At 40.1% G+C, this 576,716-nt stretch overlaps 15 protein-coding genes, 2 long non-coding RNA genes, 1 other non-coding gene and 8 pseudogenes across 36 annotated transcripts in view; 11 read left to right on the top strand and 15 right to left on the bottom strand.

Annotated features, from left to right (window-relative positions):
• Positions 1–889: 889 nt before the first annotated feature.
• Positions 890–8,307, bottom strand: LOC147829028 (RNA-binding protein 3 pseudogene; annotated as a pseudogene). Its single transcript, XR_015449812.1, has one exon. The product of XR_015449812.1 is annotated as an RNA-binding protein 3 pseudogene (transcript).
• A 196-nt stretch (positions 8,308–8,503) lies between these two features.
• Emc7 (ER membrane protein complex subunit 7) lies at positions 8,504–28,024 on the bottom strand. Of its 2 annotated transcripts, XM_004861495.3 has the most exons (5): positions 27,724–28,019; positions 22,404–22,523; positions 14,022–14,160; positions 12,239–12,319; positions 8,504–8,974 (listed from the first exon to the last, which is right to left on the bottom strand). In XM_004861495.3, exons 1-5 carry the CDS (start codon positions 27,951–27,953, stop codon positions 8,822–8,824), a joined length of 723 nt encoding a protein of 240 aa, XP_004861552.2. In that variant the 5' UTR covers positions 27,954–28,019; the 3' UTR covers positions 8,504–8,821. The 2 variants fall into 2 exon arrangements, with proteins under 2 accessions (XP_004861552.2, XP_087063678.1); XM_087207552.1 differs by lacking the exon at positions 22,404–22,523 and having other exon boundaries at positions 27,724–28,024.
• A 31-nt stretch (positions 28,025–28,055) lies between these two features.
• On the top strand, positions 28,056–111,150 carry LOC110345186 (uncharacterized). 5 transcript variants are annotated; one of them, XM_087207555.1, is made up of 5 exons: positions 28,056–28,336; positions 30,478–30,545; positions 55,558–55,639; positions 60,515–60,591; positions 91,301–111,150. In XM_087207555.1, the coding sequence occupies exon 5, from the start codon at positions 110,563–110,565 to the stop codon at positions 111,148–111,150; it is 588 nt and encodes a 195-aa protein (XP_087063681.1). In that variant the 5' UTR covers positions 28,056–28,336; positions 30,478–30,545; positions 55,558–55,639; positions 60,515–60,591; positions 91,301–110,562. The 5 variants fall into 5 exon arrangements, with proteins under 5 accessions (XP_087063681.1, XP_087063683.1, XP_087063682.1 ...); XM_087207557.1 differs by lacking the exon at positions 55,558–55,639 and adding an exon at positions 74,610–74,687 and having other exon boundaries at positions 91,301–96,070; XM_087207556.1 differs by lacking the exon at positions 55,558–55,639 and adding an exon at positions 74,610–74,687 and having other exon boundaries at positions 28,056–30,545.
• Katnbl1 (katanin regulatory subunit B1 like 1) lies at positions 66,005–76,030 on the bottom strand. 2 transcript variants are annotated; one of them, XM_004861494.4, is made up of 9 exons: positions 75,909–76,030; positions 75,346–75,386; positions 73,578–73,857; positions 71,968–72,086; positions 71,172–71,222; positions 70,992–71,081; positions 70,553–70,642; positions 69,749–69,842; positions 66,005–67,652 (listed from the first exon to the last, which is right to left on the bottom strand). In XM_004861494.4, exons 1-9 carry the CDS (start codon positions 76,023–76,025, stop codon positions 67,620–67,622), a joined length of 915 nt encoding a protein of 304 aa, XP_004861551.1. In that variant the 5' UTR covers positions 76,026–76,030; the 3' UTR covers positions 66,005–67,619. The 2 variants fall into 2 exon arrangements, with proteins under 2 accessions (XP_004861551.1, XP_087063677.1); XM_087207551.1 differs by lacking the exon at positions 70,992–71,081.
• Positions 79,398–91,021, top strand: LOC106010795 (mixed lineage kinase domain-like protein; annotated as a pseudogene).
• Positions 111,151–121,187: 10,037 nt separating the features above from the next.
• Positions 121,188–126,813, top strand: Emc4 (ER membrane protein complex subunit 4). The gene is made up of 5 exons (XM_004861489.4): positions 121,188–121,415; positions 121,727–121,841; positions 125,418–125,571; positions 125,833–125,993; positions 126,247–126,813. Exons 1-5 carry the CDS (start codon positions 121,330–121,332, stop codon positions 126,280–126,282), a joined length of 552 nt encoding a protein of 183 aa, XP_004861546.1. The 5' UTR covers positions 121,188–121,329; the 3' UTR covers positions 126,283–126,813.
• Positions 126,488–234,864, bottom strand: Slc12a6 (solute carrier family 12 member 6). Of its 9 annotated transcripts, none has more exons than XM_087207544.1 (26): positions 234,594–234,864; positions 175,026–175,070; positions 167,436–167,480; positions 163,704–163,798; positions 159,812–159,943; positions 158,632–158,778; positions 156,479–156,533; positions 155,571–155,701; positions 154,667–154,908; positions 152,370–152,584; positions 150,927–151,085; positions 150,650–150,748; positions 150,330–150,387; positions 146,363–146,537; positions 145,974–146,092; positions 143,849–143,947; positions 141,310–141,429; positions 140,454–140,558; positions 139,848–140,016; positions 138,226–138,421; positions 137,493–137,662; positions 133,036–133,167; positions 132,297–132,404; positions 131,910–132,094; positions 131,428–131,561; positions 126,488–129,747 (listed from the first exon to the last, which is right to left on the bottom strand). In XM_087207544.1, exons 1-26 carry the CDS (start codon positions 234,862–234,864, stop codon positions 129,656–129,658), a joined length of 3,498 nt encoding a protein of 1,165 aa, XP_087063670.1. In that variant the 3' UTR covers positions 126,488–129,655. The 9 variants fall into 9 exon arrangements, with proteins under 9 accessions (XP_087063670.1, XP_087063676.1, XP_087063673.1 ...); XM_087207550.1 differs by lacking the exon at positions 167,436–167,480 and adding an exon at positions 180,542–181,007 and having other exon boundaries at positions 234,594–234,769; XM_087207547.1 differs by lacking the exon at positions 234,594–234,864 and adding an exon at positions 200,495–201,169.
• LOC106010771 (sorcin pseudogene) lies at positions 133,784–137,663 on the top strand (annotated as a pseudogene).
• On the bottom strand, positions 223,160–234,773 carry LOC147829029 (lupus La protein homolog pseudogene; annotated as a pseudogene). Its single transcript, XR_015449810.1, has 2 exons — positions 234,594–234,773; positions 223,160–230,150 (listed from the first exon to the last, which is right to left on the bottom strand). The product of XR_015449810.1 is annotated as a lupus La protein homolog pseudogene (transcript).
• A 5,386-nt stretch (positions 234,865–240,250) lies between the features above and the next one.
• On the bottom strand, positions 240,251–241,026 carry Nop10 (NOP10 ribonucleoprotein). Its single transcript, XM_004864986.2, has 2 exons — positions 240,859–241,026; positions 240,251–240,630 (listed from the first exon to the last, which is right to left on the bottom strand). The coding sequence occupies exons 1-2, from the start codon at positions 240,910–240,912 to the stop codon at positions 240,490–240,492; spliced, it is 195 nt and encodes a 64-aa protein (XP_004865043.1). The 5' UTR covers positions 240,913–241,026; the 3' UTR covers positions 240,251–240,489.
• Positions 241,027–241,053: 27 nt separating this feature from the next.
• On the top strand, positions 241,054–254,235 carry Nutm1 (NUT midline carcinoma family member 1). Its single transcript, XM_021244502.2, has 8 exons — positions 241,054–241,541; positions 243,077–243,175; positions 246,123–246,828; positions 248,996–249,124; positions 250,379–250,515; positions 251,022–251,314; positions 251,594–251,710; positions 252,019–254,235. Exons 2-8 carry the CDS (start codon positions 243,151–243,153, stop codon positions 253,981–253,983), a joined length of 3,372 nt encoding a protein of 1,123 aa, XP_021100161.2. The 5' UTR covers positions 241,054–241,541; positions 243,077–243,150; the 3' UTR covers positions 253,984–254,235.
• Positions 254,236–255,075: 840 nt separating this feature from the next.
• On the bottom strand, positions 255,076–262,605 carry Lpcat4 (lysophosphatidylcholine acyltransferase 4). The gene is made up of 14 exons (XM_004864988.4): positions 262,395–262,605; positions 261,049–261,191; positions 260,508–260,728; positions 260,042–260,154; positions 259,889–259,949; positions 259,529–259,587; positions 259,313–259,347; positions 258,794–258,848; positions 258,608–258,690; positions 258,141–258,266; positions 257,588–257,720; positions 256,247–256,345; positions 255,752–255,908; positions 255,076–255,493 (listed from the first exon to the last, which is right to left on the bottom strand). The coding sequence occupies exons 1-14, from the start codon at positions 262,506–262,508 to the stop codon at positions 255,318–255,320; spliced, it is 1,575 nt and encodes a 524-aa protein (XP_004865045.1). The 5' UTR covers positions 262,509–262,605; the 3' UTR covers positions 255,076–255,317.
• Positions 262,606–262,668: 63 nt separating this feature from the next.
• On the bottom strand, positions 262,669–300,895 carry LOC147829030 (uncharacterized; annotated as a pseudogene).
• LOC101704429 (ribonuclease pancreatic pseudogene) lies at positions 263,098–323,776 on the top strand (annotated as a pseudogene). Its single transcript, XR_015449811.1, has 7 exons — positions 263,098–263,242; positions 319,597–320,953; positions 321,041–321,174; positions 321,671–321,763; positions 321,885–322,037; positions 322,262–322,341; positions 323,059–323,776. The product of XR_015449811.1 is annotated as a ribonuclease pancreatic pseudogene (transcript).
• Positions 323,777–343,829: 20,053 nt separating this feature from the next.
• On the bottom strand, positions 343,830–344,931 carry LOC147829031 (ribonuclease K3-like). The gene is made up of 2 exons (XM_087207456.1): positions 344,774–344,931; positions 343,830–344,422 (listed from the first exon to the last, which is right to left on the bottom strand). The coding sequence occupies exon 2, from the start codon at positions 344,415–344,417 to the stop codon at positions 343,968–343,970; it is 450 nt and encodes a 149-aa protein (XP_087063582.1). The 5' UTR covers positions 344,418–344,422; positions 344,774–344,931; the 3' UTR covers positions 343,830–343,967.
• Positions 344,932–405,766: 60,835 nt separating this feature from the next.
• LOC101711641 (ribonuclease pancreatic-like) lies at positions 405,767–406,583 on the bottom strand (annotated as a pseudogene).
• A 9,463-nt stretch (positions 406,584–416,046) lies between these two features.
• On the top strand, positions 416,047–416,759 carry LOC110345827 (uncharacterized). Its single transcript, XR_002389430.2, has 2 exons — positions 416,047–416,255; positions 416,516–416,759. It is a non-coding gene; the product is annotated as an uncharacterized LOC110345827 (long non-coding RNA).
• Positions 416,760–417,401: 642 nt separating this feature from the next.
• Positions 417,402–419,439, top strand: LOC110345831 (uncharacterized). Its single transcript, XR_002389432.2, has 3 exons — positions 417,402–417,571; positions 418,848–418,986; positions 419,298–419,439. It is a non-coding gene; the product is annotated as an uncharacterized LOC110345831 (long non-coding RNA).
• Positions 419,440–422,294: 2,855 nt separating this feature from the next.
• On the bottom strand, positions 422,295–436,378 carry Parp2 (poly(ADP-ribose) polymerase 2). Its single transcript, XM_013065666.3, has 16 exons — positions 436,246–436,378; positions 434,854–435,015; positions 434,472–434,542; positions 433,840–433,890; positions 432,218–432,314; positions 431,717–431,792; positions 430,797–430,899; positions 426,062–426,224; positions 425,673–425,811; positions 424,776–424,839; positions 424,566–424,700; positions 424,163–424,290; positions 423,915–424,014; positions 423,452–423,550; positions 423,087–423,211; positions 422,295–422,910 (listed from the first exon to the last, which is right to left on the bottom strand). Exons 1-16 carry the CDS (start codon positions 436,286–436,288, stop codon positions 422,751–422,753), a joined length of 1,716 nt encoding a protein of 571 aa, XP_012921120.2. The 5' UTR covers positions 436,289–436,378; the 3' UTR covers positions 422,295–422,750.
• A 148-nt stretch (positions 436,379–436,526) lies between these two features.
• Positions 436,527–436,855, top strand: LOC147829032 (Nuclear RNase P). The gene has a single exon (XR_015449823.1).
• An 8,883-nt stretch (positions 436,856–445,738) lies between these two features.
• On the bottom strand, positions 445,739–447,920 carry LOC101705130 (caprin-1 pseudogene; annotated as a pseudogene).
• Positions 447,921–502,591: 54,671 nt separating this feature from the next.
• LOC101705751 (beta-2-microglobulin) lies at positions 502,592–507,922 on the top strand. The gene is made up of 4 exons (XM_087207559.1): positions 502,592–502,789; positions 505,873–506,151; positions 506,805–506,832; positions 507,811–507,922. Exons 1-3 carry the CDS (start codon positions 502,723–502,725, stop codon positions 506,816–506,818), a joined length of 360 nt encoding a protein of 119 aa, XP_087063685.1. The 5' UTR covers positions 502,592–502,722; the 3' UTR covers positions 506,819–506,832; positions 507,811–507,922.
• Positions 507,923–547,544: 39,622 nt separating this feature from the next.
• On the top strand, positions 547,545–551,025 carry Rnase1 (ribonuclease A family member 1, pancreatic). Of its 2 annotated transcripts, XM_087207558.1 has the most exons (5): positions 547,545–547,678; positions 548,167–548,259; positions 548,381–548,533; positions 548,758–548,837; positions 549,549–551,025. In XM_087207558.1, exon 5 carries the CDS (start codon positions 549,574–549,576, stop codon positions 550,042–550,044), a length of 471 nt encoding a protein of 156 aa, XP_087063684.1. In that variant the 5' UTR covers positions 547,545–547,678; positions 548,167–548,259; positions 548,381–548,533; positions 548,758–548,837; positions 549,549–549,573; the 3' UTR covers positions 550,045–551,025. The 2 variants fall into 2 exon arrangements, with proteins under 2 accessions (XP_087063684.1, XP_021100252.2); XM_021244593.2 differs by lacking the exon at positions 547,545–547,678 and having other exon boundaries at positions 547,717–548,533.
• Positions 551,026–553,407: 2,382 nt separating this feature from the next.
• Rnase6 (ribonuclease A family member 6) lies at positions 553,408–554,702 on the bottom strand. The gene is made up of 2 exons (XM_004864992.3): positions 554,514–554,702; positions 553,408–554,168 (listed from the first exon to the last, which is right to left on the bottom strand). The coding sequence occupies exon 2, from the start codon at positions 554,161–554,163 to the stop codon at positions 553,708–553,710; it is 456 nt and encodes a 151-aa protein (XP_004865049.1). The 5' UTR covers positions 554,164–554,168; positions 554,514–554,702; the 3' UTR covers positions 553,408–553,707.
• A 5,286-nt stretch (positions 554,703–559,988) lies between these two features.
• LOC101712706 (epididymal secretory protein E3-beta) lies at positions 559,989–560,578 on the bottom strand. Its single transcript, XM_013065667.2, is given in 2 exon segments — positions 559,989–560,198; positions 560,201–560,578. Coding segments are annotated over 2 exon segments (441 nt in total). The 5' UTR covers positions 560,556–560,578; the 3' UTR covers positions 559,989–560,112.
• An 8,794-nt stretch (positions 560,579–569,372) lies between these two features.
• The window catches only part of LOC101707085 (ribonuclease 4), a 10,613-nt gene continuing 3,269 nt past the window's right edge, over positions 569,373–576,716 (bottom strand). The window contains exon 2 of the mRNA XM_004864993.3: positions 569,373–570,587. Within this exon, the coding sequence (XP_004865050.1) occupies positions 570,127–570,587 (461 nt within the window). The 3' untranslated portion in view covers positions 569,373–570,126. The remainder of the gene's footprint in view (positions 570,588–576,716) is intronic.

Here is a 576,716-nt window from a genome sequence, read left to right on the forward strand (position 1 = left end):
TATTTATAAAATTCTTGTTTTAAAAATAACTGTATTAGTTTCCTAGGGATATTTTAACACAGTTCCACCAACTAAGGACCTTAGAACAAAAGCTTACTATCTCAACGCTCTGGAGGCCAGAAGTCCAAAACTGGCATGTCAGCAGAGCCATGTACCAGGCACCAGAAAGTTTCTGTTGGCAGCCTCCCTCCTGGCATTGGTAACCTCAAGTGTTCTTTGGTTTTTAGATGGCCATCTTTTCTATGTGCTTCTTCATATTGCCTTCCCTCCATGTCTGTTTGTCTGTGTCCAAATTTTCCCCTTTTGTAAGGACAGCAGTCATTTTAGATTGGGGCCCGCCTAAATTTTATCTTTATTACCTCTCTAAAGACCTCATTTCCAAATAAGGTCACATTCTGAGGTACTGGGAATTAGGATTCCAACATATCTGTTTCAGGGTGGTGGTGGGGATGCAACCTATACCAATAGCCAAGCTAGAAAAACATTTTCCTTTTTTATAGATGAACAACCTAGAGACCAATTCTGGGTAGTATTGAATGGGAAGGATTTTAGGAACAATACTGAGAAGATACTCAGTGTCCTCAGCTCCGTCAGAGACTTGGCAGAACAAGGCAGCCTCGACTAGACAGTTATCATGTGTCAAATGTGTTGGCTTGGGTCTCTTGCACAGTAGGAGCTAGATTTCCCAAGCTTCTTCTACCTGTGTAAAGAGCACCTCTGGGGGCTGGAGGCCCACACATCTGGGCCCAGCTGACCATATGTTCTCTGAGGGCCCAACTCGGGACTTCTCCATGGAAACTGTCCTTTCTAAGTCACAGCCTCACCTCTCTGGGGCCCTGTGGGTTTAAATCTCAAAATAAGATCAAATCAAGACTTTAGGGTGTTTATTTTCTATCACCAGGAAAAACAGACCAGGATTCTGACCAATTTCTTAAAAGAAAGCTCTAGGTTTTTACCCCTAGAGTGAACAGTTTCTATACAAAATCAGTAACTTTTGTTTCATTTGTACTTATAATCATATTTTCTCTTTTCTCAGACACTGGAGCCCTTCTCCAAATGCCTCCAACCTCTCCATTCTATTTCCTTCACCATCTTTCTAGATACAAAAATCACCACCCAAGCCAGGCATGGTGGCACATGCTTGTAATCCCAGCACTCAGGAGGCTGAGACCAGGGGATAGCCATGAGTTTGAGGCCAGCCTGGGCTTCATAGTGAGTTCAAGACCAACCTGGATTATCAGTGAGACCCGTCTCAAAAAATCAAAAACAACAACAAACCAAGAATCACCACCCAGGGCCGGGGATTTATCTCAGTGGTTTCGCCGCCTCCTGCGCAAGCTCAAGGACCCAAGTTCGATCCCCAGTACCAAAAAAAAAAAAAAAAAAAAAAGAATCACCACCAAGGCAACCTGATTACTATGTTTGGTTATTCATTTGTTCAGCAAATAGTTATGGATCTATGCAGAAATTTTTAGGGTGTGTAGGGGAACAGAACACTGTCTATGCCTTCAGGAACAAACAGAATGATGGATGGAACCACTACTTTAGACAGAAAATCACACTAGTAGTGGCAGAAGACATTGCTTCTCCTTGAACACAGATGTTTCCCTTTTCCAGGCCTCTTTTTTCTGGCTGTTTGGCACAGAAAGGAAACTAACACCAAGCCTGAATGCAGAGGGTAGGACCCTTCTGTGTGTGAAGAGTGAGCGGACAGTGACAGGATGCATGTGGATTAATCCAACATTTTACCAAGAAGTTCCCATGAGCACAGAGCAGCACAGCACAGTTGCCTCCCTTTCCCCCCAGTTTAGTTCCCACCTAGAGGGCTATACCCCAAGGCACTGTTTTTCAGAAAGAAGATTTGCACTGTCTGGATATACCCTAACCTTCCTATTCCACAATCCAATTCCCCAAGGAAGGAACAGAGGTCAGCTAAGAATACAGAAATTGAATTGTCCATAAAATTCTCCAAGGACATCTTCAAAACCACATACATATAGTCACTCGTGTTTATGGACATACAACTAAACCAGTGAGGACAGAGAAGGTCTCAAGTTGAGAAGGGCTAGTTCAGAGTCAGAGAGCCAAGAGTCTACCAGGAGGTCTTTCCAAGCAACCCCTGGCAGCTCCAAAGAGGATGGAGAGAAAGAGAAGCTGTCTTTGAGCCACTGGTGTCTGCTGGGCCATATCATTTAAATATTTGAGGCTGGGCCAACAGGGAGCAGGGAGCAAGACAGGAGAGAACGTTACGCTTGCTTTTCTTCCAGTTAACATAGTCAAAAAATTGTCAAAATCTCTGGAACTCTGACATTTCTATTAAGATTGTAGGCTTTTGAGCAATGAATTTCAAATACCACAGTTTGCCAGAGGCTTGTTGTCAGTACCAGTTATGGCCAGGTGGCCATAGCCAGTCCCAGCCAGGTGCAGGTCTGCATAAGGGAGTCCCTCCAACATTGTATGATTTGCCTATACCAATCAAATCTCTTTTAGGTGTACTAGGGGGCAATATCAAGTTTACAGTGAGTCCTTTAGTAAAAGCAAAACTTAACTTCTAGGCATCAACTGAACTCAATTATAAAACTGAGACTGAGGGAAGGAGTTTTAGGACTGCATGATTTTACTATTATTATTATTCTTGTGCTGGGGATTGAGCTCAGCACATACTACACATGTGAACTACATGGTTAGCCCCATTTTACTTTATTAATGTTCACTGGCTGTAGCCACTATGTTTCAAGATTCAAGCCCAAGTTGGCCCAGTCTATGTTCAGTCCTACTTCATTCCCTGAAGCATCCTGGAACTCCACACACAGGGCTCTCCTTTGTGACATGTTCTGGAAACAAGGTGAGTGTCCTCCAGAAGATAAGATGGAAGCAGCCTGCACACACCCAGGTGGCATCTGCCTCCCTCCTAGTTACTCACCCCCCTCTGGAAATACCCCAACTGCGCACTCACCTCAGCTCAGACAGGGGAGCTCCTCATTCTGACTCCATTCTTCTCAGCTTGAGCCTCGATGATTCCTGTGGACTGGTGTGTGCTTGTGCTTGTGTGTGTGTGTGTGTGTGTGTTCAGGTTTCATCTTTTTAATCAGCTCTGTGAAGGACATCCTAAACACTACATGGACACAAAATAATATTTTTTTCTTCCAGTATTTAAAAAAGACATTCACGAACATTGTGTTAGTTACTTTTCTATCATTGTGGAAAATACCCGACACCCAAAGTTAGAAGAGAAGGGGTTTATTTGGCTTATAGTTTGTAGAAGTTTCAGTCCATAATTGGGTGGCCGCAAGGCAGGGATGACAAAAAGACATTGCAGGGGAGAAACAACATGGCATGCACAAGCTAGCAAAGGAAACAAAGGAAAGCTTCACTGAGTCTTTCTGCCTCTTTTATCCCATCCAGACTACTGGGACTAGGGCAGTGCTAAACTACTCACTCATGTGTAGTGGTTTGGTAATCACACACTCTTAATCCCAGAATCACATTCCAGATTCGGCTACCTCTGACCAAATGAGGCTTTGTGGGGACATCCAGACCCAAACCGTAACAAACATTTTAAAGAAGCTCTAATAATCAGGGTGGTGATCTTGAATAAAAAATAGCTCTAGGCAATCATACTCTTGATGCAAACTGCTTACAGGTACATTCAAAAATTACTTTCTAGTCATGATAAAAATGTGCACAAGTTTTTTAAATGACCCTAGATACATATTGATTTTTTTTTAAATCAGTCTGGCCAATTTTTTTTTCCAGAAGCAATAATCCTGAGAGCCCAAACTAAAAACTTTGTAAAAGGAAAAATTCCTAGACCCTACAAATGTCCCTGAAATTTGTCTTTAAATGGGAGAAAAATTAAAGAGCACAGGGAACTTTCTAAAGGGTCTTTAATAAGACTTTGAGGGCTCAATCCAAAAACAGATGATGTATTAAAACAGAAGTTTCAGTGTAGCTCCAAAAACCTTTAAATATACAGCAATTTGGAAGGAGAGTCCTGGATCAGAAGTGTTATTCCTGGGCAGATTATTTGCACACGCCTCTGAGTTGCTGTAACCATTTCTGTAATTTCCTCCCAAGTAGCAGTCATAACCACCCTGGCTCCTGCCACCATAGTCTCTGGATCATCCATAGCCATATCAGTATACTCCAGGTCTACTGTCACACCTGTCACTCCCTGGTCCCCACCACCTCTAGAGTAGCTGCTATCACCCCCATGCCCCCCAAGGCACCCCTCCCTGATGCCCTGGGGAGACTTGCTGACACAGTCTGATGACCAGCCAGGGACTTCCCGTTCATGGCATCTGAGGCCTGCTCTGGAGTGAAGGTGATGACACCAAAACCCCAGAATTGCTGAGTTTCCTGGTCCTTGCTAACAACCGCCTCTGAGATAAGCCTGAAGCTGCTCACGTGGTCTTCCAGTGCCTGCTCATCAGTGTGGAAGTTGGACTTCCCTTCCTAAGAAGACATAGCAGTGATTCAAGTCCTGCTGGGAATGGGAAAGTAATAAGGCTGCAGAGACAGCAAGCTCTAAGGAGCATGGAGAACAGGGGCTTACTTTTCTCATTGCTGAGACAAAAATACCCAACACTCCAATTTAAAGGAGAAGAGTTTTATCATTTCTTAGTTTGTAGAGTTTCAGTCCATAGCCAGCTGGCTCCAAGGCCAAGCAGCATGGCAGAGGGGCAGTGCAGAAGAGAAACAGTTCATGGTGTGGCAGGCATGAGGCAGAAGGTAGCAACAAGCAGCAACAGCAGCAAGTATCCTCCAGTATCCCTTTTATCTCATCCAAGCTACAAACCTTGTGGTGCCACCCACTCCCAGGGTGGGCCTTCCTAGTATGCACCAATTTAGTTATCACATGATCTTAATCCCAGCAATCACACACCCATGATCCAGCCACCTCCTAAAAGCCCCACCCATGAGTGCAGGAAGCTTTAGGGAGACATCTAGATGCAAGCCGTAACAGGGCCTATGGACTCTTGATCTTACCTTGTAAGTCACATTTAAGGAAAGAGCTCCAACATTTGTCCTATACCTGACCACATAGGTTCCCTACTTACAAGCTTTTATAGAATCTTGGACTCTTCCTTGGTAGTATTTATCAAGATTTTTATTAGATATATAGGTATCTTCAGTTGACCTATGTGTCTCCCTCTAAGTGTTAAGCCCTGAAGCCAGAATTCAAGTCTATTTTGCTCATTGTGTCTCATCTAATAGCCTTTAGCACACAATAAGTATCCATGCCTCATAATGTATTCTTGACTAAGTATCTATATACTTAAAATAGGAGATAGTTCCAAGTGAAGTTCCTTGAGGTGTGTGTGTGGGGGGGGGGGTTGTGGCTAATATCTTTGTGGTTCCAAGTAGAAATTTAATTCACCATGATCTTTCATCTATATCCTTATGTAAGGCTGAGTTGGGATCCCAACAACATGACAGAGCTCTATGTGTGGCAGGTACTCCAGAGCATTTTTCAAGGGGAGATTAAGATCTTTTTACCCTTCCTTGATAATCAGACTGCCATATTACCAATGCCTTACAGTCTAAGAGCTTAGGGCCCAGAGGAAGCCGGGGAAGTAAACAAGCCATCCTGTAACATGAAGCCTGGCCGGCTCAGTCTTGCTCTGACTGGCAGCTCAGGCTGGCTCTGTGGAAAGCTTTAGCTCCCCTAATGAAGGTGTAAAAGAGATAAGCTCACATTTGGTGCTATTTAGGGCAGATTTTTTTTAATAAAATAGCTTTTAGTACTTCATTTTTTTTAGTATAAAAGCAATATCCATAATTCATAAACATCTGAATTTTACAAAAGCTACTGTCCAGACCTCCTGAATAATATAAACATTATCAACTGAATAGTCTCACATCTTCTAAATTAAAAAATAAATGACCCTTAGTGATGAAAATAATCACATCTAAAATGCCAAAGAGTACAGTATGATTGGGTCTCAACACACTCCTTGAACGGAATTAAAGGATTTAGCCACCAGCTTCCATTGTGGTCTTAGAAATTAATGCTTAGCAGAATTTTTGTTGACTGTAAATACAAAATGGTACATTCATGGTTGGAACCATGCAAAAGTATGTCTAGATGCAACCTGAAAGTCAATGAACAAAAATGAAAATAGTTCCTGCAAGTTTCTTTACAACATTTAATAGATTTTAATAATAGATTTTTAAATAAAAACAACTTCAGTTGAACACAAACAGTCCCCACCCCCCACTCCCTGAAAATCTGACTACTTAAAAGTTCTCCTTTTATTAACATTCCTCATTGGGCCCTTCCCATTCTTCCACCTACTGAAACGCACAAATGCTGTATGTTTGCTTCCTCCCTCCTGTCAGAAAAAGCATAAGAGACAATTAATAAGATACTACTCTAGGCAGACTAGGCAAAATCCTGAATCTTTTCAAAATGTTAACTACATCTAGGATGAATCCTGGTTTTGACTCCTAAAAAACTGAAACAGAAATAGTAGGTCCACTGTGGAGAAATCACCCTGGACACCCAGGCAGCAAGGATTTACTTTGAACAAAGTCACTGCTCAGATTTAGCTGATGTAAAAAATTATAAAAAGCAAAACTTACATTTAAAAGGGGATACGTGTAAAGTGAATCTAACATGAGCTTTAAAGGGCAAAATACTTTTTTTCCAACTTTAGACTAGCAGGAAGAAGCCAAGGAAGTTAAAAAAAGAGATCTGAAAAAGAAACACAGATCTAATCCAAATCCTTCCATTTAGATGAGGAAGCTTGTAGCTCTTTTATTTTCTCATTGAACAAATATTCACTGCTGTGCCTATGTGCTCAGTGCTGGAGATATAACAAAGAATAAGCCATAGACCAAGGATAGAAAATGACATGCCCAAAGCCACAAAGCAACTTAGTAGTGACACAGTGGCTCTTTGTACCAAATCCTGTATTGTCTAATAATATGCATAATAATTTCTACATCTATAAGCACGTTAAGTATTTGGTGAGAGTTTTATGGAAAGATAAGCTCTCATATGTAATTGACATACTATTTCTGTGACATGGTAAGAAATATATATAGTATTATATTCACATGGTGTTAGAATCTATGTAAAATAGCTAGTTTCTTAATTAGCCTGTGAAATAGTAATTTCCTTGGGGTGTTTTTAAATTTCTTGGTCTTTAGGTATTCCATGAGCAAATTCTGATTTTAAAAAATGCTGTCTAGTCATAAACTAAAACTTACCATCTTGATTGTCACATTTTCTCATTTAATATTTAAATAAAAATTAGAATACTACTTTCAAGTAAAAATTAGAACGCTAGCCAAATGAATGGCATTCAGCTAATGTTCTAACACTTTATTTTCAGTAATCTAGTTCTACCATTAACCACTTAATTCACCTAATCATTCATAGTTCGGTTTGGTGTCATTAGTGTATACAATTCACACAGAGATAAAATGTTCTGCTTCAGAATTTGTGTGTGTACTCAGGGTTGAACTCAGGACTTTGCACATGCTAAGCATGTATTTGAACACTGAGCTATATGCCCAACCCCCAGAAATCATTTCTTTAGAAGAAAACCTATGTACCTCATTTCAAAATGAACAATGTGCCTAACACAAAAGACAAAGCAAAGCGTGGAACCATGTTTTTTGACAACGTATTAATTGTAAGAAAGGAAGAGGAGAATAACACAGGAGAATAGGAGCCTTCTGCAAGAATACTATGACTTGAGTTTCTTTAATTAAAATAACCCAAAAGGGAAAGGTATAAAATTTAACTTAATGAAAAAAATGTTTAGATGCTTTTGATTGGAAAGTAGTAATTTATACTGCAACAACTCTAATAATCAATAATGAGAGAGATTAAGGGGATTTAAAAGCTGCCTGGGTTGGGCACAGTGATTTTTCTCAGTGGCACCATGCCTGCCTCACAAGCACAAGGTCCTGAGTTTGATCCCCAGTGCCAAGGCAAAAAAAAAAGCTGCCTATGTTACACTACCAATATCACAATACAGTTGATTTTCTACCCTTAGACTCTACAAGGCTTTTCTTCCACTGTACTTCCTTCCCCCGGCCATTCGTTCTGTTGTTATTTCTCTCCCTCCTTATATAATAAGCTTTACTGAGACAGGTGTGTGGATATTATCTATCTTTGTAGTCTACTGTGGATCATAGCAAACAGTTGGTATGTAATAATTGTAAAATGAATACCATAGATGGTAACCAGAATTTAAAAATAGGCTCTATTCTGATTAATATATCCATATTCTGAAGCTAACTATAATAATAAAAGTTATAACTATATCAGGAACATGTGGTTCAACCTCACATATCAGAGTAAATTACATAGCAGGGCGAATAGGCTGAGAATTTGAAAGGTATGGTTACACAAAAAAACATGGTGCATGCTGCTCTAAAAATAACAAGCATCGTGTTTAAATAGGAAAGGTCATTTCACTCTTCAGATAATGAAAGATAGAAGAAAACTGTCAGGAAAAAAGAAACAAGTGAAAAAATGACAAGATAATTTGATCTCTGGATTAAGACCTTTTTTAATATACATAATGTATAGTACTTCATATAATTTATTAATGTCATTTTCTATAGGACACTGTAATTAATTCAGTGACATCAATATTGACCTCATACAGACAAAGGTTGTAACCTGGGTTTTCTTATGTACCAAGTACAAAACGTGTTAAAAAGTTAACATACACAACAGTTGTAAGAGATCAACTTCAGGATGACTCAAGTTTACAGTAGTTACTTCACGCACTTTTCCCTCAGGACTGGATGCCACCCAGTGTTGCCATGTTTGTGCAAATGCCAGCTATGGGCTACCTGACTACCTTCTCTTGCCAGCCCCACTTTTGCCTGTTTTACTGCTGCCACTGCTAGATTTGCCAGACGATTTTGAAGAGAAGAGTCTTGTCATGAACTCAGAAACATCAGGCAATTCATGGTTGGAATTCAGCATGTTCATTGACTGCTCCATCTCCTGCAGAGAGAAAAAGCACCAGATATGAAGGGCACTGGGATCCTTCCAATCATTTAATCCTAACACTTCCCACTAAAGAAGAAAAGGAATAGAACAAGGAAAACTCTGAGTAATAATGCAATGTCATACTCAAAAATACTTCATTGGGGATGACAGTTGGGTTCAGTGTAGAGCTAGCATGTGTGGGGTTTTGGGTTTGAGCTCTACTTCAAAATAAATAAATTAATTAATTAATTTAAAAGTATTTTACCTAAACATCATTAGTAACCATGTTTCATAGCTCCTTTACGCCACTAAACATGCTGATCCTTAGCAAATGTCTAATAAATGCTGGGCTAGAGTTTGACTCAGCTTATATTTTAATAAAGGACTTTTTTTTCTGATAATGGATGTATCAGATCATATGTCTATCTTATTTTGTTTTCTGATTATTATGCTTTTTTATTATCTTAGTGTGTATTTTTTAAGTTCATCTTTCTTTAGATGTATACAATCAGAATATCAACCTTTAATCAGATACATCAAAGTACCAGAGAAGTTTGGAAGACACTGAAGTATTTCCAAGACTTGATTCCTAAGTTTCAGCTGTAGATTCCTAAATACTCTACAGCTTGGGTGACTTCCGTAACAGCACCTAAAGCAAGCAGTGCAAGTGTTACAAACAAGTCACAGGCACAACAGGACAAGGGCTTAGCACTTTTGAGTTTTTGTCCTCCTCTTAATGAACAATTATAAAGTACTTCTCAATATTAGTGCAATATTAGTGTAATGTATGTTTCATTAAATTTTATGTAACTTTCTAAAACACTTAAATTTTATTTTGGTTCAGAAATGAAAAAAGCAGGCCAGCTGTGGTGGAGCACATCTGTAATTGCAGCACTTGGGATGCAGAGACAGGAGAATCGTTGTGAATCAAGGCCAGCCTGGGCTGCATAGTGAGTTCAAGCCCAGGCTGAACTACATAGTGAAATCTCTCTCAAAAACCAAAATAAAACGAATAAAAAAAATGAAAACAGCAGCAAATACCACATTATCTACCATTTCAAATGGGAAACTGTTAGAGTATTAGTTTAGCCTTTTTCCCCAAGGGCAGAATTTATTCATAGATATTAAAGGAGAAGGTACTCTTACAAATAAGGCCAGGAAAAGAAAAATTATAAATATAAATTATGTTAATATGCCTTATAATCAGTAATTAAATATATATGGTACCATGTCTTGCGTCCCTACCAAAACTTTATATATATTATACACACACACACACACACACACACACACACACACACACACACATACATATTTATTTCAGTACTGGGGACTGAACCCAGAGCCTTCACACTGAGCTATATTCCCAGCCTATTTTTTAACATTTTTAATTTTGAGAGACGGTCTCACTAAGTGACTGAGGCTGGGCTTGAACTTGCAGTCTTTCTGCCTCAGACCCCCAGAGTGCTGGGATGAGAGGTGTGTGCCATCATCCCTGGCTTCAATCGGTCCAATTCTGAAGTTCTTGGATCAACAACCTTTTATAATGCCTACGATGTACAAAGCACTTTGCCAATAATGAGCTTTTAATCAAATGCGACTTTCAATGCTTCTTTCTTTTTTTCTTTTTTTTTTGTATCAGGGATGGAACTTGGGTCCTTGTGCTTGCGAGGCAGGCAGTGGAACTACTGAGCTAAATCCCCATCCCGATGCTTCTTTCTATTGATGCTACAGAGTTCATTAGCTTCCAAGAGACCAGGATTGCATAGAATGCATTACTTTATGACCAACACTGAGGCAAAGATGCCAAAATTTAGCAATAAAACATTCAAAACTTCATAAACTTCTCTTTTTCCATAAAGCTTTTTCTGCCATTTCAGATGTGCAATAGATGCCTTACATTCTACAGAACTTAATCACTATAGCTTAGCAAACACATTTTTATTCATTCTATGTTATTTCTTATTTTCCCATTTAAAAAAGAACCACAAAATCCCCTGATGCAAGAGAATCTTTTGTAAATCAATTCCATGTCTTACATTTAACTGGAGTATGAGCTTGTTGATGAGATAGCCTGTAATTCATTTTTGTATCCCCAGTATCCAGAGTCTGGAGTTAGGAATGAATAAGACAACACATCAAAATACTAAAAACAGTAGAGGACCTTGTCCACAGATAGATATTTGTTGGTTATTGTTGGACATAAGAATGGACAATGGCTTTTAAAAGAATGATTTTATATAGAATGTTGTTTATGGTGAACTCTGGGGAAATGTTCCCAGGAACAGCAGATGTTCTCTCACATGCGAGATAACATCCAGGGAGCATTGCATGCGATGCTCCCTCTGTTCCAGAAACCTTGACGCCGAGGGTGTGAGTATTCTGCTTTGGGAAAGCTCAAGATTAGGTATGAAAGCTTTCAAGATGTTATTCCTAAAAAACAGCTTCAAGGCCTTGGTTGTAATCTCTCACGTTTCTCACGCTCCCATTGTGCACCGCCTCAGTAAAAGGCATGGGCAACAGAGGCAAGCTGCTGTTTCGCCTTGTGAGCTGCAGCCCTCTGCTCGTCCACTTAACTGCATTCTCATGGTCTGACTCTTCTTTGCATCCCGAACAACTCCAACAATAGAAGCCAATATTTTAAGAGAAAATGGTATCACTAAACTTGAAGCATCCTATTTAGCAGCTCCTTTCTCCCTTGCAAAATCACATGGTTTTGTGTTAGAGTTTGATTGCTACTATTCTGTTTATCCTTCTTGGTCTACCTGAACTTCTTTTTCGTGTCTGAACACATAAACATAGTATGTACTTTGAAGAGGGTTTTATTAAGTAAAGATACATTAAAGGAGCAATAATTTGCAAAATATTTGGATTAGCTATACCAAGGTTATGTATTTCAACTACTTAGCGAGTGAGGCACACAAAGAGCCCATGGCTAAGTAAAATGTTTTAGCTATATAAAGACTTAGGCCTGGGCCGGGGCTTTAGCTCAGTGGTTCTGCCTCCTGCCTCGCAAGCGCAAGGACCCGAGTTCGATCCCCAGTACCAAAAAAAAAAAAAAAAAGACACAGGCCTTTCCCAGGCAAAACCAGCTGAATTTATTTGTCCAATAAAAACAACTAATTAAATGCAGGAACATAACACCATGTTCATACAAACTTTTTAGATGAATTTTGCGTCAGAACTAGTTAAGGTGAGAAAACAAGCCATCCAGCCACAGTGGAAAAGATCAATCACCAGAATATGGATCAAAAATCCACAGCTGGGCAAACATCTTACCCGTCTCATGTCAGGATCACTTGTGTTGACCACTTTGGGCAGAAGCACAAATATCAATAATGGAAGAACCATCATCATAACCTGTGGAAGAAAAAAAAAATCAGAAATCTTTTCCTCCTACTTTGTAGTTTATAAAACAAAGACTGCATCTAAGTGAACTTAGAATTTCAATTGTGTACACGGAACTTCAACAATCACCTCAAGTCTTCTGAACCAGTTCTGATGATAGCAAGGTGCCATCTTCTGACTGTTGTAGAGTGTGTCAGAGTAAGAGACTCTAATTTGAGTGTGTTGGGCTTTCCTGACATCTCAATTCTCATTTGTGCCACCCATCTATCTTGGTGCAGTTTACAGTTGTATTTAACACAAATAGTTTGCAAATGGCGCTATTAATTTTCTTTTTTTTGGTTTTTTTTTTTGGTACCGGAGATCGAACTCGGGTCCTTGCACTTGCGCAGCAGGTGGCGAAACCACTGAGCTAAATCCCCGGCCCGGCACTATTAATTTTCTTCAATCTTCAATCTGGCATTGGGACTTGTGATTCCAACGGCCAGCTGAGCTACTCTTTCCAAATGTCTGTGTGGTTCCTAGAGAAAACACCTCTAATTGACAAACATCCTCTAGAGCCTGCAATATAGTAGGAGGAACTAACTAAGGATGCACAGCCCCCTGAATAGTCCTGTTTGTGATCTAAATAGCTATCAGTAAGGAATATGATCAAACCTTAGACGATTTTGTTTGTTTGTTTTTTGAGACAGGTTCTCACTGTGTAGCCCAGGCTGCCCTTGAATTCATGGCAGCCTTCCTGACTCAGCCTTCCAAATGCTGGGACTACAGCTGTGTGCCACCACAACCAGCTTAAACTTAAGAGAATTCTAACCAGGAAGAGCAGCACACATCTGTAATACTAGCACTGAAGGAGGCTGAAGCAGGAAGATTGATAGTTGAGAGTCTTGCCAGGGCAACTTATTGAGATCTGTCTCAAAATTTAAAAAATGAAAAGCTCAATGGACGTAGCTCAATGGTAAAGCACTCCTGGGGTTGATTCCCAGGATCTCCCCGCCTCCCCAAAAAAGCTTAAGACATTTTAAAAATAATAATTCAACTTTCAAGCCAGCTGTGGTAGCACATGCCTATAATCCCAATCACGTAAGGCAGGACGATCACTGCAAGTTCAAGGCCAGCCTAAACTACATAGTGAAACTGTCTCAAAAAACAAAAAAAAAAAAAAAAAGAGAGAGAGAATTCAACTTTCAAAAAGGGTCAATTTGTTTCTAAAGAATATATCCTATGTTTTATTATTAGTATCATAATATCCATTTCTTGATAATACCAGCTACTTAATTTACTACAGAATAACTTCTCTGTTCATTATACATATTAAAACAGTAGAAAGAAAACTTCATTTGTACCATCAACAGGGGCTGGTTAATAAATGATGGTATATTTACCACTGGACTAATATGTAAGTATAAGATAGGGTAGGGTGGTTCCATATGTGACTTAGTATATTTTTTCATTCTATTTATATCCCAAAGTACTTCACCATAAGTATTTACTCAGTTTCTGTTGCACATTTCAATGTCCAATCTCCAGTGCCATTAACACTACATTCTTTTCATTTCCAAGGCCACAATTTTCTTGAAATTCACAGATTACTCACAGTAATCCTTTCCTCCATAAGTCTGACATCAGCTTTCCATTTCACAGGGATTTGAAGTTTTTAACAGCCCAGAAGCAAATTAGGGATTAGAGGAACGCTTTATCTTAGCTTGGTACATACCATTGGATTCATCAGAAAGTCTGTCCAGCCCCATGATTCCCTTTTAATAAAGTAAGAAGGTGGACCTGAAGATTTCATTTGGAGAGGATAGGGCAGTCTGACTACTTCTGATGTTTTGATGTAATTCACGTATCTCGCCCTGATAAAGAAAGATGAGAAAAATGTCAGTAAATCTAACACAAACATAGTTAAAATACAAACATAGTTAACATCTAATACAAACATAGTTAATATATTACCAGTGCCTTATATTTATCTTTGGCTTTTTCAAAAATGCTTTGGCATCTAAACTTCTGATCTTGAAAATCTGATCAAAGTAGCTTTATCTGCGTGTTGCAAATGTGTTCCAAAAGAACTTCAGACTTGGAATCTTCTAGCTGTGACTCTGTCACTACCTGTGCCTACAGGGTTAATAAGTTTCTTAAATTCTATTTATATCAAAAGTTCATTTAGAATTCTTCCGATTCTAAAATCCTTTGATTATATTTAGTAATAAATTTATTACAAACATATAAAACTGCTGGATTGTTTTTGATGCTCGAAGATGTACATTATTAGATACCCAATTTTTAAGGGTATCTTGCAGAAAATATTTGATTCAAGAAAGCCCTACAGTTGTGCATTGGTAACACCTCATCTTGGCTGGAAATGTGCTAAGACGACCAAAATCCTCATCCAGGTTCACACACAATCCATTTACTTCTGCAAATGTCCACTGTCCACTTTCAGTGTCCACTCATTTAGATATCCAGATAAAGCTACAGCGGGAGTAGTGCTATATTCTAAGCAATTTTTTTCTGATCTAACTTCCAGTTCACCAAATTTTTATTCAGTTGCTTAGCATATCCAATGTGTTTTATATTACAATGCCTATATTTACTGTAGTTTTACCATCTTTTCAAATATCTGTTACTTATTTTGGTAAATCATTTCTGATAGCAGTAAGTCTTCTTTAAGCACTATATATATACTTTATATCATCCAATAATTCTACCATCTTAACTTCTGGGAGGTCTGACTCATTGCTGACTCATTGTAGATTTTTCTCTTTGGGTACTTTGTAAGGTAAGAACACTTTACTTGCTTAAGTAAATAGATACTAGAGTGTCTCATTCCAGAAAGCTTATGCATTTGTCTCTGCTAGTAATTCACAGGTTACAACCAAGGACCACCTTGTAAACTGCTCAGCTTGGAAGTTCTTGGATTTCGTAAGAAGTAATAAATTCACTCTCCAAATTTTAATGAAGGCAGAATTGCAACTATCAGTTTTCAGGGGAGAGATTTTTCTCTAACGGCCAACATCAGATTGGGAGTCTGGCCTTTTTGGATTTTAGTACCAAGGGTCAAAGGCGGAACCAAGTCTTAAGATTTAATTCTAATCAAGGTTTGCTTCCGACCTGCACAGTGCTAATAATATCTAAGTCTTTTGGTTAGGAAATATTAAAACCCCCAGCCAGGGAAGTGATTATAGTTTACTCCCTACAGACTTTCCCCCAGTACTGGGCATTGAACCCCAAGGCCTTATGCATGCTAGGCAGGTGCTCTACTACTGAGCTACATCCCTAGGCTTTTAAAAATATTTTATTTTGAGACAGGGTCTTGCTAAGTTACCCAGATTGGCCTCAAATTTGTAATCCTCCTGCCCCAGAGACCTAAGTAGCTGGGACATGTGTGTGACCACACCAAGCACAGCTATACATTTAAAAGGAAATGTTGGTCATATTTTATCCAATATTTCTAAGATTTTTCATTCAAATGTCATAAATGGAAGGTTTATATACACTTGAGGCTAATTTACAAAGCATGTTTACAAAATAAATTATAAAGCATGTTTATAAATTATTGGTTAAAATATTAGGATCTTTCAGCTGGGGATATAGCTCAATAGCAGAGCACTTGCCTAGCATCCCTGGGGCCCAGACTTGAGCCCCAGCATTACAAAAAAAAAAAAATAGATCTTATATGAATCCTGCTTTGTTCATTACTCTGTTCTATTCCTAATTATTAAAATAAGATTCTAACACAGCTAATTAGAGAAGGAGGTACCTTGGAGATACACAGGGAAAAGTCACTAAAAATGCAAGTACTCGGAAATAGAGGAGACAATCATATCCAGAAATGGAAAATCACTCTGAAATACAAATCATCTAGATCAAACCAAATATCTGGGTTATTAAAAAGGGGAAGAGGTGCCTCCTCCCTTCCCTACCTGGTAACCAGGCCATTTGGGGAGTTTCCCTAATAGCGTGAGGTGAGGAGCCAGCTCTCCAGAGCCACACTCCCAGGATGGACTCCCCATATACGTTCCCTCCCATCTGGAAGAGGAAACTGCACAGGAATAAACTGCGGTCCCACAGAGAAGCCACTAACCACAGAGAGACAAGGAGAGACAACAGCACAGCAACAGGCTGTCTCTCCCGCCACATCATCCTCCCCAGACCAGGGAACACTGTTCTGGGAGCATCCTACTCACTGGCCCTGCCCTAGGATTTGATACAATCCCAATCAAATTACCAATAACATACTTCGTAGAACTAGAGAAAATAATCCTAAAATATATATAGAACCAGAAGAGATCTAGAACAGCAAAAGTAATTATGGGCAACAACCGCAAGGCAGGGGGCATCACAATCCCCAACGTGAAATTATACTACAGAGCTACCATGATCAAAAAAAAAAAAAAAGCACACTACTGGAGGAAAAAAAGACCCAATAATCAATAGAACAAGAGATGCAGAAACAACACTAAGCCACCTTATCCTTTACAAAAGGGCCAAACACCTTCACTGGAAGAACGATTGCCTCTTTAATTAACAGTGCTGAGAAAACTGGCTTTCCACATGTTGAAATCTCTCTCCATGCACTAAACTAAAATCAAAATGGATCAAAGATCTAAATATGAAAACAGAAACAATCTACTGAAAGATAGAATAGGTAAAACTCTAAAAGACACAGGTGTAGGCAAAGACTTAATGAACAAAACCCTGATCACACAAGAAACCTGCAAAGAAGTATCAACTGGAGGGCCAGAGATTTAGCTCAGTGGTTCTGCCACCTGCCTCGCAAGCACAAGGTCCCAAGTTTGATTCCTAGTACCAAAAAGAAAAAAAAAGAATTAACAGCTGGGATCACATCATATTAAAATGCTTTTGCACAGTGAAAGAAACCACCAACAAAGTGAAGAGACAAGCCACAGAAAATGGGAAAAAAAAATTTTACCAGCTATTTCTCCAAGGACTAACATCTATAATATGTAAAGAACTCAAAAAAAAAAAAAAAAAATCAGACCTCCCAAATTTAAAGACCTAACCCAAAAACGGGCATCTGAAATAAATAGACATTCCACAGATGAAGAAATATAAACAGCAAATAAATATATGAAAAAATGCTCAACATCACTGGTCATTTGAGAAATGCAAATTAAAACAACACTGAGATTCCACTTCACTCCAGAAAAAATGGCTATCATCAAGAAATCAACCAATAACAAATTCTAGAGAAGCTATGGGGGAAAAGGAATTATCCATTGTTGGTGGAAGTGTAAATTGGGTACATCCACTACAGAAATCAGTATGGAGATTCCTCAAAAAATTGAAACTAGAGGTTCCATTTTACCCAGCTATTCCCCTTTAGGTATTAAAAGCATCATAACACATTTATATATGCACACCCATGTTTATAGCAGCAAAATTTATAATACCTAAATCTTGGAAACAGCACATATGCCCATCAAATGATGAATAAAGAAAATGTGACATTTATATACAATGGAGTACTATTCTGCCATACAGAAGTATAAACCTGAGTCATTTGTAGGACAATGGATGCACCTGGAGAACATAATTTTTCTTTTGGTACTGGGGATCGAACTCAGGACCTTGTGCTTTTGAGGCAGGCGGCGGAAACACTGAGCTAAATCCTCAGCCCTGGAGAACATAATTTTAAGTGAAATAAATTGGATACACAAATTTAAATGCTGCATTGTTTGACTTGTGTGAAAAACCCAAAGGGTAAATAAGGAGCATAATGAAGGACAGATATTGATAAGTAGAAAGAACATGTTCAAATGAGAAGGAGAACAAGTTAAGGGGTAGGGGGAAGGGAAGGAAGGGAAAAGGAAAAAAAAGAGAATGCAAGGAAAAAAACTGAAACAAAACTTTTATAAATAAGGAGGAATGGGGCCAGAGATTTAGCTGCCTGCCTCGCAAGGGCAAGGACCCGCGTTCGATCCCTGGTACAAATAAATAAATAAATAAATAAATAAATAAATAAATAAGGAGGGAAAAAGGGTTGAAGGGAAGGGAGGGGAATGGAAAGAAAAGAATTAAGATATATTATGTATAGGTACAAATTCCCTATGATGAATGTGATCAATATGTATGACCATTTTTTCTAAGTACATATTTGTCATACATATCAGGGTCGGGGATGTAGCTCAGGGGCTCCATGGTTGCCTTGCAAGCACAAGGTCCTGAGTTTGATCCCCAGTATGCGGGGGGGGGGGGGGGACTTTAAAAACAAACAAACAAAAAAATAGAAGTTTTTAGCTCTGCCCTCACCCCCCTTCAAAAATAGAACAAGGCAAGAGGCATCACCATCACAGATTTTAAATTGTACTACCAAAGCTACAGTGATAAAAACAGCATGGTATTAGCAAACAAACAAACAGAAAAAAAAAGGGACATGTGAATTAGTGGAACAGAACAGAAGATGCTGAAACAACTCCAACACATTCAGCTAGCTGATCTTTGACAAAGTGGCCAAAAACTTATGCTGGAGGAAATGGAGCCTCTTTAACAGTCCTGGGAAAACTGGCTATCCACATGTAGAAGACTGAAATTAGATCCATATCTCTCATCATGCACTAAACTAAAATTAAAATGGATCAAAGATCTCAAAAAGGGCCGGGGATTTAGCTCACTGGCTTCGCCGCCTGCTGCGCAAGCGCAAGGACCCAAGTTTGATCTCTGGTACCAAAAAAATAAAAAAATCTCAAAAAAAATCAGAGATTTAAATATTAAAACAGAAACAATCTGCTGGAAGATATAGGTAAAACTCTTGAAAGCATGGGGGTAGGCAAGGACTTTCTGAACAAAACTCTAATTGCTCAAGAAATAATACCAGGCATCAACTGAAGGATCATATCAAATCTAAAAGATTATGCACAGCAAAGTAAACAACTGACAGGGTGAAGAGACAACCTACAGAATGGGAAAAAAATTTTTGCCTGCTATTCCTCAGACAGAGGACTAATATCTAGAATTTATAAAGAACTCAAAAATATTAGAGCTGGGGATCAAGCTTAGTGGCACAGCACTTGCCTAGCTAGTGCAAGGTCCTGAGTTCGATCCCTGGTACCAAAAGAAAAAAAAAAAATTAAGACCCCATAAAATAAAGGATTCAAAAAATGGGCAACTAGGGCCAGGGATTTAGCTCAGTGGTTCTGCTGCCTGCCTCACAAGCGCAAGGTCCCGAGTTCAATCCCCGCTACCAAAAAATAATCAAAAACAAAAAAAAACGGGCAACTGAAATGAATAGACACTTATCAGAAAAATACAAATGGCCGATAAATACATGAAAAATTGTTCAACATCTCTGTCCATTACAGGAATGCAAAATAATATAACACCAAGATTCCATCTTATTCAGAAAGAATGGCTATCATCAAGAAATCAGATAACAAATGCTGGTGAGGCTATGGGGGAGGGGATGAGATTCTACACTGTTGGTTGGAATGTAAACAAGTAATACCATTATGGAAATCAGTATGGAGGTTCCTCAAAAAAGTAAAAGAAGAAATTCCATTTGACCCAGCTATTTTCCTTCTACGGATATTCCCAAAAGAGTTAATGACATCATACTACAGTGATACATGAATATCCATGTTTATAGCAGAACAAATCACAATTGGTAAATCTTAGAAGTAGCCTATTTTTCCATCAGTGGATGAATGGGTAAAGAAAATGTGGTATTTTTACACACTGGAATACTACTCTGGCATAAAAAGGATAAACGAGTCATTTATAGGAAACCAGATGCACCTAGAGACCACAATGCTACATGTGAAAAATCAGACACACCAGCTTAAAGATCACATGGTTTGTCTTATGTGAAAAAAACAAAATATGCGGCCCGGGATTTAGCTCAGAGGTTGTGTCGCCTGCCTCAAAAGCCCAAGGACCTGCCTCAGTTCAGCCCTCCGTACCAAAAAAAAAAAAAATGAATAAATTAGAAAGTAAAAGAAAAGATAATAGGAAACAGGAAGTTAGATCTTTTGCAAATGAGAAGGGGACCAAGAGATGGAGGGAGGAGGAGGGAAGGAAGAGAATGGGGATTTAAAAGGAACCAAGATGCATAATGTACGTGCACCAACTCCCCAAAATGAACTTAATCATTACATACTGCAAACAAGTAATATAAAAAATGAGTAACATAAAAAATATATACCATACCTACATAGCCCTCATTTCCAAGCTTGTAATTCTAAAATATATAAAAGGTCATTAAGCACTTTTAAGATTGAAATTTAGCATGATAAAATTTTTCCTATACATTTATTTTAAAATCCATATTTCTAAAAAGACATGAAAAAGTCAATACCTAAGGAGATCAATCTTTGCAACAACCCATTTATTCCATCAAAAAATATTTATAAATATATTTTGCAAGGTATTACCTTTCGCTGAAGTTTTTGTCCCTGCTCTAAATAGCCAAAAGCAAGAAATATGACAAGAATTTGGGCAAAGTAGAATATTCTAAGTAGAATATTCAACAATTTTACTTGAAAAATAGGAGGGAAAAAAATTTGTTTCTAAAGAACGTATTTCTTAGGAGCACTACAGTATTGCTTTCATAATAATATCAAGAATTAATTCTCTTGATAACTGTCCTATGTACTATACATGCTACAAAAGGAGGGAAAAAAACACTACTTACTCCTCAATAAAAGCTGGTTATATAAATGATGGTAAATCCATCAAGGGACTAATACACAGTTAATATAAAGAATGAGACAGCCCCATTTATATATTACATCTTAAAAACTTGCAATATCAAAAAAAAAGCAAAGAAGAAGAAAAATATTTTAGGAGTAAACACAAACTCAAATATACATATTTCTCTTTTTTTTTTTTTTTTTTGGTACCGGAGATCGAACTCGGGTCCTTGCGCTTGCAAGGCAGGCAGTGGAACCATTGAGCTAAATCCCCGGCCCAAATATACATATTTCTGTCAGCTTACTTTTGGGTCTCTACAAATCAGCCTAAATATGCTTGACACATAACAAAAAGATCAGTAGGTTCCTCCAATGTCCCAAATATTTTTTCCTTTGCATGACCTGCATTTCATTATAGCAACCTAGAGTAATATTGTGATAGCTCAAACAAAAAGAGATATTACCATTTAAAATTGCTTCATATACTTTTCATCTACTTCCTGGTCAGATTAGACCAAAGAGGCTATTATTGCCATGAGACAATAAAAAATAAACAAACAAATAAATGTGAGTTTTTTGTTTTCGTTTTTTTTTTTTTTTTTTTTGCAAATAGTAGCAGTTTTATTAAAGGTAAGAAAAGAAATGGGCTCTGCTGAGAGTTTGCAGTCGGAAAAGAAGTACACCCTACAGTGTGAGGGTGGGCCACCATGCAAGAGGGGACACAGTGCCCATAAATTTGCTCTTCTATAACTGAAGGCTGAATTTGAAGACTAGACATCCACACAACTATTGCCAACTTCAAACAGGTTTTATTATTCCATAATCACAGCCTAAATTAGACCAAAGTTCTTTTACCTCAATTTCAAAACTGCAATACTTTCCTACTCTGCCAACCTCAAACATTGTGCTTTCATCTTTTCTTTTTATCATGATCCTCTCACTTTGAAATAAACTCTACAATGTAACCTATGGCTTTCTCTAGCAATACGAAATTTCCACTGCACATTAAATATTCCAAAGAGAAGGAACTATAGAAATGTCTAGATCAAAGTAGTATCAAGTAAGTAATAATGTGTTATTAAACTATTCCAACGAAAAATGGATGATGAATATTTTCAATTTGAAAAGTTAAATTATTTCCAACTTTAAAAATCACATTTCTATTATAACTTTCAAGGTGCTTTTGTTCCTACTATAATCTTACCTTTTTCTATACAATCATTCTATGAACTTTAAAATAAATTTTAAGCCACAGCAGGAAGAAGTTCAACTTCATGATGTTATCAATGTTCATATTAAAATAACATAAGGATATTTTAAATGTTTTAAGGTGTAACTGCAGTTCAAATAAGAAAATATTTCAACCTTAACTATAAATTCTAAAAGGAATGTACAATGAGATATTCAAGAGCCTTGTTTTCAGTAAAAACTAAGTAAGATGCCCTCACCTCATTTTTCCTTTTGAAGTAATGTCTACTCGGACGGGATCAAACTTGTAGGCTGGAGAAATAACTTCTACTACATAAGATCCAGAAGGTATATCATGAACCACAAAACTCCCATCTGTCCTGGAAAAAAAAAACCAAACTACTTAGTCACTCTGATCAACAGCTTAGTCTTTTCTTATGTTTTAAATCTTCTACTAATTTCTAAAACAATCCCACCCCATAACATGAAAACCATCTGACCAAAGAAAATAAATAAACCCAAACAAAAAAAGTAGCAAGATTTGTCCTACACTTCATCTTCCATAATTACACTAAATGGGTTCTGTATTTGTGACCACTTCAGAGTAGCAGAAAACCCTGCCATAGGAAGTACAACTATGCCTTCTATGTGTAGAGATGGCAGGTAGCAGGAGCACAGTTCCTATTCATTAAAAGGAAACAATGAATATTTGTTATTATTACAGTATTAGGGTCCCAATTTTGCCAATCTCCTAAACAAGTTCTTACTATTAAAAATGGCATTCTAAGCCAGACATGGTGGTACACATCTGTAATGCCAGTGCTCTGGGAGGCTGAGACAGGAGGAGCACAAGTTCAAGTCCAGCCTGGGCAACTGAGCAACTTAGTGAGACCTTATCTTAATATTAAAAAAGGGCTAGGAGCTAGGAATGTAGCTCAATGAGAAACTCTGGGTTCAATCCCCAGTACCCAGGATAAGGGGGTGGAGGATTGTTTTAATTCATATTTTGTTGGGTTTTTTTCTTTTTCACAACCAACAAAAAGGATTTACATAGCATTTATTCCATTAATAAACAGACCAACTTACTTCAGTTACTTCTTTTTTGAATGTGTAGAAGTAAAAAATGTTTATGTATTTTAAACCATCCATCTTTTCCTTCTTACTGATTTCTCCTAAACCTGAATTTAGAAAAACTACCCTATCAAGAACTGGTATCATTTGGCAGGTAAAAATTAATGTCTTTGGAAAATGAGAAACAGCTATTCCAAAGGAAAAGTCTGTCTCAGGATAACAAATGGTTTGAAAAGGATCAACTATGTCAGAAAATCCCCACTGTCATAATAATGTTAAAATAATGCTTCTTGTAGCCCAAGTGCCCATCAACTGGAAACTGGATAAAGAAAATGGGTTTCTTTTATAAAATGGAGTACTACTCAGTCATAAAGAACGAAAAACTAGAGTCATTTATAGCTAAATGGATGCATATCGAGGCCATGCTCTTAAGTGAAATAAATAGGACACACATGTGTAAATACTGAATAGTTTCTCTAGTGTGAGAAACTGATAGTGTAAACAAGGGTTAAAATGATTAAAATGAATAATTGATAATTTGAAATAGGAAAAAAGGTCCAAAGACGAAGGAGTGAAGGGAGGAGATGGGGAAAGGAAAAGAGGGAAAGGAAAAACTGAAAAAAGAAAAAAAAATGGAAATGAAATCTATGTAAATAGGGAAGGGCGGAGGGGGTGAAGGGTGCACAGGTAATGGGGAAAAAAAAATAAGAACCAAGATATTATCACGTACAGGTACAAACACCCAATGATAAATGTAAATGAATTGAATACCTAAAATGTACCAATAAAAGAACTAAAAAAATAAAATAAAATAATGCTTCTTAAATCTTTAGGGTCATTGTTAAAGATTCTAGTTACAGGAATAATCAATTGATCCTGATTACAACCACAATATTTACCAAAAGGTAAAAAGAAAAAGTGTTCCTTGTTATTTCAAAGAACACATTAAACTAAAACAGAATCAAAATGTAAACATTCATCATGTTAACCTATTCTTGGGTAGACATCTTACCCTGTCCTCCCGACCCACTCTCCAACCTTCGCTCCACAGAATGCAAGAAGGGAAGAAAATGAGCTTCGTACAATTTCTCATTGGCTTTATCACTGAGTGGGCACCTTGGGCTGGCTGTGTTCAGGGACACAGCTCCTATTAAGGCAACCCTTCTTTCCTTCTAGTTCCAAAAATCTCTATTTCCCCTCCTCCCTGATGTTTAGAGATGGTTAACAGTCACGAGTTTGTAAGCTCCCAAGACACTGCACAGTCTGGTTGTTTTCCTATGCCAAGAAAACACTGTTTAATCCTTTCATTAATCTCTCTTTAAATTATTCTTATTTGAGTGCATCTTCTGCTTCCTGATGGAACCGCACTGAGCCAATTTCAAAACATTTTTCTGAGCCTTGCATGGTGGGACAGGCCTGTAATCCCAACATGCTGAGAGGCCAAAGCAGGAAGAACACAACTTTGAGCCTACTCTGGGAAGTTTCATGACTTAGTCTCAAAATGAAAAAATGAAAAATTTTAAAAGGAGCGAGGATGTAGCTCAGTGCAAAGGACCTAGGTTCGATTTCCAGTAAAAAAAACAACACAAAACAACAACAACAAAAAAGATTCTGGGTCCAGAGAAAAAGAAAAACGAAGCTGATACTATTACTAAAAAAAAAAAAAAGCAAATATGCATTTTATTTTAAGGTCGATATTTTACTTAAAGAGATAACACAAATTTTGTAATAAAAAATTTAAAACTTAGCTCTAAGATGTACTCTTCAGTCAGGCATGGTGACACATACCTATAATCCCAGCACTCAGGAGGCTGAGGCAGGAGGATCGCCATGAGCTCAAGGCCAGCCTGAACTACACAGCAAGACCCTGACTCAAAAACAAACAAACAAACAAATAACAACAACAACAAAAGTATTCCTCACTATGGAGACTCTACTGGATCTTGATTTAAAAGAACGAGTATATAAAAGCACTTTTTTAGGCAACTGGGGAAACAAAAATGGACTGGGTGTTAGATGATACTAAGGGATTATTTATTTTGCTGACTCTGTAATGCCAGTGTGGTTTTTGTTAAAGTCTTTACTTTTAGCGATATATAATAAACGCTTTTACAAGTGAAACTGTATTAGGCTTAGGACCATTTGAAAGTATTCCAGAAAAAAAAAAAGTACATGAGCTGCAGAGAAGATATGAAATGAAACAGTAGACTGTGGTGGGTATTCAAGGACTCATATTTTTTATATGTCTGAGATTTTCTATTATAAAAAATTCCACAAATTATAGTATATAATTGTAATATATAAGCCTAGCCATGTCAAAAAAAAAAAAAAAACGACCTGAAAACAATTTAAAGTTCAAAAATAGAGGACTGCAAAAAAAAAAAAAAGAGAGAGAGAGATCACAATCCAGAACTAAGAAGGGATTGCAAGTGACAGCAGAGCCTGTGCACAGACTTCTGGTTGGACAGACTTTCCTGTTTGATGGCACTAAACTTGTCCACCTGCACCCAGCTTCTTCCAGCGCCTTGTACACATCCCCTTTTTCTCCGTATCTTGCTACTCACTCGTTCCTAGTTACTTCTTCCTTTTGGTCCCTTGGCATCTACCTACCTGTGTTCCCCCCTCCACACACTGCCCAGGATGCTGACAAACTCTGGTTTGCGTAGGCACCCTCAAAGAGGTGGGACAGCCCTCAGCCATGTGCCTGGCCTATGCTCAAAGGTGTTTCCCTCCCATGCTCCCTGCATGGTTTGAAACAGGATTTGGAAGTCTGAAAGTTCAAAATCCCCAAGTTCAGAAAAAGAAAATGGACTGGTTAAATAAATTGTGGTTTATATACATGGCAATGATGGTAAGGAATGGCATGAGTAGTCTTCAACCACTCCTTCCCCCATCTCCCTTAGCCAAAAAAGCATAAATATAAGTCAAAATTGTGCATTAGTTATTCAAAACAGCTACAAGCCAAATTATATACCCCTTCCAACAAGCCTGACACCATAAATTCTTCACATTAATTTTTGATCAACTTTTCTATATATATGCTAATAGTGTACTATGACCATGAATGATATTAAAAACTGTTCACAGGGCAAGTTATAAAGTATTGTATATTTTAGTATTCAGAACAGGTCAACTGTTTTTTTGGTACCAGGAATCAAACTCAGGACCTTGTGCTTGCAAGGCAGGCAGCGGAACCACTGAGCTAAATCCCTGGCCCCCAAATGTTTTTTTTTTTTAACCTAAAAAAAGGTATGGAATGTTAAGCACCATTACCATCTTGTAAATTTCAAAAAGAAAGTTTCTTATTTTCTTCAATAAACACATTATTAATACATTATTTTAACGTTAAAAATAAATGCTTTTCAAGAGAACTGTATACTGCAGAAGAGAAGTCAAATGCTCAATTAAGGCTACTTTTCCAAAGTTTATTGAGTTTTATCACTAAAATATCATTAATTAGAGTAAACTCTAAAGACTGTTCTAATGCCAGATTAATGCCAAATAGCCTGAAAATACCAGTTGTAAATTTGTCGGGTTTTTTTTTGGGGGGGGGGGATGTCGTTTTTATTAACCTGAGGTGGATCTGCTCAAAGAGGCCACTTGGCTGATCTGAACAAATCTGCACACCAAATTTAAATGATCACATTTAGGTGGTCTACACCACTTGCTGGAGTGAAAACCCAGCCCCTCAAAAAACTTCCTTTCCTATTTTCCTTCATTTCACTAATTCACTTTCCAAGTAGTGGCGGAAAGATTTAAAACTTCATACTTGTGCCTGGAGAATGAAAACTGGAGGGCTAACAAATCCATCCCTTCTTTTAAAATAGACAGAAATCTCATTTCTAGTAATAGCTAGAAATGAAAAACACGTGTAACCAAAGCAGACTGTAGTTTCACATAGTGACAAGTGTGATTCTGCAAATCCTCCGGTGAATTCAAGTGTAAAAAGAACAATAATCCCAAACCCAGGACAAAAAAAAAAAAGTGCTTTGATTAGGGACTTCAGGGCAAGTTAATTTTAGAAACAGTAACATTAGCTTCCCAGTCTGTGTCATCACGGAAAACCCTTTGGGCTTTGAGAATTCCCACTTGTTTGGCATCTTTCTACACAACCCTAAGTTACCAACGGACTCAAATGAAGGCAAAAAGCGACGGGATTCTAGAGAAACCAGACGAGAAGCAAAAGAAAAAAACCCAGCAAAAGACAAAATGTCAACCTGTCCCCAGGGCCCAAGAGCACTCTGCGCCATACGGGGGCCAACATGGTGTCAAAAGTAACTGAACCCAGTGGTTGGGCCTTGGGCGAGGGTCTGTCACCCTCATTTCTGAGATTCAGGCGGAGAAGGGGAAGGGTCCGACTCCCCCAAGGTCTCCCAATCTAGATCTTTGGCAGCACCTGCCCAAGCACTCTGCGCCAGCGACGCTGCCCCTTCTGACACTTAGCCCTCCTAACGGAACTCGCTCCGACCTCCATCCCAACCGCTTTCCTGCTGCCCTGAGGATGCTCACTTAAGAAAGCCGACGTGCTCTTCTCCGTCTACAAGCACTCGGGCCGCGGAGATCCAGTCCTGAGGCTTCACCCCTGGAACAACTGCACGCCCCTCAATCTTGAAACGATCTCCCAGGCCGACCCCACTCCCTCCCAATCCCTCGGCAGCAGCCCCGGGCACCTCCGAGCTCTGGGCATCCCCTGATAGCAGCAGCAGGACGGCAAAGAGGCCGCACAGAGCGCCCGCCATGACAGGAGCTCTCAGCAGTCTGGACCGTAGCCCCGGAAACCCACCCCGTCTCCCAGCTGCCGCGGCAGACGATGTCGTCATTACAATGCGCCCAACCCTGGATCGAGCTGTGGGGTCCAATCAGCCTCGGCCAATCGATCAACGAGGCGGAAGTGAGGCAGAAGAACTGCCCCAAACTTCCCGAGTTCTGGATTGGAAGGAGGAGAGAGGAGTGTGCATTAAAGGCGGGTGAGGGTTCGGCCAACAAAGTGAAGGCGGTGACATGTGTGTTGCCTTGGTAGCCGGAGAGACCTCAGAGTTCGGGAGTAACTGGCAATGAGACTACGAGAGATGAGGAACTGAAGTAATGTCTGCAAAGGAAACTCGGCTTCAGGAGAAAACAGGTCTAGAAAAGACTTTCCTACCCCGGCCTGGTGGCGCGACTCCTGTGATCCCAGCATTTCTGGGAAACTGAGGCAGGAAGACCGCGAGTTCGATCCCAGCCTTGGCAACTTAGTGACTTAGCGTGACCGTTTCAAAATGAAAAAAATAAGGACTGGGGGTGTAGTTCAGTGCGAAGACCCTGGGGGCGGGCGCTCCCAGAGAGACTGCCCTAGATATATGAGGTGACAAACCTCTCGTTTGTGAGATAGTCTCTGCGTAGAAAGTAGCCGGAAGGGGCCGGGGATTTAGCTCAATGGTTCCCCCGCATGCCTCTCAAGGTCCCGAGTTCAATCCCCGGTACCAAAAAAAAAAAAAAAGGGGGGGAGCTGGAAAAATACATACTGCTAACCAGGGTTGCCTTTGGTGAAAGACAACTGACTTTACATTGTTGTCAATCAGCTCAAACTCAGGAACTGCAAAAGTAAATATGTGAGGGACTTAGGAATTGCAATTTGGAAGAGATAGATAGCTCTGAGTCAGTGTTTCAGAAAATGCACTGGGAGCTTAAATGGGAAAGCAGTAAAGACTCCTTTGTAGAAAACTTCTGTTAAAATTGAGAAGGAAGGGCCGGGGATTTAGCTCAGTGGTTCCGGGGCCTGCCTCGCAAGCTCAAGGTCCCGAGTTCAATCCCCGGTACCAAAAAAAAAAAAAAAATTGAGAAGGAGTAGGTGCTGTATGACAGGAGCTATGTAACCAATGGAAGATAAAGAAAAGGATATATGTACATAGTAAAAATACCCATAAAACCAGAGTCCTGTAACTTCTTGATAACATCGTGAGTCTCAGGTATAAGGTCGTCATCTCTGTACTAGAGCCTGTAGTCAAAGAGTGAAATGAAGATACCAGTCTTAACCACTTTGTCACAAAGACAGAATACCTGGCTCTGGCAACAGAGAAGTTTATTTTGGCTCATGTTTTTAGTCCATAGTTGACCAACTCCAAGTCAAGAAGACATGCTTGAAGGGCCTGGGCGGAGGAAGGCTGCTCAAGTCATGGCAACCAGGAAGCAGAGAGCAAAGGGAGGAACTGGGGAGGGACATACAGTCTACCAGGTCGTTCCCTTGTGATTCACCCCTTCCAACCAGGCCCTGCCTTCCACAAGTCCCACCTGGGAACCCATGAGACTTTGGGGGCCATCCCATATCTAAACCATAACAATACCCAAAGGTCACATTCCTAGGTATCAGTTTGAATGTTATATAAGACCTGCTAACTAATGTCCTACCAACTCCATGTTCAAAAGCTTAATGTTGTTTTCATCGTGATTCTTCCTTTTATTTTTGCAGCATTCATCCTGTTGCTGAAGCTATAGCCAACATCTCAGAGAGCAGATCAGCTGCTCCAATCCTTTCAATTTCTTAATTAAAAGGAAAATGACTTGCCCAAAGTTTTTTTTATCCTAAAAATTGCTCTCTCTTCCACAGATCCCCATTAAAGATTATTGAGGGCAATGCATGCTTTTGCCCTGTGCACCCTTAGAGTTTGCTTCTGGAGGTACAGTACAAGTCCCAAGTACTCTAAGCCCCTGGTGGAAGACAAAAACAGATACTGGGGCCACCCCTACACTTCCTGGCATCTGCAGTTGCCACATTGGGGTACTTTCCCTTGTTTTCTGAAAATGTTAATTTTTCACAGTTGATTTTTGGAATAGGACTGCACAGAAGAAAAAACTTGACTTTTTGTTTGCCAAATCTTTTATTTGCAAGAAAATTCTGTGTGGAAAAGGGTTTATTTTCATCCTCCTTGTTTTAAAATCTGTGTAGTTTTTGAGCAGGTAACACATTCAAGGGTTAGAAAATAAAAATCAGGACTGAAAAATTAAATTTTCTTTTTTTTCCAGTACCAAGGATCAAACTCAGGACCTTGTGCTTATGAGGCAGGCGAGGTGCCACTGAGCTACGTCTCTGGCCCAGGACTGAAAAATTAAAGATCAGTCTTGATTATATTTGGTCTGTGATGCACCTAGTAGATACAGGACCAGTGGGAAGGCCTTTAGGAACAGTATTTTTCTCAAGGCTACACCATACCTGTGGGTATTGTGATGAGTTGCTTTTTATTTTTGGCTCTTGAATTCTTTATTTTTTTTTCTGTTATGGTTTAGATATGGGATATCCCCCAAGAGCCTCACAGACTCACAAGCAGGGCTTGTGGAAGGTGAGCCTGGAAGAGGTGGGTATCTGGGAGCATGACCTGGTAGGTTCTATTTCCCTCCAAACTTAATGCTTTCTTACTAATAACTTCCCCAGCCCTACTTTGTTCCTCATACCTCTTGAACAGATTGCTAAAATACTCAATCCAGAGAGATGATCTGTGTGACAACAGGTGTGTTCCTGGTGCTCTTTTCCTGATGGACTTTGTCACATGATACAGTATTCCAAAGGTATGAGTTTGGTGAAAAGACTTCTCCCCCTCAGTCATCCAGTCCTCAAAAGGCAACTAGGGCCGGGGATTTAGCTCCGTGGTTTCGCTGCCTGCTGCGCAAGCACAAGGACCCCGAGTTCGATCCCCGGTACCAAAAAAAAAGAGGCAATTAGTCTTGCCAATTTCCTAAGTATTCTCCCAAAGACAGTTAATAATCTACAAGAAAATTCATTAAAAAATATATATATATTACCAATTGCATGAAAAGGCACCATAATAAATATTAATATATAAATAACACTAATTCTATAATTTGAATTGATACATTGTTTAATATGAAATATATACACTATAACATATCACCTAATGTGATTACACACAACTACAATGTATACTATGTTGTACATATATATGTAGGTATTTCCACACCTTTTTTTTTTTTTTGGTACGGGGGATTGAACTCAGAATCTTGCGCTTGCACAGCAGGCACCAGAACCACTGAGCTAAATCCACGGCCCTCCACGCCTTTTATGTACACACAACAAATGCAATTCTGCACTTTGCTCTTTTTACTTAAAAGAACTTGGAAACCATCCTTGATCAGTACATAAAGAGCTTCTTCATTTCTTTATATGGCTTCAAAGTGTTGCAGTATATAGATGTACTGATTCTCTGTTGAAGGACATTAAGAAATTGAAAACAGGGCCGGAGGTTTAGCACAGTGACGCCAGCACTTGGCTGGAAAGCACAAGGTCCTGAGTTTGATCGCCGGTTCCGCAAAAAAAAAAAGAAATTGAAAACATGATTTCCACAGTTGTATATACAATATTCCTTCTTTCTCATGAGAATATGTTCCAAGTGAATGCCTGCAGCCACAGATATACTGAACCCAAATAGAATATTTTTAATATACCTATAAAAAGTTTATAAATTAGGTACACCAAGAGATTAACATTTGAGCCAAAATAAACCTTTCCTCCTTAGAAAAGAAATTAACAATAATAATGATAAAATAGAACAATTATAACTATACTATAATAATCAAATTATTTGAATGTATCCTCTTTCTCTCCCTCTCTTAATATTTTATTATATTGTACTCATCTTCTTGTGATGATAGGAGATGACCCTTAAAGGAAACACTACAGGTTTTCTGGCATATCTGAATTGCCAGCATCATTACTTTTGTGCTTTGAGGCCATGAATAAGTGAGATAAAGGTTACTCGAAAACCAGCAGTGCAGTACTGCAGAAGTGGATTTGATAACCAGCTATGGAGTGACTAATGGACAGGTAGTTTATACAGCGTGGATACCCTGCACAAAGGGATGGTTCATGTCCCAGCAGGATGGAGCAAGACAGCACAAGATTTCATCATGATAGTGAAAGTCACATAATTTTAAATTATGAATTATTTCTGGAATTTTCCATTTAATATTTTGTGGCCCACAGGTAATCCAAACCATGGAAAGTGAAGCAACAGATAAGGGGGGACTACTGTGTATAGCATAATTAAAACTGGTAAAATAATTATTAAAACTGTTGGATCAAAGAATATGTACCTAGGGCCGGGGATTTAGCTCAGTGGTGCCGCTGCCTGCCTTGCAAGCACAAAGACCCAAGTTGGATTCCCAGTACCAAAAAAAAAAGTATGTCCCTATGTAACTTTGATAGGTGTGAAATCTGCTTCTGCAGAAGTTGGTCCAACTTTTACTCTCACCAGCAGTGTTCATCCATATCCTCACCAACAACAGTGGCTATCACATGACACCTTTGTCAAGAGCATGGGATAAAAATAATCTCAGTTTGATGTGTATTTTTCTTATTATAAATGAGGTAGAAGAGTGTATCAAATACTTAAGAGTCTCAAAAGATGGAGGTAGGGAGAAAGGGAAGTAAAGACAATTAAATCCCCCAATGAATGTACTGCAACATGTAATAATAAATTTCCGAAACATTTAAGAGTCATTTAGTTTACTTTTTGGTACTTGTGTGATTTGCATTTTTGGTCATTTTCTATTGAATTGATGCTCTTGTTAATTTGGAGGAACTCTTTACCATTAGGGAAATTATATCTTTCTGATATAAGTATATTTTTCTCTGCTTCTTTGGATTTTGAGTTGTGCTTTCCAGTTTTCATCCCCCCCTTTCATCCTTTTTCTAATAAAGAGTTATAGGGCTGGGGATGTAGCTCAGTGGTGTTGCATCTGCCTGGAGAGTGTAAGGTCCTGAGTTCAGTTCCCAGTACCGGGGAAAAAAAATCTTGTGACATTATAAAGAGTTATAAAATTATTAAACAAAAACATAATGGCCAGGTGTGGTGGCTCACACCTGTAATTCCAGCACTCAGGAGGCTAAGGCAGGAAGATTTCCATAAGCTCAAGGCCAGCCTGGGCTACATAGTGAGTATAAACCCAGGCTGAACTATGTATCAACACCCTGTCTCAAAAAACCAAAACAAAACAAGACATAAGTGGGGAAAAGGAGAGTCTGTCTTTATGGTTATAGTCTAGAATGAAAAGTGGGAATGGGTGATGGTCTGGGTCCTATGTCACATGCCTATGAGCTCAGCTACTGGGAAGACCAAGACAAGAGGACTGCAAGTTTGAGGCCAGCCTGAGCAACTTGGCAAGACCTTGTGTCAAAATAAAAAATAAAAAGGGCTGGGGATACATCTCAGTGGTAGAGTGCAACTGATTTCAATCCGCAGTAAAAAAAACCAAAACAAATTATTTAGACTAGAAAGGGCTTATATCAGAATGTTTGCCTATCATGCAAGGCCTGAGTTTCCACCCCCAGGTTTGATCTCACTTTTTTTTTTTTTTTTTCGGTTTTTTGAGACAGGGTCTCACTTTGTAGTTTAGGCTGGCCCTGAACTCACTGTGTAGCCCAGGCTAGGCTCGAACTTGGAATTTGAAACGATCCTCCTGCCTCTGCCTTCCTAGTGTTGGGATTACAGGCGTGAGCCACCACGCCCATTGTAATCGTGCATGTTTTTTAAGTATCCTATGAAATAGTGAATCTTTTATAGCCAAAATTCATGTTAAAGCCATAAAATCCAGTGGGGCTGCATTTAGATATAAGGCCTTTCAAGAAAATAGTTAAAGTTAAATGTGGTCATGAGGGTGAGACAGATATCCAATAGGACTGTGTGTTAGTTACTTTTTTCTTGCTGGAACAAAATACTTGATATTTAGCTCACAGTTTGTAGAGGTTTCAGTCAATAGTCGCCTGGCAGTTTGGCATGCCAGAGGGGCGTTGCAGAAGAGAAACAATTCATGGTGGGGCAGGCAGAAGGCAGCAAAGCAGCAACAGCAAGTCTGCCTTTTTTCTGTCCCTATATTCCATCCAGGCTACAGCCCTTTTGATTGGTGCCACCCACACCCAGGTTGGGGCTTCCATTATCCATACCACCCTTAAAATCCCAGTATCACACATCCTAATCCAGCATCACACACCTTAGATCCAGCCACCTCCCAAAAGTCCCACCCATGATGAGCACAGCAGGATTTGGGGGGACATCTAGACACAAGTCATAACAGACTGGTTTCCTTATAAAAAGAGAATGTGGGGCCGGGGATTTAGCGCAGTGGTTCCGTAGCCTGCCTCAGAAGTGAGAAGTCCCGAGTTCCATCCCCGGTACCAAAAAACAAAAACAAACAAACAAAAGAATGTGCACGCACAGAGAAAAGGCCATCTGCAAACAATGGAGAAAAGCCTCAGCAGAAATCAGTCCTGGTTGTGGCCGGGGTTTAGCTCAGTGGTTTTACCGCCTGCTGCACAAGCACAAGGACCCAAGTTCAATCCCCACTACCGAAAAAAAAAAAATCAATCCTGGCTGCACCTTCATTTAGGACTCCCACTTTCCAGAAGAACAGTGAGGAAATGAATCTTTATTGCTTAAGCAACCCAATCTGTGATGTTTTCTTATGCAGCCCTAGCAAAGTCATGTAACATCTTTGACCTGTCCTCCTCCACCTTCATCTGGCCCGTACAGATGACTTCCTTTGGGATTTTTATCCATCCTCTGCCATCCAGTGAATGGAACATAAGTTGTATTGTAGGATTAGTGGAAAGCAACAGATAAACCTTGTGTTCAGCTAAAGATAAAAGCTTCAAAATGCCAATTTTGGGCTGGAGATTTAGTTCAGTGGTCCTGTTGCCTGCCTCGCAAGCGCAAGGACCCGAGTTCGAGCCCCGTAACCAAAAAAACCCCAAAATGCCAATTTTAATGGCTGGGAATTTAACTCAGTGGTTCCGCTGCCTGCCTCCCAAGTGCAAGGTCCCAAGTTTGATATCCAGTACCAAAAAATGCCAATTTAAAAACACAAGTCTCTGCTCATTATGTTCATTGCCCAGGATATATTGAGCTGAGCCATGAAACAGTTTCACTCTCATTTCTGACCCAATTAGGACAAGAAAAAGCATTACTGGAATCAGAGTAGAAAGATAATACTGTGTTGCAATGCTCCACACCATTAACTACTATCTAAACCATGAAATAAAAATTTACTTTTCTAAGGTGATAAAAAAATTTAAAAAATATATTAGATTCCAGGAAGATGGTGGAGTGGTGAGCAGCAGAGAAAGAGCCTCTCTGAGATTTGGTGTCCAGACACTAGAATATAGCAACATGAGGAAAGGAAGGAAGGAAGTGGGATCCTAGGACCCAGGAAGGCTCTGAAGTGAGAAGTAAAGTCCATGGGGAGAGTGAAGAGAGAGATTTCAATGAAAAAGGAGGTGGCAGGTGCCGCTTTCTCCCTGAGCCCAGACTCACTGTGTGGGAGGGGCAGCTTGAACCTGCAGACCTGTGGTGCCTATTGGCAATGCCAGAGGCCTCCACAGAGAAATACACTAGTGGAAGGAAGCAGTGGATACAGCGGACTGTGGTGGCTGCTAAGTTATTTGGTTCAGATATCCCCCAGAAGAGGGTGATTGGCCAGAAGCCACCTTGGAGAAGGGCAAACTGAGCTCAGAACTCAGAACAGCTGGGGGCCAGCTTCATCTAGTGGCTCCCTGTGTGGGTGAGGCTGTGAAGTTCAAGTTGGCAGGAGGTCAGGGAGCCAAGGAGCCAAGTTCAGGCCAGCAAGAGGCATGTGGACTGTTGCAGGCTCAACAAATCTGGTTCCAGCCTCATGGACAGAAACCAGCCTGAACTTCTGTAAAACTAAAGGTCCAGTCTTGCTGGGATTATCCACTATTGGGCTGTAAAGCTGTGGCTGGCCAGCAGGGATAAATCAACTTGGAGCTGGACTCTGTCTGCCTACATTGTCTACCAGTGACAGCAGAGACATGCCTTGAAGTGGACAAATTTTTTCTTATTTTCTTCTCCCTTTTTATTCTTTGTTTTGTTTTCTCTTTGGTTGTTGTGTTTTGTTTTGTTTTTTCTTGATTGTTCTTGTTTTTATATGAATGTGAACACAGTTTCTAGTTTTTTTGTTGTTTTTCTGTTTTGTTCTTATTTTCATTTCTTCTCTTTCCCTCCTGTCTTCTTCACCAGTTTCCCAAAGTTTACATGATCTTCCATTGTCCTATAGCCTTGCTTCTAATCTCTTCCTCTTCTTCTGTTTTTATATTTTTTACCCTAACCCCTTTTAAGTTTTTTCCCCTGAGTGTGAAATCACCATATTGAGGGCTTATTTACTGCATACAATTTTCTGGTTTGTTTTAGATTTTGTTATATAACCACAAATCTAGTTCATATGGTTAAAGAAGGCAAATTAATAGTTACCACAATTTGTCATTTTCTAGGCTGTGTTTGATGCTATTGTTATTGCTGATTTACTACTTTATCCCAGGTGACATAGTTGTGCTCATCAGTTGTTCTTCCTGGTATACCAAGGCTGAGATTGCCTAAGGGTCTTAAAAAATACTATAGGCCAGTCCCAAAGAATCAGGGACTGGGCCAAGTAGGTAGCAACTTCTCATCCTCAATAATGGAACCCAAAGCCAGATACACCTGGAAGACACCTCTGAGAAGTAATCATTTCCTAAGAATTCAAATACTAGCAGTAAAGCTACTTGCCATAAGCAATTTATAAGCATCAGACCAGGAATTAAACAAAAAAAAAATGAGAAGACACTTAAGATACAACCCCAGACTTTCAATTCACCAAGGGCAAACCCGGGGGCAGTGAAATGGAACAACCCAAAGGCCACCCACCTGCACTCTTTGAAGTGGTAACAGTGGAAGTAACAAAGCAGATGAACGAGGCTTTAGAAAAAAACAAATCAGAAATAATTTTTCAGAGATGGTGACCTTAATGAAAGATGTGCTTTTGTGACTCCAGAGCAGATACAGATTAAAAAAAAATAAAGGAGTTCCAGGGATTTAGCTCAGTGGTACCACACCTGCCTCTCAAGCACAAGGTCCTGAGTTTGATCCCTGGTACAAAAAAAAAAAAAATAGAGGAGCTTAGGAAAATTATGGAAATCGTGATCACCCAGCATAAGAAAATAATGGAATCCATGAAACAGATTCAAACACATATCCACAACATTAAAATTCCCATTGAAAGAATATGCAGCAGAATGAGCCAATGTGAAGACAAAATATAAGATATAGAAGACAGGATTGTGGTTAGGTGTGGGGAACAAGGAAAGGGCTCATTACTAGAACCTCTGCAGTAAGTCCTAGTCTCCTGCGAGGCACGGCAGCACATAGGCAAATTACAGGAAAGGTAGAAAAATGAGACTGAGGAGAAGCTGAGCTTTGGGTCTGATCAGTGCTGCTCTGGGCGGCAAAGACAAAAGCCCCCAGCTTAACGCACCTTTTATTCAGTACATTGGGAGAAACAAATGTAAAAAATGACTTGCAGAGAGTTCAGTACATCTGCGTAAACAAGATGTAACAATCCAAGAACAATGAGGAACTGAGTAGATGAAGATTTTGTTCCTCCCAGGATGTCTTCAGCTGGTGTCATCTTGTCCTGGAGAATCACAGCATCACCAGATCATTGAGGTCTCAGTTGTGACCGACAGCCAAAATGGAATTATGTCTCAGAATTTCATAGCTGGGTTGTAGGCAGGAGAACTAGGCTAACCAAATGATTTTTCCCTAAAATTATGTAGCATTGCTCCCGACAAGGATTATGAGAAAAAAGATTTCTTAAAAATAGCAAGGGAGCACAAGAACTCAGTCCAACAGCTGCTAGATGATGCAAAGAAGAATAATATAACATTGATCAGAGTCAATGAAAAAGCAGGAGATAGTGCAAATGACATTAAAAAAAAATGTTCACACAAGTAATGGCTGAAAACTTCCCAAACGGGGGAAAAAAATTAATGTACAGATAAGTGAGGCATACAGTATTCCAATTAACCATGATCAAAAAAAATTTTCCCCAAGGCATATAATAATCAAGATTGCAGGAATCCAACCCAAGAACAGAATATTAAAAGCAGTTAGAGAAAAGAAACAAATCACCAATCAAGGAAAGCCCATCAGAATTACAGCAGACTTCTTGACACAAACCCTCAAGCCAAGGAGAGCTTGGAGTGAAGTATTTCAAGCCCTAAAGGAAAACAACTTCCAGTCTAGATTGACATACCCCACAAAATTATCTTTCAAAATTGATGGAGAAATAAGATACTTCCATGACAAAGAACACCTGAAGAAATTTATCACTACTAAACCAGCACTGCAAAGTGTTCTGAAGGATATTTTAGAGATAAAAAGGATTAAAACTGCAAGAACCCAAACAAATTAAACAGAAGCAAGAAATTAAACGAGGCATGAAATTAAACTGAGGAAAAAAGGGAGCCAACAACAGGAAAATAATATGACAAGGTAAAGTCAATACATATCAGTTATAACCATCAATGTTAATGGTCTCGACTCATCAGTCAAAAGAAACAGACAGGATGGATCAAGAAGCAAGATCCAATAATATGCTGCCTAAAAGAAACACATTTGATTAAAAAAGAAATTCATAGACGAAAGTCAAAGGATGGAAAACAATACTCCATGGGACAGAAACCTGGGGAAAGGCAGAGGTAGTTATCTATTTTCAGACAAACTGGATTTCAAGCCAAGACTGATTAAGAGAGACAAAGAAGGTCACTATATCCTTGCAAAGGGAACTATCCAAGAGGAAGAAATAACAACCATAAATATATACGCACCAAACACCAGTGCACCAAACTTTATAAAACAAGTATTAACAGACATGAAAAAATCAAATAAGCACTAATACAATTATAATGGGGGACCTCAATACCCCACTGTTACAAATGGATAGATCAACTAGACAAAAAACCAACAATGAAATATTAGAACTGAATCAAACTTTTGAACAAATGGACTTACTAGATGTCTACAGATTGTTCCACCCCACAACATCAGAATACACATTCTTCTCATCTGCATAGGAACATTCTCCAAAATAGACCATATACTAGCTTATAGAACATGTTTAAGTAAATGCAAAAGAATTGAAATTATCCCATGCATATTATCAGACCATAGGTCAATGAAACTGGAAATCAATGGCAAAGAAACTACAAGAACTTCATAAACACATGGAAATTAAATACCACCCTCCTGAAGAACCAATGGGTCACAGATGAAATTAAAGAAGAAATTAGACCGTTTATACAATTAAACAATAATGTCAGTACAACATATTAGAACTTATGGGACACAATGAAAACAGTCATATGAGGGAAATTTATAGTGGTGAATACTCATATCAGGAAAACAGAGCAAGCTAAAATAAATAGCCTAATGTTGAACTTCAAGCTGCTAGAAAAACAAGCCCAAAGCTCATATGAGGGAAGAAATTATAAAGATCAGAGCATAAATTAATGTCATGGAGACTAAGAAAACAATACAAAGAATCAATGAATCAAAGAGTTGGTTCTTTGAAAGATTAAATAAAACTGACAAACTCTTAGCCAACCTTATTAAAAAACAGGAAAAAAAAAAAAGACTCAAAGGGCTGGGGATTTAGCTCAGTGGTGCCGTGCCTGCCTTGAAAGCATAAGGTCCTGAGTTTGATCCCCCGTACCACAAAAAAATAAATAAATAAATTTTTAAAAAAATGACTCAAATCCATGCAATTAGGAATGAAAAGGGTGAAATCACAACAGTTCCTGCAGAATTTCAGAAGATCATCAACACCTACTTCCAGAACTTGTATTCTAATAAGATGGAAAACATAGAGGAAATGGAGAGATTCCTAGATACATGTGAATTGCTTAAGTTGAATAAAAAAGATATAAAAATTCTAAATGAACCAATATCAGTCAATGAAATTGAAGGTGTAACGAAAAACCTACCTACGAAGAAATGCCCTGGCACTGGCAGATTCACTGCTTGAAATTGAAAAGGAAGCATTACTCTCAAATTCATTCCTGGAAGCAAGTATTACCCTGATAGCAAAGAAAGGATCCAATTAAGAAAGAGAACTACAGGCCAATATCCTTAGTGAACAGAGACACAAAAATCCTCAATAAGACACTGTCAAACAGAATGCAGCACATCATCAAAAAGATTATACACCATGACCAAATAGGATTTATCCCAGGGATGCCAGGATGGTTCAACATACACAAATCAAAAAATAGAGTACACCATATTAACAGAGCCAAGGACAAAAACCATATGATCATCTTAATAGATTCAGAAAAATGGTTTGACAAAGTTCAACACCCATTCGTGATAAAAACCCTACAGAAAGTTGGAATAGATGGTCTTTATCTCAATCTGATAAAAGCCATCTATGACAAACCAATAGACAACATCTTACTAGCCAGAGAAAAACTGAAAGCTTTCACTCTAAAATCAAGAACAAGTCAAGGATGTCTACTGTCACCACTCTTACTCAATATATCAATGTTTTGGAAACATTATCCAGAGCAATTAGACAAGAGAAAGAAATAAACCAAATAAAGATAGAAAAGGAAAAGTTAAATTATCATTATTTGCAGATGAGATGATATTCTACATAGAAGATCTCCAAAACTTCACCAAAAGATTTCTAGATTTAGTAACCAAATTCAGTAGTAGCATAGCTGGATACAAAGTCAACACTCGGAAATCAATAGCACTCATGTACACAAATAACAAACTCACTGAGAGAGAAATTAGGGAAAGAACACTTTCATGATAGTATCCAAAAAACAAAAATGAAATATCTAGGAATGAATCTAACAAAGGAAGTAAAAGACCTGACTGAAAACTACAGTACTCTGAAAAAGCAGATCAAAGAGGATATCAGAAAATATCCTATTATAGCTAAATCGATGCACATTGAAGCGATACTCTTAAGTGAAATAAATAGGACACACATGTATAAATACCGAATAGTTTCTCTGGTGTGAGAAACTGAAAGTGTAAATAAGGACTAAAATGTATAATAGGTAATGTGAAATAGGAAGAAAAGGGGCAAAGGGGAAGGAAGTGGGAGGGGTAGGGGAAAGGAAAGAAGGGTATGGAATTAATATGAGAAAATGGGAAAATAGGAACAAAATCTTTGTATATAGGGAGGAATGGAGGGGTTGAAGGGAGGGCTGGGCAAGGGTGAAAAATAAGAACCAAGAGAGATTATGTAAAGGTGCAAATTTCCAACGATGAATGTCATCATAGTGTATAACTAAAATGTACCAATGATTAGAATGAATAATCGATAATGCAAAATAGGAAGAAATTGTCCAAAGGGGTAGGGGTCGTGGGAGGGGTAGGGGAAAGGAAAGAAGGGAAAGGAAAAATGATGAGAAATGGAAAAAATGGAAATAAAGTCTTTGTAAATAGGGCAGGGTGGGCTAGGAATGGGGAAAAAATAAGAACCAAGATGCATCATGTAAAGGTACAAATTCCCAATGAGAAATGTATTGTGTTGTATACCTAAAATGTACCAATAAAAGAATTTTTTAAAAAAGGAAAATATCCTATTGCTCCTGGGAATGAAGAACCAATATAGTAAAAATGGTCATACTTCCAAAATTGTTGTACAGATTTAATGCAATTCTGATAAAAATTCCAACAGCATATCTCACAGGATTAAAGAAAACAATCCTAAAATTCATATGGAACCAGAAGAGAACTAGAATAGCAAAAACAATTCTAAGCAAAAAAGCCTAGGCAGGGGGCATCACAACCCCTGACTTGAAATTATACTACAAAGCTACTATGATAAAACACCATGATACTTGCAAAAACACAGAGCCGAGGATCAATGGACCAGATTAGAAGATGCAGAAACAACTCCAGACATACTCAGCCACCTTATCTTTGACAAAGGAGCCAAACACCTTCACTGGAAGAAAGCCTCTTTAACAAATGGTACTAGGAAAACTGGGTTTCCATTTGCCAAAGATTAAAACTAGAACCATATCTTTCACCATGCACTAAACTAAAATTGAAATGGATCAAAGATCTAAGCATTAAAACAGAAACATTAAAAATGCTGGAAGATAGAATAGGTAGAACTCTTGAAGATATTGGTGTAGGCAAAGACTTTATGAACAAAACCTCGATTGCACTGGAACTATCATAAACAATCAACAACTGGGATTTCGTCTTATTAAAAAGCTTTTGCACAGCAAGAGAAACCACCAACAGAGTGAAGAGACAACCCACAGTGTGGGAAAAAAATTTTTGCCAGCTACTCCAAAAGGACTACTATCTAGAATATATAGAGAACTCAAAAAAAAATCACACTCCCCCAAATTTAAAAACACAGTCCAAAAATAGGCATATAAATGAATACTTCTCAGATGAAGAATAGAAATGAGGAATAAATATATGAAAAAATGTTCAACATAGTCATTCAAGAGGTGCAAATTGAAACAATGCTGAAATTCCATCTCACTCCAGAAAGAAAGGCTGTAATTAAGAAATCAACCATAACAAATGCCGATGGGGCTGTGTGGAAAAAGGAACCCTTCTCCACTGTTGCTGGGAGTGTAGACTGGCACAACCATATGGAAATTAGTGTCAAGATCCCTCAAAAAACTAAAATCAGAGGATCTATTTGACCCAGCTATTCCCCTTCTTGGCATCTTCCTGAAAAAATAAAAAGCATCACACCACAGCAATATATGTACACCCATGTTTATAGAGGAACTGTTTGTAATAGCTAAATCTTGGAAACAGCCCAAATGCCCATTAACTAATGAATGGATAAAAAAGATGTGTTTTTTATAGAATGGAATACTGCTCTGCCATAAAAAAGGATAAGCTTGAGACATTTCTAGCTAAATGGATGCACTTGAGACCATAATATTAAGTGAGATAAATTGGACACACATGTTTAAATAACACATTGTTCCTCTGGTGTGAGAAACCAAAAGTGGAAATAAGGACTGAAATGTATAATAGATACTGGGAAATGAGAAGAAAATGTTCAAAAGAGAAGGGGAACAAAGGAGGGGGGAGGGGGATCGGAAAGAAGGGACAAGAGAAAACGAGAATAGAAGGAAAAATGGAAACAAAGTTTTTGTAAAGAAGGGAAGAGCGGTTAAAGGGGGGATGGGGAAAAAAGAAGCAAGATATATCATGTACAGGTAGGTACAAATTCTGTATGATGAATGTTATCATTATATATATCTAAAAGGTACCAATAAATGTTGTACCAAAAATTAAAAATTAAAAAAAATTACAAATGTACTAAAATAAAAACTTCATTCCAAGTTTTTTCTTCTGTCACATTTATTTTTGGTGAGCCTTCTTTTCTGGTATCTTAGACACATATTAAGTTCAACTAATAGATCATCATTGTTGAGCCTGATAGACCAGCGAGGAGCCAGGAGTCTGGCTTCTTCTGAGAGACAAAGGGTGGAAGAAGACCAACTGCAAACACCAACTGGGCTCTCTGTATAGCCACATCTGCTTCCCTTCCATCCCTTACCTACTGTCACTTGTAGCAAAGTATCTAATGCCTTAAATGAGCAGAAAAGCATAAGTAATGTTTCAGGTGACTCCAGGTAGGCCACAGCAATTGCACAGATATTCAATTTCACATTATATAAGAGGTGTATTCTATAATGTTGTGTTTGGACTCTTGTTTTATAAAAGAAACTAATTATGTTTATCCAGCCAGACATACTTTCTACTCATCACCTTGATTTGTACCCTGGTAGACTGGCCATCTAAAGACTGCATAAACACTGTTCTCTTTCTTTCTGGCTTCCAGCTGGGCTTAGCCAGTGGGCAGTATCAGAAGGACACCTCTTTCAATTGGGATAATTTACAATCACACCTTTCAAGGGTTCCATCTGTTTTCTGCCAAGACCCTGACACATACAGATTTGAAGCAGACTTACTTACCTTGAGTATTGAGAACATTGTTAACGTGAGAAGAGCTCAGTTTCTCAACCATGATCTTCACTTTTCTCTCTACCTTGATTGACTCCTGGACCTTAGCTTCTTTGTATCATGGCCACAAGGGGGTGAGCAAGGATAAGAACAGAAACAAAGCCCATGCTTTACGAATTCTTTTGAACTCTTAAAATTTGAATCAGCTGAAAAACAATAGTTCCCCTTGTCTGGATTTTTATGATGACTTAAAGTGGCATCTTTGGGGATGATTTCAGTCTTTCCCTTTGTCTCACTATTCTGCTGGTTAGCGTCATATTGGCTAGCTATTAAATAGAAGAGATGGTAGGTAGGTTATAAACTATGACTACCAAGTAATGAGAATCAGAGCTTTAGCTACTTCTCATTTATATGTAAGTCAATTTTTAAAAGAGTAATATTAATAAAATGCTTGGGAAACTTCAGCTATGATAATCAGCAAATACCCTGCTATTTATTTTGTTATTTTTTTACCCTTTGAGTTTCAAATCTCATTTACTTCATGTAGATTAGCGAATTTTTTTCCACTTCTGGGAGATATCTGAACCAAATAACTTAGCAGCCACCACAGTCCGCTGTATCCACTGCTTCCTTCCACTAGTGTATTTCTCTGTGGAGGCCTCTGGCATTGCCAATAGGCACCACAGGTCCGCAGGTTCAAGCTGCCCCTCCCACACAGTGAGTCTGGGCTCAGGGAGAAAGCGGCACCTGCCACCTCCTTTTTCATTGAAATCTCTCTCTTCACTCTCCCCATGGACTTTACTTCTCACTTCAGAGCCTTCCTGGGTCCTAGGATCCCACTTCCTTCCTTCCTTTCCTCATGTTGCTATATTCTAGTGTCTGGACACCAAATCTCAGAGAGGCTCTTTCTCTGCTGCTCACCACTCCACCATCTTCCTGGAATCTAATATATTTTTTAAATTTTTTTATCACCTTAGAAAAGTAAATTTTTATTTCATGGTTTAGATAGTAGTTAATGGTGTGGAGCATTGCAACACAGTATTATCTTTCTACTCTGATTCCAGTAATGCTTTTTCTTGTCCTAATTGGGTCAGAAATGAGAGTGAAACTGTTTCATGGCTCAGCTCAATATATCCTGGGCAATGAACATAATGAGCAGAGACTTGTGTTTTTAAATTGGCATTTTGTTTTGTTTTGTTTTGTTTTCCAGTCACAGAACCTGAGACACAGGACAGCAGCTGAGGTCCAGCTTCACACAGATATTCCCAGCCCTCTTTGTCCAGTCCCTGGGCTGTCTGCCTCACCTGCCCGTCCTTACAATGCAGTGGCCCTCTGTTTGCATCAGTGCATCCACACAAAGCTGTATCTCCTTGCCTTAATTTGAGTCTTATTCCTATGAAAACATTTTTGTGGGCCCCTAAAAGTATAATGGGCCTATGTACTGTACTTACTGTGCTTAATGGATGAGTTGGCCTTGAATTAATGAACACTGATTCAAAATTCCACAAGTAAGACTGGCAGCCACACAATAGCTGGCAGATTTCTGCTCCCACACTTAAAGGGCAGAGTCAGATAGTTAGAATTCCTACAAATTTTAGACAGGATGCTATCTGAAACAGTGTGCTTGCAGTGTTGTTTTGAGTTGGTCATACTTTTCAATTGCTGATCTTGCTTTTTATTTATAAAATTGTGTTGGTAGATTTTATTAATTTGAATGGTGTTAACTCTAGAAAAGTTTAATGACACAATCCAATATCTATTGCCTATAATTTTTCAAATAAGAATTTAAGACAAGTACTATTGCAGTTCAAAAGTTAATTATTCAGTCCCTTGTTGCTAATAATAATTTCTTATTTACTATATATATAGTAAGTTCATAGTCTTCTCTTATAAAATCAATACAAGTGACTCACATATTTCTTTTCTACACTTTGTTTTACATCTGAAGAATTAACTGGAATGTGAAGATATCATCAGTGATGGCAGGAGACTAGGTAGAACCAGCAGCAGAAGGGGTGGTGGAAACATTCCTTGAGTAGGTTGGCTGAGAGTGACAAAAAGAGATTACTATAATTTCAGGAAAATAAGGTTCATGACAGAACAAAATTCTGAACAGATATGGGAAATAGCACAGAACACTGGTTTCTCATTCTATCCTCAGGGAAAAGGGTGTTGGAGAAGGGACTGTCTTCTGGATTTATGATTGATTGTGATTGTAATTCAATCTGTGATTATAAATTGTAAATTGTAATTCAACAGCAAATTCTCCTTTATACGACTATACGATGTTGTTTCCATCTATAATTAGTGTATTATAGACTCACCCTGGTTGGGCTATCTAAATGGTGTCGGTAGCAACTAATACTTGTCTGGCTTTTTCACTAATATTTGAACTTTACACCAAAAGATACATACAGCAAGGAAGATTTACTAAAAAAAAAAAAAAAGACTCTTCCCAATACTAACCGAGTTTATTCTTCCTGTGTTTACTTTAATTGGATCTGGAGTTTGAAGGTTAACTTTGGTGGAAATCAGCTGGGCTGCTACTCAGTGATACATTTGTCATTATCTTGGGTTCCAGGTCAAGGTCTTGTCTGAGGGAAAGGTTAGTTAAAAGGAAGTGTGTGCAAGTAGAAAGGAGTTAGAACCAGAATCTCTTGGGTGGTGAGGACACAAATGTTCTTTTCCTTTTCAGCTTTGAAGGAGTAAATGAACCACTAAAACGTGATGTAAATTTCTCCTTTAGAAGAGACCTATTAATAACTACAAGGTTTCTAGAAGGTTCTAAACAACTCACAGAAATAACAAACAATTTTTAAAATTTTAAATCTGGTTGCTAAAGTTAACATTATATCACGCTAATGATATTGATTTAAATAAAACACTTAGAATACTTTAACTAAATACAAGATCACATTCCTTTTTCTGTTATTTGGCTGTCTATCTTTCAATACTCCATAACACATTTCTTTATATGGGATTGTTAACATTTATAAAGAAGAATATGAATCATGAATTTAGTTCATAATTAAGTTCTATAATCAAGGACTAAGTTCTATGATTATATGTACAACTGTATAGAAAACATGGCCATCGAACAAGCACAGCTTACATCAAACTGAGGCATTTTCTCAACTTCCAGAAAACAGCCATCAAGTTCGTTCTCTCTCCCCCTTCTTCCCTCCCTCCCCTTCTTTCCTTTGTGGTGTGTGTGTGTGTGTGTGTGTGTGTGTGTGTGTGTGTGTGTGTGTGGTGTGTTACTGGGGATTTAATCCAGGGAGTGTTGAGCTACATCTCCAGTCCTTTTATTTTGAGACAAGATCTCACTATGCTGGGGATTTAGCTCAGTGGCACTGTACCTGTCTTGAAAATGCAAGGTCCTGAGTTTGATCCCCGGTACCCTCCACCCCAAATCTCACTGAATTCTCCAGGCTAGGCTCAAATTTGTAATCTTCCTGCTTCAGCCTCCTGAGTAGCCATGATGACATACTTGTGCCACCATGCCTGGCAGGGAGTCACTTTCTTGAACAAACGTTTTAACTGATTTAAGTAAGAAATTATTATAAGGTTAGAAAAAAGGCCTCATGTATAGAAGTTCTGGAGAAATAGATTTCTCCTTATTATAAGCAAGAACTTTCTAAATCAAAGAGAATAAATTCGTTCCAAGGGAGTGGCAACCTATCAGCCAGGAAGAGGACACAGCCACTTGATGGAGATGCTGGAAAAGAGAACTGAAGTAACACACGGCTGTACATGATAATTTTAATCTTGAGATTTTGAGATTCTTTATTTGGAGTCTGAACAACTGTTGTTTTCAACAGCTTGAGATTTTATTAATAGTGGCTACAAGAAAAGTAACCATCATTTTTCACATACCAAGTGAAAAAGACTGAACATATATGAAACTGTATCAGCTGTTACCATTTACACATCATCTTTCAACAGAAAAAAACGAAAATTGGATGACAAGCAGTTCCATTACAATGGGTCATGATAAAGATTTCCCAGTTGACAATTATACCATAAATTTAGATAGGATGATGATTCAGAATTTATGAGATATAATTTACCCAGTCCCAAATTTCCTGAGGCTCTAAGTAATCTGCAACCCTGAGGATTATCATTCCTAAAAAATTAAAACAAAACAAAACAAAAACCTCTACAATTCCCAGACAGAGCTCAGTGATTTTCAGACTTCTGTGTGTGTGTCAGAATCACCTGGGGAGCCCATGGAACATCAGGTGCCTGGTCCTACCCCACTGATATTCTGATTCAGTGGGTTTAGGATGGAGGCCTGGGCACTTCCTTCTTTACAAGCTCAGGTGACTTGGATGTGCTGATGTGTTGAGATGTGTTGAGAGATTCTGACCTGTTCCAGGAGAGTAGGATTTGATAATAATAAGTAGTCCACTAAAACATAGAAAACTAAGTATCAAAGCTGAGTTTATTTTTGAGTTTATTTTTAAGCACAATGCTTTCAGTGTGGCTATTAGTCAATGGAAACATCCCAGAAGTAGAAATTATATGTGCATATATCAGCGTACTAACAAGTCCAGTGTGATTCAACACCTCAAACCATGTAGGGATTAAGAGCATGCACACAGGATTTGGGGTCAAACTGTGGTCTGAATCCTGGATGTACCAATTATCAACAGTGGGATTATGGCTAAGTGTCTTCACATTGCTAAACTTCAGTTCCTTCAGGTGGAAAAGGAAGTCAAGTATTTACTTATGTCATGGAGTTATTTTGAAGATTAAATGAGATAATAGAAATGAACCAGTTGGCATAGCCACAGGTATATGGAAAACAATAAATGGGAGCACTATTATTACTATGGTGACTAGCTGCTAGACAATTTCAGCATGACTTTGCTATGATTAATGCTGGCTTAGAAATAGGATTGATTTAATGAGCTTTATGTGACCGTTTATTCCAGGTGTGGGTGAAAAATACAGATGTCTCCATTATGTACATTACAATCAAATGTTTTATCTATTTTCAAGTAAGCAATTTTATCTAGTCTCTTCCAGCCTTCATTTGTTTGCATCAGTTACTCAGAAATAAACTCTTCTATAATCATATAGGGAGATCATTTTACAGAAGAAAAAAAAATGACGTGAGATGGCCACTTGTGTCATATTATAGGCCACACAACAGTTACAACATATGGAAATCCAAGACTTGGAAGACTGAACTGATTTTATATTCCAAGCCAAATTTTTCTCTCAAAACCAGAACACTTTTCTAAAATAATAATGAAAAGTTAATCTTACACTGTGAAAGTATGTGTCTTACTATCAAATGGAAAATGATAACAGTAATCAATATTTTTCTATTCCTTTGGCCATAATCCAACATATTAAATTGAATGTGAACAGTTTTTCAGATAATCTTTAGCCAAGCATGGTGGCCCACACCAGGAATCCCAGCTCCTCAAGAAATTGAGGCAGGAGGATTGTAAGATTAAGGCCAACCTAGACATCTTATTGTGACCTTGCCTTAAAATAAAAAATTTAAAAAGGGCTGGAAATGTAGCTCAGTGGTAGGGTGCTTGTCTAGCACTCATAAGGCCCTGGGTTCAATCCCCAGTACCAAAAAAAACAAAACCAAAAACAAAACAAAGCAAAACAGAGAAAAAAGAAAGAAAAGAAAAAGAAAGGAACTGTAGCAAATGAATTTCCAATAGAGATTCCTCTACCCTAGACCAACTGTGTTTCTCACAGGTCCCTAATCTTTCTCTATAAGACCAACCTTTCATTTCCTAGATACTTGATGGCTTAAAATGAGTAAGGGAAGAAATGAAATGAGAACAAAAATTAACAGAAAAATAAGTCCCTGAATAGAGGAGGACAGTGCTGATAGAATTGTGTGTTTCCTACTCTGGTTCCTCCTGGCCAGGGATGCAACCAATATGGTGGAAACAATGACTTTCATGCCTGGTCTGGTAGAGATCCTGATAAGTTATTTGAGGTTCCCTGGATGTCATTACAATTATCACCACACATCTATCAAACAATGAAATTATAAAGCATACTGTGCTGCATACCTGGATTAAGCAAGTGTCTTACATTAATTCTGTAACAAAAACAGTCTTACAATGAATGATCCATGAACAAGGCAGCAAATCCCAATGGCAGTAACAGAGGGTTTGCAGATATGCTCATGGACAGCATGGCAGGGTCTTGTTACAGGAGTTGTGTTATTGAATGAATCTTTTCTTGATGGAAAAACAGGTGCTGGTTGGTGGCTACAGCAAAGAAGGACAAAAGATTGGTAGGAACAGGCACCTGGTTTTTGTCTGAATATTCTGGTTTAGTATAAACACCCAGTAGATTTCGTTTATTCATTTATTCAACAAATGAGATATAATTGTAAGTTAGACAAACCCTGATTATACCTAAGAGGTCACTAAGATGAATATGAATTGAATTAAATGTAGCCAATTACACTATATCATGATGAGGGAGGTAAAAGGCACTCTTGTAGCACAAAGAGGAGTGCTCAACACAAAAATGGAAAGAGAAGGATAAACTAAGATTCAAAGCTTTAAGGGAGAATTATTTTTGGAGGAAGTAAGAAGATGGTTGAAGAGAAAAAAGCAGAATTGGAGGACAGAAAGAGAGATTCTCAGCAGAAGGAACAGTAAGTTTGAAGGCTGGGAACAAAACTGTAGGTAGGTCAAATGAACTGGCTAAAGAGTACGTGTGTGTGTGTGTGTGTGTGTGTGTGTGTGTGTGTGTGTGTAGATGAGGCTGGAGAGGGAGGCAAAGCCAAGAACCTGAAGGGGCTTGGAAGTTGTAATTTAAAAATTATGCTGAGATACGATTATCTTTCAAATTGGAAAGATGCCTCCAGCTGTCTGTTACAGAGGATGAAGGAAGAGACACTAATTCTTTTAAACTCTTGCCTCAAAGATAGTTTGTGAAATCAGTTCATAAAGTTTTATCATCAAAATAATATTTTCTAAATTTACTAATACCATATTCAGATGCCAGGAAGTTGCCAGTTAGGTAACTAGCAGCAGTGAATTGAGGTCATTAAATCTGAGTAAGTTCTGGGCCAGGTTGAAGGGGATTGGGCTCTTTTGTTTCTGCTGTAGGTATCAGTGCTTTCATTTCTTTCTGTCTGAGGAGGCCTATCTACTTCCAACACTTATAAAATAAGAGGCACACATCAATTTCTTCTACATCAGTAATAAAGTTATTCCAATTAGAAGACAATGATAAAGGAATTCTACGTGATGTAACCTTAGAGTTACCGAATGAATTTGGTATTGCTGTACCCACCAAAAAGAAGAACAGAAAAAATATACAAACACATCCCTCCCTCTCGTGTGCTTTATAACACTTACTTTCACTTTTTAAAGAAAATATGTGCAGCTCCTCATAGAGCCTAGAAGACCTATACACAGCAAGGACGTGTGACAGGGTCTTTGTTCAACAAAGATAGAGTTTTCAATCTCTGTATTTATGTGTACAACAAAGTACTTGCAGCAATACATTTGAAAAATTCATTAATCCAGGTTTCATACTTTCCCAAACTTTCATGTTGAAACAGAAAACAGTATAGCAGTAAGTTCTAAATCAAATCAACCCAAAGCATTTCACCTGTTATAGACCTTCATTTACAACTTTTTGTGTGGATATGTTTTTATTTCTCTCGATATTCTTTTGGATGCATACTGGGAATGGAATTGTTAAAGCATATGGTAACCCTGTTTAACTATTTAAGAAACTATGAGACTGTGTTTTAAAGTGGCTGCAGTATTTTACATTCCCACCAGCAATATATGAGGATTCCAATTTCTCCGTATTTTTGCCAATGCTTTGATGGTAGCCATACTGATGAGTGTGAAGTGATAGCTCATTGTGGGCTGATTTTGTTTTTGTGGTGCTGAGGATTGAATCCAAAGGGTGCTCTACCACTGAGCTACATCATTATTAATTTGATGTGGTCCCAGTTGTTAATTCTTTGCAGATTTCCTTTGTGATCAGGGTTTTGTGCATAGTCTGTCTACACCTATGTCTTCTAGAGTTTTACCTATTCTTTCTGCAGATTGTTTCTGTTTTCATATTTAGATCTTTGATCCATTTTGATTTTAGTTCAGTGCATGGAGAGAGATTTCAACATGTGGAAAGCCAGTTTTCACAGCACCATTTATTAAAGAGGTTATTTTTCTTCCAATCAAGGTGTTTGGCCTTTTTGTCAAAGATAAGGTGGCTTAGTGTTGTTTCTGCATCTTTTGTTCCATTGATTGTTGGGTCTGTTTTTCCCCCCAGTACTATGCTTTTTTTTTGGGGGGGGGAGTGTACCGGGGATCGAACTTGGGACCTTGCACTTGTGAGGCAGGCAGCAGAACCACTGAGCTAAATCCCTGGCCCTATGCTATTATTTTTGATCATGGTGCCCCCTGCCTTGCCCCTGTTGTCCAGAATTGCTTTTGCTGTTCTAGGTCTAGATGGGGATGCCAGCACCATGTCCTTGATCTCAGCCTCAAGAACTTCAAAAAGTAAATTTTTCCTTTAAAATATCTGGTCTAGGGGCCAGGGATTTAGCTCAGTGGTTTCGCTGCCTGCTGCACAAGCGCAAGGACCCGAGTTCGATCCCCGGTACCTAAAAAAAAAAATCTGATCTTAGTTATTGTTATAGCAATGAAAAGGAACTAAGACACAATACTTTTTCAACTCTCTCCTGAGGCCTTCAAGGAAGCCATGACCTTACAAAGTATTGTGAGACAGCATGTGCAGAGTGGGTTGTAGAGATGCAAGACTGGGGATTGTGCTTTTGAGGCAGGCAGCTGAACCACTGAGCTAAATCTCTGGCCCTAGATTTCATTCTTTTTGAGTTCTCAAAGTACTGTTTTCCCTCAACTGTTAGCCCAGTATACTGTTTTATAGTTACTTTCCTTGTTGCTGAAACAAAATACCCAACAGCCAAAGTTAAAGGAGGAAAGGTTTATTTTGGCTTATAGTTTGTAGAAGTTTCAGTCCATAATCAGCTGGCTCCAAGGCAGGGTAACATGGCAGAGGGGCAGCACAGAGTTCATTGAAGGCAGGAGGCAGCATAGCAGCAAGCAATCACAGTAGCCTTTTTACTGTCCTTTATATTTTATCTAGGTTACCTTCCCTTAGAGTAGGTAGCACTCACACCCAGGTTGGGGCACTCTTAATTCTAGCATTGCACCATGAATCAATCCCACCATCACACTCTAGATCCAGCCATCTCTGAGAAGCCCTACCTATGACTGCATGAGGCTTTCGAGGGATATCTAGACACAAGACATAACATACACCATACTGAAATTGGAATCTGCTTGGGAATGAAAAAAACACTGAGATTCCATCTCACCCCAGAAAGAATGGCTGCCATCACGAAATCAACCAATAACAAACGCTAGCCGGGCTGTGAGGAAAGAGGAACCCTGTTCCACTGCTAATGGGAGTATAGACTGGTGCAACCACTGTCGAAATCAGTATGGAGATACCTCAAAGAACTAGGACTGGAAGTCCCATTTGACCCAGCTTTTTCCCTGCTGGATATCTTCCCCAAAGAATTAAGAATCATTCCACAGTGATATATGTGCACCCATGTTCATAGCAGCACAATTTGTGATAGCTAAAACTTGGAAACAACCTAATTGCTCATCAACTGGAGACTGTATAAAGAAAATGCATTGTTTTTTTTTATATAAAAGAGTATTACTCAGCCATAAAGAATGAGAAACTACAGACATAGCTAAATGGATGCACATTGAAGTGATACTCTTAAGTGAAATAAATAGGACACACGTGTAAATACCTAATAGTTTCTCTAGTGTGAGAAACTGAAAGTGTAAATAAAGACTAAAAGGTATAATAGATAATGTGAAATAGGAAGAAAAGGTGCAAAGGGCAAGGGGAAATGGGAGGGGTAGGGGAAAAGAAAGAAGGGATTGGAATTAATATGAGAACAAGAAAAAATGGAAACAAAGCCTTTGCAGATAGGGAGGGATGGAGGGGTTGAAGGGAGGGCAGGGGAATGGGGAAAAAATAAGAACCAAGATGGATTATGTAAAGGTGCAAATTTCCAATGATGAATGAATATTGTATACCTTAAATGTACCAATAAATAAAAAAATTAAAAAAAAAGAAATTGGAATCTGCTTGAAGACAGACTAAGCCTGATTGATCTTTGTATTCCTAACACCTATCCACCTAGCACATCAGTTAACAGCATACAAATAAATGAGCCTTGAAATAATGTCTCACTCAAAATAAAAAGAAAAGGGTGGGCCGGGGAGGTAGCTCAGTGGGACAGTGCCTGCCTGGCAAGCATGAGGTCCTGAGTTCGATCTCTGGCACCAAAAAGAAAAGAAAGGGGTAAGGTAATGAGGCTTGAAATAAATTTGACTTAAATTGAGGCCAGCCTCCTGACTTACTTTTGGGGGATGAACCAGAAAATGGAAGGATGTACTGTGATCTTCTTCCTGAAGCTTCCCATGGTCAAAGGAGGAAGCATTTTGTAAAATTCTGTCTCCTTCTCACGAAATATGTATCTTTGGAAATAGATTTCTCAGAACATTAGCCTTGAGTTCATTTTAAAGGATGCTATGGGGGGGGGTAGGACATAAGCCTACCAATTTAAGAAATTAAGATTAGGAAGAAAGCAGTATCATCTCCTAACTTTATCTTTAGATTAGGAACCTTCTTTTCATTTTGTGATTCTTACTATGGAGTGAACCTTATTTGAAAATATAAGGACAGGGCATTTTGTATTACTTTTCTTAAAGATTTTCTGCTTTATGGTTACATTTGAATAATAAATAACTTTCACATATATAAAGGATTTACAACAAGGCATATTATCTAATAAACTAGTAAAAACAAGTAGTTTAGATTTTTAAAAAACCTCTCCAATAAGGAAAAATATGAGGGAACACCTTCAATTTCTTACTAAATTTAGCAAAATAAAAAGTAAATGGAACTTTTTATTTTCCTCTGCCACCTATAATTGGAAAAGCACAGCACCAGAAAGAATTTGTGCGGTGCTGTTGTAGCAAAGATACATGGTTGAAAGAACTTATATAACAGGCACAAACATGTAAGATATACTTTAGATTTCTATCAAGAACACTTGGGACTTAGCAGAAACTGACTAAAGTATCCAAGTAAGATTTAGTGTTAGCCTGGCATGGTGGCACATGCCCATAATCCCAGCATTTTGGAAGGTTGAGACAGAAGGATTCCAAGTTTGAGCCCAGTCGGGCACTTAGATCTAATGTTTCATACAAAAGAAAAAAAATTAGACTCTTCCTGAGAGAACAAAAGATTCTCTGAAGAATCACAAAATTTACATGTCAAGGTGACAGTAATGCTCATTTAATCGTCATATTCAAAAGTGAAATTTTGTCACAACTACCCTACCTCCACTTCTTACTCTCTTCCTTTTTCTTATTAATCAGACAAAGACTAGTTTAATGGTTAAGAACACAGACTGCGGAGTCAGGCTGTCTGCACTGTCACTTATTAATTGTGGAGCCTTGAACAAATGAGCTAAATTCGCCATACTTTCATTTCTTCACAGGGACAATTATATATGGATGTTGCGAGGACAAATAGTTTATACACAGAAAGTGCTCAGATTACTAAGTGGTACACAGTATTCGGTAAGTGTTAGCTATTTTAATTTCCAAAGTGCTTTTTCTTCTAAGGGGTCTCAAGTATAAGTGGCTTCTTTCTAGAAAAGGTGAAATGTTTGTGTTCTTTAGCATTGTCTTTGACCTGCAGTAATAACACACGCATGTTCAATATCAAGAAGCCACATAATTAGAAAAATGCAATGTATTAACATAAATGGAGCACTGACAATTCTTGGGAGAAAAATAAAAAAGGAAGGAATAAATTACTTGATTACTGTAAAGTTCTGACTTAGACAAGCTGTCTTGGATAAACAGGTATAAAATGTTGGGAGAACTCCTAAGTGAAAGTTCTGATTTGAATGTAGGAATAAAAAATGTGCTATGGGGACACAATTACAGTTTCGCTGGTGCTTCACACAAATAATGATTAAGTGTTTATTCTCTAAGTGCTGACTGGAACACAAACTCAATCAAGTTACTCAGCAAATCTTGTTAGAAGCCAATGCATTTATTGAATACTCATCCAAATAAAGTACTGTAATGTTTCTGCAAAGAAATTCAGAGCAGAGCTTATAGTCAGCTAGTATTATATATTTATTGAGCTCTCCAAGATATTAAGTATACAAAAAAGAACACATAGGGCTACAATGAAGGAGTTTAAGCCTATTAAGGATTAAGGATTTAGCTTGGCTTCTGGCCCAGGCTTCAGGAATATAAAAAGATTCAGTTGATATGAAATGTTGACTAAATATGTCAAGCCAAATTTGGCATAGTTTTATGAGGATAATCTTTCACTGCGGTATCAAAGCAAAGGTTGTACATTACATGGAGGACTTACCAGGGACAAGAGGTAATTATTATTTTGGGATGTTGAGCTGAAGTCAGACTCATTTTTCATAATCCAAGTAAATTAAACCTATTTCACCTGATATTCTATTCTTCAAGTATTCCCTGATCCTAGCCCAGTGCTCTTTGCCCTCTAATCCCTCATTTGTGACTCTGTATTTATAGGGAAGGAACACTTCTTTCTGAGTCCTTAAAAGGAAAAACTCAGGTCTGAGCATGTAACTCAGTGGCAGAGCATGTGTTTTAGCATGTGTGAGATCCTGGTTAAATCCCCAGCACTACAGGGGAGGAGGGGGAGAAAAAAAAGGGAAAAACTCAAATTGTCCAGGACATATATTACTTGTCTGGAGCTAAAAGTTCCATAACTGCATCTGACATTGTTCAGGGAATTTATTTCTTCTAGGCTAACCACATTAAGGAGGGTTCTTGGCTCACACCTTTGTTTTAGGTATACAATCTGTGGTCGCTGTATAACCATGGCACAATGCCAAAGTAATGGTATTTATAGAGGAGCTGAGGGGTAGGTACATTTAAAGACAATGGTTTTACATAATTTATACATTTTTCCCATAAAAGAGATCACACATCCAAAGACGCACTAGTATTTCTTTTGCATATGATTTATAATTAAAATGTGAATTTTCCCTGAAGAGCCAAACCCACCAATTTAGAAAGAATATTGCTGCAACAATTTAGAAAAGAGAAAGTGGAAAACAGATACTAAGAATTTACCAAGCAACCACTTAGTATGATTTAAGGTACACATACTGGAGGGTGTACCATACAATTTAAATAAAAAAGGAATGAGAATTTTACATGGTATGTAAAAGAAAATTAAAAGTATCATAAATGAAGGAGAAAAAGTTTATTTTCAGCAAAAATGTGAATTACATTAGTTTCTTTAATGGAGTATTTAACCCTGCTTTCAAAGGTATTAGTGGTTAAACAAGACAGTCATTATTTCAGTGTAATTAATTAACCATGTGACAACCAAAGACCATTAGGACGTTTGATAAATTTTAAATTTTTTAGTCCAAAGAAGAAAAAAGATGAAGAAATATTTCAAGCATTCAGTTTGAATTTGAGGCTTTGTTCTTTATATACAACTTAATTATTGTACTCTGAAGCTGTATTCACCTTCACCACAACTTAATTGTTGAATGTTGAACCAAATGTTTCTTTGGTATCTTTAGCATTTGGTTTATAATGGCTGTGTACATATATTTCTAAACCCTGATTTACAAGTTACTCAGATCACTGCTAATAAACATTACTGGAGTGTACTTTTGGAAGTTTTTCTTACTATATAATCAGCTGTTGCTTTTTTCTTGAAAGATGAAACAAAAAAAAAAGATTAAGAGATGAAAGTAGCAGACTGGAAACTCACACAACAGCTGGGAGGTACCAGCTGCTACAAGATCATGAAAGCTGTGTATATTTTATAAATATCTTCTAATTAAAGTGTTTGATTTCAAAGATATAATGCAGTTCTCACACACACTAGTCAACAGCTGCATTAACATTTAAAGAAAAGCACGAAGTTTCATGTCACATAAACACAAAACCTGTTACTATATCAGCTTAGATTTTAACGAAATTATTGGGTTCTACTAGCTAAGAGATACAGAAAAAGATAGTCATGCTATTTTCATTTAGTTCACACTCAAAAGTATATTTGTCTAAGCAAATCTAGGGAAAATACATGGTGTTACATTATTCTAAAATATTATCTACTCGAAGAGTACAGTGAGCACACGCCAATTATTATAATCACTATAGCTTTCATTTTAATTCCAAATATAAATACTTAAAAAGATGATGAAATTTACAGAAAATAACTATAATTTAAATAATTTTACCAAAATATAATTTCTAATTATTATTTAAAAGTTATCAGAAACTTTTAAAGCAAACTTTTATTATTTCATATTTTGAAAATTTGTAGAATGACGTCATTAGATTCAATAACTATGTGGAATCTAACAATGCAGAAATAATTATTAGACTAACACAACAATTACATAAATCATTACTATCAAATATTCTTAAAATCTTAACATGGTAAGTATATTTTGTTTCAATTGCTATACTTGCATGCATTTAGTTACCTTTAACAAGATAATTCTGGTTCAATCCCCGGTACCAAAAAAAAAAAGATAATTCTGGCTTTGGTTTTAAAATCCCATAAATGATAAAACAAAAAAAATCACAAAATATTCTAATTTTTAAAAATTAGTAAGGTACTCACAATTTTATTTTGATTGCTTTGCTATTAATTGGCTAAGTAAAAAAAGAAATTATATGAATAATGTAGAGAACACCGCTTTATTACCACTTCTTTAAAAGGAACATTCAAAATGCTTCTTTGTAAAAGTAAGCTAACACAAAGGATGATTTTTAAGAGCTGATAAAGGCTGAGGAATTCCACCTAGGTAGTAGTGTAAAAACATTAATATGCTATTTGAGAATGAGTTAACAGTATACTTATTTGTAAAAACCAACCCAGCTCCTTAATCCACATACAAGCAAAGATATATTGTGATAATCTTTTTCTAACCTCCTTATCAGAATTTCTCATTCAGTGCTCAAGTAAATGATTTCCCACTGGGTCTGATGGTATACACCTTCCATCCCAGCTACTCAGGAGACTGAGTCAAAGATCACAAATTCAAGGCCAGCCTGGGAAACTTAGTGACAATCTGTCTCAAAATAAAACTTTAAAAAGGGATGGGGATGTAGTTCAATGGTAAAGGGCTTGCCTAGATGTACAAGACTCTGGGTTGAATTCCCAGTATTGGGGGTGGGTATAAACCAGTTTCTTTATGGTTGATTGTAGTAATTATGAAGGCACAGGATAATATTCATATATACATATATATATATATGCACACACATACACATATGTGTTTGTACACATATATATTTACCTACCTCGGTTCCTACGTCTTACCATTAATTTTTATTCATTTCTAGCACAATTTCAATGTCCTTAACAACAGAATGCAACAATTACTTTTTAATGAAGAACACAGAATCTAATGAATAATATTTAGGTTGAGAGAAAATCACTCAGGTAAAAACACCTTATTAAATAAACTTTGTAGAAAATATTTTAAGAGAGGATATCAGGAATTTATTTCTTTTGAAAGGGCTGAATCTTACAGTTAACTCTTAATTCTATATTGATTAAATACTCGTAGCATTGCTTAATGTTGTGCCAGTTTTATAAAGACTGAGCTACTACTTAGTAAGAAAACTGGGGCCAGGGGTTTAGCTCAGTGGTTCCGCCACCTGCCTCAAAAGTGCAATCCCCGGTACCAAAAAAAAGTTTCATTACTTGAGAAAATATACAATAATTTAAGTTCAAATTTTGGTCCCAAATATTTAGGATTATTTAAACAAACCTTTTTTCCCCCCAAACTACAGAAATCACATTATTAGCCAGGCATCGTGATGCACGTCTGTAATCTCAGCACTGGGAGGCTAAGGCAGAAAGATGGCCACAAGTTTAAAGCCATCCTGGGCTACACAGTGAGTTCAAGGCCAGCCTGGACCACATAGCAAGATCCCACCTCAAAAGAGAAAAGAAAAGAAAAAAGAAAAAAAGAATCACATTATTTTTCCTTGCAAGCCCTGTTCCTAACATAAAAAAGGTTAATAATTAGCAATGATTAAGGAAAACAAGTCCTATATTAACAATGCAACTCAAACAAAAAAACAACAAAAAAACCCCAATGCAACTCTTAAAATTCTTTTTTTGGCATCTTCCAATTTCTCCAAAGAAATTTAACAGTATCTGCTCAGAACATATAGTTTGGATAAGCAAAAAAGCTTTTCAGTTACCCTGAAGCTCCTCCAGTGCAGGGAAAGTAGAAAATAACATACCAAGTATCATTATATAGAGCATAAATTCATTTGGATTAAAAGTATAAATACACATGGAAGAAAATCTGGAAGAATATAGGGTTCCCTCTGGGTCAACTACGGGTATTTTATTTTTTGTTCTTAGTCTGTTTTCAGAAATAAGTTTGTTTGATTTTTTTTTTTTGGTACCAGGGATTGAACTCAGGACCTTGCGTTTGGGAAGCAGGAGGCAGCACCGCTGAGCTAAATCCCCAGACCTGTTTTCAGATGTAAGTACTTTTGTAATTTTGAAAAAGGAACTTACAATGAAGAAACCACACTATACCTCACATTATTCTCAATTATTTTTCAGATAAAAGTGGAAAATACCGAAGGGACACTGTAAATTCTAAGAAAATGTGCATTTTACACATTACATGAAAATACCTTAATTTTGCACTTTATAGGTAGTCCTTACATACACAGCTATTATGTAAAATGTAGAAACCATACAATAGAAAAATAAGCAAACAACCTTAAAATCAAACACATTTTAGCTAAGGTTTTATCTCGTTACAAGATAAACCAATTTAAATAACATGTATAAACCAATTTTGTGTAGCAAAAAGAAGAAAACTGTGGAGATTATTTGGAAACTACTCATTTTTAGGCTGCTATGGCTAAAAATGCTTCTAGATTACTAAATTATTTCCTTATGCAACTTACGTCTAAAGATTCCATACTTTCGCTTTATTCAGTAAGAACTAAATGCCAAGTACTTGCCAGGCTTTGTGCTAGGTACTGAGAATGTGAACGAGAAGTCTGAAAACAAATAAGCAATGACTGTACCAAACAATTCTAAGTAGGGTAAGAACAGCTCTGATGAGTGTCTGGCAAAAGCCTGTAACAGAAAGGCTACAAAGACTTCTCAGAGCAACTCTGTTGAGCTGAGACCTGATGATTAAGGAAATGATTAACTGGGTGAATTTTGTGGTGTTCAAATCATCTGCAGAAGTGTAATGATTCCACACACTGCCACAAGCTTATTCTGGCTGGTGGCAAGGTATCAAGAGATTGCAAACCACATGCAGTAGTGTGAATGTAACCCAAATGTTCATGTGCTTAAAACTTAATTCTCAAATTCATAGTTAACGGTACTCGGAGATGGGGATTTTGGGGAGTAAGTAATAAGGACTAGATGAGGTCATGAGGGTTAATCCACCATGATGGTATCAAGAGCTTAGAAGAGGAAGACAAGACCTGAGCTAACATATGCACTCTGCCTTATGACACTGTAGCAGGAAGTCTGTCACTAGATGCCAGCACCATGTCCTTGATCTCAGCCTCAAGAACTTTTAAAAAAATAAATTTTTCCTTAAAAATATCTGATCTAGGGGCCAGGGATTTAGCTCAGTGGTTTCGTTGCCTGCTGCACAAGCGCAAGCCCCGGTACCTAAAAAAAAAAAAAAATCTGATCTTAGTTATCGTTATAGCAACGAAAAGGAACTAAGACACAATACTTTTTCAACTCTCTCCTGAGGCCTTCAAGGAAGCCATGACCTTACAAAGTATTGTGAGACAGCATGTGCACAGTGGGTTGTAGAGATGCAAGACCAGGGCCAGAGACCAGGCTGGAAGCTAGAATACTGTAGTTAATGAGAGAAAAGAAAGAGAAGGATGAAATTTACAGATGGCAGCAAAAGGACTGAATAGATGATTCAACGGTGGTTCAGAGGTTTGCAGCTTGACAGTCACTGATATTAAGGCTATTCCATAACAAAAACCCAGGATCCAGGAGGACCTTTTATTTGTGCAGGTAGGAGGGACAAAAACGAAAGGAAGTGGAAGAGCAGAATGAGGTAAATTTTGTTTATGTGCATGCTCAGTACCAGAGATCAAACCCAAGGCCTTTACAGAGCTACATCCCCAGTCCTCTTTTAATTTTTTGAAACTTGGTTTCAGGCTGGGATTGAACTTGGGATCCTCCTGCCTCAGCCTCCTAAAGTGCTGAGATTATAGGCATGTACCACCACATCTGAGATATACTGAATTTAAGATGTGTTCAAGACTTTTTAAAATGTGTACAAGATGTCCAAATGGATGCTTTCAGTAGGCAACAGAATATATAATTTTAGAATTGTTTGGGCAAAACATATACAGTACTTGATGAATGTATAATTTAATGTTTTCTCAGAACATCCATGTCTATTCTGGGTAAAAATTTTCACTTGAAATAACTTACAAGATTTGAGATCTTTAACTATAAATAAAACTAATTTAGTAAAGGACTGAAGTGATTGGATTTCTCCCCTTTGTTGATTTTTTTGTTGTTTTTTGAGACAAGGTCTCACACTATAGTTCAGGCTAGCCTTGAACTCCTGGTGATCCTCCAGTCTCAGCCTCTTAAGGGCTGGCATGCACTGGCATACCTGGCTGTTGGTTTCTTATTACCTAGTCTAAGTAGGGAAGAAAGAATGTGGACTATAAAGTGGAAAGGTTAGGCATCTCTCAACCCCCCCCCCCACCATGAGCTCTGGAATTTGGCTGAGAGACATCAGCCCTGCTGTGTCCTGCTGTCACTGAAGCTAGGCTGCAGCTGTACGGAGGGACAAGTGAGTGTCCTGCAGGATAAGAGAGGTCAGACACATCACCATTCACCTACTTAATTTTATCCAGGGGGCTAATGAAGTGTTTTTCTTTAAAAAAGAAAAAAAAGAGGAAGCAGAAAAGAAATAAATGGTCTTACTCAAGAGTCTTGGAAGGTAGTTGTGTTTTCTTGGTACGGGGGATCAAACTCAGGACCTTGTGCTTGCCAGGCAGGTGCAGCACCACTGAGCTACATCCCCAGCCCTTGGAAGGTGGAGTTTAACACCCTAATCCAGGCTCCATGTTGTAGGGTTGGTTGATAAATCGATGCAAAGTAACTACAGAAGGTGAATCTGCTGACTCAGCGCAGTATTACAATACTCACATGGTAACTCTTTCTTTCCCTAAAAAATACTTTGGATCATCTCTTTCTAGAGCTTTTGTTGAAATCCAGTGTCACAACAGTACTGGCCAGATCTAAGATATTAAAATAATAATAATAATAAAAATAAACTTGTCTGACATCTGAATGAAAATGAAAAATACTTTATAAAGTTTAAGAATCAACACCAGTTCCAGGGTATTTGGGGGCTGAATCTTTACCTGGACTCCTAGCATTTCCATGTGAACACTTCTTAGGCAGTTGGGGTATAACACAGTGGTAGAATATTTGCCTAGTATGCCCTAGGCCCTGGGTTTGAGCCATGGCACTGCAAAAACAAACACCAATAGCAAACTTCTTAATTCTGTATAATAAAGTAATAATATATTATAAGTTTTGCTAATAAAAATCTATTAACAGCTGTGGGGTTGTTCTTGTATGGAATTACTGATAAATAGCAACTATCTTTTTGTTTTGTAACTATTTAACAGTCTGTAAAGAAAAATACCGTGGTATATACTATTTTATTTGTAGTTGTACTTAATTTTTATTGAACTTTGACTTTAGAGGATACTGTTAAATCAATAATTTGATCCAGAGAAAATTATAATTATAGACAATAGTATTCAAATATTATGTTACGTACAGCATTGGAAAATGTACTCAGGATAGTAGATACATAATATGTTGTATTTACTTTTATTGTTATAGTTGGTCCTATTATTCATAAAGTTATATTACAAATTAGAAATATACAGTGTTTAGGAATAAGCTTTTCTATACTCTTGTTACAGAATTATAAAGGAAGAACAGTGTGTTCCAAAGGGTTTGACAATTTTTGAGGTTAGAAATTAAGGGAGAAAGAATATAGGAGTAAATACCTACCAATAGCAATACTGTTTCTATCTCAGGTCATCAGAAAATAAGATGAAAGAGAAGAAGCAGTGTAGCCAACAGGTCACTCCAGGTGCTAGCTATTTGTGATTTTTTTTAAACTGTCAAAGGCAACTGATATCATAATCTCCCTCTTAAATAGGAAGATAAGTGGAAATAAAATGAAATAGTCTTGCTTTTTCAGACTCCTTGACTAACTTAGCTACTCTTAAATGATTTCTATTACCAGTATCCAATAGCTAACAACTATCACTCCAATTAATTACCCATTGCTTGTATAAACACTGAAAAATACAGAAATGATTTAAGTGAGAAAACAACTGTTTCAAAGGCCAGAAACAGAGCATTAAATCTATGCAAATGGCATGTACCAAGTATGCCTGGAGGCACTGGGATGTAATTCCTTGGTAACCCTTAGAGTTTAATACTATGACTTCCCAAAATGAATACAGATACCTATATCCAAATTTTCACATCTCAGGATTCATGTAAATAATTAGTGCCAACTATCTTTGAGGTTATTGTCAAAAGTTAATTTAAAAAGCCATCTGATAACACTTGCTTCCCAACTTTTAACCCTTGTTCTGATCTTAATCATTATACAAAATCTACTCGTTATCCCTAGTAGATGCAAATTACTTGATTATAACCTTCTATTATCTCAATAAACTCTCTGTCCCTATACTTGCAAAGTTAGCAAAGAAAACCTAAGGTAAAAAACCTAAAAAGGGGACAGAGATTTAGCTCAGTGGTTCCGGTGCCTGCCTCGCAAGCACAAGGTCCCAAGTTCAATCCTCGGTACCAAAAAAAAAGCTAAAAAGGCTACCTTGAGTAGTTTTGTATACTACTTAGCAGCATGAAACAAATGAACTACAAATAGCAATTGTCCCAAACTAGGTCAATACAAAAGCCCAAACACTTTGTAAACACTTGTTTTGGCTTTTTCTAGATATCAAGACTGCTCTAATTAAAATGCAGTAGCACAAGAAGAGCTTGATAGCAACAGAAATATTTAACAATACTTTTACATCTTTTTTTCCAAGAATCTTAAAATCACCTAATACTAATCACAATTCCATAACTGAGAGAGGTAGGTACTAAGGAAAACTGCAAAGGCCTAGAAAAGAAATTCGGAGTGAATAATCTTTGTAAATAATCTCCTGAATAATCTTTGTGAGGTAAAGACTGCTTCCTTATATAGATGAGTATATCAAATGAAGTATTATCTTACTTGGCTTCAACAAACCTAAATTTGGGCCGGGGATTTAGCTCAGTGGTTTCTCTGCCTGCTGTGCAAGTGCAAGGACCCGAGTTCAATCCCCGGTACCAAAAAACAAAACAAACAAAATAAACAAACCTAAATTTAGGCAAAAGAACTCAGTGTTTAAAGGATAATATTTCTTACTTTGTTTCATTTTTATTTGTGCTTTTCACTGATGTTTGGTTTACTGAAATTTGACTTTTACAGATACTATTTAGCCAATGATATGACCCATATTAATACTGTAAAATTAAAAATTATACAGTAGTTCAGATATCTTATTCTGTATATATTATCGTAAATATCAGAAGACTACAGTAACAATGTAACAATCATTTTTCTTCCATTTGAGGATAAGGATTTATGATAAACCATACATACCATCTTTCCTGTAATCAGTTAAATTTAAGAGATGGATACCTGGGAGAAGGTGTAATCTGTAGTCACGAAATCATTTTGTGCATGCATAAAGTTAGCGAACTTCTAGGCATCATGCTCTTGTCCTCAGTCTCGTTAGCACCATACTCCAACCAAGTTAATTCATGCAAAGTGTTAAATAAAACAGTGATAACTAAAGGAATAGGAATAAAAAAAGGCTGTATTTCATCATAAGATTTCACAGAGATGGTGCAGGTTTACGATTCAAATTCCCACATCTTGAGAAATGACTTAAATAATTTCTCTCAAATCACAAGTGTAGTAATCCGAAATTACTCTAAAGACTTAACAACCAATTACTACAGTTGATACTCACTGTGAAGAATACATAGCTATATAAAATATAGCTATGCAAAAATAGAATTCAGTGAAAGATATCATTTTAAACATTTTTACAACAAGAAAGATGCTGGAGATTCATATCAGTAGTTACTAACTACATAAATATTAAAGATTTGTATTCTTTAGGATTACTGTGCTGAAGAGAAATTTGATTTTATCTACCCTTGGATGCTTGTCAGAGATTTATTAAAGATAAGATGATGTATGAACCACTAGTAGTGGAATTAAACCCCAATCACTTTCAAGACAGCTAAGATTTAGAGCTATTAAGACTTTAAAGAATTGGGTTCACTGACATTACAAATGGTATTTTTAAAAAAGACACAAAAATAATCACATACAGTCAGCTGGCATTTCATACTAACCACTGGAGGAGGTAGTAATGCATAGTGTTGGAATTTAAAATACAAGGTCAGCATTAGCTGTAAACAATTCTAAAGCACTGTAACTTTAAGACATATGTAGTGTATATATAAAAATCAGAAGTAAAAAAGCAAAAAATAGAAATATTTAGTGATTTACTCAAATGAAGTTTAAATGATACAGAAATGAAAAATATTAGAGATCTATACACAATAAAAAGTGAATATAAATTAGCCAGCTCCATGGACATTTCCAGTTAAACATTCATACAAATACATATTCACCTTTTTCTTTATATAGCAGTAATACATACATACATGACATGAAAATTCTGGCAAAAAGAAAAATCAGAGATATTAACAATATTCTCACATTTCAAAAATGGTGTGAAATATGTTTTAACAAAAGCATTCTACATGAATGTAAACCCCTGATAAATTCCATGATTTTATCATGCCAGAAGCATGTTGGTTTTAATTTTTTAAAAACAAGATACTGGTATCATAACATACTGGCTTATTAATAAGTAAGGTATTTTGTATACACAATATCTTAGTGTGTACAAAAAGTTTTAAGATTATTTACTATGATGTTTTAAACTTTGAAAGTCTCTTCAACATAGGAAAATAGCTGCACACATTTAGGTGTGTTTTTTTTTAATAAAACACACAAAAAATCTGTGATTGGTCTCTGTGGTTCCTAGTAATAAGTCTTGTCTTATTTTTTTCACATAGTATAAATTATATTCTAATGCAGGATTGCATTAAAACCCAGTAGTTCTTAAAACAATGTTACTAAATAACCATAAGTCCCAAATGGGGCAAAGGCGAATAATCTTCATAGTGCACTTTCACCTCACTGAAGTTGAAGCTGCTCGTTTTGGATATTTTTCCACTTCAATGTGAAGTAGATTGTTAGGGTTTCATTAGTGGTTTCATTATGTGGATTTTTTAAAAGAAAAGGATGGTTTTGATTTCTTCGACAGTTCAGTTGGAAATCATGAGTCCTGGGATGCTTTAAATAACCAACTGTTCTTTAGTGGAGGAAATCTCTCAAAGCAACTGCAATAAATAAGCATCTACATCCTTAGAAGATAAAGCAAAAAACATTTCATTAGCCAGTAGAGTAAATACAAACATACGCAATACATTCATTTTCTTTTCCCCTTTTTGTTGCTTGATTTGCCTTAAGTTCCCTATGTGACAACAAGGAGGTAAAAGACAAGTTTTACTCAACCTTTTAAAAAATCTGCTTCTGTTTAGCAAAGGGCTTGACACATTACACATATTTAATAAATATAAGCTAAATGAGTGAATCTTTTGGTTCCTGTGCTCAAACAACTCTGATTTCCTAGTTAAAATTCACAGGAATTCCACCAGGGCTATATAAAATCAAGGCTAGCTTAGTGAAAGACTCTTTCTGATTTCTACCCTCAAACATTTACAATTTAACTGAGGTTTAATTTTGTAACAGAGATTTTATTATACACATAGGGAACTTCACACTGAACTTTTAATCACTCAACAGTCTTCAAAAATAAAGTCCTGTTTGCAATAAAGCTTCTCTTTTTACAAAAATTTAAAATTGAAAGGATTTTTTTTTCAGAAACATTGTTTCTAAGGAAATAATCACTTCTCAGTTTCTTTCCAGAATACAAGGCCTCTCCCTCTAATGCTAATTTGTTATGCATACTCTAAAAAACTGAAACGAAAATTTCTAGAAAACTGACGTATATGAGACTCTCATCATTAAGAATTCTATACAGTAAAATCACAGAGCAATCACACTGTGCTTGATGGCATTTTTTTAAGGTAACTAATAAAAATTTTACGAGTTCATGACATAAATCCTCTCAGAATATTTTTTCTTAAACCAAAGAACACTTTTATATTTGCAGCTAATGTTCACTTACATCAGCATGCCCAGTGATGGGATGGAAATATTTCGTTTATTTGTTTTAGAGACAGGGCCTCACTGTGCAGTTCTGGCTGACCCTGAACTCACTATGTAGCCCAGACTGGCCTCAGACTGGCAGTGATGCTCTTGCCTCGCAGTGCTCAGAGTACAGATGTGTGCACACCTGGCTCTTTGGGGGAAAGGTTTCTTTTTTCTTTGTTGGCACCAGGAATTGAACCCAGGGCCTTGCACTTGGCTAGCAGGTGCTGCACCACTGAGCTGCATCCCCAGGCTGGAAATACTTGTAACTTTTTTTTTTTTTTTGGCTGAGTAGTCCAGGCTAATCTCAAATGTGTAGAGATCCTCCTGTCTCAGCCTCCCAAATGCTGGGATTATACGCATGCACCACAATATTTTTTTCTGTAATTGTAACTACCAATGTTTTCTGAGGTTTAAATATTATAATCCTGCCGGGCATGGTGGCGTATGCCTGTAATCTCAGCACTCTGGAGGCCAAGTCAGGAGGACTGCCACAAGTTTGAGCCAGCTTGGGCTATACAGTGAGTTCAAAGCTAGCCTCAACTACATAGCAAGACTCTGTCTCCAAAAGCCAAAAAAATAAGTACTACAATCCAAACTAGCAGTGTACCTTTTCCTTTAAGAAACAAATCAATAAAGAGCAATGTTAAATTTATTCTGATTTAAACAGTTCTTTTTCAAAAAGCTTACCATTAGCAAAGCAGAAAAGTAAACATTAATATTCCAAAACCATTTGATTATACTCTTTGTCTTGTTTCCTGAGTGTCACTGCCTTTTCTGATGTCTTCATCTGGACTCTTAACTTTTTTTCAAATATTTTTCTCTGATTGGAACTAGGTCATTATTCTCTAGCAGAATATTTCAGTGGCTGTATGTGAAACACACTCAATTGCTAATTCCAGCTTCCTGCCTAGAACATATTCATACTCAGAAGACTAAGTCACAAAAATGAAACTGCCTTTAGCCTTTTTCTTCTTGTACAGGGGGACTGAACCCAGGTGTTTTTTGTTTTTCTGAGACAAGGTCTTACTAAGTTGTGCAGGCTGGGCTTTAACCTGAGATCCTCCTTTCTCAACTTCCCAGAATTACCAGATTATAGGTGTGAGCTATCATGTCGGTCTGCCTGTAGACTTACTTAGAACAGTATCAAATTATTTTGACTAGAGATATGAACAGTTTATTTATAAATGTACAGTATTATTATCTTAATATTTAATTCCTAACTTTTAAGCTTAAATATAATTACCTTAGCTATATTACCAGTATATCCTGGAACCAAAGTAAGATGGTTTTCCTGTTCCCACAATCTACTTAATTGTTGTTTTAAAATCTGAATATTTCTAGGAAGAAAAAAAGATGAAAAATGAGGAAAACAGTAGGATTTAGACTTCGGTAGTAAACACAGTTAATGAAAACAGCCTTAAATTTTTCTATTTTTAACAGAAGAGAACTACATACTATTTAAAGTGAAGCAACTGTTTAAAATAGTACACGTCAATCATGGAAACTCAAGGTTATTTAGTTGTCAAAGCAGCTAAGAAAACTAGGCATTTGGACAACCTGTTCTTGGCTATGAAGTGGGAAACTCTGAGAGCTCAGGAAGAATTATAGACTTTAAAGAGACTGTTGAGAGATATTTTCTTTGTGGCTTCATGAAAATATGGCTCATCTGCTAGAATACCCACATATTTCATACCTAATCAATATTCAAATTATGATTACAATATAGTTTTTAGAACTGTGATAGCATGGGCCTCTTAAGCTGCAGGATGCGTTCATTCATACAACAGAAATGAGAGTAACTACTGTTGTGAATTTTTTCTAAAATGAAGGGTATTGTTTTACTAGAAGAGATACAAGGGGTTCCTGCGCTCTTGAATTCAACTTCTATGTGACTCTCACAAATGAACAATATCACAACTTAATACTTCTCTGAAAACAAAGAGCCTAAATATTACACACTGATGATCATGGAATAAAATTATCACCTTATTAAAGCTGCTTTTCTGAAAAAATTTCAGTACGCATTTACCTTTGAAGGTATACTTACCTATCATTTATAATTTCTGTTTTGGATGATAGTTCTGACCACCATCTTTTTATTACTGCTTGAAGCCAGTTTAAACCAACTATTACATATCTGAAATGACATTTTGTTACAAAATTCAAGTGTCATCCTTTAAGAAGCCTTTACAAAGATGATCTTCCCTACCAAAAAAAAACCCTCCACATATACACACTGATTTTTCTTTCTAAAATAATTTCACTAGTTTCACGATCTATTTCACGAAGCTATACTTTATGTATATGCTTATAAATACTTTTGTAATTGTTCTTTAGTAATTTCATATTCCTTTCCTAATCATACTATAAGCCCCTTCAAAAACAAAAATCACTTGTATCTCACGGAGCTTGATCTAGTACATATGTATGCACAAAATCAAAATGCTGAAGGAGAAAAATGAATTGAAATTTAGATTAACACTTACTCTTCAAATTTGCTTTTAAGTAATGACTTTACTAGAGGTAATAAATCTACACAGCAGCCAAGTGAGATATATTGTTTTTCTTCCTGTAAACTAAAAGAAATACTAAGTTATAAAAATATAAACAGGCTGTAATTTGTCTTTCTTTAAGCTTACTTTTTTTCTGAAAAATGCTGTTTTTACCTATTGGTGAGTACAGGAAGGCAATCTACCACAACTCCAAGGTCTTCTATCCTGTGGGTACAAGAAAAATAGCATACCTTAGACTGCTGATTTATTACCTACCTGCTTTCCTTCCTTCCTTCCCTGCTTTCCCCTTCCTTTCTTAATTTTTCAGGACCAGGGATTGACCCAAAAGAGCTGAAACCCCTGCTTTTGAGAAATTCCTTATTTAATAAGTAATTTCAGTGTCTACGATAAGCCAGGGGCTGGGACTACAGTAGAAAACTGGGCTTGCATTCTAGCATGTGAGTGTAGGAGGTGGAGGTTGGTAAGAAACAGACAATAAACAAGTAAATATAAAGAGTAGGTTGATAATGACAAATACTATACAGAAAAATAAAACAAAGCAAGATAAGGAGTGAAGAATTAAGGAGTGTTGTTTTATTTTAAGTACTGTGGACAAAGAAGGCCTCACTAAGGTAGCTTTTGAGAGACTCGAAAGGTATACTTAAAATTCCCATGCAAAAAGGGGATTTTTAAAAGGTTAAGTTTTCTCACATGAGTATCACTTCGCTTTATAGAAAAGAAAACTAATCAAAAAAAGTAATGGCTTTGCTCAATCTGATAAACAGATGGTTTCCTGTACTCTGGTTACTCTTAGATTAGTGAGGAATGTAATTTAAACCATACTGTTGTCTCTATGGAAGCTACACATAGGAAGTTAAATTTTTTAGCTACTGAAAACATAGAACAGGCACTTTTAATATCACATTGAAAATTACTTTATTGAATAAAGAACATAAAAGGTCACTCTTACCTCACTAAATAAGCTACAAGTTCACTTATACTTCTCTTTCTCCAGAAAGTTAAAGCCACATTCAATCTCAAATTCCTGCTGAACAAAACTTGGGCCATTGTTTCATGGTCCTGAGAAACCTGAAAGGCAATAAGCTAATTTGATAAAAAGAACTCTGAAACATGATATGAAACTATTTTTTTCAATGAAAATAGTCTGACATAGTTTTAAATTATTCAAATGTTATTCATTATACTGGCCGTCAAAAGGAACATTGCAGTTGAACGTAATAAACAAACGATGTGAATAAATTTAGGACCTGTTTTTTCCTTTCTGGCTACAATTTTTTAAATTCCCAATAATTTAGAAAATAAATTTTTTGCTGACAGACAAACCTAGTACTTAATTTGCAAATATGGAAACAAGGTAAATATACAGACTAGTCATTACCAACTGAATGGCATGAGAAAGGTACCATAAAACTCAGTTATGCAACAAGTGTTGCTGAGTCATTTATGTGTATCTTTTTATATAAAGTAATATACTCCAGTTGTAAAAAGGTTAAAACAGAACTACAATGGTATTAATTGGTTCTGGGAGGCATAAAGAGTACAAAAATGATGAGTACCAATCAAATTATTTTGGCTGGAAAGGGTGATGAATCAGGAGGAAATCGACTTTGACAAGTTCTAGCTTACAAGTCAAAACAAAAGATGGATACCAGCAGAAAGTTTTCATGTCAAAATGTACTGAATACTAAATTTAAAGTTTGAAAGCATTTGTGCACCCAAGTATGATGGTACATAGTAAGAGAAAAAGTGAATGGGCTGGGGATTTAGCTCAGTGGTTCTGCTGCCTGCCTCGTAAGCACAAGGTCCTGAGTTTGATCCCCAGGTACCAAAAAAAAGTGAATGTACTCTACTGGCCCACAAAAATATCCACTGTCCCTCTCTCCAGAAGTAATCACACTTAACAAACTTGTATGTATCTCTCCAAACCATTTCCTAGAAAAATAGGGATGTAGTAACACTTAGAAAAATTTAAAATTATCCGTATTTTTAAAAACTCTGCTTTTTCACCTGTACTAAAGTTTTCAAAGTCAAAACAGATCAACCTCATTTTTAAAAAACACTAGCATATTCTCTAGTCTTTATATAACTTGTTTAGAGTGATACTTGGTTATTGGATTCTATTATCTAGTAAAACTATGTGTCAATGGACATCCTAATGCATGTATATAAAATATGTGCACTTGTACGAACAGTTTTGTTAAGATCAATTTTACTAAATTAGAGCAGCTAATGGGTTTGCATGGGTAATGCCTTTAGTGATCCTAATTGTAGGATCCTAACTGTAATTTCTCCTTTTCCAAAACTTCATTTAAATCTCTATTGGCCAAACTGTCATTGTGGGTGTTTATAGCAGCCTGTCAAGCATTTTATTGTATCTTAACATATTCTAACTTAAGAGAAATGAGATAAATTACTGACTCAAATTTGGATGTTTCAAGAAGTTACTATCACTCAAATAAGTGTAGTCAATGGGTGACGATTCTGCTAGAATAAGGCAACAAAAATAATAGCATAACAGAAATAAAGTTAAGGTAAAAATGACTTAACAAAACAACTTACCTCAGAGAAAAACCCACTATATTTTGATGACGGGCTTTCTGTCTGTGAAGAACCAGAGTCACAGGAGTTAACCACGTATGTCCGACTATCGTGATGTAACTTCTCAGGCAGGTGGCCTGCACAAGCCAGCTCATTTTCTTTATTTGCCATGTCACAGCCCCCACTTCTAGGGGACTGTTTTTTTTTGTAACAAGGATTTGGAAAGGGATGATGAACTTTCTTTCTGCAATAGATCACCTTATGTAGGATATCCGGGCTTTTCACAGCTTGTCCAACTGTTCTGTAAAAAGAATTTATTTTCTTTAAGTGAAAAAAAAGAAAAAAATCTTTTTAAAGAGATTTAATAGGCCACATTTTCTGATGGTAATCCACTAAAATTAGAAATAAGTAGAATAATAAAATGTTAACTCTTGAGGAAAATAAAAATTATAAATTATCTAGAAAGCAATGAAAAGAATTATACTTTATGCCAAATTGAAATGAAGAAAAACATGAATAAATGCTTTGAAAATGAAATATTAAAGGCTGCTATGAAAATAAGAAAATTACAAATTTTGAGACATCTAATCTTTTTTTAAACAAAGTAACAAACTGCATGATTAACTTTTAAGTTTATTGTGATTAATTTTAAGTGTGAAAGAACAAAACAGCAAATCTTATAGAATACAGTGATTTTCAAATGTTTTGGTGTCAGGATGCTTTACATTCTTTAAAATTTGAACTCAGAATTTTTTGTGGTCAATATCTACTGATGTTTCTGTATCAGAAACTAAAGTGGAGAAAAATTTAAAACATTTGTTAATTCATTTAAAAAATAATAGATTCATTACATGTTGTTATAATTTGGATCTGAAATGTCCTAAGAAGGCCATGTGTTAAAGGCTTGATTGTCAGTCAGCCTGTGGTACTACTGGGGGATAGAACTTTTAGTAGTGGGACCTAGTTGAAGGAGAGTAAGTCATTGGGATGTACTCTCAAAGAGACTAAAATCAGCCCAGCCCCTGGTCCCATTTTCTCTTCTCTTCCCAATAGCAACGAGGAGACCAGTTTCCTTTTTCATGTGCTCTCCACCATGATGTACTGCCTCACCACAGGCCTAAAGGCAAAAGGGTAAGAGATCATGGATTGAAATCTCTGAAACCATGATGCAAAATAAACTTTCTTCTTTGTAAGTAGTTTTTCTTAGGTAGTTTGTTACAGTGACGGAAAGTGAATTAACATACAGACTAATATATCATATTTTATCTCCTAAAAATCATTTTCCTTAGCAATCAAAAAAAAAAGAATAGGGCCGGGGATTTAGCTCAGTGGTGCCGCCGCCTGCCTCGCAAGTGCAAGGTCCCACATTCAATCCCTGGTACCAAAAAAAAAAAAAGAGAGAGAGAGACAAGGGCCAGGCATGGTGGTGCATGCTTGTAATCCCAGCACTTGGGAGGCTGAAGCAGGAGGACTGCCACAAGTTCAAGGCCAGCCTGGGCTGCACAGTGAGTTCAAGGCCAGCCTGAACTGCACAGCAAGACCCTGTCTCCAGAAAGAGAAAGAAAGAGAAAAAGAAAGAGAGAGAAAGAGAAAGAAAGAGAGAAAGTGAGAAAGAGAAAGAGAGAGGATAGCAGTATTTTAATTTTTTGCAAATCTCTAATATTTGGCAGACTATTTAACAGAAGACACCTGATATCTTGTTTCTGCTTCTGAATTTAGTCTCATGTGATATCAAATGTTATGTCACCTCTGGAAAACTACTGTACACTTGCAGGAGAGAAGATCTTACCTATTTATGTAAGCAGCCAACTGTTTTGGAGATTTCTTAACCTGAATAAAGAAAATAAAGTATATTAAGTTCATAATAGTTATGTAAATTTTATGATCCATGTCAGTAAATATAAAATTTAACAAGTATGTTTTTCAGATGTGTTTTCTCTATCCTAATCCTATGATCTCAATCATTAAGCACAACATTATATGTAGGCATTTTTGGCAAAGCAACATATCCATCTCCCTATTTTTCACATTACTAGTCATATATCATAAGGTTCTTAATAAGTGAGTTGAAGTATTAATATGGTTTAAAAGAAATCATATCAATGCTAATGAATCTTGCAATGGTAAACAAAAAACCTCTGAACTTCACCTTAAACTAAAATATTCAAATTACAGCATGTCAAAACAGTATACTTGCCAAAAAAGGTTATAATGATTACATTTCATTAATTATGTTTAATTCTAAGAGATGAAGAATTATTACCCTCCCACTGTTTAAACAATTTACTAGAACTATCAAAAGACCTGTCAGTTTAAATTATCTTACCCATTACTTAGACACCATGGACTTACCTCCTTCATGTTCTTCTTAGTGAAATTAGAGATCCTTTTTCTAGGACGATCAGTAGAATGATCCTCAATATTATTACAAAAGTTCCGTTTTTTAACATTGTGATTTTCAGATGCCATAATCTCTTTAACTACCTAAATAAAATAAGAATAATAAATGGAAAATACAAAAAGCAAAAGAACCTGGTCGTTTTTTAATACATATATAAACATGCATCAAAAGCTCCATTCTGTGTCAAAAAGGCTTATAAGTAAAGTAGAAGATAGTTGTATTTTATACATCATAAAAACCTTAAACACAGGGCTGGGGATTTAGCTCAGTGGTGCCATCGCCTGCCTCGCAAGTGCAAGACCCTGAGTTCGATCCCCGGTACCAAAACAAAAACAAAAACAAAAAAACCTTAAACACAGTGGCAGCATGAAATTTCAGGAAATTATGTTCTTTTGTCACAACAATTACAATAATATTGTATGTTTGTGCCAAAGTTAATATGTCAATCTCCCCATTTTCCACATCATTATCCATTTTAATGAAATTAGAAATCAAGTCTATAGAGTAATGGTACCTCTGATATCCAAATGTACAGAAGCCTAAAAATTTTGGAACATGACTAGGTTAATGAAAACAAAACAAAACAAAACCCATAAGCAACCAGAGGATCCAAAGTCAGACTATATACATCTGACTAATCCTAAACGTGATCCTTTAATTTTTCTTTCATTTTTTACAGCTAGCTCTCCAAAGCTGCCCTCTTTTTTTTTTTTTTTGGTACCAGGGATCAAACTCGGGACCTTGCACTTGCAAGGTGGGCGCCGGAACCACTGAGCTAAATCCCCGGCCCTGTCCTCTTTTGGGGGGGAAAAAAATCCATTCTCTTTGTTTCCCTAGTAATATCCAAAGGCAGAAGTAGGGGTGGAAACAGATGCTGTGACTTTCAATTATATACAGAGGAAATTTATTTTAGGTCATATTCTAAACAGAGATTCCTCCCTCATTCTTTATACATTAAAAAGTATCTGCTACAGATGAGGCCCTGGAGTTAAAGTAGAAGATATTCAGAGATCCATTCTAAAGAATCATTTAAGAAGTTTGTGGAAATGCATTTTAATGAGACCTAAATTTAAAAACTTTATTCCGTAGATCTGTGAAGTAGAACCCAAAGCAACTGCATTAAAAAAAAATCTCCACAGGTATTTCTGATGCACATTCCACATTCCCCCCAAATACACAGTTATGTAAAACTATGCAAATAGTTTTAGAGAATTGTAAGATTTCCTGTAGCTAACTCACGGGCAGCCCTTCCACATGTAGCCTTAGGTTAAAGTCTCTAGAATGGAAGATTTTAAAAGTAAACAGATAATTCCAATAATACCATAAGCACTCTGACCAAGGGGCACTCAGCAAAGCTTAACTGAGTCTTAAAGGACTGCAGGTATAGAACTGAAAAGAAGGAGGCAACATGGTTTGAAAAATCTCTTAAGTAGATACATGTGGCAGGAGCTTAGGCTGGGGGCCAGTTGCAGTAGAGTGGGGAATGAGGCTAGAGAATAGGCAGAAGCTAGACCATAAAGAGTCTTGTCCAGAATGCCACAATGTAAGCACTAAAAATAAAAGAGGGTTTTTCAGTTAAAGATCATGGACTGAACACACACAATTCTACTATCCTCCTTAAACTCCATTAAAATGATAGTAAAAGATTTTTAGAGGCATAAAATTCATGTGGACAAAGGAGATGACAGTAACATTTTAGAAATTGCAAAGCAAAAGTGGTAACTGACTTAACAGATCTGAGAAAGCCAAATTCTAAATCAGTAACGAAGAAAGCTACAAAGCAGAATCCCCAATCCCTAAAAGGTATAGGAACTGGCAATACCAAAGACTGAAGAAGTGAAGACAAAAGTGATCCTAAAAACAAGTTGGTTGACTATCCATTTAAGACACAGTTAATATCCCCTTCCCTATTCCAGTGAAAGACTGGAGTTTTATTCTATGGAAAATGTAAATTAGTCTTTTGGATGGGAATAGGCATAAATGAGGATGTGAGGAACATATTCTAAAAGGATAAAGTAAAAGTTTACATGCTAATTTTGAGTTCTTTTACCTTCTTCCTACCACTTACAAAGGCTTTTAACCAGGCTTATACATTCTAGGAAAAAGTGCACAAGATGGTCTTCTGGAACTCTGACCATCTCCACAGGAGAAAACACACACACACACACACACACACTCCCTAAAAATACTGCCATTATTGTGGTCAAAGTTCTTAAAGAACTATCCTATTTTAATTATGGTGGTGGTTACCTGCCAAAACCTACTGAACTAAACACTAAAAAAGGCTGAATTTTCATTGTACCTAAATTATACCTTGATAAACCTGAGTTTTTAAAAAATCCTCAAGAGAGAAAATCAAATTATATCTGTAACACAAAAATGAGATCCCAGACCAGGGATTTAGCTCGGTGGTGCCACCACCTGCCTTGCAAACACAAGGTTCTGAGTTCGAACCCAGTACCAAAAAAAAAAAAAATCCTCCCCAAATTAAAAATAAATTAAGATATAAGAAAAACAATGTAAGTTGGAAGAGAAAGTTGAGGATACCGCTCAGAATATAAGGCAAAAAAGTAAAGGAAAAAAAATCAGAAGACGGGCGGCTTAGGGGAACCAACACTCAAATACAAGTAATTTAAGAAAGAATACATAGAGGGATGGGGATGTAGCTCAGTGGTGCCGTACCTGCCTGGCAAGTACAAGGTCCTGAGTTGGATTCCTGGTGCCACAAAAAAAAAAAAAAAGAAAAGAAAAAGTAGAAAATAGAGAAATTGAAGACAAAAATTTAAGAAAACTATACAAGGTTGAAGGACATGAATTTCCAGATGGAAAGGATACACTTTGGGCTACAATAATGGATAAAAATAGACCTACAAGGCACATTATTGTCAAATTTCAGAGTACTAGAAAGAGCTAAAGAAGAAAATACACAAAACAGACAATAAACCCTAAGATCCAAATCTGGCCACATACAAATGATAATGATATAGAGCAATCCCTTCAAATTCTCAGTCAACTCGCTGGGCATGGTGGTCATGCCTGTAATCCCAGTACTCAGGAGGCTGTGGCAGAAAGATTCCTGTGAGTTCAAGTCCAGCCTGGCTATAAATTGAGTTCAAAGCCAACTTGAACTACAAGGCAAGACCCTGTCTCAAACAAAACAAAACAAAAAAACTCAATTTAAAAGTTTTATCTAGCCAAATTATCGATCATTTATGTGAGTGTAGGAGCATTTAAGCAGAAATTTGAAGTTCAAAAAATTTTCTTCCCAGCATGCTAATAAAACCAGGGAAAAAAACAGTTAAGAAATGGAGATCCCATTGGGCTGGGGATTTAGCTCAGTGGTTTAGCTGCCTGCTGCGCAAACGCAAAGACCCGAGTTCTATCCCTGGTACTAAAAAAAAAAAAAAAAAAAAGAAAGAAATGGAGATCCAACAGAAGAAATGGAAGGGGCTTCTAAGGATGGCTATGAAGAAAGATCTCAAGATCGAGGCTGTGCACCAGGAGAGGACAACCATTCTATACTGGAGCAGTTAGCAGGCTTAGGCAAGAAGTTGCCACAAAAATGAAACTGATTTATAATAAACATCTGGTGTTCATTAGAGAGGAGACAGAGACAACTGGGAGGCAGAAGAATGTGGGACATTTTTCAAGTGCTAAAATTAAAAAAAAATTCCAACCCATAATCCTACGTGCAGAGAAAATAGCCTTCAGGAATGAAGGGGAAACTAAAACATTTTCAAATAAAAGAAAATTAATACTCCTTGTCACCAGCAGACCTACTGTAAAACAATGGCAAAAGGAAGCTCCCTTTTGCCAAATAAAACAAAACAATAAAGTCTTTTTCTTTTTTTGGTACCGGGGATCGAACTTGGGTCCTTGTGCTTGCGCAGCAGGTGGAGAAACCTCTGAGCTAAATCCCCAGCAAAACAAAACAATAAAGTAAAGAATCTTAGAGCATCAGAGAGACAGAAAATGGTTAAGTGAAAATGCACATAAATGCAATGGACTTTCATTCTCAAGTTTTCTAAATTATTTCTGATGGCTGAAGCAGTTTATGACACAGTTTATGACATAGTTCAAAAATACATGTAGCACTGGGTGTGGTGGCACATGCCTGTAATTCCAGCACTCTGAGAAGGAGGATCGCTGTGAGTTCGAGGCCAGCCTGGGCTACATAGTGAGTTCAAGGCCAAGCTGAATTTATAGACTGAGACCCTGTCTTAAAAAAAACAAAAACAAAAAACCGGGAAAAACCAAAAATACATGTAGAGAAAGTATTTGCACCAAATAACACAGGTAAGAAATACACAAAACAAAACTATGTAAGACTAAAAGGACAAATAGAGCTGGGTGTGGTGGTGCACACCTGTCCAGGCCTGTATTTTGAGCAGTAGGAAGGCTGAGGCAAGATTGCCAATGAGTTTGGGGCCAGCCTGGGCTACATGGCGAGTTCAAGGCCAGCTTGAATTACAGAGTGAGACCCTGTCTCAAAAAAAAAAAAAAAATTAATGGAGAAACAGAAAAATTCACAATACACAGAGACTTCAATATCCCTTTCTCAACAACAGAAGTTCAGCAAAATTACAGAACATCATCATATCTACCAATAAGATCAAGTCAGTGTTTGTAGAAAGAACACTCCCCTCAACAACAAAATACATATTATTTTCAGATATCACAGAACATATATCAAGATAGGGTATATTCTGGGCTGTAAAAAAAATCAAACAAATAAATTTCTTTCTGTGGAAAACAGATACAACACTGAGGGAAATTACAACACTAAAATGCATGTATTACAAAAGAGGATAATTCTTAACAGGCCAGCCTTTCATCTAAAGAATCCAGAAAAAAATGTTATGGCTTACATTCAAAAGGTCCCCCAAAAGTCTCATATATTCAGAGATAGGGCTTTCAAAAGGTGATCGGATCATAGGAGTGCTATACTCATCAGCTGATTAATCCACTGATAAGTTCATAGCTAAATGGGTTTCAGACAGTGGGGCCTAGCTGGAGGTGGTCGGTCACTGGGGGCATGTTTTGGAGGGTGTATCTCTTGCTCTGCGCTTTTCCTCTCTCTCCTTCCAGTTGCTATGAGGTGAATGTCTTTCTCTGCTAGGCCCTTCCACTATGCTGCTTCTGCACTGCAACCAGCATACGATGAACTGAACCCTCTTAAGCCCTAAGTCAAAGTACACCTCTCCTCCTTTAAGTTGAAGATGTCGACTATTTTGTTCCAGTGACAAGAAAGTGACTAATATAGAACTTTTTTTTCCCCACTACCAGAGATTGAACTCAGGACTTTGCCCTTGTGAGGCAGGGATGGTGCCACAGAGCTAAATCTCCGGCCCACAGAAAGTGACTAATATAAAAAAGAGCAAAATAAACCAAAGCAGAAGGAAGGAAATGAGAACAGAAATCAAGGAAACTGAAGAATAGGAGGAAAATATCAACAAAACAAAGAGCCAGTTCAGAGAAAGTTAAAAAATTGACAAAGAAAAATGAGAAGACACAAATTTCTATTATCAAGAATCCACTGGAGATATCACTGTAGATACTGCAGGCAGAGCAATACAGCTCCTCTACGAACCTTAAGTTTAACAAGTTAAAGGAAGTAGGCTAATTTCTCTAAAACCTACCACAAACTACTAAATCTAGATTATTTAAATAGCCCTATAACTATTAAGGAAATGGATTTTGTTTATTTTTAAATTTTCAGTGCTAGGGAATGAACCAAAGGGGACAGGCATTGCTGTTCCACTCATTGAGCTACATCCCAGCCCCTGAATTTATAATTTTAAAACTACCTGTCTTAGTTACTTTTCTCTCATTGCTGAGACAAAGTATCTGACACTCAAAGTTAAAGGGGGAAAGGTTTATTTAGCTCACAGTTTGTAGAGGTTTCAGTCCATAATTGGCTGGCTCCAAGGCAGGGTGGCTTGGGAGAAGGGCATCACAGGAGAACGAGCTCATGGCAGGCAGAAGAGAGCAAAAGCAACAAGGGACCTTAATAGCATCTTTCTGCCCCCTTTATTTTATCCAGAATATTTAGGGCAGGTGGCACTCACACCCTTAATCCTAGTGCCCTTGAGCCTAGCACTGCACCACGAATCAATTCCAGCATCACATACTCAGGATCCAGCCACCTCAGAAAAAGCTCTACCCTATGACCACATGAGGCTTTGGGGGGACATCTAAACACAAGCCATAACACTACCTAAATAGAAATGTCCAGGCTGACATGATTTCCCTGGAGAATTAAATCAAACATTTAAATGGACAACTACTTTATCTGTTCAAGAAAACAGAACAGCAAGAAAGATTTCCCAGGTCATTTTGTGTAGTATTATCCTGATAAAAAACACAAGAAAGAGATAAAACTATAGACTATTCTCTGTCAAAGATATAAATCAGCTGGGCATAATGGTACATGCCTGCAATCCCAGAATTCCAGAGGCTGAGGCAGGAGGATTGCCACAAGTCTGAGGCCAGCCTGGGCTACAGAGTGAGGCTTTGTCTCAAAAGAAGAAAAAAAAAAATCAATAAACTCTTAAAATACTAGCAAGTGAAAGTCAAAATTCAAAAAAGGAATTATATACCATGACCAAATAGGAATTATTCCAAGCATATACAACACTGGTTCTATACATTTGAAAGTCTGTTATCAATAGACTAAAGAAGAAAAATTACATGATTGTATCAATTGATGCAGGAAAAGGCATTTGCATTTGACAAAATTCAACACCCATTCATGCTAAATACTTTCAGGAAAATATAAATAGAGAACTTCCTAAACTCAATTTAAAAAACTAAATAGGTGTTGGTGTAGAGTTCAGCAGAGGTAATGGTACAAATGCCTGGTACAAATGCAGTGGGCTAAGTCCTGACACAAGCACATGCCTTCAGGGTCTTGCTAAATCACCAAGTTGCCCAGCCTGGACTCACACTTGTGATCCTCCTGCCTCAATCTGCTAGAGTGCTGGGATTGCAGGTGTGTAACACCATGCCGAGCACTCAATTCTTTCTTTGATATGCTACTTGGAATTCTAGAAGTTAAGTCCTCCCAGGTTGTGATAGTTAAATGATTGTGTAAGACTGGGTAAGAAACACCCAACTAAATTGGATCAGCACAGTTCTGGGTATCGCTGAAGGGACTTACTGAAGACAGAAGACCCACCTTGGGTGTGAGTGACAGCAACGAATAGGCTTGCCACCTGAATGGAATAAAAGGTTAATGAAGAAGGAAGGCTAGCTTCTTTTTCTTCAGAGGAGCTTCGGTCTTCTCCTTCAGTTCAGACGTCTTCTTCTGGCTTCCAGGTCTGATTATTCAGCCTCCAGCATTAGACCCTTCAGCCTTCCAGGGAAGATACTTCTGCCTCCTCATACAAGGGACACCACAAAGAGTTCTAGGCCTTCAACTGGATCCTTTGGATCTTTAGCACATAGACACAGACCTTTTGCATTTTTTTTTTTTTTGGTACCGGGGATCGAACTTGGGTCCTTGCACTTGCGCAGCAGGCGGCAAAACCACTGAGCTAAATGCCGGGCCCCTTTTGCACTTTTCTATATCTGATTCTTCGGGAAACTACTATAATAAAATCATGGAAGCTACACTAAGGCGGTTAGAAGTGAACTTGAAAGAAATCAAAGAAACCTTAAGCAGTACCCACCAAGGCCCACTTGGGAGATGACCCAGGCACAAATAAGAAGATTAAGGAGGAAGAGCTTTTAGGATTCCCATGGACCCTGCTGGGGCAGACTGAATTCAGCAAACTTTATAAAGGAGTGTATCTTAGTGGCCATAAAAGTATTCAACAAGCTCCAGGCTAAAAGCATTGGAACAGTGACAGAGCATTTCCACAAGGAGATCAGTGTTATGAAGAAATCTCATTCCCCGAACAACCTACGTTATGTGGGGTCTGCACTGTTGAAACGGAGTTCATCTCAATTTTCCATGGTCACAAAGTACTGTGAGCATAGTACCCTGAAGGAAGTGTTGAATAAGAAAAAGGACCTCAGCCTGGGTTTGTGCATCCTCCTGGTCCTGGGAGCAGCCAAAGGCTTGTACAGGTTACACCACGGCAGAGCCCTACACCTCCACAGAAACAGAAGCAGCTCCAACTTCCTGGTCGCTGGAGGCTACGAAGTGAAGCTTACAGGATTTGAGTTGAGAGAAACACAGAGTTCCATCAGTCAGAAAACTAAGGGAATAGAACAGACAGAGTCAAACCTACAGCGTATTTCTCACCCCAGAAACTGGAAAATGTGCTTTGTGAATAGGACATTATAGCTGAAATACACAGCTTTGGAATTGTCCTCTGGGAAATTGTCACTGGGAAAATCCCACTTGAAGGCTGTATTTCTAAGGAGATCTGCCAGCTGGTGTTCAAGAACCCACAGCAGGAGTTGCTTGGTGAAGACTGCCCTCCCCAGCTGCTCCCAGGAGGCCACAGATGAGTACCAGGCCTTCAAGCCCTTTGGGCAGCCTTTCATGGACGAAATTCTAGAGAAACTGTCTACCTTTACTGAGTAGCATGTGAAAAGCTGAAGCAAGGAGTCCTGGACAAGAGGCTGAGAGAAACACAAACTGGACATCTCTGACTTGGAATTTTTGATAAATGATCTCCTGTGACCACACCTCTTGGCAATGCAACTTTGCAGCTCCTCCCATCAAGCAGTGGAGTCTCAACCAGGCCTGGTGGTGCCTGCTTGTGGTCCCAGCACTCGGGAGCCTGAGATAGGAGAATCACTGGGAGTCTGGAGACAACCTAGGCTACACAGTGACTTCAACAGATAAAATGTGATATATTTGTATGGAACACTATTCAGCAATAGAAATAAGTACTGATAAATCTACAAGATGTGTGAAAATCAGGGTAAGTCCAAAGGTCCCAGACACAAAAGACTACATCTTATCACACGAATTCCATTAATATGAAATGTCTATAGAAGTGAAGTTTATAGACAGAAAGTAGATTCGTGTTTGCCACAGGCTGAGGTGAGAATAACTGCCTGTTTGCACATGTTTTCTTTTGGGGTGGTGGAAATGTTCTAAAATTACACTGAAGTTGATTGTACAAGTTTGTACATTCACATACTCAGTAAATAAAAACAGGTGAATTTTACAGCATGTACACTGTGCTTCAATAAAGCTTTAAAAAAGGAAACTATTAAAATTGTAATGACAAAACCCTGCTGCAAAGGATTTAAACACTACAAGTTCTATTTTATTCTTTTTTTTTTTTTTGGTACTGGGGATCAAACTCGGGTCCTTGCGCTTGTGCAGCAGGCGGTGAAACCACTGAGCTAAATCCCCGGCCCTGTTTTATTCTTATATCATGCATTTGGTAGCATCTTTCTTGGGCAATAATAAAGAATTATTCTTTTCCCCCAAAAGCACTTAACAGTGTTACTGAAACTAATTTAAAGCTCTTTATGTGCCGTGAAGTTCTATCTGATAATGTACAAAAACAGAAGAATCTGAAATGTTAGTAAGAAGGAGCTGAAGACAGTGATTATAGACACTGGAAAGGATAATCTTTTAATGAAAAAAGAACGTAAGAAATAATATCCTAAGAGAATAAAACAAGGACTAGGAAATTGAAAAGGGAATTGATATAAATATTCTGAACATTAGATATTGTGCACATTTTCTTGAAGATAACAGACTTTATGGGTATTTTTCTTGAGAAAAATAGTAGCATATTGAAGGAACTAGAGGGAGACATTTTCTTCTTACATAGCAGCTATCTCCTATTATGGGAATGATAAGGCTCTATTCATACAATTTATTCCAGTAGTTGCCAACTCATGAATTTAAAGAGCTATTAAGTGTTTAGATACTCCCTACCTACTTATAATAGCATGAAAAACTCATCATACAGGAATGAAACATGTCTAGACTTTTGTCTTCAGTTATAGCTCAAGATCAGGTTAACTAAAAAAAAAAAAGATCAGGTTAACTTAAGTTTCCTTTTTACATTAACATACTACAGTAAATGGGGGCTATTTACATTGTATTTAATTTTGCAATCTCATCAGGCAATTTCTTCTTGAAAACCAACACGGTGGTCTATAAAGATTCATTCTCAAGTCACCACCAGAGTCACTCCCATTATTACAGAGGGTGTGTATGATTATATCCTAAGAGCCTTGAAGATGAAAATAATAAATAACTACTATTATAATAATAAAACACACAAGTAAGAAATAAAAAGGTTTTCAAATTTAAAGCTTCAGCTAATTTTAAATTTAACCTGGGGAAATCAGGTAAACTCATCCATAGACACTTAGCTAGTTAGTGGCACAGCCTAAGGCATTGAATCTGTGCCATTCTGCCAAGTCTCTGTTTTCATTAACTAAATCAATTCATTATTTTCAATCCTAAATAACCAAACTTTAAAAAGGGTATTCAAGCCAAATAAGATGACAGTACTGGGGGCTGGGGATTTAGCTCAGTGGTGCCACTGCCTGCCTCGCAAATGGAAGGTCCCAAGTTCGATCCCCAGTACCAAAAAAAAAAAAAAAGATGAGAGTACTAAATTTTCTCAGAAAATGACAAGAGAGACCATAAGCTACATGTTATCTCCCATCCTTCACTGACTTTGAGTAGTTTTTCTTCTCTTTTGAGGTCTTTCAGGAGAGTTACACGGCTTAAAGACAAATCACACGAGGCAGCTAACATCCAAAAAGAAAGGAAAGGAAAAACATGGACTTTTTTCCTTCAAGATTTTTAGTGAAGGGGAGAGGAAAGAAAAATCATTAGGGCTCAGTAATACTGACTTCCTCCTAAATTTACCTTCCTGGTTCTCACTAGCTGCAATACTAGTATCTGTGGTACTAACATTTAATAATAAAATCTGGATCAGGTCTAAAAACAAGGCGATAAAAGAACTGAGAAGGTGAAGACTGATCTACATAGTATCAGTGCTTACAATGGATTACTAAAAACACTATTTTCATAGCCAGGCATAGAAGCAAAAGCCTGTAATCTCTATATTCAGGTGGCCAAGGCAGGAGAGCTCCATGATTTCAAGGCCAGTCTGGGCTACCTAGTGAGTTCAAGGCCAGCCTGAACTATACAGTGCGACCTTGTCTCAAGAAAAACCCAAAAAACAGGACAAAATCAGGACACTATTTTTAAAGAATGTTTTTGAAAAATGAAAGAAGGTTTAAAAAAATTCTTTTGGTTTTTTTGGAAGGAACTGGGAACTAAATCCCAGGCTTCACATGCTAGGCAAGCACTATACAACTGAGCTACAACGCCAGCCCTTTTTATTTTTTATTTTATTTTGAGGCAGAGTCTTCCTAAGTTGCCCAGGATGACCACAAACTTGTGATCCTCCTGCCTCCACCTCCCCCTGCACTCATGAGGCCATGAGTTCCATCTCTCGCACTGCAAATAAGAACAAAAATTTAATAGCCAGGTGTGATGTATGCCTGCAGTCCCAGCACACAGGAGGCTGAGGCCAGTGGATTGCCAGAGTCCACACAAGTTCAAGATTAGCCAGGGAAACATAGGAAAACCCTGCCTCACCCACCCCTCAGAACCTCTATCAATTCTAAAAGCAAAAGCAAAAATAGACAAATGGAATTGCATCAAATTGAAAAACTTCTGCACAACAAAGGAAAAAAATCATCAGTGTGAAGAAGCAACCTACAAAATGAAGGAAAATATCTGCAAACTATTCATTTGACAAGAATTAATAATTAGATGTGCATGCCTGTAATCCCAGCACTGGGGAGGCAGAGGTAGGAGAACTGCCATGCCTCAGGTTTGAGGCCAGCCTGGGCTACGGAGTGAGTTCCAGGCCAGCCTGAACTACATCATGAGACCCTGTGTCAAACTCATACTCTCACTTGATTTCTCTCTCTCACACACATTAGAATATAAAAGGAACTCAAAATCTCAAAAACAAAAGCCTGATTAAACAGACATTTCTCAAAAGGCAAATATTCAATAAGTATATGAAAAATGCTCAACATCACTAAGAATCAGAGAAATGCAAATTAAAACCACAATGAGATTATCACTGCACTCCAATAAGAATGGCTATTGTTGCCGGGGATTTAGCTCAGTGGTTTTGCGGCCTGCTGCACAAGTGCAAGGACCCGAGTTCAATCCCTGGTACCAAAAAAAAAAAAAGAATGGCTACTGTCAAAAAGACTAAAGGCTGAAAAGAATTCTGAGAGGAGAAGGGAAGAAACCCTTGCGTAAAGCTGATGGGAAAGTAAATTACTATAGCTGTTATAGAAAACAATATACAGGTTCTTCAAAAAATTAAAAATAGAACTACCATATGATTCAGTTATCCACTACTGGGTATATAAAGAATATCAACTCAATATGTCAGAGAGATCTGCACTCTTGAATTTATTACAGTACTACTCCACAATATCTAAGAAACAGAAATACCATGGATATATTTTATAAATAAATAAACTTCATCGATCCCTGGTACCTAAATAAATAAATAAACTTCAGGTAAAAAAAAAAAGAAATAGGGCCGGGGATTTAGCTCAGTGGTTCTGCTGCCTGCCTCGCAAGCGCAAGGTCCCAAGTTCGATCCCCGGTACCAAAAAAAAAAAAGCAAACAACAACAAAAAATGAAATAGAAATAACCTGTGTCTATTAGCTGATGAAAAGATAAGTGGTACATATACACAACGGAATACTATACACTCATAAAAATGAAATCTTGTCATTTGTGATAACATAGATGGAACTGGAAATCAGTAGGTGAAATAAGCCAGGCACAGAAAGAAAAGTACTGCACAATCTCCTTCATACACAGAACCTAAAAAAACTGATGTCATGAAAATTGAAAGTAGAGGGCTGGAGATTTAGCCAGTCCTGCCTGGCAAGTACATGGTCCCAAGTTCAATCCCCGGTACCAACAAAACAAAACAAAACAAAAAAAACGACAGAGTAGAATAGTGGCTCATAGAAGCTGGGCAGGGAGGAGTGGGGAAAGGTTGATCGATGGGTACTAAGTTAAGCGATAAGTAAGAAATTCTGATGTATTACTGCACAGCGGGATGACTCTGGATAACAACTGTATACTATATATTTCAAAAGGCTAGAAGAAAGAATTTTGAAACTTTCCCCCAAAAGGAAAAATAAATGCCTGAGGAGACACCTACGTTTAACTCAACTTCAACACAACACAATGTTTATATGAATCAAAATGTCAACATTGTTATGTATATTTTCATGCTTTTATGTATCAATTAAAATAAATATAAAAATTAAACAGCTCTACAAAACATTTACTGTAGTTATTTATTGCTGGCGGAATTATGGCTGATTTTTTCACTCATTTACAGGTTCATCTATTTTCTACAATGAACATGAATTGTTTCTATAAACTGAAGATATAAATATTTTAACTTAACAAGATTACCATCTTATAAAGTGGCTTATGTAACTCTCTTATAGAAAAAAGTAAAAAAAGATGGAAATGGTGACATAAAATCTATTTCAACTTTCCCAAAATTAGGACAACTTCAATTCTTGCCTTCTCACCTCAATTTAGACTTTGCTCCCAAGCACTGTGTTTTATCTTGGATTTCTTCCTTTGAACTGATTCTTTCCCATCTGCTTTCAAACACACTCAGGTTTCCTTTATCAAGTCCTATACTCTTTCTGTTTTCCTTCCCTGCCAAATTTCTACAATAAGTGCTTTTTAGCTTTCAATTTGCCTTTAACCCTTGACAATCTCACTTTTACTTTGTCTTCGAATATGGAAAGGTTGTATATGTAACTTACTACACAGGGACTTTATTGCACTGTTGATGATACTGAAGGTCAGCCAGGCCAACTCTAAAGACTGCTCATGCCTCCATGACCAGTTAGCTCCCTCATGACCTAATGGCCCTTCCTTGACTATTCACAGACACAGCTTTGCTGACTCTCCTTGTTACCACTCCTGGTTCCTTTTTCTTTAGGAACTCTTCACTCTGTACACTAAAATTGAAGTAGTATGCTTTCACAGCTTCAGCTATTTCTCTAGACCCAGTCTCTTCCCTAACTTTGTTGTATTTGGCTTTCTGGTCTGCACCGTGAGGTCCCTGTCACCACATCTAAAACCTCTCAATTTTCTTCAACATCAATCCAAATAGTCCCCCTTCCTAACTACCCCATTTGAGATTACTAACATCAAAATTCTCTCGGATTAGAAACTTGGGAGTTATTTTATTCCTCCCTCTTTCCTCTCAGCAAATCACAAAGTCTTCTCAAATCTTCCTTCAGAGTATTTCATGGACCCATTCTGATTTTCCTTTTTCCACTATTAGAACTACCTCACTACCTCAAGCCTAAATTACTATAAGAATTATTTGATTTTCCTGCCAACAATATTCTCCTGGTCCCTACAAACCATCCTATACCCCTGCTTGTAGTGTTTATGGAACACTGCAGAATTTCCCAATTGTTTACAGAATCTATATACATTTTAATGGATACTTTACTCAAATAATTCTGAGTATGCTGCATGCTAAACTATTTCTCGGAAATTAAATACATTAAAAAGGCTCTAAGAAGTGTGCATAATTTTATTTAGCTCTGTGACTCCCAAACTTGCCCACCACAGTTTTTGGAATTGATTTACTACAGCAAAGCTAAACAAAACACAGTGAACCCTTGACTTACAAACTTGATCGGTTCCCAAGGGCTGGTTGTAACTCAAGTTGGTTTTAAGTCAATATGGCTGAGATCTGGATGTTTACCTGGGTATATGCTATAGATAACAAGAGGCAGATGAATCTTCCATTAACCTAAGTAACCCAAGTTGTTCATATGTCAAGCCAGTCATAACTTGAGGGTCCACTGTACTGAAGAACTTCATAATTGGGTATCACAGTATCAGAAGTTAAAATTATTATTATTTTGGCAATACTAAGGATCAAACCCAAGACCTTGTACAGGCTAGGCAAAGAGCTCTATTACTGACCTACCTCTTAAGCTCTAAAAGTAATTTAAAAAAAAATTAAAATGGGGCTGGGGATGTAGCTCAGTGGTATCACACCTGCCTGGCAAGACCAAGGTCCTCAGTTCAATTCTGGAGTGGGGGGGGGGGGATTAGAATGGAGAGCATACAAAATAATCCTAGCTATTTTTTTGGTACCAGGGATTGAACTTGGGTCCTTGCACCTGCAAGGCAGGTGGCACCACTGAGCTAAATCCCTGGCCCAGTCCTAGCTATTTGTTTTTTTAATGGGGTGAGAAGCTTTACTGGGGGAGGGGTTCCATAGCAATGGAGTTAAATAATATCATTATCATTAAAAATAATAACCTTCATCAAAAGTTTACCAAATGCCAGCCACAGTCTTTCCATTTTTACAGATAAGGAAAATGAAGCAAGGATGAAGAAATTAACTTGGTGTGAGATGAATAACAATAACAAAAAGTGCCAAGAGGCCTGGATCCCAGGTATTTTGTTTTCATTACCTACATTCTGAACCAATTCACTATAATACCTCCCAATTAAACAGGAAAGATGAGGCACTGAATATATAGAAAGAAGTTGTGTAGCTATCTAGATCATCTAGCTCATGATTTTTGGCAGTCATTTATTGTATTCTGAATGTTTTCTCAAACGCAAAATGTGAATACTGTTGTGAAAATCAAAATGACATTTACCTCAAAGGACTAGTATTTAGAATATATAAAGAACTGAAAAAAATCAGACCTCCGAAATTCAAAGACCCAATTCAAAAATGGGCATCTGAAATGAACAGACATTTCTCAGACAAAGAAGGAAAAGCAGCAAATAAATATATGAAAAAATGTTCAACATCACTGGTCATTCGAGAGATGCAGATGAAAACAACACTGAGATTCCACCTCACCCCAGAAGGAATGGCTGCTATCAAGAAATCAACCAATAACAAAGGCTGGCGGGGCTGTGGGGAGAAAGGAACCCTTCTCCATTGTTGGTGGGAGTGCAGACTGGTGCAACCACTATGGAAATCCGTATGGAGATACCTCAAAGAACTAGGACTAGAGGTCTCATTTAACCCAGCTATTCCCCTGCTGGGTATCTTCCCAAAAGAATTAAAAGAATCATACCACAGCGATATATGTGCACCCATGTTTATAGCGGCACAGTTTTGTAATAGCTAAAGCTTGGAAACAGCCCAAGTGCCAATCAACTGGAAACTGGATAAAGATGTGTTTTTTTTATAAAATGGAGTACTACTCAGCCATAAAGAATGACAAACTAGAGACATTTATAGCTAAATGGATGCATATTGAGGCCATACTCTTAAGTGAAATAGAGGACACACATGTGTAAATACCAAATAGCTTCTCTAGTGTGAGAAACTGAAAGTGTAAATAAGGACTAAAATGATTAAAACGAATAACTGATCATTTGAAATAGGAAGAAAAGGTCCAAAGGGGTAGGGGAGGTGGGAGGGGAAGGGAAAGAAGGGAAAGGAAAAATTATGAGAAAAGAAAAGGAAACAAAGTCAATGTAAATAGGGAAGGGTGGAGGGGGTGAAGGGCGCATAGGTAATGGGGAAAAAATAAGAACCAAGATACATCATGTACAGGTACAAACACCCAATCATAAATATAAACATACTGTATACCTAAAATGTACCAATAAAAGAATTTAAGCAAAAAAAGGACATTTATATGTTATTACTATTATTATTTCTCATGACATTTACATAAAACTGTAAATACATATAATGATAGTGTTTTGGAAAGCAAACTGGATAACACTGGAGAGCAGGTGAACTGCAGCCATACCCTGCTATGCTCTCAATTTAGACTGAGTAAATTTATCATTTAAACCAGAACACTTCTGAGGGTGAAAGAAGGTGCTATTAAAAATTATGACAGCACCTGGAAGGAAGCTCCCCCGCCACCATCCCAAGCTCCTAGGGCAGAGAAGGCGAGCCGGTCCCAGAACCCGGAAGGAAGCTCCCCCACAGCCATCCCAAGCTCCTAGGGCAGAGAAGGCGAGCCGGTCCCAGAACCCGGAAGGAAGCTCCCCCGCCGCCATCCCAAGCTCCTAGGGCAGAGAAGGTGAGCCGGTCCCAGTACCCGGAAAGAAGCTCCCCTGCCGCTATCCCAAGCTCCTAAGGCAGAGAAGGTGAGCCGCACGGGTGCCAGAAGCACCCCTCGCCCGTGGAAATGAGAAGACATGTAAACAAGCCTCAAAAACAGACTTCTGGATCACCTACAGCAAACCCAAAGGGAAATGAGGTGGAACAATCTGATACTCAACCACCTGGACTCTGAACTGGCAACAAAAGAGGATCTGGGAAAAATGAAATCAGAAATAATTACTCAGATAACAGCAAAGATTTTGCTCATGGTGCAAGACATGATTAATAAATCGAGAGAGGACACAGATAAAAAAATAAGAGGATCTTAGGAACATGATGGAATCCCAACATAGGAAACAAATGGAATCCATAAAACAAGTGCAAACAGATTTCCAGGAGATTAAAAACTCCATCGAAAGTCTGAGCAGCAGAACGAGCCAATGTGAGGATAGAATTTCAGATATAGAAGAAAAGATTGCAATTAGTGACCATGAAAAGAAAAATTGCTTTAAAATTGCAAAGGAACACGAGAAATCAATCCAACAACTGCTAGATGATGCAAAGAAGAATAACATAAGGCTGACTGGAGTCAATGAAGAAAGAGGAGAGAGTGCAGATAACATAAAAAAAACTGTTCACAGAAGTGATGGCAGAAAATTTCTCAAGGAGGGGAAAAGAACTTGACATACAGATAAGTGAGACATATAGGACTCCAAATAGCCTTGATCAAAAAAAAAAAATCTATACATAGGCATATAATAGGATTCCAGAAATCCAACAGAAGAACAAAATTCTACAAGCAGTGAGAGAAAAGAAACAAATCACATACAAAGGAAAGCCCATCAGAATCACAGCAGACTTCTCAACACAAACCCTCAAGGCAAGAAGAGCTTGGAGTGATGTATTTCAAGCCCTAAAGGAAAACAGCCTCCAACCCAGATTGATGTACCCTGCAAAACTATCTTTCAAAATTCATGGAGAAATAAGATACTTTCATGATAAAGAGCACCTCAGGAACTTCATGCATATCAAACTGGCACTCCAAAAAATTTTAGACAATACCCTAGGAAAAGACAATGAGGATCACAACCCCAGGAAACCCAGCGGAATGAATCCATTGGGCGTGACAAATTAAACCCAAAGGAGGAGAATCTAACAAAAAGAAAAAGTCATGACAAGGCTTTTAAAATTTACAACTTCATTTCCCTAATGAGTGTATAATTCAATCTTGTTATTGTACTGATTAGTATTTTTCTGATTCTAGAGTTGCACACCTTTCCTTGTACTGTACTGGATATTTATCATCTCCTTATGTCTACTTTTTAACTGGGTTGTCTATTAATGAGCTCTAAGAATTCTTTATATATTCTGGTCATAGGTTATATGCATTGTATATATGGTCTGTTTAAGGACTACTTTTCATTTTAATGATGTCATTTAAAGTTCTAAATTTAGATGGAATCTCATTTATCAATTTTTTTCTTTTATACATCATGTCTTTTGTATCCTAGGTAGTTCTTGCCTACCTTGAATTCATAAACATTTTCTCTTATAATTTCTTCTTAAAGTTTTATACTTTTACGCTTTCATATTTAGGTTCATAGATCCCTTCAAGTTATTTTCATGTATGGAAATAAAGGGTTGAGGTTAATTTTTTATATACAGATACCAGGTGTTCTAGTGCCATTTGCTGAAAACACTATCTCTTCCTTGGCTCTTGAATTGAATTTATATTCTATAAAATGCTAATGTTAAATAATCTTTCAAAACTCAATGGACTATATATGTGTGGTTCTATTTCTAGATTCTGTTTTATTCAAATAATCTATATGTCTTTCCCTACACCAACACTGCCTTGATTACTGTAGCTTTAGAAGAAGTCTTAAAATTAGATACTAAACATCTTCCAACACTGTTTTTGTTTTTGTTTTTAACTTTTCTAGGTCCTTTGTACTCCTACATAACTTTTAAATTTCAATATCCAAGTCTTCATTTATAGCAAGTATACACAGACCTGAATTTTTATATATACCTTGTGTTTTCTAATCCTGCTAAATTCAAATACAAGTTCTAGGGGATCCTAGAGATTTCTTAGTATTTTCTCTGTAGATGATCATTTCATCTACATATAAAGATTTTGCTTCTACCTTGCCAGTCCTATCCTAATTGTGTCATTTTATTGCCAGACTATTTTGGTGGGGACTAGGTTTCAAAGCTTAATGGACAGATGAAGAGTAAGCATATCTGCCCTTGTTCCCCACCTTAAGGAGAAAGCATTGTATCTTTTCCATTCATATAAGGCCTTCTCGCTGGAAGTATGGAATACATATCTTTAATCTGTTGAAAAAGTTCTGTTCTACTTCTAGTCTCCTGATAGCTTTTACCATGAACAGCTCTAGAATTTAGTCCAATACTTTTTCTCCAACTAGTGACAGGATCATATGGCTTTTTCCTTTCCTCTGTTAAAATGATGACTTTTGGGGGTGGATCTTCCAATGCTGAACCAACACTGCCATCCCTATAACAAAACCACTTTCTACATACTGCCAGATCTGACTTCCAATAGTTTGTTTTGTTAAACAAATTTCTATCTATGTTCATACTTTTTTCTTCTATTATCTTTACCCAGTTTTAGGATTAGCACAATGTTGAGTTCCTAAAATGAGGGGAGAAGTGTTCTTTTTTCTGCTTTAATTGTTTGATATAATTTATCAGTTAAAATGTATATGAGCCTGCTATTGTCATATAGGTAGGTTTTCAAGCTAGGAATATACTTTAATAGGTGCTATTCAAATTTTATATTTCCTCCAGAGTTAGTTTCATTAATTTGTCTTCCAAGGTACTTCTTAGAAGTTGTCAAATTTATTTCAAAACAGATTTCTGAAATATGCTTTCTATATCCTTTTAAATTCTGTAAAATCTGTGGTAATGTCTCCTAGATCTTGATATTGTAATTTAAAAAATGTATAATTGATACTGTGTAACAGGAAGAAAAGGTCTAATGGTGCAGGGGGAGTGGAAGTGGTAGGGGAAAAGAGAAAAGGGAAAAGAAAAATTATGAGAAAAGGAAGAAAATGGAAACAAAGTCTTTGCAAATAGGGAAGGGTGGAGGGAGTGAAGGGAGGGCAAGGGAAGGGGAAAAAAAAAAAGAACCAAGATACTCATGTAATGGTACAAGATCCCAATGATGAATGTAATTGTATTTTATACCTAAAATGTAGCAATAAACTTAATGGAAAAAAAAAATTATGACAACAGGGCTGGGGATTTAGCTCAGTGGTTCTGGCCCCTGCCTCATAAGCACAAGGTCCTGAGTTCGATCCCTATAGAAAAAAAAAAAAATTATGACAACAGGCATAAACCAAGTTTGTCCTAAGAAATTGGGATATGTGGTCACCCCTCCTCAGTTAAAATGTATACTTTCCTAGATCAACTTTTTTATGTTTTTCTATTAAAATTATCAGCAGTAAAGGAAACAAACCACAGATACAACATGAATAAATCTCAAATACATTATGCTAAATGAAAGAAATCAGACTCAAGAGGCTTCAGGTTAGGGCCGGGGATTTAGCTCAGTGGTTTTGGCTGCCTGCTGTGCAAGCACAAGGACCCGAGTTTGATCCCCTGTACCAAAAAAAACAACAACAACAAAAAAAGGCTTCAGGTTAAACAACTTTACTTTTGCAGCATTTTACAACATCAAAAATGTAGTTAAGAAAAATAGCAATGGTTGCCAGAGCCTGGAGGCAGGGAAAAGCAGATTACAAAGGGACAAGAGGAAACTCTTTGGATAGATGGACATGTTCTGCATCTCGATCTTGGTGATTACATAACTGTGTGCATGTCAAAACTCAGTAACCCCCCAAAAAACAACAAAAAACCCCCTCAGTAACCTGATTAAAATGAATCAGGCTGCAAGCATGGTAGCTCAGGCATCTAGAAAGCTGAGGCAGGAAGACTGAAAAGTTAAGCTTAGCCTAGGTAACTTAGCAAGACTCTGTTTCAAAATAAAATAACAAGGGCTGGGGATTTAGCTCAGTGGTTCCACTGCCTGCCTTGCAAGCACAAGGACTCGAGTTCAATCCCCAGTACCAAAAAATAAATAAATAAAATAACAAAAAGGGCTGGGCACGTAGCTCAGAGTAAAGGCTCTGAGTTCACTCCCCAGTAAACCTCAAAAAATTGGGGGTACAAAGACAATGTCATCCATGGCTTTTCACTAGGGTCCATGAACACTAGGTATTTGCTTGACAGAGCCAAGAAATTATGTCTCCCCTAGGCCCACATTCATTCTTTGGTGTGTGCACGCGCGCAATACTGGGACTTGAGCACAGGGCCTTTGCACTGAACTACATCCCCAGCCTTTTAAATTTTTTATTTTGAGACAATGTCTTCCTAAGTCACTAAATTGCTCTGGCTGGGCTCAAACTTGTGCTTCTCCAGCCTCAGTCTCCCAAAATGCTAGGATTACAGGCATGTACCACCACACTTGGCTCTACTCTTCCCTCTAGGAAACTGGCCTACCCTTCAGTCCTGGAGGTTCAAGAAACATTCCTCAAAACATCTAGAATATGTATTAGTTTCAACTCGTGACTACCAAGGCCTGTCCTACAGGTTTTGTATGCTTCATTCAGCTGTATCGGCTGGGTCTGGTGATGCAGACCAGGCTGGTGGTGTCCGATACCCTTTGCTTACAATGAGGTCCTCACTCGGAGGCTTGTGGGAGTTAAAAGATTAATCTGTACAAGCATTCCTTGAGGCTCTTCCTGACCTCTCTTGGCCTTCTGGAAAGCTTAATGCTCACTATATAGTAGATATCAAAATTTAGGAATTACGTTTAAAAAAATTGGGGGGGGGTTCTTTTGAGACAGGATCTCACTTTATAGTTTAGGTTGACCTTAAACTCACTACGTAGCCCAGGCTGGCCTCACAGTACTGGCGATCCTCCTGCTTCAGCCTCCCAAGTGCTGGGATTACAGGCATGCACCACCATAGCTGGCTAAAAAATTAAAGACTCATCCAGTGTTGTCCAATTTGCCTTCCAAAATGCCACCTTACAAGGCTGGTGGTGTAGCTTAAAGGTTAGGTCCAACAGACCCAGGTCCCAAATCTCAGTTTTCCCACTTCCAAGGTTACATAGTAGCCTTGGACATAACCGAGTTTCACTTTTTTATTTAATAAAAAACAAAGATGTTAGCTGGCATGGGTGGTGTACACCTGTAATCCTAGCACTCTGAGAGGCTGAGGCAGGAGGATTGCAAGTTGAATCCCAGCCTGGGCAACTGAGCAACGTAGTGAGACCCTGTCTCAAAATAAAAAAAATAGGTTTGGGGATGTAGCTCAGTGGAAAGCACCCAGGTTCAATCCCTACTAATGCAAAAAACCAAAACCAAAAACACCAGCCCACAAAGATGTTTACATATTTACTCTGCCTTACTCCAAAAGAATGAAAAAACCTGCAGGCAATAAAATAGTTATTTTTTTTAATAGAGGAAAGAACTAGGATAAAGAGAAATGGGATTAAGTTAATTACAAAACTGTTGAAAATTTTATTTTTACTTTTTTTTTTTTTTTTTTGGTCCCAGGGATCAAACTCAGGACCTTGTGCTTGTGAAGCAGGCAGCAGCACCACTGAGCTAAATTAAATCCCCGGCCCTTATTTTTACATTTGGGAGACGAGATCTTTGCAGTCCAGGCTGGCCTCAAACTCACACTCCTCCTGCCTCAGCCTCCACAGTGCTGGGAGTAGAGGCATGCAACACTATATCCACTTCTAACTTGAAACTTACCGAGAGAATATTCTCAGTGTCAAAAGGATTTCAAAGTAGTAGGCAAAGTTTGGTAAGATCACTAATAATGGAACATCACATAGAGACCAAGGGATCTAGTTTATGAGAAGATGACAAAACTTAAGCTTTTACAAAATGAAATGCAGGGGAGAGGCAGGGACTTCCACAATGTTGTAAGCCTCTCTGAACACGGAAAACATTAACTTTATAGCATTAGGTCTTGTTTACTAGGTTCCTCTTCTCTGAAATATTTCTTTTTTTCTGAAATATTTCTTTACCTCTTCTTTTCCAATTCACCACAGCCTTTCTTACCATAATGATTAAATTTAAATCTTCTCTGAAGTCTTTCTTGATTCCTGCCTTCATTGATCTCTCGGTTACCACATCTTTTTGTACCAACCTAATATTGCAATTTTGGTTTTAAATAATCCAGGATTAGATATAAGACACACCTGGGCACTAACTGATCCATGTGTGTCCCCTCTTGCCAACTAGACCACAAAACTTCCCATGGGTAAGGACTGTGTTTCATCCTTAAAATATACTACCAAAAAAACAAACAACTACTGTATTAGCTAATGTAAAAATACACACACACACACACACACACACACACACACACACACACCCTTAAGTGAACAAATGCGTACTATCACAAAGTACTAGCATTTTAAGGTTTTTGATTTAAACTATTAAAGGAAAGAATAAGTAGGGCTGGGGTGTGGCTCGGAGGCAGAGTATTTGGCTAGCCTGTGTGAGGCCTTGGGTTTAATCTCCAACACCCCATCCCCACTCCCCAAAAAGGAAGGAAAGAAAAAAGAATACATATTCATTTTGACATGCATTAAGCACCTACAGTGCATCAAGAGAAAAATTAAGAAGTACATGTCCTATTTCTCAAGAAGTTCACATCTTATGGGGAGGGGGGCAAGAATCTCCAGAAATAAAATCAATATAAAATAGTCACTGCCATACGAGAGGAACAGATAGTACAGGTTACTAGTGAAAGAAGCACTGCATCTAATCTGAAGGGTAATGAAGAATACATCTCAGGTCTACCAAACCCAAGTTCTGATGACAAACAAGATACTATAAAAATGCAGTGAATGAAAGCTCTCCACTTAAGCAACTCCTGTGTACTCAAAAATCATCTACCGCTTTTCATATTTCTGTATCTTCAGCTCTTCTCCAGGAATACTTGTTCAATTTGGACATGAATAGAAAGCAAAATCAGAGAGGTTGATAGGGTTGACATCAAAACTACTCTTAGTATCACAGAAGAAGCAACCAGGTATTATTTGCCTCCCGATAGATGGTTCCTGATACACAACAGGAAATGCTACACTATTAATACTACTAACATTCCTGTTACCAGTTATCACTTTAAAGAAATACAGAAGAGGAATACAGAAGAGGAAGAATGTTAAATGTTACCATCGAGATGCAATTAGAAAAATCTTGATAAATGGTAATTTTTGGAACACATGACTCAAGTTTCCTCAACAGATGCTTTGTAAGGAAAAAGAGTAAGAATCTATATATTATGAGAGACTTAAGAATTATCAATTAAATGCCATGTACAGATGATGGTCAGACCCTAGTTTTTAAAAAATCTGTTAAAATGTGTAAGAATCAGGGAATTTTTAATATTGGCTGCATATGTAGTGGTACTAAGAAGTTAATCTACAATTTTTTTTTGATAGATCAAACTCAGGACCTTGCACTTGCGAGGTAGGAGCAATGCCACTGAGCCAAATCCCCAGCCCGGAAGTTAACTATAATTCTAAAGCATAACATACAATAAAGTGTACATACATATACATATACCCATTCAGCCATCACCACAATTAAGACAACCTACCCATCATCTCCAAGTTTCCCATGCCTATTTTAGACTCTCTTCAACCCCCTGATCTACTTTGTCACTAAAGATTAGTTTGCAGTTTCTAGAATTTCATATAAAGTCACTTAAAATATGTGTATGTGCATAATTAATTTGAAAACCATCCATGTTGTGGGATACATCAACAGTCCATTCCTTTTTATTTCTGAGCAGTGTTCTACTGTGTGGATATACGAGTTTGTTTGGATTTGGGAGCAGGGAGAAGTGGGTTATATAGAAGAAGAGATCAGAAATACATAATCATAGAAATAACTTACCATTTTCATTTTAAAATATCCCTAGTAATTACTGATTGTTTCCACAGAGATGAACTGTGAACTGAGGAACAATGGTTCACTTTGTTTTGGGGGAGGGGGGGTACTAGGGATCGAACTGGGGACCTTGTGCTTGCCAGGAAGGCGGCGGAACCACTGAGCTAAATCCCCAGCAATAGTTTGCTTTTTACTTCACGTTTTCCTTACATCAAATTTTGTATCTCATGATGCATGCCTATTATCCCAGGACCTGGGAGGCTGAAGCAGGAGAATCACTAGTTAGAGGCCAGCCTAGGCTAGCTATATAGCTCGATCAAGGTTGGCCTGGACTACATAGGGAGACCTTGTCTCATAAAAACAAACCCCCCCAAAAAAGTTTTTTGGCATTTCATACAAGTATTGCTTAAACATAAAATAAGCCAGTGTGGCGGTGCACGCCTATAATCCCAGCACTTGGAAGGCTGAGGCAGGAGGATTGCTGTGAGTTTGAGGCTGGTTTGAGCTACATAGTGAGTTCAAGGGCAGCCTGAACTACACAGTGAGACCCTGTCTCAAAAAAGCAATAAAAATAAAATAAAATCCAAGTGTGTGGCACATGACTGTAATTTCAGCATTTGGGGAGGCTAAAACAGGAGGACTGCCATGAGTTTGAGGCCAGCCTGGGCTACATAACAAGACTCTGTCGCAGAAAAACAAAACAGAATAAAATAACCAGAAACTCAACCACCAATAATACCTGATATTTTCCCTGCTATCCAGTTTAGTTTTATATACTGTGCTACACCTTATTGTTATTATAATACTGTCATATTCTTAAATTCTTAAAAAGGACTTAAATTCTTCACAACTATTTTAAGAAATGATTTAAATAAGCATATAGAATCTTATCACATGGATGCTATTCTTACTTTTGCTTATTCAGAAAATACTGTGATGACTATTCATATATAAATACTTGTATACATCTGATTATTTCCTTTGGATAAGAATATTACTAGGTTAAAAGTATTACAGCATTATAAAGCTCTTTTTCTTTAGAGTTTTGTGTGTGCCACCACATCCAGCTTTGAAGCTCTTAAAATATGGTGAGAACCCTTTCATAAAATGTGACTAGGAGTTGGCAGTTGGTTAAAAACATAAAATGAGAATTAATTTAAAAAGATGTTATATATGTAACCTAAAAATTTAGTTTAAAATATAAAAATAATGCACAACATATTATTTATGACTGCTAGTTTGTTTCTTTAAAGCGGCTCAAAAAATAAAAATCACAAGGCATTATCAGTACAAAATCCCAAACTCAGTTTTAAGGCATTTCATCTTTAGCTTTCTAAGCTGTACCTAATTCATATGAAGCTTGAGTCACTTCCACCTTCATCTAGTCCAGTGATGGCGAACCTTTAGAGCTTTCAATGACAACAAACAGCTGGCTGCGCCACACATGCCATAGGTTCGCCACCACTGATCTAGTCTATCCTAAGCACTCTAATTTTCAGAGAAATATTTTTGAGTTGTTTTTCTTTTTGGTACCAGGGATCAAACTCAGGTCCTTGCTGTTGCAAGGCAGGCAGGGAACCAGTGAGCTAAATCCCTGCCTGTAAAGAAATATTTTTAAACTACTATTTTTTTGACGCCCGGAATCGAACTCAGGGCCTCATGCTTTCCAGGCAGGCGTTGTGTTGCTGAGCCAAATCCCTGGCCCTAAACTACTATTTTTAATTGTCACATTTACTAAACTGAAAACAAAATAAGCTTGGCAACTGTGGCAGGGATTGACAGTAGCGCTCTACAAAGGTTTTTCTAATCCCAACTCCAGCTAGTAGAGGTGGACAATGACCACTATACTATCTGTACCTGTAATAACATGATTCTGTAATGTCAATGTTTTACCCTTAAAAATCTGACAAGTGATAATACCACATTTCAGTTTGATTTTGAAATGTTTAATATGAAGTTGTATTATTAAACTGAAAAGACTAGGCAGCATGGTAGATCAGGAAAATATAAGTCATGAAGTCAAATTCACTGAGTTTGAACACTACTGTAATCATTTACTGGTTATGTGACCTTAGTGTAATGACTTATTTTCTCTTTCTTTTTGAGACAAGGTCTTGCTATGTAGTCTAGACTGACCTCGAACTTGCAGTGATCCTCCTGCCTCAGCCTCCCAAGTGTTGGGATCACGCCCAGCTTAACCTATTTTCATAGTATTGCTGTAAAGATTAAATAGAATAATTCATTTGCTGCAACATCTGGAATATGGTTAAGTACCCTGTAATCCCAAGTTATTGTTCAGTAGTACACATGATCATTAACGAAGTCAGTTGACATAATACATCAGCAAACTATAATGAATTCCTAGATTTGTTGTATGATTCGGTTACAGTAAATAATAAAATTCTTAAATTATATAAAGAAATACAAAATAATTACAAAATTATAAAATTCAGTGACAGGAACCACTTTAAGGTAAAAGAAAACCTGGTGTTATATACAGCTATGTCATAGCAACTAGCAGTTTCCTACATATTCCTGCTCATACTCTTAAATCTCCTAACTTTTCCTGTTGTGAAATTCTCTAGTATCATCCTCAGATTTACAGTAGGAAGAGCCAAATAAGCAATAATAATACAACATGTTAAGCACAATGATTTTGCTGAGAATTTATCTAAAAGCTTGGGGGAAAAACTGCTGTTACTATGAACCAGAAGACAGAGGTTTAAAGCAAAGTTATTGAGAGTCACCTTACAGAGGGCAACAGCTTCTAATCCAGTAAGATTTACCCAGTGACTCTCAATGAGTTCACAAATTTTTAATCAATGTGTAAATGTATTTTCATAACTAAAGAGTATTCAAAACATACGTTAGGCTGAGCAGATGAAGATACTCAGTGCAAAGGAGGTAGAATTTATCATAAATAAAACATTTGTTAAAATCCATAGTTTAATGCCAAGCAGATTCAGAGTACATGATTCCCTAAATATGACATTTCTTTCTTAGGTACATTTGGTTAAAAGTTGGGAATATGGTGGCAGGGGCTCAAAAGGGTAACCAATTAGTGTACTCAGAAAGTAATAAGGACTGTCAACCATAAAATGTAATGGTCAGCCAGGAAAGAATAGTAAGAGAACTCAAAAATATTTAAAAACGTTAATGTGAGGGTCCTCAAGTAGGGTAAATATTAAAACTGCGCCATGACATTTCTGTTCTCCTTTCAGATACATGATAGTTTTATATTTACACATCATCTTGAATTAGGCATGGTCATCTGACTTGTTCTGGCCAATGAACTACAAACAAAAACCTTTAACGGCGTTTGTTTGATTAACTCTCATCATCTTACCTCTATCAGGGATAATAGGGCAGAAGGTTAAGGCTCCATTTCTGAACAAGGACAACAAAGCACAGCCCCAAACAACTCCCATGCAACATGAACTGAGAAACAAACCTGTGTTATTTTAAAGCACTGAGATTTGGGGGTTGTTACTACAAAATAACCTAGTCCATCCAGACTGATAAACCATTCCAGCAATGTTGTGAGTACAAAATGATTTAGTCAGTCCCCTTATGCGGTTGTTTACAATGTAAATTCATGCAACTAAATACATATACTTAATTTTCTTTTGATTATTAGTTTTAGTTTCCAAACAGGTCTGTCAACAAGGAGAGAAAAAAGCCTGTTTTAATGAAGTTTTAAGGACTCTTGTCCCAGATGCTATTTTTTTAGTGAACTGATAACTTTCAAATAATGAATGCCATACTATAAATGTTTCTTGAGAAATAGTCCACCGGGCTCTCTTCAACTGGGAACATACTTTTTGAATTCTCACTACTTTTAAAAAATTTTTAGTTTTATTAGTACAGGTTTGCAGTACCTGAAGTTTACATTCATCTTGCAACGAAGGTACATGTATGTAACACAGCTTGTTTTTTGTTTTTGGTTTTTTTTGGTACCATGGATCGAACTCGGGTCCTTCCTCTTGTGAGGCAGGCGGCGGAACCACTGAGCTAAATCCCTGGCCCCGCAGCTTGTTTTTTAAAAATCCCCTTTTCGCACTACTTTTGTTTCTTTATTTTCTGTATCAATTATTTAGTAACTAAACAATTATTAGTAAAGGTCACTGTGGAGGAACAGACCAGAAAAACAGACTGACTTGACTGACTACAATGTAGAAGTCCCTGATGCTGAGTCAGGAATCTGAACTTTATGCGTAGGCAAAATAGTCTCTGAGCAGCTATGTATAGAAATCATATGTCAAGGAAAGGCTAGCCTTGATAATTATTTATACGCCAGTTATGAAATTAGCATGGCTGGAACAAGAAGGCCAAGGGTGCTAGTTTTCAACTACTGTGCCGTGAATCTTCCATGGATGAAAGGCCAAATTATAATCAATATAATCAAATACAATAATAAATATACTGTTAATGACAATATTAAGCAGTAACATGGAATGAGCAGGGCACAGGTTTTTACATGGAAGAGTAAAAGGCACACTGAAATGTCAAGCGGACACTAAGATGTGGTGATGGACAAAATTAAACTTTGTGATTAGGAGAAGCAGACAGGGCAGGAATTTTTTCCTTAATAGTTTTGAAAGAGAACCAAGGGAAAAATGAATCACTACAAGATAGAATTTTTATATCACAGGACTGGGTTGTACTCTGGCTCATATTCTGAATTATTTCAAGGTACTAGGAGAATCTGTGCACTACTCCAGCAAATTTGTCATAACCCAGAAACAACCCATTCCTTCATTTCTCCACTTATCTAGCAAATATTAAATGTGTATCATGGGCTAATTACTATTCTAGGCACTGGGGAAACATCAGTAGACAAAACAAAGATTCCTACCCTCCTGGTTATATTCCAGTACATTTACATTCCTTTCTAAGATTCCTTTCCCAATCCTATCATATTGGAGTGGCTTTTACAAATGGCTTTAAAAGAAAGCATCTGCAATTAATTTACAAATGTGAAAGACCAATAGTACCCCTCACCAGAGATCTCTCCTTGACAATTTCATAGATTCTCAGAATTAGAAAGGACCTTGGAGAGAAATTCAATTTACAAATGAGATTAGGTGCCTCACCCAAGATAACTCAGGTGACTTGCCTAAGCACACTCAATTACTAGTAGGAGAGCCAGGTTTAGAAGCTGGGACCCTGAGTAATAGTGCCTTTCCCACTGTAAGACCAAGCCAGGAGACTCTTAAAACCTGTGAGAAGAGGGGTTGCAAGGATGGACAGCTCGTGACTCATTCTTAGGTGGTAGTTTTCTGGGTGACTTGTTTGAGACAAAAAGAACTTCAGGCAGTATTAAACTGAAGGAAAGAGGTGGTCACAAGGAAGGGAATCAACTAGGTAGACCTTTCAGAACACTCTTTCCTCATCTCTACCTTCATCAGGCCTTAAGAACAGGATAATAAATTTAATAGTAACTTTTCCCAAGCTAATGGATATAAAGGTGTTAGTGAGAAAATACTTAGAGATGAGCAAGAAATATTTAGCACAATATTTGAACCTGGTAAAGAAAAGTCAAATTTATCCTATCTGATTTGAAAAGTTTACTTGTCGTAAGCTTAATGTGGTAGGTTTTTTTAAGCTTTCCTAAAAATATTTTCCATGAAGCATCAAATTAAACTGATATAATCAATATCTTAGCCCATTTTCCACTGCAATTACAGAATATTATAAACTAGGTAACTTACAAAGAAATTTATTCCTTAAAGTTCTGGAAGTAGGGCTGGGGATTTAGCTCAGTGGTTCCGGTGCCTGCCTCGCAAGCGTAAGGTCCCGAGTTCGATCCCCGGTACCCACCCCAAAAAAAGTTATGAAAGCTGAGAAGATCAAAGGACCACACCTGACTTTCTTGCTACATCTCAGTGGAATGGAAGACGGGAGCAAAGTGTAACTGGAAAGAGCCAGCAAGAGAACCTCATCAGAATGTGATCACTAACCCACTCCTTCATAAGGGTGGAGCCCTCTTGACCTAAGTACTGTCCGCATGGCCCTTTAGGCTCTACCTCAAAATACTGTCATAACAACAGTTAAATTAATCTTGGCAGGGTCATTCAAACAATAACAATCAAATCTAATGTCTGATAAAACATTGGTAAGTATATGTTATGTGGTCAAGCCTTTAAAGATAATTCCTACTCCCCTGAAAAAAGAGTAAATTATATTCACCTCTTGTTTGTAAAATTGTAGCAATGGGTACATTTTTTTTTTTTTTGTACCAGGGATGGAACTCAGGACCTTGCGCTTTTGAGGCAGGCAGCAGAACCACTGAGCTAAATCCCCGGCCTTGATGGGTGCATTTTTTTTTAAGGGGTACATTTTTTAAAAAATGAGAACTAGCCCTTCCGTTCTCACAGTGAAGTCATGACCAATGAACCTAAACCTTACTATTTAATAGGAAAAAAATTTTTAATTTCAGAAAAAGGACTTTAGCATAAAAAAATAAAAGTAAAAAGTTTTTTAAATTATGTTTTAGGAAAAATATAAGCTGACAGATACGAAGGTCTTCATTAAAATCTCAGTATGCAGTTGAATTGCACTTTACATCCATAAAATAAAAATTATTATAAGAATCCCAATATATTTCAGCGGTTTTACTCAGCCTCCCAATAGAAAACTTTTATACTTTTTACTCATTTTTTATAGTTAATCAAACAATGTGTTCTAATATTTCTTCCTTCAAAATATCTTTTTTGTATGTAAAGCAAAATTCTCCGTTAAAAGAACACATTAAAACAAACACTAACATCATTAGAAAGAGTATTTTTTGGCTGGAGATGGTGGTGCACATCTGTAATCCCAGCACTCAGGAGGCTGAGGCATGAGGATTGCCATGAGTTCAAGGCCAGCCTGGGCTACACAGTGAGTTCAAGACTAGCCTGAACTGCATAGTGAGATCGTGCCTCAAACCTCCTCTCCTTCCAAAAAAGTATTTTTCAAATAACGGAAAATATTCGTGATAAGCTGAGTTAAAAACAATAAAACCCACAGAGAGAAAAATGTATAATCTCAGTTTATAAAAAGGAAAATGGTTATCAGCATAAAAGATTTGATGGTAACCATCACATTAAAAGATTAAGAGTTGTTTTTCTGCCTGGATATTTTATAAGTAATTTTCATGTTTTTCACACTATCTCTATATTCCCCCAATTTTCCACAATGAATATGCATTATTTTTAAAATTGGAAAAAATATTTAAGTAATTGTCTCATTTATGACTACATGTGCATTTTTCCTACACCCATCCATCTCCTACAGCCTCTCTCCTCCCCTGGATTCCAACAGCCTAGTTCTTTTTTGCGTTGTTTTGTTTTTTCCAACAGCCTAGTTCTTGAAGTCTCTGAGCCAACTTCTCCTCAACTTTATTATCATTTGTACTCATGCTCCTGAAATTCGTTAACTCATACTTTCCTTTACAGCACTCATATACACAATCGACTTTAAATGGGGTTTCTCAAACTCAGCTTCACTGACACATAGGGTGATTGTTTTCTACGGAGTGCCTGTCCTGTTGTAGGACATCTAGCAGCACTCTTGACTTCTAGCCAGTTGATTGCCAGGAGCAACCCTGTCCTCCCAATGAGACACTACCATGTCTCCTGGAGGGAAAAATGCTCCCAGTCAAGAAGCATCAACTTTAAACTTTTAAAACTTCCAAAACTGCATCTTGCTTTCTGCTTATAGATCTAACATGTGTGTCTTAACCAACACTCCTCAGCCTCACCTCACATGGTCTTACTAAACATGAACTTTCAAAATAGGTCAGATTTGCTGTTCCCAAGGAAAATTATTTTCATTCTTAATTCCAAGTCTTTTAACAGCTTCCTCAATAAAATTCTGCATCTACCTATCCAATGCTCTTCATAAATCTTTCAGTTGTTGGCTCTTTGCAGAAAGTTTACTCAGTTCAGCATACATCAATTGTACTAATAAAGAATGTCATATACATTTTTTGTTGTTATCTCATATCCCAAACTAAACCTCCCTATGATTTGTTGTCTGGCACATTTCTTTTGTATAGCCAATTGGGTCTAACTAGCATTGTGCTGGGAATTGAGGCAATCAAAAGCTTCATGGGAGGGCTGGGGATTTAGCTCAGTGGTTCCACTGCCTGCCTCTCAAGTGCAAGGACCCAAGTTCGAGCCCCAGTACCAAAAAAAAAAAGCTTCATGGGGCTGGGGATTTAGTCCAGTGGTTCTGCCGCCTGCCTTGAAAACACAAGGTCCCGAGTTCGATCCCAGGTATCAAAAAAAAAAAGCTTCACAACTTCATAATGAACAAAGTTTAAAAACTCTGTCATAAATAACGGTAAACTGGTGATTTCTTATGACTTTGCTTTTGAACTACATTTCCTGTCTGGAGCTATAGCTAAATGTATTCATTCCATATACAAATAGCTACTCAGTAAGTTTTTTAAAAAGAAAATATTAAGGAATAATGATACATTTTAAAATAATACATAGTTTACTAACTTCCTACAGTATAAACATCATACACATGAACCTTATGAACTCCATTTATCTTAAAATATTCAATAATTTTTTTTGCTTAGGGACAAAACAAGTACAGTCAACATGAACAGGGAACTCAATTGAAGGGATATGAATTTATACACAAAAATCACACTCACACAAACCTTCAAAGGTGAAATGAAAGCACTGTGAAAGCTAAGAACTACATATAAAAGAGGTAGCAAAGCTGAACAGTTAAACGCTGAGCAGTCTGTTGGGTTTTCAGCTGTAATAACTGTGTAACCTTGTACAAGTCACTTGATTTCCCTATGCCTCAGTTTTCTCACTGCCAAAATGGCGATAATAACACTATCTGTCCCAAAGGAAAGCTCTTAAAACAATGCTAAGCAGGGCCTGGGATTTAGCTCAGTGGTGCTGCCATCTGCCTGGCAAGCACAAGGTCCTGAGTTCGATCCCCGGTACCAAAAAAAACCCCCAATGCTAAGCAGGTAGAAAACAAAGTTAGGTATAATTATTTTCATTATCATATCTAGTCAGATTGAACAGTCCTACCACTGGCAATATGAACTTGGAGAATTTCCTAACCTATATGAAATGTTGTATTTTCTAAAATAAAAACAAATTTATAAAAATACCAAAATTTATGATTCACTAAAAAAAAGTAAGAAAACAAAATATTACCCATTATTATTACAATACCAGCAGTTAGTCAAGTAAACGCCTCAAATGTATAAAGTTCTGACTGAAGTTTGAAACTGGTTTAAAAAAACAGGATGGGGCCAGGGATTTGGCCCAGTGGTTCCGCCACAAGGTCCTGAGTTCGATCCCCGGTACCAAAAAAAAAAACCCAGGATGATTATTTTACACAAACTTAAGCTACTAGGTGGACTCGTTCCTCAGAATTTTGGCAAGTGCTGAACTGGTAATTATTACAGAACTAATTTATCTTCCTTTTTTTAATCTTCAAATCTGCAAAGGAAATGACATAGACGAGCGTTTTCAAGGAACTTTATAAGCCCAAAGAAAACGAATCAACTCTGTTATCTCCATATATCTCATTTAAGAGCGCAGTAAAAGCCTAGGTACTACTACGGAACACTTCAGAAAACATAATGACGGTTTTCAAGTTGCAATCAACAATTCTTATGCAGTTATGTCAAGTTTTTGTCCTGCGAAACAAAAGCTCGCGGGTCAGGGGACCCAGGACGGGTGGCGAAATGAGGAAGAACCGGGACCAGGCGGCCCGAGAAACCTGTCCGCGCCAGCTCGCCTCCGCGTGCCGTCCTCCCCGAGCCACCCGGAAAGAAAAAGTGACAGAGGGCTCGGGCACGCCCCTCCCCGCCCGGCCCCTGGCCCGCCGGGCGCCCGCACCTCCCCGCCCGCGTCCCCGAGCCCGCAGCCGGCCCGGCAGGAGCGGGGAGGCGGCGCGGGACCCGCAGGTGGCCCAGGGCGGCGCCAGCCCGGCCGCGGAAGCCCGGCCGCGGAAGCCCGGCCGCGGAAGCCCTGCGCGCGGAGCCAGCGGCAGGAAAGGGCCCGCACCGCCTCGCCGTCACTTACCGGCGCTTCATTGTACCGCGCCGCCTCAGCCCAGCCCGGGCGCTGACGAACAGCGCCTGCAGCCTAGAGCGTCCCTCGGCTCCCGGGCCGGAACCCACTCACAGGCATTCAAACGCCGCCGCGCGCGCAGCCCACCGGGATAGCTTCCCCGGCTTCCCCAGCGTCCCGCGGGCTCCGCCCTACGCAGGGACCGCCCCTCACGGGCTGCGTAGCACCGGAGGGAGGACGAAGAGCACATATGTGAATGGTGCCGTCTGGTGACCAAAGGTGCTCACAGCAACTAACTGCGGCGCCGCAAGAAGCACCGGTAAGAAGAGGGTGAATTGTGTACGTAGGAGGGATAGTCTAGTCTAGTTGGAGAGACTATGCCACAGTGTATCAGGACAGGTAAACAGTCTGATCCAGAAGATATGGTGCAGGGAGAGACGTGTTCATTCACTCCATTTAAATGCACTGGATATAATATGCAAAAGCATGGATCCTGAAACTATGTGATATTGGGCAGGTCACATACCACATGTGCTTTAGTTTCCCCATCTGAATACTGTATCTGCCTCTTGGTGTTGTTGCGGGTATTCAATGAAGTACTATACATATAAAATGCTTAGTGGAGTATGTGGCACTGCATAATCGTTAGCTATCATGTTTTAGTTCCTATTATGTACCAGGCTCTGGGCTAGACTCTTAGGAACACAAGAAATGTATATGATGCAGGACCTGTCCTCAGGAACTGGACTCAGTCTCTTTGGGATGGGAACACTAGAGTACTGAGATTAGAGCTGGTTCTATTCCTGGTATAACTACCAAGGACAATTCTCTTCATCTTACTGGAGCCAGAGTCTACTCTGCTTCAATGTAAATCACTGGTTATGGTAAAACAAACTGTGACAGAAGCAAGTTTATCTCCTCCCTTGCAGAAGCCAATCAAGCAAGGCATTTGATGGGTCACTTCCTCGCCAGACTCTGCATCAGCAGCCCTTTTTTAGGTCCTCCTTTCAGAACTCTCCAGGACTTGCCTAAGAAAGTGGTTGCTTAAATTCAACGGTATTTTCAATAGCCCCCTATGTACCAGGGAGACATTTTGAGGACTGCCTACCACCATGTACCAGGCAGATGTTTTTCCAGGTGCTGGAGATAGCCAAAAGTAGTTTACGATGTCTTGAAGAAATAGAAGAAGAAATCATTTCAATACACTACAGTGGTACAGTTATAAAGAGTATTTCTTAAATGCTGTGGGAGTTCAACACAAATGGAGGGCCTGCTGGACAAACTAGTCAGGTTCATTAGATGATTATAGTAACAGAATCCTCAATTACTCCAAAAAATTAAGTAATGGTGAAAATTGAGGCAGCACTTTAGGGCAGTGGGGAAATATTTTTAGGATATTTTGTGTGAGCAACACCTTTGGGAACTTCTCAGACTGTAGCAAGTGTGAGCAGGTACATGCCTACTGTGGCCATGTAGTCAGCAACTCCAGTTAGGGTAGTGAGGGAAGGGGGCCCAGGTTCTAGGGGTGTACAGCAAAGAATATTTCCCTAGTATGACTTCCACTAAGTAGCTGTGTTATTTTAAGAAAATAAAAATTCACACACATGAAATCATTTTCTCTTAAGCTATTTCTTCATCATCATGAACAGGACTTTCTTGATGGCCTACTATGCAAAAAACATTGCTGGGCCCTCACCAGAAGGAGACATTAAAAAGAGAACAAGACATGGTCCTTATCTCAAAGGAGGATGCATGATATGGAAAGATGAGTGATGGAGTCTCAGGACTGAGGGTATCCATTGTGTTAACACAGAAGATTCTCAGCTAAACCATGGCTCCTGGTTGCCTGCAGGTCAGGAAGGAACCTCCCGGTTTTCATTTCTGGAGCATGTTAGAGCATAGAGTCTCAGAAAGGTTGTTTTCCAGACCCAGGTTCTGAGGTGCACACCAGTGGTGAGTGGGCCCAGGTGCCTCAGATCTCATAATTTAACATAAAAACAAAGCAAGTTGCCTTTGTATTACTAATTTTGAATTAGAGAAAAATATTACCAAATTAGCAATGAAAATGCACTGATTTTCCTTGGGGGAAAGTTTGATATATTTTTTTTGAGACAAGGTCTCACTATGTTGTCCAGGCTGACCCTGAACTATGTAGTTCAGGCTGGCCTTGAACTCATGGCAGTTCTCCTGCCTCAGCCTCCTAAGGCCAAGAATTACAGACATGTGCCACCATGGCTAAAGTTTGACTTCTCTTATTTTAAAAAGTGCAGCGTAAAGAAAAAAAAGTGCAGCCTCAGATAAAGAAAGCATGGCATACATACACAATGAAGTACTGCTCATCCAAAAAGAAGGATAAATTTGAGTCATTTGTTGGAAAATGGATGCACCATGAGTCCATAATGCTAAGTGAAATAAACCAGAGCCAGAAGATTAAATATCACGTGGTTTCTCTTATATGAGAACCCCCAAATATAAATAATTTTAAAAGAAAAATAGAAGAATAATACAAAAGAGGGAGAAAAATGGAGAGATAGGAACGGGCTGTGTGGATGGTGGGAGACGGGAGGGAGAAATGGAGAAGTGAAAAGGATAGTGATATGATATATACCAATTCCCCATGAAGAGTATTTATTATGTATCATGAACGTATACTAATAAAATATTATTATGACACATTTAAAATCCCTGAACGAATGCTATGTACAAAACATGTTCACCATGGGCCTTCACACAGGGCAGTCTCCTAGGTCTTAATTTCCTTCTGAGAGAACAGGCAGAAAGCTGAAGTGAGCTTTCTGCCTTCACACTCCCTTTCCAGGGCAGATTTGTCCAGGGGCACTGTGTAGGGAAGGATCCGTAATGTCCACTGAGCAAAGGATGGCATTTGGAAAGTCCTAAAGTGAGCAATCATCAGGAGCCGGGCTTGACATGCTGGACATGATTTTGACAGACCTGGTGTTTCAGACAAGTGGGGAAAGTGTAGAGTACGCTCCATGGCCACGGTCCATCTGCTCTGAGTGAAGTGAAGAGAGCTTTGGAGAGTATAGGCACAAAGACTGAAACTTTGTGGAGGTGCCTGGCAGGTGGTAAAGGCCTGGAATTATCAAGTGACAGTGTTCAAAGGCAACAAGGAGTCAGTGGAGACCCTTGATCAGGAGAGTGAGGGTTAAGTCGGTACATTAAAGGGATTGATGTCACTGGAGTGCAAAATAGCCAAGGAGAGGATGGGAGGTTGTTGACAGGAGTCACAGGTGTCAGTGTTCAGACTAGGCGTTCAGGGAACTATGGTGCTTACTGCAATGAATGTGATCCACAGTATGTGTGACTCAGTCTGATGCTGGGCCTAGTAAAGGATAACACTTGACAGGACTTAGTGACAGCTCATCCACTCCATAAGGAACAACATCCACTGCTTGGCCTCATTAGCTTTAGAAAACCCCTGGCAGTCAATTTTAGCAAAGTCAGTCCCCAGCTTCCTGTGCAGGCTGTGGAAGGAAGTAATGCAGTATCAGATAAGGCAAGAGCTGTGGAAATGAGCACATCTTGCTCCTGGTTTACAAGATTCATGACTGATTGTTCCAAATACCATCGTAATACTGATGCCCTGCTTGGGGGCAGTAGCAGCAGTTTTGTTTGGATTTTTTTCTAGGTGGGAGGTAGAAGTGGCAGAGGACGCTGAATGACTGGGGATTCCGTTGTGAAAACAGTTTATTTCTGATACACCTGCAGGTCTCTGCCACCCTTCAAAAGCTGGGAAGGAGGTGAGCCAAAAACTTTCAGTAAACCCATAGATGGATAAATGAGTAGGTTGCGGAGGGCCTATTTGAACCTATCAACATCTTAAACTGTATCAGTTCTGTGGTAAGCAATCCTAATTGAGTATCTTCCCCACGGAGCTGTGTTGACAAGTACGCAAGGATATTCACAGCAACTTTTCTGTAATAGTGAAGAATGTGTACAGCCTAAATGCCCATCAGTTAACTCATCACACAGTATGCTGACTACATCATTTAGCTTTGAAAAAGAAAGACATAGAGGGGCTGAGATTTAGCGCAGTGGCATCGTGCCTATCTTGCAATCACAAGGTCCTGAGTTTGATCCCCAGTACCAAAAGAATATGTAGATCTATATGTCAGACATGAAAGACATCCAAGATAGGTTGAGTGGAAAAAGTAATTTAATGAGCAGTATTTAGTATGTTCCTATTTATGTAATGAGCAGATTAAACAACCCAACATTTATGTATATGCTTTACATAATGACTTTGTCTTTCCCATACTAAAAAGTACCTATTGTTTCCCCTTTAATTCTTTTTTTTTTTTTCCAGTACCAGGAATTGAACTCAGGACCTTGCAATTGCAAGGCAGGCACGGCACCACTGAGCTAAATCCCCAGCTCCTCCTTTAACTCTTTTTGAATCTCACTTCATCTTCCTATGAGTCTGTTTGGGCTGTCAGAAAATACTGAGAGGGGCCAGGGATTTAGCTCAGTGGTGCCACCCCTGCCTCACAAGCGCAAGGTACCAAATTCGATCCCTGGTACCAAAAAAAAAAAAGAAAAAGAAAGAAAGAAAATACTGAGAAGCTTCAATAAGAGAAATTTATTTCCATATTGACTTCCCAGATCAAGGTGTTGATAGTGTGGTTCCCTGATTCAGACTCTCTTTGGGGCTTTCCAAGGGCTTCTTTCTTGCTGTGTTTTCACATGGTGGGTTGGGGGTGATGTAGGGGAAGGGCAGAGAGCTCTCTTTGATGTCTCCTGTTACAAGAGCACTAGTGGTATCATGAATGCTCTACCTGTATGACTTCATCTCAACATAATTACTTCCAAAGGCCCCATCACTAAATTCCATCACACAGGAGATTAGGGTTTCAACATATGAGTTCTGGGGGAACACAAACATTCAGTTCACAATAATCCTTCTTCAAAAGTCTAAGGTTAGGGCCGGGGATTTAGCTCAGGGGTTCCACCACCTGCCTTGCACCCCTGGTGCAAAAAAAAAAAGTCTAAGGTTAAAGAACAGTGCTTTATATCTGAACTAATTTAAAGTTTTTTTAAAAATTTGAACATAGGAAAAGATTTTCCAAAATACCTGAATTGATCCTTCATATACATGATTTAAAGACAGATTAACTCACTTTCAAGATAGCTGAAATTAATCACCAGAATGAATTGAATCCAGAGTAACCAGACTTGGAGAAACCTGTTAGGCCATTGGTACTGTATCATTATGACTCATGCTATGGTTGTCTTTTTCATCCTTTAATGGGATCTGTGGGAATGGCAACCTTCCCAGCTTCCTAAGCAAGTGCTGGAGGGAGGGGTACTATAATGGGGACTTGTTAAAATGTGAATTGCACAACAGCCCCTCGCAAAGCCAAGAAAAAGTAATTGCTAAAGAAGAATGGTATTACTAAACCACTATCTTCTCCAGTGCCATACTACCAGTTCACATCATTGCTGACAGGGGCATTTTGTGACACTGCAGAGCCATGAACCAAAATTTGGAAAAAGAAAATTGTAGTCCTCATAGAACAATGTGGTAACCCAATAGCAACTGGCAAGGTGGGATCTTACCAAAAAAATTCTTTTTTTTTTTTTTTTCACTAAAGCAGTTTCAAAATCCAAACATAAAATGGGGAAAAAATTTTTCCTCTTGTTAAGACCTCACTACTGACACAGAATAAATTTTGACATAATAGTTTATGGTGGGCTTTTTCAGAAGGCAATAATGATTGTAGACTTAAAATAACTAGGGCTTGCCGTGTGAAACCATTTTATCCAAGCTGCCAAGATGCTTAGGAGCCATTGAGTACCCTGGGGAAACTGGTCAGACTGGGGAATACAGCCAAAGAGAATTATTATACAGACACTGGCACATGATGGAAACCAAAAACTGAAGACATTCCTGGAAAAGCGTTTTTACTCTCCACAGTGCTCTCTCTTGCAAATCTATCTGTTTGTTAAAAAAAATTTTGTTCAGATTTCAATCCAAATGCAATTACTCAGAGAAGAAAGGCATGAAATAGCTTCTTTGACTCCTAGAAAGAGGAAGAGGGTGAGGTACAAAAATAAACACAAAAACTGTACAGGTGGCACAAACTATAAAAGTAGAACAAGGCAACACATCTGAGCTGTGGAATCGTGGCTTGTCATCTCATTGAAAGGGAAAATTTGATAGTTATTTTACAGTTTCAATATTCCTGTCATTTTCTAAGTCTTGTTTAATCCAGGCAGAGACACACAGAGGCCCTCAAAGATTGTTGGTTGTATTATTTTGTGAGAACCCAAATCTTGTTTTTCTAGAGTAACAAAATTCTTTTGGTCAGTGGTTTCAGCCTTTGCTGTACAGTATCACCTGGTGAGCCATAAAAATACTGACACACAGATCCTGTCCTGAGCACATGAATCAGAATATCTGGAATATATTTTTAAGGTCTCTGAAGTTGATTCTCAATGTGTATCCAGATCAGAGAACCCCACTATGCTTCTAGGTACAGAATCATTTCATATATAATTAATAACTGTATCTAACTCCAAAAATAGTACCTACACAATGTAGAGAAATAGGAAAAAAGTGTGAGAAAGCACATTTTTAAAAATCTGAAATCCCCCCCCCTTTTTGGTGGTGGTGGTGGTGGTATATTCCTATTCCTTTTTAGTTTTTTATTTTTTGCCAGTGTCTCATTAAATTGCCCAGAGTGCTGGGATCACAGACGTGTGCTACTACACCCAGCCTCCTTTATGTGTGTATAATTTGAACCTCTTTTCTAGGAGTGTATATGCATGGAGCACATTTTAGCAAATTACTCTGAGGAGCCCTAAGATAAAAGAATAAATGTCTGAGAGTACTCCATTGAAGCTGAAGTGACTTTATCGAGTTGTAATTTAAATTCTTTATAACAATTATGGGAATGGGTTAAATAGAAGGAACTTATGATTCAAACAACTAACTTAATATTTTCAGAAGTGCTCATTTCAAAGTTACTAAAGCATAACTAGAGTATCTTGAATATTAGACTGAATTGCATGAAAGCTATTACCCCAATAGAATATTAATATTTTATGTATATCCTAATTTTAATGTTTTATTTTACATAAGTGTAATTACAGTATATTCATACTTGGTTTTGTATTTATTTCCAATTATTTAATCACACTTATTAAACATTTATTCAATACAGCACCCCACCCCCCAGTTTTGCTTTCTGTGGTTCTCTTACCAGCATTGTGTAGTTATCCTAGTTTCAACTGTGGCCTGAATATATTACATAGAAAGTTCTAGAAATAAACAATTTCTGTTTTCAGTTGCATACTATTCTGAGTAGCATGATAAAAATCTCATGCTCTCCCACTCTACCCTACTCTAGACATGAACCATCCCCTCTTCCAGCACATCCACTGAGAACCCCTCGAGGTTATCAGGTTGACTGGGTACTGTAGTGTTTGTGTTAAAGGAAGCCTTATTCTACTTAATGAAGGCCCCCAGTGCAAGGAAAACAATGCTGGTAAATTGATACACCAAAGAGAAGCTCTAACATGCTTCAAGTGAGAAGCTCAAAGCACTCAATAAGGAAGATTAAAAAAAATTGCATGTTGCGCTTGCTGAAATCTTCAGTGGGAACAGATCATTTCATATTTCACTACAGTGACATCAGCCTGGGCAACGTAGGGAGACCCTGTATCAAAAATAAAAACTGGACTGAGGATGTAACGCAATGTGAAGGTTCTAGGTTCAATCCCCAGTAGGGGGAGCTTACATAGGGTATGGTAGAGAACAAATAGTTCAAACTGGTTAAGTGCTATTATGCAGAATACAGTGGCACAGAGAAGACTGCCCAACAGGGCCCTAGGGAAGCTTGGGGTAAATCTCAAAAGTTCATTAGAGACAATGTGCTAAAGGCAGAAAAACAGAAAAAAACATGGAAAGCAATCTATATGCTGAGTCTTCCTACGATCAGATAGGCATGCCTTTTAGCATGGATTGGATGGGGCAAAACTTTTCCATTTCTGACTTAAACTTCCTGCTACAAACATAATACTTGTAAAATAAGAAAACAAGGCAGAGGTGGAAATCTTCAGCATCTGCAATCAAACTCCACCTATATCAAATAATTTGGAGTTAAAGAAAAACAAATTTAAAAAATAATACACTACCACTTTTGAACTGATAATTTAAAACATTTATAAAGATGGTAGAATGTGAATGTCTTAGTTACTTTTCTCTCATTGCTGAGACAAAATACCCAACATCCATAAGTTAAGGGAGAAAAGGTTTATTCAGCTCAGTTTGTACAGGTTTCAGTCCATACTGGCTGGCTCCAAGGCAGGGTGGCTTGGCAAAGGGGCATTGCAGGGCAGAACCAATTCATGGCAAGGAGAAGACGGCAAAACCAAACGAACAAGGGAGAAGACAAGCCTCTTTCTGTCCTTTATATTGTATCCGAGCTACTAGGACTAGATCAGTGCCAAACCAATCATTGGACTGATTTAGTAATCACGCACCCTTAATCTCAGCATCACACACTCTAGATTCAGTCACCTCTGAAAAAGCCTCACCTATGACCACGAGGCTTTGGGGGGACAGCTAGACATACCAATTTTTTCCATTGAGCATTTTAAATGAAACTTCTTTTAAAATCTGCACACTCAATTAGCAATTCTAAGACTAATTTAAGGAAATAAGAAAAAAACTTCAAGGATATTCACTGTATCGTTGGTTATAAAGAGGGTGCATTGGTTATAACGGGAGTGTAAGTAATGTGCAATACTGGGTTTAATTATGATATAGGTATCCAACTGAGTACAAACCCAATGATGCAGATTATTAATGACATTTAAACAGTGAAGAATATGTAGCAGGTACCATTTAATTACACAAAAACTTTCAAAGATAGATGATCTAAATTTACATATGAGGAAGTTGAAACACAGTGGCTTTAAGGCTATACAATTAAGTGATGAAGTCAAGATTCAGAAAAGAGGCCACATGAATCCTGAGCCCATGTGCCTGTCCACTCTCACAAGGCCACGTTGTCTGTGTGCAGGATGGAGATGAAATTATGTGCCTTGCAGGATTACTATATGAGTTAAATTTAAATGAACACAAATCTCCAGGTATGCAGTAGGCATACAGTACTTTGAAGCTATTAAATAACTCTCTGTAGGTCTCACAATTAGTGATGAAGCCGGGATTCAAAGTGAGGAATTCTTTTTTTTTCCAGTTATTTTTAAAAATTAATTTTATTGGTACATTTAAGGTATACAATATAATGACATTCATCATTGGAAATTTGCACCTTTATACAATCCATCTTGGTTCTTATTTTTTCCCCATTCCCCTGGTCTCCCTTCAACCCGTGAGGATTTCAACTTATTCCTGGAACACATAGTTCAAAAACCGTTTCTTGGGGCCGGGGATTTAGTTCAGCGGTTCCGCAGCCTGCCTCGAAAGCGGAAGGACCCGAGTTCGATCCCGGGTAACAACAACAATAAAAGCCTTTCTGGAAGGCTGAAGCAGGAGGACCGCGAGTTCAAGGCCAGCCTGGGCTGCACAGTGAGCTCGAGGCTGTCCTGGAACACGAACCCAAAATCAAAAAGCAAAATTAAAGATAGACAATAGGCAATAGGGAGACAGATCTCTGGCAAGTGGGAAGGGGACTAAAGGAGGAAGAGCGGAGGGGCAAGGGGTGTAAAAAGATGTGTCTTGACCCATAATGAATGTATTAATGGTGTATCGAAAGCTTGTGCTAATAAAAAAAAAATTTTAAGCAAAGAAGATTTTCTTGGCTTCAATTCCTAACACACAGTATGAGACTTCCCTTCTGGCCCGTAAAGCGCACCTCAAGAGATCAGGGAACACAGGTCTTATGTGGAAAGGGAGGAGCTTTAAGAAGCTGTAGATCGGCGGGTGTGGTGGAGCTCATCTGTAATCTCAGCACTCCGGTGACTGAGGAAGGAGGATCGTGGAGTTTGAGGCCAGCCTGGGCTACATAGGGAGTTCAAGGCCAGGCTGAACTGCATAGCGAGACCTTGTCTCCAAAAAAAAAAAAAAAAAAAAAAAAAAAGAAGAGAAAAGAAAAGAAAAAAGACAAGACGTAAAACTCGCCTGCAATTCTCCCAGCGCTTACCTAAGTACTCACTTCCCAATCCTCCCGCCGGCAAGTTTCTGGGGCTACAGTGACGTCTATATCATGCGCCGGAAGTGCGTTTGTGCAGTGCAACGCGTAAGCGGCGACTCTAGCGGGTAAAGCTAGTGGGGACGCTGGTGAGGCCAGCGACAAGGGTACCTTTCGACGTGAGGACCTCCAGAGCTTTAAAAAGCAGCAGTTGCCATGACAGCCCAGGGGGGCCTGGTAGCCAACCGAGGGCGACGGTTTAAGTGGGCCATTGAGCTGAGCGGGCCTGGAGGAGGCAGCAGGTAAGGGGCCTAGGCGAAGCCCGACATCAGAGCCTTCACCCCAGAACAGCCCCAGAGTAATGGGACCTGAGCTACAGGCACAAGTCTCAGAAGAGGGTGGGTGGCGCACAGACGTCACCAGTGGGGGTAGGTTTCTTTTCTCTAAGGATGCTTGTTTCGGTCCTCCCAATAGGGAAGGGATTGGCGGAGCCACGAGATAGCTTGATCTAATCTGGGGAGGTGCATCTTGAAGATCTTTACTTCCATGATTAATAGGGAAATGTGGGATATAAAGTTTGAAAAGTTGCATCTTGTTTTGGTTCTTTATTCAGGGGCCGAAGTGACAGAGGCAGTGGCCAGGGAGATTCACTGTATCCAGTCGGTTACTTGGACAAACAAGTGCCTGATACAAGCGTGCAAGAGACAGACCGAATCCTGGTGGAGAAGGTACAGAGTTATAGGTGTTACCGTAGTCCTTGGGCCAGGCCTGATGCATCCTCCTCTCCCAGGGAGAGAGATACAGTAGCCTTTAAACAGAATTTCTAAGAGCTTAAACTGCTTGAGATTAGTGTGACAGTAGTTTACATATCAGCTCAAGAATGCTTAATAACTGAGAAAATAAGTCATTTGTAACATAAAGTATAAGGAAGTAGGTGAAGATGATCTCTTGGTGGCAACACTTTCTAGTTGAAATCATCCTTTTCTATTCAAGTTCCTTCACACTACATAGTCAATCTGTCAGGTTATTCTGATTTTACCTTCAAAATAGATCCCAGGTGTGGGGCCCAGACCTGTAATCCCATGACTGTGGGGGCTGAGGGGGTAGGATCACCTGGAGTTTGTGGCCAGCTTGAACTACAGAGTAAGACACTGTCTCAAAAAACAAAATACCTCCCAAATCATATTACTACTTCCTACTGCCTTCACCTGTCATCCTGTTCCTAGCTACCACCCCCCCCATTTTTGCAATAAATTTTTATAAATCATGTACATACATACATATTATCAGTTCTTTTGAGTATAGTTTGTATATAATAATCTGCACTGCTGGGCGTGGTGGTGCATGCCTGTAATCCCAGCACTTGGGAGGCTGAGGGAGGAGGATAGCTGTGAGTTTGTGGCCAATCTGGGCTACATAGTGAGTCAAGACCAGCCTGAACTACAAAGGGAGACCCTGCCTAAAAAAAAAAAAAAGAAAAAAAAAGAATAATCTGCATTATGTTAAGCATGATGTTTTAACCTAAGCACTGTTGACGTTTGGGGTTAAATATTTATTTGTTATAGGGAACTGTATTGTGCAGGATGTTTAGTATCCCTGGCCTTTACTCATTTGATGCCAATAGTATCCTTTCCTAGTTGCAACAACTAAAAATACTTCCAGTCTTACTATATGTTTCCCAGGAGGCAAATCGCTGTCAGCTGGGAACCTCTAGTCAGCGATGGCAAACCTTTTAGGGACCGAGTGGCCCAAACTACAACCCAAAACCCATTTATTTACTACTTATTTATTTCAAAGTGCCAACACTGCAATTTTGTGTTTGTTTGTTTGTTGAGACAAGGGTCTCACTGTGTAGTCCAGGCTGGCCTTGAACTCTTAGTGATCATCCTGCCTCAGCCTCCTGAGTGCTTGGATTAGACCTGAACATCCGATGCTCGACTGCTGGGGCATTGCTGGGGTGACTTGGCTTGTGTGCCAACAGAGAGGGCTCTGTGTGCCTGCTGTGGCACACATGCCATAGGTTTGCCACCACTGCTGTAAAGGGTACTATCTGATGAGCTTTAACAGTGATATACTCCCATGAAACCCCATACTGGGGATTAAACCTAGGGTCTTTGTCTTGAGCTATATCATCAGCCTTTTTTGTTTGAGACAGGGTCTCTCTGTGTAGTTCAGGCTGGCCTCAAACTTGCAGCAATCCTCCTGCCTTAGCCTCCCAAGTGCAGGGATTACAGGTGTGCACCACCATACCCAGCCCTTTTTTGAAACAGGGTCTCGCTAAGTAAGTTGTCTCAGTTTCCTAGAATACTGAGATTACAGGTATGCACCACTGTGCTGGGCTAGAATGATCCTTTTAAAATATAAATGATTGTCATTCAGAACTCTCATATAGCTCCCCATTTATCATAAAAGTCAGTCTAAATAATTTTTTGGTTTTTTTTTTGGTACCGGGGATCAAACTCAGGACCTTGGGCTTGTGAGGCAGGCGCCAGAACCACTGAGCTAAATCCCCAGCCCCAGTAATGTTCTATGTAACTCTCATTTATAGCATTTTGGACATCATCTACATTTCTCCGTTTGTTGACTCTTCTAGTCATAATGCTTTCCTTGTTGCTCCTTAAAAGATCCCAGATGAGCTCCCGTCGTATCTCAGGCTTTGCATTTGTTCTTCCCTGTTCCTGGAATACTTTTCCTCCATTCAAATACCTGCATGACTTGATTGTGCATCTCCATTAGATCTCAAATGTCTTAGTGAAGCCCACTTTATGGCATTCTCTGTTTACCTATTTTATATTTCTCTGTATCATTCATGCATGATAGGAATGTTATATATTCTGTGTATTGTTTATCTGCTTTCTCTCTCTCGTAATGATTTTAGCATTCTTTTTTTTTGATACCAGGAATCAGACTCAGGACCTCATTCTTGCCAGGCAGGTGCTGTGCCACTGAGCTACACCCCGGCCCAGCTTTCTCTCTCTCATAAACCCCGTGAGATCAGGATTTTTGATGTATCCCTTGGATGGTGCTTGGGACTTTTCTTTCCTTTTCACAGTTCTGTCAGCCTTAATATTGCAGTGCTGTATGATCTTTGTTTCATGGGGTGCATGTGATTTTCACATGAAAATGACAAGGGCTACCATCAATCCTTTCCTTACCCTTTCCTGTTTGGGACCGGGATTGAACCCAGGGCCTTTGCTCTGAGCTACATCCCCAGTCCCTGTTTTTATTTTGAGACAAGATCTTGCTAAGTTGCCCGTGCTGGCCTTAAGCTGGGCTCAGCCTTCCAGAGTGTTGAGACTGCAGGCATGCACCACCACATCCAGCTTCAAATTTTCTCTTGATAAGTATTATCCTATAATTTTTCACCTTGGCACATCAATGTGAATACATACAAGCAGATTACTAGTGTAATGACCTAATTTTAAACGTAGATTATCATAAAACACATTTTTTAGAAGTCTGTTGTAAGAATAATTCTTTGGCCATTTATCTCAATGTAAGTAAACCAAACCAAGTGATTGATGTGTGTGTGTATGTATGTGTATATATATATATATATATATATATATATAATTTTTATATAGCTATACTTTAATATTTTGTTGGAATTTTTAGATTTAGATTCATGAGACTGACCTATAAATTTTTCATAATATCCTTAGGTTTTGGTATTTATGAGGCCCTATATAATGAATTGCCATTTTCAGATATGGTTTGTATACTTTGAATTCTGTGAGATTTGGCATTTTCTGTATGGCTCAGCAAGTGGTCAGTTTTTCTGTTTGATATGTTTGAAAAGGAAGTATATTCTGCAGTTACTGGCTACAATGTTACATGATTCAAATCTTCTATGTCTTAATTTGTGTTCTATTAGTTACTGATTGAGGTGTGCTAATCTCCCAGGATGTGGATTTATCTTTTTTTTTTCAGTTGCAGAAGGGACAGTTATAGCTGCAGAAGCATGACAAAAATAAGGAAATTGGGGCCGGGGATTTAGCTCAGTGGTTTCGCCATCTGCTGTGCAAGAGCAAGTACCCAAGTTCGATCCCCAGTACCAAAAGAAAGGGAATCTTTTAGCCAAAATTATAAGAAAAAAATGACATGGAACATCTTTAGAGAAAGTCTACCTTATCTTTGTAAAAGAACTTCCTGTGGTGACATGGTGACTAAAGAGGTGGTGAAATTGAGGAATTAGCTCAGTCAGAAGCAAGGTATTGGGAACTCTGTTCATTAGACTTTAGCATCAGTGATAAATATGGGACTGAGGGTACAGATTAGAGTTTAAAGTTGTGTGTTTGTTTTAGCGCTGCTGGGATATCGCCTTGGGTCCCCTCAAACAGATTCCCATGAACCTCTTCATCATGTACATGGCAGGCAATACTATCTCCATTTTCCCAACTATGATGGTGTGTATGATGGCCTGGCGACCCATTCAGGCACTTATGGCCATTTCAGCCAGTAAGTATTCTTGAAATAGTAACTTTTCCCTAAGTTTAAACAACTAAAGACAAATTCTTAAGCATAGTTCTTGGTTAGAGGGTGTATAGGGTGGTGGTAGTTCTACTGGTGGCATCGAGGGGACAACTGCTCATGATGGTTTTCTTTTTTCCTTTAGTGGCCTTATTTACTTACTTAGGGTCTGTATTAATATATGGTTACTTTGATTCATATTGGGGGAAAAAGTTATTTGGTTTTTGACAGCTTCTGTTACTCCAACAGCTTTCAAGATGCTAGAAAGTTCAAGCCAGAAGTTTCTTCAGGGTTTGGTCTATCTCATTGGGAACCTGATGGGTTTGGCACTGGCTGTTTACAAGTGCCAGTCCATGGGGCTCTTACCTACACATGCATCAGACTGGCTAGCCTTCATTGAGCCTCCGGAGGTAAGGCAAAAGAAAAGCTGAATTTTGGGCAGTGTAATGTGTAGTGAATAGCGGATTCATTTGATGGTAGGAGATTTCAGTTTTTAGAGTAATAAATATTAACTAATAAAAGCTATTAGGAGTCTGGAAGGATTGGGGGGGGGGCACAGATAAGGCAAAGTAGAACTTTGTAATCCAGAGTATTAAGTAACAGATTCAGGACATTACTTCAGCCCTCACTCGCTACTTACCTGTTCACTGTTCCTACTTTCAGAGGATGGAGTTCAGTGGTGGAGGACTGCTCCTGTGAACTGGAGGAAGAAGCACCCAAGGCCTAGGTATTTAGGCTTCATTTACTTCCTCCTCAAGCCCAGTGGCTCCTAAGTAATACTCTTAAAATAAGCATTCACACTGAAAAGAACCAAGACACTTTTCTCCATGGTGAGGAGACAGATCCGAGGAGGACAATGTGCATTTTATTACAAACATGAAGAAATTATATTGCAACCCTTGACTGAAAATAATGTAGAAAACTTTATTTGTTTCCAGTACAGAGCAAAACAACAAATAAAACCAGAACTGTATGTAAACAAAACAATGATTGCTGCTAAATCAAGAAGCATAGCAGCATCTCCTTTCAATAAATTAAATGGTTGAGAACAATGCTTTAAAAAGTTTCACAAGTTTCCTTTAAATCTATTTTCCTTAATATTTTACTGTTGTTTAACACAAACCAGCACATAAAAATTCTGTTGGAGACACTTGAAGATGTGAAAAACTAATGTTGGATTCAAATTATACATGATGAGAAAAAAATAAACCAGAAAAAAGAGCACATAAATATGCTTACAGTGTAACTGTTATTTAATACGCACAATAAGGAATTTTTAACATGTATAGGAGGAATGAGGACTGGTGGAATCCTTGGGGCCACAAGAATCAGAGGCAACAGAAGATAAAGAGCAGTAATGTTTTCCCTGCTAACAGGAACCTGGCACCTCTTGAGCAGACGCTGCAGTTCAGACTTCAGCTTTTAAGATAGCTCTGGAAGCCAGAGGGCCAGCAGTAGGAGAATGTATATTATTACCTGCCCTGGTAGAGTCATAGGTAAGACTTAAAAGCTAGGTCTTTTTCAAAAGGGAAGAGAAAGAAGGTTTTTATCTTCCCTCTTAAAACAAAAAGCCCCTTCCCCTAAGGTGCATTCTCTCAAGTTTTCAGTATTGCTTTATTTGCAGTGATTAAGAGACGAGACACTTGGCAGACAAACAACATAAGCAGCAATAGACATGAAATGCTGTAGACAAAGATGAGTATAAATCTGGCCTAATAACCATTCTTCCATGTAACAGTGATTGTGTGTTTTTAGGACTGGAATTGTGGCTATATTAATGGTCACCAATTCCCTTATCTCTTCAAAAGATTTCTTACAGAGCTCCACCCACAAATAATACTTCTAAAATTAACCTTTTTTTTTCTGCCCATATTTATCCTATGTGGAAAAAGTATGTAGCACTTTGGCCGGGGCATGTGTAAATGCTGAGCAATTTCTGGGCAGGCTGACTTGGAGAGTATGGATCTTTAAGATGCTGGGTCACTTACGCTCAACTATAGAATGGAGTGTTACAGTGGGAGTTGTAAACAAACTTTCTACCCTCTGCAGGAAGGAGCAGGAAAAAACTTTAAGATCCTGTCTGTGTTGGTACTCTTGAGTGGGCCTGGAGGTTGAAAAAAGAGCAAAGGAAGAAATCAAAATGACTCATTAAAAAAAAAAAGAATAGAACAAAATGACTCATTTCCTTAAGCTACCCTGAAGGGTTTTCTTTGTCCCTGTGGGTCAAATAATTACCTGTGACACAAGAGTCAGCTTGTTGCATATCCTATTGGGTAATCAAAGAGTGGCACTGTCATTAATGAAGTGAAACTTAAAAGCACCCATGAATAAAGGCAAGAAAGTGGTTTCTTAAATCCTATCTTGGAAAAAATAAGATTTCACATACTTGAAATTATTGCTCAGCCTCACAGTTTTCCTATGCTGGTAAGCCATGTGTTTTGTGATAAGTAAATTAGTAAGTAAAAAGCAGTATTTGCTCAAGTATTTCCTTGGCACATTTAGAACTTTCTGAAAATAAACCATAAACAGCAAAAGCCTATTGGCTTGGACAGTCTCAGTTCTGAGCCAAGTTTCTGCAGACAGATTAAATAATAAAAAAGAAAAGGGGACATGCTCTTTCTTTGGACAAGCCTTAACTGTGGCTTTGGCGATGAGGCCATAGGTTTCTTAGAGAAAACTTTCTTGAGTTGGGCCAATGCCAGGCTGTGTGCTACTTTTAAGTAGATAAGGAGAGTAGCAGCTCAGTAACTTTGGCACTGTGGAAAGAGTAGGGGTCTAGAACTTCCAATTTAAAGCTCTATTCCCCTTTTAAAAGATGGTTCAGGGGCCGGGGATTTAGCTTAGTGGTTCTGCTGCTTGCCTCACAAGTGCAAGGTCCCAAGTTCGATCTCCGGTACCAAAAAAAAAAAGATGGTTCAAAGCCTTCAGAGGATGATTTTAGCCAGTCATCCTACTGTTTGTTCCATATGACTTTTTTGACTTGTGCCTAACTTGGCATAAAAAGAAGGAAAGTAGAATCCACTGGTTAATGTATATCCTGACCTATATTTCTTATGTAACAGCTTGTATATCTTTCCCTTGTCACAAAGATACCACAGACTGTATTTCAGTAAATCTTAACAGCTACTCCTTGAAATTCCCTTAGTCCAGCAGTATGAAAAGAACCTAAAATAATTTTTACTAAGAAATAATTTCCATGGCAAAAGTGCCTACATTGTTACAACCACAGAATGGATTTTGAGTTGATGGAAACAAACAGCTGAAATACACACTAACACAATATAGATACTTAAACCTGGTATTTTGTGGAATCTTTTTTTTTTTTTTTGGTTCCAGGGATTGAACTCAGAACCTTGTGCTTGCAAGGCAGGCATGGTGCCACTGAGTTAAATCCTTGTCCCTAGAATCTTGTTTTTGAGGAACAAAATAGAAGCTGCAGCCACATTTCAGGTTTGGAATATTAGTACCCTAACTTAAAATTTAAAAGTCCTAGAGAGCAGTAGATACACTAAAGAAAATCAGCTAAAAAAGGTTTCTATCTCAGCTTGCTATGAGTTGTCTTCATGAGGATAAGAGGTCTCCATGTTACTTGGCCATGAATTCTTCAGTGAGATGAGGCTGTCTATCTAGCTGTTTCCTCTGTTATCACTGAGCCGTGATTTCTGAGACTGATCTTTAATGCTGGATATGTACTTGTTTTTTGTCTTTAGGTGAATTTCTAGCATCCCTTTTACCAATTCACTACCTTCAGAGGTGTTGAAGGGTTCCTGTTTGTTGACTTAGCTTATTAACTCTAACTTGTTGTCTACTGGTAAAGAAATGGCTTTTAAGATTTGATCATTCTTTTGATGTTGAGGGAATATTTGCTGCTTCTGTCAGATCATATGGAAGCCAAGGACAGATCTATTTGCTCTCTTGCACAAGGACTTGAGGCCAGCTCATCAAGAGTTTAGTTGTGATGGGCATAAAACATGGGCCTCTGAGTGGGAACAGGAGAAAAGAGCTGTCACTTCAATGGAGGATGGAAGCCATTTAGGAAAGCTGAGACCAAGCAGAGTCATTTAGAAGTAGATTATGAATAAATGGTGATCACTTCACTGCCACCACCCCGGACAAGGAGAACTCGTTCAAGTCCCTCAGTGAGCACTTCTAGGAACTCCATATCTTCAGAATTTGTCAAGGAAACAGGCAGAAGGAGACTATACTTTACAAACTGGCATCATGATAATCTGAGTATCTGATCACAGAACTGCAAAATCAGCATGCTTTTCATTAATTACATATATACTCAGAAAAGTCTGAATTTTAGATTAACTCAGTGAAGTAATCAGGGATCTAGTCTCTTTGCATATACACTACAAACTCTATAGTTTGTTAGATATTTTCTAAATGTTGCTTAGAAATGGGGAAGTAATATTCTAAATAATGAAATAAGATTAAAAAAATGCAAAAAAGTCACAATAGGGCACTTAGTAAGAACCCTACAAACATCTAAGTAATGTCTAAGTGAAGTTGCTTGTCAGATTTCCTGCCTATTGTTTTCATTTTTTTTTTTTTGTACTGGGGATTGAACTTGGGTCCTTGCGCTTGCGCAGCAGGCAGCGAAGCCACTGAGCTAAATCCCTGGCTTGTTTTCATTTTTTAAAACTTTTCCTTAGTGGACTGGTAGGACTAGACCAGTCCATGTTGCTACATTGCTGAAGGGTCCCCATAAAAATAATCCTAGGAAAGATTAGAAGTCCCATTTGACCCAGCTATTCCCCTGCTGACTATCTTCCCAAAAGAATTAAAAAAATCATGCCATAGCAATATATGCGCACCCATGTTTATAGCGGCACAGTTTGTAATAGCTAAATCTTAGGAACAGCCCAAATGCACATCAACTGGTGACTGGATAAAGAAAATGTGTGTTTTTCTTAATAAAATGGAATACTAAGCCATAAAGAATGAGAAACTAGAGACATTTATAGCTAAATGGATGCACATGGAGGCCATACTCTTAAGTGAAATAAACAGCACACGTGTAAATACCATATTGTTTCTGTGGTGTGAGAAACTGAAAGTGTAAATGAGGATCAAACTGTATAACAGATAATTGTGAAATACAAAGAAAAGGCTTGAAGGGGAAGTGGGAGGGGTAGGGGAAAAGAAAGAAGGGAAAGGAATAAATATGAGAAAAAGAAAACAGAAACAAAGTCTTTGTAGCTAGGGAGGGTGGAGGGGTTGAAGGGAGGGCAGGGGAATGGGGAAAAAAAATAAGAACTAAGATATATCAAGGTACAAATTCCCAATGATGAATATCATCATATTGTATACCTAAAATGTACCAATAAACTTAGTGCGGAAAAAAAAAAATCCTAGGATGAGAGTATGAACAATCCCTAAGTCTTTTCCTTCACTGCTTCTCTCCTAACTTCATTGAGACGAGGCTTTGCAGAGTGTGTAGAGTCTGAAAAGGATAAAGGATGTAGGTATTCTGCCTCTAGGACTGTCACTGAAAAGTTGAAATCTGGTTGCAAATGTACCACCCAAAAAGACTTATTAAGGTTCTGAGAGAATATAATATACCTCCAACTTCCCAAAAGGAGATTAATCAGTCTTACAACCCTGTAAAACTCTGCCTGGGCCGAGGATTTAGCTCAGTGGTTTTGCTGCCTGCTGCACAAGCCTAAGGACCCGAGTTCGATCCCCGGTACCAAAAAAAAAAAATCTGCCTAAGATTTAAAAATCTTCCTCAAAAAAGGTAACTAGGGCACAAACGATGACTTAAACTTACCTAGTTGTCTCATCTAAGAAACAGGCTAAGATTTCCCCCACTAGCAGCTCCACTCTTGGAAAGGATACAGTTTTCATCACCCTCAGGGTTTCGGGGTGGTCCTGGCATATTCAACAAAACAAGCTTTGCTTCATGGGACTTGTTTACTATAACCTCATTGAGCTTCACTGCTGTATGCATCCGTCTCACATTAGACTGGTCCCTGGGTGGGGAAGACAGAGATAATCAAGGAAAAATGAAAACTCGTCATAGTGAATCTTAAAAACTTGATAATCAGAGCTTTTTTTCCTTTCACTATGATATGACAGGTAAAATAATTTCCTTATATATCTTCAATTTTTTCATTCTGCATTTACTTATTTTATAAGCAAACAGTATGGACATGAAGTACATGGAGAGAAAGATCGCTTGTGTACAGTGTTTAATTGAGAGCTATGGCTGGAGTTAAGCGAAATGGACAGATTCCATTCTGTGTGTTCAGGTAAAGTCACATGTATGCCACTGAGTAGGATACTACATTTGTGGTAATCTTGATTGTGGGAAGACTTACGGACGCATGTTAAGGAGGTCCTGGAATCCTTCCATTGACTTGGCTTTTTGCCCTCGCGATGCCATGTACTTGTCCTTTGTCCACGTCATGTGTACCTTCTCTTGATAGGTTTCTGTCTCTTCATCCTCATCAGAACCAATGCTGGTCAGTCGCAGCATTGAGTTCCGGTCTTTCACCAACTGTGCCTGAGGAAGGTCCAACATAGTTTTTCTACCTAATTTTCTCATGCATCAACTATTTTGAAACAATAATGAAGTTATATTGGGATAACTGATAAAAGGAGAAGGAAAGAATTTATCACTCAGTGAAAACAATACAATATCATCCCTTTCACTGACAAGACTTCACAGAGCCAGGGTGAGACAGATCAGTGCAGCAAAGTCTCACCTCTCTGTCTCGTTCTGTTTTGGAGAGCCGCATGTGCCGGAGCATCTGAGACCTCTGCTCCATCATCAGAGTGCGCTCGTAAGTATAAGCTGATATGTCACTGTCATGCTGTCATCACACAAAGTGGGCAAAAAAGCACAAAAAGCATATTTTTATTTCCACTCACTGACTTAAATCAGAAAAAGTATAATAATATAAACCTAGCTTTCACCCCTATTTTGTTCCATCTTTGAGTTACATATAAACACATTATTTTGGGGTTATAGATTGAATCCAGAGGCTTTAATTCTTCTCTTTTTGGGGGTACCTGGTATCAAACTCAGGACCTTGTGCTTGCAAGGCAGGCGCGGTGCCACTGAGCTAAATCCCGGCCCTAAGTCTTTTTATAATCTAACCATTATATGTGTTTGCTTGAAACACAAAGTTTAGTTTTTTCACATATAATGTATCATGTGTGATTTTAAGCATGAATTAAAAATAAAATATATATAAAACATAAGAATGTGGCTTAAATATAAGGGCTATGGAATAAACAAGAAAGCAAAACCAAAAAGCATTATCAAACACATATTATTTATGCATTCTACTTATATAGGTCAACAATTAAAGGTTTTATTGGAATTCCAGGGTTAACCCACATTTAACAGAGAACCAATTTCCAAAGTAGAAAAGGTTCTAGAAGACTGGGTGGGGGCTGGGAGAATGATGATCTCTTCTATCTCAAACTCCATTTTCTCACCATTTCCACCACTTCTACCTCTGCCTCAATGCGCAAGTGATACAGGAAGGTGGCCAGGTCCTTCTTCATCTGTATACTGTTGTCTTCTAGTTGGGCTACTGTGAAGATTCGTATGCTGCATTTTCGCCACACCTGACAAGTACCACATGTGTATGGAAAATTAGATCCAATAGTACAAAAAAAAAAAGTTACTTCCTAAAACACAGGCATTTTGGCCTAGAATAACCTTCCTGTGGTATGTGGGTATTTTTTCCTAGCTTCCTGCTTAATTCATTATCAAGGCAAAAGATTTAATTTATTATTATGGCAAAAGATTTACTAAGCAACACATTAAATACAGTTTTAAGGAGTTCTTAATTTTTTAACAAGAAAAAAAACTAGCAAGAAAGGAGAGATGGCTTGTGTGATATTACAAAATATATAGCTGGTCAGCATCCCCACTGCCTGGCATTTAACTCCTAAAATCCTTGGTATCTTCAAGTGATATGTTTTCTATGCTATTGAGTTGACCCACAAGCTAGCAGTTCCTACATACGCAGCTTCAGGATGGGGGCTGGTAAATGGAAAGACTCATCCCAACCCCTAACCTCTGGGGAGGGTAGAGGGGCTGAGGAGTGAGTAGATTACCAATGGCAACATAATTAATCATGTCTGTGGAATACAGTTTCCATAAAAACCCTAAAGAACAGGGTTCTGGAGCTTCTGGATAGCTGAACATGTGACATCTCCTGGAGTGACCAGAAAGAGCATGGCAACTCTGTGCCTCTTCCCAATGCATTGGCCTATGAATCTCCTCATCTATATCCTTTGTGATATTCTTTATAATGAATCAGGAAATGTAAGAAAATGTTTCTCAGTTCCGTAAACTACTCTGGAAAATTAATCCAACCTAAGGAAGGAGTCATGGGAATCTTGGTTTACAGCAGGTCTGCAGAGGCTTGCAATTAGCATCAGAAGAGGGAAAGTGGTCTTTTGGGACTCAGCCCTCAACCTGGCTACCTCCATGTAAACATTGTCAGAATTGAATTAGAGAGAGGATACCCAGCTGTTACCCACTGCAAAGATAACAGCTTGCTTGATGTGTTTGGGAAATAAACCCTGAACCCACACATCTATGTGAGCCATTCAGAAGGTGCTTTATTCAGATAGTACAGTAATGGCACCACACATGAGGTACTTAAGTAGTCTTACCAAAGAATGAGCATACACGTGCATAATCTACACATACCCACATGCACACATCCCTCAGTCTTCCTTTGACAGACTCTTGCTTTATTTTTTAAAGGTGTCTTCCACTGTGTTTCCCAAGGGCTTACATGGTACTTTATTAATTCGCTGAATTTCACTTGGAGTTAGATTGGTATTAAATACAAAGAAATCTTTTTCTTATAAAGTTGAAACTAAGATTTTGGGAAAGCCAAGAATAATCCCAACTTCTCAGATTCTAAGACCCTACACTATACAGTCAAAGAAGAACTATGCACCAGGTGTGGCGGCACGTGCCTATAATCCTAGCACTTGGAAGGCTGAGGTAGGAGGATTGCTCTGGGAGGGGGAGGGGGAGGGGGAGGAGGAAAGAAGAAGAAGAAGAAGAACAACAACAACTACCACTATGTGTCTAGTGAACTAGGACAGAAGGAAGAAAAACTTCTTAAAAAGTTGTCTAGGGCTGGGGATTTAGCTCAGTGGTGCCGCTGCCTGCCTAGAAAGCACAAGGTCCTGAGTGTAATCCCCAGTACCAAAAAAAAAGTTGTCTAGAGTCTGCACCATAGTGTATCTGGCAGGTACTATCCAGTTGGCTATGGAGGGGCCCCCAGCGGGCCTACCTTTCCCAGAGATACTCGGGACCTGCTATATGGCTACTTTGTTGCAGTAGCTGGATAGTCTGGGCAAATAGACACTAAGGAATTACAGAACTATCTGAAGACAATCAGGCACTGCTGGAGAATAAAAACACTTTAATCTGGAGACCTGTCAGTTTATGGTTTCAATTCGGGATTAAGATATGTCTGGCACAATGAGTTTCAATGAGTTTAAAGGACTCTGGGGTATGCTGAAAGGCTAGAGACAACATTTCATCAGTTTTGATAGTGATAGGAGCAGAACAATGGATCCTCAAGAATTTTAGGAGACCCTGACAGCAATGGGCTTTAGCTTGGATCCTCAAACTGAATTCAATTGCAAAATGGGATAGTATCAGTGGGATGATCACCTTTGACAGCTGTTATCACCTCCTGTGTCAAACTGAAGGCTCTTATAGATAGCTTTTGAAGATGGGATTCTTGTCAGCGAGGTGTTATGATGATTTCATTAGGTCACATATTCATGCTTTTAATAGTATACAACAGGAAGACTGAAATGGGTGCCCCAAAATGTTGATCTGGCCATCACTGAGAGTCAGGGTCATGTGCTTGGCTCTTTCCTTCCTACCAGTTTCCCAAATATTCCCTAACAAGCAGGTATTACATATAATAGAATTTAAAAATCTTTTTTTGGGGGGGGGGGTACCGGGGATCTAACTCGGGACCCTGCGCTTGTGAGGCAGATGCTGGAACCAGTGAGCTAAATTCCCAGCCCTAAAAAACAATTTTTAAACCATGGGCTTTCAGTAAGATCTACATCTAATGCTTTCTGCACCTCTTACTTTGTGGCTTGGTCACTTTAGATAACTTCAAGAGTCTGTATTCCTGTCTTTGAAAAGGAAATAATACTTATTTCTTGGGTAGTTTGAGATATGAAAAAGTGTGTTGTATAACAAACAACAACGTTTCTTAAGTTTAAACTGGCCTAGTTTGGCTTTGTTTTGCAAGAAAGCTTAACAAATAAAACACAATATTAGTATATTTTCTCCTTGTAAGCAGTATCTGTCTTACTTCATGGTACAATGTGAGCATTACCATTCAAGTGAGCAATTTATCAACCAATGATAATAAAACAGTCTTCTATGTTTCTTCATCCCTATTTCACTAATATATTTTTAAATATTTCTTATATATATTTCATAAATACTTTTTTTTTTGGTACTGGGGATTGAACTCGAGTCCTTGTGCTTTCGAGGCAGGCAGTGGAACCACTAAGCCAAATCCCCGGCCTGTTTCATAAATACTTATTTAATCCTAACTTATGTGTTCATGTCAAGTAGTTATTCCCAGGTTGTATGTCAGAGTATGAAGCATTTTGCTGTATCTTACATAGTCTAGTTTTCATCGTAGACCTATTGTCTGTGTGGCCACATAGCTTTCCCTGCGCACGGGCTGCCCAGAAAAGGGTCAAAAGGTGCCTAGGGGACCAAGAGGCAGGAATTCTCCCTCAGTGTCATGATACCTGCTGCTTCTTTTAAACTCACCAGGGTCTCTGAGGAAATCATAGTTTAAGGAAATGGTAATTTCCTGGTGAGTACAAGCAGTAAGGAAGGTTACTGCTGACCCAGAGTTATGGGACCATCCTCTCCTATTGATAAGTCCCAAATATGCTATATTGATGTTGGTTCTGAATTTGCTTTTGGGTAGATGCCAGAATATTATAAACCATGCTTCTGGTATCATTCAATTAACTCAGTTTCTTTTTTTTTTTTTTTGGTACCGAGGATTGAACTTGGGACCTTGAGCTTGTGAGGCAGGCGGTGGAAATACTGAGCTAAATCCACGGCCCAATTAACTCAGTTTTAATTATCAATACAGTACTTTGAAACAAGTCTCTTTATCTCCTTTATTGGTCCCACCGTTTCTTCCCAGAAGCATGGAGCTTAGTCTTCATTACGTCCTTGCAGTTAGAAAGCTTCCTTCCCCTTGGCAAATGTGACACAGCCCCCTCCTTTCTTTAATTACAGCCGAACTCTTCATTACAAGTCTCTCATGTTTCCTTACTGCTATTTTATGTTGTTGTTCCATTCATTGTATACTTGCAGCACAACCTCCTCCACTTCTTTAAAACTGTTTCTTTGTCCATGTATTTTTTTATTAAAGCACATAGTTGGAGCATGGTAAAGCTGTGCACTCAAACTTATGTACTTCAGCTATTTGGAGGATTAAGTCCCTCAAATCACTCCAACTCAGGGTTGGATTTTATTTTAGAGATGTGTGCTTTGGTCTTGTACTTTAAGAGATTCATGATTTCTAAGCACATTTCACACACTTCCATGAGAATGTGCTGCCAGAGGCCTGGTGCTTCCTGGAGACAACTGGTATAGACTTGCACCACAGCAGTCATTAAATTAAACCTCTCACTCCTGTGGAGCCAAGGTGGATACAGACTTCAGCATGTTGTTCCAGGTGATATGTTAGACGGTCTGTGAGACTCTGGCCTAGACTTTGTTTTGGGTACATTACTATTTCAGTGTTCATCTTATGCTATAAATATAAAAACCAAAGCCACTGTATATGCAAACACTATTTTTTAACCTTATAGTAAATGTAAAAGTCCTTCAAGAAATACAAATAAAAAGTTGTCTAAAATACCTTGTGCTGTTTCAGTAGGAATGGTAATAGCATGAGCATCCCCCCATCATGCACAATCCACCACACATCAATGTTGCCCTCAGAAAATTGCTCCACATTGCTGGGAAAGAAGGAGACATTTTTAGCCACCAACAGAGCAAGATGAGCAGCAGTTGTCACTCGAACTGTGCCTAGGGAGAAAAAAAGATTCAGGATAAGCAGACAATAATCTTTAGGCTTGCTTTACTTCCCACCAAGTTAGGGAAGCAAGGAAAATACTCTTTTGTATTTCTTTGAAGAAGGTGTCCTTAGGTATCAGTAGGGTTACCTAAGTCACAAAAATCATGGCGAACAATCTGAACAGCTAAGAGAAGTGGGCTGAGTACCATGACTGTTACTATACACACTCTGACTGCTACATTTCTAAGGGGGTTATGTAAACTTGGTGGACTTGGATGCTGAAGGACAATCCTAACTCCTGCAATAATATCAATATGAAAAATCATAAATGAAAATATAGAAAATTAGCAGATAATTCCCAGGATAAGACTTGACAGAGATAAACAGTTTGTGAACATAAATGTAAAAGGCTGGAGAGGCTGGGTAAAGTCAGGTTATTACTACTAGTAGTTTTTTGGCATCCTTAATAAGATCATGTTTCAGTGATGGCATAATCCCTACTTTAGGAGGCTGGGGGTGAGGTTAGGGTGACAGACTATTTGGGCTCTCAGGTTATTTGGGAAAATGTTTTTACCAATAAAAGTTTTCCAAGCACGGGCATCTTCACTCTGACGCCAGCCATTAGGCCAGCCCATCACCACCGTGTTGTGCTTCATGCCCCCAAGGCCACACGACTGGATGAGGTGGGAAATGCCCTCTCGCAATTTGGCAGCGACCACCAGCTGGCTGAATCCTTTTACCTTCTCTGCTTCCATTAGGTGCTTAATGGTCTGAAAGAGACAGAGTACCTCAACAATGAACTGCTTTGCCCTGGACCTTTTAATTCATTATTCCTCCTCCATACTGGGTTCCCTATCTCTTTTTAAAACTGGGCATAAGACTCAATCTCCTATAGATAAAGTCTAAAATATTAAAATGGTTCCAATGAAACGTCATCTTCATTTGTCTTTTTCATTTTTCTTTCTTTTTTGAGACACAGCCTCACTATATAGCCCAGGCTGGCCTCAAACTTGTAATCTTCCTGCCTCAGCCTCCTGAGTGCTGGGATTACAGCCATGTGCTACCATCCTGGGCTTGTCTTTTTCACTTTCTAAGTGCTTACTGCGTACTTTTACACCTATAGCTGATTGTCTACGTGCAGTTTCTCTGACTGTCTATTCTATTTTTCCTCCTTTGTTAATATACTTATAAACTAAGAACAGGAATCTCCACAAAGAGAATATCTGGCATACTTTCTTAACTGACCAGTAGGAGTTTCCTGGTGTGAACACAGTCTCTTTTCTTCCTCAACCCTGGTCCCAAGCTCACTTATCTTCCAAAAAATTCGATCTGATGATTCAGTTCCACTGTTAGCATTTGAGAAGTTTCCTTTTTGCTACTTCTATTCTTGAATCCTTTTTGAAATTTTAAATGTGACAATTTATGATGCTTATATTTGATTACTATTATTTAGTCAGATAATATCTCATTTACTCAACCCTTTTGATAAAAAGGGGAAGGGAATAACGATGTGGAAAATGCACCTGATTTTTCCAAAGGCACAGATTAAGTCAGTGGTATAGTAGGGTAAGAACCTTGATTTGCAATCCTGTGTTCTTTTTATTAACTTTTACCATAATTCCAGACTCATTTTTCTCAGCATTCTAGTTTTTAGGGTTTCAAAGGATTCCAAAATGAAATGTAGTAAAAATTTTGAAATACAATTAAAAATTTCTCCAAATAACAGGATTAGTTCTATCAATTCTGGTAATTATCAGAGTGATATGACTTCCTTCAAGCAGAACTTTAATGTTCAGTACAGCTAACTGGAAACAGCAAAAGAATCTCGCTTATGATATCATGTAAGCTAGTAAAGAAGAAGAAAAGCTGTTCTTGGCATCCTCCCTAGAGTTCAATGGATAGATTAACTTATAAAACATCTGTCAGTGCTCAAATCAATGTTTAGAATTTATCTGGAAATAATAGTTACCCTTGATAATCTTACAGTTTAGTAATGCTTTAGGGAAGGAAGAATAAATAAATATTTTCTGGCTCATTTTATTATTTGGGAGAACATAATTATTCAGAAGTCAGCACTAAATGGGAAACCACCTACCTCACACAGGAAAGGGATTAACCTAGAAGTCTAAAGTCTTACTACTTAATGTCACAAAGCTGTAAGCTTTTCCATTAAGTCAACTAAATCTTCACTCTTACCTGCTCAGCAGCTAAAGCTTCACCATAATTTTCCAGGAAGTTCCCCACTATGACAGAGCCCACAATAGTGAGACCCTTTCCTGCTTTCAGCTGTGAGGCAAATGTAAGGAGGCGAGGATGCTTGACATGTAAGTCTTCGTCTAGTTTCAGCAAAACAAGCAGCTGAGGCCTATGAAAAGGGAAGAAAACATTTTGGGTTGCAGAAACAGAATGACGATTCCATCCTTTGATTCAGGAGAACTGGGTAAAACACATAATTTGACAGAAGAAAGATCAGAGGAATGACTACATGAGGGTACTGGGTTATTCTGAATGCTCAAATTGATCAGTCTTCAAGGAAAAATAACAAATGATAGAAATCTAAATCACAAATCTCATGAAGAAAAGGCAGTAAGGATTTAGGAGAGTTCAAAATAGGTACTTTCCATCCATTCATTTCCTTATCTGGTAATCAACAAAGTACAGGTTTCCACGTATTAGCACAGCGCTACTGAGTTGATTTTTTTTTTTCCCAGTACCAGCGATTGAATTCAGGACCTTGGAGTTGCCAGGCAGATGCAGGGCCACTTAGCTACATCCCTGGCCCCTATTGAGTGATTTCTTTACCTCCAGTTTTTAGTGTGTGGAGGTCCTTCCTCCAGCCGAAGCAAAGCAAACCTGGCTGCACTGAGTGACAGCCCACGGATACCATCACCCCATTCTTTCTCAGCTCTGGGAGAAAAAAGAGAAAATAGTAGAGAAAGATTTAAAATACAGGAAGCATAATTTCAAAAAAAGGTTCACTTTAGAAAGTAAAAGTAACATATACACAAGGTAGACATTTAAACTCCTATCAATGATGTATATGTTACTAACATTGTGAGCCAGGTGAACACCACCATGTACCAACAGACTGCACTGCACAAACACTTCAGAATAAAACTTGGAAGAGTCAGTCTTGTACATCTATGCAAAAGCAACAATGTAAAATAGCAATTTGTATTAGGAAATTATTAAAGACCCCAATTTAAGTTATTTTAAAAATAATTTAAAAGTAAATGAAAAAATAACTTAAAAGTAAAATTCAATGTGATCTTCTGAATCAGAATGCTATTTATTCCACATTTCTGGAAGTTATGAGGTTGTAGTTACAAAATTATTCAGGGATAATTTCATTTTTATGTCACAGACAATACCTTGATTGAAGAGATTACTGAAAATATTTGTATTGTGTTCTTTGTTTAGTACTAATCATTATTATTTAGATACGTCCTTTTAGTTATTTTCATGATCCATGCATACTTTCTTAACAGGTTCCCCTTGTGATGAAAAAGTTGTAAGATGATTAAGAGAATTAGGGATGCAGAATATAGTTGTGGAAAATGAAGTTATCTAGGTCCTTAATGTAATTTTCATTAAACTGAATACAAAAAAATAGGTAGTCTTGAGAATTTCAGCAGTGATCAAGTTAAAATCCACTCACCCCTGGTACTCAATGTACTTGTAGATCATACCAGCTATTACCATTGCTACGATGGCATAATACCAGGAAGAAATGAACATCAGAGCCAGACAGATACTCATTCCCATGAAAGACAGGGCCCTAGAAAATTAAAAACAAAAATATAAAGAAAGTATCTAAGTGGAAAAATAAAAACCCCAAAAACAAAAACAATAAACCACGTGCTAAAGGTGCCAGGATTATATCATGAGCCACCATGCCCAGCTCTGTATTTGTTTTTTGGGTTTTTTTGGTACTGGGGATCGACCTTACACTTGTGAGGCAGGCACCACTGAGCTAAGTCCCCGGACCTCTGTATTTGTTTTTAGCAGTGCTAAGGAATGAACCCAGGGCCTTGCAACATGCTAGGCAAGTGCCCAACCACTGAGCTACATCCTCAGCCTATGTGGCAATGCTGATTATCTATAGAAGTTTCTAAATGCTTATTCTCAATTTCTTAGTTGTCTTGTCACAAATTGGCAAGTCAGTAGATATATACTGGGCCCCTTTGTAATAGAAGATGCTTTCCACCAGTGTAAATGAATAAGTACTCTACACAAAAGTCATCTGTAGTTATGAGGATGATTAGTTAATAATCATTTGGAAAAGCAGGGATTGAATGTACAGTTGGAAATGTTAATAACTCTATAATCTTTAATTTTTTTCATATAAATATTCCCCAAACTTTTATGAATATTTGATTAGCATAACCACAGAACTCACTGAGAAAAATCTGCCACTGGTTTTCCTCTCTCCCTCCCTCTCTCTCTCTTTCTTTCATTTTGAGTCAGGGTCTCACTGTGTAGTTCAGGCTGGCCTCAAACTCACAGCAATTCTCCTGCCTCAGGCTCCTGAGGATTACAGGTGTGGGCCACCACGCCCGGCTGCCGTTAATTTTCTCATAGACTACTGTATAAGAGAAACTTTGTAGGGTGATGAAGTGTTTTTTTAAATCAAATAAATTGGGTAAGCAACTGTATTTACTGAAATTTTTCTGTGTACAGAGTGAACTTCTGAGCTCTGTGATGAATTTTAAAGCATGAATAGGAGAGTTGTTAACCTGAAGATTAAAATCTACTAAAATAAGAGAATAGAAGCAAAATAGCAACACAAAAAATATTCTTAGTGAATTTTTAAGTAAAGTTAAAGGTAGAAAGAAGATTAGAGGTGTTAAAATCAGTTGAAGGTCTAAATTTCTGCCAGGTAAAGGTCTTATCACTGCCCACCATTGGTTAAGTGAAGGCAGTAAAGGATCAAGGGAAGTTGGCAAAGTGGAAGAGACCAACGGGTATGTGCATACAGAACCTAACTAAAGAACTCTAAGCTTATAAGAGAAAAGACATGGGAAAGAGATGGGATAGTAGCCAAAATTTTGGATGACTCCATCAGGACTAGGAAGGCTCAACTAAAACAGCAACAGCAACAGCAACAGCAACAGCAACAGGAAACAGCAACAGCAACAGCAACAGCAACAGCAACAGCAGCAACAGCAGCAACAGCAGCAACAGCAGCAACAGCAGCAACAGCAGCAGCAGCAGCAGCAGCAGCAACGTTCCATTAAGAGCCTTACTACACACTAGGCACTCTACTAAGCACTTCAGATTTATGAGTCCTCTTTTACAAATGAGTAAAATGAAATTTTACATGGCTATATGCTTGAAGATTACAAGACAGTAATTAGCTGAGATATTAACTTGGGTTGCCTGTTGCCATAGCCCACATTTTTTTTTTTTTGGTACCGGGGATCGAACTTGGGACCTTGCGCTTGTGAGGCAGGCAGCAGAACCACTGAGCTAAATCCCTGGCCCCCATAGCCCACATTTTTAACTAATAAATGAAATTCTCTTAGGGCTGAGAATGAAAAATGATGAGAATTATCAGAGTATAAATAGAAAGGGATGAAGTCTATTGCTTAGCTAAGAGGGAAACAGGAAAATAGCAAAGGGAACACCGTTTAACCTGAAGAATGAAGGAGGCTAAGCTGGGCATGAGAGAGGCTGAGGCAGGAGGACTGCAAGTTGGAGGCCTACTTGGACAATTTAGTGTGATTTTTTGTCTCAGAATAAAAAATTTTTAAAAGAGTAGGAGATGTAGTACAGTGAATCATCTCTGGGTTCAATCCCCACTACTACCAAAAAGAAGAAAAAAATGAAGGAGGCTGGAAATATTTCATAGTTTTGATCTTTATTTTTAGTGGGTATTATAGGTTATTATCAGGTGGAATAGGACGGCTAAGATTCAGATGAGAACTTAATATTGAAATAGTATGGAGGGGCCGGGGATTTAGCTCAGTGGTTCTGGTGCCTGCCTCACAAGCGCAAGGTCCCGAGTTTGATCCCCAGTACCAAAAAAAAAAAAGAAATAGTATGGAATGGTTGGCCTAGAAAAATAATTGTATCAAAAACCCTGAATGCGGGGGTAGGAAAGGAGGGAGGGTAGGAAGATGGAGGAAGAAGGGAAGAGGATGGGGGAGGGGGAAGAAATGGGGGATGGGGGAGGAGGAAGAGTGGAAAAGACTCACCAGTGGTAGTAGCGGAATCGGGGTCTCCAGTTGGGTGTTCGAAGTAATGTCTGCAAGGCACATGCCAAGTTCACAAAGAGGTAACACATGAGGAAAAACCTGAAGAACAAAAAGAGAAAAAGAGTAAGGGCTGGGGATGTAGTTCAGTGGTACACCGCTTGCCTAGCAAGTGTGAGGCCCTGGGTTGCATCCTCAGCACTGCAAAAAAACAAAACAAGGGCCAGGGATTTAGCTCAGTGGTTCCAGCGCCTGCCTCACAAGTGCAAGGTCCTGAGTTCCATCGCTGGTACCAAAATACAAAACAAAACAAAACAAACAAAACACCCTTAAGAACAATGACTATTATAAAATGATTCCTTGAGGTTTATTTTAAATCACTGGAGACCTCTGATGTAATGAAGCCCATTTTTAGACCAGTAACCCTTGATTAAATAAGCAGAGAAATTTAAACTTCTTTCCACAAACCCACTCATGCTATGTTTTCTCTCAGCTGATGACATTATTACTGTACCCAGTTGTTTATAGGATAAACCAGGTTTCTTCTTCCTTACTCATCTTTGTTCTAAATTCACTTATCAAGTCTAATGAGATTCAACTATTTAAAAATCTGGGTTGGCAGTGCAGCAAGAGCACTTGCTTAGCATGTGTGAGTTCTGGATTTAATGCCCAGCACCATCATCACCAAAAAAACCCCCCAAAAACAACCAAGTATGGTGGCACATGCCTGTAATCCCAGCATTCTTGGAAGGAGGACTGCAAATTGAAGCCCAGCCTACACAATTTAGCGAGACTTGTCTCAAAAAAAAAAAAAACAAGCTGCAGGCGTGGTGTTACACACTTGTAATCCCAGCACTTGGGAGGTTGAGGCAGGAGGGCTGCCATGAGTTTGAGGCCAGCCCGGGTACATAGTGAGTTCAAGTCCAGCCTAAACTGTATAGTGAGACTCTGCCTCAAAAAAACAAAAACCAAACTAAACAAAAATAAAAAGGGGAAAGGGACTGAGTATAGAGCTTAGAATGAAGGCCCTGGGTTCAAACCCCAGTACTGGGGGGAAAATAAATCTCTACACTTCTTTTCTTCCTTTTCATCTCTGCTACTGTCACCTTCATTGGGGCTCTCATTTTTTCTTTCCAATTAGCATTCCCAGCTTAATTTTATCCTTAGAATCCATCTTTTATACCAACTTGATCATTCGAAAACATGATCATGATAATTTTGTATTCAAAGGATTATTCACTGTTTCCAAAATCAGGTTCTTTGTGACCTGGCTCTACTTCTCTGGCCTGCTAACTAACCCAGCATGCACTGGCTCCACCACAGCCAAGCCAAACCTTCCATTCTCTGGATGTGCTGTACTGTTTCATTTCTCAACTCCTTTACACACACACCCTGCCTAGAATATTCTTCACCCCTCATTTGCTTAGCAAACAACTAGTCATGCCTCAAGACACAAGCGTCACCTACTACACTATTTCTAGAGTCCTAGGCTACTTAGATGCTCACTTTAAGTTCTATGGCACCAAGATTTCATCTCTATGATCAGTTTTTTGGGGCTGGGGATTTAGCTCAGTGGCCTTGCAAGTACAATGTCCTTAGTTCGATCCCCGGTATCAAAAAATATATATTTTATATATATATATTTTTCATCAGTTTTTTTTGTTTTCTTTTGTTTTTTTTTTTGTACCAGGGATCGAACTCGGGACCTTGTGCTTGCTAGGCAGGCGGTGGAACCACTGAACTAAATCCCCGGCCCTATTTCATCAGTTTTTTAAGGCTGTACCTTCTCCATCTTTGTATTCCTAGTATATTATATAGTTTCAGGTATATAATAAGTCATCAGTAAGTCACAGGTGAATAAATAAAAGCTAACAACCAGTTGATAATGAATCAGAAAAGGTGAGGGCTGAGGTGCAGTTCAGCAGTAAAGAGCTTGTCCAGCACATGCAAGGCCCATGGGTAAGTCAGCCCTACATGAAAGTTCTCTGGAATGTTCAGTACCATTTAAGTGAGGTTAAACCTGCATTTGACTCACTCTGTCGTTTTCACTACTGTTATATGACTGATGGAAATCATGAGCGATGTATCATTTAAATAAGAATAACTGAAGATAATAACTGGCTCTTACATGGATAGAATTGGGGCCACAAGATCCAAGGATGCAATTAGGATTCCCAGCTCTGCAATGGCAGCAGTGAGAAGTAAAGCCCAGGTAGGTTCCCCATTGGCTTTGCTGTGACCGAAAACCTGTAGATAGGAGGGAAAATACCAGGCATAGACCTGAGTAAATGTGCTCTTAATTCTTTTAACCTGAAGTTTCACACATCTGAAAGATAATAATGCTACAACAGTGTTATCTTTTAAACACCTTTACCACAATTATATATAAACTCATGTTGGTGAAATTAGAAAGTTCATTATTAAAAACCTACCTGTCTGCATATTTGTGATTTATGACCACACTATTTCTCCTAAAACCTGAGAAATTAGAGGAGGTCATAAGAAAGGGTCACTCACCCTCAGGAATGGTATGATGTTATCCTTGGCTATAGCCTGTAACAGCCTCGGTGCACCTGTGAGGCTCTGAAGTCCAGCCCCACATGTTGAAAAGAAGGAGCCAATGACAATCACCCATGGGGACGGCCAAGATAAGGTGCCCACCACCAAGTTACCTTTCACAGCATCCCCAAACCTAGGAAAGAAATCAGCAGCAAGGAAATGTAATCTGTAAATACCTTTATGCTGAAATAACAGAAAGACATTTCACCCACTTTTGTCTATTTATAATTTTCAGAGAATTAAACTTGAGGTACACATGAATACTAAGACAGGCAAAGGTAGATAGCTCTGATTAAAAGGCAACAACAGCAGTCTGGGTATGTAGCTCAGTGGTAGAGCACCTGCCCAGCACTGTGGGAGGCTGAGGCACTAAGATCACAAATTCAAGCCCAGCCTGGGTAACTTTATGACTTAGTAAGACCCCATCTCAAAAAAAAAAAAAAAAGTAAAAAAGGGTTAGGACTATAGCTCAGTGCAAATGCCATGGGTTAATCTCTACCACCACCGAAACACAAAAACAAAGCATTGATGACCCCTATTAAAAAAAAAAAAACCCTTAGAACCATAAAATAAGCTAAGCTTTAGTTATAGCTCCCCCCGTCAGATTAAAATAATCTGGTTTTAGGGAAAAATTGGAAAAGCACAGAAAAATAGAAAAAGGGAACCCCCAAATCTTAACATTGTGCATACTTTTTAAAAAAATTCTTTTATTGGTACACTGTAGGTATACAACACAATTACATTTCTCATTGGGAACTGTACCTTTACATAATGAATCTTGGTTCTTATTTTTTCCCCATTTCCAGCCCTCCCCTCACCTCCTCCACCCTTCCCTATTTACAAAGACTTTATTTCCATTTCTTCCATTTCTCATCATTTTTCCTTTCCCTTCTTTCCTTTCCCCTGCCCCTCCCACTACCCGTACCCCTTTGGACCTTTTCTTCCTATTTTGTGCATACTTTATATATGTTTAGTCTATTTACTGTTTTTAAAAACATGGATGAGTTGACTGCACTTATAATTCTGTATTCTTTTTAAGCATATGCATTTTTCTGTTATGAAAAAATATGCATAAAAATTTAGTGCTTTGAATAATACTGTATCATAATTTACATTACTCATTCTTCACTGTAATTAATGTCTGTGAGTGTATGTGTGTTACTAGGGATTGAACCCAGGGCAATGAGTTACATTCCCAGCCAGCCCTGTTTAAAATTTTGAGATAGTATTTTGCTAAGTCACGAAGATGCTAAGGCTGGGCTTGAACTTTCTATCCTCCTTCCTAGGCTGCCCAGGAGCTGGGATTATAGCTGTGTGCCATCATGCCTGACCTGTATTTAACATCTTTATGTATACAGACACATCAGATTTTTTTTCCCTTACTGCAGATTCCTAAGAGGGAATAAGCATTTTTTAAAAAGATCAATATAGTAAAACATTTTCAAATCACTACCAAACAGAAAGGTTTATACTATATTCTGCTCTCATTGGAAGTATGTGAGCATTCAAGTCTTATGGCACATACATACTCCACACAAACTGTGAATATTAAAAATTTAAGTCATTGCTAATCTAAGGGGTGAATTAAATTAGCTCTGTGAATCGTTTCATTGTTTAAATACTTTTTAAAGTATGCAAAAAGTAATGTGCAAAAAACACATGTACATATCAATAAATTTCCACAAAGCAAATACCTATGTAACTACCATGCAGATCAACTAACAGAACACTACCAGCATCCAAAATTCTCATATCTATTCCTAGTCATTAGCCCTTTTTTCCTCTCCACTATCCACTATATTGCTTAATAATAAGTTGTTTTAACTGTTTTAAAACTTCATATAAATGAAACACAATATATACATTTTATGTTTGGTTTCTCTTATCATTATAAAATTCTTTACCACTATGGTTCATTTATGTTTATTGCTGTATAGTTTTTCATTGGATGAATACATAATTTACTCATTCTACTATTAACGGATTTTTAGATTATTTCCAGATCTTGGCTATTTAGAAGTACTACTATGGTGAGAATTCTTGTACATGATCTTAATGCATACATACAAATATTTCTGTTGGATATACCTAGAAATAGAATTGGTGGGTTATAGGTATGTACATATTCAACCTTAAGAGATAATGACCAATAGTGTTTCAAAGTGGTATTCAAATTTACACTCTCAGTAATTTTTATATTAAGATATAATTTAACAAATCTCCATAAATCTTCCATTACAATATACCACATATATAGATAGTGCTCCTTATACATACATATGTACACTATGCAATTTTATTTTTCTCAATAGTCTTTATATAGCATCTATTAGGTTTCCTGTTCTCAAACAGCTCAATCTAGTAGGGAAAATGATATGAAAAAGGACAACTGTAATACAGCATGGTCAGCACAGCACACAGTCCAGTGCTTTATAGTGGGTATACAAGGGAGAAGTGGTTATCTCTCTCTAGGTGAGTACAGGAAAACTTTATAGAAAAGAAGACACTTAGCCTAGTCTTAGAAGATGAATATGAGCCAGCTAGGTGGAAGTCACCCACTCTAAGCCCAGGAAACAGGATACACAAATGTGCAGATTGACAGTAATCTGAAACAAGACATATTTAACTCTAAGTTATGGCTCGAGCATAGGGAGTTTATGAAGGAATGGTGGGAGGTAAGAGTAAAATGAGAGAGAGAGAGAGACAGATCAAAGTGATGAGTTTTAAGGGCAATTTAGCAAGCTCTGAAGCAGAGAAATTTGTGTAAACAAATTTTGTGTTTTAGAAAAGTCATTCTGGGGCCAGGAATGCAGCTCAGTGGTGCTGTATCTGCCTGGCAAGCACAAGGTTCTGAGTTTAATTCCTGGTACTGGGGAAAAAAAGTCAAGTCATTGTGGTAGCAGTGTGGAAGGATTAAAAGATAGTAGAACTGAAAGGAACATTACTGAGGTAATGTGTGCAATGAATCTTGAAAGCCAGGTCAAAGTCATGGGGATGCAGGAAAGGGTAAATAATGAAATGTATTAAGGTTGGAAGGTGGAATTTACAAGGCTTAGAAACCACTTGGATGGAGGAATTAATGGAAAAGTCCATGATGACACCTTTTAGAAAGAGGGCTGAATGGTGAGGCTGTATTAACCAAGATGGTTAAAATGTGAGAAGTAATAGGTTTCAAGAAAAGACTGTCTAGAAATATCTTTGAAAAATATATAGGAGAAAGGCTGGGGATTTAGCTCAGTGGTTCTGCCACCTGCCTTGCAAACGCAAGGCCCAAAGTTTGATCCCTGGTACCAAAAAAAAAAAAAAAAAGGACTTTCAAAATACATAGGAGAAAAGAAAAACTACACACTTAGCAGCCTTCACGAAGGAAATAAAAAACATTTCAGGCTTTGATTCGAAATGCCAAAGAGAATTAGATAGATATTTATCGCTCATAAAGGAAATGCTAGAAACACTTGAAAGTTTTGTTTTTGGTGTTTTTAATTGCCTTCCTTCACTTTTAGTCTAGCTCTCTAACAGTTCTGGTGTACACGGAAGTACAAAGTATTAAGACAAATTTGCTGCTTTTTAAAAGAGCTACATTCATTATGGCTCACATGTTTATAGCAACATACTGGTCCTTATTATTCACTATCCTTAAAAGGAAACTATATACAAATATATTTATCCCTTCTTTCTTTTCCTTTTCTTTCTCTATCCTCTTCTTTTCTTTCTTTTGTGTTGGGTATCAATCCTATGGCCTTGCACATGCTAGGCAACTACCCTGTCACTGAGCCATACCCCTATCCCAGTACATATATTTTCTAGTTGGTAGTCAATCATTGATACCTTAGATTGGGTTTTTGAGATTATAATTGTCTTGGAGCTATGTTGGATGACCATATGTCATGAAAATGACACAAAGAATTTGAATTTAACTACTCACTTGTCTCTGAGAACAACCCCTTCAATACATGCACCAAAAAGGACAACATTGCTTAAATCTACCATACTGAGGTCAAGGAAACTGCTGTTTACCCTCTAACATCAGACAGAAAGTAGAGAATCAGAATAATTTTATCACTAAAGTAAGTTGCTAAATTCACTAATCAAAATAAAAATTTTGCTTGAATTTTGTATATGAAATGGGCAGAGTATCTGGCAAGAAGATGGTAGAGAGAAAAACCTTTACTAAAACACTGGTCACCCTAGTTCTACTGGATGTTCCTAAAACTACGACTCAGACTGGATCCATGAAAAGGATACAGACAAAGGATGTGGTCAGGATGGCAAGGATCGTTCCAATGGGAATAGACTTCTGAGCATCTTTCAGATCTCCAGATCTATTTGATCCAGCCATGATACCTTCAGAGAGGGGGAAAAACAAAGTTAACTTCTTGAGTTCCCAGACACTTTGATGTTCACACTGATACTGAAGAGTAAAGGCAAATCTAGGAATCCTGAGAGTATAATTCTGCCTCCTGAAAAAAATAACTCCCTGGGTCTGGAATCTTCTAAAATAGACATTAGCACTGTCACTTACCTGTGACAGAGGGAAAGAATATCCCCACCAGAAGAGTGAAGGAGGTGGTAATGTCAACAAGAACATATTCGTGATTTAAGTTTCCCAAAATATCAGATGATTTGGCTGAGGGCTTTTCAATGATCTCTCCCTTAGGGAGATAATTACTCCAAAGGTTCTCTGCAGAGGGATAAAGAACATAATAATCAAAAGAAGTATAGTAAAAATATAACTAGCTGGCCAGGTGTAGTGATATACACCTGTAATTGCAGCACTGGGGAGGCAGAGGCAAGAGAATTGCTGTGAGTTTGAGGCCAGGCTGGGCTGTACAGTGAGTTCAAGGCAGCCTAAACTATATAGCAAGACCCTGTCTCGAAAAAAAACATACTAATAAATTTCATAAACAACATTTAAAATCAGACTCCTTTACATAGTTTTTATTTTTCTTTTTGTTTGTGTGTGTGTGTGTATGTATGTATGTATGTATGTATGTATGTATATATGTAGGTATTGTGGGGTTTGGGATCATACCCAGAGCCTTGCATATGCTGCACAAGCACTCTACCACTCTCCCACAATCCTAGACTCCTTAACAGTTTTTAAAGGGTTGTTTGCTTCTTCAACACCATCACATATTATACACAGATGTATTGTGCAATGAAACACACATAAAAATGTCTTTCCTCATTTCAAAGATTATTTGACAAGATGTTTTAGTATGAGAAACACAATTAAATTTTCTAATACAAATTAGTAAAAGTTAAGCGCAATGTCTCTTAAAGCCTATTATTTTTTACTAGTCATCTATACAATTTTTAATACCTTAGAGTGAACTTGCTTAATGTGCAAAGAAATTCGTGGACCAAACGTTTAAGATAGATGTCACTTAAGGAAAGAATTTCAATTTAGTTGAATTAGGAAAACGTGTGAATGTGTTGTCTTTTCAGGTATAACACTGTCAGTTTTTCAAGAACACACAAATTTGGATATGGTAGTACATTCCTGTAGTCCCAGATACTCAGAAGGATGAGGCAGGAAGATCATTTGAGGCCAGCCTGGGCAACAAAGGAAGACCCTATCTCAAAATAGAAAGGTAAGGAAAGAGAAGAGGATCAGACTACAGAAACTATTTTATCTTATTCTAGCTCTGCTCTATTCTCTTGTTTCGTTTTTGGTTTTTTGAGACAGAGTTTCACTGTGTAGTTCAGGCTGGCCTTGAACTCGCAGTAATCCTCCTGCTTCAACCTTGAAAGTGCTGGGATTACAGGTGTGCACCACCACACCTGGCTAGCTCTGCTCTACTCTCAAAGGAGGTAAAATTTTAACAGATGATACTCTACAAGGCACCCTGAATAATTCTGCTGCGTACTAAGCTTAAGGAAGGCAGTGCAAAGAGTCTTAAGATGGGGACAACTATCTCCTTACAGAGGAATAAAGAACATGTCTACTAACTCCTTAACTTACCTGTAATGATACCGCTAGCCAAGCCAGGAATGCCCTGGATTGAAGTGACATTATTGTGAACAAAGTACTCATCACAGGTGGCATTGAAAAACTGACTGGAGTTACAGAAGAAGCCCCATAACTTTGATGGTACTGTCACGTTGTTAATTTCCTTGGTCTTAGAGCAAATATCTATGTGTCTTGATGAAAGAGTGCGGTTACCCAGCATGCAGACCCTAATTAAAAACAAACAGGGAGAAAGTTCAAGCAAGAAAAAGAAAATATATTTTAAAGAAAGGAAACAGGTTAGTAAAGGAGCAAAACAATCTCATCTCTAAGAGCTTCTACTGTCATAGGTAGAAAAGGAACTAATATTTATTGACTAGCACTGTGAATGGTGACTTAACATTCTGCCAATGTATCCTTACAGCAATCTCACAATGAATTAGTATTTCTTATTTTATGGATGGAGGAACTACATTTTAGGGAAATATAATATTCTGCCCAAGATCATCCTGGTGGTACATGGCACTGATATAATTCAAACACAAGAACTGTCAGAAGACACTATGCTGACTCATCTTTCAAAAAATGTTAGGCTACTGATTAACTGTCAGGTCAAAATAATCCTGGAGTCCTTTGATTCTTAATTTTTCTAAAAAGTTCTTATTTTTTGGCCTAGAAAAGCTTGAAATTCATAACACCCTCCTTGGAAATATTATGCTAAGCCTTCTGACTACTGTGGTGAGGAAGACAGGTTGGCTAGAATTTTTTTAAAAAAACATATCCCACTAAGACTAAACTATTTTTGAATTTAAGCCTAGACCTAGTGGGAATGAAGGTATTAAAGGGTGATATAATTATTCTTTTATTTTACTGGGTTTTTTTCTGATTTCATTTTTGTTCTCCCCAAAGACCTAAATACCAACAAAAGAATAATACACCCATAGCTAAAACACTTCTTAGGTAGAACAAAGCAACTTTTTAAATCTTCAGAGTGATTACACACATACAAAATGAATCATGTATCTATTACTCAGAGTCAATGACTTTCAACAATTCCCAGTTATGTTTCGTGTATTTTTCTAAGCTTTTGTTTTGTTTTGTTGGAATACTTTAAAGAAAATACAATGAATTATGGCTTTTTCCCCAATTGAAAAAGAGGCGAAGCCCCAAAGAAGAACCCAAGGCATGGAATTTTCCAAAATGAAATATAGCCAAAATGTTGCCTTTAGATCTTTCATAACTCTGAAAAGGATCTTCAGCTATTTTACAGATAAGCAAATTAAATATTTATGATAGAATCTATTACTGATACCATATAGCATAACATTAAAAATACTGGACAGGGCCAGGGATTTAGCTCAGTGGCACTGCACCTGCCTCACAAGCACAAGGTCCTGAGTTCAATCCCCAGTAACAACAACAACAACAAAATACTGAACAGGAGTCAGAAAAACAGGTTCACGCTCTTACTCTGCCATTAGTTAACTTTAGGTTAAGTCATTAAAAGTCACTAAGGCTGTTTCTTTCATGAGGCAAAAAAAATCTTTTTCTGTAATCTTGTTAAATCAACACAGGACTGATAGGTTTGAGCTCCAGATGATCCAGATGACTTTCAAAGACAATTTGTGTAACAAGATTACAAACAGCAGTTGGTGTCAGCTAGTCCTTATGCCACTAGTTGAAAAAAAAAAGGTGAGCCTGTGATTAACGAATTTGCATAAACGCATTACTTCAAAAAATACACTTTAAGGTACCTGTACTACCTGACGGGATATAATATCATACCAATAATATGACATTAATTTCCCTTTACTTTATTTTATTTTATTTTTTTGGTACCAGGGATAGAACTTGGGACCTTGCACTTGCGAGGCAGGTGCCGGAACCACTGAGCTAAATCTTCGGCCCAATTTCCCTTTATTTTATAACTAGAAATTCTTAGCACTTAAAAGTTCGAAGACAGAATAACAAGTTTAACTAAGTAAGACTTTAGGATTCATTAATAAAATGAATTCTACGTTTAAATACGTTATAAAGCTTTCTGATAATGACACTGTTTGCAAAGTACTTCACTAAGAGTTCAAATATCGTTATTGGGGGAAAAACCTAATATCTGTATCTGAATGATGGTTATACCTGCTAGTTCTATGCCTGGGACATAGAGAAGAGGATCAACAGGACAGTTTTCTAGGCTTCCTACCAGCTGACTGGGCCATAAGAAATCTCAGACTCGTTAAATTCTGATTGAAATTACCATAGTATAGATAGTGTCAGTGACTATCTAATAACTAGGCCAAGAGACATTCACGTACGGGAAGTCGGGGGGGGCAAAAGAAGACTTGATAGCTCCAGCATAGATTGCCAAGATAGATACAATGACACAGGCCAGGAAAAGTGAGGCAAACTTGTTCACATAGCGCACGCCGATGAATACCACCAAGACCATGAGGACCAAGAAGGCTGTGCCATAGACACGCATGTTATTAAGCATGGCTGCTGATTCCTTGAGGGCATCATCGCTGCGAAAGATGGCAGCCCGGGGCACAATGTATACCTGTTAGGCCAAAAAAAAGAAAGAAAATGAGGTCATTTCAAAATAATCGAGTAAGGGCTGTAACAATTTGTATCTGCTTTCATGAAAGAAAGCAAAGCTAAAACAGAAAATGACTGAAGAATTAGCCTAATTCCTATTTAGATCTAGAGTACCTATAGAAATAGGATACTATGGATTTTTTTTCCTATTTGCTACTCTGAATAACTACATTTCCAAATGAGAAAAAAGGAATAAATTAATACTTTATTCAAAGGGATATATAAGATAATAATGATTAGCTTAGCCCTTCTTCTCCTAAAACCACTTTTAATAGTAAGGAATACATCCCATTGAATAGAGAAATGAAAATCCATTTTATTTCATTGTGATAAAGACATCAAAAAAGGTAAGGTTTATTAACCCTTCTCCCCCAGGCTCAAGTCTTGCCTCCCAAGACCATAACTTAGTTGAAGCAGTGAAGTGGTAGCAATCAGGTGAAGGGGAAGGGACAGGGAAAAGATATCTCAACCTTTCTGTTTCACACTTAAATCAAGAGCCCAGGAACAGGTTAGCAATCACCACACTGATTCCTACAGGTGACCTCTCAGAAGCTTTGATATCAAAGAATAAACTTAAATCCAACTCTCTTCTACATTGTGGAGTAAAATTAAATCATTACTCACCAGAAAAATTTCAATGGCACCAAGGATATACATGGCTGCTGCAAATGTGGTACCAAGATAAAAGCAGAGGCCAACAGCCCCACCAAACTCTGGACCCAGCGCCCGGGAAATCATAAAGTATGAGCCTCCAGCTACAAGACAAAATAGAAGGTGAGCAGGATAGAGTATTAGTAACAGGAATGTAAGCAAGTCATAAATATGAATAATAAACATACGCATAAAGGCTAAACGTGTCAGGCTTTTAAAAATCTCGAATGTGTTAATAAGTAAATGAACATATGCATAAAGGCTAAATGCGTCAGGCTTTTAAAAATTCTGAATGTGTTAATGATTACTAGTGGGAAGTAAAAGATGAAACTTTTATTGTAGGACAACCAATGCTCTATAAAAAGCAGTGCATTTTATCAGGAACAGGAATATTTAATATGGGCATGAGATAGCCTAATAAAATATATCCCAACTAAAAGAAGCTAAAATGTGACTGAAAATAAAGCTCTGCAGTCTAGGAAATAATAGATTTTTAAAGAAGATATTCTAAAGGCAAATAATATTCTAAAGGCCTATAGATTGTTACTCTGTTATAGTACAAAGCAATACAGTAAGCCGGGTGTGGTGATGCACACGTATAATCCAGGACTTGGGAGGCTCAGGTGGGAGGATCACTGCTAGCTGAGGCCAGCCTGAACTACATAGTGAGACTTTGTCTCAAAACAAAACAAAGCAAAGCAAAGCAAAACAAAAGAAAACAAAATGAAATAAAACTAAGCAAAGTAAAGCAAAGCAAAACAAAACAAAAAAATCAACACCAGCAGAGCAGATATTAATCTGTTCTTTGGAAGTCTACCTCTGGCTTTATAAACATACAATAATCACTAACAATCCCTGAAACCCAAGTTTGGACTACTCACCTGGCACCACTCCATTAGTGGCAATGGCACTCATGGAGATAGCAGTCAACATTGTCTGCCACAAAAGAGAAAGGACACTACTGTTATCAGGTAAAGTTGACATTTCTATACTACTTGCCAATCTGTAGACCTCAGAGCACTTTTTAAGGATTTAACTCTACCTACTTTTATGGGAGTTGCTGTTGTACCCAGTGGTATGGAAATGAGCTAATGTGTCCAACTCTGCATTAGTCACACTACTATTATCTGTAGGATATAGACATTCCTTGTTTATCAACCAAATTCCTTTCCACCAACCAGGTCATTAAATGAATTTATTGCTAAATGAGGAATTGTATATAGTATGTACATTACAATATTCAGAACAATAAAATGGTCAAAGGAAACTCCAACTTGATGACTTTGCTTTTATTTGCATAATTTACATCAGTACTGTAATGTATAAGAACATAAAACTATAGTACTGTACAGTACAATCAGCAAAAAATTACAGCACTATTTAAAAAAGACATTAAAAAAATAATAATAAAAAAATAAAAATAAAAAAAACATTGAGGCCAGGGATTTAGCTCAGTGGTTTCGCCGCGTGCTGCGCAAGCACAAGGACCCGAGTTCAATCCCTGTTACCAAAAAAAAAAGACATTGAGGGTCTATAAACAAGATGAACAGAACTGTACAAAAAAAAAGACAGGTCATAAGTCTGAGCACCAGGTTAAGTCTGAACAGCACGCCTCGGTTGTAAACCCAAACAGTTGTTAAACAGGTAGGTCCTCACACAGGAGTGTCTGTACTATGAAAATGGCCTTGGTATCATATAACCAGTAGATTAGGTGCTAAGAGCCTAATCTCACCCAAGAACATTTGTTCTCACCCTGAATCTCCTAAACAGGAAATAAAGCCTGACACACTCAAAAGGAGTAAGGAGGGAGAGAACTTGGAAAATAGATTAGAACCTGATTAACGACTAGCTAAGGTACCAAGAACAACGTTCAGCAAGAAAGGTAAGGACTGGGAACTTCAGTACAGAAGAACTGTAATTTACCGAGTAGCACAGTACAGAATGGACTGCCAATAAGGAGTAGCTGGAGGCAGAGGGACTACAGGCTCCTGTCTATAACAGTTTAATGGGAGGTAAGAATTACAATGGTGGTAGTGAGACTAAAAAGGAAGGGTTGAATGTGAGATTTCAGACCGAGAATGGATTGGTCTTGGTTGCTGATTAGATGTAAGATGTGACCAAAGAGAAATATGGCCATGGGCCGGGGATTTGGCTCAGTGGTTCTGCCACTTGCCTTGCAAGCGCAAGGACCTGAGTTCAATCCTCGATACTAAAAACAAACAAACAACAACAATAAAAAAAACTCCACGGAGAAATATGGCCTTGAAGCTTCAAGACTGAGAAACTGGCAACAAAACAAAACAGGAGTACTGTTAACTTACAATATGGACTATGTCTACTTAACCTGCTTTGTGTAATATTCAGCTAAGCATAACTCACAGGGAGAGTAAAATGGTGACAGAAATAAAAGCATAATAAGAATGACAGATGTGCCTGGGACACATAAAAATGAGGATTTTAAACTAAAGGAAGATAAGAATGCTCCCAGTGTAGGGAAGATAAGACCTGGAAAGAAAAACTGAATTTCTTTTTTTTTTTTGGTACCGGGGATCGAACTTGGGTCCTTGAGCTTGTGCAGCATGCAGCCGAAACCACTGAGCTAAATCTCTAGCCCTAGAAAAACTGAATTTCTAAGGAAGAAGGACTTCAAAACCAAACCAAATCAAACTCAAATATGCCTCATTCCTCAAATAAATATCAGTTTCTATTTCTCAATACACACTGGAATAACAAACCACATTTTCTAATACATTTTCCGTAACAATATTGGTGCTATCAAGCTCCAAGGTTTTAGATTCTTTATCTTCTACTTCCAACTGAAGTCTTGGTTTGTAATTTCTGGCACATTGTACAATCTTAGATAGCAAGCAGTGGATAACAGGCACTAAATAAATGAAAATCCTTCAGTTTTCTATAACAGAATAATCTCTCCTGTTGAGATTATAAGTATTTTATTCCCAAAGACATCAAACACATATACCCTTGAGAACACAAAATGTTCCAGATGATCTCCAGGAGCCAATACAAAACTTACACAGCAGCAGCAGATAAGGACAATTGCAAAGGCCTGAAGAACTCCGGCTGTGCCTACCACCCATGTAAGGCGCAGAAAGAGGATCACTCCAAAAATATTTTGTAGACATGGGAGGTAGACACCCATGAAGGTACCCATTTGGGGGGTCTAGAAAGAAAGATGTAGACAGAAGAAAAAAATTAGTCATCCATAAGAGACGCTTTTCATTTTTAAATACCATTTTCATTTTTAAATTTTTAGATCTTTTCTATAAAAACCTGCTCCCTAACTACCATATTAATATTAAAGCAAGTTTAAGTGATATCTTCAAAAGACACATATAAATCTCTATTTTATAAAAGACTATTCCTAGCCAGGCATGGTGGTGCACACCTGTAATCTCAGCACTTGGGAGGCTGAGGACAGGTGGATCACTGTGAGTTTGAGGCCATCCTGGGCTACACAGGGAGGTCAAGGGCAGCCTGGACTACATAGCAAGACCCTGTCTCAAAAAAATAAAAACAAAACAAAAACAACAACAGCAACAAAAAAGAATAATGACTTGATGGAAATCCTTCAGAATTAATTGGTAAATGGAATAGATGGTGAAATGAACCCCAAGGGTCATTTTACAGCTTTTTAAAGAGCTGAACAACTAGAAGGATAAATCATATATGTTACCTCATTTTCATTCTAGGAAAAACTAATATTTACTTTTTTTAAAAAATCCAACTTCACAACAGATAGACGGCATGAGCAGATGGGTGTGGGATGCTCTTGACCTGCTATTACCTCTCGGTGGAATGCTATTCTCCCACATGGCTCACTCTCTCACACCAATTAGGTCTCTGCTCAAGAATCACCTTGTCAGAAAAAAAAAAAGAAAAGAAAAGAAAAGAAAAAAAGAATCACCTTGTCAGGAAGGCTTTCTCTATCCAACCTGTCTGAAGTAGCAAACCTCTCCACCTGGCTCCCTTGCCAGTCTCAGTCTCTTTAATCCTCCTCAAATATTTGTTAAAGTACTTCTCAAGACTTAATGTTGTACATTTTTACAGAGTTAAAACAGTCTAAAGACTGTCTCCTCACATGACAGCCAGGACACTGTTTGTACTGTGACACCAGTGCCAACAGGTGCCTGGCACTTGTCAAGCATTTAAAAGTTACGAGTCACTGAATGATTCTTGTTATTCTGAGGCCTCACCTTGGTGGGCTTCTTTTTCCCTTCAGTGATATTTTCTGCCTCTTCATGTTCCTTTGCTCCTTGTGTCAGATTAGTGTAATTGGCCATGCGATTGAGGAGAGAAGACACCTTTGGTCTGGTGTCCATTTCTTCCTATAAAGCCAGAAATACGGAAGAAATGAATTACAAAGCACAATGAAAATAAGCCTCAAAATAAACTTTCTTGATATGAAAGTAAATAAAAAGGAGACGACTAGAGAAGTGGAAAGGAATGAGCTAAGAGGAGAAAAGGGAAAAGAAGGTTACTGGGGTAAAAAAGATCAAAGTGTATTATATGCATGTACAATACGCCAAAATAAAACCCATTATCCTCAATAAATACTATGTAAAAAAACAACACCAAATTGTTCTACCTGAAAACTGTAAAGTAAATAAGAAAATTTTCACAAGTAAGTATTTTAAGAAAATTTACTAATCAGACTATTTTTTCATCACTCTTAAAGGATCATATAGGTTGGACATGGGGTGCACACCTGTAATCCCAGCACCCGGGAGGCTGAGGTAGCCAGCATAGACTACATAGTGAATTCAAGGCCAGCCTGAACTACATAGTGAGACCTTGTCTCAAAAAAAAAAGAAAAATGTTAACACTTTATAAGGGTGTTATGAATCCTTATAAAATTTTTAATTGACAAATTGAAATTTGCATATTTTAGCCAGGTGTGGTGGTACAGTTATAATCTCAGCACTCTGGGAGGCTGAGGCAGGAGGATCAGGAGCTTTAGTCCAGCCTGGACAACTTGTTGACTTAGGTAGACTCTGTCTCAAAATAAGTAATAATTTTTGTTTGTTTGTTTTGTTTTGTTTGGTACTGGAGATTGAACTCGGGACCTTGCGCTTTTGAGGCAAGCAGCAGAAACACTGAGCTACATCCCCAGCCCAACTTTTTGAAAAAGCATTGGGGATGTAGCTCAGTGTGAAGGCTCTCAGTTCAATCACCAGTTCCACCAAGTAAGTAAATAAATAAATTGCATGCATTTACAGTGCACAACATGATGTTTTGACATATGCACACATTATGTAATGATTAAATCATGCTGGTTAATATATCCGTCACCACACTTATTTTTTTATAGCGAAACCATTGAGAATCTGCTGTTTTAGCAATTTTCAAGTATATATTAACTACAGTTATCATGAATAACAGATCTGAAATCCTTATTGTTTTAGTTACTTTTCTCTCATTGCTGAGACCCAAAGTTAAAAGAGGAAAGGTTTATTTAGCTCACACTTTGTAGAGGTTTCAGTCCATAATTGCTGGCTCCAAGGCAGGGTGGTGTGGCAGGCAGGCATCGCAAAGGAGAAATAGTTCATAGTGGGTAGAAGGTAACAAAGCAACAAGGAACAAGACAAACCTCTTTCTGTGCCTTATATTTCATCCAGGCTACCGGAATTAGGTTGGCTACCAAACCAATCAGCGGACTGATTTAGTAATCACAAGCCCTTAATCCTAGCACCTTTATTCCTAAGCATTGCACTATGAATCAATTGCACACTCTAGATACAGCCACCTCTGAAAAAGCCCCACCTATGACTGCATGTGGCTTTGGGGGGACATCTAGACATAAGCCATGATACTTATTCTTCCTGACTAATGGAAATTTTGTGCCCTCTGATTAACATCACTCCATCAGTCCCATCTATGCCCCCTGATAACTAGAATTCTATTCTATGCTTCTAGGAATTCAACTTTCAGATCATACATGTAGTGAGATCAGTGGTATTTGTCTTATTTCACTTAACATAATTTCTCCAAATTCATCTGTTGTCACCAGTGACAGGATTACCCTCTTATTAAGACTGAACATTATCTCACTGTGCACATGTACTGTGTCTCCTTATTTAAGGTTGAACACTGTCCTACTGTGTATGTGTATCATGTTTCCTTGTCTGTTCATCTACTGTTGGACACTTAGGTGGCATACCTTGGCTACTGTGAACAATACTGCAACAAACATGGAAATGTAGACATCATTTTGACATTGTGACTTCATTTTCTTTGGCTATGTGGTGGAATTGCTGGATCGTGTGACAGTTCTATTTTGACTTTTACGAGGAAACTTCATGCTGTTTTTCACTTATACTAATCCATCCATCCTTATCTCTCCCCCGACCCCACCAGGGACCCAACCCGGGGCCTCACACTTCCTAGGCAAATTTTCTACCACTGAGTTATACCCCCAAGCCCCTGCTTATAACATTCTTAATGAAAACTTTCATTATTCTTTGTAGTAACTATATAACTTTATCTACAGTGAAAAAATCACTGGATCCAGTAATTTAAAAGTTCATATTAGTAATGTAAACCTTGACCATAATATCACACCTCTCTTCTGGCTACTAACATTTATGGCAATTATTAGTTTTATTTATTTATTTATTTTTAAGGTGCGGGGGATCAAACCTGGGGCCTTCCATATGCTATGCAAATACTTTACCACTGAGCTACATTTCCAGCTGTGTAATAATTATAGCACCAAGCAAGGGCAGAGAAAAAACATTTGTGATTGAAATAAATATTCAACTCAGACCTTAGTCTCAAGGCTGAGAGAAAAGAATTTTTTTTAACAAAGCACATTGCAAGATATGCATGGGCATTGTTGTCTAAAGACAGACAAAGGTAGTGTTGAAATAAACCAGTTTCCTTTCAACAGTCTGGCCACAGACCCATCAGAGTCTACATTGTCTCAGTCAGTTAACACATACAGGTCCTCCTTCATTATGCTAAATGAAATAAGCACAGAGAGATAAATACTACATAATTTGACTTATATGCAGACTCTAAAAGTTAACTCAGCCTGGGTATGGTGGTACAGGCTTGTAATCCCAGGTCTTAGGAGGTTTCGGGATCGCCATGTGTTTGAAGCCAGCCAGGGCTACATAGTGAGTTCAAGGCCAGTCTGAACTACATAGCAAGATCCTCTCAAAAAACCAAAAAGTTAACTCAGAAGTAGAGAGTAGAATAGTGGCTACCAGAAGCTGAGGGAAAGAGAGAAGAATAGGGAGATGTCAGCCCAAGGGTACAAAGTTTCAGTTGGACAAGAAGAATAAGATTTTCAGATCTATTGCACAATATAGTGATACCTTTAATATATTGTGTATTTCAAAACTGCTAAGAAACTAAAATTCCAATGTTTGTATCACTAAAAAGTATAAGGGGTGATGGATATGTTAAGTGGCTTAATTTAATCATCCCATAATATCTATATAAATGAAAATATCACATTTTACCTATAAATACAATTATTTGTTACAAAAGAAGACATTTTTGGAATAGGGGAGGCTTGAAGAGGGATAGTAAATGATTAAGATATGTTATATATATGTGCCAATCCCCCCAAAGAATGTAAATTTCATGTACTGCAAACACAGACCAACAAAAAAGGACATAAATCTTAATCTGGCAGCCTGCTTCTTAAGAGTGGTTATTGTTTAGATAGTCCTAAGTTAAATGACAGTCCTAGCAAACACAGAACTGTTCTATTTGTTTTGTTTTTGGTACCGGGGACCAAACTCTGGACCTTGAACTTGTGAGGCAGGCAGCGGCACCACTGAGCTAAATCCCCGGCAACATAGGATTGTTTTACACTCAAATTATTCTGCATCTAATCAGGTTGCAAGATTCTCCATATCCCTGAGAAATCAGCACTCTTCTTTCTTCCTTCATAACATTTAATAGGTACTTGCTATAATTAGATCATATAGACAAAATTAACTAAAATGACAAGTTACAACATAAGTATATTTTAACATTAGTTATTATCCAGTTTGTACTACTTTAAAATCAAATAGAAAACTAGCTGTCATGAAATCTCTATTCCTATAATCTCTGTAGTTTTCTCTCAAACATTACCTCAAAGAGTGCCAAATTTTTATCAAAATATTCATCTCCTTCTTCATAATTGGAATTACTGAGATAAGCATTTCGAGCTTTCTTATGCCCATCATCTGGAAAAAACAGTAAACCAAGTTAGTTTCTTACTGGCGTTGAAGAAATAGCACCAAACAACTGCAAGTTGCCTCTTTGTTAATCCAAATTCAATCTAAGACTCAATCAATCAACACTGTTTGCAGAATGTGGCTCCCTTTTCAGCAGAAGAAAAACAAATCTCTAAGAAATAAACACAGGTCATTCTTATTTTAATTCAAATACCTTTGGAGGCACTATTCTTTTAGCCTATCAAGGCCCTATACTTAAAAGTTACCCAAATCCAGGATAGAAAAAAACACCCAGAGCATTTATGAAGTACCTATTGAGGATATAATATTATGCTATATCTAAGGTAGTTTACACATCGTGGCCGTTATCACTGGAGAAAAACTCTCTGCCTCCAGGGCTGTCTGACCTTTTATCAATTATATTAGGTCACTTAACCAAGTATTATTTTTGAACAAATATGCTATTGTTGTAAAAAGAGGTACCTGAAGGGGGAAGGAGAGGCAATGGAGGAATAGGAGAAGTAAAAAAAATTAAGATTATGTACCAACCTCCTATGATGCATGTAATCATTATATACTACAGACATGTACTAATAAAAAAAATGTTTAAAAACAGGCACCTGATAGGAATTTAGTGAACAAAGTATGAAGAAAAAAAAAAGAAAAAATTGAGTCCCTAGGACCGCAAAGTTTGTGTTGAGTATTTCCTTAACTTTGGTTTTGTAGTGTGTAAAAGTTAGACAATTGCCAGCCATGGGCCACAGGCCTGTAATCCCAGCACTTGGAAGCCTGAGGCAGGGGGGTCCTCACAAGTTTGAGGCCAGCCTGGGGTACACAGTGAATTCAAGGCCAGTTTGAACTACAAAGTGAGACTCTGCCTAAAAAAATAAAATAAAATAAAAAGTTAAACAATTACATTCTCGCAGTAAAAAAGAGAAAAAGTGTAAAATTATATAAATCCTACTAAAACAAGATTTTCAGTGGGTGTGATAGCTCACCCTTGCAATCCCAGCTGAGGCAGGAGGATCATGAGTTTGAAGCCAGTGTGGGCAACTGAGTGAGACCCTGTCTCAAAATATATATAAATAGCTATGTATGTTGTTGAGGTAGAGCACCCTAGGTTCAATTCCCAATACCACCAGAACAAAAACGAAAACTACTACGATTTTTCAATATTGAAAAAGTATGTATCAATATAAAATGTTAACAATATTAAAAATCCTATTATCCTTAAATATATAAAATGAGCTTGGAAAAAGCCAACAAGTTATTAGAATGACTGGGTTGTGTCAAAGGACACAAAACCAACCTGAAGTGGTTCTCAGTGGCCAAAAGTGAGATACTATAAATACTAAAAATGTGATAGGATTGAATTGCAGATATACGAAATACCCTGCTGGGTGTGGGACGGCACGTGCCTGTTATCCCAGCCACTCAGCAGGCTGAGGCAGAGAAATCAGAAGCTCGAGGCCAGCCTTGGCAACTCTGCAAGACTCTTTCTCAAAAAATATATAAATAGACAGACAGACAGACAGACAGACAAGACAGGAAGGAAGGACTGGGGATGTAGCTCAGTGATAGAGCAACCCTGGGTTTGACCCTCAGTACTACGCTAAAAAGTCATTTTGTAGCCCTTCCTGAACGTGCAGCGAATATTTTGAAGCACTTCTTGGGATGAACAGTAATGCAAACTATGGAAGGAACCTCAGCTACCACATGGGGAAAAAAAACCACAGCCCAGTCAGTCCACATAATCACTACAAACGGTAGAGAAGAGCACCATGAGCCATCTGTCCTCCAAAGACACACCCCAGGAACCCATCTCCTCCAGGTGGGCCCTACTTCCTAATAATAGCACATTCAGCTCTAGCACCCCCACCATCCGGTCACCTCTCCAGGAGTCTCTCAATCCAGTCAAATTGACAAGATTAACTGGCACAATTTCATACCTTGTCAACCTGACACCTAATTATATCTCCTTAAACCATACTTAATCCATAAAGATATTAAGTCCATAATTAGACCCACCATCATGTAACTATCCAGTGTACAAACAAAAATGGACTAATTGCCTCTCCAAAGTTCTCCCATGTTCCCTCCCCCCTCCCCCCTCCCCCCTCCTGTACCGGGGATCAACCTCAGGACCTTGAGCTTGCCAGGCAGGCGCAGCACCACTGAGCTATATCCCCAGCCCTTGCTTTTCCAAAGTCTTGACAGTTCCAGCCTTCCTCAAAAGTCCAAATCAAAGTCTCCTCTGAGACTCAAGGAAAATTCTTTTAGTGTGACCCGCTGTAAAATTTAAAAAGCAAGTTACTTAATCCAAAGATACAATGGCACATTTAAAAAAATACAATGGCACAGGGTAAACAGAACTCTGGTCCTTGCACTTGTGAGGCAGGCCTCGGAACCACTGAGCTAAATCCCTGGCCCAGGTTTTATTTTTTTATTTTTGGTACCAGGGATCAAACTCAGGACCTTGCACTTGCAAGGCAGGTGCTGGAACCACTGAGCTAAATCCCTGGCCCAATATTACTATTTCAAAAGGAGGAATTGGGGATAGAAAAAAAAATAGGACCCAAAGCAAGACTGAAATCTAGCAGGGTTTTCTGCTCTACTTTTTGCTCCCAATTCTCATTATACATCTAGCAAAAAAGCAGCCGGCAGGGGCCAGGGATTTAGCTCAGTGGCACCACGGCTGCCTTGCAAGTGCAAGGTTCTGAGTTTGATCCCCGGTACCAAAAAAAAAAAAAGCAGCCAGCAGTAGTCATACCACAAACAGAACCACATGTTCAGGTATAGTCACAATAATGACCTCACTTGTCTGGTACCAATTTTCTGCATTGGTCAACTTTCCCACTGCTGGGACAAAATACTCAACAACTTAAAGGAGAGGTTTCATCTGGCTCATGGTTTCAGGGGATTCAATCTTTGGTCAAATGGCTCCAAAGGCAGAAATATCATGGTAGAAGTGCATGGTGGAACAAAGTGCTCACATCTTGGAGGCCTGAAAGCAGAACACACAGGAGGAGCACTAGCAAAAAGATGCACATTCTTACCAGGCATGGTGGCACATACTTGTAATTCCAGCACTAGGGAGGGTGAGGCAGGAGGACTGCCATGAGTTCAAGGCTAACCTGAACTACATACTGAGACCCTGTCTCAAAACAAACACAAAAAAAACACAGAGAGAGGGAGAGGCACACTCCATAGGCATGTTCCCCATGACCCATCTTCAGTGGGCCCCATTCCTAATAGCATATTCAGCTATGAACATCAGTAGATTAATCCCCATGATCTAATCACCTCTCTAGTAATCTCTTAATCCAGTCAAACTAAGAATTAAGATTAACTGGTACATACTCTTACAGGGAAATAAATAGGACACACGTGTAAATACTGAATAGTTTTTCTGGTGTGAAAAACTAAAAGTGTAAATAAGGATCAAAATGTATACTTGATAATGTGAAACAGAAGAAAAGGTCTAAAGGAGTAGGGGAAATGGGAGGGGTAGAGGAAAGCAAAGAAGGGAAAAGAAAAAATATGAGAAAAGAAAAAAATGGAAACAAAGTCTTTGTAAATAGGGAAGGATGGAGGGAGTGAAGGGAGGGCAGGGGAATGGGAAAAAAATAAGAACCAAGATACTCACGTAAAGGTACAAGATCCCAATGATGAATGTAACTGTACTGTATACCTAAAATGTACCAATAAACTTAATGAAAAAAAAACCCCAAAACATTAACTGGTACACTGCCTGCCTTGAAAGTGCAAGGTCCCAAGTTCGATCCCCGTACCAAAAAAAAAAAAAAAAAAAATTAACTGGTACAGCAGTTTTTGTTTTTTGGTTTTTTTTTTCAAATCTTAAAACCTGGACTGGGTTCTACCACCTTTTCTCTCTAGTTCTTTTTTTTTGGTACCAGGGATCGAACTTGGGACCTCGCACTTGCACGGTAGGTGCTGCAACCGCTGAACTAAATCCCCGGCCCTCTCTAGTTCATTTTTACTCTGCCTTTGTCTCTGCTGTTGTTTTGATCTTTCTATGGAATTTTTGTTTTCCCTTATTCCATTTTTTCTCTAGTTTCCACACTATTTGTATCCTTTACTAATTACCCTTAATTTTACATATTTTCCTTAAAACATGGTAAATAAGACTAATAGCTTAACATCCTCCTAAGCAGCATAAAGAATTATGAACACTACTTCTGACTTTTTTTCCTGACCTACCTAATACTGGTATCCAATATTTCAAGTAGTTTTTATTGACAACACAAAATAGACACTAAAATTTCACAGAATGTATTAGTTAGCTTTTCACTGCTGGGACACAATACCAAATACCCACGAATTAGAGGAGGAGAAGTTTAATTTAGCTGATAGTTTCAGAGGGTTCAGTCCATGGTTGGCAGTCTCCAAGGCAGGAGCGGCAGAAGGGCATGATGGAACAAAGCTGCTCAGTTCATAGTGGCTAAGAAGCAAAGCAAGGGAAGAGCACCAGGAAGAGTCAGAGACCAGATACAGTACCTAAGGTTGTACCTTCATGACCCACCCTAATACATTCAGAGGTATGCTTTACTAATCTGTACCTGCTGGCTGCTCTAGAGTCAGCTGAAAATCCAAATTAACTGTCACGTGGAGGCAAAATTTCATTAATACCCTGTTGCATTTTAGACTAGTTTTTTACTTTTGAATCTTTTCTTTTTCCTGAGATAGTCCTTCAAATTCCTTTAGAAGGTTTTTCAAAGTTAGTACTATGAAATTGTGAACTAAATAACTACTTGCTATTGGGGAAGATCCCTGGCCTCTACTCATTAGATGTGTGTGACATGTCTAGTGACAATCAAAAGGTCTCCAGTGAGGTGTGGTGGCACACATCTGTAAGCCCAGCTAACTGAGAGGCTGGAGACAAGAAGACTGCAAGCATCCCAACTACTTGGGAGATTCAAGCAGGAAGACCTCTAGCTCAAGGCCAGGTGTGAACAACTTAGTGAGACCCTGTCTCAAATAAAAATAATGTAAAAAGGACTGGGACTGTAGTTCTGTGGTACAGTGCCCCTGGATCCAATCTCTAGTACAAAAGACAGAGAAGAAAGGAAGAAAAAAAGGATCTCCAGCCTCCAAATATTTCTAGAGTACCCCTTGGAGCATATAATTGCCACTAGTTGAAAACTACTATTTTAGAGCAAGCCTCATAGTAAAAAATGTCCTCAGTTTTTATTTACCTACAAGTGTTATTTTGCTCTTATGCCTTGGATGTGAGGGCAATCTGGCTGCAACATCTGTCAGCCCGATGACCACCAGGGCTGCTTCAGCTTATTTTGGTCTTATTCCTGAGTATTCTGTTAAGCACAATTTTATGTTAATAAAGTCTGCATTCTTGTATTTTCTAGCTTTTGTTTTGTTGTTGAGAGTTCTTCTGTCATCTGTAGTTGCTTTAATGAGCTGTTCCTTCTGTTTCCAAGATATTTTAGATACTTTGTAGTTTAACTGAGATATATCTAGGTGGAATATTCTTTTGGTTCACATTCTTCACTGTTTCTATATTTAACTTTTTTTTTTTTTTTTTTTTGGTAACCGGGATCGAAATCTATTTAACCTCTTCTTTATAAATGTATTTTTATTTTCTAGAAGTTCTATTTGTTTTTCTTCTCTCTGAGCAGTCTCTCATTGCTGAATAGTTTGTTCTCCTTCATAGTTGCATTCCTTATTGATTTAAACATTTAACAGAATTTTTATCCCACATTCAGGAACTCTCAAAGGTTTTAAAAGAGGAGTCCCAGCTTCAATGTAGAACCGTTCTTTCCCATTGCTCAATAACCTTGCAACAGTGTTGCTATAAAATCTGGAATGAGCACAAACCTGCCCTGTTTTGTTTTTTGTTTTTTTCCTGGTACTGGGGATTGAACTCCGGACCTTGCATTTGTAAAGCAAGTGGAGTGCCACTGAGCTAAATCCCTGGCCCATCCTGCCCCGTTTTTCTGTCTGTTGTCCAAGCCACCTCGTAGCAACTCTGGAACCTCTATGTTTGGACCTCTCCAGTCTCAAGTTTCCAGTGAAATCATCTTCACTTTTAGACGCTCTGGTTCTGGCAGTTTCTAGCCCAGCTTCCACACTTGCTTAAGGTTTTAGGGGATGGAATATCCTTGGAGATTCTGTCTGCATCTTTTTTGATAGAGAAGTGCTATTCAATAAGACAGGCCCTTCCTTTGCCTCCATTTTTTTCCCCACAGAATGTTTTGTTTCGGAAATGTTAAGTCTGTGCTGCTGGGTTCCTGCCCAATGTATCAAAATGGTTTGTGATTGTTTGAACTGTGTGACCTTTCAGGAATGTTAAACTCCGCCCCCTCTCAGGAATGTTCTGTAATCCCCGCCCCCCTTCAGTGAGCATGCTCACTCTGCATGTGTTTCGGGAATCTTCTGTAACTCCACTTCCCCCTCTTCATTGAGCACGCTCGCATACCCTGTATATCCCTATATAAGGAGCCTCTCATTTCTGGTAGTGCACTCAGACTCCTCTGAGCCCACCTGGGCTTTCTGGCATAATAAAAGTTTTTTCCTCCACCTCTTTTACTGACCATCCAATTCTCAAGTCTTCAAATTACAAGAGCTGTGTTTCAGAGCTGCCACAGAGTTGTAAAGCTCGGGTGTGCCTCAGAGCTGTGGCACTTGGGCACAACACTGAGTTGTAACACTCAGCTGTGCCTCTGAGCTATGACACTGAACTGTTACACTTGGCTATAGCACTGAGCTGCTCTGCCGCAACATTATGACATCAATGATGTCGCCAATACTGTCTTGCCCAAGGTCTACTTGTGGTGGTGATGTAGAATAGGAGGGTCCCATAGAGTTCCTGGTCACTCATGCCTGTGGAGAGTCATTAAAGGTCAAGGCTTTCCACATAAGAAACAAAAAAGCTCTTTTCAGGTGTGGCTATATTGAAAAGCATGAAATTAGAAGTGGTTCTATTCAAAGGCACGGATCAATTCTTGGCTTGAGTATCTTGGTTGGGAAAGATGCTGCTTCAGAATATAGCCTTTGGTAGTCTGGGTCACTACTTTGACCTCCGGAAATACCACATGAAAAAGAACTTCTAGGGTTTCTGAATAACAAGTAATATTTATTCTCCATGAAGAATCAAATCTACATTGTAGAGATCTTTTAGTATTATACAGAATCCTAAGAAGAGTCCTTTGGAGGATACCTACTGAGACTGGCTTTAGTAATGCTTTGAATTAAAGAGCCCCATCAGGTCACTATTATTTTTCTTTTTTCTCATTTTACTACACAAATAATGCTGATATTATGGGGAAACTTTTAGTGTTTTGTTGCATAATTCAAATGAAAACTGGCAGAACAATTGGTTCTATTCAAGATTTAATATTTCTATTTTTATGGTATATTTATATTTTCTTTCTTCTTTTGGGGGGAGGAATGCTGGGGACTGAACCCTGGGCCTTGCACAAAGTAATCACACACTCTTAACTGAGCTATACTCCTGCCATTTTTCTGTACAACAGAAAAGACAGTATACCAAATGTCTGTTTATAAAAACTTTATTGATGCATTGACATTATTTCTATAAAGCTGCTGGCTTTTGTCAATTATCTTAAGCTATATCTGAGGCCCAAGATAAATCTCAAATTATTCCTTTGGCCTCAAAGTAAGACTGAACTATATTTTATTCATATTGCCACTGTTAAGTTTTGGTAAGGTTATGAATATCTCAAACTGATTCAGATAATGTTTAATTGGTTTTCTATGCCTTGAGAAAGCCTGGAGAACATTGGAATTCTTTTCCTTGAATGTTTGGTAAAACTTCTTATAGAAATGTCAAGACTCACTGCCTGTTTGTTTGCTTGCTTTCTAAATTGGGGGGGGGGGCAGGTAATGGGAATTGAACTCAGGACCTTGCACTTGCAAGGCAGGCATGGTGCTGCTAAGCTAAATTCCCAGCCCTTTCTAAATTTTTTAAATTGAAAATTATACAGGGAAAAGTTCATAAATCCTAAGTATAGAACTGGATTCATTATCATAATAATTTCTCTCTCCTCTACATCTCTTTGGCCTAATACCTGAGTTTCGCAAGAGACCTGATGAGTCAGTGGGAATGGCAAATACATTAAAATAACCGTACCCTGTTGATAGGAAATGCATTTAGCAGGTCTGGAAGATACTATTATAAATCTAATTCAGCAAGAAAAGCCTGAAATAGGCTATTATAACTTCAATTCAGTAGGCAAAGTAATTGAACCAGTTTTTCACCTACCAGGCCAACTTACCCTAAAGGAAGTTTTTAAAGAGAGCTGGGGACAACCCCCGCCCCGCCCCATGGTGAAACTGAACACAAGGCTTTGTGTGTGTTATGCAAGTGCTCCACCACTAAGTTACACAGGTCCAGCCCCAGGAACTGGGAAGACTTTTTTTTTTTGGTACCGGAGATCAAACTCAGGCCCTTGCGTTTTCAAGGCAGGTGGCAGAACCACTGAGCTAAATCCCCAGCCCTGGGAAGATTTTAATTCAAGCTACTAATGTCCTTTCTGAGAAACAATAAGATGTTTATAAATAATGCAAAAAATAATTATTTCACTGTTTTGATCTGGTAACACTGAATTGTATAAACTCCTAACTACCAGATCACTACCTAAAGCCTTCCCCGACAGCCACTGCCCATGTTCCTGGTCAGATGGTGAACTGCTCTCAAATTTCTCTGCCAATCATACATGTTTCGTGGACAGAATAATTCAAGGGAGGGTGCTTTTCATAGTTTGGAAGAATCTTCCCATGAAATCTTAACCATTCCTGATTTAAATATGAAATTTTTATATAGAAGACTAAATTTGAGTAGTGTAAATGAGCTATTCAATATAACAATATAATAGGCTGGAATTTTATTTATTTATTTATTTATTTGTTTATTTGGTCTGTGGAGTCTCGCTATGTAGTTTAGGCTCGCCTTGAACTCACTATGTGGCCAAGCCTGGTCTTGAACTTAAGGTGATTCTCCTGCCTCAGCCTCCTGAGTGCTGAGTTTATAGGCATGCACCACCATATTCAGCAGGACTGGAATTTTAGTACAGTGGTAGAACACTTGTCTAGCATGTGCCAGGTCCTGGGGTTGATTCCTGGAACCAAAGAGAAAACAAACAAAAAAAGAGAATGACAGCCCCGGTACCACAAGGCTAGGATCCTAGTGATCAGATTTCCATGTTTATGTTATATCATTTACCTAACAAATATTTATTGGGTGCCTAGAGTGTTAGGTACAGTTCTAACAGACACACACATACTCAAAGGAATGAGTGTTAAGATCTCATTAGCTCTTCTCATTAACTGAAGGACTCTTGTAATGTTTTAACGTAGGAAAAACAAGGAGTATCCCAGTCTTTTCAACTAATACTCTGAAACTTCTATAGGCAAACAAGCCATATGAAGTATCTTCCCTACTCTGGACTTCTGAGAATATATTCTCTGCAACCTCTTTGCACATATTCAACAGTTAAAAGTTCAGCAATGTAAATCAAAAGACACACACAAGCCAGGTATAGTGGCGCACCTGTAATCCCAGCATTCAGGGAAGCTGAGGCTGGAGGATCTTAAGTTTGAGCCCAGCCTGGGCAACTTACTGACTTAGCAAGACCTTGTATAAAAGAAAAAGACTAGGAAGGTAGCACAGTATGAAGGTCTTGGGTTTAATTTCCAGTACTGTAAAAACAAAAATAGCCCCCAAAAAGACAATAAAAACAAGACACACAGGGGCCGGGGATTTAGCTCAGTGGTTTCACCGCCTGCTGCCCAACCGCAAGGACCCGAGTTCAATCCCCGGTACCAAAAAAAACCAAGACACACGAACACACAGAATGACTGTTAATATATTAATTAAAAACATATAAATAAAAACTAGAAATGCCATTTTCACCTATTAGTAAAAAAAAAATTTTAAATTGATATGCCAGCTTTCGATAATGCAGAGCTAAGAGTTCCTCCATTGCCCTTATTAGTATTGGCAGGAATTTGTGGTGATTTATGTTTTTGAAAATGTAAATGCCTTGAGTAAGGAATTCCATTGTTAGGAATTTATTCTGTAAACATACAGGCAATGAGAATATAAGGATACAAATGCATGATGTTTAATGCAAACTTATTTGTAAGAGAAACATAACATACCTATAAATAACCTAAATGCTCATGAAGAGTGTACTGGCTGAGTAAAATTAGAGCAAAGGTGTATAATGAAATACTATCCAACCATAAACAAATTTATGAGGTGATCTTTATGTGTAGACAAAATGTCTCAAGATAAAATGTTAAGTGAAAAAGACAGTCTGTGGGTTTGATCCCCAGCACTGGGGGTGGGGAGGTCTGTACAGTAGAACAGAACAGTCTGTATATTTTAACTCCATTGATATAAAAAAGAAAAAACAATAAAATTTTCTAGAATTTCCAAGAAATAGCAAGTACTTTGGGGGGAACGGAGGTGAGACACGAAGAGATACTTCCAAAGACCTTTGCGTTCTTCTATGTATGTAACCTCTTTATTGCCTGAATTCCTTACCAGAATATGCCTTATTTTTACATTTTATAAGTTTGTTGTGAAAGCTTGTGGAATTGTGAAATTATAAGTTTACTGCAATTTAAATAACCAACACCTAGAGGAAATCAATTCACTTTCATAACTTGTTTCACATGTAAGAAATTGGAACACCAGTTTCTAAGGATTGCCTAAAGCCATATTGTTTATGAGGTACTTTTACTAATTAAAATGAAGGTGAACAAAAGGCCAAGAAAAGTATTAAAAGGAGAAGAGTAGGGATAAAGTCCAAAATATTACCGAATATTACAATGTTGTCTTTACAAAATTATCTTGGAAAAAATTTAAGATTTTTTAACCATATAATTAATTTTTAATGCAGTAACTAAATTGAGTGTTAGTTATCAATTACAGTAGTAGTTTCTTAATGCTTAAGAATTTCTTAATTTCTTAATGCTTAAACTGGAAACAGAAACAGCAGGAAAGGGCTGGGGATTTAGCTCAGTGGCCCCGCACCTACCTTGCAAGCACAAGGTCTTGAGTTTGATCCCCGGTACAAAAAAAAGAAAAAGAAACAGCAAGAAAATAACTGATGGGTGAGAAGCAGAAAAAGGGGGGTCAAAAATAGAATTACATGAGGGAGTAAGTAATATATGTTAATACAAGCAGGTAAAAGGTGACTTTTTAGAGTCAGTTCCCACAGTGATACTATACCTAACAGCTGGCTGTGTTCCCCTGTGATGGAGCTCTGACTCGGGTCTGAAAAACAAACAATTGAAAAAAAAAAAAGAAAAAATGAATGCTCAAAACAAATAATTTTTAAAAATTCAGCAAAAAAAACAACCAAGGAAATAACCAAAATAACTGAAAAGCTTAAAAAACATTAATGAAAGAGAAAGAAAAGAACTATTATAAAAAGTAAAATAAAAATAATTTATAAAAATTATTTTAAAAGATTACATTCCTTAAAATTACCATATCATTCAGCAATTTATCCATTTATCTTCTGGAGGATACTTGGGTTGTCTCTACCTTTTGGCTATTCTGAAAAACATTGCTGTAAACCTTGTCATATAAGGGAAGGGCCCAAGTTCCTATTTTCATAGACCAGAATATTATTCAGCTATTAAAATAATGGAATTCTGATACACACTCAAACATAGATGAAACCTGAGAACACATCAGACACAAAGAAAAAAATACTGTATGATTCCATATGAAATACTGAGGAAAGGAAAACATACAGATGGAAAGTAGATCAGTGGTGAACAGGAGCTGGGTAGAGTGGTGTGGGATGCTACTGCTTATTGAGCAGAGTTGCTGCATGGGGTGGGTGGAGAGAAGTTCAGGAAGTAGAGAGGAGCAATGGCTGTACAACACTGTGGATGTAATAATGTCACTTATTCACTTAAGGTGGTTAAAATGATAAGTTGTGCGCTACATGTACTTCAGCATATTTTTAAAATGTAGTAAAGCCAGACACAAAGGCATACTCCTGTAATCCCAGCTACTGGAGATGCTGAGGGCAGAACAGTCACAAGTTCGAGGCCAGCCTGGGCAACTGAGAGAAACTTCGTCTCAAAAAATAAAAGGGAAGGGCCAAGGATTTAGCTCAGTGGTTCCAGTGCCTGCCTCGCAAGTGCAAGGTTCCGAGTTCGATCCCCGGTACCTAAAAAATAAAAATAAAATAAAATAAAAGGGAAGTCAGTGGTGGCACATGCCTGTAATCACAGCACTCATGGAGGCTGAAGCAGGAGGATCCAACCTGAGTGACTTAAGCTGAAAACCTGTCTCAAAAAGACTTTGAAAAAGGCTAGGAATGCAGCTCAGTGAAAAGGCCCCGAGTTAAATCTCAGGTACAACACACACACACACACACGCACAAAAGGGTCGGGAATGTAGCTCAATACTCCCTGAGTTCAATCCCACCCCAATTTCAATTATCAGATCCTCAAATAAATTTAAAAAGTAAATTAAAAAGATCATTACACAAATTTGACTATGCATTTCCATAAGATGATTCAGGGTCCATGACATGAGTTAAATTTCCTCTTTAATCACAAAGGAATGTATTAGAATGACAGCTCATTATTAATATCAAATATGTTGATTTGGCTTTAAATAAAATGACTAAACTACCTTTTGTAATTATTTGTTTCTTTAGTAATCTGAAATAAAATCAGTAGCAATAAACTGAGTTCCTAATGCAAGAGATTAATCACCACCATTTAATAATCAATCATTTGCTTATTTCAAAGCCTGAAAAGCATTAAGGGCCAAATACAGAAAAAGACCCTGAGCTTTGTTTTTTTTTAAATCAAGAGATTAAATCTCTTGAGATGCTGAGGACTACATCTGGCTTCCCTGAATGTGGCTGAGAAAACAAAAGTAAATTTAGATCAGTCAGTCTGTGAACAATGTGAAATGATTACATCATTATTTTCACTAATTTCTAACTGAAGTTAAATTGTTTCCCAATTATGACATAGCCAATAAACTACACAAAAGTACCTGTGAATCTTCTCCAGGATAAAAACCAGATTTTAAAATATGATATTATTTTAGGCAAAATCCAAATAATATTTACATGACCCATATATGTGTTTTAAATATAATTAAATCTAACATTTTAAAATATGCATCCCAAGGTGGGGGTGTAGCTAGTGGGAGAGCACTTGCCTAGCAAGCAAGAGGCCCTAGGGTCAAATTTCAGCACTGTAAATAAATAAATACACATCCCAGACAGAATATACCCTTACAGCAGCTGGGGATTTAGCTCAGTGGTTCCACCGCCTGCCTTGCAAGTGCAAGGTCCTGAGTTCGATCCTCAGTACCAAAAAAAAAAATACCCTTACAGATTCTCATCAGGTCGAAATCTGACTTCCACAACTAAGGTTTCAAATGATACATGCACATTTTAAGATGTACTTTCAGAGGATGTTTTTCTTTAATTTGGTTATGAAAAAGAAAAATTCCAAATTTTCTATTCTAAGACATTTTCATTAACATATTAGCCAAGTGAGTTCCTAGCTTTTATTTTAAATTCATCTTCCCATCTAAATAAAGAGTATTTTGGGGCTGGGGATTTAGCTCACTGGTTTCGCTGCCTGCTGCACAAGCTCAAGGACCCGAGTTCGATTCCCAGTACCAAAAAAAGAGAGTATTTTATTACTCTAAATAAAGAGTTTTTTATACATAAGACAAAATAAGAGTTAACGATTCTTTGCCAGGAATTTAGCTCAGGAGTTCTACCGCCTGCCCTATGAGCTCAAGGTCCTGAGTTTGATCCCCGGTACCAAAAAAACAACCAAATAAAAAACCAATTCTTTTCTTTTTCTGTGCTTAAGAGGCAGGCGCGTTGCCACTGAGCTAAATCCCCCGCCCAAGAGTTAATAATTCTATAGTAAGTTGATACACTGGGTCACCTCATCTCACCCCATTCTTCATCTTACCAGGAGAAAAACTGAGCCCTATCATTGTACAGATGGAGGTGTGTAGGTGCCATAGAAAGGAAAGTAGAGAAAGAATTGTAGAGTTTTAGAAATGTAAGAACTGTGGTAATCACCTAGATCTATCCTACTGACTCTAGAGGAAAAGTTGGAGAGGGCTTATCACATCATCTGTTTTTCTCCTATACTACACCAATGACCCTTCAAAATTTTGGTTCCAAATTACTAAGGTGCACTAGGGCAGACAAACTTGAAAACTTCACCTCTTGAAAATTAATGTCTGGGTTAATGAGTGGCCAAAGACACATTTGCAGTACTGCCGAAAGAGAAAGGTTAGAGAAAGTCTTTTTTCCCCTCCAGTGCTAGGAACTGAGCCCAGGCTTCACACATGCTATGCACTCTATAACACACTCCATGGCTCGCCTGAGATGAAGTCTTTGAGAATCAACATTCTAACTTTTTGGTTCTAAAACAAAATACAACAGCCTAACAAGCTATCTGGAATGCCATGGAATATGTTATGAATAGAAGTAGAAAAACTACTCAGACACTCGGGAAGACTAGGAATGGTTTTAAGGAGGAATACAAATGTGTACTTCTTTTTCCTAAAAAGAATTAATCCCTCCTACACCATGTAATATTCTCGTCTTCTGACTGTAAATCGACACATGCGCACTCTCTGGTCAAGCCAGTACTTTTCTTCTGAACACCCTCATCTATTTGCTTATGTAGTTCCTACAAGTTCAACTTTGACTTTCTTGTTTTAATTTACTATAAATAAAGGATTTCTGGGTATGCCTTACTTGATACTCATTTGGTAATTTGAAGATTAACCTCCAAAACCTGCAAATGTCTCATCAATATATGTAAAGGCAGGTGTGGCTCAGTGGTACAGGATAAGTAAAAGGTAAAATCAGGGCAAATGTGGGAGTAAAACAAGTTCATGAACCCACTAGAATGAAACTAGCCATACCAGTAAAAATCAGTTGTTAAGCAGGCTAAAGTTGAAGGGCGTTTCTGGGTGTGCAATTCAAGCTATGTACTCAACAAGATAACACTGCTCTATGTGTGGAAACATTTCTATTGCCCTATATCTGAGCTCTCCAATTTAACATTTTTCCTGCTAGCGTGTGATTGGTAAGGGAGCAACCACATTTGCTTAAGAGTGGAAGTTGTGCTGGGCATGGTGGCACATGGCTGTAACCCCAGCACTGAGGAGGCTGAGGCAGAAGGCCAGCCTGAACTTTACAGCAAGACCTTGTCTCAAAAAACAAACCAAAGAGGGCTGGGGATTTAGCTCAATGGTTCCATCATCTGCCTTGGAAGTCCAAGGACTCGAGTTCGATCCCTGGTACCAAAAAAACCAAAAAAAAAAAACCACAACAAACCAAAGAGAGGCTAGAGATTTAGCTCAGTGGCACTGCACTTGCCTTGGAAGTGTAAGGTCCTGAGTTTGATCCCCAGTACCTAAAAAAATCCAAACATACAAAAGAGTGGAAGTTGTCCTAAATATTACTCAAAATGACATTTATTATAACCAAATTATTTCCTGAAATAGGGACCATGTGCCAATAATTTATTTGTACCAGATGGTGGCTTTCATAAATTAAGCTACACCTGAGTCACCATATAACCAGATAATAAAAAGCCTGAGGTACTCTATAGACCAGTATGGGAGCTCAAATAAAAACAAAACAAAACATATACTTTTAAAATCAGGCAGATGTAATCAGAAAAATGAACTGAAAATATTTCCTTGTAACAGTAACGCTTTATAGAAATAGTCCTATAAATAGGCACTTATATATTTATCCCAGTTAATGGTAAAGAATAAATTGTCATGTGACTTGAAGAGGGGGAGACAAAGATCATTTAGGTGGGGTTTTATAGTTTAGTTCAAACCATTTGCAATGTAAGCAATTTGTAAAGACAGCTAACCATGAAGAGAATAAACTTGTTACAGTAGTGTAGAGCTATAAATTGTACTCCGCATATGGTATATTTCTTACTGCATAAGTGTATATTCCTTAGTGAATAGGGAATTGGTGAGAAAATGGTTTGAGGTAAGGAGGTAAATAAATCTGGCAAATCTGTTTAAGAGTTAAGTAATTTCTACAATGTATAACTTCTCACACCTTTCAATATGCTAATGGCTGCTTAATCTCCAAAAGAGAATATTCATTCAGCATTGCTAAATATGTAAGAAAAGATAACTCATTTGCATCAAATACCTTGTGTAACTACTCTCCTAGAATATACTTTGGGAAATGAATTAATATCAATATTTAGGGTTAAAAGATAACCCTCTGGATCATCATTCCTATTTGCTCATTCACTCATTCATTTACTCAGCACTATTTCCATTAAACCAATATTTTCCGAAATTGTCCAGTCAAAACGATGGGGTATTTGCTACACTACAAATTCCTGGGTCACAAACCAACCCTAAAGATTTAATTTCACGGGAGGAGCCTGAGATTCTGTAGTTATACCAACAGTTTCACATATATCTAGGAGATACTGCAGATCTGGTTCCAGTGCACTGCAATAACATGAATGTCACAGTAAAGTGTGTCATGCAAATTTTGTGGTTTCCCAGTACATATGAAAGTTATGTTTACACTATGCTGTAATTCATTAGATGTATAATAGCATTATGCCCAAAAAATCCCAATATGACTCCTACATAACCTTAATTAAAAATACTTTATTGCTAAAAAGTGCTAGTGATCATCTGAGTCTTTGGGGAGTTACAATCTCTTTGCTGGTGGAGGATCTCACCTCAATGTTGATGACTGCTGATTATTTGGGGTAGTGGTTGCTTAAGGCTGGGGCAGCTATGGCAATTTCTTAAAATGAGACAACAGTGAAGTTTGCCATAATTTACTTTCTTTCTTTCCCAAAAGATTTCTTTGTAGCATGTGATGCTGTTTGACAGCATTTTATCTGCAACAACACTTCTTTTCAAACTGGCATCAATCTCCTCAAAACCTGCTGACGTATCAATTAAGTTTATACATAATATTCTAAACCCTTTATTGTCATTTCACCAATTTTCACAGCATCTTCACCAGAAGAAGATAACATCTCAGGAAACCACTCTGCTCATCCACAAGAAGCAATTCCTCATCCATTAATGTTGTATCATGAGATTGCAATAATTAGGTCCCATCTTCACATTCTACTTCTAGTCTTCTTGCTATTTCCACCACATCTGTAGTCACTTCCTCACTGAAGTCTCGAACCCCTTAAAATCAAATGTAAGGGCAGAAATCAACTACTTTCAAACTCCTGTTAATATTTTGACTTCAAATGAATCATAAATGTTCTTAATGACATCCAGAATGCTGAATCCTTTCTAGATGGGTTTCAATTTAACTCTTCTTAGATGCATCAGAGGAATCACTATCTACAGCAGCTACAGCCTTAGGAAATGTGTTTAATAAGACTTGAAAGTTGAAATTACACCTTTATCCATACACTACAGAATGGATGCTGTATAAAACAGGCATGAAGACAACTTTAATCTTGTTGTCCATCTCCATTAGAGCTCTTGGGTGACCAGCAGCATTGTCAATGAGCAGTAATATTTTCAAAGGAATCATTTTTTGTTTGAGCAAGTCTCAATAGCTGGCTTAAAATTGGCATCGAACTAGGTTGCAAATAAAAGTGCTATCATCCAGGATTTGTTGTTCCATTTATGGAGCATGGGCAGAGTATATTTCCAGGTGTGAATAAGCTGTGTCCTGCAAGAGACTCACCCTCATTTTTTCAAAATGTTTTAATTACAGATATTTAAAAATAGGGAGTTTTGTTACTTATACACATGAACTATATTATATATTTCATATGTGGCCCAAGACAATTCCTCTTCACTCATTGTGTCCCAAACAACCCAAAAAGTTGACATGCCTAGAAGGGCCCTAGGATCTTTACAATGCTAAATTAATACTGGCTTCAACTTAAAGTCACTAGCTGCATTAAGCCCTAATGTAAGAGCCAGTCCATCCTTTGACACTGAGCATTAACTTCTCTCCAGCTATTAAAGTCCTAGGTGACATCTTCCTATGTAAGGCTGTTCTGTTGACACTGTAAATCTGTTGTTCAGTGTAGCCAACTTCATCAATTATCTTCTGCATAACTTGTGGAAACTCCTACAGCAGAGCTTGCTGGTTCACTTTGTACTTTATATTATAGAAATGGCTTCTTTCCTTTAAGCCTCATGAACCAACCTCTGCCAGCTTCAAACTTTTCAGTTTCCTCACCTCACTCAGCCTTCCCAGAACTGAAGAGCTAGTGCCTTGGTCCACATTAGGTTTTGGCTAAGCGAGTATGGTGTAGTTGCCTTGCATTTCTGTCCAAATCACTCTTTCCCGCCACCAACAACAGGCTGTTTTGCTTTATTATTTAGGTGTTCACTGGAGTGCCACTTCTGAATTTCCTTCAAGAACTTTTCCCTTTCATTCACAATGTAACTCACTGGTGCAAGAGACCTATCTTTGGGCTATCTTGGCTTTTGATGTGCCTTCTTCATTAAATTAGTTACTTTTAGCTTTTAAAATGAGAGACATGCAGTTCTTTCTTTCACTTGAACACTTACAGGCCACTGTAGGGTTTATTAATTAACCTAATTTCAATACTGTCTCAGGGAGTGGAGAGGCTCAAGGACAGAGTCAGACAGACAGACATAGCAGAATGTCCAGTCAGTGGAACGGTCAGAACACATAAAATTTATTAGAGTTCATGGTGACCCAAAATAATTACAATAGTACTGTCAAAGATCACTGATCACCCTAGGAGATATAATGATGAGATAGCTTGAAAAGTTAAATCCAACATAGTAAGAACAGTGATAATAACAGTATCTTGGATTTAATAACATTCTATTCTTTTACACTGTTTTTACCAGTTTCATTTGATTCTCATCATAACCCTGTGGTAGAGGTCAGAAACATAAAGAAACCAAAGCCACATAAGACACTTTTTTTTTTTCCAGTACTGAGTATTGAACCCAGGACCTTAGCTACATCCTTACCTGTTTTTATTATGAGATGGGTCTTGCTAAACTGCTAAATTACCCAGGCTGGGCTCAATCTTATAATCCTCCCGCCTCAGCCTCTCAGAGAGCTGGATGGTTTGGCCAAAGCATACTTGATTTTTTTTTTTTTGATACAGGCTCTCACTATGTAGTTCAAGCTGTCCTTGAACTATGTAGCCCAGGGTGGCTTCAAACTCATGGTGAGCCTCCTGTTTCCACCTGCTGAGTGCTGGGATTACAGGCACGAATTACCACATCCTGCTGGCCAAGGAATACTGAATGTAAATTTCAAAGACTGGCTTGAACCTGGATTCTGATTTTTCCATTAAATTTTGCTGGTTGGGGCTGGGGATTTAGCTCAGTGGATCCGTTGCCTGCCTCACAAGCCCAAGGACCTGAGTTTGATCCCCAATACCAAAAAAAAAAATATTATGCTGGTTGTTTATAAAATTTTGGTATAGGAATGAATGTTAGCAAAAACAGGTAACTTAATCCAGAGAAGAAATAATTAAGACAAAGGATATCAAAGCAAGGCATTTATGAAATAACCAAATTACAAGTCACCAAAGTAGCTATTTAAGTGTGTGGAACTATGCAGGTACCACTGATGACCGTATCATGACTAGTTCAGAACACTACCTACTCAACTATGATGACCCCTATCCGCTTTTGCTAAGAGCATGGCAGGACATGAGAAGTAAAGGGAAGCTCATGTGCTTGTGGAATTCAATAAAGAGTCAGGATGAAACAGTAAAAAAATTAGGAAGACAAAAAACATTCATCTAGAATAATAAATATAGTATGTTCACCAAAAAGCAGAAGAATGGGCTAAGGGGAAATAGAGGAGGAAAAACATTCCAGCTAGATGGATGGACAACTAAGACATCACTAATAGAGACGTCCTGGAGATAAAATAACAGGATTTAACAAGCCTATCTGATAACAAAGAAGAAAAGAGTGTAGCCATGGACAAAGAAAATGAGTATGATGAGCAGGATTTATCAGCATATTTCCTATTTTTGATTCTCCCTGCTCTCATGCACACTTAGCCACCAAATCCAGTGAGCTGTGGCTTCACAATGCTTCTACACCAATTCTCTTTTTTCCCCACTGCTATCACTTAAGATTTTTATCCTTTCCAGCTTAGGCCATTAAAATATTTTTTTAAGAGTAGGAAAATGTACTGAGGAATAGGAATAGAGAATGAGAATGGAGGACAGGGATATCTCCTGAGAGACGGGGGTGTCTTGAATGGGTTGCCCTAAGATATTTCAATCCTTCCCCTTGGAACCAATTCTCCCATTTTGGAACAATCCTTCATTTTCCTCCATATTAATAATCTTAAAATTCTGCCTTTATTAGGTTGCTCCCCTGCTTAAACACAATGCTTTCAAAGGCTTCCAAATGACAGTGCTGAGTTCCCACCCATTTGTGAAAAGATGATTATTTTCATTTATTTCTATCCCATCACATGTAGGGTCCCTCAAAGGAAAGGGGGAGGGCTGCCTTTGCAGGCTCGCCTCTTTTCCTACTTCAAATTCTCAGGAAGGGAATGCCAGTGGTTGTAGTAGAGGTTAATGGAGTAGACGTCTATAAATAGATCCTTGCTTACTTATTTGGAGCATTGGTTGGTTTGTTTAGGGTTTTTGAGACAGGGTTTCACTATGTAGTTCAGTTTGGCCTTGAATGCACTACAGCCCAGGCTGGCCTCAAACTCATGGCGATCCTCTTGCCTCAGCCTCCCAAGCCTGAGATTACAGGGGTGTGCCACCATGCTCAGCTTTCCCTTCATTTACAGGATGAACTCAAAAATTTTTCCTGACATTCAAGTCCCTTTATAATCCAGCATCAGTTTACTTTTCTTTAACGTCATCATCTGGCTAGTCATGAACTCTTTGTCTCTCATTCTCTGGAATATTTTGTGACCCCTGACTTTAGACACATGCATCTTTTCATTGAAAATTTCCTTCTTCCTCTCTACTTACCTGACTTCTACTTCCTTCCAAGGGCTCAACTGAAGTGTTTCTCTCAAGTTTTAACTTTCTAACAGGTTTACTCTTTCTCTAAACAGTCAGGTATAGCACAGAGTAGCTACCCCGAAGGGGCTTACAGCACACTGGGGTTAGACAAGTGACTACACTGGGTGGCTAAAGTACTGCATTCGTAGTAGAGACAAAGAGATATGGGAATATATAAATCACATTACAAACCCTGGACCAGTAACAGAAGCCATTAAGGAAGAGGTGATTTTGAATTCAGTCTTAAGTATTTGCTAGGTAACTGGAGGAAAGAATATTTCAAGAAGATGAAACAAATGCACTGAGACACAGAGGCATTTGAGTGGATCTCTTATACCTGGTGCATAGTATGCACAAAAGACCAATAAACAAGGAATCTCTTAAGCTAGAATGCACTATATCATTAAGGTATATGCATGACCTCCTAAACAGCATGATCTTTTCTCTGTGGGCAATGGGGAGACATTATGAGGTTTTAAATGGGGGAGTAAAAATAGTGTGAGTTTATAGTTGAGAAAACTCCCATGGTAATTACTATAATGGATGGTTTCAACAGACAGACAAGAGGGACAATGGACTGGCATAGTGCGAATGAGGATGAGGAGAAGGGGAGAGATGTAAGAATTATTTGGGAACAACAACTGCTAAGAAATACAGTAAAAAGGAGAGAGCAGAAGAGGGAGGAAGAAAGAGTAAATACTGAAACACACCAAGGGCAAGAGTCAGTGAAGAAGTAGAAAACACAGGAGAAAGGAAACAAGAACTGTCTAGAGCACAGGCTTGTGGATTAGGGTTGAACAAGAAGGAAGAAGGTAAGGCCAGGATGTAGCTCAGTGGCACCCCAACTGCCTGGCAAGTGCAAGTGTGTTCGATTCCTGGTACTGGAAAGAAAAAAAAAAGGATGAAGATAAAGGACAATGTCAAATACAGAGTCCACCAAAAAATGTTTATACACTTTGGCAGTTTGCCATACTAATAAATGTCTGGAAGCTCATGGCCACCACTCTGAGCACGTCTTGTAATTGTAGAGGCCAAAGGTAGCCAGTATTAATTGCATGATGTCCCAATAAATTTAGTATTAAAATATTTATATGAGTTTTTCTTTTCCTGATGTATACATTTTTTGGTGGACTCTGTATATGTCATTAAGAATTTGGGAATAAGGATATTAAAATACAATTTACTCTGAAATAGAGGGTGTGTCATATGAGAACAGAGGACAGGGACTTAAACATATTAAGCTTTGCAAGAAATGAGAAAGGAACCTAACTAGAATCACACATTAGAATGTTTGAATAGTGTTGATGGTACAACTGAGGTTGGAAATGATGAGTATGTGGTGCTACATTTTCAGGGATGTGAGATCCCCCACCCTACCACTTGTTCTTTGCAATTACACACCATCAAGATTAAGAATGACAGTAGGAAAAAAAAATGAATGAACATATTTAAAAAATTAAAAAGAATGAAGCCAGGTGTGGTGGCGCACACTTGAAAACCCAGCTACTTGGGGAGGAGAACAGCAAGTTCAAGCCCTGCCTGAGCAACACAGCAAAATAAAGTAAAAAAAAAAAAACAAAAACCAGGCATGGAGGCACCCACTGGAGATGTAGCTCAGTGTGAAAGCTCTAGGTTCAATCCACAGTACTGAAAAAAAATTCTCAAAGAAAGAGAAATTCAGGATTAATTCAATAAAAGATTAAAGATAAAAATAAAGACATAAAAGCTATCATTAGGGCCAGGGATTTAGCTCAGTGGTTCTGCTGCCTGCCTCGAAAGTGAAAGGTCCCAAGTTCGATGCCTGGTACCAAAAAAAAAAACCTTAGTAAAAAAGTTATCATTAGAGTTGAAAATAGAAGGATGAACTTCATAAAGCTCAATATAAAGAAAAAGGAGCTGAGACCAAGGGCTGGTCATCCTGGAGAAGAGCCACTGAGGGAGCAGAGAGGAAAACCTCACTGAAAGAACTCTGACTGCAATGCTGCCATTCCAATTTCCCCTAGAAAATCTAGAGACTGAAATGAAGTAAAAGCCAAATAAAGTGCAAAGTATTAAAATAACAAAACATGCCCATAGTAACAGAGAAGATGACATGTAAGTTCTGAAGAAATTCATGAGACTTTATTGAACAATCTTCCCTCTGACTCATTTGACTTGTTTTAAAGAGGTCACTAGGCAGTAGCAACCAGCAGTTACATGGTTGGAGTGGACCAGGACCAGCCTCAGGTCTTTTTTTTGGTACGGGGAATTGAACTCTCGGGACCTTGAGCTTTTGAGGCAGGCAGCAGAACCACTCAGCTAAATCCCCAGCAGCCTCAAGTCTTATGCAGGCCACTCGAGCCCATCTCTTGCCCCAGGGCTCCACTGCTGGGCAGAGACACAGGTGGGACTGACGGCACTGGTGAAAACACTGGACTCCAGGGAGGAAGAGGTGGAAAGAGCAGGAAGCACAGGTAGAGCTGCCACTACTACTGGCTGCTCACCAACTACATCCTTTGAATTCTGGTGTGTATGCATACTAAGTATGAACATTACATTAATGGAGGGCCTTGAGGAAAAGCAATGTTCCGGGTATGTCCAAAGCAGAGAAATGTTTGTAAAAGGACACTTTTTTTTTTTTGGTTTGGGCTTCAGATTTGTGTAAAAGAAAATGTAATAAGGTAAACTGTATGTTCTGAATTCATTTGAATAAGCTTTGTTGAAATTCCTCCTAAATACATGGAGGTAAATCCCATAAATGTTGAAAAGCTCATCTGCAATAGAAATAGCTGTAACTTTAACATACAGCCTATAACTCCTAGGAGCCTGAGATAGCTAGGTGCAGTGAACCACACCTATAATGCCAGCACTGATGGAAGCTAAGGCAGGAGGATCACCAACTCAAGTTCTGCCTGGGAAATATAGCAAGACCCTGTTTCAAACTTAAAAAATAAAAATGGCTAGGGGATGTAGCTCAGTGATAAAACCACCCTGTATTCAATACCTCATACCCTCCCCCACACATATACATGCAAAGTATGGGGTATAAAGATAAAAGACAGTTTTTTGGGCCAAATCCACAAACTGATACTCAAGAATAGTATAAATGTGTAACTACAGAAGCATGAAGTAAAAGTAGAACAGTATTTTCATAATTAAATAGAAGTAACAAAGAAGGAAGAATATCGGGATGGATGCAAAATATTATTCAAGAAGACTATGATACTTCATGTACTTCTTTAGCTGTGTGGATGATCCAAATTATTTTCCATGCAGTGTAGAAAAATTAGAATCAGTTGTACACATGTTGAAATTAAAATTTAGTGTGTGTGACATAATCTTCCATAATTCAAAAAATATAAATGGCTCCTGACATTCTATAACCTTTTGAGACCGGCTTGAGTCAGCCTAATAATGCCTTGGAGATTCATGCAAGTTGTTTCATGTTATTAATACTAACTCCTTTTCTAACAAATAGTTTCAATATGTGCCACATATTATGATTGGACTGCATCCCATAAAAAAGTGGCGTGTTGTAAACTTAATCCCCAGTGCAAGTGTTGGGAGCTGGGGGCCAAGTGAGAAATGATTAAGCTATGAGATGAGCACAGTAGTCATGAATGATTAATGTCATTATCACGGCAGGTTTGTTCTAACTAGACAAGTTTGGGGCCCTTCTCTCTCCTCTTGCTCTCTCCTACAGTTGCAAAAAGGCCCTCACCTGATGTTCACCCCTTGATCTTGGACATCTCAGCTTCTAGAAATGTGAGCCATTAAATCTGTTGATTATAAATTACCCAGCCTGTGGTACTCTGTTATAGCAGCTTAAACCAAACGAAGACACATACAATTTACTCATTTAAAGTGTTCAGTGATTCTTAATGTAGTCACATTGTTGTGCAACTATCACCACAATCTAACGTTACACTCCCTATCCATTAACAGTCTATCCCCAACTCATTCGTCCACCCCCCCACCCAGTCCAAGCAATCACTAACCTGCTTTCTGTCTCTATAAATCTGTCTGTTATGAACATTTCACAAATATGGAATCATACAACATTTTGGTCTTTTGTTTTCACCGGAACCTGGGACTGAACTCAGGACCTTGCACCTGTGAGGCAGGCACTTGCGAGGCAGGCACAGCGCCACTGAGCAAAATCCCTGGCCCTTTCATTGTGGTCTTTTGTGACTTTTTTCACTTCAACTATTTTCAAAGTTCATCCAATTTACAGCAGGTATTGGTGCTTTAATTTTATTGCCAAATAATGTTACACGGACATACCACCATTTATCTATTCATCAACTGGTAGACATTTGAGTTGTTACCAGTTCTTTGGTTAGTATGAGTAATACTATGAACATTCCTTTTTTTTTTTTTTTTTTTTATACCGAGGATCAAACTCAGGTCCTTGCACTTGCGAGGCAGGCAGCAGCACCACTAAGCTAAATCCCCTGCCCTGCTATGAACATTCTTGCATAAGATTTTGTGAGGACATATAATCAATTGCTGGGACATACGGTAACTCTTATTTTTACATGAGGAAGGACAGGTCTGATTTTTTTTTTCCCCCAGGGCTGGGAATTGAATTTAGGACCTTGCACTTGCCAGGCAGGCGCAACACCACTGAGCCAAATCCCCGGCCCTCTATTTTTAAATTTCTGAGGACCTGCCAAACTGTTTTCCAAAGTAGTTATACCACCTTATGTTCCCACAAGCAGTAAATCCAGGTTTCAATTTCCCTACATTCTAGTCAACACTTCTTATTGTCTGCCTTTTTGATTATAGCTATCCTAGTGAGTGTGCTTTCTCTGATGACCAATGATGTACATGTTCACAGGTGCTTACTGGCCCTTTCCCTCTCATCTCCAATTGGAAAGCTTTTTCTTGTTTTCTCCCCCAGAGTTTTTTAGTTTTTGGTTTGACTTCTTTAGGATTTTTACATTGCTACTATTATGCAACTGTTCCCTAAAGTATGTAACTTTTGATTAAAATCCTTACTTTGCACTGATATAACACATTCCCAGAGTCATTTTTCATTATTTCTATCACGTTCATCTGTGATCTCTGTTCTGGCTCATTTGTTATTTGGTTAATATCTTTTCTTGAGTAGTCTCACAATGGTTAAGTGGGTGGTATAGTCTCAAAATTTTGTATATGTGTAACATTTCCCCCTTGTAGTGGAATAGCATCTTCACCTGAAATAGGGATTTGAGATTTCAGTCTTTTTCTCATGGTAATCTAGTAAATATTCTTCCACTGTCTCCTAGTTTCCAGGATTGTTAATTAGAACTCTGATGCCATTCTGATACTTTAGAGATATATCCTGTTCTATGTAGAAGCCTTGAAGATGAATCTCCGGAGCTCAAAATTTTTACCAGCATATCCTTAGATGTGTGGTTTTTAAAACATCACTGTTCTTTCCTGGGACTTCATTCTGCACATTCAAGTCTTTAGCTCAAGAACTTTTTTGTTTAACTATTGTTTTTCCTCTTTTTGTTCTTTTTTTCTTCTTCTGGAACTCCTATTATCCCCTTTAAGTATCCTGAATCTATCTTTCAAGTTTCTTTTCAAATGTTTTTGACTTTGTACTTTGAAGTATTTCTTCTAATTGATCTTTCAGGCCAATAGCTGATCACACTCAACAATTCTTTTATTCAGGAATCATGTATCAGCCACTTATCATGTGGAACAGTATTCTGGGCACTAAATGTTGACAAAGGATTAGCAGATAGACAAGACAAAAAGGTCTTTCTCTAATGGTTCTTACCTTCTTTCTAATAGAGTTTCCATTGTTTTCAGGGCTGGGATCAAACCCAGGGCCTTACATTTCCTGGACAAGTACTCTACCACTGAGCTACGCACCTAGCCCAGGGTTTTGTTTTTGTTTTTAGTTGTGTGCTTGGATTGAGTCCAGTGGTAATAAGTACTTCGCTGGGAAGTCATAATTTCTTTTGTTCTTAAAGTCTTTTTTCACTTCATTTTACATTTTTCCATTGCCAGGCATGGTGGCACACACCTATAATCCTAGCACTTGGGAGGCTGAGGCAGGATGATCACTATGAGTTCGAGCAAAGCCTGGGCTACATAGTAGTTCACAGACAGGCTGAACTACATAGCAAGACCTTGTCTTAAGAAGGAAAAAAAAATTTCCTATTTATGATTTTCATGTTCAAGTTACTGTGTGCTACATTTCTGGCCCAGTAAGTTATTTATTCTAAGTGATTTTTCTCTTTGTGGTTGCCTTGCTTCCCTAGACCAGTTTTTCTTTGTTATCTCATAAGGGCTTAGGTTTGTTTGCTGAAGGACTACAAGTAGTGGCAATCTCAAGAAGACAAGTGGGCTCCTGTAATCCCAAGTACTTAGAAGGCTGACACAGGAAGATCACAAGTGTAAAGCTAGACTGGGCAACATGACAAGACTACATCTCAAAAATAAGAGAAGAGGGCCGGGGATTTAGCTCAGTGGTTCTGGCACCTACCTCACAAAAGGGCAAGGTCCCAAGTTCAGTCTCCGGTACCAAAAAGAGAGAGAGAGAGAGAGAGAGAGAGAGAGAGATAGGGAGGGAGGAGAAAATAGAAAGGCAAAGCAGAATCTACCTCTGTGGGTAGGCAGGGTAGCAGCAAGTCACCAGCCCTGGTGGGGGCCCAGAAGGAAACTCTCCTGCTCTCTAGTCTCCTTGTATCTTCTAGCCTTAGGAATAGGGAGATCTCAGTGGCTTGGATCTTTCCCTTTTATCCTCCAGGAAAACCTGGATCTCTGGCAAGTCAAGCTCTTTCCTGGATCTCCCATTCTTAGCCTCATCCCAGCTCTTGTCCAGTCCTTCAGGGACAAGTCCTGTGCTGGTTCTCCCTGACAGAGTTCTTGCAGAGCCCAAGGCCTCACCTGTACCCAACTGCTCATTAGATCTAGGGGCCTTTTCGTATGTAAATAGGAATTAAGAAGGGCTGGGGATTTAGCTCAGTGGTGCCACCGCCTGCCTTGCAAGTACAAGGTTCAAAGTTCGATCCCTGGTACAAAAAAAAGGAATTAAGAATGCAGAGGGACAGTGGGGTATTCAAGTAGCCACCTTTCTGGAACCAGGTCAGAAAGGTCCACTTTATAAACTAACCCCAAAACATTCAAATGTTGGCAAATAAATTGTTTTCGGTTTTGTTTTTTGAGACAGGGTCCTGCTATGTTGCCCAGGCTAGCCTCCAACTGTTGGGTGCAAATAAGCCTCCCCAGTAGCTGGGATTAAAGATGTGCCCCACCACACCTGGATAAGTCAAATTTTAAAGATCCTCTGTGAACTCCAAAAATCTGCAGACTGTTGTGTTTTCAATTACTGCCTTAAGTGTTAAAATTCTGGGAAAAAAATCTCAAGAAATAGAAAGGTCTTAATAGGAGTTGGAATACTAGATATTGACTGGATTGGATGAATTTCAAAATAATTATGCTATATAAAAGCAGTCAAGCCAAAGAGTACATACTGTATCATTCCATTTATATAAAATTTTAGGAATTACAAACTAATGTGCAGTAAGGGAAAAGAGATGAGTAGTTGCTTGGGGAACAGGGAATTAGAAGAGTTGGTTATGAAGTGCACAAAAAAGTTTTGATCATGATGAAAATGTTAATTATCTTGACTATGATAATTATTTTATGGGCATATATGTATGTCAAAACTCATCAAATTATACTTTATTTTTTAAAATTTTTTTGTTTGGTTGGTTTTTTTTATATCTGGGATCAAACTCAGGACCTTGCACTTGTGAGGCAGGCGAGGTGCCACTGAGCTAAATCCCCGGCCAACTATACTTTAAATATATGGCATGATGGCACATGCTTGTAATCTCCACACTTGGGGAGGCTGAAACAGGAGGATCGCTGCAAGTTTGAGGCAAGTCTGGGTTATGTAGTGAGTTCAAGGCCAGCCTGAATGCATACATAGCAAAGACCTTGTCTCAAAAAGCAAACAAAAAATGCAGTTAATTTTATGTCAATTACACCTCAAAAAACCTAAAATACTGACTGGCAAAAATATTTCCAACATATTAAGAAAGGTTTATATTCCTAAACATAAAGAACATCTAAAAATAAAGAAAAATATCAATAGGTAAGATACATGAACAGCAAGTTCACTGAAATGTTCTGAGTATGAAATTTTTCAAAATAAAAGTGGTTTTCTAAAAAAGTTGAAACACTATCCTTCACCCTCATGCAATGTACAATACAGTTGAAGAAATAAAGATAATTACAATGAGAATGCAAGTTTAAAGCATTCTTCAAAAGCGTATTTGAGAGCTGACAGATACTGCTAAGTGGAATAATCAAAATTAAGATGAGGCAAGTCATTTCGAGGAAATGAATATAAACCTGTTCTTGAGGTAATGAGATTAAATGTGGATATATGTAGTTTTGTTTTGTTTTTTTTTAAATGGTAGTCAGGGTATGGAAGCAGAAGAGATGAGAGTCAGATAAAGAAAAAAGTTATGAACAAAGGCAATGAGGTGGGAGAAAGGCGAAGACAATTTCTGAGAAGGACTTTTACTATCGATCCCACCTTTTCTTTTCGGTACTGGGGATCAAACTCGGGTCCTTGCGCTTGCACAGCAGTAGGTGAAACCACTGAGCTAAATCCCCGGCCCAAGATCCACCATTTCTAATACAAGTGTCAGAATCTTTTGTTACAAAAAGATGTTAAGGAGCCGGGGATTTAGCCACTACCTGCCTCACAAGCGCAAGGTCCTGAGTTCGATCCCTGGTACCGTGGAAAGAACACAGGAAAGGAAATGAGATTTATTTCATCATACAGAACTTTAGAATGGGTTAAAGTCGTGTAAGTTAACAGACTTTTGTTTTGAAGTAATGTGAATCAAATCTAACAATGCTCTATCACTGAGCTACATCTTTAGGCCTTTTTGGGTTTTTTTCCAGTACTGGGAATTGAACTCAGGACCTTGCTCTTGCCAGGTAGGTGCAGGGCCACTGAGCTAAATCCTGGCCCCAGGCCTTTGAAAAGAATATTTTTAAAAAACTTGTTTGAGATAGGGTCTTGCTAAGTTGTCCAGGCTGTTTTCAAACTTATGATCCTTAAACCTCAGCCTCCTGAGTAGCTGGGATTACAGGTGTGTGCCACTATTCCCAGACAGACTTTTGTTTGTAACCCAGCTTCATTCTAAGTGATAAAATCCATTAAATAATACATTATAATTTTTTCTATTAAAATAAACACATTATGCCGGGCATGGTGGCACATGCTTATAATCCCAGCACCCAGGAGGCTGAAGCAGTCAGATCACCATGAGTTTGAGGTCACCCTTGGCTATGTAGTGAGTTCAAGGCCAGCCTGAATTAGAGTGAGAACCTGTCTCAAAACAACCTAAAAATAAATGAATAAGTAACACATCATGCATACCTTCAGAGGTGTGCATGCATACATATATATATATAAAATATTAAAATTCAATGATTTTACTTACTTCCATGGCAGTTTTTTTCTAACAATAATCTTAGTCTTGAAGTCTCCCATTTCTATCTCACTGACAAGTGTGTAATCTTCCTAGAAGTGTGAGGACTGGAGGGCTACTGAATGACTGCCTGATGAGCACGCTCCTGCTGGCTTAAACCACTGGTGGTGTATGCATGACTGCCTCATGGGTTCAGAGCTGCCTGGCAGCAAGACATATGAATTACAGCCTCATCGTGAACGTGTTAAGTCAAGTTCCTTGCCTGTTCAGCTTTCTACATTTTTAGCATCATTTGAATGAATATATTACCTTTGGAAATATTCTATAGCAAAGAAAATAGCAAACTAGGTATGGTGGTGCACTTGGGAGGCTGAAGCAGGGGAACTGCCACGAGTTTGAGGCCATTCTGGGCTACACAGTGAGTTCAAGGCCAGCTTGAACAACATAGTGAGACCTTGCCTCAAGAAACCAAAAATAAATAAATTAATTGTAAATAAAAAAATAACCAACCCAATACATAAAATGGTAGAGAAAGTTGTTAACTTTGAGAAACCTACGATGATAAAATAGAGAGCCTGATAATTAGTAACTACTGAGAATATAAGGCAGCCTGGTTGCAGAAAACATAAAAAAAAATTACCTGTATGTTTAAAGCTGAGGAACAGTGTGCTGTGAAAACACAGACCTTAGTTTGAATCCCAAATCTGCCACCTAATTTGTCTACTATACTCACTATGTGGCTTGAGGCAAGTCATGATCACCACCCTCAATTTTTAGATTCTTAGTAACTCATACTCCTAATCTCTAAAATGGTGATAACAGAAACCTGTCCTAGTTGTTATAAGGAGAAAATAAGCCAACATTTGTTAGGTGCGTGGTTTAACACTGGCTCTGCTACTCATCATGTAGCTAGTATTAACTGCTGTAATGTTGGCAGCATTTTCTGCATAAAACTGCTTCCTCTTTGACTTGGCAAAACCAAGAAATGCTATTTTCTTTAGAGTTTACCAATTCATTCCTTAACCTGTTCCATATACTAAATTAAGCTTGAAATCTGAAAATCTTTTGACTATTTTACAATATGCTAAATTCTATTTACTATATTTTCACATTCCTATAGTAAATGTTGCTTCAGTATAGAATATAAAAAAGCAATAATTAAGCAGTATGTGTATATGTGTATTTTTATAGTTTTATTTTTATAGTATTTAAAGAGTTATAATCTTTTGCTTTTTGTGAAGCAAAAGTAGCAGATAGTACACACAGGGCTGGTAGGCTAAGCAAGAAAAATTCTGGGAATGAGAAAATTTAATAAATCAGTGAGATTAACGTTGGAAAAAAGTGTTCAAGAATGTCAGAGTGTAGTGTGACAAAGGGTCACAATCTACACAAAGTTTTGAGATGTACAGAGCTAAAAGGAGACTTGCTAGAATACTGGGCTATTGGGAGGGAGGGAGAAAAACACTACTTACACAGCCAAATTGAAGGATAAACTTTTTACTCAGATTTTAAAACATTCAGATTTATGTTTCTGTTAGCTAGGTTGGTAAAAGCCCTCTGAGCATAGTTTTTGGTTTTGTTTTTTAAGGCTTCTATTTTTCATTTTTATTTTTTTGACATGGGGTCTTACTATGATGCCTGGGCTGGCCTCAAGCCTCTGACTTAAACAATCTCTTCCAATCTCCATCTCCTGAGTAGCTGGGACCACCGGCACATGCCAGCATGCCCAGGTATTAAAGGCTTTTAAATCTTCACTACAGAAAAGATGTTTATCCACACAGAGAAGAATCTCTACAGTTGTCTATTTTGACATATTTTTAAATGTTAGTTAATAAAAAGGTAGTCAAATCTCCTTCTTTAGAATATAAGATTTCATAGGTAATGAGAACTAATATTTAATTAGTCTAACATCTTTCAAGTTATCAATGAAATTTTAACTTTACCTAACAGAAATCTCTCTTAGTATGTTCTCTGACTGTATTACTAGTGCTAGTGAGTAAATGTTTGGAAATGCTGTTCAACACCATTATAGGTTCCTCCCTTTATTGCTATAGGTCCATTTCTGAAAGTTTCCTAGGAACCCTATATCCTAGGGAAGGGAAATCTAATCTGCTGTGTCTAGTCAAGTAAAATCCAGCAGTCCATATCTGCCTAATCCATAAGCAATGTAAGAAGATTTAAGGACTGAGAAGATTTAGAATAATTATTTTGCAAAAATATACAAATTTAACATTTAAATAAAGGAATGTAGCATTCATATCTCATTAAGCAAATGCAATAAACAGTAAAACTGATATACTGGTCCTACCAGGACTACAAGTTTTGATAATACTCCTATCAAGTTCTATGACCTATACACATTAAGATATAAAATAACTTTCTCTTATTCTAAAAAGTTAGGATTTGGTATCATGGTATGATAAGAAGCACACAGAATTTGAAAGTTTGAACACTGGCTGTTACTCACCACCTGACCCAGAGAAGCCACCAGCCCCGTTTTTAATTTCTAAAAAGGCAATAACCACCCACGGAGAATTGATAATGCTTCAGTAAATAGTCTACCTTCCTCCCTGATCTCTTTAGCACACACCCAGGTGCTAACAACCCTAAATTCTTGTTTGCCACCATAATTAGCCATCCTCTCTTACCTTCAAATTGTTACTATTGTTTGCAATCTTCTTTAATCCTCCCTTCAAGAATCCACTGGGTCCTCTCCTCCGAGATCCCTACCCGAGGATTTATTATTTTTCCCATCATGTTACCCAAACCTGTTTCTCTTTCTTATTGAACCACTAATCACAACATAATAAATAAAAGGTAGTTCTTATTTTTGAGTGCTGTCCTGCATGTGCTCTATTTACACACACACACACACAATATCATGCAATCCTCACAAGTACCCTGTAAAGTAGGTAGGTACTGTTAATTCCCTTGGTTTTATCAATAAGGAAAAAAGTTAAACAGGTTGGTGAAAGTCACTCAAGTACTAATTATTACAAATTGTCACTACTACTAATTAGTAATAATTAGTAGAAATGGGATTCAAAGTCAAGTCCCTGACTCCAAAATCATTCTGCTGCCTGGGGTGGGGGTGGGGATGAAACGTTTACACCTTTGTAGCCTTAGGAAAAAGGTACAACACCTGGCATGACAACTGATGAATAAAAAAGGCAGAGAGCATGCCTATTCACTGAACTGCTTACTATATTGCTTAGGATCTAAAGATACAAAATGATCTGACAAGCTCTGTCCTCAAAGAGCTTATAATCAGCTTCCTGGGGGAGAGAGAAGTAAACAGATGATAGCAGTACAATGTGTGGTAAGTGCTATTTCTGTGGACAGGCTGCTGAGAAAATGGAAAGAGGAAGAAACAACAAAAACGTAATAGAAATCTGAGTTTGTTTTTCCCTTTGAAACCAAAATTATGTAAGGTTCTATTATACTGACATGGAGGAGATAGCATGCAAAAATTAATGTATTTTTAAAAATTAAATTATCTCTACTCATTTTCTACTTTTTTTTTTTTTTTTCGGTATTGGGGATTGAACTCAGGACCTTGTGCCTTCACTTTCAAGGCAGGCACTGGAACCACTGAGCCCCTGGCCTCATTTTCTACTTTATCTGACTCAAATTGTCTAGTTTAAATATCATTTAAAAGCCTATGTTAAAGGGTGACCAGCTTTCTAAATATGTTCAATTTATATGACACTACATATTTTTCTCTCCACATAGATACAGAGGGGAAAAAAAGAAAACAAAACAAGAAAAAAAAGAGTCACTGGTTACATAACTGGTCAGTGTTAATTAAAAGTGCATTCAAGGGGACGGGGATTTAGCTCAGTGGTTCTGCTGACTGCCTCAAAATCAGAAGGTCCCGAGTTCAATCCCTGGTACCAAAAAAAAAAAGAGCATTCAACAAAACCACAATCAAGGTAGAATTTTAGTTTTAAACTCGGGAAAACAAGGGGCTAAAATATTTCAAGCAAAGTTAACCAAAATTAAAAGCCAAAAGCAAAAGGAAACAGAAAACCTCAAATCTATCCTCAATAACATTTTATTCCTTGGTTGGTTTAAAAAAAAAAAATCACATTTTTATCTTCCCTCTTCCCTCCAACTTAACCCTACAATAAAGATTAATTTAGACAGGACATTCTTGTCCCTTTACTCAAGTGGATACTGTGCTTTCTGGGTTGTTGGGAAAACACCAAATAAAAAACTATTAAATTCAAGTTAGCCAGGCATGGTGGTGGAGGCCTATAATCCCAGTACTCAGGAGGCTGAGGAGAAGGGCTGCTTCGAGTTCAAGGCCAGCCTGAGTTACACTGTGATTGAGGACCAGCCTAAACTGCATAGAAAGACCCTGTCTCAAAAACAAACAAAACCACAAAAAACCTAAATCTAATTTAGGTTATATATGTCTCTTCTTACTTGTTCAAAGTAACTGCTATGTAAGAAAATAAATTAAGCCTAATAATGTTACCTCATTAAAAGTTTGGGTACTATCAAACTTTTTATGACTGCAAAAAAGATTGTCATTTTAATGCTCTCTTCTAATCAGAAGAAAATTTCTCCAAACATACTGGGTCTAGAAAAGAAATAAAATACAGCTAGGATGGAGAAGGGAATAGAAAAACAGAAGTGAAATAAGGTACAGATAGACTTTAACTTCTGTCAAAGTAATGAAGATGACAATAAAGACAAAAGTCTAAAGGGATTAAAATCTAAGCAATTATGGGCCAGGGATTTAGCTCAGTGGTTTCACCGCCTGCTGTGCAAGTGCAAGGACCAGAGTTCAATTCCCGGTATCAAAAAAAAAAAAAAAAATCTAAGCAATTACAAAAGTGTGGATTCAAATACACACAAGCCTAAGAAAGAAACTTCTATGAGCTGAAATCATAGAGAATTAGGCACAAGTTCAAAGTAGGTTAACTTGCTTTTAGCTTCTTATCACCCTGACTACTATTCAGCAAAATGAAAATAACCTAGTGGTCAGTGTCCCAATAAAACCTTTTTTATCTTCTCCTAATAAATTATTTCTCTTGAAGGAAAAAAATAAAGGAAGATTTTTCTTAATAATCTTTTATTTCTGTTACACGATCCCAAATAAGTTAAAGTTTCTTAAAAACTCTCTAAAACTTGGTAAGAAACAGATAATCAACAGCTGTTTACAGCAAGGAACTGCAATGTTACTTGGTACAGATTGCAGTAGTGGTGAACCTATGGCACACGTGCCATAGCTGGCTGTTCGTCATCACTGAAAGCTCTAAAAGGTTCACCATCACTGCTATAGAAAAAAAGTTAGAATCGTGGAATCATGGAATTAAAAGGAATTTCGAGAGCTTCCCTAGGCTTTATTCATGTAACAGAGAAGTTGCTGACAATTCACAGATCTAAAAAATGAGAGGCTTCAAACTCTGACTATATTTAATTCCATAATATTAACTAAGATTTTAATTGCATGTTTAAAAATTCAAAACCACAATTCCCCTAGAAAGTATAACTGTAACCATTTAGAGAAAATAATAGAGATAAGCACATTCATCAAATAATTTTGTTAAACTTGATGCTATGCTAGTCAGCATAATGATCATCTATTATACTTTTGTCCTTTTATTTTTTATCTTGCCTTTGTCTTTTTATTTATTTATTTACTGGTACTGGGGATCGAACTCGGGTCCTTACACTTGTGTAGCAAGCAGCGAAACCACTGAGCTAAATCCCTGGCCCCCTTTGTCCTTTTATTAAAGAATTCTTACACCATTCACTACTGAATTACTGTTAAGCTGGTAAACTGAGGCAAAATTCTAACCAGAGAAGTCACAAGTACAAAGTCCACAGCACAAAGCTACTGAACCATGCTCTCTCTTTATATAATACATAAACTGCTAAAGTTAAATTTCCCTTACTAGTTGGATTTACAGTCTTTTCTAGATATAATGAGTGAATTCTAAATTCTTCATAAATTGACTTTCACTGTGCCTTTCTTTTTGCTTGAAAACTTTTCATACATTGCCGTGATTCAATTTCACCTGTTGGTAATGAACAACAGAGCTCATTGTTGGGAAAAACAAACAAGTGTGTTAAAAAAGTAAGTTATCAGATACACAAGCGCATGAAACAAATGACTGAAAAAACACTTTGTCCACACTTTTTTCCATGCTTGAGAAGGCATTCTCAATTCTGATAACTTAGTTATCATTTCTCACCAAAACTATAGGTTCCAAAAACTTCCAAACTAAGGACTCACCTGGTTCATCTGCAGCCAGAATCCGGGGTTTTATTTCTGGTAAACTGGGCTCCTGGGAGACCGAAGCTGCTGCCCCCTCCTCTGGGTCCTCTACCTTAGTCACAGTAAAGTGTGGCATTGTTACAAAAACGCTTGGCTCTTTCCGTTTAAACTTCCTTCCACTAGGTTTTCCCTGCCTACCTAACGCTTTTTCCTTTCAGACTGATTATACAGCTCACGGGAGGCACGGCTGGGAATCGGGAAGTCCTGGGAGCTCACGTGACCTGCAGCTCTGGGAGTGGGGCCTCGTTGACACGCCTTCTACAGTGTTTATCATTCACTTGAAAGGATTAGGCAGGCCACCCCAGGCTTATTGTTATTAACCTAAAGAACCCTAGAACTGTTGAGGCTGCTCTCCCAGGGCTGCAGAAAGCCAGAGACTGGGCAGGATTAATGAAATACCAACCGTGAGCTCCCTCGCTTGTTCACTCTCATTATTACACATCATGATCTCAACCTCTGCCCTCATATTTCATACAACAAAGATTGGGGAACAGTTCATTTTACAAATGCTCCTCTTTAATGAAAGACCGATAACTGCAGAAAACAGTTTTAGTCTGCTTATGAGGAGTAAGGCAACTAGCTAGGGGAAGGGCCTGAGGTAAGAGCTGGGGGACCATTTTGACAAGAATTAAAATAAGAGACAATGAACTAGGACTTTGGTCCAGGTGTGAACTTCCTCATGCAATATGGGATGCAGCCCTCTCCCTAGTAGAGGGACTTGCTACTCCCCTACTAGCTACTCCCTACTAAACTCCTGAGTGCTGAGGAATTTAAAATGAAAAAGAACTAGTTTTTCTCTAAAATTCCAGGTTCCTTGAAATCCTACATGTTAAAGAACTGGATTAGAGGGCCTGAGTTCCAGTTGGTCATTTTAAATCCACAGAGCCACCTGTGAGAGGCCATTTCCTGTGTTCTGCTTACCTATAATTAGCTCTTGGATTGAGGGGCCACCTTGACCACTGACATGGGAGCCCTCCTAGAAACCCAGGAGCTACTCTTCATATTTCAAATAAAACTCTCCTAACCTGCTCCGTTGGTTCACGACTTCCTCTACGTTGCTGATATCTTAACAGGTTGGGAGTTATTTTCCCCATAACAGTACTGTGTCAATTTAGAAAACAAGATATTATTTGTTAGGCTTCTGTTGTGTCATTTCAAAGCATATGAGAAAGTCATACAAATCAATTAAATTTGTTCGTATCCTTCACATGGAAACAGTTATTTAGCATTTAATAACTCCGATGAACTTTATATATAGAAGCTGTGTATGCACAGTGATATCTATGAAGAGAAATTAACTTTCCCAAAAGTACAAGTTTGTTTAAAAGAGAAAACTATTTTTAAAGGGAAAGGTTCATAACTTTTTGTGTTGGACAGGAAGCTCAAACATCGTGTTTTAGCTAGGCATGGTGGTGCATGCCTCTAGCCACTCTGGAGGCTGATGCAGGAGTTTTGAGGCCAGCCTGTGGAACTTAGACCCTGTCCCAAAGCTAAAATGAAAAGGGCTGAAGATGTAGCTCAGTGGTGGAGTGCTTACTTAGCACAAGGCCCTGGATTGAATCCCCGGTACTGTAAAGCAAAAACAAAAACCCCAAAACCATCATATTTAAAGAGGAAAACAAAAACACAAGGAAATCCCTCTGATTAAGAGGTACACAGTTCCTTTAGAACACACTTAAAAAATAACATACTTAACTCTTGGTACAGTTTGTCAGATAAATAGATCAAGTTCTCATTTCATGACTTTAACTAGAGTATGAGGATGGTTTGTAACCCTTATTCATTCAAAAATAAACAACTTCTGAAAGAGAAGAAACACCTACTTTGTGCTCTGCATTGCACTAGACACTTTACTTATTTATATCTCATTTAATCGTGGCAGAAACACTTAACTAAGGAATTCATGCAAACTCACAGAGTTTGTAAAGTGAAGCTCAATTTTAATACCTCCAATGCCCTTGTGGTAGGCAACACAGACTGTTTAAAAGAAAGGTCACCAGTGGTGGCAAAACTATGGCACACATGTTTTTCTTTTAAGACAAAAGATGCTAATATATGAGTTATTTTTTTCTAAACTAAAACCTTAGTATTCAGGTTTAATTGCAGTGTTGGCACTTCGTGATAAATAAGTGGGACTGGGGTTGCAGTTTAAGTGCTTGATCTCTAAAAGGTTTACCATCATTGTATATCCTTACCTAAATTTTATGTTCATGCACTCCTAGCAGCACTATTGTGTATTCTTAGCTATATAGTGGACTCATCTGGGGAACTTTTTTTTTTTTTTTTTTTTTTTTTTAACCAGGGATCAAAATCCAGGCAGGCAGCAGCACCAACTGAGCTAAATCCCTGGCCCCATCTGTGGAACTTTTAAAACTACTGATGTTTGGACAGTGGAATGGTGAACAGCAGAGAAAGAGCCTCTACGAGATATGGTGTTCAGACACTGGAATAAAGCAACGTGAGGAAAAGAAAGAGGGATGTAGGTCCCAGGGATCCAGCAAGCATCTGAATCAAGAATTAAAGCCCACAGGGAGAGCAAGGAGAGAGAATTCAACAAAGAAGAAAAAGGTAGCAAGTGGTGCTTTCTCCTTGAGCCCTGACTCACTGCATAGAAAGGGTGACTTGAACAGGCAGGCATATGGTGACTACTGCTGACTCTAGAGGCCTCCACAGAGAAATGCACCAGTGAAACACAGCAATGGATGCAGCGGATTGCAGAGGACTGAGTTATTTGGGCTCAGATGACCCCCAAGAGAGGACGACTGGCTGTTAGCCATCTTGGAGAGGGGCCAACTGAGCTCAGAATTCAGAGCTGCGGCATGCTGCCTCCATCAGGGTGAGTTGGAACCAAGGTCAAATCAGCAGGCAGTCAAGGAGCCAAGTTCAAGAGGGCATGACACACGGAGTGTTACAGGCTGAACAAATTGGGTTTCAGCTTCACAGCCAGAAGCCAGTCTGAGCTTCAGAACTAAAGGTACAGGCTTCCTGGGATGATCCACTACCCTGCTATAAATCTACCGCTGGCTTGTTGGGATTAATAAACACAGATTTGGGCTCTGTGTGCCTAATCTGTCTACCAGTAACAGCAGAGACATGACTTGCAGTGGACATTAAACTTTTTTTTTTCCTTTTCTTGTTTTTCTTTTGTTTTTTCCTTGTTTGATTTTCTTTTAATATAAGTGTGAATATTGTTTCTGGCTTTTATTGTCGCTCTTCTATTCTGTTCCTATTTTTCTTTTTTCTTTTGGTACCGGGGATCGAACTTGGGACCTTGCACTTGCGAGGCAGGCAGTGAAACCACTGAGCTAAATCCTGGCCCTATTTTTTTTTCCTTCTCTCTTTCCTTTCTGTCTCCTCCAACAGTTTCCTAAAGTTTGCATAATCTTCCTTTGCCCTCCAGCCTTGCTTCTAATCTCTTCCTCTTCTTCTGGTTCTATTTTTTTCCCCTAACCCTTTTAAATTTTCTCCCCAGAAGGTAAAATCGTCTCAGTAGGGGATATTTACTGCACAAAAGTTTCTGGTTTGTTTTAGATTTTATTATATAATCAGAAATCTAATCATGCAGTTAAAGGTGGCAAAATCAATAGTTATCACAGCTTGTCATTTTCTAGGCTGTGATGGATGCTATTGTTATTGCTGATTGTACTACTTTAGCCAAGGTGACATAATTGTGCTAACCAGTTGTTCTTCCTGGTATGCCAAAATTGAGATTGCCTAAGGGTCATAAACAATACAAAGGCCAGGGCCGAAGAAAAATGGGCTAGCAATTTCTCATGCCCAATAAAATGAAGAGATAGGATCTTGCAACAGACTAAAAACCCAAAGCCAGCTACATCTGGAAGACACCTCTGAGAAGTAATCATTTGCAGGCAGGCATGGTGGCACACACCTGTAATCCCAACACTCCAGAGGTTAGGCAGGAAGATTACCATGAGTCCAAGGCCAGCCTGGAATACACCGTGAGTTCAAGACCAGCCTGAACTACACAGCAATACCCTGTCTCAAAAAACCAAAAAAAAGGTAGTCATTTCCTAAGAGTTCTAAATACTAGTAATAAAGCTACTCACTGTACTCAATTTATAAGCATAACCCAAGAATTAAATTTTTTTTGTGGGGGGGTACTGGAGATCAAACTTAGGACCTTGAGCTTTCAAGGGAGGCATGGTGCCACTGAGCTAAATCCCTGGCCCCTAAGAATTAAATTTTTAAAACATAGAAAATGAGAAGACACTTAAGCAAGATGCAACCCTAGACTTCAGTTCACCAAAGGCAAACCCACCACGGGACATGAGGGGGAACAATTCAAAAGCCACTCACCTAGACTCTCAGAAGTGGTAACAGAAGAAGTAAAAATGCAGATGAATGAGGCTATAGAAAAAAATCCAATCCGGGGTCCTGAGTTTGATCCCCGGTACCAAAAAAGAAAAAAAGAAAAAAATCCAATCAGAAACAATTTCTCAGATAATTACAGAGATGGTGACTATAATGAAGGACATGCTTAGTGACTCTAGAACACATACATAGAGGAGCTTAGAAAAATGATGGAAACCATGGACACCCAACTTAGGAAAAAAACAGATAGCCAAGACATTAAAAATTCCATTGAAGGACTGGAAATTTAGCTCAGTGGTGCCGCTGCCTGCCTCATAAGCACAAGGTCCTGAGATCGATCCCCGGTACAAAAAAAAAAAAATTCTACTGAAAGCATACACAGCAGAATGAGTGAATGTAAGGACAGAATATCAGATATAGAAGACAGTATTGCTGTTAGTGATCATGAAAAGAAAGATCTCTTAAAAATAGCATGAGACCATGAAAAATCAATGCAGCAGCTACTAGATGATGCAAAGAATAATACAAGATTGATTAGAGTCAATGAAAAAGCAGGAGATAGCGCAAATGATACAAAAAACCTATTCATGGGCTGGGGATTTAGCTCAGTGGTGCCACGGCCTGCCTTACAAGCGCAAGGTCCTGAGCTCAATCCCTGGTACTGGGAAAAAAAACCCCAACAAAACCCATTCACAGAAGTAACGAGAGAAAACTTCCCAAGCAGGGAAAAACAATTTGACATAGAGGTAAGCGAGGAATACAGAATTCCAATTATCCATGATCAAAAAAAATATCTACACCAAAGCATATAATAATCAAGATTCCAGAAATCCAACACAAGAACAGAATATTAAACAGTTAGAAAAAAGAAACAAATCACCTACAAAGCTAAGTCCATCAGAATCACAGCAGACTTCTCAACACAAACCCTATAATCAAGGAGAGCTTGGAGTTTAGTATTTCAAGCCCTAAAAGACAACAACTTCCAACCCAGATTGATGTACCCCACAAAACTATCTTTCAAAATTGATGTAGAAATAAGATACTTCCATGACAACACCTGAAGAAATGCATAGCCACTAAACCAGTACTCCAAAATGTTCTGAAAGACATAATAGAAAGAGATAAGGACTACAACTCCACAAACCCCAACAGAATAAATCCACCAGGCAAGGCAAGCAATTATACAGAGGGGGGAAAAAGGGAACCAACAATAGGCAAATAACATGACAAGGTAAACTCAATACATCTCAGTTATAAGGATCAATATAATTGGTCTCAATTCACCAATCAAAAGAAAAAGACTGGCAAGATGTATCAAGAAGCAAAATCCAGGGCCGGGGATTTAGCTCAGTGGTTCTGGCACCTGCCTTGCAAGCACAAGGTCCTGAGTTCGATCCCCGATACCAAAAAAAAAAAAAAAAAGCAAGATCCAATAATACGATGCATCCAAGAAACACATTTGATTCAAAAAGAAGGGCCGGGTATTTAGCTCAGTGCTTCCGGCACCTTCCTCGCAAGTGCAAGGTCCCAAGTTCAAGCCCCTGTACCAAAAAAAAAAAAAAAAAATGAATGGCTGAAAAGTCAAAGGACGGAAAACAATATTCCATGCAACAGGAACCTGGAAAAAGGCAGGGGTAGCTATTCTATTTGCAGATAAAGTGGATTTCAAGCCAAGACTGATTAAGAAAAACAAAGGTCACTACATTTTTGTAAAGGGAACAATCCACGAGGAAGAGATAACTATAATAAATATATATGCACAAAAATCCAGCAACCCAACCAACAATATAGAGCAAATATCGGGCCAGGGATTTAGCTCAGTGGCACCACACCTGCTCCCCAAGTGCAAGGTCCTGAGCTCCTGAATTCAATCCCCGGTACCAAAAAACAACAAAAAAAGAAAATATTATTGGATATGAAAAATCAAATAAGCACTAATACAATTATAATGGAGGGCCTGATTACCCCACTGTCACAAATAGACAGCTCAACTAGATTTAAAAAATCAACAAAAAAATATGAGAACCGAACCGAACTTCAGAACAAATGGACTTAGATGTAAAGAGTGTTCCAGCCCACAATACATTCTTCTCAGCTGCACAAAGGACGTTGTCCAAAACAGACCACATACTAGGTCATAAAACATGATTAAGTAAATCCAAAGGAACTGAAATTATCCCATGCATATTATCAGATCATAATTCAATGAAATTGGAAATCAATGCCAAAGAAACCACAAGAACCTAGTTCTTCACATGAAAATTAAATAACACCCTCCTGAACAATCAATGGGTCACAAATTAAAGAAGAAATTAAAGTTTATACAATTAAATGATACTGTTAATACAACATATTGGAACTTATGGAACATAATGAAAGCAGTTCTATGAGGGATATTTATAGCAGTGAATTTCCATATCAGAAAAACAGAACAAGCTCAAATAAACAACCTAATATATATATATTTTTTGGTACTGGGGATTGAACTTGGGTCCTTGCACTTGTGAGGCAGGTGGCAGAACCACTGAGCTAAATCCTTGGCCCTAAACAACCAAATATTAAACCTCAAGCTTCTAGAAAAAGAAGAGCAAGTCAAGCCCAAAACTCATGAAAAAGTTATAAAGATCAGAACAGAAATTAATGCAATGGAGACTAAGAAAACAATACAAAGAATGAATGAATCAAAGAGTTGATTCTGTGAAAGATGAAATAAAAAAAATGACAAACCGTTAGCCAATCTTATCAAAAAAGGAAAGAAAAGACTCAAATCCATGCAATTAGGAATGAAAAGGATGAAATCACAACAGATCCTGCAGAAATTCAGAAGATAATCAATACCTACTTTGAGAACCTGTATTTTAATAAGATGGAATACAGAAAGAAGAAATGGACAGATTCCTAGATAAATATGAATTACCAAAGCTGATCAAGAAGATATAAAAATTCTAAATATCCCAATATCAGTCAATGAAATTGAAGATGTAGTTAAAAATCTACCAGGGGATTTAGCTCAGTGGTGCTGCACCTGCCTCACAAGTGCAGGGTCCTGATTTCCATCCCTGGTAGCAGAAAAAAAATAATGAAGAAAAATCTACCAACAAAGAAAAGCCAAAGCCCTGACAGATTCACTGGTGCTGAATTGTACAAGAAATTTAGAGACCTAATGCCGCTACTTCTCTTTAATAAAATTTAAAGGGAAGCACTACTCCCAAATTCATTCCTGGAGGCAAGCACTAACCTGATACCAAAAACAGAGAAGGATCCAACCAAAAAAAAAAAAAAAAGAGCGAGAGAGACAGAATTACAGGCCAATCTCCCTAATGCAAAAATAGATGCAAAAACATAGATGCAAAAATCCTTAATAAAATGCTGGCAAACAGAATGCAGCAAATCATCAAGAAGATTATACACCATCACCAAGGAGGATTCATCCCAGGGATGCAGGGATGGTTCAACATACACAAATCAAAAAAATGTAATATACCACAATAACAGAGCCAAGAACAAAAACCATTCATCTCAATAGATACAGAAAAAGCATGAAGAAATCCAACACCCATTCACTATAAAAACCCTACAGAAAATTGGAATAGATGGTCTTTCTCTCAATCGGATAAAAGCCATCTACAGCAAACCAATAGCCAACATCATACTAAATGGACAAAAACTGAAATCTTTCACTTTAAAATCAGGAACAAGACAAGGATGTCCACTGTCACCACTCTTATTCAATATACTGATGTTTTGGAAACATTATCCAGAGCAATTAGACAAGAGAAAGAGATAAGAGGGATAAGGACAGGAAAGGAAGAAGTTAAATTATCATTATTTGTAGATTACATGACATTGTACATATAAGACCCCAAAAACTCCACTTCTAGATTTAATAATCAAATTCACTAGCGTAGCTGGATACAAAGTCAACACTCAAAAAATCAATAGCATTCCTGTACACAAATAACAAACTCACTGAGATAGAAACTAGGAAAACCACACATTTCAAAATAGCATAAAAAGGGCCGGGGATTTAGCTCAGAGGTTCTGCAGCCTGCCTCGCAAGTGCAAGATCCTGAGTTCAATCCCCAGTACCTAAAAAAAACCCCTAGGAATCAATCTAGTAAAAGAAGTAAAAGACCTCTACATTGAAAACTATGGTACTCTGAAAAGGAGACTGAAGAGGATATCAGAAAATGGAAAGATGTTCTTTGTCCTTGGGTAGGAAGAACCAATATAGTGAAAATGGCCATACTTCCTAAATTGTTATGCAGATTTAATGCAATCTCGATCAAAATACCAGTAGCATATCTCACAGAATTAGAGAAAATCCTAAAATTCATAGAGACCTAAAATAGCAAAAGCAATTCTGGGCAACAAAGGCAAGGCAGGAGGCATCATGATCCCTAACTTGAAATTATACTGCAAAGCTACTGTGATAAAAACCAGCATGATACTGACAAAAAAAGACCCAAGGATCAGCAGAACAGATTAGAAGATGCAGAAACAACTCTAACCATACTCAGCCACCTTATCTTTGACAAAGGAGCCAAACACCTTCCCTGGAAGAGAGATAGCTTAGTAAATGGTGCTGGACAGTTTGTGATAGCTAAAACTTGGAAATAGCCCAAATGCCCATCAACTGGAGACTGGATAAAGAAAATGTGGGGTTTTTTTTCATAAAATGGAGTGCTACTCAGCCATAAAAAATGAGAAATTAGAGACATTTATAGCTAAGTGGATGCACATTGAGGCGATACTCTTTAAGTGAAATAAACAGGACACATATGTGTAAATACCGAATAGTTTCTCTGGTGTGAGAAACTGAAAGAGTAAATAAGGACTAAAATGTATAATAGGTCATGTGAAATAGGAAGAAAAGGGGCAAAGGGGAAGGAAGTGGGAGGGCTAGGGCAAAGGATAGAAGGGAATGGTATTAATATGAGAAAATGGAAAAATAGGAACAAAATCTTTGTAAATAGGGAGGAATGGAGGGGTTGAAGGGAGGGCTGGGCAAGGGTGAAAAATAAGAACCAAGAGAGACTATGGAAAGGTGCAAATTTCCAATGATGAATGTCATTATATTGTATACCTAAAATGTACCAATGATTAGAATGAATAATTGATAATGCAAAATAGGAAGAAAAGGTCCAAAGGGGTAGGGGTAGTGGGAGGGGCAGGGGAAAGGAAAGAAGGGAAAGGAAAAATGATGAGAAATGGAAAAAATGGAAATAAAGTCTCTAAATAGGGAAGGGAGGGCTAGGAATGGGGAAAAAATAAGAACCAAGATGCATTATGTAAAGGCACAATTCCCAATGAGAAATGTAATTGTGTTGTGTAACTAAAAGGTACCAATAAAAGAATTTAACAAATAAATAAATAAATAAAAAAAATAATAAATGGTGCTGGAAAAACTGGCTTTCCACATGCCAAATGCTAAAACTAGACCCTTATCTTTCACCACACACTAAACTCAAATCAAAATGGATCAAAGATCTACATATTAAAACAGAGACACTGCCGTAGATGTAGCTCAGCAGCACAGCACCTGCCTGGCAAGTGCGAAGTCCTGAGTTTGATTCCTGGTACCAAAAAACCCGCACAAACACTAAATCTGCTGGAAGACAGACTAAGTAGAACTCTTGAACACATTGCTATAGGCAACGACTTTATGAACAAAACCCCTATCACGCTGGAAATATCACAAAGAATCAACAACTGGGATTTCATCTTACTAAAAAGCTGTTGCACAGCAAGAGAAACTGCCGACACAGTGAAGAGACAACCTACAGCATGGGAAACAACTTTTGCCAGTTCTTCCTTAGACAAAGGACTAATATCTTGAATACATACAGAACTCAGTAATATCAGACCCCCCAAATTTAAAACCCAATCCAAAAATGGGCATCTGAAATGAATAGACACTTCTCAGACGAAGAAGTTGAAACAGCAAATAAATATATGAAAAATGTTCAACCACACTGGTCATTCTAGAGATGCAAATAAAAACAATGCTTTAATTCCATCTCACTCCAGAAAGAATGGCTGTTATCAAGAAATCAACCAATAACAAATGCTAGAGGGGCTGTGGGGAAAAATGGAACCCTTCTCCACTGCTGGTGAGTGCAGACTAGTGCAACCACTATGGAAATCAGTGTGGAGATTCTTCAAAAAACTAAAATTAGAGGTTCCATTCGACCAAGCTGTTCCCTTTCTTGGTATTTTCCCGAAAGATTTAAAAGCATCACACCACAGCAATATACGTACACCCATGTTTATAGTGGCACAGTTTGTAATAGCTAAATCTTGGAAACAGCTCAAATGCCCATCAACTAATAAATGGATAAATAAGATGTGGGGTTTTTTTGTTTTTGGTACGGGGGATCGAACTCAGGTCCTTGCACTTGTGCAGCAGGCGGCGAAACCACTGAGCTAAATCCCCAGCCCTAGATGTGGGTTTTTTTAATACAATGAATTACTACTCTGCCATAAAAAAGGATGCTTGAGATATTTCTAGCTAAATGGATGCACCTTGAGACCGTACTAATAAGTGAGATAAATTGGGCACACATGTTTAAATACGGCATTGTTTGGTGTGAGAGATCAAAAGTGGAAATAAAGACCAAAATGTACAATAGATATTAGGAAATGGGAAGAAAATGTTCAAATGAGAAAGGGAATGGGGGGGAGAAGGGACAATAAAAAAGTGAGGCTAGAAGGAAAAATGGAAACAAATCTTTTGTAAATTAGGAGGGGAATTGGTGGAGGGTGGGACAAAAAGGAAGAATCAAGATATATCATGTACAGGTACAAATTCCCTATGATGAATATTATCATTATGTATATCTAAAATGTATCAATAAAGGTTTTGGTTAAAAAAAAACAAAACCAAAAAACTACCGGGCTGGGGATTTAGGTCAATAGCACCACGCCTGCCTTGCAAGCACAAGGTCCTGATTTTGATTCCCAGTACTGGAAAAACAAAAACAAAAGCAAAAACAACAAACTACTGATGTTTGAGTCACATCTCAGATATTCTGATTAACTTCTTTGGAATACACTCTATGTGACAAAGACTTTTAAAATCTCCTTCAGATGGTTCTCAGATGCAGCCAAGGTTGAGAATTACTACCACATAGGAAAAACAATTTGAACTGTGACTAATCTTCTGTAGGTGATGGACAGAAACAGTGACTGTGTTTATACATCTGTATATAGCGTGTATAAGTCTATATACAAATATTATCCTGTCACCCATCCTCTCTTAAAAATATCCCCAAGTTAAACAACGAGAAATGTGACAAAATTCCTGATAATCTATCATAGGAGTAACTTATTTACCAACTTGATGCTTTGGCACCATAGTGGTCAGCAATTTTATAATAGTTCTCTTTTTTCTAGGGAACTATAGATGAAAGTGCAAGGGAACAGAAAACCGAAGGCAAAGTTACTTCTAAAATGAAAATACGTTTACAAAGTGGCTTGCACAAATACGTACCTATCATTGTTTTCATAATGTCCCCAAACACCCCTGTTGTACACTCTCAAGAGAATGGATAAACAAGGAATGAAAGTAAAACAAAGGGTTACTATTCAGCAATTAAAAGAAACTACCGGTGCTCGAAACAACATGGATGAATCTCAAAAACATGAGTGTTAAGTGAGAGTTGGTTGTGGCGTCACACGTCTGTATCCTAGCACTCTGGAGGCTAAGGCAGTAGGATGGCTATGAGTTCCAGGCCACCCTAGGCTACATAGTGAGTTCATGCCCAGCCTAAACTATGCAATGAGACCCTGTCTCAAAAAAAAAAAAAATTTCACTGACAGATGCATTGCCAACACACAAGGAGCAGGCTACATGGACAAGAAGCTCATTTAAGGACAGCTCTGTTGCTGGACAGGAGACATTGGGACCAATGGTTCTATACCAAAGGGAGTCACAAGAAACTCAGGCCAGATTTCAGGGTTTGTGGAGTTATGGCGACATTCTAGAAGATGACATTACTGTATCTGAATATAGATTTTTTTGTGCATAAATAAATGTAGATTTTGTACATGAATGAAAAAATATATTGCTATCCATGAAAAAATAAAACATACCCTGAAAATAAGCACTGTTGCAGCATTTGAAGTAAAAGTAAATATAAGACCCGGTCTTATTTGGGTGGAAATACAGTAAAAATAAGAATTAATGAGTGTTCACCATATAATTCTTTGAATATTTCTGTGTACTGTTTAATTTTCAAAATAGAATGCTGGAAAATTATAATAGAGTTGAAGATCAGTGAAATCCAAAGATCTTTTGGTCTCAGCATAAAGAAAATCACTTCAGGGTCAAATTCCATTTCACATAAAAGCTAGAGTTGCATAAATGCTTTTTTCTTATACTTTGGTTTTAGAGTCTTGTATGTTTGAATGAGAAAGTTGTGTTACAGGTTTGAAATATTTACATTAAAAATGTATGGTATTTTAAAATAATAAGAAATAAAGGCTATGGCAAAAGTGGCATTTATAATGGTATCACGTCCACAGTGTTTCATATATTTGTATATTAGGCCAAATAAGTAATTTCAGTAGAACACTTTGTGTTTTGTGGGGTTTTTCTTTTTGTGTGTAGTACTGGAGATTGAACCCAGAGCCTTCACACTGAGCTACATCCCCAACCCTATTTTTATTTTTTTTATTTTGATACAGGGTCTTGCTAAGTATCTAAATTGTCCAGGATGGGCTCAAACTTGTGATCCTCCTGTCTCAGCCTCCCAGAGTGCTGGGATCACAGACATGTGCCACCACACGTCCATTCTTCAGAAGAATGGGTCTATTTTAAAAAGTTAGCATGTCCATTCTTCAGAAGAATGGGTCTATTTTAGGTAGTATTTTGAAATGATAACTTCTGTGTTACCTTACCTTTTTTTTTTTCTGGTACCAGGGATTGAACCCAGGGCCTCTGCATTGAACATTCCCACCCATTTTTTAAATCTTTTGAGACAGGGTCTCACTAAGTTGCTAGTTTGCACAGGCTAATCTTGAACTTTCCCCTCTTCCACCTCAGCCTCCAGTGCTGGGATTACAGGCATGCACCACTATATCCAGTTTCCAATTATTTCTTTTCTAATCTCCGCTCATAAGTCATGCTAACCAGTGTTTTGTTTTATTCAACCAATCTATTAAAAAATAAAAAGACAAGTTAGATTTAATAAAAATATTGAAACAAGACAAAGTCAGTGGAATATTATTTTCAACATGAGGATTATCCATAGGATGGAAAAAAAATCAATTTCTAGAAGCAACTCATTTTTTTTCTTTTCTTGGGAGTTCTTGGAAACTTAAAATTTTTCTTTAAATTTCCAATTCATCTTAGGGTAATAATTGTAAAAAATAAAATAAAGTGAATGACTAGAAAAATGAGACAAAGATATACCAAATACAACACCCAATTTTTTTTATTATACCATTCAACAGATTGAGCTGGGTAGGATTGCTGTGAGTTCAAGGCCAGCCTGGGCTACATAGTGAGATGCCGTCTCAAAAAAACCAAAACAAAAAACAAAGAAAAAAACAGGGCTACAAGTACAAAACCTTGAGAGTACATACAACACATCACCATTTTGCCTGGCTACTTCTTCTTTTTTTTTTTTTTTTTGAGACAGATTCTTGCTATGTAGTTCAGGCTGGCCTCAAACTCATGGTGATCCTCCTGTCTCAGCCTCCCAAGTGCTGAGAGCGTATGCGTGCACCACCATGCCAAACTGGCTACTTCTTCAGGGACCTAAACTTGTGAGTGTTCACTAGAAGACAGAATGAAGCAGGACAGGTGATGACTAGATAATCTTATAAGTACTCCAGCCATTTTGGCTGCAGACCTAGTACTACAAGAGGTATTATTAAATGCCTCTGAGCGCTGACTTCTCAGCTTCTAGTCTTACCTCTTTTAAAACATATTGCAAATGGGCCGGGGATTTAGCTTAGTGGATCCGCCGCTTGCCTTGCAAGCGCAAGGACCCGAGTTCAACCCCTGGTACCAAAAAAAAAATACATATTGCAACTTCCTGTACAAGGCTGCTGCCTCTTTAGGCAACTGTCATCACAGCCTACATAATAACATCACCTGAGAATCACCAGCCAAAGTAGCACGGGCAGCTATGAAAATGGACTACTCAGGCCAGGTGTGGGGGCACACTCCTGTAATCCCAGCACTTAGGAAGCTGAGGGAGGAGGATTGCCATGAGTTTGAGGCCAGAGCGGACTACATAATGAGTTCAAGGCCAACCTGAACTACAGGGTGAGTCCCTCTCTCAAAAAACAAAACAAAAAAAAGAACTATTCAGTATCTCACTCGTTTCATTACTGATGTATGAAATTTCACTTTTTATTATTAAGTACTTGTTACATTAAAAATGAGCTTCTAGCCAACATAAAAACATTGCATTGCCAGGTGTGTAATCCCAGCACTTGGGGACTGATGCAGGACTGCCATGAATTTTATGGCAGCCTGTGAAACATAGTGAGTTCAAGACCAGCCTGAACTAAATAGTAAGATCTTGTCTCAAAAAAACAAAAACCAATTCAAAACCAAACCACAAAACAAACCAAAAAACAGTGCATAGAAAATAGGCCTGACAATAAGCAACACATTGTCAAAATTAAGAATGTATCTCTACAAGTGTAAGGAAAGTGAAAATGTAATCCCAAACAAAATTCCTTTGTTAATTTAGTTTTCACCTCAGAAAACCTGTGTTCTTATAAGTCACTGCTTTATTCCTTCCCTGCAACAAAAGCTCCATTTAAAAACAGGTTTACTGAAACTTGGGTTAAAATATGATTCTTCATTAACTTTAGGACAATGGACTAAACAACTAAATCAACAGCTCTTCATGGAACTCAGCATGAGGATGCTTCCCCAGGTATTTGCAGACTCTTTGTGTAAACAACAGTGAAATACACATCTTTAGGCCAGATTTCCTTTGAGGAACACAGAAACTAAGTAAACCAGGGAACATGTCATTTAACTATGTTTGTTTTTAGTTTTTTCTTGTTTTCAGTTTTTCCTCCCCCATCCATGCCAGGCAAAATAACAGGAAACGTGGCCACAGAGTATAAAAACTGCCTTTCTATGCCTCTTCTGCTCTATCATATGATTACAGCTTAATAAATGTTTCAATAGGGCCAACCACTATGTAAACTGCTAAATAAGAAAAATCGACCAAAAATAATCTTTTGCATCCATTTTAGGAAGTGATTATTCAGTTTTGAAAGTATTTCTGGCTGTAAAAACAAAACAAAAAAATGGTGATGCAAATAACATCAAAATACGGCTGGGGATTTAGTTCAGTGGTTCCAGGGCCTGCCTCAAAAGCTCGAGGTCCCGAGTTTGATCCCCGGAACCAAAAAAACAAATAACATCAACATAAAAGTAAATTTCAATTGGATTCAATTTTCATAGTTCCCCTCAAAATGAAAATATCCTTATGTATACAGGAGATTTCACCTACTAGTGTTTCCTTTTTTTTTTTCTTCCCCATTCCTAGCCCTCCCTTCACCCCCTCCACCCTTCCCTATTTACAAAGACTTTATTTCCATTTTTTCCATTTCTCAGCATTTTTCCTTTCCCTTCTTTCCTTTCCCCTGCCCCTCCCACTAACCCTACCCCTTTGGACCTTCTCTTCCTATTTTGCATTATCGATTATTCATTCTAATCATTGGTACATTTTAGGTATACAATATAATGACATTCATCATTGGAAATTTGCACCTTTACATAATCTCTCTTGGTTCTTATTTTTCACCCTTGCCCAGCCCTCCCTTCAACCCCTCCATTCCTATTTACAAAGATTTTGTTCCTATTTTTCCATTTTCTCATATTAATCCCATTCCCTTCTATCCTTTCCCTAGCCCTCCCACTTCCTTCCCCTTTGCCCCTTTTCTTCCTATTTCACATGACCTATTATACATTTTAGTCCTTATTTACACTTTGTTTCTCACACCAGAGAAACTATTCGGTATTTATACATGTGTGTCCTATTTATTTCACTTAAGAGTATTGCCTCAATGTGCATCCACTTAGCTATAAATGTCTCTAATTTCTCATTTTTGATGGCTGAGTAGTACTCCATCTTATTAAAAAACCACATTTTCTTTATCCAGTCTCCAGCTGATGGGCATTTGGGCTGTTTCCAAGTTTTAGCTATCACAAACTGTGCTGCTATGAACATGGGTGCACATATATCACTGTGGTATGATTCTTTTAATTCTTTGGGGAAGATCCCCAGCAGTGGAATAGTGGGGTCAAATGGGACTTTCAGTCCTAGTTCTTTGAGGAATCTCCATACTGATTTCCATAGTGGTTGCACTAGTCTACACTCCCACCAGCAGTGGAGCAGGGTTCCTCTTTCCCCACAGCCCCGCCAGCATTTATTGTTGGTTGATTTCATGATAGCAGCCATTCTTTCTGGAGTGAAGTGGAATCTCAGCGTTGTTTTCACTTGCATCTCTCGAATGACCAGTGATGTTGAACACTTTTTCATGTATTTATTTGCTATTTCTACTTCTTTGTCTGAGAAATGTCTGTTCATTTCAGATGCCCATTTTTGGATTGGGTCTATAAATTTGGGAGGTCTGATCTTTTTAAGTTCTTTATAGATTTGAGATAGCAGACCTTTGTCTGAGGAAGAGCAGGTGAAGATTTTTTTCCCACATTGTGGGTTGTCTCTTCACATTGCTGGTGGTTTCTCTTGCTGTGCAGAAGCCTTTTAATAAGAAGAGATCCCACTTGTTCATTGTTTGTGCTAGTTCACGGGCAACTGAGGTTTTGTTCATAAAATCTTTTCCTACACCAATGTCTTCAAGGGTTCTATCTAACCTCTGTTCCAACTGGTTCAGAGTTTCTATTTTAATATTTAGATCTTTAATCCATTCTGATTTTAGTTTAGTGCATGGTGAGAGATACAGGTCTAGTTTTAATCTTTGGCAAGTTGAAGCCCAATTTTTCCAGCACCATTTATTAAAGAGGCTATCTATCCTCCAGTGAGGGAGTTTGGCTCCTTTATCGAAGATGAGATGGCTGAGTGTGTCTGGCGTTGTTTCTGCATCTTCTAATCTGTTCCACTGGTCCTCAGGTCTCTTTCTTTGCCAGTACCGTGCTGTTTTTATCACAGTAGCTTTGTAGTAGAGTTGCAGGTTGGGGATTGTGATACCCCCCTGCCATGTCTCTGTTACTTAGAATTGCTTTTGCTATTCTGGGTCTCTTCTTGTTCCAAATGAATTTTTGGATTGTTTTCTCAAGGTCCATGAAGTATGCTGCTGGGATCTCAATTGGAATTGCATTAAATCTACATAGCAGTTTTGGAAGTATGGCCATTTTCACTACATTAATCCTTCCTACCCAGGAGCAGGGGATGTCTGTCCATTTTCTGATATCATCTTCAATCTCTCTTTTCAGAGTGCCATAGTTTTCAGAGAAGAGGTCTTTGATTTCTTTCGTTAGGTTGATTCCTAGGTATTTCAGGTTTTTGGATGCTATTGTGAAAGGAATTATTTGCCCTATTTCTCTCTCAGCGAGTTTGTCATTTGTGTAGAGAAAAGCTATTGATTTTTGTGTGTTGACCTAGTAACCAGCTACTTGACTGAATTTGGTTATTAAGTCTAGAAGACTTTTGGTGGAGTTCTTGGGGTCTTCTATATAGAGTAGCATGTCATCTGCATATAATGACAATTTGACTTCTTCATTTCCTATCTTTATTGCTTTTATTTCTTTCTCTTGTCTAATTGCCATGGCTAATGTTTCCAAAACTATATTGAACAGGAGTGATGATAGTGGACATCCTTGTCTTGTTCCTGATTTGAGTGTGAAGGATTTCAGTTTTTGACCATTTAGTATGATATTGGCTGTTGGTTTTTCATAGATGGCTTCTATCAGTTTGAGGTAGAGACCATCTATTCCAATTTTTTGTAGGGTTTTTATCATAAATGCATGTTGGATTTTGTCAAATGCTTTTTCTGCATCTATGGAGATAATCATATGGTTTTTGTCCTTGGCTCTATTGATACAGTGTATTACATTGATTGATTTGCATATGTTGAACCATCCCTGCATCCCTGGGATGAATCCCACTTGATCAGGGTGTATGATCTTCTTGATGATCTTCTGCATTCTGTTTGCCATTATCTTATTAAGGGTTTTTGCATCTATGTCCATTAGTGAGATTGGCCTATAGTTCTCCTTTTCAGTTGGGTCTTTCTCTGCTTTGGGGATCAAGGTGATGCTTGCTTCCAGGAATGAATTTGGGAGTATTGCTTCCCTTTCAATTTCATTGAAGAGTTTAAACAGTAGTGGCAGCAGTTCCTCTCTAAATGTCTTGTAGAATTCAGCAGTGAAGTCATCAGGACCCGGGCTTTTCTTAGTTGATAAGTTTTTAATTACATTTTCAATTTCATTGGTTGATATTGGGTTGTTCAGAATTTTTAGGTTCTTCTTCGTTCAACTTTGGTAATTCATATGTATCTAGGAATCTGTCCATTTCTTCTGTGTTGTCCATCTTATTGGCATATAGGTTCTGGAAGTAGGTATTGATGATCCTCTGGATTTCTGCTGGGTCTGTTGTAGTTTCACCCTTTTCATTCCTAATTGCATGGATTTGGGCCTTTTCTTTCCTTTTTCTGACAAGGTTTGCTAAGGGTTTATCAATTTTGTTGATTCTTTCGAAGAACCAACTCTTGGCTTCATTGATTTTTTTTGTATCATTCTCTTAGTCTCCATTGCATTGATTTCTCCTCTGATCTTTATAATTTCCTCCCTTGTATGAGGTTTGGGGTTGTCCTGCTCTTCTTTTTCTAGAACCTTGAGGTTCAGCATCAGGTTGTTTAATTGGGCTTGTTTGTTTTCCTAATATGAGTATTCACTGCTATGAATTTCCCTTGTAAGACTGCTTTCATTGTGTCCCACAGATTTTGATATGCTGTACTGTCATTGTCATTTAATTGAAGGAACTGTCTGATTTCTTCTTTAAGTTCCTCTGTGACTCATTGGTTATTCAGAAGGGTGTTGTTCAATTTCCATGTGTTTATGAAATTTTTTGAGTTTCTTTTGCTATGGATCTCCAATTACATGGCACTATGGTCTGATAATATACAGGGGATAACTTCAATTCCTTTGCACTTACTTAAACCTGTTCTATGTGTGAGTATGTGGTCTATTTTGGAGAATGACCCATGTGCACCTGAGAAGAATGTGTATTCTGATTTTGTGGGGTGGAAGACTCTGTAAACATCTGTTAAGTTCATTTGTTCAAGAGTTTGATTGAGTTCTAGTATTTCATTACTTATTTTTAGTCCAGTTGATCTATCTGTGACAGTGGGGTGTTGAGGTCCCCCACTACAATTGTATTAGTGCATATATGACTTTTTAAGTCCATTAGTGTTTGTTTTATATAGTTGGGTGCACTAGTGTTTGGTGCATAGATATTTATGATTGTCATCTCTTCCTCTTGGATTCTTCCCTTTACAAGGATATAGTGTCCTTCTTTGTCTCTCTTAATCAGTGTTGGTTTGAAATCTACTTGATCTGCAAAGAGGATCGCTACTTCTGCTTTTTTTCAGGTTCCTGTCGCATGGAGTATTGTTTTCCACCCTTTAACTTTCAGTCTATGAGTTTCCTTTTGAACTAAGTGTGTTTCTTGTATGCAGCATATTGCTGGATTTTGCTTCTTGACCCATTCTGCCAGTCTATTTCTTGTGATTGGTGAATTGAGACCATTAACATTGATGGTTATAACTGAAACATATTGACTTGTCATTGCCATGACTTTTTCTTTTTGTTGGGTTCTCCCCCTTTACATTTAATTTCTTGTCATGCCAGATGGGTTCATTCTGCTTTGCTTCCTGGGGTTGTGATCCTCAATGTTTGTTCCTAGGATATTGTGAAAATTCTTTGGAGTGCTTGTTTGGTATTCATGAAGTTCCTAAGGTGTTCTTTGTCATGAAAGTATCTTATTTCTCCATCCATTTTGAAAGATAATTTTGCAGGGTACATCAATCTGGGTTGGAGGCTGTTTTCTTTTAGGGCTTGGAATATGTCACTCCAAGCTCTTCTTGCCTTGAGGGTTTGTGTTGAGAAGTCTGCTGGGATTCTGATGGGCTTTCCTTTGTATGTAATTTATTTCTTTTCTCTAACTGCTTGTAGAACTTTGTTCTTCTGTTGTGTTTCTGGAATCTTAACAATTATATGCCTATGTGGAGATTTTTTTTTGATCAAGGCTATTTGGAGTCCTATATGCCTCACTTATCGGTATGTCAAGCTCTTTTCCCCTGCTTGGGAAGTTTTCTGCCATTATTTCTGTGAAGAGATTTTTTTATGTCATCTGCACTCTCTCCTGTTTCTTCATTGAGCCCAATCAGTCTTATGTTATTCTTCTTTGCATCATCTAGCAGCTGCTGGATTGATTTCTCATGTTCCCTTATAATTTTGAAGTAATTTTTCTTTTCCTGGTCACTAATTGCAATCTTATCTTCTATATCTGAAATTCTGTCCTCACATTGGCTCATTCTGCTGTGTAGACTTTCAATAGAGTTTTTCATGTCCTGGAAATCTATTTGCATCTGTTTTATGGATTCCATTTGTTTCCTATGTTGGGATTCCATCATGTTCCTCAGCTCCTCTCTAGATTTATTAATCATGTCTTGCACTAGGGGCACAATTTCTCCTGTTATCTGAGACATTATTTCTGATTTCATTTTTTCCAGATCCCCTTTTGCTGCCAGTTCAGTGGGTCCAGGTGGTTGAATATCAGGGTGTTCCATCTCATTTCCCTTTGGGGTTGCTGTAGGTGATCTGGAAGTCTGGTTTTGAGACTTATTTACATGTTTTCTCATTTCGACTGTGAGGGGAGGCTGTTGGCACCTGTATGGATTACCTCCTCTGAGCTTGGAGAGGTGGGACAGGGGCTGGGAGCAGTGGGAGGGATGGTGGCCGGGAAGCCCCTTCCTCTGGTCCAGGAGCAGTGGGATGGCAGCTCAGAAGCCCCTACCTGTGGGCCGGGAGCGGTGGGAGGGATGGTGGCCCGGAACCCCCTTCCTCTGGGCCAGGAGTGGCGGGACAGAAGGTGGCCCAAAAGCCCTTTCCTCTGGGCTGGCAGCGGTGGGGCAGGGGGGATGGTGGCCGGGAAGCCCCTTCCTCTGGACCAGGATCAGTGGGATGGCGGCTCAGAAGCCCCTACCTCTGGGCCGGGAGCAGCGGGACTCAGTACCGTGTTCTGGTGGTTCAGTGTCCTCTGCGTCTTTGTAATGGGGAACCACTTGGCTGTACAGAGGAGCGGGGGTGGGGGGGGGGTCCAGTGGATTGTTGCCAGGGTGTGGGCTGTGACTCGGGACCTCCGTAGGGTGTCCGCAGACCTACCTGTCTGCAGCAGGCTGATTCCGCGTGTTCCGCGTGACTCCTGACCTGGTAGGGTGTGCGCAGACCTGCTTGTCTGCAGCATGCTGATTGGGCATGTTCTGCGTGACTTGGGACCTCGGTAGGGTTGTGCATAGACCTGCCTGTCTCCAGCGGGCTGATTTAGCATGTTCTGCGTGACTCTAGTGTTTTCTTTTTTAAAACCAGCAATAAGAAAAATAAAAAATGAATACCAAGTGAAAGCAGACTCGACTGGCAAAATAGGGGAAACGCAAGAGCCACTTTGCCAAAAATTGAAGGTCTCTACCAGTGATCATGACTGTAAACAGATAAACGCTGTCTACTGAATTTTTTACATGGATTTCTCCAAGCCATTAAAAATGTAACAAGGATTACCAATGCAGTAATAAAAATACAAATCAAAAGCTGCTGATTTATTTAGCAAGGAAACTGGAGCCTATAACCCAGCTAGCTCCAGGCTAAAATTATAGGAAATATCAAATAGAAAGTAAAAAAGACTAAAAATAAGATTAAGACCTAAAAATACCTGTCAATTCCTAATAACAAGAGCTTTTTTTTAATATTTGGCATTGTTTAATTTTTTTTTTTTTGGACTGGGGATCAAACTCAGGTCCTTGAGCTTGCGCAGCAGGCGGTGAAACCACTGAGCTAAATCCCCGACCCCTGTTCAATTTTTTTGTATATCCTTTTATTGGTACATTTTAGGTGTACAATATAATGACATTCATCATTGGAAATTTGCACCTTTACATAATCTCTCTTGGTTCTTATTTTTTCCCCTTCCCCTGCCCTCCCTTCAACCCCTCCATTCCTCCCTATTTACAAAGACTTTGTTTCCATTTTTTCATTTTCTCATATTAATTCCATTCCCTTCTTTCTTCCCCTACCCCTCCCACTTCCCCTTCCCCTTTGCTCCTTTTCTTCCTATTTCACATTATCTATTATACCTCTTAGTCCTTATTGACAGTTTCAGTTTCTCACACTAGAGAAACTATTTGGTATTTGCACATGTGTGTCCTATTTATTTCACTTAAGAGTATTCCCTCAATGTGCATCCATTTAGTAATAAATGTCTCTACTTTTTCATTTTTGATGGCTGAGTAGTACTCCATTTTATTTTAAAAAAACATTTTCTTTATCCAGTATCCAGTTGATGGGCTTTTGGGCTGTTTCCAAGTTTAGCTATTACAAACTGTGCTGCTATGAACATGGCTGCACATATAGCACTGTGGTATGATTCTTTCAATTTTTTTGGGAAGATACCCAGCAGGGGAATAACTGGGTCAAATGGGACTTCCAGTCCTAGTTCTCTGAGGTATCTCCATACTGATTTCCACAGTGTTTTTGTTTTTTATTTCTGTGCTTTTTAAGTACAAAAACAGTAAATTTAAGAAGAAAAAAGATTTACCTCTTACTTTTTTTTTCAGCGAGGACATATAAGATAACTTCAAATATTTAGGTTTTACAAAGCCTCTTAGACTAATTTGTTAAGTTTAGTTGTGAAATTTTGCTAACTTTAAATTTTTTAAAAAAGTAAGCCGGTTATGGTGGCCCGAGCTTATAATAATCCCAGCACTCTGGAAGGCTAAAACAAGAGGATCAAAAATTAGCACCCTAACAAGACCCTGTCTCAAAATAAAAAAGGGCTGGGAAGGCCGGGGATTTAGCTCAGTGGTTCCCCCGCCTGCCTCAGAAGCACAAGGTCCTGAGTTCAATCCCCAGTACCAAAAAAAGAAAAAAAAGAAAAAGTAAAATACACTTGAAAATGAGAAATGTCAATATATGACAAATATTGCTGGGTGTGGTGGTGTATGCCCGTGAGTCTGAGGCAGAAAGATCACAGCAAGTTCAAGGCAGCCTGGGCTACATAGTGAGTTCACTGCTAGCCTGGACTACACAGCTAGGATCTGTCTCAAAACAACAAAAACCAAAAAACTGACAGTTATCCTTTTTTTTTTGCTTTGTTTTTTTGTTTTAGTTTTGAGACAGTTTTGCTATACGTAGTCCAAGCTGGCTACCACCATGCCCAGCTGTCTGTTTGTTTTGTAAGAATCTTTTTGGTTTATGTCTTACACTCTGAGTAACTTTTTTGGAGATAAAGATATACAGTGCAATAACTATTGTTATTCACTTATTATTTTGTTATGAAAATTTGTTTTCTTTTTCATAAAATAAAAAGAAAAATATATGACACATGTACACTTCCGAACTACACAATTGTGGTAATATTGTGTCCTATAAATCAAGCATTAAGCTTCTAGAATTAATTAATGAAAGTACACTGTCTATGTGCCTATATTGTACACCCTGCAGTTCGTTGGTGCCTTCAAATGTAATTGCTAAAGATCTACAAAATATACCAAAGCACTCATCCATTTCAAAAGAATACCATGTTTTTCCATTTACCTATAAAACTTATAAAACCTCATTAAAATAAGACATTGTTTTACATCCACAAAATAAAATGCTTTCATAATTCCTACAATATAGCTCTCCAACTTTTCATACCTACTGCTAAGAAATACGTATCACCAAAAACTTAAACACATATAATTTTCATTATTCTGAGTCAACTAGGCCCCCCAGGTGCAGATGTGTAGACCATGCACAAGGGCTTTCAGCTAGAAGAGCAGGGTAAGGATGAAGTGAAATTCATCTTGTCCTGCTCTGGCTGAAGCCGTGAATTTAGTCATAAAAGGGACACATTTTACAATCTGCACACAGCTCCTGGAAGTCCAAAGGTATGTATTAGACATAGGGGGCAAAGAGAAAAACAGCCATGATCCCAAAGCTGTCAGCAGCATACTGTCCTCACAGGTCAGGACAAGCTGCCTTACACATCAGCATTATCAACAAACCCTGATACTAGCGCTCTTAGGTGGAATATCATGACTTTTCTTAAGTTTCCAGGAGTACCTTCCTTCTTTTATGTCTTTCCATTCCAGTAAAGGCGTTATCAAAATTCATGGGAATCTGAAATCAAGAAACATGCCACCAAGAGGGAAAGAATGTGGGCAAACAGTGAGAAAGCTTGGGACATAGAAGAGATCACTAAAGACAAAAGAAGTTATCTGATGCTGGAAAAACAAAAGGGGAGAAAAAAGGGGAAACAAAAAAGAGCTGAGATGTGCTGTGCACATGTGCCAATTCCCTATGTGAGTGTAATCATTATGTACTGCAAATATGTACTAATAAAAGTTTTAAAAAAAAAGTCAAGAGGGCTGGGGATTTAGCTCAGTGGCAACATACCTGCCTCACAAGTACAAGGTCCTGAGTTTGATCCCTGGTACCAAACAAAAAAAGTCAATTAGTTGATGCAATAATTGTACCAATCATTGATATTTAATCAAATCTCTAGAGTATTCTGGAACAGACTGTAAAAGAAAAGCCATGGGCCAGGGATCTAGCTCAGTGGTGCTGCCGCCTGCCTCAAAACCATAAGGTCCCCCCCAAAAAAACAACAACAAAAAAGCACAAGGTCCCAAGTTTGATCCCCGGTACCAAAAAAAAAAAAAAAAGAAAAAGAAAAGCGACTGTCTTAAAGCAGTTTTAAAAACTGCAATTCAACCTTTTAAAAGCTTTTATTAGACATTTTCAAACATTAACAAAAACTAAGAAAAAAGTAAAATGAATTCTCATATACCTTTTACTTCACCTTCAACAAATTATACACATTGACCACCCTTGTTTTGTCTCTCTTTCCTCAACATTTTTAGGGGGCATGAGAAGGGAAAGCAGCTGACCTTGACTTCACCTTTAATTACTTCAATATGTGTCTGTAGAGATGTACTTTATAATTGGTACTACAATGTCATAAACATATCTAAGAAATCACAAATTCCTTAATGCTTAATAGCATATACACATTCAAATTTCCCCAGTTATCCCCAAAGTGTCTTTTTACAGTTGTTTTGTTTACACCAGGATCCAAACCAAGTCCACACACTGTGTTTGGTTGATAGGCCTCTATCTGTAACAACTTTCCCTCCACTCAGAACTCTTCTTCTGCCCCAGGCCATTTACTGGTTAAGGAATGCAGTTTTTAAAATTTTTTTTCCCATTTTCTGGATTTGGCTGACTGCTTCTTGTGATATAAAGTATTTATTTTTTATTTTTACAGTACTGGGATTGAACCCAGGGCCTTGCACATGCTAGAAAAGTGGTCTAGTATTGAACTACATATCCAGATCTTTAAAAAATTTATTTTACTTTGAGATAGGGTCTTGCTAAGTTACCCAGAGTGGTCTCACACTTGTGTTCCTCCCGCCTCAGACTCCTGAGAAGCTGGGATTACAGGGATTTTTTAAAAAACTATATCCAATTTAACTCCATAGTCAATTCATCTGTCCATTACAGTTTGTTCACTCTTCTCCTGAGAGCAGTCCGAGAGCTCTGCTGGGTTCCTAGGATGGGATCAGTGTACCAAGAAGGACAATCTTTAAGAAAATAAGGGGCAGTATATTATAAAGTTTAATAACTGCCTATGGATTATGGAGAAGAGAGGAAAACACTTATGACCTACAACCAAAATGTTCTGGACAAGTGGTACTGAAAAGCCTTTAAAAAAAAAAAGATATGTATCTTAGAATACTATAAGGTAAACTAGGAAGGTAACAAATCAATTCTTTTTTTGAGACAGGTTCAGGCTGGCCTTGAACTCATGGCACTCTTCCTGCCTCAGCCTCCTGAGTGCTGGGATTACAGGTGTGCACCACCACACAGGGCTTGAATCAATGCATTTTTATAAAACTATCCACCTTACTTCCTTGCACAATATAATTCACTATTAGCCAAAGTAAAATATAGATAGTATTCAGTAAAATACAAAACAAAATATACTTAAAGGAAGGGTAGTAGTCACCTATGACTGAAGCACAATAATAATTCACTTATTTTGGTGTGGGGCAAAAAAAAAATGTTTACTTGAAAAACATAAAAAACATGTTTGGTATTTTGAAACCATGTTCTCAGGAAAAACAAAATATCAGGTAAGTTTCTTAGTCAAATATCATTCTGTGGTAACCCCAGCATAAGCAATTGGATAATATCTACTGGTAACACAATATGGAACAGATATATCAACAGAGTAGGCTAAACTTCCACGTGTAATGAATGGCTCCAAGGTAGATAAATATTACCTAAGACCTACTGACGCCTAAGGAAAAGGCTGCTGTGCCCTAACCACTTGGTAAATGTCTATTCATCCTTTAAAGCCAGCTTAGAAGCAAAAGTTTTTATTTAAAACCTTCTCTTTAAAAAAGCTCTCGGCTGGGGATTTAGCTCAGTGGTTTCACCGCCTGTTGCACAAGCGCTGGGACCTGAGTTCGATCCCTGGTAGCAGGGGGGAAAAAAAAAAATTAAAAATATACAGACAAACTAAAGATACATACTAGAGCAGAGACACTTTGTCTAGTTGTATATTTGAATAATGTAGAGAGCTTTTTTTTCCTTGGTATCGGGCATTAAACTCAGGACCTTGCACTTGTGAGACAGGTGGTTTAGCTTGTCTGTCACAGTATATTTTTAATTTGTTATTTCCCCCCCTGGTACCGGGGATGGAACTCGGGATCTTGCGCTTGTGAGGGAGGCACGGCGCCACTGAGCTAAATCCCTGGCCCAGTTTTATTTGTGATTTTTGAGACAGGGTCTTATTATGCAGTTCAGGCTAGCCTTGAACTAAGTAGCCTAGACTGGCCCTGAACTCATAGTGATCCTCCTGTCTCAGCCTTCTGAGTGCTGGCATTACAGGTGTGCACCACCATGCCTAGCAATTTTTTTTTTTTTTTGGTACTGGAGATCCAAATTGGGACCTTGTGCTTTCGGGCCAGGCAGCAGAACCACTAAGCTAAATCCCAGGCCCCCAGCATTATTTTAAATTTTTAATTCCTGTCTTTTTATTTTAAGCTGAAAATTCTTTAAACTCAGTATTTACTGAGTACAAATATGTGGGGTATCACACATCATACAAAGTACAAACAATTCTATGTCCCTAGCCTCAAGATCAAGAGCCTTTGAGCACAGTTGAAAAAGAGCCTATGTTAACAAAGCAACAACATAAAATGATATAGGTACTATAGTAATTGTCTGGATAATGGATACAAGGACATAGAGACCTATCTATTTGGGAAGAAAGGTGAATCAGGAAGTTTCAGAGAGGAAGTGATTTTCTTTTTTCTTTTGAGACAGGGTCCCGCTATGTAGTCCAGGCTGGCCTCCAGCTTGCAGTGATTATCCTGCCTCAGCCTCCCAAATGCTGGTATTACAGGCATGCACCCCCATGCCTGGCAGGAAGTGATTTCCTAAAGAAGTGACTTACCTAAGTTACTTTTCTTTCTTTTTTTTTTCTTTTCATATAGTATATATTTTGTTATTTTATCCTAATACATTCTCATATTACAAAGGCAATTTAGTGGAAGAATCTTCCTTTTGATACTTGAGTCATGTGAACACAAACAGAACTACACATTTTAAAAAAAATGTGTGTGGATAACAACAAAAAGACAAGTTAAAACAACCACAAAATAATTGTCCTTTTTTACAGGTGGACATTGAAGTGGACCTAATTCAGTTTTCTTTTTAAAAGCCTCCAAAGACAAAAGGCAGCTTAAAATCTAAGATGAATAAAAAACAAATCGGTCACTAAACTCCTGGTCTCCGGCACCGTTTCCTGTTTTCTGTTGCTTTGATGCAGGTTCTTCTTTGTCTGTTTCTTCTCCCGCTCTTTTCACTGGCCCAGCTGCACCATTTTCATCACGCTCTTCATCACTATGAAATGTTGTTTTCTTGCCCTGAAACTGTCCTTTTCCTTTAGCAGATCCAGGCTGGGCAGCTTTATTTCCTTTTCCTTTCCCTTTAAATCTGCGACCTTTTGATTTCCATTTGTTTAGGGATTCTTGTTGATCTTCTATGATTTTTTTCAAAGCTTCTTTCTCCACCTCTCCTTCCAGGACTTCCCACGTCGCTTCTTTGTTCCTTCATTGTAGGCTACCATTGTTTGCATCTTTGGCTTTATCCAGTGCTTCCTTGGCTTTTTCTTGAACTAGAATCACTCCCTCTTTTGCTCCTCTGACAAAGTCTATCCATTTTATTTCACCATGATTTGAGAAAAGGATGTGCAAATTTTCTCTACAGGTCTGATCATCTAAGTCACCTGAGACCTTCAGCAAGCATCCAATCTTTTCTTCTAGAGATTTCATTTCAGCATCTTCTGCTAACTTCTGTTTTTCTTCTTGCTCTTGTTTAGCTCTTAATTTAGCTTCCACTTTATTTTGCTTTCTTTCTTCATTTTTCTTTGCAAAATAATCTTCCTTAAAAAGTATTAGCAAGTCTGTGTCTTTTATACTTCTGTCCAGGAGTTTCTACAAACTTCTTAGCAGATTCAATGTTATCAAACACAGCAAATATTGATCCCTTAAATGCTTTGTGTAATGTTCTTCTCATCTGGATATTTAGTACTTGACCTTTATCTTCTAGCCATTCTTTGATATCATCGAGGGTTGCATCCGTTGGGAAGCCTTTAATATAAACTGATCTGTTTTTTACATCATTTTTATACTCATCAGTCACTTCAGGGAGGGGTTTGTTTGAAGATCTTCTGATTTTAGTTTTATCTTCACTGATTTCCATGAGTTCTGCTTTAGATTTGCTCAATGCTTCAACTATTACATTAAAGTCTGTTAGGCAATTGAGCCTGTTGAATTTTATCATTATTTCCAAGGGTACCCAGCCTTCATCCAATTTGATCTGTTCCTTTAAAAATTTGTCCCGTGGCAAATTGAAGTCTCCAAAATAATACTCAATTTGATGACAGATTTTGGTTTCCAGAGCAGCTAGTTTTTCATTATCACCATTTTCAGCCATTGTGGCTAATCTTCAAGGCTGTGTAGACACACGCGCCACAGGTTCACTAACAACAACGAAGACCTCCCCACTCTTCAGCGCCGCCGGCCTAACATGCTCAAAGAAGATCTCTAAGTTATTTTTCATCTCTAACATCTCTCAATAAAAACCTAGTAACAGCCAGACTCAAAGAAGACATACTGAGACTCAAGTTTTATTTTCACCCCGCTTCTGAAACCCACCCCCAAGTCTGCACACTAAATCACGTGAACAGAGGAAATGCCCCACCTCTGACGCTGTTTACTCCAACATTCAACCCTGTGACTACTCTTTCATCTTTCCACATCTTTCACTGTCCTTCACTTCAAGTTCTCTAGGCTCTTCTGTTTTCATTTTACCTTAGTTCACCATTTTCATTTGCTGTATTTTTGCATATTTCTATTGTTATACTATAAAACATTAGCATTTACACAAAAGTTGATTTGCTTTCTCTACTACATAGTAACTTTCCTTTTTAGAACAACAGATAATGGATTCTTTTTCTCAGTTCTGAATCCTTAATGCCCAGTGCAGAGCCTGACCTGACCCATAAGTACTCAATTCATATTTGGTGAAGAAATGGAAAAGTGTTCTAGACACTGTCACCAGTACACATGACACATGAGTTCCTCAAAGACAAAAACTATGGCTTACCTAGATAGTCCTACAATTCGTACATAACAGACCCTCATACATATATCATAGTCTCAGAGTATATGTGTTGAATTATAAAAGGGTGAGTTGTATTAGGGCCTTCATAAGAAATAAAAATATGTTCCCTGCTCTTCATTATTATTTTTTACAATAAATTGAGTTAATCAAATGGTTACTAAGCAAATGAAAAAATGTTAAGAGCAGAGGCAAAATGATTTAACAGAGAGCACTACACATAAGTCAGGAGGTCTCTGTGTGTGGACCTCTGTGGTAGAGCACTTGCCTTACATTTATGAGGCCCTAGGTTCCATCCCCAGCACATACACACACACCTGCACACACATACATCAGGAGTCCTGCACTTCGGTCTCTACTTTGTTACTAACCATGTGAATCTGCAAATCTAGAAGGTTTAGTTTTCTCATTTATTAAAATGAGGTCTGAGCCAGGCATGGTGGCACATTCCTGTAATCCCAGCACTCAGGAGGCTGAGGCAGGAGGATTGCTGCAAGTGTGAGGCCAGCCTGAGCTACACAGTGAAACCGTCTCAACCCCGCTTCCCCTAAATGAGTTTTACCAGAATTTGATTGCTCATCAGCTCTAAGTTGTTGTTCCTAAACCTAACAAATAAAGCATATTATTTAAGAAACATACTGTACTATGAATATAAAAATTGCACATGTCTTTCTGAATTGTTTAGGTAAAGGAAAAATGCCACTCTCTTCCCTCTTTTTACAACTCACTTTCTAGAGGGATCTACTCTCAACAGTTATATATCTTTAAAGCATTCGTCATGCATATGCTAATGTAGGGCTAAGATTCTTGATTTTACCAAATGGATAGTCTTATAAACTGTAACAGAAACTTTATTTTTTTGTTGTCTTTTTTTTTTTTTCCCAGATAGGGTCTCACTATGCAGTCCAGGCTGACCTTGACTCCACTAGGTAGCCCCGGCCAGCCTCCCAAGTACTGAGATTACAGTGTGCACCACCATACCAGGCTTCTAACAGAAGCTTTCTAAGAAATAAAAATTATATTTTATCAACTCAGGAGGGCAAGAGTAGAAAAAATTAAGACAAAATAAACATTTAAAATTTCACATGTCATCCTTTGTGTGATATAATGTGAATAAAAGACATAGAACAAGAAAAGAAACTGTGGCTAGGAAGTTCCTCAATCAGAAATGTAGGAGGCATGGAAATGGTGGGGAAAAGGAGAATCATACCAATGTCACAACCACAAAAAGATGAAAAGGCCACAAGATTCACAGAATTGTAAACATTAAAATAGTACATACAATGTTTGAGATACATTATGAGCTTAAAGACAGAGTCTGGGCAGAAAAGGAAGTTGCTTTCCCATACTAAATCCAGCCCAGGGACACATGTACATTATCAGCATGAAGTCCTTGATTCTCTTAACAGATCTACATCTCTGTCAAACAAAGGCGTCCACACAGCTACATACAAAGCCAAGGGTAAACATATTTCCAACTAGTTGCCTCTAGTGGTGGGGAAAATATATTACACGATGACAGTCATCTTAAAAAATTTTTTAAATGCATAAAGAATTAAAAAGAAAAAGTAGGTCATTGGGACACCAGGAAACTAAGTCCCCAACAATAGGGGAAAATGCTACCTAATGCAGGGCTAATTTCTCTTTCATCTATCAGATCAGAGTACTGAAATTTTAGTAAGGAATATGCTATATAAAGATCCAGGCTTTAACTTCTGTAACCCACATAAACAATGGTAAGTGTCACCTAGATATACCTGCTGTTTTATCCCTATAGTGTAATACTATATTACTCTAGGCTATAAAGAATGCTCAAAGGTAAGGTAACAGCAGCCAGGACAGGTTTCTGTTTTGCATGTTGGGTCTAACATTCATTACTGAAAAGTCCACTTTTTAAAAGAATAAAAATATAGTTCTATAACATATAAATTCCAAGTGTAATAAATTCAACTATAAATTATGTAATGACAATTACAATAATAAAAAAATACTGGTATAGGCTTTACCTGGTATTTTTACAACTTAAATATAGCCTGATGAATAAAAACTAAAACTATAATTTAGAAGTTATTTGGAGAAAGAGGAAATGATAAATTATTTTTTATTCCAACCTATATATTTTTTTTTGGTACCGAAGATTGAACTCAGGACCTTGCGCTTATCAGGCAGGTGGCAGCACCACTGAGCTAAATCCCCCGCCCCCAACCTGTAGTTTTGACACAAAGGTTTGTCAAGAAATTGAAAAACCAGTTATGGTGGTGCATGCCTGTAATCCCACCACTCAGGAGGCTGAGTAGGAGGATCACTGCAAGTTTGAGGCCAGCCTGAGCTACATAGTTCAGGGCCAGCCTGAACTACACAAGACCCTGTCTCAAAACAACACAATAAATAAATAAAGAAAAAAAAATTAATTGTAGGAATCAACTTGTAGTATCTTGATAAAAGAAATGATTAGTAAAGGATGACTGAATTGTAGAACTATAAGCTTTACCAAATCTACCTTGTCTCAAATCATTAAGAACAAAAAACAGAATTAAGGAACTAAAATCATTCTCGTTTCCTGAACCCTGTAGGTTAGGAGGAACAATATTTCCTGATACCAGAAATTGGTAAGTCACCCTCACTTTCACAAGTCAGTGGCTGAGGCTACAGTTTTCAAACTTGGGTAGAATATCATTGTTAAGGAGTTTTTGACATTCCTAAAGAAAAGTTTTATTACTATGAAGGTTATATGGTACAAAACTATATTAGTAGCAGTTCTCAAACTTCTTGATTTTGGAGTCTGAAAAATGTTATGACTTCCCTTTTATCTCATCTCTTTTTCTATCAGCTCCTCCCACTAAATCAAATAAAAACTTCCAAACTAGGTGACAAAACTGGTTTAGGAAAAAAACAAAAAAACAAAACTGGTTTAGGAAGCTAAAGGTCTGCAGTGCTCAATATGAACCAGAAGCGGCCCTGACTACAGACTCAATATAGCACTCAAGACATTTCATCTAAAACTCAACGTGATAGTTATGTGTAATCAAGTCCTAAAAGCCTCTTCAGAACTCTTCAATTTGACAGAATAGCACATTATAGCTACCCACCATCACCCTGAGTAACCTCAGCTACTTGAACCACTTCTACAAAAATATGAATTGCAAAAAGTATTTCTGTAATGTATATCCAAGTCTTCGGGGGAAAGCCACTAGGATATGATCAATAACTACTCCTTGTGACTGGCTTTATACTGTTTTTAAGGCTAGAAAGCACATATATTACCCAGTAAATTTTCTGGTTTAGGATTCTCTATGCTGAAAAACGATTACATGTTATGTTATTTACATTTAACAAAAATATCCACTTCCTTATTTTATGGAGGCAAAAATAAGGACGTCAAAACATTGACTTTCTTTCTTGCCATACACCTTCTTACACCCAAAATTACTACTTTGGCTGGGTATGGTAGTGCACACCTGTAACTCCAGCAGTCAGGAGGCTGAGGCAGGACGATCCCTCCAAGTTTGAGGCCAGCCTAGGTTACATAGTGAGTTAAAGACCAGTCTGAACATAGCAAGATTCTGTTTCAAAAATACCCAAAAGAAGAGAAATAAAAATGACTACAGTGGTGACTGACTGTACTAACCATTGTTCCAGAGTCCTAACCATCCACTAAAAGAGGGCCTTTGCTTCTCCATGATTCTTGTAGAATGGAAAGTGCCCTTCTAGTAGATGGTCATGCTCGATAAATAACCTAGTAATAAAGTATCCTACTGGCCGGTTCCCACTTACCCTCGGTGACATCCTGGGGGTTGGAAGTCCGATCACTGGCAGGATCCAGGGCAACAGTCGCTAGAGAAGTGGTGGCCCCAGACATCTCACTCATAGGCTCGCTACGGCTTGTTTCTGGCACACTTTCCCTGGAGCTAAATCGTACTCGGGAACTAGATCGAGAGCTTAGGTCTGGGCTAGTGTCTGACAAACCTGGAATGTCATCAATCTTTGTTGGTGTCACCATGAATCGAACTGAAGCCATCTTTGTGGTAGTTTCTGGAGGATGCATGTTTCTTTTCTTTTGACAAAGAAAAAGGAAAAACGCTGCAAAAAATCTTCCTCCTATGCTAGCTACTTTTAATGGTAAAAATAGAACACTTTAAACTCAATTACCTGAATTTACATCCCTCAAAAAGCCCCAAATAAGAATCCTTCTACTCAAGAATTCAAGACAGGGCCGGGGGTTTGGCTCAGTGGTTCCACCGGCTGCCTTGCAAGCTCAGGGTCCTGAGTTTGATCCCCGGTACCAGGAAAAAAAAAAAAAAAAAAAAAGAATTCAAGACAACTGTCCTAGAGAATGCACCACAAATAGCTAAAAAGGTTTTTGAGAAACAAAAGACATTAAAAACAAAAACGATGCCAATCTTGGGTGTAACTTCGTTCCTTCAGAATGAAGAGCTACCTAGCTATGTCCCCTGGTCCAGAGTTGAGGGCGCAGAGCCATGGTCTCACAGCAGCAGGAGAAGCCTCCCCCAACCCCCAGGTTCCTGCCAGGAAGTTCCTTTCCCCAGGCCCCAGGTTCCTTTATCTGGTGAGTGTCCCACGGTTATAGCTGAGTAAAGTGCGCGCAGGCCCACCCTGATCAGGTGAACCGAGCGTGGATCAGATCGCAAAAAGATAAGCACCCGGCCACCTGTTGTGTATCAGGTGAATACCCCACAGGTCTGGCTGGGAGGAGGTGTGCGCAGAGCCACCCGATGTCTTTGAGGTCGAAAATCCACTTGGGTCTGGTGCAAGAGGTGCGCACGCATAACGGGAGGAATAACCACACTATGGATGGAGAATGAAAAGGCTGAGGACGCAGGGCAGAGCGTATTCCTGCCTCCGAGAAGGTGCGGGGGTGGCGCGCCCGGCTCTTCTGGCAGGGAGTGCCTGGATCTGCAGAAGGCTGTCGGCTCAGGACACCTTGGACAGCAGGGTCGCGGCAGGTCGTCGCCAGGCTGGCTGGGCTTCTCTCGAGTGTGACAGGTCGCGCCACCCCTCCGACAGGAGACCTTTTCTGCCGGGCCCCGGCGCAGGGCAGCCTCCGCCGCTCTTCCCTCGGTCCCAGCAGAGACAGCCACGCAGGCTGGCCCTACAGGCCAGGAGGGGCGACGAGGCAGAGGAGGGGGAGGTCGCAGGTGCGGGCGCCGGCGCCAGCTGATGCGGTGCGCGCGCAGCTGTTGTTTACTAGCCGGTAACTGTTTCCCGGCCGCGCTGCACAGCGCAGGGCTGTCGCCCCCTCCCCCGCCAGACGCAGGAGCGGCCGTTACGTGACCTCACCACCCCCCGCCCCGGGCCCGGCGGGCTCTGCCCACGCCGCCGCAGCCCTCCCCTTCCCTCCCTCCGCGTTGCTCATTCGAAGCTAATCGTCTGGAGAAGCCTCCGAGGCAGGAGGGCGGTGTCGTTCCGCTGGCGCCTGAGCCCCGCCTCGCCAGCACACGGTGCGCATGCGTACGCCTTCCGCGGGCGAGGGGCAGGACGGGAGTTGCAGTCCAAGCCGGGACCCTGCGGCGGAGAAGGCGGATCGCCGGAACCTGAGGCAGGCGATGCCCCTTAACCTCAGGACCCCAGGAGCTACCTAATTAGTGTCTCTAAAAACACCAGTACCTTAAACCTTATATCTAAATATGACCCTCATTGTAACTTTCACTTAGAGGTCTTTGGAAAAGTGTCCTCAAATTTACACACTATATGCCGAGGATGTAGCTCAGTGGCGCCCCGCTTGCCTGGCAAGCACAAGTCCGGAGTTCGATCCCCGGTACAAAATAAATAAATAAATAAATACACACACACACACACACACACACTCTCTCTCTCTATATATATACACTACATCTCTCCTGTCCCCCTTGTTCCTGCCCTTTTACTTTGGTTTTGGTTTTTTGAGACAGGGCCCTGCTACGTTGTTCAGGCTGGTCTCGAACTCACACGGCAATCCTGCCTCGGCCTCCAGAGCGCTGAGATCACAGACGTGCGCCACCACACCTAGCTATGTTCCAGTCCATTTAAAGCTTAATATATCCACCCGGTATCTAGGCTTAACTTCCATTAAAGAAAATGTGTTTTAATTTTGGACCTAGAGAAAATAATGATTTTCCTTTCATGCCATTCACATTTTACTACATTTACTGGCACTAAAATATTTTTTATTGGTACATATTAGTAGAGAATGAGTCATAACGATACACTGGCACATGCATATAACGTATTTTGACTATATTCATCCCCATTATCCCCTATTCCCTTTTTGAGACAGACCCTTGCTAGGTAGTCCAGGCTGGCCTCAAATCTGTAATCCTCCTGCCTCAGCCTCCTGAATGGTGGGATTACAAATGTGTGCAACTGCACCCAGGGCTTAGTGCTTAATTGATGCATAGAGGTATTATTATTATTTTGGCTCATCAATGTTTTGTTTCTAAGTTTCCTATAACTTTGATCAAAATTCCTAAATTCCAGAAACCCCTAGCTTTGTATGGGTCCTTGCTCTTCACAAGTGGGATGTTTAAGTAGTACCCTTAGCAATGGATCAAAACTGTTTTGAAACCTAAGCCTGGAAATCTTTTATCAAGTGACCAAGTCCAAAGTCTATTTTTTTTTAAAAGCCTGACAGGGCCAGGGATTTAGCTTAGTGGCCCAGTGCCTGCCTGGCAAGCAAAAGGTCTTCAGTTTGATTCCTGATGGGGTGGAGCCTGATAAAAGATGAAAAATTACCATTTAACATGTATATCTGTGGCCAGGGGTTAGCTCAGTGCTAGAGCACTTGCTCAGCATCCCTGAGGCTGTGGATTCCATCCCCAGCACCAGAGGCAAAAACACAATGAACCTATTCAAGCCTGATTCTTTATACAGCCTGCAGTTCTTGATTGGGACTGATAGCTTTCTTAAGGAAACAAGAACTCCACCTTCTGGAAGGGTCAGGTTTTTTTCTCAGGCAGGCTTGCTGCTAATCCAAACCAGACTTTCCTTTTAAAGAAAGGCAGTTTTACATTTCACTTTTTGTTCTTTAACAAACTATTTGCATTTACTCCTGTATACCACCTAAATCCAATCTATTTACCCCTTGTGACTCTTCTTCCTCTTCCTGTCTGAGTACTAATCAAGCATTATATATGTATGTCAGATGTTAAAACCCCGGGGATCTCTCAAATCCTTGGTCTATGTATGCCAGTTTGTCTTTTCTATAATGTCCAAGAGTATTTCCTGGTTAAAAGTCTTTTAAGGGCTGGGGATTTAGCTCAATGGTTTTGCCAACTCCTGCACAAGTGCAAGGACCCGAGTTCGATCCCTGAAACCAAAAAAAAGGTCTTTTAAAAAAAGTCTTTATTTAGGTCTACATAGTGGTGGCAGAGAACTTTCTTTTTGTTGTTTTTGTAAGATACAGAATTGCATTCAATATTGAAAAAAAAAACACACAAAACTAGTAGTAGAATTCATTCACTGCCTTTAGTAGCTAAGAAACGTTCAGAGGTTGAGGCAGAAGGATTCCAAATCCTAGAGGCCAGCCTGGGCAACTTAGTAAGACTGAATCAAAATTTTAAAAAAGACTGGGGAGGTGGGTATAATGGCCCACATCTGTAATCTCAGCACCCTGGGAGGCTAAGGCAGTAGGATCAAAAGCATGAGCTCAGCCTGGGCAATTTAGCAAGACCCTGCCTCAAAATAAAAAATAAAAAAGGGCTGTGGATGTAGCTCAGTGTGGAAGGTCCCAGGTTCAATCCCCAATCCCCTCCCAATAAATACTGCTTGACAATAAATAAATATCTCATTTTACCATTCCTGTGAATTATTTGAAAATTATCAGGGTTCTGTTAATGATAAACCAAGCCCAAAGATTTTGTTTTGTTTTCTCAGCAGTCAACAACCATCCTCAACTTTCCTGCTTCGCAGTTATTCATCGGAGTCCAAGAGAAGCCTACCTACTCCATTCCAGGGCCAGGGCACATAAATCACATTTGTGCTGATTTACATACATCTGCTTTTGAAGCCTAAAATTTTGATGTAGCATGAAAAGATTGCAGAATAAGACTATTGTCTCAGCAAAGCAATTCTAAAATCAGTAGCACTAAAAACATTCAAACCCCATTCAAAAGTCAGGAATAAGGAAACTGGGAAAGAATGAGTTAACAAGAATAAGCAGGGCTGGGGATTTAGCTCAGTGGTTCCGCCGCCTGCCTGGCAAGTGCAAGGACCCGAATTCAATCCCCAGTACCAAAAAAAAAAAAAAAGAATAAGCAAACTAATGTTTTTTCAATGCCCATACACAATATTTTACCTCACCATCACTCTAACTTGAAGTGATTAAGAATCATTCATGGTTGCCCTATGATAGAAGCTCAAGTCCTGACACTTCTAGTTCTTTTTTTGGTACTGGGGATCAAACTCAGGACCTTGTGCTTGCAAGGCAGCACCACTGAGCTAAATCCCCAGCCCTAGTTTTTTTAAATTTTAAGTATACCTCAACAGTAGCTGGAAAAACAACAAAAATCCTTTGTTGAATCTCTCATGCCTCAACCATGGGGTGTCCACATAGCAGCTACCTGCTAAAAGTAACAGAAAGGTAGGTGTATGTGAGAAGGCGACTGGAAAGAAAACTAAGTCTGACGGTATTTCCAGAGGGACAGTAAATAAGCTTTAAGGCATGAATATTCACAACTGCACAAACACAATAACTACTTTAGGAAGATCCACCACCAAACCCTGTCAATTTCAGAGCTGGAAGAAAACTTAGAAAGTAGGAGATGGCACACACCTGTAAATCCAGCTAAGGCTGAGGCAAGAGGATCGCCATGAGTTTGAGGCCCGCCTGTGCTGCACAGTTGAGTTCCAGGCCAGCCTGAACTATACAGCAAGACTTAAAAAACCAAAAAGCAGCCAGGTATGGTGCCACACGCTGTAAATCCTAGCACTCAGGAGGCTGAAGCAGGAGGATCACCGGAGTTCAAGGCCAGCCTGAGCTACACAGTGAGATTAAAGCCAGCCTAAATTACAGAGGCAGACTCTTATCTTAAAATTTTTAAAAAAGGAAAGAAAATAGAAAAGGCAGGACTAAATAGGTTTAGTAACATTATCAAAGTTATACATAGAGGTGAGAATGGTACTAGTCTCTTCACTTTCAACATCCTACAATGTCTATTATTTTTCAAGCAACTCTAATTTTAATCAAAAGGGGCAAGAGATCACTTCAATGACAACAGAGTACTTTCAGCAAAGGTTGACGTTTGTGTCTCCGTCTTTCTTCCCCTTCCCCCATCACTCCCAGCACAGTTCTATTCCTATTACAGTGGTAGTTGAAGTTTTTCTTCCAAGTAGTCTTGTTAAACTCCTGGGGGTACTCTCCTCCCTCATCTTATTCGCTTTAAAAAACCCCCCAAATTATCAATTCTTTCCTCCACCAAAACACAAAATGAGAGCTCTTTCGAGTTATTTTATCTTTAATAACCTGGCAATAATTCAAAATATGAAGTCAAACTTGTTCCCTTTAATGGGGATGCCACCATGACTGCCTCACACAAGCATTATCAAAGGCAATGAAGAGACTGGCTTCCAAAGACCCGGGGTGGTAAGAAGGCTTCTTGGCTCACGGATTGACGTTTGGTTACGGAGTCTCCGAAGGGTAGCAGGAGGCAGACGAGACAGGACTTTGAAGGAACCCTCAGAGGACCGGGCGCGGCAGCTGGGTCATGAGCACCTTGAAGCGCTTCTTGATGGTGATTCGGTGTCGCGAGTATTTGTCGTCCGGGGAGAACCGAGCAGGATGGGCTGAGCAAGTCTGTTGTCCCATCGGGTCAAATTTCTGCTCGAGAAAGAAAATGATCTCAGTTCAAAAGCGATGAAATAGGGAGGCGACAAACAGAGAAAAGGGCAAAGAGAAGAGACTTGATGGTCAGACCAAAGAGAGCGCCGCGGGCTCTACAACTTCCCGGTTCCCCGCACTCAGCTAGGCAACTCGGCAGCTGGTCTTCAGCACTCCTCCCACCCACATTCCTCCCATGCTCGTTTACTACCTGTTTCCTCTCCTTACCTTCAGCGTATACACCCGATCTCCCTGCTCGTTCAAGAAATACTGGAGAAACATGACCACGCTTAAGGTAGTGCAGCCCGTCACTCGGGCACCGCCGCCGCTCCAGCCCGACAGTTTCTCAACTTCCTTCCTGCGCAACCGAAAGCCTGTCCTGAGGCATGCCGGGAAATGTAGTTCACTCTGGTTTTAGAGTCAGCTGGCCAGAAGGGGGCGCACTAGCGCAGGATTTGGCTTGGGGCAAGTTGCAGCCTTGCAGGTGTTCTAAAGACCCATGGAGTGTGCCCATTGTGTGCCAGGCAGTGCTAGGTCTTGGGGGACTTTGGAGGTTAGGGATGGACGTGGATTGAACACTGATGTACGTAGTCCTGTCTTGATCTCAAGATGCACATCCATTTCAGAAGTGGTAACGGTGTAGCGCCTGGAGAGACAAGGGCTCCGGGATTCAAAAGACCTTATACCCCAGGAAAGATTTTCTTCCTCCCCACTTTTATATCCGGTCTCCCGCCCAATTTCAAAGTATTGGCGGTAAAGAGTGCCTGATGGGTACTGGATATTCTGCGAACAGAACGTTAAGCGAACAGAACGTTAGTTTATTTTACAAAACAGAGCAAGTGTGTTTCAGTGGTCCAACTAAGATTCAAACTCAGGCCTCTTAACGGCAGTGCCCGCGCGCTTTTACAGTGGTGAGTAACAACTGGTAACATTATAAAGTGCCCCTTCTCGGGTATTTAGAAGTTTTAAAAGAACGTAGACATTGTCTTTATAATTTAAAGAAATGAAAATGGGAACCAGGGTATTACAAAGATGGTGGCCATTGTAGCACTATTTGTAGTGGCAAAACATTGAAACATATATTAATTCTGAAAACAGAAAAACCTGAAAGTTTTTTTTAAAATATCATTTGTATTTATAGTTGCATAAAATAATTGCAAAGATTCACAAGAAACATGAAATTGGTTTTCTTTGAGATAGAGAAGTTGGTTGCAGGGGAAAGAGGTGGTAGGAATATGTATTGGTGTGTATTCTGTTTTGCACAAATTGAGTTTTGAACCATGCTAAAGAACTATTTTAAAAGTTTTAAAAACCAACAACGTAATTTAACAAAAAGAAGGACTTTCTGGCCTAGAAATTTTAGGCTTCTTGGCAAGTGTTTTTGTTTTGTTTTTGTTTTTTTCTTAGTGGGTTTTTTCAGCAAAGAGTAAAGCTGTGGCTTCCATGGACTGCACAGTTTATGCTAGAGGACTGTTTGGGGATTGCGGGTCAGTTTTCCAAGGAGGAAAATGCGCACAGAAGTTGAACACCCTGGGTCGTCTAAGAGAATTCTAGTTTTAAACATTTGGTTCCCTCAATTCTTAGTTGTACAGACTGTGTGCTCTTAATTTGGTTGGAAAATATAGCCATAGTTGAATTTAGCCAAACATGTACCACTGGCCTGTTATTAGGAAGTCAGTTACAGAGCTGGGTGGGATTGAAGAACATAGGATTAGATGTGTTGGTGAAGAATTGAAGTATAGGGAACCAAAAGGTAAAAACAATAGTGTAATGTTTGGAATCTGAAATGGGATTTACAAATTCCTGTAGAGAGGTGCACATCAGTTGTGTTATTGAAGTGTAGTTTGGAAGGAATTCCTGGGTTTTTTTTTTTTTTTTTTTTTTTTGGTGGTGGTGGTGGTTGGTGTATGGAGGACTGAAACCAGGGCCTTCACATTGAGCTATGTCTCCCGCCTTTTTAAAAAAATTATGGGGCCAAGGATGTAGCTCAGTGGTTCCAGCGCCTGCCTTGCAAGCGCAAGGTCCTGAGTTCAATCTCCGGTACAAAAAAAAATTAATTAATAATTAATTCGGTTTTTTGAGATAGGGTCTCACTGTGTAACCCAGGCTGGCCTTGAACTTGGGGCAGTCCTCCTGCCTCAGCCTCCCAAGTGCTGGGATTACAGGCATGTGCCACCATCCCCAGTTTATCTTTTATTTTGAGCCAGGGTCTCACTAAGTCACTAAGTTGCCCAGGCTGGACTCGAACTTGTGCTCTTTCTGCTACAACCCCCAGAGTGTGTGTCACCACGCCTGGCAAACCCTGGTTTTGGTGTACTTACTAGGACCTTGTGTGGAGTAGCTCCCCACCCACACCCAGAGCTCTCTGTCCCCTCCCCCACAGCAGGATGCTGGAATCCCAGACTCTAGTTCTGTTGTGATCCAGTCTTTACCCTCCTTTCCTTAGATACCTGTTTATCTGCTGCAGCCAGGTCACTCTCTGGATCCTGGTCCTGCCCGGCTCATTCTGGAGGCTTCCAGATGGAGGAGATGGCTTTGGACAGAGGTAGGTGTGCAGGTGTGGGCAGGGGAGGGTCTCTGGCATCTCGTCAAGTCTGTGGGGATTCCAATTTGCCACCTCATCTTGGGACAAGCTCTTGAGGGTGACATAGAGGAATATGAGAAGTGAGTCCTCAGCATGGGTACCTTGCTTGGGAAGGCTGGGGAGGCTGGGGAGGGTTACCACAAAGATGTGAGTTGGGGGGCTCCTTAGGGTACATCAGGGCATCTCGAAGAAAACACGCTGAGAGTAGGAAATAGATGGCAGGTGGTAATCTGGGTGCCTGGAAGAGGGGCCGTTCCACATGTGCCTGTGTAGAAAAGGCTTGAGCCGAGGGCCCACACTCCTGTGTCTTCCTTAGGCAACTGGAGTTGGCTCTAGGCTTTTGCGCTAAGAGGACAGAGCTGCGGCCTCTTTCAGTCTTCTGAGGGGAAGGGGGTGAGCGATGAGAAAGTGGGGATTAAGGGGGGTGGTTCTCAGCAGGAAAGCATTTAGTAGGGTTATCTGTGCAGGGACATGTCCTGGGAGCGAGGCTAACTGCTCAGACCCTCCTGCCTCAGTCTCCCGGAGCGCTGGGATTGCAGACTCACTGCTCCTTCCAGCCCCTCAGGGGCTTCTCTTTCTTTCAGTTAGTGAGCAGTTTCTCTTGATCTGTGGGGCTGTAGGGGATGGGCCACTCTGGCCAGGATGAGAGCTGGGGTTTCCCTGAGATATGCTCAGTTTTTCTCCCTTTTGTGGGTCCAGGGTCTGAGACCCACTTCATTGTGTTTGGTATTTGGTGGAACATCCTAGCCCTCTGCTCTGTGGTGGAGATGAGTGTGAATCTGAGTTTGCTCATACTCCGTGTCTCCTTTATGGTCAGGAAGTAGAAGCTGAGTGCTGTGGTTTACTAGTGGAGTATTTGTACAAGGAAAAGGAGAGTAGCATGAAAGTAGGCAGATTAGGTGCCATTATTATTAAAATCCTGGGAGACACAGGTTCTGGTATTTCTTTTTTGTTTGTTTTTTTCTATACTTTTTTTTTTTTGGTACTGGGATTGAACTTGGGACCTTGTGCTTGGGAGGCAGGTGGCAGAACCACTGAGCTAAATCCCCGGCCCTGTTTTTTTGTTTTTTGAGACAGGGTATCACTATGTAGTTCAGGCTGGCCTCCAGCTCTCAACAACCCTTCTGGCTCAGCCTCCCAAGTGCTGGAATTACAGGTGTTTGCTGCCATGGGTGGCCTTGATTCATTGTTCGTGTGCTTATCCCTGCTTTCCCTGACTAGACAGTGCTTACATAGTTCCTCCTCAGCAAGGACTGTGCTCACATGTCACGGCCTTTTCCTTAGCACCACCTCAATGACTTGTTCCCGCTGGGCCTGAGGTATCTGTGTTTAGAGCTCCAAGCAGAAGGGCCGAAGACCGTTGGCATCACCAAACTTTAACACATCCAGCAGTTACAGCTCTGGAAACCCTCTCCCTCAATGCCCTTTCCTCCCATTTTTTGGTCCTTGCCTGATCCTCTCTAGTTATCTTGGCTGTTATACATTATTTCTGGGAGCCTGATGCCCAGTCATGTTTCCTTTTCTGGGAACTGCACTTCTGTGTGAGGCAGAGAGGCCACAGGAGCTGGGTGCAGGGGCTTTGAACCTCCTGTTTGGAGTATGTGGGGATAGTAGATGTACAAGTATGCTGGGAGGGATGTATTTTAGGGTATGAGTTTCATGGGTCCTAGAGTTGTTCTTGTTCATAGACTGCATCTGTCTTACTCACTTCGCATCGCTGGGATGCAATGCCCAACACCCACGACTTAAAGGAAGACAGGTTTTCCTGGCTCATGCTTTCCAGCTGTTTAGTCTACAGCTGGCTGGCTCTGAGACAGAGACGCATGGTGGAAGGGCCTGGCGGAGGAGAGCTGCTCATCCCATGGCAGCCAAGAAGCAGGCGAGAGAGAGGGAACCAAGCACAAAAATACCCCCTTTCAGCCAAGCATGGTAGTACACGCCTGTAATCCCAGCACTCAGGAAGCTGAGGCAGGGGGATCACTAGGTATTTGAGGCCAGCCTGGGCTACATAGTGAGACCCTGCCTCAAAAAATCAAGATAAATAAGTAAATAAATAAAAATATAATTATAACCCCCCCGTCCCGTTTGAGAGGGACGTTTTAGAGCTAAACCATAACAGCTCTTTCTATGTGTTGTTTTATAGTAGGAAAAAAAGATTATATGGAGTAATAGGAAAAGGAAGAGAGGGTGGACCAGTAATCTTTTTTGAGATTGTCCCCTGCTCAAGGGCCCTGTGGATGCTTTGAAAGGCCTACAGGGCTGGCAAAGGAGGTCTGCCAATGTCCTTAGTCAAGCTCTTAGAGATGCTGATGGCTTGGGCTTGTGTCTGTCAGTCTGTTTTGACCTTGACAGTGACTTTGTGAGCCCCAATCCCCCTGGGGTCTTGGGATACAGGTCTTGTGTCTTGTTGAAAACTGACTATCTTGTCTAGTGCAATATATTTTAACTGGGAGCAAGGGACATCAAAATCTCTTGGGAGAGCCAGGTGTGGTGGGACACACCTGTGTGAGGTAGCGTGGTAATCCCGGCACTCAGAGGCCAAGGCAAGAGGATAACAAATTCAAGGCCACCCATGCCTATACAGTGAGATCCTGTCTCAAAAAACCCATTTGGTGGCACTCAGGTGGCTGAGGCAGGAGGATTGCCACAAGTTTGAGGCCGGTCTGGGCCACATAGTGAGTTCACGGCCAGCATGAACTACATAGCAGGACTCTGTCTCAAAAAACCAAAACGCAAACAAAAAAACAAAACAGAAAAAACCCACTGGGGAGGCATTTGTAAACTACTCAAGTTCCCCATTCGAATCTGCTCCTTCACTTGTTCAGAATCGGAGCTTTGCTTCTGTAGGGACTATAGGGGAACTCAGATGGCCTAACTACCCCATTCGCTCTTTTCTTTATCTCGACAGCATCTCCACTGCTGGGACCACATGAGGACGTGAGAGCTGGGGCTGCCGTGTCTCCCTTCCCCACCTTGCCCTTCACCCTGCCTGCTCCTGCTGCGCCAGACCAGCCTGCACGGGTGCCAGTGACACAGCCCCCTGCGCCTCTGGCATTCTCTCCAGCCAACCCTCTGGTGCTCTCTGCTTTCTCCAGCCCACTGCTGGTGACAGGGGATGGGAGCCCTGGCCCCAGTGGAATGGGGGCTTGCAAGGTCATTGTCAAAGTCAAGACAGAAGCTGGGCCGACTGAGTCCTTTCAAACTCAGAACTTTGTTGTTACTCAGCCAGCCTTCAGTTGGGTCACCTCGGGGGCTGCCTGTGGGGGCCTGGAGGGTCCTGCTCCTCAGTATGTGACAGCCTCTAATGTGAACACCATTCTGCCCACTTCCACGGTTTCTGTGAGCCAGGAAGGCCCCTCAGGCATTCTTGCTCAGGCTCTACCACAAGCTGTCCACCTGCCCTCCATTGTGTCCCCAGAAAAGGCTTGGCCAGGGCCACAAGGGGCCGTCAGGGAAGTAGGACCAGTGGCCACCAGACAGGCCTCACTGGGCGAACTCGCCTATGCTTCCAAGGGTGTTTATGAGAACTTCCGTCGCTGGCAGTGCTACAAAGCCTTGGCCCGGAGACACCTACCCCAAAGTCCTGATGCAGAAGCTCTTTCCTGCTTTCTTATGTAAGTGGGGAACCTGAGATAGATTATCCTAGTACCTTGAGAGAACTTTGGGATGGACATAGGCCGTTAGCTATACTCGAGGGCGGGTCAGGAGTGTGAAGAGATGCTATGACAAGGAAAAACATAATAATCAGCCTTCTTATCCTCTTCCCAGTTCAGAGCAAGCTTTCAAGTGCCATTTTTAAAGTGATCTCACAACCCTGTGAGTTTAGGCAAGCATTTTTACGGTAGTCCTCATTTACAGATGAGACGACTTACGTTTATCGGGGTTTCCTGACTTAAAGCAAGGAGCAGTGATTGGAACCTGGGTCACTGGACTCCAAGTGTCAGGGTCCTCCCGGTCTGTGTCATTGCCCTGTGACACTGAACTGGGCTGTTGGACCCGGCCAGTGCTGTGCCTTGTCTCGTTGCTGTGCTGGGAAAGGACAGGGCTGGGCCAGCGTCAGAGCTTCCTGTGTGCTGCCCCCTCCGTACTGAACTTGGAAGTCGGGGTAGAACAGGGAAAGCATGGAGCCTGCCAGGCTCTTCCACTCACTCGATTTGTGATCCTAGTGGGGGTTAGCACTTTTGTCATCCATTTTCTCATCTAAAAAAGGGATAATTATACCTACCTGACGGTTGCTGGAAAGATTAGAAGTGTTTGGCAAGGTGCCTGGCATAGAGAATGCGTCATAAATAGTGACTATTTTATTATTGTTATAAAAACGCAATCCAGAGGAGGAAAAGAGTTCACAAAAGGCCAAAATGTTCTTGATTAAGACTGTATATTTAACCAAGGAGCCTGGGGTCAGAGGCTGTTTTGTTTATAAAGCCATCATTAGTCATCTGGGAAATTTTCTCTCCTTCCCAACCAGACCAGCTGTCTCAACTGCACTGTACCTTGAATATTTTACACAAACCACTGTATGCTGTACACTCCACTTTAATGGACTTTGAAAAGCCTTGCATGCTGCTCATCCAGTGGCAGAATTCCTGGACTCGTTTCCTGCTTTGCCCTGGCCTTGGAGCCCATGGCTCCAGCGGCATCCTGAAGTCCTAGATACACAGCATCTTGCTGATTTCCTGCTTTCTCCAAACAACACTGAATTTCCTCTTTGAACGTGACAGGCTGAATTTCTAAATCTTGCGCCAGTATGGGCTCTCAAGTTTTGCTTGAGCTCCATTCACTTCTGCTCTTGGCCAGCTCCTGACCCCTATGCTCAGGGACTCTGGGCAGGGTCTCCCTCCAAATGCAGTTGAGCCCCTCTACCTGGGAAGCTGGGTAAATGCTGGGTCCCAGATGCTGGGGTGCTGCAACCCATGGTACAGCAAGCTTCTGCAGGTGATTTGAATGCACAGTAATGTTTGAGGAATCAAACGGGAGCCAAGAGGCAAAAATGAAGCCCTTACTTTAGGCTGTGCTCTTGATAGCTTTGGGTCTGAAAGAGCTCCAGAGCCTTCCAGAACTCAGGGTCTAATACTGTATTTGAAGGTCTGTGGTGGTAGGCTGTAGACATAACTAAAAATGTCAGTGAATAAAAACACCACACACCTTTAATTGGAGATTCATTTGGGTTATGTTATCTTTTAAAATTTAAGAGGAGCTGGGTGTTGTCGTGCACACCTGTAATTCCAGCACTCGGAGGCAGGAGGATTGCTGTGAGTGCGAGCCAAGCCTTAGCTACATAGTGAGATCAAGGCCAGGGTGAACTACATAGGGAGACCCTATCTTAAAAAAAAACCACAAAAAAACCCAGCCCATTGTGGTGGAGCATACCTATGATCCTAGCACTTGGGAGGCCGAGGCAGGAAGATTGCTGAGTTTGAGGCTAGCCTGGGCTACATAGGGAGTGACTATCATTTATTTATGAATAGGAGTGTTTTCTTTCCAATGTTTAATTGAGGCTAGCAATGTGCAAAATTAGCAATGGTTACCATAGTTGATTTAAAAAAGCGGAGGGAAGAGTCATAGAGTCTGTATATTTTGCAGAGCTCAGTGGGAAGAGTTGAGTAGGGTAAAGGGCCTGGAGGGGAGGTGGGTGGGGGTCTGGAAGTCTTACCAGAAGTGCAACGTGACAGGGCTTTTGGGCCATGCTGAGTTTGAGGAGGGGGCAGGGGGTGTGGATTGAGGTGGGTGCAGGTGTCAGGGGCACCCTCTCAGAATGTGACTGACCCATTGGGGTTTTAGCCCAGTGCTTCGTTCCCTGGGTCGGCGGAAGCCCACGATGACCCTGGAGGAGGGACTGCCGAGGGCCGTGCAGGAGTGGGACCGCACCAGCAACTATGACCGGATGGCGTTCTATGAGATGGCAGGAAAGTGAGTCTCACTGACCCCCACTGGCTCTGAGGGGGGCTATGTGGCTGAGAGTGGTAGGGGCGTGGAAGGAAGGTATGTGGGTGTTTATTAAAAGCGGGATCAGGAGAAAGGGCATAGGCTAGGACAGGCTCCCCTGGATCGTTGCTTTCTTCCACCTGGACTCTGGGGTTTTTCTGTCCTATCAACCCCCACCTCTGAGGTAGAATCTAAATAGGAGCTTTGTAGTGAAGCTCTTGGGGTGGGATCAGAGCCCAGTATACATAACAGCTCTACGATGAAGGGCCCTGCAGTGAGGAAGCCCTCCGAGGGAGGTTCTTTCCTCAGTGACCAGGCAGCAAGTGGGTATTAGTGCAGAACTTTGCGGCCCCTCTCTCCCTCATCCCAGGGAGGGGCTGGTTCTGGGAGGTTGGTCAGCAGAAGTAGAGTGTTCGCCTGGCTTCTACACCCCATTTCTCCATTTCCAGTTAAAAAAAAAAAGGAACTCTGGCCAGGCACTGTGGCACATCCCTGTAGTCCCAGCCACTCTGGAGGGTGAGGCAGGAGTACTGCTTGAGCCCAGGAGTTTGACACCAGCCTGGCCAATATAGCAAGACTCCATCCCAAACCAAACCAAACCAAATCAAACCAAACCAAACCAATTCAGAGGAAAGTGAACTCTTTCCTCTAAGCTTTCATTTTCCCCTCAAATATTCTGGACACCTGCCAGGGTGTCCTTCCAGGGCCCCAGTCCCAGCCTCAGACTAGCAGTGCCTGCTGGTGGGCCCTGCTTCAGGAATTCTCCCATTCTTTATGGTTGTAGACAAAGGCAGATGAGGCCTTGAAGAGAGAGGGTCCACTTGTGGCATCTTGTCAGGCTGTGACCGAGTCCAACAAGCCTGTACTCGATACTGCTACATACAGTCAATGAGGCTTGGTAAGCTAGATTTAGAAAAGAAATAGGGCCGGGGATCTAGCTCAGTGGTTTCACCGCCTGCTACACAAGCTCAAGGACCGGAGTTCGATCCCTGGTACCAAGAAAAAAAAAAGAATTGTAGAAAAGAAGTAAAGGCTCTGCCTTGGAGAGGCTTGATTGTTCATTTCCTTAACAAGCTTCCCGAGTGACCACTGTAGGTGAACATGTGAATTTTTCCCTCAACTGTCATCAGGCTACCTGTGAGCAGCTTCCCTCTGGAGACTTTGCTGCTGCCTGGTATCTGGGTTCCTGAAAGACTGTTTCCTTCTTAGCACTGCCTATGTCTTCCTCACTATCTGCAGGTTCATGGAGTTTGAGGCGGAGGAGCTGCAGATTCAGAATGCGCAGCTGATGAATAACTCCCAGGGCCTGTCTCCTGCAGCCCCTTTAAAACTTGATCCTTCAGGGCCCCTGGCCCCAGAGGCCTGCCAACAGCCAGGTAAGGCTACCCATTTGTAACAGGAGAAATGGGCCAGAGGCTTAAAGGGAGGCATAGGAACACCAGGCATGGGTTAGGGCAAGCATTGCCTTTGCTTCTGCCACTGGCTTTCCAGGAAGTGGCATTTTATGTTCCAAGGAATGTCCCATAGGAGGTTGGGCTCTTCAGTTCCCTCTGCCTTGACCTGGCTATTGATCTTGGCCAAGTAAACTATTCTTTCATCTGGACTACAAATGAGGTTTATAATATCTCATGTGCCTAAGAAGCGGGGGCTGGATCAGGGAGTTCCTTTGAATTTCAGGGTATGTGGAGATTCTCAATGCAGTGATTCCCTCATACTACCCCCTCCCCCTCAGCTATGAAATCTTCTGTGGCTGGCATTTTTTAGGATGTCTTGATTCAGGTTGGAACCATTTTGTTGTACCCAGGTTCCTGCCCTTACAAATAGAGTTGGGAGGTAAAGGCCAGTGCCTCTGTGGCACTTCCCATTCCATCTCTTCCCTTAGTGTACATTCTGAAGAAGTCAGTCCCCAAGACACGGGCTCCCCACCAGCGGCAGCGCAAACCCCAGCGGCAGCGCAAACCCCAGCGGCCTCCAGTTCCACAGGCACCCAAGGAGATCCCACCGGAAGCTGTGGAGGAGTATATTAACATTATGGAAGGGCTAGTGGGCATTCACTTGGCAACTGGGGAGTCAGATGAAGAGGAAGAGAAACAGCCAGATGAAGAAATGTATCCAGATCCGAGTCTCCTGAACTACATGGAGGAGCTGTGTTCTCAGGAAGCCTTTGTCTCCAAGGTGGGCTGGACTTGCATAGCTGCCTTGTAGCAGATTCTGGGGGTGGGCACACTAGGGCACCAACCATGGGTTCTGCCTGAGGCAGCAGGAAGTAGGCCGAGTTCTGTAACTGAGAAATGGGTGTGCGTGCATGCACACATGTAGCTGGTGGCAGTCATGGTTTCTAATGAACTCTGGGACAGGAGTGGGGGTGAAAGGAGTCATGGCTTCATCTCCAGAGCTCCTCAGCTCATGGACTTCCTCCAGTTGAGGACTCACATCACATATCCTGTTCCCCAGGTGGAGGCTGTCATCCACCCTCAATTTCTGGCAGATCTGCTGTCTCCAGAACAAGAGAGGGATCCTTTGGCCTTAATTGAGGAGTTCGAACAAGAAGAAGGACTCACTTTTGCCCAGGTAAACTTGGGAGGCAGGGATATCAGAAAAAGCTCACGTGACTTTGTCTAACCATATACTGTCTTACATGATGTGACTCTTGAGAGGAACAGCTTTAGGACTGAGCTGCAAGTGTTGGACAAGTAGGTAAGGGACTACAGAAACAGGAAATGAGGCACAAGAAGGTGGGAAGAACAGCAGTGTCTGATACCATCACTTAAGCCACTTGCTTTCCTTCACTACCCTTCCTAAATGCCATCTCCTGCCCCTACTTAGCCATCTCGTCTTACAGCCATGTGTAGAACTGGTATTTGTCCATTGTCTTCCAGCTGATCCAGAAGCGACTCTTGGCCTTCGAAGAGGAGGATGCAGAGGTGCCTCCGGGTTGCGGCGGAGCTCAGTTGGACTCAAGCCCTTCTGTTTCTGAAGAGGATGATGATGGGGGTGGGTGGCCTCGGCCCTCACCTGGGCCTCTGGGGGCTGGGGGAACTATTGGCCTTGAAAAGCCTGCTTCTTCAGTAAAGCAGGCAAGAGAAACACTTGGCAGCCTAGGGCAAGCCCTAGATGGTCCAAAGGATGAGAATGTTCTCTCATCCTCCAGCAGCTGGGACCTGCAGTTAGAGCTTGTGGCTCCACAGGGAGCTCAGGCACCTCTGGGTATGGACGGAAGAGGGTCTGTGGAGACTGTAAGCAAGCTGTCTCAGTATCAGGATGGCCTCCTGGAACATGCTAGGTCCCCTGGGCACTGCCTGGTGGCTGACAGCACTCCAGAGGCTTTGCCCCTGTGCTGGCAGGAAAGTGCCCAGCCCAAGACACCTCCCACTTTGGATGTTGGACTTGCAGAGCCAGATCCTCTGCAAGGTCAGGAGTTAGAAAAGCCTGACCTGGGGTGGCAGATAGGACAAGAGGCAGAGGAACTTGGAGTATTCTCTCAAGGAGCAGAGCCTTCAGGACTGCCCCGGAAAGGCTCTGCAGGAGCCATATGGGGAGCTGAGAGAAGTCCTGCCATGGTTCAGAGTTACGAGCAGAACCCTTCCCCTGGAACAGCTGGAAACAGGGACAGGGCCTCGCTCAGCCCAGGACTGTGGCTGAGCAGTGAGATGGATGCTGTAGGTTTGTCGCTGCCCTTAGAAATTGAAGAGGTCATAGAGAGCTTCCAAGATGGAAAGTTTCTAACTGAGGACCAGGCACTGGGCTCCACCAACACCCTTTCTCTGGGTCCCGGAGAAACCACAGTGCCTGGGGACCTGGTTAGCAGTGTGGTTCCCTGTGGAAGCATAGATGTCCCAGCTGCCCTAGCAAAGAGAAACTACTGCAGCTTGGAAGGACCTCTGAGGGCCAACAGCCCAGCCTTGGGATGCAACAAAAATGGAGAACAGGGCCCTGAGGTCATACAGGATCCCAGTAATCTGTGGGCTGAAGGTTGCTCCCTACTGCTGGAAAGCAGTATTGGTGCCTCTATAGCAACTTTGGAGTCTTTCAAAAAAACCCTGTTGCCCATGTGCCAAGGCAGTCTCCTTATTCTGGAGGCCCAGGATGACTCCTTCCCCAAGGCCAGCCAAGATGCAGGAAGCAGAGGCAATCCTTTTTCTTTTCCATTAGAAACCACAGAAGTCAACCTACTAGATGTTAGAGATGAATATGGCCTCCAACTTGGGGTCAGTAAGGATACCTGTCCACCAGTGCTTAATTCTTATGACCCCCAAGAAGAGGGCAGGAAAGATACTGATTTGTTTAAGCCTAGCCACCTTGTTCCTTTACAAGGTAATCAAGAGTCTTACACACTTGGGGCCCCCAAATCAACATCTCTTCACCAGGGCTTTGGAAGCACTTCCTCTAGCTGGGGAACCAAGGATGCTTTAGTTTTAAGAGAATCCTCTCGTAGGAGTAAAACACATAACCCTGCAGGCAGGGCCAAAAGAAGGCAGAAAGCCAAAGAGGAAGGGGAGGATGAGCAGCTCTCCAACTTTACTTACCTCTTGGCCTCAAAACTTAGCTTATCTCCCAGAGGACTTCCTCTTGGTCCTTGCTGTGCCTCGGAAGGTGGGGCCACCCAGAGAGCACCTCACACCTCCAGTGAGGCAAGAAGCCTTGGCCAACCTCCACACCCTGTCACCAAGACTGGGAAGCAAGCTCTAGCTGGAGATTCTGCCCCTGCTGAAAAGACACCCCAGGCAGGTCATCTTGGGGGAAAACCTGTGGCTCAGGGAGTGATGCCATCTTCACAGTCTCATAGAAGGCGACGTGACCCTTCTGTGGCAAGCAGGAGGAAGAAACACCGTCGTAGCCAGTAGGAAGTAGAGGGACCATCCTATCCCACCTGCCAGTCCCCAAAAGTGGGTGTCCTAGTGTAGATTTGGCTGAGGCTACTCACTGGTGGAGAATCAGCCTTAGGCCAATGCTGTGATTTTGTGTGTGCAGTGGGAGGTCAGACTGGCTAGGGTGCAGGGCCCCTTAGTGGGAAGTGAGGGCAAGACCTTTGCAAAGAGTTATATGCAAAAAAAAAATGAAGTTTTTCTTGGTTGTTGAAAAACGTACTTGCCGTGTGTTTGTTTGCGCGTCTTTGCTGCTAGACAGGGCAATGTTATGAATGTAGGTCGGGGTAGTTCCAGATTCTACAGATCCAAAAACCTTAACCTATCTCCAGCATTATCTTGGCTCCATGTAGCATTTTCTTGGCAACAAACTGGCTTTCAGGCTGTGACTGGTCCCAAAACAGAAGTCTCCAAAGATCAATTTACTCATTCCGCTCTTCATAAGGTATCAGGAGGGCTCATCTGAACATCTATTAGTCTGCCTTCCTTTAAACTTACACATGGAAAGATGCTTTTTACCTGTCACATCTGTACAACCGAGATCTAACTTCCTAGATCTAATTAACTTCCGTATTTATGTCTAGACATAGTACCTTTAGGGACTTTTTGTTTTCTACTTTGAAAAGAGGTTGAACAGTTGTCTTCAATGTCCTCAGCTCATCCCGTGGGAAGGAAACCTTCTTGTGTTGTTGGTCTGATCTACTGGGGGAGGGGGGGAGCCACTTCCTTATTGACACAGCTTCCAGCTCCCACTGTCAGCAATGAAATCAAGTCTCAGTAGAACTATTAAATATGGAATGGTAATAAACTATTTTTAAATCTCTAACGAGGACAGAACAAGAGGGAATGGGCTGAGAGGTTCATTAGAAGTCCATTAAAATGTACACATTGAGGAGATGAGAGCAGAAGGGGTGATGTGACATCTGTACAGGAAAGAGCTGTGTCCATCTGGGAAAGGACTCTGTAGTCAGAGCCATAAAGGTTGACCTTTGGCAGCTTCTGGGTCTTCCAAGGGGTATCCTGCCACCACTCATCCTTTTCCTTCCCAACTAATGATACCAGTAATGTGACTGAGCTTCACTTTTTTTTAATAGATATAGATATAGATTTATATTATATATAAAATAGTTTCTTACAAAAAAAAAAACAACAAAAACCAACCAAACAAAAAATTAAAATCAACTTAAAAAAAACAATAACAAAAGCCAAACAGGAGCAAAAATGGGGCTGAGGCCTAGGGTAGGCTCCTGGCGCTGCCCTGAGTTGTGGGGCTGGATTCGAGCTGCGGAGGCAGGGGCGGAAGGCTGAGGTGCTCAGTCTTCCTTCTGCTTGGGCGCCTGCAAGGTCCCGTTGGCCAGAGCGGAGGGGCTTTGTGGGGATGAGGCATCTGGTACCTGGGAGGTGCCTCGAGGAGTGTGTGGGGGGCGCAGGTAGGTGCTGAAGAGCTTCCCATAGAGCAGGTCACGGAGGGAGAAGTTCTGGAACTGATCTGGACAAGTAAGAGCGAGATTCGGAAAAGAAAAGAGCCAAGAGTGAGAAGAGGAAGCGCCTGCTTCTTTACCTTCTCAGATCCAGGTTCGTGTCCTCTCCCTCTCCAGCCTGTTCCTCCCAGCCTGCCTCTGGGAGGTTCTGATCCCCCACACTGACCTCTGACCCTTGCTGCCTCTCAACTGGTACTTTCTTCTCCACATTTCTGGCACTACCACTGCCCAAGTGCCTGTGCAGGGCTCTGAAGGCAGTGACTCACCCAGGGAGAGGCCGTGGCTGGGTCCTGCTTGGCACAGCTCAGCATGCAAAGTCATGGCAGCAGGGCGGGGTGAACCCAACAGCAGGTGCAGGATGGTGCTGAAGCCGTCTTGATACAGCAGACGGCCAGATCCCTCCGCCTGCTCTTCAGCAAAGAGCTTAGGAAGAAAAGGATGGAAGTCAACCTCTCCTCTCAGGCCACACTGCCTCACCCTGCCCTACAGCTCTACCTCGGAAGCTCCTCTTTCAAAAGGAGGAGGCACACAGGACCTCTTGGGCACCTTCTGCACAACAACTGTAAACTTAGAGCTTCTGCTCTGTTGTTCTTGTGATGACACAGACATTGGGGCTCTGCAGTTTTAGGCAGAGTGACACTGGACAGGACACCAAGCATCCAGAAGTATCTAGAAACTACTGGGAACAACACACTGCACAGGCTTCCTGATGTGATGAGCAGAGCTACCAGAAAACCCACTCATCCACACTTCCCAGGTACCTCAAAGGCCAGGTGAGTCAGATCCTCCAGGCTCCTGCCTCCATCCAAAGCTGCTAGTGCAAGCGCCACATCTCGGAAGTCCACCAAACCACTGGAATCCTAGAGGGTCAAAGGGAAATCAGGGCAATGAAGGGACCTGCATCCTCCCTCTGTCTCTCTGTAGTTTGGCTCATTCCGCTCCTCAGTAAGCATAGGATAACACCTTCAGACCTCAGCTCCAAACTCTGTGGGATTCCCCAGTAGTTCTCTCAGGTCACGGGCTTGCTAGACCAAGCTATGTCAAGTCACTGGTGACAAAGCTTACCTAAACAGAGATCTAGGAATGTCAGGGAATCCCTCAGGAATGCTGAAGCCACCAGACATACACTGGAGTTCATTCCTGGCCCCCAAGCTAGGTAAACTGGTTCTCTCCTCTCACCTACGTGGGAGAACTGGTCTAACAGAATGAAAGGAGGCCACTGGCCTAATTTCTTACCAAAAAAACCCCCAAGCACGAATCCTGTCATGCCAGTCTACCATGTAGGCTGAGTCAGGGAGCTCCTTTCCAGGACAGTCTGAGCCCAATTTATGGAATCCATATACTAGGTCACTCTTCAGCATTCCGAGAATGTTGAGAACCACAGCTGATGTCTTAGATCAAAAAGATTTCCTCAGGGGCTGGGAATGTAGTTCAGTGGCAGAGCACTTGCCTAGCATGTGTGACACCCTTGGTTTGACCCCAGTACCAAAAATAAACAAAAAACCAAAACCAAAACCAAACCAAACCAAACCAAAACACCTCTGTGGGACCGTTTGTTGTTCATAAGGATTAAGAATGTTCTAGAATCATAATTTGACAGGGAAACATGATTATAGCCCAGAAAATAGTTTATCAAGATAATAGAGACAGTTCAGGAATCCTTCATTAATTAACCAGATATTTTAAAAAGCTGCCCAAGTTTTGCAAATACTTCTGGGTCTTAAATTCACTGTCCCACCAGTCTAGCAGTGTCTTCTCTCTACCATCCTCCTACCTAACCTTCAAGACTCTTCTGCAAAGATCCTCGCTGAGTGCCCCACATGACCATGGTTCCCCATCTTTGCCAATCTCTAAAGGGGCTCCAGGAATTGATGGACCTCACTGATTATTTCTCCCTAATGGTGTTCTTCAATGTACTGGATATGCAACAAAAACTGAACTTTCTGGTGGATCTCAGAAGATGGTCATCTGTCAACAGTAGATGAAATATCCAGGTCTGACTCCTACTTAGGCATCCATCAAGAGTGACACAGCTGCTAGGATATTGTACCAAAAACCTGGAGATTAAGATCTGGATTCTGGCCTCTGTTCCATTCCTTTACCTGCTGAAAGTAGCTGAAGGCACCAGCTACTGTTTGAGGATCCAAGAGCTGTAGCTGCCTGGCAAACTCCTCCTGGCTGATCATTCGACTCCGGCCTGGCTCTGCCCCAGTGTCCACGCAGCCAGGGGACAACCTACAATGAAATCGTTGAAGGCAGGGGGCTGAGTTTCTTTCTAGACACACCACGCAGCAGGACCCTGGTCCGAGCACCAAACATTCTCTGAGCACAAGTTCTGCTGCTGGTTTAAATTTTTTTTTTTTAGAGATTGAACCCAGGCCCCTGTGCATGCTAGGCAAGTGCTCTACCACTGAGCTATACCTCCAGCTGCTATTTTTCTAAGATGTACTGACTCACAGTCCCTTGAGAATCCTTCTTACTTTTCTTACCTGCATTATTATTGTTTCTTTTCCCCTTTCCTCTAACTCTATAATCTTTTCTAAACTCCTTTACATTCCTTTTTTATTTTTTTGCTTAAGACTCCCCCATCATCTCTCCCCTTCTTTTCTTTTTATTATTGTCACTGCTTGAACCCTCACCTTGAGGGCTACTTACCCAGCCTTCCGAAGCACCTTTCCCAGTTCCCAGAGCTGGGGCTCCAAAGCCACCTTCAGCTGGCCAACCACAATGACAGGCAAGCTCCCTACAAACTCACATTCAGTGGCTGGAATGCCTAGAGCCCTGAGGACGAAGGGGGGGGGGAGGAAACAGAAGAACTCTTAAGGGCTCATTACAGTCTGGCCTGCTATAGGTTCCTTTTTTTTTTGGAGACAGGGTCTTGCCATGTAGTTTGTAGTTCAAGCTGGCCTTGAACTGACTATGTAGGCCAGGCGCCCAGGCTGACCTCAAACTTGGGCAATCCTCCTGCCTCAGACTCTTGAGAGTGCTTAGATTACAGGTGTGCACAACCATGCCTTGCCCTGTCAGCCTTCTTATCTGCCTCAGAGCCTCCCCCTCCACATCTTCCCAGTGGTTCCTTTGCCTTGTGTGTCTGTTCCAGGAAGCACTCTGTGAACACTCACTGTGCCATGACCCGCTGGACATTGTTGGCATACAGGGTGGGGTCCCTGCTCTCCTCAGGGCTGGGCTGATACACAGGGAGGAACTGAAACACAGGCACATACAACGCTTAGTGGCTCCTGCCACTCTTTCCTCCAGGCTTTGGGGGTCAGTGATATCCACCCCCCACCTCACCCATGCAGTCATACCTCCACATCCACGATGCTGCAGGGCTGAGAGGCTGTGAGCCAGAGCACTTTGAGTCTAAGAGAAGAGAGACCTTGAGATTTACCAACCTCTAACTAGGCTCTCCTCACCCTGAGGAGGGGAAGGGAAGAGCCGCCCGTGTTATGGAAACACACTCCTAGCCAGTCAGCTGTGGCAATGTGCAGCTGGGAGACCGAGGGAAGGGCTGGGGTGGGGGGTGAAGAGCTGCAGGGATGTGCCAGAGGAAGAATTCTGAGAGGGCGGACTCGGGAAACAGGGAAAAGGCAAGGGAATGCCTGCTGTGGTGGCTCTCCGGGCACCACAGAGGGAAGTGAGAAGGAGCTGTAATCACAGCAGGAATGATTCAGGTGGGACAGGTAGAAGTATGGCCAGATTACACAGGGACATCAGAGACAAAGGGACATCTCCTTCCTTAAAGTTCTCAGTCTCAGAATGAAGAAGGGCCAAGAACTCCCTGATGGGCCTGGTACCCACCCCATCCCAGGAACAGCCAAACTCACACTCCAGGGCCCCTCCACGCCCAGCTGGTGGTGTCCTATGAGTGAAGCAGAGATGGGGCACAGAGGAAAACATTACTTTTCTTTCCTGGAACTGGCCAATCCTCTTTGAGCAGAGGCCCTAACCCGCGTCCCCCCAGACCAAATAGCACCCCCGCCATGTTTTACTCCCACTTAGGATGGACTCATACTCCCTCTTCCACCCTTTCTTGGACTCACCAGACTATTGGGGTAGCGGATGAGGACAGGCTGTACAGGTACCCCTGCAATGAAGGCTCCTAAACCCCATTTCCACCCCCACCCCCCAGGGAGCACAGGTTAGTGCGTGTAGGTAGCTTGATAAGGTATAGTGTCTACCACATTCCCAGACAAGAGCTGACCTCGCTCCATTCATTTCTGCTTTCTCTCTGACTCCTCATCTTGTTACCATGAACTAGGTTTCCTGTCTCCTTTTCTCCCACAACACCCCCACCCTTCTACTTCATGGGTTATTCTTCCCCTAATCTCCTTGGGTTATTTCTCCCTAAAACCGGGGCCCACTTTTCCCACTGCCTTACCACCCTTTATCACTTTATTCACCTGGTTTGAACTTAAGCAAAGCCTTCTTGTTAGAACAGGTGCCTTCAGGAAAGAACAGCACCTGGGGGGAAAATCCCAAAAGAACCAGAATGAGGTGGGGGAAAGTGTACAGAAGTGCATAGGGGAGGGGAGGGTCTTGAGACTCTTACGAACCTGGGGCCACTTGCCTCCTGAGGTGGCTCGCCTTCGGACCTCCTCCACCACTCTTCGACGGGAAGCTGGGTCATTCCGGGACACTAAGATGGCTTGGTTGAATCGAAGAAGGGCTGGGGTGGGAAAGGATACAAGGAGTCGTCACTGGTTCCTACCCAGGGGTATTAACATCTGCAGCCACCACTTCCTCAACAGCATATGATACAGTATTTCTCAGTTATCTCTCTGCCCTTTTATTGTATGTTGTCCTTTCTAAGAACTGATGAGTTCTCCCTTCAACAGCTCCTCCGTGCCCCAGCACTCCAGTCTGAGATCGGTTGACATGGGTGTTAATTTACATCTCATTTGCCTGGTCAACATCCCGTGTAACTTCTCCCATACCACTTGAAGGCAATTCTCTCCAGTACGTCAATTCCCTTTGTCCTGAGTTTTCATGTCCCCCCTTCACCCTGTTCATCTCTCTCACCTCCAATGACAGGCACAGAAAGGTTCTCAGCTCGGGAGACAACCTTGGGCAGGTCACAGGGCAGCAGAACAATGGGGTCAAAGAAAGTAGAATGGGGGGCAGCAACAAGTACAGGGGCCTGAAGGCGAGAGGCCCGCTGGCCCCGAACGCGGATCCGGAGGAAGCCCAGCAGGAAAAAGAGCAGGCGGCTCAGGCCCAGCACCCCGTTGTGGCACACAGTCCTGCCAGGGCAAGGCTGGTGATCAGTGGAGGCAGCATTGACCCTCACCCACCCCTGTTCAGGCACCTGGGAGGGTAGGACATCCCTCTTTCTTCCTCAGATGCTTTGGACACAGGGTTGAAGTCTCTGACCCTTCTGGGGTATGCCAGGGTATATCACTGACAGGAAAGGTCCTAGGTACCAGATCTGGGCCAGGCTGACTCAGCTTACCTACCCAGGCTGGGCAGGATAGTTTCAGAAACCTCTCCTTCCTCTCTAAGGGGTAGCAAAATACTTAGCAGGGGAGAGAAGTAGGGTCTCCAAGGCTGACTTGCCACTTACTTCCTCCATCCTGTAATCGGCTCCTGAAGTTGCTCCTCAGTAAGACCGGCTACTTGTAGCCAGGCAAAGGGCCAGAGGAGAAAGAGGATGATAAAGGCCAGAAGCACTCGGATGGGGGCCAGCAGCACCCCCAGGAGGCAGAACTGCAGATGGGAGAAAACATCACTTAGGGCTGGGTCCATAGCTTCCCTTCTTAAGGCACGAGAATGAACCCTGGAGCAGAGCCATTACTCTTTGCAGGTGACAGGCAGTGTGCGAACAGGAGAAGGAATTGAGATTCAACTGGGATGAAGAGAGCAACGAGGGCAAGAGAACAAAAGACTAATAGTGCCAATAGCCTAATTTTCCCCTCTTTGATTGGTTCCCACCCTACCTATAAAGGTGAATGTTATAAAATGCATCTAGCATTTGGAAAGGCTGTTAAAGAGAATTTAATGAGAAAATGCATGTTAATGTGCTTGATGTAAAGTAGGCTGGAGACAGGGTCCTCCTCCTCCCCCACCTCCCATTCCATAAATAGCTCCATGTCAAGCACATGCCGGGTGCACAGCTCTTCCCACTCTGGGCGGGAAGGCAGAGGGCTATCAACACTGAGAGGTCTACTTTTCAGGCCTCAGGTCAGTCGCTAGTACTGCCCAACAGCAGTGAGGGAGAGAGCGGCTCGGCAGCATTCTGCACCGGCACCCTGCACCGAAGAGGTTGCCAGGAGCCAAGGTGACTCCATAGACCGCCCTAGGGAATGAGCAGATAAACAGATCTAGCCCCTGGAGCCCGCCTCACGGGAGGCGATGACGGCAGAAACCTTGGACACTTCCTCCCTACAACACCTTCCCGTTCCCCAGGCCGCTGGTGCGGCCCTCCACTTCCTGTAGCCAACCTACCCTCCAGCCCTACTCCCCCACCCGGAGGTGCTGCAATGCGGGGGCAGGGGCGCGAGGGGATGTTGGAAGGGCACAGGGACGCAGACACGTCCTCCAAATCAGAGCCGGGAGGGTCACCCAGCGCGCCCCCGCCCGCAACTCCGGCTTCGCGCAGCTTGCAACTCCATCCTAGCCCAGCAGCCTAGGCAGGAGGCAACCCGCCTTCCCCAGTGTCCTCTAATCTGTCCTGCCTCCGGGTCCCCCGCACGTCCCCAGCTTCGCCCCCTACATTCTCTGACCCCTTCGAGCTGCTCCATCGCCCAAGCTCGCGTTCTCTCCAGGGCTTCTCGCCCACCCCGGCCGCCCCCACGTGCGCACCCCCAGCTCCGCCAGTCTCTGCATCTTCCTCCCAGATCCCCGTGCCCATCTCTGCCAGGGCGCCCCACGGCCCCAAGCGCTCTCCCGACGCCCCGCGCCCACACCTACCTTAACCTGCTGGAGGCGGGAGAGATGTAACTCGTGCACGAAGGGGTTGGGGAGTGCCGGGTCTCCGGGGGCGGGCTCGCGGGGGGCCGAGTCCCCCGGGCTGCCCTGGCGCATGGCGGAGGCGGCGGGCGGCAGGGCCCCGGTCCCCGCCCCGAGCCCGCTCTGAGGAGCAGCGGCAGCAGGAGCGGCAGCGGGGAGCTCGGGCTCTGGCCAGCCCGCCGGGTACCGGCCGCCGAGAGGCGGGGAGCGGGCGGCGCAGCCTGGCCGCTCGTTGTTAGGGCGCCGGCTGGGGGGTGGGGCTTGCGACGCCCCGGCGCCCCCGCGCCCTCCGGGCCATCGTAGGGCCGCGGCCGGAGGCTGGGTTGCGGCGTCGGCCCCCAGATGCCCGGGGCTCAGCCTTGCGATCGCACCGCTTCCTGAGGACGTGGCCACCGGCCCAGGGTCGGGGTGGGTGTGTGGCCACGAGGTGGGCGCGCAGCAGCTGAGCACTCTTCACGCGAGCGAGCGCGAGGTCACAGTGAGCGAAGGTCGGGCGGGCCCTCGGCGGCCGGGAAAGGAGGGGCGAGGCGGGGCTGCCCTTCTCTTCTCTCCCTAGGCCCACCTTTCCTTCCGGGCTGCGCCAACCGTCACGTGCACACCCCAGGCGCCCGCGCCCTCTCCTGGCCGTGCTGCACCTCACAGCCTTCCGAGCGCGAGTGTGGTACTTCCCGTCACGCAGAAGCCCCAAAGTATTTTAGAAAACGGAACGTTCAGCTCCCAGTTGTCAGGCCATAGTGGGATCAGGCACCAGGGACTTGGGTTGAAATCCACAGCCGGTAATACGATCTAACAGACAGGACAAAAATGGGGTAAGTCTTTGCGGCTGAGCTGCCTTCAGTTCACCTTGACTTACTTCTACCCGCTGAATGGCAGAAGCCGAATGGGAACCGAAAGAAGAGAGTGATGGAAAAACAAAAGCTTCCTACAATTGAGGGTGTTTGCCTTGCTTTCGGGAAGAAAGGAACTTTTTTTTTTTTGTACCAGGGATCGGACTGGGCCCCTTGCGCTTGCGCAGCAGGCGCCGAAACCACTGAGCTAAATCCCCGACCCCGGTGAGAAGGAATTTTAAGGAATAAGATAGAGCTCCGGGTGTGGGAGACTTTAATGGTTAAATATTTGCTGAAACTGGTCGTCGAGGGTGAACCAAAAAGCCTATTTTGCCGGGGATTTAGCTCAGTGGTTCCGCCGCCTGCCTCGCAAGTGCAAGGACCCGAGTTCGATCCCTGGTACAAAAAACCCCCACAAAAACCTGTTTTTGTGAAAGACACCTGGAAACAGCCACACTTCCTTTGCTTCTAGCTCGTGGTGGCCAAACTATCACGGCGGCCTTTTTGTGTGAGAAGAGGCAGGCCCGAGTCAGGAACACCCCTGAGAGAGACTGTCACTGGACAGGGTCTGAGGAGGTTTCCAGAGCAGAGATCAGGAACCTAAGCCCTCTCTACCAACAGAGTGAGTTTGCAGATTTGTAGACTCCTGTGTGTGCGTTGCGGCGGGGGGTGGGGGGGTGTTTGCAAGAGTGGTCAGTAAGAGGGAAAGAAAGGATTTATTGGACAGAATTTTATTTGTTTTGTTTTTGTTTTTTGGTACGGGGGATCGAACTCGGGACCTTGCGCTTGCAAGGGAGGCGCAGGAACCACTGAGCTATATCCATGGACCTTGGGCAGAATTTTAAAAGTACATATTCAGGAGTAAACATTCAAGCAGGGTGTTGAGAGAAATGAGATGTGCTTTCCTGCAACAGGAAACATTTGTGCTTCTCTTGAAGCCTCTGGAAAAAGTGAATCACTTCCTTTCCCCCAGGGTACTAGCCCATTTTACAGATATCAGCCCCCCCCCCCCCATTTTTGAGCCAAGGTCTTGTTACTGTAGTTCAGGCTAGCCTTGAACTCATGATGTAGCCCAGGCTGGCCTTGAATTCAGGGCGATCCTCCTGCCTCTGCCTCCCAAGTGCTGGGACTACAGGCGTGAACCACCACACTTGGCTTATTTATTTTGGTACTGGGGATCGAACTTGGGGAACTTGGGACCTTGGTTGGGCTTGCAAGGCAGGCAGTGGAACCACTGAGCTAAATTGTCAGCCCTTGGCTTATTTTTTTAAAAAGATAATTTAAGCGTTCTTTGAATGCTCTCAACCTGTTTCTTTATTTTCAAATCAGATTCCTGCTGTTTACTTTCTCCTCTAAGCCAAATTATGGACTTAAAAATTCTTGTGGAATTTGGAGGAATATGGGTAGTCTTCTTGGGTAGCTTAGACTGAGTCCTAGAAGTTGCACTGTTTTTAAAAGTTCAGTTTTTAGACCAAGATGGTGGTGTTTGCCTGTAATCCTAGCACTCAGGAGGCTGAGGCAGGAGCATTGAGGTGAGTTCAAGGCCAGCCTGGGCTACATAGTAGTTCAGTGCCAGCCTGAACTACATAGCAAGACCCTGTCTCAAAAACAAACAAAAAAATTTTAGTTAATGATTTTCCTTGTCTCCTTTCTATCATTATTTCTCCTATCCCCCACCTCAGTATGTGTCAACACCTTAAAAATGTCTGCCTGGCTAGACAGGTTTGTCCTCTATCAGAAGTTTGTGTCCGTATTGATCACCATTCTCAGGGGTCAGGGTATTGACAGTAACAGATCAATGGGCTGCTGGATCACTGGGTACCATTAATTTATTGGAAGGGGGTCCAGGCAGAGGCCAGAAGTCACTCTTACTAGATTCCCTCCCGATCCTCATAATTCACTCATTTATACCCCTGCCCATATTCTTGAAAAAAAAAAAGGGAGCAGCCAGTATTTTCAGAGGATAAACATATAACCTAGTTAGGATTTACAGTATTTCTTCATATTTTAGTTATGGGCTGGATGGCCACAGTTCTAGCTACCCCAATGTGCTGGTTATTTTGGGCCCTTTAGGCGGTAATTAGATCTACATAGGTCAGGAGGCTGGGACCCTCAGGTTGAGAACAATGCCCTTATAGGAGGAGGAAGAAAGTGATCTCTCTTACATGGCCTCCCATGGAGAAAAGGCCTTGTGGGGACACATCAAGAGGTAGCTCTCTGTAATCCAGGAAGAGGAGGCTTACTGGACACGGAATCTACCAGGAATCTACCGCCATGTTGATGCTGGACCGACTTCCTATGCTTCACAACTGTGACAGAGAAATGTTTGTTCTCTAAGCCACCCACCATGTGGCTCAGGTTGGCCATGGACATGGCAGTCCTCCTGCCTCAGCTTTCCAAGTGCTGGGGTTGTACACCATCATGCCTAGTTCAATTTTTAAAAGGTTTTTAGAGAAGATTTCTTAGCTGTCTTTTACTTACATAAGGGAAGACAGGGTTTTTTTGTTTTGTTTTGTTTTGTTTTTTTGAGACAGGGTCTTGCTGTACAGTTCAGGTTGACCTTGAACTCACTATGTAGCCCAAGCTGTCCTCCAACTTGCAGTGATCTTTCTGCCTCATCCTCCTGAGGACTGGGATTACAGGCATGTGCCACCACACCTGGTGAAGACAAGTTTTTGTATGTCTTGTGTTTTCCAAAATAATTCCACTATTTTTATAATTTCATTTTCTTAAAAAGGCATTTCATAAATGCATAGTTAAACATAATTTCTTTTGTTTTTGGCTTTTTGAGACAGGGTCTAACTTTGTTGTTCAGGCTGGCCTTGAACTCACTATGTAGTGTAGGCTAGCCTTGCTATAGTCCTCCTGCCTCAGCCTCCCAAGTGCTGGGCTTACAGATGTGTGCCACCATGCCTGGCAAACATAATTTAATGTTTATACCTTTAATACTTTAACAAATTAACTGCCTAAGAAAGTGTTAGTAAATTTAGGACCTAAACCCGTAGAGTAATTATGATCATATACAAATTATGGCATTACTGAGGCAGGATATTAGTGTGTGGCAAACTGGCTGAGCAAGTGGGCTTGTTGAGACACGTGGAGAAAAACAGTTCCAATCAAAAGTTCGGTTCCAAAAGTTCCTGAGAACAGAAGCAGGATTTTGATAGGCCAGCCTAGATCTGACATCACCCTGAGGAGTGGAGGATACAAATAGCAGCTGCCATTAACCTCATGGCCACTATTCTCTGTCTTCTACAGTAGTCTGCTCTCACCTTGCAGAGTGTACTTCTTTGCTTACTTTTAATTGGCCCTCACTCTGCAGAACCTGTTTCTTTTTCTACTTTCAATAAATATAAAACCTCACTTCTTTGTGCTTGTTTTAACCAATTTTTTGTTTAGGACAGAAAGTACCTAGAGCAGGCATGGTGGTGCATGCCTGTAATCACAGCACTTGGGAGGCTCAGGCAGGGGATGGCCGTGAGTTCCATGGCAACCTGGAATACATAGTGAGTTCAAGGCCACCCAGAACTACATAGTGAGACTTTGTCTCAAAAATAAAAAAAAGAAAGAACCTAGAAACAATCTCTGGAACGGGTTCAGCACCCTGGAACCCAGTAACATAACCACATACAACTAACTTTCAACCATATACAGAGAAAGTTTTAGTACTTACTTGCAATTCTGTGTGACTGATGAAAGCCCTAATGGCAACTATACCATTAGTATGAACAGTAACCTAAGGTTGGGAAGATTTTCCTGATCAGAGGCTTGTCTTTTCTGAATTTCTGCTTTAGTTTGAGTTAGAGATTGTTATTTCCAGACATACTCCACTATGTTAGTTTTCTATTGCTATGTAACAAATTATTATAAATTAGTGGCTTAACACAATACCCTTTTATTATTACAGTTTCTGTAGATCACAATTCCAGACATGGTTAGTTGTGTTGCCAGCTAGCCTGGGACCTTGCTTTAGTAGTGTTGGGAATACATACCCAGAGCCAATTTGTCAGTGCAGATAATAAAGCACTCAGATACCAAGAAATTTCCATAAGGCACGGTTGTTTTACTTCTGCAAAATGGTGTGAGCACATTTTAGCATGAGGTAACAAGGGCAAAGAGACTCAACAGCAGGCTCCTTTTATTTCCTAACATGATCTGACCTCTCCAGAAAGCAGCTGACCTCTCTATTAACTGGTTTGAAGGTTCACAATCTGTCCCAACTGGCTAGTTTAAGCAGTGAGAGGGGAAGGCGTGAAGGGTTGCTGGGCAGGGTTGTTAAGGGAGGGGAGAGGGGTATGGGGAACTGAAAGTTCTTGGCTGTTGTTAAGTTATCTTAGGTGGTCACTTGTGTACCTGGAATCTAAGGTAAGCAGACATTTCCTGTAACTCTGGAGTAAGGGGCAGGGAGGGCAACCTAGGGTGGACTAGAGTTAAGATGGAGACACTCTTATTCATATTTTTTCTCTCTCTCTCTTCTTTTTTTTTTTGGCACCAGGGATCGAACTCAGGACCTTGCACTTGCGAGGCAGGTGGCAGAACCACTGAGCTAAATCCCTGGCCCTCTTATTCATATTTTTGATAGAAAAAAACCTTGTTTCTTACAATAGAAATGGAAATTAAAACTAAAACAGATTTACAGAAAAAAAGGCTTTAATTGGAATGTTAGACAGAAGATAGGAAAGGATTCAATTTTGGTAGCTACAGGGGGCATATTCTGATACTTGGGTTCAGACTGGCCTGTCCTCAAAGATGGGAGGCCAGCATTTAAGGATTCGCTAGTGGTCTGGGGTCTGCTTGATCGTTATTTCAGTCCTGGTGTCATAGCCCTGAAATCCTCTTGGCTGAGGGATGGTTCAGTTTCCAGGAGAGGATTCTCTCTGTCTGTGGCAGTCTCAGTCATGTGGGACTCCACCTTTCCTGGAATTCAGGTGACCACACATTTAGGACAGTGGCTGGAGACTTCTGGGTGTAGCTGAATATACCTGTGAACATTGGTGTCCTCAGTCTTGATGGAGATCATGTAAATCCAGGATGAATCAACCGTGTCTGGCCAGCTCCTAGAAGGACACTGCCCAAAAGATCAACATACCCCTACGCAGAGTAGAGAAGAAGATTGATCCAAGATTTATAGTAACAAAGGATACAAAGCAAAGCCAAGCTTTTTTAGTTACCACTTGGTCATCTGTTGGCCCAAGCAAAGAGTCATGGTTCATAGCAAAATGTCTTTTAAGTCCTTAATTGTTCCAGAAGAAAATACAAATCATGCTTTTAATGGCTAGCAGGTAGGGGTCCAGGATTCTGTCTGTTCTCCATCCCTGTAGTGGATCTTGACTGTGTCAGGTAGGTCCTCTGTTTAGGGTAAAAAATCAAGATGTTCACCAAGCCATGTTCTCTTCTGGTGGTTTCACTGGGCAAGAATCTGTTTCTAAGCTCCCTAAGTTTGGGGTGGAATTCATTTCCTTCAGGTTATATACTCCATGGCAGCATGCACCTTCCAGCTATTGTCATTGGATGGAGTCCAGAGAGTTCCCCCAATGATGAGATGGGGATCTCAACTTGGCTTGTTAAGTAGGTTCTTTACTTGCAGTACAGAAAAAGAATTTCAGCACACATCAATGAGAGGAGGCATAGACATATTTTATTAGGAAGAGTTAAAGTGCACACTTGGGACTTCTGGGAAAATGGCAGAGTGGTGAACAGCAGACAAAGTTTCCCCGAGATTTGGTGTCCAGATGCTGGACTATAGCAACATGAGAAAGAGAAGGAGGGAAGGGGTCCCCAGAACCCAGGAAGAATCTGAAGTGAGAATTGAAGCCCACAGGGAGAACAAAGAGAGAGACTTCAACAAAGAAGAAGGAAGTGGCAAGTGATGTTTTCCTGAATCACTGTAGGAGAAGTATCTCAAACCTGCAGATGCACAATGACTACTGGTGACCCCAGAGGCCTCCAAGGAGAAATGCAGCAGTAGAACAGGGCAGTGGGGACAACAGACTGCAGTAGCTGGGTTATTTGGGTCCATATGTCCGCCATTAGACAGCAGTTGGCTGGTAGCCAACTTGGAGAGGGGCCAACTGAGCTGGGGAACTCAGAAGAGCTATGGGCTGGCTCCATCTAGTGACTGCCACTGTCAGGGTCACTGCCACTGTTAGAGGCTGCTGAGTTCAAGTTGGCAAGAGGTCAAGGAGCTGACTTCAAGCCAACAGGGAGTTGAGTTTAAGCCAAAAGGAGGCACACAAAGTGTTACAGGCTGAACAAATAGGATTCCATCCTCACAGCCAGAAACCAACCTGAATTCAGTGGAACTAAAGGTGCAGGTATGCTGGGATTATCCACTACCCCACCATAAAGCTACAGCTATTCAGGGGCCAGGGATTTAGCTCAGTGGTTCCATTACCTGCCTCGCAAGTGCAAAGTCCTGAATTCAATCCCTGGTACCAAAAGAAAAAGAAAAAGCTACAGCTATTCAGCAGCTGCTAGATGATGGAAAAAAAGAATAACACAAGGTTGATTGGAGTCAGTGAATAAGCAGGAGCTAGAACAATGACATAAAAAAACCTGTTCACACAAGTAATGAGAGAAAACTTCCCAAGCAGGGAAAAAAAGTTGACATAAAGATAAGTGAGGCATATAGAGCTCCAAATAGCCATGATTTAAAAAAAAAAAAGTCTACACCAAGGCACATAAAAGTCAAGATTCCAGAAATTCAACACAAGAACATATTACAAATTGTTAGAAAAAAGAAACAAATCACCCATAAAAGAAAGCCCACCAGGGCCGGGGATTTAGCTCAGTGGTTTCGCCTCCTGCTGCGCAAGTGCAAGGACCCGAGTTCGATCCCTGGTACCAAAAAGAAAAAAAAAAGCCCACCAGAATCACAGCAGACCACACAAACCCTCAAATCAAGGAGAGCTTGGAGTGAGGTATTTCAAGCCCTAAAGAAAACAAACTGAAACACAGATTGATGTACCTCCTTTGATGGAGAAATAAGATACTTCCATGACAACACCTGGAGAAATTCATGACCACCAAACGAACACTCCAAAATGTTCTGACGAGACAAGGGCTATAACTTCATGAACCCCAACAGAATGAATCCACCAGGCAAGGCAAGCAATTAAATGGGCAGGGGAAGGGAACCAGCAACAGGAAAATAACATGACAAAGATAATACATATCACTTATAACCATCAATGTAAATGGTTTCAAGCCACCAATCAAAAGAAACAGACTGGCAGAATGGATCAAGAAGCAAGATCTGACAATATGCTGCATAAAAGAAACATTTGATTAAAAATGAAATTCATAGACTGAAAGTTGAAGGATGGAAAACAATACTCCATGCAACAGGAACCTGGAAAAAAGCAGGGGTAGCTATTCTATTTGCAGACAAACTGGATTTCAAGCCAAGACTGATTAAGAGAGACAAAGAAGGTCACTACATCCTTGTAAAGGGAGCAATCCAAGAGGAAGAGATAACAATCAAATATATATGCACTAAATATCAGTGCACCCAATTATATAAAATGAATATTATTGGACATGAAAAATCAAATAAGCACCAATGAGGTAGGGTTGAAGATGCACTTCAGCGGCACAGTGCCTACCTGGCAAGTGTGAGACCTTGAGTTTGATTCCTGGTTACCCTCCCCCCAAAAAGCACTAATACATTTCTCATGGGGGACCTCAACACCCCACTGTCACAATAGGTAAACATCAGAATACACATTCTTCTCAGCTGCACATGGGATGCTCTCCAAAATAGACCACATACTTGCTCATAGAACATGTATAAGTAAATGCAAAGAACTGAAATTATCCCATGCACATTATCAGACCATAATTCAATGAAATTGCAAATCAATGCCAAAAGAAACCACAAGAATCTAGTTCTTCACATGGAAATTAAATAACACCCTCCTGAACAACCAATAGGACACAAATGAAATTAAAGAAGAAATTAGACAGTTCACAATTAAATGATAATGTTAATACAACATACTGGAACTTATGGAACACAAATTTATCCCTCACAGTTCTAAGGAAAATTTAGAAAACTGCTTTTTTTTTTTTTTTTTGTACTGGGGATTGAACTCCGGACCTTGCACTTGCCAGGCAGTGAGCTACATCCTCAGCCCTAAAGGTTAAGTTTTCTTTTCTTTTCTTTTTGGCACCGGGGATCAAACTCAAGACCTTTGCTTGCAAGGCAGGCATGGCACCACTGAGCTAAATCCCTGGCTGTGCGAGGGAAGTTTATAGCAGTGAATTCCCATATCAGAAAAACAGAGTGAGCTTAAATAAACAACCTAATGCTTCTAAAGAAGAGCAGGCCAGAGATTTAGCTCAGTGGTTTCACCGCCTGCTGTGCAAGCACAAGGACCTGAGTTTGATGCCTGGTACCAAAAAAAAAAAAAAAAAAAAAAAAAGAAAAGAAAAAAGAAAAGAAAAGAAAAATAAGAGCAAATTAAGGCCAAAACTTATATGAGCAAGGAAATTATAATGATCAAAGCAGAAATTAATGCAATGGAGACTAGGAAAACAATACAAAGAATGAATGAATCAAAGAGTTGTTTCTGTGAAAGATAAAATAAAAATGACAAACCCTTAGCCAAACTTAACAAAAAAGGAAAGACTCAAATCCATGCAATTAGGAATGAAAAGGGTAAAATCACAACAGATCTTGCAGAAATCCAGAAGATCATCAATACCTACTTCGAGAACCTGTATTCTAATAAGATGGAAAACAGAAAGAAGAAATGGGCAGATTCCTAGATACATATGAATTACCAAAGCTGAATCAAAAGATATAAAAATTCTAAATAAACCAGTATCAGTCAGTGAAATTGAAGATGTAATTACAAACCTAACAACAAAGAAAAGCCCAGGCCCTGATGAATTCACTGTTGAATTCTACAAGATATTTAGAGAAGACTAATGCCACTTCTGCTCAAACTTTTTTTTTTCATTAAGTTATGTTGAGCCCATACTCTTGTTTGTTAGGGTTTTTTTTGGTACCGGGGATCAAACTCAGGACCTTGTACTTGCAAGGCAGTCAGCAGCACCACTGTGCTAAATCCTCAGCCCTCAAACTCTTTAATGAAATTGAAAGCGAAGCACTATACCCAAATTCATTTCTGGAAGCAAGTATTACCTTGATACCCAAACCAGAGAAGGATCCAACCGAAAAAGAGAACTATAGGCCAATCTCACTAATGAACATAGATGCAAAAATCCTTAATAAGATACTGGCAAATAGAATACAGAAGATCATCAAGAATATTATACACCCTGACCAAGTTGGATTCATCCCAGGGATGCAGGGATGGTTCAACATATGCAAATCAATAAATGTAATACTCTATATTAATAGAGGCAAGGACAAAAATCATAAGATCCTCTCAATAGAGACTATGTCAAATGTCAAATGCATATGTCAAATGCAGAAAAAGCATTTGACAAAATCCAACACTCATTCATTATTAAAACCCTACAGAAATTTGGAATAGACAGTGTTTATCTCAACCAGATAAAAGCTATCTATGAAAAACCAACAGCCAACATCATACTAAATGGTCAAAAACTGAAATCCTTCATGCTAAAATCAGGAACAAGACAAGGATGTCCACTATCACCACTCCTGTTCAATATAGTTCTGGAAACATTAGCCAGAGCAATTAGACATGAGAAAGAAATAAAAGAAATAAGGATAGGAAAGGAAGAAGTTAAACTGTCATTATTTGCAGGTGATGTGATATTCTTCATAGAAGACCCTAAAAACTGCTCCAAGAGACTTCTAGATTTAATAACCAAATTCAGTAGTGTAGTTGGATAGAAAGTCAACACTCAAAAATCAATAGCATTACAGTACACAAATAACAAACTCACTGAGAGAGAAATTAGGGAAATCACACCTTTCACAATAGCTTCCAAAAAAATGAAATACCTAGGAATCAATCTAACAAAGGAAGTAAAAGACCTTTACATTGAAAACTACAATACACTGAAAAAGGATATGGAAGAGGTTATGAGAAAATGGAAAGATCCCTTGTTCTTGGGTAGGTCTTCCCACCAATATAGTGAAAATGGCCATACTTCTAAAATTGTTATACAGATTTAATGCAATCCCAATTAAAATAACAGTAGCATATCTCATAGAATTAGAGAAAACAATCCTAAAATTCATTTGGAACCAGAAGAATCCTAGAATAGAAAAAGCAGTTCTGGGCAACAAAGGCAAGGCATCACAATCCTTGACTTGAAATTATACTGCAAAGCTACTGTGATAAAAACAGCATTGTACTGGCAAAAAAATAGATCCAAGGATCAACACAACAGATTAGAAGATGCAAAAACAGCACACTCAGCCACCTAATCTTTGACAAAGGAGCCAAACACCTTAACTGGAAAAAAGATGGCCTCTTTAATAAATGGTGCTGAAAAAACTGGCTTTCCACGTACTGAAGATTAAAACTAGACCCATATTTTCACCATGCACTAAACTAAAATTGAAATCGATCAAAATCTAAATATTAAAGCAAAAAAATCTGCTCGAAGATAGAATAGGTAGACCTCTCGAAGACATTGGTGTAGGCAAAGACTTTATGAACAAAATCCTAATCACGTTGGAAATACCACAAAGAATCAACAAGTGGCATACCATCTTACTAAAAAGCTTTTGCACAGGAAAGGAAACCACCAACAGAGTGAGTAGACAACACACAGAGTGGAAAAAATCATTTGCCAGCTGTTCCTCAGACAAAGGACTAATATCTAGAATATGTAAAGAAGTCAAAAAAAAAAAATCAGTCCTCCCAAATTTAAAGACCCAATCCAGGTTGGGGATTTAGCTCAGTGGTTCCATCACCTGCCTTGCAAGCACAAGGTCCTGAGTTTGATCCCCGGTACAATAAATAAATAAGTAAATACCCAATCAAAAAATGGGCACCAGAAATGAACAGACATTTCTAAGATGAAGAAATACAAACAGCCAATAAATATATAAAAACGTTCAACATCACTAGTCATTTGAAAAATGCAAATTGTTTTTTTGGTACTGGGGATCGAAACTCAGGAATTTGCGCTTGTGAGGCAGGCGGGCAGCACCACTGAGCTAAATCCTCAGCTTGAGAAATGCAAATTAAAACAAGGCTGAACTTCCATCTCCAGAAAGAATGGCTGTTATTGAGAAATCAGCCAATAACAAATGCTGATGAGGCTGTGGGGAAAAGGAACCCTTCTCCACTGTTGATGGGAGTCTAGACTGGTGCAACCACTGTGGAAATCAGTGTGGAGATTCCTCAAAAAACTGAAACTAGAGCTTGGTATCTTCTGAAAGAATTAAAAACATCATATCAGTGATGTATGCACACCCATGTTTATAGTGGCACAATTTGTAATAGCTAAATCTTGGAAACAGTCCCAATGCCCATCAACTGATGAATGGATAAAGAAGTTTTTTTTTTTTTTGAGACAGGGTCTTGCTTTGTAGTTCAGGCTGGCCTTGAACTCACTATGTAGCTTAGGCTAGTCTTGAACTCATGGCAATTTTCCTACCTCAACCTCCTGTATGCTGGGATTACAGGCAAGTGCCACCACACCTGGCTAATGTTTATTTTTTAAAATATAGTGGAATATTACTCTGACATAAAGAACGATAAACTTGAGACATTTCTAGCTAAATTGATGTACCTTGTAACCCTACCTTTTAAGTGAAATAAATAGGACATACATGTTTAAGTACCACATTGTTTCTTTGATGTGAGAAACTGTGGTTAAAATGAATAATAGGTATTGGGAAATGGGAAGAAAATGTTTAAATGAGAAGGGAGAGGTAGAGGAAAAGGAAAGAAGGGATGAAAAAAGAATAGAAGGAAAAAATGGAAACAAAGCTTTTTTTAAATAAGGAGGAGTTGAAGGGAGGGAAGGATAATGGGAAAAAATGAAGAAGCAAGATATTTCATGTACAGGTACAAATTCTCTATGATGAATGCTATTATTATGTATATCTAAAATGTACCAATAAAATAAAAAGGAAGTGCACACTTTGAGAAAATAGAATCTGGGTTCTCAAGAGAGAGAGTTACACTTTAGGATTGAGGATATGTGTGTGTTCTTGGAAGTATCTTTTAAGATGGGTGACCTTTCTAGCCCTCAGGATGCTGAGGCAGGGGATTGCCATGAGTTGGAGGACAGCCTGGGCTACATAGTGAGTACAAGGCCAGCCTGAACTACATAGCAAGACTCTTGTCTCAAAAAAGGAAGCCGCGGATTTAGCTTAGTGGTTCCACTGCCTGTCTCACAAGCTCAAGGTCCTGAGTTCAATTCCTGGTACCAAAAAAAAAAAAAAGAAGTGGGAGAAGGGGAGGGGGAGAAAGGAAAGAGGAAGAAGGAGGAGGAGGAAGGGGGGAGAAGGAGGGGAAGAAAGAGAAGGGGAAGGGGAAGAAGGGGGGAGGGGGAGAAGAAGAAAGAAGGAGAAGACTGTACTAAGATGTTTTGCCTAAAAATAGTCTTTGAACCCTTTGAATCTTCATGTTAAGATCAGGTTGTTGCCCTTTATCAACTAAATTAATTTATGAAGTTATATTATCTTTAAGGTATTTGGGTATGATGGGCCTGGAAGAAAAAACAAACAAGCAAACAGACTGAGTGTGGTGATGCACACCTATAGTCCAGCACTGGGGAGGCTGAGGCAGGAGAATCCTGTAAGTTCCAGGCCAACCTGGGCTACATAAGGAGACTTTGTATCACAACACAAACATAAACACAAACAAACAAGCCTAGGAAGTAAATATATGGAGAAGAGATACGAACAACCTTGGGTAACTTTGACTGTGTCCTGAAGTTGAGTCTTCTTAAAAGTACAAGTTTAAAATTACTATTTTCCTTGTGTCCTTTCTGCCAATTTCTGTTTCTTCTATCCTACTTCACTATACCAGAGTGAGTCTGGTGCTTTGAATATCTAGGCTTCAAACTTGATTTTAATGGGCTTCCCTGATTATGTCAGGCCTGTCCAGGATGCTACCCCTCTTGGTAACTCAAAGTGAACGAACTAGGGGCTTTCATCACATCTGTGCAGTCTATTCTCCTGTGCCAGTTCCTGCAGCTTCTTCCTGCTTGCCACATTCTATAAGCAGCAAGTCCTAAGCTCTGCCTGAACTCAAGGGGCAGGGATTACATAAAGGTGCTGGGAATCACAGTGTAAGACCAAGGGCCTTACCAAACTCTCTGAGGAGCTGACTGCAGTGAAGAACACCTGGAAGGGAACACACCAGACAAGTTGGAAAAGTAAAACAGAGTTTTATTAGCCTGGCCAGATGGCACCCTCTAAGCAAGCTTAGAGAGGGCCCCGAGCTCAGGGGGTTGGAAGGTTTTATAGGGGCTGCAGGGGTGCTTAGTAAGCAGAACTTTTGTGGTTAGGGGACAGTTGGGGGGGGGGTTGCAGATGTTCTTTACTTAGCAAACAGGATGTTCCTTACACAGAAACAATGGTACATTCCATGGTGTCTTAACAAATAAGTACATTCCAGGAACTCTGTGTCCTGTAGTGAACCTGAAACCCACAGGGACAAGATGGAGGGCCTGTAACAAGATGGCATTACTTGTGCTAAGTCTCATCTGGGTCTTACATTCCCCACTGATTTTATGCAAGCAAGTAATTTTACACATGCCTTTTTTTATCAAGAGGTACTGGACAGTACCTAGTCTGTTGGTTTAGAACCATTAGGCGAACAGATTCTACCCGGGCCCTTACATAGGCCGTAAGTTTATTAATAATGTATGGGCCAAAAGTCAAAGCTAGTAACAGGATTAACAGGGGTCCAGCAAGGGTAGAAACCAGGGTAGTCAACCAGGGAGACCAGTTAAAGACTGATACCACCCAGAATTTTTTTTAATCTGTCATTTTTTTTGGTAAATGTTTGTTTACTGTAGCCAGAGTGTCTTGAATAACTCCTGATTTATTGGCATAATAACAGCACTGTTCTCCTAAGGCTGCACACAGCCTGCCTTTTTTTATGAACAGGAGATCGAGACCTCGGCGGTTTTGGAGGACCATTTCCGCCAAGGAGTCCACTTGTTTTTTTAGATGGGATACTGATTTAGTGATCAGGCCCAAGTCTATCTTTACCTGTTGAGTTAGGGCCTTAAAGTTGGCATCTTGCACCGCCAATGTTGCTGCTCCTAGAGCTGCGGATCTTGTAATCCCTCCTATAGCCAGTATTGGGATGAGGGCAGGATGACACTTTATTCTTATAGGGTGGACTTTCCTGGTCAAATATTTCCATCCCTGTTTTTCACCATATATAAATACCTGGGTCAAGATATGGACCAGCACACAAACCTCGGGCTTCCTTTGTAGGACAGCAACAGAGAGGCAAGGGGTTATGCCTCCTGTGTATGTCCACCATGAGTTGTTTTCTGTCCTTAGGTACATATCAGGTTCTGTAGAAGCTGTTTGGTAAAAGCAAGCACTGTCCAAGTAAGATGAAGTGACCTTAGGCTTTTTAATGCAGGACCCTTTTTCATGTATATACCCTATTGACAACCTCGTCTGTTTTCAATCACACCCATCTTGGCTGGTTTCAGTGTAAGTTCCATTGATTGTTATTTCTATATAATATGGGGCCTTTGGGTTTAGACACATTTAACATTCATTAGTAACATTATTGTTTGATCCATTTAACACCATAAACATAGCATCCAGCGTTTTAAAGTATGGTTGGATTGGCAACTCTGGGGCAGTTATGGGCACCTTGTTGGGTAGGGTGTTACCTGGGTGGCCGGCGGGGTGAGTGCATGTTTTTTTCTTGGTGAGGAAGTGGAATTTCTTCGGCGCCTGTGGGGTTGGCCTCTGTCTTTTGGGGGGCTCAATATCTTATAAAGGTTTTCCACTGGTTTGGGCCGTGTCACTACTGGACTTCACTGAATGATGATGTCTGTCATTGGGTCCTGTTCATTTGCATTCAGTGCCACTGTCCAAGATTTACCTTCCTCCCATTCTTTGTATGGATTTTGTCATTGTTTTAGCATTAACTGAATGGGGTTACAATGTCTCAGGGAGCATGAGCTACTAGCTGTTTGTTGCTTCAAGGCTAAATACTGGTCATTATTTTTCCATGGGGCTATGGACTCACAGCCCCAAAAGTAACAATGGTATCCTGGTCCCCCATTACATTTTGGGTCTTTACCTATAGGACATGCATAAATATCTATGGTCTGGAGACCCCTTTCTCTGTTAAGTGTAGACCATCCCCATTTTTCCCCCGGGGTTGAAGGGGAATCTGAACATGGTCCTGCAATGTCAGACACTCCCACAGTCCCAGTAACCAGTCCTATATCACACAAGTCAACCTGAAAGACGGGCTGTCTGTCTGTTGTGACAATGGCAATCAGGGCCCCAGTAAGTGAATTTTTGAGAGACCATATCCAATTTTGGGGGACATGGCTGGAAGGCGCCAGCCATTGAACATCTCCTTGTACCTGAGCCAACAGGACCAAGGTTCCTATAAATCCCCACATTACCCATCTCAGTCCTTGATTAATCTTATCTTGAAGGGGTTCTCTTTGTTCCGGTCAATCCCCCATGTTGACGTCGCTTCCTCAGGGGGTGCCGCCTTTAAATGGCTGTGGTGGATCCAGGCAGAGTGTCCAGCTACCTTTACCGCCGAGGGAGTCACCAGGACAAGGGGAAATGGTCCCTTCCAACGGGGTTCCAGGGTCTTGGAGTTGAACCTGTGAATAAAAACCAAATCTCCTGGCTTATAAGGCGAGGGTTGTAGAGGTTTCTTGTTGGGATCAGTTATGGTCTTTTTCAGTTTATCATGTAATTCTGACGGAAGCTGATGGACAGCCTTTAAAGACTTAAGGAGCTGGAGGTGGGAAAGCTTTTCCCCCAACTCCAAATCAACCAGGGGGATGATGGGGGAGATTGCCCCTAAATGATCTGGAAGGGTGACAGATTGAGGGACAGCTTAGGAGTGCACCTAGTGCGAAGAAGAGCAAAGGGGAGAAGCTCTACCCAACCTAGTTCAGTCTCCAGGCATAATTTAGTTAGGGCCTCCTTTAAAGTTTGATTCGCTCTCTCTACTTGTTCTGAACTCTGAGGCCTATAGGCACAATGTAAATTTCATTTTATCCCTAGAGCCTTACCAATCAATTTAGATATTTTAGCCATGAAGGCAGGGCCATTGTTGGACCCAGGGCTAGGGGAAAGCCAAAACGAGGAACTATTTCTGTCAAGACCTTTTTGATGGTTACTTCAGCTGTCTCTCTCTTAGTGGGGTATGTTTTTATCCATCCTGAAAAAGTATCCACAAAAACTAGTAAATATTTATATCTATACATGCCAGGCTTCATTTTAGTAAAGTCCAATTTCCAATGTTTTCCTGGAGTTAATCCTCTGTGTCAGACCCCGGGGGGTCTGGTCACCCGATTTGCATTTACCTTGAGGCAGGTGGGGCACCATCTCACCATGTCCTGGGTCTTTTGGGCCAATCCCTTGCTGATGAAATGGGGTCGCAGGGCAGCCATCATCCTTTTTTCCCCCGAGGTGGGTGGACTTATGTAGCTCGTGCAGCAACGTGTCTGTTACAGCAGCTGGGAGCACCACCTTTCCATCATTAGTCGTCCACCACACATGTTTACCTTGAGTCCAGTGTTTGCTGTTCATTTCTGTTATTTCTTTATCTGTGTATTCAGGTTTTTCTGGGAGTACCGGCATGGAAAGCAGAACCATTTGTTTCCCCACTGATTTTTGGGCAGCTTGTTTTGCTGCCTGATCAGCAGCATTATTACCAGTCACCTCGGGGCTCGACCCCTTTTGATGCCCATGGCAATGGATGATGGCAACCTCTCGGGGCAATCAGATGGCTTGTAGCAATGCCAATATCTCAGTCTCGTTTTTAATTTCCTTTCCTTTGGAGGTCAGGAGCCCTTGGTTCTGATAAATCTCCCCGTGCACATGGCGGGTAGCAAAAGCATAACAGCTGTCAGTGAAAATATTTATCCTTTTGTCTTTCCCCAGTTCTAGAGCCTTAGTTAAAGCAATCAGCTCAGCCCTCTGTGCTGATGTCCCTTGGGGTAGCCCCTGCTCCCATTCCACCTGCTGGTCCTGGTTGACCACCGCTGCCCTAGCATACCACACTCTGTCATGCACGAAACTCCACCCATCAGTGTAGAGCATTGTCTCTGTACAGGGGAGGGCCTGGTCCGTTAAATCCAGACAGCCTCCCCTCAAGTTTTTAAGAGTCTTGAGGCAATCATGGATGGGCATCTGTTCATCAGATTCCGGGAGTAGAGTAGCCAGATTGAGGCTAGCGGTGGTGGCAAACTTAATGCGTGGCTGTTCTAACAAGAGTCCTTGATATTGTAACAGTCTGGCATTAGACAGCCATTTGCTAGGCAAACTATTCAACAAGGGCTCAATGGCATGGGGAGTGATCAAAGTCAAATCCTGTCCGAATGTCAGTTTGTCAGCCTCTCAGGTTAGAGCGGCAGCTGCTGCTACTGTCCTCAGACAGGTAGGCCACCCTCGGGCCACTGGGTCTAGTTTCTTTGAGAGGTATGCCACTGGCCGCTTCCATGGTCCCAAAGGCTGAGTAATCACTCCCTTGGCTACCCCATTTCTCTCTGCTACACACAGAGTGAAGGGCTTGTTTAAGTCTGGCAGTGCCAGGGCTGATGCCAATGCAAGCACAGTCTTAAGCAATTGAAATGCCTGCTGGCAATCCTCAGTCCATTTGAGGGGCATATTTTCCCCTGCAGTGGCTTCGTGCAGGGGTTTGGCAATCTCAGCAAAGCCAGGAATCCAAATTTTTCAATACCCAACTGCCCCTAAGAATTTCTGCACCTGTTTCTTTGAGCTTGGTGCTGGAATCTGGAGAATTGCTGATACCCTCGATTTTGCCAGCCTCCTCTTTTTTCTTTCAAGAATATAGCCCAAGTAGGTTACCTTGGTCTGGCAGAGCTGAGCTTTCTTTCAAGACACCTGATATCCCAGGTCTTGGAGGACTTCCAGGAGGCCCTCGGTGGCCACAAGACACTCTTTATCTGTCAAAGTTGCCACTAGGAGGTCATCTACATACTGAAGAATAGTTGCTTGGGGAAAAACTCTCCTTACCTCTCGTAGATCTTTGTTGAGAGCTTTTTCAAACAGAGTGGGGGAGTTCTTGAATCCCTGTGGCAACTGGGTCCATGTCAGCTGTCCAGTAGTCCCGGTGTCTAGGTCAGTCCATTCGAAGGCAAAGAGGGGCTGGCTCACTGGTGCTAGGGACAGGCTGAAAAATGTATCTTTGAGGTCTAATACCGAGTACCACACATGAGCAGGAGGGATGAGACTCAACAGAGTATAGGGGTTTGGTACCGTTGGGTGGACAGTCTCCACCTGGCTGTTTACCTCCTGCAAATCCTGTACCAGTCTGAAGTCTGAGGTGCCAGGCTTCCTCGCAGGAAGCAGGGGTGTATTCCAGGCTGGGACCTTGGCAAAGGACCAAGATGCTGGCTTTCTGGAGTCAGTGGATGTGTTTGGAGATCCTTACCTTGGTCTCCAGCCAGAGAGCATACTGTTGCACATGGACAAGGGTAGCAGAGGCCAACAATTGAACCACCACTGGGGTATGGTGTTTGGCCAACCCAGGTGGATTGGTTTTAGCCCATACCTGGGGAAACTTTTTCTGAAGGTAGTCCCATTTCTGTTTGGGGGGCTCTGCGCCCTCCTTTAGCAATTTAAATTCATCTTCTAGGGGAACTGTTACCATAATGGCAGAGGGTGGCTTGAGTTCGAATGTCCCTCCTTCAGGCTCAAAGGAAATAGCCCCCAATTTTTGTAGCAAATCTCTTTCCAGCAATGGGTATGGGCACTCAGGGATAACTAAGAAGGAATGGGTGACGGTGTCTTTTTCTCGATTTACAGTTCATTTAGTGGTCCAAGGGCAGGAGGCTGACTTTCCTGTGGCTCCAGTAATGGAGGTTTTTAAGGAAGTGAGGGTTCCAAGGGGGGGGTCTTCGGGACAGAGTGGGCCACACCAGTGTCCACAAGGAACTGGACATCTGTTTCCCCTATTTTCAAAGTCACCATAGGCTCATTAGGGTTAAGCGGCCATGAGCCTTGGCCCTGTCAATCTTTTTTATCCACTAAGAGGATTCCACCTTTTTTCTTTTGAGCCTCCTTTTTTCTTTTCTTTTCTTTTCTTTTTTAGCTTTTTACAATCCCTTTTAAAATGGCCCTTTTCCTTGTAATAGGCACACTGATCTTTTTTTAATAAGGGTTGGATCTTTCTCTTGTTTCCTCCTTTGTTTCAGGTCTTTTTTTTTGGACAAATCCTCCATCAGCCAAGGCGGCTATGGTTGCTTTTTCCAGTCTCTTGGCCATTCTCTCTTCTGGGGGAATCTCTGTTGTTAAATGCCTTCATGGCTACACTCATCAACTTTTTTCTATTTTTTCCCTCAAATTCTTTTAGCCTTTGTAGCTTCTTTTTAATGTCTGGGGCTGACTGGGTAACAAATGTCAAATTTATTGCCTGCCAATTTGCAGGGGCATCTGGATCGATTGGAGTAAACGTACGGTATGCTTCCAACAGATGCTCCAAAAAAGCAGAAGGGGATTCCTCTGATCCTTGAAAGACCTCGCTTACCTTGTTCAAATTGGTAGGCTTCCGAGTGGCTACCCTCAGGCCGGCCAGGAGATGCTGATGATAGTTCTGGAGAGCCTCTCTCCTGCCCGAGGAATTAACTTGCCAACGGGGTTGGGTGGACGGGAGTTGTGCCTCAATGCGGGCCTGCTGCTGTTTGTCTAGGGGGCCCTCTGCTTTGCCTAATACCAACCTTACAGCTTGTCCCCAGATTCTTTCCCTTTATTCTGAGGTAAAAAGGGCCTGGAGGAGTTGTTGGCAATCATCCCAAGTAGGATCATGGGTATGAAAGATAGACTCCAGGAGAGAGATTAGAGCTTGGGGTTTCTCTGAAAAAGGAGGATTCTGGTGTTTCCAATTGTATAAGTCACTGGTAGTGAAAAGGATATAAACATAGCGACCTTGCTCAGTCTCCTGAAGGGGCAAGAGAGGAGCCAAACTAGTTTCCCCCGTGGGGACCTTGCTAGGTCCATACCCAGCCCCAGCTCGAATGTGTGGGGGAGAAGTCACTGAGTCTGGGGAGTGGGGCCCCTCAGGGAGAGGAGGATAGAGAGAGGTAGGGGCCAAAGTTTGAACAGATGGAGGAAGGAAAGGATTTCAGGGTCTAGAACAGGATTCATCTGAGGAGGTGGAGAGTTCCACATAGGGCAGAGGCCCTCCCAAGGGATCTAGGGGGTCAGGTTCCTGTGAGAGTACCGGCTTGGGAGCCTGGGTCTTAAGTCCCCAGGGTCCTTTTGGGGCAGCAACTAAAATGTGAGTGTCTGTTTGAAGAGAACAGCGCTGTAGCCAAGCCAGGGGCTCCTCACAAGCCTGAACCCAGATGTCTATGTAGGGAAATTGGTCTGGGTGGCCAGGGCAACTGGTGACTTTGCTCCACACCTTCCAGAAAATACTGGGGTCAAAAGTCCCTTTGGCTGGCCATCCCACCCTGAAGGCTGGCCATTCCAGTTGGCACAGGGAGCGAAGTCTTTTGTGAGAAAATTTTTCCCCATATTCATCTTTTTGTTCTGGAGAAAAAGCCAATTTAAAATTAGTGAGAAAACAGTCAAGCAGAATGGACCCAGTAGAGCAGGATCCTCCCATCACTTTGCTTCTGATGAGGACTGAAAAGAATGTAAAATCAGACACACAACAGACCCAACACTAACACATAAAAGGTGAGACAAATGGGCGCCACTACAAAGTGAAACTAAATCTTTCCTTGTTTCTCGTCAGGACCCTCGGGGTCAGGGGAGGCTTCCCAGCTCATCAGCCACCTCACTCCTGACTTAACAAATGGTTGCAACCAGCCGAAAACTTACCTCTGGAGGTTTTCTGAGGTCTGTACCTGAGAGTCTCCTGCTGGATCCTGTCACAGTCTTGGCTGAATTGGAGGTCCCCCTCCCCCCCTGTCCGGGATCTCGCTGGGGCCTCCAAAATGTAAGACTGAGGGCCTTACCAAATGCTCTGAGGAGCTGACTGCAGGGAAGAACACCCGGGAGGGAACACACCAGACAAGTTGGAAAAGTAAAACAGACCTTTATTAGTCTGGCCAGATGGCACCCTCTAAGCAAACAAGCTTAGAGAGGGCCCCAAGCTCAGGGGGTTGGAAGGTTTTATAGGGGCTGCAGGGGTGCTTAGTAAGCAGAACTACAGAAGTGGAATTTTTGCAGTTAGGGGATGGTTGGGGGGGTTGCAGATGTTCTTTACTTAGCAAACAGGATGTTCCTTACACAGAAACAATGGTACATTCCATGGTGTCTTAACAGATAAATAAGTACATTCCAGGAACTCTGTGTCCTGTAGTGAACCCGAAACCTACAGGGACAAGAGGGAGGGCCTGTAACAAGATGGTGTTACTTGTGCTAAGTCTCATCTGGGTCTTACACCAGTGCCACTGTAGGGTGGGTCTAGGACAGTCTGACACAGGGTTCCAGGTGAGGATTGTTCTATTGTGGAGAAATATTCTTCACGAGTGGTAATAAAACTGTTCTTGTGTTCAGAGTTTATTGTTTCAGCATTCATGCTGACCATTCCATGAGCTGTGCAAACTGCAGAATGAATGAAAACTCTGAAGGTGTAACAAAGGGAGCAATTAAGCTGACCCTGACAACTCTAAAGGGACTTTCCAAAAGTGGGTTTGTACTGGGGATTGAATGCTGGACCTTCACACTGAGCTACATCCCCAGTTCCCCCTTTTTAAATTTTGAGATAGTGTCTTGCTATGTACCAAAGTTGTCCAAGCTGGGATTCAGTTTGTGATGCTCCCAGAGTGCTGGGATTACAGGTATGCACCACTACATCTTGTGAATTGGATCTTTTTGTTTTTGGTACTGGGCATCGAACTCGGGTCCTTGCTCTTGTGCAGCAGGTGGTGAAACCACTGAGCTAAATCCCCAGCCCTTGTTTTGTTTTGTTTTTAAGACAGAGTCTCACTATGTCCTTTAGGGTGTCCTTAAACTCATTATGTAGCCCAAGCTGTCCTCGAACTCATGGAGATTCTCTTGCCTCAGCCTCCCTAGGGCTGGGATTACAGGCATGTGCCACCATGCCCAGCCATCATGTTCCTTTCAATCCATCCCTGGGAAAGCCCTAGAAAGATCATTCAAATTGAAAGTGGCAGAGAACAGTCATGCCCCATGAGGTTGGCCTGTCTGCAGCACACCAGCAGACTTTTCTGTCCCCTGGCTTCTTGGGTTTCCCTATAAGACCTGGCAGTGGATCAAAGAACAGGAGAGGGAGGTTATTCCCCACTGTCCTTGTTGGGTCCCTGTGGTTGGTTGTATCCCTACATCCTCTCCAGTTTCTGTTAACCTCTCCTCTCTCTTCACTAGAGGTAACAGTGTTGTTTATACACAGCCCCCAGGGTACTGCATCATCATTTCTTGCCTTGTCAAAATCTTGTACACGCCTTACAAACCCTCCCTTTATCAACGTGCCTCAATTATCTCATGTATGACTGTCTTCTTTTGGGATCCTAACATATAGAATGGGAGATGGGGTGGGGGTTAAAGCTAAGGAAGGAGAAGAGAATCTGTATATTGAGCACTAAAGAGTCATAGAGACATGAATTTGAAGTCCAGAGAGCTATGTGATCCAATTGTTTAACTTTTCTGAATGCCAGTTTCCTCAGACATACTAGAGAGACAATATTTACCTATCAAGAGTTGTGAAAATGAGGTACTAAACACAAAAGCAACAGTACAGTGTCTGGCAAGTAGCAGTGCTCTTGTAGAACTGTGTTGTATTACTACACACCTGGCACTGTTCTGAGTGTATCACACGTGCCTGCATTTAATACTCAGGAAAAAACACAACAAGGGGGCACTGTAGAGAAATTTTTTCCTGTGTTAGGCACGTTTATGTACCTATCTGCCCATCTATCTAGCATCTATTATGTTCTTTTTTTTTTTTTTTTTTGGTGCCAGGGATTGAACTCAGGACCCTGGGCTTGCCAAGCAGGCAGTGGAACCACTGAGCTAAATCCCCAGCCCTCTAGCATCTATTATGTATCTATTTTTGCTGGAAGCTGGGCCCTGGATGTGTCAACTGGGCTTGTAAGGAAGCTTGCATATTTAATTTGTGAGGAGAGGAGTGAGATGGAAAGGAGACAAAGACTAAGGTAAGAACGGACTCCATGTTAAGCTGCTTTGGGCTTCCATACTAAAAACTGTAGAAGGGGGAAACTTGGAGGATGAGTGAGCTCCTGGGGTCTATCTTCTCTTTCCTCATTTCTCCAGTAAGTCTGACACAGTCCTCCGTCTCAAAGGGGTGGGCGCTGGGCGACAGTCATCTTGTTCCTCAATTGTAGACAATCTCTGTCATGCCTGGCCTAAATAAACAGAACAAAGCAAACAGGCTGCTTTCAGCAAACAACAGCAGCTTCTCAGTAAATAGGACAAATGGACTCAGAATGAAGTGTACAATCCCCCTGGTGCCAAGAAGTCCAGTGATTGTCTACACACCTTGGGCATCCAAGTCATAAACATTCCTTATGATTGTAGCCCCTTCCCCCAAATCTACGTTAAAGTATGGCTTTTCTTCCCTGCTAGCTACTAGAATCTCTCCCTGATTTTAGCCCCTGATTTTAGTCTCTGTTCACTGGAATAAACTTTTCTTTTTCACAACAAAAAAGCCTATTAAATGAGTGAATTCACGTGCGCTGTCTATAACAATCTCCTTTTGTGTTTGTCCTTAGTAGGTTTGTTGTTTTGTCCTTAGCAGTTTTTTAAGGGAACCAACACATTGCAGGGATCAAACTAGAAAGGAATTGGTAGGGTAAGCAGAAAGGAAACCTCTTTTAAATCTTTTTTTTTTTTCCTTCAGTACCTGTGATATAAGAGGAACAGATGTAACTCCCAAACTCGCTAGATATCTGAAACACGAGTTCGTGTTCTCTAAAATCGAACAATGACTTCTAGGAACAATGGAGGTTTAGAGTAGGAAAACTTTATTGAAAGTCTAAGAGAGACAGAAGGGGGACCAGAAAATGGGTTGCCCACTCACCCAACTTCTCAAAGGGCTTTTTTTTTGGTACTGGGGATCAAAATTAGGACCTTGTGCTTTTTGGGGTAGGCAGCAGAACCACTTAGCTAAATCCCTGGCCCTCTCAATGGTCTTTTATGGAACAAAGCCTAGAGGTGAGGCAGGGGGGGCAAAACTATGATTAACTAATAAGATTATGATAAGTATAGTCCTTAGGTTAATATTGATTAAATGGGGGTCGAATGGAGAAGCAAGTTATGTAGCAAGCTTATGAGAATTTTCAGTAAGGATGGGTCAGGGATCTTTCCTGGAAAGGATGGGTTAAGACTTTGGCCCTCACCCAGGTGATGGATACCTATTCAGAATATCAATCACTGCTATTCATCCCTAGGGGAAGTGCATGGGTGTAGTAGTTTCTCTTCGTTTATAATCTTGGCTTTCAGTGAATATGTCTTGATTGTCCTCCATGTTGGCTTCTTGACTGCTCTCCATTGGAGAACCTACTGGCTTTCTAGGGCCATCCCTAGAAAGATATCTAATTAACTTACTTATTTAACTATACCGGGAATTGAACTCAGGACCTTGCACTTGCCAGGCAGGTGCGGTGCCACTGAGTTAAATCCATGGCCCCCTAGTATTTTTCTTTTTTGTATGGGTACATTTTAGATATACATGATGATCACATTCATCATAGGGAATTTGTTCTTGTCTATGCTATATATTTTTGTCTGTCTGTCTGTCTGTTTGAGATAGGGTCTCACTCTGTAGTTCAGGCTGGCCTTGAATTCACTAGATAGCCAAGGCTGGCTTCAAACTCACGGCAATCCTCCTGCCCCAGCCTCCTGAGTGCTAGGACTACAGGCATGCACCACCAAGCCTCCTATACCTGCTGTATCTTGCTTTTTACCCCATTCCTCTGCCCTCCCTTCAATCCTCTTTCCTCTTTATTCACAAAAGCTTTGTTTCCACTTTTCCCTTCTATTCTTTTTTTCTTGTCCCTTCCTTCCTTCCCCCTCCATTGTTCCCCTTCTCATTTTATTGTAGAGAGCTAAATTAATTAGATATGTTGTAGGCAGTTAGTCAGGGCCAGGCCCTCAAGGGAGTCAATACAGAAGACAATTAAGGCCCATTTACTGAAGGCCAGGATTCAAAAAAGAAAAACAACTACACCCACACACTTCTCCTAAGGATGAACAGTGGTAATTAATATCCTAAATAGGTATCAATCACTTGGGTGGAGGAACAAGACCTTACCCATCCCTTTCTGGAAATGCTTGTGTCCTTGCTAGTTCTATACATGCTTGCTATGTGACTTGCTTCCCCATTTGATCCCCATTTAATCAACTTTACCCTAAGTGACTGTACGTTTAATCTTACTGGATGATCATGGTTTTGTCCCAACTCATACCCACCTTGTGATTTTCCATTTGATCTGTATTAGTTGACTATAGTTTTGTCCACTTTGTACCCACCTCACCTCATGGCTTTGCTCCATACCCCCCCCCCCAGAAGTGAGGTCCTGGGGAACCCCCTTTCTAGGTGTCCCTCCTGTACCTTTCAGTTAGGAGCTGTCTTACCCTCAATGAATATTCCCCACTCTTGCTGGATGTGATGGTGCTCGCCTGTGATCCCAGCACTTAGGAGGCTGAGGTAGGAGGATTTCTGTGAGTTTGAGGCCAGCCTGGGGTACACAGTGAGTTCAAGGCCAGCCTGAACTACAGAGCGAGACCCTGTCTCAAAACAAACAAACAAACAACAACAACAACTACAACAACAACAAAAACCCTACTCTTTATCTCCATCGTTCCTAGAATTAATTCTTTGATTTTATAGGACATGAACTGGCTTTTGTTTCATACTCTGGACTGTGGCTCATTTAGGTATTACCTTAAATTTTGTATTTTATGCCTTGCAATTGGGTATGCTTTGAGTTTTTCCTCTATGCATTATCTTTGGTTAAAATTACATTTTATTCTTATTTTAGATATGTTGTATTTGGATTTAATTGCTGAAGTTGCTGAATTTACTTACTAGCGTTCTTTGTTTTGTTACACAACAGCAGGAGGCCAAAAGGTAGCGTTAGCCTTCCACCTAGTGGATATTAGTGGTAACTACAAGTAAATATAGAAAATGCTGTAAAATGGGTCTTTTATAAAATCATTTCAGATAAAGACAGGTCAGACTCTTCAGTACATTATAAAATGCTAAAACAAACAGTGGTTACTCTGCCAGCTAGTAATTGCCCTTCAGTCAGCTGCCACTCTCAAAGCAGAGGATAGATCTCTCCAAGTACTTTCTGGTGAATCCTCATTCCCATTGAAGCCAATAGCCAACGGAATGCTGACCAGATGGGCGACTCATTTCCTTTCTGGAGACAGATTTCTGGGTGGAACTAGTGAAAACTGAGGTGACAGGTGAGAGGTCATGGTCAGGCAGATACCTGTTCTGGCAGATACCCAGGGTCCCTCGGTGGAAGCTAGGCTCCAACAGCCTGGTCGGGTGATCAGCAGAAATTCTCCACATGTCTATCATCCCTACCTGCACTCCTCAGTGAGGTGAATAGAAACTCCTTCAGTGATCATCAAGTATCCTCTGTCTCAGAGTGACCTGAAATGATGCTATCACAGCCCTTTCTTAAGCCTCCATTAAGAATTGAGACACGCTGTGTGAGGAAAGCGTCGCCCACCCCGCCTGCTCTGGCCTCTGCCTGGCTCTGCAGCAGCTCCGCCTGGGTCCCCGGATTCGTCCTCAGTGCAGAGCGGCAAACCCGCCTGGGGCTGCAGAACCGGGGTGTGTGCGTGCGCGTGCGCGCGCAGGGAGTTCAGGGTTCAGGTGCCGAGCTAGCCATCCACCCTGGCATTTGTCTTAATAAAGCACTGCAGGGAAACCTAAAAAAAAAAAAAAAAAGAATTGAGATACAGGGCTGGGGATTTGCCTCAGTGGTACCGACACCTGCATCGCAAGCGCAAGGTCCCGATTTCGAGCCCCCCTACCAAAAAAAAAAAACAAAACAAAACTAAGAATTGAGATTCAGGTCCAGACTGTTCTCTCTCTGCTAGTAAAGTAGACCCCTGGCCAAGCACAGTTAGAAACAGTAATTCTCTAGAAAATTTGACAAATCCCTACTAGATTAGAAACTCCCCTAAATTTTTCTCCAACTTGTTGGGAGTTAACTTTAGAACCTTATTATAGACAGACCGCCCTTCCTTCCAGGCAGTCAGGCTAAGACAACTTGCAACAACAGTTTGGTCTTATGCTAGGAAAATAGCAATCAGTTAGCAACTTGCACTTGTGTTTTTATATGGTAACTAGAATACAAAGGGATTTTAGTCAGCCTTTCTCCTTCACATGCAAATAGGAAGCTGATAAATGTGCCTTTGTTAACATGTGAATTGTGGTTCCTAGGCAATGAGCATAATCTTAGCCTGTGAGTTTTAGATACTTAATGATTTTAAAATGGACTTTGAATGATGTGTAACCTTGTCTTGTTGCTAAGGAAGGTTGCCCAGGTGACTAGATAGGTAAAAGGAAGGTCTTAGAGGCTTCTCTGCCCTATGGCCTAGCACAGAATCCCTCTGAACCATATACTTGACTCTACCTGTTTCTAGAGGAGATCTCTTTTGCAAGCTAAAAGTGCTCTAATTTGACTCTTGATCTATTTTCCTCATTACTAAAAACTAAATAACTATACACATGGATTTTAAAGTTTTTTAAATCTTACTGGTTTCTTTTAACCATTGATCTATGAGATTCTGAGTTTCTCTTTTCAGTAATTCTCCAGAATGAGGTTCAATCAAATCTCCCTTCCTTCTGAAATGCACTCTTCTGCAAGGACAGTCACCCCTTGCTCCTTGATATCTTACGTGCTACCTCATCACCAACATCACTAAAAGCTAGATAAGATTCCACCCATTGATTATACAGTAGTGAACAAAATACACAAAGTCCTTTTTCATTGGCACTTACAATCTAGTGGAAGGAGGGAGATACTCTAAAAGTTGAACTAATATGGATCAGGTTGTAATTTGTACCATGGGAAAAATTCAGCAAGGTAAGAGGTTAGAGTGGTGTTGAACAGCTGTTCCTTATGCAGAGTGTAAGGAAAGGCAGCACTGCTATTAAGTACATGATATGAGAACAAAGACCTAACCTGAGGATTTGATCTGGCTAGCTCCAAGAGCAGGCCTGGTAGGAGAGGGGAAGAAGCCAGGAGGCGGGAGTGTGGCTCCAGCATCTGAGACAGTAGAAAGAGGCCAGTGTGGCTAACAGGAGTGAGCATAAAAGGGGGGTGGTAGAAAATGAGACCCAACGCCTTGTGGAACACAGCAGTTGAGACAGGGAGCCCTGGAAACCGAACTAATCATCTAACTTCCATTGTAAAGGATCACTCTGCCTGCTATAGTAGTTTGACCAACTCCTCATTTGCCTGAAGAGTTTTCCAGTGTTAGCTCTGCAACTGCCACATCCTGGGAAATTCCTTAGTGTGAGCAGAATGAAGGTTGGTCACCCTGTCAGGGACAAATGGGAAAAATAGAGATGACTAAAAGGATGTCTCCCTCATCAAAAATCAAGACACACAATCTAATAAACATATGTGTACCTATAAAGACAATAGACCAGAAATTTTTGTCAATCTTGGAAAAACTTCAGTTTCTAAAGTTGCCCCAGATGATGCCCAATGTGGTGGTGCACATCTGTAATCCCAGCACTTGAGAGGCAGGAGGATCACTATGAGTTTGAGGCCAGCCTGGGCTACATAGTGAATTCAAGACCAATCTGAACTACATAATGATACCCTGTTTCAAAAAAGCTCCAAAAATATATATATAGGAAAAAGAATTAATAAAGTTGCCCCAGTCAATGTTGGGGTGCAGAAAGTGCTACTCCAAAACATGGCAAGTGGGTAACTGAGAAGACATCAGAAGCAGGGAAGTTTGCTCTGACCTCTTGCCATTTCTCTCCCATGAAGCAGGCCATAGAAATTAGAATTCTTTTGGCTCTTTCTTCTCTGAAGCAGATCACAAAACCTAAAAATATCACTCCCTGACCTTCTCTTCTCCCCTAAACACAGGTATCAGGTGACAGGTGTCTGGTAGCCCCGGGGAAGAAATGTCATGCAGGAATGCAGAAGAGAAACCGAGCACCCAGGCCTGCTAAATTCTCCTCTTTCCACCCCATTTATTACCATCAGATCATACTCTCTTGTCTTCCAATCACACTTTTGCACAATGGCCCATAAAAACAAATATATCTCCCTGTTTCTTTGAGTTGTGTTTCTGAAAGCTCCAGTGTCATGTAAAACTGATATTGAATAAATGTGTGTGCTTTCCTCCTGTTAATCTGTCTTTTGTTGTAGGGAATCTCAGCCATGAACCTACTGATCAATGAGGAAGGAAATCTTTTCCCCCTATTTCCACAGAGGAATAAGCCTTTGGAGAGACATTTCCTCTTATTATTATTATTATTTTTGGTACTGGGGATTGAACTCAGGTCCTCACGCTTGCACAGCAGGCGATAAAACCACTGAGCTAAATCCCCAGCCCAACATTTCCTCTTATTGATGATATCTACCATGGAAAATGTAGTTTCCCTCCTGCTATGTCTTTTCCCCTTGAAAAACCAAAATGATTTCTCCTTTCATGTCCTACAGTTAGAGGAATCTCTCTTCTCTTTTCCAAGAGAGATCAATAAAATACCACCCTCCCAAGGAAGGCCACAATATTAACATCATTATAGGCAGCTAAGTTAGATAGAAATAAATATCTAGAAAGAGAGGGAGTGGGCTCTCAAAGAAGTCAGCAGAAAATATAGACATCAGAATTGTGGCTCGGGGCGCATCTGAAAAAGGCTTAGGCTCAAGGTAAAGATGCAATGGCCAGGTCTACATGCTTCCCTAAGGGATAAACGATAATGAGTTTATATGGTACTTAGCACCACCTGGTCCAATAAGTCCAGATAGACATTAGTCACCCAGGTGGGTGACCAGAGCATCTGAACCCATCCCTTTTAAAAAATGTCTGTGTTTCTTTGCTGTAGCCTTGCTATGTGTTAGTTACTTTTCTCTCATTGCTGAGACAAATACCTGACCCAAAGTTAGTGGGGGAAAGGTTTATTTGGCTTACAGTTCATTGAGGTTTCAGTCCATAATCAGCTGGCTCCACAGGCTTTCCAGAGGGGAAAAACTTCATGGCAGCCAGAAGGTAGAAAGAGCAACAAGAGACCTTAACGGTGTCTTTCTGCCCCCTTTCATCCCATCCAGACTACTGGGATTAGAGTGGTGCCAAACCCATCACTCTTATGTTGTAGTTTAGTAATCACACGCCCTTAATCTCAGCACCACACATTCCAGATTCAGCCACCTCTGGAAAAGAAAGCCCCACCTCAGTTGCATGAGGCTTTGGTGGAACATGTAAACATAAGCCATAACACTATGTGACTTGTTTCCCTGTTGGACCAATATCAGCTAAGTGGCTGTACTTGTAATCCTTTAGGTTGACTGTAGTTTGATCCACATTGCACCCACATTGGGACTTTGCTCTATTTGGGACCCCAGGAGCTATTCTTCTCTCTTTATTTCCAATAAAAGTCTCCTAACTTCTTTGGTTTGTGACTTCATTCCTCAATGTTGTGGGACCACAAACTCAGAATATTTGACATCTAACAGGTTAGGAGTTAGTTATATTTCTCCTATATCAACATGACTTTTTTTTTTTTGGTATCAGGGATCGAACTCAGGACCTAGCACTTGCGAGGCAGGCGCTGGAACTACTGAGCTAAATCCCTGGCCCTCTTTTTGTTTTTTTTGAGATAAGGTCTCACTATGTAGTCCAGGCTGGCCTAGAAGTCACAATCTTTTTGCCTCAGCCTCCTAAATGCTAGGATTAGAAGTGTATATCAGCATGCTTGGCTTTATATGACATTTTCAGTATATTGTGATGAAAAAGGGTAAGAGCAATAGCATTCTACCTCTGGAAGCATGAAGCACTCACTTTATACTTTAGGCTTACTTTGCTGAGAGTATGTGAAAGCATTTTGGAAACTCTATAGGTAACTGAGATATTTCTGAAGCCTGCTAATGTTACCTCCACTCATGTGTAGATGCAAGAGACAGAAATAATCGCCCATTTTTCATGATCTATAAATGTCTCTTAAAAATCAACATTTAAGCCCATTCTTAGCAGCACACATCTGTAATTCCAGTACTGGGGACACTGAGGCAGGACAATCACTGTGAGTTTGAGGCCAGGCTGGGCTACTGAGTTCAAAGTCAGTCTGGACTAAATAGGGAGACCCTGTCTCAAAACAAGCAAACAGACAAGCAACATTTGGGAAACAACTTTGAAGTCTGATGTTCAACAGATACATGAATGCTCTTTCAAGACAAAAAGAAGGGCAGGGCATGGTGGTGGAAACCTGTAATCCCAGCTCTAGGGAGGCTGAGGCAGGAGGACTGATATGAGTTTGAGGCCAGCTTGGGCCACACAGTGAGTTCAAGGCCAGCCAGAACTGCATAGTGAGACCCTGTCTCATGAAAACAAAAAACAAAACAAAACAAAACAAAAAAAGAGGGGGAGGCTCCCAGGGGTGTAGCTCAGTGGGAGAGTGGGACAGTGCTTGCATAGCATGCACAGGCTCTGAATTCAATCTCCACCACTGAAGAAAAGAAAGAAAAAAACGTTCCCAATAGAATCTTGAGCCTTCTTTTTTTTTTTTTTTTTTGGTACAGGGGATTGAACTCGGGTCCTTGTGCTTGCACAGCAGGCAGTGAAACCACTGAGCTAAATCCCCGGCCCTTGAACCTTCTTTTTGAGATAATTTCATTTGAGAAGTCAATTATAAAAATAAAATTAATCTAATGTGCTACAATTTCCCACACTAGTCAAGGTGCTGACCACTAATTTAAAGGAATCCTACTCAACAATAAGAAGCATAAATATTCTACATATTTAATCACATATTTAATTCTATTTACAGTCCTGGGAGGTGAACCCAGGGCCTTGTGCACTAGATAAGTTCTCTAGCACTGAACTACATCCATAATCTTTTTAGTTTTTAAAATTTTGTGGCAAGATCTTATTAAGTTCCTAATCTGGCCTCAAACTTGCCATTCTCCTGCCTCAGCTTCACGAATAGTAATCACACTTTAAAACATCATTGGTGCAACCATTCTGAACAGTTATTTTTAGGAGTCATCTTGAGAGATCTAAAATCCATACCATGGTCATATTATCTTTCAAATGTGTCTGGAACAGTAATTACTGTCATGAAACTGAAGAATACATTAAGTGATAAGAATAAATTTGGGGTCACCCAGATGTAACCCTGCCTCTAAAGATGACATTATATGGCTGAATTGTGTCCTTCCTCACATGTATATATTTGTTTTTTTTTTCCATTAAGTTTATTGGTACATTTTAGGTATAAAATACAGTTACATTCATCATTGGGATCTTGTACCTTTACATGATGTATCTTGGTTCTTATTATTTCCTCATTCACCTGCCCTCCCTTCACCCCCTCCACCCTTCCCTATTTACAAAGACTTTGTCTCCCTTTTTTTTCCTTTTCTCATATTTTTTCTTTTCCCTTCTTTCCTTTCCCCTACCCCTCCCACATTCCCTACTCCTTTAGACTTTTTCTTCCTATTATACAATATCAGTTATACATTTTTTAAAAATTACAATATCAAGATTTAGAGGACATTACCACAGATTTTACAGAATTTAAAAGGACATAGAAAGCATATTACAAAAATATTTTTTTGAAATAAATTGGACAACTTCTAAGAAGTACCTTGGAAGACAAATTAATGAAACTGACTCTAGAAGAAATATAAAATTTGAATAGCACCCATTAAAGAAAGTATATTCCTAGCTTCAAAACCTAGTTATATGACAACAACAGGCTCATATACATTTTTTTCCATTAAGTTTATTGGTACATTTTAGGTATAAAATGCAGTTACATTCATCATTGGGATCTTGTACCTTTACATGAGTATCTTGGTTCTTATTTTTTTCCCCTTCCCCTGCCCTCCCTTCACCCCCTCCACCCTTCCCTATTTGCAAAGACTTTGTTTCCATTTTTTTTCCTTTTCTCATATTTTTTCTTTTCCATTTTTTCCTTTCCCCTACCCTTCCCACTTCCCCTACTTCTTTAGACATTTTCTTCCTATTACACGATATCAGTTATACATTTTTAAAATTACAATATCAAGATCTAGAAGACATTACCACAGATTTTACAGAATTTAAAAGGATATAGAAACCATATTACAAAAATCTTTGTTGACATAAATTTGACAACTCCTAAGAAGTACCTTGGAAGACAAATTAATGAAACTGACTCTGGAGTAAATATAAAATTTAAATAGCACCTATTAAAGAAAGTATATTCCTAGCTTGAAAACCTACCTATATGACAACAAGAGGCTCATATACATTTTAACTGATAAATTATATCAAACATTTAAAGCAGAAAGAAAAAGCCATATGATCCTGTCAGTAGTTGGAGAAAAAGTATTGGACTAAATTCTACAGCTGTTCATGGTAAAAGCTATGAGGACAATTGAAGTAGAACAGAACCTTCTCAACAGATCAAAGACATGTACTCCATACTTCCAGCAAAAACACCTTATATGAATGGAAAAGATACAATGCTTTCTCCCTAAGATGGTGTACAAGGGCAGATATGCCTACTCTTCATCTGTCCATTAAACTTTGAAACCTAGGCCCAAACCAAAATAGTTTGGCAATAAAATGACACAATTAGGATGGGATTGGCAAGGTAGAAGCAAAATTTTTACATGTAGATGAAATGATCATTTACAGAGAAAATATTAAGAAATCTCTAGGAGTTGCTAGAACTTGTATTTGAATTTAGCAGGATTAGAAAACATAAGGTATATGTAAAAATTCAGATCTATGTATACTTGCTATAAATGAAGAATTGGATATTGAAATTTAAAAGTTATGTAGGAGTACAAAGGACTTGGAAAAGTAAAAAGAAAAAAAAATATCAGTGTTGGCAGACATTTATTGCCAAATTTTAAGACTTCCTCTAAAGCTACAGTAATCAAGGCAGTGTTGGTGTAAGGAAAGACATACAGATCAATGGAATAAAACAGAGAATCTAGAAACAGAACCACACATATATGGTCCACTGATTTTTGAAAGATTATTTAACATTAACATTTAAAAAAATTTCTTAAATTCTTTTATTGGTACATTTTAGGTATACAATACATTTACATTTATCTTTGGGATCTTGTACCTGTACGTGATGCATCTTGATTCTTATTTTTTCCCCATTCCCTGTCCTCCCTTCACTCCCTCCACCCTTCCCTATTTACAGACTTTGTTTCCACTTTTTCCTTTTCTCATAATTTTTCCTTTCCCTTCTTTCCTTCCCCTTTCCCTTCCCACTGGCCCTACACATTTAGACCTCTTCTTCCTATTTCAAATTATCAATTATTCATTTTAATTATTTTAATACTTATTTACATTTTCAGTTTCTCACACCAGAGAAACTACCTATTCTATATTTACACGTGTGTGTCCTATTTATTTCATTTAAGAGTATGGCTTCAATATGCATCCATTTAGCTATAAATGTCTCTAATTTGTCATTCTTTATGGCTGAGTAGTACTCCATTTTATAATAAAACCACATCTTCTTTATCCAGTTTCCAGTTGATGGGCAATTGGGCTGTTTCCAAGCTTTAGCTATTACAAACTGTGCCTCTATAAACATAGGTACACATATATCACTGTGGTATGATTCTTTTAATTCTTTTGGGAAGATCCCCAGCAGGGGAATAGCTGGATCAAATGGGACCTCTAGTCCTAGTTGTTTGAGGTATCTCCATACTGATTTCCACAGTGGTTGCACCAGTCTGCTCTCCCACTAACAATGGAGAAAGGTTCCTTTCTCCCCACACTCCCACCAACATTTGCTATTGGTTGATTTCTTTTTTATTTTTTTAATTTTTAAAAATTTTTAAATTTTTTAAATTTAAAAGTAATTTACTGAAAAACAGAATATATATGCTTTAAAATATTTCCATCTGAGAGTATATTTTCTAGAAAATTAATGAAGAAATATTGACATCAAAATTTTAATTATTTCTACAGATCTCCATTGCATGAGTAATTTTCACAGAATTTTCAACATATATATATGTAGGGTTCCCCCCCATGTGATTTCTTTCATGTATTTAATAAAACCTGTACATGTCAAATGCTTTCCTACATTGCTTACATAGGCTTTCTTCCCAGTGACTTCTTCTTCATGTGTTTGACAATGTATCAGATGAACTTTTTTACACATTTCTTACATAGTGACTCCCTAGCATGAATTTTTTGACTACAAGATGAAGGGGTTGCATCAAATCTTTTCCCACTTTGTTTACATATAGTTTGATCCAGTGTGCCTTCTTTCATGTATTTGATGGCACTTTTGTGTCCTGAGTGCTTTCCCACATTATATACATAGGGTTTCTTCCCAGTGTGAATTTCTTCATGTGTTTGACCAGTACTCCATTGGCTGAAGATTTAACACATTACTGATACACACAGAGTTTCTCTGCATTATGACTTCTTTAATGTATTTGAAAATATTTTTGTGTAGGGTATATTTTCACACATCATTTACATACATAGGGTCTGTGTAGTGTGAATGTTTTCACGTCTTTGACAAAGACTGAATGTGCTGAATGCTTTCCCACAATGCTTACATACATAAGGTTTCTCACCTGTGTGAATTCTTTCATGTATTTGACAATCTTGGTTGAAAGATTTCCCACAGTGCTTACATACATAAGGTTTCTCCCCAGTGTGAATTCTTTCATGTACTTGACAGCCACTCTTTTGGCTGAAAGATTTCCCTCAATGCTTACATACATAGGGTTTCTCCCCAGTGTGAATTCTTTCATGTATTTGACAATTTCTCTTTTGGGGGAAAGACTTTCCACAATGCTTACAAACATAGGGTTTCTCCCCAGTACGAGTTCTTTCATGTATTTGACAACCTCTCTTTCTGGTGAAAGATTTCCCACAATGCCTGCATACATATGGTTTCTCCCCAGTGTGAGTTCTTTCATGACTTTGACAGTGACTGTGTCTGCTGAATGCTTTCCCACATTGCTTACATATATATGGTTGCTCCCCAGTGTAAATTCTTTCATGTATTTCACAATTTCTCTTTCAGATAAAAGATTTCCCACAATGCTTTCATACATAGTTTCTCCCAGTGTGAATTCTTTCATGTATTTGACAACCACTCTTTCGTGTGAAAGAATTCTCACAATGCTTACATACATAGGGTTTCTCCCCAGTGTGAGTTCTTTCATGACTTTGATAGTGACTGTGTGTGCTGAATGCTTTTCCACATTCCTCACATACATAGGGTTTCTCCCCAGCGTGAGATCTTCTATGTCTTTCAAATGAGGACTTCTCAGCAAATCCTTTTGCACATTGCTTACATACATTGGGTTTCTCTCTGGTGTGAGTTCTTTCATGACTATGACACAGAGTGTGTGTCAAATACTTTACCACATTGTTCACATACATAGGGTTTATCTCTAGTGTGATTTTCTTCATGTATGTCATAACAAGTCTGTGTAGTGAATGCTTTTCTACATTGCTTATATGCATAAGGTTTCTGCCCACTGTACATTATTTTGTGTTTGTGAAAGGAATGACTATGAGATAATACTTTCACACATTCCTTAGTTACATAGAGCTTCTCTCCAGCATGTATTTTTTCATTTACTTGAATATAGTATGAAGACATAAAAGTTTTTTCACATTGTTCATACCCATATGGACTCCACACACCAAGATTTCTTTCTTGGATTTGAACATGACTGGGTGTGCTGGAGGCTTTCACATTTTTCTTACCTAGAAATGTGTTCTCCCCAGGGTGACTTACTAAGATCAGAGTAGGGTTTCCCACATTGCTCATACTGGCATTGTTTCTCTCCAGTCTTCCTTATTTCATGTTTCTGAAAGGACTGAAAATCACTGCAGGTTTGTCCATGTTCACTACATTTATACAGCATCTCTTCACATCTCAAATACTTGTGTGCATCATTTCTATAGCAGTCATATGCATACAGGTTTCCCACATCATATCTCCTTAGAGTTTCTTTTTGGGTGGATTCAGCAAAGCCCATTCTGCCTTGGTAAAGTTCACAGCTACATCCTCAAAGGTCACAGTCTCTGTAGATTATGTCTGTTTTCAAATCTGGTTATTCACAGAATTCAGTCCATCTTTCTTTGCACTCATGGAGAATTTGGAAACTTGAATCTGTGGAAAGGAAGACAGTCTTCAATGGATCCACAGATAAATAGAATATTGATTCATGATGGAGCTAGTGTTACACAACCCATTGCATGGCTTGTGGGTCCCCCAGGATCCTTTGAATTCAGCTCACACCCGGTACAAAATACAGAAAAAGGTGATAGCTGGGGACTCTCAGCAAACCTCTCATGGTGTACACTTGGCCACCATGATACAGGAAGGTGGTTGATTTCTTGATAGCAGCCATTCGTTCTGGGGTGAGGTGAATTCTCAGTGTTGTTTTCATCTGCATTTCTTGAATGACCAGTGATGTTGAACATTTTTTCATGTTTATTTGCTGCTTTTACTTCTTTGTCTGAGAAATGTCTATTCATTTCAGATGCCCATTTTTGAATTGGGTCTTTGAATTTGCGGGGTCTGATTTTTTTCAGTTCTTTATATATTCTAGAGAGTAGTCCTTTGTCTGAGGAACAAGTGATAAAATTTTTTTCTGTGGTTTTTCTTGCAGTGCAGAAGCTTTTTAATAACATGAGATCCCAGTTGTTGATTCTTTGTGCTAGTTCCCATGCTGCTGAGGTTTTGTTCATAAAGTCTTTTCCTATGCCAATGTCTTCAAGAGTTCTACCTAACTTATCTTCCAGCAATTTTAGTATTTCTGTTTTAATATTTAGATCTTAATCCACTTCGATCTTAGTTTAGTGCATAGTGAACAATATGGGTCTAGTTTTAATCTTTGACAGGTTGAAATCCAGTTTTTCCAACACCATTTATTAAAGAGGCTATCTTTCTTTCAGTGAGGGTGGTTGCTCTTTTGTCAAAGATGAGGTGGCTGAGTTTGTCTGGAATTGTTTCTGCATATTCTAATCTATTCCACTGATTCTCATGTCTGTTTCTTTGCTGGTGCCATGCTGTTTTTATCACAGTAGCTTTGTAGTGTAGTTTCAAGTTGGGAATTGTGATACCCCCAGCCATGTCTCTCTGTTGCCTAGAAGTGCTTTTTCTATTCTAGGTCTATTCTGGTTCCAAATGAATTTTTGGATTATTTTCTCTAGTTCTGTGAAGTGCCGCTGGAATTTCAATTGGCATTGCATTAAATCTATACAGCAGTTTTGGAAGTATGGCCATTTTCACTCTATTGGTTCTTCCTACCCAGGAACAAGGGATGTCTTTCTATATACTTTTTTTTTTGGTACCAGGGATCAAACTCAGGACCTTGGGCTTGCAAGGCAAGCAGCAGAACCACTGAGCTAAATCTCTGGCCCTTGATATTCTTATATCCTCTTTGATCTCTTTTTTCAGAGAGCTGTAGTTTTCAGTGTAGAGGTCTTTTTCTTCTTTTGTTAGATTGATTCCTAGATGTTTCGTTTTTTGGGGATGCTATTATAAAAGGAATTTTTTCCCTAATTTCTCTCTCAGTGAGTGTGTTGTTTGTGTGCAAGAAGGCTATTGTTTTTTGTGTTGAATTTTTATCCAGCTACTCTACTGAATCTGTCAATTAAGCCTAGAAGCCATTTGGTAATTTTTTGGGTCTTTCATGTAAAATATCATATCATCAGCAAATAGATGACAGTTTAAATTCTTCCTTTCCTATCTTTATTCATTATTTCTTTCTCTTTTCTAATTGCTGTGGCTAATGTTTCCAGAACCATATTGAACAGGAGTGGTGATAGAGGGCATCCTTGTCTTGTTCCTGATTTTAGCATGAAAGTTTGCAGTTTTTGACCATTTAGTATGATGTTGGCTGTTGGGTTTTCATAGATAGACTTAATCAGGTAGAGATAAAGACCTTCTATTCCAATTTTCTGTAGGGTTTTGATCATGAATGGGTGTTGGATTTTGTCAAATACGTTTTCTGCATCTATTAAGATGATCACATGGTTTTTGTCCTTGGATCTGTTAATATAGTGTATTTCATTTATTGATTTACATATGTTGAACTATCCTTGTGTCCCTGGGATAAATCCAACTTGGTCAGGGTGTATGATCTTCTTGATGACCCTCTGTATTCTGTTTGCCAGTATCTTGTTGAGGACTTTTGCAGCTATGTTCACTGGGGCGATTGGTCTGAAGTTCTCTTTTTTTGGTTGGGTCTTTCCCTGGTTTTGGAATCAAAGTAACATTTGATTCCAGGAATGAATTTGGAAATATTGCTTCCCTTTCAATTTCCTTCATGAGTTTAAAGAGTAATGGTGATAGTTCTTCTTTAAATGTCACATAGAATTCAGCAGTGAAGCCACTGGGACCTGGGCTTTATTTTGTTGGTAAATTTTTATTATGTTTTCAATTTCACTCATTGTAATTGGGGTGTTTAGAATTTCTATAACTTCTTCATTTAAATTTGGCAATTTGTATGTATCTAGGAATCTGTGTATTTCTTCTGTGTCTTTCATCTTATTAGAGTACAGGTTCTCTAAGTAAGTATTGACGATCCTCTGGATTTCTGCTGGATCTGTTGTGACTTCACCTTTTTCATTCTTAATCACATGGATTTGAGACTTTTCTTTCCTTTTTTTGATAAGATTGGCTAAAGGTTTATCCATTTTATTTATTCTTCCAAAAAATCAACTCTTTGATTCATTGATTTTTTTGTATTGTTCTCTTAGTCTCCATTGCATTAAATTCTGCTCTGATCTTTATAATTGCCTGTCTTGTATGAGCTTTGGGTTTATCATGCTTTCTTTTTCTAGGAGCTTGAGGTTCAACATTAGATTGTTTATTTGAGCTTACTCTGTTTTCCTAATATGGGGATTCACTGCTATGATTTTCCCTTGTAGAACTGGTTTCATTGTGTCCCATAGATTCCTGTTTTTGTTTTTGTTTTTGGTACTGGGGATCAGACTCAGGTCCTTGCACTTGTGCAGCAGGTGGTGAAACCACTGAGCTAAATCCCCAGCCCTGATTCCTGTATGTTGTATTGGCATTATCATTTAATTGTAGAAGCTGTCTAATTTCTTCTTTAATTTCCTCTGTGACCCATTGGTTGTTCAGGTGAGTGTTATTCAATTTCCATGTGTTTGTGGGTGTTCTGCAGTTTCTTATGCTATTGATCTTCAATTTTATTGCATTATGGTCTGATAATATACAGGGGGATTAGCACTGCTCCCAGTGCAGAGGAGGAAGCTTCTGGGCTGTCATGCCACTGCTCCCAGCACAGAAGAAGAGGCTTCCAGGCCACCATAGCACCACCACTCCCAGTGCAGAGGAGGTGAGCCACACAGGCACCAATAACACACCTCCCCTGCCCACCCCCACCCTTGAAATGAGAAGACATGTAAACAGGTCTCAAAACCAGACTTCCAGATCACCTACAGCAACCCCAATAGGAAACAAGATGGAACACTAATACTGAACCACCTGGACTCCCTGAAGTGGCAACAAAGGAGGATGTGGAAGGAATGAAATCAGAAATAATTTCTCAGATAACAGCAAAGATTGTGCTCATAGTGCAAGGCATGATTAATAAATCTAGAGAGAAGCTGAGGAACATAATGGAATCCCAACATAGGAAACAAATGGAACCCATAAAGCAGATGCAAACAGATTTCCAGGAGATGAAAAACTCTACTGAAAGCTTACACAGCAGAATGAGCCAATGTGAGGTCAGAATTTCAGATATAGAAGATAAGATTGCAATTAACAACCAGGAAAAGAAAAATTGCTTCAAAACTGTAAGGGGCCATGGGAAATCAATCCAGCAGCTGCTAGATTATGCAAAGAAGAATAACATAAGACAGAGTGGAGTCAATGAAGAAACAGGAGGGAGTGCAGATGACATAAAAAAAACTGTTCACAGAAGTAATGGCAGGAAACTTCCCAAGCAGGGGAAAAGAACTTGACATACAGATAAGTGAGGCATATAGAACTCCAACTAGCCTTGATCCAAAAAAAACTACACATAGATATATAATTGGTAAGAATCCAGAAACTGAACAGAATTACAAAGTTCTACAAGCACTTAGAGAAAAGAAACAAATCTCATACAAAGGGAAGCCCATCAGAATCACAGCAGACTTCTCAACACAAACCCTCAAGGCAAGAAGAGCTTGGTGTGATGTATTCCAAGCCCTAAAGGAAAACAGCCTCCAACCCAGATTGATGTACCCTGCAAAGCTATCTTTCAAAATTGATGGAGAAATAAGATACCTTCATGATAAAGAGCACCTTAGGAACTTCATGAATACCAAACCAGCACTCCAAAAACTTTTAGACAATACCCTAGGAAAAGACAATGAGGATATCAACCTGAGGAAGCCCAGCTGAATCAATCCATTGGGCATGATAAGAAGTTAAATGTAAAGGGGGAGAATCCAACAAAAAGAAAAAGTCATGACAATGATAAGTCAATACGTATCAGTTATAACCATCAATGTTAATGGTCTCAACTCACCAATCAAAAGAAATAGATGGGCAGAATCGGTCAAGAAGCAAGATTCAATATTAAGTCCATAGTCAGCTGGCTCCAAGGCAGGAAGGACATGATAGAAAACACAGCAGAGGAAAACTGCTCACATCAAGGCAGCCAAAAAGCAGTGAGGAAGGAGAAACCAAGGAGGGAGACCCACCCTTCCAGGTCACACCTTCAGTGACCTGCCTCTTCTCATCAGGCCCACCTCCTAAAAGCACATTCTGCTACCCACTCACCACTGGGAGAACACCCCAAACCTAAAGCACAGCAAAGGGCTGGGACATCCTCAGTGTAGCCAGAACAGATTTTTAAAAATACCCTGTCAATTTTTATTTTGGTAGAGAAAGAGCTTTCTTCATTAAGAAGACTTAAATATTTAACAATTTATTATAGTTAGAAATTCAGAGATACTAAGCAGGTGGAAATATGAATATCAAGATACAAGTAAGTAATTCTTTTAGTGATCACTGTATAATCATGTATAGTGTCACTTGGGTCCTAGTCTCAGATTTTTGCAAATAGATGTCATGCTCATTACTACTTTACAGTTTTGCTACTGTTTAAATTTTTTGCACTACTTGTTGCTAGTATTAGCTAACCAATCTCTTTGTGGATAAGAAAGAATTGCTATATATAACATGTGATGTCTTCTCTCCCTAAAGCTAACTAAGTGGATGTTGGGATTCTTCCTTTGGCCAGCAATGATTCACATTTAATTTCTGTGTTTGAGCTTCCTTTTCCTTCTTCATCAATATTCAATTAATATTGAGTAACTTATTTGTGTGGCTCATAGAGTTTCTTTAATTTTAAATATCTTTTCTTTCTGCTTACTGAATCTGTTGTATTTTTGAAAGGAATGTCCATCCATCAATCTGTCCATGTATCCATCTATTCATCTGAATATATTATACTTTGTTATAAAAGGAATTTAAGGAAGATAAAAAAATCCAACAATATGCTGCATACAAGAAACACACTTAATTCAAAAAGAAACACATAGAATGAAAGTTAAAGGGTGGAAAACAATATTTCATGTGACAGGAACCCCCCCAAAAAGCAGGAGTAGCTATCCTGTTTGCAGGTCAAGTGGATTTCAAACCAACACTGATTAAGAGAGACAAAGAAGGACACTATATCCTTGTAAAGGGAAGAATCCAAGAGGAAGAGATGACAATCATAAATATATATGCACCAAATGCTAGTGGGCCTAAGTATATAAAACAAATACTAATGGACATCAAAAGTCATATATGCACTAATACAATAGTAGTGGGGTCCTCAATACCCCAATGTCACAGATAGACAGATCAACTAGACAAAAAATAAATAGTGAAATACTAGAACTCAATCAAACTCTTAAACAAATGAACTTAACAGATGTTTACAGAGTCTTCCACCCCACAAAATCAGAATACACATTCTTCTCAGCTGCACATGGGTCATTCTCCAAAATAGACCACATACTCACTCATAGAACATGTTTAAGAAAGTGCAAAGGAATTGAAGTTATCCCCTATATACTATCAGACCATAGTGCAATAAAATTGGAGATCAATAGCAAAAGAAACCTCAAAAATTTCATAAACACATGGAAATTGAACAACACACTTCTGAATAACCAATGGGTCACAGAGGAAATTAAAGAAGAAATCAGACAGTTCCTTCAATTAAGTGACAATAGAACATATCAGAATCTATGGGACACAATGAAAGCAGTCTAAAAGGGAAATACATAGCAGTGAATACTCATATTAGGAACACAGAGTGAGCCCAATTAAACAACCTGACACTGAACTTCAAGCTTCTAGAAAAAGAAGAGTAGGACAAACCCAAAGCTCATACAAGGGAGGAAATTATAAAGATCAGAGGAGAAATCAATGCAATGGAGACTAAGAAAATGATACAAAAAATCAATGAAGCCAAGAGTTGGTTCTTCAGAAGAATAAACAAAATTGACAAACCCTTAGCCAACCTTATCAGAAAAAGGAAAGAAATGGCCCAAATCCATGCGAATAAGAATGAAAAGGGTGAAATAACAACAGACCCACCCAGCAGAAATCCAGAGGATCATCAATACCTACTTCCAGAACCTATAGGCCCATAAAATGGAAAACACAGAAGAAATGGACAGATTCCTAGATACATATGAATTGCCAAAGTTGAACAAAGAATACCTAAGTATTCTAAACAACCCAATATCAACCAATGAAATTGAAAATGTAATTAAAAACTTATCAACTAAGAAAAGCCCGGGTCCTGATGGCTTCACTGCTGAATTCTACAAAACATTTAGAGAGGAACTACTGCCACTGCTGTTTAAACTCTTCAGTGAAATTGAAAGGGAAGCAATACTCCCAAATTCATTCCTGGAAGCAAGCATCACCTTGATCCCCAAAGCAGAGAAAGACCCAACCAAAAAAGAGAACTATAGGCCAATCTCACTAATGAACATAGATGCAAAAATCCTTAATAAGATACTGGCAGATAGAATGCAGAAGATCATCAAGAAGATCATACACCCTGATCAAGTGGGATTCATCCCAGGGATGCAGGGATGGTTCAACATATGCAAATCAATCAATGTAAGACACTATATCAATAGAGCCAAGGACAAAAACCATATGATTATCTCCATAGATGCAGAAAAAGCATTTGACAAAATCCAGTATGCATTTATGATAAAAACCCTACAAAAATTGGAATAGATGGTCTCTATCTCAAACTGATAGAAGCCATCTATGAAAAACCAACAGCCAATATCATACTAAATGGTCAAAAACTGAAATCCTTCACACTAAAATCAGGAACAAGACAAGGATGTCCACTATCACCGTTTCTGTTCAATATAGTCCTGGAAACATTAGCCACGGCAATTAGATAAGAGAAAGAAATAAAAGGAGTAAAGATAGGTAATGAAGAAGTCAAATTGTCATTATTTGCAGATGACATGATACTCTATATAGAAGACCCCAAGAACTCCACCAAAAGTCTTCTAGACTTAATAACCAAATTCAGTCAAGTAGCTGGTTACAAGGTCAACACACAAAAATCAATAGCTTTCCTCTACACGAATAACAGGCTCACTGAGAGAGAACTAGGGCAAACACATCCTTTCACAATAGCATCCAAAAAACTGAAATACCTAGGAATCATCCTAACAAAAGAAATCAAAGACCTCTTCTCTGAAAACTATGGCAGTCTGAAAAGAGAGATTGAAGATGATATCAGAAAATGGACAGACATCCCCTGCTCCTGGGTAGGAAGGATTAATATAGTGAAAATGGCCATACTTCCAAAACTGCTACATAGGTTTAATGCAATTCCAATTGAGATCCCAGCAGCATACTTCATGGACCTTGAGAAAACAATCCAAAAATTCATTTGGAACAAGAAGAGACCCAGAATAGCAAAAGCAATTCTAGGTAACAGAGACATGGCAGGGGGTATCACAATCCCCAACCTGCAACACTACTACAAAGCTACTGTGATAAAAACAGCATGGTACTGGCAAAGAAACAGACTTGAGGACCAGTGGAACAGATTAGAAGATGCAGAAACAATGCCAGACACACTCAGCCATCTCATCTTCAACAAAGGAGCCAAACACCCTCACTAGAGGAAAGATAGCCTCTTTAATAAATGGTGCTGGAAAAATTGGGCTTCAACTTGCCAAAGATTAAAACTAGACCTATATCTCTCACCATGCACTAAACTAAAATCAAAATGGATTAAAGATCTAAATATTAAAATAGAAACTCTGAACCAGTTGGAACAGAGGTTAGGTAGAACCCTTGAAGACATCAGTGTAGGAAAAGACTTTATGAACAAAACCTCAGTTGCCCATGTACTAGCACAAACAATCAACAAATGGGATCTCTTCTTATTAAAAGGCTTCTGCACAGCAAGAGAAACCACCAGTAGTGTGAAGAGACAACCCACCATGTGGGAAAAAATCTTCACCTGCTCTTCCTCAGACAAAGGTCTACTATCTCAAATCTATAAAGAATTTAAAAAGATCAGACCTCCCAAATTTAAAGACCCAATCCAAAAATGGGCATCTGAAATGAACAGACATTTCTCAGACAAAGAAGTAGAAATGGCAAATAAACATATGAAACAATGTTCAACATCACTTGTCAATTTCACTTGCAAGTGAAAACAATGCTGAGATTCTACCTCACTCCAGAAAGAATGGCTGCTATCATGAAATCAACCAACAACAAATGCTGGCAGGGCTGTGGGGAAAGAGGAACCCTGCTCCACTGCTGGTGGGAGTGTAGACTGGTGCAACCACTGTGAAAATCAGTATGGAGATACCTCAAAGAACTAGAACTGGAAGTCCCATTTGCCCAGCTATTCCCCTGCTGGGTATCTTCCCCAAAGAATTAATGAATCATACCACAGTGATATATGTGCACCCATGTTCATAGTAGCACAATTTGTAATAGCTAAAACTTGGAAGCAGCTAAATGCCCATCAATTGGAGACTGGAGAAAGAAAATATGAGTGTTTTTAAAAAAAATAAAATGGAGTACTACTCAGCCATAAAAAATGAGAAATTAGAGATATTTATAGCTAAATGGATGCACATTGAGGCCATACTCTTAAGTGAAATAAATAGGACACACGTGTAAATACTGAATAGTTTCTCTGGTGTGAGAAACTGAAAGTGTAAATAAGGACTAAAAGGTATAATAGATACTGTGAAATAGGAAGAAAATGGGCAAAGGGGAAGGGGAAGTGGGTGGGGCAGGAGAAAGGAAAGAAGGAAATGGAATCAAATGAGAAAATGAAAAAATGGAAACAAAGTCTTTGTAAATAGGGAGGGATGGAGGGGTTGAAGGGAGGGCAGGGGAAGGGAGACAAATAAGAACCAAGAGAGATTATGTAAAGGTGAAAATTTCCAATGATGAATGTCATTATATTGTATACCTAAAATATAGCAATAAATTAAAAAATATATACAGGGAGTAACTTCAATCTTTTACATTTACTTAAGTATGTCCTATGAGCTAGCATGTGGTCTATTTTTGAGAATGACCCGTGTGCAGCTGAAAAGAATGTGTATTCTGATTTTGTGGGGTGGAACACTCTGTTAAAATCTATTAAGTCCATTTGTTCAAATCCTTGGTTCAGTTCTAGAATTCCATTGTTGATTTTTTTGTTTAGATGATCTGTCTATTTGTAATAGTGGGGTATTGAGGTCCCCCACTAAAATTGTATTAGTGCTTATTTGGTTTTTCATGTCCATTAATACTTTTTTGTATAGTTGGGGGCATTCGTATTAGATACATATATATTTAGGATTGTCTTGTTTTCCTCTTGGATAGCTCTCTTCACAAGGATGTAGTGACATCTTTGTGTCTCTTAATTCGTTTTGGTTTGAAATCAACTTTGTCTGCAAGTGCAATAGCTACCCCTACTTTTTTCCAGGTTCCTTTCATATGCAGAATTGTTTTCCATCCTTTTACTTTCAGTCTATGAATTTCTCTTTGAGTTAGATCTGTTTTTTTGTATAAAGCATATTGCTGAATTTTGCTTCTTCATCCATTCTGCCAGTCTATTTCTTTTGATTTTTGAATTGAGGCCATTAACATTGATGGTTATCATTGATAGATATTGACTCATCCTTGTAATGATGTTTTATTGTTGTTGGTGTTGTGCCCAGATCGCGAAGTCCCCAAAGACCACCAGGGAGCCAATTCCGATGTAAACACATGAGGGTCATTTATTCAAGCTCGAGCAGGGGCACTCAACCATCACCAACACAGCGGATCTGGATTGAGAGCCCCGAATTCCAAATCAGCAGGGTTTTTATTGTGGCTACTGCAAGGTTTGGGGATGTTCCATTTAGCAGTTACATGATTGGTTGATATTTAGTAAGCATGGGGAGTTGAGGGGTGGCTACATGTAGAGTTTATGGGAAAAAGGAACAATCAGCACATTGACAGAATGTTTTATAGATAATGGGCCCGGGAGCATCTGTTTTCTGGGCAGACAGAGGATTGAGTTAGGAGCTGTGTCTTTTTTTTTTTATCTGTTGTCCCACAACAAGGACATTTTATCATTTTATGGACACAAAGGAGACTAGGGGAATAGTTGACTTCAGTGAAGTGAAATTTATGTCAAGGCCACTTTACTGTCTTATTCCAAGATGGAGTCAAACTTTAAAATGGAGTTAGTTAGGTCTCATAGTTGGCTCTTTTATTTTTTATTTTTCCCCTTTTCCCTTTAGTTTCTGCTTTGCCTGTTGGCGTCCATCTGTTCAGCCTCATGGAGTTGTGACCTTCATTGTGTTTTTTCTAGGGTATTGTTTAGAATTGTTTGGAGTGCTGGTTTTGTGTTCATGAAATTTCTCAGGTGTTCTTTTTCATGCAAGTATCTAATTTCCCCATTGATTTTGAAAGATAAATTTGCAGGATACAACAGTCTAGGTTGGAAGTTATTTTCTTTTAGGGCTTGAAATACTTCACTCCAGGCTCTTCTTGACTTGAGGGTTTGTGTTGAGAAGTCTGCTGTGATTCTGATGGGCTTTCCTTTCTGGGTGATTTGTTTCTTTTCTCTGCTTGTAGGATTTTGTTCTTCTGTTGGTTTTCTGGGATCTTGACTATTATATGTCTAGGTGTAGATTTATTTTGATCATGGCTAGTTGGAGTCGTATATGCCTCACTTATCTGTATATCCAATACTCCATCTCTGTCCGGGAAGTTTTCTACTATTACTTCTGTGAACATGTTTTTTTAATGTCAATTGTACTTTCTTGTTCTTTTTCATGGACTCCTATCAGTCTTATGTTATCGTTCTTTGCATTGTCTAGCAGCTGCTGGATTGATTTCTTGTGGTCCCTTCCTATTTTTAAGAAATCTCTGTTTTCATGGTCCTTAACTGCAATCCTGTCTTCTATATCTGATATTCTAGCTTCAGATTCCCTTAATCTGCTCTGCATGTTTTCAATGGAGTTTTTAATCTCCTGAATATTTGTTTGACTCTATTTCATGTATTCCATTTCTTTCTTATGTTGGGTGATCATAGTTTCCATTTCTTTCTTATGCTGGGCATTCATGGCTTCCAGCATGGTTCTGAGCTCATCTATTTTTTTTATCTGTTTCTGTTCTAGAGTTTTATCTGTTTCTGTTCTAGTTTCTGTTCTCTAATCATGTCTTTCACTCTGCTCACCATCTCTATAGTTATCTGGGAGATTATTTCTGTTTTGAATTTTTCTAGAGCCTCATTAATCTGTTTTGTTTCTTCCTGTGCTATCAGTTCAGGGTATCCAGGTGGTTGATTATCAGACTTTCCCACCTTGTTTCCCCCAGAATTTCCCTTTGGTGCAGTGGAAGTCTGAGTTTGTGCCTTGCTTAAATATCTTCTCATTTTTGTTTTTGGTACTGTCCTTGGTTTAATTCCTGGGTTGATACTTTGAAATTGTTTATTGTAGGTATCTTTGTTGCTTGTATTTAGAACCCTTATGGAATGATTGCTTCTCAGAGGTATCTTTCAGATATAGCTGGTCTTTAGGTTTTGAGTCTCTAGTGACCCTGAGGCTATCTCATTTTCCTTATACCAGGAAGGACAACTGATTAGATCAATCACAACACCTTAGCCAAAGTGATACAGTCAGCAACACCATAGCATCAAGCACAGCTTAGAAAATGACAATTTGTGGTAGTTATTAATCTATCACCTTTTTACCCCTTAAATTCTTTTATTGGTACATTTTAGGTATACAATACATTTACATTTATCATTGGGTACTTGTACCTGTACATGATGTATCTTGGTTCTTATCACCTTTCACTCTGTGAATTAAATCAAAATTGAGGACCAGCTCAACATATGTTTATAGTGAATAAATTCTTCAATATAGCAACTTTACCCTTCAGGATGGGGGGTTAGAAGGAGTTGGAGAGTGAGGGATAGATAGGTAGAAGGATAGGGAAATCTTAGCAGTGAGACCAGAGGATACAGGAAGATCACACAAATTCTAAGAAACTGTTGAAGACAAGAGGAAAAGACAGATGAAAGAACAATGATGAGAACAGAACAACATAAGACCAATAGGCCAGAAACTGTATTTACTTTCCTTTAAAACTAATGACGATTGATAGAAGGAAAAAGAGAAGAAAAAAAATAAAGAAGAAATCCAAATTAGAGCCAGAACAGGAACAAAAAGGAAGATGAAGAACAATGTGGGACAGCAGGAGAATTAGTGAGAGAGAGAAAGAAAAGAGAAAAGAATGAAAAAAGAAGAGAAAAATAAAAATTTGAAAGGAGTAGAAAAAAATTAAAAATTAAAAATAAGAGCAAAAAAGTTTTTTTTGAAAATAATAAATAAAAAATTAAAATGAAGTTGCCTCCTTCATAGTATGTCTCTGCTGTCACAATAGACAATGTAGGCAGGAGTGTGCTGATATAAGTCAATGAGTCTCAGCGAGCCAGTAGCAGACCTGTGAGATTCAGGCAGATTTCTGGCTGCAAGTCCCAAGTTGAGCCCCCTGTCCTCCTGCAGGGTTGAACTCTGCAAGGTTCTACTGCAGGTTCCAGCTGCCCTTCCCCTGAAGATAGACCAGGTTCTGATGGGAGGTGATGATCCCCCTAACTTACCAAGTACAGTGGTGTGGTGTGCCTTTATTGCAGAGATTCTTTTCACTTTTTCAGTGGGCTTCAGTTTTCATCAAGGAGCCTGAGAGAGGCCCTCTTTCTGTTGTTTACTTCTGCTCTATCTTCTGGAGCTCAGGACAATGGCCTTTATGTCCCCCTGTGCCTTTGTAGTGTGGAACCAGCTAGCAGCACAGCCAGGAGGCCAGAGGTGGGGGGTGCTGCTGCAGGCTCTCGCATGACTAAGCTGGTTACTGGGGGCCAGGCACAGGGACAGAATGGGGCTCCACGTGGTCTACGTCCTCACTGTCTGCTGGCTGGTCAATACTACTTTTCTTTATCCATTCATCTGTTGATGGACCTATAGGCTACCTCTAAGATTTAGTAATTATAAATTGTGCTGCTGTGACATGGGTATTCACGTATCACTGCAATATGATGTCTCTGTTTCAGAAGATACCTACGGGAAACAGCTGGGTCAAAGGAATGTCTTAAAAGAAAAAATAAATAAAAACGTGTTTGGGAGTATCTCAGTATGAAGGTTCTGAGTTCAGTCCCTAGCACACAAAAAGAATGATCAAAAGTAGCAACTTGTGCAACATTGACCACTTCTTGCTTTTTGACTATTTGACTCATAACCCTCTGGATTCCCTGGGCTCAATTTCCTTGTTTCTTCACCTCCCACATCTGGATAGACCCTCTTATCCCATCCTTTCACACTCAGATTCATTGACAATCTCCTCAAAGAGATTTCATGAAGACAGGAAATGGTTTCTTATCTTCCACAGAAAATAATCCAGCTACATGACATGATTGAAATATGTAGTGAATATTTAAATTGAAAATTTATTACAGTAAAAGACACATTGGTATTAATCCCCCTCAAAATACAACCCCCCCCATTTATCCTATTTTTCTTAGCACTTTCAGAACCAATTTTGGGAGACTTCTTTCATGAATGTCTTTATTTGTATGGTTACAGCCACCTTGATGTCCTGAAGTAATTAATCTTTACCTTGGAGTCTCATTTTGACTTTGGGGACAGGACAGAAGTCGCATGGTGTTAGACCTGGTAAATAAGTGGGATGTGGACACTCTGTAATGTTTTTATGAGCCTGCCTGTTGGATGGCACTGAGCAGCAGCAGCAGCATTCATCACACTTTTGATCATACCTCACAAAGGAGGAAAAAGTTCTGTTCACTATCTCAGCTTCACACCCATTCCATCTCTTCCATATATAATCAACCTATAAAAGCAATCATATCCTAAGTTTAGAATCACTTTGTGGATTTCTGGTGGGAAATGGATGCAGTAAGGAATGCCACCATGGCTATTACCCCATCTTATCTCTATGGGCATCTGTGTTATACAGAGTAAAGGTGGGTGAGATCAGCTAGTGCTGCCTTTGGCTGCTTTCACTTATTTTTCCATCCTTTCCTCTTGTTTCTCACCCCTTTAAATCACTAGTCGCCTCTCCTTGCCTACCCTAATTTTTCTATCTTATCTTGTTCTTATTTTTCTCTGCTTTTTAATTTCTGTATTCCATAGGGAGCCACAGAATACTATCTATTATGTGTGTGAATACATATGGTAGAGATGTGCTTGGGGATTGAGTGTGTGCTCCCACATACATGTATTTGGAGGGCTGTGCTGAACCTCATGACAAGGCATCACTGAGTTTCACTGAGCATTTCTTTTTTTTTCCTCTTAAATTCTTTTATTGGTACATTTTAGGTATAACAATACATTTACATTCATCATTTTGAACTTGTACCTTTACATGATGTATTTCGGTTCTTATTTTTTCCCCATTCCCCTGCCCTCCCTATTTACAAAGGCTGTATTTTCATTTTTTTCTCATATTTTTTCCTTTCCCTTCATTCCTTTCCCCTACCCTTCACACTTCCCCTACCCCTTTACCCTTTTCTTACTATTTCACATGATCTATTTTACCTTTTAGTTCTTATTTACACTTTCAGTTTCTCACACCAGAGAAACTATTTGGAATTTACACATGTGTGTCCTATTTATTTCACTTAAGAGAATCACCTCAATGTTCACCCATTTAGCTATAAATCTCTCCAGTTTCTCATTCTTTATGGCTGAGTAGTACTCTATTTTATTTTTTAAAAACCCCACATTTTCTTTATCCAGTCTTCAGTTGATGGGCAATTTGGCTATTTCCAAGTTTTAGCTATCACAAACTGTGCTGCTATGAACATGGGTACACATATATCACTGTAGTATGATTCTTTTAATTCTTTGGGGAAGATACCCAGCGGGGGAATACCTGGGTCAAATGGGACTTCCAATCCTAGTTCTTTGAGGTATGTCCATACTGATTTCCACAGTGGTTGCAACAGTCTGCACTCCCACCAACAATGGAGAAGGGCTCCTTTCTCCCCACACCCCTGCCAACATTTGTTATTGGTTGATTTCTTGATAGCAGCCATTCTTTCTGGGGTGAGGTGGAATCTCAGTGTTGTTTTCATCTGCATCTCTCAAATGGCCAGTGATGTTGAACATTTTTTCATGTTTCTTTGCTGCTTTTACTTCTTTGTCTGAGGTATGTCTGTTCATTTCAGATGCCCATTTTTGAACTGGGTCTTTGAATTTGGGGGGGTCTGATTTTTTTCAGTTCTTTATATATTCTAGATAGTAGTCCTTTGTCTGAGGAACAGGTGATAAAAATTTTTTCCCACATTGTAGGTTGTTTCTTAGCTCTGTTGGTGGTGTCTCTTGCAGTGCAGAAGCTTTTTAATAAGATGAGATCCCAGTTGTTGCTTCTTTGTGCTAGCTCCCATGCTACTGAGGTTTTGTTCATAAAGTCTTTTCCTATGCCAATGTCTTCAAGAGTTCTACCTAACTTATCTTCCAGCAAGTTTAATGTTTCTGTTTTAATATTTGGATATTTGATCCACTTCAATTTTAATTAGTGCATGGGTCTAGTTTTAGTCTTTGGCAGGTTGAAATCCAGTTTTTCCAACACCATTTATTAAATAGGCTATCCTTCCTCCAATGAGGATGGTTGGTTCTTTTGTCTAAAATGAGGTGGCTGAGTATGTCTGAAGTTGTTTCTGCATCTTCTAATCTATTCCACTGATCCTCGGGTCTGTTTCTGTGCCAGTACCATGCTGTTTTTATCACAGTGGCTTTGTAGTATAGTTCCACATTGGGGATTGTGATACCCCTTGCTATGTTTCTGTTGCCTAGAATGGCTTTTGTTATTTTGGGTCTCTTCTGGTTCCAAATGAATTTGAGCATTTCTTGTAAAATATCTTTACCTCATACATATTCCCTTTTTTGTTCATTTAAAAAATTTTGTGCAGGGCTGGGGATTTAGCTCAATGGTTCTGGTGACTGCCTCACAAGTGCAAAGTCCCGAGTTTGAGCCTCAGTACCAATAAAAAATAAATAAATAAAAAATTTTGTGGCAATGAACCAAGCCACCTAAAGAAAACAAGCAAAGTCTATTTATTCAGAGCTTGCTCTAGAAGGGAGTCATCCACCACCTCTTACAGTGGGAGAGACTCCAACGCAGCAGAGGAATGGAACAGCTTTGGAAGGAAAGGGGAGGCTTCAGGTGTGCTCTGATTGGAGGGTTTTTCATGGGAAGCTGTAGGTGGGCTGAGTGGTCACATCACATTGTATGTGAGTGGTTAGGGCACATATTTAACCTCCTCTGATTGGTCCTAAGATGGCAAGAAAGGTTAACAATAGGGCAAGTTTTTAGTTATTAATCAAACACTAGCCATTTTGAGCCACTTGACACAGGGGCCATTGTTTGGCATCCTGCATTTGTTGCAGAATGGCTCAGCTTCTTGGACTTACTGGTGTAGCTTGTGGGTCAGAGTTCATCATATATATTTTTATGGTCTGGCCATTGTCCATTGGTAGTCTCTCAGTTCCCCACTTTGATCATTCTCTTACTTCTGAGAAGTTAAATGTATCAGGAAAGCTAGAACTCCAGCTCTTCACTGTTCAGAAATTGTTCAGTCATCTTCATAGCTAAGTGGATTGCAAGCTCTTCTTGATTTTTTCTTTTTTTAAAATTTGGTTTTATGAGATAGGGTCTCACTACGTAGTTTGGGCTGGCCTTGATCTTGCTATGTAGCCCAGGCTGGTCTCAAACTCAAGGCACTCCTCTAGTCTCAGCCTCCTGAGTGCTAGGATTACAGATGTGCCTTGCTTCTTTTGCTTTATAATTATGGTGATCATCTGATGAGAAAGTGGCTGCATAGAAGCATTTAAAATTCTGGATAAAAGACTGCAGATCTGTGTCATGACCACTATCACAAAATCAAGACAATTAATAGTCCCTCTGAGAAACTTCAAAGCAGGAGCCCCAGTTGGCCAACTCAGAACAAGAGAACAAATATCATAGGCCATGAGGAGCAACCTTAGTGATACAAATAGCATATCCTATGTCCCATCACATGTACCCAATTTTCTTTGTTAAAATGATTTGTAAACTCCCACATTAACTGCTTCTTTGGGCCTTTAATCCTTATGAAAACACCTGTGTGCATGTAAAATTCTTAATAATGCCAGCACTCTGGGAAGCTGAGATGGGAGGATTGCAAGTTTAAACCCAACCTGGTGATTTAGCCACTTACCAAGACCTTGTGTCAAAACAAATTTAAAAAATAACAAAAAACAGCTGTTGGTGAAACTCAATATGAAGGCCCCTTGGTTAAATTCCCAGTACTACACACACACACACACACACACACAATCAAATAAAATGTATATGGTTAGTCTAATTAATTGTCTTTTGTTAGTCTAATCCACAGAGCTCCAGCCCTAGATTGTAGGGGAGTGAAGGAAGGTTTTTCTCCTCCCTATAATAATATCAAGTTATCATGCCTCTCACCTGAGATGTATAGCACAATGACCAAGCACCCATCAGTGTCCCCCTGCACCACTTCCAAAGGTCAACACAGTCTCCCCTGCACTAGGGATCAAACCCGGGGCCTTGCGCTTGCTCTACTACTGAGCCATACCCCATCCCTACAGCATCTGGTATTCTGCAGCCTCCTTGTGTATCCCCTCTTTTCCTTTGGTGTATAAAAGCCCAAATCCACTGGATACCATTTGAGGAGATCTTATCCTACAACTAGAATTCTTGTTTCTGGATGACCATTCTCATTTTGGCTCAAATAAACTTTTTGCTGTGACAATCAGTGTGCCTCAGTTGGCCTTTTAGTTTGACAGGGTTGTTGGTGGCTCCCCCTGATGGTGAATTAAAATACCAAGGGCTTGTCAGAGTGCCGTGCAGAAAGAGATGGCATGGCTTCTCATAGTTTAGGGGTTCCAGGGAAGGAGGCTGCTGGTGAGCTTATTTGAGTTGCAGAAGGCCTCGTTTTATGTTGAAATTGTGATTCTGAAGTCATCTTGCTGGACCACCTCCCTAAATTTATTCTGACACTGGGAATGTGCAAAAGAATAACCACTTACCAGGCATGGTGGCACTCTCCTGTAAACCCAGCACTCAGGAGGCTGAGGCAGGAGGATAACTGAGAGTTCAAGGCTAGCCTAGGCTATATAGTGAGTTCAAGTCCAGCCTGCACTGCAAAATGAGTCTTTGTCTTATAAAACCAAAAATAATAATAATGATAATGATAATAGAATAGCCACTTTTACCTCGGGGTGGTGGCAACACCTATAATTACTGCAGTCTAGGAGGCAGAGGCAGGAGGGTGGCAAGTCCAAGCCTAGCCTGAATGACTTAGTGAAAATCTGTCTCAAAAGAAGGATAGGGCAGGGGCTGAGGTGGGATCTTATGATGTAGCTCAGTGAGAAGCCTGGGTTGAATCCCCAGTACCATCAAAAACAGAACAAAAGATAGTATACCTAAGCCCAATATCTTAATGGAATTGAATCAGGTAAGGCCTGGATATTCCTGGACATATCTATAATAACAAAGTACTTTAATTTTTTTCAGGACTGACTTTCCATGAATGGACTTGCACAGAAAAATCTGGTTCATGTGATCAATGGTCTTTTACTGTCACAGATCAAGATTGCCCATCAGAACATGATCAGTCCCCAAAGAGCAACATGTGACCTGTGAAGCTGCATGGTGAGTGGCTATGCCTGAACAGAACCCTAACACTCTGCCCTCCTGCCCTCCAGTCTACAAGCAGCTTCTCCCTTCTCCATTCCTATAAATTCTTGCCCTATCCCCTAACTGATGAAGGCAGATCCGAGTATACTGCTCTGAACCTCCTTGCTTGTTGACTGAACAATAGAGATTTTCATAGTTGGCTTTTGTGAGCATAAGCAGTGAGCCCTTGCTTAGTATCAGGGTTCACTGATACTAAGTATCAGGTGTTGCAAAACTGCATCAGCAGCATGATTTGGGAAATTAGTTATCTCTGTAGCCCACTGTTTAATGAATGAATGGACGAATTCTAACTTGGCCGCTCAAGATGGTGTAAGGACAATCTGAAATCATACTGAGATGGTGGCTCATAACATAAGAATTAAAATGGCTACAGAATACTAAGAAAACAGATACATTTTTCTGAATCTTACAGATTTCTCTAAGAGGACTAAGTGGCCACACAGGTATCAGGAATAGAACCTGCCAGAGTTAATAATTTTCTGGAATGTAACAATTCTTAGCATGGCTTAAGAGAAACACGATTGTCTAGTTGGCACCTTGACCTGGACATTGCAATGGACTTAGAAAATTTATTAACCTGACTATCAAATCACTGAATTTACCTTGATCCTGCTTGTCCTGCCCACAGATTGCTCCTTTGTGTTATAAAAGCCTTAATCCTACTGAGCTTTGTGAAACATTTCCCCAGTTTCTGAACTGAGCCTGTGTTTTATTGATTCACAAATATATTCTGTCCCCAAATGAGATGATGTTTGCTTTTACTTCTTTACAATTTCTTGTTTTGCAAGGCTGGGGAAGTGAGTGGACTACAGGAATGTGAAGCTAAGCTAGTGTCACCATCCTTCTTCCTTACCCTCCTCTCATGTCCAGCGGCACATGCACTAGAGGTGAGGTTGATTGCAGTTGGACGCCACATAGCAAAGCTACTCTGAATTTCCTGAAAGGATTTTGTTCTTCCCACCCAAAGTCCTCTTGTCATCTTCCTCCTCTTTTTTTCCTCCCTGAGACTTCAAAAAGGATGCTAACTTCAGCTCAGGTTTTCAGCAAAACAGAAGTGTGGAGTTTCTTGACTCCACTCCCTTCAGGAAGCAATTCAAAGATGTCACTCAAACAGAGCCTCGGGAGGTGACTGGCCACCCATGGAACCATCTCGGGAGCCACTGATGCTCTTTAGGTCAGTCCACTGCTTTGAGCTCTCACACATCTTATTTTATGTCAACCCAACAGCAAATCTAAGAAGTACATACCATTCTCATTGCAGAAAAGAAGAAACCGAGGAACAGAGAAATAAATTTCTATAAATTGCTCAGCTCTTAAGGTGCTGAACCAGGATTTGGACTGAGTCCATTTGAATTCAGAGAATGGAGGATTATTTTGGTATTTCTTACTCTAGAGGTATAAAAGATGTTTCTGAGAGATAAATAGGTCTTTTTGTAGGAGGCAATTGTAATTGTGCTGGTTAAATAAATATATATATATATATAGTGGACCCTTGACTTATGAATTCAATTCATTCTCAAGGGCTGGTTGTAATTCAAGTTGGTCAGGTTCCTCTACACAACCTTCAAAGTCTCTCTCCTGTATACAGACAGATCTCAGTGTCCTTAGAGAGACACTGGCCCAGGATTTCTCAATTAACCCCACACAGGAAAGGATGTTGTAATATTCCTTCCAGAACTCTTTGAGGGTTAAATCTGTATCTGAGACTATCTGAAGCACAAGTGGCCAGCACTCCGGTCATAACTTAAGACTTTGTTCCTAAGTTAAAACTAAAATTCCGGTCATATTTTAGGCCAGTGGTAACTCAAGGGTCCACTACATTTTTTTTTTCCCATATGTTTTCTCTGAAAAGGATTTGGGGTTTTGGTTTATCTTTCTTCCCTTTACTCAGGTCTGACTTACAGGGTCAGTGGTCATTGTGGATAAAAAGTGCCCAAGCACCCTCAGGGCACAGGAGGGACATAGAGGCAGTGGAAAGTGCCAGGTAGGCCCGCCCTAGAGGCCTCCTCATCCTCCCAGTCCTGACACCCTCTCCCTTTCTTCTCCAGGACTGGGGAAGCTTCTGGCTGAAGACAGAGAAACCCTGTTTCCTCTTTCCCTCCTAGGACAGGTGCTGTTGGAAGATGTGGAATTCTGGCAAAAAACCATTTCAAGACCCCTGGCGAGGGAGGACTTCACTCACTCATTAGCACCTTATTTGCCCTTTGTTAACCACCAAGTGAAAATAATAGTCAAAGAAGTGACAAGGACTTTGTCAGGTGTGTGAGGCTTGGGTGCCCGTCTGTAGTGTGTTTCCCTGCAGCTGCCTGTGCATCAGCAGATGGATGAGGTTCACATGGGAGACAGTCTGACAGTCAGAGTCCCTCTCTCCCCAGCAAGCATGAACAGGGGTTGGGCTGGCCTGATACCCACTCTTTCCACACAATGTTCTTATTTTTTATCTGATTGGAACCCAAAACGCTCCTCCCATTTTTCTTGGTAGCCAAACCCCTCTGAGATCTGTATAAAGACCTTGCCCCAAAGACTGAGTGCAGAAACTGACCTTCTACTCTGGAGTCCCAGGTGAGTGGCCCAAGCAGTAGTCTCAGGAGCTGCCACTGGTGGAGGGCTGAGGAGGAGGGAGCTAAGCTGGGTGGTGCACTGAGAAAGCTTGGGCTCTCACTAGCACCAACAATTCTTGGACCAGGGAAACATCCACCGGGGCAGAGTGGTGGTCATGGGAGGGGCAAATAAGCAGGTACAAAGAACTCATGGGCTGCAGGAGGAGCCCCCAAGTTGAGGAAAGCCAGCATCTCTCCTTAGAATACAATAGAATCCCTTTATGATGCCAGTGTCAGGCACTGGATTGCGTTTCCCTTGTGCTTTAAGACAACAGGATCTGTCACCCAGCATCCTGGATGTCATGGCAATAACTCACCGATAGAATTAGCCTCACAGTTTGTTCAAAATGATCTTCTGATGAGCCATTTGAACACTGGGGGAAATGTATTTTATTTTTCAAATCTATTTTAGATGAAAGAAAATCTAGTATTTAAACAAGGCACTGCCAGTATTTAGGTGACATTGAGTTACCAACTAAAAGGGAAGATGGCTTCTTTCTAACTAGTAAGAGTGCAGTGCACTTGGAGAAGCATGTGTGTAAGTGTGTCATCACTTGGAAAATCTCTCTGGAAAAGACCTGTCTTCCAGGAAAGGGAGACTATTCTGGGAAGCAGCAGATGGGAGCTAGAGTCAATATCTGAAGGCCTGCTCTTCCTTCCCTTTCCCTTTCCTACTTAGGCTCTCCCGGGACAGTGAGGTCACCATGGCTCAGAAGCAGTCCCTTGTCCTCTTCCCACTGCTCATCCTGGTGCTCCTGGGGCTGGTGTGGGTCCAGCCTTGCTTAGGCAAAGAATCTTCAGAGATGAGGTTTCAGCAGCAGCTCATGGACTCAGATCATTTGTTCCTCCAGCAGCAACACCAATTACTGCAATGAAATGATGAAGTGCAGGAATATGACAGAGAGATGCTGCAAGCTGGTGAACACCTTCATGCATGATCCCCTGGCAGATGTCCAGGCTGTCTGCTTCCAGAAAAATGTTACCTGCAAGAATGCACAGACCAACTTCTACCAGAGCAGCTCCAACATGCACATCACAGGCTGCCGCCTGACGAGCAACTCCAAGTACCCCACCTGCTCCTACCGCACCAGGCAAGTGGAGAGGAGCATCACTGTGGCCTGTGAGGGGAACCCCTATGTGCCAGGCCACTTTGATGCTTTGTGGAGTCCTCCACCTCAGCCAGAGCAGAGACTCATCTCATCCCTTCTCCGCATTTCAACACCCGCCTTTCCTTCCTTGCCCCCAAAGAAATAACTGCAGTTAGGGCTCCTGTCCAACACACACATGCTTCCCTCTCCTCAGTCCTGATCTTGCATGGTTTTGGGGTGAGTAGTGGGTAGTGAGCTGGTCCCCATATTAACTCCTTCACTGCTTCTTTCAATAAACAGTTACAGTCACTTGATTCCTGAAGTTTCCTAGACAGGTACTGTTTCTGAGGTGCTTTTCCAGGAAGGAGTAGGGCAGGAAAGTCTGATTCCTTTTGGTGAACACCAAATGGGGAAATTAAATGTCCCCCCTTTCAGGCTGGTGGATTTCAGTGCCATGAGAAAATTCCCTTTCTTGTGGATTCCTTGATGTCAAGTATGAAATTTTTACATGTGTGCTGTTTTAGATAAAACAGAGCTACAAAGGACATGGTAGTGCTGGGTAAACCGACAAAGGTAAAGTTCAAATGCCATAATTCTCTGGCACAGAAGGAAGAACAGCATATCCACAGGAAGGCCCTGCATGTACTTATGGTGGAAAGGAGGAATCTATGAAATTATGACCCAAAATTTTCATTATTTTTTGGTTGAATGAGATGTTTCTGTAGGAGACATCCGTGCTCAGTACTAGTGGGCTATGAGTGGCACATGCTTCTTGCCTTCCATAATTCAGCTATATTGTTTTATATTAGGAGTCAGACCTAAGCTCTATGTGACTCTAATGGGCATGTCAGATGGTGGACTGTGTGAGTGTAGCTCTTCCCTTAATACCTGCCACAGAATCCTAGGCCCTGGCCTGTGAAGTGGCAGGGCTCTGCTGAGTTACATGCAGCTGAGGTCAGCATGACCCCAATTAAAACCCTTTCCCCTGAATTATGGCTTCTCACTGACTCGATGGGTTGCATGTTAATTGTACCCAATCCCAGTACTGGTTTGTTCTATCCAAGCAAGATAAACAGTGCTTATTTCTTAACAGCCCTGCCTGGCACCTTCATGCCAGGTGTTAGGCAATATTTCACTAGATGCATTTAAAGCATATCCTACTCCCTATTCCTTCCCGCAATTGTATTCAATAAATACTGAATGTACTTGGGGGCCTTTGTCTTTGCTGCCATCAGCAGGACTCAAGACTCAGTTTCTCCACTCTAAGTCTTGTTTCTGTCTGTTCTTGAATTTGCCTTGTGCTGTGGTGGCTCACAGGCCAGGACCCATGGCAGAGATCCTGATAATGTCCCCTTCCCCATTCCCTACATGTTTCCACATCAGAAAAATACCTGTTACCTGGCAAGTCAGGACCTTAAACCACAGAGCTGGAAGAGACCCATGGTCATGGTATTGAGGGATAGCAAGTAACTTTCAACTTGGGCACCAACTTTATTGGAAGGGCCTACCCCTATAAAAAATCTATATGGTTCTGTGGTTAAACCACAACCTCTACATGAAGTGTATATGGCACATATTTGCCAGCCCTGACCTAATATAAGCCCTACTTTTTGAAGGACTTGCTCATGGTCCCCTGCTAGTTGTGCAACTGAGACTGAGACCTAGGACTTCTTAGTCTTTCTGCTGAGAGTTTAATTCAGGAAGTAATCCCCCAGTCTCCTTTCTTCCCTAAATGCTGTGGAGAGTTGTCTCTCTCTTGTTGCCAAGATTGCCTACAGATTTCCAGTGTAGTTGGCCTGTGAATCAACCCACACAGCTCTTGGCTCCTCTTCCTGGGGGCTAGTGAAAGGGCTACATTAGGCTTCACTCATTTCTTAATCATTACACTTAATCCTGTACTGGTAGTTGTGTCTGTCTTTAGCCTACAGGCTCAAAGAACTAGGGAAAGGCTCTACTTCCAACAAGTATGACCAGCTCTGTTGTTGTCTTTGTGCATTTATAGACTTAGGAGTAACTCTGAGGTGGGTATTATGTAATTGCAGCTCATATAGACTAAGATGGCAGGTGAACACCTATCAGTGAGCCAGCCCCTCCTTACTCCTAACAGCTGTTAGTGTACTGACAAAACGATCATCTTCTGCCTCCTTTGCCTGCTGGTCTTCCATCCTCTCCTGCTTCTCTGTGTGGTAAATTCTCCCTTTAGTTCCATCAGCCAGTATCAGCCCAGCACTAACCCATATCAAAAGAGAGCAGTCACCAACACCTGAAGTGAGTCCTTCAAATAAGAGTAAATAGCTGAGTGTCACGGTGATATAGGACCTCCCAATGATATAACATAACTCACAAACTGTGAGATTTCAGTTATGCTGAGTTCGTGTTCCCCAAAATCAAAGAATGAATTCTAAGGAACAACTGAGGTTAAGAGTAGGAAATATGGGACAATCCACTTTCCCGTCCCCCTTCTGTCTCTCTTAGGCAGAAGCTTTCTTTCTCCCAATAAATTTTTCCTACTCTTAACCTCTGTGGTTCCTAGTGAGAGACCTAAGTTAGTTTAAGAGACTCCATTTTGTCTGAACTGCCCCAGTCCTGATGGGAAACTGTCCTCTGTGTGGACTCTGAAAGGGGGGGGGGTGTCTTATCTCACGTTTGAACTCCTGTGTGTTGTCTCAACACACCAGATGTTCTTATCGCATGCCTATACTCCTGCTTTTGATTGATATTTAAGGGTTTAGACGAACAACCACAAGAATGCATATGAAACCCACCCATCATAAATAACAGGATGTGTGTTTACATTTTATAAGGGCTGGTTTTACAATATGTATCTAGTAACCCAGAGGTGCTAACCACACATTCTTTCTCCCTTCTGTACATACGCTTACTACAGGGCTGGGAGGGGGGAGGAGGAAAGGGTTTTCTTTATAAAAACTGACCAAAAGTTCAGTCCGAGGTCAGTCTCCTTGCAGGGGATTTGGTCCCAGCCGGAAATAAAGTTCTCTGCGGACTTTACATCATGTCGTGACTTGGGTGATTATTGCTGTCAGGGACTTTGCCCCAACACCTAGAATTCATTCTTCAATATTTTTTTGGATATCTAGCAGGTTTGGGAGTTACATATTTTTTCCCCCATATCATTTTGGAGGTCTTCCACCAAGATTACTGGTCAGAGGTAACAGTTTGCTTTTATTCCATAGGTTCCAACTTTGGTCTTTTTGCTTCATAGATTGTTACTTTTTTTTTTGTATTACATTCTTTTATTGGTACATTGTAGGTATACAACACAATTACATTTCTCATTGGGAATTGTACCTTTACACAATGCATCTTGGTTCTTATTTTTTCTCCATTCCTAGCCCTCTCTTCACGCCCTCCACCCTTCCCTATTTACAAAGACTTTATTTCCATTTTTTCCATTTCACATCATTTTCTCCCTTCCCTTCTTTCCTTTCCCCTGCCCCTCCCACTACCCCTACCCCTTTGGACCTTTTCTTCCTATTTTACATTATCGATTATTCATTCTAATCATTGGTACATTTTAGGTATACAATATAATGACATTCATCATTGGAAATTTGCACCTTTCCATAGTCTCTCTTGGTTCTTATTTTTCACCCTTGCCCAGCCCTCCCTTCAACCCCTCCATTCCTCCCTATTTACAAAGATTTTGTTCCTATTTTTCCATTTTTCTCATATTAATCCCATTCCCTTCTATCCTTTCCGCTAGCCCTCCCACTTCCTTCCCCTTTGCCCCTTTTCTTCCTATTTCACATTACCTATTATACATTTAGTCCTTATTTACACTTTCAGTTTCTCACACCAGAGAAACTATTTGGTATTTATTCATGTGTGTCCTATTTATTTCACTTAAGAGTATCGCCTCAATGTGCATCCACTTAGCTATAAATGTCTCTAATTTCTCATTTTTGATGGCTGAGTAGCACTCCATTTTATAAAAAACCCACATTTTCTTTATCCAGTCTCCAGTTGATGGGCATTTGGGCTGTTTCCAAGTTTTAGCTATTACAAACTGTGCTGCTATGAACATGGGTGCACATATATCACTGTGGTATAATTCTTTTAATTCTTTGGGGAAGGTTCCCCAGCGGTGGAATAGTGGGGTCAAATGGGATTTCCAGTCCTAGTTCTTTGAGGTATCTCCATACTGATTTCCACAGTGCTTGAACCAGTCTACACTCCCACCAGCAGTGGAGAAGGGTTCCTCTTTTCCTACAGCCCCACCAGCATTTGTTATTGGTTAATTTCATGATAGCAGCCATTCTTTCTCGAGTGAAGTGGAATCTCAGCGTTGTTTTCATTTGCATCTCTCCAATGACCAGTGATGTTGAACATGTTTTCATGTATTTATTTGCTATTTCTACTTCTTTGTCTGAGAAATGTCTGTTCATTTCAGATGCCCATTTTTGGATTGGGTCTTTAAATTTGGGAGGTCTGATCTTTTTAAATTCTTTATAGATTTGAGATAGTAGACCTTTGTCTGAGGAAGAGCAGGTGAAGATTTTTTCCCACATGGTGGGTTGTCTCTTCACACTACTGGTGGTTTCTCTTGCTGTGCAGAAGCCTTTTAAAAAGAAGAGATCCCATTTGTTGATTGTTTGTGCTAGTACATGGGCAACTGAGGTTTTGTTCATAAAATCTTTTCCTACACTGATGTCTTCAAGGGTTCTACCTAACCTCTGTTCCAACTGGTTCAGAGTTTCTATTTTAATATTTAGATCTTTAATCCATTTTGATTTTAGTTTAGTGCATGGTGAGAGATATAGGTCTAGTTTTAATCTTTGGCAAGTTGAAGCCCAATTTTTCCAGCACCATTTATTAAAGAGGCTATCTTTCCTCCAGTGAGGGTGTTTGGCTCCTTTGTTGAAGATGAGATGGCTGAGTGTGTCTGGCATTGTTTCTGCATCTTCTAATCTGTTCCACTGGTCCTCAAGTCTGTTTCTTTGCCAGTACCATGCTGTTTTTATCACAGTAGCTTTGTAGTAGTGTTGCAGGTTGGGGATTGTGATACCCCCTGCCATGTCTCTGTTACCTAGAATTGCTTTTGCTATTCTGGGTCTCTTCTTGTTCCAAATGAATTTTTGGATTGTTTTCTCAAGGTCCATGAAGTATGCTGCTGGGATCTCAATTGGAATTGCATTAAATCTATATAGCAGTTTTAGAAGTATGGTCATTTTCACTATATTAATCCTTCCTACCCAGGAGCAGGGGATGTCTGTCCATTTTGTGATATCATCTTCAATCTCTCTTTTCAGAGTGCATAGTATTCAGAGAAGAGGTCTTTGATTTCTTTTGTTAGGATGATTCCTAGGTATTTCAGTTTTTTGGATGCTATTGTGAAAGGAATTATTTGCCCTATTTCTCTCTCAGTGAGTCTGTCATTGGTGTAGAGGAAAGCTATTGATATTTTTGTGTGTTGACCTTGTAACCAGCTACTTGACTGAATTTGGTTATTAAGTCTAGAAGACTTTTGGTGGAGTTCTTGGGATCTTCTATATAGAGTATCATGTCATCTGCAAATAATGACAATTTGACTTCTTCATTTCCTATCTTTATTCCTTTTATTTCTCTCTCTTGTCTAATTGCCCTGGCTAATGTTTCCAGAAGTATATTGAACAAGAGTGGTGATAGTGGACGTCCTTGTCTTGTTCCTGATTTGAGTGTGAAGGATTTTAGTTTTTGACCATTTAGTATGATATTGGCTGTTGGTTTTTCATAGATGGCTTCTATCAGTTTGAGGTAGAGACCATCTATTCCAATTTTTTGTAGGGTTTTTGTCATAAATGCATGTTGGATTTTGTCAAATGCTTTTTCTGCATCTATGGAGATAATCATATGGTTTTTGTCCTTGGCTCTATTGATATAGTGTATTACATTGATTGATTTTCATATATTGAACCATCCCTGCATCCCTGGGATGAATCCCACTTGATCAGGATGTATGATCTTCTTGATGATCTTCTGCATTCTATCTGCCAGTATCTTATTAAGGATTTTTGCATCTATGTTCATTAGTGAGATTGGCCTATAGTTCTCTTTTTTGGTTGGGTCTTTCTCTGCTTTGGGGATCAAGGTGATGCTTGCTTCCAGGAATGAATTTGGGAGCATTGCTTCCCTTTCAATTTCATTGAAGAGTTTAAACAGTAGTGGCAGCAGTTCCTCTCTAAATGTCTTGTAGAATTCAGCAGTGAAGCCATCAGGGCCCAGGCTTTTCTTAGTTGATAAGTTTTTAATTACATTTTCAATTTCATTGGTTGATATTGGGTTGTTCCGAATTTTTAGGTCTTCTTCGTTCAACTTTGGTAATTCATGTGTATCTAGGAATCTGTCCATTTCTTCTGTGTTGTCCATCTTATTGGCATATAGGTTCTGGAAGTAGGTATTGATGATCCTCTGGATTTCTTCTGGGTCTGTTGTAATTTCACCCTTTTCATTCCTAATTGCATGGATTTGGGCCTTTTCTTTCCTTTTTCTGACAAGGTTGGCTAAAGGTTTGTCAATTTTGTTGATTTTTTTGAAGAACCAACTCTTGGCTTTGCTGATTTTTTGTATTGTTCTCTTGGTCTCCATTGCATTGATTTCTCCTCTGATCTTTATAATTTCCTCCCTTGTATGAGCTTTGAGGTTGTCCTGCTCTTCTTTTTCTAGAAGCTTGAGGTTCAGCATCAGGTTGTTTAATTGGGCTCATTCTGTTTTCCTAATATGCATATTCACTGCTATGAATTTCCCTCATAAGACTGCTTTCATTGTGTTCCATAGATTCCAATATGTTGTATTGTCATTGTCATTTAATTGAAGGAACTGTCTGATTTCTTCTTTAATTTCCTCTGTGACCCATTGGTTATTCAGAAGTGTGTTGTTCAATTTCCACGTGTTTATGAAATTTTTTGAGTTTCTTTTGCTATGGATCTCCAATTTCATCACACTATGGTCTGATAATATACAGGGGATAACTTCAATTCCTTTGCACTTACTTAAACATGTTCTATGTGTGAGTATGTGGTCTATTTTGGAGAATGACCCATGTGCAGCTGAGAAGAATTTGTATTCTGATTTTGTAGGGTGGAAGACTGTAAACATCTGTTAAGTTCATTTTTTCAAGAGTTCAATTGAGTTCTAGTATTTCATTACTTATTTTTAGTCTAGTTGATCTATCTATTTGTGACAGTGGGGTGTTGAGGTCCCCCACTACGATTGTATTAGTGCATATATGACTTTTCATGTCTGTTAGTATTTGTTTTATATAGTTGGGTGCACTAGTGTTTGGTCCATAGATATTTATGATTGTCATCTCTTCCTCTTGGATTCTTCCCTTTACAAGGATGTAGTGTCCTTCTTCATCTCTATTAATCAGTGTCGATTTGAAATCTACTTGATCTGCCAAGAGAATAGCTACTCCTCCTTTTTTTCGGGTTCCTGTCGCATGGAGTGTTGTTTTCCACCCTTTAACTTTCAGTCTGTGAGTTTCCTTTTGAATTAAGTGTGTTTCTTGTATGCAGCATATTGTTGGATTTTGCTTCTTGACCCATTCTGCCAGTCTATTTCTTTTGATTGGTGAATTGAGACCATTAACGTTGATGGTTATAACTGAAACATATTGACTTGTCATTGCCATGACTTTTTCTTTTTGTTGGGTTTTCCCCCTTTACATTTAATTTCTTGTCATGCCAGATGGGTTCATTCTGCTTTGCTTCCTGGGGTTGTGATCCTCAATGTCTGTTCCTAGGATATTGTGTAAAATTCTTTGGAGTGCTGGTTTGGTATTCACGAAGTTCCTAAGGTGCTCTTTGTCATGAAAGTATCTTATTTCTCCATCCATTTTGAAAGATAGTTTTGCAGGGTCCATCAATCTGGGTTGGAGGCTGTTTTCTTTTAGGGCTTGGAATATGTCCCTCCAAGCTCTTCTTGCCTTGATGGTTTGTGTTGAGAAGTCTGCTGTGATTCTGATGGGCTTTCCTTTGTATGTGATTTGTTTCTTTTCTCTGACTGCTTGGAGAACTTTGTTCTTCTGTTGTGTTTCTGGAATCTTAACAATTCTATGCCTATGTGGAGATTTTTCTTGATCCAGGCTATTTGGAGTCCTATATGCCTCACTTATCTGTATGTCAAGCTCTTTTCCCCTGCTTGGGAAGTTTTCTGCCATTATTTCTGTGAAGAGATTTGTTATGTCATCTGCACTCTCTCTTGTTTCTTCATTGAGCCCAATCAGTCTTATGTTATTCTTCTTTGCATCATCTAGCAGCTGCTGGATTGATTTCTCATGTTCCCTTATAATTTTGAAGCAATTTTTCTTTTCCTGGTCACTAATTGCAATCTTATCTTCTATATCTGAAATTCTGTCCTCACATTGGCTCATTCTGCTGTGTAGACTTTCAATGGAGTTTTTCATGTCCTGGAAATCTATTTGCATCTGTTTTATGGATTCCATTTGTTTCTTATGTTAGGATTCCATCATGTTCCTGAGCTCCTCTCTAGATTTATTAATCATGTCTTGCACGAGGGGCACAATTTCTCCTTTTATCTGAGAAATTATTTCTGATTTCCTTTTTTCCAGATCCCCTTTTGTTGCCAGTTCAGTGGGTCCAGGTGGTTGAGTATCAGAGTGTTCCATCTCATTTCCCTTTGGGGTTACTGTAGGTGATCTGGAAGTCTGGTTTTGAGACTTATTTATGTGTTTTCTCATTTCGCCTGGGGCAGGGGGCTGTTAGAGCCTCCACAGATTACCTCCTCTGAGCTGGGTGAGGTGGGCCAGGGGCCGGGAGCAGCGGTGGGGATGGTGACCCAAAAGCCCTTTCCTGTGGGCTGGGAGCAGCGGGAGGGATGGTGGCTGGGAAGCCCCATCCTCTGGACCAGGAGCAGTAGGATGAAGGCTCAGTAGCCTACCTCTGGCCCAGGAACAGCAGGACTCAGTACCTTGGTCTGGTGTCCTCTGCGTCTTTGTAGTGTGCAACCAGGTGGCTGCCTGTCCGCAGCGGGGTGATTTGGTGTCTTCCGCATGACTCAGGACCTCGGTAGGGCGTGCACAGACCTTCCTGTGTGCAGCGGGCTGATTCGGCGTGTTCTGTGCAACTCAGGACCTCGGTAGGGCATGGGCAGACCTGCCTGTCTGCAGTGGGGTGATTTGGCATCTTCCCGATTGTTACTTTTCATTTCATAGGCTCTGGACATTTGTTTCATAGATCCTGATTTTTGTTTCATAAATTCTGGTCTTTCTTTCAACTTTTTGTCTCAAAAGTGTCTTAATTTTTAGTTGTGTGATTTAAATGTTTGCAAATTTCTTGTTTTTCTTATCATTGTCCTTTGTTAAAATTATATTTTATTTTTGTTTTGTATATGTTGCATTTGGACTTAGTTGCTTAAAAATGTTGTAAAATGTGTCTCTTGTAAAATCATCTCAGATAAATACAGTTCAGGATTTTATCTGTCCCTTATAGAATGCCAAACAGTGGTTACTCTGCCAGCTGGTAATTGCCTTTAGGGCAGTTGCCACTCTCCAAGCAGAGGACAGGTTTCTCCAGTCGGCCTCTGGTGAATCACCACTCCCATTGATACCAGTGGTGGGTGGAATATTGACCCGATAGGGAACTGAGTTCCTTTTGGAGACAAATCTCTGATTTTGTGGAACTAGTGGAAACTCAGGTGACAACTGAGGGGTCATGGCCAGGGCTACTCTCTGGCTGATACCCAAAGGTCCCTCAGAAGAAATTAGCTCTCAGCAACCCATCTGGTTAATCAGCAGAAAATCTCCACATCTTGTCCCTGACAACTCAGTGAGGTGAAAGGGAAACTGTCAGTGATCATCATATATCCTCTGTCTCAGAGTGATCTGAAACAATCCTGTCAGAGCCCTTTCTTAAGCCTCTGTTAAGAGTTGAGCTACAGGTTTGAACTGCTTTCTCTACTACTAGTAAGACAGACCTCTAAATAAATGAAAAAATAAATAAATCTCTGATAGATTAAAAGCTACCTACCCCCACTCCCACACACATGGTCTTCATCATTTATGTGGATAGGGGTAAAAATGTCTTTGCCGATAAGTTATGGACTTTGGAACTTTGACTATGGATTTATAGAGTTCCATATGGTGACTTTTTTGGATGTTTAACCACCTTTAGCTTTATTTGGAGTTTTTCCCTCTCCTAGTGAGTTAAAAACTCCCCTTAAACTTTTCTTCAAATTGTTGGGAGTTCATTTGAGAATCCTTTGTAGTCAGACCACTTCTCCTTCCAGGAGGTCAGACGAAGGCAACTTGCAACAACTGTTTTGTCTTACACTAGGGAAAATAACAATCAGTAACTTGCATTTATGTTTTTACATGCTAAACAGAATATTGCACTATTTTGGTCAGCCTTTCTCTTCATTCCTGCATGCTTGTAGGAAGTTGATAAAGGTGCCTTTACCATGTAGATTGTGGCCCCTAGGAGGACTTATGTGTTTCAAATACTTAGTGAATTTAAAATAGGCTTTAAAGGCCTTATATTGCTGCTAACAAAAGTTGCCTAAATGACTGGATAAATAACAGAAATTTCTCAGAGCTTTATCTGCCCTAGGGCCCAGGGAAGAATCTCTGAACAATATCTGGAGGTGATCTCTTTTGCAGGAAAAGTGCCCTAATTTGACTGTTGACCTATTTTCCTCTCTCTCTTTCAAGGAACTAAAAAGCAGTGGTTTAAATCTCTTGGTTTGGTAGCAATACTTCCTTTTCTAAGCATGATTGTTATGGCTGAAGTCAATTGTAACTTGCACTTTAAGAGTACCTACTGGAGTAAGGATATGAGTTACCTGAGGAAGATAAGATCACACTGGTAAAGGGCAGATAGTCCAGTCCAGTTTTATTTTCTGGGTCTCTCACCAGATGGTAGCTACCTACCCTGTTGTGGAATAAACCTTGGGGGATGCCCCAGGGGACACAGGAATCAAGCAGACTTATGGGATGCCATATTTGTTTCTCTTGTTTCAGATTAGGAACTCCATATCTGAACCTCTTACTCCTTTGGAATGTATTAAGGAGCAATTTAGTATTTCTCTACACCTGTGAGTGGTGTGCCTACCTCCTAAAACCAAGTACACAGAGGAAAGTACTATGATGCTATCTCACAATTAGAATTACACTGTGAAAGACAGAAAATGGTCAAAGTCCTCTTATGTTGAGATTTTCTTTACATTAGGAAGTAATTCTTGCTTGTGTTCAAATGTAAATGTGGGGCATAGAAAAATGAGAGACACCTCACCCTTAAGGCATTCAGTACCTCTAAGCCTGAGGCTACTCTTTGCCCTAACCACCAGGTGCTGATGGCAGAATTTCTAGGCCAGCCATAATTAATCTTTATGAGGCTACATCCATCCTTAGCTAAGTTGTTCAGGTCCCTCAAAGACAATATCTCTTGCAGGAAGTAAATGACAAATAGGGGACTACCTGTGTTCATGTGTCTTTTTCTCTCAGTGATCTAAGACAGATCAAATGAGACCTAAAAAAGTTTTCAGATAATCCTGATGTGAACATTGAGGTCTTTGGAGAACTTACTCAGACCTATGGTCTAGATTAGAAAGATGTAATGTTGTTCTTAAATCAAATATTGATTTCTAATGAGAGACAAGTAGTATTACAAACTGCTACTGCATATAGAGACAAATATTATCTTAATTTTGGAAGCTCAAAAGACAGGCAACAAAGGGAATAACTGGTTTCTACTGGAACATAAGCAGTTCCTATACAAGACCGCTACTGGCCTGCCAATCAGATAAGAGATTAAATAGAAGACATTTTCAGGCATGTATTCTTGAACATCTAAGAAAGATGAGAACTAAGCCCTTCAGTTAAATTGTCAACTATTTATCAGGAAAAAGATGAGGACATCCCTGGATCCTGATTTGATAGAAGGAAATACTGTAGTTTTTTCCAAGTCAGTCTTGCAATATGTAGACGGTATGCTGTTATGTGCCCCCTCGGAAGAGCTTTCTAGACAAGACACCTGTGCTCTGCTGAATTTTCTAACAGATAGGGGTTATAATGTTTCTGGATCTAAGGCACAACTTTTCAGACTTGAGGTAAAATATTTAGACCTTATTATATCTAAGAGAACCCAAAGATTGGGGGAAAAAAGAATTAAACCAGTTCTTTCCTTTCCACAGCCCAAGGCTCTAAAACAGCTAAGGAGATTCCTAAAAATTACAGGCTTTTGTGGCCTTCAGATAGCAGGAGATAGTGAGGTTGTGTGACCCCTCTATTAGATTATAGAAAAACCCAAGAGACAGACACCTGGGAACCTATTCCAAGACCACATTCCAGAAGCTCAAACAAGCACTTCTAAGTGCCTGCCACAGGGCACCATTTCAGTTTGTATGTTAATAAAAGGTGAGACATGGCTTTGGGAGTGTTTCTACAAGATCAGGGACCTGCTCAAATGCCTGGAGGGTATTAAAATCATAAATTAGATATTATAGGGGCTGGGGATTTAGCTCAGTGGTTCTAAAGCTTGCCTCACAAGTTCAAGGTCCCCAGTTTGATCCCTGGTACCAATAAATAAATAAATAAATAAATAAATAAATAAATAAATAAGATATTATAGATTCTGAGTAGTTCATTAAAAGGGTAAGCCCTAAACAATATAGTTAGAACACTTTCATTCTCTTTCAAGAGGCAAAAATCAGCCATTTGGGTTCTTTGATTATTGGTTTGATTTTCTACTTGGCAATTCAGTTGGAGTCAATCATAGCTTTTGTCTCTGGAGATATATTTTGCTAAGGATTATAGATCCACTCTGAAAAAGCTCCTGATCTTAATTGTCCTTCTACACATGAGATGGTTAATATTTAGTTCTTGTGCCATACTTAAAGATACTCTTCTGTCCCTTCTCCACTGTTCTGCCCCTGAGAAATAACACAGTTTGATTCAAGGCACTTCCCTTTTCTGTGGCTGCTGGATTTCAAGACAAAGCTCCCAGAATGGTGAATTTCCCCTCCCTGAAATCCTTCCAGAGTAAAGCTGACCTTCACTTATCTCTGGACCACATAGAAAACTGGTCTAGGTTTAATCCTGAAACTCTCAAAAAATAAATGTGAAAGTTTTAGTCCAAATTTATCTGTGTTTCAGATCTCAGGAAAAATTAGAGAACGATAGCGGCTAACCTGGCTCTAGCCACTTCCATGTACCTTTAGCCTGCTGTCACTGGACAAGATAAAGTCCAAGGGACACCTTAGATTGAGCACAGAACAAAAAGGATAGAGATGCCTTCTTTTTCTTTGTTTTGTTTTTTTTTCAAAATGGGAAAAACTGTCCTAGGTAGACATCTGCAGCACAGCAGGTTGGAGCCTTGGCAGGCCTTCTTTCCTCACTGTTTGAAATTCCTACTTAGCTCCAAAGAGTGGCACCTAGTCTCTTCTACACACAAACCTGGCCTGAGTGGACCTCCATTGGAGATAGTTAAAAACCTTTAATGGTCTGTCCCTTTAGAGAAAACAATTATATGTGGCTATCAAACAACTATGATTATCAAAGCAACAATGAGAAGCCTTATAGCTGGGTATTCCAGTCAGATAAACTGTCAGCTTAGGGCTGATCTTAAAACTGTTTTTGCTTTTACAGGTGTAGAAGATTTTTATTCCTTTTGATTCTTATTACCAGAGATCTCTGTTAATCTCCAAAGTTCTGACTAGTCTTATTTATAGTTATAAACCTAAAAATTTTGAAAATTATTATAATTGAACTTGGCTAAATACATCTGAGTGCACTCTGGTTTATAAACAAGTTGTCTTATGTGTGTGTCTGTCTGTTCAATTTGTTAAAATGCATAGAGCTGTTTTTGTTTGAGGTTTTTTTCTTTTGGCATTTTGGATTTTTTAAGATGTTTGCCTGTAACTCAAGTTGGCTTATAGATAAATGTAATTAAAGACATGCTTCCCTCAGGTTGCCAGATTATCCAAATAATGTCAACTGGTTTTACAAATATATTGTTGTCTATATATAATATCTTGGGAATCTTTCATTGGTCAAAAATTGTTAATTGCTATGATCTGGCTCTCATAGGTCATCTAAAAATTTGTTAACTGGGCTTAGGAAAACTACTGGACAGGACTCCTCTTGGTAAATAAAGGAGTGGCTGCCTGGAAAAATTTATTCCAGCCTTTGTTCACAAAGGGGACCCCAATAATTTCCATAGCCTCGTGGGAAATACATTGCTAAATATATTATTGTGATATGTATACATTGGTCATGGTCAAATGGCTAAGTTTTCTGTGGGAAAACGATAAAGTTTTATTTAAAATGCTCTTGGTACAAAACAAAATTAAAGGACAAAGGGTTTCATGTAACTGATATTCATTGTTATTTCATGGTGTACTAAATATCATTCATGCCTTGCAGGTGTACAAGTCTTCTAGAATATTGTTTATGGTAATGATCTTTTTAAACTCAGGTATCTGCCTTTCTCTTGCACTCCAGCTACTTGTGGTAAGAGGTGTCAAGTCAGCATGAGAAAACCAGTCAAATAGTAGTTTTCTTAAAAACTCATGTGATGTATGTTACATGTGTCACCACACTTAGGAATGCTCAGTCACCAAACAGTTGAAACAATGTCACACACTAAAATTAGAGGCTAGACATTATGTACTCCTAAGGTACATTTGTAGGCCAATAAGTATGTTCTCTTTAGGTGTCATCCTACTAAAGGATAATAAATAAGAGTTTCCTTTGTCATTTAATGTCTTGTGATCAGATAGAGGTGTTTGACTGAAAGACTATTCCATACTAAGATGAACATGTAAGTGGTACAAAGAAAATGTCATCACGATTGTCATGCTAAAATGCTATGTGTAGCTCTAGATCTTCAGTTTCTCTATAATATATAACTGTTGTCTGTTAACATTCTGCAGGGATTCAACTACTAAAATGACCATGATTGGTAAGAAATAACAGCCCTCTAGCTATGCCTTGTACTTCAAAAGTGCTTGATGTCTTAACTATTAAAATAGTTAAAAAAAATTGGGCTGGGGATTTAGCTCAGTGGTTTCACCACCTGCTGTGCAAGTGCAAGGACCCAAGTTCAATCCCTGGCACCAAAAAAAAAAAAAAAAAAAAGTTAAGCTCACTGCTCCTACTGAAATACTTATGTCACTGATCTCTTCTGGGTGTTCAATGACTAAAGTTTGGAGACCAAAACTAGAAAGGTAACTGGGCTATGAGGACAGCCAATATTTTGACCCTACCCCCTCAATGTCAACAAAGATCCAGGACACAAAGGAACTTTTCCTACAGGATCCTATATCTTTGGTAAGTCATTCAACCTCCTGAGCAGGAAAATTTCTGGGCAGCAGAGGATAAATGTTCCATGTGCCAAAGGAGGGTCACAAAGAGGGAAAAATCTCCCACACTTTCACTGAAAGCAACATGGTCAAGCAGGGCCATGACCCATCTTGACAGCTGAGACTGACCGAGGAGCTGAGAGCCTCTATGCATGGTTCCAAAGTAATGCCTGAGGAGACTTAACTGACCTTGATAGATAGCAAGAGGTTCATACTGATTGACACAGGTCTCACTTTAACTTGGTCTTAAACACCCAGCAGAAAAGAATAACAAAAAGAAGTATAAAACAATGCCATAGTAATAAAGCTAGATATAAAAAGGGGCTCCAGTCACTGACCCCTTCTGTAGTTTCTAGCTACACCAGTAGCTGACCACAGTTTTGGATCATTAGGAAAAAACTATGGTAAAATCTCTAAGAGCTCAGCTAGAGTTTTAAATTTCTTAGCAAAATTTGTTCTTCAAATTGTCTCATCTTGTTACAGCTAAAACTAGAGAGACTTATAACAAAGTATCAGACTTATAAATAACCACTATCAATGAAAAAAATCTAAGAGCCAACAGGTGACAATCACTATTTCAATTTCTAAAGGTGACTTTCTCCCTAACTGGCCCTTCCATTCCAGTGTGCTCATGCTTAGATTTTTCATGTTCTAATTTCTTAAAAGTTTTGTTTATTCTTGCCTGGAGGCTGCCAAACTCCAAGCGGGCATACAAATGGAACCAATGACAAATGTGCTAGATTTCTTTTACTGGGATCCACCAGAATGACCTTGTAAACAGCTCATTAACTGCTAAATTATACAATATGACTTCTATGTTGGATTCTGAAGTCCCCCGGACCTCCTTCTTATCCTCTTTGTGGGAGGCTATTACTAGTTCCTCCCAGTGGAAACGTTTATTGGCTATATTCATTGCAATCCTGCTGACCTTATAATTTGGCCCATTTTTCTTAACTGTTTCTTTGGCTTTGTCTCCTCCAGACTCCAAGCTATAAGGCTGCCCAAGATGACAACGCCTGGCACCTATCGAAGGTCTTTAGATAGACCCTCTGTAGAGTAACTGACTGCTGATCACAACTATGACCCTCTTCAGCCTGAAGTAGACAGATTGGTCTTTGCCCTTTGCCCCCTCACAGCAGTTAGGGGTACTTCTTCAGAGGGGGGAATATCATAGATAGGTAAGTTAATTAGATATCTTGTAGGCAGTTAGACAGGGCCATCCCAGGAGGAGCCAACGTGGAGTCAAGGAGCCAACATGGAGGACAATCAAGACATTCACTAAAGGCCAGAATTATAAAAGGAGAGAAACTATTACACCATTGTGTTTCTCCTGGGTATTAATAGCAGTGATTAATATTATAAATAGGTATCAATCACCTGGGTGGGGGACCAAGGTCTTAACCTAGCCTCTCCAGGAAATATCCCTGTCCCACCCTTACTGAAAATCCTTATAAGCTTGCTATGTGACTTACTCCCCCATTTGACCCCCATTTAATCAATATTACCTGGATGACTGTATTTGTAATCTCATTGGTTGGTCATGATTTTGCCCCACCTCATGCTCACTTTGTAAATTTCCATTGGGTCTTATAGTTTTGTCCCACTTTGTACCCACCTCACCACATGGCTTTGCTGTATAAAACATCTTTGAAAAGTGAGGTGGGCAGGTAACCCACTTTCCAGTCCCCCTTCCATCTCTCTTAGACAGAAGTTTCTTTCTCCCAATAAATTTTTCCTACTTAAAAAAATAAGAGCAGGAAATATGGAGACAGAGACATTTTAGCTCCTGAGAGACAGTAGGGGGGCTGAGTGGGTTCCCAAGAAGCCCATTTCTCAAAGGAAGTTTTATAGAGCAAAATCACAAAGTGGGTACAACGTGGGTCAAAACTATGGGTAACAAAGAAGATTCCAAGTATAGTCACTTAGGTAATATTGATCCAGTGGGGAAGCAGGTCATGTAGCAAGTGTATTTGGAAAGAACAAAGAACTTTTCAGGAAAAGATGGATCCAGAAGTCTTAGTCATGCACTGGGGTGACTGATATCTATCTAGACTTTATTGGGTCAGGTGTTACCACTTATCTTATCCCTTGGGGAGGTATGTAGGCCTGGTCATTTCATCTTTATCTTGAAGCCTAGCCTCCAACAGATGTGTCTCTGGCCACAGTTTTAATGTGTTTTCACCTTTCGTATTGACTGTCTCAAGGGCCTATCCCTGTCTGACTGCCTATACTATTTCTACCTAATTTAGCCATCTATGATAATGACACATGCTTGTAATCCCAGAGCTTCTGGTTGAGGCAAATGGCTTTCAAATTCAAAGCGACCTTCAGCTACATAGAGAGACCTTGTCTCAAACAAAATAAAACAGAACAAAAACAAGACAAAACAAAACAAAAATCCAAGCACAGTGGCACAGGCCTGTAATCCCAACACTCTGGGAGACTGAGTCAGGAGGACTACATGTTCAAGCACAGCCTGGCCTATTTAGCAACTTAGCAAGACATGTCTCAAAATTATAAAAAAAACATTAAATAAGGGCTGGGGATGTGTGAAGGACCCGATTTCAATCTCCAGTACCAAAGAAAAGAGCAAATGATCACTAGACATGTTTCTTGCTTTCCATGTGCCACCTCCATCAGTATTTGCACTCTGAGGTTTTTTTCTAATTGTGAAAGAAAAGGGTGCTCCCAAGCTCCACTCTTGGCATGAACTTGTCTCAAATTTTTAAAAAATTAATAAAAGACCAGAGATTGTTGGGCATAGTTGTATATGCCTATAATCACAGTACTGGGAGGCTGGGGCATGAGGATTGTGAGTTTGAGGCCAATTTAAGCCAGCCTCAAAATTTAAAAAAATAAATTAATAAACTAGGGATGTAGTACAGGATTTCCTGGGTTTAATTCCTAGCACCCCCCCCCCCAAGAATAAAAAAGAAACTACCATTCCCTCTCTCTCTCTCTCTCTCTCTCTCTCTCTCTCTGTGTATGTGTCTGAGGGATTTGCATTACCTCCAAATAACAATGGACACTGGCTTCAAGGGAAATATATGAAATAATGAGCAGAGTTTGAAGGGATAGAGGACTTCCTTACTTGCACTGACAGAGACACAGGGTCAAAGGATGTGGTTGAGTTCTCAGGGAGACCTCAAAGGTGGCTTTGGTAGTACAGACAGCACAACTGGGGTGGGAGACCACTCCCCCTCTACCGCCTACATTTAGGCAACACTCCAGGGCTAGGCCTCCTTGCATTGTTTCAAGAGAAGCAGAAATAAAAATAATCAAGGTCCAAGAGAAACTAATTTATAGGTAAATGGATGCACATTGAGGCCATACTCTTAAGTGAAATAAATAGGACACACGTGTAAATACTGAAGAGTTTCCCTGGTGTGAGAAATTGAAAGTGTAAATAAGGATCAAAATGTATAACAGATAATGTGAAATAGGAAGAAAAGGTCTAAAGGGGTAGGGGAAGTGGGAGGGGTAGGGAAAAGGAAAGGAGAAAATATGAGAAAAGGAAAAAACAGAAACAAAGTCTTTGTAAATAGGGAGGGGGGGAGGGGGTGAAGGGAGGGCAGGGGAATGGGGAAAAAGTAAGAACCAAGATACGTCATGTAAAGGTACAAGATCCTAATGATGAATGTAACTGTATTGTATACCTAAAATGTACCAATAAACTTAATGAAAAAAATAATCAAGGTCCAGACAATCTCTATAGCTCCAGGCCAGAGCACAGGCAAACTAGACAGTGGAATGACCTTCAATAACCTTTCCCCCACTCAGTGCTCATTAAAGGTCATAAATATGGACTGCATCTCATGCATATAATTTCATCTGAGTGAACTCTGGGACACACATGCAAGTTAGGGTGTCTCTGAGATGACTCAGCACCCTGTCAATATTTCCTGTCAATTTTATCCAGAGACTCAATGAGAGACACCTGGTCTAGGGTGCACATCTTTTAAAATTTAAAAGCCCAATTTCTCTGTGTGCTTTTTATTTTTCTTCCATCTTGATACAACTTTTCTGTTCATGCCACCAGAGCATATTTTCCTGTTATCTTTAATAAATGCAGTTGCTTTTTCTCTTACCAGTGGATGTACACTTGCAATTCTTTCCCTATATACACAAGAGTCTGGTATGTATCTGTCACATCTTCCACATGGCATCATAGCATTACAGACAGATAAGTCAGTTAAAAATATTATAGGCAGTCAGACAGGGCTAAGCCCTCAGAAAAGTCAATACAAATGATGAAAACACATTACAACTGTGGCTGGAGGAGTATTGTTTGGAGGCCAGGCCTCAAGACAAAGATGAAATGACCAGGGCCACATACCTCCCCAAGGGATAAGTGGTAACACCTGGCCCAATAAAATCTAGATCTGTCACCTCAGTAGGTGACCAAGACCGCTGGATCCATCCCTTCCTAAAAAAAGTTCTTTGTTCTTTCTGCATACACTTGCTATGTGACCTGCTTCCCCATTGGATCAATATTACCTAATCAACTATACTTATACTTTTATTGGCTGATCACAGCCTTAACCCACATGGTTACTACCTCATGATTTTGCTCTATAAAACTTACTCTGTGAAGTGGGGTCTAATAGCAACTCATTTGGGTCCTCTCTTGTCTCTCTCAGGAGCTATCTCTCTCAGTAAAATTTTCCTACTCTTAACCTCTGTTTTTCCTTAGAATCCATTCTTCAATTTGGGGGAACACGAACTCAGTGTATCTGACATCTAGCAGGTTGGGAGTTATATTATTTCCTCTATATCATTTGGTGGTCCTATGTCAATAGGAACCTAAGAATAAAAATGTTCTTAGAATACTGGTAGGAAATGATTTGAAAGGTCATAAAAGCAAAGTCACACTCACTAGGATGAAGTAAGAAGTTGTTTTATTGCTGTGAATGCACTGAAATAAAGCTTGGCCAAAGTCCCAAAGGCCTAGAACTCTTTCCCCACCACCCTTCTATATTTGTCTTGCCTCAACACAGATAGATCCCAAAGCAGAAAAGAATTATTTTCATACATATTCAATCCCAGGTCTGGTACCGTGTTCTAGGTACTCTGATTCTCCCAACACTTCCCCTCTTTCTTTTGTAAGAACAAGAAAATGAAAAAGCAGAAGAAACTGTAATAGACACTGTCAAACTAGAGAAAAATCATCAAAACTTTAGAAAATCTAATCTAAGTGTACAGGAACCAGTGGATTCGGAGGGTCACCTGCCTGACGTGGATTACAGGCCACAAAGAAGTCTGTTAATATGACACTAGCCGTGTAGTGGCAGTTAGGTTTGGTGCTCCCTCTAGTAAGCCGGCAGACAGTCGCGCCCACAGGTTGTGCACTCCGGTGGCAGTTGTTCTGACAATTCCTGCAGCACACACTTTGCAAAGTACAGACATTAATCACATTTTGGGGAGAGTCATGCAGAAAGGTGTTTGTAGGCTTACAGCGAGGGAGATGTTGGTTGATAGCTGTCATTGCCACATTGCATGAGATGTTCTGATTTGGCTGTACGTGCTGAGTAGAAAACCACTGAAAACTGGTGAAGCCCTGAGGCGGAGGTGCACTACAAAGAGGACAGAGGAGTGCCAGCAGCAATAGGAGCGGAAATCTCACATCTCGCATCATCTTTTCTGTGTAGGAAAAGAGAAGGTCATGGTAATAGTAGAAGCAATAAGAGCAAAATTCTTAGTCAAAACTATTTATATCTTTGTTTTGCCTTCTAAGATTTCATACCTATTTTAAAAATCTCTCTCACGTAATCTCACAATTCCAGTGAAAGAATGAGGTGAGCAGACCTTTCCTCTAATTGACATAGCCCATTCCCCTCTTTGACCTGTACTAATGTATGCAATAACTCTCATGTCAGAAACCCGGGTTTTTCACCTCTTTCCTCCTGAGATGTTGACCTTCATCTCTGACCACCTCCTTCCAGCTATCTTTTGTTTCCCTGCTCATCCCAGCCTGAAGTTGTCCCCTCTTACCAGTGTCTTTGCTGGGTTCCTAGTGAGCTCAGAGCAGTAATCCAGGTTCAGAGGATTCCTCCTTCTTTTCTTCTCCCCAGCCGACCAGCACTGCCTCTGCCAGGCACAGGAATGTATGTTCTGAGCCCCTGAAAAGAGAAATCTGCCACTTAGCAGATGTGAACTCCTTCTGCACAGATGATGATGATCTAGACTTTGAATCTTCTCTTTAAATGTATAACATTATCTGTATTTATAGAGGAAGATCTCCCTTTGTGTAACAAGATTACTCAAAACTCACAGTTTTAAGGAACTGATGACTTCCTGATAAATGTTTAGAGCTTCCTTCTTGATTGGCAGCTTCAGTTTTTTGAAGCTTTATGATTTCTGTTTCTTAAGAGAAATTGTAAATGTGATATAACACCTGCCACATACTTGGCAATGCTGTGAGTTCCAACAATAGATGTGAATGAACTATTCATTTATGTGTGTGTTTATTGGGCCAGATCCTTAGCTACTCATATGTAGGAGTTCCTGTTCCAATGAAAGGCTGAGTCCAATAAGTAGACAGGTATGTTATACATATAAAGATAAAGATAGACACCATCTTATAGGGTGAAGGATGCGAGACCCCCACCCAGGCAGAAGAGAAAAAACTTCCCAGGCAAGGCCGTTATATATCCTGCAAGGCACAAAAGATAACAGGAAGCCAAGACCTGGATTCTAGATAAACACCCTGCCCCACACAGCAACATCTGTGGGTCCAGATACCTCTGGAGACCACCAGACTTCTTCCACCCCAAAACAAAAGACTTTCTCCACTCAAAGACAAAAATTTCCCACGCCTCCTGATACTACCTCTCCCCTACCCAAACTCCCCTATAAAGTTTCCTCTTGCCCAAGCCCCCAGTCAATGGCTTTGTTGCCCTTGACTAGCCTGCACTCAGGCTGAAAATAAAACCTCACTTCTTGCTGCCACAGTCTCCCCACAGCCTTTGCAATGTCCTCTATTGTTAAGGTAAACTGAGGCATGATTGGGACCACCAGAGCTGGCAAAAACAAAGCAACAAGTGACTTTATTGATGTTGAATGCTCACTGAATGATCAGAGCCAGACAAAGAAGTAAAAGCAGCAAATAAATATATGAAAAAATGTTCAACCTCACTGGTCATTCGAGAGATCCAGATGAATACAACACTGAGATTCCACCTCACCCCAGAAAGAATGGCTACTATCAAGAAATCAACCAATAACAAATGCTCGCAGGGCTGTGGGGAGAAAGGAACCCTTCTCCATTGTTGGTGGGAGTGCAGACTGGTGCAACCACTGTGAAAATCAGTATGGACATACCTCAAAGAACTAAAGCTACAGGTCCCTTTTGACCCCGCTGTTCCCCTGCTGGGTATTTTCCCCGAAGAATTAAAAGAATCATACCACAGTGATATATGTGCACCCATGTTTATAGCGGCACAGTTTGTAATAGCTAAAGCTTGGAAGCAGCCCAAATACCCATCAACTGGAAACTGGATAAAGAAGATGTGGGTTTTTTTATAAAATGGAGTAGTACTCAGCCACAAAGAATGAGAAACTAGAGATATTTATAGCTAAATGGATGCATATTGAGGGCATACTCTTAAGTGAAATAAATAGGACACATATGTGTAAATACCGAATAATTTCTCTAGTGTGAGAAACTGAAAGTGTAAATAAGGATTAAAATGAATAATTGATAATTTGAAATAGGAAAAGGTCCAAAGGTGTAGGGGTGGTGGGAGGGGAAGGGGAAAGGGAAGAAGGAAAAGGAAAAATTATGAGAAAAGAAAAAAAAAAAGGAAACAAAATCTATGTAAATAGGGAAGGACGGAAGGGGTGAAGGGTGCACAGGTAATGGGGAAAAAATAAGAACAAAAATGCATCATGTACAGGTACAAACACCCAATGATAAATGTAAATGTATGGTATACCTGAAATATACCAATAAAAGAATTAAAAAGAAAAAAAATAAAATAATTTCTTTTAAAAAGGCATTGGACAAGCCGGGCATGGTTGCTCATGCCTGTGATCTCAGCACACAGGAGGCTGAGGCAGGAGGATTGCCACATGTGCAAGGATAGCCTGAGGGACAGAGTGAGTTTTCAAAGTCAGCCTGGGCTGCTTGGCAAAGCTTGGTCTCAACAAACAAACAAACAAAACAAAAAAGCAATGAAGGAGAGATGGTGATGTATAATGGTTCACACCCATTATAACCCTGCTGAGGGAAGACTGATCTGGAAGCAGACTGGACGGTGAGGAAGAGAGGCTTGAGGCAGGGAGGGCATGTGGGCAGCTTTATTTTGTTTTCAATCTCACACTTTTCCTTTAACTCTAAGAAATCTTGCATGTGCTTTAACACCATCTACATTATCATTGAGTATGCCTTTAATGTCCCCTATTATAAGATATTTAACATTTTCTACCTCTTCTATTAAGAACACTGTATCCATTTCAAGAGAAGGCATTTTCTTAATTATTTATCTCTGTTCCTTTCTTCTGAACTGTGGTATTCTAACTTTTTCAAGAGTACTTCTTAGCAATGAGGTCTAAAAATTAAGGGTTGTTTCTGAAGTGCCTAAGTTGAAGAACACCCCCAATCAACATATGAATTTTAAGGGACACACATATTCAGCCCATAACGTAACTCTGAACAGTACCATTCTCCCTTTATTGTTGTACAGTATTTATGTATTTATGACTGTCACCCTGGGAGGAGACTCAGCAATACCTGCTGTGATTTGGTTCTGTAATGGCATCACCTTTATCTCAGATCATGGCTCTTTTTTTCCCCCTTAACTTCTTTTATTGGTACATTGTAGGTATACAATACATTTACATTTATCATTGGGTGCTTGTACCTGTACATGATGTATCTTGGTTCTTATTTTTTCCCCATTACCTGTGCGCCCTTCACACCCCCTTCCCTATTTACATAGACTTTATTTCCATTTTTTTTCTTTTCTCATAATTTTTCCTTTCCCCTTCCCCTCCCACCATTCCTACCCCCTTGGACCTTTTCTTCCTATTTCAAATTATCAATTATTCATTTTAATCATTTTAATCTTTATTTACACTTTCCCATGGGTCTTTTTTTTTTTTTTTTTTGGTACCGGGGATCGAACTTAGGTCTTTGCGCTTGCACAGCAGGCAGCGAAACTGCTGAGCTAAATCCCCAGCCCTCCATGGCTCTTTTTTATTCCACTGTGCTTGAACCACTCACAGTTCTGCTTAACTTGAACAGATTCTTCTTAATGGTTCTCGTGTAATCCTTCTATAACTATTTGACTACCCTCCATGGCCTCTATAGTAAATCCAAATGTGGTTTATAGGAAAGATCTTGGGCTAAGGATCTGTTTATTTGAAACAGACATCAACACAAACATGTTAATGTCATAAAGAATCCACTTGTCAAAAATAGGCTTTTTGAAAGGAAAGTTTATTCCAATGGACAGGGACCAAAATCAGGAGATTCTAGCAGCTAGCTAGGAAAAAATGAGTTTATCACATCTGTGTGTGGATGGGCTGACATTGGGAGAGAGATAGTAACAGCTAGCTGCAAGAGACTTCATCCATGAGTGGATAGGCTAACACCAGGAGAGAGAAATGAGCAACTAACTGGGAAGGAATTAGGCTTATATAGGTATCAAACAGGCTAAGGAATCTGGGGTGAAATATTTATGACTTGGATGCCCAAGGACAGTCTCCTCAGGTGTGTAGACAATTATTGGACTTCTCAGCATGAGGCCAAGGTGGTCGTATACTTCATTTTGAGTCCATTTGCCCTATTGACTGAGAAGCTGCTGTTTGCTGAAAGCAGCCTGTTGGCTTTGTCTTGTTTGTTTGTGGAGGACACACTTAAGTCAGGCTTGACAGTTAAGAAAATATCCTGGATTCTCATTGTGATTTTATATTTAGATTAAAAAGACTGTTAAATGTGGGCTCCTTGCATGGTTGCATTAGCTTAAGCACCACATCAGTGCCTCAGAAACCGTAGAATCATTAGCTAATCACTCTATTATTTGCAGTTAATGGGCAATGTAAGGTAAGAGTACCAAGAAACTGCTTTCTGCAATGAGGTGGAAACAACTGTTGAGGACATCAGCCACAGGGTTGCTGAAAGCCTCCTTGGTGTCCAGCACTGGCCATTTCTTCAGTCTTGGGTCACTCTTGCAATGTGCGCCCTCAAGCTACTGATAAGGAGCTGCCAACTGTCAATACCGCCTTGGACAGAGCTTCCACCATGGCCTCTGTGGGAATGTGGTGCATGTTCCCTGCATATGCCACGTGAAAGTTTTTCATAGTAACAGGGGTGGGGGTGGGGGGGCCTGGTTAATTGTATTCCAACGTGAAGGAAGGAAGTAACCTTAGTTGGAAAGAGATTTGATGTACTGAGCTTTCCCTGGCCTGAGGGCTCATTCTTGTTGTATGCAGCCTCCTAGGTTTCTCTCCTGAGGGTGCTGGACAGCTGTATAGTGTGATCTATTTGATCAGGTTGCAGAAATGAAATAGGAAAGTTCAGAGGTTTTTATGCTGTCGGCATTGATAATGTTATAGGGCCAGCCTAGTTGGAACTATAGAGATGCGACACACTCTGGATCAAATGGAGTCTTTTATAATCGTCATAAGCTGGTGACTGAAAATGGCTCATGCCAGAAAAGTTCTTGATAAAGGAAAGGAGGTTTGCAGAGTCCTTTTAAGGGCTCTTCTATTTGGGGAGGGCTCAGGGAGCAGGGGAACACAAGTGGAATTTCACAGGAGCAGAACTTTGCTAAGTCAGTGGGGGTTAGGGGCAGTTTCACACAGTTCAGTTAAAACTAAATATCACACAGGTGCCAAGTCTTCTGTTTACAAGGCAGTAAAGATAACATAGTTTCAGGCTTACACAGGTGCAGAGCATCCTGTTTGCAAGGCAGTAAAGATAACATAGTTGCAAACTCACACAGGATGCAGTGATCTGTCATGCATTAATTTAAGGGGACTCCCAAGGGAAGGGGAAGGCAACCACCCAGAATCACTTGACTTTATACAAATGGAGTCAGGTTGGCTATCACATTAACAATTTGTTTCTTCCTCTAGAGAGGTTGGTAAAGGATGCTCAGATAGAATTATAGAATGACATATCAGAGGAGAGTTGGAACAAAAGAATTTTTCCTAAAAATCTGCAAGATTGATACTAAGTGAAATGAAATCACCACAAATTTAGAATAAAGAAGGCATTTACTGAGACCCTTTGTATGTTTGAGATAAAAGAATCACCGATCTGCACACTGAATCAGGGCAAAGGGAAATGTTAACAAAAATTACTTCTCTTGTTAAGTTGATGAGAAATATGAGGAACTGTTTTACCAAGCGATTAGGAACATTTCCATAATGACAAAATAGAGCCTGGTTGGTTTAACCTCTCTTTTGAACAAAATTGGACAAACAGGACAAAATCTTTAATTTTAGACTTCTTTCTTTCTGCTGTCCATGGTCTTTCATTCTCCTGTAAAAAGATTTTTTTTCTAGGTAGAAGTTGTCAAGTAGAACTTAAAGATAAACCTGTAAGTGAAAGAACACAATGTGTATACCTAGTGAGAAGTGAGTTCACTGGTGTTAAAGGTTCACAGATACACGTTTAAACTGTTCATAATTAAGGATTTATCTTAATGCCCATGAATAATCAATACATCAAATTTCCAGTTTCACCATTCTTAAATCATTCACGAAAACTGTGAAAAGGTGAGTAAATATTAAATTTAAATACTAATTAATAGTGTAGGTGGATTGGCTGGCACTATGGTGCAGGATTCCTGTGATATGGAAAAATCCTGTTATAAACAGTCAGGCTCACCTGGGTCTACACCCTAATTGCCTGGATTTCTCGATTTGAGCTATTGAAGTACTTCCCAGGAGTAGTGACTACTGGTGGAATATTTAGGAGTTGGATTTTCCCTTTGGTGCCTTTTAGAGAAATCCTTGACCTCTTACATTGGCAAGGTTTGTTCTTTCTATAAAATGTTTCTTAAAAAGGACATTTTATTGCATGGAGCATGGTCTGTTACTCTATCTCAGCCTCCTAGTTTCCTCACAAGTGTGTATCGGGCAAGCAAGTGTAAAAATGATAGATCAGAGTTTGACTCATAGCTGTGCTATTCACCGATCACGTGAGCCCAGGCAAGGTGTTTCTTTTCTTTTTCCCATCAGGAAACTTTAAGAGACTTAAGTCTGAGGGTGGGTCAGCCTACGTCGTGAGCACAAATGCAAGCCTGTATCACCTCTGGAAAGCAGTAGCAAGTGTTCCCTACTGGACAGCATTGATGTGAGGCTTAATCCCAGGTGTCTCCTATGAAGCAAGTGCAGCAGAGAGGCTCTGGCTTCCTTGCTTATTTCCAGTGCTCCTTGGAAAACCAAGAGGTGTAAAGATTTTGAATGAAGTTATGAGGTATTTTAATCTGTAAAGCATCCACCACAACTTCCTCATCCTTTTAATGAGCTTTAGGGCTTTTGTTTGCAAGTCAGAGGTATGAGAAGCATACAGGGATAGACAGCTAAGTATAGGAATTGCTACATTAATGTTTGCTTATTGATTTTTCTCTCCTAATTTATTAAGCAGTTCTCAAATCTGGAGAGTCTCAGAGGTGTAAGATCGTCCTATAGTCTTCTGTGCTGGTCTTTGTCTTTATACTTATCTGTATTGACCTTTGATCAATGAAATTCTGAGTTCTGAGGGATAGGGATTTGCATGTGGTCCAAAATATAATAAAATAATGAGATAATTTTTGATGTTATTAAAGTAACATAACAACAGCCTACTGAGGTCCTGAGTGGTGCGGCAGATGCCTAATCACCCCGCTGCAGACAGGCAGGTCTGCCCATGCCCTATCTAGGTCTTGAGTCACACAGAACACGCCAAATCAGCCCGCTGCAGACAGGCAGGTCTGTGCACGCCCTACCGAGGTCCTGAGTCGCATGGAAGACACCGAATCATCCCGCTGCAGACAGGCAGCCACCTGATTCCACACTACAAAGACACAAAGGACACCAGACCACCAGACCAAGGTACTGGGTCCCACTGTTCCCGGCCCAGAGGGAGGGGCTTCTGAGCTGTTGTCCCACTGCTCCTGGTCCAGAGGAAGGGGCTTCCCATCACCATCCCTCCTGCTGCTCCCAGCCCAGTTGAAAGGGCTTTTGAGCCACCTTCTGTCCTGCTGCTCCTGGCCCAGAGGAAGGGACTTCCGGGCCACCATCCCTCCCACCATTCCCGGCCCAGAGGGAGGGGCATCTGAGCCACCATCCCACTGCTCTGCTCCTGGTCCAGAGGAAGGGGTTTCCCGGCCACCATCCCTCTGGCTGCTCCCAGCCCACAGGAAAGGGCTTTTGGGTCACCATGCCTACCACTGCTCCCGGCCCCTGTCCCACCTCTCCCAGCTCAGAGGAGATAATCTGTGCAGGCGCTAACAGCCCCCCCCCCCCGGTTGAAATGAGAAAACACGTAAATACATCTCAAAATCAGACTTCCAGATCACCTACAGCAACCCCAAAGGGAAATGAGATGGAACACTCTGATACTCAACCACCTGGACCCACTGAACTGGCAACAAAAGGGGATCTGGAAAAAAGGAAATCAGAAATAATTTCTCAGATAACAGGAGAAATTGTGCCCCTCGTGCAAGACATGATTAATAAATCTAGAGAGGAGCTCAGGAACATGATGGAATCCTAACATAAGAAACAAACGGAATCCATAAAACAGATGCAAATAGATTTCCAGGACATGAAAAACTCCATTGAAAGTCTACACAGCAGAATGAGCCAATGTGAGGGCAGAATTTCAGATATAGAAGATAAGATTGCAATTAGTGAAAAGGAAAAGAAAAATTGCTTCAAAATTATAAGGGAACATGAGAAATCAATCCAGCAGCTGCTAGATGATGCAAAGAAGAATAACATAAGACTGATTAGGCTCAATGAAGAAACAGGAGAGAGTGCAGATGACATAACAAATCTCTTCACAGAAATAATGGCAGAAAACTTCCCAAGCAGGGGAAAAGAACTTGACATACAGATAAGTGAGGCATATAGGACTCCAAATAGCCTGGATCAAAAAAATCTCCACACAGGCATAGAATTGTTAAGATTCCAGAAACACAACAGAAGAACAAAGTTCTCCAAGCAGTCAGAGAAAAGAAACAAATCACATACAAAGGAAAGCCCATCAGAATCACAGCAGACTTCTCAACACAAACCATCAAGGCAAGAAGAGCTTGGAGGGACATATTCCAAGCCCTAAAAGAAAACAACCTCCAACCCAGATTGATGGACCCTGCAAAACTATCTTTCAAAATGGATGGAGAAATAAGATACTTTCATGACAAAGAGCACCTTAGGAACTTCGTGAATACCAAACCAGCACTCCAAAGAATTTTACACAATATCCTAGGAACAGACATTGAGGATCACAACCCCAGGAAGCAAAGCAGAATGAACCCATCTGGTATGACAAGAAATTAAATGTAAAGGGGGAGAACCCAACAAAAAGAAAAAGTCATGGCAATGACAAGTCAATATGTTTCAGTTATAACCATCAACGTTAATGGTCTCAATTCACCAATCAAAAGAAATAGACTGGCAGAATGGGTCAAGAAGCAAAATACAACAATATGCTGCATACAAGAAACACACTTAATTCAAAAGGAAACTCATAGACTGAAAGTTAAAGGGTGGAAAACAATACTCCATGCGACAGGAACCTGAAAAAAAGGAGGAGTAGCTATTCTCTTGGCAGATCAAGTAGATTTCAAACCGACACTGATTAATAGAGATGAAGAAGGACACTACATCCTTGTAAAGGGAAGAATCCAAGAGGAAGAGATGACAATCATAAATATCTATGCACCAAACACTAGTGCACCCAACTATATAAAACAAATACTAACAGACATGAAAAGTCATATATGCACTAATACAATTGTAGTGGGGGACCTCAACACCCCACTGTCACAAATAGATAGATCAACTAGACTAAATATAAGTAATGAAATACTAGAACTCAATCGAACGCTTGAAAAAATGAACTTAACAGATGTCTACAGTCTTCCACCCTACAAAATCAGTATACACATTCTTCTCAGCTACACATGGGTCATTCTCCAAAATAGACCACATACTCACACATAGAACATGTTCAAGTAAGTGCAAAGGAATTGAAGTTATCCCCTGTATATTATCAGACCATAGTGCCATGAAATTGGAGATCCATAGCAAAAGAAACTCAAAAAATTTCATAAACACGTGGAAATTGAACAACACACTTCTGAATAACCAATGGGTCACAGAGGAACTTAAAGAAGAAATCAGACAGTTCCTTTAATTAAATGACAATGACAATACAACATATAGGAATCTATGGGACACAATGAAAGCAGTCTTATGAGGGAAATTCATAGCAGTGAATACGCATATTAGGAAAACAGAATGAGCCCAATTAAACAACCTGATGCTGAACCTCAAGCTTCTAGAAAAAGAAGAGCAGGACAACCCCAAAGCTCATACAAGGGAGGAAATTATAAAGATCAGAGGAGAAATCAATGCAATGGAGACTAAGAGAATGATACAAAAGAAATCAGTGAAGCCAAGAGTTGGTTCTTCAAAAGAATCAACAAAATTGACAAACCCTTAGCCAGCCTTGTCAGAAAAAGGAAAGAAAAGGCCCAAATCCATGCAATTAGGAATGAAAAGGGTGAAATTACAACAGACCCAGAAGAAATCCAGAGGATCATCAATACCTACTTCCAGAACCTATATGCCAATGAGATGGACAACACAGAAGAAATGGACAGATTCCTAGATACATATGAATTACCAAAGTTGAACGAAGAAGACCTAAAAATTCGGAACAACCCAATATCAACCAATGAAATTGAAAATGTAATTAAAAACTTATCAACTAAGAAAAACCCAGGCCCTGATGGCTTCACTGTTGAATTCTACAAGACATTTGGAGAGGAACTGCTGCCACTACTGTTTAAACACTTCAATGAAATTGAAAGGGAAGCAATACTCCCAAATTCATTCCTGGAAGCAAGCATCACCTTGATCCCCAAAGCAGAGAAAGACCCAACTGAAAAGGAGAACTATAGGCCAATCTCACTAATGAACATAGATGCAAAAATCCTTAATAAGATAATGGTAAACAGAATGCAGAAGATCATCAAGAAGATCATACACCCTGATCAAGTGAGATTCATCCCAGGAATGCAGGGATGGTTCAATATATGAAAATCAATTAATGTAATACACTATATCAATAGAGCCAAGGACAAAAACCATATGATTATCTCCATAGGCACAGAAAAAGCATTTGACAAAATCCAATATGCATTTATGATAAAAACCCTACAAAAAATTGGAATAGATGGTCTCTACCTCAAACTGATAGAAGCCATCTATGAAAAACCAACAGCCAATATCATACTAAATGGTCAAAAACTGAAATCCTTCACACTCAAATCAGGAACAAGACAAGGATGTCCACTATCACCACTCTTGTTCAATATAGTTCTGGAAACATTAGCCAGGGCAATTAGACAAGAGAAAGAAATAAAAGGAATAAAGATAGGAAATGAAGAAGTCAAATTGTCATTATTTGCAGATGACATGATACTCTATATAGAAGACCCCAAGAACTCCACCAAAAGTCTTCTAGACTTAATAACCAAATTCAGTCAAGTAGCGGGTTACAAGGTCAACACACAAAAATCAATAGCTTTCCTCTACACCAATGACAGACTCACTGAGAGAGAAATAGGGCAAATAATTCCTTTCACAATAGCATCCAAAAAACTGAAATACCTAGGAATCATCCTAACAAAAGAAATCAAAGACCTCTTCTCTGAAAACTATGGCACTCTGAAGAGAGAGATGGAAGATGATATCAGAAAATGGACAGACATCCCCTGCTCCTGGGTAGGAAGGATTAATGTAGTGAAAATGACCATACTTCCCAAACTGCTATATAGATTTAATGCAATTCCAATTGAGATCCCAGCAGCATACTTCATGGACCATGAGAAAACAATCCAAAAATTCATTTGGAGCAAGAAGAGACCCAGAATAGCAAAAGCAGTTCTAGGTAACAGAGACATGGTAAGGGGTATCAGAATCCCCAACCTGCAACACTACTACAAAGCTACTGTGATAAAAACAGCATGGTACTGGCAAAGAAACAGACCTGAGGTCCAGTGGAACAGATTAGAAGATGCAGAAACAACGCCAGACACACTCAGCCATCTCATCTTCAACAAAGGAGCCAAACACCCTCACTAGAGGAAAGATAGCCTCTTTAATAAATGGTGCTGGAAAAATTGGGCTTCAACTTGCCAAAGATTAAAACTAGACCTGTATCTCTCACCATGCACTAAACTAAAATCAAAATGAATTAAAGATCTAAATATTCAAATAGAAACTCTGAACCAGTTGGAATAGAGGTTAGGTAGAACCCTTGAAGACATTGGTGTAGGAAAAAATTTTATGAACAAAACCTCAGTTGCCTGTGAACTAGCAGAAACAATCAAGTGGGATCTCTTCTTATTAAAAAGCTTCTGCACAGCAAGAGAAACCACCAGCAGTGTGAAGAGACAACCCACCATGTGGGAAAAAATCTTGACCTGCTTTTCCTCAGACAAAGGTCTACTATCTCGAATCTATAAAGAACTTAAAAAGATCAGACCTCCCAAATTTAAAGACCCAATCCAAAAATGGGCATCTGAAATGAACAGACATTTCTCAGACAAAGAAGTAGAAATAGCAAATAAATATATGAAAAAATGTTCAACATCACCGGTCATTTGAGAGATGCAAATGAAAACAACGCTGAGATTCCACTTCACTCCAGAAAGAATGGCTGCTATCATGAAATCAACCAATAGCAAATGCTGGTGGGGCTGTGGGGAAAGAGGAACCCTGCTCCACTGCTGGTGGGAGTGTAGACTGGTTCAAGCACTGTGGAAATCAGTATGGAGATACCTCAAAGAATTAGGACTGAAAGTCCCATTTGACCCCGCTATTCCACTGCTGGGAATCTTCCCCAAAGAATTAAAAGAATCATACCACAGTGATATATGTGCACCCATGTTCATAGCAGCGCAGTTTGTAATAGCTAAAACTTGGAAACAGCCCAAATGCCCATCAACTGGAGACTGGATAAAGAAAATGTGGTTTTTTCATAAAATGGAGTACTACTCAGCCATAAAAAATGAGAAATTGGAGACATTTATAGCTAAGTGGATGCACATTGAGGCGATACTCTTAAGTGAAATAAATAGGACACACATGTGTAAATACCGAATAGTTTCTCTGGTGTGAGAAACTGAAAGTGTAAATAAGGACTAAATATATAATAGGTAATGTGAAATAGGAAGAAAAGGGTCAAAGGGGAAGGAAGTGGGAGGGCTAGGGGAAAGGATAGAAGGGAATGGGATTAATATGAGAAAATGGAAAAATAGGAACAAAATCTTTGTAAATAGGGAGGACTGGAGGGGTTGAAGGGAGGGCTGGACAAGGGTGAAAAATAAGAACCAAGAGAGACTATGGAAAGGTGCAAATTTCCAATGATGAATGTCATTATACTGTATACCTAAAATGTACCAATGGTTAGAATGAATAATTGATCATGTAAAATAGGAAGAAAAGGTCCAAAGGGGTAGGGGTAGTGGGAGGGGCAGGGGAAAGGAAAGAAGGGAAGGGAAAAAATGATGAGAAATGGAAAAAATGGAAATAAAGTCTTTGTAAATAGGGATGGGTGGAGGGGGTGAAGGGAGGGCTAGGAATGGGGAACAAATAAGAACCAAGATGCATTATGTAAAGGTACAATTTCCAATGAGAAATGTAATTGTGTTGTGTACCTACAATGTACCAATAAAAGAATTTAATACAAAAAAAAAGAAAAAAAAAAGTAACATAACAACAATTACCGTATACACTCCTAACCATGAGGGTTAAATCCCAAGAGCTCCCGTGCATAGTACTGAAGCCATATATACAGTACTATGTTATTTCCAACAGATTCATTCTATGATAAATAATTTAGGCACAGTGAAAACTTAACAATAATCAATAATAAAATAGATCCATTGTAATCATATATTGTAATAAGAGTTGTGCGAATGTTCTCTCCCTCTCTTTCTCTCTCTCTGTATATCTTGTACTGTATGTACCCTTCTTCTTACTTACCTGTTTTTAAAAAATGTATAACTTTATTATCATTCACTAAACACACACATATACAAAAATTAAAATTGTTCAAAGAAAAGCAATGCAAGGGAAAAAACTACAATAATATTCAAATATAACAGAACTCAACCAAAGCAAAACTGAAAAGCACTAAAATATTTTTCCATATAACTTAAAAAAAATCTCAAGTATTAACAAGACATCAAAGGATGTGATTTGTTTTAGAAAGATTTTCAAAATTAATATTGAACAAATAGTGGTCTGGGAAAAAAATTCTAATTAGCTAGTAGACTCCACATAGGCCAAATTTTTTAAATTTCAATTTCAATACAGTCATGTGATACATGATGGAAACATAATCTGAAAAATATGTTATTAGGCAATTTCATCCGTGTGTATTACAAAGTACCACACAGAGTGCCAACTTCTAAGTGCAAACCGAAAAGGGACACATCAATCATCTGTGATGGCCCCTTGATATTATCCAAATATGCAGTAAAACACAAGATACATGAGGCTACCATTGGCATAGCAGCAGACTGTTTTACAGTAAACTCTTTTATATAAGTAGGATTATGCTCTAAGGGATGAAAAGCACAGCACGTTATGATGAGTACCTAAAACAGTAACAGTCATTCATCACACTATCGGGTAATGTGTACTATACATAGTTGTATGTGCTTCTTCTGGAAACACACCCTTCTCTCCTTTGATCTCAGTGACTCTTCCTTCCCAACCCACTGATGAGCTCCAGCCTAGTCTCTAGCTACATCTCTTCCTATAGTTTTAAACACAATCTATATATGGATTCTTTCCAGATTCCAGCCTGTAACTCTGGTCTCTCCCCTTCCCGTCCTGCCACCCCTACCCCTTTGAACCTTTTCTTCCTATTTCAAATTATCAATTATTCATTTTAATCCTTATTTACCTTTCAGTTTCTCACACTGGAGAAACTATTCAGTATTTACACATGTGGGTCCTATTTATTTCACTTAAGAGGATGGCCTCAATATACATACATTTAGCTATAAATGTCTCTAGTTTCTCATTCTTAATGGCCGAGTAGTACTCCATTTTATAAAAAACAACATCTTCTTTATCCAGTTTCCAGTTGATGGGCACTTGAGCTGTTTCCAAGCTTTAGCTATTACAAACTGTGCCACTATAAACTTGGGTGCACATACACTGTGGTATGCTTCTTTTAATTCTTTGGGGAAGATACCCTATAGTGGGATAGCTGGGTCAAATGGGACTTCAAGTCCCAGTTCTTTGAGATATCTCCATACTGATTTCCACAATGGTTGCACCAGTCTGCACCCCCACCAACAATGGAGAAGGATTCCTTTCTCTCCACACCCCCACCAGGATTTGTTATTGGTTGAATTCCTGATAGCAGCCATTCTTTGTGGGGTGAGGTGGAATCTCAGTGTTGTTTTCATCTGCATCTCTTGAATGACCAGTGATGTTGAACATTTTTTCATATATTTATTTGCTGCTTTTACTTCTTTGTCTGAGAAGTGTCTGTTTATTTCAGATGCCCATGTTTGAATTGGGTCTTTGAATTTGGGGGGTCTGATTTTTTTCAGTTCTTTATATATTCTAGATAGTAGACCTTTGTCTAAGGTACAGCTGCTGAAAATTTTTTCCCACATTGTAGGTTCTCTTAGCTCTGTTGGTGGTTTCTCTTGCAGTGCAGAAGCTTTTTAATACTATGAGATCCCAGTTGTTGATTCTTTGTGCTAGTTTCCATGCTACTGAGGTTTTGTTCATAAAGTCTTTTCCTATGCCAGTGTCTTCAAGAGTTCTACCTAACTTATTTTCCAGTAAATTTAGTGTTTCTGTCTTAATATTTACATCTTTAATTCACTTCGATCTTAGTTTAGTGCATGGTGATAGGTATGGGTCTAGTTTTAATCTTTGGCAGGTTGAAATCCAGTTTTTCCAACACCATTTATTAAATAGGCTATCTTTCCTCCAATGAGGGTGGTTGGCTTCTTTGTCAAAGATGAGGTAGTTGAGTATGTCTGGAGTTGTTTCTACATCTTCTAATCTATTCCACTGATTCTCATGGTTGTTTCTTTGGCAGTACCATGCTGTTTTTGTCACAGTAGCATTGTAGCATAGTTTGAAGTTGGGGATTTGGGGATTGTAATACCTCCAGCTATGCCTCTGTTGCCTAGAATTGCTTTTGTTATTCTAGGTCTCTTCTGGTTCCAAATGAATTTTTGGATTGTTTTCTCTAGTTCTGTGAAATGTATTGTTGGAATTTCAATCAGCATTGTATTAAATCTAGATAGTAGTTTTGGAAGTATGGCCATTTTCACTATATTGGTTCTTCCTATCCAGGAACAAGGGATGTTTTTCCATTTTCTTATATCCTCCTCAATCTCCTTTTTCAGAGTGCTGTAGTTTTCAGTGTAGAAGTCTTTTGTTTCCTTTGTTAGATTGATTCCTAGATATTTCATTTTTGGGGGATGCTATTGTAAAAGGAATTGTTTTCTTAATTTCTCTCTCAGTGAGTCTATTAGTTGTGTAGAAAACGGCTATTGTTTTTTGAGTGTTGATCTTGTATCCAGCTACTCTACTCAATCTGTCAATTAAGTCTAGAAGTCTTTTGGCAGAGTTTTTTGGGTCTTCTATGTAAAGTATCATATCATCAGCAAATAAGGAGAGTTTAACTTCTTCCTTTCCTATCTTTATTCCTTTTATTTCTTTCTCTTTTCTAATTGCTGTGGCTAATGTTTCCAGAACTATATTGAACAGGAGTGGTGATAGTGGGCGTGCTTGTCTTGTTCCTGATTTTAGTGTGAAAGTTTTCAGTTTTTGACTATTTACTATGATATTGGCTGTTGGTTTTTCATAGATAGCTTTATTCAGGTTCAGATAAAGACCTTCTATTCCAATTTTCTGTAGGGTTTTTATTATGAATGGGTGTTGGATTTTGTTGAATGCTCTTTCTGCATCTATTAAGATGATCATATGGTTTTTGTCCTTGACTCTGTTAATATAGTGTATTACATTTATTGATTTACGAATGTTGAACCATCCTTGCATCCCTGGGATAAATCTGAGTTGGTCAGGGTGTATGATCTTGATGACCCTCTGTATTCTGTTTGCCAGTATCTTGTTGAGGATTTTTGCATCTATGTTCATTAGGGAGATTGGCCTGTAGTTCTCTTTTTGGGTTGGGTCTTTCCCTGGTTTTGGAATCAAAGTAACACTTGCTTCCAGGAATGAATTTGGAAGGCTTGCTTCCCTTTCAATTTCCTTCAAGAATTTAAAGAGTAAGGGCAATAATTCCTCTTTGAATGTCTTGTAGAATTCAGCAGTGAAGCCATCAGGACCTGGGCTTTTCTTTGTTGGTAAATTTTTTATTACATTTTCAATTTCACTGATTGTAATTGGGGTGTTTAGAATTTCTACATCTTCTTCATTTAACTTTGGCAATTTGTATATATCCAGGAATCTGTCCATTTCTTCTGTGTTTTCCATTTTATTAGAGTACAGGTTCTCGAAGAAATCCTCTGGATTTCTGCTGGGTCTGTTGTGACTTCACCTTTTCCATTCTTAATTGCATGGATTTGAGCCTTTTCTTTCCTTTTTTTTTGATAAGGTTGGCTAAGGGTTTATTGATTTTATTTATTCTTTTGAAAAACCACCTCTTTGATTCATTGATTTTTTGTACCATTCTCTTAGTCTCCATTGCATTGATTTCTGCTCTGATTCCTTGAGAAATGGAGTGGTTGATAAGAAGAGATTAATTTATATAAACATGTGTGTATACTCACTTCACTAACACTAACTTCAGCTCAGGTAAGTGGATATGTTCTCTGGGCTTAGGTCTAATCTTTGATAAAAATAAGATTTACATGGTATAAAAATTCAGAATTGCAGATTGTATTTTCAGTAGACATTTCTCTACAGGCACGAGCATTGCACCCCCATTCCGTGGCTAAGGTTGCAGAGAACCAGAGAGAACTGTAATGGAAAGAATTTGTGAGACATTTTATTCCAAGCTCTTCACTTTTTTTTTTTTGCTTAAATTCTTTTATTGGTACATTTTGGGTATACATTATGTTTACATGTATCATTGGGTGCTTGTACCTGTACATGATGTATCTTGGTTCTTATTTTTTCCCCATTACCTGTGCCCCCTTCATCCCCTCCACCCTTCCCTATTTACATAGACTTTGTTTCCAGTTTTTTCTTTTCTCATAATTTTTCCTTTCCCTTTTCCTTTTCCCTTCCCCTCCCACTTCCCCTACCCCTTTGAAACTTTTTTTCCCATTTCAAATGATCAGTTATTCACTTTAATCATTTTAATCCTTATTTACACTTTCAATTTCTCACACTAGAGAAACTATTCGGTATTTACACGTGTGTCCTATTTATTTCACTTAAGAGTATGGCCTCAATGTGCATCCACTTCGCTATAAATATCTCTAGTTTCTCCTGCTTTATAGCTGAGTAGAACTCCATTTTATTAAAAAACCACATTTTTTATATCCAGTTTCCAGTTGATGGGCACTTGGGCTGTTTCCAAGCTTTAGCTATTACAAACTGTGCCACCAAGCTCTTCATTTTTTAGCCCAGGACCAGAATGGCTGACAGAATTAAATATATCTTCCTGATATGACAGTGAAACACGATTCCTTGAAATGAGGAGTGCATTAGTACTCTGTGACAATTAAAAGGTGGGTGTATGCATGCCTTGTGAAGATCTCCAAAAGAAAGTGTGCAGTCAGAGGGGTAGGATGGTGGAGCCTCAGCTGGATGCCTGGGAGGGAGGAGGAGCTGGCAGAGTGAACTCAGGTGATCACTCACACGGGGATGTGTAAGTGAGCGGTCCCGCCAGCAGAGGGCAGGAGCAGAGATGACCTGAATGAGAAGTCCTGGGGGTTGGGGTGGCGCTGGCGAATCAGAGGAAGAGAGATGCAGATACTCCACTGCCCACGTCTCCATTCTCTCCTGTAGGACACATCACACGACTCATACGAGGACTCTTCCTAATCCCCTCCTGAACAGCCCTGTCTTCTTCTGGGTCTGGAACTCTGTCAATCTTTTCAGTGAACCCCCCTCTGCAGCAGGGATGATGGGGATTGTGGGGCGCGGGTTGCCTTGGAAGTCAGACCTCCCCACCCCGACGGGGTTGGTTTTCCACACTCAACTGCGTTAGGCCCAGCTGATGAATTTTTTCTCTTTGATGACGCTGTCCTGCAATTGGGGCTCTTGTAGGTCCTGGGGCGAGAGGGTGTCCGGGCAGCCCTGCCTCTTGGCTCCTCCCTTACTCGCAGGGCTTTTCTTCTCAGGCTCCCCGCTAAGCTCCCCCTCTCCCGTGGGGAGTTGCTGTTGGAGACTCAGGGCTCACCTACGGTCCTCTCTTCACAGGCTTTTGCTGGTTTTATCCAGCCTCATGCTTCACCCCTGCTTTCCCACAGCTCCCGACTTTGCCTTCAGCCCTTCTTTGTCTCAGCTTTGGACTAGTACATCCCACTGCCTACTTAACATCTTTACTAGGACGTCAATGTCAGACTTTTCAAACTTCACCCGCCCCAAGTTGAAATCATCACCCTCCCTGAAACTGCTGCCTGCTCAGCATTCCCCTGAGGTGACTGTAATGCGCCTTACAGCCGGAAGAGGGCAGGAGCGCCCCGCAATCCATACTGGGCTCAAGCCAGACATAGCCCAGGCGGGTCTGCTGGGTTCCTCCAGGCCTTGTGTCCCTGCAGGGCCGGTGAGAGAGTGGAGAAGGGTGTTGAGAGGCACGAGTGCGAGTGGCTGATTCCCAGGGTGGCCAGGATATCATATGGCAAAAGACAGGGGAGTGGGTGTGTGTCTAAATGGCCCCTCTCCCTCTTCTTTGCAACTATCAGAACCTAATCCTGAGGTCTCCACCTTGGTGACTTCATCTCATCCTCCTCGCCCCCAAGGGCCCCACCTGGCAGCGCCACTGTGGAATTACCTCTCCATCCTCCTTGTACCTCACAGTGGGGATCATCTAAATTGCTCATCTCAGGTGTTTCCTTACAGCAGTGGAAGCTGACTAGCTGACTTTCTTGATTGCTAGCGATGCGGAGTGTTTTCAAGGTGAGGACTCTGTCTTCGGAATTTGTGCTGATTTTTCCTCATTGTGCTGACCAAACTGAATCTTGGCTTTTCATAAAAACTTCAAAATGTGTTTGTTGATATTCATAAAATAACTTTGTGAGAAATTGACTGAGATTGTGCTTAATCTATGGATCAAATTGGGAAGAAGTGACATCTTAATATTGGCTCTTCTTATCCAAAAGTATGGAATATGTATGTGTGTGTTTATCTTAGTACTGCTGTGAACTGAAGTTGAGGGGAAGGAGTGGACTATGTGCCCTCCCAATCTGGCCAAAGTTTGCATAAACTAATTTTTGTATTTTTATGGGCTATTTTTGTAGTCTTGATGGTGCTAGGCAAATAAATGCAGATACCTTAATTGAGGCCCCAAATCAAGCTTCTAAAAGCCCCAGTCCCTGCCTGTCATTGCCTCTGTCCCCCTGTAACCTTTGGTCACAGCAATAAATAGCTGAGTAACACACAATCTTTACATATTTAATTAGCTGGATACCTAAGTATTTCACTTTCAGACAAGGTAAATGGCATTGGGTTTTTAATTTCAAATTCCTATTTTTCATTGCCGGTATGTAAAAAAGCAATTGAATTTTGACCTGGGCATGGTATATACTTCTGTAATCCCAGACTCCAGGAGATTGAGGCAGGAGGATAGTAAGTTCTAGATCAGTGGAGGCTACCCAGTAGTGAGACTTGGGCTCAAAACAAAATAAAGCCAAAAAGCATTGACTTTTGTGTATTAACCTTGTGTCTTGTAAGTAACCTCAGTCCAGGTAAAGCACAAAGAGACTTTTTTTCCCTGTAGATATTTGGAAGCATTAAAAGCATTGCATAAGCCAGGCATGGTGACCCCCACTCCTATAACCTCAGCACTCAAGGGGCTGGGGCAGGAGGGTCACCAAAAGTTTGAGGCCAGCCTGAGGTACATAGTGAGTTTTCTTTTCTTTCTTTCTTTCTTTTTTTTTAAATGGTGAGTTTTCTTTTTTTTTTTCCTTCTGATTTTTTTTTTTTTGTCGTTGTTGTTGTTGTTTGATACCAGGGATCGAACTCGGGTCCTTGCGTTTGTGTAGCAGGCAGCAAAACCACTGAGCTAAATCCCGGGCCCTAAATGGTGAGTTTTCAAGTCTAGTCTGGGGTACATAGCAAAACCCTGTCTCAAAAAAAAATAATGAACAGGTTCTTAACTTTTTATAACTCTGCTGGTGGAAGACTAATATGAAAGCAGACTGGACTGTGAGGAAGAGAGGCTGGAGGAAGGGCATGAATGTGGGCAGCTTTATGTGGGTGGTCTGTGAAAAATAAGGTGCAGAATGAGTGTTGCAGCAGCAGTAGAAAGGAAAATCAGATTCAAAGGCAAATGGTCTAGATTTGCCTTTCTCTTTCCTGCTTATGGGTCTCTTCACACATATTTTCCTCTTTTTAGACCTTATCATCTCTCCACCTATGTCTAATTATTTCTCAAAGTTCAAATCAGGTGCTGCATCCCATAATTCCTGCTCTCCACAGTCTCCCTACAGCCTCTGCAGTGTCCTGCATCACCCTGTAAATGCTGTCTGTCTTTATCTTTATATGTATAACACACTTATCTACTCACCCAACTCTGACTTTCACTGGAATAGGAACTCCTGGATCTGAAAAGCACACGATCAATAAATACACGTAAACGAATAGTTCATTCACAGCGTTAACAAGTATGTGGCAGCTGTTATATTCACTTTTACATTTTCTTTAAAGAAACTGAAATCATAGTTTCAAAAACTGAAACTTTTAATCAAGAAGAAAACATTAAACCTCTGTCAGGAAGTGATCCTTTCTCTTAAAACTGAGTTTTGAGTAATCTTGTTTCACAAAGGAGAGTTCTTCCTTTATAAATACCCATAATATTGTAAGTTTAAAGAGGAGAATTAAGATCTACATTTTTTACCCTCACTGCAGAAGGAGTTCCCATCTGCTAAGAGGCAGGTTTCTCTTTCTTGTAACTCAGAACCTATCTTCCCCTGGCTGGCACAAGCAGCACTGGTGGGCTGGGGAGAAGAAAAGCAGAAGGAATGCTCTGAATCTGGACTCAGCACTGCTCTGAGCTCACCAGGAACCCAGCACAGATACAGTGAGAGGGGAGAACTTCAGTATGGGCTGAGCAGGGCAATGAAGATGGCTAGGAGGAGGTGGTCGAGATGAAGGTGAACATCTCAAGGGAAAAGGTAGAAAACCAGGTGTCTGGTATGAGGTTTATAGAACACGTGAGTATAGTTCAAAGTGGGGAATGGGCTATGCCAATCAAAGGAAAGGTCTGCTCACCTTACATTAATTTCACTGGAATTGTGAGACTCTGTGAGAGAGTTTTTTAAAAAGAGTTACGAGATCTTAAAAGCCAAAACAAGAATATAAATACTTATGATTAATAATTTTGGTTTTATTGCTTCTATTATTTCCTACACAGAAAAGATGGTGTGAGACATGACATTTCCTCTCCTGTTGCTGCTGGGGCTGTTTGCACTACTGTGTCCTCTTTGGGCTGTGCTCTGGGCCTCTCTGGGGCTCAGTGTTTTGCCATTCAGTACATCCAGCCCAGTGCTCTCCAATGCCCTGGGGCAATGGTTCATGTCAGCAATTTCCTCCACTCCTGCAAGCCCACAAACAGCTTTCTGCATGACTCTTTCCGCAACATGGCTGTTACCCTTGCAACGCCCAACATTGCCTGCTGTAATGGAAACAAAGATCCCCACTGGAGTGCAAATCCTATCAACCTGACTCTCTGCAGGCTCACTGGAGGGACGTTTCCTAACTGTCGCTATGCTGGAATCCCCCAGATTGTTCACTGTGGCCTGTAATTATCGCCAGAATGTTGACTCTGCCTCTCTGTTGTTGGCTCCTGTACATTTAAGAGTTTTGATCGCTTTTCCTATCTTTTCACAGTTTCTCCTACAGTTTTTTCTTTTCCCTGTTTTTTTCTTGCTTTGCTCCCCCAGAAGAAAGAAGGGAGATATTGGGAGAATCAGAGTGTCTAGGATACTGGACTAGACCTGGGAATGAATGTATGTACATATATTTCTTTTCTGCATGAGATCTGTCTGTGTTGAGATGTTGGCCTTCAGAATTTTTCCAAGCTTTATTGCACTGTATTCACAGCAATAAAACCACTTTCTCCTGCATTCTAGGGAGCGTCACTGTGTTTCATCCCCTTTTAAATCATTGCCCACCTATATCCCAAGAAGATCTGTTTTATGTAGGTCCCTAGGCCAATTTGAGGTCTCCCTGAGAACCCAACCACTTCCTTGCTTCCATGTCTCTGTCAGTGCAAGCATGGAAGTCCTCCATCCCTTCAAACTCTGCTCATGATTTCATATATTTCATTTAAAGCCATTGTCTATCATTATTCAGAGGTGATGCTGATGCCTCAGAGAGAGAGAGAGAGAGAGAGAGAGAGAGAGAAAGAGAGAGGGAGAGAGTTGATGGTACTTTTTTTGTCTTTTAGGCAAGGGAGTGCCTTTTAAATTTTTTAATGTTGAGACAGGATCTGGCTGTGTTGGCCTCAAACTCAAACTTCCTGCCCCAACCTCCTGAGAGCTGGCATCACAGGTATGGACAACTATTCCCAACATATCCTCAACTCTTCATTAATTTTCTAAAGATTTTGAGACACATTCTCACCAAGCCTCCTAGGCTGGCCTGAAACTTGCAATCCTCCTGCCTCACCATCCAGAGTACTTGGAATCATGGGCATGCACCAATGCACCAGAATACAGACCTTATTTTCTTTATTTCATTCTTGTTTTTTTTTTTTTTTTTTTTTTTGCTTAAATTCTTTTATTGGTACATTTTAGGTATACAATACATTTACATTTATCATTGGGTGTTTGTACCTGTACATGATGTATCTTGGTTCCTATTTGTCCCCCATTACCTGTGCACCCTTCACCCCTTCTACCTTTCCCTATTTACTTAGACTTTGTTTCCATTTTTTTCTTTTCTCATAATTTTTCCTTTCCCTTCATTCCTTTCCCCTTCCCCTCCCACTTCCCCTACCCCTTTGGACCTTTTCTTCCTATTTCAAATTATCAATTATTCATTTAAATCATTTTAATCGTTATTTACTCTGTCAGTTTCTCACACCAGAGAAATTATTCAGTATTTACATGTGTATGTCCTATTTATTTCACTTAAGAGTATGGCCTCAATGTGCATCCACTTAGCTATAAATGTCTCTAGTTTGTTGTTCTTTATGGCTGAGTAGTACTCCATTTTATAAAAAACCCACATTTTCTTTATCCAGTTTCCAGTTGATGAGCACTTGGGCTGTTTCCAAGCTTTAGCTATTACAAACTGTGCCGCTATAAACATGGGTGCACATATATCGCTGTGGTATGATTCTTTTAATTCTTCGGGGAAAATACCCAGCAGGGGAATACCTGGGTCAAATGGGACCTGTAGCTTTAGTTCTTTGAGGTATCTCCATACTGATTTCCACAGTGGTTGCACCAGTCTGCACTCCCACCAACAATGGAGAAGGGTTCCTTTCTCCCCACAGCCCTGCAAGCATTTGTTACTGGTTGATTTCTTGATAGTAGCCATTCTTTGTGGGGTGAGGTGGAATCTCAGTGTTGTATTCATCTGGATCTCTCGAATGACCAGTGATGTTGAACATTTTTTCATATATTTATTTGCTGCTTTTACTTCTTTGTCTGAGAAATGTCTCTTCATTTCAGATGCCCATTTTTGAGATGAGTCTTTAAATTTGGGGGCTCTGATTTTTTAAAGTCATTTATATATTCTAGATAGTAGTCCTTTGTCTGAGGAACAGGTGATAAAATTTTTTTCTGGCATTGTAGGTTGTCTCTTAGCTCTATTGGGTGCAGAAACTTGTTAATAAGATGAGATCCCAGTTGTTGATTCTTTGTGCTAGTTCCCATGCTACTGAGGTTTTGTTTATAAAGTCTTTTCCTGTGCCAATGTCTTCAAGAGTTCTACCTAACTTATCTTCCAGTAAATTTAGTGTTTCTGTCTTAATATTTATATCTTTAATCCACTTCGATCTTAGCTTAGTGCATGGTGATAGGTATGAGTCTAGTTTTAATCTTTGGCAGGTTGAAATCCAGTTTTTCCAACACCATTTATTAAATAGGCTATCTTTCCTCCAATGAGGGTAGTTGGCTCCTTTTTCAAAGATGAGGTGGGTGAGAATGTCTGGAGTTGTTTCTACATCTTCTAATCTATTCCGCTGATTCTCATATTTGTTTCTTTGTCAGTACCATGCTGTTTTTATCACAGTAGTTTTGTAGTATAGTTTCAAGTTGGGGATTGTGATACCCCCTTGCTATGCCTCTGTTGCCTAGAATTGCTTTTGCTATTCTAGGTCTCTTCTGGTTCCAAATGAATTTTTGGATTGTTTTCTCTAGTTCTGTGAAGTATATTGTTGGAATTTCAATCAGCATTGCATTAAATCTAGATAGTAGTTTTGGAAGTATGGCCATTTTCACTATATTGGTTCTTCCTACCCAGGAACAAGGGATGTCTTTCCATTTTCTTATATCTTCTTTGATCTCTTTTTTCAGAGTGCTGTAGTTTTCAGTGTAGAGGTCTTTTGCTTCTTTTGTTAGGTTGATTCCTAGACATTTCATTTTTTGGGATGCTATTGTAAAAGGAATTGTTTCCCTAATTTCACTCTCAGTGAGTCTGTTATTTGTGTATAAGAAGGCTATTGTTCTTTTTTTTGGTACTGGGGATCAAACTCGGGTCCTTGTGCTGTGCAGCAGGTGGCGAAACCACTGAGCTAACTCCCTGGCCCAAAAGATTATTGTTTTTTGAGTGTTGACCTTGTATCCAGCTACTCTACTGAATCTATCAATTAAGTCTAGAAGTCTTTTGGCAGAGTTTTTGGGTCTTCTATGTAAAGTATCACATCATCAGCAAATTATGACAGTTTAACATCTTCCATTCCTATCTGTATTCCTTTTATTTCTTTCTCTTTTCTAATTGCTGTGGCTAATGTTTCCAGAACTATATGGAACAGGAGTGGTGATAGTGGGCATCCTTGTCTTGTTCCTGATTTTAGCATGAAAGTTTTCAGTTTTTGACCATTTAGTATGACATTAGCTCTTAGTTTTTCATAGATAGCCTTAATCAGGTAGAGATAAAGACCTTCTATTCCAATTTTCTATAGGGTTTTTGTCATGAATGGGTGTTGGATTTTGTCAAATGCTCTTTCTGCATCTATCGAGATGATCATATGGTTTTTGTCCTTGGCTCTGTTAATATAGTGTATTATATTTATTGATTTATGGATGTTGAACCATCCCTGAATCCCTGGGATAAATCCACCTTGGTCAGGATGTATGATCTTCTTGATAACCATCTGTATTCTGTTTGCCAATATCTTGTTGAGGGTTTTTGCATATATGTTCATTAAGGAGATTGGCCTGCAGTTCTTTTTTTTGGTTGGGACTTTCTCTGGTTTTTGAATCAAAGTAACACTTGCTTTCAGGAATGAATTTGGAAGTATTGCTTCCCTTTCAATTTCCTTGATGAGTTTAAAGAGTAATGGCGATAGTTCTTCTTTAAATGTCTTTTAGAATTCAGTAGTGAAGCCATTGGGACCTGGGCTTTTCTTTGTTGATAAATTTTTTATTACATTTTTCAACTTCACTGATTATAATTGGGGTGTTTAGAATTTCTACATCTTCATCATTTAACTTTGGCAATTCATATGTATCTAGGAATCTGTCTATTTCTTCTGTGTTTTCCATTTTATTATAGTACAGGTTCTTGAAGTAGGTATTGATGATCCTCTGGATTTCTGCTGGGTCTGTTGTGACTTCACTTTTTCCATTCTTAATTGCACAAGTTTGAGCCTTTTCTTTCCTTTTTTTGATAAAGTTGGCTAAAGGTTTATCGATTTTATTTATTCTTTCAAAAAACCAACTCTTTGATTCATTGAATTTTTGTATCATTCTCTTAGTCTCCATTGCATTGATTTCTGCTCTGATCTTTATAATTTCCTCTCTTGTACAAGCTTTGGGTTTGTCATGCTCTTCTTTGTCTAAGAGCTTGAGGTTCAGCATTAGGTTATTTATCTGAGTTCTCTCTGTTTTCCCAATATGGGCATTCACTGCTATGAATTTCCCAGGTAGAACTGCTTTCATTGTGTCCCACAGATTCCTGAATGTTGTACTGGCATTATCATTTACTTGTAGAAACTGTCTAATTTCTTCTTTAATTTCCTCTGTGACATATTGGTTGTTCAGAAGGGTGTTATTCAATTTCCGTGTGTTTGTGGGGGCTTTGCAATTTCTTATGTTTTTGATCTCCAATTTGATTGCACTGTGGTCTGATAATATATACAGGGGGTAACTTAGATTCTTTTACATTTACTTAGACATGTCCTATGAGCTAGCATGTGGCCTCTTTTGGAGAATGACCCATGTGCAGCTGAAAAGAACGTGTATTCTGATTTTGTGTGGTGGAACACTCTGTAAACATCTATTAAGTCCATTTGTTCAATAGCTTGGTTCAGTTCTAGAATTTTGTTGTTAATTTTTTGTCTAGATGATCTGTCTATTTGTGATAGTGGGGTATTGAGGTCCCCCACTGCAATTGTATTAGTGCTTATATGGTTTCTCATGTTCATTAATACTTGTTTTGTATAGTTGGGGCATTCATATTTGGTGCAAATATATTTATGATTGTCATGTCTTCCTCTTGGATTGTTCTCTTCACAAGGATGTAGTGACCTTCTTTGTCTCTCTTAATTAGCTTTGGTTTGAAATCTACTTTGTCTGCAAATAAGATTGCTACGCTTGCTTTTTTCTGGGTTCCTGTCATGTGGAGAACAGTTTTCCATCCTTTTTCTTTCAGTCTATGAATTTCTTTTTAAATTAGGTGTGTTTGTTTTATACAGCATATTGCTGGATTTTGCTTCTTAATCCATTTTGCCAGTCTATTTCTTTTGATTGGTGAATTGAGTCCATTAACATTGATGGTTATAATTGATAAATATTGACTCATCCTTGTCATGATGTTTTGCTGTTGTCGGCTCTTTTGTTTCTTATTTTTCCCCTTTTCCCTTTAGTTTCTTACCTTGCCTGGTGGCTTCCCTCTGTTGGGCCTCATGGAGTTGTGACCTTCTTTGTCTTTTTCTAGGTTATTGTTTAGAATTATTTGGAGTGATGATTTGGTGTTCATGAAATTTCTCAGGTGTTCTTTGTCATGGAAGTATCTAATTTTCCCATCAATTTTGAAAGAAAAATTTGCAGGATACAACAGTTTGGGTTGGAAGTTATTTTCTTTTAGGGCTTGAAATACTTCACTCCAGGGTCTCCTTGACCTAAGGGTTTGTGTTGAGAAGTCTGCTGTGATTCTGATCGGCTTTCCTTTGTAGGTGATTTGTTCCTTTTCTCTAACTGCTTGTAGGATTTTGTTCTTCTGTTGGGTATCTGGGATCTTGACTCTTACATGTCTAGGTGTAGATTTTTTTTTTCTACAGGATCCTATGTTTTTGGTAAGTCATCCAACCTCCTGAGCAGGGAGATTCCCGGAAACCAAATCAACAAATGTAGTGTGCCAAAGGAGGTTCACCAAGAGGGAAAATCTCCAACGTTTTCACCAAAAGCAACATGGGCGAGCAATGCCATGACTCATCCGGACAGCTGACACTAACAGAAGAGCTTAGAGGTTGTATACATGTTTCCAAAGTAATGCCTGAGGAGACATAACTGACCTGGATAGATAGCAAGAGGTTAATTTTGAATGGCATAGGTCTCACTCTAACTTGGTCTTAAACACCCAGCAGAAAAGTATAACTAAGTTATTAAGTCAAGGCCATAATAATAAAACTAGGTATAAAAAAGGACAACCCAGTTTCCAGTCTCCTTTCTGTCTCTCTTAGACCCAAGTTCTCTATCTCTCACTAGATTTTTCCTACTCTTACCTTCTGTTGTTCCTAGAATTTATCCTTCGATTTTAGAGAACACAAACTCACATTTCAGATATCTAGCAGGTTTGGGACTCACACTTATTCCACCTATGTCACCACCATGCCACACAAATATTTCTTCCCAATGCCTTGTGAAACTTTTCTTGGAGTTGTCACCCAGTGTGGAATTTGCAAACAGAAGCAAAATTTTGCCAGCCACTTTTGTATGCTAACTGAGTTGTTTGGAAACAGAACCATTTGTAAAGTGAGATATTATTGTATTGTTCTACTACAATTAGTTGAAAAGACTATCTTTTTCTCACTGAATTATCATTTTCATTGTCAAAGATCAGTTCACTGTAGGTCCATTTCTAGGCATTCTATTCTGTTCTACTGACCTATTTTATTATTTCATTAATATCACACTGTCTGCTATAGTCTGGATCTTGACAAATGTCCATGTGTTGAAGGCCTGGTCCCCAACCTGTGCACTGTTGGAAGGTGTTGGAACCTTTAGGAGGTGGGTCTTAGTGGAAGGAGTAAGGTCACTGGGAGCATGACTGTAAAGGGGAAATTTGGATCCCAGACCCTTTTCTTCCAATTTCTTGGCTTCTTGGCAATCATGGAGCATGGTGGGTAAAATGTTCCTCTACCACATGCTACTGACCATAATTACTGCCTTGCCACAGATCCAAAGCAACAGGGCCAACTGACCACAGACAGGAACCACTGAAACTGTGAGCCAAAATAGCACTTTCCTACTTCTAAGTTGATTATCTTAGATATTTTGTTACAGCAGTGGAAAGCTAACATACTTTTTTGATTGCTTTAACTCTATAATATTTTGAAGTTGGGTCATCTCAGGCTTCTGAATTTGTGCTGCTTTTCCCTTATTGTGTTGATCCTTCTGAATCTTCACTTTCCATACAAATTTCAGAATTTATTTGTTAATAATCATAAAACACCTTTTTGAGATATCAATTGATTGTGCTTAAAATATAGATCAAACTGGGAAAAACTGACATCTTAATAATACTGACTTTTGGGGTAGGGGAAGAGGGAGGGGAAGGGGAAAGGTAAGAATGGAAAGGAAAAATTATGAGAAAAGAAAAAAATGGAAACAAAGTCTTTGTAAATAGGGAAGGGTGGAGGAGGGGAAGGGTGCACAGGTAATGGGGAAAAAATAAGAACCAAGATACATCATGTACAGGAACAAGCACCCAATGATAAATGTAAACATGTTGTATACCTAAAATGTACTAATAAAAGAATTTAAGCAAAAAAAATACTGACCTTTCCTACCCACACAAACTTGGAATATTATTCATTTTGTTCTTAGATTTCATTCACCACAGTTATATATTTTCCTTCCATCAACCTGGGTATGATTTATACATCTGCTAAAGGTTTTATAGGATTTATACCTTCTAAAAGGCTCTTTCTGCTGAAGGATTTGTTGCTGATTGTTTTTTGCTTCTAACTTCATCAGTGAAATAATCTATTGGTAAGACTATAATTTGATGACATTATTGAGAGCTACTGGCAACTGGAGGGGAGCCTTAGAGGGGAATATAATAAGGAGGTGAGACATAGGGAACTATATCTGGTACTTGTCCTCTTCCTCTCTGAGTCTGACTCTCTCTCACTCTGTTTCCTAACTGTCATGAGATGACCAGCTTTCCTCTGGAATATCTTTGCACCATGATGTTTCTGCCTTCCATAGGCGTAAAGCCAATGGAGCCACAACTAGGCACTGAAACTTGTGAGAAAAATTAATCTTTGGTCCTTTAATTTGTTTTTCTCATGTATTAGTTGTAACCAAGAGGTTAATATTAATCTTTAAAATTTAGGACTTTTAAAAGTTGTTTCTCCAGCTTCCTCATACAGAGAGCAAAACTTTCAACATTTGTTTGCCTGAGTCCTCCACTGGGCTAAAACCCATTTCCTGGTGTTCTACCTTTTCCATACATTGGCATATTTCTGTAAATTACAGTTGTGGGGAAGGAATTGACTACCTGCCTTCCCAATTTGGCTGGATTGAGAAAAATTTTTCCATTTTTATGTGCTTTTCTCATACTCTTGATGGCAGACAGGCAAATGAAACAGACAGTTAAGGCCTATATTTGGTCCTACTGCCCCCAGATCCCTGCCATAATCAGTCACAGCAACAAAAAGCTGATTCACACAAAATCTTTACATTCTTTGTTAGATTAATACCTAAGTTTCATTTTTGGGGGTGGCAATATAAATGGTATTGTGTTTATAATTTCAAATCCCCATTGTTCATTGCTGCAATTGACTTTTGAGTTGGCCATGATACCTCATATCTGTGCTGTCATAGTACAGAACAAATGTGAACAAGTATCACTCCTAGTGTTGCTTCTCCAGGTGGTCTAATGAGCTCCATTTCAAAAAGTCCCCTCTAGGAGACGTTTCTTTTCTGTCATTTTTTAAAAACAGATGGGTGTTTCCAAGATGTGTGATTTTCTAACTCTATCATACATCGGCAACCTCTTTACATCTGTATTGTTGATATGCAGTTAGTTTTCCGTTAAAAGATTGAGGGGAATGTTGAAAGCAGCTTTTCCATGTCATATACACAGGCCTTCTAAAAATGGCCAGTAAATCATCCCAAAGTGTGGTGGGCATTTCCAATTAGTCACTTGTGGACTGTTACTTTACCATTTCTCTCTCTGGCAACTGCCCATGGCCTGCTAATTGTTCCACTGTCCTCAACCTGGGCTCCCTTGCCTTCCAGAGCAGTGAGGCCTTTATTTGTCCTCATCCAGGAACGTGCAGTCTCCTCCACCTAGGACACAGCTGTCACCAAATTGCAGACAGCTAAGTTAGTTAGAAATTATAAGGCAGTTAGACAAGGCTGGGACCTCAACATAGAAAACAACCCAACTGAGGTACATTCACTGAAGGCTAACATTAAAAAGAGAGAAATTATTACACTCATATACTTCCCCTAGAGATAAATAGCTGTGATTGATATTCTAAATAGACTTCAATCACCTTAATTGGAGACCAAACCATCCTTAGCTAGCCCATTCCTTCTGGGAAATTCATGTAAGCTTGCTATGTGACTAGCGTCCCCATTTGATCTCCATTTAATCAATATTACCTGGGCAACTATACTTGTAATCTCATTGGTTAATCATGGTTTTGTCCCATCTCATGCACACCTTGTGATTTTCCATTGGATCTTATAGTTTTGTCCTACTTTGTACCTGCCTTGTCTTGTGGCTTTGCCCTATAAAATGCCTTTGAGAAGTGTGGGCAGGCACTTGGGCACTTTGTGGTTCCCCTTCTGTCTCTCTTGGAGAAGCTGTCTTTCTCTCAACAAGTTTTTCCTACTCTTAACCTCCATTGTTCCTAGGATTCATTCTTTGATTTTTGAGACCATGAACTCGTGTTCCGGGTATCTAACAGATTAGGAGTTATAATATTTCCCTTGTTTGGATTTTTTTGCTTATTTATATAACTTGTTGACCTATATCATTCGGAGGTCTTCCACAAAGATCACTGTATGGAGGTAAGAGTTTGCTTTTGTTTCATAGGTTCTAACTTTCTAGTCTTTTTGCTTCATAGATTCTAATTTGTTTCATAAATTATGGTTCTTGCTTTATAGATTCTTTTTTCATAGACTGGCCTTTTGTTTCATAGATTCCATTTTTTTGTTTCATAGATTTCTGGCTTTTGTTTCAAAAGTATCTTAAATTTTAGGTTGTATGTTTTAAATTTTTGCAAATTGCTTGTTTCTCTTATGATGCATTGCCCTTTATTAAAATTACATTTTATTCACATTTTATATATGTTACCTTTGAACTCAAGTTGCTAGAGTTACATTCCTTGTTTTGTTAGACAACTGCACCAGGGAAAAGGGTAAGATTAGAGCGCCTCCTAGTGACTTTAACAGTAATTACAAGTAAATTTAGAAAATGCTGTAGAATGGGTCTTTTATGAAATTTCATTTATATTTAAGAAATATACATGTCTATTAATAAATAATGGGACCCCATCCATCAGTTAAAAAGACAACAGATCAGTGGCCATTCTTTTTTTTTTGTATTAAATTCTTTTATTGGTACATTGTAGGTATACAACACAATTACATTTCTCATTGAGAATTGTACCTTTATATAATGCATCTTGGTTCTTATTTTTTCCCCATTCCTAGCCCTCCCTTCATGCCCTCCACCCTTCCCTATTTACAAAGACTTTATTTCCATTCTTTCCATTTCTCATCATTTTTCCTTTCCCTTTTTTCCTTTCCCCTGCCCCTCCCACTACCCCTACCCCTTTGGACCTTTTCTTCCTATTTTACATTATCAATTATTCATTCTAATCATTGGTACATTTTAGGTATACAGTATAATGACATTGATCATTGGAAATTTGCACCTTTCCATAGTCTCTCTTGGTTCTTATTTTTCACCCTTGCCCAGCCCTCCCTTCAACCCCTCCAGTCCTCCCTATTTACAAAGATTTTGTTCCTATTTTTCCATTTTCTCATATTAATCCCATTCCCTTCTATCCTTTCCCCTAGCCCTCCCACTTCCTTCCCCTTTGACCCTTTTCTTCCTATTTCACATTACCTATTATATATTTAGTCCTTATTTACACTTTCAGTTTCTCACACCAGAGAAACTATTCGGAATTTATTCATGTGTGTCCTATTTATTTCACTTAAGAGTATCGCCTCAATGTGCATCCACTTAGCTATAAATGTCTCTAATTTCTCATTTTTTATGGCTGAGTAGTACTCCATTTTATAAAAAAACCACATTTTCTTTATCCAGTCTCCAGTTGATGGGCATTTGGGCTGTTTCCAAGTTTTAGCTATTACAAACTGCGCTGCTATGAACATGGGTGCACATATATCACTGTGGTATGATTCTTTTAATTCTTTGGGGAAGATCCCCAGCAGTGGAATAGCAGGGTCAAATGGGACTTCCAGTCCTAATTCTTTGAGGTATCTCCATACTGATTTCCACAGTGCTTGAACCAGTCTACACTCCCACCAGCAGTGGAGCAGGGTTCCTCTTTCCCCCCAGCACCCCCAGCATTTGTTATTGGTTGATTTCATGATAGCAGCCATTCTTTCTGGAGTGAAGTGGAATCTCAGTGTTGTTTTCATTTGCATCTCTCAAATGACCAGTGATGTTGAACAGTTTTTCATGTATTTATTTGCTATTTCTACTTCTTTGTCTGAGAAATGTCTGTTCATTTCAGATGCCCATTTTTGGATTGGGTCTATAAATTTGGGAGGTCTGATCTTTTTAAGTTCTTTATAGATTCGAGATAGTAGACCTTTGTCTGAGGAAGAGCAGGTGAAGATTTTTTCCCACATGGTGGGTTGTCTCTTCACACTACTGGTGGTTTCTCTTGCTGTGCAGAAGCCTTTTAATAAGAAGAGATCCCATTTGTTGATTGTTTGTGCTAGTTCACGGGCAACTGAGGTTTTGTTCATAAAATCTTTTCCTACACCGATGTATTCAAGGGTTCTACCTAACCTCTGTTCCAACTGGTTCAGAGTTTCTATTTTAATATTTAGATCTTTAATCCGTTTTGATTTTAGTTTAGTGCATGGTGAGAGATATAGGTCTAGTTTTAATCTTTGGCAAGTTGAAGCCCAATTTTTCCAGCACCATTTATTCAAGAGGCTATCTTTCCTCCAGTGAGGGTGTTTGTCTCCTATGTCTAAGATGAGATGGCTGAGTGTGTCTGGTGTTGTTTCTGCATCTTCTAATCTGTTCCACTGGTCCTCAAGTCTGTTTCTTTGCCAGTACCATGCTGTTTTTATCACAGTAGCTTTGTAGTATAGTTTCAGGTTGGGGATTGTGATACCCCCTGCCATGTCTCTGTTACCTAACATTGCTTTTGCTATTCTGGGTCTCTTCTTGCTCCAAATGAATTTTTGGATTGTTTTCTCGAGGTCTATGAAGTATGCTGCTGGGATCTCAATTGGAATTGCATTAAATCTATATAGCAGTTTTGGAAGTATGGTCATTTTCACTATATTAATCTTTCCTACCCAGGAGCAGGGGATGTCTGTCCATTTTCTGATATCATCTTCAATCTCTCTTTTCAGAGTGCATAGTATTCAGAGAAGAGGTCTTTGATTTCTTTTGTTAGGTTGATTCCTAGGTATTTCAGTTTTTTGGATGCTATTGTGAAAGGAACTATTTGCCCTATTTCTCTCTCAGTGAGTCTGTCATTGGTGTAGAGCAAAGCTATTGATTTTTGTGTGTTGACCTTGTAACCAGCTACTTGACTGAATTTGGTTATTAAGTCTAGAAGACTTTTGGTGGAGTTCTTGGGGTCTTCTATATAGAGTATCATGTCATCTGCAAAGAATGACAATTTGACTTCTTCATTACCTATCTTTATTCCTTTTATTTCTTTCTCTTGTCTAATTGCCATGGGTAATGTTTCCAGAACTATACTGAACAATAGTGGTGATAGTGGACATCCTTATCTTGTTCCTGATTTTAGTGTGAAGGATTTCAGTTTTTGACCATTTAGTATGATATTGGCTGTTGGTTTTTCATAGATGGCTTCTATCAGTTTGAGGTAGAGACCATCTATTCCAATTTTTTCAAGGGTTTTTATCATAAATGCATATTGGATTTTGTCAAATGCTTTTTCTATGTCTATGGAGATAATCATATGGTTTTTGTCCTTGGCTCTATTGATATAGTGTATTACATTGATTGATTTTCATATATTGAACCATCCCTGCATCCCTGGGATGAATCCCACTTGATCAGGGTGTATGATCTTCTTGATGATCTTCTGCATTCTGTTTGCCAGTATCTTATTAAGGATTTTTGCACCTATGTTCATTAGTGAGATTGGCCTATAGTTCTCTTTTTTGGTTGGGTCTTTCTCTGCTTTGGAGATCAAGGTGATGCTTGCTTCCAGGAATGAATTTGAGAGTATTGCTTCCCTTTCAATTTCACTGAAGAGTTTCAACAGTAGTGGCAGCAGTTCCTCTCTAAATGTCTTGTAGAATTCAGCAGTGAAGCCATCAGGGCCCGGGCGTTTCTTAGTTGAAAAGTTTTTAATTACATTTTCAATTTCATGGGTTGATATTGGGTTGTTCAGAATTTTTAGGTCTTCTTCGTTCAACTTTGGTAATTCATATGTATCTAGGAATCTGTCCATTTCTTCTGTGTTGTCCATCTTATTGGCGTATAGGTTCTGGAAGTAGGTATTGATGATCCTCTGGATTTCTGCTGGGTCTGTTGTAGTTTCACCCTTTTCATTCCCAATTGCATGGATTTGGGCCTTTTCTTTCCTTTTTCTGACAAGGTTGGCTAAAGGTTTGTCAATTTTGTTGATTCTTTCGAAGAACCAACTCTTGGCTTCACTGATTTTTTGTATCATTCTCTTAGTCTCCATTGCATTGATTTCTCCTCTGATCTTTATAATTTCCTCCTTTGTATGAGCTTTGAGGTTGTCCTGCTCTTCTTTTTCTAGAAGCTTGAGGTTCAGCATCAGGTTGTTTAATTGGGCTCATTCTGTTTTCCTAATATGCGTATTCACTGCTATGAATTTCCCTCATAAGACTGCTTTCATTGTGTCCCATAGATTCCAATATGTTGTATTGTCATTGTCATTTAATTGAAGGAACTGTCTGATTTCTTCTTTAATTTCCTCTGTGACCCATTGGTTATTCAGAAGTGTGTTGTTCAATTTCCATGTGTTTATGAAATTTTTTGAGTTTCTTTTGCTATGGATCTCCAATTTCATCACACTGTGGTCTGATAATGTACAGGGGATAACTTCAATTCCTTTGCACTTACTTAAACATGTTCTATGTGTGAGTATGTGGTCTATTTTGGAGAATGACCCATGTGCTGCTGAGAAGAATGTGTATTGTGATTTTGTGGGGTGGAAGACTCTGTAAACATCTGTTAAGTTCATTTATTCAAGAGTTTGATTGAGTTCTAGTATTTCATTACTTATTTTTAGTCTAGTTGATCTATCTATTTGTGACAGTGGGGTGTTGAGGTCCCCCACTACGATTGTATTAGTGCATATATGACTTTTCATGTCCGTTAGTATTTGTTTTATATAGTTGGGTGCACTAGTGTTTGGTCCATAGATATTTATGATTGTCATCTCTTCCTCTTGGATTCTTCCCTTTACAAGGATGTAATGTCCTTCTTCGTCTCTCTTCATCAGTGTTGCTTTGAAATCTACTTGATCTGCCAAGAGGATAGCTACTCCTGCTTTTTTTCGGGTTCCTGTCGCATGGAGTATTGTTTTCCACCCTTTAACTTTCAGTCTATGAGTTTCCTTTTGAATTAAGTGTGTTTCTTGTATGCAGCATATTGTTGGATTTTGCTTCTTGACCCATTCTGCCAGTCTATTTCTTTTGATTGGTGAATTGAGACCATTAACATTGATGGTTATAACTGAAACGTATTGACTTGTCATTGCCATGACTTTTTCTTTTTGTTGGGTTCTCCCCCTTTACATTTAATTTCTTGTCATACCAGATGGGTTCATTCTGCTTTGCTTCCTGGGGTTGTGATCCTCAATGTCTGTTCCTAGGATATTGTGTAAAATTCTTTGGAGTGCTGGTTTGGTATTCATGAAGTTCCTAAGGTGCTCTTTGTCATGAAAGTATCTTATTTCTCCATCCATTTTGAAAGATAGTTTTGCAGGGTCCATCAATCTGGGTTGGAGGCTGTTTTCTTTTAGGGCTTGGAATATGTCACTCCAAGCTCTTCTTGCCTTGAGGGTTTGTGTTGAGAAGTCTGCTGTGATTCTGATGGGCTTTCCTTTGTATGTGATTTGTTTCTTTTCTCTGACTGCTTGGGGAACTTTGTTCTTCTGTTGTGTTTCTGGAATCTTAACAATTCTATGCCTATGTGGAGATTTTTTTTGATCCAGGCTATTCGGAGTCCTACATGCCTCACTTATCTGCATGTCAAGCTCTTTTCCCCTGCTTGGGAAGTTTTCTGCTATTATTTCTGTGAAGAGATTTTGTATGTCATCTGCACTCTCTCCTGTTTCTTCATTGAGCCCAATCAGTCTTATGTTATTCTTTTTGCATCATCTAGCAGCTGCTGGATTGATTTCTCATGTTCCCTTATAATTTTGAAGCAATTTTTCTTTTCCTTGTCACTAATTGCAATCTTATCTTCTATATCTGAAATTCTGTCCTCACATTGGCTCATTCTGCTGTGTAGACTTTCAATAGAGCTTTTCATGTCCTGGAAATCTATTTGCATCTGTTTTATGGATTCCATTTGTTTCTTATGTTAGGATTCCATCATGTTCCTCAGCTCCTCTCTAGATTTATTAATCATGTCTTGCACTAGGGGCACAATTTCTCCTTTTATCTGAGAAATTATTTTTGATTTCATTTTTTCCAGATCCCCTTTTGTTGCCAGTTCAGTGGGTCCAGGTGGTTGAGTATCAGAGTGTTCCATCTCATTTCCCTTTGGGGTTGCTGTAGGTGATCTGGAAGTCTGGTTTTGAGACTTATTTACATGTTTTCTCATTTTGACTGGGGCGGGGGGCTGTTAGGGCCTGCACGGATTACCTCCTCTGAGCTGGGTGAGGTGGGCCAGGGGCCGGGAGCAGCGGTAGGGATGGTGACCCAAAAGCCCTTTCCTGTGGGCTGGAAGCAGCCGGAGGGATGGTGGCTGGGAAACCCCTTCCTCTGGACCAGGAGCAGTGGGATGGTGGCTCAGAAGCCCCTCCCTCTGGGCCGGGAGCAATGGGAGGGCTGGTGGCCCAGAAGCCCCTTCCTCTTGGCCAGGAGCAGTGGGACAGAAGGTGGCCCAAAAGCCCTTTCCTCTGGGCCGGGAACAGTGGGACTCATTACCTTGGTCTGGTGGTCCGGTGTCCTCTGAGTCTTTGTAGTGTGGAATCAGGTGGCTGCCTATCTGCAGCAGGGTGATTCGGTGTCTTCTGCGTGACTCAGGACCTTGGTAGGGCATACACAGACCTGCCTGTCTGCAGAGGGCTGATTTGGCATGTTCTGTGTGACTCAGGACCTGCCTGTCTGCAGCGGGCTGATTCAGCTTGTGTTCTGTGCGACTCTCACTGGCCATTCTTAAGACTTGGGGACAGGTTTCACTGAGACGTTCAATTCTTCTCTTTACTCTAGAGAAAATGTTGAGCCTGTTCTGCATCAGTTTCCTTTCTGGTCTGATCTTCCACTGGTGCGGAGGCAATCTTAGCTTTTGAGATTCCCCATTCTCACCTTTCCAGGCTGAGATTGACAACTCTGAAGCAAATTGTCTCATAACTCACTGTGAGCATGAGAAGAAAAGACCTTCTTTCCTGGTCTCATTTATGATTTTTCCCTGGCACTTTATACTTTTCATATACAGGCATGTAAAATTAAAGAAAGGAAAGATCTCTAATAAGTTTAAGAGAAAATCCCAACCTTCTCTCTCTCCCCTTTTAGGTCTTGTTTTCATTATTTATGTGTGTAAGGGAAAAATACTTTTGTTAATAGATTGTGGACATTAAAACTTTGTAGACTTTTAAAATGCTACGTGGTGATTTTTTTGGTATTTAAATGGATTAAATTTTTATTTGGACTTTTTCTCTCTGCTAGTGAGTTAGAAACTCCCCTTAAACTTTTCTCCAACTTATTGCGAGTTGATTTTAGAATTCCTTGTAGTCAGACTGCCCTTCCTTCCAGGAATTCAGGCTAAGACAACTTGCAACAACTGTTTTGTCTTACATGGGGAAAATAGCAACCAGTTAGTGACTTGTTTTTATGTTCTTATATGTTAACTAAAATAAAAAGGGGATTTTTCTCAGCCTTTCTCTTCCTTTATGTGTGTATTAGGAAACTGATAAAGGTACCTTTACTAACATGTGAATTGTAGCTGCTAGATGATAAGCCTAAGTTTAACCTGTGAGTTTCAAATACTTAGTAAATTTAAAATGGACCTTGAACCACGTAGCTTTGGCTTCTCAGAGGCTTCTCAGCCCTAGGGCCCAGGGCAGAATCTCTCTAAGATATGTACTTGACTCTACCTGTATCTAGAGGTGATTTTTTTGCAGGTAAAAAAAAAGTGCTCTAATTTGACTGTTGATCTATTTCCTTTCTTTCAAAGAAAGAGTGATTTAAATCTCTTCATTATTGGTTTTGCTAGCAATGCTTCCTTTTTAAAACATGGCTGTTACAACTGGAATTAATTTTAACTTGTGCTTTGGGAGTACCTACAGGGTGAGGAATAGGAGTTTCCTGGGAAGATAAGATCACATTCTAGTAAAAGTATGGACAGTCCAGTTTGATTTTGTCTTCTGTGTCTCTCTCCAAATGGCAACCACCTTCCCTGGAGTGGAATCAAATTGAGGTAGGTCTCAAAGGCATAGAGATCAACTAGAGATTATAAGGATGTGATTCTTTCTTGGATTTCTTCTGGGGAACTCAAAGTCAAAGTTCCATGGGGTGCCTACCCCCTAGAGCCAAAATAGAATACAGAGGAAAGCATTGATTATGTTCTTGTTTCACAACTAAAAGGATATTATATTAAACAGAGAAAGTGGTCAAAATTGATTTATATCCAGACTTTCTTTGCTTTAAGAAGTAATCCTTGCTTGTGTTCAAAATGTAAATGTAAACCACAGGAAAACCAGGCACCAGTCCCTTAAGGCTTTCAGTACCACTAAGCCTGAGGCTACTCCTTGCCCCTTAGGACCTGAGGATAAGCTTTCCAAGACAATTTTAATCAAATCCTTGACCAATGGGTGCTGAGGGTGGGGTTTCTAGGCCAGCCATAACTAAAACCTCTATAAGGCTATATCCATCCTTAACTAATTTGTTCAGGCCCCTTACAGACAGTATCCCTTATGGGAAATAAATGGTAAATATGATGCTACTCATGTTTGTGTGTCCTTTCCTCTCAGTGACCTAAGATAAATCAAACAAAGGAGACCTAAAGAAGTTTTTCAGGCCTTACCTCTGCTCCTAGCGCAGAGGAAGGGGTTTCCCAGTCACCATACCACCACTCCCAGTGCAGAGGTAGGGGCTTCCGGGACACTGTTCCACCACTCCCAGCACAGAGAAAGGGGCCTCTGGGCTGCCATTCCACTGCTCCCAGCATAGAGGAAGGGGCTTCTGGGCCACCGTACCACCACTCCCAGTGCAGAGGTTGGGGCCTCCAGGTCGCCATTCCATTGCTCCCAGTACAGAGGAAGGGGCCCCCAGCCTCCATTCCACCACTCCAAAAACAGGAAGGGGCCTCCAGACCGCTATTCCGCCACTCCCAGCCCAGAACAAGGAACTTCTGGGCTGCCGTTCCACCACTCCAAGCCCAGAGGAAGGAGCTTCTGGGCCGCCATACCACTGCTCCCAGCACAGAGATAGGGGCCTCTGGGCTACCATTCCACCACTCCCAGCACAGAGGAAGGGGCTTCCAGGCCACCATTCCACTACTCCCAGTGCAGAGGAAGGGACTTCTGGGCCACCATACCACCACTCCCAGCACAGAGGAAGGAGCTTCCTGGCTGCTATTCCACCACTCCCAGCCCAGAAGAAGGGGCTTCTGGAACACTGTTCCACTGTTCCCAGTGCAGAGGAAGGGGATTCTGGGCTGCCATTCTACCAATCCCAGTGCAGGGGAAGGGACTTCTGGGCCACTGTACCACCACTCCCAGCACAGAGGTAGGGGCTTCTGGGCCTCTGTACCACTGCTCCTAATGCAGAGGTGAGGCCTCTGGGTTGCCATTCCACCACTCCCAACACAGAAGAAGGGCCTTCCAAGCCACCATACCACTAAATCCAGCACAGGGGAGGTGAGCCATGTGGGCACCAACAGCATCCCCCTGTTGAAATGAGAAGACACATAAACAAGTCTCAAAACCAGACATTCAGATCACCTACAGCAACCCCAAGGGAAATGAGATGGAACACTATAATACTCAACCACCTGGGCTCTCTGAACTGGCAACAAAAGAGGATCTGGAAAAAATGAAATCAGAAATAATTTCTCAGATAACAGCAGAGATTGTGCTAGTAGTGCAAGACATGATTGATAAATCAAGAGAGGAGCTGAGGAACATGATGGAATCCCAACATAGGAAACAAATGGAATCCAGAAAACAAATACAAACAGATTTCCAGGAGATTAAATACTCCATTGAAAGCTTACACAACAGAATGAGCCAATGTGAGGACAGAATTTCAAATGTAGAAGATAAGATTGCAATTAGTGAAAAGGAAAAGAAAAATTGCTTCAAAATTGTAAGGAACCACGAGAAATCAATCCAGCAGCTGCTAGATGATGCAAAGAAGAATAACATAAGACTGATTGGCATCAATGAAGAAACAGGAGAGAGTGCAGATGACATAAAAAACTGTTCACAGAAGTGATGGCAGGAAACTTCCTAAGAAGGGGAAAAGAACTTGACATACAGATAAGGGAGGTATATAGGACTCCAACTAGCCTTGGTCAAAAGAAAAAAAATCTACACATAGGCATATAATTGTTAAGATTCCAGAAACCCAACAAAAGAACAAAGTTCTACAAGCAGTTAAGCAAAGAAACAAATCACATACAAAGGAAAGTCCATCACAATCACAGCAGACTTCTCAAAGCAAACCCTCAAGGCAAGAAGAGCTTGGAGTGATGTGTTTTAAGCTCTAAAGGAAAACAGCCTCCAACCCAGATTGATGTACCCTGCAAAACTATCTTTCAAAATTGATGGTGAAATAAGATACTTTCATGACAAAGAGCACCTTAGGAACTTCATGGATAACAAACCAGCATTCCAAAAACTTTTAGACAATATCCTAGGAAAAGACAATGAGGATCACAACCCCAGGAAGCCCAGCAGAGTTAATCCGTTGGGCACAACAAGAAATTAAACACAAAGGGGGAGAATCCAACAAAAAGAAAAAGACATGACAATGATGTCAATATGTATCTGTAATGGCTATTTATCATCTTGTGTCTACTTTTTAATTGGGTTGTCTATTAATGAGCTGTGAGACTTCTATATATATTCTGGTTTTAGGTTATATGTATTATAAGTATGGTCTGTTTAAGGGCTACTTTTCATTTTCTTAATGATGTCATGTAAAGTTCTAAATATATTGGGCCGGGGATTTAGGTCAGTGGTTCCCCCACCTGGCTTGCAAGTGCAAGGACCCGAGTTTGATCCCCTGTACCAAAATAAATAAATAAATAAATAAAGTTCTAAATATTGATGGAATCTCATTTATCAATTTCTTTCTTTTATACATCATGTGTTATGTATCCTAGGAAATTCTTGTCTACCCTAAATTCATGAACATTTTTCCTTATAATTTCTTCTTAAAGTTTTATACTTTTAGGCTTTCATATTTAGGTTCATAGATCCTGTCAAGTTATTTTTATGTATGGAAATAAAGGGTTGAGGTTAATTTTTCCGTACGGATACCAGGTGTTCTAGTACGATTTGCTGAAAACACTATCTTCCTCTGCTCTTGAATTGAGTTTATGTTCTATAAAATGTTACTGTTAAATAATCTTTCAAAACTCAGTGGACCATATATGTGTGGTTCTATTTCTAGATTCTCTGTTTTATGTCATTGATCTATATGTCTTTCCTTATGCCTACACTGCCTTGATTACTGTAGCTTTAGAGGAAGTCTTAAAATTAGGTAGTAAATGTCTTCCAACAGTTTTTTTCTTTTTCTTTTTACTTTTCTAGGTCCTTTATACTTCTACAATTAACTTTTAAATTTCAATATCAAATTCTTCATTTATAGCAAGTATACATAGACCTGAAATTTTATATATACCTTGTGTTTTCTATTCCTGCTAAATTCAAATACAAGTTCTAGGGGCTCCTCAAGATTTCTTAGTATTTTCTCTCTAGATGATCATTTCATCGACATATAAAGATTTTATTTCTACCTTGCCAGTCCTATACAAATTGTGTCTTTTTATTGCCAGACTATTTTGGTTTGGGTCTATGTTTTAAAGTTTAATGGACAGAAGAAGAGTAGGAATGTCTGCCCTTGTTCCCCACCTTAGGGAGAAAGCATTGTATCTTCTCCATTCATGGGAGGCATTTTTGCTGGAAGTATGGAGTACATGGCTTATCTGTTGAGAAGGTTCTGTTCTAGTTCTAGTCTCCTGATGGCTTTTACCATGAACAGCTGTAGAATTTAGTTCAGTATTTCCTCTGCAACTACTGACAGGATCACATGGCTTTCTCCTTTCCTCTATTGAAATATTATTTATAGGGGTGCATCTTCCAGTGCTGAACCAGCACTGACATCCCTTCAATAAAACCACTTTCTACATCCTGACAGATCTGGCTTCTAATAGTTTGTTTTGTTAAACAAATTTTTATCTATGTTCATACTTTTTTTCTATTATCTTTATCCAGTTTTAGGATTAGCACAATGCTGATTTCCTACAATGAAGGGAGAAGTATTCCTTCTTTCTTCTGCTTTAAATGTTTGATATAATTTATCAGTTAAAATGTATGTGAGCCTGTTGTTGTCATATAGGTAGGTTTTCAAGCTAGGAATATACTTTCTTTAATAAGTGCTATTCAAATTTTATATTTCCTCTAGAGTCAGTTTCATTAATTTGTCCTCCAAGGTACTTCTTAGAAGTTGTCAAATTTATTTCAAGAAAGATTTTTGTAATATACTTTCTACATCCTTTTAAATTCTATAAAACCTTTGGTAATGTCCTCTAAATTCTGATATTGTAATTTAAAAAATGTATATTTGATATGGTGTAATTGGAATAAAAGTTCTAAAGGAGTAGGGGACGTTGGAGGGGTAGGGGAAAGGAAAGAAGGGAAAAAGAAAAAACATGAGAAAAGAAAAAAAAATGGAAACAAAGTCTTTGCAAATAGTGAAGGGAGGGCAGGAGAAGGGGGAAAAAGATAAGAACCAAGGTACACCATGTAAAGGTATAAGATCCCAATGATGAATGTAACTATTTTATACCTAAAATGTACCAATAAACATAATGAAAAAAAAGGAAAGAAAAGGCCCAAATCCATGCAATTACGAATGACAAGGGTGAAATTACAACAGACCCGCCAGAAATCCAGAGGATCATCAATACCTACTTCCAGAACCTATACACCAATAAGATGGAAAACAGAAGAAATAGACAGATGTCTAGATACATATGAATTGCCAAAGTTGAATGAAGACCTAAAAATTCTAAACAACAAATATCAATCAATGAAATTGAAAGCATAGTTAAAAACTTACCAACTAAGAAAAGGCCAAGTCCTGATGCCTTCACTTCTGAATGCTATAAGACATTTAGAGAGGAACTACTGTCACTACTCTTTAAACCCTTCAATGAAATTGAAAGGGAAGCAATACTTCCAAATTCATTCCTGGAAGCAAGCATCACCTTGATCCCCAAAGCAGAAAAAGACCCAACCGAAAAAGAGGACTGTAGGTCAATCTCACTAATGAACATAGATGCAGAAATCCTTAATAAGATCCTGGGAAATAGAATGCAGAAGATCATCAAGAAGATCATACACCCTGACCAAGTGGGATTCATCCCAGGGATGCAGGGATGGTTCAACATATGAAAATCAATCAATGTAATACACTATATCAATAGAGCCAAGGAAAAAAACCATATGATCATCTTGATACATGCAGAGAAAGCATTTGACAAAATCCACCACTCATTTATGATTAAAACCTTACAAAAATTGGCATAGACAGTTTCTACCTCAATCTGATAAAAGCCATCTATGAAAAACCAACAGCCAATATCATACTAAATGGCCCAAAACTGAAATCCTTCACACTAAAATCAGGAACAAGACAAGGAGGTCTACTATCACCACTCCTGTTCAATATTGTTTTGGAAACATTAGCCATGGCAATTAGACAAGAGAAAGAAATAAAACAAATAAAGATAGGAAATGAAGAAGTTGAATTGTAATTATTTGCAGATGACATGATACTCTGTATAGAAAGCCCCAAGAACACCACCAATCCCTTGCCACCATCCCACGATCCTAGGGCAGAGAAGGTAAACTGGTCCCAGCACCCAGAAGGAAGCTCCCCTGCCACCATCCCAGCTCCTAGGGCAGAGAAGGTGAGCCACGGGGGGACCAGAAGCACCCCCACCCCCCCGTGGAAATGAGAAGACATGTAAACAAGCCTCAAAAACAGACTTATGGATCACCTACCACAATTCCAAAGGGAAACGAGATGGAACAATCTGATACTCAACCACCTGGACTCTCTGAACTGGCAACAAAAGAGGATCTGGGAAAAATGAAATCAGAAATAATTTCTCAGATAACAGCAAAGATTGTGATCATAGTGCAAGACATGATTAAGAAATCTAGAGAAGACAGAGATAAAAAATAGAGGATCTGAGGAACATAATGGAATCCCAACATAGGAAACAAATGGAATCCATAAAACAGATGCAAACAGATTTCCAGGAGATTAAAAACTCCATCAAAAGTCTGCGTAGCAGAATGAACCAATGTGAGGATAGAATTTCAGATATAGAACATAAGATTGCAATTAGTGACCAGGAAAAGAAAAATTGCTTTAAAATTGTAAGGGAATATTAGAAATCAATCCAGCAGCTGCTAGGAAGAATAACAAAGAAGAATAACATAAGACTGATTGGAGTCAATGAAGAAAGAGGAGAGAGTGCAGATGACATAAAAAAACTGTTCACAGAAGTGATGGCAGAAAACCTCCCAAAGAGGGGAAAAGAACTTGACATACAGATAAGTGAGACATATAGGACTCCAGCTAGCCTTGATCAACAAAAATCTACACATAGGCATATAATAGTTAGGATTCCAGAAATCCAACAGAAGAACAAAATTCTACAAGCAGTTAAGCAAAGAAACAAATCACATACAAAGGAAAGCCCATCAGAATCACAGCAGACTTCTCAATGCAATCCCTCAAGGCAAGAAGAGCTTGCACTGATGTGTATCGAGCCCTAAAGGAAAACAGCCTCCAACCTAGATTGATGTATCCTGAAAAACTATCTTTCAAAATTGATGGAGAAATAAGATACTTTCATGACAAAGAACACCTTAGGAACTTCGTGAATACCAGACCAGCACTCCAAAAATTTTAGACAATACCCCAGGAAAAGACAATGAGGATCACAACCCCAGGAAACCCAGCAGAATGAATCCATTGGGTGTGACAAATTAAACACAAAGGGGGAGAATCCAACAAAAAGAAAAATTCATGACAAGGCTTTTAAGACTTTTAACTTCATCTCCCTAATGAGTGTATAATTCAATCTTGTTATTGTACTGATTAGTATTTTTCTGATTCTAGAGTTGCACACCTTTCCTTGTGCTATACTGGCTACTTATCATCTTCTTATGTCTACTTTTTAATTGGGTTGTCTATTAATGAGCTCTAAGAATTCTTTATATATTCTGGTCATAGGTTATATGCATTGTAAATATGGTCTGTTTAAGGACTACTTTTCATTTTAATGATGTCATTTAAAGTTCTAAATTTTGATGGAATCTCATTTATCATTTTTTTTCTTTTATACATCATGACTTTTGTATCCTAGGTAGTTCTTGCCTACCCTGAATTCATAAATATTTTCCCTTATAATTTCTTCTTAAAGTTTTATACTTTTAGGGTTTCATATTTAGGTTCATAGATCCCTTCAAGTTATTTTCATGTATAGAAATAAAGGGTTGAGGTTAATTTTTTATATATGGATACCAGGTGTTCTAGTGCCATTTGCTGAAAACACTATCTCTTCCTTAGCTCTTGAATTGAGTTTATATTCTATAAAATGCTAATGTTAAATAATCTTTCAAAACTCAGTGGACTATATATGTGTGATTCTATTTCTAGATTCTCTGTTTTATTCAAATGATCTATATGTCCTTCCTTATACCAACACTGCCTTGATTACTGTAGCTTTAGAAGAAGTCTTAAAATTAGGTACTAAACGTCTTCCAACACTGTTTTTTGTCTTTTTTTTTTAACTTTTCTATGTCCTTTGTACTCCTACATAACTTTTAAATTTCAATATCCAATTCTTCATTTATAGCAAATATACACAGACCTGAATTTTTATATATACCTTGTGTTTTCTATTCCTGCTAAATTCAAATACAAGTTCTAGGGGCTCCTAGAGATTTCTTAGTATTTTCTCTCTAGATGATCATTTCATCTACATATAAAGATTTTACTTCTACCTTGCCAATCCTATCCTAATTGTGTCATTTTATTGCCAGACTATTTTGTTTGGGCCTAGGTTTCAAAGTTTAATGGACAGATAAAAGTAAGCATATCTGCCCTTGTTTCCCACCTTAAGGAGAAAGCATTGCATTTTCTCCATTCATATAAGGCATTCTCACTGGAAGTATGGAGTACATGTCTTTAATCTGTTGAGAAGGTTTTGTTCTACTTCTAGTCTCCTGATAGCTTTTACCATAAACAGCTGTAGAATTTAGTCCAACACTTTTTCTCCAACTAGTGACAGGATCATATGGCTTTTTCCTTTCCTCTGTTTAAATGATGACTTTTTCCAATGCTGAACCAACACTGCCATCCTTTCAATAAAACCACTTTCTACATCCTGCCAGATCCGACTTCCAATAGTTTGTTTTGTTAAACAAATTTCTATGTATGTTCATACTTTTTTCTTCTATTATCTTTACCCAGTTTTAGGATTAGCACAATGTTGATTTCCTAAAATGAGGGGAGAAGTGTTCCTTTTTTTCTCTGCTTTAATTGTTTGATATAATTTATCAGTTAAAATGTTTATGAGCCTGCTGTTGTCATATAGGTAGGTTCTCAAGCTAGGAATATACTTTCTTTATTAGGTGCTAGTCAAATTTTATATTTCCTCCAGAGTCAGTTTCATTAATTTGTCTTCCAAGGTACTTCTTAGAAGTTGTCAGATTTATTTCAAAAAAGATTTTTGTAATATGCTTTCTATATCCTTTTAAATTCTGTAAAATATGTGGTAATGTCTCCTATATCTTGATATTGTAATTTAAAAGATGTATAATTGATATTGTGTAATAGAAAAAGAAGGTCTGAAGGAGAAGGGGAAGTTGGAGGGGTAGGGGAAAGAAAAAAAGGAAAAAAATATGAGAAAAGAAAAAAATGGAAACAAAGTCTTTGCAAATAGGAAAGGGTGGCGAGGGTGAAGGGAGGGCAAGGGATTGGGGAAAAAAATAAGAACCAAGATACTCATGTAATGGGACAAGAAATCAATATGAATGTAACTGTATTTTATACCTAAAATATACCAATAAACTTAATGGGAAAAAAAGAACACCACCAAAACTCTTCTAGACTTAATAACCAAATTCAGTAGAGTAGCTGGATACAAGGTAAACACACAAAAATCAATAGCTTTACTCTACAGGAATAGACTCACTGAGACAGAAATAGGACAAAAATTCCTTTCACAATAGCATACAAGAAACTGAAATACCTAGTAATCCACCTAACAAAAAAAATCAAAGACCTCTTCTCTGAAAAGTATAGCTCTCTGAAAAGAGACATTGAAGTTGATATCAGAAAATGGAAAGACATCCCCTGCTCGTGGGTAGGAAGGATCAATATAGTGAAAATGGCCATACTTATAAAACTGCTATATAGATTCAATGTGATCTCAATTGAAATCCCAGCTCCATACTTTATGGACCTTGAGAAAACAATCCAAAAATTCATTTGGAACAAGAAGACACCCAGAATAGCAAAAGCCAGTCTTGGTAACAGAGACATGGCTGTGTCTATCACAACCCCCAACTTGAAACTATACTACAAAGATACTGTGATAAAAACAGCATGGTACTGGCAAAGAAACAGACCTGAGGACCAGTGGAACAGATTAGAAGACGCAGAAAGAACTCCAGACACACTCAGCCATCTCTTCTTTGATAAAGGAGCCAAACACCTTCACTGGAGGAAAGATAGCCTCTTAAATAAATGGTGCTGGAAAAAATTGGTTTCAACTTGCCAAAGATTAAAACTGGACCTATATCTCTCACCATGCACTAAACTAAAATCGAAATGGATTAAAGATCTAAATATTAAAACAAGAACACTAAACTGGCTGGAACAGAGATTAGGTGGAACTCTTGAAGACATTGGTGTAAGAAACGATTTTATGAACAAAATCTCAGTTGCCCGTGAACTAGCATAAACAATCAACAAGAGGGATCTATTCTTATTAAAAAGCTTCTGCACAGCAAGAGAAACCACCAGCAGTGTGAAGAGACAACCCACCATGTGGGAAAAAATCTTCACCTGGTCTTCCTCAGACAAAGGTCTACTATCTCGAATCTATAAAGAATTTAAAAATATCAGACCTCCCAAATTTAAAGACCCAATTGAAAAATGGGCAGCTGAAATGAACAGACATTTATCAGACAAAGAAGTAGTAATAGCACATAAATATATGAAAAAATGTTCAACATCACTGGTCATTCAAGAGATGCAAATGATAACAATGCTGAGATTCCACCTCACTCCAAAAAGAATGGCTGCTATCATGAAATCAACCAGTAATAAATGCTGGGGGGGGGGCTGTGGGGAAAGAGGAACCCTGCTCCACTGTTGGTGGGAGTGTAGACTGGTGCAAGCACTGTGGAAATCAGTATGGAGATACCTCAAAGAACTAGGACTGGAAGTTCCATTTGACCCAGCTATCCCCCTGCTGGGTATCTTCCCTAAAGTATTAAAAGAATCATACCACAGTGATACATATGCACCCATGTTCATAGCGGCACAATTTTTAATAGCTAAAACTTGGAAGCATCCCAAATGCCCATCAACTGGAGACTGGATAAAGAAAATGTGATTTTTTTAAAAAAATAAAATGGAGTACTACTCAGCCATAAAAATGAGAAATTAGAGACATTGATAGCTAAATGGATGGATATTGAGGCCATACTCTTAAGTGAAATAAATAGGACCCACATGTGTAAATACTGAATAGTTTCTTTAGTGTGAGAAACTGAAAGAGTAAATAAAGATTAAAAGGTATAATAGGTAATGTGAAATAGGAAGAAAAGGGGCAAAGGGGAAAGGGCAGGGGGACGGGGAGGGGAAAGGAAAGAAGGGAATGGAATTAATATGAGAAAATGGAAAAATGGAAACAAAGTCTTTTTAAATAGGGAGGGATGGAGGGGTTGAAGGGAGGGCAGGGGAAGGGGGAAAAATAAGAACCAAGAGAGACTATGTAAAGGTGCAAATTTCCAGTGATGAATTTAATTATACTGTATACCTAAAATGTACCAATAAAATAAAAATTAAAAAAAATAAATTTTTCAGACAACCCTAATAAGTACATTGTGGTCTTTGGTGGACTTACTCCATCCTATGAACTAGATTAGAAAGATGTAATGTTACTATTAAATCAGCATTGACTTCTAGTGAGAGATAAGCAGTATTACAAGCTGCTACTACATTTAAAGAGAAATATTATCTTCATTTTAGAAGGTCAGAAGACAGCCAAGGAAACAGCCAGTTTCTACTAGAGTCCAAGCAGACCCTATACAAGGCCCCCACTGATCTGCAAACCTGACAGGAAAATACAAAACTTTCAGATATGTATTCTTGAAGGTCTAAGAAAGATGAGAAGTAAGGCCTTCAGTTATTTTAAATTGTCAACTATTCATTAGGAGAAAGATAAGCTCCTGCTTTGATAAAAGAAAATATCACCAGATTGGGCATGAACTGCCTTTCCTGGGGATTTAGTGCTGTATCCCAGATTCAGGGATCTACTTTTGATAAAATTTTTGCAGGTATATCTCTTTTTGTTTTGTTTTGCTTCTTTGAGTGTCTCACCATGTAGTTCATACCAGCCTTGAAATCACCATGTAACCCAGGCTGACCTCAAACTTGTAGCAATCCTCCTGCCTCAGCCCTCCAAGCTTTAGGATTACAGGCGTGCAACACCATGCCTTGCCTTATATCTCTAAATGTATTATCTAGTGGATCTGATGTTAATGGTCCCCCCAAAAAAGGAGGTCAGTATTTTTATGCCAGGTAAAGATTTGCTCCCAAACAGGGAAAACATCTCTTTCTTATAATGGGTAGGACATTCTGGGAAAACTAGTAAAGTTTAAGTCAAAATCAGTTCTCTGTATTTGCAAGTTAAAGTCACTGTAGAGCATTTGCTCTGAGGGATGCTGTAAACATCCGTCACAATGGAGCTCTTGCTAGAAAGAGGTCCAGGGGATTTGGGCAAGGCAGAGAATGAAGATGCAATGGCTAAAAGAAAATCAATATTTTAATCTCTCATGTCAAGACTTACCCTGGGCTCTTCCACAGGGATGTTCACTTCATTGAGAGGCATCTTTACTCTTCCAGGGAAGCCATAGTTGAAGCAGGTGGCCTGTCCTTTGGAGGTGAGGGCAGCCTTGCTCCCAGTGTTTTCCTGTCTGGAGAGGTAACACATTGCAGGTGAAAGGCCTTGCTTACTGCAGTCCTTATGCCAGTGTCCAGGGTCTCCATGGCAGTGGCAGACATCTGGTGTCACATTCTCCCTCTTTGCATGTGTCGTCTTGGGGATTCTCTGAGAACCAGGGTTTTATTTTCTAATGCCAAAGCAATGAATCCAGTCTATTCTCAGGCCTGAAGTCATTTCTCCTGGGCCTTGGAAGTTGCCTCTATTTTATACCTATTATTGAAAACCCCAAAGGCCAAGTTTAAAAGTTCATTAATTAGGGTCTGTCTGAGGACCCATGACCTGCTTCTGAATCCCTTTATGAATGTCTGGTGGAAGACTGGCTAATAAAATATGTTCCCAATAAAATTTTTCCCACTTGTGAGTTAGGATCAATATTAGTGCATTTATGGAGTGTTTCAGTTAACTATCCCAGAAACAAGGTAGGTTTTTCTGCCTTGTCTTGGATGATTTATCTAATCTATGCATAACTGACTGGCTTATCTGTGCATTTCCTCATTCCCAAAATTTCATAAGTAAGTACCTCACTGACTTCTTGTGACTTTCATTTTTAATCTAATTTTGCCAGTGAAGATCCTGCTGAAGTACACGAGCTGTACCCACATCCTTACCACTATCCCAGGCATGTTCTTTCATCAGCCTAAAAGTGTGTTGTTGCCCATGCATGAACTTTTTCTCCAGGGTTGCAGTAGGTAGAAAATTGTAGTTGGAGATCATCCCAAGTCAGATCATAAGTTAAAGCTAAAGTCTAAATCTCATCTATGGTTTTCTTATCTACCCCACCACACTTAGCTGAAGCAAATTGTTTTCAAACCCAGCCCACTCTGAAGATCACAAATGACTGGCCTGGCTTCTCAACTCAGAGAGAGAGAGAGAGAGAGAGAGAGAGAGAGAGAGAGAGAGAGAGAGAGAGAGAAAGATCCCTAAATACTTCTCAGCCTAAGCTTAACCCCACTTCAGGGGGCTTTATACCTACTGTATGGCCTCTCTCTGCTTGTGTCTTTTGGTCATCTCTCACCCAGTCACTGTAATAGAATGATACTAGAAACCCTGAAGTATAGTTGTTCTGTAGCTTAGGCTTAAACAATTAAGTCCTTCCCATAATGGCTCCTGATCAAACACTCTCAAATACAGTGGGTGTTACACTGTATTTTTTCTCTAACTCTAGCCTACCACATGAAGGTAGTTACATCCACTGTAAAACCCCACAGGGAATTTGCAGTTTACAATTTTTGAGGGGGGGGGCAGGGGGCACTAGCACTGGCTGCCAGTCCATTGTTTTTCCCTAGGCTGCCAACTCTCTCCAGGCTTACTTTGTGTCAGTGGAGACAGAGCCCCTTCTCTGGGACCAACTTTTGGATAACCATGATGCAGGTAGCAAGATGTTGTACTAAATCCAATCAGGAAGTTAGTCAAGCTGTGACAGTTTTGTTAGTTAATATATCCCAGTGTCTTTGGTCTGATAAAAATGATGTTTTGAGAACATGAGGTTATAAAACAGGGGCAAAGTTACTGATTTTATCTGTATTAGAAGAAAAGACAGATGAGTGTCATTATTATGTATATATAAAATGTACCAGTAAAATAAGAGAACAAAACTACTATCTGGTGGTACAGTACATGACTCTTGACTTCAAGACATACAATTAAAGGGGCCTGGAATGTATCTAAAAGAGAGTCTTCTAATTTTACAACCATTTATGAATGCTTCAAGTTTTTCTTTATATCAGAGTGAAATAAATCAGACACATTATCTTAAATATTGCATGGTTCCTCTTATATAAGAAACTCAAAATAAATACGAAAAATAGAAGATAGATAAACAGGAAGGGAAGAGATCTTTCTCAAATGGATGGGGGCACAAAATGGAGGGGTAAAAGGAAGGGAGGAAAAAGGGGATGGGAAAAAATTGAAGGGAAAAAAGGATGAAAATAGTGCTTTTGCAAATGGAAAGGAGACCAAGAGTTGGAGGGAGTGGGGCATGAAAAAATAAGAATTAAGATGTGTTATGTGCATGTACCAACTTCTACAATAAACGGAATCATTGTGTACTCTAACATGTACTAATAAAAATTAAGAGAAAAAATCACAGAAAAAAATGACAAAGAACAACAGCTGTCAGGAGGGGAAGTTTAAAAATGAATTGCTTACCAATCACAAGGTCCCAAGTTTGATCCCTGGTACAAAAAAAAAAAAAAAAAAAAAAAAGTGAATTGCTTATGTGAGAGAACCTTACTTTTGTTTCTAAGTCCTGCTTTAGTACTGCATGGCCTGGTAGGGAGTAGGCATGCTCATTGTGTTGAAGGATTGGTTGCTGATGCTTTTTTGGTTCTAACTTTACCAATGAAATAAATCCATTGGTATCAAGGACCTGGGCCCAGAGTCTCAATTTCCTGCAAGGCAATATGATGCAAGGCAAAAGGAAAAACACTGAAATAAGACTTAAACAGGAAGTGGGGAACTGGGATGGGCCACACCAAGCATGTGAGGAAGACCTCAAGCAACCAAGACCGTCTGTATTTATTTGATTACACAAGTGTGGGTAAAATAGGGTAGGGGGATATGTGTGGCATCCAGTGATGTCCGCTGACACAGGGAAGGCTTGTAGGGAGGAGGATAAGGGAATCTTGTGAAAAGAACAGAACAGACAAAAGGTTGGACGTGGTTAACTAGTAAGTTACTGAAACAATTAAGGGAAGCGTACCTCTAGGAATGGAATGTGGTCTGGAGCCGTATGGTATTTGGTCCTCTGCCACAGTTATCTCATTTAGGAGCCCTGCAGCTTCACGGATCAGGACTTAGATCTCCATGGAAGCCTTTGGCATGGAAGCTATGCTAGACTGCAGGGCCATCTGACATGCTCCTGTGAGTCATGTAGGCTTTGGTCTGGCCCCAAGTGTATTGTAGCCAATTAATGGGGGGGGGGGAAATGCCTGTTCCATATTACAGCCTGCTCTAAGCCTGGCCAGGGGGATCTGCCACACATTGGTAAGACCATAATTTGATGGCATTATTGAGAGGAAATGGCAACAGCAGGGAGCCCTGTTGTGATGTTTGACTGAGTAAGAGAACTTGAGTAAAAGAAACTCAACTAAATTAGCTCAGCAATTCCACACTCTAGGGTATGGAAGACTCACCCTAAGGGGGCTTGATGATATAAAAGGATGATATAAAAGGGAAACAAAGAAGGACAGATGTGGAGGAGCTTCTTTCAGGAGCTCCACTCTTCACCTTCACCTTGGAGTCATCTCCTGGCTTCTAAAGCAGACTCTTCAGCTTCCGGTGCAGATCCTTCAGCCTTCTGGGAAGGATTGGATCCTTCAGTCTCCAGGGTGCAGACAGACCCTCTGCCCTCTTCCACATCTGACTCTGTGAGTGGCCATTGTAAGCCAATCTTGTCAAGTCTTATATATTTGTATATTTTGTATTATACCTGTTTCTCAAGTAAACACTGATACACTTGCCACAGGTGTAAAGGCAATGGAGTCAGCAACCAGGGACTCAGAAACTGTGAGCTCAAATAAATCTTTCCTCCTTTAATTTGTTTTTTTCAGGTACTTGTTGTAACTGAGAGGATAATATCAACATTTACAAATTAGAACTTTTAAAAGTTAGTCTATATTGTACTTTTAAAAAATCACCTTTGTTAAATATTGACTCATCCTAGATCTATGTACAATTCAGACTTAATTTTATGTTGGTTTTAATGAAACTTTAAAACCATCTTATTTCAGAGTGATTGATCAAATAAAATAATGTTTATATATTAGCTAGATTAAGTGAAATATCTCTTAAGATTGTCTTTCATCTAACCAAAATATGGCATAGTTTAGTTTGAGTGGAAAAGGGAGTAATTGGTTTTTTAAATGCTATGCCCATCTCTAAAGAAGATTTGAAGTGGCTTTTTACATTATGCTGTGAAGACTAGATAATGTTTATGGAAAATAGTTTTAAACAGTTTGAGAGTAAGTTTTAGTCTGAAAAATAGAAAGATATTTATGCTGAGTCATGTTAAGTGAGTTATTTTTATTTGTGACATACAAAAGCTGGAAGATAAAAATTGATGAAATGATTTTGCTAAATATATGAAAAATGAGAAGTATGAGAATTGACTATAGAAGAAGTGAAAAAAATGAACTTTAGAGTAAATGTGATATTTTGATAGATTTGTAAACTTTATTTCTCCAGTAATTATTTTTGTCTTATGTGAAATCACTTAATATCTAATTTTTTGCTTAAATTATAGTGATGTTTTATTTCTTTACCTTGGAGGGCACTTTAATGCTTGGAGAAAGACTGTATAAGTGAACCCTTTAAGTGATTCTGTCTACCGTAGTAATAAAGTTCTTGCTGCTTGTTTTAGTTTTCAAGCAGAGCCAAGATAGAACCCCAAAATACCTGTCAAATTCACCTTGTAGTTAAAATAATTGGAACCTTTAAAACAGACTTGTTTCTGGATTTATTACATAGTGGTTCAACAATAGCTTTGTCTCTTTCCCTGAGTATTAATAAAAGGAGATGAGGACTGATTTTAACTTGAGTGTAACTGTCATAAATAAAAGATAGTGACTCATGTTTGTGAATTGAAATGTAAATGTTTGCATTTAAATAAACATGCTTCTCATAGCTCCTCACCCTCTGTAAAATTTGGTCACAGAAGCAACAAATATCTGAGTAATATATAATTTTTACATATGTAATTAGATGGATACCTAAGTATTTCACTTTTGTTTAAGGCAATGTAAATGGCATTGTGTTTTTAATTTTAAATTCCTATTGCTCATTGCTGGTATGTAAAAAGCAATTGAATTTTGAGCTGGGCATGGTGGCATACTTCTGTAATCCTAGAACTCAGGAGACTGAAGCAGGAGGATAGTAAGTTCTAGGCCAACCAAAGCTACAAAGCAACCTAGACTCTGGTTCAAAGTAACAAAACCAAAAAACATTGACTTTTGTATATTAACCTTGTGTCCTGTACATAACCTCAGTGTAGGTAAACCACAAACAGACATTATTTTTTCCCTGTACATATCTGGAACCATTGAAATCATTGGACAATAGTGGTGAACTTATTATAACTCTGCTAGAGGAACACTGATCTGGAAGTAGATTGGACTGTACAGAAGAGAGGTTGGGACATGGAGTGCATGTAAAAAGCTTTATGTGAGCCATGAAGGAGAAAATAAGATGCAGAATAAGGGTATTAGAGCAGCAGTGGAAAGGGAAGAACAGTTTTCAAAGGCAAATGCCCTAAATTTGCCTTTTTTCTTCCTGTGTATGGGTCTCTTCACACACATTTTCCTCTTTTTAGGCCCTATCCCCCTCTTCACCTACGTCTAATTATTCCTCAAAGTTCAATTCAGGTGCTGTGTCCCAATAATTCTTGCTCTCCACAGGCTCCCCACAGCCTCTACCATGTCTTCCATCGCCCTGTACATGTTGTCTGTCTTTATCTTCATATGTATAATGTACTTTCCTACTTACCTCACTCTGTCTTTCGTTGGAACATGAATCCTGAATCTGAATAGCACAAGATCTGGCCCAATAGACACATACATAAATGAATAATTCACTCACATCTATTGTTGAAACTCACAATATTACCAAGTATGTGGCAGCTTTATACCACATTTACCTTTTCTCTTAAGAAACTGAAATGATAGTTTCAAAAAATTGAAACTTTTAATCAGGAAGAAAGCATTAAACCTTTATCAGAAAGTGATTATTTCTTTTAAACTGTGAGTTTTGGGTAATCTTGTTACACAGAGGAGAGTTCTTCCTCTACAAATACCAATAATCTTTTTGTTTTTGGTACCAGGAATTGAACTCGGGTCCTTGTGCTTGTGTAGCAAGCGGCAAAACCACTGAACTAAATCCCCAGCCCTAAATACCAATAATCTCTTAAGTTTAAAGAGGAGATTTAAAGATCTAGATTCTTATCCTCACTGCAGAAGGAGTTCACATCTGCTAAGAGGCAGGTTTCTCTTTCCTGGGTTTCAGAACATATCTTCCCCTGCCTGGTACATGCAGCACTGGTGGGCTGGGGAGAAGGAAAGAGAAGGAATCCTCTGAACCTGGACTAAGCAGTGCTCTGAGCTCATCAGGAACCCAGCACACACACCGGTAAGAGGGGAGAACCTCAGGCTGGGATGAGCAGGGCAGTGAAGACGGCTGGGAGGAGGTGGTCAGAGATGAAGGTCAACATCTCAGGAGGGAGGAGATGAAAAACCTGGGTTTCTCCCATGAGAGTTATTGAATGCATGAGTACAGGCCAAAGAGGGGAATGGGCTATGCCAGTTAAAGGAAAGGTCTGCTCACCTCACATTCTTTCACTGGAATTGTGAGATTACATGACAGAGATTTTAAAAATAGGTATGAAATCTTAGAAGCATATAGTTTTGATTAACAATTTTGCTCTTATTGCTTCTACTATTACCATGCGCTTCTCTTTTCCTACACAGAAAAGATGGTGCGAGATGTGAGATTTCCGCTCCTATTGCTACTGGGGCTATTTGTGCTACTGGGTCCTGTTTGGCCTGCACTTGGGGGCCACACCCCACTTTCATGGTTTGAGAACCAGCACATACTGAAAAAAAACCTCTCATGCGACAAGCTAATGGACGATATCAACAACTACAGGCCTGGGTGTAAGGCATCAAACACCTTTCTTCATGTCTCTCTCCAAAGTGTGATTGATGTCTGTGCTTTGCCCACTATCCCATGCAAGAAGATAAAAGGGAACATTTGCCACCGGAGCAGAGATCTTGTCCCTACGACTCGGTGTGTAATCAAGAATAAGAGGGATTCTTGCATCTACAATGAATTTTCCAAGTTGGCACACGTCACTGTGGCCTGCAAGCGTCAGTTCGATAGCCCTCTTTATCCACTACTGCCTTTTCACTTAGATTAATTTTGTAAAGTTTTAATCACTTTTTCACACAGTTTCTATTAGAGTTTCTTATGCTTTTTCTTTTCTTTTCCTATTCTTATTTCCTTGTTCTCATAAAAGAAAGAATCAAATTATTGGGACAGTTGGAATACCTGGGATACTATACTAGACATGGGATTAAAACATGTTTTCTGCTTTGAAGATTTGACTGTTTTGAGGCAAGGCAAATATGGAAAGTGGAGGAAGAGACCTAGGCCTTTGTGACCTTTGCCAGCTTTAGTGCACTGTACTCACAGCAATAAAAGCACTTCTTACTGCATTTAGTGAGTGTCACTGTGTTGTTCTTGACTTTCAAATCATTGCTTGCCAGTATCCCAGCAAATATTTCATTCTTAGCTCTCTAGGTCACCACTGTGGTCTCCTTGAGAACATAACCACCTCTTTTTAGCCTGTGCTCTGGTAATGGAAACAAGGAAGTCCTGCATTACTTCAAATTTCTCTTGATTTCATATTATTTCCCTTGAAGCCATTGCCCATAATTATTAGGAGGTGATCAGAGAGAGATAGTCAGACAGACAGACAGACAGACACAGAGAGAGACAGGGAGCTACAAGGAGACAGAGACCGAGGGACAGAGAAGAGAGAACAGTACTTTCTTTTCTCTCAATTTTTGGGGAGGTGGGGGCTGGGATTCTGGGAATGAAACCCAGGAAGTGCTGAACTACATCCCAAGTCTTTTAAATTTTATTTTTTAAATTTGAGACAGGATCTGGCTAAGTTGGTCTCAAACTCACAATCCTCCTGCCCCAGCCTCCCATGTGTTGAGATTACTGGCATGCAAAACTACGCCCAGCACAGCTGCAGCCCTTTGTAAAGATGTTTTAAGAATTTGAGACAAGTTCTCAACAAGAGAGGGGATTGGGAGGAGCTTTTCCTTTCAAAATTACAGAAAAACTGAGTGAGAACACTGTTGGAGTTAACACACAGAAAGTGAGAAACTGATCCCAGGATCATTTGCTCCTTTCTTTTGGTACTGGGGATTGAAATCAGGTCCTTCACACTGAGCTACATCATCATCCCATATTTTACATGTTTTGAAGTTTTGAAACAGTGTCTTGCTAAGTAGCTAAGAATCCAGGCTGGGGATAAACTTGTAACTCTCCTGCCTTAGTCTCCCAGAGTGTTGGGATTACAGGTGTGTGCCACCGCGCCTGGATTTTTTTGTTCATTTTGTTTTTCTCAGACAGAGTCTCTCTATGCAGCCCAGAGTGGCCTTAAATTTGCAATCCTCCTGCCTCAACTTGAGGAGTGCTGGGATTACAAGCATATGCCATGACACTCAGCCATTTACCCTTATTTGAAGGACTCCCTTCAGGTGTTGGTGACTGCTCTGTTTTGGTGTGGGTTTGTGCTTGACTGAGGGGCTGCTGGCTGGTGGAACTGAAGGGAGGATTTGCCACAGAGAGAAGCAGGAGTGGATGGATAAGCAGAAGGGCAGAAGATGAACATTTTGTCCGTACACTGACAGCTGTGAGGAGTAAGGAGGGCTGGGTCACTGAGATGTGTTCACCTGTCGTTTTACTCTATGTGAGCTGCAATTACACAACACCTGGGACCTCAGAGTCACTCCCAAGTCTATAAATGTGTAAAGACAACAACAGAGCTGGTCATGCTTGTTGGAAGTAGGGCTTTCTGCTTGTTCTATGAGCCTGTTTAAAGACAGAGACAATCACCAGTAGAGGGTCAAATGTAACGATGAAGAGATGACTGAAACGTAATCTAGTGCTTTCACTAGCCCTCAGGAAGGGCTGACAGGAACTGTAAGGGCTGACTCACAGGCCAAGAACACTGGAAGTCTGCAGGCAATCACCCCAGCAAGAGAGGCACCTCTCCACAGCTTTGGGGGAAGAAGGAAGGCTGGAGAATTACTTCCTGAATTAAACTCATCAGAAAGAATAAGGAGCTTTGGGTTCTAGTCCCAGCTATGCTACTAGCAGGAGAGCATGAGCAAGTCCTTTAAAAGGCAGGGCTTACATTAGGTCAGGACTGGCAAATGTGCGGTACACACACTTCAGTAGAGGTTGTGGTTCAGCCGCAGCACTGTGTAGGTTTTTTTCTTTTCGGCGGGCACTTCCATTTAGAGTCTTGACTTTCCAAGTAACAGTCATTTTTTAAAACTTGGTAATATCTCACTTAACAAAAAAGACAATAGAATTTTAGGGTCACAGTTTCATAGAGGCCTCTTTTTCACCATGAGGCCATTCAGGGTCTGTGGCCATGTTCTCCCACTTGTGCCAGAGAATTTGGTATCTGAGCTTCACCTTTGTAGGTTTACCCAGCAATACAATGCATGAAGTTATATCTCCCTTCTATCTGAAACAGCATACATTTAAAAGTTTTATATTTGATATCAAGGAATCTACAAGAAAGAGAATTTTCTCCTGTCGCTGACATCCTAGAGTCTAAAAGGGAGCTTTTAAATTCTCCATTTGCTGTTCACCAAAAGGAATCACATTTACATGTCTTACTCCTTGCTGGAAAGACACCTCAGAAACAGTACCTGGGTAGGATGCTTCAGGAATCAAGCGACTGCAACTGTGTTTTCTCAAAAGAAGCAGTGATGGAGTTAATGTGGGGCGCACCTCACCACCCTCTCTCAGCCCCAAATCCATGCAGGAACAGGACTGAGGAGAGGGAAGCATGTGTGTGTTGGACAGGAGCCCTAACTGCAGGTATTTCTTTGGGGGAAAGAGAGACGAGGGGAAAGGTGGGTGTTGAAATGCTGAGAAGGGGTGAGATGGGTGTCTCCCTGCTCTGGCTGAGGTGGAGGACTCCACAGAAGCATCGAAGTGGACTGGCACATACGGGTTCCCCTCACAGGCCACAGTGATGCTCCTCTCCACCTGGCTGGTGCAGTAGGAGCAGGTGGGGTACTTGGAGTTGCTCGTCAGGCGGCAGCCTGTGATGTGCATGCTGGAGCTGCTCTGGTAGCAGTTGGTCTGCCCATTCTTACAGGTGATATTTTTCTTGAAGCAGACAGCCTGGACAAGAGCACAAAGATATGCACTGACTTTCAGTGTTTCTGTGTCATATTCCTGCGCATCATCATTTCATTGCAATAGTTGGGGTTGTTGCTGGGAGAATGGCCTGAGTCCACGTGCTGCTGCTGAGACATCATGGCTGAGGATTCTATATCCTAAGAGGCTGGACCCACCCCAGCCTCAGGAGCACCAGGATGAGCAGTGGGAACAGGACAAGGGACTGCTCCTGAGCCATGGTGACCTCACTGTCCCGGGAGATCCTAAATGGGAAAGGGAAAGAGAAGGAAGAGCAGGCCTTCAGAGGTTGCACTGTAGCACCCTCCTGCTGCCTCTAAGCACAGAGTCTCCCTTTCCTGAGAGATTTTCAAATGATGAGACTCATACAAATCCTTCTCCAAGTGCATTTCACTACCACTTCTCTCAGTTACAGAGAAGCTATCCTCCTGGCTAGGTGGTAACTTCATGTCACCTACAATACTGGCTGTGCCTCATTTGAATACTGGATTTTCTTTTCTCTAAAATACTATTGAAAATACATTTCACCCAGTGTTCAAGTGGCTCATCAGGAGATCATTTTAAGCAAACTGTGAGCCAAATCTTATCACTGAGTTATTGCCGTGACCTCCAGGATGTGGAGGACAGGGCCTATTGTCTTAGAGCACTAGGGAAATGCAGTCCAGTGCCTGACACTGGCATCATAAATACAGGCACAGCTAGAGTTCCGTCACTCCTTAAATCTGTAGCCCTCCAACATATCTGAATATGTTAACCCATTTAAATAGGAAATTAATAGTGCTGTCTAAAAAATGTGCCCCCCAGGGTGGACCACCTCCTCTGCACCCCCTCCCCCAGCTGCACCGCTGACCATAAAATGATTTTCCTGAATTCTAAAGAGAGATGCTCACTTTCTTCAACTTGGGGGCTCCTTTTACAGCCCATGATTTCTTTGTACCTACCATTCCCCACCCACCCTCCCGTCCCTCTGTCCCAGCTGTTTGCCTAGTCTCAATTTTTTAAAAATAGTGTCTCTATATGTAGTTTAGTTGAACTTATCTTTTATTTTGCTCTTTGTTTATGTTCTGAATTTCTCCTATGAGGAACAATGTGATATTTGTGCACGTGATTTATTTCACTTAACATGGTCTCAAAGTGCATCCATTTTCCAAAAGTGACTCTAGTTTATTCTTCTTTTTGGTAGAGGAGTGCTCAGTTGTATATAAATACCACCTTTTCATTTGTTGATGGTCATATAGGCCATCTCCAAGATTCAGCTACTATTAATTGTGCTGCTATAAACATGGATATTCATGTATCACTGTCTAACTCTTCAGGAAGATACCTCAAAGGGGAATAGCTGGGTCAAATGAAATTTCTAGTTGTAACTTTTTGAGCACTCTCTATACTGATTTCCATAGTGATTGTAAAGGCTTGGAGAAGGGTGATGGTTTCAGTTTTTTGTGCTGTTGTGTTTAAAGGAAGCAGCTTTTCCTCAATCACCTCTTAGAGATAAATATTGCATAACCTTCCTTTTTCAGTTAAATTATTTATGCAACTGCTCCTATCAGTAAAACTATCTTCCTCAGGGTTATCTAAAAGCCAGTCCTTGAGGTCAGGCTTACTACAGTAAACTTGTTCTATAGTTTCAGGAGTGAAATAGAATGTCTCATTTTCCTGGAGTAGAAAACAATGTTGTTGGATTTAAAATTTGCAGATCTTGAGAGTAATCTCTGGAGATTCTAACAGGAGGGCATGAAATTTAGACAGTCATCCTCCTGTAAGCAACTGATGTCCTTTAAGATCAAGAACAGTCTGAACCTGATGGAAGGTTTGGAACTCCAGTGGTTGTCATAGAGTTAATTTAGTAACCTTGTCAACCAGGAGTGCTGTGGCAGCCACAATCCATATGCATCTAGGCCCTCCACATGACAGAGTCTAACTGTTTAGAGAAGTAAACCACAGGTTTAGCTTGCAGGGCTTTTTTTTTGTACCAGTGGACCCCTGCTTCCTACCTTTTTCTCAATGTGCCCTCAGTCTCATCACCTTGCACAACCTCTTCTTTCAGGTTTCCTAGCTAGGTCACCAAACTCTTCTCCTTTCCCTACAGACAGACCTCCAATGTCTGTTCTTGCATCCAAGGGATTGTTTCAGAAATTTGTGGAGGCTTTTCCCCCTCACATAATGATTAAGATTATTTTTGGCATTTAATGGGTAGGACCTATTCCTAGAGCACTCCCATATAAAGAAGGACATTCCTGCATCTCCAATTTTGATCTTTAGTTTCTTGAGACAAGGTCTTGCTATGTAGTTCAGGCTGGCCTTGATCTCACTATGTAGCCCAGACTGGCCTCAAACTCACAGTGATCCTCCTGCCTGAGCCTCTGGAGTGCTGTGATCACAGGTGTGCACCACCATGCTGGACCATATCTGCAATTTTGAATGACTTTATCAATCCTACAAAACCATTTGTAATTAGGATTAACTTTATTTTAAATATAAATATAAGCATTTTGAGCATCATTTTAATATACACTATACGTTTCAGAACTGAAAGTACCATAAGAAGCATGAGATGTTCATGTTTTGTTTTGTTTGAAATTGGATGAAAATTATTCATTATTTTGGAAAATCATGCCACATCAGTAACTCTGTTCAGAGAATTTGAGTCATTGTTTTTTGTTTTGTTTTGTTTTGTTTTGTTTTCAGTGCTAGGGTTTGAATGGAGCGCTTTCTCACTGAGCTACCTACATCCTCAGTCCTTTTTATTGTTTATTTTGAGGCAGGGCCTTGAGGCAGGAAATTGAGGCATGGCAAACCTGGATGGGCAACTAGGCATGACCTGTTAATTACAAAATCCTAGTACACAAATCAGAACAAGTCCCAAATCCCTACATGCGGATAGCTCCCCAGAACTCAAGTAGGTTTTCCATTGGATGGCCTAGACCTGAGGTCAACCTGAGGAGTAGAAGATACAAAAAAGACAGCGAACTCTTTGCTACTGTGTCCCTTCTCTATAGCCTGCTGTCTCCTGTAGAGTGCACTCATTTTCCTACTTTTACTTCGCCCAAAATCGCTCTGCAGAGCCTATGCCTTTTCCTACCTTTAATAAATGTAAAACACTGCTGTTTGCTCTTGTCTTGAACAATCCTTTGTTCAGGATAGAAAGAACTTAGTTACAGTTAACTACCTCTAGAAGGAGACCCCAGCACTCACAAACCCTGTAAATGTCTCACTAAAGTCACTATGTTGCCCAGGATGGGCTTGAAGTTGAGACACTCCTGCCTCAGCCTCTCAGAGTGCTGGGATTACAGGTGTGTGGCATCATGCCTGCCTTGAATCACCTTGTGGAGGTGGATCAATCCCTGACTGCCTAAAAAGGAGGACAGTGAGGGCTAAAGGAAAAGAGACAATAGAGTCTTACATAATCTTAAGTATTTGGGGTGGGGGGAAGGTCAGTGTCTCAGAGTGGGCAGAGACCAAAACATTCCGACCTTGCAAGTATTTATTGGGTTGGTTCATAGGGAATACCTGATAACTCACGGGGTGGCGATAATCCTAAATTCAGGAGGATCTTATGCTGATGCAATCTTTCCCATGAGCATCACAACATCATGGGACCATTGAGGCCTCAAACAGCCCTAATCATAACTTGTGAAATGATTTTCCCCCAAAATTATGTACAGTGGCTCCCAACAATCACCATTTGTGTTAGCCAGCTTTTCATCATGGTGACAAAATACCTGAGATAAACAACATGTAATCAATCTAAGGCCTAGCTTGGGTAGACAAAGGCGCTGCCACCAAGGTACGTCTACGCACCTGCATGCGCCCATTCTCCAGGGCTCCAGAGACCCTTGCAATGCACGGGTCTCTTCTCAGGCACAGGAGGGGCAGGTGTGCTCTCAGCTCACTCTGCTGTGTTCCCTGCCTGCACTTTGAAGTGAGCCACTGCTTTGGGCTTTCTGCTTGCTTCCTTATGCTTGCTACTTATGCAAAGAAGCTTTGGGATGAACAGAGTCCCACATCTTTAACACCAGAGGGGAAAAGCATACAGATAGGCACCAAACATGCCAGACTTTTCCCAGAACCAGTTTGAAGGATGTAAAAGGAGGAAGAAAGTGAAAATTAGCTGATGAGGAAGTGAGTCTGGCAGAGGGAAAAGCCTTGAGGTAGGAAAAAGAGGAACGGGGAAGGAAAACAAGAAAGAGGGGGAAAACTTAAATCCAGGCCCCAGAAGAAGCCACAGACATCCCCCTGGCATCCTCTCCAAGCTTCCTGCTCCCAGAGGGCAGCCCATCCCCCACCCTGCCCCTCCTCTGGCTCCCACCCTTTGAAACCAGCCGATTTCTGCTTCCACCTTCCCAAGGCAACCCCAGTGATACAAAGAATCCACTTGTCAAAAAAACAGGCTCTTTGTTGTGAGAAAAAGAAAAGTTCAATCCAGTGAACAGGGACTAGAATCAGAGACTAAAATCAGGAGAGTCTAGCAGCTAGGAAGGACAGAGCGAGAGATAGCAGCCAGCAGGGAGGGAAGACTATACTTACATAGATTTTGGGGAAGGGGCTATAACCACAAGGAATTTTTATGACTTGGATGCCCAAGGACGGTCTTCTCAGGTGTATATACAGTTACGGGATTTCTCGGCACCAAGCGGGTGAGTCTATTTGCCCTATTTACTGGGAAGCTTCTATTGTTTGTTGAAAGCAGCTTGTTTGCTTTTTCTGTTGGTTTAGGGCAAGCCTAATACCCAGCAGGCTCTCAGCTTTTCTCGAGGGAGGATCTGAGCGAGAGTCCGAACGAGCACAGATAGAACTTGCCCTGGCCAGGTGGGGGCCTGGGCTCGGAGGCCAGAAGCCAGAAGCCGAGTTGGGAGCAAGGAGCTTAGGGCCAGGGAGCAAGGGGGCTCCCAGGGTGTGAGGAGCCACTTCAGGTGCACCTGACGCCCCACTTCCCGCCCCATGGGGAGAGTGCTGCTGTGAGACAGGGGAAGTGACTGGGATAGGAAGGGCGAGGGGAGGGGCAGGGACCTGGGACCCTGAAGAGGAGGGAGAAAGAAAGACCCCGGAAAAGGCGCCCCTCTCACTGCCTGCCCAGCGTGCGCACTGGGAGGAAAAAGGTGCTTAGTGCGCACTTTGTACCGCACAGCCCAGCGTGTACCCCGGACTGCTAAACTGCCTGGCAGCTGCCAACAGCAGGTGGGGTGCACAGGGCAAGGTCTCCAGGATCTCCTCAGTCCAGAATAGTGTCTAGGATATGGTGCTGCGTGTGTAACACACAAAAAAGAGGCAGGGGAGGTGGAGGTATGGACATGAATCCCTCTGTACCTGGAAAGTGTCTGAAACTTAGTGTGGAAAGTCAGCAATGGCTGCCTCTGGGGAAGGGACTAGAAGAGGGGGCTTTTCAGTTGTGATTCCAGGAGTCTCCCTTCACCAACTCCAGGCTGAAAGCAAAAGAGAGACCTTATACTTCTCTTAACTTTGGTTTTGAGCCCCTCCCCTCTGTAACCTTGGATTACAGTAATTCCTCATTCCTTTCTGGAGATCATATAGTGCAGAGTCAGTAAGGAAGTTCACAGGGCACAGAAGCCATCATTCTTCCTTTGGTACTGGAGATTGAACCTGGGTCAGTATGCTAACAGTCATACTACAGATGAGCTTGGCTCATAGAGAGCTTACAGTGTTGTTAGGAAGGCAAAACCTTTTCCTGAATATCATGTAAAAGCAACTGGATGTGGATAGTGTCTTAAGAGAAAGGAAAGGGTGTTTTCTGCGAAGGTTCAGAAGATGGCAGGTTTAGTCAGTGATTCAAACCCCTGATCAGTTCGATAGACGTTGATATGAGCTGTCTTCTGAAGAGTGGAAGGACCTGGTTGACTTGGAGGGCAGTCAGTGGAGTCAGAGAAGATAAGCTACAGAGGTGGGTGAAGGCTAAATGAGGGATGGCAAACCTATGGCACGCATCCTGCAGCAGGCTGTCTGTACCACTGAAAGCTCCAAAAGGTTCACCATCCCAGGGCTGGATTATGGAGAGCTTAGAATGCCAGGCCAGGAGACATGGGGTTATACTTTGCAATATAGCGGTGTTATGCTGGCAGATTCAGTAAGTTAGTTTAGAGCAGGAAGGTACAGCAGAAGTGGCTGAGATGCCCACCCTGTATCCTAGGAATCTCTGTACGCCAGGCAGCAGCTGAACCTGCGGGATGTGGCCAACAAGGTCTTGGCGATTGCTGCCTTGTTGCCCGCCTGCCTCCCCCACCTGCGACGCTATTTCTGTGCCATCGTCCACTTGCCTTCCGACTGGATCCAGGTTGCGGAGTTCTACTAGGTGTGGCACTCGATTACCTGAGCGTGGACCTCCCTGGGTCCCCTCTCTCTTGCTCCCTGTATCTCTGGAGCCAACTCTCAGGCAAGTCAGCCTCCCCTCAGCTTTCCCAGCCCGGTGTGGGATGGGACAGCTTCTCCCGGTACCGGGCTGGGTTGCCTAAAAGGGAGTGGACTGGACCAAAGTTTGAGAAAAAATTGATCTTATTCTGGACCTCATGTTTATAATGAAGAAAACGAAAATGTGAGATTACTGACCTGTGCAGCAGTATCACACAAATTTCTTTTACCTTGTCCGTGTGTGTGTGTGTGTGTGTGTGTGTGTGTCTGTGCGTGCGCATGCACGTGTGCGTTTGTCACTTGAGATTCAACCCAAGGCCTTTTCCTTTTTGACTGTTGTCTAGGGGATGGGATGGGAAATGCCATCTTGGGGCACTCTCTGCTCCCACCCCCAGGGAATATCCGTTCTAATCTTCCTGGGATGCTTTTTGGATCTTCTCTTCTTTGTCTTGGGACTGCTTTTGCTGGTAGCAAGCAGCCTTCCAGGCCTGACTGGCTCCTCCTTGGAAGACAATTTTGTCATTTTGTTGGGGACTGTCCTGCTGGCTGCCTCTTCCGGTTCACTAGGTATTTTCTTGTTGGTGAACCCAAGGCTTTTGCACTGAGCTACATCTCTAGTGCTTTTTAAACTTTTATTTGGAGACAGGGTCGCTCAAAGTCATTTAGTTGGCAAGGATGGTTTTTAACTTGGGACCCTCCTGCCTCAGCCTCCTAGAGTGCTGGGATTTCAGATGTGTGCCTCCATGCCTCACACATGTCTATCAGTGAGCAACACTACCAAATCTTCATGATCAGAACTTTAGTGAGAGAAGCCAGGTGTGGTGAAGCACACCTGTAATGCCAGCACTCAGGAGGCTGAATTTGAGACCAGCCTGGTCTACATAGCAAGACCTTGTCTCAAAAAAATAAGTAAATAAATAAATATTTTTAAAAGGATGTTAGAGAGCAGAAACTCTGGTGGGAGTATAGAGGATAGATGGATAGTAGCTGTGACCAAAGATAGGGAGACCTTTTACAGCTGCTGCTGTAGCCCAGGGAGGACATACTGTGGGCCCTGACCTGGGCAGTCGAAATGAGAGGAAAAATACAGGTGTATGAATGTGTTGCCGGGAGAATGCACAGAGCTCACTCATCAGCTGGAGTTAGACATGGAAGGGAAAGAGAAGAATGTCATTGGTTCCTAGTTTGAGCAAGTAAGGGGAGGGCGATGATAAACACGAATACTGATCTTAGGAAGATAGGGGCTGGTCTAGCGTGCTCAAGGCCCTGGGTTTGATCCTTGGCACCATAAAAAGAAGCAAAAATGAACAGGTTATGTTGGGAAGGTGATGCATTTTGCTCTGTACTTCACTTGTGTGGAATGCATGGGGACCTAAGGAGTCCAAGGGTGGCTAAAGTAGGATCTTTCCTTGTACATTTTTTGACCTACAGTCTTTGCCTGAGCCAAGTTCTACAAGAGGACTTAGGGGTCCTGACAAGTATGGACCTGGCCCCTGATGGTCATTCTCTCATCTTGGTCAAAGCGAATATGGAAATACTACATCTGCAGCCTGGGAATGCTCCGTCTATAATCGGGTAAGATCCACAATGCTTATTCCTCCTGAGCTAGAGAAAGCAAAAGAGTGCTTTAGTGCTTACCTGAGTTTAACTTAGAAGAAAACCCTGGAATCCCGAAGAGAGGTGGTCTGGGCTCAGCTTCTTCCTTTCTTACACACTAGGAACAGGGTTGGAATTCACCCTATACTACCGTCTACCCACAGGGAGTATGGTGTGTTCCACCTGAGCACAAGATACTACCATGTATCTCTTTACTTCTCAGTAAGTCCCGTTGGGGTATGTGTGAGACATTCGTGTAGAGCCAGTGTTTTCATACATTCCAGTTCATGACAGGGAAGAAGGGGAAGGAAAGGCAGTTGGCTCCAAATCCCCCTATTCTTCTTCAGAGAGAGCAGCTCTTCTTTAGAACTTGAGTTACTGGTTTTCCATGTAAGATTTCATTGGTATAAAAAAAGGGTTCTACTGTTCAAAAAAATGATGGGAATCAGAAACCTACAAGTTTTTCTAATTGCAGTATTCATTTCTCTTTGTCTCATCACTGTATTTGCATCTTAAGGGTAAGGACTACAACTTTGTCTCTGTCATTATGTTCCCCAGTTACCTCAGAGACATGCAGCAGTGAGTGATTTGGTTGTTCCACAGCTAGATGTTCAAGTCCCTTGAAAGCTTATAAAGCCTTGACCTAATACCTATTAAAGTTATTCACAAAGCCTATCTGTGACCCAGTGATTTCATTCCTAATTTTATACCTAAGAGAAATAAGTGCACATGTTCTCCAAAAGATAAGTACAAGAATGTCTGTAGCAGTGTTATTCATTAAGGCCAAAACAGCCTGAATGTCTATAAACAGGAAGAGGGTAATTTTGGTACATTTACACAATGGAATAGTACATGATGGGAAAAAATGTGATATTGAATATCAATGAAAGGAACAACATAGACTTATGTCATAGGCCTTATTCTGAGCAAAAGAACCCAGACACAAAGGAGTCCCTACTATATAATTTCATTCAAATAAAACTTGAGAATAAGCAGAACTAATTTATGGTGACAGAAGTCAGAATATTGTTAGCTCTGGTGGTGGCCTTTTTTGAACTAGGAAGGGGCAACTTTTGGGGTAATAGAAATAGTCTACATCTATTGATCTAGGAGTGATGAGTGATTATGTGGGTAAATATTATATATTCCATGAGCTAGGCATTTAACATTTGTGTCCTGTACTGTATCCATGTTATAGCTTGTGTTTAGAAAGTTCTGACCATCCTAGAAGAGAACATTGTTGCTTTGCCTGGCAGAGTAGTGAGATATGGGCAGAGGCTAATCCAAGTTACCCATCCTTTCTCAGAAGCAAAAGGAATCAGGAGAGTTGGAAAAGTGCCCAAAGTTGACCTGAATTGAGAAAATTTTTGTGAGACCTTAGTAGTGATAACTCAGGCCAAGACTGAATCTGGTGAGTGGGATGGGAAGACCAGAGGGCCCTGTGGTGCCCTAGGCAAGGTGGGCAGATCCTGGGAGGTGCCGTCCTGGCTCTAACTCTGTCCTTAAAACGCCAGAGTCATCATTTTTATGTGCCAGCTCTGATGGAGAGCTGTGGAGGCTGGCTGGATGCACCCGCAAAGGAGAATGGGCCACAGGAAACACCCGGCAGAAAAAAGTAGCAGCACCTGAAGTCCAGGCTTCAGGGACAGACCCATACTGTGCCAGCATGGATAAGTGGCCACAGGTCCCAGATTTAAAGACGCAGCTGCATAGAAAGGTGAGTTAGAAGGAATGGTCATAAAGGTAAGGAGGAGGCTGTAAGCTGACACAGCAGACTTCAGTGCTTCCTTTACTGAGGACTCGCCATGACACTGTCCTCCTCCTCTCGCAGATTCACTCGGACTCTGTCACAGCCCTCCATGTGCTGCCTGAGTTGCTGGTGACAGCTTCAAAGGACAGAGATGTTAAGCTGTGGGACAGACCCAGTATGCAACTGGTAAGAGTGTGTGTGTGTGTGTGTGTGTGTGTGTGTGTGTATGTACAAACACACATCTAAGAAGGGGCTGAAGGGATGTTACAGGAGAACTTAAATAAGAAAAGCACCAGATCAAGATTCCATTTTCTTTCATTCCTCTTGCAGTGACATACCTGTTTCTAAACAAAAGGCAATTATTTATGTGAAAACAAAATAAGTTACTAAGGAGAGCCCAGGCGAGTAGCTGGCCCTCACCTCCCCTGTTTCTGTTCCTGTTTTAGCTGGGCCTGTTCTGATGTGAAGGGGCAGTGAGCTGCCTGGAACCATGTCTGAGACCTGACTCGACCCTGCTGCTCGCTGTAGGAGACTGTACACAGGGCAATGTATACTTCTTGTCCTGGGAATGAGAGTGCACTACTCAGGGCCGAGTTGATACCACTTAAGCTAGAGATGCAAAGCCTGAAAGTATGTGGCTACCTCCTTCCTCAGATTGTACAAATTAAGTGCCAGAGTGTCTTAAGTACAGCTTTGCCTCTGCTCTCATGTGGCTTTAGACCAAGAGGGGAGAATATGGATGTTCTGTTTCTTCTCTGATTTAACATTAATTCTTCATAGAACTGCAAGAAAGTGAACTCCACCTTTAGTGGAGACCCTTTGAAACCAGGGTTTAGAATTCCCATGTCCCTTGCTGGCCCAGGACCTCAGTTTCCCATCCCTTCCAGGAGGAGGACAAAGAGTGATGTTAGTGGCACTTAGTTTGAATAGAGTGCTGAAGAGCGCTCATTTGGTGAGAAAGAACAAGGGAAGGAAGAGTGAGCCAACAGGGCAGCAGGGCATTTAGAAAGCTCTGGGATGCAGCCAGGACAACACTAGGTTGCTCTCCTGGAAACAGCGCTTGTCAGAGCTAAGTTCCCAGATGAGTGGGGAGAAGCAATGGCACTGAGAGCAGAATGACCCTTCTGCCTTTCCATGTGCCCTGCAGGCATTAGTCATTATAATAATTGGTGTTCCTGGAAAGAAATCACAAAGGTCTTTTTCAGGCTGAAACTTACAAAGCTGAAAACATGTTGAGAATAGTACAGTCACATCCATGGACTTAATAAAGACTCTAATCCTCTTAAAAGTTCTAGAACTTTCTTATTTTCCCAAAATTCTAACCTGCAGGAGAGGTAATTCCTTCAGGGATCTTCTTCTGAGGGTTCAGAAGAAGGAAACATCTTCTGTGTCCAAGAACTTAAGGATTTCCCAGTACTCGGGAGGCTAAGGCAGGAAGATAAAAAAAGAATTCAAGGACTTATAGATGCAAAGAAGTACTATGAGAAGGATTTTTGTCCTGGGTAGGTAGTACTCTCCCAGAGAAATACCATTGTTCTGTGGTCTATAAATGAATTTTAAGGATTTGGGGAGCTTGGGTATACCGCATTTCGCTTTCACTTTGCCTTGATCCCAGGTTTTATGTGGCTAAATTATTGGGGGACTTTACCTTTTCTACGCAATTCCCTGTGACCTCCCCCAGCTAGCAGATAAAGGCACCAACTATGTTGCTAGATCATGCTTTGGTCTTTCTTATGTGCCTTATCTTCATGGAAAGGTTCTAAATGTATCTTATGGATCCCCACTTCCATAAGTATCTTGTAACTAGAACTGGTTGAGGTTAGTTTGAAATTTATGGTCCATAGTTCTACCCAGAAATCCTACAGAGAATCATAGCATGGCATCTTCGTAAAAGTGACTTAAGGGCCTGGGGCACAGAGCAGTGGTAGAGTACTTGCCTAGAATGCACAAGGCCCTGGATTTGATCTTCAGCATGGGGGAAAAGAGGCATTCGTTTCATTCTTACGTGTTGCTTTCCTAAAAGCATGGACTAAGGGCAGGAGGAAGCTCTTGTTGTCTGTCTTCCATGGTCTGAAAAGTTCACAAAAACACCCTAGTCAGCTTTCTGGTTGCTGGGACAAAATACTGACACTCACAACTTAAAGGAGAGATTTAATATAGCTGACAGCTCAGGGGGTTCAGTACATAGTTGACTGGCTCCAAGGCAGTAACATCATGGTAGAAGAGCATGGTGGAGAAAGCTGTTCATCTCCTGGCAGTCAGGAAGGAGAGAGAACGGAGGACCCATGGAGGGAGATCGCCCTCCACAGGCACTCCCACAGTGACACACCTCATCCCATTAGACTCCACTCTGAAAATGAGACTTTTCAGGGACATTTTGGATCTGTACCACAGTACTCAGGCTAGAGGAATAGGAATGGGGAAAGTTAGGCAAAGGCTAACTTAGTAGATTCAGTCTTTTTGACTCTTGAATGAGTTTAAAATGTTTTTCTCACCTTGGAGATATACAGCAAGGCCATATTATATTTGCTGTGAGTAAAGACAAAAACAGACTTTAGGTAAAATTAAATACAGTTGTCCCCTCCTATCCATGGTTCCATATTTTGTTGTTTCAGTTACTTGTGTTTAACTCTGGTTCAAAAATACTACCTGGAAAAGTGTAGAAATAAGCAATTCCTGAGCTTTCAATTGTGTGGCATTCTGAGTAGCATGATGAAATCTTGGTGTCATGCACCATCTCATGGGGGACACGACTCACCCCTCTTTCCAATTACTTAGATCAGCTGTCACCGTACTGCAGCGCTTGTGTTCAAGTAACCTTCACGTACGAGCCTCTTGCTGTACTACAGAGCCAGCACCACAGCTCACTTCATCTGGTCACATAGGCACCGGATCATGTCATGTCATCACAGGAACAGTGAGTATGGCCCAGGAAGATACAGAGAGGACTAAAGTTTTGTTACAGTGTAAATGTTCTATTTTACTATTTTTTGTGGTTAATTTCTTACTGTGCCTAATTTATAAATTAAAATTTATCATAGATGTATCTGTATAAAACACATAGTATAAATTCTGACTAGTACTATCTAGTTTGTCATCCACTGGGGTCTTGGAACAGTAAGCCCCAGATGAGAGACCTGCTGTATGTATGCAAGGGAGCTGAGGGCAAAATCAGTTATATTTTACATGAATATCATCCTTGGGTTTTTTTCTTTTTTCATTAAACAGGACTTGTGGAGTCCGGCGTCGTGGTGCACGCCTGTAGTCCCAGCACTGAGGAGGCTGAGGCGGGAGTCTGGCTGTGGGTCCGAGGCCAGCCTGGACTACATAGCGAGACCGTCTCCAAAAACCAAACAATAAATGAATGAATAAACAAACAGGATTTGTGTCTCCCAGTGCCTGGCTTTGCTCCAGTTATAGCCACTGGATTGTGAGATCACAGGACATTTCTTCTCCTACCCACCCACAGAAGCATCTTTCTCATTAAACCAAATTTTAACACACCTATCCTTATACACCAATCCACATCCATTTTTGAAAACTAGAGCAGAGGTACCCAAAGTTTGGTTTGTGAACTACCATTAGTCACAAATTATGAGTGGTCCTCAGTGAGGTAACTATGAACAAGTATAGAAGTTGAGAGTATTCAGAAACTGTACAGGCTTTTGAAAATTTTTATCTTATGGCAGACACATTTAATAATATAAACTAAGACTTGCATTTTTTTTTCATTTTCATAGCAATTTATTATATTTTACAAAAGTATTATCCCAGGACAGATGTAAAATTAAAAGAAACAAACAGCTGGTCTATCAGTAGAAGTGTTCTTACTCTTTTAAATTTTACTTATATATTCATTTATTTACTTAGTGTGGTGCTGGGGTTGAACCCAGAACATCATGGATGCTGGGCAAATGTCCTACAAACCCAGCCTCAGACCCTTTGATTTCACCAGTTTTTCCATTAGGGTTTCTCCTGGGTACTATACTACATTTATGTCTCTTCGGTCTTCAGAAATTGTGACAATTTTTCAGTCTTTCCATAACCTTAACAAGGTTGGAGAAGGTGCCTAAATTTGATTTGCCTGTTTTCTCATGAATAGAGAAACTATGGATTTAAGAGGCGAATCTGTGAGATATATGCCCTTCTTGTTGATATCAACGTGACTTATTGCTGGTGATACTAACCTTGGTCACTTTAAGGTGAAGGTGTTGCTAGTGTGTGTTTTTTCTGCAGGACTGAACATGGGGGCTGTGCATGCCAGGATGCCTTATAGTACCACTTCTTTTCAGGATTCTACTGGTAATCCTACACAGTCTAATAAGGAGAATGAAAAAATAAAAGATTTAAGCCAGGCATGATGGCACACAGCTGCAATCCTAGCACTCGGGGCAGAGGTAGGAGGACTGCAGTAAGTTCAAGGCCACCCTGGGCTACAAAGTGAGGCCAGCCTGAACTACATGGCAACAGCCTGTCTCAACAAAAACAAAACCAAAAAAACCCCCAAAAAACAAAAAACAAAAAAAAACCATTTAAAAGGAAGAAATAAAACTGCCATTATTTGTGTATATAATTATAAATGTAAAAAGTCTAAAAGAATCTACAAACTTTTAGTCTCAAGGATAAATATTTAGCTTCTACAAGTAAACTATTAAAGTCCAAAAATTATATAGGTAAAAACAATAGATGAATAAATAAAACTGTGGTATAATTATAAAAGGAATCCTATAAAACAATGAACATAAATGAATTTCTGCTGCAAAAAACTTGATTCAATCTCACAGCTGCTTTCTCAAAGATGCCTTTCATCAAGGTGAGGAAGGTCTCTTCTATTTCGAATTTGTTAAAATGTGTATCATGAGGGCCAGGGATTTAGCTCAGTGGTTCTGCTGTCTGCCTTGCAAGTGCAAAGTCCCAAGTTTGATACCCAGTACCAAAAAAAAGAATGTTTATCATAAAAGGATGCTGCATTTGCCAAATGCTTTTGATGCAGGAGGCCATGTGATTTTGGCCTCCATTGGTTGATTTTCATGTTGAATCTATTTGCATTCCTGTGGTAAATTTCACTTGATCATGGTTAATAATCCTTTCTTTGTTGCTGGCTTGGTAATATTTTATTGATTTTTACAATTATATTCTGAAGGGATATTGATCTATAATTTTCTTGTAATAATCTATAGGTTTTGATTTTATACTGCATCGTAGGATGAGTTGTGAAATATTCTCTATTTTCTGGAAAAGCATTTCAAGTCTTCTTTAATCTGGACAGCAGCATAATAGTTCAATGAATGGATATATTTGATTAGTTCCTTATGAATCTTTTTGTTTCCACCAATGTTGCAATGACATCTATGCAAACAGGCAAATCTATAAGTTTTACGTGAAAGGGTATATACATTTAAAACTATTAGATACTGGTAATCTGGTTTCTAGAAAATTACAGGATACTGTTCATTTAAACAACTTTCATTAGGGGATGGGTGGGTAGCTCAACAGCAGTTTATACTTATTCTGTATGAGGCCCTGGGTTCAATCTCCTACATAAAAATAAATACACAAACAACCTTCATTGTTATTTAAGAAAGTGTGTTGCATGTATTTAAAAATAATCAGGATGGGCCGGGGATTTAGCTCAGTGGTTTTGCCACCTGCTGCACAAGCGCAAGGACCTGAGTTCAATCCCTGGTACCAAAAAAAAAAAGTATCACCACTTAAAAATAATCAGGAAGTCTTTGGCTCTTATCTGTACTTTAGTACTTCTTAGATGGAGCATACGTAAAAACTTCTACTTCTCTCTGTCCTCTCCAAATGTATAATGCGTTAGTGACAGTGGTCTTATGGCTTTCCAAATTACTGGACATCTAATGAGGAATAGGATGTTAAACGGCAAGAGATCTGGTCTGCAACTGATAAACAGGACAAAGCCAATCAAGATTTGGATGGGGATAAAACGGAACAATTCAGCCTTTAGGGCGGGCCTCTACTCTTCCTACTGTAATATTCAACAAACTCTAGTTTGCAGAAAATTGAATTCAGCAGAGAAAAGCACTAATCTCCACGACTGTCCCTCAGTGCACAGGCTATTACGCTTTGAAAGAACAGGATCCTGAGTAATCCACAGCTAGTTGTGGGGTAGCAATGGGTACTTTTCTACCCTGGAAATGAAGATATACTAATGCCAGAAGAAATAAATGTTTGGAAAAGCAAAACCCACAGAAGCCAATGGGAGATCCACCATATGAATTTTATTATATAAAGTACCAAAAAGGCTGGGCATGGTGGTGCACACTTGTAATCCTAGCACTCTGGGAAGCTGAGGCAGAAGGGTTGTAATTTCCAGCCTAGTCTGGGCAACTCAGTGAGACCCTGTCTCATGATTAAAAAAAAAAAGGCCAGGGATATAGCTCAGTGTGAAGACCCTGGGCTCAGCCGCCAGTACTGGAAAAAATAAAGTTTATGCCAGGCATGGTGGTGCACACCTATAATCCCAGCACTGGAAAGGCAGAGGCAGGAAGACTGCCATAAGTTTGAGGCTAGCCTGGGCTACACATGAGTTCAAGACCAGCCTGGACCACATAGTGAGACCCTGTCTCAACAAACAAAATGAAACAAAGTTTAAAAGTACAACAATGCTGATTTTCTTGCTTGAAGACTATATCTTCTCTGTTTTAATATCAACACTCACCACAGCTGCAGAAAATTAAATTGAATCTTTAGAAGGTATCGCATACGGACCTGGTTTGGGTTATAGACAATAAACTCATTGTAGTTGAGGGTATAACCCCCTGGGTTTAGAATTTCTGTGTCACTTGCTGGCCCCAAGGGCACTGTACTCCCATTCCTGCCAAAGAGAACAAAATACATTCACATCAGTCTTTGGTTCGGAAGTTGCAATGAGGGGCTGGGGATTTAGCTCAGTGGTTCTGGCGCCTGCTGTGCAAGGTCCCAAGTTTGATCCTTGGTACCAAAAAAAGAAGAAAAAAGAAGTTGCAATGAAGATTGGCTTTGGATACTTACAGGGTGATGAAGTGGGCAGGACTGGGAGCCATCTTGCCCAGGCCCTTTGTGCTGTGTTTGCCCTGAAGTAATCCTTCTGCCTTAGGATTGGCCTCAAGTAGCTCATTACACTGACCCAGAGCTACCTGCAAAGCAAAGGATCTTTGAATGCCTGTGCCCTATTGAAAATAATGTTGCTCTACAGAGAACCAGAAAATCCCATCTGTATTTTCTTCCCTGCTCTAGCAAAGGAATCTAATGCCATGAAAATTCCCGAGATTCCTCAAGTCATCTCAGGTGAACCTCTTGGTTCTAAGGTCAAACCCTTCTCACTGGCAAAAATAGGAATTAATAAACTGGAGATCACAGATGTGTTCCTTCCTCACCTCTGATAAAAGCAACAGTCCTGTATTCTTTACTCTGGAGGCAAAGCAGTAATTGGCACTCTTAGAAGACATATCAGCAAAGTAGATTCCTTTCCCAAACTGAAATAAACAAAAACCAAGGTTAGCTGCTTAATCCTTATATTAGAAGGAAGGCTCATACAACTAACATTATTTTTCCATTCTCTTAAATACAATATTGACCCATCTCCATTACTCTTCACAATTCTTTCCAGAGACAGTAGAAATATCTGTGAATCTCTGCCTTCTGGGGGAAAGGAACGATATCATTTGGAATTTAAAGAAAGAAGAACACAGTAAGACATGATGGAGTTATCGGTGGGCTGGTTTAATGTGGGCGGAAAAGTACCGCCTAATTCTGACCTAGAAGATAAGTAAAGGACTGACAGTAAATGACTGACATTCTTTCCCCCTGTGTCCTGTCCAGAGTTCAATCTCTACTCACCATGTAACCTGTGATGGGAGCCTCTGGCGGGGCAATTCGAAGCCCATGGCTCAGGATTCCTACCCAGTTACTCAGCCTGGAACCGTGCCATAGCAGCATCCTAAGAAAAAGCAGTAATTGTGCTCTTGTTCTCCTGAAAACACAGCCATAAATATAAAGAAGCCAAAATCCCCTCTGCTACCCTCCAAGCTCTTTAACTGTACTTGAGGCAAGGACATGTTTTCCCGATCTCAAGGCTGGACTCAGACCTGTTAGGAAGATCCTCTCTGAAGGCTTCTTTCTCACCCTCTTTTTCTACTTCAAAGGCCTCCAGCAAGGTCATGGAGTAGTCACGGTGTGTAGGAGCATGTGTAGACTGTAGGTACTGGGAAATCACCTGTGGAAAAGAATGGAAGAAATGACTGATGTGAACCCTAAAGAGACAGGCCTGAAATGAAGAACTGAGGGCTGCTGGTACAATGTGGCAGAAAGTCCTGCTCCCAAATGGCTCCTAAGGCAGAAAGAAAATGGCCCACCTTCCCAAATTGCTGGCAAAGAGAAATTCTGCCCTATTTGACAGTTTGCTTTTAACCAGAAGTAGTCAAGAGAATAGTGGGATAGGGGCAGTGGGTCTTACGGTGGAAAAGCATGAAAAAAAATGATTTTTCTTACTGTGAACTCATGACTTTCATGGTCTAGAGGGTGCAAGGTACAGTGCAGGTTCCTATAGCATTGGTCCAATGGGTGTTCTGGGCTTTGGAGTTCTGTCTTCACCAGCTTAATGGCAATTTCAATGTCTCCCAAAGCCTGAGAAAACAGGGACTCAATGCGAGGGAACCTGGCATAAGAGATCTAATACTTCCTAATCCATTTTTAACTCACCTCTAGCAGTTGTACTTTGTCTGACAGTTCTTTCTCGGTGTGGATTAATGGAGGGGTACGGAGTCTAAGGACAGAGATACAATGCATAAAGATGTGTTAGGTTTGTGGCTGAAAGGCACATGACTACAAAGAGCAGACTAAACATGGGTGCTTTTGGTGCACTCCTGTAATCCCAGCACTCAGGGGGCTGAGGCAGGAGGATCGCTGTGAGTTCCAGGACATCCTGGGCTACATAGCAAGAGCTGCATAGTGGACTACATAGCAAGAAACTTGTACGTATGTATGAATGAATACATACATACATAAACATCCTTTAGAAATAGATGTTTTTCAAACCAGGTGTGGTGGTGTACACCTGTAACCCCAGCACTTGAGAAGCTGAGGCAGGAAGACTGTGGCCAACTCGAGGCCAGCATGGACCATATAGTGAGATTTTGTCTCAAAAAAAGTAAGAAAAAATAAAACCCAAAACTAGGAAAAACATTTTCTATTTGAAAGATAAAGAGGCCTAAAAATAGACTTAAACCTCTAAATACATAAAGCAATACTAAACACACACAGATATTGTGTTAGCGTGGTTATAGTCACCTTAAAGAAAAATAAAAAGCGTAATATGCCTTGAAGGTGTTTTACTTAGTGGTTAGAGAGCCAGACCCATTTTCTCTTGAGTTGGGAACTTCCATTTGGTCAGTGAATATGATGGTCATCAGGTCAGGGGATCGCATCTCATTTTAAACTGATAAATTTGCAGATAAGCTCCCTATAAATCATTTTGGCACTATTTAAGAGGATAATTTCCTTAGGAACAAAAGACTAAGAGAATGGTGGCTGCTACCGATTGATTTAGGGAATATGGGCAGGTCGAGGAGCAAAGTGAAGCCATAGCACAGGCCTTACCCAAAGTCATGTGGGATCCTGGTGTAGAACTCGTTGCATGCTTCCAGGAGAGCTCGTCCATGCTGGCCGGCCCGAATGCAATCTTCAATCTTCTTAAGAGACTGGTAACCTGCCTTGATTTGCGCTGCTGTCAGCTTTCCTGCAGGCCCAACCGCAGCTCAGACTCCAAACTAGCATTCCGTCCTCTAAGCTATACTTACATCCTTGCTCCACCATTCAACTTTGACAATAGTCATCCCCACCCACACATACACAATGTAACCTTTTACCCCAAATCCTGCTTTTTTCATTCAGTACTATCAGCAAGCTTTAAATCATGATGATGAAATACCCACTAAAAGAATTAAGGAACACGAAGAGAGAATGTAGGACAGAATATGAAGTCCTACCAAGTGGGGCCTTCTTGGTGTCATACTTCATTTCAATCATCATCTCCTCCATGGTCTGGACATTACAGATCAACTTTATCAGCTCCTGGACCCGAAGATCTAGCTGTGACTCTGGTTTCAAGGGGGACTTAAGGGAGTCCTCCTGTTTTGTTTTATTATCATCCTATAGAAAAACAAAGTCCATAGAAGCTTGAAAGGATGTATTTTTTTTTTTTTGGTACCGGGGATCGAACTTGGGTCCTTCCGCTTGCGAGGCAGGTGGCGGAACCACTGAGCTAAATCCCCGGCCCGAAAGGATGTATTTTAACACCCTGCAAAGGCAGAAAAACAGACCCAAGGATCAATGGAACAGATTAGAAGACGCAAAAATAACTCCAAACACACACTCAGCCACCATATTTTCGACAAAGGGGCCAAACACCTTCACTGGAAGAAAGATAAGAGCTTCTTTCACAAATGGTGCTGGAAAAAGTGGCTTTCCACATGCCAAAGTCTAAAACTAGACTCATGTCTCTCATCATGCACTAAACTAAAATCAAAATGGATCAAAGATCTAAATATTAAAATATATCTATATCTGCTGTAAGAAAATAGATAGAACTCTTTCAGACATTGGTGTAGGCAAAGACTTTATGAACAAAACCTCAATTGCACAGGAACTATCACAAAGAATCAACTAGGGGCCAGGGATTTAGCTCAGTGGTTCTGCCGCCTGCCTCGAAAGTGCAAGGACCTGAGTTCGATCCCTGGTACCAAAAAACAACAAACAAACAAAATAATCAACTGAGATCTCATCTTATTAAAAAGCTTTTGCAAGGCAAAAGAAATCATCAACAGAGTGAAAAGACAACCCACAGTGTGGGAAAAAATTTTTCCAGCTGTTCCTCAAAGGATTAATATCTAGAACATATGAAGAACTCAAAAAATCAGACCCTCCAATTTTTTTTTTTATTAAATTCTTTTATTGGTACATTGTAGGTATACAACACAGTCACATTTCTCATTGGGAACTGTACCTTTACATAACGCATCTTGGTTCTTATTTTTTGCATTCCTAGCCCTCCCTTCATGCCTTCCACACTTCCCTATTTACAAAGACTTTATTTCCATTTTTTCCATTTCTCAGCATTTTTCCTTTCCCTTCTTTCCTTTCCCCTGCCCCTCCCACTCCCCCTACCCCTTTGGACCTTTTATTCCTATTTTACATTATCAATTATTCATTCTAATCATTGGTACATTTTAGGTATACAATATAATGACATTCATCATTGGAAATTTGCACCTTTCCATAGTCTCTCTTGTTCTTATTTTTCACCCTTGCCCAGCCCTCGCTTCAACCCCTCCAGTCCTATTTACCAAGATTTTGTTCCTATTTTTCCATTTTCTCATATTAATCCCATTCCCTTCTATCCTTTCCCCTAGCCCTCCCACTTCCTTCCCCTTTGACCCTTTTCTTCCTATTTCACATTACCTATTATACATTTAGTCCTTATTTACACTTTCAGCTTCTCACACCAGAGAAACTATTCGGAATTTATTCATGTATGTCCTATTTATTTCACTTAAAAGTAGCGCCTCAATGTGCATCCACCTAGCTATAAATGTCTCTAATTTCTCATTTTTGATGGCTAGTAGTACTCCATTTTATAAAAAAACCACATTTTCTTTATCCAGTCTCCAGTTGATGGGCATTTGGGCTGTTTCCAAGTTTTAGCTATCACAAACTGTGCTGCTATGAACATAGGCGCACATATATCAATCACTGTGGTATGATTCTTTTAATTCTTTGGGGAAGATCCCCAGCAGTGGAACAGCAGGGTCAAATGGGACTTCCAGTCCTAGTTCTTTGAGGTATCTCCATGCTGATTTCCACAGTGGTTGCATCAGTCTACACTCCCACCAGCAGTGGAGCAGGGTTCCTCTTTCCCCACAGCCCCGCCAGCATTTGTTGTTGGTTGATTTCATGATAGGAGCCATTCTTTCTGGAGTGAAGTGGAATCTCAGTGTTGTTTTCATTTGCATCTCTCAAATGACCAGTGATGTTGAACATGTTTTTATGTATTTATTTGCTATTTCTACTTCTTTGTCTGAGAAATGTCTGTTCACTTCAGATGCCCATTTTTAGACTGGGTCTTTAAATTTGGGAGGCCTGATCTTTTTAAGTTCTTTATAGATTCTAGATAGTAGACCTTTGTCTGAGGAAGAGCAGGTGAAGATTTTTCCCACATTGTGGGTTGTCTTCACACTGCTGGTGGTTTCTCTTGCTGTGCAGAAGCCTTTTAATAAGAAGAGATCCCATTTGTTGATTGTTTGTGCTAGTTCTCGGGCAACTGAGGTTTTGTTCATAAAATCTTTTCCTACACCGATGTCTTCAAGGGTTCTACCTAACCTCTGTTAACCTCTGTTCCAACTGGTTCAGAGTTTCTATTTTAAAATTTAGATCTTTAATCCATTTTGATTTTAATTTAGTGCATGGTGAGAGATATAGGTCTAGTTTTAATCTTTGGCAAGTTGAAGCCCAATTTTTCCAGCACCATTTATTAAAGAGGCTATCTTTCCTCCAGTGAGGGTGTTTGGCTCCTTTGTCAAAGATGAGATGGCTGAGTGTGTCTGGGGTTGTTTCTGCATCTTCTAATCTGTTCCACTGGTCCTCAAGTCTGTTTCTTTGCCTGTACCATGCTGTTTTTATCACAGTAGCTTTGTAGTATAGTTGCAGGTTGGGGATTGTGATACCCCCTGCCATGTCTCTGTTACCTAGAATTGCTTTTGCTATTCTGGGTCTCTTCTTGTTCCAAATGAATTTTTGGATTGTTTTCTCAAGGTCCATGAAGTATGCTGCTAGGATCTCAATTGGAACTGCATTAAATCTATATAGCAGTTTTGGAAGTATGGCCATTTTCACTATATTAATCCTTCCTACCCAGGAGCAGGGGATGTCTGTCCATTTTCTGATATCATCTTCCATCTCTCTTTTCAGAGTGCCATAGTTTTTAGAGAAGAGGTCTTTGATTTCTTTCGTTAGGATGATTCCTAGGTATTTCAGTTTTTTGGATGCTATTGTGAAAGGAATTATTTGCCCTATTTCTCTCTCAGTGAGTCTGTCATTGGTGTAGAACAAAGCTATTGATTTTTGTGTGTTGACCTTGTAACCAGCTACTTGACTGAATTTGGTTATTAAGTCTAGAAGACTTTTGGTGGAGTTCTTGGAGACCCTCCAAATTTAAAGACCCAATCCAAAATGGGCACCTGAAATGAAGACTCTTCTCAGATGAAGAAGTAGAAACAGCAAATATATGAAAAAATGTTCAACACATTGGTCATTTGAGAAATGCAAATTAAAACAGTGCTGAGATTCCATCTCACTCCAGAAAACATGGCTATTAACAAGAAATCAACCTGGGGGCCCTGGGGGGAAAGAGGAACCCTTCTCCACTGTTGGGAGTGTACACTGGTGTAACCACTGTGGCAATCAGTATGGAGATTCCTCAAAAAACTAAAACTAGAGGTTCCATCTGACTCCACTATTCCCCTTGGTATCCTCCCAAAAGAATTTAAAACATACCACAGTGATATATGCTTACCCATGATTATAGCAGCAGTTTATAATAGCTACATCTCGGAAACAGCCCAAATGCCCATCAATGGGTGAAGGGATAAAGAAGATGTGTTTTTTTTTATACAATGTAGTACTATTCAGTCATAAAGAAGGATAAGCTTGAGACAGTTCTAGCTAAATGGATGCACCTTGAGATCATACTCTTTAAGAAATAAATCAGACACGTGTAAGTATCATATTGTTTCTCTGGTGAGAAACTGAAAGTGTAAATAAGGACCAAAATGTATAATAGATCTTGTGAAATAGGAAGAAAATCCTCAAAAGGGAAGAACCAGGGAGGGGGTCAGGGGAAAAGGAAAAAAGTGACTCAAAATATAAAAAAAAAAAAAAGAAAGAAAGAAAGAAAAAATGGAAATAAAGCTTTGTAAATAAGGAGGAAAAGAAGGGTTGAAAGGAGGGTAAAGGAATGGGAAAAAATAAGAATCAAGATATATCATGTATAGGCACAAATTCCCAATGATGAATGTGATCATTAGTATATCTAAAATGTACCAATAAAATTAATTAATTTTAAGAAAGTGGTTCAACAGTGATTGTCAGTCTCTGCTTTAAGTAAGGCATATTTCATTATTAGCCTAGAGTACCTGACGTAACTTCCACTTCTGAGTCAGTTTTACTTCCATAATAAAGCATTCAGAGTAAGTCTAAAACACCTTCCCAGTGATATTAAGCATGTAAGGATAGCTATTTTATCTCAAATCATTTCATCTGAAGATGAAAATTTCTCCATTTTTCAGATCTGTGGCAGTTTTTAGCATCCTGGTAAATTTCAGTCAAAATTAATTTCTTTACTGTGCCATAGAGGCAAGAAGTAAAAACAATTTTAAATGTCATTTTTTCAGTTTAATTATTCTTCTCTTGGTCTGTAATAGTAACCTTCTAGAAACAGGGCCTCAGATTTCCTAAAAATCTTAGTACATAACAAAGCAGAGACTAGAAAAGCACATCTAGTCTTATTCTTTCTGCCTCTATGGAACTATAAAATTAGTGAGAATTACTCCTCAGGTGGGAAATAGCAATAACTCAAGATACTTTGGCTTGTTCTGATCTAAGCCATGCTGCCAGGTTCCACCCTGATTAAGAGGGGATATCTTCCCTCCAAAGTTATAATCAATTTACCTGAGTGTTGGTAGCGTAGTCCATCTGCAGGATATCATATTTTCCAGGGACCTTTACAAACTTCTCACGATCCTCCCAATTATTTTTTGTCTTGTCAAGGAATCTACAGAGCCCAAGGTAGTGAGAAAACCTTACAAATAAAGGTCTACTACTAGAAATGGCCTTAAAACTGTTTCTTTGGACAGAAAATCTCCAAAAATTTATTTTCCCTCAGAATTCCTTTACACATCAACTTTTCACAAACCTGAATTCTAAATTACGACACTGAATGAACAGAAAAAACTCTGGACCAAAGGAATTTTTAAAAAGTTGGGGAGAGGGGAGTCCAGGCTTTGCAAAGGTCCCCAAATATCATGAAAGCATTAAGATTAAAAACAAAAAATATGGGGCTGAGGATGTAGCTTAGTGGTAGAGGATTTGCCTAGCATCAATGAGGTCTTGGATTCAAGCCCCAGTACAGCAAAAATTTTTTGCTAAGATAAAAAGTATCTATCCAATTCTGAACAGAAATATGTTCTCAGAGACCTCAGAAAGTTATTCAACTACATTATAGTAAAATTTTTTAGAACTTTAGGTGGGATAGTCTTTGCTTTTCTCAAATTCCCTAAATTTGTTTTGTGTTAAATAAATTAGAATTCTTCTAGTTTTAGTCAATTTCAAAGTGCTAGGGTGTTTTTTGGTACCGGGGATCAAACTCAGGACCTGTACTTTCGAGGCAGGTGGCAAAACCACTGAGCTAAACTGCCGGCCCTCAAAGTGGTAGGTTTACTTAATCACTAACTAAAGATGAAATTTGATTCTACTCACAGACTGTCAGAATGAAAAGAAATTCACATTTAGGCCAAATCACACTTAAAACTTTCTTAAGAGTAAAGATCCAAGAAGAAGGGAATTTTTTTGTACTCATTTTTAACACTCACTTCTTTTGAAAGATTTCCTTGGCCTTGGTGAGGTCAGCTGAACAAGTCACCAAGCTGTGCTGGCCCATTTTCCCAACTGCAAAGTAAATGCCACACATAAGAGGTTCCCTGTCCTGCACCCCAAGAACAGTTCCCTAATAGTAATGAGTCAGCTCCTTAAGGTCCCTCTGCTTACCATCTGACAAATGGGCACAGAAAGGACAAGGGAAAGGTGAAAGGGCTCAGGGAACTGATCCTATTGATGGAAGTTACCTGGTAAATGGCATAGCCTATGAGCAGTACTGGCAGTCCAACTGCAGGAGTTCTCAGGTTGAAATTGGCTGCTCTTTGTCTGGCCAATGGGAGCTTCCTGATGAGGGTGCCTGCCATTCTTCCAACTTGAAGCCTAACTTGATTTCTAAGGCTTTCCCAGACACAATCTCTACTCACCCAATTTAAACTCAGCCACTTACTCTGGATTTTTGAATGACAGCTCATACAATGCATAATGAAAGTCATTACCTCGACCCCATCTCATCCAAACACTGAAGTTTCTCCGGGCATCATCTTCTAACAGCTGAATAAGGTAGTACTTGTTGTTGTTGAACTGGAGATTGGTCTGTAACGAGAACATAAAAGGAGATAGTTTTTTTTTTTAAGGAGATGGTATTGCAAATGGAAGTTACATAAACCAGTGACTCATCCTTAGTCACAGGGACCAGTAATTTTTATAAAGGAAAAGACAGCATAGGGAAAAAACATAAAATAAGGTATTAAACTAGGAGCCTGGGGCCAGGGAGTTAGTGCAGTAGCACCGCACCTGCCCCGCGAGTGCAAGATCCTGAGTTTGATCCCTGGTACCGAAAAATAAAATAATTTAAAATGCAACCTTAATATCCTCAATATTCCTGTTCAGTTCCCTCCATGGTTTCTAGGTTATCTGTGTTTTCTAACTCCTAATTCATTTCCAATAATTGTTCCTCAAATGAGATGAGAACAATTCTGATGCCCCACAGATCTATACCTATTATGGCTTGTTTGATTAGATGACTTCTTAGTCTGACTGTTCTACTTAGACCCTTTTTGTGTGTCAGCTTCAGAAATATGACAATGAGCTGAGAGCAGGACAGTGTTGAGAAAAGACAAAGGATATGAAGAAACCACTGGCACATCTGCCCCGCCCCTGACCAGATCTGACTTGGGGACACTCATTCAAAATGCAACTGTACCTAAAAAGACAAATCTAAGTACCTCAGTCAGAGTGGAGAGACAGTGGTCCACGTGGGAAAGCACAGAAGTCAGTGCTGTAAGGCTGAGCCCTTGTTATCAAGGCACTGCCCCTTCCTACCTCCATATTACACAGTCATCAGATGTTAGAACAGAAGAGGGGTTTAAGAAATTTTCTGTCTCCTCAAAATGTTTTAAGTGGAAGTAGTGGTAACAAAGGAATACTTGTTTGTTGTTAAAATTACCTATGTTGGATCAATAAATTCAAATATGAAGTGATAGCCAGGAAATATGTTAACTAAGCAAATGTATTACCTATTCAAAAGCACAAAAATAAGAGAAAAAAGAATTTGGGGGGGGGGGGAATACTGCGGATCAAACCCAGGACCTTGTGCTTACGACACAGGTGTGGCACCACTGAGCTAAATCCTGGCCCTAATGAGAAAACCTTTTAAATGAAAAAAATTAATAAACTTAACTACAAAAAAAATTTAACTACATACAAATTTAAAACTTTAATATAGGTGAAAAGTATACTTTAAGGAAAATCAAAAGGTAAATGATAAATCTAGAAAACATATAAACACTTTCTATTACAAACAAAAAGCGATTCTTCCTGTTACATAGTCACTTGAAGCTAGTATAACAAAGACCAACAACCTGTCAGAAAATGTGCAAAAGGACACGAACACAGAGTTTACGGGTTCAAGGAAAGACGTAAGTGTGCAAAAAGACCTGCTTTTCACAGAGGGCTTCACTGTTAGATAGTGTGCTAGGGCTGAATACTCAGAAGAGTAATGGGCAGAGGCTAATACAGTATGAGGGACTTGAGAGCTAATGACCTGAGAACTGGGATGCCCTATCGTCAACAATGATCAAGAAGAAAGTGCCATGAATACAATGGCTCTTCCTCTTACTTGATTTAGCATGACATCGTAGACATCATCTCCTTCGCAATACACATGAGCCTGGAGAAAGAAAGAAGAAAACAACATCAGTATCCTTTCAGTCCTGAGATCCAAAGTGAGGCTCTAAATCTTCGTACGGCTCAAGGTTCTTTCTCCAGCACCATCATCTACCTTCCAGGGAAAGAAATGGAAATGTGCATTCTACACACAGTCTGTTATTACCATGAAAACATGCTCCCTTTTTCTAACTACAGAAACAAAACATTCTAACTCAAAAGAAACTTGCTCAAAAGAAAAAGCAGCTTTTCTACTGTATACTTCAAATCCTTTAACCCCTCCTCAGTAACTCGCGGCATTACAAGGCAGTCTCATTAGAACAAGAAGACAATTCTCCCTAATAACATAATTTTCTGGCTGAAAAAGAGAACGAGGTGTAGAAGCCTGATGACAACTACAAAAAGAAACCTTATTAACCCCGATATTAACCTGAAACCCCACCTACTATCACCTCTCACTCTTGGACAAAATTAATCGCTAGTGAAATTTTAGAGAATTTCTGAAAATGTGTTCTAGCAACATCTCAGAGAAGAATACTGTTCTCAGGGAAATCAATGCACTGAGAATAGGTCTGAGTCTCTCACCTTTCCCACCTTGGCTGTACACTCTGGGTCCACAGGAGCTTTGCCCTTTAACAGCAATGACTTCACTGGTTCTGAGAAAAGATTAATATATAGCACAATTACTTATATGGCAATCAAAAGTAGCTGTCAGTGTCAGAAACCTGCCACAGTGAACGCTACTGTTCCTAAGCAATCCTGGTTATCTGCATACGCCTCAATCCATCCCAAATACATGAAAATGATGATTCGACAAAGTAGATTAGTACTGTGGTAAACACAAAGCATAGAAAATTACTTAATTATATATATTCAAGGAAGGAAGAAATAAGAGCTGAAAGAATAAGATATCACTACCACCCTTCCCAAGACCCTTTGCTGGCCAATGTCCTCTCTGGCTTACAACCTTGTGTGTCTTCTGTCCTGCCCTTATCAGCCTTTCCTCCAGCCACAGGCTCCTTTTTCACTCTCTGTCTCTGGCATTTTCGAGTTTTCTTGGCAGGAGGTGAGTCTTCTGTAGCTGGAGTGCCATTATTATCTCTCTTGGTTTCATTTAATACTGCAGAAGCTAAGAGCAAGAACAATGAGCAGATAAAGAAGATGAGTCCAGAGTAAATATGATCTTTCATTGCAAAAAAACTGCGGGGGGGCGGTCAGGCATGCTAGGCAAATGGTGTATCACTGAGCTTTATCTCTAGCCACCTTCCCCACTTTTTAAATTTGAGACAAAGTCTTGCTAAAATGCCTAAGCTGGCCATGAATTTGTGATCCTCCTGCCTCACCATTCTAAGTAGCTGGGATTAGCCGGCAAATATAAGAATATGTGTGTGTGTGCGCGCGCGCGCGCGCGTGTGTGTTTTGCTCACTTCTGAACTCAGGACCCTGCATGTTAGGCAAGTGCTACATGACTGACCTACATTCCCCACTTAGGATGAGCTTTCAAAGAAATAATTTAGTAAGATGGCTTTGTAAGTTTACAATGAAACAATACCAACTGCCACCCCACTAGTCTTGAGAACTGGTCTGAGTAATCCTTCCTAAAGTGCTACTCAAGCCAAAGAAAATAAAGTGGACTCACAGGACTTTTGCATATTCACAGACTGAGGCATGAGCTTTGCAGCCTATGTCCCTTCTGTTTCTTTGGTTTACTTAGGCTTCCCTGCTATACCTACCTCGATCTGCTTGAGGTGGTATGAAATAATGGCTAGCAGAGGTCGCTAGGGTCTACACCTAGCTTAGAACTACACAAACTGAGGAGTTAAGTACTCTCCTTGTACCTCAAAGGCCCCAACAAAATCCAGAGAACAGTAATATCTAATTTATAGGGTGGAGCTTTACATTAAGGGTACCAGGCAGGGCCTATACACAGGGTAGTGGATCTCAACAATTCTACGATTTGATTTTCACTCTGAAATTGAGATGACATATAAGTAGTGAATCATGTTTAATTGGAAGTATTTATCCTTTCTTAGTGGTATATAAAATAATACGCTTGTTCGATCACCGGTACCAAAAAAACCCCATAAAATAATAAGCTTTAAAATTGATTTTTTTAACTGAGTAGTATTCAGCATTAACGACAGTATTGACACTACGTTAGCTTTTACAGTTCCACAAGCCTTTTTGAATTTAAGTACAGTAATATGAAAAACGAAATTCGAAAAGCTTAAGGACAAAACTAGTTTGGGATACAAGAGCAAGGCACGGGGAGGTGGAAGGGGGAGGCGCTGGGAGGGGGCGCTGTTCCTTTTCCCACAGTCGAACCCCAGCCTTCCGCCCCCGAGAACGCGCTGCGAACCCAGCTTCCCGCGGCCGCTCCTGGCACGCCGTCTCGCCGCCATGGAGTTCAAACGCTGATGTCATCAACTCGCTCCAGGAATCGCGGGCTCAGTCACAGGCGGGGAACCCATAGTACGCTAGTACGCGTGCGCCTTAGCAAGGAGCCGACTGGGCCATAATTGGGAGGTGCTTCTCACCATATCTACATATCGCTATGTCTTCTGGGAAGTGACCATGACCATAAGATATGCTGAGCTGTGGGAACCTTATAATTTCTGCTTCAACAACTTTCTCTTATGGGGCGGAGGGAAGCTCATCAGTGGGGCTACGTGCTGAGTGCATCCAGTCACTCTTCCACCGCCCTTGGGAAGGTCTGAGACTGGGGCCAATAGCGGCCCTAACAGGGCCCTCCCTGACCTCCGGGGAGGTGAGTTCCCAGAGAGCGGGGCTCCGCGCGAGGGCAGACTGGGCAGGAGATGCCGGGAACCCGCCCTCGGGCAGGACCCGGCGGATGCCTCCTTAGCCGGAGCTTGGAACAGACTCACGGCCGGCCAAGTGAGTTCAATGGCTGAGGTGAGGCACCGCGCCCGCCGGGCCTCATAACCCAATTCAGACTACTCTCCCCCGCCTCCTTTTAGACGAAAACGATGTGGGACGTGGTAATGAGATGGTGGTTCTCTTCGGAGCAAGAAGAGGGCAAGAAAAATAGTGTACGAGAATCCTAATAGATCTTTTGCACATGGGAAGGGGAGCGAGAGATGAAGCAGGGGACGTGGACGAGAAGTAAAAAGAATTTTTAAGACATGTTATATAGCTGCGATCCCAGGGCTCTGCGCCTTCCCCGCCCAGGCGCGGGATGCCCAGGCCGCTGCAAGGGGCGAGGAAAAGTCGAGGTTGAATCCCCGCTGCGCCGGGGTCGCTGTCCCTGAAGAGATGAGTGGTGGCTTGGCTTCAATTAAGAGCACAGTGCATGTGTCCAACTTGCCCTTCTCTCTGACAAACAACGACTTATATTGGATATTTCCAATATAAAATATTTAAAAATATTTTTAAACTCTTGTTGAGCTTGTATAAATATTACCATGGTTTTATCTAATGACCCATGACAGTGGTTAGCCACCAAGGTATCTGAAAACAGCCAGAAGAGGTCAGCAATTGGAGCCTCTTTTTTAAATCTAGCTTTATTACTATGGTCTTGATTTTACGTATCTTTTAGTTATACTTTTCTGTTGTGGCGGTGTTTTTTTTTTTTTTTTTTTTTTTGGTACTAGGGATAGAACTTGCCAGGCAGGTGCAATGCCACTGAGCTAAATCCCAAGCCCTAGTTATACTTTTCTACTGAGTGTTCAAGACCAAGTTACAGTGGGAGTGTTATACTTAATCACAAGAGATTATAGAGAATCATCACAATCTGAACCAAATTTTGAGTCTTTATTGTCAGCCGTGTTCCAGAGCAAGCTCACGCTCCGAAAACTCTCTACCAGGAAAAGCAGCTTGCAGGTTTTAAGCAGCTCTTTCAGTTGGGGAGGGCTCAGGGAGAAGGGGAGCACAGGCAGAATTTTACAGAAGAACTTTGCTAAGTTAGTGGGGGTGGGTGCCAGGGGAAATTCCACACAGTTTAGTTGAAACAAAATGCACACAGGTGTGGAGTATCCTGTTTACAAGGTTGTAAAGATAACATATAGTTGCAGACTTCCCTACCAAATGGAAAGGTGCAAAGATAACATAGTTGCAGCCTTCAGGAAGCAGCAGTGTGCCATGCATTAACTGAGGGGACTCCCAAGGGGGGAAGGGGGAGGCGACCACCTGGAATGGCTTGACTTTATACAAATGGAATCAGGTTGGCTATCACAAGAGCTATATTAAATAAAATTAACCTCTTGTTATCTATCAAGGTCAATTAAGTCTTCTCAGGCATTATCTTGGAACCATGCATAGAGCCTCTCAGCTCCTGTCAGTGTCAGCTGTCAGGATGTGTTATGGCCTTCCTTGACCAGGTTGCTTTCTGTGAAAGCATGGGAGATTGTCTGCAACAGGTGACATTCCTTTGGCACACTGCATTGTTCTTATTGTTTTGGTGTCCTGCTCAAGAGGTTGGGTGACTTACCAAAATTGTAGGAGCTCATAGAAAAGGTTCTCTTATGTCCTGGTTTTTTGTTGTCGTTGACCTTGAAGGGTCAGAGCCAAAATATTGGCTGTCTTCTTAGCCCAGTTACCTTTCTAGTTCTGGTTTCTAAACTTTACTTGTTGAACACCCAGAAGAGATCAATAACAGCATTACAATGGGAGTAGTGAATTAACTATTATAATTTTACCTGGTTATCAAGCATTTTGGAATATAAAATATAGAGGACTGTTATTTTTATCAATCATAGTTGTTCTAGTAGTTTATATAGAATGTTAACCCAAAAAAGCTTTAAATCAAGAACCACACATAATATTTTAGCATGAAAATCATGATGATATTATCTTTATAACAATTAAATGTGCATTTTAGTGTAAAATAGCCATTGTTAGATGCACTCACTCCCTTCCAAAAACCCAAAACCATGTTACCTAAGTTGTTCTTTTCATAGGGTGTCATCTAAGGAAAATATATCAGTATATAAATGTACCTCTTATCATAAGTAGCTGGGGCATAAGAGAAAGGCAAATACCCAAATCAAAAGGTGGTTATTACCATAAAAATTATGTTGGAAGACCTGTACAGTCAGAAGGCATGAATACATTTTGTATATCAGGAAAGTAGTAATAATAAGTATCACAATTATATGAAATCTTATGCCCTTTAAGGTAGCTTGGTACCAAAGGTATCTTTTTAATAAAATCTTGTTGTTTTTCCCACAAAAAATTTAATCTTTTGTTTGTTTGTTTGTTTTTGTGGTACCAGGGATCGAACTTAGGACCTTGTACTTGCCAGGCAGGCATAGAGCCACTGAGCCAAATCTCTGGCCCAAAATTTAATCTTTTGAAGATGACTAATGTAAACATATCACAATAATATATTTAGAACTTAACCCTTTGATAATAACCCATGTAAACATTTTATAATAATATATTTAAGCAATGTTTATTGAGGTATGTCACATAAGGCTGTGAAAATTAGTGGTGGCTCCCAACAGTGACCAAAAACCAGAATAATTGTTTTTCTGTGCAGCTGCTCCTTTATTCACCAAGAGGGTCCCATTTAGTAGTCTCCCAAAACCTAAGGATCTCCATTTAATTACTGTGACAATTATTTTTTAATAACCTGTACAAACCAGATTGTAATACTTAATATATTATTTGTAAGCAATAAAAAATGTTTGAGTTATTGTATGTAGACAACAGTACACATTACATTTGTAAAATTAATCTTGAAATTTTGATCAGCTAGCAACATGGGGGGGGAAACGCTTGCCTTTAACTTTAATAGCATTTGTCTATAAGTCAAATTAAATATAGGGAAATATCTTTCTAAAAATATATTTTTTTTAAAAGAAAAAAATTGTTGAGCTTAAAGCAGCTGTACAATTGTACAGACAGGCAACACATAAGACAATTAATTTATAAAACTAGAGTGCACTCAAATATATTTGGCCAAATGGAATGATAATAGTGCATTATAATAATTATACATGAGACTATCCAAAAACTTTTTGTAGGTCAGTTAACAGAGATCTCATGTAATTAAAATCAGAAGGAATAAAAAACCCATCCAAGTAACTGGTCTAAGCAAGGGAGGATTTGGTATGCAAGCCCAATAATTTATCCCTGACAATAGGGATATACGTACTGTGCATGCTATGATAGCCATCATAGCAACAAACATAGTGTCAGCATGTCTCTCCCTGACATTCTGCCAGTGCCTTGGCCTTATAGATTGTTCTATCCAGACTCTTGTTCGTAATTGGTTTGGCCTCTATTATTGGTGGGAGTGGAGTTGATGCTAGTTGATCATTGAGACTCATCTGTACAAAAGTTTTCTTGGTGATGATTGGTAGGGTAGTTATACGATGCCACGATGGGGATTTCCATTTTCAATGGCCACACATTCCTGGATGGCAGCCACACTGGTGATCCATCTTCTCGTAACATGCAAGAATACTCTCATCCCCAGGTTATAAACGGTGAGGGGCCTTCCCATTTACCTGTCTGTGTATCTTTCCACAAGATCTGAGCACGTGGAAATTTAGAGTCAGACTCAGACTGCCAGTGCAGTTCAGCCATAGTGCAGTTCAGCCATAGTGCAGTTGTCTTCTGTCTGTGGATTTAAAAAATTTAAAGTAAAGATAGCAAAGTCTAGATGAGCCTGTGGAGGAAGCTGTATTTTCCCTTGTTTATTTAGTTGATTTTTGAGTGTTAGATTTCTATTGGATCTTTTTTTCTTTCTTGACATATTGTGGTTTGTATAGAGTCATTCTTCATGAATACAGATTTGTTTAAAATCTTTTATCTCCTTTTGGATACAGATTCAGTCTTGTGTTTGCAAACTCATGCTGGTGCACAGATCAGGGGCTCAAAACTTCACTGTGTGAGTGTTATGTAATCCCAAATCTTCCAGTGTAAATTAAAAAAGCTCCGTGTGTGATGGGAGTCAGCAGACAGCTTCGGCTTGGTAGTCTCAACCTCTGTGAGTGTCAGAGCCTTAACCCCGGGTCCTCTGCACCTGCCACCTCTGGTACCCACGAGACCTGGGCCAGGCTAGCATGGTGAGAACACCTCAAAGAATGATTTCTAAGAACAATGGAGATTAAGAGTAGCAAGTATTTATTGAAAGATAGTTTCTGTCTAAAAGAGACAGAAAGGAGACCAGAAAGTGGGTTGCTCCTTCTGATTTTTTTAAAGAGATGTCTCACTCTGTAGTTTAGGCTGGGCTTGAACTCACTGTATAGCTCAGGTTGGCCTCAAACTCACAGCAATCCTCCTGCCTCAGCTTCTCAAGTGCTAGGACTACAGGTGTGCACCACACATGGCTTCTTACTGTTTAATAAACATTTTTATGCCTATTTTGAAAAGTCTATTATTCTCTGCTTCTTAATTAGTATTTACAGCTGCCACAGCCTTAATCTGTCACTCTCCTGGCCCTACCACAGGGGAGTATTGTGAATGTCTCACTTCAGTTAGGGAATATCCTGTTTCTCATGTATATTTGTTAGCAACACTGGTCAAAAACACTGATGTAACATTCTTTGTTAATGGATCACACCAAAAAAACTGAAACTCAAAGCTAGGTATGGTGACTACTCCCAGCACAGAGGAAGGGGCTTCCAGGCTGCCATACCACCACTCCCAGCACAGAGGAGATGAGCCACATGGGTGCCAACAGCACATCCCCCGACCCCCCCCATCAAAAATGAGAAGACACATAAACAAGTCTCAAAACTAGACTTCCAGATCACATAGAGCAACTGCAAAGGGAAATGAGATGAAACAATCTGATAATCACCTGGACTCCCTGAACTGGCAACAAAAGAGGATCTGGAAAAAATGAAGTCAGAAATAAATTCTCAGATAGCAGAGATTGTACTTATGGTGCAAGACATGATTAATAAATCTAGAGAGGAGCTGAGGAACATGATGGAATCCCAACATAGGAAACCAATGGAATCCATAAAACAGATGCAAACAGATTTCCAGGAGATTAAAAACTCCATCAAAAGTCTGTGCAGCAGAATGAACCAATGTGAGGATAGAATTTCAGATATAGAACATAAGATTGCAATTAGTGACCAGGAAAAGAAAAATTGCTTTAAAATTGTAAGGAACCACGAGAAATCAATCCAGCAGCTGCTAGACAATGCAAAGAAGAATAACATAAGACTGATTGTAGTCAACGAAGAAAGAGTAGAGAGTGCAGATGACATAAAAAATTCTTCACAGACGTGATGGCAGAAAACTTCCCAAGCAAGGGAAAAGAACTTGACATACAGATAAGTGAGGCATATAGGACTGCAACTAGCCTTGATTAAAAAAATCTACACATAGACATATAATTGTTAAGATTCCAGAAACACAACAGAAGAGCAAAGTTCTACAAGCAGTTAGAGAAAAGAACCAAATACATACAAAGGAAAGCCCATCAGAATCACAGCAGACTTCTCAACACAAACCCTCAAAGCAAGAAGAGCTTATAGTGAAGCATTGCAAGCCTTAAAGGAAAACAGCATCCAAACCAGATTGATGTACCCTCCTGAACTATCTTTCAAAATTTATTGAGAAATAAGATACTTTCATGACAAAGACCACCTTAGGAACTTCATGAATACCAAGCCAGCACTCCAAAAAATTTTAGACAATATCCTAGGAAAAGAGAATGAGGATCACGAGCCCAGAAAGCACAGCAGAATGAATCCATCGGGCATGATAAGAAATTAAATGCAAAGGGGAACAATTCAATGAAAAGAAAAAGTCATGGCAATGATAAGTTAATATGTATGAGTTATAACCATCAATGTTAATGGTCTCAATTTACCAATCAAAAGAAATAGACTGGCAGAATGGATCAAGAAGCAATATACAACACTATGTTGCATACAAGAAACACACTTAATTCAAAAAGAAACTCATAGACTGAAAGGTAAAGGATGGAAAACAATGCTCCATGTGACAGGAACTGAAAAAAAAGAGGGAGTAGCTATCCTCTTTGCAGATCAAGCGGATTTCAAAGCAACACTGATTGACAGAGACAAAGGACACTACATCCTTGTAAAGGGAACAATCCAACAGGAAGAGATGACCATCATAAATATCTATGCACCAAACACTAGTTCGCCCAACTATATAAAACAAATACTAATGGACATGAAAAGTCATATATGCCCCATCCGGCGCTCTGCTCCGCGCGACTAGCCAGCACAAGCGGGTGAGCCAAGCAGCGTGAAGCTCCCCGGCTCCATCCCGGGCCTTGCCCATGCCACAGTGAGGTCCTAGGAGCAGCTTGGAGCCCCACCCCCATCTGGCACTCTACTTAGCTGCACAGATGTCTCCAAGGACCAGTCCCACTCACCCCCCACCCCTGCCTCTGGCCTTCCCACTCTTCTGCTACCTGGTTCCACACTACAGAGGTACAGGGGATTATAAAGGCCTTTGTCCTGAGCACCACAAAATAGAGCAGAAGTTAGTAACAGAAAGAGGGTTTCTCAGGCTCCTTGATGAAAACTGATGCTCAGTGGAAAAGTAAAGAGAATCTCTACAATAAAGGCACACCAGACCACCGTACTTGGTAAGTTGGAGGGATCATCACCTGGGACCATTACCTCCCATCAAAACCTGCACTATCTTCAGGGGAAGGGCAACTAGAACTTGCAGTAGAACTTTGCAGAGTTCAACCCTGAAGGAGGACAGGGAACTCAACTTGGAACTAGCAGCCAGAAATCTGCCTGAATCTCACAGGTCTGCTGCTGGCTTGCTGAGACTCATTGACTCGTATATGTACATGGCTCCTTATGTTGCCTATTGTGACAGCAGAGACATACCCTGAAGGAGGCCCACCATTTTTATTTTTTGCTATTTGCAAAAAAGAAAAATTTTTTTTCTCTTATTTTTAATTCTTAATTTTTACTTTTTTCTACTCTTTTCAAATTTTTACTTTTCTTTTTTTATCTTTTCTTTCTCTCTCTCTCTCACTCCTTCTCTCACTGTCTCACATTGCTCTTCATCTCCCCATTTGTTGCTTTCTGCACTGAATTTGGATTTCTTCTTTATTTTTCTTTTCTTCTCGTTTTCCTCCTCTTGATTATCATTAGTTTTAAAGGAAAGTAAATACGGTATCTAGCCTCCCTGTTGCTGTTAGGTGATTCTGTTCACATCTTTGTTCTTTCTTTCTTTTTTTTTTTAAAGTCAAGAACTTATTTTATTTATTTTAAAATAAACATTGAGGATTCCCCATTACCCACCACCCTACAAAACTTTTGAATATGGAATGTTCAACAGCCTATCCATTTTAGTAGGTTACAAAACCAGCAAAAACTCCAGTTGTCTAATGATGAATAATTTTGATTTTTTTTTTAAGTAGCTGAGTACCTACTGGACAATTTCCTTAGCTAAAGGCTAAAAGTAAAATTTTAATTTCTGCACAGAAAATACCATTAACTTAGTAGCCTTTGCTTAATAGATGGGATTAATTCTCCATAAAGTCAAAGTGGAATGGGACAACAAGAAGCATTAAGTTCACAGGCACACAGAACTAGTGCTCAAACTGCTAGCACAAATTCCAACATAGCACTGGCTAAGTCACTACTAAACTGTCCATCTCCAAACTTGAGACTCTCCCTATGCATCTACGGGAAGAAATCACCGCTTTGAACATAAATGCCTCCATGAAAAAGCAGAATTCAATTAGGGTTGAATTAGGCAAATGATAACTGCAAATACTATGGAAACAGCTGCTGGAGACAACCATGAAATTTGTGATACTAACAACGCACAGGGGTGAAATCACATAAGCTGCTAGCTGCTGAACATGTGTTTCAAGATACAACTTTTATACACATTTTATTTGTTTTGCTAATACCATCAGAACTGAAGCTACTGACTCATTTCCCTAAAGCAGGGAAATCAATCTAAAACAGATACTGGTACTTCTCAAAAGATAGCAATTTAAAAGGGTGGTAGCAGCAGGCATTTGATATCTTTTTAAAGAACTTAAGCTGCAGGAAAAACATATGACCAAGAGTGTTATGATTATCCATTAGAGACTTTCATCAATATCTGTACCAATTTAGGTGACAATACAACAAAATCCAAGGATTAGTGATGATAATGTACATGTCATAAGGAATGATATTTGGTACCAATCCTTATAAAAGTCATTGTCTCAAACTGTTAAGAAGTGTCCAAAAGGTATCTAAGTACTTCACATTAAGTACAGAAGTGGCCCATCCAGATTATTTCCCATTATGTTGCATATTTTTCAAAAAGTGCCAATCAAAGCCTAATTTGCATTTTGGCTTTGTCTTACACAGTTATCAGCTGTTAAAAAGCAATTTACATGTGTTTTTAATGACAGTCATTTGGCCAGATGAACAGTGCTTGTGTCAAAGCTGATAGCCAGCCTTCTGTGTGTGACTAAGGACTCATGCATAATTTGGTATGCCTCTGAACGTTTAGTGCTCCAATTTAACCGGAAAAGCTGTGAAATGCAGTTGTTTTGTAAACCACACTCCACTCCTTCCATCTTCCTCTCAAGGAAAATATGTTTTGTCAAATATTGAAAAACTCTAGGGCTGACTTGTAGATTTTATCCAATGTCCAAGAGTCAGACTTGCTTTTGTTCAAGCCACTTCAAATAACTATGGAGATATTATCACCCCATAAAAGTATATTATATTTTACTCCTAAGCAAGGGTGAGGAATCTGAATATCATGTGCAAGCCTCAAGATGACGCTTAGGACAGTATATGCAGAGTAAAAATAGTTTCCTTCCATATCCAGGTAATATAAAGCTGACAATTGTAGTCCTGTGTTTATGGGATGAAAACAGTCGCTTTACAATAAATTTCCTGAAAGGGAGAACAAATAGATAATAACTCTTCTGGTAGCATATTATAGTACACTGGCCAGTGTGTTTTTGGCAATTAAACATACTCCTGTGAATCAGATTAATTCACTTGCTGAGTGTTCATTTGCGGCATTCCTCTGTTGGGTCTTGGGGGCCCTCCACGACTTTGTGGGGCTCCACGTGGTCCACTCTGCCCAGAGCCTCGCTTGAAATTCTGCTGATATCCATCCCGCTGATAGCCAGAGTAGTCCCGGGGAGCACTGAACTGAGACTGTGTATAACCACTGTTTGGAGTGTTAGAGAATGAAGGGCGGTAGCCATCATATCCTCCGAATCCATTGGCAGGGCCCATTATCCATTCATCAAGCCGCTAGCACCACGAGAACCTCCATGGGATACACCACGACTATTATAATAAGGCTGACTGCTATGTGGAAATCCAATGTTCTGCCGAGGAGGCTGCTGGTGGTTACCACTCACTTGATGGGGCTGGTCCTGGGAACGATGGTAAGTGCCAACCACTGTTTGGAGCTGTTCTTGCTGGAGCTCTGTCTGCTCCATTTGGTGAGGCTGACTGGGAAAGCTCTGGTTATAACTGGACTGGTACTGGTTTTGCTGTTTTAAAGTTTCTGGTTCATTAACAGGAGGAACTGGGGCATTCATATTGAATACCCTTTGCATGGATTGGAATGGAGCAGCGTTTACATTGATTCCACTGCTATGTAAAGGTTTGCTTGTCCCAGCCTGGAAAACCTGAGGCTGAGAAGCAGTGGGAAGGGATGAGGATGCTGTAGTCTGGTCTGTATTTAGAGAGATTGTTGCCTGAATCTGATCAATTGGTTCCTTTTGTGGCCACTGCTCTGTGGCATGTGAAGGCTGGTACAGTGGTTGAGATGCTATGTATCCCTCACTCGTGGACGAAACCAAAGGAACCTGTGTAGCTTCTGGTTGTACAGAAACTTGATTAGGCTGAGCAAGTCTAGATTCAGAATGAACAGGTGGGCAAATCAGCTGGGGGATGTCTATGTTTTGTGTTGGATTCATAGGTTGTGCAGATACAATGGCAGGATCAAGAGTCTGGTTTTCAAAATCCAGCACTGAATCCTGTATGAAATTATAGGGCCCCTGGATTTGTGCCATAAGATCTTGTACTCACTGTCTTCTCACAAGGGGGTCTGCCTGAGCCACCGGAGTCAACGAGTGGGGCTCTGGTACTGAAGGAGATGCAGCCTGAGGTTGCTGCTGGAGTGAATTTACCACCTCAATGGTTTCCACTGTCCACTTATCTACCTGCTCCTTCTCACCACTGCTCAACTGGGTTTCTGCCATAAATTGTCTATTTACATACTCTGTTGATTCGACTTCACTTTGCTCAGTGTATTCTTCTGCTGGTTCAGGTTCAGCTTCAGCAACCTGGTCTTCCACTGTAGGCACTGAGGCTCCGTCCTCTTCCTTACACAGACCATTCTTGTGGTTATGGGTGCTGTCAAAGTAGTTTGAAATACACGCTCAACGATTTCCTTTAGAGCCTTATAAGTTGTCCCGCACACAGATTTTTCCTTCCCCTCCAGCAAGTCCCACAGGTGAATGGAGGTTCATACTGCTGGTTCAACCTTAGGCTCATGTCCTGCTCGGGATCCACTAACTTGTAAAATTCGTCCAGCAGTGACAACTCCTCCTCCGACAGGATCGGTACTCCGGTCAAGCCTTGTTTCAAGTCAGTTAGCACTTCATCATCTCCTAATTTGTCCAAAACATACTGTAGCTCAAGCACAGTTTTTAAACGTTTCTGTTCAGCTTCTTCTCTCATAAGCTGTTCCTGGCGTGCTGTCTTCTTTATTGTTTTCTGAATATCTTGACTTAATGCCATAAAACTCCTCTGTAATTCTTTTGCAAATTCCAAATTATTTGTGACTTCCTGGCACTTAGATACAGCATCCAGCTGATCTTGATTAAGCCTCTCTCCTTCGTTCATTCGTTCCTTTTTCTTCTCCAGGTTTCGAAGTTTCTTGTCGATTACCTCGAGGATCTGCTTTATGGCCTCGGTCTGGACCGTGCCAGTGCCGGATACTGGGTGCTGAGTAGCAGGCGCAGCTGCCCGGCCCCGCCGCTGCCTCATTCCCGGAGGAACCCGATGGGGGTGGCGGTCCGGACGACTTGCTGCCGCTTCCGCTTCCGCTTCCGCTTCCGCTGTGGCTGGTGGCCCAGGGCATCTTTGAGACTGAGAGGAGAGAGAAGAAAAAGCGGGAGGAAGGACAAGAGCAGCAAGTCAGGAGACGGACGGGCCGAGAAGCGGGACCACATCTTTGTTCTTTCATTCTGCCCTTTCCTCTTGCCTTTAATAATTTCTTAGAGTTTGTGTGATCTTCCTGTGTCTTCTGGCCTCACCGCTAATCTTTCCTGATTTTTCTACCTGTCCCTCCCTCCCCAAATCCTTCTAACTCCCCACCCCAAAGGAGAAAAATGCTATATTGAAGAGTTTATTCAGTATAAACATATGTTGGGTTGGTCCTCAGTTTTAATTTAATTCACATAGTTAAATGTGATAGATTAATAACTACCACAAATGGTCATTTTCTAAGCTGCGCCTGATGCTATGGTATTGCTGATTGTGTTTGGGCTAACATGTTGCGATTGGTCTAATCAGTTTTCCTTCCTGATATAAGGAAAATAAAATAGCCTCAGAGTCATTAGAGTCTCAAAACCTAAACACAAGCTATATCTGGAAGACACCTCTGAAAAGCAATCATTCTATAAGGGTTTTAAACACAAGCAACAAAGATACCTACATTAAGCAATTTTGAAATATCAACCCAGGAATTAAACCAAGGACATTACCAAAAACAAAAATGAGAAGACATTTAAGCAAATCACAAATGCAGGCTTCCATGCCACAAAAGGGAAATTCTGGGGGAAATGAGGTGAAAAAGTCTGGTAATCAACCATTTGGACACTGTGAACTGACAGCACAGGAAGTAACAAAGCAGATGCATGAGGCTCTAGAAAAATTCAAAGCAGAAATAATCTCCCAGATACATGCAGAGTGAAAGACATGATTAGAGGCTCTAGAGCAGAAACAGATAAGAAAATAGATGAGATCAGAAACGTGCTGGAAGCCATGAATGCCCAGCAAAGAAAGAAATGGAAACCATGATTGCCCAACATAAGAAAGAAATGGAATCCATGAAACAGACTCAAACAGATATTCAAGAGATTAAAAACTCCATTGAAAGCATGCAGAGCAGACTAAGAAAATCTGAAGACAGAATATCATAGGAGATGGGATTGCAGTTAAGGACCATGAAAACAGAGATTTTTTAAAGATAGTAAGGGACCATGAGAAATCAGTCCATCAGCTGCTAGATGATGCAAAGAAGAATAACATAAGACTGAGAGGAGTCCATGAAAAAACAGGAGAAAGTACAATTGACAAAAAAAACCTGTTCATAGAAGTAATAGTAGAAAACTTCCCAGACAGAGGTAGAGAATTGGACATACAGATAAGTGAGGCATTATAGAACTCCAACCAGCCCTGATCAAAAAAAATCTATACTGAGACATATAATAGTCAAGATCCCAGAAACCCAACAGAAGAACAAAATTCTACAGGCAGTGGGAGAAAAGAAAAAAATCACATACAAAGGAAAGCTCATCAGAATCATGGCAGATTTCTCAATACAAACCCTCAAATCAAGGAGAGCCTGAAGTGAAGTATTTCAAGCCCTAAAAGAAAACAACTTCCAATCTAGACTATTGTATCTGGCAAAATTATCTTTCAAAATCGATGGGGAAATTAGATACTTTCATGACAAAGAACACCTGAGAAATTTCATGAACACAAAACCAGCACTCCAAACAATTTTGAGCAATATCTTAGAAAAAGACAATGAAGGTCACAACTCCATGAGGCCCAACAGAGAGAAGACACCATGCAAGGTAAGACACTAAAGGGAAAGGGGGGAAAATAAGAAATAAAAGAGCCCACAACAGTAAAACATCGTAACAAGGATGAGTCAATATCTATCAATTATAACTGTCAATGGCCTCAATTCACCAATCAAAAGAAATAGACTGACAGAATGGATTAAGAAGCAAAACCCAGCTATATACTGTCTACAAGAAACACACCTAACTCAAAAGGAAATTCACAGACTGAAAGTAAAAGGATGGAAAACAGTTCTCCACAGGACAGAAACCCAGAAAAAAAGCAGGTGTAGCAATCTTATTTGCAGACAAAGTAGATTTTAAACCAAAACTAATTAAGAGAGACAAAGATGGTCACTACATCCTTGTGAAGGGAACAGTCCAAGAGGAAAGCGATGACAATCCTAAATATATATGCACCAAATATGAATATCCCCAACAATACAAAACTAATATTAATGGACATGAAAAACCAAATAAGCACTAATACAATTGTAGTGGGGGACTTCAATACCCCTCTATCACAAATAGACAGATCATCTAGACAAAAAATTAACAATGAAATTCTAGAACTGAATCAAGCTATTGAAAAAATGGACTTAATAGATGTTTACAGAGTATTTCACCCCACAAAATCAGAATACACATTCTTTTCAGCTGCACACAGGTCATTCTCCAAAATAGATCACATGCTAGCTCATAGGACATATCTAAGTAAATGTAAAAGAATTCAAGTCATCCCCTGTATATTATCAAACAATAGTGCAATAAAATTGGAGGTCAATAACATAAGAAACTGGAAAACTCACACAAACACATGGAAATTGAATTACACCCTCCTGAACAACCAATGGGTGACAGAGGAAATTAAAGAAGAAATTAGACAGTTTCTACAAGTAAATGATAATGCCAGCACAACATACAGGAATCTATGGGACACAATGAAAGCAGTTCTATGTGGGAAATTCATAGCAGTGAATGCCCATATTAGGACAACAGAGAGTATTTGGTTAAATAACCTAATACCGGAACATCAAGCTCCTAGAAAAAGAAGAGCATAACAAACCCAAAGCTTGTCCAAGAAAGGAAATTATAAATATCAGAGCAGAAATCAATGCAATAGAGACTAAGAGAATGATACAAAAAATCAATGAATCAAAGAGGTGGTTTTCTGAAAGAATAAATAAAATCAATAAACCTTTAGCCAACCTTATCAAAAAAGGAAAGAAAAGGCTCAAATTCATGCAATTAAGAATGAAAAAGGCAAAGTCACAACAGATCCAGCAGAAATCCAGAGGATCATCAATACCTACCTTGAGAACCTGTACTCTAATAAAATGGAAAACACAGAAGAAATGGACAGATTCCTAGATACATAGGAATTGCCAAAGTTAAATGAAGAAGATAGAGAAATTCTAAACACCCCAATAACAATGAGTGAAATTGAAAATGTAATCAAAAATTTACCAAGAAAGAAAAGCCCAGGTCCTGATGGCTTCACTGCTGAATTCTACAAGACATTTTAAGAACTATCACCATTAATCTTTTTTTTATTAAATTCTTTTATTGGTACATTGTAGGTATACAACACAATTACATTTCTCAGTGGGAATTGTACCTTTACATAATGCATCTTGGTTCTTATTTTTTCCCTATTCCTAGCCCTCCCTTCACGCCCTCCACCCTTCCCTATTTACAAAGACTTTATTTCCATTTTTTCCATTTCTCATCATTTTTCCTTTCCCTTCTTTCTTTTCCCCTGCCCCTCCCACTACCCCTACCTCTTTGGACCTTTTCTTCCTATTTTACATTATCGATTATTCATTCTAATCATTGGTACATTTTAGGTATACAATATAATGACATTCATCATTGGAAATTTGCACCTTTCCATAGTCTCTCTTGGTTCTTATTTTTCACCCTTGCCCAGCCCTCCCTTCAACCCCTCCATTCCTCCCTATTTACCAAGATTTTGTTCCTATTTTTCCATTTTCTCCTATTAATCCCATTCCCTTCTATCCTTTCCCCTAGCCCTCCCACTTCCTTCCCTTTGACCCTTTTCTTCCTATTTCACATTACCTATTATACATTTAGTCCTTATTTACACTTTCAGTTTCTCACACCAGAGAAACTATTCGGTATTTATTCATGTGTGTCCTATTTATTTCACTTAAAAGTATCGCCTCAATGTGCATCCACCTAGCTATAAATGTCTCTAATTTCTCATTTTTTATGGCTGAGTAGTACTCCATTTTATAAAAAAACCACATTTTCTTTATCCAGTCTCCAGTTGATGGGCATTTGGGCTGTTTCCAAGTTTTAGCTATTACAAACTGTGCTGCTATGAACATGGGTGTACATATATCACTGTGGTATGATTCTTTTAATTCTTTGGGGAAGATCCCCAGCAGTGGAATAGCAGGGTCAAATGGGACTTCCAGTACTAGTTCTTTGAGGTATCTCCATACTGATTTCCACAGTGCTTGCACCAGTCTACACTCCTACCAGCAGTGGAGCAGGGTTCCTCTTTCCCCACAGCCCTGCCAACATTTGTTATTGGTTGATTTCATGATAGGAGCCATTCTTTCTGGAGTGAAGTGGAATCTCAGTGTTGTTTTCATTTGCGTCTCTCGAATGACCAGTGATGTTGAACATGTTTTCATGTATTTATTTGCTATTTCTACTTCTTTGAGAAATGTCTTCATTTCAGATGCCCATTTTTGGATTGGGTCTTTAAATTTGGAAGGTCTGATCTTTTTAGTTCTTTATAGATTCGAGATAGTAGACCTTTGTCTGAGGAAGAGCAGGTGAAGACTTTTTCCCACATTGTGGGTTGTCTCTTCACACTGCTGGTGGTTTCTCTTGCTGTGCAGAAGCTTTTTAATAAGGAGAGATCCCATTTCTTGATTCTTTGTGCTAGTTCACGAGTAACTGAGGTTTTGTTCATAAAATCTTTTCATACACTGATGTCTTCAAGGGTTCTACCTAACCTCTGTTCCAACTGGTTCAGAGTTTCTATTTGAATATTTAGATCTTTAATCCATTTTGATTTTAGTTTAGTGCATGGTGAGAGATACAGGTCTAGTTATAATCTTTGGCAAGTTGAAGCCCAATTTTTCCAGCACCATTTATTCAAGAGGCTATCTTTCCTCCAGTGAGGGTGTTTGGCTCCTTTGTCGAAGATGAGATGGCTGAGTTGTGGAGAGCGAAAGGTTGAAATAACCTTGAGAGACCTCTGAGTCTCTTGAGAACATAATGAATCCTGGATATGCAGCTGGCACAAAAACAAGGATGGTTACTTGTAACGAGAGTGGTTAAATAGAAAGAGTTCGAATGTTTGCAGTGCAAGGGAACGTTATTCCCGGACTTGTAAAGATACATTTGATCTTTTCCCTGGAAAATAATTAGTTGCCGAATTATGTGCAGAGGAGGGGTTGTGGGTTGTGGAAAAGGTATATAAAGGGCAATAAAGTGGGAAGGGGGGTCTCCCCTCTGCCTCTCTCTTCTTTTTCTTTTCCTCAGAGGTTGTGTTTTTCTTTCATCCTCTCCCCTCCTCTCAGGTACTGTTCGACTAGTGACGGCTGGCACCATCACACTGAGTGTGTCTGGCGTTGTTTCTGCATCTTCTAATCTGTTCCACTGGTCCTCAAGTCTGTTTGTTTGCCAGTACCATGCTGTTTTTATCACAGTAGCTTTGTAGCAGTGTTGCAGGTTGGGGATTGTGATACCCCCTGCCTTGTCTCTGTTACCTAGAATTGCTTTTGCTATTCTGGGTCTCTTTTTGTTCCAAATGAATTTTTGGATTGTTTTCTCAAGATCTATGAAGTATGCTGCTGGGATCTCAATTGGAATTGCATTATATCTATATAGCAGTTTTGGAAGTATGGTCATTTTCACTATATTAATCCTTCCTACCCAGGAGCAGGGGATGTCTGTCCATTTTCTGATATCATCTTCAATCTCTCTTTTCAGAGTGCCATAGTTTTCAGAGAAGAGGTCTTTGATTTCTTTCATTAGGATGATTCCTAGGTATTTCAGTGTTTTGGATGCTATTGTGAAAGGAATTATTTGCCCTATTTCTCTCTCAGTGAGTCTGTCATTTGTGTAGAGGAAAGCTATTGATTTTTGTGTGTTGACCTTGTAACCCGCTACTTGACTGAATTTGGTTATTAAGTCTAGAAGACTTTTGGTGGAGTTCTTGAGGTCTTCTATATAGAGTATCATGTCATCTGCAAATAATGACAATTTGACTTCTTCATTTCCTATCTTTATTCCTTTTATTTCTTTCTCTTTTCTAATTGCTGTGGCTAATGTTTCCAGAAGTATATTGAACAAGAGTGGTGATAGTGGACATCCTTGTCTTGTTCCTGATTTTAGTGTGAAGGATTTCAGTTTTTGACCATTTAGTATGATATTGGCTGTTGGTTTTTGATAGATGGCTTTTATCAGTTTGAGGTAGAGACCATCTATTCCAATTTTTTCAAGGGTTTTTATCATAAATGCATATTGGATTTTGTCAAATGCTTTTTCTGTGCCTATGGAGATAATCATATGGTTTTTGTCCTTGGCTCTATTGATATAGTGTACTACATTAATTGATTTTCATATATTGAACCATCCCTGCATCCCTGGGATGAGTCCCACTTGATCAGGGTGTATGATCTTCTTGATGATCTTCTGCATTCTGTTTGCCATTATCTTATTAAGGATTTTTGCATCTATGTTCATTAATGAGATTGGCCTATAGTTCTCTTTTTCAGTTGGGTCTTTCTCTGCTTTGGGGATCAAGGTGATGCTTGCTTCCAGGAATGAATTTGGGAGTATTGCTTCCTTTCAATTTCATTGAAGAGTTTCAACAGTAGTGGCAGCAGTTCCTCTCTAAATGTCTTGTAGAATTCAGCAGTGAAGGCATCAGGGCCTGGGCTTTTCTTAGTTGATAAGTTTTTAATTACCTTTTCAATTTCATTGGTTGATATTGGGCTGTTCAGAATTTTTAGGTCTTCTTTGCTCAACTTTGGTAATTCATATATATCTAGGAATCTGTCCATTTCTTCTGTGTTGTCCATCTTATTGGCGTATAGGTTCTGGAAGTAGGTATTGATGATCCTCTGGATTTCTGCTGGGTCTGTTGTAATTTCACCCTTTTCATTCCTAATTGCATGGATTTGGGCCTTTTTTTTCCTTTTTCTGACAAGGTTGGCTAAAGGTTTGTCGATTTTGTTGATTCTTTCGAAGAACCAACTCTTGGCTTCATTGATTTTTTGTATTGTTCTCTTAGTCTCCATTGCATTGATTTCTCCTCTGATCTTTATAATTTCCTCCCTTGTATGAGCTTTGGGGTTGTCCTGCTCTTCTTTTTCTAGAAGCTTGAGGTTCAGCATCAGGTTGTTTAATTGGGCTTGTTCTGTTTTCCTAATATGCATATTCACTGCTATGAATTTCCCTCATAAGACTGCTTTCATTGTATCCCATAGATTCCGATATGTTGTATTGTCATTGTCATTTAATTGAAGGAACTGTTTGATTTCTTCTTTAATTTCCTCTGTGACTCATTGGTTATTCAAAAGTGTGTTGTTCAATTTCCACGTGTTTATGAAATTTTTTGAGTTTCTTTTGCTATGGATCTCCAATTTCATCACACTATGGTCTGATAATGTGCAGGGGATAACTTCAATTCCTTTGCACTTACTTAAACATGTTCTATGTGTGAGTATGTGGTCTATTTTGGAGAATGACCCATGTGCAGCTGAGAAGAATGTGTATTCTGATTTTATGGGGTGGAAGACTCTGTAAATATCTGTTAAGTTCATTTATTCAAGAGTTCGATTGAGTTCTAGTATTTCATTACTTATTTGTAGTCTAGTTGATGTATCTATTAGTGACAGTGGGGTGTTGAGGTTCCCCACTACGATTGTATTAGTGCATATATGACTTTTCATGTCTGTTAGCATTTGTTTTATATAGTTGGGTGCACTAGTGTTTGGTCCATAGATATTTATGATTGTCATCTCTTCCTCTTGGATTCTTCCCTTTACAAGGATGTAGTGTCCTTCTTCATCTCTCTTAGTCAGTGTTGGCTTAAAATCTACTTGATCTGCCAAGAGGATCGCTACTCCTGCTTTTTTATGGATTCCTGTTGCATGCAGTATTGTTTTCCATCCTTTAACTTTCAGTCTATGAGTTTCCTTTTGAATTAAGTGTGTTTCTTGTATGCAGCATATTGTTGGATTTTGCTTCTTGACCCATTCTGCCAGTCTATTTCTTTTGATTGGTGAATTGAGACCATTAACGTTGATGGTTATAACTGAAATGTATTGACTTGTCATTGTCATGACTTTTTCTTTATGTTGGGTTCTCCCCCTTTACATTTAATTTCTTGTCATGCCAGATGGGTTCATTCTGCTGGGCTTCCTGGGGTTGTGATCCTCAATGTCTGTTCCTAGGATATTGTGTAAAATTCTTTGGAGTGCTGGTTTGGTGTTCATGAAGTTCCTAAGGTGCTCTTTGTCATGAAAGTATCTTATTTCTCCATCCATTTTGAAAGATAGTTTTGCAGGGTCCATCAATCTGGGTTGGAGGCTGTTTTCTTTTAGGGCTTGGAATATGTCACTCCAAGCTCTTCTTTTTTTTTTTTTTTTGTATTAAATTCTTTTATTGGTACATTGTAGGAATACAACACAATTACATTTCTCATTGGGAATTGTACCTTTATATAATGCATCTTGGTTCTTATTTTTTCCCCATTCCTAGCCCTCCCTTCACGCCCTCTACCCTTCCCTATTTACAAAGACTTTATTTCCATTTTTTCCATTTCTCATCATTTTTTCCTTTCCCTTCTTTCCTTTCCCCTGTGTCTCCCACTACCCCTACCCCTTTGGACCTTTTATTCCTAAAATGTACCAATGATTAGAATGAATAATCGATAACTCCAAGCTCTTCTTGCCTTGATGGTTTGTGTTGAGAAGTCTGCTGTGATTCTGATGGGCTTTCCTTTGTATGTGATTTGTTTCTTTTCTCTGACTGCTTGGAGAACTTTGTTCTTCTGTTGTGTTTCTGGAATCTTAACAATTATATGCCTATGTGGAGATTTTTTTGATCCAGGCTATTTGGAGTCCTATATGCCTCACTTCTCTGTATGTCAAGCTCTTTTCCCCTGCTTGGGAAGTTTTCTGCCATTATTTCCATGAAGAGATTTTTTTATGTCATCTGCACTCTCTCCTGTTTCTCCATTGACTCCAATCAGTTTTATGTTATTCTTCTTTGCATCATCTAGCAGCTGCTGGATTGATTTCTCATGTTCCCTTATAATTTTGAAGCAATTTTTCTTTTCCTTGTCACTAATTGCAATCTTATCTTCTATATCTGAAATTCTGTCCTCACATTGGCTCATTCTGCTGTGTAGACTTTCAGTGGAGTTTTTAATGTCCTGGAAATCTATTTACATTTGTTTTATGGATTCCATTTGTTTCTTCTGTTGGGATTCCATCATGTTCCTGAGCTCCTCTCTAGATTTATTAATCATGTCTTTCACTAGGGGCACAATTTCTCCTGTTATCTGAGAAATTATTTTTGATTTCATTTTTTCCAGATCCCCTTTTGTTGCCAGTTCAGTGGGTCCAGGTGGTTGAGTATCAGAGTGTTCCATCTCATTTCCCTTTGGGGTTGCTGTAGGTGATCTGGAAGTCTTCTTTTGAGACTTATTTATGTGTTTTCTCATTTCGACTGGGGCGGGGGCCTGTTAGCACCTGCATGGATTTCCTCCTCTGAGCTGGAAGAGGTGGGACAGGGGCCAGGAGCAGCGGTAGGGATGATGACCCAAAAGCCCTTTCCTGTGGGCTGGGAGCAGCGGGAGGGATGGTGGCTGGGAAGCCCCTTCCTCTGGACCAGGAGCAGTGGGATAGAAGGTGGCCCAAAAGCCCTTTGCTCTGGGCTGGGAGCAGTGGGAGGGATGGTGACCGGGAAGCCCCTTCCTCTGGACCAGGAGCAGTGGGATGGTGGCTCAGAAGCCCCTATCTCTGGGCTGGGAGCAGTGGGACTCAGTACTGTGGTCTGGTGGTCTGGTGTCCTCTGCATCTTTGTAGTGTGGAACCAGGTGGCTGCCTGTCTGCAGCGGGCTGATTGGCCATGTTCTGTGCATCTGAGGCCCTCGGTAGGGCGTGGGCAGACCTGCCTGTCTGCAGCGGGGTGATTTGGCGTCTTCCACGTGACTCAATGCCACGATGTTTAAGGTCCTTAAAGTATATCTTCCTAGACTCCAAGAGAAGAACATTTCTTGTGATATTGTTTCACTGCTGTTTTTAAATTTTTACCAATCCTATCCTAATCTTCTAAATTTAGAGTTCCCACCAGTGGGAACCAATGATTGACCCTGATAATTTCACACACCATTTTAGTTAAGGTACACATACTAATTTGAGCTCTGGCCAGTTTAAGCAGCTTATGCAAGAGTTGGATATAACTTTATTGCTCTTGTAACTGATTTTTCCCCATTAGCTCAGCTACAGAAACTTTCCACAGTGCCAAATTCTTTACCTTTTATTTTCTCTTTGGGCACCCTCTGTGCTCACCCACAGAGTCCTCTAGGCACCTAACACACATTGTGTCCTTTCCTCCACTTGAGTGGAACTTCCCTCTCAGGCCTGCATGCTCCCACATTGCGCAACAAATATCAGAGGTCAATCAATCCTCTGACTGCCTAGAAAGGGGGATGGCAAGGGCTTAAGAAAAAGACCATAGAGACTTGCATAATTTCAAAGTATATGGGGGGCCGGGAGTTCAGTTCCTCAGAGCAGGCAAAGAAAAAAATACTCCAAACTTGCCACTATTTATTGGATTCATAGAGAATATCAGATGACTCAGAGGGTGGTGATAATCCTAAATTGATGAGGATCTTATAATCAGAGAAAGTATCAGATTATTGGAGAGTGGCAGTAATCCTATGGTGATGAGAATTTTATGCTCATGAGGATATTACTTTGATGAGGACCTTACATTCATTAAGATGGCGAGATGATCAAAAGTTCTCACAACAGCAGGTGGGATGAGTTCAACTGATAAGGAATTTGCCCCTCCCCAGGTAAAACCTTTCTCTTTTTGTATTACTACTCAGTTTTTAAAGAACCAGGATGTCTTCAGCTGATTTAATCTTGCCCTTGAGTGTCCAGAATCATGGGACCATTGAGGCCTCAGCTGTGACCAGAGGCAAAACAGAATTATGTTCCTGCATATCATAGCCAGCCTGCCAGCAAGAAGACTAGGCCTAAGGCAACCCTAATCCTAATTTAATTGTGAAATTATTTTTGCTCAAAATTATGTAGAATGGCTCCAAACACCTCAGGATGAATAAGACCAAACTCACAGGGGCAGACACTTGGTCCCTTAAAGGTAAGCCAATGCTAAATCTGACCAAATCTGATAACAGCTGTCTTAGACACAGAAAAGCTAAAGGGACAGTCCTTAGATGTGTTACTGTCTTTGTGGAAGCAATTGCACCCTGACCAACAATACTGGCCTAAGGGCCAAAATGTAAAGGCAGCCCCTGTGAAGCAGGATGAGCTGATGCTGGCAACCTTTTACCCAGACTAGGAGACAGACTAAAGTACCTGGTTGCTAGGGACCCCCCAAACCAGAGGCCACATGTAAAATTAACTATTTATTCATCCCCCAAAAATATACAGTGTGTACTGACATTGATGGATACCGGAGCCAAGTCAGTGCTGATCCATGACAACACAGACTGTTTCACAGGACGCACTACACACATAAAAGTGTATAGAGGTCACTATATTATGGTCTGGAAGGCCAAGGTGACTTTGAACATTGAGTGTTTGGCCCCGCATCCCTATGATGTTTATGTTTTCCCAGTTGCTGAATACATACTGGGGATGGACATACTGACAGATGCCAAATTAGACACCACACAGAAAATATTCCATTTGCAGATTCACATGATAAAAACTATTGTCTGAGGACATCCCCATCATACACTGTTGACTCTCCCACAGACAACATGGATTATGTGTGTGAAATAATACCTACCAGCTGCCTGGGGGTCATGAGGAAATAGGATGAACTGTTTTGAGGTTGGGAAAATGCAGGGGGGATGTGTCCTACACAAAGTTCTTTCAATTCTTATTTGGCTTGTGTGGAAGCCCAATGGGACTTGGAGAATGACTGTAGACTGCAAGGAACTAAACAAAGTGACCCCTCCATTGCATATTGAGTGGAACTCAATATTGCTGACTTGATAGACTAGCTAATCCTGGTTGATACCTCTGTATAATGAACCTGGCCAACACATTCTTCTCCATCACTATCATGCCTAAGAGTCAGGACCAGTTTTCTTTCACTTGGAAGGACAAAAAATGGACTTTAAAATGTTGCCACAAGGCTATTTGCACAGCCCTACTTTGTGTCATGGCCTGGTGGCCCAAGATCTGGCCACATGGACCAACCCACACTCTGTGTCTTTGTTCCACTATATTGATGATGTCATGTTAACCTCTAATTGCCTTATGGATTTACTGCCACACACAGTCTAAAGAAACTTTGCTGGCCTGGGGATGGGCCATCAACAAAGACAAGGTCCAGGGACCTGGCTTATCAGCCAAATACTTGGATGTTTTCTGGTTGGGTAAGACAAAAGTAACCCCAATTCAATAATTGATAAGATCCAGGCATAACCCAGACCAACAACTGTTTGCCAGTGACAAGCACACATGGGCTTGCTAGGTTTCTGACAGAGGTTCATTTCACACCTAGCCACTTTGCTGTGCCCTTTATGTGAGATAACTCAAAGGGGTACAACTTTGGACTGGACTGACACAGTGGAAGCTGCATTCCAGTTCTCAAAGAGGACAGTCACTCAAGTACATCCCCTTCAAGTTGTTTACCTTCCCCTGCCTTTCACCCTAATGGTGAACATAGATGAGGTTGGATTTGGCTAGAGTTTATGGCAAAAACAGGGAAAATGAAAACACCCTATTGGCTTTTGGTCACAGTTGTAGAAAGGAGCTAAAAAAGGTATTTCCTGATTAAAAAAACAGTTGGCAGTGGTATAGGCTGCACTGTACACCAGTGAAGGTATCACAGGGCAGAAGACTATGAAAATACAAACTAAGTACCCAATAGAGGACTGGGTATGCATACAAATGTCTCATCCCAGGAGTAGAGTGGCCCAGGCCCCCAACCTGGCACAATGGGGAACATATCTACAACACAGAACCTCTTTTTTGGGCAGCCCACTAGCAGCCAAACTGGCAACAGTTCTGGGGCTCATGACATACCTGGATCAAAAAACCATACAGGATGATAAGCTACTGGGTATGACTCCTAGTCCCTATATTTAAAAAAAAGACCTCCAGCTGAGGCCTGGTATACTGATGGCTCTAGTGGTGACACAACCCCAAAATGGACAGCAATTACTGTCCAGCCCATTACAGAGACACTTTGGTTTAAGGTTGAGACAAAAGAGTCAAGCTGATGGAGAGTTACAGACAGTGTAGTTACAGACTTGTCATACATGAGGACAAACCTCTACATCTTTACGCTGACAGTTGGGCCATATTCTGAGGGGTGACACTCTTGTTACCACCCTGGGTGGCTCAATATTGACAGATAAGACATTGGCCCCTATGGAGTGCTGAGTTATGGAGAGACTTATGGGAGTGTGGCCAGACTATAACACATGTGGTGTATCATGTGTCAGGACATAGCCTCTCACCGGGAAATGTTTTAACAGATTCCTTGACAAAGATAATAGCTCTTCAAAGGCCACAATCAGAATTGGTGTCTTAGACCCATAAAAAACTGGGACAGAGTAGGGCTCCATACCATACAAGCTATAGCACAGCAATAGCACAGCAATGACATTTAGATATGACTCCCACGGAGGCAAGAATGACAATAAAAGCATGTCCTCAGTGTGTTCAGCTTGCCTCTTGGAGGAGAGGGTGTCCATGCAATTGGGTGAAATACCTTGGACACCCATCTGCTACCACAATGGCAGGTAGGTTGTATTGGGCCCCTGCTTCTCTCACAGGAATATAAATATGCTCTAACTGCTACGGATACTGCCTTAGGTATAGCCTTTGCCTATCCCATGTCCTCTGCTGACCAAGCCCATACCATTAAGACATTACAAAGGTTGACTACAGCATATGGGGTCCACTATGGATAGTATCTGACCAGGGAGGCCACTTTACAGGGGCTCAGGTATAACCATGGGCCAGAGATAATGACATTACCTGGCACTTTCATGTGCCCTAACAGTCACAAACTGCTAGTATGACAGAGATATAATGGGCTCCTAAAAGCTAACCTGGCCTATTTGGCTCCAAAGTTTATTGGGATGGGTATGGGTCTTAGCACAGTCTGTTCATTTGCTCAATGACAAGCCCTGGTGTACAGAAGACAGCCTATTAAGTTACCTTCTGAAAGCACAGCCAATTCACTTGCACATTTGACTGGCAGAACAAGGTCGTAAGGTAGTAAAAGGGGCTCTGATTCTTCCTGCACTAGAGCTTATGCAGCTAGGGACTTGGTACAAACAGACTTGAGAGTGACCCAAAGACCCCCTGCTAGGGAATTGGGTATTTGTATTGGAGCCCTAGGGGAAGAGACTGAGCTATGCCATAGAGGTGCAGACCTGGATTTCAACATGGTCCCTTGGTGTGCACCTCTCCCGATGCCAGGACCACCATCCAAAAGACAAGTGACATTGTGGCTGCTTGGCCTATTCCCCAAGGGATGACAGATCTAGCTCCAACCCCCTTGCCTCTGGTGTCAGCAAAAACATAGGTCTTGTATTCTAAACCAAAAAACAAAAAAAATTAAAATGATCCCAGCCGCTATCCTATCACAGGATGAACATGTGGTCTGCATCCTCCCCAAAGGGTGAAACCTCCCTATGATGGTTTCTCTTTCTGCCCTGTTCTTCCAACTAGGATGAGTCAAGCTAACAACATCATCTCCTGGACACACACATTTGTGTATATGCACCAACAATTGCAATGTTGGGTGTGCACTGAACTCCCCAAGGATGTGGCTGAAGGCCTCCAGTGGAGAATTGTGCCAGTGTCTCTGCATAATGAGACAGACTGGTAACAACAAAACCAGATTGGACCCACATGGGATCAGTGACACCAGGCTGTTTAGGTACTGATCCAAAAGAACACAACCACCCCAGAAAAACTGAGACCTATAAAACATAATGAGTGGGGGTGAATGATGGAGAATCAAGTAATATTGTTAGATGTTGCCCCACTATGTATTAAATAGGTCAGTGCAACTATGGAAAATCACACAGTGGGATGGATACCCCTGCACTTGTGTGACATGTTAGGGGTAAATGACACAAATGCCTGATGGGATGGCCATAAGCTCATAGGTACAATCCCCACTGATTGGCCTATGGCAGATGCCCTGTGAGTCTGTGACACTACGGGTTGGCCATACCTCCCTGTGCACTGGATGGGGCACCGCACCTGGGGGTTTCCCTATATCAAGGACACTATCAGCCCACTCTGACAGACACACCTCACAATTGGGATGCTGTATATCACAGATGGGAGCACATCAAACAGAGGGCCTGATGGATTTATCCTATGACAGTAATGGTGGCAGGGACAGGGACTATAGACCTAGCCCTCCAAGTTGAGGCTCTAGCTCAACACATGGTGCAGGCCCTGAATATCATGCATGTCTCTGATGTTGATGATGGATAAAATGTCCCAGATGAAAAAGGTGGTGTTACAGAACTGTATGGCTCTGGATTTGTTGACTACAGCATAGGGAGGAACTTGTGCCCTCCTACATAGAATGCTGTTTTTATTCCTGTCCACCAAAAACAAATACAAGAGGCCTTATAAGAGATGGACATGGAGGTATCCAGCATCCAGGCCTTACAACAAGAACCTCTGATCCAATGGTGGGAATCTCTAGGATCCACCTGGCACTGAGTGGCTCTCAGTGGTGCTGCAATAGCAATGGGGTTGGTGGCTATGTGTTGTTCCCTGTATTATTTTTGTGGGCTCTGAGCATAAGGGGGAGTCTTGTGTGCCATTCACAAGAAACAGCAGCCTCCCTCCACCTGATCTTTAAAAGGGTGGGATGTTGGGGCCCACTATGAGTTGTGTCAAAGCCTGGGCATCTGAGGGGACTTGAGGACACCAGAAGACACAACTCTGTCCTTTAACGAGGTGCACGATGTACTTTGTTATAACAATAATGAAGCAGGGATGGGGATGTAGCTCAGTGGTGCCACTGCCTGCCTTGCAAGTGCAAGGTCCCAAGTTTGATCCCTGGTACCAAAAAAAAAAAAAAAAAAAAAAAAAAAAGCAGCACAGATGACCACAAATGTACCACATGGCTATGCAAGGTCATGCAGCTGTTTTGTCTTACTGTGTCTCAAAAACACTGATAGCCACTGTAAGTGGTATGTTGTAAAATTAAAGTTTGGTTCTTACTTTCTTGTGATATCAGCTCCACATGCATTATTTTTGTTGGGAACCTCACCTGACCAGGCCCCCCATCAGCCAACCAGCCCTGACAACATTTTCTTCATATGTTTTTACATGACCTTTCTTCTTTCTGTACATGTCTGTGTCCTGATCTTCTCCTAAAAATACACTAATTTTCCCTGATTATAATGCAAACATGTGACCTTAATTTACCTTAATTACTTCTTTAAATGCCCATTTCCAACTACAATCAAATTTTGAGGAACTGAGAAGTTACGACTTTCAATATATACATGTGAGAGGCTGAGGAGGTAAGCCTCTCAGGGTGTACCACCACCCCAGAGCACTGAGGAGGTGAGCCATGCAGGCACCAGCACCCCCCCCCCCAACTGTGCCAAGCCATTACCTGGATCCACACCAGAGAGTTGCAGGGATCATAAAGGGCATTGTTCTGAGCTTGAGAAGATACAGTAGAAGTGAACAACAGAAAGAGGGCCTCTCTGAGGCCCCTTGATGAAAATTAAAGCACACCAGAAGAGTGAAGAAAATCTCTGCAATAAAGGCACAACAGACCACCTTAGTTGGGGGAGCAGCAGTGTGGACCAGAGCAGCATGGCTGCAAGGAGGTCCCAGCCAGGGCTCCACCCTTACCCCAGAGGCTGGGACACACTGGCCCAAGCCAAGGGCTTGCTTGGAAAAGAGCTGCACAGGCACACAGGCAACAGCCAGAAGTTTGCCCCAGTACAATCAGTAAGTGAGTGAGACCTAGCCAGAAGCTTGCTCACACAACAGGAACTGGGGTGCACAGCCCCCAGCCAAAGGCCCTCCCAGACAACAGCTACATAGGGGCCCTAGCCAGTGGCATACTTAGATATCCCAAGTGTGCACAGGGCCCAGCCAGAAGCCCACCCAGACAACAGGTCTGCTCAGTGATTCAGAAGGCCACCTTTCTAAACCCAGGAATTAGTGTATTGGTGAGAAGCAGAGAAAAGGCAGCTCTGTGGCTTGGTGAGACCACTGGGTGAGCATAAAGTTGCCTCAACAAAGGCACAGCAGGTTGCATCTGTTGAAATGAGAAGACACATAAACATGCCTCAAAACCAGACTTCCAGATTACCTAAGGCAACCCCAAAGGAAAATGAGATGGAACAATCTGATACTAAAAAACCTGGACTTCTTGAACTGGCAAAAAAGAGGATCTGGAAAAAATCAAATCAGAAATAATTTCTCAGATAACAGCAGAGATTGTGCCCATAGTGCAAGACATGATTAATAAATCTAGAGTGGACACAGATAAAAAATAGAGGACCTGAGGAACATGATGGAATCCCAACATAGGAAATGAATGGAATCCATAAAACAGATGGAAACAGATTTCCAGGAGATTAAAAACTCCATTGAAAGTTTATGTAGCAGAATGAGCCAATGTGAGGTCAGAATTTCAGATATAGAAGATAAGACTGCAATTAGTGACTAGGAAAAGAAAATTTTCTTTAAAATAGTAAGGGACCATGAGAAATCAATCCAGCAGCTGTTAGATGATACAAAGAAGAATAGCATAAGACTGATTGGAGTCAATGAAGAAACAGGAGAGAATGCAGATGACATAAAAAAAACTGTTCACAGAAGTGATGGCAGAAAACTTCCCAAGCAGGGGAAAAGAACTTGACATACAGATAAGTGAGGCACATAGGACTCCAAATAGCCTTGATAAAAAAAAATCTACACATAGGCATATAATTGTTAAGATTCCAGAAACACAACAGAAGAACAAAATTCTACAAGCAGTTAGAGAAAAGAAACAAATCAAATACAAAGGAAAGCCCATCAGAATCACAACAGACTTCTGAAGGCAAACCCTCAGGCAAGAAGAGCTTGGGGTGATGTATTTCAAGCCTTAAAGGAAAACAGCCTCCAGCCCAGATTGATGTACCCTGCAAAACTATCTTTCAAAATGGATGGAGAAATAAGATACTTTCATGACAAAGAGCACCTTAGGAACTTCGTGAATACCAAACCAGCACTCCAAAAAATTTTAGACAATATCCTAGGAAAAGACAATGAGGATCACGAGCCCAGGAAGCATAGAAGAATGAATCCATCAGGCATGACAAGAAATTAAATGTAAAAGGGGAGAATCCAACAAAAAGAAAAAGTCATAACAATGATAAGTCAATGCATATCAGTTATAACTATCAATGTTAATGATCTCAATTCACCAATCAAAAGAAATAGACCGGCAGAATGGGTCAAGAAGCAAGATCCAACAATATGCTGCATACAAGAAACACACTTAATTTAAAAGTAAACTCATAGACTGAAAGTTAAAGGGTGAAAAACAATACTCCATACCACAGGAACTTGAAAAAAAGCAGCAGTAGCTATCCTCTTTGCAGATCAAGTGGATTTCAACCCAAAATCTGAAACACTTCTGGCCCCAAGAATTTCAGATAAGGAACAGTCAACCTGTATGTACAAATCTACTGTGAACATGTGTTTTCATTTCCCTTAGTAAAAACTTAAGAACGGAACTGTTGTTTCTTAACAGTAATACAAGAAATTTCTATATTGTTTTCCAAAATGGTTTTATCACTTTACATTCACATTAACAGTATTAGAAAGTTCTAACTGGTTCACACCTAAGCTGACATTTGTTCTTTTAAAACCTTTAACTTAATCTCCCTAATGAATGTATAATACAAGCTTGTTATTGTACTGATTAGTATTTTTCTGATTCTAGTGTTGCACACCTTTCCTTGTGCTGTGCTGGCTATTTATCATCTTCTTGTGTCTACTTTTTAATTGAGTTGTCTATTAATGAGCTGTAAGTGTTCTTTATATATTCTGGTCATAGGTTATATGCATTATGAATATGTTCTGGTTAAGGAGTACTTTTCATTTTATTAGCGATGTCTTTTAAAGTTCTAAATTTTGATGGAATCTCATTTATCAATTTTTTTCTTTTATACATGATGTTTTTTTGTATCCTAGGAAATTCTTGTCTACACTAAATTCATGAACATTTTCCCTTATAATTTCTTCTTAAAGTTTTATAGTTTTAGTCTTTCATATTTAGGTTCATAGAACCTTTTTATGTATGGAAATAAAGGGTTGAGGTTAATTTTTTACATATGGATACCAGGTGTTCTAGTACCATTTGTTGAAAATATTATCTTTTCCTCTGCTCTTGAGTTGAGTTTATGTTCTATAAAATGTTAATGTTACATAATCTTTCTAAAATCAGTGGACCATATACGTGTGGTTTTATTTCTAGATTCTCTGTTTTATTCCATTGATTTATATTTCTTTCCTTATCCCAACATTGACTTGATTACTGTAGCTTTAGAAGAAGTCTTAAAATTAGGTAATAAATGTCTTCCAACATTGTTATTTTTTTCTTTTTTACTTTTCCAGGTCCTTTGTACTCCTACATAACTTTTAAATTTTAATATCCAATTCTTCATTTATAACAAGTATACATGGACCTGAATTTTTATATATACCTTGTGTTTTTCTAATCCTGCTAAATTCAAATACAAGTTCTAGGGACTTCTAGAGATTTCTTAGAATTTTCTCTGTAGATGATCATTTCATCTACATATAAAGATTTTACTTCTACTTTGCCAATCCTATGCTATTTGTTTATTTTTATTGCCAGACTATTTTGGTTTGGTCCTATGATTCAAAGTTTAATGGACAGATGAAGAGTAGGCATATCTGCCCTTTTTCCCCACCTTAGGGAGAAAGTATTGTATCTTTTCCATTCATATAAGATGTTTTTGCTGGAAGTATGGAGTACATGTCTTTTATCTGTTGAGAAGGTTCTGTTCTACTTCTAGTCTCCTGATAGCTTTTACCATGAACGTTTGTAGAATTTAGTTCAATACTTTTTCTGCAACTACTGATAGGATCATATGGCTTTTTCCTTTCCTTTGTTAAAATGATGACTTATGGTGGTGGATCTTCCAATGCTGAACCAACACTGCCATCCCTATAGTAAAACCACTTACTACAAACTGCCAGATCTGACTTCGAATAGTTTGTTTTGTTAAACAAATTTTTATTTATGTTCATATTTTTCTCTATTATCTTTATCCACTTTTAGGATTAGCACAATGTTGATTTCCTAAAATGAGGGGATGCGTGTTCCTTCTTTTTTCTGCTTTAAATGTTTGATATAATTTATCAGTTAAAATGTATATGAGACTGTTGTTGTCATATAGGTAGGTTTTCAAGCTAGGAATATACTTTCTTCAATAGGTGCTATTCAAATTTTATATTTCTTCCAGAGTCAGTTTCATTAATTTATCTTCTAATGTACTTCATAGAAGTTGTCAAATTTATTTCAAAAAATATTTTTGTAATGTGCTTTCTATATCCTTTTAAATTCTATAAAGTCTATGTTAATGTCCTCTAAATCTCAATATTGTAATTTTAAAAAATGCATAATTGATATAGTGTAATAGGAAGAAAAGTTCTAAAGGAGTAGGGGAAGTGGGAGGGGTAGGGGAAAGGAAAGAAGGGAAAAGGAAAAAATGGAAACAAAGTCTGTAAATAGGGAAGGGTGGAGGGGCTGAAGGGAGGGGAGGGGAATGGGGAAAAAATAAGAACCAAGATATGTCATGTAAAGGTACAAGTTCCCAATGATGAATGTAACTGTATTTTATACCTAAAATGTACCAATACACTTAATGAAAAAAATACTTAAGAACCAATATTAAATTATCAACATTATGTTACATAGGAAATATTAGAGGAGAACAATTTCAATTACAATCATAATTTCTGTAATTGATCATGGCGTCAGAGCTGATATTTATAACTACCTTCTTCTACTACCCATTCTGTATTCCCTTGGTCTTCAGCAAGCACCTCAGGCAGTCTTGTTTCTTTCCCTGGTGAGGAGACCCATACCTTTATTCCTGAAGGTTCTGGGCCATTTCTCATCTTACCTAGATTGGACTGTTTGTTTCCAGTTGACCTTAGTAATAGGGCATAGTAATACTAGGAGGCACCTTAAGGGATCTCCTGCACTCTAAGTATATTCTTCCTTTCTTCCATTGTGCAGTAATAGCCCAATTTTCCCTTGACCTCAGTCAAACACCCCTGTCAACATGGCAACTCCCTTTTTAGCTTGTTTACTCAGAGCCATGAGAAGCCCAAATGATCAAGGGTAAGTCTTAGCTTCCAGTTTAGTGGAATCTCATCATGCTTCTTGGTACATGTACAAGCCTTCCCCACTCTGGAAATAAGACTTCTAGGCCAGCAGAGCTTTAGGTCATGGGTGCAGGAGACAAACATTTTGCTAGTGGATCAGTAGGGTAATGGTCACTGGTACCATTCCCACTTCCACCCCTTGATTCCTGGACCTGTAAATCCTGGCTATGGGAGACACAGAACCATATAGTGGAGATTGATTCAAAGCATATAGTGTTTTGAAGAACGTTGCCCTAGCCCTGCAAACTATTGCCACCTAACTAGCACTGTAACTACATCTTCAAAAGGCCATTCCACCTTTCTGTCAACCCAGCTGCTTCTGGACGATGAGGAACGTGGTAAGACCAGCGAATTTTAAGAGCATGAGCACGTTGCCTCACTTATTTGGGTGTAAAATGTGTTCCTTGGTCAGAGCCAATGCTGCATGGAATACCATGATGGTAGATAAGGCATTCTGTAAATCCACAGATGGTAGTTTTGGCAGAAGCATTATGTGCAGGGAAGACAAATCCAAATCCAGAATATGTCTATGGCAGTAAAGTGCTGCCCTTTCCATGATGGAAGTGCTCCAATGTAATCAACCTGTCACCATGTTGCAAGATGATCACCCTGGAGAAAGGGTGTAAGGAGGGAGAGGTAGTGGGGGAGTTTAAAAAAGAATTAAGAAATGTCATGTACATGTACAAACTCCACAAAATGAATGTACTTATTATGAATTACAAACATATACCAATAAAAATAAATAATAAAAATTTAAAAATTGAAAGAAACAAACCAAAGGAAAATTCAAGATGCAAACTAAGCACATTCCTCTCTGTATGTATTTTCACCATCCGTCTATCATCCATTCATTGCTGAATAATTCAAGTGTACCTTCATTATCAAATAGTTATCAAATACATCCCATGCACTAAGCTTTAGTTGGGCAAGGACAGCAAAAACATTCTCTGCTCCAGTTGGATTTATAAAGCAGTGGGTGACACAAGACACAACTCATAACTATGAAGTGTAGTCAAATGGCACAGCTTGCTAATAACATGGGGAGTGTTGCATAGTACATAATGGACTACAACAAGTGAAGCTGCCCCCAGTTTAGGGCATCAGAGAGGTCTCCTCTAGTACAGGAAATGAAAGGTCATAAAGCTTGAGTAAGTTGCTCACACAACCTTATTAGGAATGGGCCTGGATGGGACCTAGCTCACCACTGTCTGCAGAGTGGTAGGTTCTCCAGTTTAGTGTCCTAAGCAGCCCTCTACTCTAGATGCATAGTGTACCTGTAGTGTTTTATGCTGGTCTATTTTGTTGGACAATTGAATGATAGTTCTAAGGGATGGGCTTGGTCATTCCCTACCATAAAGTTGGTTAGGTTTTTTTTCCTGGATAATCTTAAATCAATAGTGCGAATTTGTACATTAGTAATTTCATCAGACAATGTTTTATTTTACCTAAATCTGTAGTATTTCAAGAATATTTGATTTGCAGAATCTATCAGTAGAGACAATTGGTTACATTTCTTTGCAGACAGTCCTCTGGACACCCAAAGAACATAAATGCACTTACACTGTGTGTATACACATGAACATAAATACCATTTGTGCTCATACACACGTGTACACACACACACACACATCTTCCTTCATCAGGAACTCTGACTTTGTGCTGGATGCTTGAGGGGGAGGTAGAATTTGTCCAATGAGTATATAGAGGTCTGAGGGGAATTGGAGACAAACATGGTCCATGTGAGGTACAGATGGTCTTATGAATAGAAAGGGAGAACTAGTATCTCAGGAAAGGGAGATGTGAATGCCTGCTACCCTTTTCTTCAGTTCCTCCTCGGGGACAGAAAGTATGACTCTGTCATGGCCCTCTTCCCACTTGTCTACTGGACCAGATATTCTTCCCTAGGTCAAGCAAGAACTCTGAACATGTTCTCAATCTTCTCCCTGACTCCTATCTTTCAATAACTGGGGTCATGGGAATCCCTGACATTTGTAATAAGACATCCTTTTTTTCCCACCCACTTTATTGATCTATCAACAGCATTTACCCTCTCCTCTCCTCATACCTCGAATAGACTGGGAATGAGCTTTGTGTGACAGATGGAAAGGATAATGATAACAGTCATGCTACCTGTGAGGCAGTCACACAGCCTCTCATCCTCTAGGATACTAGCTCCTAGCTTGTCCCCAAATCCAGGGTTTCCACTCCTAGTCTCCTATGTCAGTTACTCCACTTCTCCCTGGAATCTTGTTCTGGGGCTTCCCAAGGGTCAGATTAGGCTTCTTGATGTGCATAAAATCTCTAATATCAGTGGTATGAAAGGGTGAAGTATCATTAACTCCCCAAATCCAAACTGCTCACTTCCAAATCTTCAGCCTGACTCTCTCTGTCAAACTGCAAACTCATACATCCAACACTGATGCACTGTATGTGTTGCAAATATTTTACATCCCTAATGGAAACACAGATCATCTCCAGAACTCCTTCCACCTACCATTTCCTTTCTCTGAATTCCCACCTCACTTGAAGATGTTTTTCTTTTTCAGTTAATGGTAAATACTTTGAAGAAGTTCTTTACACCTTTCTGCCTCTTGGATGCTCCAGCTAGTCTATCATGAAAGAGTATTGTTTCTACCTTCAAACTGTGCCTGAATCTGACCACTGCTCTTTGACTCCATCGTTAGCACCTTACCTCTGTCACCATCACTGCCCCCTAGCATCCATGTAGAACCCACAACTGTGCCCTTTGATACCCACAGGGGCCAGGGATTCATTACAGAAGAACTGGGGTCATGCAACTGTGCTTAGAACCCTCTAGAGCACTGGTGGTCACTGTGGAACATGTGCCATTTGTTTTTCTTTTAAGACAAAGGATGTTAGTGTATGAGTTGTGTTTTCTAAACTAGAACCTCAGTATTCAGATACAGTTGCAGTGCTGGCACTTTGCAATACATAAGAGGGTTTTGGGTTGCAGTTTGGGCACTCATCTCAAAAGGTTCACCATCACTGCTCCAGAGATTTTTTTTTTTATTTCTCTCTGAGTCATGGCTACATCCTTATGAAAGCTCTTGCATGATCCACCTTCCTGCAAGGCCCTACTATTCTCTCTCTCTCTCTTCTCTACTTTTCTGACTTTTTTGCTGTTTGAAGATAGGAGGCACAAGCCTGTCTTATGGCCACTTTGGCCCCAGGCTGCCTGCACGTACCAGGCTCATTTCCTTATGCCTGTCTTTGCTCAAAAGCAGTTTTCTCAAGGAAACTTATCTCATGCTAAAACACATGAAAATGAATAAATTACAAAGAATGGGTTTTTAATTTTAGTTATTATAATCATAGCCCCCTGCTTTTTTTGCCATCCAGAATCCCCTTCCCTCCAAGTCCAAGATCTTTCTGATGTCCTAATAACCTGAAAATACACTTCAGCCATGGTTGGCAATGAGAGATTGTTCTGACTTAATGAGCAGCTCATGACACCTTGGATGATGACATGAAAAGGCTGTTCCTTTGTCTGCATCCTCTCACTCCTCTATCCTCTTTAACTTTCAGGCAGATGTCCCTCATCTACTGGTAAGATGGCTGCAGCAACTCTCAGGCTTGCATTGCCTCAGTAGTAAGCAGAGCAGGAAAAGGCTGCCATTTTCCTCCTCCCACTTTCCCAGCCAGTGTTTCCAACTGTGTCAGGAGTCCATCTCAGACTCCACCACGGGAAACTGAGGAATGAGGGAGCCTCACTGATGAGGAGACTTTGTGTTGCCAAAAATACTTTTGTGGTAGCTGTGAGGTGTTCACATTTCCAACCACCTACCTGTGTGAGGGCAGACTCTTTTTTTCTATAATTCAGCAAAGAACATTGTCTAACAGATTGAAGGCAAAGTAGATAAGCAAATCTAGATGTGCATATATATAGTGTCAGTGGTTAAAGACATTTTGAAAGTGTAAAACAATGTCATTTACTTCATTAATGTTCTTGTTTAGAAATCAGGTTTTTATTTAACTGTTGGGGATTGAACCAAGGGCCTTTGCACTGAGCTACTTTGCTAACCCTTTTCTTTTTTTTTTCCATTTTTAATTTTTTATACAGAATCTCGCTAATTCACTTTGTTCTCCTGTCCAGGCTAGAATTTGTGATCCTACTGCCTTAGTTTCCTAGACAGCTGGGATTACAGGCATGGACACACCCTGTTTAGGATTACTTTTTTAAAGTATGATATTTATATTAATGTATAGTCTATTTTTGTTGTTATTAAAATATTTATTAATTTCTAATTAGGCAAATATGAATACATGTAGTCAACATAAGCAGAAGTTTTTCCTGGTTCTAGTAACTTTTTGAATCTAAAGTGATACTGAGAGCTAGATATTAAGGAACACTGAGTGGACAGTTGGGGTGTGTGGATGAGGAGAGTTTGGCCCACATGGAACTAAATTAATTCCTACCTCGCAGCTGCTCTCTCACTTTGGTATTTTGGGAGGTCAAAAATCCAAACATTCTTACCTGGAATGAGGTGATTGTTCTAAGTAGTAGGAGGATGTTGTTTGGAAATGATTTATCAAATGAAATCATCTGGATTTGATCACTCAATTGGTGACATCCCCATAGTCTCTGAAAGGAGGCTATTTATGGAGAAGTTAAATGAGCTTGAGTGCAGTGATGATTTTCTGTTGGAAATATTAAGATGTCTTAGAAGAAATTAAAGCTACGGAGTGATCACTTGATGTCTAGTCCTTATGATCACCTTGGTCACTGTGAATCTTGCTTTTGATTTTGCATTTAGAAAATTGCAGAGTTTGAGGCCTAGAGAAATATGTTCTATTGTTGCTCTCTCCTCACTAAGAATGTGCGGAAACTTCCCTTAGGAATCCCTTTGTTTTGGTAGTCTGTGCTCAATATTTTGTCTGTGTGGTAAACAAACCCTGTTTTACACTGTAATGTCAAGAGGCCCAGTATGGCTGCCAATAGCAACTCAACCCTGCTCAGTTGGGATTCAGAAAAGCAAGGGTGGAGCTTGAACAAAAATAGAACCATGGGGGAAGGAAGTGGGAGGGCTAGAGGAAAGGATAGAAGGGAATGGGATTAATAGGAGAAAATGGAAAAATAGGAACAAAATCTTTGTAAATAGGGAGGAATGGAGGGGTTGAAGGGAGGGCTGGGCAAGGGTGAAAAATAAGAACCAAGAGAGACTATGTAAAGGTGCAAATTTCCAACTATGAATGTCATTATATTGTATACCTAAAATGTACCAATGATTAGAATGAATAATTGATAATGTAAAATAGGAAGAAAAGGTCCAAAGGGGTAGGGGTAGTGGGAGGGGCAGGGGAAAGGAAAGAAGGGAAAGGAAAAATGCTGAGAAATGGAAAAAATGGAAATAAAGTCTTTGTAAATAGGGAAGGGTGGATGGGTTGAAGGGAGGGCTAGGAATGGGGAAAAAATAAGAACCAAGATGCATTATGTAAAGGTACAATTCCCAATGAGAAATGTAATTGTGTTGTATACCTACAATGTACCAATAAAAGAATTTAATAAAAAAAAAATAGAACCATGAATTGCATCTAAATTGGCAGTGCCCAGTAATCTTGGGATGTGGCCCACTTAGGGCAATATACTATTCATTTGTAGCCAGAACCATACATTTGTTGTTGTGAAGCTCAGTGTAAAAGAAAAATATGTGCCAGTTTAAAAAAATGTACTAAGATAGAATTATTAAAGAATTAATTAGGTCCTCTGCTTGATTTTCAATTTTTTTGTCTTAGAGGATATAGCAAATATAACAAATTTCTGCCTCTTTTGTAAGGAAGCAAATGAATAATACTTTCTCACTTTTAGCCATGTCTGGTTCTTGGCTCCACTTCAGGCACATGTGACATCACAAAGAAAATGAATCTCTAATGAACTGAGAAATTCGCTGACCTGGTATATGTGGGTTCTGCCAGTTTGATAATCCCTATTGACCATGGAAAACCATGGTCATTGTGATGATTAATTTTATGCATCAGACACTTGATGGCTCAGGGTCCCCTGATTAACATTATTTCTGGGTATGTATGTCTGTGGGGTGTTTCCTGATAAGATTAAAAAATTAAATGTTGGACTCAAGAAAGTAGATTGCTCTCCCAAAAGTGGGTGGGTATCATCCAGTCTGTTAAGTGCCAGGATAGAAGAAAAGATGGATAAAGGAGGAATTCACTACCCCCACCTTTTTCTGTTGCCTGACTGCTTGAGCTAAGACATCTCATCTCCTATACTCAGACTGAGAGCTATGTTGTGAGCTCCTCAGGACTTGAACTGAATTATATCATTGGCTTCCCTGGGTCTGCAAGATTGTAGACACAGATTATGGAATTTCTCAGACTCCATAATTGCCTGATCTAATTGCTCACAATAAATCAGTCTCTATCTGCATTTTGTTTTTCTGGAGAACCCTGACTACTACACTCATGTTCCTAACTCAGTTGGAATAAGGAATTAATCTGCTCACTGGCCAGGTGTTCATTATGATAATCTGGGTAGATATATTTGCTAAAGTCTCACCAGCTACCCAATTTTACATCAAAAATATCTTTGAAATATTGAGAATATGAAATAGATTTTCTAATTATAATACAATTATTGTAAATCAGACTTGAGACATGAATGACAGTTAATTCTATCACAATTCTCCATGCATTTTAAGAAAAAAAACCTATTAACCAAAATAAATTTTTAGGTGAGACACAAGGCTATTTCATAGGTAATTTCAAGCAGAGGTGGAGACAGAATTTCTGTGTTTGTATCCCTATTCATTCACTCCTTATACAATTGAAGCAGAAACATAGTTCATAAAATCTTGTTATCAGGCAAAGTAAATCACAACGTCTAGCCTAGATTCTTTTCCTCCCTCCTCTCCTAAACTGATGAGAAGGCATTCCCTCCCTATTGGAAAATCAGTCCATGGCCATCATGAAGTACTGTACCAATCTTGCTGTTGACACATGGAGGTGGGTGGTCAATTTTCTCTGATGTCCTTGAGGACTGTGGGCCACTCCTGTGATGAGGTCTCATATTCATTAATCCCAATTGTAGTCATAACCTTTACAAGTGTGTCTCACTGAGGTTTTGATTACTTACCAACTTGACAATCTCTGTCCAACCCCCATCCAGAGGAAGATGCCTTGACATGTTCCTGATGTTAAAGTGTAATATGAAGTAAAAACAACACATTGTGAATTGACAATTACAGACTTTACAAAATGTGCTACAGTAATTTAATTGCATTTACTTCTGCAAGACTTCTTGAAAAAGTGTTATTAAAGTGAGATTTCTATAAAATCAGAAATGGGAGGTTCAGGAAAGAGTTGTCTTCTTAGAATATGCTGATGTAAACAGTGGAATTCTATAATGGTGGTCTGTGTGGTGCTGGCTTTGGGTTCAGAGCAACTAGAAAACCTTAGTTGTGTTCTGCACAGCAGATAGCAAGCCCAGGCCTGGCTTCCTCATGGACAAGCACGGAACCCTCCCTGCTGGATGAGCACAGGCACTGAAGGCAAGGCCCTTAGAGCAGGGCTGGTACTCAGAACAGTAGAGCCAGGGAGGGCAGGTTGCACAGGAGGAACTTTCTTATTTTTAAAAATTTTATGATGTTGGTTGGTGCAAAGGGTCTCCATTACTGCAATGTGTCAATCAGAACTGGGTAGCACTTGCCTCTGGTGAAGGGGCACCAGCTCAGGGGTCTTTGATGAATCCACCTCTCCCTCCTCTCACCTGTTCAGTCAGTGATTATACTCACCTGGCTCCTGGAGGCATCCATGTTCATGACCTTGGGACTTGTTATGTTGTGCTGAGCGATAACTCAGACCACTCCTGCTGGGTTTGCACCCATACTTCTCCTTTAAAGTACATTTTTCTTTCTTGTTTTTATTCATTAAGTTTTAGGTATACAATAGGATGACATTCATCATTGGGAATTTGCACCTTTACATGATATATCTTGATTCTTATTTTTTCTCCATTTCTCTGTCCTCCCTTCAACCTTTCCACCCCTATTTAGAAAGACTTTGTTTCTGTTTTTTCCTTTTCTCATATTTTTTCCTTTCCCTTCTTTCCTTTCCCCTACCCCTCCACTTCCCCTTCCACTTTAGACCTTTTTTTCCTACTTCACATTATCTATTATACATCTTGATCTTTATTTACACTTTCACTTTCTCACACCAGAGAAACTATTTAGTATTTATACATGTGTGTTCTATTTATTTCACTTGAGTATGGCCTCAATGTGCATCCATTTAGCTATAAATGTCTCTAGTTTCTCATTATTTTTGGCTGAGTAGTACTCCATTTTATTAAAAAAATCTTCTTTGTTCAGTCTCCACTTGATGGGTGATTGGGCTGTTTCCAGGTTTTAGCTATCACAAACTGTGCGCTATGAATATGGGTGCACATATATCTCTGTGGTATGATTCTTTTAATTCTTTTAGGAAGGTACCCAGTAGGAGAATAGCTGGGTCAAATGGGACCTCCAGTCCTAGTTTTTTGAGGTATCTCCATATTGATTTTTATAGTGGTTGCAGCAGTCTCAATTTCTACCAAAAATGGATAAGGGTTCCTTTCTGCCCACCAACCTGCTAGCATTTGTTGTTGGTTGATGTCTTGATAGCAGCCATTCTTTCTGGAGTGAGGTAGAATCTCAGTGCTGTTTTCATCTGCATCTCTCAAATGACCAGTGATATTGAACATTTTTTATGTATTTATTTGCTGTTTTTACTTTGTTGTCTGAGAAATGTCTGTGCATTTCAGATGCCCATTTTAGAATTGGGTCTTTAAATTGGGGAGGTCTGATATTTTGAAGTTTTTTATATATTCTAGATAGTAGTCCTTTGTCCGAGGAACAGCTGGTAAAATTTTTTTCTCACATTGTAAGTTGTGTCTTAGCTCTGTTGGTGGTTTCTCTTGCAGTGCAGAAGCTTTTTAATAAGATGAGATCCCAGTTGTTGATTCTTTGTGCTAGTTCCTGTGCAACTGAGGTTTTGTTCATAAAGTCTTTTCCTTTGCCAATATCTTCAAGAGTTCTACCTAATCTATCTTCCAGCAAGGTTGGTGTTTCTGTTTTAATGTTTAGATCTTGGATCCACTTGATTTTAGTTTAGTGCATGGTGAATGATATGGGTCCAGTTTTAATATTTGGCAGGTTAAAATCCAGTTTTTCTGACACCATTTATTAAAGAGGCTATCTTTCCTCCAGTGAGGATGGTTGGCTCCTTTGTCAAAGATGAGGTGGCTGAATATGTCTGGAGTTGTTTCAGCATCTTATAATCTATTCCACTGATCCTCAGGTCTGTTTCTTTGCCAGTACCATGCTGTTTTTTTTTTATCATAGTAGCTTTGTAGTATAGTTTCAAGTTGGGGATTGGGATGCCCCCTGTCATGTCTTTGTTGCCTAGAATTGCTTTTGCTGTTCTAGGTCTCTTCTGGTTCCAAAAGAATTTTTGGATTGGTTCCTGTAGTTCAGTAAAATATACTGTTGGGATTTCAATTGGGATTGCATTGAATCTCGACAGCAGTTTTGGAAGTATGGCCGTTTTTACTATATTGGTTCTTCCTACCCAGGAACAAGGGATGTCTTTCCATTTCCTGATATCCTCTTCAATCTCTTTTTTCAAAGTGCTGTAGTTTTCAAGGTAGAGGTTTATTACTTCCTTCATTAGATTGATTCCTAGATATTTCATTTTTGGGGATGCTGTTGTAAAAGGAATTGCTTCCCCAATTTCTCTCTCAGTGAGTCTGTTATTTGTGTACAAGAAGGCTATTCTTTTTTGAGTATTGACCTTATGTCCAGCTACTCTGATGAATCTGTAAATTAAGTATAGAAGTCTTTTAGCAGTGTTTTTGGGGTCTTCTATGTAGAATATCATGTCATGCACAAATAATGACAGTTTAACTTTTCCCTTTCCTATCTTTATTCCTTTTATTTCTTTCTCTTGTCTAATTGCTGTGGCTAATATTTCTAGAACTATAATGAATAGGAGTGGTGATAGTGGATATTCTTCTCTTGTTCCTGATTTTAGCCTGAAAGATTTTAGTTTTTGACCATTTAGTATGATGTTGACTGTTGGTTTTTCACAGCCTTCATCACATTGAGATAAAGACCATCTATTCCAATTTTCTGCCGGGTTTTTATCAATGAATGAGTGTTGGATTTTGTCAAACGCTTTTTTTGTATCTTTTGAGATGGTCATATGGTTTTTGTCCTTCACTCGGTTAATGTAGTGTATTACATTTATTGATTTATGTATGTTGAACCATCCTTGCACCCCTGGGATGAATCCTACTTGGTCAGGGAATATGATCTTTTTGGTGATCTTCTGCATTCTATTTGCCAGTATCTTATTAAGGATTTTTGCATCTATGTTCTTTAGGGAGATTGGCCTGTTGTTCTCTTTTTGGTCAGGGCTTTCTCTGCTTTTGGAATCAAAGTAATACTTGCTTCCAGGAATGAATTTGTGAGTATTGCTTCCCTTTCAATTTCATTAAAAAGTTTGAGAAGTAGTGGCATTAGCTCTTCCCTAAATTTCCTATACAATTCAGCAGTGAACCCATGAGGACCTGGGCTTTTCTTTATTGGTAAATTGTTAATTGCATTTTCAATTTCACTGACTGAAATTTGGGTGTTTAGAATTTTTATATCTTTTTTGTTCAACTTTGCTTACTTATATGTATCTAGGAATCTGTCCATTTCTTCTGTGTTTTCCATTTTATTGGAGTACAGGTTCTTGAAGAAGGTATTGATGATCCTCTGGATTTCTGCTGGATCTGTTGTGACTTCTCCTTTTTCATTCCTAATTGCATGGATTTGAGTCTTTTCTTCCCTTTTCATGATAAGGTTGGCTAAGACTTTGTTGATTTTTTAAATTCTTTTGAAGAACCAACTCTTGGATTCATTGACTTTTTGAGTTTTTGTATCATTCTCTTAGTCTCTATTGCATTGATTTCTACTCTGATCATTATAATTTCCTCCCTTGTATGAGCTCTGGGGTTGTCTTGCTCTTCTTTTTCTAGGAGTTTGATGTTCAGCATTAGGTAGTTTATTTGAGCTCATTCTGTTTTCCTAGTGTGGGTATTCATTGCTATCAATTTCCCTTATAGAACTGCTTTCATTGTGTCCCATGAGTTCCTATATGTTGTATTGGCATTATCATTTAATTGTAGAAACTGTCTAATTTCTTCTTTAATTTTCTCTGTGACTCATTGGTTGTTCAGGCAAGTGTTATTAAATTTCCATGTGTTTGTGAAATTCTTATGGTTTCTTATGCTATTGATCTCAAATTTAATTACACTATAGTCTGATAATATATAGGGGATAACTTCAATTCCTTTGCATTTACTTAAACATGTTCTATGAGCTAGCATGTGGTCTATTTTGGAGAATGACCCACGTGCACCTAAAAATAGTGTGTTTTCTTATTTTGTTGGGTGGAATAATATGTAGACATCTATTAAGTCATTTGTTCAAAAGTTTGGTTCAGTTCTAGTGTTTTGTTGTTGATTTTTTTTTGTCTAGATAATCTGTCTACTTGTGACAGTGGGGTATTGAGGTCCCCCACTACTGTATTAGTGTTTATTTGGTTTTTCATGCCCATTAATATTTGTTTTATATAGTTGGATGCACTAGTATTTGGTGCATATATATTTATGATTGTCATCTCTTCCTCTTGGATTGTTCTCTTTACAAGGATGTAGTGACCTTCTTTGTCTCTCTTAATTAGGCTTGGTTTGAAATCTACTTTGGCTGTAAATGAGGTAGCTACTCCTTCTTTTTTATGGGTTCCTGTCACATGGAGAACTGTTTTCCATTCTTTTACTTTCAGTCTATGAATTCTTTTTGAATTGTGTGTTTTTGTAGATAGAATATTGTTGGATTTTGCTTCTTAATCCATTTTGCCAATCTATTTCTTTTGATTAGTGAATTGAGTCCATTAACATTGATGGTTATAAGTGATATGTATTGACTTATCCTTGTCATGATATTTTCCTATTGTTGGCTTTTTATTCCGCCCCCCTTTTCTTTTAATTTCTTGCCTTTGCCTGATGGTTTCACTCTGTTGGGCCTCATGGACTTGTGGCCCTTATTGTGTTTTTTTTTTTCCTATGATATTGTTTACAATTGTTTGGAGTGCTGGTTTGGTATTCATGAAGCTCTGCCGGTGCTCTTTGTCATGAAAGTATCTTATTTCTCCATCCATTTTGAAAGATAGTTTTGCAGGGTACATCAATCTGGATTGGAGGTTGTTTTCCTTTAAGGCTTGAAATACTTCACTCCAGGACCTTCTTGCCTTGAGGGTTTGTGTTGAGAAGTCTGCTGTGATTCTGATGGGCTTTCCTTTGTATGTGATTTGTTTCTCTTCTCTAACTGCTTGTAGAATTTTATTCTTCTGTTGGGTTTCTGGAATCTTGACTATTATATGTCCAAGTGTAGATTTTTTTATCATGGCTAGTTGGAGTCTTATATGCCTCATTTATCTATATGTCAAATTCTTTTCCTCTGCTTGGGAAGTTTTCTGCCATTACTTCTGTGAACAGTTTTTTTTTATGTCATTTGTACTTTCTCCTGTTTTTTCATGGACTCCTATCAATCTTGTGTTATTCCTCTTGGCATCATCTAGTAGTTGTTGGATCAGTTTCTCATTGTCCCTTCTAGAAATCTCTCCTTTCATGGTCATTAACCCCAATCCTGTCTTCTATATCTGGTATTCTGTCTTCACATTGGCTCATTCTGCTGTGAATATTTTCAATAGAGTTTTTAATCTCCTGGATATCTGTGTGAATCTGTTTCATTGATTTCATTTCTTTCCTGTGTTGGGTGTTCATGGTTTCCATTTTTTTCCTCTGCTGGGCATACATGGCTTCCATCATGGTCCTGAGCTCATCTTTTTTTTTTAAATCTATTTCTGTTCTAGAGTCTCTAATCATGTCTTTCACTCTGTTCACCATCTCTGTAGTTATCTGGGAAATTATTTCTGTTTTGAATTTTTCTAGAGCCTCATTCATCTCTTTTGTTACTTGTCATGCTATCAGTTCAGGGTGTCCGGGTAGTTGATTGTCTGATTTTTCCTCCTCATTGGCCCCAGAATTTGCCTTTGGTGAGCGGGAAGTCTGGGTTTGCACCTTGTTTATGTGACTTCTCATTTCTATTTTTGTGGTTGGTACTTTTTTTGGTTTAATTCCTGGGCTGATACTTCAATATGGCTTATTGTATGTATATTGCTTGTATTTAGAACCCTATGGAATGATTGCTTCTCAGAGGTATCTTCCAGGTATAGCTGGTCTTTACATTTTGAGTCTCTAATGACTCTTAGGTAATCTTGTTTTCAGTATACCAGGAAGGACAACTGATTAGATTGATCACAACACCTTGGCCCAAGTGATGCAATCAGCATCACAATAACATCAAACCCAGCTTAGAAAATAACAATTTGTGGTAGCTATTAATCTATCACCTTTAATGGCATGAGCTAGGTCAAAATTGAGCACCAGCCACAAAATATGTTTGTAGTAAATAAACCCTTCAATATAGTAAATTTGCCATTCAGGATGAGGACATAGAAGGAGTTGGGGAGGGAGGGATAGAGAGATAGAAGGAGAGGGAAAGGTTAGAAGTGAGGCCAGAGGACACAGGAAGATCATGCAAACTTTAAGAAACTGTTGAAGACAAGAGGAAAAGACAGAATGAAGAAATTAAGATAAGAACATAACAAACTAATAACAATAGGGAAGCTAGAAGTTGTATTCACCTTAATGACAATTGAGAGGAGAAGGAAAAAAAATCTGAAATAGGACAGGAACAAGAACTAAGAGGGAGAGAAATGAAGAACAAGAAGGAAGAGAGAGATAAAGAAGAAAAGAAAAAAGGGCCTCCTCCAGATTATGTCTCTACTGTTGCAATAGTCAACATGGGCAGGAGTGTGCAGATCTAAGTTGATTAATATCAGCAAGCCAGTCATAGTCCACTGAAATTCAGGCTGATTTCTGCCTGCAAGGCCCAAGTTGAGCTCCGTGACCTCTTCAGGATTGAACTGTGCAAAGTTCTACTGCAGGTTTTAGCTGTCCTCCCCCCAAAGTGAGTCCTGGTTCCAATGGGAGGTGCTGATCTCCCCAACTTACCAACCACAATGGTCTGGTGTGCTTTTATTACAGAGATTTTCTTCACTTTCCCAGTGGGCTTCAATTTTCATCAAGGAGCCTCAGAGAGGCCCTCTCTCTGTTGTTCACTTTTGCTCCATCTTCTGGAGCTCATAACTATGGCCTTTATGCCCCAGGTATGGATCCAGATACTGGTGTGGCCTGCACAGTGGTCTCAGGCCATGGCCCTCCATGCTAGGTTACCATGGTGGTGGGGGTGATCCTGGGCCCTCTGTGTGATGGTGCCTAGTGCTGGGGTGGTGAGGTGGGGTCAGTGCTGGGCCCTCTGTGATGGTGCCTGGTGCTGGGGTGGCCAAAAGTACATTTTTCTGATTGCTCCTTGAATATCTTTGTTTTGGATATTTCCAAGTGTCCATTTCCCTCTAGAACTTGTCCAAAAGATATAATTTTATGCTCTCTTATTCAAGAGAAGACTTCTTTAAATATGAAGCCAGAGTAAATATAAGCCTATGTCAATCAAAATATACTCTAACTTCAGTGTGACTTCTATCTGTGAAAGGGGAAATCAGCAACACCACATATGTTGCTCTGGCCATAATAGCTAGCCACCTTCAGGCTTGTGTGCCTTCTTACATTGTGTAGAGTTAGTGCTAAAAAATGACAGCTTGCTAGGAGTACACTTCTCAGCCCCACTCATCCACCTACTGTGGTGGAACAAACATGTGATCAACTTTTTGCCTATATAATGAGAGTGAAAGAAATATGTGTCATTTAAGTACCAACTCAGTGAAAATGGGTGAAGGCAGTTAAGAAATGTGCTTCTCCACTCTCTTCTGTGTGCCAACTGAATGAAATGGAGCAGGGAATGCCAGAACCACCAGCTGGAAGCAGTCTGTGTCTCTGACTAACCACATGGTACAAGGCTGCCTGCCAATGAGCAGATATTGGACTTTTATGTGAACAAGATATTGTTTTCTATTCTGTGTGTACTCTTGAAGGGCAAACACTCATTTATTTTTGTACCAGGGATTGAACGAAGGACCCTGCACTTGTGAGACAGGTGCCAGAACCACTGAGCTAAATCCCCAGCTGACTCTTGCTTTTTTAAAGAATGTGTTGGCTGTTCTTATATTTCTGTATATCCTTTAGAGTAGTGAGTGCCCTTTCTACACTGTTGGTGGGATTGTAAACTAGTATAGCCACTATGGGTATTAGCATAGAGGTTCCTCAAAAAACTAAAAATAGAAGACTGGCATGGTGGTGCATGCTTGTAATCCCAGAACTCTGGGAAGCTGAGGCAGGAGAATTGCAAATTTGAGCCCAGCCTGGGCAACTTAGTGAGACCCTGTCTCAAAATTTTTAAAAAAGGGCTTGGGATGTAGCTTAGTGCAATGACCCTGGGTTCAATCCCCAATACCAGACACACGGACAAAAAGTAGAGCTACCGTTTGATCCAGCTATTCTACTATTGGTATGTTCTCAAAAGAATTAAAGTCACCATACTATAGAAATAGCCACATATCAATGTCTGTTGTGGCACAATTAACAGTATCTAAGCTATGGAATCAATCTAGGTGCCTGTCAACAGATAAATGGATAAAGAAAATGTGGTATAGATACACAATAGAATATTATTTAGCTATAAAGAAGAATGAAATAGGGCTGGGGATTTGGCTCAGTGGTTCTGGCGCCTGCCTCGGAAGTGCAAGGTCCTGAGTTCGATCCCCAGTACCAAAAAAAAAAAAAAAAGAAGAATGAAATTGTGTCATTTACAAAATGTATGGAACAGAGATCACCATATTAAGCACAATAAATGAGACTCAAAAGTCAAATGTCACATTTTTTTGCACATGTGGAATCTTTAAAAATATATTAATTAAAGGGGAAAATGAGAGATGAGGCAGCAGACCAGGAGGATAGGGAAGGAAAAGGAAAGGGGGTAATGGAGGGATGAAAATAATCAATGTTATAGGCATATACTCATATGCCAAATGACACCTATTATTCTATATAACTAATAGCATTAATAAAAAAACTAACTAAAAAACCCCAAGTTCCTAAAATAACAATTGGTTGGGACTTTTTCCCCTTGGAAGCTTCTTGAGTTTTATTTTCTGCTTCAAGTTTTTAAAACTTCCTTCTCTTTAAATGATTGACCCCACCTTATAGCAAACATTTTTAAAATAAATTTTTATACAGTTTTTAATTTTCCATAGGGAAGTAAAAAGTTGCAACTCTGCAATGTAATGACAAGGATGGAGATGTCCTATCTCCATATCTGCTGTAACAGGAAAGTTAATGGAGAAGAAACCATGTCAGTGCTCGAGGCTGGTCTTTCCATTTCCTCATATTATGCTGATGGGAACACAGACACAGATATATTCAGATGTCAGTTGTAGAAAAACAAAGTCAAGAGCTCTTGGAATAACAAGGACTGTGAGTGTGTGTGGAGGGGTGTGCCTTGGAAAATCTTGTATTTCTCAGTTCCACGCAAGGCAGCTGTCTTACATTAGAAGCCTTGAGCAATGCACCAGGGCTTTGGGAACCATTCCTGTAGGCAGCCAGAGCATAGCTCCCTCTCTTTGCACCCGTGTCTTCTTCCACATCACAAAAGCAAGCTCAGTTTCAATGACTGCAACACCAAGAAGAATCAGAACAGCAATGATTCCCACAATAGGAATGGTTGGCTGAAGAAGCAGCTCCAGTCTCAGAGTGAAAGATATTTCTGCCTCTTCCCAGAAGGCATCACCACAGTTACTCACTTCTAGAAGGTTCTTTCCTGAAGGCCTGACCTCCACAAGCTGTATGAACTAGGCTCAGTAGCCCCAGTCATCCCGTTGGCAACTCAGCATGATCTGCACAGAGTTGAAGCCCAGGGCTCATCACCTCTGTATGATCTCAGGGCCAGAGATGGGGTGATGGGACACAGGTGTCTTTGGGGGTGTCTGCATACTGCAGCATCTCCTTCCCATGCTCTCAGCTGAGTCACTTCATGCACATGGGTTCCTCTTTACCCATCCATCATCTCATATTTACACTCTCACCTCATATTTGCACTGGGAGATGAGAGACACCTTGTCTACCAGGATCCAGAAGCTCAGGTCTCCCCTCAGGAAGATATGATTGGTACCATTGTAGACATTCTTGTAGTACCCTCTGAGGGAGTGCCCCTTACACCCCCTGTAGCAGCTATACATAGACAGAGTGATGTGATACTCTGACCCTGACCCAGATCAGCATTTGATTGGAACTGCATAGAATCTCAGGTTAATTTGAAAAAAACACTTTGATGTACCTATAAACATGGTATACCTATTTACATAGGCTTTCTTTAATGTCTCACAATAAAGATTTATATGTTTCTCTATAAAGTTCTTGCTTATCTTTTATTTGTTTTCTTCTGATGAGCTTAATATTTTATGACATTATAAACTGTACCAGTTAAAAATCTCAGTTTATATTTGTTGCTGGTGTTGGGACTTAGGAAACACAACCCTAAAATATTTACTGGTATATTGAATTTTAGTAATTTATTTTGAGAAACTCCAGAAAAAGAAGCAGCTCTGAAAAACTGTCCTTTAGAAATTTATATCCGCACCGTGTCTTGTTGGTTTTCCTTGTGGTGCTAGGGATCAAACACAAGGCCTTGCACAAGGCAAGCAAGTGCTGTGCCATTGAACTACAACTCTAGCCCTAGGAATTTATATCTACAAAGGAAATTTTTATAAATAAAGGTATCTGTATAAGGAAGAGTGCTGCATTGAGACAACTTTTATGATCTGAAGGGTTAATCTGCATAACAAATCAATTGCTCACCATACATTTCTTCCCCTTATCTGCCAATAACTTATCTTCACTTCTCCTCCCTCTCAAAACCTCAGGCTCCTTTATCTTTCTGTAGCTGTAGAGGCTATGTAAGCTTCACTAATTAGGCCCTTCTTCAAATCTCATGTTTTTGTGGCATTTCCATGCATACTTTCATAAATAAATGTGGGTTTTCCCCTTTGGTTTGTTTTATATCAACTTAATTTATAGCCCAGCCAAAGAACCTATAAGGGTGGAAGGAGGCCATTGTCTTTTTCAGTACACTGAGACATAAAAATGAAATAGATTTTATACTGATTTTATATCTAGCAAATATAAATCTAAATAATTAATTTTCATGTCCTCTTAGATATTTCAAAATGTATAATAATTGTTAAATCACACTAAATTTGGCCTGAATTGGCCTCTATACCCACGTCCTCACTTAATGAACTGCAACTTAACTTATGGTGTAAACTGGCTGAAAGTACACTGAAAACTGGGAGAATATGTTCAATAATTGGCTGGGCTCAGGCATTTGCAGCAGCTGAGCCTCTGTCAAACACACAGCCAGCCAACTGTGTACACTGTGTTCAAATATGGCAAATATGGAGCACCAGCCAATATGGTTTTCTCTGTACTTCACTTCTGTTTTCTGTACATAAATATTTTCAGACAGAGTGGAGTTCTTTGAACTTGTTCTCATTCAGAGTTCCCTGGTTCTAGATGCTAAAAGCCACTGCCATCTGCAAAACTAGATTTGTTGTAATTGTATTGTTTGACACAATTACATCTTCAAATAGTGACAGTTTTGTTCTTTTACAATTTCATATTTTACCAGGGAGGAATATAATCATGATTTCCCCCCAAGAGGATCACCAATTTTCTCAGCAGTATTGATTAAATAATTCATTATTTCCTCACCAGTTAGAAATGCCAGCATTATGAGATTTACTAAATTTTCATTACAGATGATTTATTTCTGGACACTTTCCTGTTTCACTGACATATTGTCTGTGTTCTATTAATACAATGTGGTAATGGTGAGGACAAACTAGTTATCAAAATGCTGTATGAGAACCATGAAATCGGATTAATGAGAAGCAAGTAGCCTTATGGGCTATTTCATAGATGACTTCGAAAAATTTTATGAAATAACTCATGCCACAATGACCAAAAGGCCAAACTCTGCCAGATACAATGTTTCACTCTTTTAAGTTGTGCTGGACAAATATTGCTCTATGGAGTATTTATTTCTACCTTCATGATGAGTTTCCATCTTTCTGTAAAAATGTTCTACTATGTTCAGTTTATTAGAATGCATTTTCAGTTTGCCTTAAACTAATTGTCCTCACATAAATATTTGTTGGCTAAGCTATAAATACTGTACTAACTTCCAACAATCACAGCTACTTATTATTTTAGGTAATGTTTTCTTCCTTGATTGTATTTGGAGGATTAGGTTAGTTTCTCAAGCTATAAGGCACTTTTTTTTTCAAAATGAGGCATTTTAAAAAAATCATTCTTTGTCCTGCTTCCAGCCATACACCCTTTTCAGAAAGGCAAGGTAACATAAAGGACACTGATTTGAATCAGAGCTGTACTATTTATGAGTAAAATCTTATACATAAGGGCTGGTTATTGAGCCCCAAGCCAAGAGTCTCAATCGTCTGCAAGGAAATAAGATGCAAAGTGAAAGGAAAGACACAGAAGCAAGACTTAAACAGAAAGCTGGGAACTGGATCAGGCACACCTAGCATGTGGTGAGGACCCCAAGCAACTAAGACCATCCATATTTATTGATTACAAAGTTATGGGTAACAATAGGGTAGGGGAGTACATGTGGCATCTGATGATAGCAGCTGACACAAGGAAGGCTTGTAGAGAGGAGAATAAGGCATTCCTGCAGAAAGTGCAGAACTGGCACCAAAGATCAGTTGTGGTTAACTAGTAAATTACTGAAATAATTCAGGGAGGAGTAGCTCTATGAATGGAATGTAGTTTGGAGCCAAAGGTCCTTGGATGCAGTTATCTCACTAGGAACCCTGCAGCTTCACAGATCAGGACTTAGATCTCCATGGCAGCCATTGGCGTAGAAGGCATACTAGCCTGCAGCACCATCTGACTTGGTCCTGTGAGTCACATAGTCTTCAGTTCATCTCCAAGTACATTATAGCCGATTATGAGGGGAAAATGCCTCCTCTAAGTCTGGCCAGGGGCATCTACCACAATTCCACCTCCTCTGTTTGGAAGCTGAAATAATTGAATAAGGGTCAATTGAAGTTGTATCACATCTAGATATTAACTGGTTGTGGTTTCTCTATGAAATGCCTGGTGTGCCATGAGATTGCAGGCTTCATACATCATTTCCAGGTCAGTCCATCTGATCATCTGTGTTGGCTCTTTGGTCTTATCTGATGGGCAAGGTGACCTTGGTGTTGGTGGTGTGACATTTTCACTTTATTCCCTCTGCACTGGACAGTGTATTGCCCTGGAGTTTTCAGCAAGTCTGATGGTTGTCACAGGTGGGGCAGATCACTCAGGTGCAGCTTACTCATTACTTTTACCAGAGGTGCCATAGCTTGCTTTTTATGGTGTCAATGAGCCCAACATTGTGACTCATGGTCATACATTTCAAGATGGCAGCCACAGCTTCTCTCCATTGTCTGTCAATATATAAGCAAAACCTTTCCCCACATTATTAATTATATTGAGCCATTTTACCTTTCGGTTAGACATCCTTTTATCATTGTGCCAATGAAGTTTTGATGGAGTATATTTACTTTCCACAAGTGAATTAAAAAATTTTAAAATGAAAGTAAAAAGAAACAGTAACAAACTCTAATTGAACTTGTGGAGGTAGCTGTATTCCCCCCTTTTTGTTTAGGTACTTGTATTTTTAGGGAAAAATGAATATGCTTAACAATGGCTTGTCCCTGTGGGTTATAAGGACCTATAATGCATTTAACTGACTTAACTGTCTATATTTCTTTTCTAAAGAGCTATCTCTAACTGCTGTTAAGGGAGAAGGGGTGTAGTTTCTAGCTAACTGTTTTGAGCTGAGAAGAGTCAATATAGGAAAGACTGTAGTTAGAGGCCCCTTCTAGGGAGCCAACTTAATAGGCCTTAAATAAAAATCATGTTTTAATTTAGCAATTATAAATTTTCTTTATAAAGTCAATTTAGTGGATCTTGGTTTTAAAAAGTCTAACACATTAGTCATTGATTTTGTCTGTATGACCACTTGGAGTTTGGCAGCCTATAGACAAGAGTAAACAAATTTTTAAAGAAATTAGAGCATGTATAATCAATGTATAAGCATTAAAATAAAAAAGCAGGTTGTGGAAAGAGCCATGTTTAGAAACTGTTAATAAGGGGTTAAAACAGCGATTGTAACTTTCTGGGTCTTAGACCCTGCCACTAATGGAGGTTATTTATGCATTTGATATTTTGTCATTTTTTTCTAATTTTAATCTGTAAAAAGATTTAAAATTTAATAATTTTAAAAACAATTTTAGCTAAAAAATTTAAAAACTCTTGCCGGGATCATAAACATTGTTTTTTAATTCATTAAGTTTATTGGTACATTTTAGGTATACATTATAGATGTGGGTATTTTTTACAAAATGGAGTACTACTCAGCATAAAGAATGATAAACTAAGTGCATGCCCTACCAAGGTCCTGAGTCGTGCGGAAGACGCCTAATCACCCCACTGCAGACAGACAGGTCTGCCCATGCCCTACCGAGGTGCTCCCAGCCCATAGGAAAGGGCTTTTGGGTCACCATCCCTACTGCTGCTCTCGGGCCCTGTCCCACCTCACCCAGCTCAGGGGAGGTAATCCGTGCAGGCACTAACAGCCCCCCGCCCCAGTCGAAATGAGAAAACACATAAATAAGTTTCAAAACCAGACTTCCAGATCACCTACACCAACCCCAAAGGGAAATGAGATGGAACACTCTGATACTCAACCACCTGGACCCACTGAACTGGCAACAAAAGGGGATCTGGAAAAAAGGAAATCAGAAATAATTTCTCAGATAACAGGAGAAATTGTGCTCCTAGTGCAAGACATGATTAATAAATCTAGAGAGGCACTGAGGAACATGATGGAATCCCAACATAAGAAACAAATGGAATCCATAAAATAGATGCAAATAGATTTCCAGGACATGAAAAACTCCATTGAAAGTCTACACAGCACAATGAGCCAATGTGAGGACAGAATTTCAGATATAGAAGATAAGATTGCAATTAGTGAACCAGGAAAAGAAAAATTGCTTCAAAATTATAAGGGAACATGAGAAATCAATCCAGCAGCTGCTAGATGATGCAAAAAAGAATAACATAAGACTGACTGGGCTCAATGAAGAAACAGGAGAGGGTGCAGATGACATAAAAAAACCTCTTCACAGAAATAATGACAGAAAACTTCCCAAGCAGGGGAAAAGAACTTGACATACAGATAAGTGAGGCATATAGGACTCCAAATAGCCTTGATCAAAAAAAATCTCCACATAGGCATATAATTGTTAAGATTCCAGAAACACAACAGAAGAACACACTTCTCCAAGCAGTCAGAGAAAAGAAACAAATCACATACAAAGGAAAGCCCATCAGAATCCCAGCAGACTTCTCAACACAAACCATCAAGGCAAGAAGAGCTTGGAGTGATGTATTCCAAACCCTAAAAGAAAACAGCCTCCAACCCAGATTGATGTACCCTGCAAAACTATCTTTCAAAATGGATGGAGAAATAAGATACTTTCATGACAAAGAGCACCTTAGGAACTTCGTGAATACCAAACCAGCACTCCAAAGAATTTTACACAATATCCTAGGAACAGACATTGAGGATCACAACCCCAGGAAGCAAAGCAGAATGAACCCATCTGGTATGACAAGAAATTAAATGTAAAGGGGGAGAACCCAACAAAAAGAAAAAGTCATGGCAATGACAAGTCAATATGTTTCAGTTATAACCATCAACGTTAATGGTCTCAATTCACCAATCAAAAGAAATAGACTGGCAGAATGGGTCAAGAAGCAAAATCCAACAATATGCCGCATACAAGAAACACACTTAATTCAAAAGCAAACTCATAGACTGAAAGTTAAAGGGTGGAAAACAACACTCCATGCGACAGGAACCCGAAAAAAAGGAGGAGTAGCCATTCTCTTGGCAGATCAAGTAGATTTCAAATCGACACTGATTAATAGAGATGAAGAAGGACACCACATCCTTGTAAAGGGAAGAATCCAAGAGGAAGAGATGACAATCATAAATATCTATGGACCAAACACTAGTGCACCCAACTATATAAAACAAATACTAACAGACATGAAAAATCATATATGCACTAATACAATTGTAGTGGGGGACTTCAACACCCCACTGTCACAAATAGATAGATCAACTAGACTAAAAATAAGTAGTGAAATACTGGAACTCAATCGAACTTTTGAACAAATGAACTTAACAGATGTTTACAGAGTCTTCCACCCCACAAAATCAGAATACACATTCTTCTCAGCAGCACATGGGTCATTCTCCAAAATAGACCACATACTCACACATAGAACATGTTTAAGTAAGTGCAAAGGAATTGAAGTTGTCCCCTGTACATTATCAGACCATAGTTTGATGAAATTGGAGATCCATAGCAAAAGAAACTCAAAAAATTTCATAAACACATGGGAATTGAACAACACACTTCTGAATAACCAATGGGTCACAGAGGAAATTAAAGAAGAAATCAGACAGTTCCTTCAATTAAATGACAATGACAGTACAACATATCGGAATCTATGGGACACAACGAAAGCTGTTTTACGAGGGAAATTCATAGCAGTGAATAGGCATATTAGGAAAACAGAACAAGCCCAATTAAACAACCTGATGCTGCACCTCAAGCTTCTAGAAAAAGAAGAGCAGGACAACCCCAAAGCTCATACAAGGGAGGAAATTATAAAGATCAGAGGAGAAATCAATGCAATGGAGACTAAGAGAATGATACAAAAAAATCAATGAAGCCAAGAGTTGGTTCTTCGAAGGAATCAACAAAATTGACAAACCTTTAGCCAACCTTGTCAGAAAAAGGAAAGAAAAGGCCCAAATCCATGAAATTAGGAATGAAAAGGGTGAAACGACAACAGACCCAGCAGAAATCCAGAGGATCATCAATACCTACTTCCAGAACCTATACACCAATAAGACGGACAACACAGAAGAAATGGACAGATTCCTAGATACATATGAATTACCAAAGTTGAACGAAGAAGACCTAAAAATTCTGAACAGCCCAATATCAACCAAAGAAATTGAAAATGTAATTAAAAACTTACCAACTAAGAAAAGCCCGGGCCCTGATGGCTTCACTGCTGAATTCTACAAGACATTTAGAGAGGAACTGCTGCCACTACTGTTGAAACTCTTCAATGAAATTGAAAGGGAAGCAATACTCCCAAATTCATTCCTGGAAGCAAGCATCACCTTGATCCCCAAAGCAGAGAAAGACCCAACCAAAAAAGAGAACTATAGGCCAATCTCACTAATGAACATAGATGCAAAAATCCTTAATAAGATAATGGCAAACAGAATGCAGAAGATCATCAAGAAGATCATACACCCTGATCAAGTGGGATTCATCCCAGGGATGCAGAGATGGTTCAATATACGGAAATCAATTAATGTAAGACACTATATCAATAGAGCCAAGGACAAAAACCATATGATTATCTCCATAGATGCAGAAAAAGCATTTGACAAAATCCAACATGCATTTATGATAAAACCCTACAAAGAATTGGAATAGATGGTCTCTACCTCAAACTGATAGAAGCCATCTATCAAAAACCAACAGCCAATATCATGCTAAATGATCAAAAACTGAAATCCTTCACACTTAAATTAGGAACAAGACAAGGATGTCCACTATCACCACTCTTGTTCAATATAGTTCTGGAAACATTAGCCAGGGCAATTAGACAAGAGAAAGAAATAAAACGAATAAAGATAGGAAATGAAGAAGTCAAATTGTCATTCTTTGCAGATGACACGACACTGTATATAGAAGATCCTAAGAACTCCACCAAAAGTCTTCTAGACTTAATAACCAAATTCAGTCAAATAGCTGGTTACGAGGTCAACACACAAAAATCAATAGCTTTCCTCTACACCAATGACAGACTCACTGAGAGAGAAATAGGGCAAATAATTCCTTTCACAATAGCATCCAAAAAACTGAAATGCCTAGGAATCATCCTAATGAAAGAAATCAAAGACCTCTTCTCTGAAAACTATAGCACTCTGAAAAGAGAGATTGAAGATGATATCAGAAAATGGACAGACATCCCCTGCTCCTGGGTAGGAAGGATTAATATAGTGAACATGACCATACTTCCAAAGCTGCTATATAGATTTAATGCAATTCCACTTGATATCTCAGCAGCATACTTCATAGATCTTGAGAAAACAATCCAAAAATTCATTTGGAGCAAGAAGAGACCCAGAATAGCAAAAGCAATTCTAGGTAACAGAGATATGGCAGGGGGTATCACAATCCCCAACCTGCAACTATACTACAAAGCTACTGTGATAAAAACAGCATGGTACTGGCAAAGAAACAGACTTGAGGACCAGTGGAACAGATTAGAAGATGCAGAAACAATGCCAGACACACTCAGCCATCTCATCTTCAACAAAGGAGCCAAACACCCTCACTGGAGGAAAGATAGCCTCTTGAATAAATGGTGCTGGAAAAATTGGGCTTCAACTTGCCAAAGATTAAAACTAGACCTATATCTCTCACCATGCACTAAACTAAAATCAAAATGGATTAAAGATCTAAATATTACAATAGAAACTCTGAACCAGTTGCAACAGAAGTTAGGTAGAACCCTTGAAGACATTGGTGTAGGAAAAGATTTTATGAACAAAACCTCAGTTGCCCGTGAACTAGCACAAACAATCAACAAATGGGATCTCTTCTTATGAAAAAGCTTCTGCACAGCAAGAGAAACCACCAGCAGTGGGAAGAGACAACCCACCATGTGGGAAAAAATCTTCACCTGCTCTTCCTCAGACAAAAGTCTACTATCTCGAATCTATAAAGAACTTAAAAAGATCAGACCTCCCAAATTTAAAGACCCAATCTGAAAATGGGCATCTGAAATGAACAGACATTTCTCAGACAAAGAAGTAGAAATAGAAATAAATACATGAAAAAATGTTCAACATCACTAGTCATTCAAGAGATGCAAATGAAAACAACGCTGAGATTCCACTTCACTCCAGAAAGAATGGCTGCTATTATGAAATCAACCAATAACAAATGCTGGGGGGGCTGGGGGGAAAGAGGAACCCTGCTCCACTGCTGGTGGGAGTGTAGACTGGTGCAAGCACTGTGGAAATCAGTATGGAGATACCTCAAAGAACTAGGACTGGAAGTCTCATTTGACCCCGCTATTCCCCTGCTGGGGATCTTCCCCAAAGAATTAAAAGAATCATACCACAGTGATATATGTACACCCATGTTCATAGCAGCACAGTTTGTGATAGCTAAAACTTGGAAACAGCCCAAATGCCCATCAACTGGAGACTGGATAAAGAAAATGTGTTTTTTTTTTAATAAAATGGAGTACTACTCAGCCATAAAAAATGAGAAATTAGAGACATTTATAGCTAAGTGGATGCACATTGAGGTGATACTCTTAAGTGAAATAAATAGGACACACATGTATAAATACTGAGTAATTTCTCTGGTGTGAGAAACTGAAAGTGTAAATAAGGACGAAAATATATAATAGGTAATGTGAAACAGGAAGAAAAGGGACAAAGGGGAAGGAAGTGGGAGGGCTAGGAGAAAGGATAGGAGGGAATGGGATTAATATGAGAAAATGGAAAAATAGGAACAAAATCTTTGTAAATAGGGAGGAATGGAGGGGTTGAAGGGAGGGCTGGGCAAGGGTGAAAAATAAGAACCAAGAGAGACTATGTAAAGGTGCAAATTTCCAATGATGAATGTCATTATACTGTATACCTAAAATGTACCAATGATTAGAATGAATAATTGATAATGCAGAATAGGAAGAAAAGGTCCATAGGGGTAGGGGTAGTGGGAGGGGCAGGGGAAAGGAAAGAAGGGAAAGGAAAAATGCTGAGAAATGGAAAAAATGGAAATAAAGTCTTTGTAAATAGGGATGGGTGGAGGGGGTGAAGGGAGGGCTAGGAATGGGGAAAAAATAAGAACCAAGATGCATTATGTCAAGGTACAATTCCCAATGAGAAATGTAATTGTGTTGTATACCTAAAATGTACCAATAAAAGAGTTTAACAAAAAAAAGTACCAATAAAAGGATTTTTTCAAAAAGTTAGAATTGAGGGGCCGCGGATTTAACTCAGTGGCACTGCGCCTGCCTCACAAGCCCAAGGTCCTGAGTTCGATCCTTGGTACCAAAAAAAAAGAAAAACGTTAGAATTGAGTAGTATGTCCCAGTATCACAGAGGCTTGGTGCAAGCAGGCATGCCCAGGTCACCCAAGGCTCCTGCAAGGCGATGGGGATGTCCTTGTGTGGGGGCCACGGAGGCCTCTTCAGACCCTGTCATTCACAGTCTAAACATTGTTCCCCAGCCATCATGGTGGTAGATGACTTCATCCCTCTCGGAACATGAGCAGTCCCTCTTCCAGTGTCAAGAGTCTTTTTGTGTTTTGGCCTGACAAGGGTTTGGTGGCTTTAGAGTGCACGCCTTTTCCCAGTGTCCTGGTCACTTGCACTTGAAGCACTCTGACTTGCTTCTATCACTCTTTGGATTATTTGTTTCCTTTAGCACTGTGTAAAACTACATACAGGCTTTATATGCATTAAGGCAAGTATGGCTTTAGCCTGGCTTTTTCTTATTCAACTTTTGTTTGTAATTGGTTTTGTCACAATTATCAAAGTCAAATAAGCCACATTGACCAGTTGACATCCCAGCTTGTGGGCCCTGATGGAGTTTCTGGAGCTCATTCCTAATATCTGGAGCTGACTGATTAATATTTTAGTATATGTGCTGCTGAAGCGAGCACCTGACTGACTAAGAAAATACTGTCCTAAAATAATCTGACCTTTCATAGACTGTGCATATAAATTTGTGTAATTATAAAATGCTTTTCAAAACTGGAGTTGGAAAGCATCTGGATTTTTATCATAGCTTGACCGATATACCTGAGCTTATTTTACTGTTGTGTAGCAAGAAACCAAGATGAGCTAGACATCTCACCAGGTCAGGTCAAAAGCCATTCTCAGGGAATGGAAACCATCAGCAAACTTTTTAGGGTCCTCAGAAAATCTGCCCAGTTTTTGATTTTTTTTTTTATTGTTGCATGTCTATAAGCACCAGCAAGGTTAAAGGCTGTGATTGTTGTGTGGTTGTTGTGTTGTCTGGGCCCACATCCCCAGAAGGACCCAGATCAGTTGGGGGTAGTGACCTGATGGGAAGGCCCCGGACCAACCCAGGCTTCAGCAGAACTCCAACTCTCCTGAGCTATGTCGCAGAGGATATGTTCTGAGTTGATGTGAGGCCAGAATCTGATTAAACAAAAGAAGATGAAGCAGACTTTGGAAAGGCAAATATTTATACTCAACTAGGTATCTAGCAACCAAGTCCAAATGTGCAAGCTTCCAAAAAAAGAGGATGAATTGGTTTTCTGTTCCTGCTTTAACAAATTTCTACAAACTTGGTGGAAACTTGGTCATTTTATGTTTCTGAAGAACAGAAGTCCAACACAAGTCTCATAGAGCTAAAATCAAGGCAATGGCAGGGCAGCATTCCCTTCTAGAGATGCCAGGGGAATCCGTCCTGGTTGTTCCAGCTACCCTCATTCCTTGACCCATAGCCTCTTCTGCAACCATATTTCCCTTAGGACACGGTCAAAGAAAGTTTACTGCTTTTAAGGACTTTTGTGGTTATACTGGATTTCCTTGAATAATCTCTGGTAATCTCATCTCAAGATTCTTAACCTTAGTTACATCTACAGCATCCCCTTTGCCATGACAGGTAATGTATTCACAGCTTCCAAGGATGAGAACATGGACATGTTTGGATGAGGTATTGTTTTATTACCAAGGTATGGTACATTTCCTCTCCCCAGTGGAAACTATTCACCTGCTTTGGCACTGTAAATTAGTTTGTCTTTTCAAGAGTTCTATATAAATAGAATCAGACAGTATCTACTCTTTTGTCTCACTTCCTTCATTCAGCATCATTATTTTATCCATGCAGTGTCACTAGTTCATCCCTTGTTTGTTGCTGATAGAATTCCTTTATATAGCTCTACACCACAATGTTTATAATTCACTTGTTGGTGAAATTTTGGGTTGTTTCTAGTTTATGGCTATTACAAACAAAGCTGCTGTGAACATTATGTATTAGTCATTTTATAGACATACACTTTGATGTTCTCTTGAGCATATACCTTGGATAGAGGATATGGATCTTATGGCTCTTGTATGTTTACCTTAAAAAATACTATCAGACTGTTTCCAAAGTATTTATACCATTTTACAATTCCACCAGGAGTATATAAGAATTCTAATTCTTCTGCATTCTTGCTAATATTTACTTTTTATTGAGGATGGGAAGTTGCTAGGGATCAATTTGCATGTGCTAGGCAAATGTTCTACCAGTAAACTACATCCCCAACCCACTATTTTGAAGAAAAGAAAATTAGGACTGGGTGTGCTGGTGCATGCTTGTAATCCCAGCTACTTGGGAGGCTGAAGCAGGAGGATAACAAGTTTGAGATCAGTCTGGGCAGCTTAATGAGAGCTTACCTCAAAAACAAAAACAGAAAAAAGGCAAAACACATAGAAAAAACAAATAAAAACAAAACACATAAAAGTCATCTGGTCACTGCCATGGAGCCAAGGTGAGCTAATCAGATTAAAGGTTCACACCAGCTGGGTCTATGGTCCCTTCATGGGCGGCTTGATTGGCTGGTGATTCTTTTTTTTTTTTTTAATTGGGGCAAGCTGTGTTCCATGGCAGGTAACTTTTGGAAGAGCTCCCTCTATTTACAATGGATTTTGAATAAACAAGATTGGTGAAGGAACACCAAAAGGACAGGTATTTGTTACGATCCAAACATCAGGTGAACATCTTAAATTAAGATGTTATTCCCACTGCAATCATTTATATCAAGAGATTCTCTGCCATCTATTATCTGAAAAGTATAGATCCTATAGATTCTATGTTAATTGTGTTTTTGGTATACAAAAGAAAGGAATTTCAGGGAGTCTGAAATACTTTGTTTCCATTTTTCCCCTTTTCTTTCTCTTCTCCACTTCATAGTTTCCCTTCCCTTTTGAATAGTTTCTTTCTATTTCATATTATCTATTATACATTTTGGCTTTCAATTTCTCACATCAGAGAGACAATGTTACATATATATATATATGTGCCTGATTTATTTCACAACTATTGTGGAAATCAGTGTGGAGATTCCTCAAAAAATTAGAATTAGAGGGCCGGGGATTTAGTTCAGTGACGCCACTCCTGCCTCAAAAGCACAAGGTCCTGAGCTCAATCCCCTGGTACCAAAAAAAAAAAAAAAAAAAAAAAAAAATTAGAATTAGAGGTCCCATTTGAGCCAGCTGGGTAACTTTCTGAAAGAATTAAAAGCATCATACCAAAATGATATATGCATGCCCATGTTGATAGCGACAGATTGTAATAGCTAAACCTCAAAAATAACCCAAATGCCCATCAAATAATGAATGGATAAAAAAGATGTGGGTTTTTTTTTATACAATGGAGTACTACTCAGCCATAAAGAAAGATAAACTTGAGAAATTTATAGTTAAATGGATGCAACTTGAGACTGTACTCCTTTACCTAATTTGATTCTAGTATGTAACATAAAATGTTTTGATTATAAAAGTTTAGAAAGATTCTGAGGGGACTGACATACAGACAGACTACATAGGTATTTCAAAGTTAACAGCTTTTGATTAATACATTACTTCTTAATTTTGACAATAGAAATTGTAGCTTTATTAAGCCAGGAAACATGAAATTTAATTTGTTTAAAATTCTCTTTGGTCACTGAGTGTTTTGGTTTGAGTCTAGATGTCCCCGCCCCCCCCCCCCCCCAAGCCTAGGTGAGGCTTTTTGGAGGGGGCTGGATCTAGAGTGTGTGGTGAGGGGATTAAGTGTGTGATGCTGGGATTAAGAGTGTGTAATTACTAAATTAGTCCATTGGTTGGTTTGGCATAGTTCTGAGTGTGGATCATGATATGGCCCATCCTGGATGTGAGTGCTACCTACCGTAAGGGCATGTACCCTGGATAGTCTACAAGGGACAGAAAGAGGGCTGCTATCATTACATGCTGCTTGCTGCTTTTGCTGCCTTCTGGCTGCCATGAACTGTTTCTCCTCTACAATACCCCTCTGCCATGCCACCTTGCCTTGGAGCCAGCCAATTATGGACTGAAACCTCTGCAAACTATGAGCCAAAATAAACTTTTCCTCCTTTAACCTTGGGTATCAGGTATTTTGACTCAGAAACAAGAAAAGCAACTAAGTACTGAGGGACCAAAAAAGGACATAAAAAGTCAATATTTGTGAGTTCTCCACATTCAGAAAACTGAAAACAAAAACTTCCTTGTCTTTACTGGTTTTGTTCTGCAGTTTCCTCCAGTACTGGGAATTGAACATGGCCTCAGCCCATGCTAGGCAAATGCTCTACTACTAAGCTGCAGCCCTGGCTCTCCCATTGTGTCGTTTGGCTTTTGGAATGGGGTCTCACTATGTTGACCAGGTTGGCCTTGATCTCCTGGGTTCAGGTGATCATCCTGCCTCAGCTTCATAAGTACCTGGGACTATACGTGTGCATCACTGGGCCTGGCTTTTTCACTGTGTATGTATGTTTTTTTCAAATTGCTCTTTAAATTAATTTTTCTGAGCAAATAGTGCCAAATCTATGTTTGATGATTTTTATTTTAGTATTTCTCTGTGATGTAGTAAACAAGGAGCTGGGGGTCCAGCATGGCCCTACCTCCTCCTATACTCCTAAGGCACTTTCTAGTACAATTCAACACCAACATTTTCTAGGACAATTTAACTCTAGCGGTTCAGGCATAAAACAGGTTAAATGAGGTTTTTTTGGGGGAAGGACAGAGGTGTCTTAATCCCATAACTTTGTGCATAAAAACTATTTTATATTTTGGAGTTATAGAAAGGGCTCATAGAAAAACAAATTAAACAACAATAATTTTAGTATTTTAAAATATTACAGAACGCAATGTACTAGAAGCTGTGATTAACTCTGTGCATTATCTTATTTCATTAGGTCTGTGGAGAGCATTCTACTTTCTCTAGTACAGACCTGGCCTCCACAGTAGGGACTATTAAAAGTTTTTAAAAAACATGTCAAAGAAATCTGGACGTTTTTAGTGCCCTCCTAGATGAAGCCAGGCCCAAATCCCTTCAACTGAAGCTGTGGTGATTTCCAAGATCTTGGATCCTCTAGGTTTCTGCCATTGCTTCCTCTTTTCTCTCTCACTCAGTAAAAAACCCCTGGACTTGGCCACTTGTGAGGGCGGCACCTGCTTTATGGCGTTGAGAGTGCAGGTTTTCTTAGTGAATCTGCCTGTCGGTGTCATGTTCTCATCGTGAGGTGTTTAACTTCCTTGTTGGGCCCACAGCAGAAGCAATTCAAACTCGCTGCAACTGTTAAGCTCTTTGCCTTTCAAGTGGATAAAGCATACATGCCATGGGAATCCCATCGGTACAATTACTGGGGGTTATTCTACCTCCTGGAGTTTTTCATGGAATCACTTGCCTTCAGTTCACCTGGTAGCTGCTGTGGGCCAGGCAATTCTAGCTGGTACCGCCAACTGAATGATGTCCCTGAAGGGGTCTGGAGACTCTTCAGCTCTAAGCAGTCACTGTTAGGGTCCTCTCCACCCCCATCAGCAGAACAGAGTTACCTAAAAATAGCGAGGACAAGAACTTCCTCCCCAAAAGCTTTTCCCTACAGGGATTTAAGAGGCAGGAAAGGTCCTCCCAGGCTCTGGACGGTTCTGAGGATAACTCAATCTTTCTGGTTTCAAATTTCAGGAATGAGAAACGCAGGTCGAAGGTCCTTAGCTGGCTGGAGCACGGTAGACAAGCTTAGAACACTTAGCCTCTCTGGGGCCACTTGGCAAAGCGATGGGGCTGAAGGAGGTGATTTGCGGCCCGGTGTCCCGAGCTCAGATGCGCCCTCCGGATAGGAGGACGTCGGGATACAAACAGCGGCCCACCCAGTCCAGTCCTTGCAGTCATAAACATCATGAGCCTTTATAGGAAAATGAAACTGAAAATGGGAAAGTCCCTTCTCTGACCTGGCTCAGCGCCCCAGGCCCGGAGACTGGTGACGCCCCGCAGGCCCGGCCCTGATTGGCCAGGGGCCTGGCATTATATAAAGGGCGGAGCTGGCCGGGCAGGCAGAGTGCCCTGCTGCCTCATCCTGTGCGATGTCGTGCCTCTCTGCCCTGGGCCTGCTGGCCCTGCTGGCCCTGACTGGCGTGAACGCCATTAAGCGTGAGTGTCCCCCGGCCCCATTCCCCAGTAGCTCTGCTTCTGCTGCTGCTCTGGTGGGCTCGCGTCTTGCCGGTGACCTCCGTGGGTCGAGCCCCGTGGAGCGGCCCGGATGGCAGCCAATCTTCTTATCCCCTGTGTAGAAACCGGGGGCGAGGTTTGCACAGATCGTGGGGTGTGGGTGCCCCGCGCGGGTATGGGTGGGCAGAGGGATGTGGGACTTGGGGTCCGCGCCAGCCTGGTCTGCAGCCTCTGGGGGCCTCCTGACCCGCGAGGGAAGGGAAACACCGCAGTGGGTTGCGTAGAGAGGGCTTCACACACGCTCAGCACTAGTTCGCCCTCATCGCCCTTCACTTTCAAAGTGCATAATTGCCGGGCTTCCGGTTGTGACAGCGGGCCCTATGGACTTTATGCCATTTACTTTGGAAAATGTGCCTCAGAGGTCAATCCTAGCGTCATCTGCGTCTCATAGATGAGAAAACCGTGGTGCTGAGTTGTAAAATAATTTAATAATACAGGATAAATGCCAAGTGCCGTTCAAATTAAACTCGACCGGTGCCTGTTTTCAGAAACATGCCTTACAGCGCGCTTCCTGTGTGAGCCTGGGCCAGGCAAGTCAGGCCGTTTTTTCTTCACAGGGCTTCTTCTTTGGCCACTTGCCTGGGTATTTCCAAGATATGTACAGCCTCTACTTTTGGTTTTGAGAAAGCGCATATTTGTCAAAGGCAGGAAAGCTGTAGAACCTAAGGATCATTTCAGATGGTTACCAAGACTGCTGAGGACACCCAAGATTTTGAGCTCTTTGCTCATCTTTTCCTTTCCTTTCTTTTCTTCTTTTTCTCTTTCTCTTCTTTCCGTACTGGGGTTTTAACCCAGGTGTGTTTTATCACTGGAACTACACCCACAGCCCTTTTCATTTTGAGATGGAGTCTCTCTAAGTTGCCCAGGCTGGTCTCACACTTGAGACCCTCTTGCCTCAGCCTCCTGAGTAGCTGGGATTATAGGCTTGAGCAAACTCGCCTGGCTTTATGCACTTCTTATATACCTGACAATATACTGGGCACTCTCATCATTTTCCCTCACAAAACACCACAGGACAGTGTTTTGATCATGTGAAAATGGTATCCATTTGCACACAATTTATTTACAAAATAAGGAATAGTGTGTATATCATCACCGTTATTGATATTTCTTGTTGTTTATAAATGTGATTTTTAAAAATAACCTGACATTTAAAAGAAATCTTATTTTGACAATTTTCTGAGTAATTCATACTATGCCTAGATAGTTTCTGGACGATATATAAAAATTTTGGGGGCCAAAGATTTAGCTCAGTGGTTCTGCTGCCTGCTTCTCAAGCATAAGGTCCCGAGTTTGATCCCCTGTGCCAAAACAAAACAAAACCGTTTTTTAATAGTGATTGCCTCTAAAAGTCTATTTTCCTCCCATCCTGTCTGGGCAATTTTTTCTTTCACTGTGGGCATGAATTATTTTTTCAGCAGAACTTTGGTAGTTTAAAATAACTCTTCCAGCTGTGCATGGTGGCATATGTCTGCAAACCTACCACTCTGGGAAGCTCAGCCAAAAGAATCATCAAGTTTAAGTCCAGTCCTAGCAATTTAGCAACTTACTGAGACCTTGTTTCAAAATAAGAAAAGAATAAATAAAAATAAAAAGGACTGGGAATATAGTTTCCTGCAGAGGTCCTGGGTTCAATCCCCATTACCAAGAAACGAAAGTAGATTATATACATGAATTGATGTCAATCTGTATACTTATGGACAATAATACCTCTACATTTTAGATGAAAAATTTAGAAATAGAGTTTATGATTCTTTTCCACATTTCCATGAATGATCTAGTCATGTACCTTATTTTGGAAACCATTGTTCTGTAACATGAGGCAATGGCGAGTGCTGATTAGGAATGCACATCCCATGCTCACACACAGCATTACCTTTGGTCATAATGGAAAGGATGTTCTCCTCCCTTTGCTGGCATCCTCACCTTTCCCCATTGTATTTTATCTCGCCCAACTCAGTCATTTCAGGTCTTTTCTAACTCTTACAGGCATTTAAGTTGTGTTTCTTTGTTTTCTAGCTCATGAAATCAGATACAGAGTTGGCATATAAACTCTGGGCAGAAATAAAGAGTTTGTGTTTGGGCTGGGGATTGAGCTCAGTGGTGCTGCCACCTGCCTCACAAGCATAAGGTCCTGAGTTTGATCCCCGCTAACAACAACAACAACAACAACAAATTGTGTTCAGTAGGAACATACTTTGGTTTGACTTGCATGGACACCTAAGCAGGGAGGTAAAAATAATGACATCTGCTACTTATAGGACAATTGCTGTGTCGTAGGTGCTGTAATAGACATTTAATACATATTAGAAAGCCAGATGAGTATAGATGTAGGCAGGAGCAAAAACCAAAAAGGAAGGGAGTTAACCTAAGAAAGAAAGTGAAAAGGGCCGAGGCCATGTACAACATGAGTCATTTGATGTATCTACTAGGGAGGGTATGTGAAATGAGAAATTAAGTTTGAAAAGTAGATTGGGGCCTTGAGTGATATAGTAAAGATTTCAATAGATGCTGCGAAGACATTAAAGGTTCTTAAAAGCTTCCAGAGAAAAGTTTTTAAAACTTCAATACAGCCAGGCATAGTGGCACACACCTATAATCCCAGTACTGCAGAGGTGGATCTCCTTGAGTTCAAGGCTAGCCTGAACTACAAGCAAGACCCTGTCTCAGAAAACCAACCAACCAAGCTAAAAAAGCAAAAAATAAAACAAAATAAAAATTCCAATACAATCTTCAATGACAGAAGACACTGTCTAGGGAAAATAAAATCCAAAAGACCTGTGTAGGAGAATGATGTGGAAAGATCATCGTTTATTTCTCAAAATGGAGGTAGCCTTTTGGTAAAGTTGAAGCTCATTTGGTGAGAATGGAAATGAAACTGGGAGAAATAGATGATCCAATTTAATATTTATTGATCAGATTTTAATACTTTTTGTAGCTTAAAACCAAGTTAGCCCCAAGTGAAATACTCTGGCAGTTATTTGTCTTTTCTTTATGTTTCTCAGAGACTCCAAAGATTCAAGTATATTCCCGTCACCCAGCTGAAAATGGGAAGCCAAACTACTTGAACTGCTATGTATCTGGGTTTCATCCACCCCAGATTGAAGTAGAATTGTTGAAAAATGGGGAAAAGATGGAAAAGGTAGAGAAGTCAGACCTTTCTTTCAGCAAGGACTGGACTTTCTATCTCCTGGTGCATACCAACTTCACCCCCAATGACAACGATGAATATTCCTGCAGGGTTTTACACGTCACTCTGGAGGAACCCAAGATAGTTAAGTGGGGTAAGTTTTCAAATTCTTTTCTTAGCCAAGTGTGGTGGTGCATGCTTGTAATCCCAGCACTTGGAGGCTGAGCCAGAAAGATCACAAGTTCAAGGCCAGCCTGTACTACATAGAGTCCCTGTCTCAAAAAAACAAAATCGAATAAACAAACACAAAACTTTCCTTAGCTGTTAAAAGGTCTGTCAAAAACTCTGCATACTGGGACTTTTAGGGAATATTCCAAATGCATGATTAGAGGAACCTGCTGAGAGGCCACTGTACAACTTGCTCCCTGAGCCAGGAATGTCCCTGCAGTGAGAACAGAGAGCAGCAATGGTGTTTACATGAGTTTGCAGGCACTCCAGTGCTTATCTACTGGATTTCCTGCAGCCACCTGGACCCTCAGCAGCATGGAGCAGCTCAGGGAGGCACAGGCCTTGGCCTGTATGCCCCATTATCCTGGCACCATGCAACTGTGAGCTTTTCCAGTGCTCTTTGACTAGATTTGGCTCTGAGGCAGGCAGGGGTGGGTGCTAGTAGGGAGTTCTAAACTAGTGTCCAAGATTTGGAACAGTAGCTTGTTCTGCCACCTTTATTGCTAACAGTTTTGGGTATTTGTTAGTATATAGTATGTTAAAAGCAAAACTTAATGTTTTCCATTTTCTTTTTCATAGATCGAAACAAATAACCAGCATCATGAAGGTGAGGTTTTATTTTCTTAAATTTTGTTTTGTTTTGTTTCACTATCCTAGGGACTATTTGTAATAGCTCCAATATGATAACCCTCACTGTATGAAAAATGTAAATTAGACTAGCGTGTCAGCAGGCTAAGAAGAGTCCTGTGGGGTCACATTCCCTTCTGTAGAGGCATGAAGAGAGTTGGTGGTCACAGGTTAGCTTGATTACCTCTGCCAAGCTAAAGGTAAGGCAGAGTAGCTGTGGGTGTGGATGGCAGGATAGAGGCAGCCAGTTAGCATACCACCTGTGGGGGGTTGATCTTTCTTCTGCCATTTCTACACTGGCGTTTCTGAGAAGGAGGCTTTTAGAAAGGAACCATTCTCTTCCTTTGTATAGCAGTTACTTTGTTTTTCATCCAGAACAGAGGGGTGACACAGTTCTGCAGACACCCCATTTCTTTCATCTCTTGTTCAGCTTCAGTGTGTGAGTACTATGTTTTTTTAGAAGCTCCCAAGCCACCTGAGGAAAGAAATGGAAACATTGGTATAAATCTATATAAACATACTACAATAGATGTAGAAGTATGGACCAGAGAGAAACTTGGACTTCTCTGAATCTTCAGTTGGAGTCCAGTGGTAGAAAATCCAGTTTTTTCAATGAAATTTTATGGCCTTGATTGTTGAAAACCCATTCAAATCTCCTGTTATGTTCTAAGACAGGGAAACTGACTTGAGAGAGTAGAACAGTGATCTGCTCAGTCACATGTACTAAATGGTAGAATCAGGATTCAAACTCTAATCTCAGCATTGCTTCCTTTATGTTTTAGAAGCACCAAGTAGATAATGCTCTTTGTAATGTGTTTGTAGAATTGTTTGCAGCTAGTTCTTATAAAAAGCAGATCTACAAAATAAAAATTAGACAGATTTGGTGATGAGATCTGTAATCCAAAGACAGTAAATCACTTACTAACCTTTGCTTTTCTCTTTTTATTTTTCTTTTCAGATTTGAAGACACCTCATTTGGACAATTTCAAATTGTTTCTTTGCATTTTAAATTTGATAAGCTTGTATACTTTATGCACTCAGTAAGGAAATTATAATAACATTAATGTAGACATTATCTTCTTTATAATTCTACTTTGAGCACTGTCTTTAGATTTGTCTTTCCCTGGAATCTAGACTTTCAGGGAAAAAAACAACCCTGAATACTAAGATATTGGATCCTAACTATCTTAAAAGGAACAAAAAAACCTTTGATTGGAACTTTATGTATAAAAACTATTCTGATACTTTGGAGAGCTACAAGAAAGGCTGGTTTAAAAAAAAACAACTCTAGTTCGTTTTTTTGGGGGGGGTACCAAGGATTGAACTCGGGTCCTTGCATTTGCGAGGCAGGCAGTGGAATCATTGAGCTAAATCCCCAGCCTACTAGTTCTTTTCTTTTTACAGTGCTGGGGCTTGAACCTAGGGCCTTCTATATGCTAGGCAAGCACTCTACATCTACACCACTGAGCTACATCCGTAGCTTCTAAAAGCTCTATTGAATATGATTTAAAATAACAGTTGAACATGTCAAGCTTTTACTGTACACTGAAGTTTATATATCTCTTCTTATTAGGTGGATGTAGTTATTCTTTGGTTCTCCATAACATAGATGACTAATGAGCCAGGAGTGGTGGTACATGCTTGTAATCTCAGTACTTGGGAGGCCAATATAGGAGAATCACTGAGTTTGAGGCCAGTGTGGGCTACATAGCAAGACCCTATCTCAAAAAACCAAACCAAACCAACCAAACAAACAAAAAAGCTACAACAACAACAACAAAAAACATAGATGATTAAAAAACCTAAGCAACTGGGGACATTTCTCTTTGGGAAACCACACAGGCTGAACTGAAGTCCAGTGCAGTGATGTACAGGCTTCCCTTTGGCAACTTCCTTTTGGCCCACTTCCTCTTTTTACTGTCTCCACTCAGAAAAACAAAAAACAAAACACACCCCAGATTTTCCATGACACACAATGTCATAGCATTATTTGAAGTGGCTTTCTAGGTATCCTTTGCTATCTGCAAGTATGCATTCCATTTTCATCACCCTGAAGATCCAGTGAATGTCTCAGGTCAAGTTCATGCAGAAGGAGGCTCTGAGCCTAGATCAAATGACTTATTAAGAAAGGGCTCCCAGGAGAAAACAGTAAGGGAGTGGGCATAAAGGACAGGGAATGGAAAGAAGCCAAGGGGTTGGCCTTTGGTGACCCATATCAGCTCATCTTTGGCTATTATGGGATTATAGGATGGCATGAAACATGAAACTCCTAGGCACTCCCAGTTCTCTCCAGTAGCTGAGAGCAATGTGCAGGTGCTAGTTATTTGTAGCAAAATATACAAAAGCTGGGGATTGGCTTGCAAAGCCAGATCTAGGTGGGTCATCGGTTGCTACTGTGAGTTTCCTCTACTGGGCCCACAACATATGCAATCCCAAGCTCCCATTACAAATTCAAAGATTCTAAGGTGCTAGCATTGAAGTGTGAATGCCAGTGGACTCAAAAGGAAGCTCAGATCTTCATTTCACAAGAGGAATTGGAAAATTCCTGGCTCAACCTTTTGGTTCGGATATGGTTTAATTGTGTTCCATGAGGGTCCATTATTAATACCCTCTTGGTCCACAGGGTATTAGAAGGTGATGAAATCTTTAAGAGATGGGGCCTAGTGACTGGTCATTGGTCATTGGGGCTGCCCTTAGGGAGGTAGTTCTCCTGAGAGGGTTATAAAAGGAGCAAGCTGGGTCCTCCCATCATCTTTGCTGCTGTTTAGCAGTCTAATCACTTGCTTACTCTTCCTGCATGTACTCTTTCCATTTCTTTTGACACTATGAGGTAGTGTAGCCAAGGAGCAGCCCCTTGCCATAGAACCTGTGTGATGCTGGTTGGACTTTGAACCTCCAAAACTGTGAGCTAAATCCATGTGAGTAACCTGTGTCATGTATTTTGTTGCAATGAATCAAAGCTGACTAATATGGTCACCATATTTGTAAAATGGGATAATTATTCCCGTAACACAAAATTTACTCATTCAGTCACTTGTTCAGTAAAAATGGAGTGTCTACTCCCTACCAGGTACTGCTCCATGATGGTTCTGAGAAGGGGATAGCAGTGAGAAGGGGTCTGGAAGATGCACACCTGTAAGCAACTGTGTTTACTTGCAGTGGTTATTTTTGCAGCTTACTAGACAGGACTGGGCATGCTCAGGGTGGTATGGCTATAGACATTCATAGCTTACTAGAATAAATCACCCAAAACCAAGGCAAGGAAATACATGGAAAAACTTCTTGGTTCGGAGCTGCTGAATCCCTCTCCTTACCAGGCTTAGACAATAGGCAAATATTTGCTGTGGACAGTTCCACTGAGCATAGGACTACACTCAAACATCTGGTAGCCTCTGGATTTCTGAGAATGCCCTTCTTACTCAAGAAATTCACTAAGTCTAATTGCACATTCAGGAGCTCCCAATCCTCCCTTTGTCAACATTCTTATTTTATTTTTCTCAATCTTTCCTGGTCTCAGTTTCTGTATCTGTAAAATGAGTTCTAACTGATGATTGTGCAAGTAATTTATGTAACAGAGCTTTATCTGTTAGATTTCTAGGGTACAGAGAGTATGAAACTCAGGCTTGGCAGACTGAGGTGGGCACAGTCTCTAGGATCCCAGAGCAGATTAGAGATTTCAACCCAAATAGATTCAACATTTTTATTTTTAACGTCCCCCCCTTAAAATAATTGTTTTGTCCTGACTCTCACAAATATGAGTATAACAGGCTGCAGTGGTTTGTGTAAAATAGTAGCAGAATTTTGCAACTAGCCCAGAATCTCTGTGAACCAGTGGCATTGAAGATTAAAAGGCAAGCTGTCCTGATGGTGTAGTTGTGGTGACAGTGAACCTTTTAGAGCTTTCAGTGATAACAAAAAGCCAGCTGCAGCACATGTACCATAGGTTCACCACCACTAGTGTAAGGTGTCATTTTCTGAGCTCCAACAATGACTCATTTAGATTTAGTATTGCTGCCTCTGTTGTATCTATTTGAAATGGTGAAAAAAATCTCTAGGTAATATTCCAAAAGCAAACCCAAACCCAAAATACAGGTTGTTTTGAATTCTAATGGTAGTTACATTTCTGGAAAGTTCAGTGTATAAGATGTAATAAAAAAGGTATGGTGAATATTTAAATTAAAATTATTATAGTAACCATTAACCCTCTTCCAAACCCTCCTCATTTCAGCCACACCCATCCTTCTTGCAGCTATCTGAAGCCACTCTGGACGTCCTCTTTTGTGTCTTCAGTTGTGTTGGCCTGGCTGCCTCCTTGTCCTGAATCAATTAAAAAACTTTTGACTTTGGGGAAGAGCCAGAAGTCACATGATACCAGATCCAGTGAGTGTTTTTCACTTGACAGAATGTGAAGTGGCACAATCCTGCAACTCCAATGCAATGTGCTGTTCATGATCCATGAGTTATGGCACACTGTAAAATGCACCTCTCAGTCATAGCTCACAACTGACTGACTGCCCTGGGCAAGTTGGAACTTGCCATTCACTGTTATTAAGGCTCAGGGAGCTGCTGGTTCTATTGAAGACCCCTGCCTTTCTGTTGGAGGACACCTGGCAGCAGTATTCACTGTATTTTTTTCTTTGCTACCAGGGGTCAAACTCATGTCCTGCACTTGTGCAGCAGGTGGCAAAGCCACTGAGCTAAATCCCTGGCCCCACTATATTTTTAAATCACTCTTTGTATGTAAATTAACCTGGGATAGGAAATGCTCTGTAAATATTCAAGAAATAAAAAACTCCTGAAAAATAAACACATTTTTATGCGTGACTGTAAGTCCAGTTCTAAACAGAATTTTCATAACTCGTGTATAGGCTGGGATTGGCCCCTAAATACTACAAGTAGTTTCATTGGAACAACCAAAATTGCTCCAGTCATTTCTTTTTTTTTCTCATTAAGTTTATTGGTACATTTTAGGTATAAAATACAGTTACATTCATCATTGGGATCTTGTACCATTACATGAGTATCTTGGTTCTTATTTTTTTCCCTACCCCTGCCCTCCCTTCACCCCCTCTTCCCTTCCCTATTTGCAAAGGCTTTGTTTCCATTTTTTTCCCTTTCTCATATTTTTCCTTTGCCCTTCTTTCCTTTCCCATAACCCTCCCAGCTCCCCTGCTCCTTTATACCTTTTCTTCCTATTACAGAATATCAATTATACATTTTTAAAATTATAATATCAAGGTCTAGGAGACATTACCACAGATTTTACAGAATTTAAAAGGATATAGAAAGCATATTACAGGGCCGGGGATTTAGCTCAGTGGTTTCGCCACCTGCTGCGCAGGCGCAAGGACCCGAGTTCGATCCCTGGTACCAAAAAAAAAGAAAGCATATTACAAAAATATTTTTTGAAATAAATTTGACAACTTCTAAGAAGTAACTTGGAAGACAAATTAATGAAACTAACTCTGGAGGAAATATAAAATTTGAATAGCACCTATTAAAGAAAGTATATTCCTAGCTTGAAAAACTACCTATATGACAACAACAGGCTCATATACATTTTAACTGATAAATTATATCAAACATTTAAAGCAGAAAAAAGAAGGAATACTTCTCTCTTCATTTTAAGAAATCAACATTGTGCTAATCCTAAAACTGGATAAAGATAATAGAAGAAAAAAAGTATGAACATAGAAATTTGTTTAACAAAACAAACTATTAGAAGTCAGACCTGGCAGGATGTAGAAAGTGGTTTGATTATAGGGATGCCAGTGTTGGTTCAGCATTGGAAGATCCACCCTCAAAAATCATCATTTTAACAGAGGAAAGGAAAAAGCCATATGATCTTGTCACTAGTTGGAGAAAAAGTATTGGACTAAATTCTACAGCTGTTCATGGTAAAAGCTATGAGGAGAACTGAAGTAGAACAGAACCTTCTCAACAGATCAAAGACATGTACTCCATACTTCCAGCAAAAATGCCTTATATGAATGGAGAAGATACAATGCTTTCTCCCTAAGGTGGGAAAGAAGGGCAGATATGCCTGCTAGTCATCTGTCCATTAAACTTTGAAACCTAGGCCCAAACCAAAATAGTCTGGCGATAACATGACACAATTAGGATAGGATTGGTGGGCCGGGGATTTAGCTCAGTGATTCCGCCACCTACCTCACAAGTGCAAGGACCTGAGTTCGATCCCCGGTACCAAAATTAAAAAAAAGGATAGGATTGGCAAGGTAGAAGCAAAATCTTTGTATGTAGATGAAACGGTCATCTACAGAGAAAATACTAAGAAATCTCTAGGATCCCCTAGAACTTGTATTTGAATTTAGCAGGATAAGAAAACACAAGGTAAACATAAAAATTCAGGTCTATGTATACTTGCTATAAATGAAGAATTGGATATTGAAATTTAAAAGTTATGTAGGAGTACAAAAGACCTAGAAAAGTAAAAAGAAAAAAACTAGTGTTGGAAGATGTTTATTACCTAATTTTAAGACTTCCTGTAAAGCTACAGTAATCAAGACAGTGTTGGTATAAGGAAAGACATATAGATCACTGGAATAAAACAGAGAATCTACAAATTGAACCACACATATATGGTCCACTGAGTTTTGAAAGATTATTTAACATTAGCATTTTATAGAACATAAACTCAACTCAAGAGCAGAGGAAAAGATGGTGTTTTCAGCAAATGGCACTAGAACATCTGATATCTGTATATAAAAATTAACCTCAACCCTTTATTTCCATTTATAAAAATAACTTGAAAGGATCTATGAACCTAAATATGAAAGACTAAAACTATAAAACTTTAAGGAGAAATTATAAGGGAAAATGTTTATGAATTTAGATTAGGCAATAACTTCCTACAATACAAAAAACATGATGTATAAAAGAAAAAAATTGATAAATGAGATTCCATCAAAATTTAGAACTTTAAACACATCGTTAAAATGAAAAGTAGTCTTTAAACAGATCATATTTATAATGCATATAACCTATGACCAGAATATATAAAGAACTCTAAGAGCTCATTAATAGACAATCCAATTAAAAAGTAGACACAAGAACATGATAAATAGCCAGTGCAGCACAAGGAAAGGTGTGCAACACTAGAATCAGAAAAATACTAATCAGTACAATAACAAGATTGAATTACACACTTTTTAGAAAGATGAAGTTAAGACGCCCTACCAAGGTCCTGAGTCATGCAGAAGACGCCTAATCAGATCGCTACAGACAGGCAGCCACCTGATTCCACACTACAAAGACGCAGAGGACACCAGACCACCAGACCAAGGTACTGAGTCCCACTGTTTCCGGCCCAGAGGTAGGGGCTTCTGAGCTGTTGTCCCACTGCTCCTGGTCCAGAGGAAGGGGCTTCCCAGTCACCATCCCTCCCGCTGCTCCCAGCCCAGAGGGAGGGGCTTCTGAGGCACCATCCCACTGCTCCTGGTCCAGAGGAAGGGGTTTCCCGGCCACCATCCCTCCGGCTGCTCCCAGCCCACAGGAAAGGGCTTTTGGGTCACCATCCCAACCACTGCTCCCAGCCCCTGGCCCAGCTCACCCAGCTCAGAAGAGGTAATCCATGGAGGTGCTAACAGCCCCCCGCCCAAGTCAAAATGAGAAAACATGTAAATAAGTCTCAAACCCAGACTTCCAGATCACCTACAGCAACCCCAAAGGGAAATGAGATGGAACACTCTGATACTCAACCACCTGGACCCACTGAACTGGCAACAAAAGGGGATCTGGAAAAAAGGAAATCAGAAATAATTTCTCAGAAAACAGGAGAAATTGTGCCCCTAGTGCAAGACATGATTAATATATCTAGAGAGGCACTGAGGAACATGATGGAATCCCAACATAAGAAACAAATGGAATCCATAAAACAGATGCAAATAGATTTCCTTGAGATCAAAAACTCCATTGAAAGTCTACACAGCACAATGAGCCAATGTGAGGACAGAATTTCAGATATAGAAGACAAGATTGCAATTAGTGAACCAGGAAAAGAAAAATTGCTTCAAAATTATAAGGGAACATGAGAAATCAATCCAGCAGCTGCTAGATGACGCAAAGAAGAATATAAGACTGACTGGGCTCAATGAAGAAAAAGGAGAGAGTGCAGATGACATAAAAAATCTCTTCACAGAAATAATGGCAGAAAACTTCCCAAGCAGGGGAAAAGAACTTGACATACAGATAAGTGAGGCATATAGGACTCCAAATAGCCTTGATCAAAAAAAATCTCCACATAGGCATATAATTGTTAAGATTCCAGAAACACAACAGAAGAACACACTTCTCCAAGCAGCCAGAGAAAAGAAACAAATCACATACAAAGGAAAGCCCATCAGAATCACAGCAGACTTCTCAACACAAACCTCAAGGCAAGAAGAGCTTGGAGTGACATATTCCAAGCCCTAAAAGAAAACAGCCTCCAACCCAGATTGATGGACCCTGCAAAACTATCTTTCAAAATGGATGGAGAAATAAGATACTTTCATGACAAAGAGCACCTTAGGAACTTCATGAATACCAAACCAGCACTCCAAAGAATTTTACACAATATCCTAGGAACAGACATTGAGGATCACAACCCCAGGAAGCCCAGCAGAATGAACCCATCTGGCATGACAAGAAATTAAATGTAAAGGGGGAAAACCCAACAAAAAGAAAAAGTCATGGCAATGACAAGTCAATATGTTTCAGTTATAACCATCAATGTTAATGGTCTCAATTCACCAATCAAAAGAAATAGACTGGCAGAATGAGTCAAGAAGCAAAATCCAACAATATGCTGCATACAAGAAACACACAATTCAAAAGCAAACTCATAGACTGAAAGTTAAAGGGTGGAAAACAGTACTGCATGTGACAGGAACCCGAAAAAAAGCAGGAGTAGCTATCCTCTTTGCAGATCAAGTAGATTTCAAGCCAACACTGATTAAGAGAGATGAACAAGGACACTACATCCTTGTAAAGGGAAGAATCCAAGAGGAAGAGATGACAATCATAAATATCTATGCACCAAACACTAGTGCACCCAACTATATAAAACAAATACTAACGGACATGAAAAGTCATATATGCACTAATACAATTGTAGTGGGGGACCTCAACACCCCACTGTCACTAATAGATAGATCAACTAGACTAAAAATAAGTAATGAAATACTAGAACTCAATCGAACTCTTGAAAAAATGAATTTAACAGATTTTACAGAGTCTTCCACCCCACAATATCAGAATGCACATTCTTCTCAGCAGCACATGGGTCATTCTCCAAAATAGACCACATACTCACACATAGAACATGTTTAAGTAAATGCAAAGGAATTGAAGTTATCCCCTGTATATTATCAGACCATAGTGTGATGAAATTGGAGATCCATAGCAAAAGAAACTCAAAAAATTTCATAAACACATGGGAATTGAACAACACACTTCTGAATAACCAATGGGTCACAGAGGAAATTAAAGAAGAAATCAGACAGTTCCTTCAATTAAATGACAATGACAGTACAACATATCGGAATCTATGGGACACAACGAAAGCTGTTTTACGAGGGAAATTCATAGCAGTGAATAGGCATATTAGGAAAACAGAACAAGCCCAATTAAACAACCTGATGCTGCACCTCAAGCTTCTAGAAAAAGAAGAGCAGGACAACCCCAAAGCTCATACAAGGGAGGAAATTATAAAGATCAGAGGAGAAATCAATGCAATGGAGACTAAGAGAATGATACAAAAAAATCAATGAAGCCAAGAGTTGGTTCTTCGAAGGAATCAACAAAATTGACAAACCTTTAGCCAACCTTGTCAGAAAAAGGAAAGAAAAGGCCCAAATCCATGAAATTAGGAATGAAAAGGGTGAAACGACAACAGACCCAGCAGAAATCCAGAGGATCATCAATACCTACTTCCAGAACCTATACACCAATAAGACGGACAACACAGAAGAAATGGACAGATTCCTAGATACATATGAATTATCAAAGTTGAACGAAGAAGACCTAAAAATTCTGAACAGCCCAATATCAACCAAAGAAATTGAAAATGTAATTAAAAACTTACCAACTAAGAAAAGCCCGGGCCCTGATGGCTTCACTGCTGAATTCTACAAGACATTTAGAGAGGAACTGCTGCCACTACTGTTGAAACTCTTCAATGAAATTGAAAGGGAAGCAATACTCCCAAATTCATTCCTGGAAGCAAGCATCACCTTGATCCCCAAAGCAGAGAAAGACCCAACCAAAAAAGAGAACTATAGGCCAATCTCACTACTGAACATAGATGCAAAAATCCTTAATAAGATAATGGCAAACAGAATGCAGAAGATCATCAAGAAGATCATACACCCTGATCAAGTGGGATTCATCCCAGGGATGCAGGGATGGTTCAATATATGAAAATCAATTAATGTAAGACACTATATCAATAGAGCCAAGGACAAAAACCATATGATTATCTCCATAGATGCAGAAAAAGCATTTGACAAAATCCAACATGCATTTATGATAAAACCCTACAAAGAATTGGAATAGATGGTCTCTACCTCAAACTGATAGAAGCCATCTATCAAAAACCAACAGCCAATATCATGCTAAATGATCAAAAACTGAAATCCTTCACACTTAAATTAGGAACAAGACAAGGATGTCCACTATCACCACTCTTGTTCAATATAGTTCTGGAAACATTAGCCAGGGCAATTAGACAAGAGAAAGAAATAAAAGGAATAAAGATAGGAAATGAAGAAGTCAAATTGTCATTATTTGCAGATGACATGATACTCTATATAGAAGACCCCAAGAACTCCACCAAAAGTCTTCTAGACTTAATAACCAAATTCAGTCAAGTAGCTGGTTACAAGGTCAACACACAAAAATCAATAGCTTTCCTCTACACCAATGACAGACTCACTGGGAGAGAAATAGGGCAAATAATTCCTTTCACAATAGCATCCAAAACACTGAAATACCTAGGAATCATCCTAATGAAAGAAATCAAAGACCTCTTCTCTGAAAACTATAGCACTCTGAAAAGAGAGATTGAAGATGATATCAGAAAATGGACAGACATCCCCTGCTCCTGGGTAGGAAGGATTAATATAGTGAACATGACCATACTTCCAAAACTGCTATATAGATTTAATGCAATTCCACTTGAGATCCCAGCAGCATACTTCATAGACCTTGAGAAAACAATCCAAAAATTCATTTGGAGCAAGAAGAGACCCAGAATAGCAAAAGCAATTCTAGGTAACAGAGACATGGCAGGGGGTATCACAATCCCCAACCTGCAACTCTACTACAAAGCTACTGTGATAAAAACAGCATGGCACTGGCAAAGAAACAGACTTGAGGACCAGTGGAACAGATTAGAAGATGCAGAAACAACCCCAGATACACTCAGCCATCTCATCTTTGACAAAGGAGCCAAACACCCTCACTGGAGAAAAGATAGCCTCTTGAATAAATGGTGCTGGAAAAATTGGGCTTCAACTTGCCAAAGATTAAAACTAGACCTATATCTCTCACCATGCAGTAAACTAAAATCAAAATGGATTAAAGATCTAAATATTAAAATAGAAACTCTGAACCAGTTGGAACAGAGGTTAGGTAGAACCCTTGAAGACATTGGTGTAGGAAAAGATTTTATGAACAAAACCTCAGTTGCCCGTGAACTAGCACAAACAATCAACAAATGGGATCTCTTCTTATGAAAAAGCTTCTGCACAGCAAGAGAAACCACCAGCAGTGGGAAGAGACAACCCACCATGTGGGAAAAAATCTTCACCTGCTCTTCCTCAGACAAAGGTCTACTATCTTGAATCTATAAAGAACTTAAAAAGATCAGACCTCCCAAATTTAAAGACCCAATCCAAAAATGGGCATCTGAAATGAACAGACTTTTCTCAGACAAAGAAGTAGAAATAGCACATAAATACATGAAAAAAATGTTCAGCATCACTGGTCATTCGAGAGATGCAAATGAATACAATGCTGAGATTCCACTTCACTCCAGAAAGAATGGCTGCTATCATGAAATCAACCAATAACAAATGCTGGCAGGGCTGTGGGGAAAGAGGAACCCTGCTCCATTGCTGGTGGGAGTGTAGACTGGTGCAAGCACTGTGGAAATCAGTATGGAGATACCTCAAAGAACTAGGACTGGAAGTCCCATTTGACCCTGCTATTCCACTGCTGGGGATCTTCCCCAAAGAATTAAAAGAATCATACCACAGTGATATATGTGCACCCATGTTCATAGTAGTGCAGTTTGTGATAGCTAAAACTTGGAAACAGCCCAAATGCCCATCACCTGGAGACTGGATAAAGAAAATGTGGGTTTTTTTTATAAAATGGAGTACTACTCAGCCATCAAAAATGAGAAATTAGAGACATTTATAGCTAAGTGGATGCACATTGAGGCAATACTCTTAAGTGAAATAAATAGGGCACACGTGTAAATACTGAATAGTTTCTCTGGTGTGAGAAACTGAAAGTGTAAATAAGGACTAAATGTATAATAGGTAATGTGAAATAGGAAGAAAAGGGACAAGGGGGAAGGAAATGGGAGGGCTAGGGGAAAGGATAGAAGGGAATGGGATTAATATGAGAAAATGGAAAAATAGGAACAAAATCTTTGTAAATAGGGAGGAATGGAGGAGTTGAAGGGAGGGCTGGGCAAGGGTGAAAAAATAAGAACCAAGAGAGACTATGGATCAAATTTCCAATGATCAATGTCATTATATTGTATACCTAAAATGTACCAATGATTAGAATGAATAATTGATAATGTAAAATAGGAAGAAAAGTTGCAAAGGGGTAGGGGTAGTGGGAGGGGCAGGGGAAAGGAAAGAAGAGAAAGGCAAAATGATGAGAAATGGAAAAAATGGAAATAAAGTCTTTGTAAATAGGGAAGGGTGGAGGGCATGAAGGGAGGGCTAGGAATGGGGGAAAAAATAAGAACCAAGATGCATTATGTAAAGGTACAATTCCCAATGAGAAATGTAATTGTGTTGTATACCTACAATGTACCAATAAAAGAATTTAATACAAAAAAAAACTTATCCTAGAAATTCCAAAATACTTATTAAACATATAAAAGCTTAAAATTAATCAATACTTTTAATTATTTCTTGAGCACTTCGTTCAATTTATAATACTCAGATTATGTTACTAATATATATTAACATTTAATGTTTTTAATCCTACAAAACATTATTGTGTTCTATAGTCAGTTTTTTACATTTTCTTATATTTGTATCATGCTTTTTGGTTTTCATTCTTTCCTGAATTTCATATTTCTACCTGATAGCTTTTATCTTTAACCTAAAATACATCTTTTGAAATTTCCTTTAGTGAAAGGTCACTTATTACAGCATTCATCAGGCTTTATATTTTTGTCTGAAAATGTATTATTTGACCTTAATTTTATTTTTTTAATTTTTGGGCTTTTGGCATTTTGAGACAGGTTTCACTATATAGTTCAGACTAGCCTTGAACTCACTAGGTAGCCAAGGCTGCCCCTGAACTCAAGGCGATCCTCCTGCCTCAGCCCTCCAATTGCTGGGATTACCGGTGTGCCTCACCACACCCAGTTACCTTCATTTTAAAGTAACATTTTTAGATAATTCTAATGTGGCAGTGGTTTTCTTTCAGTACTTTAAATAAAACACTCCATTTTTTCTGGCTTTCTCCATCAATATATCAGTTAGTAGTCTGTTATTCGTTTGAAGGTAATCATAAAAAATTTAGTCTATCTTCCTCATTATATTGAATATTCTCCTGTGGTCTTTGTCATTGTAAATGAATCACCTAAGCCAGAACTCCTAGGGTCATCATTTCCCAAGACTTCTGCACTCCTCTGCTTGTGAACATTACATTAGAAACAAAGGAAAGTCCTGAAAGTTGCCTCATTTGTCCTTTTACTGTGACCCATGATTCAAATGTTGATGTTTTTAGACATCTGTAAACATCTAAGCACAAAGACTTGAAACTCAGCAAATGAAATAGAATTGTCTAATTTTAAGCAAGAATTAATACACTAAAATTATTATTTCTTTTTTATGCCTTATGCATGATGTGTGAAAATAAGTACCCAGTCCACTGCGTTTTAGTTTATTTGGTTTGAATATCAAATATACTACTTTCTATCCTGAAATCTGACAGGTTACTTAAGTTTTCTGAATTTGCTCATTTATAAAGTAGACATAATAACAGCATCTATTTCTTAGCATTATTGGGAATATTAAATTAAAAATTAAATTGCTGCATAGGACAATATAATTCTTTGTTCTACTTCTCCCCTTCTCCCATTGCCCTAAACCAAATCAATCACCAAGCTCTGTGGATTTTCCCTCTTTCATATCTCTCTCTACTGCTTTTCATTCCTACTGCTAATTTCAGGCCATCATTATTTCTCCTAGGTTATTCACTATAATTGCCTCTTTGATAATCTCCCTGCTCCTAGGTGGGCCCCATTTTACTCCATACCCTGATTTACTAGTGCCTGAGTGATGTTTTAAAAATGATAAATCTGACACCATATTTAAAAGCCTTTAATCCTCAGGATTAAATTCAAGTTTACCTCCTCCTTGACCCAGTTCTTCCCCTCCCTTTTCCAGTGCCTCTGGCTTACTACTTGGTTACAAGGACCCTTCAAGGATCTCAAGTCCCAGCAAGACCTGCTCTCCCTTATACAAATCATTGCATTGCTACTGCATTTGCTTGGAAAGCTCTTTCCCTCAACATTACTTAACTCTTACTCATCTTTTGGGTCCACACTCAAACTTGTTCTAGGAAAAATGTCTTAATACTACCAGAGTTGAGTAAGGTACCCTAGGTGTCTTTGTCATGTAACATTGTAATTTCCTGTTTACTTGGTTATATCCCTTACTAGACTGCAAAGACACCAAAGGAAGGAAGGAACTCACTCTTGAATTCTCAGTGCTCAATACAGTGCCACACAAGGCTAGCACTCAATGTTGAATAAGCTACTCATTGACACTCAATACTAGTTTTGTACATACACAATTGGTTTTCTGTTCCCAGGCAAAAAACTCATACTTGTGAAATTTTATCTTTTATCTTATTGGATGTTCTCCACTGCTTTAGTCTGGTAAGATCTTTTTGGATCTTGACTTATCATTTGTGTTGTGTTCTTTCTCTCCATTATTTCATCTATTGTTGTGATGATATTTCCTATCTCTACCCACTTGTAAATATCATGAACAAGACAGGCCTGAGGAGGCAGCTCTGTGTTATAGCATCACAAGATCCAGGTTAAGCAGTTGGAAAAGTTGCTATTGTATTGAGGGACTTTATCACATGCTTTGCTGATGCAAAATTGCAAAACATTCCCTGCATTTCCTATTCTACTTTTGTCAAGGCAAGTGATAACATTAATTTAACATGATTTCTCTGTGAATCTGTGCTGACTGTTGTTTGTAATCATTTTCAACTCCAATAAATAAATCATAGTTTTAACAGACTGTATTAGTCAGTGCTTACTAGAAAAAAAGATTTAATGCAAGACATACAAATACAAAGAACTTACAAGATTGGCTTGCAATCGCCTTCTGAAGAGTCAGGTGTGATAAAGTGAAAAAGGTCTGTCTGTGCACTGGAGATCCAAATGATCCCGGCGAAGGCCTGGAAGCTCACTGAAGTGTCCTGTGAGAGTCTGGATCTGGAGACCAAAGGGTCTGGGCTGGAGGCTGAAGGGCCTGCACTGGAAGCCAGGGGACAAGGTCCAAGGTGAAGGTGAAGACTGGAGTTCCTCAAAGAAAACAAAAGCAAGCCTTCCCTCTTCATTTCCCTTCTATTCCACTCAGGAAGCAAACGTATCAGTTGGTGTCTCTCGCCCCCAGGGTAGGTCTTCTGTCTTTAGTAAGTCCCCTCAGCCACACCCAGAACTATGATGATCCAATTTAGTCAGGCATTTCTTACTCAAGTTGACACAATCAGTTAACCATCATAATCCACCCCCTGTCAAGGTGACATCCAGACAGGTTTGTTTTAGCCAGTAGTAATTACTATTCAATAGGTAAGTTGTAGTATTTAATTCTGTTATCATATGACCTAAATGTCAAATAGTTAAAAAGATGCAAAATGTTAAAAATTCTGAGGCGCAAATACAAATATATTATCTATATTTTCATCAGCTAGAAAAACATTAACATTTTAGTGTGTAATTCTGCACATTTTTTATGGGAGATGTACATTCTTCTATAAAAGGATAGTATAATACTGACTTGGGTTCTGTTTTTCTGTTAGAATGCACTAGAAGTCATTCTGCTTTTCTGGCCCAGTCATTCTTCCTTCACTTTTTCTTAGGTGTTGCTAAGATCTAGTAATATTAACTTTTTTAAACCTGAGTAGTAGTGAAAAAGGAGAGAAAAGATGCCTTTGTGTTAATTTATTGAGCTATACAATTATTATTTTTGCATTTTTCTGTATGGTATATTTCAACAACAACAACAAAAACTTTACTTAACAATACATCCTAGGCCAGGAATGTTGGCTCACACCAGTAATCCCAACATTCATGAGGTTGAGGTGTTGTTGTGAGTTCAAGGCCAGCCTGGAATGCATAGTGAGAACTTGTCTCAAAAAACAAACAAAAAAATATATCCTAAACATTCTTTTATGGCTTGTATGGCTTGTATCTAGATGTCTCCCTAAAGCCTCATGTGGTCATAGGTGGAGAGTTTTGAAGGTAGCTAGATTAGGGTGTGTGAATGTGGATTAAGAGTGTGAAACTGGGATTCAGAGTGTGGATAATGGAAGCCCCCACCCTGGCTGTGGGTGGCACCAATCAATAGTCTTACAGGCTGGATGGAAAATAAAGGGAGAGAGCGAAGGCAGGCTTGCTGCTGTTGCTGCTGCTGCTGCTGCTGCTGTTTCTTGCTGCCTGCCCTGCCATGCCATGGAATGTTACTCCTCTGTGATGCCTTTCTGTCAAGCCACCCTGCTTTGGAACCAGTCAACTATGTACTGAAATCTCTACAAACTGTGAGCTGAATAAAACTTTCCTCCTTTAACTTGTGGGTATCATGTATTTTGTCTCAGCAACAAGAAAAGTAACTGAGACACATTCATTCCTAGTTAACAAATATCTACATTATTATGAATTGCTCTACAATATTTTATAATTTGGATGTGTCATTATCCATCAAACAAATATCCTATCAGACATTTATAATAGTTACAACATTTTACATGTACACATTCTTCAATAAACTCTTGTACACTTACATATATATTCTGTGTCATAGATCATATTGTCTATGAAAAGACATTAAGATAAAGCTTTGCATTCAGGAAGTTTACTGGGGAGCAGTCTTGGGAGCAATAGCTAGGAGTGAAGAAAGCATGATTAGGTAGGAAAAATGAAATTTTGATACAGTTCTAACAGAGACTTTTTCCAGTTCCACAGGAATTCTAGCAACCACTAGAGGTAGAATGACCCGTATGAATTATTCGGAATTAAGATAAAGGGATCACACCTCTATGGCCCCTCACTGACCATTCAGTACATGTGGACTGCCCTTGGGAGGAGGCTTTCCCTTAGGCAGAATGGTCATTTTTTCCTGAGGGCTGTTTGCAGAAGGTCTAGCCTGAAAATTCCTTACTGGTACTGTGATAGTTAAAAGGACTGAGCATCAGTCATGAAAGTAAAGATATCATGACATGTGCCACAGCATCCACTACACCTGTCCTATTACCTCTTTGGTGTATATTTCTAGACACATTCAGAGAATATAGACTTTTGATAGGGATTTAGATATTATGGATTTTCCTATATGTAGGTTATCAATATTTCAATTATAAAAGGAGATCAAGAAACCGTTTTTTTCTCTGCCATCAATAGTACCTAACACATACTGTAAATCTTGCCTACTCCTTTAGCTGTGACTTCACAACATCTTACACATAGCTATGTTATATCACTTCTCACACTTAATGGGATTCTTTCTTCTTGGTCTCCTTTTTATACTGTGTGTTTTCAAGAACAGAGATGATGTCACATTTGTATCTCCTGATACTGTACCATGTCCACAGTAACTCTCCAATAAATACATGTTTGTGGGGATTTAGCTCAGTGGCAGCACACCTGGCTCACAAGTGCAAGACCCGTAGTTCAATCCCTAGTACAAAATAAGTAAATACATGTTAAGTAAATTAATCTTGCCTTAGAAGGCTAGGGAGTCATGAGAGATAGACTGACCAACAACAGAAGAGCTATAATACTAAAGATGTCAGACATGGTGCACAACCAAAAGACAACCATCAGGAGGGCACAGTGGCACCTGTCTGTAATCCTAGCTACTTAGGAATCTAAAGCAGTTTAGGTCACATGTTTGAGGTGAGCTTGGGAAATTTAGTGAGACCTTTTCTCAAAATAAAATAAGGATTGAGAAATAAACAAAGAAATCTGAGGTTGTAGTTCAGTAGTAGATTATTTTCCTAGCATGCCTGCTGCCCTGGGTTCAATCACCAGTCTTGGGGAAAGAAGAAAAAGTAACTCTGGAAAAAAATAGAACATGTTTCTTCATGGAGAAGGAAAGTGTGATGATATTCACAATGTCAACTGAAAAAAAGCCCAGTTCTGCATTAAAGAGGCAACAATCAGTGGCCACTCAGGAGAGAGAGTGAATTATCAAAAGCAGAGAAGTGGTGTAGTAGATACAGTCCAGGTAGTATATAACAGATTAGTGGAAAATGTGAAGTTCCTTCCTTTACCTCTGTCATTTATGAAGTAGTGAGACTTTCCAATGAATTCCTTTGGAATCTAGGGTACATGTAACAATCATTATATTTAAATTTCTCCTGGTAATTCAAACTGTTCAGCCAGGGTTGAAAACCTCTTCACTGATTTACTTCACTTCTCAATTTCTTCATATGTAAAATGAAAAGTAAATTTAAAAAATTTATATGAGGATGTTGGTAGGGATTGTTTCTAAATTCTCATCCAACAATTTTGTTCCATAAATCTCTGAACCTAAGGGACAGGAGCTTCACAAACTCCCAGATCCATAGAGCTGCATGAATACTTGGTTGGGAGGGAAGGGAGATCTAACCCAGGTTCTAGCTTCCAGAGTCTTCAGATAAAGGAATGGTGAGCTTATCAGAACAGAACTCTGTCATTGCAAACCCTCAAGCCAAGAAGAGCTTGGAGTGATGTATTTCAAGCCCTAAAGGAAAACAGCCTCCAACCCAGACTGATGTACCCTGCAAAACTATCTTTCAAATTTAATGGAGAAATAAGATACTTTCATGGTAAAGAGCACTTCAGGAACTTCATGAATATCAAACCGGCACTCCAAAAAATTTTAGACAAGACCCTAGGAAAAGACAATGAGGATCACAACCCCAGGAAACCCAGCAGAATGAATCCACTGGCCATGACAAATTAAACACAAAGGTGGAGAATCCAACAAAAAGAAAAAGTCATGGAAAGGCTTTTAAAATTTTTAACTTCATCTCCCTAATGAGTGTATAATTCAATCTTATTATTGTACTGATTAGTATTTTTCTGATTCTAGAGTTGCACACCTTTCCTTGTGCTATACTGGCTATTTATCATCTTCTTATGTCTACTTTTTAATTGGGTTGTCTATTAATGAGCTCTAAGAATTCTTTATATATTCTGGTCATAGGTTATATGCATTGTAAATATGGTCTGTTTAAGGACTACTTTTCATTTTAATGATGTCATTTAAAGTTCTAAATTTAGATGAAATCTCATTTATCAATTCTTTTCTTTTATACATCATGTTTTTTGTATCCTAGGTAGTTCTTGCCTACCCTGAATTCATAAATATTTTCCCTTATAATTTCTTCTTAAAGTTTTATACTTTTAGGCTTTCTTATTTAGGTTCATAGATCCCTTCAAGTTATTTTCATGTATGGAAATAAAAGGTTGAGGTTAATTTTTTATATACAGATACCAGGTGTTCTAGTGCCATTTGCTGAAAACACTATCTCTTCCTCTGCTCTTGTATTGAGTTTATATTCTATAAAATGCTAATGTTAAATAATCTTTCAAAACTCAGTGGACCATATATGTGTGATTCTATTTCTAGGTTCTATGTTTTAGTCAAATGATCTATATGTCTTTCCTTACACCAACACTCCCTTGATTACTGTAGCTTTAGAAGAAGTCTTAAAATTAGGTACTAAATGTCTTCCAACACTGTTTTTGTTTTTGTTTTTAACTTTTCTAGGTCCTTTGTACTCCTACATAACTTTTACATTTCAATATCCAATTCTTCATTTAAAGCAAGTATACACAGACCTGAATTTTTATATATACCTTGTGTTTTCTAATCTTGCTAAATTCAAGTACAAGTTCTAGGGGCTGCTAGAGATTTCTTAGTGTTTTCTCTGTAGATGATCATTTCATCTACATATAAAGATTTTGCTTCTGCCGTGCCAATCCTGTCCTAGTTGTGTCATTTTATTGCCAGACTATTTTGGTGGGGACTAGGTTTCAAAGTTTAATGGACAGATAAAGAGTAAGCATATCTTCCTTTGTTCCCCACCTTAAGGAGAAAGCATTGTATCTTCTCCATTCATATAAGGCGTTCTTGCTGAAAGTATGGAGTACATGTCTTTAATCTGTTGAGAAGGTTCTGTTCTACTTCTAGTCTCCTGATAGCTTTTACCATGAACAGCTGTAGAATTTAGTCCAATACTTTTTCTCCAACTAGTAACAGGATCATATGGCTTTTTCCTTTCCTCTGTTAAAATGATGACTTTTGGGGGTGGATCTTCCAATGCTGAACCAACACTGCCATCCCTATAACAAAACCACTTTCTACATCCTGCCAGATCTGACTTCCAATTGTTTGTTTTGTTAAACAAATTTCTATCTGTGTTCATACTTTTTTCTTCTATTATCTTTATCCAGTTTTAGGATTAGCACAATGTTGATTTCCTAAAATGAGGGGAGAAGTGTTCCTTCTTTTTTCTGCTTTAATTGTTTGATATAATTTATCAGTTAAAATGTTTATGAGCCTGCTGTTGTCATATAGGTAGTTTTTCAAGCTAGGAATATACTTTCTTTAATAGGTACTATTCAAATTTTATATTTCCTCCAGAGTTAGTTTCATTAATCTGTCTTCCATGTTACTTCTTAGAAGTTGTCAAATTTATTTCCAAAAAAGATTTTTGTAATATGCTTTCTATATCTTTTTAAATTCTGTAAAATCTGTGTTAATGTCTCCTAGATATTTTTTTTTTTTTTTGGTACCGGGGATCGAACTCAGGACCTTGCGCTTTAAAGGCAGGCGCCAGAACCACTGAGCTAAATCCCCGGCCCTCTCCTAGATCTTGATATTGTAATTTAAAAAATGTATAACTGATATTGTATAACAGGAAGAAAAGGTCTAAAAGAGCAGGGGAATTTGGACGGGTAAGGGAAGGGAAAAAAGGGAAAGGAAAAGATATGAGAAGAGGAAAAAAAATGGAAACAGGATCTTTGCAAATAGGGAAGGGTGGAGGGGGTGAAGGGAGGGCAAGGGAAGGGGAAACAATAAGAACCAAGAGACTCATGTAATGGTACAAGATCCCAATGATGAATGTAACTGTATTTTATACCTAAAATGTACCAATAAAGTTAATGGGGGAAAAAAAAAGAACAGAACTCTGAAATTCTCCCCAAAGCTTTGCAAGACTACGATGCTAGAAACAGAGCCTGTGATGCTTAGTGGAAGAAAGAACTAAAAGCAAATTTTACGTATATAAAGATTTTTTATAACAGATGACTTAAGTCTAATGAGAACAAAACAAATATAAATGTATTCAAATGCATTTGTTTTACTTCAAGGCTGTTAATGGTTATGATTTCTTGAATTGAAAAGAATTTTTTACCCTCAAGTGACATATACATATAACTAGGAACACTGTGAATGATTGCAAGAACTGAGTCTTACCCTAAACTATGTACTTTTCACAGGGATCAAATATAGTTGTAGAAATGTTACTGAATACCCATGTCTGTTTGGTTGCTGCTCTCCAAACCAACTCTAGAGAGCCTGGTGAAAAGGAAAAGGATTTATTCAAAGCTAGCTCTGAGGAGATGGCCTCTTATCACCACGAACCACCAATTTACCATGTCCAGGTGGGTAAGAGCCTATTTGTTTGTTTGTTTGTTTGTTTGTTTTGAGGATCTTGCTATGTAGCTCAGACTGGCTTTTAACTCACTAGGTAATCCAGGTTGGTTTTGAACTCCTGACAATCCTCCTGCCTCAGCTGCCTGAGTGCTGGGATTATAGGTGTGCCACCATCACCAGCAGGCATTTTATAGAAAGGAAGAGAGGGGAGCAAGAATACAATGAGACAACAGACAACTCGAAGCTTGCTTTATACCTCCCTCTCTTTCCAGTGCAAAGAAAACTGGACTTTGTCCTCCTGGACCAGCATCTTTATATTTTGTTCATTCATCTTGGCTGAGGAGAAGTAACAGTGGTCATTTATGCCCTAGGCCTGAGGAAGTTTGAAGTAGTAGCTTGTCTCTAAAGAAAAAAATTCTAACTTTCAAATTTCCATTTTGCTGTACTGGTCACGGGAACTGAGTTAGCAAAGAGAGAAGCTGTGGGAGCTACAACCACCAGAAGTGCGACAGGGGCAGAGCCACCCAGGCCCTTTGGAGTGCACATCTTGCCACAGATTTCTGGCAATGCTGGACCCAGGACTACAGGACTTAATGTTTTCCCTGGTGGATTTTGATCTTGCTTTGTTCCCATTCCTTCCTATCCCCTCCTTTGTACCTTTTGGAATGGAAATGTCTAAATTGTGCCATTGTCTACTGGAAGTGTTAAACTTTCTTTTCATTTTTACAGGGGCTTGCAGCTAACACTGTGCCTTAAATCTCAGAGGAGACTTTGGACTTAGACTTTTCAGCAACACTGAAACTGTTAGGAATTTGGCAACTCTTGGAGATGGACTAGATGCCTTTTGCATAAAGGAATGTGCATGAGGCTTTGGGGGTCCAGGGGCAGAATATTATGGCTTGTGTATAGATGTCACTCCAAAGCCTCATGCAGTCATAGGTGGGGCTTTCACTGATTAGTTTGGCATCTGCACTAAGCCGGTCATCCTAGAAAAAGTATAAAAAGGAAAGAAAGAAGCTGCTGTCGTCTCTTGTAGCTTCCTGCCATGCTGACTTCTGCCTTCTGCCTGCCATGAATTGTTTCTCCTCTGTGATGTCCCTCTGCCATGCCACCCTGCCCTGGAGCCCGCTAACTATGAACTCTACAAACTGTGAGGTAGATAAAACTTTCCTCCTTTAACTTTGGGTGTCAGGTATTTTGTCTCACCAATGAGAAAAGTAACTAAGATAAGTGGAGTTGATGGATCCAGGCAGAAAGATTTATTGTATGACAAGTACAGCAGTTTGTCATGGGTCTGAAATAGAGACTTCAGCCACCTCCCCCATAGGGAGGGCAGCAGCTTTTAAGCCTGGGATAGGGGATGAAGCTTGTGCCTGGGAGTGTAATGAGGGGTGAAATGAGGAAGTTAGTTGGCTTTCAACCTGGAATCCAAGTTATGCTACCAAGGGGAAGGGGAAGTAGGAGGAGTAGGGGAAAGAAAAGGAGGGAATGGAATTAGTATTAGAAAATGGAAACAAAGTAAATAGGGAGGGGTGGAGGGGTTGAAGGAAGGGCAGGGGAATGGGGAAAAAATAAGAACCAAGACAGATTATGTAAAGATACAAATTTCCAAAGGTGAACGTCATTATATTCTATACCTAAAATGTGCCAATAAAATTAATTTAAAAAAAAAAGAAGTTAGGCTGCTAGGGGGCTTTAAAGTAAACATCTCAGACATTTGTTATAGAGATATATGAGGGAAAGGGGGGAAAGAGAGCAAAATAAAGAATTTTGGAGGGGGGGTGGTGGTGACTGGGAAGATTGGAAATAGGTCACTGAATTCTTTTGGCTACTTTCTGCTCTGTTGGGGCATTGTTTATAGTTATGGAGGTTTTATTCCCCCTATGAGGGATTTGTTGGTATCTGATTGATTGATGATTGATTGATTTTTAGCAGAAGGATGTTGTCCACCTGGCTTTGGGTAAGGTTTTGGATTGTTGTTCAATGAAGCGCATCATAGTGTGGAACAGGAATGGTCCCATTGGTCCTGGATCTTGAATCCTGTTATGTATTTTGGCTTCATTGAGGCTTCCTTGTTGGTCCTGTGATAAGCTTTAAAAGAAAGTAAGAGAAGTGGTCAGTTTTTCCACCCAGTGAGCACTTCTGTGGGTATCTCTAATGGTGTTAGAAGGAATATTAAAGTGACTGCCTTTTTTTGGCAGATGTGGTCAGTGATGGGGATGGGAAGGGATTGGTTTTTGGGGACCACGTTGATATTGGGGAACAAATAGGCTAAAGTATATGTTCCTGTCTAATTAATAGGCAGGCACAAGTAGGATTGATAGCCACAAAGAAAAAAGATTCCTGATTAGAAAAGGCAAGTAATGAGATATAGTAAGAAGGTTTGTTACACAGGATAAGTCCCTGGAATGGAAGGGTTTGGCTCATTTTTCAAGGTCAAGATGGAACCAGTCAAGGAGGCCCCCATAATAGATTGATTTTATAATGATTGGAAGGTGAGATGTTAATGAGGTCTCCTGAGAACTTACGAATAATTAGGCCTGCAGAGGAGATTGAGATGTGGGTAGTCTAGAGAAAAGGAGGGGTGGAATAAAATTTTCATTTGTCTAGGTGAGATGCCATAATTGACCTAATAAAACTGAGAGTCATGGGGCCTCTTGATAGTGATGGTTTTGTTACACTGAGAAGTGTTTTCCATGAGGGGCTGATAGGTGTTGGCTCACAGTAAATGTAAAGGGAAGGGGCTTGATTAAAAAGGGAAGTGTTAAAGTTTATGGGACCAATTGTTGGGTGGGTAGTTGTAGGGGATTTAGAGAAGTTAGTGAAATATATCTGAAAGAGTTTGGTGGCTCTGTCTGCTAAGGCTGTTGAGTATGATTTAAGGAGTTTGTGGATATGGTCTTTAACCACTTATCAGTCCAAATACTTAAATACAGGAAGACCAAGAATTGCATGTCTTTCATTAATTTTTATAAAATAATATAACAGGAAATATAAAAATGACAATTTTTATCAAATTTATTCAATACAAGAATCGACTGTTTGAAATGACCTGCCCAAGTGACACTAGGGAAAGTCAGTATGTATGTAAGCAAACATGCTGCCCAAGTGATGCTTGGGGTAAATTGTTAAGTGGTTAAAGGTTGAGTTTCAGTCTTTTTGCAGAGTAAGTTGTGTCTAGGTGTTTATCCAGGCTGATTTGGGGCTGGAGATTGCCATGTAAGCTAAAGATTGGCTGGCACAGCCAGCAATCTTGGTTCAGAGAACAATTTGTCCTATTTAAAGATTGAAAGTGAGTGTGAGGAAGAGGGACCTATAGTAAGGCCAAGAAGTTGCCTGGAGAAAAATCTATGAAATCTCCTTGACTATCTTTGAGGAGTAGCAGAATAAGGTCATAGACTAGTAAGGGGCTGCGTTGGCTCATCATATATGAGTTTGATCATGTTGGTCAGTTATTTCTTGAGATGGCTGTGAGGCAAGAAAATATAGGAGTCAAGAATTGAGACTTCTATCTGTGTGGAATGGGTGGGGCTGGGCTCTCCCTTTCTTTCTTTCTTTCTTTCTTTCTTTCTTTCTTTCTTTCTTTCTTTCTTTCTTTCTTTCTTTCTTTCTTTCTTCTGAGATGAGTTCTGGTCAGGAGGAATAGATTTAAAAGGGAAGACCTGAAAGTTTTGTGGCTGTTGGTGTGGTAAGGATAACTATATAGGGTCCCTGTCATTTTGGCTGTAAGCGTTTGGGGTTGGGAATTTTGAAGTAGATCCTATCTCCAAACAGGACTGATAAAGAGGTGACCTGTGTTGTCATCATGTTTGGGAAGTGATGTTTTAGCAAAGTTTTTCAAAGCCTGGCAAAGAAGGAAGAGGAGGCAGAGACATTCTCCAAAAGAGAATGTATTGGTTGAAGTGTTGCCAAGAACAAAGAGATGCCCATACATTTTAATGGGCTGAGATAGGGAGAGCAGGGGTTGGCAATGGGTAGGAGAGTAGGAGGGAAATGGGCAGGAGATTTACCACTATGTCTTTTGGGTTTGTAGCATGAATTTGGTGAGTTAATACAGGCTGTAAGGAATGATGGATTTAGATTATAAGATGTTGGAATAGAATAAGCTTGAAGGTTTTATAATTAGAGTGCCACTGCCACTAAAATATGGTGACAGCTTGGCCACCCCAGGACCATCTTGTTTAACTGTTCTGAGAAATAGATTAGAGGTTATATTTTTGTGCAAAGAAGTTGAGCTAGGAGACCAAAAGTGAATCCCTTTTTGGTATTTATATATAGGTGGAAAGGTTTATTGTGGCTGGGGAGATTGAGTGCTGATGCAGAAGTGAGGACTGATTTATGTTGGTTGAGAGCAGAAGACAGAGTGGAGGAGGAGAATACAGGGTGTCTGTAGTCTGCCAGGGCAGCCTCATATAGGGGTTTAGCTATGAGAACAAAGTTTAGGATCTACAGCCAAGAGTAATTAGTGAGCCCCCAACATGAAAGGAAATCAGATTTGGTTGGGGTAAGGAGATCTGAGAAGTGAGGGTTTTGCAGTCTTGTGTGATTCCCTTATGTGTAGGGGGGGATTTGAAGTCTAAGTAGGTAATCTTGATCTGAAAGAACTGGCCCTTGTCTGCAGATACCTGGTATCGCTCTGTTGTTAGGAAGTTAAGTAACTGAACAGTATCTATTATGTACAGACTTAGAGAAGGGCTGCACAATAAAAGGTCATCAACGCATTGGATAAGGCAGCTAGGGTTTAGGGGAAGATACAGGAGGTCTTTGGCTAGTGTTTGTCTGAAAATGTATGGGCTGTTGTAGAATCTCTGAGGGAGGACAGTTTAAGTAAGTGAGGGGTTTTTAGTGTTGGGATCTGTTCAGGTAAAGATAAAAGGATTTGGTGAACTAGGGTCAAGAGTAGTAGTTTTTGAAAAGTATCTTTGAGGTCAAGAACTGTAAAAGGAGAAATATCTGGCAGTATTGAGGAAAGAATAATGTGTGGATTATATACTAGAGGGTATAGATGGGTAGGAAGTCTTCATTGATAATGTGGAGGTCCTGGACTAGATGATAGGTTCTATTTGGGGGTTTTATTGCTTGGATAGGAATATTTTAATGAGAACTGGTGGGTTTTAAGATGAGTTGGGGATAGTGGGTTGGAGTCCCCATGTAGCCTGTGAGTTAAGGGGTGTTGTGTCTTGTTAGGGAAGGAGGTGGGGCGTTTGAGGGTAACCTTGATAGGTGTGTGATGAGAAGCAACTCAGGGGTGTTGAGTGACCCACATGATGAGGTTGACTTGGAGTAGAATGTGAGGTGAACTTTGTGTAATCTGGATTGAGGAGGGGTGTAGGTTAAGGAGAAGATTGGAAAGCTCTGGATAATAATGGCAGAATGTAATCTTGAAAGTATATCTGGTCCCATTAATGGGGTGGGACAGGTTGGAGTGCTAGAAAGGAATGTGTGAAAATGGTTATTTTTAAGTTCAAGGCAAAGGCTTGATATAAAGTAGTTTGAAGATAATGCTATCAACTACCACATACAGAAATAGTTCTGCATATTTCTGTAAAATCCAATATGTTGTTCCCACATTCAAAAGAAAAAGATATTGGCTTACCTGCTAACTTTAAACAAACCCTAGGTTCTGTTTTGGTGATGGAGATCATAGGAGAGAATTGGGGCCTAGCCTGTTGTCAGCTGCAAGTGCTAGCAGACTGGGAAAGGACAGGTTAGAGTTGGCCATGGATTTGGCAAGGTTGGCCCCATGCCCAGAGGCCTGGGACAATCTGTTTGGGGGAAGAAAGGATGGTTTTTGTATTCATTTTTATCATGTGCTGTTTTTAGTCCTCATTAGTGTGGTGTTTCATGGTTTGTCCAGTAGGTGCTGGGCAGAAATGTGTTATCAGAGAAGTTTGGGTGCTGAGAATTTTAACTTTTTATTACCATATTTTTCCTGATAAATCAGCAAAGCCAAATCATTGACAAAGAATGAAGTGGTCACATCTGTAACTTTTTTGAGCTGACTGGGGATGTCATTAGGGGCCTTTTTTGAGTTTGCTGATCATCAGAGGTAGGGTGACTTTGAGTTCAGAGTTGAGATCTAAACTAGGAGATGAGACCAAATAGGTTTTGCTGGGAGGTTTAGGTATTGGCCTGAGGCCTATTATTGAGAACTGTGGGATTCTGGAAGAAATAAATTGGAAATGATAGCTTCACAAACATGAATCAAAGAGAATTATTTAAGAATAATCACTAGTAACCATTTTTGTCAAGAAGAGTTTGAGAGCCAGACTCAAATACTATCTTTTGTGACAGTTACAGTCAGGCATAAGAACCCTTCCTTATAACCTCTCAGCTCTATTCATCTTTTGGTTGGGTTGGCACAAGTGACTCCATTCTTATTTCGAGTTCCTTATTTTTTTTTTTTTTTTGGTACCAGGGATCCAGCTCGGGACCTTGCACTTGTGAGGCAGGAGCCAGAACCACTGAGCTAAATCCCCAGCCCCTTCATTTTTTTTTAATATCCCCTCTTGTCCTGAAGGCATTGTTGATTGATTATCATTTATTATTATTCCTCTGCACAGATTAACAGGCAGACAACAGACAAGACACATAAGACGATTATCTCCCTAGAAGGTACCACAGTACTTTTTTAGGTGAATCACGATAGAGATCTCTTATAATATTTCTGTTATTTTTAACAGTTAAGTTATGCCAATAAGGGTGAGAAGGCATAAAGGGCTTTAGAGTATGGAGGAGGAAGGAGACTGAAAGGGAGTTATCTGATGGGAGAGATACTAGATGATGAACTGGGGCCTGGGGATGGCCAGTACCTAGGCATTTTCAATTTGGGAAAAGTCAGAAAGGGAGAAGGGAACATGAATGTAGATAATGCCCTCCACCCCTGCCACTTCATGGAGGGGAGGACAGAGGCTGGCTGTGGTTCTGGTTTGGGCACAAGAATGGGCAGTGGGCAGAGAAAAAGAGAGTGAAGAGGCAGGGAGTGGAAGGAGGCCTCTGATGAATCAGGTGAAGAAGAAGAGGGTGAGGTGAGGGACACGTGGTGGTGGGTGGCTGTGATCTGTGAGATTAAACTCAGGTTCAAGGGCAGAATCAGAGTAAAGTCTAGGTTGAGTGTGAAGAGGGAGAATTTGGAAAGTAGTACAGGACTGAGAGAAAGTTGACTGAGAAGGTAAAATAAACCTACACACAAGGATCTTTGGACCTCTTGCCATTGTGCTAGATAAATCTCTTTAAGCCACAAAGAACTTGGAAGTCGAAGGTCCCGTGTTGAGGCTATTGATTGTTATCTATTAAAGCATGTTAGAGAAGAAAATAAACTTTTTTGGCTTGATGCCTCCAACTCTGGGGTAGGTTTTTAAGGAGACAGAACAAAGGCATGTTGGGGCAGCCAGAGGATTGAATTGGAATTGTCCATAGTGGAGCAGGTGAGACTTCTAGGCATGTGGAAGAGAAAACAACACAGAGAGAGGGGTATCCTTCTGAGTTTTCTTACGGTAACAGTGGCCACCAACATTGACTAGTGTCCCAAGTATGCTGAGGAGCCAGGCAAAAGGGACAATTCCTAAAGCTGAGAAGGACCAAGGGTGAGGATTTTTGGATGGATGGATGGAAGGATAGAGGCATAGATGGGAAAAAACAGGAAGGTCCTCCAGAGCAGACTTAGTGACTCACCCAACTCTTAGGAGATGACTTCTGGATCAGAGAGGGTGGCTGGTTTTGTGTGGAAGGACAGCAATGGCAAGGGCAGCCTCAGGGATTGGTCATCTCACAAAGCCCTCCAAGGTTTTGGCACCAAATATTAAGTAGATTTAAGGCCAAGAGATGACCAACTGAGCAAAGCAGAAAGATTTGCTACCATGGAAAGTACAACAGTATGTTGAAGGTCTGAAATAGAGACTTCAGCCATCTCCCCCATAGGCAAGGCAGCAGCTTTTAAGCCTGGGATAGGAGTAGAGCTTGTGCTAGGGAATAGGATGAGGGATGAATGGGAAAATTACCTGGCTTTAAACCTAGAATGGAGGTTAGGCTGCTAGAGGGAGGTTTAAACTAACAGTACATGGTGGTGGTGGTGGTGGTCATGGTGGTGGTGGTGGGGACTCCAAACACACATGCTGTAAAGCTAGGCTGAGAAAGCAGTGGCATGAGGTGCACAGAGGAACACAGAAACTGGAAGAGGCTGGGGTGAATTCAGCCCTCAGGCAGGAACCATTGTATGACAATGCCCAGAAAAGCAAAGAAGAACTCAGCATTCACACGCAAAAGCATGAATGTGGAAACAAAATAGGACTTAGTAGTGACAACTTATCCTTCCTGTATCTGGTGGATTCCAATACTGAAGCCCTTGGAAAGAAACCACTCATTAAAAACACAGAGACTGGATCAAGAAAATGTGTGGGTTTTTTTTTTTATAAAATGGAGTACTACTCAACCATAAAAATGAGAAATTAGAGACATTTATAGCTAAATGGATGCATATTGAGGCAAAACTCTTAAGTGAAATAAATAGGACACACATGTGTAAATACTGAATAGTTTCTCTAGTGTGAGACACTGAAAGTGTCAATAAGGACTAAAATGTATAATAGATAATGTGAAATAGGAAGAAAAGGGGCAAAGAGGAAGCGGAAGTGGGAAGGGTAGGGAAAAGGAAAGAAGGGAATGGAATTAATATGAGAAAATGGAAAAATGGAAACAAAGTCTTTGTAAATAGGGAGGGATGGAGGGGTTGCAGGGAGGGCAGGGGAAGGGGAAATAATAAGAACCAAGAGAGATTATGTAAAGGTGCAAATTTCCAATGATGAATGTCATTATATTGTATACCTAAAATGTACCAATGATTAAAATGAATAATTGATAATGCAAAATAGGAAGAAAAGGTCCAAATTGATAGGGGAAGTGGGAGGGGTAGGGGAAAGCAAAGACGGGAAAGGAAAAATGATGAGAAATGGAAAAAAAGGAAGCAAAGTCTTTGTAAATAGGGAAGGGTGGAGGGGGTGAAGGGAGGGTAGGGAATGGGGAAAAAATAAGAACCTAGATGCATCCCGTAAAGGTACAAGTTCCCAAAGATAAATGTAAATGTATTGTATACCTAAAATGTACCAATAAAAGAATTTAAGGGGAAAAAAAAAAGAAATCTCCATGTTAGGAACAAAGTCTTTTCACTATAATTGACCCACAAACTTCAACACATACACACACACACCCATACACACCAATAGAAACAGGAGAAAACAACACATCAAAATGCCTCCAAAAACTCCCATCTCTCCTAAAACTGATCCAGGGAACATTGATGGGGGAGAAAATCAAAAGCCAAACAGGTAAAGGGATGAAAGAGAGAACAAAAAGATCAATATGAGCTCAACAAGCTCAAAGATGATATAACTAAACAGATATTGGGCTTAATAAAACAATCAGTGAGCTTACAAAAGACAGTAATAAAAGGCTAGCCAGCTTATAAAAAAATGATACAAAACATGAATTACTGGTTTAGCAAAGAATTTGAGTCCATGAAAAATACCAAATAGAATCCTGGAGATAAAACATCTCTTGAAAGTATAGGTAACAGAAATGACCACTGTGAGCACAGAGTGTCAGAACTAGAAGATTAGGTCAATGCAGGTGCTAGATAATACAAAGAATATTAATCTGAGATTAATTGGAATTAGTGAAAAATCAGAAAATACACAAATGGCCTAAAAATATATTTATAGAAATAATAGCAGAGAACTTTGCAAACATGCGGACAGAATTTAACATACAGTTAAGTGAAGGATATAGAACCCCAAACACTCACGATCAGAGAAGAATTCCAGCTGGGTGTGGTGGTGCACACTTATAATACCAGCACTGCAGGGAATTGCTATGAGTTTGAGGCCAGCCTGTGCTACGTAGTGAGTTAAAGGCTAGGCTGAACTACATAGTGAGCTCCTGACTCAAAAAAAAATATATATGTATTTTATTTAAAATGTAAAACATCTGTGTTGGAAAAAAATCCATTTATTGCTGGTCTGACAGGAATTCAGGAGTCTCAGCCTCCAAATGAGGGATTACAGGCATGTGCCACCACAGCCAACTATCTTTCTTCACTTTTTCATCTCCCAGAAACAACACTAAGGCCAAGAGAGAGCCCATGGCCTGGCCCTGTCATGGACCCAGATTGTGGAAGGGAATGGTGTGCATGCTGCCCTAAATCAACCATATCCTTGCTGAGGCCTGGTTTTTAGCTCCTCTGTGAGAGTTTGAAAATGGCTAAGAGAAGAAAAAAACTTATAAGTTTGATTTGGGGGCAGAACCAGTAAAACAAGAATTAATGATTGGCCCTTCTTGAGAAGTGAGAACCACATTCCCAGAGGGAAGTCAGCTGCCTCGGACTAGAATGAAGGAAGACACAAACTCTTTAATCCAAAACTCAAAGCAGATAATAACTCTTTAGTTCAAAGCCCAAAGCAGGTCAGACAGTGAGTCAAGCTGCAGTGACTGAAGAACGGCTCCACGTAGGTTGATGAGAAACTTGCCCCCTAAACTAGGTAAGGCTGGACTCCCTTACCTTCTTGTGCCTCTGTAGACCCCCCAACCCATGTGGCTTGTCCTTTAACAGTATTTCCCACAGGTGCTGTGCTGGAGGGGAATGGTGGGGCAACCGGGTAAGGTTCTCCTAAGATGCATGAAACCAACAGACCACTGACCATCCAGGATGAAAGGTAATTTGGTCTTCTGCGGGAAAGAAAGCACTGATGTGCCCACTCTCACATCCCTAATGATTCACAACCCTAAGGGTTAACAGGAGGAAAGCAAGAGGTGGAAAAGGTGTGACCCAAGACCTTTCTAAGCAGATTCTTCTCAAAGTCGTGCCTCCTTGACGACACTCTCATGTGAGGCCTTGGGAGAGGAGAGGTATTGCATGTGGTCTTCCCCTTAGTCTCTTCCTCCTAGAGCGGCTCCCCTTCTTCCAGAGCCCCTAAGAGAATCAATAAACCTACCCGAAAGACAGAGGAGCAGGGACCTGGGACCTGCTCCTGCTCTCCTTGCCTCCCCTCACAGCTGCTACCCCAGTGAAAGTGCCCTTATTGGGCCTCAGTGTGAGACCACTGTTTTCTCCCTCCACACTTTCAGTAGGAAGAGCTGTGGAAAATCCAAGCTAGAAGAAGAGGCAAATTTCACAAGGAGAAAGCAGCCCTTTGGGTGTAGACTGCAGAGGCAGGCGCCCTCCACCCAGGGTACCCGGGGCACACTGGCACACAAGGACGTGAGAATGCTGCACAGGAGTCGGAGACCTCACCGGCTTGGCTTCTGCTTCTGGGGCACAGGTGCTGTTTAATCTGGGCCCGCTCTGGTCTCCTCTCCTGTGTGGTAGGAGGACTGGAGGAAGTTGCCTCCGGTGTTTAAGTCGTCTTTTACATGTTGAAGTTCAAAATCTTTTGTGTGTCATTCAAGACACTTCTACTTTGGCTTTAAATGTTCATTTTGGGGGATCACTACAGCCTCATCTCAGGTCATATGGAGAAGCTCGTCCTGTTCCAAACACACAGTTCTCTGCCTAGTGTCTCTGTGTCTCTTTCTGGCCCTTTTTCTGTCTGAATTGCTCTTCTCTCTCCCCTAAAAATTATATCTTTGAAAGTATTTCCTCCTCAAGGTAGTTTTCTTTGTTTGTTTTTCGGTACCAGGGATTGAACTCCGGACCTTACACTTACAAGAAAGGTGGCAGAACCACTAAGCTAAATCCCTAGCCCTCAAGGTAATGTTTTTGCTCTGAGGCCTTCCTTGACCTTTCCCCCACTCCATTCCTTTCCTCCTATTGCTTCCTAATAATTGTCCTCACTTCTACTTCGGCTCTTACAGAGTCTGGTTGGTATTACAATTTTATGGGCTCCTTCTATTGCACAGAACTCTCAGCACCTTGTGAGTCTGACAGAATCCTGGACTTCATTGCTTCTCAGGAAAAAGACAAGGTGTTTCTAGGCTCCCAGGTTCCTCAGGTGTCCTGCCTTCTCATAACAGCTGTCGTCATTCACATAGAAGTCCTGTCAATATTTACACTTGAGTGATAAGCTGTCAGAGGAGCTGAGCCAAACCAGCTGCCTCTCAGGTGAGGGTGGGAGGTACTGGTGCTGGCCTGGGAGAGCAGCCAAGGGAGGTTCTCCTAAGACAGATGAAATCAATAGACCACTGCCCTGCCAAGCTCAGAGGAAATTTGGTCTTCTGTACTTAAGAACCACAGACAATCACTCTCTGTCTTTCCTCAGACACAGTGCCAATACCTGATCACCACTTAAGAAGACCCAGGGCTGGTACAGGGGTGGGAAGGACACATGGAGAATGAGCCCTGTCCTTGGGACTGAGAAACACTGCTGATGTCAGGAGGCTAGGACAGTGGTGCCAGGCAGGTGCAGGCTCTTCTGTGTGTTCTGGAGGCTGGGCTGTTGACTGCACCTGCTGCACTCACAGGCAAGTCAGGGCCACTTCTGAAAAAGTAGTGCCTGTGCCTCGCTGACCTCAGTCCAGCACTCAGATTCCAGAGCCTCCTGTCTCCCAGGCCATGCTGTATGCGTGTTGGGGTGGGTGCAGAGAGAGAGAGATGAGGTGTCTTACAAAGTGGTCATGATCAAGCTGGGTGTGGCGGAACCTGTAATCCCAGCACTCTGGGACACGGAGGCAGGAGGATCAAAAGAATTTGAGCTCAGTCTGGATAACTTAGCAACCTACTGAGACTGTCTCGATATAAAAAATAAAAAGCTTCTAGAGGTAGCTCAGTGTGAAGGTTCTGGATTCAATCCCCAGTACTGCCAAAAAAAAAAAAAAAAAAAAAAAAAAAAAGAGAGAGAGAGAAGGAGAAAGGGTAGGGGAAGGGAAAGAAGGAAGAGAGAAAGGAGGAGGAGGAGGAATAGGGGGAAAAGAAAGGCAAAGAAGAAGAAATTAAAAGGAATGATAACCGGCAAGGTTTTGAATACTTCCTGTTCTTTTGTAGTTGGTGGCTTGTCACCTTCTGGAATCCCCTGGGCACCATCTTGTTTCTTACCTGCCTGAAACTGGATTGCCTTCCTTCACCTATTTGGCCACATGAGGACTCATCAACAATCTCCTCAGAGAGATTTTGAGGAGAAAAGAAATGCTTCCCTTTCTTCTACAGAAGATAGTCCAGCTGTGAGGTGTGAACAAAACATATGGTGAATGTTTAAATTTAAAGTTTATTGTAGTAAATTATACTTTGCCATTAATCCCCCTCAAAATACTCTCCCCTCACTTCAAATACACTTATCTCATTGTTCTTGCTACTTTCTGAAGCAGTTCTGGAAGTCCTCTTTCCTGTATTAGCTGTCCTGTCATGACTGCCTTAATGTCCTGATTGCCTTCCAAATGTTTACCTTTCATCCTCACTTTGACTTGGGGAAGATCCTGAAATCACATGGTGCCAGGTCCAGTGAATAAGGTGAATAAAGATGCACTGTGATGTTTTTATGGGCTTGCCTGTCCATTGGATGGCACACAGTAGCAGCATTCACTGTGCTTTTGATCATACCTCCTAAGAACATGAAAGAAGACTTCTAGAATTGGTTTTGAAAGTGGAAAGAATAATGGGGTAACTGATTTTGAAGTGAGAGGAATTAATGGCAATATATCTTTTGGGGTTAGTGTCATTGTTTGGGGTTTTTTGTTTTGTTTTGTTTTGTTGGTGCTAGGGCTTGAACTGAGAGCCTCTCATATGCTAAGCAAGTGCTCTACCACTGAGCTACATCTGGGAGAGAGCTCAGAGCGGGAAGGAGCTTGTGAGTAGCTATATGGAAAAGCTGCAAGGGGGAAGCAGCTCAGGAAAGAGGCTGAGACCTGTAGACAAAGCACAGTTTTGCTGAAGTTGCTCTCCAACCTTCACATGCCTGGAAATACCCTCAGATACACTGTCTTGCATATGACTGAGGATCAACCCTTAAATGTATGTGCCCCAAATTCTCTTAGTGTTGGAGGCCGAGAGAGAGGGAAGAGGAACAGTCAGGTCTCAGACAGAGAGACCTTAAGATGGAGACATGTGACTCCCATAGGGCTAGTCTGCTCCCTGACCCGTCACAGGTCAGCATTAACCAAGCAGTGGCCCAGATGAAAAAGAGTTAGGGAAGAGGACCCTGCAGGACAGGACTGAGTTTCTTCCTGTGGGGGAGAAGGAGAAGTTAGAAGTGGAGGAAAAAGTACTGTTATCTCACCTTCATGCCTAGCCAGTCCCTTCTTCCCATATAATCACCCTTTAACAAATGATCTTAAAGCCTGTGTGTAGTCGCATTTGGGATTTCTGCAGGGAAATGGATGACTTGAGAAATGTCGCCTTGGCTATTACCCTATCTTATCTCTGCTGATGTCTGTGTCATTGGGAGCGAGGGGGCAAAGATGCGGCAGGACTGGCTTTGGGTGTCTATGGCTGCTTTTTCCCATTCACCAATCACTGGTCACCTTCCTTTGCTTGCCCAACTTTTCCATCTTATCTTATTCAAATTTTTCTCTCCTTCTTCAATACCTGAGTTTCTCAAGGAACCACAGAATACTACCTGTTATGTGTGTGAATACATACGGTATGGGCATGCATGGAGATTGAGTGTGTGTCCACATATGTGTGTTTTGGGGGGCTGTGCTGAACCTCATGATAAGCCATCCCTGAATTTTCCTGAGCTTTTCTTGCAAAACTATCTTTTCTTCATACATGTTCCTTCTCTGTTCATTTAAAAATCTTGTGGAAATGAACAAAGCCACCCAAAGAGAACAAACAAAGGCTATATATTCAGAGCTTGCTCTAGAAGGGAGTCATCCATCACCACTTGCATGTGGGAGAGACTCAAAGGCACTGGAGGAGTGGAACAGCTTTAGAAGAGAAAGAGGAGGCTTCAGGTGTGCTCTGATTGGACGCTGTTACATGGGGAGCTGTAGGTGGGCTGAGTGGAAGCACCACATATTAAGGCACATATTTGGCCTCTTCTGGTTGGTCCTAACCTGGCAAAGAAGGGGAAAAAATTGGGCAAGTTTTCAGTTATTAATCAAATACTAGCTCTTTTGAGTCAGTCAACACAGGGACCATTGTTTGGTGTCCTGCATTTGCTGCAGAGTGGATCAGCTTCTTGGACTTACTGGTGTAGTCCCTCCCCCGATCATTCTCTTACTTCTTAGAAGTTGAACATCTCAGGAAAGCTAGAACTCCAGTTCTTCACTGCTCAGAAATTGTCCAGTCATCGTCATAGTCAAGTGGAGGGCAAGATCTTCTTGATTTTTCTTTTTTTGGTTTTTTGAGACAAGGTGTTACTATGTAGTTTGGGCTGGCCTTCAACTCACTATGCGGCCCAGGCAGGCCTCGAACTCAAGGCACTCCTCTAGTCTCAGCCCCTGAGTGCTGGGATGACAGACATGCCCAACTTCTTCTGCTGTACATTATGGTGATCATCTGATGAGAAAGTGGATGCATAGAAGCATTTAAAATTCTGGATAAAAAGACTGCAGATCAGTATCAGGACCACTATTACAAAAATAAGAGCAATTAATAGTCTTTCTAAGAAACTTCAAAAGCAAGAACCCCAGTTGGCCAACTCTCACAGGCCTTAGAGATCCAAATAGCTTATCCCATGTCTCATCACATCTGCCCAATTTTCTTTGGTAAAATGATACTCCCAGGTTCACTGCATCTTTGGGTTTCTAATTCTTATGAAAACACCTATGTTCATGTAAAATTATTAATATTAAGCCAGGTATGGTAGTACATGCCTGTAATCCCAGCACTCTGGGAAGCTGAGGTGGGAGGGTTGCAAGTTTAAACCCAACCTGGTGATTTAGCTACTTACCAAGACCTGTGTCAAAACAAAAACAAAAACAACAAAAAACAAACAGCTGGAGGTGAAGCTCACTATAAAGGCCCCTGGGTTAAATTCTCAGTACTACACACACACACACACACACACACATCAAATAAAATGTATATGGTTAGTCTAATTAATTCTGTCTTTTGTTAGTCTAATCCACAGGGCTCCAGCCCTAGATTGTAGGGGAGTGAAGGAAGGTTTTTCTCCTCCCTATAATAATATCAAGTTATCATGCCTCTCACCTGAGATGTATAGCACAATGACCAAGCACCCATCAGTGTCCCCCTGCACCACTTCCAAAGGCCAACACAGTCTCCCCTGCACTAGGGATCAAACCCAGGGCCTTGCGCTTGCTCTACTACTGAGCCATACCCCATCCCTACAGCATCTGGTATTCTGCAGCCTCCTTGTGTATCCCTTCTTTTCCTTTGGTGTATAAAAGCCCAAATCCACTGGATACCATTTGAGGAGATCTTATCCTATAACTAGAATTCTTGTTTCTGGATGACCATTCTCATTTTGGCTTAAATAAACTCTTTGCTCTGACAATCAGTGTGCCTCAGTTGGCCTTTTAGTTTGACAGGGTTGTTGGTGGCTCCCCCCATGGTGAATTAAAATACCAAGGGCTTGTCAGAGTGCCGTGCAGAAAGAGATGGCATGGCTTCTCATAGTTTAGGGGTTCCAGGGAAGGAGACTGCTGGTGAGCTTATTTGAGTTGCAGAAGGCCTCGTTTTATGTTGGAATTGTGATTCTGAAGTCATCTTGCTGGACCACCTCCCTAAATTTATTCTGACACTGGGAATGTGCTAAAGGAATAATCACTTACCGGGCAAGGTGGCACATTGCTGTAATCCAAGCATTTGGGAGACTGAGGCACAAGGATAGCGAAGAGTTCAAGGCCAGCCTGGGCTACATAGTGAGACCTTGTCTCATAAAACCAAAAAAAATAGAATAACTACTTTTCACTGGTGTGGGGGGTGACACCTGTATTTACTGCAGTCTGGGAGGCAGAGGCAGGAGGATAGCAAGTCCAAGCCCAGCCTGAGTGACTTAGTGAAACCCTGTCTCTAAAGAAGGCTGGGGCAGGGGCTCCGGTGGGGTCTAGTGATGTAGCTCAGTGAGAAAACCCTGGGTTGAGTCCCCAGTACCATCAAAAAACAAAAAACAAAACAAAACAAATAACACTGTACCCACTCCCAATATCTTAATGGGATTGAAGAGGTAAGGTCTGGATACTCCTGGACATATCTATAATAAAAAGTGCTTAAGTTGTTTTCAGGACTAACTTTCCAAGAATGGACATGCACAGAAAAAGCTGGCTCAACTGATCAATGGTCTTTTAATGTCACAGATCAAATACTCCCATCGGAACATGATCAGTCCCCAAAGAGCAACATGTGACCTGTGAAGCAGCATGGTGAGTGGCTATGCCTGAGCAGAACCCTAACACTCTGCCCTCCTGCCCTCCAGTCTACAAGCAGCTTCTCCCTTCTCCATTCCTATAAATTCTTGCCCTATCCCCTAACTGATGAAGGCAGACCCGAGTATACTGCTCTGAACCTCCTTGCTTGTTGACTGAACAATAGAGATTTTCATAGTTGGCTTTTGTGAGCATAAGCAGTGAGCCCTTGCTTAGTATCAGGGTTCACTGATACTAAGTATCAGGTGTTGCAAAACTGCATCAGCAGCATGATTTGGGAAATTAGTTATCTCTGTAGCCCACTGTTTAATGAATGAATGGACGAATTCTAACTTGGCCACTCAAGATGGTGTAAGGACAATCTGAAATCATACTGAGATGGTGGCTCATAACATAAGAATTAAAATGGCTACAGAATACTAAGAAAACAGATACATTTTTCTGAATCTTACAGATTTCTCTAAGAGGACTAAGTGGCCACACAGGTATCAGGAATAGAACCTGCCAGAGTTAATAATTTTCTGGAATGTAACAATTCTTAGCATGGCTTAAGAGAAACACGATTGTCTAGTTGGCACCTTGACCTGGACATTGCAATGGACTTAGAAAATTTATTAACCTGACTATCAAATCACTGAATTTACCTTGATCCTGCTTGTCCTGCCCACAGATTGCCCCTTTGTGTTATAAAAGCCTTAATCCTACTGAGCTTTGTGAAACATTTCCCCAGTTTCTGAACTGAGCCTGTGTTTTATTGATTCACAAATATATTCTGTCCCCAAATGAGATGATGTTTGCTTTTACTTCTTTACAATTTCTTGTTTTGCAAGGCTGGGGAAGTGAGTGGACTACAGGAATGTGAAGCTAAGCTAGTGTCACCATCCTTCTTCCTTACCCTCCTCTCATGTCCAGCGGCACATGCACTAGAGGTGAGGTTGATTGCAGTTGGATGCCACATAGCAAAGCGACTCTGAATTTCCTGAAAGGATTTTGTTCTTCCCACCCAAAGTCCTCTTGTCATCTTCCTCCTCTTTTTTTCCTCCCTGAGACTTCAAAAAGGATGCTAACTTCAGCTCAGGTTTTCAGCAAAACAGAAGTGTGGAGTTTCTTGACTCCACTCCCTTCAGGAAGCAATTCAAAGATGTCACTCAAACAGAGCCTCGGGAGGTGACTGGCCACCCATGGAACCATCTCGGGAGCCACTGATGCTCTTTAGGTCAGTCCACTGCTTTGAGCTCTCACACATCTTATTTTATGTCAACCCAACAATAAATCTAAGAAGTACATACCATTCTCATTGCAGAAAAGAAGAAACCGAGGAACAGAGAAATAAATTTCTATAAATTGCTCAGCTCTTAAGGTGCTGAACCAGGATTTGGACTGAGGCCATTTGAATTCAGAGAATGGAGGATTATTTTGGTATTTCTTACTCTAGAGGTATAAAAGATGTTTCTGAGAGATAAATAGGTCTTTTTGTAGGAGGTAATTGTAATTGTGCTGGTTAAATATATATATATAGTGGATCCTTGACTTATGAATTCAATTCGTTCTCAAGGGTTGGTTGTAATTCAAGTTGGTCAGGTTCCTCTACACAACCTTCAAAGTCTCTCTCCCGTATACAGGCAGATCTCAGTGTCCTTAGAGAGACACTGGCCCAGGATTTCTCAATTAACCCCACATAGGAAAGGATGTTGTAATGTTCCTTCCAGAACTCTTTGAGGGTTAAATCCGTATCTGAGACTATCTGAAGCACAAGTGGCCAGCACTCCGGTTGTAACTTAAGACTTTGTTCCTAAGTTAAAACTAAAATTCCGGTCATATTTTAGGCCAGTGATAACTCAAGGGTCCACTACATTTTTTTTTTCCCATATGTTTTCTCTGAAAAGGATTTGGGGTTTTGGTTTATCTTTCTTCCCTTTACTCAGGTCTGACTTACAGGGTCAGTGGTCATTGTGGATAAAAAGTGCCCAAGCACCCTCAGGGCACAGGAGGGACATGGAGGCAGTGGAAAGTGCCAGGTAGGCCCGCCCTAGAGGCCTCCTCGTCCTCCCAGTCCTGACACCCTCTCCCTTTCTTCTCCAGGACTGGGAAAGCTTCTGGCTGAAGACAGAGAAACCCTGTTTCCTCTTTCCCTCCTAGGACAGATGCTGTTGGAAGATGTGGAATTCTGGCAAAAAACCATTTCAAGACCCCTGGGGAGGGAGGACTTCACTCACTCATTAGCACCTTATTTGCCCTTTGTTAACCACCAAGTGAAAATAACAGTCAAAGAAGTGACAAGGACTTTGTCAGGTGTGTGAGGCTTGGGTGCCCATCTGTAGTGTGTTTCCCTGCAGCTGCCTGTGCATCAGCAGATGGATGAGGTTCACATGGGAGACAGTCTGACAGTCAGAGTCCCTCTCTCCCCAGCAAGCATGAACAGGGGTTGGGCTGGCCTGATACCCACTCTTTCCACACAATGTTCTTATTTTTTATCTGATTGGAACCCAAAACGCTCCTCCCACTTTTCTTGGTAGCCAAACCCCTCTGAGATCTGTATAAAGACCTTGCCCCAAAGACTGAGTGCAGAAACTGACCTTCTACTCTGGAGTCCCAGGTGAGTGGCCCAAGCGGTAGTCTCAGGAGCTGCCACTGGTGGAGGGCTGAGGAGGAGGGAGCTAAGCTGGGTGGTGCACTGAGAAATCTTGGGCTCTCACTAGCACCAACAATTCTTGGACCAGGGAAACATCCACCGGGGCAGAGTGGTGGTCATGGGAGGGGCAAATAAGCAGGTACAAAGAGGTCATGGGCTGCAGGAGGAGCCCCCAAGTTGAGGAAAGCCAGCATCTCTCCTTAGAATACAATAGAACCCCTTTATGATGCCAGTGTCAGGCACTGGACTGTGCTTCCCTTGTGCTTTAAGCCAACAGGATGTCACCCAGCATCCTGGATGTCATGGCAATAACTCACTGATAAAATTTGCCTCACCATTTGCTCAAAATGATCTTCTGATGAGCCATTTAAATACTGGGGTTAAGTGTAGTTTATTTTTCAAATGTATTTTAGATGAAAGAAAATCCAGTATTCAAATGAGGCACTACCAGTATTTTAGGTGACATTAAGTTACCACTGAAAAGAAAGGGTGGATTCTCTATGACTACTGAGAGTACAGTGCACTTGGAGAAGGCTTCATTTAGTCTCATTACCTGGGCAATCTCTGGAAAAGACCTGTCTTCTGGGAAAGGAGACTGTGCTGAGAAGCAGCAGGTGGGAGCGAGACCGCAATATGTAAAAGCCTGCTCTTCCTTCCCTTTCCCTTTCCCATTAGGCCCCCCCAGGACAGTGAGGTCACCATGGCTCTGGAGAAGTCCCTGGTCCTCTTCCCACTACTTGTCCTGGTGCTCCTGGGGCTGGTGTGTGTCCAGCCTTCCCTGGGCAAAGAATCCTCTGCCATGAAGTTCCGGCGGCAGCACATGGACTCAGAGGGTTCCCCCAACACCAACGCCAACTACTGCAATGAAATGATGAGACGCAGGAATATGACGGAGGGACGCTGCAAGCCCGTGAACACCTTTGTGCATGAGCCCCTAGCAGATGTCCAGGCTGTCTGCTTCCAGAAAAATGTCGCCTGCAAAAATGGGCAGACCAACTGCTACCAGAGCACCTCCAGCATGCACATCACAGACTGCCGCCTGACGAGCAACTCCAAGTACCCCACCTGCTCCTACCGCACCAGCCAGATGGAGAGGAGCATCATCGTGGCCTGTGAGGGGAACCCGTATGTGCCAGTCCACTTCGATGCTTCTGTGGAGTCCTCCACCTAAGCCAGAGCAGGGAGACACCCATCTCACCCCTTCTCAGCATTTCAACACCCACCTTTCCCCTCGTCTCTCTTTCCCCCAAAGAAATACCTGTAGTTAGGGCTCCTGTCCAACACACACATGCTTCCCTCTCCTCAGTCCTGCTTCTGCATGGCTTTGGGGCTGAGAGTGGGTGGTGAGGTGGGCTCCACATTAACTCCTTCACTGCTTCTTTCAATAAACACGGTTTCAGTCCCTTAATTCCTGAAGCATCCTTCCAAGGTACTGTTTCTAAGGTACCTTCCAGCAAGGAGTAAGACATGAAAAGCTAATTCCTTTTGGTGAACAGCAAATGGAGAAATTAAATGATCCTCCCACTCTTGGATTTCAGTGCTATGAGAAAATTTCCTTCCTATGGATTACTTGATGTTGAGTATAAAACTTTTAAATATGTGATGTTGGTAAAAAGGAGCAACAACTGGAGACATTGTAGTCCTGGTTAAACTGATAAAAGTGACACTCAGATGTCATAATTCTCTAGCATAGAACCAGGGGGAGCATGGCCACAGGAAGACCCTGCATGGCCTCACTATGAGATGGAGTCTATGAAATTATGATCCTAAATTTCTATTTTATTTGTTCAGTGAGCTACTTCCACATCAGAAAAATGACTCTTAGAGAGTCAGAACCTTAAACCATAGAGCTGAAAGACCTTAGAGGTCATGGAATTGAGGGATACCAAGTAGATTTCAGCCTGAAGGTAGACCTCCCTAAGACTCGGCACTGGTGCATTTGCAAACTTCACAAAACTGTTTCCTGGTAGTTCCTCTGCAAATCATTCAGTAACTTTAGATTTTTGTTTGTTTGTTTGTTTCTTTGTAGGTTTTTTGTTTGTTTGTTTGGTTTTGGTACCAGGGATCAAATTCAGGTCCTTGTGCTTTTGGGGCAGGTGGCTGAACCACTGCGCTAAATCCCCGGCCCTCCTTGTGGGTTTTTAATAAGTGTATATGGGAAGGTGTCTTCTCAGATTCCTTCCTTCCTCCTCATGTTCTTTCCCATTCCCTTATTTTTTCTTTGTTTGTGGGGGGGGGAGGTTACCGGGGATCGAACTCGGGTCCTTGTGCTTGAGAGGCACGTGACACAACCACTGAGCTAAATCCCCAGACCTCCCTTATTTTTTTTTTTTAAATAGACTCTTTCAGAGAAATTTTGGGTTCATAGACTGATTAAGCCATGATTGTCTTCATAGTTTATGATAAAGGAGTTGTTAATCTGCATGCGTTGCTCTACTAAGTGTGGTGGCAGTGTTTTCAAGCTCATCACACTCTTACTTTATTCTCCAGTTTCTTCTTGCTGCAAGTCTGGGGAGGGCCTATGCTGAGGGTCAGTTTCCTTCCCTTTTCACTCATCCTGCATGTGGTAGATAATTGGGTGGGGCCCGTGGTTGAGTCCCAGCCCTATTACAGCTCTCTGTGTCCCTGAGCAACTCTGTATCCCTCTCTGAACCAGTTTCCTAATCCAGGGGTAGAGGCTCGATGATCCCAAAGTCCCCTTACACCTGGGATTTTCCAGTTGTATATTTGCCCACATTTTACCAGGGCTGGGCTGTGGCGTGCACTTCTTAGTTTTGCATAGTTAGGAATCTCTAGAAAAATCACAGGTTGAGATCTGAATTAGTTACGATGGATACTTTCAGCATAAAGTCACTTTGGAGGTCTTGATCATCTTAGCAGATATTCAATACCTCACCCGGGCAGATTTTCCTTGCAGATCACTTTAGACAGCCTCCGAGAGTCAAAGCTCCCAGTTTGCCTCTGCCTAGGCTCACAGGTCTCCCCAGGCCCTGAGAGCCCATGGGGACTTTTGCCTTGGCTTGAAGCCCACATCAAGGAGAAGCTGATGTGCAGGTGAGATCAGAGCAGCAGTGAAAAAACACAGGAGTGGGTCAGGAAGTTTCCTGGCTTCGTTGGAAACCTGCCCATGAAGGTGTAGTGCAGGGCCACACTCCTGACCAGCAGGGGAGACTTTCCTCCTCACCGCTCCTTCCTTGCTCACAAGCACCATCATATAATTACTTAAGGGGAGAGCCCTGAGACATGGGAACATGGGATTGTTGTAAAATAGGGACAATATATGTTTGCATGGGATTTGACTATGGGTGCACAGGCTATAGATCTGTAGAATTAAGGAACATCAGTCTAGGAATGACCTCTTGTCATCTGACTACAAAATATTCACCTTAAAGACATCTAAAACCTAGACATGAAAACAAGAATGGAATAAAGAAAACCAGGTCTGGAGACAGACAGGTACATGCCTATAATCCCAGCTACTCCAAAGGTGGAAGCAGGAAGATTGCAAATTTCAGGCCAGCCTGTGTAGCTTAGCAAGACTTTGTCTCAAAATATTGAAAACTTAATGCAAGACTAATGATGTTTTTTGTTATAAAGAATCCACTTGTCAACAAAAAACAGGCTCTACATTGTGAGAAAAAGACAAGTTTATTCCAGTGCACAGGGACTAGAAATCAGGAGATTTTAGCAGCTACCTGGGAAAAGTCAAGTTTATCACACCTGTGTGTGGATGGGCTGACAATGGGAGAGAGAGATAATGGCAGCTAGCTGGGAGATTTCATCCCTGAAAGGATGGGTTAACACCAGGGAGAGAGATTAGCAATTAACTGGGAAAGGAATTAGGGTTATCTAGGTATTGAAGGGGCTAAGGAATCTGGGGTGACATATTTATGACTTAGCTGCCCAAGGACCCTCTGTTTCGGTATGAATACAATTACAGGATTGTTTGGGACCAAGGGGTTGAAAGCTATATATTTCACTCCATTTGCCTCACTTACTGGAAAGCTGCTGGTATTTGTTAAAAGCAGCCTGTTTATTTTTCCTGTTGACTTAGGGCAGGTCTGACAGTTTTGAGCATAGTGGTGCACATCTGTAATCCCTCACTCAGGAGTGTAGGGTAGCAGGATCATGAATTCAAGGCCACCTGGGAAACTGCCAGATCCTGTCTCAAAATAAAAAAGCAAAAGGGCTGGAGATGTAGTTCAGCACTCCCTGGGCTTAATTCCCAGCATCCCAGCCCTAATCCATCCTTTGGGGGAAAAGAAAGTACTATCACCTCTCTGTCTGAGGGATCACCATCACCTCCAAATGAGTACAGACAATGGCTGTAAGGAACTAATTAAATGATGAGGCAAGTTTAAAGGGATTGAGGACTTCCTTGGTTGAAGTCTCAGGAACATAGAGGCAAGGAAAGTGGCTGAGTTCTCAGGAGGACCTCAAAGGCGGTCTTGAGACCTAAGAACAAAGTAGTTCTCCTTAGAATACTGGCAGGTGATGATTTGAAAAGGGACAGAAACAATTACACTCACTAGCAAGCAGTAGGAAGTGGTTTTATTATTGTGAATACAGTGCATTACAGTTTGGCAAAAGTCCCAAGGCCTATGTCCCTCTTCCCCCTTTCCGTATTTGCCTTGCTTCAACACAAACAGATCTCCAAAGCAGAGAAAATATATAAACATACGTATTATTCCCAAGTCTAGTCCAATATCCGAGGTACTCCTAACTTCTCATCACCTTCTTTCTTCAGAGGGAGAAAGGACATTAAATAAGAAAACCAAAAGCAGAAAAAACTTAACAGAAATTGTGTCAAAAGAAAGGAAATGTAATCAAACCCTTAGACAATCCCATCTAAGTGTACAGGAACCAGTGGATAGGGAGGGTCATTCTTCCGAGGTGGTTCGCAGGCCACAATGAAGAATTTGATCTGGGGAACATCTTTATACGGACAGTGAGGATACTTCCCTCTGGTGAGCCTGCAGATAGTCAGGTTGACAGGACTTGCACTCTGGTGGCAGTTTTTCTGACCATTCTTGCAGGTGACATTGGGCGAGGTGCAGGAATCACTCACATTTTGGAAAGAGTCATGCAGAAAGGTATTTGTAGGCTTACAGTGCCGGGTATAATTGTTGACACCACTCATTGCCTTGTCACATCGGAGAGGACTCGGCTGTACGTGCTGGATTTCAAACCATTGAGCCTTCGTGAGTTTCTTAGGCAAAGCCCACAATGGACACGGTAGCACAAGTAGCCCCAGCAGCAGTAGGAGAGGAAATCTCACATCTCGAACCATCTTTTCTGGGTAGGAAAAGGAAAGATCATGGTAATAATAGAAGCAATAAAAGCAAAATTATTAATCATAACTATTTATATTCTTGTTTTTCCTTTAAAGATTTCATAGCTCTGAAAAAATTTCTCCCATGTAGTCTCACAATTCCAGTGAAAGATTGTGAGGTGAGCAGACCTTTCCCTTGATTGGCATAGCCCATTCCCCTCTCTGACCTGTACTCATGCATGCAATAACCCTCATAACCTGGGTTTTTCACCTCCTCCCTCCTGAGATGTTGACCTTCATCTCTGACCACCTCCTCCCAGCCGTCTTCACTGCCCTGCTCATCCCAGCCTGAGGTTCTCCCCTCTTACCGGTGTGTGTGCTGGGTTCCTGGTGAGCTCAGAACAGTGCTTAGTCCAGGTTCAGAAGATTCCTTCTGCTTTTCTTTTCCCCAGCCCACCAGTGTTGCTTGTGCTGGGCAGGGGAAGACAAATTCTGAAACCCAGGAAAGAGAAACCTGCCTCTTAGCAGATGTGAACTCCTTCTGCAGTGAGGATGAGAATCTGGATCTTCTTAAATCTCCTCTTCAAGGTCATATCATTATCACTATTAATAGACAAAGAATTCTCATTTGCAGAACAAGATGACTCAAAACAGTTTTAGGGAACTGATCCCTTCCTGCTAAATGTTTAGTGCTTCTTTCTTTTTTTTTTTTGTTGTTGTTTTTTTGGTACCAGGGATGGAACTCTGGTCCTTGTGCTTGCGCAGCAGGCATCGAAACCACTGAGCTAAATCCCTGGCCAGTGCTTCCTTCTTGATTGGCAGCCTGTTTGCACTTCACATGCACTTCCTGCCTCTAGCCTCTCTGGAGTTCACTACTCTGGTCCTCATGGAAGCCCCTAAGGCTCGAGATAAGGACATCTGTATGCACCAACTCCAAGAAAAGAGTCACAGGGCATTTGGGAAGAAATATGTGTGTTGCACATTAAAGGTATGTTTATTGTCATCCATGGTGGCACACACCTGTAATCCCAGCACTCAAGAGGCTGAGGCAGGAGGATCTCTGTGAACTCAAGGCCAACCATGGCTGCATAGTGAATTCAAGGTCAACCTAAACTACAAAGTGAGACCTTGTCTCATACCAAACAAACAAAAGGGCATGTTTACTATTTCATTATACATGTGGCTTAGCCTGGGTAGAAGGTTAAGGGTACTTAGTTTGTGTCCTTTCAGAGAAGTCTCATGGGTCAAGCAGCTAGTTTTATTGTAACGATACCACAGATCTAGATATCTCATTTTCTGTCAGTTCAGCCTTCACAAACAACTTTACAGAGTTTATTAAATGAGGTGTGGCAGATTAGGGTGTGGCAGAGGTGGCTGGAGAAGTAGGCTGACTAGTTAATTACAAAACGCCCAAGACACATGCACAGAACAGTTCCCAAAGCCCTGCACACAGACTTCTTGCAAGAACTTGGGTAGTTTTGGCTAGGAAGGACTAGATTGGCCTGAGGAGCAGGTGATACAAAAGGACAGTCGTCACTGAGCTCTTCACAACTGTGTTCTCCCCTGCAGGGTGGTCCACAATCAGGCTGTAGAGTAATTCTTTTCCTAGTTTTGCTTGGCCCAAACTTGCTCTGCAGAACATGTTTCTTTCCTACCTTTAATAAATGTAAGACCTTGCTACTGTTTGCATTTCGCTTGACCGATTGTTTGCTCAAGTCAGAAAGAACCTAGAAACCACCTCTAGAAAGAGACTCCAGCACCCCAAATCCCACTAACTAAAAGGGAACTTCCTCTCTGGCCCCTGAACTTCCATAATTGAGTCCTTGAAATAAATGAACTATAGCTAGATGAACAGGAGAAAGATTTATTTACCAGCATGTACATGGGAGTTATAAAAAATAGACGCAACTCAGGGGGCTGAAGGGCAAATAACATTTGTAGCTCCAGAAAGGGATTGGGATTCTGGGGGAAGTGGTATCCATTTATGGGAGATTCGAGGGAGTAACTGCTTGACAAAGACTAATTTTCTATGAACATAAAATATCTCAGGTACCCTGGCACAGTGGCACACCCCTGTAATCCCAGCAGCATTCAGGAGGCTGAGGCAGGAGAATCACCGTGAGTTCAAGGCCACTCTGGCTACATAGTGATTTCAAAGACAACCTGAAATACATAGTGAGACCCTGCCTTCCCCCCGAAAAGTACTGTAAAATTCTCAGGTCAAAGAGCTCGGAAGAATTCAGAAGAATAGATGGTTGTTTGCGACAATCTCTTGCTAAATTAGTACTCCCCAAGGGACCTAGCTGAATTTCTACCTACTCTATTCTTTGAGAACAGGATGCTCAAGGCCAGAAGTCTCTCCTCAGCAGGGCTGGCCAAAACCAGTTAGATGTAAGAAGGCTGCCCTAGGGCCCGCCAGACAGTCCTTAGCTTCATTATATCCTCTTCTCCATGCAGACTCTGCCTGGCTCAGAGCAGGAGACTGTTCCCGGGATAAAATCAAACCAAACCAGTCAAAAAACCCAAAACTTCATAATAGTGCCCCTGCATGTTAAATGACACACACCCTTGCACCATGACAGTTGCCATGCAGAGAATCCAAAAGGACCATAAAAGCAGCGAAAAGAAGCGGCATCTGATTCTCCATAAGATCTCTGCTCCTTCCCAGAAGAGACATTAAAATTCCTTCCCTTCATTAGCTTCTCATTATAACTCATTTCTTTTACACTATATTTATAATTTGCTACATCCCCCCAAATCAAGATGTTGATCTGCTTGCTTTGCAAGTCTATTTCCCATTTCTATTCTTGACCAAGAATAAACATCTGCCTCATTGCTCAATCGGTGCTTGGTTTTCTTGCTGGCTGAACAGTTCTAAGATGGCAAAAGGACCCAGTTTGGGGTCATAAATTGGCAACAATCATGGACCTTTGGTCTTCTTTGCTGTGAGTTCATCTTTTCTGTTTACAAAGAGTTCCAGGAAAAGGTGTCTGTCCATGACAATTACATTCTTACAGGGGGAACTTTCCTTCAAATACAGAACCTCCGAGAAAGCCCCACTGTGCTTCCAAAGGGAAAGAAGAAGACAGGGCTGGGAGATCAGAGAGGCCTTGGTTCTCCCGTTGTTCAAAGCACTCAACACAGCTGGGCAGGTAGCACATGCCTGTAATCCCAGCGCTCTGGGAAACTGAGGCAGGAGCTCAGCCTGGGAAACTTAGCAATGTCGAGAGACTGAAAATAGAGAAGGGGTGGAGATGTAGCTTAGTTCAAGGAATCTGGGTTCAACCACTAGTAACACAAACAAAACTTACCAAAACAAAAATCAAATGCCCCAAACACTGAGCATGCTAAAGCATCACTTAGAATGTCATTTTCTGAGACCGAACAGAATTCGAATCTAAATTCAAACTGTGACTGAAAACAATGGATTCACTGCTTGAGTGCAAAGCCAATAACTGTAACAGGGAGATAAAAGAGTAGAGAGGTTTCTTACCCCAAGTAGGGAGAATACTGACGTTATTTTGTAAAGCAGTGTCCTCCCCAAAGCAGAAATCGGGCAGCCCTTCCAGAAAAACAACTTTGAAAGCATGAAAACAGCCTTCTAGGGGGCAGCAGTCCAGCCCCTCAGAGTATAGGAGCTTCCCCCAAGAAGTGCCCACCTTGCCTAGCAGCTAATCTCCCCCTTGTCTGAGTTATTTATCCCTGATTTTTTTCTCATGTTTATAAGAGATACACGTTAACGAACTTTCATTTGTTTTCTTAATCTGATTTTTGTTACATGGACTTGAAACAAGAACCTAGAAGGATAGAAGGAAAATATTTTTTCCTTCTCTATACTGCATTTAGAGATCATTTACCAGCTAGGTGTGGTGGTATTCACCTATAATTCCAGGTTCTCTGGAGGCTGAGGCAAGAGGATCCCCAATTCAAGGCCAGGCTAGGCAACTCAGCAAGATCCTACCTCAAAGTTACAGAAAAAGAAAAAAGGCTAGGGATGTTCTTTTGTACTTCCTGTGTTCCGTCTCCAGGAAAACACACACACACACACAAACACACACACACACACACAAGTGCGCGCGCCTGTGCATGCAAACACAGCATTTACAAAGAGAAAAAAAATTGTATGCCTGATATGTAAAGTGACCACTGATGAAGAACTAGTGGCTTAAAACTAATCTCTTTTGATTCTGATTGATATAGGTCATTATCTTGGTATCAACTCATCTCGAAGTTCACTGAAAAATTGCAAAGCTGAGAACTGTCGTGGGAACATGATAATCAACCTAGATACACTGCCTACTGACGGAGGCCAGAGTCCTAAGGTGTCCAGTGATCTAATTAAAAGTATTGATACCTTGGTCTTTCTGACTGTTTCAACGTTGGTGTTATGCAACATGGCTGAGATCAAAGAACGTAAGAAACTCGAATGCTTGCAATTTATCCTGCCACTATCTCCTCTAAGCAAACTTGTACGGAGAGAATTGTTTTCTGACTGTATTTGTCTCCTTCACTTTGCAAAAGAATTCATGTGGACTCTACTGACTTGTGCTCCAACATTTCCTTCTCCTCTTTACATCCTTATAACAAATTGCCAGTCTCATTCTTAAGGAGTATAGTGTTTACAAATCTTCCAACCCTACCTTATTTCTCTGCCAAGTGAGAATAGTTATTAGCAGAGAAACGCCTTTTTTTTCTAGTATTTTCTACTTCATGTTTTCTTCTCTAAGGCAGAAAAAGAAATCCACCAACTCATCTAAAATGAATTGGCATTCTTAGAAACACTCTTACTGCATAATTCCAGTAGGGGCATCTGTCAGTCTGTGGTTAATAGAGAAAGGGTCCTTTGTGATTTTTGCTGATAAGAGCTTCCACACATATGACAGCCTATTGTAGTTTTATATTAGAAATGCCCATGTTCCCAGGCGTGGCAGTGCTTGCCTGTAATCCCAGGTTTGTGAGAGGCTGAGGCAGGAGGATTACAAATTCAAGTCCAGCCTGGGCAACTTAGTGTGTTAGCAAGACCCTAGCTCAAAAAAATTTTCTTTCTTAAGGCTAGCAATGTGGCTCAGTGTGAAGACCCTGGATTCAATCCCCAGTGGTGGAAAAAAAGAAAAGAAAAGAAAAGTTTCCAGTCTCCTGGAGTGAGGAAAAGCAGAAGATTGATGAATATATGTCTGTTTTATCAAAGCCAAATTCAAAATTCCAAGCCAAAAGATGGAAAATGAAAAAACCCTCTGCCTCTGCCTCCGATCTGGGTAGAACTAGGGATGCCACCACATCCAATGGCTAGGTCAGAACTTGTCTCCAGCTTAGCATATAGACAGTTACATCCCCATCAGATATACAAACATATATATTTAGACCTACACATAAAATGCACCTTAAACATGTGCACAACTATATTAATTATACTTTATATTACATCAAACACATTGCTCATTACCAAAGACACAACATAAACGCTGTACAGTGTGTATTTATATTTCTCACATATTAGAACAACATGTTTTACAGAAGAAAAGATGGTTCAGGTTGCGTGGGTATAATGATGTCACTATCAGGAAATGCTTGAGAATGCTGAGCCTTTAAAAAAATGTAGGAGTAAATTAGGACAGAATATTGGTTTATGCAGAGAATAGCCCAGGATGTTCTTGAGTAGAATCAAGAAAATATGTTAGTACACACTTATAATCCCAGAACTCAAGAGGTTGAGTCAGGAGGATTGGGAGTTCGAGGCCAGCCGGAGCTACATAGTGAATTCAAAGCTGGGCTGAACTACATAGTGAGACATTATCTCAAGAAGAAGAAAAGAAAGGATGAAAGAAAGAAACTGTGTGGTACATAACTCTAAATAACTGGAAAACATTGACACAGAAATGCAAACTGGGGAGTGGCTGGCTATAGCAGTAGGCAGGGACCACTGCTTGAGACCACTAATTATCAAAGCCTGGGGATGGAGTAGGCTTGCTAGTTGAAGATGGGCTCTATGAGCTTCACGTCTTCTATGTTATCGACATACTCCTTTATGTTACAGTGGAATTGAATATAGTTGAGCTCCTGCTCTCTCTGTAGCTATTTGTAAAACTCTCCCAGTGACACTTGAGCACTTTGATTGGTACCTGGGGCCATACATATACATTCCTGTTGTGGTCGTTCCTGTTGCTACTATAGCATATGTGCTCCACTTTGTACCATGAGATATAAATGAACAGGTGAAGAATCTTGTGCTTCACAGCTTCTCTTTCGTTCAGGAGGAAGTCACATTTGTATGCACTGAATTCTTGGCTTGGACATAGGTGGTGGTCTTCCATAAATTTCTGCCTGGAAATGTCTTTGCTCGGTGCAAGTAGCCTGCATTGGAGGCCAAGCAGGGTCAAGAGAATGCCCCAGACCTTCAGAGAGGATGTCATCTCAGTGGCCAGGGCCACCTGTATGTGCATGGGGAGAAGAAAATAGTAATGAGATAGTGCCCTGAGGCCTGATCTCCAATTGAAAATTCCTAGCCTAATTTTACTACAGTATTTAGTTCTCAGACCAGAAGGTAAAAATTCTTATTAGATAATAAAGCCAATGGAAAATAAAGATATGTTGCAGACTGAGTCAGCCAAGAACAAAATTGGAAAAAAGTAGAGGAGGTTTACTTTGAGAATTGTAAGCACTTCCTATTTGTCCCTCTTCCACTCAGCCCTTGAGGAACCCATCTCCTCTAGCTAAATGCTCTGCCCCAGTTTACTCTGAGGAGAGCATGTGTCCAAAAGAAAATAGTATTTCCAATTCTATGTCTGGAAAATGGAAAGGGTCATTACTTTTTAAGGCAAGATAGGAGATGAGTAATTACTTGGGAGGTATTTTTTTAGGTTGGAAAGCTTTGGATACCTGAAATGACATCACAGGCTGCAATTATATTGGTGGTACATGATGATATTTTTCTGGCCTTGACTCCCATACAATAGAACCTGGGTGAAACACACTATCACTTCTAAACCAACTACCATATTCCTTCTCAGTGGCCATTTCTCTGTCATCATTATAAATTATCTTGATTTTCCAGCTGCTTATTAAAAGTATCATGATGAAGAAACTTCAGGGGTTTGTTGGTTGGTTGGATGGTCCTGGGGATTGAACTACACTTAGCTACATCTAAGCTACGTCTGAACTACACTGAGCAAGATCCCCAGCCCTTTTTATTATTTTATTTTGAGACAGTATCTCATTAAATCTCTAAGTTGCTAAGGCAGGGCTCATCTTGTGATCCCTCTACTTCATCTTCCCAGATTGCTGGAATTCCAGGTGTGTACCACAGCACCAGTTAGAACTGAGGGCTGCATGTTTGCCAGGCCAGAGGACATTAAGTTCATCAGCAGATTAATCCATTGATGAGTTCCATAATTGAATTGCAGTTAGGAGGTTCAGTCTAGTTGGAGATAGGTCACTGAGCATATGACCTGGAATGGCATATTATTGTCTCTGGATCCTTCCTTTTCTCTCTTTTTCTACTTCTTGGTTGCCATGAAATGAGCAACTTTCCTCTTCCATCCTCCACTGTGCTGTTTCTGCCTTGGAGACAGCCAACCACAGATTTTTTAAAAACTCATGAGTTAAATTAAACCTCTTCTCTTTTAAGTTTTGGGTGTTGGGTAGTCACAGCAATGATTCCATTTCTCTGATACCAATTCTCTGTGTTAGCCAACATTCCCATTGCTGGGACTCAATATCCGACACACACAACTTAAAGGAAGAGACCTTTGATTTGGCTCACAGTTTTAGAGGGTTCAATCCATGGTTGGCTGACTCCAAGGCAGAAATGGCCTGGTTGTCAGGCATGGCTGAGGAAAGCCATTTACTTCACGGCAGCCAGAAAAGGACAGGGAGAGAGAAAGGAGGAGGGGGAAGAGGAGCCAAGAACAATAATATACCCTTTCAGGTCACATCTCCAGTGACTCACCTCCAATAAGACCCCCATCTCCCAACAGCACATTCAGGTATGAACTCATCAGTGGACTAATTCGCTGAGTACAGAACTCCCACGATCCCGTCACCTTCCAAAAGTCCTACCTGAAATGGACTTTTGGGGGACACTTTAGATCTAAACCCTAGCATTCCCATCTGACCCTCAAAAGGCTCATGTCCATTTCATTATGCAGAATGGATTTAGTCCATTTCTAAGAGTTGCCAAGGTCTTAAAAGTTCCAGAATCACTGAAAAGTCCAAATCCAGAGTTGCCTCTGAAACTCTAGGCAAACTCTTAACTATGAGCCCTGTGAAAATAAAAAAGCAAAGTGAAATACGTCCAACATACAATGACACAGAGTAAAAACCCCATCCTAAAAGGGAGGAGTAGGGGAATAGAAAGGGATTGAACCAAGATAAGACCCTAAACTAGCTGGGCAAACATTAAATTCTGTTGCTCTTTATCCAGCACCTGGGCAAGTTGTAGTGAGATGTGAGCTGCAAATGGCTTTGGCAGCCCCCATAGCATTGCTGCTTGGGGCCCACATGGCTTCTCTCTTGGGCTGGCTGCGCTCCCACCCTGCAGCTTTTCTCAGCAGATGTTCCACATTCCTAGGATATCCAACTTCCTGGGGTGTCCACTGTACCCTTGGCTTCATGAATACAGCTTCATTCACTGCCTTCTCAGGGGCAGTGTGACCGTTACTAGTGATGTGTCACCTTGACCGGATTAAGGAAGGCCTGGTGGATTAATAAAGCACACTTTTGGATGCATCTGTGGGGTGTTTCCAGAGATGATTGGCATGTAGGCCAGCAAACTGATGGGGGAGGACCCACCCTGATTATGGGTGGCATCAACCAATAGACTTGTGGCTTGGAAGGAATAAAAGGAAAAAAGGACTGTTTCCAAGCTTTAGCTATTACAAACTGTGCTGCTATGAACATGGGTGCACATATATCACTGTGGTATGATTCTTTTAATTCTTTGGGGAAGATCCCCAGCAGGGGAATAGCAGGGTCAAATGGGACTTCCAGTCCTAGTTCTTTGAGGTATCTCCATACTGATTTCCACAGTGCTTGCACCAGTCTACACTCCCACCAGCAGTGGAGTAGGGTTCCTCTTTCCCCACAGCCCTGCCAGCATTTGTTATTGGTTGATTTCATGATAGCAGCCATTCTTTCTGGAGTGAAGTGGAATCTCAGCATTGTTTTCATTTGCATCTCTCAAATGACCAATGATGTTGAACATTTTTTCATGTATTTATTTGCTATTTCTACTTCTTTGTCTGAGAAATGTCTGTTCATTTCAGATGCCCATTTTCAGATTGGGTCTTTAAATTTGGGAGGTCTGATCTTTTTAAGTTCTTTATAGATTCGAGATAGTAGACCTTTGTCTGAGGAAGAGCAGGTGAAGATTTTTTCCCACACTGTGGGTTGTCTCTTCACACTGCTGGTGGTTTCTCTTGCTGTGCAGAAGCTTTTTCATAAGAAGAGATCCCATTTGTTGATTGTTTGTGCTAGTTCATGGGCAACTGAGGTTTTGTTCATGAAATCTTTTCCTACACTGATGTCTTCAAGGGTTCTACCTAACCTCTGTTCCAACTGGTTCAGAGTTTCTATTGTAATATTTAGATCTTTAATCCATTTTGATTTTAGTTTAGTGCATGGTGAGAGACATACGTCTAGTTTTACTCTTTGGCAAGTTGAAGCTCAATTTTTCCAGCACCATTTATTAAAGAGGCTATCTTTCCTCCAGTGAGGGTGTTTGGCTCCTTTGTCGAAGATGAGATGGCTGAGTGTGTCTGGCGTTGTTTCTGCATCTTCTAATCTGTTCCACTGGTCCTCAAGTCTGTTTCTTTGCCAGTACCATGCTGTTTTTATCACAGTAGCTTTGTAGTAGAGTTGCAGGTTGGGGATTGTGATACCCCCTGCCATATCTCTGTTACCTAGAATTGCTTTTGCTATTCTGGGTCTCTTTTTGTTCCAAATGAATTTTTAGATTATTTTCTCAAGGTCCATGAAGTATGCTGCTGGCATCTCAATTGGAATTGCATTAATTCTATATAGCAGTTTTGGAAGTATGGCCATTTTCACTATATTAATCCTTCCTACCCAGGAGCAGGAGATGTCTGTCCATTTTCTGATATCATCTTCAATCTCTCTTTTCAGACTGCCATAGTTTTCAGAGAAGAGGTCTTTGATTTCTTTTGTTAGGATGATTCCTAGGTATTTCAGTTTTTTGGATGCTATTGTGAAAGGAATTATTTGCCCTATTTCTCTCCCAGTGAGTCTGTCATTGGTGTAGAGGAAAGCTATTGATGGAGACTGGATAAAGAAAATGTGGTTTTTTAATAAAATGGAGTACTACTCAGCCATAAAAAATGAGAAATTAGAGACATTTATAGCTAAGTAGATGCACATTGAGGCAATACTCTTAAGTGAAATAAATAGGACACACATGTATAAATACTGAATAGTTTCTCTGGTGTGAGAAACTGAAAGTGTAAATAAGGACTAAATGTATAATAGGTAATGTGAAATAGGAAGAAAAGGGGCAAAGGAGAAGGAAGTGGGAGGGCTAGGGGTAAGGATAGAAGGGAAATGGGATTAATATGAGAAAATGGAAAAATAGGAACAAAATCTTTGCAAATAGGGAGGACTGCAGGGGTTGAAGGGAGGGCTGGGCAAGGGTGAAAAATAAGAACCAAGAGAGACTATGGAAAGGTGCAAATTTCCAATGATGAATGTCATTATATTGTATACCTAAAATGTACCAATGATTAGAATGAATAATCGATAATGCAAAAATAGGAAGAAAAGTTGCAAAGGGGTAGGGGTAGTGGGAGGGGCAGGGGAAAGGAAAGAAGGGAAAGGAAAAATGCTGAGAAATGGAAAAAATGGAAATAAAGTCTTTGTAAATAGGGATGGGTGGGGGGGGTGAAGGGAGGGCTAGGAATGGGGAAAAAATAAGAACCAAAATGCATTATGTAAAGGTACAATTCCCAATGAGAAATGTAATTGTGTTGTATACCTACAATGTACCAATAAAAGAATTTAATTTAAAAAAAAAGAAATTGAAAGGGAAACAATACTTCCAAATTCATTCCTGGAAGCAAGTGTTGCTTTGATTCCAAAACTAGGCAAGAACCCAACCAAAATAGAGCACTACAGGCCAATCTCCCTAATGAATATACATGCAAAAATCCCGAATAAGATACTGGCAAACAGAATACAGCGGGTCATCAAGAAGATCATACAACCTGACCAATTCAGATTTATCCCAGGGATACAAGAATGGTTCAACATACATGAATCAATAAATGTAATACATGAAATTAACAGAGCCAAGGACAAAAACCATATGATCATCTCAATAGATGCAGAAAAAGCATTCGATAAAATTCAACACCCATTCATGATAAAAACCCTACAGAAATTTGGAATAGAGGGTCTTTATCTCAACTTGATACAGGCTATCTATGAAAAACCAACAGCCAATGTCATACTAAATGGTCAAAAACTGAAAACCTTCATGCTAAAATCAGAAACAAGAGAAGGAGGTCCACTATCACCATTTCTGTTCAATATAGTTTTGGAAACATTAGCCACAGCAATTAGACAAGAGATAGAAATAAAAGGAATAAAGATAGGAAAGGAAGAAGTTAAACTGTTATTATTTGTTGATGATATGATGCTCTACATTGAAGACCCAAAAAACTCCACCAAAAGACTTCAAGACTTAATTGACAGATACAGTAGAGTAGCTGGATATAAGGTAAATACTCAAAAATCAATAGTCTTCTTGTACACAAATAACAGACTCACTGAGAGAGAAATTAGGGAAACAATCCCTTTCACAATAGCATCCCCCCAAAATATCTAGGAAACAATCTAACGAAGGAAGCAAAAGACCTCTACATTGAGAACTACAACACTCTGAAAAAAGAGATCGAAGAGGATATCAGAAAATGGAAAGACATCCCTTGTTCCTGGGTAGGAAGAACCAATATAGTGAAAATGGCCATACTTCCAAAACTACTATACAGAGTCAATGCAATCTCAATTGAAATCCCAGCAGTATATTTATCAGAGCTAGAGAAAACAATCCAAAAATTCATTTGGAACAAGAAGAGACCTAGAATAGCAAAAGCAATTCTAGGCAACAGAGACATGTCAGGAGGTATCACAATCCCCAGCTTGAAACTATACTACAAAGCCACTGTAATAAAAAACAGCATGGGACTGGCAAAGAAACAGACCCGAGGATCAGTGGAATAGGCTAGAAGATACAGAAACAATTCCAGACATACTCAGCTACCTCATCTTTGACAAATGAGCCAAACACCCTCACTGGAGGAAAGATAGCCTCCTTAATAAATGGTTTTGGAAAAACTGGATTTCAACCTGCCAAAGATTAAAACTAGACCCCTATCTTTCACCATGCACTAAACGAAAATCTAAATATTAAGACAGAAACACTAAACTTGCTGAAAGATAAGTTAGGTAGAACTCTTAACAACATTGGCATAGGAAAAAACTTTATGAACAAATCTTCAGTAGCATGGGAACTAGGACAAAGAATCAACAACTGGTATCTCATCTTATTAAAAAGCTTCTGCACTGCAAGAGAAACCACCAACAGAGCTAACAGACAACCTATAATGTGGGAAAAATTTTTTACCAGCTGTTCCTCAGACAAAGGTCTACTATCTAGAATATATAAAGAACTAAAAAAAAAAAATCAGATCCCCCAAATATGAAGACCCAATTCAAAAATGGGCATCTGAAATGAACCGACTTTTCTCAGACAAAGAAGTAAAAGCAGGAAATAAATATATGAAAAAATGTTCAACATCACTGGTCATTCAAGAGATGCAGATGAAAACAACACTGAGATTCTACCTCACCCCAGAAAGAATGGCTGCTAACAAGAAATCAACCAATAACAAATGTTGGCAGGGGTGTGGGGAGAAAGGAACCCTTCTCCAATGTTGGTGGGGGTGCAGACTGGTGCAACCACTGTGGAAATCAATATGGGGATACCTCAAGCAACTAGGATTGGAAGTCCCATTTGACCCAGCCCACCCTCTACTGGGTATCTTCCCAAAAGAATTGAAAGTATCATACCACAGTGATATATGCTCACCCATGTTTATAGCGGCACAGTTTGTAATAGCTAAAACTTGGAAACAGCCCAATTGTCCATCAACTGGAGACTGGATAAAGAAGGTGTGGTTTTTTAAATAAAATAGAGTACTACTCAGCCATAAAGAATGAGAAACTAGAGACATTTATAGCTAAATGGATGCACATTGAGGTCATACTCTTAAATGAAATAAATAGAACACACATGTGTAAATACAGAATAGTTAAAAGTGTAAATAAGGATCAAAATGTATAATTGATATTGTGAAATAGGAAGAATATGTCTAAAGGGGTAGGGGAAGTAGGAAGGGAAGGGGAAAGAAAAGAAGGGAAAAGAAAAAATATGAGAAAAGGAAAAAAATGGAAACAAAGTCTTTGTAAATAGGGAAGGGTGGAGGGGGTGAAGGGAGGGCAGGGGAATGGGGAAAAATATTTTTCAATTTAAAATTATTTTTTTAAAAATTAAAATATATTTTAAAATTAGAAAAATAAATCAACTTATAAACCAAGAGAAAAAAAAGAAACAAGGAAAAACTGTGTCTTCAAGATACTAAAGTTACCCAAGGTAACAATGACTTTTTCCTTCCAAGAAACTTACTCAAAAAACAAAAACAAAGCAAAACAAAAATTCCCTAAGAAGCTTAAGGATACAATAAGTCCGTAAATTGGGGTCTGTACTTTTCACCTGTAAATTGAGCTTCCTCCCACAGATCTCCATCTTCAGAAAAGCAGCTTTCTCAAGTGGCCAGCAGATTTCTAAATTTCGTAACATGAAACTGGTTTACAGTCTAACCCAGGCCGCCAAGTGTGCAGCCTGACAGGCATTAGAAATATGCATCCTAGATGGCCACCTTGAAGTCGCCCTGAAGACCACATGAAGCCCCCAGCCCCAGACGGTAGCATCTCTCTCTTTTGAGGGCTTGTACTCTGTTCCCTCAGAATGTGTACCTTTAAAATTCTGCCTAACAAAACTTTTATACCTCTCACCACTGACATCTTATAAATTCTTTTTCTGCGATACAAGTCACCAAACCTAAACCTACTCCACAGGTGGGGTGAGTGAGGGTCCCAACTCCTCTTTGGAGGACCTCCTCAGACCCCATCCAATGACATGAGGGCAAGAATAGCTGCAGATCCATAACCTACACTAGGAGGAAATCCCCTACAACAGAAGAAACATGTCTCTGAAAACACCATACTTATGATCCGATGGAAAATTATAAACCCCTAGTCTACCCTAGCAATGCCTTTATGGGCGGGGTAGGGGGGTGGTGATGGTGTGGTGTCACTTTTTAAGTATATTTTTTAGCTTTTCTTTTTTTGTAAACAAATGATTGATGAGATAATGCAACATCTTAAGATGCCTCTAAAAGCTATTCTCATTCTTTTGTTAATGGGCCAGTCTGATTTTCTCCGTTAGAGCTATGCCCCTTTCAGTTTGTCTTCCCTCACAAGGAAGTTCCTTCTCATTTCTCTAATAAAGATTTTGTGGCCAGGGATTTAGCTCAGTGTGGCCATGCCTGCCTCGCAAGTGCAAGGTTCAGAGTTCAATCCCTGGTACCAAAGAAAATAAAATAAGATTTTGCCTGTAAATCCATGCTACTACCTCAATTTTAATTCCTATCATCACTGAAGCAAGTTCCCACATGCATCCTGCATCAGATTCAGGTAAGGTTTATTTTCACAATTGTCTTGAAATATCTCCAGTCTGGGGACTCCTTTGGAGGGAGTTAATGGTGGTTATATTTTTGAGGGGCTTTGGTCAAATAAAGGAAGTTATGGAAGATTTCTTCCTATATCTGCTATCATTCAACTGTTTTCAGTTTAGTCTAACATACACACACACACACACACACACACGCAAGAACACACATCTCCCTTTAGCAACTAGTACCATGGATCTCTGCTTCTCTATTTGTTTCTATATGGCCAAGGGGAAAAGAAATAGGTGTGAGAGTTGGAGATGAATCACATCCTCTGGAGCAAAGTGACAAAGATTTCTGTGTTGTGGTCAGGAAGGAGATGAGCATTGGTCTTTAACCAGCATATATGAAGATCTTAAGGTGTATGCATGTTTACTGACTAGAAAAAATTAAGAGACTATGAGGAAAAATAATCCCATAGCACAGTCATTTTAGATTCTGCAGATAAGTCCTTTATTATAATGAATACATGAAACATCTTTCAGTTAGGGAGAGTAAATGAGTACGATCTAAAAAATTTTTAAGACTTTGGCTTACTAGGGTGATTGAAAAGTTTGGGGGAAAAGGAAAATTTCTAATATCTTTTTTCATCTTATCAGACACAAACATTACAATGCCAAGTAACACAGAACTGTCCTTTTGTCAGTATGTTATTCACAAATTTTTAATGGTTTCCCCCACAGCTGACTTAGGGAAGTAACAAAAGTAGACACTTTCAAAGCATTCCTTGTGATAAGAGCAGAAAAAACCCTGGATAAGTAGCTAATTCACATGGATTTTTGTCTCACCTCTTCCATTAACTTGACAGTCTCAGCAAATTCTTTAACTTCAAGCTTCCATATACAAAGGCATCGTCAAAGTGCTGCTGTGGTACTAAAATAACTGAGGTGAAAGCACTTGAAATGCAATAAAAATACATGTAATGAGTAAATTACAGAGTATAAGATCTGAGAAAGCTAAGCTGACCAGTATTATAAGAAGCTTATTGTAGAAAAACTCAGACTCATAGGTTTATGTCTCTGTTTTTCTTGGATGCAATGTATTTAATAGAATGGGTTATACAGAGGAAGCATAAGAAATGGGCAGAGGAAACAGAGCCTGAGACTTTTCAAATGTATCACTCATTGCCATCTAGGTCTAAATTAGTGGCTAGCCACAGGCTGTAACCAATACTGGATGGCATCTATGCATCAAAGTGCACAGGCACTGGAGGGTAACCCTCACAGGCAATGACAACTCGTCTGGTCCTCGCCCTAGCCCGATATCTGCAGTTAGGTGCCTTGGAATTTCCTGTCTGCCTGCAATCTGTGACCTTCATGACACCTTCATGACAGTTCATCTGGTTGTTCTTGCACTGAATATTGGTGGTGCTGCAGATACTGCGAATGTTCCAGATGTCTTCATGGATGAAACTGTTAAAGGGCTTGCACTTTGGACTAGTCATCTTCCGTCTTTGCATCATCACGTGGCAGTAACTGTCATCACCGCCTGTCTCCTGGGGGTCCACGTGCTGCCGCAGGAATCGCTGGTACATTCGATCCTGGCCATAGGAGGGCTGCACCAGCCCCAGCCCCAGAAGGGTCAGCAGCAAGAGCAGAAGCAGTGAATGGGTCCTTTGAAGAGCCATCACCACCTTGGAGGCACCTAGAGAGGAAGCAAAGGGCCAGGAAAGGATGGTAAGAACTCTGCACTGGAGAGACACTGAGAAAAGCAAGCTGATATTTTCCTGACTCCATAGTCTCCTCTTTCTCCCTTCTTTTCCTGTATAATTTCCCAACTTTCCCCACCCTTGTCTCCATAAGAGTGAATATTTTGCCAACGTGTACTTCTCAGAAAACAGAAGCCTTTCTTTTTTCTAGAGAGCAGTTGTGTAGCCAGTACAGGAAGTGAGGGCCACACTGATTGTGTTTAGTTGCCCAAGATTGTGTGGTCAGAATATACAAAAAGGTAAAGGCAAATCTACACAAACCTGGAGTTGTTTGCCTTTTAAGGTAATTACTTAGTATGATCTTTGGGGCGTGTTTTGGTTCCTGGAGGCTCCATTTGCCAATGGTTTGGACAGACTCAGGTCAAAGAAATTTTATGTACTGATTTTCATACCTTACACCAAGGAATTGAGGGAGGTGGAGAAATGAACAGAGTAAAATTTCAGCCTAGCCTTCCCTCTCATATGAATATTCTTTTACTGGTGTAAAATTGGGGTTTCTTTGGAAATCTTATATTTTTAAAAAACCCGGGATATTAAAGACTTGCTCCAGACTGCCTCTTTCTACCAAGTTTCAGGGGATGGAGGTGGGATGACTCCACACTGACTAGCCAGATGCTGTCATCTGCTGGTCACTCCTGGGATTAATATGAACTGTGATACCCACTTGAGTCCTGCAGGGAGGCAAGGTTGATTGACCAGAGCACACCCATCCCCTCATTCAAGAAGTGGGCAAGCTAAAACAACAAAGACAATTTTTCAGAGTCAAATGAATCCATTTTTATTAGTGCAGTCTAAGGGCTGGCCCCAGCGAAGTCCTAGTTTGATGTATGCAGATACTGCTGTCCTTTCTTTTCAAAGATCCTGCTTGGTTATGGCCAGTTCCAGTCTGAATGCCTGAAATAAATGGCTTATGAGGGACCTGTACTTCAAAAGCCTATCCCTTGATTAGTGACACTGAGCAATAGCAAACATAATTATTCTTTTAAGTGTCACCTCCTATATCCATGGCCATCTTTTTGCCTTTACACATAAAGACATAAAGCTCTGTGTTAACACAAGATCTTGTGCTAGGAAGAAAGGAAGTAAAGGGTTTGGGGAGGAAGGCTGTCAGGGGAAGCCAATGCTTCATTTACTCCTCTCTCTCTCTCTCTTTATGATCAGTGGACACAGCCTCTGAATGAACATTTAGTAACTGGGTTTTAGCTCCAGCAGAACAATGTACTTGGGTGGTTTTTCTGATGATCCCTCTAGCCTTATACTGTTTTTATTTATTTTCTCTCATTCTTCTTTTTTGTGACCAAGAATATAGTTTGGTTTAGTAAGAAAACTGACTACAGAGAAGACTTAGATTATTCATGCAAGAACAAACCCTCACTGGTCATGGTGGCACGTGCCTATGACCCAAACACTCAGGAGGCTGAGGCAGGAGGATTATTGTGAGTTGGAGGCCAACCTGGGCTACAAATTGAGTTCAAGGCCAGCCTGAACTACACAACAAGACCCTGTTGAGAGAGAGAGAGAGAAAGAGAGAGAGAGAGAGAGAGAGAGCGGGGCCTCCACCTCAGCTATATTAACCACACGAGTAAACAAGACATAGAAAAATATCTGATGACAGTAGTCCAATCTAGACATCAGAGGGTGCATTTCAGGGCTCCAGCAACAAGTGAAAACAAAATGAACTCAAAATCCAAATCATCCCAACACATGCTTTCTGGTCAAGATTTGTCCCATTTTTTCCATGTCATTGCACACTGAAAGAAGTTCTCAATAAGAACTTGCATTTTATGCTGTGGTCTCAAAGCCCTAGGCATGCCACACTAACAGTTACAGTTTGTGTCTTAAACACCCCCCAGAGACACATTGTTAAAGGTTTCGTCTCCCAGGGCGGTGCCACTGGTAAGTGGTAGAAGTTTCAGAGACAAGGCCTGGTAGGAGGAAGCTGGGTGCTGGGGGTGTACCCTTGAAGGGGATAATGTGACTCTAGTCCCCACCCCTTGCTCCTGTGCTGCCAGGAGGTGAACAGCTCTTCTGCCATATTCTCCTGCCATGATGTTCTGCTTTCACAGGTGCAGATATAATGGTCCAGGTAATCACAGAATGAAACCTCTGAAACAGTGAGACAAAATAAACCTTTCCTCTTTTTAACTCAATTATCTCAGGTATTTTGTCATAGGGACAGAAAGCTGACTAAACACTGAGTGAGCTCAGTGAAATTCTTTAACTTCTTAGCATATTTCCTCATAAGTTAAATGATCATAATAACATCTATCTGTTAAAATGTTGTGAATAGTAAATGATAAAATTAATGAAAAGTATTTATTACAATGCCTAACATATAGGAAGTACTCAGTAAATGTTGACAATTATTATTTTTACCATTTTCATTTTTTCTTGTTTTCCTCTACTTTCTTCAATCAGGATAAAATAATGAATGACTTGTATGAGTTATAGTAGACACAATTGTCTCCTCTTAATTTTGTAGAGTTCATTGGTTGTAATTGGAAGTCTGTTTTTAAATGATTCACTTGAGATAAAAATGACTTTCTGTAACTGCATGGTGGTAAATACCTGTAATCCCAGCACTCTGAGAAGCTGAGGCAGGAAGATTGAAAGTTTGATTCCAGAAAGTTTAAGCTTGGGCAATTTAGTGACTTAGTGAGAACCTGTATCAAAATTTAAAAAGAACTGGGGATACAGCTTAGCATGAGACCTGGATTTATTCCCCCATACTACACACATGCGTGTGTGCGCACACACACACACACACGCACACGCAAAGCCTTGATTTAACTTTTCTCATTGCTGAGACAAAATATACAACACACAAATTAAAGGAAGAAAGGTTTGTTTCAGCTCACAGTTTGTAGAGGTTTCATTCCATAGTCTGCTCACTCCAAGGCAGGGTGGCATAGCAGAGGGGCTTTGCAGAGGAGAAACAGTCCATGGCATAGCAGGGCAGGCAGAAGGCAGCAAGCAACAAGCAACAGCAGAAGCAACAGAAGCAGCCTGCCTTCTTTCTGTCTCTTTATGTTCATCTGGGCTACCCACCTTTGGCATTGCCATCCACACCTAGGGTCAGGCAACCTTAATCCAGCATCACCAATCCTAGTATCACACCCGAGGTCCAGACAGCTCCAAAAAGCCCCACCTATGAGTGCATGGGGCTTTGGGGGGACATCTAGACACAAGTCATAACAATCTGCCCCTGGCCCCTCAAAAACTCATGCACATCCCTTTACACAAAAGGCATTTTGTCCATTTCTAAGAGTTGCCAAATCCTAACAGTTTCATTGCTAAAAAGTCCAAGTTCAAAGTCTCCTTTGAGATTTAAGGCAAACTCTTAGCTGCGAGCCCCTGTACAGATGAAAGAAAGTTAAGCACTTCCAATATACAATGGCACAAGATAAACATAAAGATTATCATTCCAAAAGGTATAAATAGGAGGATAAAAAGGAATGTGACCAAACCAAGTCCAAAATCCAGCAGGGAAAACATTAACTCCCATGGTTCCATTTCCAGCATCCAGGGCAATCTGTGGCAAGCCTCCAAAGGGCCTGGATGGCTCTGCCCCTGCAACACTGTCGATGGCTGTAGCTCCCATGTCTTCTCTCTTGGGCTGGCTCTGCTCCCTCCTTGCAGTTTTCCTCAGATGATTCACATCCTGGGTTCTCCAACCTCCCAGGCTCTCTACTGTACCTTTGGTTTAACACTCACAGCCTCACACACTGCCCTCTCAGTGGCACACTGCCTGGCCTCCCAGGCCTTCTTCTGAAATCTGGGTGCAAGCCTTCCTGACCCCACAACTCTTGCATTCTGTATGCACCTAGAACCAGCACCATGTGGATGATGCCAAGGTCTGCTGCTAGCTGGAGCAGTACCCAGGCTTCCTTGTCTCTTGACTGTAGGGGTTGAGTACCTGGATTGCTTGGTGCTATGAACCCAATCCAGAGGGACAAATTCCCTAGGGCACTGCCATTCTGGAACGTGGTGCTCTGGCACTCTACTCAAAGCAAAGTCTTACATTTGCAATTTTGAGGCTACAAGGGGTGAGGTCCTGCTGGTTCCTGTGATGTCCTCAGACCATCTTTTCTAGTGTCCTCTTCTTTCTCAGCAACCAAGTTCTCCTCTGCTCCTTCTTTGCTACCTGAGCTTTCTTTCTGGCCAAATTAAAAATGTTTTAAATTATTCTGCTAGACTCTTTGCTCACAGATCTGGCTAAGAGCCCTCAACAGTAGCCATGCCAACTGCCTCAACATTAGACTGCCTTGACATTTCCTCTCCAAGTTTAATTAGTGCACCACACTTGACCTCAGTTTCAGACAGTCTTTGGACAAGAGCAAAATGCAGACAAATTTTTTGCCAAAATATAGCACACATGGTCTGGAGTCCAACAGCCAATGCAGTCCTTCCCAGTAGAAACCTCCTGAGCCTGGTCTTTACCTGCTGCATTTCTAAAAGTATTCTTGTCTTCTGAGCTCTGACCAGAAGCTCCCATCAAGTACAACTTAAAGCATTCCAGGGCTGCTCGTTCAGCTGGCATCTCCAAACCTTTCCAAACTCTTCCCACAAGCCAGTCCCAAAGGTTCCTAAACTGCATGAGCAGGTATAGTCACAGTAATGACCCCATTCTTGGTACCAAAATCTGTATCAGTCAGTGCTTACTAGAGAAACAGATTTAATATAAGATATACTGTTCTGGAATCATGGAAAGAAATACAGGGAGACACAAAATTCGGGTAAAATAATAAAAGTTTACTAGCAAGCAGGCAGGACTGCCAGAAACTGGTCTGGTCAGAGTCCACGCCCTGTGTTCTTTGCCCATCACCTTTTATACTTTTGTCAGCCATTATCTCATCCCTAGTGGTCTTTGTTAAGTAAATAAAGTTCCAATTCCTGTTTAATGGTTAGACACAGGTGGTTTCTGTAACTGATTACAGTCCTAAACACATGACAGTTAAGGCACATATATCACAAGTTTGTTCAAGGATTCCCACTTTGTTCTTCAGAGCTAGGATGTTATCTACAGTGGAGCTACAGATCAAAGGAGCTATATAATCTTCACTTTAAACAACAAAAGCAATGGGCACTAAGGCAAGCTTTTAAAGGGATACACTACCTATTTTGCTTTCACAACTACTTTAATAGCTAATCTACTAAACTTACTTTAAAACTTTTCCCTATCAATACAAACACATAACAATTTACAAGATTGGCTTACAATGGCCACCCACAGAGTCAGGTGTGGAAGACTGCAAAAGGTCTGTCTGCACACGGGAGAGCCAAAGGATCCAGTCAAAGTCCTGGACCTCACTGTAGTGTTCCATGCAAGTCCATATCAGGAGGCCTAAGGGTCTGCAATGGAAGGCTGAAGAGTCTGTGCTGCAAATGAGAAAACGATGTCCAAGGTGCAGGTGAAGGCTGGATCTCCTCCAAAGAAACAGAAGTGAGCCTGCCTTCTTCATTTCCCTTTTATACCATTTAGGTCGTATAAAAGCAACCCATTGGTTGCTGTCACTCCACTGGTTGGAGGAAATTTCAATAAATCCCCTAAACCACACCCAGAGCTATGCTGATCCAATTGGGGGGGGTACTAGGGATTGAACTCAAGACCTTATGCTTGCAAGGCAGCCACTGGCACCACTGAGCTAAATCCCCAGCCCTGCTGATGCAATTTAGTTGGGCATTTCTTAATCTAGTTGACCCAATCTGTTAACTATCACAGTTGTGATAGAATACGAGACCCAGAGCAAACGGTACTAAGATCAGGTATTCAGCTGCTAGTGCCATTAACAAGTAAGGAAGCACCCGATCCCATGACCATACAATGCCCACAGAAGAGCCATTTCCCCTAACATTAAGGCAGGGTATGCAGTGGCAGCGCTCCCAGTGGATGTTTAGAGAAGACACAGCTATGGCATGATCAGTATAAGAACGCTTCATGACTTTGATGTTCCCCATCAAGACTGAGTGGGGTAGTGATCTGTAGTGACTCTGCTTCTCCTCAAGAAGAGAATACTGGTTGGAGAACTTAAGGTTATTTCTGACAATACCTTTAATTTTTTTAG

The sequence above is a fragment of the Heterocephalus glaber genome, unplaced genomic scaffold (assembly GCF_053883595.1).
Source record: "Heterocephalus glaber isolate CG9 unplaced genomic scaffold, H.glaber_assembly_v1.0 deba00000809, whole genome shotgun sequence".
Lineage (NCBI taxonomy): Eukaryota > Metazoa > Chordata > Mammalia > Rodentia > Bathyergidae > Heterocephalus > Heterocephalus glaber.

Coding starts and splice junctions, on each gene's coding strand:
- Emc7 (XM_004861495.3), bottom strand. CDS start 27,953: ATGGCGGGCGCTCTGTGCGGCCTCTTTGCCGTCCTGCTGCTGCTATCA. Junction 14,161..22,403: donor ACTTCAAAAGGAAAAATGAG/GTGAGGGCATCT, acceptor TTTCTTTATCAG/GGCGAGATACGTGAATTACA. Junction 8,975..12,238: donor GTGATCCTGACATGAGACGG/GTAAGATGTTTG, acceptor TTCTCTCTGCAG/GAGATGGAGCAGTCAATGAA.
- Katnbl1 (XM_004861494.4), bottom strand. CDS start 76,025: ATGGCATCTGAAAATCACAATGTTAAAAAACGGAACTTTTGTAATAAT. Junction 75,387..75,908: donor CTAAGAAGAACATGAAGGAG/GTAAGTCCATGG, acceptor TTCTTTATTCAG/GTTAAGAAATCTCCAAAACA. Junction 73,858..75,345: donor TTGGCTGCTTACATAAATAG/GTAAGATCTTCT, acceptor TTCTTTTTACAG/AACAGTTGGACAAGCTGTGA.
- LOC110345186 (XM_087207556.1), top strand. CDS start 110,563: ATGACGGTTTTCAAGTTGCAATCAACAATTCTTATGCAGTTATGTCAA.
- Emc4 (XM_004861489.4), top strand. CDS start 121,330: ATGACAGCCCAGGGGGGCCTGGTAGCCAACCGAGGGCGACGGTTTAAG. Junction 121,416..121,726: donor GGGCCTGGAGGAGGCAGCAG/GTAAGGGGCCTA, acceptor TTCTTTATTCAG/GGGCCGAAGTGACAGAGGCA. Junction 125,994..126,246: donor CCTTCATTGAGCCTCCGGAG/GTAAGGCAAAAG, acceptor TCCTACTTTCAG/AGGATGGAGTTCAGTGGTGG.
- Slc12a6 (XM_087207544.1), bottom strand. CDS start 234,864: ATGCATCCTCCAGAAACTACCACAAAGATGGCTTCAGTTCGATTCATG. Junction 132,405..133,035: donor AGGTAGAAGTGGTGGAAATG/GTGAGAAAATGG, acceptor GTGTGATGACAG/CATGACAGTGACATATCAGC. Junction 132,095..132,296: donor AAACAGAACGAGACAGAGAG/GTGAGACTTTGC, acceptor GACCTTCCTCAG/GCACAGTTGGTGAAAGACCG.
- Nop10 (XM_004864986.2), bottom strand. CDS start 240,912: ATGTTTCTCCAGTATTTCTTGAACGAGCAGGGAGATCGGGTGTATACG. Junction 240,631..240,858: donor ATCGGGTGTATACGCTGAAG/GTAAGGAGAGGA, acceptor TTTCTCGAGCAG/AAATTTGACCCGATGGGACA.
- Nutm1 (XM_021244502.2), top strand. CDS start 243,151: ATGGAGGAGATGGCTTTGGACAGAG. Junction 243,176..246,122: donor GGAGATGGCTTTGGACAGAG/GTAGGTGTGCAG, acceptor TTATCTCGACAG/CATCTCCACTGCTGGGACCA. Junction 246,829..248,995: donor GCTCTTTCCTGCTTTCTTAT/GTAAGTGGGGAA, acceptor TTGGGGTTTTAG/CCCAGTGCTTCGTTCCCTGG.
- Lpcat4 (XM_004864988.4), bottom strand. CDS start 262,508: ATGCGCCAGGGCAGCCCGGGGGACTCGGCCCCCCGCGAGCCCGCCCCC. Junction 259,588..259,888: donor TTTGCTTAAGTTCAAACCAG/GTGAATAAAGTG, acceptor AATGGGGTTTAG/GAGCCTTCATTGCAGGGGTA. Junction 258,267..258,607: donor GTCCAGCGGGTCATGGCACA/GTGAGTGTTCAC, acceptor CTTCGTCCTCAG/GGCTCTAGGCATTCCAGCCA.
- LOC147829031 (XM_087207456.1), bottom strand. CDS start 344,417: ATGATGCGAGATGTGAGATTTCCGCTCCTATTGCTGCTGGCACTCCTC.
- Parp2 (XM_013065666.3), bottom strand. CDS start 436,288: ATGGCGGCGAGACGGCGTGCCAGGAGCGGCCGCGGGAAGCTGG. Junction 431,793..432,217: donor TTGGATGAGATGGGGTCGAG/GTAATGACTTTC, acceptor TTTACTTTGCAG/TTGGGAAAATGGGCCAGCAC. Junction 422,911..423,086: donor CCTGCCCACTTCATCACCCT/GTAAGTATCCAA, acceptor TCTCTTTGGCAG/GAATGGGAGTACAGTGCCCT.
- LOC101705751 (XM_087207559.1), top strand. CDS start 502,723: ATGTCGTGCCTCTCTGCCCTGGGCCTGCTGGCCCTGCTGGCCCTGACT. Junction 502,790..505,872: donor TGGCGTGAACGCCATTAAGC/GTGAGTGTCCCC, acceptor TATGTTTCTCAG/AGACTCCAAAGATTCAAGTA.
- Rnase1 (XM_087207558.1), top strand. CDS start 549,574: ATGGCTCTGGAGAAGTCCCTGGTCCTCTTCCCACTACTTGTCCTGGTG.
- Rnase6 (XM_004864992.3), bottom strand. CDS start 554,163: ATGGTTCGAGATGTGAGATTTCCTCTCCTACTGCTGCTGGGGCTACTT.